The 469666-nt window shown below is 43.8% G+C and overlaps 7 protein-coding genes, 4 long non-coding RNA genes and 1 pseudogene across 20 annotated transcripts; 5 read left to right on the forward strand and 7 right to left on the reverse strand.

The window, feature by feature from the left end:
- Positions 1-70335: 70335 nt before the first annotated feature.
- Positions 70336-276655, forward strand: Cdk6 (cyclin dependent kinase 6). Of its 2 annotated transcripts, none has more exons than XM_076566237.1 (8): positions 70336-70799; positions 71143-71631; positions 127470-127605; positions 168058-168225; positions 216915-217024; positions 260939-260989; positions 265208-265343; positions 266668-276655. In XM_076566237.1, the coding sequence occupies exons 2-8, from the start codon at positions 71399-71401 to the stop codon at positions 266812-266814; spliced, it is 981 nt and encodes a 326-aa protein (XP_076422352.1). In that variant the 5' UTR covers positions 70336-70799; positions 71143-71398; the 3' UTR covers positions 266815-276655. The 2 variants fall into 2 exon arrangements, with proteins under 2 accessions (XP_076422352.1, XP_006991271.1); XM_006991209.4 differs by lacking the exon at positions 70336-70799 and adding an exon at positions 70848-70982.
- LOC121827852 (uncharacterized) lies at positions 170471-173498 on the reverse strand. Of its 2 annotated transcripts, none has more exons than XR_006070134.2 (3): positions 172781-173498; positions 172377-172687; positions 170471-171063 (listed from the first exon to the last, which is right to left on the reverse strand). It is a non-coding gene; the product is annotated as an uncharacterized LOC121827852 (long non-coding RNA). The 2 variants fall into 2 exon arrangements; XR_013049702.1 differs by lacking the exon at positions 170471-171063 and adding an exon at positions 171200-171467.
- LOC143272278 (uncharacterized) lies at positions 181049-190640 on the reverse strand. 2 transcript variants are annotated; one of them, XR_013049703.1, is made up of 3 exons: positions 190457-190640; positions 188759-188816; positions 181049-181227 (listed from the first exon to the last, which is right to left on the reverse strand). It is a non-coding gene; the product is annotated as an uncharacterized LOC143272278 (long non-coding RNA). The 2 variants fall into 2 exon arrangements; XR_013049704.1 differs by lacking the exon at positions 181049-181227 and adding an exon at positions 186411-186808.
- On the reverse strand, positions 238996-241786 carry LOC121827851 (uncharacterized). Its single transcript, XR_006070131.2, has 2 exons — positions 240996-241786; positions 238996-240599 (listed from the first exon to the last, which is right to left on the reverse strand). It is a non-coding gene; the product is annotated as an uncharacterized LOC121827851 (long non-coding RNA).
- A 4248-nt stretch (positions 276656-280903) lies between the features above and the next one.
- Positions 280904-310520, forward strand: Fam133b (family with sequence similarity 133 member B). The gene is made up of 13 exons (XM_076565953.1): positions 280904-280975; positions 287019-287076; positions 287173-287450; positions 294634-294731; positions 298607-298685; positions 299328-299402; positions 299510-299542; positions 299959-300021; positions 300480-300572; positions 301876-301926; positions 304795-304881; positions 305864-305908; positions 308808-310520. The coding sequence occupies exons 1-13, from the start codon at positions 280904-280906 to the stop codon at positions 308892-308894; spliced, it is 1119 nt and encodes a 372-aa protein (XP_076422068.1). The 3' UTR covers positions 308895-310520.
- A 1458-nt stretch (positions 310521-311978) lies between these two features.
- Positions 311979-333845, forward strand: LOC102915930 (calaxin-like). 2 transcript variants are annotated; one of them, XM_076566238.1, is made up of 6 exons: positions 311979-312160; positions 320763-320918; positions 322320-322424; positions 325250-325401; positions 327207-327311; positions 333454-333845. In XM_076566238.1, exons 1-6 carry the CDS (start codon positions 312103-312105, stop codon positions 333757-333759), a joined length of 882 nt encoding a protein of 293 aa, XP_076422353.1. In that variant the 5' UTR covers positions 311979-312102; the 3' UTR covers positions 333760-333845. The 2 variants fall into 2 exon arrangements, with proteins under 2 accessions (XP_076422353.1, XP_006991272.1); XM_006991210.4 differs by lacking the exon at positions 333454-333845 and adding an exon at positions 329367-329469 and having other exon boundaries at positions 311988-312160.
- On the reverse strand, positions 329869-341317 carry Rbm48 (RNA binding motif protein 48). 2 transcript variants are annotated; one of them, XM_006991211.4, is made up of 5 exons: positions 341161-341317; positions 340547-340737; positions 337637-337782; positions 336145-336713; positions 329869-330125 (listed from the first exon to the last, which is right to left on the reverse strand). In XM_006991211.4, the coding sequence occupies exons 1-5, from the start codon at positions 341269-341271 to the stop codon at positions 330039-330041; spliced, it is 1104 nt and encodes a 367-aa protein (XP_006991273.1). In that variant the 5' UTR covers positions 341272-341317; the 3' UTR covers positions 329869-330038. The 2 variants fall into 2 exon arrangements, with proteins under 2 accessions (XP_006991273.1, XP_042128698.1); XM_042272764.2 differs by lacking the exons at positions 337637-337782; positions 341161-341317 and having other exon boundaries at positions 340547-340683.
- Positions 341318-341487: 170 nt separating this feature from the next.
- Pex1 (peroxisomal biogenesis factor 1) lies at positions 341488-384093 on the forward strand. Its single transcript, XM_006991212.4, has 24 exons — positions 341488-341729; positions 348490-348633; positions 351527-351610; positions 351990-352104; positions 352203-352969; positions 354410-354529; positions 357220-357343; positions 357732-357841; positions 359405-359487; positions 360580-360712; positions 364638-364734; positions 366102-366272; positions 367521-367675; positions 369136-369325; positions 369614-369780; positions 371592-371726; positions 374078-374142; positions 376578-376720; positions 376798-376901; positions 377657-377836; positions 379435-379665; positions 381367-381564; positions 381814-381944; positions 383711-384093. Exons 1-24 carry the CDS (start codon positions 341601-341603, stop codon positions 383793-383795), a joined length of 3861 nt encoding a protein of 1286 aa, XP_006991274.1. The 5' UTR covers positions 341488-341600; the 3' UTR covers positions 383796-384093.
- A 13004-nt stretch (positions 384094-397097) lies between these two features.
- Gatad1 (GATA zinc finger domain containing 1) lies at positions 397098-407996 on the reverse strand. The gene is made up of 5 exons (XM_006991226.4): positions 407396-407996; positions 406762-406887; positions 404556-404615; positions 400296-400479; positions 397098-397411 (listed from the first exon to the last, which is right to left on the reverse strand). Exons 1-5 carry the CDS (start codon positions 407633-407635, stop codon positions 397221-397223), a joined length of 801 nt encoding a protein of 266 aa, XP_006991288.2. The 5' UTR covers positions 407636-407996; the 3' UTR covers positions 397098-397220.
- Positions 407997-408699: 703 nt separating this feature from the next.
- LOC102921683 (protein lifeguard 2) lies at positions 408700-452050 on the forward strand. Of its 4 annotated transcripts, none has more exons than XM_076566241.1 (11): positions 408700-409582; positions 416581-416706; positions 420804-421078; positions 430222-430300; positions 431412-431465; positions 432742-432832; positions 436794-436831; positions 436916-437003; positions 439845-439934; positions 442334-442381; positions 451362-452050. In XM_076566241.1, coding segments are annotated over exons 2-11 (909 nt in total). In that variant the 5' UTR covers positions 408700-409582; positions 416581-416704; the 3' UTR covers positions 451506-452050. The 4 variants fall into 4 exon arrangements, with proteins under 4 accessions (XP_076422356.1, XP_076422355.1, XP_042128697.1 ...); XM_076566240.1 differs by lacking the exon at positions 408700-409582 and adding an exon at positions 413962-415698; XM_042272763.2 differs by lacking the exon at positions 408700-409582 and adding an exon at positions 416298-416439.
- On the reverse strand, positions 411379-416849 carry LOC121827850 (uncharacterized). Its single transcript, XR_013049705.1, has 2 exons — positions 415952-416849; positions 411379-413995 (listed from the first exon to the last, which is right to left on the reverse strand). It is a non-coding gene; the product is annotated as an uncharacterized LOC121827850 (long non-coding RNA).
- An 8996-nt stretch (positions 452051-461046) lies between the features above and the next one.
- LOC102921997 (mediator of RNA polymerase II transcription subunit 14 pseudogene) lies at positions 461047-466630 on the reverse strand (annotated as a pseudogene). Its single transcript, XR_013049548.1, has 2 exons — positions 466609-466630; positions 461047-464613 (listed from the first exon to the last, which is right to left on the reverse strand). The product of XR_013049548.1 is annotated as a mediator of RNA polymerase II transcription subunit 14 pseudogene (transcript).
- Between the last annotated feature and the right edge of the window lie 3036 nt (positions 466631-469666).

The raw sequence follows: 469666 nt of genomic DNA on the forward strand, positions 1-469666 counted from the left end.
AACATATTGATTAAAATACACCAGACACAAAAATACAAATTTCATCATTTTTTACTTATCTATGAAATCTTAAAAGGACAATGCATGGGGGTAGAGAATTGAATGCTGGTTATGAGAGGCTAGAGAGAGAAGCGTGGATACAAGGAGAAGTGCATGATATTCCAGTCAGGAAGGACATTCTTTCAAGACTTTCTATTCCATGAGATGACCCAAGTGAGTTATAGTGCAACACTGCTGTACATTTCATAACTGTTAAGGTTATAAGTATTCTCACCACAAAAAACAATGAGTATATATGAGTTGCTGGGTATGCCAACTAGCTTGAAATAATCATTCCATGGTATATACATACGTCAAAACACCATATTGTTGACTATAAATATACAGAATTATTTGTTAATTAAGAACACAAACGTGGCTGAGCACAAAGCACAGTACTGAATCCCCACACTCAGGAGGCAGAAGCCAGAGCGCAGCTTCAGGAGTTCAAGGTCATCCTCAGCTGTGCAGCACTTTGAAGCCAGCCTGCCTCAACAAACACCAAAATGTAAAATCTAAAACTGAAAATTTTAATTAAAATATCAATATACTGAGAGGTTACTTGGAGTGTCACTTTTAAAATACAGTTGAGAATTACATGGATAGATTATTAGAGTGACATTTCCTTTGGCGGAGGGCTAATGTACCACCAACAAAGCAAAAAGCACATTCGTGGTAATAGTGTCGACTTTTTATAAGACAAGGACGGATATTTTGTCAAGGATACCAGGAAAAGCTGATTATAGACCAGATCGTTTCTAACCCTCCCATTGGTTCCTCATTTTTTAGCATTAGGTTTACCTTGAAGGAAAATAGTAAAACGAGTAACGGTGGAGTCAAATCTGCCTTTGAATTCATGTCTATCCACTTAGTGGCTCTGCCACCTTAGACACAGCGGCTAACTTATCTGAACCTGTTTCCATGCAGGTGAAGAGATGATGCAGGAATCTGACTTTGGGAACCACAAGGAGAGTAGTGCAGTTCCCCTGTGGTACCATTGCCTGGTGTGTGGCACAGACCCCCCATCACACCATTGCCTGACGTGTGGCACAGATCCCCCGTGGTACCATTGCCTGGCGTGTGGCACAGACCCCCCATCACACCATTGCCTGACGTGTGGCACAGATCCCCCGTGGTACCATAGCCTGACGTGTGGCACAGATCCTCTATGGCACCATTGCCTGGTGTGTGGCACAGATCCCCCATCACACCATTGCCTGGCGTGTGGCACAGATCCCCCGTGGTACCATTGCCTGGCGTGTGGCACAGATCCCCCATGGCACCATTGCCTGACGTGTGGCACAGATCCCCCGTGGTACCATTGCCTGGCGTGTGGCACAGATCCCCCGTGGCACCATTGCCTGGTGTGTGGCACAGACCCCCCATCACACCATTGCCTGACGTGTGGCACAGATCCCCCGTGGTACCATTGCCTGGCGTGTGGCACAGATCCCCCGTGGCACCATTGCCTGGTGTGTGGCACAGATCTCCCATCACACCATTGCCTGACGTGTGGCACAGATCCCCCGTGGTACCATTGCCTGGCGTGTGGCACAGATCCCCCATCGCACCATTGCCTGGCGTGTGGCACAGATCCCCCATGGCACCATTGCCTGACGTGTGGCACAGATCCCCCATCGCACCATAGCCTGGTGTGTGGCACAGATCCCCCATCACACCATTGCCTGGTGTGTGGCACAGATCCCCCATCACACCATTGCCTGGTGTGTGGCACAGATCCCCCGTGGTACCATTGCCTGGCGTGTGGCACAGATCCCCCGTGGTACCATTGCCTGGCGTGTGGCACAGATCCCCCATCACACCACTGACTGGCGTGTGGCACAGATCCCCCATCGCACCATTGCCTGGCGTGTGGCACAGACCCCCCATCACACCATTGCCTGGCGTGTGGCACAGATCCCCTATGGCACCATAGCCTGGCGTGTGGCACAGATCCCCCGTGGTACCATTGCCTGACGTGTGGCACAGACCCCTCCATGGCACCATTGCCTGGTGTGTGGCACAGATCCCCCATCGCACCATTGCCTAGCGTGTGGCACAGACCCCCCATCGCACCATTGCCTTGTGTGTGGCACAGATCCCCTATGGCACCATAGCCTGGCGTGTGGCACAGATCCCCCGTGGTACCATTGCCTGACGTGTGGCACAGACCCCTCCATGGCACCATTGCCTGGTGTGTGGCACAGATCCCCCATCGCACCATTGCCTAGCGTGTGGCACAGACCCCCCATCGCACCATTGCCTTGTGTGTGGCACAGATCCCCTATGGCACCATAGCCTGGCGTGTGGCACAGATCCCCCGTGGTACCATTGCCTGATGTGTGGCACAGACCCCTCCATGGCACCATTGCCTGGCGTGTGGCACAGATCCCCCATCACACCATTGCCTGGCGTGTGGCACAGACCCCCCATCACACCATTGCCTGACGTGTGGCACAGATCCCCCATCACACCATTGCCTGGCGTGTGGCACAGATCCCCCGTGGTACCATTGCCTGGCGTGTGGCACAGATCCCCCGTGGTACCATTGCCTGGCGTGTGGCACAGATCCCCCATCGCACCACTGACTGGCGTGTGGCACAGATCCCCCGTGGTACCATAGCCTGGTGTGTGGCACAGACCCCCCCATCGCACCATAGCCTGGTGTGTGGCACAGACCCCCTATGGCACCATAGCCTGGCGTGTGGCACAGACCCCCCATCACACCATTGCCTGGCGTGTGGCACAGATCCCCCATCGCACCACTGACTGAGGTGTGGTGCCTTCAACGCTTCAGTTGCGGCTGCAGGACTAACACATGTGCCTTTACTGTTTTCCTCAACCCCGTCTTGTAGCATGAATCTTAAAAGTTCTTATTAATAAAATCAAACCTGAGGCCAGTTATTGGGGTCCATGCTGGTAGATCAGAGAGACAGAACAAGCCACAGCTATCTCACCTCGCCGGATCCTCAGCTCGTCTTGTCTCCACAGACTGGAGGCCTCTGAGTCCTCATGCGGAATGGGTCTCAGCTGAATTACTGTTCAACAGCCTGAAGCTTAACCAGCCAAATGCTTAACCAGCCAAAATCTTCTAGTTTCTGGTTCTCACGCCTTTTATATCTTTCTGCTTTCTACCACCACTCCCTGGGATTAAAGGCTGGCTTTCTGGGATTAAAGGCGTGTGTCACCACGCTTGACTGTTTCCAATGTGGCCTTGAACTCACAGAGATCCAGAGGGATTTCTATCTCTGGAATGCTAGGATTAAAGGTGTGAGTGCCACCATTTTCTAGCCTTTGTATCTAGTGGCTGTCTGTTCTCTGACCCCAGATAAATTTATTAGAGTACACAATATTTTGGGGAACACAATACCACCACACCGTCTTCCTTTCGAAGGTGTTGAACTAAGGAGACAACCCGTTTGCTTTAGAGGGTTTCCTAAGAATCCTCATTCCCTCGCTGTCCCCTCCACACCTTATTTTCCCTGGTTGGCAGCTTTCCTCCCCTCAGCCCCTCCTTCCCGACCAACTCTTCCCCAGGATCCTTCCCACTCTCTGTGTATGTCTGCATCAGAACCTAAGCTCCCCAGGGCGGGAAACTTGTCCTTCTACATATTTGTCGGGTGCCGGGTGCATTTAGGGAGCTAAATAAAAAGCAAACACTCCACAGTCGGAATGAGCCTGTCCCATAAAATACCTCAGATATTATCTCTGGGCTCTAATTATTCCAGATCTACAGACAGGAGAAACATAAACATATGACTGTCTTCGGGACATTTTTGGCTTCTCTATTTCAGAAACAGGCTGTCAAGGTGGATGGAGAGCAGAGATGTTTCCCGTCTTCAGCGTCTTGACAACTGAGTCCCAGCTCATGCCATGATCAAACCTGAAGGGCCAGCTCTGTGCTAAACACTAATGTCACTTTGTCTTTGCCTAGCAACATCAACCACAGCCAACCTACTGAAACCTCTCAGGGGAAATTCCTCCCGAGTATGGAGATTGACTGTCACAGTCCCTTATCTGTGCCATGTGGGTGTCTGGCTGTGCACACTTCACTAAACTCTAGGCTCCTGTAAAGTGCCTGGAAGAACAAGAGCAGGAGAAGGAAGAGGAAGGATCTTGTTGGATCCAGTGACCAAAAAAACGAATGAATTAGCGAGAGATTTGGAAATGCAGAAGAAATGGAATGTTTTTCTTTTCCTAGCTTTTCTGAGACATGATCTACAACTGACATGTCCTACACATTAGAATATGCAATGTAATGTTTATATACATGTGCATTGTGTAATGACTGCCATAGCCAATGACTGACAACTTGCTGCCTTGGTGCTACCATTTTTGTGTGTGGGGTGATTGCTAAGAACACTTAAAATCATCTGGCTTAGGAAATTTCAAGTGCTCAATGTATTTTTTAATATTTATTTTTATGTGTATGGGTGTTTGCCTCAATGCATTTTTGTGCAACATGCATGCAGTGCTCTCAGAGGCCAAAAGAGGGTGTCAGGTCCCCCGGAACTGTAGTTACAGACAGTTGTGAGCTTCCATATGGTTGCTGGGAATTGAACCCCATCCTCTGCAAGAGCAGTCAGTGATCTTAACCTCTGTGCTATCTCACGGCCCTTAAGTGCATTTTTAACACTACTGACCTAGCCCAGAAGTTAATCATCTTAAACTTTATAACATCCCTCTATTTTGTCCTCCTGCACCTTGAGAACTGTTCTACACCCTGCCTTGCAGGTTTAACTTAGTTAAACTCTATTTCAGATCACATGGCACTTGATTTTTCTGTACCTGTTACATCTCATGGAACATAGGACCTGCAAGGTCCATTCATGCTGTTGCAAGTGTGATTTCCTCCTTCCTTCCTTACACTTCCTTCCTTCCTTACACTTCCTTCCTGTTTCTTTCTCTCTTTTTCCCCCTTTCTTTGTGTGTGTGTCGGTAGTGTGCATGAGTATTTGTTTATTTTCGTACATGTAGAAGCCACATTCCACGTAAGGCATCTTACCCCCCCACCATGGGTTTTCTGTAGCCTGATAATAGTAAGAAACACTTACTATTAAGACTGAGCCAGATCAAGCCAAATTTGAAAAAGTAAAAGAACAGGTTTGTTTGAGCAAAGCAACTCCCTGGTGGGTCCTCCAGCCCCAGAGACGAGGTGGGAGAAGTCACAGGCCTGAACTAAAGCAGGGAGCTTATACACCCTATAGGCAAGGGGTGATGACGTGTCTGCCACAAACTGGGTTTGTGCCCAAGTATAGTCAAAAACTGAGCACTTTAGGTGGGGACTTCAGGGGAGGAGCTGCCACAGGAATTGGGATTTTGGATGCCTTTTCTTTGTTGAGAGGACAGGCTTTAGAGAGAGAGAGATGGGTCTTCTCAGACTGTGCAGGAGCAAGCTAGAAGTCCCAACCAAACATCCCAACCTTTTTGGGTACATGGTTCAAATCTGGCTACTTTCTATTGGCATGGGACAATGTGAGTGGAGAGGCTGTCGGGAGTCAGTGGGCTCATGCTCAATGGGAGGTATGAGTGAAGAAGCATTTCAGTTAACCACCATCCCAGAGACCTGACAAATCCATTCCTGGAGGAAGCAGAGAAGACAAGTTGCTAGGAGAAAATAGATTACTACCAGCCATATGAATGGGGTTAGTCATGGGAAGAGTGAAGATTGCCGGACAGAATGGAATGGAGATGTGCCCTGGTTGTATTGGCAAAGTTATTCAGACAATCTTTGGAATGACTTGATATTAGTTTCCACCAGGCCAGATTCCACTGATACAGTAGCAACACTCTTTCCCCAGGAACATGCAGGTTTCTGTAAAACAGCTGGAACAGATTTACAGCTTGGTGTCATAGCAAAAGCTATGACTTTGGGTTAAAAGACATGAACATTTTGAGGGGGGAAAATATAGCCCAGAAGACAAAGGAGACAAAGGTGAATGAACAAGAGCAGACGATGGCCCCTCATTGGGACAGCCTGGAAAACTGGAGGGTCCCAGTTGCTGGACAGATCATTCATCGTGGGTAGGTGACTGCTTGAGCCTGGAGAGGTGGTACCAGCACTGATGTCCCAGGAGCTTGGCAGCTGAAGGGGTGGTGAGGATCACAGTGTAAGGCCCTGTCCATCGGGGCTCTAGAGACTTGGGAGATAGTTGCTTGAGGAGCACTCTGTCCTCTGGGGAGATGGGGATGGGCTCAGGAGCAGTTGGGTTTGTTGCCATGGGGTCAGGGAGATAACTGTCAGCGTGTGAATGGAGAAGGGACTGTAGGAGGGAGAGGTAGGGTAGGTACCCAGCCAGTGGAGAGAGGTCTGGGCCAGGAAGTGGTGGCTGAAGAGGAATGACCTTCCATAAAGGAGCTCAAAAGGTCTTATTAGGCCTGTAGAAGAGTGTTAGGTGTCCCAGAGGTGGGTAAGGGCAATGGGGAAGAGGAAGAGCCAAGACAACCTGAGTTCAATAGAGTTTGGTAAGTTGTTTGTTTGATGAGTCCATTGGCCCTCTCAACTTTTCCCAAGGACTGTGGGCAGTAGGGGATGTGGCGTTTCCAGGAGATGTTGAGGGCATCAGACACAAGCTCAATGGCCCTGGAAGTGAAAGCTGGGCCATTGTCTGTCTGGGTGATCTGTAGCACATGAAACCATGTTCAAGGAATAGCTGAGCCACCACAGCTGCTGTTTCCCTGGAGGTAGGGAATGCCTTTATCCATCCTATAAAGGTATCAACAAGAGTTAGGAGACAGTGCAGCTTTTTATGAGTGGAAATGTGGACGAAGTCAGCCTGCCAGTCATCACCCTGTTGGTGTTCTCAGAGCTGGTACAAGGGCTGGCACATCTGGAGGCCCCCTGTGGGTTGGCCTTGGCACACGTCAGGCAGGAGGAGTGGACCTGTGAAATACCAGCTCAAAGATGGGTGGAATCAAAAAGGGGCTCTAAGAAGTGGAGCAAAGCCTTGGGGCCTAGATGTAAGGTTTGGTAGATGTTTGAAATGATAGAGCATGCCTGATCCTGGGGGAGAATGAAAAGCCATCTGCATTTTGTCTGTGTGGCCTCTTTATTCAGGAGTTTGTCCCTCTCCTCTGGTTGATAACAGGACTGATAGGAGGGTGTCAAATATAAAGTATGTCCTGTAGATCCAGTGGAGCTGGAGGCCAGTCCCGGGCTACTGAGTCAACTCTGGCATTGCCTAAGGCCATTGGGTCCTTGAAGGGTTGATGTCCTCAGCAGTGGATTATGGCTACCTCTGCAGGGAGCTGGAGGGCCTCCAAGAGCTTGGCTATAAGGGGTCCCTTGACAGTGGGAATGCCCTGGGTAAAGAAGAAGCCCCTTTACTTCCAAAGGACAGGTGAGTATGGGCTATTAAAAAGTCATATTTAGAGTTGGTGTAGATACTAGTCCATTGACCCCTAGCTATTTAGAGCTCTCTAGTCAAGGCAATTAATTCGGTCTTTTGTGACGAGGTCCCCACAGGCAGATGGGTTTAGTGGTGGTGACCACTGCATACGCTGCCTGGTGGTTCCCTGATCTGTCTGTAAGAGAGCTTCCATCAACAAAGAGGGTGAGTTGGGGTCTGTCTAGGAGACCAGGCCATGGTGAGTGTAAGGCCTCCACAGCCTCTGGGCAGGAGAGGAAGGGTCAGGGAGGAGGGCTGCAGGGTTTGGGCGGAAAGGAGGGGGTCCCATCCACCCTTGTGACAGACGTTGGCAAGGGACCTGTGGGACCCAAGTGAGCAGTCAAGACAGAAAAGGCAGCCCCTGTGTCCACAGGAAGGTGATGGACTTCCTGCTGGAACAATACCCTGGGCTTGGAGAGGGTGGTGGGAGTCTGAGTCTGGGGGCCGTCAGTCCTCCGCCAGGCTAAGGGGCGCGAAGGCTGGCAGAGTCTCAGATGCCTGTGCTGATGGGACTGGACCTCTGTGTCATGACACAGAGGAGGAGCCCACACAGGGGCATTCCGTCTTCCAGTGGCCAGGCTGTCGGCAGACAGGGCATGGCTTTGTTGGCTGCTGAGGGATGGGGCAACATTGGCATCAGTGGCCTTCCTGGTCACATCTGTAGCAGGCCCCTGGTGGAGTTGACTTTGGCTGGGCTGAAGTGGGATGGAGCCTTGGGGACTTCCCTTGTTCCCTCTGCAGGAGTGCCGATGGCCTCAGGGCGGCTGCCACGGTATAAGCTTGGATCATAGCCTTCTGTTGCAGCCAAGCCTGCTGGGAAGATCCAGCTGTCTCCTCTATGGTGGTAAAAACCTTAAAAGTCATTTTTACCAATTCCTGCATGGGGGTGGGGTGGGGGGGGTGGGGGAGGACCATCCTCAGTCTTTTTTAGTTTCTTTCTAATATCAAGTGATGACTGAGAAGTGAAATGGGTAGTCAGGACAGTGGTTCCCATTGGGAAGGCTGGATCAAGGTGGGTAGAGCAGGTGGGTAGGATCCCAGCATGGTAGGGTGTAAGAGTAGTCAGAAACAAGCAGGGAGAGAGGATCTGTTGTGGGTGGAGCAGGTGGGTAGGATCCCAGCATGGCCAGACCAAACGCCAGGAGAGCCTAGTGAGTAAAAACGGCAAAGTGGGTACCCCTTTCGGTGGGCCCTGCCAAGGAATGCCACTAAGAGAACACACCATGAACAGCAGGGTTAGTGCGAGAGGATTACTGGGGAATGGGGAGAGTGAACGAGAGAAAGGCCATCTCAGAGTGGAGACATGAGAGGCAGGTAGACAGACAAACAGAGCAGGGAAGAGACAAGAGGAAGAAGAGAGATGGGGGGTGCCAGTGACTCAGGCAGCCCAGTCAGGGTTCAGGGCTCAGGGTTAATCCCTGGGTGAAAAGGTACCTGGAGCCATCACAACCCCAGCCAACAGAACCTGGGCCACTGAGCACTGATTACAGAGGGAGGGGCAGGCATGCAGAGCTCAAAAACCCTGGATCAGGGAGCACAAACCATTTGTTTTGGGGGTATAGTGTGAGACAGCACCTGCTGTGGGATGCCTTTCTGTATGCTGTGAATATGTGTTGCCATGATTGGTTAATAAAGAAGCTGCTCTGGCCTCTGGTGAGTCAGGATATAGCCAGGCAAAAAATCCAAGAGAGATAGACAGGAAGAAAAAGAAGAGGCAGAGAGACACCAGCCTGCCACATAAACCACGTAAACCTCTGCTTGTTTTGTGTTTTGCCAATTATGTCTTGATCTATAGAGAATTTCCTGTTATTCTTGGGCTAGCTTTCAGGTACGTATATCAGGCCCTCCATGAAATCTTGATTACTGACAAAATACCAAAGAATCAGAATATAAAAATACAAAATATGAAGACTTGCAAGTTAAGAAAAAATTAGTCAAAATAAGTCTATCCAGTGAGACAGAAAATTTAAGCAACAAAGCTGCCAGGGAGATGGATTAAAAAGACAGAAAGGGCCCAAGAGCAGACAGAACCCACGACTTTGTCTGCCCTTCCTTCTCCTGAGGTTCTGACTCTCTAGAAAATGGAGAAATGACTTCTTAGGCCTTCTACATCGCCTCCTCGAGAAATCCTTGGTACTGTCTGCAAATAAAACTGTGCTTGGCATTTTGTGGAAGGATGTGTTAGGTTCTGTTTGTGTTCAGTTTTCTACACGTAATGCGCATCTCATCAGAGCAGAAGGCTGTAGTAATCGTGACTGGGAAATAACAAGAGGCTATGATCTCCGCTCTTGGGAAGTTCCAGTGTGTGCAGCTGGGAGAAAGGCTTGCTTAAGTGGGTCATTCCCAGAGTGACAGGTAAAAACAGCATGTCCCGAAACTGCGTCTATGCAGAGGTGATGTGGATTTCAAAGAGAACAGAAGGGACTAGGTAAAAGATTTTCTGAACAAAGTTAGCAAAAAGAGATGGATTTAATTCCATGGGTAGAAGGGTGCAAATGTTCCAATGTGTACAAGATGGAAAGAAAAAAGAATGCCGTATCCTGGTGTACTAATGAGGATGTATCATTACAATGAGCAGTGTGAATATTCCTAGGCAGATAAAACATAGAAAGTCATTATTGCCCCAAGCCAAATAATGAGTTATTGGTTGAACAAAAGGATAATATTTTGAAAATTGTTTACTCCATGAAACAAGAAAGCAGTATATTTTTCAGTGAATCCAATTACTCTTGAACAACAATTAGTAGAAATAAAAAATATTTGTCAAATATTGTCAAAAACAGGCCAAGGAGTTTCCCTACTCCTCTAGTGAAGGAAATCAAAGAGTATCTAACTTTTTTTAAAAAAGAAGAAAAGTCATTAAGTATTTTGGGAAAGACTATTAAGACTTCCATCCTGCACCATAATTTCACATTGCTACTTAAATTCAAAGATTAAGAGTGTGTATTGCTTGCATCCAAAATTTTGGGGTCTACAAACCTTGCAATTATTGAATAGTCTACTTAGGAAGATCATAAGATTCTTCATGGATGAGCCCTGGGGCTAACCATATATCTGCCTGTGTGTACATGTATTTGCTAAACATATAAAAACATGAATTATACCTTATCCAGTTGCTGAACTGACAGATTATCACCCCACTTACCACACATTATTTATTTCTACAAACCTCCAGCCTCTGAGGTCAGTCACATTTACACAAGGCAGAAAAATAAAATAAATTATTGGAATCATCAGAATACTTGTTTCAGTAATCTACAGAGCCATAAAATGGAATGACCCAGAAGAGAGGGGTAAGTGTTTTCTAATAGTATTTAATTTTCCCTCAGACCGCCGCTCAGAGTCTAGCACACTCCTCGATAGCACAGGCCTTTGTCAAGGCTTATGTTTCCCACCTGTATTTCTCTCTCTCTCTCTCTCTCTTTTTTTTTCTAGCAACAGTTGGCCTCTGTGCCAGCTCCTAAATAACCATAAATCTTGTTCTTATAAACCTTAATGAATGCTTGGCCAAGACGCTATAACTATTGGCTTCTACATGGGAGCGTAAATGGAAGGAGAAGGGGGAGGAAAAGTCCACACTGTGAAAAACTGGATAAAATGGAAAAAAGATCACAGCGAACCCAAAGTCGCAATTTGCCTTTAGTGTGAAGGAGGCCTTGTTTCCACGGTGTGGCAGCTTTCAGGGGGTTTAATCTCAAAGCGGCTGATCAATTTAAGGTAAGTGGCAGGCGTTTGGCCTGGTTCCCAGGCTTGGCTTTGCCGCTCTTAAAAAAGAAAGGATTCCGTGAGACACACAGACAACAGACATCACCAGCGGCTCCCACATTCCAAGCATTTTAACACAGATTAGGTTGGCATGATTCTACTGTTTGCTGAAATCTCCTAGGTGTTGCATTTTCCTCTTCCTTGTCGTGGTTACCCAAGATGGTTTCCTCAGGTCAGGACCTTCCTATGCCAAACAGCTTTCGGGGCTGAGCGGGGCAGAGAAGAGCAGGGGTCAGAAGAAAATAGCGTCTCCAGTCAGCAGGTAATTGAACAGTGAACTTCCCGCCTCCGGCACATGTCCGTCCAGACAGGAACTGTTTTACATGCATGCCTGAAGCGGGGGAAGGAGATAATTTCTTTAGCAAGGACAAACTTAATTCAGCTAGGAATGCTCCAAGGATCAGCAGGGTGATTTGTAGCTATTTCACTTTCAGGTTTCATGAGCAGAAGTCTCACATATGTTAATTTCTTTATCCAGTGAGCTCCTTTTCATGAAGATTTTCACATAGCATACACAAGATAGTTGAAATTACATCTATTAGAATAGACTCCTTGTGGTCTTTGAAAAGTGAATTTTCTTAACCCATTTTAAATATAACCTAAGTTAAATAAAATATGTATTCTATTGTTCACACACACATACAGTTTCTGTGCATTTGGGCTGCATCACGCCTTTATGGGAAGTTGTGCTTTAATTTACATTTTCACAAGTTTTTCAAGTACTTTGTCTTCGATATGTTCAAGAATGCCTCTTTGTAGTCGTGTACATAAAACATTTCTCCTCTAAGAGATTAATATAGATTTTAAGTAACCTTTTACCTATTAAACTTTTCAAAAGTGATTTAAAAAACACTGAACTCAGTACACCCAGAAATCCCATTTTTAACATTCCATAGGCTGACACTGACACATTTCATTCAAAACTAGCACAGTATTAAAATTAAGTAATTTAGATTAAAGTACGTATTCTTGTTTGTTAGCATTGGCTTAGACTCTCAGGCAATTATATGTGGCCTTTAAAAATAATGTGTCGCTCTTCATTGACTAAAAAAAGGGATAGGTAAAGTGTAAGTGGATGAGCTGCAGCCAGCCTTCTGCTGCTGCTGCCTACCTCTTGTCAAGATGTGATATCTGAGGCTTCAGACGCTCCTTCCCCCCTAAGATTTCTTTTAAAAATCAAGTGCATATGGGTGAGCCTGTATGAGTTTATATGCATCACATACATGTATGCATGACTCCACTGGGCATAGATCCCGTGGAAATGTAATTACAGGCAGCTGTGAGCTAGTATAGGAGCCCTGGGAACTGAACCCTGGTCCTCTGCAAGCACGCAAGTGTTCTTTACTGTTTTAACCTCATTTTATGATTACAACAACCCTATGAGATATTCTTGTCATTTTACAGGTAACAAAACGGCCTCAAATGCAGAGGAGTGTTAGTACAGTTCTGGCCCCAATATTGTAGCTTAGTATTCGTCTTAGCTCCTGTTGTGGTGACCTTGCTTCCCCTAACCAATTCAAATATTCGCTGCATTTTCCTGCCATCCTCTACTGGGTTACTTCTACACCGTCACAGCATCATCCCCTGCGCAAACACTTGTATTGTCAGCTTTCCATCATTGTGATGAAAATCAATGTAAAAGAGAGAAATTTTATTCTGGCTCATACTTGTAGATGTTTTGGACCACAATGTCCCGTATACAACTCCCGTATTTCTGGGCTCGCAAAGAGGCAGAACACCATGGTATGAGGGCAGAATGGAGTAAGCTGCTGCTGACTTCATGGTGGTCAGAAGAGAGAAGGAGGAGGAAGACGGTGGTGGTGGAAAATGCTAGAGCGGGGAAGGTACCCCAATACGACCTTCAAGAGTATATCTAATAACCTGCTTCCTCCTACTAGTCCCCACACCTAAAATTTCTACCAGTTTCTAATGGTGCTGGGCAGCATATCGCTGGTGTCACAGGGAGAGAAAACTACTTCCCCTGTCTGTGAAATCCCTGAACTTCCCTTCTGTGGAAACCCATTATTGGGATCAGAAAAGTGATAGTGATTGGCCTTGTTCTGGGTTGTATTACACTTTTGCTTGTAAATATAAGTGGTTGAGCCATGGACCAGATTTCTCAGCTCTCAGTATCAATTTTTTTAAAAAATCTTCTTAAAACTATAAGAATTATAGAAATTTCTCAGTGGTTAGAGCAAAGACCCAGCATCAGTTCTTAGCACCCATATGATAGCTCACAGTCATCTGTAATTCCAGTTCCAATGGATCCAGTGCCTTCTTCTGGCATTCATGGGGACCAGGCATGCATGTGGTACACATATATACATGCAGACAAAACACTGATACACATAAAATAAAATCAATAAATAAAAGCAAATTTTAAAACAAGGTCACATCAAGCTATAATTTGCTGAGAAAAAGCATTTCTCAAGACAATTATTGATTTTGAAAGCTTTTTGACTTCATACTAATGAGGTTTCCAGTTAAACACATTTGCTTCTTCTTAAGCTGTATTAGCTGTTTAGTATTATACTTTTAGCATATTTCCTACATACAGAGAAGAAATGAAGGCCCTCACACAGGACAGAGATACCAGAGACAAAGAGAAAGTGAGAAAACCTAACCCACTGGGGCAAGGCTGCTGGGGAGCGTTTCTGGGTCGTCGGCGGGCTTACATGGCCAGCACAGCTTTTGCAAAGCTACAGTGGAGACTAAGAAGCCGGCAAGCTAAGCAGAGGTTTCGACAATCTGGTACACTGAACAAAACCTGGAATTCAGGGGTCACCAAAGAAAAGAGTCCTGGGAATGCTCGGGCTCTCAGTGAGACTCCGAAAAGGAGCATAAAGAATTGGTGGTGGCACACGCCTTTAATCCCAGCACTCGGGAGGCAGAGGCAGGCGGATCTTTGTGAGTTCGAGGCCAGCCTGGTCTACAGAGCGAGATCCAGGAAAGGCGCAAAGCTACACAGAGAAACCCTGTCTCAAAACAAAAAAAAAAAAAAAAAGAATCGGGACAACCCAGAAGGACAGCTGCCGAGAGAGGTCACAGTGCTCTCTCTGCATGTTCAACATCCACCTAGACAACACGGCATCGTCCAGGAGACGCACAGCTCTCTGGGTTTGTCTCTGTAGACTTGTCAAGTACACCGGAGACAAAGCCAAGGAAGCAAACGTTTGAAGAAGAGAGCGGACACTATTAGAACAGGAAGTATCTCCATGATGGAGCGATTAGACACTGACTCACAAATACCCGATTAATGTTTTTTTATTTATAAAATTCCACGAGTTTTTGTTCGTTTGTTTAGATTTTATCTCGTTTTACAGGAAAAGCAGCGTCGGTGTCAGAGAAACTGAGTGAGTTGTTTAATGTCGCAGCTCTATCAAGTAACTGAACTGGAATGAGGATTTGGGCGCCAGCTGGGGCATTCTGCGACACTGCTTCCCAGAACTGAGACTACCAAGCCGGTCAGAGGGATGGACACTGCTCCGGATATTTTGGTTCATTTTCTGGACACCCCTTCAGACATTCCACCCCTCCATACTTTGCTCCAGTCCTTGAGGGGCTTTGATAAACCAGATGAGACAATGAAGAACTTCAACATGAAATTGAAATCTGTTTTGGAAAAGGTCGAACATTGTAACTAAGCTTTAAGGAGCTGCCACTTTTGGATTCCCTTATGGTATCACTGTTCCTGAAGACCATTGAAGGACTCTTCCCTTCTGAATCATATTCATTCATACCATACTTTCTGTCTTGTACCTCAGTCAAAACAGTGTGTCACAATAGACCAACCACAGTGTGCGGATCTGAAGATGTTCTGTTGAGCAACACAATAAAAAGATGTGTAAAAAATGCAAAACAAGCTTAATTTTCTTGCTACTTTGTTTTAGAAAATATAGCTTTTTACTTAAACTATGTTATTTATATATTTTAGCATGCAATGGTTTTATTATTTCAATGAGTTAATATTTATAATTTCATCAGTTTCAATTCCATTATGCTAAATCTCAATAGATGAGAGCCATACAAATAGAAACTTTCAATATTTTTTACGTCCTGTGACTACAAGTTTGAAAACACTGATCAACTAATTCAAATCATTCACCATCCTGTTCTCAGAGGATTTTTCTTTTATGCTTATTTGTACATATGGAAATTAGCAAGATATTTATAAACATTGTGTGGACAATCAAAGATTATCAAGAATACTCAAGCTGTGGCTATCAGGACCCAAGGTGACATCTGTTAGTTATTTGGCGGAGCTCTTACCCTGCGAGAAAATGTCATGAAACACGACAGAATCCACTAACTAGAGTTTTATTAAGATAAGAGAGAAAGACAGGTGTGCTCAGGCCTGTTAAAGAGACACGTGCATAAAGAAGAAAGAGGAAGCCGGGAATATGGCGCCGGCTTATAAGGCTGGGTGGCGCATGCATACACACGTTTATGTGGCTACTCCACACATGCGTGTAGATCACATGGTTGCATTGCATGCTTTATGCAGCCATGCAAAGCCACGGGGGTCCTGGTCACGTGAGATGTTTTGACCCAGAAATGGCTATTTTGACCCGGAACTGGCTAGGCAGAAGTGTCGAGGTCTCCTGGGCTTGCACAATCATGCCCAACTGCGGGGTGTGTTGTGAATCTATCAACATTCAAAGCTATAATAATGAAAAGTGGATGAAGAGGATAGAAGAGAGTCGAGAAATAGACCCAGGTGTGCTATGTTCAGACTGATTAACGCAACTGCAGTGAGAGCAGGCAGAACAGCCTTTTGAGTCAGTTTTTGCTGGGCTGTTTTGCATCCTCACCCGTGTCTGGGGTAGTGGGTGTTTTGGGTTTTAGCCATTGCGGCCAATATAAGGCTGTACTTAGAACTTCTCATCTAGCATCTGAGATTAACATCTCATGTTTAATTTTCCATCTCCATATTTCTGCTGAGCAGTGTCTGTTGAGCTCCTTTATGACTTTGTAACTGGGCTATTTGTTTTCTTATTGAACTTTTTTGTATATTTTAGCTTCAGTTTTTCTCAGACATGTGTTTTACCAACATTTTCTCCTAATATGGCTTGGCTTTGCATTCTTTTAGGAAAAATTTTTTGAAGTCTTTTTAAGGGGGCTGGAAAGATGGCTAAATGGTTAGAGCACTTGACTGCTCTTCCAGAGATCCTGAGTTCAATTCCCAGCAACTACATGATGGCTCACAACCATCTGTAACAGGATCAGATTCCTTTTTCTGGTGTGCATGAAGACAAGGCATTCATATACATAAAATACATGAATAATACATAAAATACAGAAAAAATTCAACCCTAGACATCTGTCTTAGTCACTGTTCTATTGCTAGGAAGAGACACCAGGACCACAGCATCTCTTTTAAGAGATCAGCACTGAATTGGAGTCTTGTTTACAGTTTCGGAGGCTTAGCCCATCATCATCACGGCACAGAGCTAGGAGGCAGGCATGGTACTGGGGAAGTAGTTGAGAGCTTCTTCCTAATCCACAGGCAGAGAGCCGGCTGGGGACTGGGTCAGGTGTAGGCTTTTGAAACCTCAAAGCCCACCCACAGTGACATTCCTCCTCCAACAAGGCCATGACACCTAATCCTTCTAATCCTATGGAACAGTTCCACTCCCAGGTGACTAAGCATTCATGTCTATGAGCCTGTGGGGGCCATTCTTATTCAAACCACCACAATCTCTTTTTGCAAATTAATAGGAAGGACAGACTTCTTATTTGAAGAGGTTTCTCACAAAAGAAACCATCAAATCCAAATGGCCAAGGAACATGAAAAAAATGTTCAACATCATTAGTTATCAGAAAAGTGCTAATTCAAAACAAAATAGGGTATCACTACACACACTCCAGAATGGTTGCCATGGAAGCATTGATAATGTCAAGTGTTGATGAAGAAACATAGCAACAGAAGCCACATAATGCCAGTGGGAATACAGACTGATAAAGTCATTATGGTTATATAACTAGATATGAACAAATGTGTATTCAGCAAAGATAGGACACCACCAGCAGATCATAGAAATTATCCCACCCAAGTCTATCTCAGTGAAACAGTGAGTTTATTGAGGTTATTCATAGGCATATAGGTGAGTATATAATTAGGTTATTTACAGGAGCATGGGCAACTCAAAGGCAGCATTACCCAAAAGCCCAATATGAAGGATAAATCCAAGAAAGCTGCATCCCTGGAGCTACATTGAAAAGTCCATCCTTGGCAAATGTTACTACTTCTATAACCTTGGGAAGGGGTATTGTGAATCTTGTAAATTTCATAAGCTTCCTGAGTCTTGTAAATTTCACTTACTTCCTGATTTGTATAAGTCTCTTTCCTCCCCCAAGGAAGAAGTATTTCAATTAGCTATACAATATCATTTTGGAAATCTTTTGCTTGATCTGCATCTAAGCAATTCAACCCATTTGTGTAAGTCCAATAGAAATGTATAAGTATGTATACAACAGTTAAATGAATAGTCTTAGCATATTTTTAATATCCACAAAGTAGAAACAACCCAGAAGTTCATTAGCAAAAGGATAAAGTGTGATGTATATATAAAATAGATCACCATACAGCAAAAATTTAAATGATTTCTGTATGTAACAAGGCAGGTGAATATCTCAAAGATACAGCATTTAGCAGGAAAAACACCAACTAATTTCATTTATACAAAATTCACAAAGAGTTAATGCTAATTTATGGCAAGAGAAAGAAATCAAGCATTGGGTTGTTTCATGTCTGAGGAAGGATGTGTTCACTGTTACCAGGAATGTGACAATCAACAAGAGGGCCCAGAGTGGCTGCCATCCCCTTAGCTTGTACAGTATGTGGCTAATCTAATCAATGAAAGGAATAACTCAGAAAGTTATAATCTTTGTTTTCAAGACTTACAGAATCTAGAAGAATACCACTGGTAACTAAGTCACAAGGATAGGATGTGCATCATCCATCCCTTTAGCTCCAAGGAAAACACCCCTGGATGTGGGCACACCTATGAACACAAGCAAGCCACCCTAGATGGGCTCTCTAGCAAGAACTTTGGACACAAAGTTTGCTTTCTTGTTTCAACACATTGTCTCTCAATGTGATTGGACCTATTGTGAATTGAAAAGCCATCCTTAATTCCAGTAACAAAATCTAGGGGGTGGTCACCTTAGGAAGAAGTAAAAACAGGGCCAGAGGCATGAGCCGGACTCTGTGATGCTTACAATGTTCAACATGCTTCCTTAATTAGCAGCAAACCTAAGATTGTATCCTTCCCCATACATATGTGTGTTGGCTAGTCTTACGTCAATTTGACATACAAACTAGAATATCTGAAAGGGGGAACCTCAACTGAGAATAACCTCTAAAAGATCTGCTTGTGAGGCATTTTTGTAATGAGTAATTGTTGAGGGAAGGCCCAGCCCATTGTGAGTGGCGCCATCCCTGAGCTGATGGTCCTGGTTTTTATAAGAAAGCAGGCTGAGCAAGCCACTAAGAGCAAGCCAGTAAGCAGCATCCCTCCATGACCTCTGCATCAGCTCCTGCCTCCAGAATCCATCCCTCCTTGGGTTCCTGTCCTGACCTCCTCCAATGATAGACCATGATCTGGAAGTGTAAGCCAAATAAACCTCTTTCTCCCCAACTTGCTTTTGGTCATGGTGTTTCAGCATTAGAAATCCTAACTAAGACAATATGTTAAGTTCAAATGAAGTAAGACAGAAGGTATATAGCTGCCTAAAACAAACAAGCAAAGAGCCATACAAATCGTGTCACTTTTAATTCTTTCCATGCATTAAACCACACTTGAATATTGGGGCTAAGATGTGATGATCTCTAATTTCCAAGACACCAAACTATCATTCCTAATCCTTGGACGAATTGAGAGGCCCTCCTGATATCAAGATTCACTCTCCTAGGTTCAAACATGCACAGGGTGGGGGCTGAGGTGGGGGAAGCTTAACCAAAATGAAGGATATAAGAAAATACTCCCTTACAGCCCTGCAACCCAAGAAAAAACTAGCCCTGTAACTTCCACACGGGCACATGACTCATGCTCTGAGCTAGAAAGTGGCAATATATACCCGCTCACAAAATCACAAGTCTAGGGTGGCAAGAAGACATCAGAACACAGTTGCCTTGGTTCCAACACCTAAATAATCAAGAACTACACTAGGCTGCCTCCGAGCTCAAAAGGCAGCTAGCTTACCATGTTAAGGACCAAGTGAGTCCAACCCAAGCAAGTTCAACAATACCTCCAGCTCCATGTTCCCTGTCAGAAAGTTTCAAGAATATGTGTCTTGGATGATCTAGAGAGGAGTCATGTGGCAGACCCGGTTTCTGAAACTCACTGAGTGTGTTAATGAAGTCAGGCAGGCAAGACTTTCTGGGACAGCTCATCCACGAGCCATAACTGTGCCATGTGGGGCCACGTGGCAGGCTGCATGCTGACTCAGAAGAGCAAGGCAGGGGCACTTCTGAATCACCACGACCACATCCTGCCCCTCCCTCGGCTGTTCCCTAGAAACTGTCTGTCATCTTCTGGGTGAGTTCTCCATCTCAAGTGCAGGTATGCTCAGTGCAGCCAAGGCCTGGGAACCTAGATCTATCCTCCAGGAACAGCCAGTCCTGTTTCTTTCAGTGGAGCATATATGTGAAGCTCACTGTGAGTAAGTGTGAAACAGATGTCTGTGCACACACTTGGGGCTGGATTTGGGGGTATTTTTCACATTATGTTTTGCTGGGTACAAAACCAGTATCTATCTCCACTTAGACAAACTCGTAGAAGATGGCTTTAGCTGATTTAGGTCAGAAGGAAAATAGTTGAATGATACCAACCAGATAACAATTTGGGAGGAATGTGTTCTTTCTGAGAACTGTAAGACACATATTCATTACCGATGGAGTCTAAGAAAGCCTGTCACCTCCCTCTGACTCATCACAGGAAAATGTGTGGCAGGCAACTCAAAATCCTCCCAGTCACCTTCAGATCCAGAAGAAGAGGAAAAGGCCAGAACTTCTTTCTTGGTAAAAGGCAATTTCATAAAATTAGTAGTTGCTAAGGAGGGGATTAGGATTTGAAATATTGGATACTTAGTACAGTATTTGGAAGAATTTGAAATTCAGACAAGCGTGAACATTTTTTCAAAGGCCAGAAGTAATTTATAAAGGTTTTTATCTAATAAAATACTTCCAACTTTCAAAGGAAGAAGTGAGAGTAGACTTATATGGAGTGTGATAATATTTACAGAAACCCCTAAATATTCTGGGATAGACTAAAATTACTTTGGCTGCTTCAGGTATTTTAAAGATCTATTCAAGATTTTTTTTTTCTGTCTGGTGAAAAAAGTGCTTGGCATTTTGATAGGGATCACCTTCTCTCAGGAGTTCTTTGAACTGTGTGGGCCTCTGGAGCATGATATCTAATTCATGAAAACAGGTTAGCTTCAATTCCATTAACATGAATGTGTTTCCATTGATTCGTATTTTTCTCTAATTCTTTTCCTCAGTGTTAGAGACCTTTCAGCTTATACATTTCACCTAAATGGCATTATGTTCCAAATATGTTTCTTTTTTGGATGGCTCACTGTTAATGTACACCAGTGCTAGTGATTTTCACATATTGATTTTCTGTTTTCCAATTTTTCTAATCTTGCTCATTTGTTCTAACAGTATTTTGGCAGAGTCCTGAGGATTTTTTTTTGTAACTATAATTATGTTGTCAGTAGGGAGAATTTCACTTCTTCCTTTTCTGTTAAGGTGCTTTTGACTTCTTTCTCTTGCCCAAATTGCCCTGGCAAATTTTTACTGTGACAATAACTCCTAAGAGTAGGAACTCTTGTCTCCTTTCTGTTCTTAGGGAAGTCTTCACCACCGAGTACCCCATCAGCTGTGAGCTTGGCATGCATAATTTTTTCTTAGGTTGAAGTACAGTCCTTCTGGACCTAATTTGTTCAGTTTTACTCACAAAAGGACCTTGAGTTGTGCCACTTTTTCCTGAATCTAATGATAGGATCATAACGTGTTCTGGTTTGACTCTGAAATGTCCCTCACAGGCTTTTGAAGGTTTGATATGCAAGTGGTCTTCTTTGGGGATGTTGTGCAAAGTCTGGGAGGTAAAGACCTAGTTGGAGGAAGTAGGTCACCAGAGGGAGATCCTTGGGGATACAGGTCCTCTGTCACTTCTGGTCTCCTCCCACTTCCTGCCAGGCTGTAACATGAACAGCTGCCTCCTCCATCTGCTCCTACCACTATGATGTTCTCTGGCTCCCAGTGCCAAGCAACTGTGGCCTGACACCTATGAAACTGTGAACCAGAATAAACTTTTTCTTCCTTGTTTCTGTCAGGCATTTTTGTTAGAGCAATGCAAATGTAACTAATATGTATTGTTGTTCGAATCTTAGATGGTCTTTGAATAAAAAACCAACCAAACAAACAAACAAAAAACCCAGAGCCAGATATCAGGGTGAAAGCTGAAAGATCAGGGAAGCAGAATGGTCAGCCACTAGTTCTTACCTCTACAACATCCTCAGCCTAAAGAGAGTGAGTTCCTGTTTCCTCAGGTCTTATATGCCTTTTTCTGCCCTGCCATATTACTTCCTGGGATTAAAGGCTGTGTGCTTCCCAAGCAGAGGCCTGAGATCTCAAGTGCTGGGATTTAAGGTGTGTGTCACCACTGCCTGACCTCTATGTCTAATCTAGTGGCTGGCTCTGTCCTCTGATCCTCAGACAAGTTTATTAGGGTACACAATATATCACCACAACATATGACATGTGCATCCTTCATACTATAAATGTGATGCATTATAGTTGAACTGTCCTTGTATCTGAGGGACAAATCTCACTTTGTCTTAGTGATGATCCTTTTACTGGGTTGCCAAATTTGGTTTGCTAATATTTTGTTGAAGACATATATACATATATACTATATGTATAGTAGTCAGGGATATTGGCCTCTAATTTTCATTTCTTGTAGCATCCATATCTGGCTTTAGGATCAAGATAATGCTGAACTCACAAAATGAATTCAGAAGAATTTTCTCCACTGTAGGGTTTTTTCCACCTCTTTGTTTGGTTTTGTTTTTAAGACAGGGTCTTTCATTAAAGCTGTAACTCACTGCAGCAGCCAGTCAGCAAGCCCTCAGGGATTCTCCTGCCTCTGCCCACCCAACGCTGGTGTCACGAGTGTGCTCTGTGGAGTCACGAGTGTGCTCTGACATGCCAGCTTTTTATATGGTGTCTTAGGTTTTTATTGCTGTGAAGAGACACCATGACCACGGCAATTCTTATGAAGAAAACATTTAATTGGAATTGCTCACTTGCATTTTCAGAGGTTCAGTCCATTATCATAATGGCAGGGAGCATGGTGGCATACAGGCAGATGTGGTGCTGGAGCTGAGTTTTTGACACCTTGAAGACAACAGGAAGTCAACTGACTGTCACACTGAGGGAAGCTTGAACAAAAGAAACCTCCAAGCCCACCCCCACAGTGACACACTTCCTCCAACAAGGCCACACCTCCCAATAGTGCCACTCCCTCTGGGGTCCATTTTCTTTCAAACCACCACATATGGGTACTAAAGATCTGAAACCTGATCCTCACATTTGCATGGCAAGCACTTGACCAACTAAGCCAGCTCCCCGCCCCACTTCCGATTTTCTCTTCTTAGCCAATAAAGCTGAGAGATTGTATACTGGTTAGTTTTTCCCACCTTGACCCAAACACCATCAAAGCAGCCTATGGGTATGTTTGTGTGGCATTTTCTTGGTTGCTGGTTGATGTGAGAAGACCCAGCCACTAAGGGTTGTCCCATCCCTGAATAGGTGGGTCTGGGCAGTATAAGAAAGGCAGATGAGCCAGACGTTGGTGGTGGTGGTGGTGGCGGTAGCAGAAGCTGCGGCGGCTTATGACTTTAATCCCAGCACTTGGGAGGCAGAGGCAGGAGAATCTCTGTGAGTTCGAGGCCAGCCTGGTTTATAGACCGAGTTCTAGAACAACCAAGGCTGTTACACAGAGAAATATTGTCTTGAAAAGACAAAAACCGAAAACAAACAAAAAGGCAGATGAGCAAGCGAGGAAAAGCAAGCCAGTGAGCAGCTCTCCTCCACGATCTGTTTCCGTTCCTGCCTCCAGATCCCTGTCCTGAGTTTCTGCCTGACTTCCCCAGTGACAGACTATAACCTAAAAGCTAAAAATAACATCATCATTCCCTAAGTTGATTTTGGTCAGTGTTTTAGCACAGCAATAAAAACCAAACTAGAACAGTTTGCCAATCTTGTCTCTTGACAAAGAAGATCAAATTCAGTCTTTTTGATATTTTTCTCCATTATATTCAATACTCTATTATTTCTGTCCTGATCTTTGCTATTTTTTTTCTGCTCACCCTTTTGGGTTTTGTTTGCTATTTTTCTACTTTCTTGAGAGATAAGACGTTGCTGTTCTTGTTCTTTTTTAATAATCATTTATTTATTTATTTATTTATTTATTTATTATTGCTATTAACTTCCCTCATGAATTTGGTATGCTGTGTTTCCATTTCTGTTTGTCTCAGGACATTTTCTGATTTCCCTTTCAGCATCTTCTTTGACTCATGTTCACAAAGCATATTGCTTAATCTCCATGTATTATGAATTTTCTGACAGGCTTCCTATTGCTTTCCAGCTTAATACCATTGTGACAGGGAATGATACTTGACATGATTCAGCCCCTCTTAAAAAACCCTCTTCAGGCCTTATTTTGAAGCTTAATCTATCCCAGAGAATGGACTGTGCTAGAAAAGAATGTGTATTCTGCTTCTATTTTATGGGATGTTTTCTGTGTCTCACGGTTCTGTTCACTCTAAAGCCTGATTCTAACCCAATGTTTCTTTACTAACTTTCTACCTGAACTGAATGATGTGACCATTGTTGACAGTGGGACACTGAGGTCCCCTAGCTCTGTTGTATCAGAACCTACATCTCCAGATCATGTAATATTCTTTTTTATGTCTAGCTGTGTCTGTGTTGGGTAGAATTTTAATAGCTTCTTGATAATTCACATCCTTTATTATTGTATAGTGTACATTCCTTATCTATTTTTTACAGTTTTTTATGCGCATATGTGTGCATCTGTTTAAGTGTATGCCCTGTGTATAGTTTTCTGCAGAGGCCAGATGGTGTCAGAACCCATCAAATGAGAATTACAGGTGGTTGTAAATCATCCTATGTAGGTGCTGAGAACTGAACTCCATCCTCTGGAGAGCAGCAAGTGCTCCTCACAATTGACCCAGCCCCCCCCCCCCCATTTAACCAATATAAACACAGCTACAATTCTCTCCACTCCCCCTTTGCCTCTCTCCATTTGAACTTTAATGTTTGAAATACCTTTTGCTCTTTTCACTTTCCACGCATATGTGTCTCCATTTCTTTGGCTTTATTTCCTTCCTTGGGTGTTACAATTCCATGACTCTGCAATCTTCTATCTTGCATTGGTGCCTGGGCATTTCAGGAGGGAGTCCTTGCTTCTAGGCTTCACTGGTATTTTTGCAGGGATGGATCTATACTGTTTAGCCTGAGTTTTCAGATGGCCAGCTGGGTGGGACAGGGAATGCTTACTATCAACTTCTCTAACTGGGCCTGACCTTTGCTCTGGAGTCAAATGGAACCAATAACTGGGCTGTGTTCTCCAGTGAGACTGTGGCTGGACTCTAAGTTAGACAGAATTGCTAGCTAGGCACTGTAATTATTGCTAATCATTCAGGATCACAGACTGGATTCTCTACCAGGCCGTACAATTAGCATTCTGTAGGTGAATAAGGCTGCCAAGTAGGGTCTCAGCTTAGGTAGAACCACAGCTTGGAATGGGTGGATCCAGAGTCTATGCTGCATAAAAACGCATGGTGGAGGCTCGTCTCCTCACCTGGGAGGACTCTAGACCTTTCATCTGGTTTCTACAAGTGACCAACGTGGCTTTGTGGGTGGGCCATGCTGCTGGCTGGTCCCTCTGACCCAGTACCAGTGTGGGCAGGAGCACAGAGCTGCCTCTGTGTCCCTCAGGTTCTCCTCTTTCTTCTGCCTGACCCGGGAGTCCTCGCCCTGCAATTACCCAGTGTTTCCCTTGAGGGGAGACAGGAATGCGCTTCCTGGTAGCATCTTGAAATGCTAAGGAAGCTAGTAGCTGTCTACTGGGCTTTTTTCTCAATGTGGAAATTGTAGGGTCCCACATCTCTGTGGGGGAGAAGCGGGAGGTCAGAGGTCAGAGAGGGGGCCATTGAGTTCTGAGACATTCTTCTTACCCTTCCATTTGAGTCTTTTGTTTTGGATGATTTTAGGTTGTCTGGGCCATGAAGGTTTCTCAGATTTGTTCTCAAGATTGGGCTTTTCACAAAAGTGTTCTTGTCCACAAGAATTTGATGGAATTCATACTTTTCACAGCGGGAAAGGTGGAGGCACGGAGCCTCTATTCTGCGATCTTGCTGACGTTACTCCCTCCTTCCTCCCAGTAATCTCTGTAAAAATTTATAATTTCCCCCCGCCCCCAGCCTGCTAACATCAAATTAAGCTGAACATCACACAATTCCTTATAACCACAACTTAGAACTACCTCCAGAGAATCTGGGAAGACTAATAAATGAAGTAAAATGATGCATAAAAATCAGGGAGCAGGATGCTGGTTTGATCAGGGGTACCAAACAAGCTAAACACTAAACTGGAACCCGCAGCTTCTGAATTGCAGCAGGATCACCATGCTATACAGTTTCTCTCTTCACTGACCATTGGAAAGATGGCAGGCCAGTAGTGGTTACTGAGTACCTACTATGTATCACACAAGCCAGTGGTGGTTACTGAGTACCTACTATGTGTCACACAAGCCAATGGTGGTTACTGAGTACCTACTATGTGTCACACAAGCCAATGGTGGTTACTGAGTACCTACTGTGTGTCACACAAGCCAATAGTAGTTACTGAGTACCTACTATGTGTCACACAAGCCAATAGTGGTTACTGTGTGCCTACTATGTGTCACACAAGCCAATGGTGGTTACTGAGTACCTACTATGTGTCACACAAGCCAATGGTGGTTACTGTGTGCCTACTATGTGTCACACAAGCCAATGATGGTTACTGAGTACCTACTGTGTGTCACACAAGCCAATGGTGGTTACTGAGTGCCTACTATGTGTCACACAAGCCAAAGGTGGTTACTGTGTGCCTACTATGTGTCACACAAGCCAATGATGGTTACTGAGTACCTACTGTGTGTCACACAAGCCAATGGTGGTTACTGAGTGCCTACTATGTGTCACACAAGCCAATAGTGGTTACTGTGTGCCTACTGTGTGTCACACACTACGCTAGAGGTTAGGCTAAGGCAAAGTCTACTTCTAAAGAGTCTAGCTTAAAGGACAAACAATTACAGGAATGCTAGAGCAGAGTTCCAGAATATTCTGTGAGGCAGAGGAATGAAATGACTCTATTAGTGATGCTGAAAAAGCTTCCTGAGGCTTGAACTCAGACCTTCATGTACATGAGGCAAGTGTCCTACCACTGACCTACATCCCCAGCCCCATAAAGATGCTGATCCATCAGGGGCCAGCAGAATGTGCAGAAATGCCTGCAAAGTCCTCCAGGCTGGTTTTTTGTTTGTTTGTTTTGAGGTTGTTTTTTTTCCCCTTACTCATATAAAATTCTTGTTATACTATTATGGTGATGTTTATATATATCCTTATCTAAAAACAAAGCAGAATCAAATCAATGCCAAAAAAGGCACTAAATATTCTGAAGGCTACCCAGAGAATAACAGGCGTAAGTATGTAGTTTGAGACATTTATGGACATTCTTTATCTTGCACTTTGGACAGGAACATCAAGTATTAAGAAAATAATCTATTGTTGGCCCTGGTTTATTTGGTAATAGCTGGGATTTTTTTCTTTTTGCTCTGTTTTCTACCAAGTAAGAGAATTAAACTGAACAAAAGATTAGGCTGATCCACAAATGTGTCTGATTGTAGAGACAGAAATGATCAGTAAGTAGTCTAGGCATCTTGATTTTAGATCAGTATGCTCTACCACTGTTCTTAACATAGTTAAAAAAGGTTTCTACAATGTTCCCTGGCAATGTGTCTTCTGTCATCCTTGGTCTTAGATCTCATCTATTACATGAAACATAGTATGGTAATGTGGAATTACTAGTTAAAACAAGCTGGAACCTCGAAAGACTGTGATGAGATTTCTCAAAAGCTTGACTTGTCTGAAGAAGCAGTTTGTCACCACAAAGTCTATAAACTGATGTGGCCCCCCAAATATATAACTCCACCTCCGAATGATTTGTCAAATGATTGCAAAGATATCCTACCATTTGATTTCCAGACTGACCATATACTGCTGTAATGAACTCAATTTTCTTCTGCCATTTTAGCAGGAAAAGAGCACAATCAAGACAACAAGAAGAGCTGGGCATGGTGGCATATGCCTTAAATCCCAGCACTTGGGAGGCAGAGGCAGGCGGATCTCTGAGTTTGAGGCCAGCCTGGTCTACAAAACAAGTTCTAGGATAGCCAGGGCTGCTACGTAAGAGAAATCTTGTCTTTAAAAAAAAAAAAAAGAAGAAGGGAGGAAGGAAGGGAAAAGAAAAGAAGTCTCTGGAAGAGCTGGTTCTCTTCTTATGCTCTCAGACTTCCTCACTAAGGTCTTAGGAGCAAACGCCTTTGTCCACTTTCTCTGTTTCCTCACACTCCAAATTAGTCAAGCAAGCTCAGTGCTTGTATATTTGTGTAACAAACACCGTCACACGGTTTTGTTAAAAGCATGTGTGGTGTTCAATAAATATGGCTTTCATTTCAATTCCACCCTAATGGCTTTCTTACGACTTAGTTCTTGCACTAATTCCTTTAAACATTCCAATCCCCTCCCAACGCCCTCCAAGAGGATGGGCCTTGGTATGCTAGTGTCCTGTTGTTGAGATGTAGGATGAACTCTGCAGGTCCTTAGAAGTATTTTCACAGTGTCATTTGGCCACAAAAGGGGAACAGAACAATCTTGAACTTGCATTAGTCCTGAAACTTCCCAGAACTCCTTCTAGCTTTCCCAGTTATAACCAAGCAGTTCACCAAACCCTCAAGGCAGCGTACGATAAGTATTTGACTGGAGCCAACTGAGTCATGGATTTTGTGACCTGTGGGACACAAAGGGAGGATTTTAATTCATCTAAATAAAAGGCTAATGGTGTATGATTGCCTAAGAACTGGATAAAAGATTGGAATGGAGCCAACATAACTGTGTTAGGGACCATCAGAACCCCACCACTAACACATCTGTCCCTGGAAGTGCAACCATCTCTAACTTAATTATTTCCTAGGAGCCCCAAAGCCAGAGCATCCCCTCACACCAAGATAAACCCATCCTGACCAAGTCCTTGGCAACCAATGTAAAACTTGCCACATCAAGTGACATTTCAGTACAGTGTTCCTAATTCCTAACCAGCATGGAAAAAAAATCACATTAAAGAAAGTATTCACAAGTGTAAAAACCTTTATTAGGTTTGCCCTCATTGTCTGGGGATACTTCTGAGAAAGAGAGAAAAGGAAACAAGCAAAGAAAGGAACCTATACAAGATGATGGCTAAGTTTATTTGCTTGACTGCTAATCACTTCATTGTGCTTATGTATATCAAAACATCATGGTGCAAGCCTTTAATATATACAAGAAACAGCCCCACCACACTATTTGCGTGGTTGTCATCTCGCCTGAAATCAGTACGCAATCTCTTGCTGTTATTTGGGAATCACTAATGTATACAGGAGCACATGGAGCCTGTCAAATCAATCTGAAGTATTTCAGTTTCGTTTTATTTTAAGAAGGCTGTGTCTTACTGCTGACGGTGTAGTTGTGGTTCTCAAGTCCTGCATGTCTGAGTACTGCACTGTACACAGAGACGGTGGTGATGTCGTCCTGGGACCTTAGGGAGACTGTGGTAGGGGAAGCCAGGGGCTTCTAGTCCAGGAACATGCACTGGCCTATTGCCACATCCCATGATGCTCTTGGCACTCTCCTCAAGTCTGTCTCCACAGCCTCGAGGAATGGCTTCAGGATGAACATCCTGCTGTGGTCTCTCTGGAAAGCACACAGTCCCTTGATTAAGATTCAACTCTCCCTTTCCTGCATTCTCTCAGGCAGGGGTTATATATTCCTCCACTGAGACGGGAACCATGTCTTCTGCGCTACCATTCATGGGCCCTGCTAACTCCACCTGTGCGTGAAATGGCACAACACCATCTCCCCAGACTTCAGGCACACCTCGCCTCTCTTGCAGTTTCTCCTTCCATTCTTCTCAGACTCTTCCTAGAATCCTCCCCTTTCCTTATCACCCTCTCAAATATGACATCAATCTCAGAACCTATTCTTTCTTGCCTTTTCTCCTTGGAAATTCTTATCTTACTCCACCGCATAAATTATTATCTAGTTGTTGACGAATCTCATATTTCTAAAAGTCTTCAAGACATTCTTTTGGTATTCCAAGAGCTCTCATATATGTCTATGGAAAGCTCAAAGCCAAAATAAAAAAGTACAGAGAACACCAAAAGGTTGATTTTCTTTAATCAATAAAAATGGCCAATAAATACCCAAGAAATATGTTCATGATGCACACTCATTAAATGAGCAGTCGTTCCAATGGTAAGATTAACATGGCTGATGATGCCATGATTAACAGGTTGGTGATGGTCAGTGGGTGGAAGTGTAAAGCCAACATCTTCATTGCCTCTAGAAGCTCACATAAGCACAGCAGTTTGGAACATGAATGAACAAGATCTATTGGACAAATGTTGGGTTTTGCCTCGTATTCAAAACTTTCTTCTAGGAATCAAGTCTGTCTACCTGTTTTACACATACACAGTGTATACCATGGGTCCCTCAAACTCAACATGTTTGTCAAGGAACTCAGTTTCTTCTTTCCAAATCTGGATTTTCTATCTCAAAAATGCATTATCATCCATCTTCTCGATGCTAAAATTAAAGTGTACTTTCAGTCTTGATTCCTTTCACCTAACCTGATAGTAAAGCCAAATCTCACTTTGGAGAAGTAGATTTACTTACTAAACATCTTTGGGAATCTGCTGTCCCCTCCTCTCCTGATACAGCCTCTACTCTTGTGCCTGTCGCCATAATCTCTTGCCTACCTAACTAGCTCTCCAGTCTCATCTTTTTAGGACTTTCCAGTCTGTACAATGCTATCTATACCCTCTTTGGGCACAGGCATGCACACAGGGAAAAATGGAAGGAGAAACACAGGGAGGGAAGGAGGGAGGGAGGGAGGGAGGGAGGGAGGGAGGGAGGGAGGGAGGAAGGGAGGGAGGGAGGGAGGGAGAAGGGACTGAGAGAGACACACAGAGAGAACACACACATATGTACATAAATAAATAAATCAATCTTGGAAAAAAAAGAAAAAGAGGAGTCTCCAAATTAGGAAGGGATGTATATTATCTTTGCATTACAGCAATGTGTGTAGTATTTGAGGCAGTCCACCTTATAAAAAGGAAAGGTTTAGTTAGTTCACAGTTTTGCTGATTCAAAGTCCACGTTGCTCAAGTCCTAGCCCCATTGACTTGGCTTCTGGTCAGGCAGAAGAATTGCCACAAGTTTGCACTGGCATTCGAGGAAGTGGTCTTATCTCAGGCAGAAGAGACATCATGGGTGGGGCCGGGCTTGCTCTTTCTATGACATCTCCTCAGGAATGTCAGATGGGTTCCATGAGCAGTGCCTCGGGCTCCCAATGACCTCAGGACCTTACCTCCCAAAGACTCGACCATTTCTGAACAAGAGCAAATGAGGACCCAGCTTTTAAACAATAGCTGCTTCTTGGACACCAACCATAGTGCGGAGTGTTGGATACAGAAGTAGGTTCACCCCAGGCTTCCACGTGCTCTTGTGTGCACTTCTCCTTTGGCTATGGGAAGAATGTCTTGCAGATTCAAGTGTTGCCCTTAAGCCAGAAATCTCGCTAACTACTCTAAGTTTCCTGATAAAGAAGATTTGTCTCAGCCAGCTCTGTCTGGCATGCCGTGAAGACAAAGAAAGCAGAGCAGTACTAGAATGAGGCATGGGTGGGTGAATCCTCTTTCCTGTGGCATCCGCATAGGGAAGCTGTGGTTTGGTGAGTTAGGGCCAACCAAGAACAGATGAGAGAAACAGCCATGAGGTAAGTGGCTAAGGGCCCATCAGGTAAATCCATCACCACCATTACCCGGGCACCCATGAGGAATGAAAAAGTGACATGGGAAACAGATGTACTGTCTCCTGGATAATGGTAACATTGTTTGTTTGTTTGTTTGTTTGTTTGAGACAGGGTTTCTCTGTGTAGTTTTGGTTCCTGTCCTGGATCTCGCTCTGTAGACCAGGCTGGTCTCGAACTCACAGAGATCTGCCTGTCTTAGCCTCTAGAGTGCTAGGATTAAAGGCGTGTACCACCACCTCCTGGCTTAGTTACTTCTTACAGTAACTGCTTCTTAGAGTGAAGAGGTCAGGCTCTGGAAATAGAACCGTAAGCGCAAATCTCTGTTTCAATACTTGCTGGTTGGATGGTGCTAGACAACTTGCTTCATCCTTAAAAACAGAACTAAGGCCCCAGGGATGGGGCGGGAGTGGCCTTTAATCTCAGCACTCAGGAGAAAGGCCTATTTCTGTGAGTTCGAAGCCAGTCTGGCCTACAGAGCAAACTCCAGGACAGCCAGGGCTACACAGAGAAAATCTGTCTTGAAAAAGCAAACAAACAAACAAAGAGAAACCAGAACTAAGTATTAGGTGAACTAATACGGAATTCAGAACAGTACCTGGCCTATTATGTCCCCAGCTGATGCTATTATTATCATCGAAAGTGAATGGAGACCGGTGAGGTAGTTCAGTGGGCAAAGGCACTTGCCATGAAGCCTGGTAATGTGAGCTTAATCCTTAGGATCTACATGGTAGAAGGCAAGCTGCCCTTATATCTCTACATTCACACTGTGGCATGCTCATACATGTGCACACACATATGGGTCACACACACACATAAGCAAATGGTTTTTTAACAGTATCAGAAAAATCTTTTCCGTTAGGGTAAGTATCACAAATCTGATCACAATCTGTCCATAGCAAATTAGTTCAAATAGGTTGGAGAAGGAAACTATTAAAACTGAAGTCGACTTTGAGCCCTAACTGCTTTTATTCTGCACGATGACCTTGACTATCAACTGAGAGTTAATTCTTTAAGTCAGCTACTTCCCCCAACACATGCTGGTGCTCACAACACTATCTAAAGGGAAACTTCAGATCCTTCAAAGCTTACCCTCACTCCTGGGATAATCACTCAAAAAACATGCCCTTATATGGTGGTTTGGATTATGTCCTGTCTACCTAGGGGAGACTATTTGCTGCCATGGAATACAGGGTTGGTCTATTCAAGGAAACACGACTTGATCAAATGGGGTCCATCCAACAGGAAGGGAGGAGACGGAGATAGCAAACAATCTGTCCTCCACACAGCAATTCCCCGACTGTGCTAATTGCTCTACGTCCCTGATCTTGAGGTAGCCATTTTGCTTTGTTTGAGTACTAGCTTCAATATGGCAACCTGCTTCTAATCTCCATCTTTCCTAAACTATCCCTCTGGATTTTCATTCCAGACTGGTAACTTGACCCTGAATCTCTACTACGTGATTTAGGAGGCAGGCATGAGCATCTCTCACACACACAAAGCATGAAAATGGCCTGTAGTGTGAAAAGGATCATATCATAGTCATTATTACATCAACGGACAATCTGTAATTAACAGCTTCATATGAAATGCCTTTATGAAACGCAGACATTTGTGAAAATGTCTTATTTCAAATATGCAACGTCCTGTCTCTTAGCCAAGCACATGTATTTTAAAGAGCTGCTATGCACTTCACATGTTTGGGACACGTGACTGATGAAAAACGGCAGCACTGTCGAGTTCTAGCTCTGTTCTTTTGCCAGTTTTGAAGCCCTATGAGAGGAAAGAACTTAATAATGACAGTGACAAGTTAAACCAATGCTTATGTGTCCTTGTCTGCTTTGCATCCTTGAGTATGTCCAAATCTGTACACAGAACCCAAGTCAAGTGTGCCTGTGGGTGAGCATTCTCAGTCCCGTAGACCTTGTGTGGTTTTCTATTTGACATAATACCTTACTACTACATAGTTTACATATACACTTATTTTCGATAGAACTGAACTTGATAACAGTAAAACAGAATGCAAGGGATTACTTAAGAAAATAAACCTTTATTTTTGAACTGTATCATTTCCTAAATTGTGTTTTCCCCAAAATTTGTTTTTTAATTATATTTTATGTGAGTAGGTGTTTTGCCTGCATGTATGTCTTTACACCATGTTCTGTGTGCCCGGTATCCTTGGCAGCAGGACGAGGTGTCAGATCCCTCGAAACGGTAGTTATAGATGGTTGTGAGCAACCAGGTGGGCGCTAGGAATTGAACCAAGGACTTTTGAAAGAGCAGCAAGTGCTCTGAACCTCTGAGCCATCTCTCCAGCCCCTTATTCTCTGGGCTTTATTATTTTTTTATTGAAACTTCATCTGATATATTTTATTTCTATTTACCCAATATTTAAAAAACCAAGCCCACATAAATTAAGAGCTGAGTATTTTAAATACATACAAAATTTGGACGGTAATATAGGAAAATATGTAATCTTAGCATTAAATGAGGACAAATAATTTAACTTTAGAAAATAATAACCTTATTCAATAAAAGATAGTAGTCAAAGGATATTGGCTGAATTAAGCCTTCCACCATCTAATTACCTTCCCTGGGTGGAGGTAGGGCTTGTGGGGTGTGGGGCTCAGTGGCAGAGCCTGTATCCAGTGTATACACAAAGCCCAAGTTCCATTCCTCATATCACAAACTCCAAAACAAAATAAAATAAAAGTAATGAATTTGCTTTTGGCAGAAGTTGATTTCAATACGGTTGTCTGTTTCTTCTCAGCTACTTTGGTTCCAGGGGCAGGGACTCCAACCAGAGGGCCAGAGACCCTGTCGGCACATCTGCCTGTCGGCACATCTGCCTGTCGGCACAGGTATCTGAACTGCACGAAAGGTCTACGTTGGAAACAGGAATGAAGTTCAGTTGCTGGCTTCTGATCGCCTGTTGGGGAAGTCGGTTGTCCCTTCTCTACTGGACTTGGTGTTAGAACAGTGTAAGGTGGGACAATCAAAGGAAAACTGGAGTGAAGTTATCACTCAAGGATAGGATGTGAGTGCCATAAAGACCGGAAATGCGTCTGTTTGGTCTACTGATGGATTTCAGCTCCTAGAGCACTTGTTGCATGGTGGGTGAAGCTGATGATATTTGTTAAACAAGTCATTGGAGGGAGGGGGAGAAAACACACACACACAGACACACACACCGGGGGGGGGGGGGAATATCAAGAGTCCTGATAACATGATTTGAACTGTGACTGCTGTGGTACTTGACACCAAGCTATCCCTGGCTTTTTAACCCTACAAACTGATACCCCCCCTCCCCCAGTACAGGGGATTGAAACAAGGCCTAAGGAATGATGCACCAGTACTCTACCACTAAACTGTACCACCAGCCTGTCCCCCTTTTTTTCCTTGGTTGGTTTGGTTTTGGTCCTTACCTGTTTTGTTTTCTGTAGTTTGGGGTTTTATTGCTGTTTGTTTGTTTGTTTGTTTGTTTGTTTGGGGGTTTTTGGTTTGTTTGAGTCAGGATTGTCTCAATTTTCTCAGGCTAGCCTCAAACTCACTCTTGGCTCACTGATTCTGCTGGGTTTGCTGGCCAGCAAGCCCCAGGCATCCTCCTGCCTCTGTCTCCCCAGTGCTGGGATTACTGCTATGCCTGCCTGCCTTTTTCTGTAGGTGCTGGGGATCAAACTCGGGTCCTCATGTTGTGTGACAGGCACTCTACTGACTGAACCTCATTCAGCCCACTATTGAAACTTACACAAGCCAAATAAAGTCTTCTTTCCTTAACTTGGTTTTGTGTGTGGGTTGGTTTCAGGAACAAGAAAGGTCACTAATACAGAGACTGACCTCTTATTGCCAGGACTAAGCCTGTTCACACACCCAGCATGCCCTGGGCACATGGCAATATGTGTGTTTACACAAATAAACATTCTGAGTTTCAGCTTAAACTATTACAATCATACTCAGACTTGGCATGCACCCCCAAGACAAGGACACACTTAACACTCTGGAGTAAGTAAGAAACTCGGGTTGTCAAGGACTGCATCTAACATTCACAAGCTTTGTTCTTAGCTCATGCATATGGTGTCCTGTGCATCTCTGATACATGGTGGTAAAAAGGGCTCTTGGTGTGCCTTCGTTCTTCAAGCATCCATCTTTCTCCTCATACACACACTGGTTTCTCCTCTTGCTCTTGCTATTTTCGAAGCTTCCCAGACAGTATCTTCAGTTAGCTCAGTCAGCAATTGCTTTCTAGACAGTTACACTGTCAAACAAAAGGAAAGACACAGGTGAGCTGGACTTACTTAGTGGCCAAGTCGGTAGGTAAATACCTGCTGTAATACTATGCAATGCATTTAACTTCAACTATTTCCAATTTTGCTACAAGGGAAGCCCTTGTTTATACATTACTGCATATTTATCAGCTAATTTCCTTTGGCCAAACATGTTGAAGAATCTTGACTCATAAGTAAACATTTTATTTTATTTTATTTTTTACCAGAAATGTGGCTTAAGTTTATACAGCAGCAGTGGGCTATGAGCATGCATAGGCCTCTGTTCTCTCAGCCTGGGGGACATTGCAGTTTTTCCTATTCTCTTGTGGGTTAGATACTGAGCTTTCATTTCCAATATTTCGTGTTTCGAGAACTTTTACTTTTCCAGTTCCCTTAAAATCTTTAAATCCATTGGCTGCAATTTATGAAGCCTTTCTGTAATGGTATAATCTTTTTGTACACTGTGAAGGTATGTCTTTGCCAAGGCGCCTTATGATTGGTTTAATTAATAAAAGGGTTGACTGGCTAGTAGCTAGGCAGGAGGTATAGGAAGGGCAGTAAGACACAGAGGACACTGGGAAGAAGGGTGGAGGCTCCGGAGTCTCTAGAGATACAGAAAGAAGGAAGCTGAATGTGCCTTGTTGAAAGAAGGTACAGCCACATGGCAGAGGGTAAATAATAAATATGGGTTAATTTAGAATGTAAGAGCTGGGCTGGAGAGATGGCTCAGCTGTTAAAGGCTAGGCTCACAACCAAAAATATAGAATGTAAGAGTTAGCTAGTAGGCCGGGCGGTGGTGGCGCACGCCTTTAATCCCAGCACTCGGGAGGCAGAGGCAGGCGAATCTCTGTGAGTTCGAGGCCAGCCTGGGCTACCAAGTGAGTTCCAGGAAAGGCGCAAAGCTACACAGAGAAACCCTGTCTCGAAAAACCAAAAAAAAAAAAAAAAAAAAAAAAAGAGTTAGCTAGTAACAAGCCTGAGATATTGACCTAGCGTTTACAATTAATATTAAGTTTCTGAGTGATTATCTGGGAGCGGCTGCCAAGACATAGAGAAACTCCACCTACACTTTTTTTTAAGGATCTAGACACCTCTGAAGTTTATGAAGCTCCCTTTATCTGCTTTTAAGATTTGCACATGGCCCCTACCATATGAATTGCAGTTCACAGATTATGTTTTAGTCATTTCAGTTCTTTTTACTGTCTCATTTAGAATTTTGCACAAAGAATATGTTACTTTCTTGCTTAGAGGTATTTTAATTAGATTGTGTCTCTTAGTTTACTTTCTGTGGCTGTCACAAAATTTGTGAGATGGGTAGTTAATTAAGAAAAGAAATCGTATTTCACAGTTTTGGAGGCTGAGAAGGCCACAATCAAGATACTAACAGGTCTAGTGTCTGGGGATGTTTGCATAACAGAATATTGAACCCTGTGGCCCTTGGAGAAGAGAAATTTGTCTTCCTATGTAGAAGAATTGAAGAACAAAGAGGTGGGGTGGAGGTAGGGACATTAATCTCACCTGAAGGCAAAATCTTCATAGTCTAATCATCCCTTAAAAGCTCCATTTCTTAATAGTGGTAGAAAGTCGATCAAGGCGGTGGTGGTGCTCACCTTTAATCCCAGCACTCAGGAGGCAGAGGCAGGTGGATCTCTGAGAGTTTGAGGCCAGTTTGGTCTACAGAGCAAGTTCCAGGATAGCCAGGGCTACACAGAGAAACCCTGTCTTGAAAAACAAACAAACAAACAAAAAATAATGATAATGAAAATAAAATAAAAAAGAAAGTCAATCAAATCTTAGCATAAACTTTTGAGGACTCAAACATTCAAACTATAATAGACTGTGAAAGATGAAAATACCCAGAGTCTTCTCTCTAAGATTCACTGACTTTTAAAGCCATTTCTGTAACAGCCAAAGATGTGAATGTCTACTCTAACTGAAGTTCAACCTTTAAGTGAAAGCAGCTGATTCATTAAAACCTGTCTAATCTCTTCAACATAATCCACACCTCCCCACCCCCACTCCCAGTGTAGAGTCCCTCTGTATTCATTGGGTATTGGTTCCATGAATGATGTAGTATTTGCATATTACCTCTTCACACTCTTGTACATACTTTGAATCATCTCTAGGTTACTTATAACAATATAAATGCTATACAAGTAAGTAGTTGTTATTAGGGAATAATGTCAAGAACAAAGACTTAAAATATGAATTAAATGAATGCAATGGGCTTCAGATTTTTATGTTCAATGTATATGAATACATTTATATAGGCGGGGTTTTCGTGTTCTGCAGCTGTGCTTAAATAAACACACTGAGGCTTATATTGATTAAAAATGATTGGTCAATAGCTCAGGCTTATTACTAATGAGCTCTCACATTTTAAGTTAACCCATATTCCTTATGTACACTCTGCTATCTGGCAGTACCTTTATTAGAATGGCACATTCATCTCCTGCTCCCTCTGCATCTGCTGGCAACTCCTGACTGTGCCCTTCTTCATCCCAGCATCCTTAGTGTGGTCACCCCACCTATACCTCCTGACTGACTATTGGCCAATCAGCTTTTTATTAAGCCAATCATAGAGACATATATTCACACAGTGTAAAGGAATATTCCACAGCATTTCCCCCATTTTGTATAAATAAAAAAGGAAGGTTTTAACTTTAACATAGTAAAATAATATACAACAAAAACAGTTATCAAGTAAGAATTACAGTTACAATATCTAGTCCATTTGTATTTGGCAAAATTAGAGAAAATACTCTATTATCTATCTTATCTTTGTGCATTCAAAGTTTTGTACCTAAATTACCATTAATAACTAAGAAAAACTATAGCTATCTATTTTTCAACTCCATTGAAGACCTCAGAAGGATAAAATGTTACCTAATGACAAGGACATCAGGATGCCTGGACAGTCACCCTAGGTTCTTCTGTAACTTTGGGGCATTCATCTTTGGCCTACAGGCCTAATATATCTAACAGACTTTCCTGTGAAGCAGGGAATTCTGAAAGACTGTCCTACCTTGTCTTAGCAAAGTTCAGCAGTTGCCTTTCTTGCATCCTGCTAGTCCACTTTGGACAGTAACTGTCAGTAATTGAGACAAGGGCAGTTTTTTGCCCAAATGATTAGCTTTTGCCACAAAGAAAGCAAACTCCATATGGAATTTCTTCAGTGTCCATCCTCCTCTTTTGAAACAATTTGGTGCTGTCAGAAGCAGACATGTTTCACTGTGAAAAGCTTTAGGTTATTAAACATATTAAATGCCATATTCTATAGGTCTTTAAAGGGTTTGGAGACCATCTATAAGTCTAAATACATCTGTTTATGACCTTGAACACATACCTAACAACTATAAGTTAGACTATTATAGATGACTATTAATCTTTATTTCTTAATTGTATATTACATGTTTAAATGAGCTGCATAAACATAATACCCTAAAGAACAGAAACACACATACTGTATTGTAGATGTAACCAATCGTCTTATTAAAATAAGAAACACAGAGCCAATGTAAAAGAGAAAGCCGAGAGGTCAGAGCTCAGAGCTAAAATCTTACCTCCTGCAGTGCTCCTAGCTTCCCCGAGAGAGAGCTACTTCCTGTTTGTCTGTCTTTAAATAGTCTTTCTGTTCTGCTTTCTCATTGGTTATAAACCCAAACACATGACTGCCTCGTCACTGCCTGTAAGTACCGCCCTCCAGGTCTTAAAGGCGTATGTCTCCAATACTGGCTGTATCCCTGAACACACAGAAATCTACCTAGCTCTTCTAACCACCACGCTCTTGCTATGGCTCTAATAGCTCTGACCCCAGGGCAACTTTATTTATTAACATACTATTGAAATCACATTTCAGTACAAATAAAATATCACCATACTGTATAACAAAATTAACTTTAAATTTGCATCAATAAACCAAAACCCATACCAATGTAAAATATTTTGAGGTTAATAGTTGTTTAGGGGACTAAAATAGATTCAATAATCTACTCTATTTCCCTATCATTGTTATATCATTACCACCACCACCCTTTTTAAGAAAGAAATCTTTGAATTTAACTCTTTTGTTTAGATTTTTTTTTTTACTATTACCAATAACTTGTAATCAACACTCCTTAAATGATAGCAAACATCCATAACCAATATTTTAGGAGTGTGGGCATGGTTCTCTAGACTACTTCCTGTTGTTTGGGGGCACTGACATCTTTGGCGGGGGAACCTTGAGAAAATTGAGATAATAATTAAGTCCCAGTTGGAATAGTCGATGAGTCTGGACCCTCTCAGCCAGCAGCCTTGAAGCAGTTTTGGATGCCAGATCACTTGGACCATCTGTTTTCATTGGTGTCTGGTCCCTTTGCTCTGAAAATACATAAACTTTTAAAGGTAACATACATATCTGCATTAATACAAGTATAGACTGTGCATTATACAAAAGTCAACCAAAGATGATTTTTGTTATGTGTTTGAGTAGGTGAAATATATAGCATGTGTCTTGTAGTTCTTTTAGGTCTATTTCTTTATGTCTCTAGTCAGGAGTTTAGGGGATCTTCCTCAATCAAATCTGATTTTCTTTAACCTAAAATGAATCCACAGCTTCTCATTTTCTGTGTAAATAAAAGCATAGCTTCTCCCCTAAAGCAACATAACTTTTGACTTAAATTGTGAAGTCAAGATATGTTTAAAATATATAGGTTTAATCCAGAAGCTTTAATCCAGTGTCTCTTAGCAGCCATTGCTCCTTTCTCAGCAATCAAAAAATTCAAAGACAACACAATAACATAGAATATCCAGATACTCTATGTATTTTCCATCTTTGCATGGCTTTTTTCTATATTACTTACTCCCCTTTTAAGGACTTTATATTACTTTAAAACTATATATCTCTTTTTTATGACTGTCTATACCTTCTCTTTTTTTTCTCCCAAGCCTATGTATATTTTTAAAAACACTGTAACTCGTTTTGAGGGTTTTTTTTTCCTTCATCTGAATCTCTCTTATTGCATATCTGTAATCTTTTCTGTCTACATGAGCAAAATTTAAACTGCTGTGTAACTTAGATCATGGCATGCTGTCAGCTGACTCCTCCCCCTTGGTTCCATGAGAGGCTAGTCTATGGCAGAGGTACATTTAATACTAGTTCTGGGAGCCATGTTTACCACCCCAACTGTGGGAAGTTTCTGCCCGCCCCCACCATCGAGTAGCATGCCGCCCGCTGCTCCTACACTCCATTTAAGTGTTTGGCAGCAGGGCCTCTGAACAGAGCCACGCGGTTTTTGCCACTAGTACTCAGCCAGGCAGCTATTTCTTAAAGGAGTCACACCTCTGCTCACCCTCAGCAAACAGAACCCAACAGAGAAGATGATGCTACCAAGAAGCTGTGCTTGGTTCTGTTTTGTGTGGATGTAGTTGCCCAATGTTTGGATGCCATTTGTAGGCAGAGTTTTCTTGTCTCATAGCACTCTCAAATAAACACACTGAGGCTTATATTAATTATAAATGCTCAGCCAATAGCCCAGGCTTATTACTAACTAGCTCTTACATTTTAAGTTGACCTATATTCCTTATTTATGCCCTGCCATGTGGCAGCACCTTTATTAGCATGGCATGTTCATCTCCTGCTCCCTCTGCATCTCCTGCTCCTCAACTCTGCCCTTCTTTATCCCAGCATCCTTAGCGTGGTCACCCCACCTATACCTCCTGACTAACTATCGGCCAATCAGCTTTTTATTAAGCCAATCATAAAGACATATATTCACACAGTGTAAAGGAATATTCCACAGCACACTTAACTATATAGTTGTTTAATTAATATGTTAAATATATATATATGTATATATATAAAACTTCAACATTTCTAAAAATATTGATCAGAAAAACTTAACTTATATATGTTCTCAATACTAAAAAATAACTTGATGCCAAGAAACTACATACAATGTTTTTAAAAATATTTTTAAGTGCACATTTGTGGTGTGTGCATTTCTGTGCATGTGTATATGAAAACCTGAAGTAAAAGTTCAATGTCTTCCTCTATCACTCTCCACTTAATTGTTCTGAAGTAGGGTCTTTCACTGAACCCAGAGTTTACCACTCATCAAGATTATTTGGCCAACAAGCCCCAGGGATCTTCCTTCTCCCCATCATGGGATTATAGGTACATGGCCATGCCCTGCTTTTTATGTGGGTGTTGGAGAGGGCCCTTGGGTCCTCAAGTTTATGAAGCAAGTACTTTACCAACTGAGCCATCTTCACAGCCCCCTAGAGTATTTATGTATATGTTCATATAGTTGGTAGTGAATCATTTTGCTTTGAAATGTTATTAAATGAGACCCCGGATGGCATCTTAGAATAAAAGAACATGGTAGTATTGATCAAGATAGATGGATAGGAAGAATGGGTCATGACACAGAAGTAGCACTCAAGAATCACCACTTCTGAGCTGACCAGGGCATGTTCTGTAACCTCTCTGGAACCTATGACTGATATAAAAATCAGTAAGTTAATGCACAGGAAGAATTTAGTTATGTGGTCTATAGAGATGGCTGACACAAAAGCATGAGGACCTGAGTTTGGATTCCTGACATCTATGTAAAAGATGTGCAGAGACAGAAAGATCCCTGGAGTTCACTGGCCAGTCAGCTTAGCTAATAAGTCAGCTCCAGGTTTAGTGAGAAATCCTGCTTCAAAAAATAAGGGGGAGGAGGCTGTGAATTGGCTCAGTAGGTAAAGGCACTACTTACACACTCTGTCAGCACTGTAAACATTTGCAGGGGCAGGGATGGATGATTTTATTGGGCAGCCATTATTGTAACAGAAAAATAAAGTGGAAAAAACTGAAATATTTATCAAGAAATCATGAAAGCCAGTTGTAGAAAAGGATTCCGCAAGGAAGAGTTTCCATGTGATGAAGGACATCGTGTGTAATGTCAAGAAGAACTTTCCAGAGGGAGAAAGCAAGGAGACCCACCAGTGGGATGCCACCCTCCCAAAGCAGTGCTCAAACTCAGCACCTCCCTGTGCTGTGGCCTGCACATCTTGTCTCATGACAGCTGGGAATTCACTACTCTACAGTTATATCTTGTTCACCACTCTTGGTCCTTAAAAGTAGCCATAAATTCTGTAAGTGTGTTGTACTACGTGTTTGGGTCTGGGTGCCGTGTTTTATTTAACTGGCATGGACAATTTCAAAAGATACTGCTCCACAATCATGCATGGTGGCTCACACATGTAATCTCAGCCCCTGGGAGGCTGAGGCAGGAGGATTGCTTGAGTGCAAGGTCAGCCTGGGCTACATGATGAGTTCTGGGCCAGCCTCACTGAGTGAGACCTGATTTCAAAATTAAACAAAACAAAACAGAAAGATAATGCTTTTGTACTAAAAGGGAAATGCCTACAATCTCACACATCTGTAACAATAATATATAAATAATTCTAAATTGCTCTCAACACACATTTAAATACTGAACAATATTTACATTTTTGCAAATGAGATATTTCTGCTACCAGAACTCTCTGGTAATAAAAATGATAAAGGTGTTGTGTTGGTGATGAAAATTACCTATGGTCACCTACATTTTTCTCCATTTAAAAAAAATTATGTAACTTGAGGTTTGAACTAAGAGTCCACTGAAATGTTTTGGTATAAAGCTGATGACACACATCAACAGTGTTGAGATTTGTGTTCCTTGAAACATCAAAAGTTTTTAAGCAACAGTGTGGCCTGGAATGCCAGGGATATGCAAAATGAAAGTAGCTGAACTTAGATATGCATTAACCTAAGATGCTTTAACTAGGCTAGACATCTTAAAGGAACCGACTGTCTTGCAAGATTTCCAGGACTTCCTGTGTTCAGTACCACTCTGGGTAATTTCTGTACTTCCACTTCCTGTGCAAATATTTAAAGAAACTCAAAGTGTACATAAGTTCTTAATATTCCACAAATTAAACTGGAGTTACAGGTGGTTGTGAGCGATCATGTGGGTGCTGGGAATTGAACTCTGTAAGAGCAGCCAGTGCTTCTAACCACCAAGCCATGTCTCCAGCCCAAGTTAAATTTCTTTAGAGATTTCTGTGACTTTTGTTACATTTTCTCTTGGGTACAGAATATTTACTTTACCTCAAAGATGACGATCACCACCACCTTTGATTTCTCTAGCAGAATATGGAAAGGCAAAAAAAGCAAAACAAAACAAACAAAAACACTCTTCCCTGAAGAATAATTATAATGACAATTACAGTGACAGTTTTCTCTCTGTGTGTGACATATAGATGTGTTTGCATGTGCATGTGCCTAAGTGGGCCTGTGTACTCAGAGGTTGACACTGGGTGTTTTTCTCTATTGCTCTCCACCTTATTTTTTTAATCAGGGTCTCTCATTGACCCCAGGGCTCGCCAATTGCCTAAACTGCCTGGCCAGTGAGCTCCCAGGATCCTCGTGTCCATCTCCATCTCCCGGGACTAGGATTACAGGCAGTGAGCTCCCAGGATCCTTGTGTCTCTGTTTCCAGGTATCAAGATTACAGGCACATGCTACCAGGGCTGACTTTTTATATGAGTGCTCAGGAGCAGAAGTCAGATGCTCACACTTGAACACAGCACTTTACTCTCTGAACCTTCTTCCAGCCCCTACAAAAATAACAGCAGCAGTGCCTGCCACCAGATTCTGCTCCTGACATCAGCTGTCTCAGCCCTAACCTCAGACTGGATTTCACCTGACCTGGGAATTTGCGAGCTTCTCTACAAAAGTTCCCAAACTGAAATTCTGGAAGTTGCCGGCAGTCTGTGCCAGACTAGCTCTTAGAGGATTCTGGTGGTGATAAAGTTTAAGATTCTTCCTCAAAATATGAAATGGGTGCGAGTCTCCTCCATTTTGTTTTCTTTTGTTTCCTTGGCAGGGTCTCACTGTGTAACCGGGAAGACCTGGAACTCACTATATAGACCAGGCTGGCCTTGAACTCACAGAGACCCACCTGCTTCTGCTGCCTCAGTTCTGAGATGGAAAGCATGTTACTTTTCATCTACTACACTTGGCTAATTATGCCCCTTTTATAAAGAAAGAACAAGACTCAGAGAAACTAAAATGGCTTCAGATGATTGGGCCAGTAAGAGCAGAAGGATGGCTTGAACCAGCTTCTTGTGACTCTTTCTTTCTACTTCATTGAAGTTACCTTCTGAAATAACTCCAGGGGTTTGTCACAGATGCGCACTTTTCTGTAATACCTGGGATGATTTACACAGAGTTCCCACAGAATAGAGATGTGCCTAGAGTAGTGACAGAATGTAGCCCTCTCATGGATTTCCTGCACGCTTACTTTTAATTTAATCATGGCAATGTGTCACAGAGTGAAACAAAACACAAAAGTCAACTTGGCTCCAACCCTCTTCATCCGAAGATCTTCATGTAGTTTCCCTGAAACTCCTACAGCAGAAAAGTGCAAACACCTCAATGTCCACCAGAAGGGTGTGGTTAATCAAAATTCACAGCCAAAATATATCTTCACCATGCCCATATTAGTTTATATTTATTATGTTTTACGTAATTATAAACTTGTAAACATTTCATCCTCTATAATCAATTGTGGATTCATTCCAAAGAAGCTTCTTCCAAGTTAGCCTCAACTACCTCAACATAAATGGCCTGAATTCATCCCACTGGGTGGGGCTGAGTTTTCCTTCATAACTTGAAGCACTATTTCTGGATTCCAGTGCATTAGGAGTGCACAGGAAGCTGCTTTCAGGTCTACCTTTCAGGATCTCACAGAGCGCTTGACAAAGCCAGCAGATCGCTTCACTTACTCGTGCCTAAGATTTCTCCACCTTCTTTTGCCCTTAAAAACGGAAGGAAAGGGTGCAAGGAACATGTAGAGCAGAGGTCCTCAACCTGTGGGTCACGACCCTCTGGGGGTCGCCCCAGACTATTGGAACACACAGAGATTTACGTTACGATTCAGAAAAGGAGCCAAATTGCAGTCATGAAGCAGCAACAAAGAAATAACTGGATGACTGGGGGTCAGCACATGAGGAACCGTATTGAAGACTCCCGGCGTTAGGAAGGTTGAGAACCACTGAGGTAGAGCCAGGAGAGCTGCCAACCTCTCAATTGTTCTACAAGTAGTTCCCTCCCTTTCTCTCATTCAACAGCTGTTAAAACCTCGAGTCCTCTAGGAAGCGGGTTATCAGAGTCTGAGGCTCTCCATGTAAAATGTGACAAATGGCTCTCAACCCTGGTTCCATCAGCCCTGAACTCCCACCTGCTTAACGCTGGTGAAAGGAGCAAATGCCTAACACTTAATTAATGAGCTGTGCAATGCCTCCGGAGTCAGGTGCTTCTCTCTGTCAGAGAGCACTTCCCAACTCACCTGGTTCTGAAACGAAGAAAAAGATGAGCTAGAGAAAGAGGAAAAGAAGAGGGGAGAGAGTGAGAAAGAGAGGGAGGGAGGGGGAGAGGGAGGAAGTGTGGGAAGACAGATGATTTTAATTATGCATATTGAGATGAGCAATGGTGAGTTCATTTATCAGGGAAGTTAAAGATATTTAAAATAAGAGAGTACAAGCGGCTTCTGAATACTAAAAACAACAATCATAGCTCTTTGGTTGGCTGGAGCAACCCAGTTTGGACAGCTTGCCACCTTTTTAAAAGTAGGATTACTTAATGATTAATTTCCATTGTCAACTTGATTGGATTAAGAAATACCTAGGACATTAATGAGGCACTCCTTTGGGTGTGTCTGTAACGGAGAAAGGACTGTTCTGAAAGTGAGTGACACCATTCCCAAGGAGTAGGGTCCAGGACCTAATGAAAAGAGAAAAAAGGGAAAGCTGGATGATATAGCATTCCCCTCTGCTTCTGGATTCTCCCCGATGTTAGCAAATTCCCACCACCTCATCTCCGACCCTTTCCTATCCGGAGGCCAGTGAGTGACAGTGGACCGTAGTCATCACGGGCCACAGCAAACCCTCCTTCCCCTGGCTTGCTTTTGTCGGGTATTTGCTCACAGCAACGAGAAAACAGCAAATGCAAACACTAATTAGAATTACTAATGGAGAACCGACAGAATAATCCAGAATGCTGGGGCTCTGGAGCTGGAGCAACGGCTCAATGTTAACGAGCACTGGCTGCTCTTCCGGGGGACTCGGGTTAGATTGTCAGCACCTACAAGGCCGCTCACAGCCATCTGTGGCTGCAATGCTGTGAATCCAACATCCTTTCCGGCCTCAGTGGGCACTGCACACACGGTGAACAGACATGCATGCAGGCAAAACATGCATACACATAAAATTTTGAAAGCCTTATAAAAGAATGTGGAGGCTCTGAGACAAGTTCTCTCAGATCAGCATTTCAATTTAGCTTGCCTGTATTGATGTCTTCTGTACAGTGAAGGTGTATTATCTGTACAAACCAAAAAGGGGGGAGACAGAGGGAGAGGGAGGGAGGGAGGGAGGGAGGGAGGGAGGGAGAGAGAGAGAGAGAGAGAGAGAGAGAGAGAGAGAGAGAGAGAGAGAATTGGCTCTTCCTTTTTGGCTTGTGTCTTGACACACTGATTTCTCTTCCCTTACAATTCCCCAGACCACCCCAAGCCTGCTCAGCTGATGGAAAGTGCATTAGGATTTCCACTGTCCCATAACGTCTTAATAATGAGGAAACCACAAACAGAAGACGCTATGGGTCTTGGGACTCGGGGGCTTTTTGTTTTGTTTTGTTATTCTTTTTTTTTAAGTGTATTTGCTAACAACTCCAGTTACCTTTTTTTCTGATTCTCTCTCTTCTAATAAATGGAGTTAATAATTATATCAAATTCCAGGGTGTGTGATGTTACACATTTATTGGCATTCCAGTGTGGTGAGTGAGCAAGCACCATTTATCACTGCGTTCAGTCTTTCCCTTTAATTCCTTGTTCTCTCAGATTTACTTTCCCACAGATTAAGACTTTGTTGCTGACTTAATATAATCTTCTCCAGAAATCCCCGTGTTTCAACTGTCTCTGCAGGTGGTAGCTCCTGTCAGTGAAATGGTCATGACAAGGGCTTAGTAGATACACTTTGCTATTCAAAACAAAGGCACAATCTGACATCTAAAAATAAGTCAACTGCTGGACATAACTAAAAACACAAACTAGAGAGGCTTGAAGGACTGACCAGGTATTGAATATCTATTTAGAACCCACTGTTTGGAGTGGCTCTGTAAACCCCAGGGTGGCAATGATAGGCGAAGGCATTGGTGAAGAGCCCATGCTCTTGATTTGCTCTCACTCTAGCGGAGATGGGGAAATAAGGAGACACTGTTAATACACAGGCAAGATGGGCAGGAGAGGGCACTGAGAAGTCCTAGTTCCACCTGCAGCCACTAGCCGGTGCTTCCTCTTTCATCTTGGGGACACAGTTGAAACTCTGGGAAGCATGCTTCTACAGTAGACAAGGTAGAGATCTGTAGGTGCCCTTAGTCCAGCACGCGAGGCATTCCAACCACAGTACAATGAGACAAGGGCTTTGAGAGAGAGAAAGCATTCACAAAACCCTGGGCAAGGACCAAACTTCTGCAATTGATGTTCTGGAGGTGTGGAGCAGAATGGGGCTGTGTCAGTGGAGAGCAGGGCAGCAGAAAACAGGGGACCTTGGGGCGCCAATTAAAGAGAGAATAGAGATTCACTGGGCAAAGACACAGAGGCCAGAAAAATGAGCATTCCAGGGAAGGGAGAACTCGAGGTGAGCTATGAGACACAATGGGGAACACTCTCCAGTACGTAACTCTATATGGGTGGGAGGGGCAGAGGTCATTAGAAAACTAGGCTTGGCCACGTGATGAAGGGGATCATACGCTAACTAAGGAATTTTGTCCCCACTAGCAGGCCGTGGGGAAATGAAGGTCACTAATCCTCTAAGTGGTGTGATCAGACCTTTTTGCAGGATGCCCAAGAAAGGAAAGCCTGGCTGCCATCTCGAAACTTCATTCTAGTCTACAGGAGGGGAACGAAGGACAGAGGGCAAAGGCTTCTCAGGAGGTAGAGCTGAGAGGAAATCAGAAAGGAGACACTTCACTCCTGGGCATCTGAGAACATGATGGGTTCTGAGTGAACCAGGAGAACGGGTGTAGGAATTTGTACCAGAATCCACAGGAAGGGGTCATGCCGATTGATTATTCAAGCATGTTGAATTTTGAGGAGCTTCTCGGGAGAATTACTATGATCTGTTGGAGAGAGAGATTGGTACCTGGAGGAAAAGTCAAAAGTCCGGAAGTGTATAAGCTAGCCTAGAGTGAGAGAGAGGAAGAGGAGAGAAGAAAAAGGAATATGTAGGAACTTAACTTCTAAGGGATGGATAAAAGGGTGAAATTAGAAGAGATGAAAACAGACACAAGGTCTTGTGCGACAGAACTTTGCCTGGGGAGATGCAGAACACATGTCTACTCACCCCAAATAGGGAAGCCATGACGGACCAAAGTACAGGCACCACCCAAGTCCAACTTGATAAACCACTGAGCTTTACTAGGGTGACTTACAGGAGTAGAAATGACTCAAAGACGGCTGTATTACCAAAGCCCACCCAGTACTGGTGACAGTGCACACAGCTGGGAACCCGGAGCACGCTGCACAGGCTGCAGCGGATCAAGAGTGACCCTTCAGGTGTCTTGGTTGGTCTAAACCTTTTCCAGGCAGCTCAGCTGGTTTCTGATGATCCCAGGCAGCTGGGCTGGCCACAGAGTCTTCTTGGCAGCTCAGCTTCCACCTGTAGGGGATTCTCAGCTTTTACTGCAAGGAGGGAGGGGCTTAGTGATTCTGGTCAGTTTCAGGGACTTCCTGAAGCTACTTTGAAGCTACGGCCTGCTTAAGGAGCTTCCTGCAGGGTGGAATGTTTAAACCTCAGAGGAAACTGTTGACTACAAAGGACGACTAAGAGAATGAAGTAAATTTGGGACCAGACTTAGAAAAGAAGATGTTTTTCTGGTGGACGAATGAGTAATCGTTAGCAACAAAGGATCAAAGGAGGCGAATAGAACCGACTGGTGACTACTGGCAGCAAACGAGTATTCCAGCCTGCTTTAGGGAGAGAGGCCAAATGGTGACAGAAATCAGGTAGGGACGGATTACAGAGCGGATGGAAACCAATGAACGGACCAACTCATTAAAAGTTCTTCTTACGAACTTGATGTATGCAAGAGAGTGGTGGAGCAAGCTTTTAATTGCAGCACTTGGGAGGCAGAGGCAGGCACATCTCTGAGTTCGAAGCCAGCCTGGTCTGCAGAGCGAGTTCCAGGGTAGCCAGGGCTACACAGAGAAACCCTGTTTTGAAAAAAACAAGCAGCAAACAAAACCATAAATCTATTTGTTAAGTAATTAGCCCAGCAAGAGAAGACTCCGAGTTAGGGAAAAATGGCTATCATAGTGGGTTACTGCTTTTAGTTTCTTTGTTGTGTCCCTTACACAGAAAGCCAGACCAGAAAGGACGAGCCAAACACTTGGGTGCAGAGAAGATAACTGAGGAAGTCAGATCTTCTGGAGCACAGGTTAAGGTGGTTCAGCAAGCAGTAGAAATCTTTCTTATAGGGCTGACCAGGTGTAATAGCTAAGACCAGAGGTAAGCCTGGAAGGGGAAAGATGACCAGGAAAGTGAACCCCAAGGAGTCTATGCCTGGTGACCTCTGTTTCCTTTGAGAAGCAGCAGGCAAGAAATCCCTGAATGTCAGGAGAGAAAGTGTGCGGAGAGAATGTGGATAATAAACACCACTGCCTTGTTTGTCCCTTTAAAAGCATCGCTTCAACTCACTCTAGTGAGATAACAAAAGTCTTATCTCAAGAAAAAGTAGTTCAACGTGGCAGGGGAACGCTCAGGCTAGCGACTCCAGATACACAGACTATGTGTAGCATAACCAACAGCTGCTTACAGAGCGTTGCTCAGCTGCGGGCCACAACACTCCCTTGGGATGATTGCACTTTTAAGCAACTCTGGGGGTAAATAATGGGTTTAGAATTTTGAATTTATTTGAAATAAGATATTTTAGTATTTGGTGCATATCCCATGTAACAAGAACACTAAACATACAAAAACATCCTAGGCTTTTTTTTTTCCTAGTATCTGAAAGATGTAAAATCTAGGGAAGAGCTTACATGTTCCTCCAGCCTTATGAGAAATCCAAACCACTGATTATCTGCTCTGCTGTGTGCTACCTTAATGCCCTAAACAAATGAGCAAGACACAATCATAAAGAAAGTCATCAACGAGACAAACTATGGCTTAGAAGAATTAAGACAGCCCGACTGTGTGGTCACCTTCAGTTCATTGCCCTCCTCCCTGGTGTCTCTCCTCTCCGAAGGCTACTTAATCTCACTGAAGCAGGACAGCCAGCCTAATTGATACAGAAAACGGAAAAACAAAAGCTCTTTGATCTCCTATCACGTAGAGTCAGGCTAAGAAAAGAATCCAGCAAGAAGATCACCTTCCCAAGGAGGATGGGAGGAAAGCGGGGAAGAGTGACATCTTATTTTGAAATGTCATAAATTTAGTTTGTTCAAACAATAACTGAAAAATAACATATTCGCCCCAATAAACAAATGGGGTTCATTGGCACTTAGTGACAGAGCACAGGATATTGCAGCTTTGAAACCTGTCAGGTGATCTACTTCAGATGAGAGTTATACCGAAGCATCAAGGTGCCTTTTGACATTTAATTGTAAAGGACAGGGTTAAGCATCAGTCTTTACTGATCTCATATACTGCTGCACTAAAGAACTTCTCTGGGAAGGACGTGTTATATTGTGGCTTAAATAGTACTTTATATGTCTTAAAATAGGCAGTTACAAGTGAAAAAACAACAACAACAAAAAAAAAAACCCACTAGCTTTCCACTAATCAAAATGCCCGTGTCTATGAAGCTAGCCAACCAGTATTCAGCTGTCAGGAAGTGCATGAAAATGTATATTCTCTATCCTAATGCAAAAGGTAATTCAGTAATTACATCTGTTACAGTCTACACACTTTATATAATGATGTTTCAAAAGTTGGTCCAAGACTGTGATTATATGAGTAATGTTAAATTGAACAAAGCACAGTCTCTGGGGAAACTATTAGGACGCTACCACTTGCAAACCAGAGGATTCCTTTGAAAAAATAACACTCTCCAGACGTTCTGCCAATCAAATCTCATTCTTGATGTATAGGATAGTAGGAAAATACATCCTTCCTCTGTATGACACTTTAAAAAATTTGTAGGTTTCAGCCAGGTGCTGGCGGCACACGCCTTTAATCCCAGTACTCAGAAAGCAGAGGCAGATGGATCTCTGTGAGTTCCAGGACAGCCAGAGCTGTTACATACAGAAACCCTGTCTTGAAAAAAAACAAAACAAAACTAAACTAAACTAAAACCAAACAAACAGAATTCTTAAGGTTTTGTGTGTGTGTGCATGTGTTTCTGTGTGCATGCATGTGTGTGTATCTGTGTGTCTATGTGTGCATGTGTGTGTGTGTGTGTGTTTGAATGATGGGTCTATGTGTGTGTGTATGTGTTCATGCATGCCAGAACCTGTGTGTGGAGGTTATGTCCATCCTTCCCTTCTACCTTGTTTGAGACGGAGCAGGCTAGCTGGCCTGGGAGCTTCTGGGGATCCTCCTCTCTCCTCCTCACTGCTTCTTCTCTGGAAGAGCACATGGCTTATGGACATTCACTAGTGCATCCAGCTTTACGTGCGTGCTGGGCTTCTGAAATGAGCTGCAAGCACTTTACACACCGAGTCACTCCCCAGCCCCTGCTGACATTTTAAAAGTTGCAGAAGAAAGAAGAATGCTTCAAAAATTGTGTCAGGAAGAAACTGAGTCAGAATACAAAATAACTTTTTTTTCTTGTCAAAAACAGTATTAGAATGAAAAATAACCAAATAAATCTGGGAAATATGGTTGTCTCGTGATACACATTATAAGAATGTTTTATAAATAAATTTCAGTCCTTTGGGGATCTTTCTTTCTATAATTTAAAAGTCCAACCTTGTGCCAGGGAAAGGGATCATACTGATCCCTTTGGTAAAATCACTTGATGTGCAGGTCGGAAGGCCTGAGTTTGATGTCTGGAACTCATGGTGGATGGAAACATCCGCTTTCTGAAAGTCTATCCCGTGACCTCCGCACCATGCATGCCATGTGCACCTGTGAGCGCACCCATGTACACACACACACACACACACACACACACACACATCATATACACACTCATGATAACCAATATTTTAAATTAAAAGTAAGAGCCACTTCTATCTTTATATGAGAATACACGTGCTCTTTCTTCATCATCACATCTAGCAGCTACAAAATTCATAATCCATGAAGTTTAACCCATATAGCTATCATCCAGATACCTGTAATCCTTCGACTCCACCATACTTTGGTATTCAATAGCAAGATCACATGAATACAATTATTGAAAACAGTCCTTGAAATGGCCATTCTCAGTCACCATCTGGTCTGCAGCTGCACCCCTCAACCTGACCACCACCTCTGTGTCCTGCTCACCAACTTCGGTGAAGAAAGAGTGTGCAACGATTTCATTCTTCAGTTAACTCCCCACATAACCTCTCGACATGCCCTTTATGATACAATGGCTCCAATCACATCTCAGCGATCTCCTATCCCCAGGCAGACTCGCCTCACAGCCTGCCCAGTTTTTGTTGTCTATATTCAAGAACATTGTTGGAGAAAACTTGGGGCTGTTCTAGTGCTCTGTACCATGCTAGTTTGCTTCCACTATGTTGGAAACACCAACCCCCAGACCCACAATTTGTTTCTGGAAATATTGTCGCGGATTCCTTCAAAGCCTTTCATACCCTTCCTACTATTCATGGCAAAATTTTCCCAAAGTAGTACAGTGTAGCTATTTTCACCTCCCTTCCATTTTTCAGTATGTGCCTGCCTCTTAGTAGTCCTCACTTTGCATCTGGCTGAAAGACACTGTTAACCTAGTCACCTGACTTCTAATTCCGTATTTTTGAGACCTTTCCAGAAGCCTGACATCACAATAATAATTTATGGCAAGTTTGGGTGCAGTCCCATGCAAGTAACCTGTATGTGACTTCCCACTTGATTCTAGATAAGTGGAACAACAGAGGAAGAAAAAGGACCATAAGAACCATCCACAACCAACAAAAACTTCTCTTGTGATGGAAAAAGTCCTCTTTTCCCACGTCTGCTCCTATAGCTCCTAGTCTTTGTCTCTTCTGTTGGTTTCCCAGCAGAGGTCTGTGTTTTCTTTTTCTCGTTAGAGATATTTGGAACATCAAATTATCCATAGGATCCCTCCAACTCAGGGGTCTGAGTAGGAGGGCTCAGAGCTTGGGAGCATTTGCTGTTCTTGCAGGTGGCCCAGGTCCAGTTCCCAGCACCACCTGGCAGCTGACAACTGTCTGTAATTCCAGAGGCTCCAATGTGTTGTAATACATACATGAAGGCAAAACACAAATACGCATAAAATAAGAATAAGATCTTTAAGAAAACATTACTCCAACCAAAAACCAAACCAAAAAAAAGCAAAGAACAACAACAAAAATACACAACAATGTTTTAAAAGACCACAGTCAAATGTATATTATTTTCTACACTGTGAACCACGTTACATACTGATGGAATCAGAAGGGTAGAACATCACCTCTCTAAGCATCCTGATCACAGGCGTTCCATTCATATCCTTATAGCCTAATAATGGCCAGTGTGCTTTTCGTGTTCTTCAGATGGATAGAATCTTTATGACAGAGAAAAAAATGGTCACCTACCACATTGTTCTATATGCTTTCTCACACAAGGTTTCTATTATGTATGCAGTTTTTAATTTTCTTATAATCTTATTGAAAAATGTGTGTTTATAAGTTGTAAATTCTGTTTTTCTTGTTTCTTCATCTATGATTTCTCCCCCCTGTAAAGTGAATGGATTCCAGGAAACCCAGAAACAATATCTAACAAGCTCCTCTGAGCAGAGGAAGGAGCTGAATGGCAAAGAAATGTTTTCCAGGGTCGCTTTTGGGAGATATTCGATCTTTCAATGTGTTCAACAAATGGGCTTAGTAATGCACATTTCAGCATACAACAGTTCACAACAGAAACATGGGTTACTCAGCCGACTTATCCCAGGAATTATATACATCATGGGCCATTTTCAATGACTCTTTTTCCTATTAATGATTTCCTCTTGCTCAAACAACAGAGAGGTGCATGCCAGTTTTGTCAAGAAATGTAGTGTGCTGAAATACAAATGTAGTAAAGAGAAATAAAAAAGGAAACATCTTCATCGCTTTATTGTTTTAATTTTTATTTTTTAGATTTTTGTTTGTTTGCTTTTGTTTTTCGAGACAGAGTTTCTCTGTGTAGCTTTGCGCCTTTCCTGGAACTCACTCTGTAGCCCAGGCTGGCCTTGAACTCACAGAGATCCGCCTGGCTCTGCCTCCCGAGTGCTGGGATTAAAGGCTGCACCACCGCCCGGCCTCATCACTTTAGATGGGTGTTGCAGTGTCTTTCTTGAGGCAATGCAGCTGTCTGACAACTCCCCAACCCAAGCATAAGGCTGCCTTTTATTCAGAATCTGTGCAAATACATAACTTGAAAAAAATCATTTATTTTAAAGGCACAGCAAGTAGACCATAACAAGAACAGGAGTTTACTCTGTGGAGACCAGTTGGTTTCTTTTAGTTTTATTACTGAAGGAAATTGATGTGCCGTTTTACTCGAAAATAATACTATGTTTGATATAACTTTGCATTTGGTTTTATATTCTAATGTGTCAATGTGCATAGCTTACACAGATGTTAACTTTTACTTAATAAGATCGTTTGATAATGTAAAATATTTTCAAACTTTCTGATTGAATGTATGTCATCAGTTTAACCAGTGGCCATTCATTTTTTCTCTTTGATAAGTAGATGGCATTAGAGGTATAGAATATGTGTAGTACATATACTTCCCGAAGGAAGAACTGACATATGGTCCTTATGGTTATGATTTACAGTGAACAGTACCACAAAGAGATGTCACAGATGTAGACAATACAGGTCTGTGATAATTATCCTATTTGTTTAAGAATTAAGAATTTAGTGCCTAGAACAGTATGTTTTACAAAGCGCTTTAATGGGAGCCAGGATAAAGGCTCAGTTTGTAGAATGTTTGCCATGCAAGCATGAAGACCCGAATTCTATCCCCAGCAATCACATTTTAAAAACCTCGCCACAGGGGCACACATCTGTAATCCCAGCATTCCGCACAGGGGCACACGCCTGTAATCCCAGCATTCCGCACAGGGGCACACGCCTGTAATCCCAGCATTCCGCACAGGGGCACACGCCTGTAATCCCAGCATTCCGCACAGGGGCACACGCCTGTAATCCCAGCATTCCGCACAGGGGCACACTCCTGTAATCCCAGCATTCCGCACAGGGGCACACGCCTGTAATCCCAGCATTCAGCACAGGGGCACACGCCTGCAATCCCAGCATTCCGCACAGGGGCACACACCTGTAATCCCAGCATTCAGCACAGGGGCACACGCCTGTAATCCCAGCATTCGGCACAGGGGCACACACCTGTAATCCCAGCATTCTGCACAGGGGCACACGCTTGTAATCCCAGCATTCGGCACAGGGGCACACGCCTGTAATCCCAGCATTCAAACAGTGGAGACAAGAGGATTTGTGAGGCTTGCTAGCCAGTTAGTCTAGCCAAATAAGTGAGATTCAAAGTCAGTGAGACCCTATCATAAAATAAGGTAGAGAGAGCAACCTCTAGCCTCCTCACACACATGTGTAGATACACACACTGCACACACATATACCACAACCATACCCACGAGTACTTGAATACAATAGCATTAAGATACCACCCTTAAACTACAGTTTGAGGCTGTGTATTTGCAGCACCCTTTAGCCATGTTTGCCTAATTCCTAGGAAGCAAAAATCCGGGGAGCATTGATTTCCTGAACGTGAGTTATAAGGGACATAAATGGTTCCTTCCATCAAGGACGTTCCAGTAGGAAAAAATGGGGGGAAACATTTCCACTGAGCACGGCCTTTCCCTCCTACATCCTCATGATCAATGAACTTGCACATCATTAGGCAGCAAACTTTAATGATTAAAGCAATAGCATTATTTCACGGATGCCCCTAAGGAGCTACAAGCAAGACAATTGGTGATGGTTGATTTTGCAGTTAGCCCATGATGGCTGATAAGACAAGGCTGTTCTCTAAAGCAGCAGCTGCTGCTGATATAACACCCACATACGGTCCCAAAGTGATGAGGTGGCATTCCTGATTACCTTGATAAGCAGGTTTGGATAAGGGGCCTCTGAGCTCTACAGTGGGGCTACTTGAAAGAGCAAAATTTTATCCAGGGAGTGAGAGCTGCTAAGGAGTTGCTTTCTGAGGGCTATGGTGGCATAACAGGCCATTTCTCTCCAGAAGTTTGCAAAGGAGAGCAGAAGCAATGAAGGAAGGATGGGTAGAGCCCGGGCATCACAGACAGCAGCATGGAGAGAGAAAGTAGGAGGAGGAGAGGAATCCATGGAAGGGAGGGAGGGACAGACAGAGGACAGAGGGAAGGAAGGGAAGGAAGGAGCAGTGCTCAGAAGGTGTGGTGGCTGCACCCGCTGGACACAGAGTACCCTGCAGTAAATCCTCACCAGGTACCCGGAACAAAGACAGTAAACAAAAGACAGCTAAGAGCTGGCACCTGCAGGGGTGGGGTGGGGACCAACGTCCTTCACCTGTGCTTTCTATGTACTGTTGATTAGCTCCCCAGGACAGCCCTGCGAGGCAGGAACCTAAGGACACAAAGACCACAGAGCCTGGCTTTGAACCACCACAGCCTGGCTGCAGCCTCTGTTCTCTCTGGCTTTTATGAAGCATGTAAGACCCTGAAATGATAAGGTGGTGAACTGAATCTGGTCACCTCTAGGTTCTAAACTTTCCTACTCTTCATATAAGGAGAGGCAAAAGATTTAAATAAAATTCACACTTCTTACAGCGTAGCACTAATTTCAACTAATGGAATCATCTACCTACTTTGTAATCTTAGCCATTTTATATCTATCTAATTTCCTCTTTTGAACATGAAACAACGTATCCTTAAGCAGTACATTTAACCATCCCAGCAGAAGGCCACTATAAAAAATTTGTTGAACATAAAATGTGTAACTATATGGAGATTACACTAAGGTTTATATTATAGATATTCATAATTAATAAAGTATTGCCCAGTCAATGACAGGCTAGTTAAAAGACTTTCAATAGGAAGAGGTTTCATTTATTCATTTACTCAAAAAATATTTATCTAGAGCCTGCAATGTGGCAGAAATTGGTTTTAGTGATACAAGAGTATTTACAGCAAAAAGTCCTGTCCTCCAGAGTACTGTCTAGAGAGGGAAGGTGGAGGCAGATAGGAAACAAATACACATGTAAGCCTGTGGTGTGTCAGATAACGAGAAATGCTAAAGTAAATAAATAAAGTTAAGTAAGTTAATTAAGTGGATGCAACTGATGTACAGTGGTCAGAGAGCATCCCTCTGATGGCCTTGTGTGTGCACCGGAACACTCCAACCTGCATGTGTGTAAACACATGTGCTGCTAAGAACGGAACTCAGGAGCCAAGCAAATACCAAGCCAGCTCTCGATCACTGGTCCATCGTCTCTCTTTTGAGTGAAATCCAAGGGAAAGCAGCCTTGCAGATGTGAGGGTGAAGAGCATTTCGTCCTGAAGAAACAGCAACTGCGAAGACCCAGAGGCATGATGTGCTGGCAGGTGTGACCAGCAGCAAGGTGGCTACTGTAGATCCGATGCATGCTGGGGGAGGGAGAGGAAGAATGAAGCCGAAGCCATGGTGGAGCAGGCTTAGAGCAGGTAAGGCCCGCTAACCACAGAGAGGACTTCAGTTCTGCTCACTCCAGGGAAACGGTAAAAACAGGGTTGCTAAGACTAAGCAAGCAAAGACCGCACTTTTGCACTTAACAAGATGGATAAAAATGAGAGAAGCAGAATTGGGGAGAAACAAAGATTGTTTGGAGGGTGTTAGGGCTGAAGTGGGTATTATTGATGTAGAACTATCCAGTAAGATGTTGGTCCTATCTGTTTGAATGGAAATGCACATTTGGAAATCTAACAGGCAAGTGATATGAAAAGCTGCAGAACTAGAGGAGTCATGGGAAATAAGAGTGGAAAGAGGGACTGGGAAGGCTGGGAGAGAAAAAGTGACCAATGAGGAGAGAAAGAAAGGCTGCTATGAGGGAAATGAGGCAGGACAGCCCTGGGAAGGCGGCACGAGAGTGCATGGACACTTCAAACTGATTTTTTCTTCTTTTCCTCTTCTTCTTTTTTTTTTTTTTGAATCTCATTCTATAGGCCCTATGGTGTGGAATTTGACATGTGCCTATGCTGGTTCTTTTTGTTTGTTTGTTTTTTGTTATTGTTGTTGTTGTCAATTAGATATAAACTAGGGTCACCTGGGAAGAGGGAACCTCAGTTGAGGAATTGTACCTCCATCAAACTGTCCTGTGGGAATGTCTATGGGGCATTTTCTTGACTGTGATTTATGTGGAAGGGCCAAGCCCACAGTGGGTGGTGCTGTCCCGAGTGGGCCTGTGCTGTACAAAAGGGGTAGTGAATCAGCCAGTGAGCAGTGTTCCTCCCCAGTCTCTACCCTGTTCTTGCCTTGGTTTCCTTCAATGGCGGACTGTACCTTGTAAGCTGAAATAAACCCTTTCCTCCCCACATTGGCTTAAGTCCGTGTTTTTGTTTGTTTGTTTGGTTGGTTGGTTGTTGTTGTTTTTAATAGCAACAAAAAGCAAACTAGAGCCTATAGGCCGCTAGTCTTGAACTCATGGTGATCCTCCTGCCTCAGCTACATGCTGGGTTAAAGACACGAATGACTTTATCGGTCTCTTCTATTTTCTCAATGAACTGGAAAGGAAAGAGCACCGTGGCAATCAAGAGGGGAGGCAGGTGCTGGAGACTCGGAAGGAGAGGAGAGAGTGTGAAACAGTCTTCTAGAAAGCCCGACAGAGAATCAGCGTCCCACAGACAGTAGTGCTGCCCTCAGGTTCTGAGCTATCCTGGAAAGCTGATCTTGTAACAAGCAAGCAGTGAGGACCTCGTGTGCAGGGTGGCTCTGAAAACTACAGAATTCAGTTTGAGACTCACACAGCTTCAGTGTCAAACAGTAGATGTGCCGAGGTGTGTGTGGGGGGCACTAGGGAAGTTAAGAAAGGGGGTGGAGATGTAGCTTGGTGATATAACACTGACCTAGCAAGCATGAGGTCCTAGGTCAGTTCTAGTCCGAGAGGAGAGAGAGAACACACACCCTGTGGGAGCATCAGCCTCCAGCCCCTGGTCAGGATGATCGATCAAGCAACAATGCTGGATTAGCCAAAATGTTATTTCTCACAGTAGCCCAAAACAACTGGAACCAGGAAAGTACCTATGACTAACTGGAAGTTGAGCAGAAAAGCCAGAAGTGAAGGTTAACAGAGTGAAAAGAGGTCATACATTCCTTCAAAAGAGTTATGAAGTCAGCGAGTGGAAAAATGAGAACAGGAGGGAAAAAGGAGAAAGTACTGGGCAAGGGTGGAAGTGATGAACTGTGTAAGAAGAACGGAGAGCCATTTTTATTAATATGTGACTTACAGAGAGGATAGCCTTTTGAGTGCAAAAAAAAAAAAAAAATGAGTTTGCAGAACAATTCCACCACTGATTGTTGAATCTTACAGGATAACTTCATGTTGGGCAGACCAAGAGGAAAAGCTGGCAGTTCATGACAATTCATCACACCAAGGAGAAACCTAAGTCATGTGTCATGGCAGCCAAGCAAGGAAGAATTGGGGGCCGGGGGGATGGAGAGCAGGACTGGAAGTTCAGAAACATGGGGACCAACAGCTGATGATGATGTTGGCCATCTCACCCGTGATCGTGCTCCAAGGACCACCTTCTCTCTCCCAAGTCTTAAATCAGTTATGGCTTTGTCTTAGTGGTCAGGTTCAAGCTTTGCTCTCTGGATTTCACAGCTCCTTCCTACCTAGTGTGAAGTTATGTGAGTCAGACTGAGTCAGCTTCAAGAACTCTCCTACACCATTCTTTTGTGCTCCTGATGAGGGAGGCCAGCATCATTCAACTCAGAAGTGGGGGATGGGAAAGTATGATTGAATCAACAAAATGGAGCCTTTTAGTTACCTACCATAGCATGCAATCTAGGACAGGAAAGAAAGGTGTGGCCCAGAAGAGTAGCTCACTTCTGCAGAGGAAATTGTCCAAAGGCATCTACGTTTCTCATGACATTAAGTCTTCCATGCCATTAACATTTTATTCACTGATTCTGGGCTATGACTTAACGATGAAAATTGAAGCCTCCACAACTCACCCACAAAGAGCCTATCATCTTTGATATTCTGAGGTGAAAGGTTCTATACATTCCAAAGCATTTGAGAACAGAAGCCCAGGAACCGTGCAGCAAAGGTACCCAGTAACCCACAGATGGGGATAAGAGTGTTGGGCCGTGAGGAAAATGACTAATGAAGAGCCATTGAGCATCAAGGACAGAATCCAAGGAACAGGAAATATACCAGGAGTTTAAAAAGGCAAGAATGGAATGGGCTAGCTCCCCCAGAGCATTTTTAGGAGCCTACAGAATAGGAAATGCAGTCTTTTAGTCTAGGTCAAGAAGACAGAACAAAGACTAAGAAAGAGATGGACTCAATGATCAACTGAGAAACATTCAAACTTCAAACGAGAGAAGTGGGAGAGGACACGGTGATCGTGGGCGAGCCCTTTCTGGGAGGCAGTAAAATGCTGGGGGGCTGGGGGGGTTAGGACAAATATCAGTAAATATTTGGGATACATCTAGATCTAAAGATCAGAATAGGTAATTCTCAGGCCATAGTCGGGAAAGTAAGCCTGGAGCCACTCAGAGGAAGAGAGGAAGAAATTCAGGGAGGAGCAGACTGACGAGATGGGGCAGTACCGGGGTAAAAATCTGACCAAGAAAAAATAAAGTCTCCATGTGACCATCACTCTCTCTTCCGTTCCTCACGTGCCCAGACGCAATGGAGGTTCTGTCAAGGCCCAAGTTAATTTGGGTGTGTTCTGCTTCTGGGGTGCTCCTCTTGCAATGACCAGACAGTCCAACTTGGCTAAGAAAGAATTTCTATGAACTGATTAGCTTACCCTAGGAAGGAAAGAGAACAGCAAGAGAGTTTGAGACAGGGCTCTTGGTTGTGGACTAATGCGTATCAACCGTCTGATAAAGGTAAAATGCACGTGGTAGCTACTTCTCTGATTCTGATGCCCACTTACCATGGCAGGTTACAGTATGTTTACCTTATGGGTGAAGGAAACTGGGGGTCTGAAAAGTCACCAAGGGAACCAGACTTCCAGTCCCTGATTATCAACTATAAAGTCCTACATTTCTCTTCCTCGTTCATCTACAAAAGACCTTAGACCGTGCACGTGGCCCGATCGGGTGGAAAACAGCAACACAGCTTCTTCCTCTACACATTCGAAAAGTGGCTCCTGATCAGCATTTCTAGGCATCCCTGATATTGTGTAGGATCAAAGTTTGTCAGAGTCACTGCTCACTCACTGCCCTTCATGGTCCCACCACCACCTCAAGGCCCTCTGAAGACCGGCGGCCACTGATGAAGCTTCTAACAGTCTGCAGACGCTACATTCCCCAAAGCCATGCTTCATGATGCCTTTGAAAATTTCCTATGCTCACCTGAGCTGTCTAACCCTCCATATCCTGGTAAAGGCGTGCTACTGCCATTGATCACATTTGATTAGTGACAGCTGACTCATTTACTACACTTAATTTTAGACAAATAATTAAAGGTTGCCTCTTCCTTCTACATCTCCAGTGAAAACACTAGAAGTCTTGATTTCTATTTTGTCTTTACAATCCAGACAGTTAAGTTAAAGGGGATACAATACAATTTGCATTTGAAATTCAGGAACCTCTCTCTGTTGCTGACATCAGACTTTCATCCTTTGGAATTACCAGTCTTTAGAGAATTTGTAAAAACAGGTGTGGAATGTGTTGACATGCTGGAGAGAAACAGTGTTTTCAAGCTACATCAACTAAAGAAATCATTCTGCCTACCATCATTTATTAACAAGGATCTGAAGGTTTAAGGGCATTAGTGTGGTCAACTCCAGATTTATTTGTGGTCAATTCCAGATTTAATTTCAGGTCTTCTGATATCCAGACCAGCGACCTACATCACACCTCTGTACCTTCTCTTCCAAACTATTTCTTTGTCTCTTCGTTCCTCTCTCCAAACAATTTTCATTTCATCTTCCTGATGATTAGCAAAGCCACTGTCTGTTAGATGAGGACTGAGGGTCAGAAAGCCTGAATGACTGGTCCCTAGGGTTGCAGTGACAATCACCGAGGAAGGAAGAATGACGTTCAAAAACAGATGGCCGCTGACTTAGAAGTCAAGGATTCTACATTTCTGGATTCTCTATAGTTGTGTTGTTGGCAAACAAGACTTTCAGTGTTTGTGGGTTCTGAGCTATATAGCAGATGATTTACCTTAGGGCTTAATATTAGCTTTTTCAAATAAAATTAATTTGGTTACAATTTTGAGGGACAGGGAAGGGACATTTATCTAAAAACATTATCTTTCAGACAAGAATGTTTTAATGACCAATACCTACAAAACTCACCAATCTTACCCCTAAGTAGCAGGGCGACCTGGTTCTTTTCTGTGTAAGAAGGCACAACATTGTTTCCCGATGTTTCAGATGTCACTCTAGACTCATCACAATTGTTCCAGCCTATTCTGTGCCTGCTTGATTTGGTAACAAGCTCACAGGAACCACGGCTGCATTCATTGGCCACCTTCTATGGCCAAGACGATACCAGGAGGGGGAGGCTCGTCATGACAAGGAACATGGTTGCTCTAGGACTCTAAACAGCAGAGTATCAAGTTTTTAGTGTATAGTAGGGAAATGACTTCAAGGGGTTGAATCGAAAGGGTATCTTCCAAAACAGTCAAAGTTTTCAGGAGGAGCTAAGCTTTGAAAGGATAACAAGACTCAGGGAAAAGGGCTACAAAGGAAAGAGATCCCAGACAGAGAAGAGACTTCTGTGGTCCTGAAATCAACGAAATGCTCCTTAGAATTTATTAAAGCTCTCCGTGGGGTTGTATTTTAATATTTTCTTCTAGTACATTTTCCTGAGAAAATAGATGCCACCCTAAAGAAGAGAGAATAAAGGCTGCAAAGCTACTTTTTCCATAGACAAAATGCACAACATCCTTGCCAGCCACTGTGGCTGGGCACCGTTGCTACAAACCTATGAGTAAGTTAGAACAAATTTATTTCCTGGCTCATAGAAGACCTTAGACCGTGCACGTGGCCCGATGGAGCAGAAAACAGGAACACAGAGGTAGAGCTTCTTCCTCTACACATTCTAAAAGTGCTTCGGATTGGCATTTCTAGGAGTCCTTGGTGTTAGGACTTAGGCTTATCAGATTCATACCACACTGTCTGTCCTTCCTCACACCACCCCACAGACTCCGTAGACTGGCTGCGTGAATGTTTTTAATGGTTTGCAGATATGTCACATCCTCCAAAATTATGCTTCATGATGCCTTTGAAATTTTCCTACACTTACCCGGGATCTCTAACCCTCCATACCCTGCTTTTAGATGTGCTACTGCTGTTTGTCACATTTTATTAATGCTGGTTGACTCATTTATAATTTCAAACAAGTAATTAGAGGCCTGATCCTTTAAAACCTGATCCTCTCTTTTATCTGTGTTAAAAATCTTTACAGCACAAGCTGCTATTGTGTATGGTCTGCTTGACATTCCTACAATTTTGCAACAAATTCTATTCTATATTATTTTCAGGAAAAATCCAGAGTAAGACAACACAAAATAAGTCACATGAATATGGATACACACTCTATGCAGTCTTACTTAATAAGGCGGATTTAATTGCAGAATAGAAGAGGCACAGAATTCCATTCACTCTGAAAGAATTGGGTTGCCTGGATACACCATACCTAGGGCACCAAGGCTCCATCTCTTGGCCCACAACCTCAGCATGCGCCTCCTTCCTTTGCCCCCGCTGCCAAGGCATTCACAGAAGTTTCTTCCTGGGTGGCTTCTTTGCTTCTCTTCCCTCTTCCCAGACCCCACTTCATCATACTCTATCCCTGCTAGGTTGGACCTTCACTGCTGCAGCTGAAGAAACTCTCTCAGAGCTACACACCTTTTAGCTCGACCAAAAGCAGCTCCAGAAACACAATCATTAGGCCACATTTGCAGGGAAATTGTGAATATTCACTTAGAGAAAATTGCAAGTCACTCTAAATTGAAACTGGCTTGCATGTATTTTCAGTGTGATCATCTCTTCTTAGTATATTTCTATAATTATTTTTCAGATCATCCAGAACTCTAACATGGCCAATGAAAGGAACTTAGGGACATGTCTTGAACACGTCATAACAACATGCCAAGAACGTTACAGGTATGCATACACAAGCCCACACAAAGGAAAAGGAAGAGATGGGTGCCTATCAAAAAAGAGAAAAATTAGAAGAGACAATTATACACATGGAATATAGTGCTGACATGTTGCATGAAGATAATTACTGGGTAGTAGAACCATGAAAACAGAATGTTCCCAAAGATAATAATGTCTGGGGTTTTCTTCCTTAAAATTTATAAGCTACTACTTGATGTGCATTTTTCCCTTCCTGGAAAATACAAAAATCTTTTCAAGTTACACTACCCAAATGCAATGCATTAGGTCAAATGCTGCAATAAAAAGAGAAAAACCCAGGTAATTTTCACATCAGCAGGAATGTATTTATTTAGTAGCCAGAATTTTAAAATGATTTCAAGTTCAGAATTTCTCAGTTGAAAAAGTTGATAAATGATTTTTCCTAAAATATTTAGCAAACTTTCAATTTTATATTTGAGGAGTAAACTTAAGTGAATACCTTGGAAATGTCTAAAGCAGGGAAAATGCATTAAAATGTGCTATATTGTATTCTATTGTTTGTAATAAAAAGTAAGTTTTTCATGATAATTATTGAACAAAGAGATAACCTTTATACGTGTATATAAATTGGGTTAAAAAGTAAGGTAACCCATTCCAAAGTTATAAAATGCTTTTATCAAAATTATAAATAGGTGAATTTTATAGATAAAAATACATTTATATGGAGCTCCAATTAAAATAAATGTGAAACGAGTCACCCCCTACATTTCCAAGTTTCTGGAAAGGTAGGTTACACATCTGAAACCTGTTATAAAGCAGGGATGACTTAGAATTACACATTCTGTTACTGCTATTTTAAATACATTACTAATTTCTTTAACAAGGTTAAAATTATACATTAGAACTTTAAGTCTTAATTTTTATTTAAGAGAAAACAAAAAGTTACAGTTTGACATAAAATTATTCCCACATGACATCTACCCTTATGTAACAATCAACTCTCAGTTTAGAGATAATTCCATGAATTCTAAAGTTTAAAAACTTACAGAGATGATTTCGATTTGCAACCATGGAATATGACAGGCAGTATGAAAACACTGAGTCCAGTTATTATTCTTGAAATGCTGTGTTTTCATTCATAGGACACTCCTCAGCAAAGGAGTCGGACTTTGGTTCACAGTTTGTAAACTTTGCACAAATGTTGTTATGGTAGCCTGCTACCCACAGAGGAAGTTACCCATAAACAAAAACAACCGTATATTTTATTATTTCAATGCAAGCCATTGTAACTTTCCTTTGGATCTTAATTTCTAATCAGCTGGTACTTAATGTAAACCATAACCAGGAAAAGTGGATAATGCTAAATTAACACAAAACATAAGTTATAGCAGGAAAGACAAAAAAGAGGACTCCAAGTGAGTTAGAACCTGGTATAGTTAGAGTTCCATTGGTTTGGGGGTTTGTTTTTACATTGCTCAAGTGATTTTGTAACCTAAATCATGACATTTCTAATCTAGTTAGTAACAGTTGTTTTCAAATGTCATAATTAAAAATACTACCCATTCTAGAAATAAACACTTTTCTGCAAAAAGACACTTACCACTTACTATTTTTTTTAACAAATTATTTACTTAAATATATTCATGACACCATGTGCTTGTTCCTGCAGCTAATTATTGACTATTATTTTTGGATAAGCATATTAACTACCAGCAAATAAATCTTGTTTTAAAAAGCACTGAGAAGTGTGAGCAGCCATTAAAATGGAGAGGTTCCATCTGTATCTCCAGCTCAGAGCCCAGTGATTGGGAGTAATTCAACACTTTTATAAATATAAGATATAATAATTTACTTTGAGTATATGATATATTGAAAATTGTAAACAAAATTTGCTCAGAAACTGGGTTTTATTTTATAAGATGTACTCAAACACAAAAATGTGTTTTCTAAGTTTAAAGGCACATCATTACTCATTTTTATTATTTAAGAAAAATTATTGCAATGCATCTGCAAACTGTTTGCAGTTTTCTACAGCAACTTTTATTTCTTTAGCCTTGCTTCACATTGTAACAGAATTAATTATAAAGGCAAAAGAATCTATTGTGAAATTAGTAACATGGTCTAGTATAAAGCAAAACATTCATACAAGTAATATTTACAATTTAAACAGAATTTTGTTGGTTTTGATATTTCTACAAATTATAGAAATTCCCCCTCCTGTACTTTCTCTTGCCTTAAATTTTTTAAAAGTTTCAAGTCTTCTACAGATACAGAATTTGGAAAACATCGAATTATTTCCAAAGACAGCTATTTTTTTCTTTTTACTCTTTGTAGAAAGTCTTAAGACCTTTCTCCCCCCCACCTTCCAAAAATCTCATTTTCACCTGAAGTAACTGCATCCAATTTTTCTCAGGTAAAGGAGACATTCTTACAAAGTTTCAAATTTCAAAATCCCAATAAAGCATTTAAATTAAGCACTCATCTTTTTGTGTGCGTGTGTCTATTACTTTACAGTTGTTATTTATACTGAAATTGAATCTTTTTAGCTCCCCAGAAATACCTTAGTGAACCCTCAACAGTTTCTAACCACTTAATAATTGTGACCCCGCCAGCCCCTTCAAGTAGATCGTTAACCACAAGAGTGCCTGGCAATTTCCAAACCATAGCGTCTGTCCAAGAGGAAAAGATAGATAGGGCTTTTTGAGGCCGAAAGGAAGTGAAAGAAAACAAAACAAATGTAGCTCATGCTGAAAGTGAAAAGTGCTTGGACCGATTAGTATTTTCTTTTCTGTACGGCATCCTGCCAAGCTTCTCCCGAGTTTTGCGTGTAGGAAAGTGTTGCTATCTACCGCCCCACGGTCCCCTCATAATTACAGTTGTTTTGTGTTTTTCTCATCCGACTGATAACCCCCGCCTCACCCTGTCAAAACCCCAACTCTGGGGGACCTCGGGTGCAGAAACCCTGCCACTCCCGACGACGCATCCCACCCGGTCCCTTTCACACAGTTTATTTCAGTCGCGAGACACCCCCCCAACACACACACACACTCGAGTAGTTGCAGTGTGAACCGGAAATTTTCATTTAACTCTCCCCCGCCCTGCGGGCCCCCGGTTCCGAGCCGATCGCTGGGGAGCACAGCCCGGGCTGGGCCTCGCTCTCTTGCTCCGGAAGGCTTTAATTTGCACACTCGCCTCTGGGTGGGTCTGGGGCCCCCGAGGCTCGCAGGTCCCCGCCCCGCCGCGCAGCCTCCTGGCCTCGGGCCCCCAGCCGCGGCCAGAGCCCCGAGCCTCCCCAGCCTCCCCGCGGGCGGCGCCCTCCGCCGTCCCTCCGCCCTCCGCCGCAGTGCCCACCCCCTGCCCGCAGAGCGCTGCTCGCTGGGGCCGCAGTCAGTTACCTGCTCCGCGCGGCGAGCACGTGCGGGAGCCGACAGACAGACAGACAGACACTCCAGCTTCGCAGGAGGCCGGCGCCCCTGGCCCGCAGGTGAGGAGCCACGGGCTCGCGTGGGTGGGCTGAGGGGCTGGGGTCCCTGGCGAGGACGTGGGTGGGTGAGGGTAAGGAGGGTGGGGGGCTGTGTGGCCCCTCGGAATCCGCTTGGATTAACCCCTTACCAGCTGAGACTGGGTAGGTTATGGGGGTCAGCTGGGGGAGCTAGAGGTCTCGAGAGGGACCTCCCACACCGGGGACACCCCCACAACCAGGGTCCTGTGCCAGCTTGAATAGATTCGTGCGTACAGACACCCATACGTTCACTTCTCATGGAACCTCTCCAAACGGACTCTACTTGGACAGTCACATTTAAGGTTGAAAATGCCACCGTCTGGGTGGGATTGAGAGTGTGTTTCCGCGCCCCACGTTTATTTCCCCTGGGCAAGTTCCCTCTGCAGCCTCCCGAGGTGTGGGTACGGGCCCCATCTTCCCCACTAAGGAATGAACGTTCATGCAGGCTTCCTGCTGGCGACCCCGCGGGCGTGTTATGCACGGAGGAGTGCACGCAGCCCACCGAGGTTGAAGCCCCCGCGAGCACGCACGCTTGCTTCCTGGCCCAGGTTTACTTTTCTTATTTAAAGCTTTGCAGTTCAAATGCACGCCCTGGCCAAGAGCAGCCCGGAGCTCCGCGGCGCACTCGTCCCTGTGCACGTGGGCGTATCTGCGCGGGCGCATCTGCGTATGCGCACACGCGCGAGTCGCGGTCCCGCGGGCGGCCTCCCCTCGCTGCGCTGGTGGCGACCCTTGCGGCGTTTGGCAAGGCTTCGGCAGAGGCTCATGAAGGATTTCATTGAGTGTGAAGACAGAGAGCAGAGACAGAAAGCAGAAGGAGGCGGCTGCAGCCTTTGTAGTCGCGGAGGAATGCGGAAATGTTGAAGCACTATGTCAAACTTTTTTGAAATGGGGTCAAGTCACATTCAGCCAGCGTGGGAAAGCAACAACAACAACAAAAAAGTGGAGGAGGGGATGGGGCTAGGCACCGCCGCTCCGGTCCGGGGGGTGCAGGCCCGCGGGGGTGGGACGGCTGCCGCCTCCGGGAGCCTGGGCTGGACGCGGCCGGAGGGGGAGGGCGGGCGCCGAGGCCGCGGCTCCCGCTACCTGTGTGGCCCTCGACCTGGCGCGGACCCCCGGGCGAGGTCTGGGGGTCCTTTCCGCAGCTTTTCAGGAAAGCTCTCAAGGGAGCCGAGAGAGTCTCTGCCTTGGCCGCGCGATGCTAGGCCGGCACCCAGTGGGGGTCGCGCCATGTGTTCTTTAATTCCAGGCAGAAGGGCGAGCGGGGGAGGAGGGGTGCGGGGGCAGGTAAACGCACGCCGAGGGTTCCGGACACGCGGCTGTCGTGGGCCAAGGTCCAGCCTCGGCTGAGGCCGCCGTGGGACGGGAAGGCTCGCTCGGTCATCCCTAATAACTGAGCGGGGAGGGGGACGCCCGGCCGCGCGTGGGACCCGGCCTCCAGCCGCCTGGGAGCCGAGCGACCTTCTCAGCCACCGACCTCCAGGCGCTCAGGACGCCGGAGCGGAGGTTCTGCAGTCGCAACCCAAGGGCAGCCCCGCTCCACACCCGGGAGCCCTACGTTAATCCCCCACCCCCACCGTCGTAAGGGCGATCGCTTCAACCCGGTTGCACGGGTTGAAGTCAGCTGAAAACTTAAGGACCAGTCCCGGTCAGCTAAGTCCCGAAGTTACTCTTTCAGGACGGGACGAGCGAGAGTGTGACGGTCCTCCCTTCCCAACACCCTTGTGATCTCGGGCGGGGGTGGGGGGCACGACACTCCTCCCCTTCCAGGGCCCCTCGCTCTCCCACCCCTAGTAGCCCCAGCCCTCTCCTACCAGATGGTCTGTCCTCCCCGAGTTTCCACCAGGGAGGTCCTCCGAGTCGGAGGCAGAATTCTATCTCCCACCAAGATTGCCGTACCCCGAAGACCGTTTGTATGTGCGAGTCCCTTTTAAATGTCTCTCGGTAGAAAAACTGAAAGTAGAAAGAAAGGAAGCAATTTCCGAGCAGATGTCTGACCACCCCTACTCGCGTACTCCCAGCATCGGGTTACAGGGTCCCGAGAGCCCCAACCCCATTCTGCGGGCCCCACACGGGTGAAGCCCCCGGCGCCTTCACACCAGCTTCCGAACGCCCCCAAGACGCCCCGTCCCCCGCACGTCCAGGCCCCCGGAGCCGGGGAGGGCAGCCGAGAACAACGGTATAGGTATAAATATTGAGCCGTGACATTGACGCGCCCGGCGCCTCCCCTCCCCCGCGCTCCCGGCACACTCTGGGCTGCTCGGCACGCCCCCTCCCGTCCCGCTGCGTCCCGCGCGGCGCTCATCCCCGAGGGGCCCCTGCAACCTCTCCTCGCGAAGACTGCACGAGCCCTGCTGGGCAAGAAAAAGTAACTTGGCTTTTCTCCGAGAAACCGGGCAAGATTAGGCAGCCGGGTGGAGGGCCGGGGCGAGGAGAGGGGAGGAGGAGGGGAGCCGGTGGAAGCCGGTGGAAGTCTCCGGGGCTGTCTGATCGCACTTTCTCCTTGTCCTCCCGTCTCCTCCTCCTAGGTGCAGAGATTGTGGGCAGACTATGTAATCGCTGCGGAGGGGGAAGAGGAGGGATCGGCGCTCTCCAGCGGCGGCGGCGCAGCGGCTCGGCTAGGCGGAGTTTCGCGGCGGCTGCGCCCGGCTTTTCGCCCGCGGGCGAGGAGGTCGCTCTGTCCAGCCCGGCGGCCGCGACTCCGACTCCCGGCGTCCCGGAGGCGTCCAGGCAGCGAGCGCACACCCCGGACCCTCTGTGCTGCGCCGGCAGCGTCCAGTCAGCATGGAGAAGGACAGCCTGAGCCGCGCCGACCAGCAGTATGAGTGCGTGGCGGAGATCGGCGAGGGCGCCTACGGGAAGGTGTTCAAGGCCCGCGACCTGAAGAACGGCGGCCGCTTCGTGGCTCTCAAGCGCGTGCGAGTGCAGACCAGCGAGGAGGGCATGCCGCTCTCCACCATCCGCGAGGTGGCGGTGCTGAGGCACCTGGAGACCTTCGAGCACCCCAACGTGGTCAGGTGAGCAGGGAGCCCTGGCAGTCGGGTCCGGGAAGGTGCCGGGCAAGGGGCGGCTGGTGACCCACCTAGAGTCAGAGTCGAGTTTTGCCGATAGAACCGGTGACCTTGACAGCCAGGGCAGAAAAGCAGACCTGTGGTGGCTTCCCTGCGGCCACACAACTCTGAAGTGGGGTGAATTGGGTATCTTTTAGGGACAAAACCGGACAACCCAGAAACGTCCCTCAAGCACTTACTCACTTTTCCAGTCTGGGGGGCTAAGTCTGAGATTGAGAGAGGTATCCAGCTTGTGGTAATTAGAAGGAAACTGTAAGGGTGGAGCCTAATATAAATAAAGTTTAAGAAAATGCAGAAATGTGTAAGAATGTGTTTGCCAGTCACATCCATAGTGGTGGCTTTTTTTTTTTTATTTAAAGAGGCAGAATAACAACTTCTGATGGTCTAAGAAGTTTCAATGCTGACTCTTAGTGTTAAACATTGTTTGAAAAAACTTGTAAGGCTGGGTGCTGGGAACACTGAGTGGGGAAGATCCAGAGTTCAAGGCCAGCCTGAGTTACCAAAGACCCTGTCTAAAAAGAGAAAGGGAGGGGAGAGCATTCTTAAAACCGTTATCTGATTGTATCACTTAGGGTATGGTCTAACATCGACTGCCGCTCCCAAGGGTTAGATACGAGTCTGCGATGTGGTACTCCTTAGATTCTAAAGCCTCTGTTTTCCCTGCAAGAGTTGTGCAAGTGGGTGGGGAGGCATTCCTAACCAGCTCTCCTGTGAAGTAACGAGCATTAAAAGAAAGTGTGTGTGTGCGCGTCTGCGGTGAGGATAATGGTGTTTTCTCGGGGGTGCCGGGATTTCCTCATTGTGCCTTTCATCCTTTTCTTTTTTTAAACAGATGCATAGCTCACAGTTAAAAGGGAATGCACAGACCCTTCTACAAGTTAGGTGATGGTTTACCATTCTCAATCCACTCTTCGTGATTCGAAGAATCATGATCTTGGCGTCTTCATCCTGTCTTCTCTTTCCTGTAGGGATTCGGTACAACAAATATGTGCCTACTGTGTGCCCAGGGGATGAAATTATGTAAATAAGCACAGCCAAATATTTCTGTAGAAAGTCACACAATTTAACATTAGTCATCAAAATGGAGAGACCCAAGACTGGCCTTTGAAATACCAAGCCCTCTGCAAACTGGGAGTCTGCAGAATCCTGGGAGGTTTTTTTAGTGCTTTGTTCCCAGTATAGTGGGACTCAGTCCTGAATGCAGCAGGGAATCATAATACATAAATAAGTAAAAAGACATGGGAAAGATAGGCCCCCATTATACCTCTGCTTTAGCTAGGTGGTATGGGATTGGAGTGTGGTAACAAAAGGTAATGAGACGTCTAGAAAGTCAGAATTTACATAAAGCAATAGTGTGTGTGTGCGTGTGTGTGTGTGTGTGTGTGTGTGTGTGTGTATATGCGCGCGCGCGCGCGCGTGCGTGCGTGCGTGCGTGTGTGTTAATAAGGAGGTCTGTGATAATGGAGGCAAAAGCAGAGCACATGTTGACTCTCAGTTACTGCCCTGGAGGAGTGAAGCCATACCAAAGGATGGATGCCAACATGTCGCATGACATTTTGATTGGGTTCTGACAAATAAAGCTTGCTTGGAGTCAGAGAAGCAGGGAAGCAGCCACTAGCTGGCCAGAGTTGACCACAGAGGTCTGGAGACAGAGAATGACAGGAAGTAGTAAGGCGGGCTGGAGAGAGGATCTTGGCCTTTGGGACTGAGGAACGGAAGAGGTAGGAAGCGACTGTGGCTGCTGCCTGTTCTCTGATCTTCCAGGTTCTTACCCCAATATTTGACTCCTGGTTTTTATTGATAAGATTAATAAGAGTTACGATTCACCAACATGAGAATTTAATAACAAATTTTAATTTGTCTGTTGCCTGTGGAGGGTCCAGTTAAGGGTGATTATCATATATGCAAATAAGATAATGTTCTTCCAATGAAGAGCCATTGAACAAGCATCCTTGCAGAACCTATTCATTAGTGCAATCCATTATAAATTCTTGTAAAGAAGAAGGCTGTTCAGTTGTGCTGGTGAGTCCTGCTACCTAGGTCATTTCTACTTCCTGTTTTATCCTCTTGAGATTGGCATGTCCTTAAATAGTTTTAGTTGACCCCATAAATGGATTCTGAATTGTGAATTTCTGGAGGATCTACTCATAAGTAAAAGTAAAAGATGCTTTCTAAACTATTTTTACCTTTTATGACACCTGCTTACTTAGAGTTGTGAGGATAAAGTGAAAGGGAATGTAGGTGAAAGCCCTCTGAACTTAAAAGGCACTTCAGGTACCTAAGTATGTCAGAGATGATCAGGTCCTTGACCTAGAACAGATTCCCAAGAAGGCATCATTATCTGACGATTTTACAGAACCAGTCAGATTCATGTTTAGACACTCTGGGGCTATTGTGACAAAGCATTTCCTGGGGAGACACATCACACTCACCTACTCATCCCAGATAGGAAGCTCACTGCAGACCAGAGTACAAACACCACCAAAGTCCAGCTTGGTTCACCAATGAGCTTTATTGGGGTTACTTACAGGAATGTGGATGAGGGCCTACTTAGAGGAGCAGTCATGCCTCATACACAGCTGCATCACCGAAGCCCACCCAGCACAGGTGACAGCTCACAAAGCTGGGAATCCCTACATAGCCTGCAGGCAGCTCAGCAGGTTGCAGAGTGTCCTTCCCAGATGCCTCAGTTGGTCTACACCTCTGCCAGGCAGCTCCGCTGGCTTCTTGCAGACAGCTGGTCTGGTCTCCAGAGTCTCTGCAACTCAGCCTCACTGAGCATCTTATTTACACCATGACTCTGCTCTTCTGAGAGGGACTCTCAGCTTTTATGGCAGGGAAGGTGTTGTAATTAACGGTGGGAGAGAGAAGTCACACCATGCAACAGAACTCACTTGGGAGGTTTATTGGGGGAAGGGAAGGAAAGGGCCCAGAGACAGTCCTCTGGGGAGAAGCAGTGGAGGAAGGGGGGGGTGGAGCTTGCTTTTTAAGGGGGTGTAGTGCATGCGCATGGGGACTGCATAGGGACATAGTGGCTGTAGTCGATGTGGTCCGTCAGGACCCTGAGCAGGCCAGTGTAACTGTCTGAATGCTAACATTTCTCCCTTTTGTTTGTTACAAAAAGGTGAGGAGTTAGAAACCGGTAGCGGGTGAGGTGGGAATGAGGGCGCCGAGTTTTCGAGACTGCTTCCTGCTGACCTGGGGGATATTGGTCATCTTTGGGGAACCTGAGAAAGCTGGGGTGCTGAGGTAGCATCCTGGGTTAGCTGGTGGTTTCATTGCTGTCCAGGCTCTGTGAAGCCGTCCAGTACCACTTGGACCTGGCAAGATGCTGGCAGGGCAGAAGATAAAAGTTAAGTTTAGGGGAAAACTTTTTTTTTCTTAGCTCCTGGTAATTGAGGGAGGAGAGCCCCCAAGACCAGGGAAAAGTGAGAGAACTTATCTGGAGGGCATCTGACCTGTTCTAGGTAGATCCAAGTTGACTCCCTGGAGCTTATAAGAATTTTTTGAGTTTGCAAAAAGATAAGTTTTAGACACATTGGCATTCCCACTATTTATAATCTCTACTGAAATTCACATTGTAGAAAAGGCAGTATACTCATGCCTTTGAGTCATTAGAAAGCAACCAAAGGGGATTTAAAATCCTGAGCCTGTGGATGAGATAATATAGTAGTTTAGTATAGTGGTTTGTACTCTGCCAAAGCTAGATTAATAGCTTATCAAAATTCTATCCATTAATGTTAAGGCTATGAACTGTTGGAATCTTAATGCAACAGTAGCGTATCGAGAGAAAGAAGTCTGGAACATGCTCCATTCTTTTCTGCATCTCAGATAACTTTCTCCTTATCACCACTTAGGCTTTCCTATCTTCACATAAGCAGACCTTAAAGCACCTGGTCCTTTCCCATCATCAATCACAGCAGCATCACCATCTTGTTGCAGAATATTATTTCAAGGTGTGTTACTTTTGCTTATTATCTGGAGTGTTTGTTTAGTGATGCAAAGATGTGTTTGATTAAATAAAATTTAACGCAGTCAGGAGACCACGGCAGCAACTAGCTGACAGGAAGTGGTAGGGCGGAGCCAGGTGAGAAGTTTATAAAGAGGGGCGAGGCGACACACCAGGGCTTTGTGGAGGATGTGAGCAAGGAGAGGAGGTGAGCTACTTGCTATTCAGCCTCTCTGAAGAGCAGAATTCCACCTTAACCTTCGAGTCTTGAGTTCTTTAGAGGGACAGAGGTTTAGATAAGTTACCTTCATAGCTTTGCAAGAGTCGGAGCCAGAGGGAACAGAATTCCCTTTGGTTAGCGGCCCTTGCGGCCTAACCACTGCTGGTAAGGGCAGAGTTGCAGTTGCTGATTCAGACAGCCGTGGTTTAAAGGCAGCGGCAATGAAATAAAAGGACAACAAGCAAGGGTGTTTTTTAAGGAGTGGTTAGTTCATTCTATCTTTCCTGAGGACGGGGGATGGTACGGGGTATGAAAATGCCAAGGAATGTTGAGGATTTCAGATAGGGTTTGGGAAATCTGGGAGGCGAATTCAGGACCATTTTCTGACTGGAGGGAGGCAGGGATTCCAAACTGGGGAATGATCTCTCAGAGAAGGATGTCAGAGACTATCTGAGCCCTTTTGGTAGTGACTGGGAATGCCTCTAGCCATTCTGAGAATGTGTCCACTAGGACCCTCATCTGACTGTGGGCATGTGGGTAAAGTCAAGTTGCCAGTCTGTCCCAGGGAGGGAGCCTCTGGCCTGGTGGGTAGGAAAAGGGGGACTGTGGTATGTGGAGTTAGGGTCTGACATTTGACAGATTTTACAAGAGGCAATAATAGTTCTTAAGAAATGCAAGTCCTCAGGGGTGGGCTGCAGGTGGGTCTTGACAAAGTGAGCCAGAGCCTGGCTATCAGGATGAAAGAGCTGGTGTAGATAGAGTGTTGGGGGGTGACAGTGGGGGACAGTGCAAGGATTCCCTGCAGTGGGTGAGGTGGGTCTGGGCCTAGGAAGGCTGCAACCCTAGCTGCCTCGTCAGCTCGGTTATTTCCCTCAGAGATGATGGAGTTGCCGGTCTGTAGCTGTGGGGAGATGGGAGGCTTTTAGCATGGCCATAATTTGACCTGAGTTAGTTATGGACCTTCCTCTTGTTGTAAGTAGTCTGCATTCTTTCCAGATGGCAGCTTGGGACAGGTGGATATGAAAAGCATATTTAGAATCTGTGTAAACCTTTAGGGATTGTTCCTGTGCCCGTTGGAAGGCATGGGTGACAGCTATTAGTTCAGCCTGTTGACGAGTGGCGTGGGCAGGGAAGGCCTGTCCCTCACCCACCTCAGTGTCTGACACATTGAGTGGCCTGCTTTTTGTGTCTCCTCGTGTAAAAAGGAGCTGCCATGGGTACCGGGTGTAGATGTCCGAGGCAGTGTGCCCTCCTGTATGTGTGAGGGATGGGGTAGTAGTTCCTCTACGGTTTCAGTGGAAGAATGAGATGGAGAGTACCAGTGTTTGGTCTAGAAAGAAGATTTGAGATACTGAAAAGATGGGAAAGTAAGTGTGGCATCTGCTACTAGTGCTACCTGGAGAGAACCCAGAGAGGAGGTAGCGTTTGTAAGCCTTTTGTAAGTTAGGAGGTGGGACAGGTCGTAGAGAAGAGAGTGGTGGGTGGCCCAGAGGTCAGTTTTTTGATTCACGAATGAGGAGTTCAGCAGCTGCTAAAGTGTGTGTGCAGGGTGCCCATCCCTGGGTGGTAAGGTCTAGTTTCTTTGACGGGTATGCTATGGGTGCAAAGGAAGGTCCCAGTTGGTGGCCTAGGACCCCAAGGGCACATCCCTCCTTTTCTGTTACATAGAGGGAGAAGGGACAGGTTAGGTCTGGGAGATGAAGGGTGGGGCCCGGAGGAGGGCCTGCTGGAGCTTCTGAAAGGGCTTAGTAATGGGGTGACTATGTGAGGGGGCCAAGGGCTGCCTCATATAAGGGGCGGGCAAGGAGGGAAAAGGGGGATCCAGGAACAAAAGAAGCCAGCTATTCCTAGGAAGGATAAAATCTCCTATTTAGTAGAGGGGACTGCGACAGACTAGATTAGGTGTTTTCTATCCAAGGTAATGGTTTTGTGGGTTGGGGTAATGGTTAGTCCCAAGTAGGTGACCTGAGGAGTGGACAGTTGGACCTTGGAGGGTGAGACTCTATAGCCTTGGCTGGACAGGAAATTTAGAAGAGCAGAGGTGTGTGTTTGGCTAATTTGTAGGGATGGGCTACAAAGGAGAATGTCTTCTACATACTGTGTGTGAGTTTAGGATTTGGGAGAGACAAGGAGAGTAGATCAGAAGTCAGGGCCTGGCCAGATAGGTGTGGGCTGTCCCGGAACCCCTGGGGTAGGACAGTCCAGGTGAGCTGGGTGGGGAGGTGGGTGTCAGGGACAGTCCAGGTGAAAGCAAAGATGTTTTGTGACTGGGTGCTGAGAGGAGGGATAGAGAAGAAAGCGTCCTTGAGATGCAGGACTGAGAAATGGGAGGGGACAGTGGAAAGGAATATGTTAGGGTTAGGGTTAGGCACCATGGGATAGAGGGGGCCACTGCAGAGTCAATGAGCCGGAGGTCTTGAACCAGGCAGTAGGTCCCATTGGGCTTTTTAACTTCAAGTGTGGGGCGTTAAAGGGAGAAGATGTGGGTCGACATAGTTTTTTTCTTAAGAGGTCAGAGGTGATAGATGTAAGTCCCCCGAGGCTCTGGAGTGAGAGTGAGTACGTAGCTTGGGTAATGCATCAGGCTGGGTCCTGTAATTGGACTGTGATGGAGTGAGTTCAGCTATAGAGGGGCTTGGGGTCCCCCAGACTGGGGGTCCACCTGGGAGGCTGGCAAAGGAAAAGTGTTGGGACCAGTAGGGTGAGTGGCGAGGTGGGAGGGTGATGGTGAGTCGGGGGTCAGGTGAATGGGGGGGAGCAAAAGAAATAGAGGCCCCCATTTTGGCTAAAAGATCCCTTCCCAGTAAGGGGATGGGACAAGTTGGCACCACTAGGAAGGAAGAAATGAGAGGGATACCCCTGAAAACACAATTGAGTGGTGGAGTCTGATGAGGTAGGTAAGGCTGTCCCCCTACCACAACAATAGGGAGATGAGAAGGAGAGGTAGGTCCCCAAAACTCCCTCACGATCAAGTAAGTGGCCCCAGTGTCCAGGAGGAAGAAGATGGACCGAGCTGAGACCGTGGTGACTACCCGGGACTCCATGTCAGAGATGACACTGGTCGGGTCGGGAGCCCCGGGTCCCTTCAGCCGTCCATGGCCAGGTTGGCTGGAGGGTGGTCTGCATCTGAAGTCCCCGTGCCCTTTGTAGCACGTCAGTAGCCCATTGTCCCTCTTGGTGGCACCTTGGACATGGCCTGGGTAGCCTGTGGGAATTAGGGCAGGCCTGGGCCCTGTGACCCTCCTGACCACATTTGAAGCAAGGACTTTGAGTCATAGGAGGCAAGGGAGCCCAGGCAGTTGCTGAAGCCTGTTGAATGGCCTTGGCCACCGGCTGCTATTTCTGTGTGCGGGACTTTTATATCTCTCCTGTGGTACACCTTAAAGGCCAGCCCTAATATTTCTGCCTGTGGGGTTAGGAGTCCTCTCTCCAGATGCGTAAGCTTGGCCCTAATGTCAGGGAAGCTCTGGGAAAAGAGATAGGTCATAAGGAGTTGTCTGCCCTCTGGGTTTTCAGTGGTCCCGATTAGTATTCTGTAAGAGGGCCTTTGTGAGTCGTTATAGGAACTGAGTGGGGTTTTCTTGTTTGTCCTGAACAATTTCTTAGAGTTTTCATAGTGAACTAGTTTAAGTGCAGCCTTACAGAGACGGGATAGGAGGCAGGTTGTAAATATCCCTAGCTAAAATGCCCCCTGGGTCATTGAAGTCCCATCCTGGTTGGGGACCACCTCAGCCCCCCACCAGGTGTGCTGTGTTAGTCTGGTGTGTTTGGTCTGCACGTGCTCTAGCCTGCTCCCAAACTCGCCTGCGTTCCTCAGGAAGTAGGTTGTTAGCTAGGATCATACAGATACCATGGAAGGTAAGACTATATGATTGGGTGATATATTGGAATTCTTTAATGAAAAAAGAGACATATAAGACCCCAGTTTTTTTTTTCTATTTGAGAGAGTTCACTTAATGAGAAGGGGACATGTACCTTAACCAGTCCATCCACCCTGGCAACCTCTCACATAGGGAGAACTGTGGCTGGGTTGGAATGAGTAGAGAGGATTGGAGGGGGTGCCATGGTGGAGCAAGACCAAGTGATGGAGCGTGAAAGTGGGTGCCGGAGTCGGGTGGTTAGAGCGGCCTGCTACGGGAGAGGAGGGAGGGGCTAGAGGAGCTGAAGGGGCAGTTGTACATTGAGGTCGGAAGAGTGGGGGGGGGGCTCATTAGCAGGGTCCAGAGTAGTGGAGGGTTCCTCTAGTTCAGACTGCATAGCCTGGAGGATGTGAGGAAGAACAGACGGAAGGCTTGGAGCTAAGGTAAGGAAAGGCTGGAAGTAGGGTACCTCCTTCCATTACCCAATTGCTGGCAAAAGGTCCAAAGATCCCGTATAATATTGGGACCTAAACTACCAGTAGGCAGCCATTTTGATTGATCATCTAAGATGTACTGGGGCCAGATCTGACTGCCGGTGTTGGGTGAAGAGCCCAGCAGCTATTGATTAGCTGGAAAAATGAGGCTGTTGTAGGTAGAGCGGTCCCTCAGATTGCCGGTGAGCAGGAACATCAAGAGAGCCTGCTGAATCCGGAGATACCAGTGTTAACTCACTTGGGAGGTTTACTGGGGAAAGGGACAGGTGGAGCTTGCTTTTTAAGGGGGTGTAGTGCATGTGCATGGAACTATATAGCAACCTAGTTGATGAGGTATCCTGTCAGAACCCTGAGCAGGCCAGCATAACTGCCTGAATGCTAACAGAGGGGCCTAGCGAATCTGGTCAGTTTCAAGGACTTCCTAAAGCTGTTCTGAGTTGTTTTATCTTCTGCTTAAGGAGTTTCCTGCAGGATGATGGAATGTTATAATCTCCAAGGAAACTTACACAACAGGGACTAAAATGCTACGTGGGTACCCATCCCCTGAATTTGTTAGCAAAGGCCATTGATTGGCTATGTGCCATGAGATGAGTGAAATGATCCTGTGTCACAGCTCATCACGGCTGTCCTCACAACCCAGCATCTCCATTCCCTTTTGGTTTCCTTCCTGTTTTTGTTTTTCACTGAACTACCCTCACCCCCCACCCCCCCACCCCCACCCCACAACTTGCTTGGCCAAACTAGGAATTCTTAATTGTCAAGGTTTGCTTAATATTTTCAAAGGCAATGTTAGGAAATCCAGGACAAGTGACAACAGTTCTTTTCCTCTCGAGGGAGAGTGTCAAAACTGAGCCCCTGAACGGTAATTTGTTGTCCTGCCTGGGGCAAGTTTTACACTCAGAAGCCTGGTTTTTTTAATTGCTTAAAAGGGCAGATGCTTGTAAGTGCCTTCGAGCCATAAGTAATTGATCGTAATTATAGTCCCTATCCACACAGAGTTAAGCCTCTAAGCTGAAGGAGCACAGTAAACATATTGGTTTTTTCCAGAAGTTTGAAGATTAATTTTGATGGATTTACCAGAAAGGTGGACTTGTTATTGTTGGTGTGAAATCGCTCACGTTCTTGCCTACCTGCGCTGATACTCCCCAGGCTCGGGCTTGATGAGCCCGTGGTGGCCTGCATGTTGATTTGCTGCTGTTTTACTCCCCTTTACTCTGGGGGAAGTGGAGGCAGGAGTCCAAGGGTATCCCCAGCTACTTGACAAGTTTGAGTCCAGCCTGAGCTATAGGAGAAATAAGATCCACTTGGCCACTCAAATGGTTCTGTTGTCATTGGAGATCACGTCAGTGAGGCACGGCTAAGTGCTACCCATGTTGCCCCAAACTTGGTTAGAAAAGTGATTCCAATTCAAGCATTGCCTCTGGAAACCAAGGTCATTGCCTGTCAGCAGATACAGGTGTAATACATACATGTTTTAAGTACATGAAGTTATTATTAGGATATTTGGTAACGTTTTAAAAGCAAAGGAGATGATTATTTAAGGAGCTGTTTCTGATTTTCTCTTTTTAAAGATCTCAGCACTATATAGTGTAAAAGGAGAACAGAAATGTGATTTTAAAAACATGGCGTATTGGGCTAGAGAGATGGCTCAGCCATTAAAGGCTAGGCTCACAACCAAAATAACATGAGTTATTTATTTTTGACCTTGATTATAAAGCCGGGTTGTTGGAGATGTTGGTTCATGGGAACTCTTATTAATAAAAGCCTTATTTTCTGGGCAAATAATCTGATGGGGGAGGCAGGGCTGGCTTCAGTGAAAACAGGAAGAGCAAGACTTCAGTGTCTAGAGTATGTGTGTTCCTTCCTTCCGAGTTCTTGAAAAGTTGCAGTTGTCAAAGCTGTTTAGTAGAGAAGTTTTTACAATGACATGCTGCTCATTCTCTTCCTGTAGTTGGAATTAGTAACGCTGAGGTTTGGGTCCTGCGGTTGTATTCCTTTGTGTGTGTTCAGTGTATCATTGAGGAATTCCTGGAAGCTCACTCACTCTGGAGGAAAGGAAAAGGGAAGTCTGTGAAAGGGAAACCTAACACATTGGAATAACTCTTGGGGTACTCTTCTTGTTTTTAAGACTCAGGTCAATGAATATTTGCGGAGATGGATCCTTGTTTTAAAAAATAGTGCTTCTAATTCACTTAATACCCATTGTTTAGATCTGTGTCCCCGAGGGCTTACCAGTTACCAGTCTTTATGTGAACCAGGATTGTTTGCTTTGCAGGAATCAATCTCCAAAGATTCCCCTTTGAGAACATTCTCCCTCCCTTCCTAACTTTGACATTCCTCTCTTACTAGTGTTCCCGGATCATTTTGGTGCTCATGTGTTCTGGGAACAAAAAGTGAAATGCCAGATCAACTCACAGATCAAATGTGCCTTAATAATCTTTTCATTTAGATTTCAATTGATAGAGTTGCTGTGTTTAATACACGCTGTTGGGGGTTCATTTGTTTATAAATAGCCAGTTGCACATTTGAACAGATAAACCAAGGGGCAGTATTTTCCTACTATTAAAAAAAAGTGCTCAATGTTAATTATTCTTAAAGAATTTTTTAAAGTTATTTTCTGTGTATGGGTGTTTTTTCTGCATGTATGTATATGCACCATGGTAATTATGAACGGTAGTAGAGGGTGTCAGATCCCCTGGAACTGGAGTTGTAAATGATTGTGTTAGCTTCCATGTGGGTACTGGGGAATCAAACCTGGGTCTTCTGGAAGAGTAGCCGGTGTTCAGGGTGCCTAATGTAACCTACTATATTTCATTTATTTAGGAAACATATACTTGCCAATCAACAGTTGTAGTAATAAAAAGCACAATCATTGTGTTTTTTGCAAATCTTGTGGGTTGAAATTGATATTGGAAGATTTGGGGGTGTTAGCTGTATTGTAGGCTTTCATGAAGTCTATTGTGTGAGAACCTTCAAATACATTGTAAATGTTTCTTGGCTCCCATTATTTGTTTTCACTATTGATGTTGACTTTAATGGTGTTTTTATGCATTCTTTGGGCACTTGGTTCCTGCTGATGCCTAACCTATTTCTTTGATTTTACTTGGAATAAACCTTAGAACGTGAGCTTGGGGTCCATCCCTACACCACTCTGAAATGCTTCCTGTATTTCTGGGACAGTGTTTTAAGTTGCCTTATTGGTGTATTCTTTAATACTATCTCTTCTTGGATACACCCCTGTCTTGAAAACTTTGGAGCTCTGGTACGGCAGTTAGAACATGTATTTCCTTACATTAACTGTTATATAAAATGCATTAACCCTCCTCACCTAATCCTAGTTGTAGGACCCCTGAGGCAGAATCTTGTGATAGTGTACACCCAGTGGCAAGAACACGAATACCTAGCAAATGAATGATGTCATAGAAAAGGGGGTGTTAGAGAAAGGACCCTTTGGATCATTTGTATTACATGAGAGCATGTTGCATTACATGAAAGAATGTCAAAGAGGTAGAGTTGTTGTTTTCTCAGAAGTAGATGATGATGTCTGAGTTCTTACCACTGAACAAGTATTTGCTGGGCTTCTTTGTTGAAATGTGATCTACACAGTGCTCTCACACTGAACTGTCTCCATCTTGCCCTACCCTGTAAACGAAGATATGAAGTCTGAAAATGGCTTCCAAAAGCACAGCAAGATCAGCCAGGTTGATTAATGAGGTTTTGAAGTCTCATTGTTACCAGTGTATGTTTGATATGCTCGGACTTTTCCTAATAGTAAGAAATATACCACTCCTGGATGAGGAGTTGGGAAACTGTTCCACCCACCCTGTCCCCTCAGCTTACTAGCTGTGTGGGTAAGTTATTAATATCTCTTGAATGCTGTTACTCAACAAAAAAGAAGGAAGTTATTCCTATACTTTGGACGTTAGTGGGTTGACATGATCAAATGAGACTATTAAAAGGTCAAATTGTACAAAAATGGAAATTATTAGCAAAACTAACTCCTGCCCTCAAGCAGGAAACATAATTTCATGGAGGAAACTGCCATGTGCACGGAGAACTGGAAGTATGTATTTTCATAGCTCTCCCAACCCGTGTGGCATCATGAGTGGCTTCAGTGTGACAGGAAAATAAAATCTTTAATCTGTGTTGGAAATTAATGTTCAGTTTGCCCAGTGAGTGTTGCATCTCGGTAATCCATTCTGTTAGTGGAATTTTATTCTTCCATGGGAGCTCTGTAGATCTCCTGAGGTCTCACAGGTGGGGGGGGCTCTGACTTCCTTTGTATTTCATATTTTAAGACAACTCAGATTGACTAGATTCATTGCTTGCTAGCTCATGTTTAATCCCCCCACCCATTGATTGGTATTTTTCTGTGTGTCCATGGTGGACACTCACACATGCACATGTAGAAGTCAGAGGACACCTGGGAAGGGTAGATTCTCTCCTTCTACCATGTGGGTTCCAGGAATTCAGCACTGATCATCAGGGCTGGCAGCAAGTACCATCTCACCCACACTCTCACCTTTTCAAATCATAAACTCTCAAACAGAATTACTCATTTTATGTCACACATTTGAGCTCCTCTGCTCAATTTCAGAGTCTGTTCCTGCCACATAGCTGCTTCGTAACACTCCCTTTGTTCTGTTAGGATGTGCTGTTCCGAGCAGGGAGCTCTCTTCATGGGCACTCGTTTCTAGTAAACCCTCTTTTTTCTCGCTTCCTTTGTCGATAAGCATTCTCTTAACCTTTGTGGTGGGGATTCCTAATGGTTAGTATAAAACATTTACTTTTCCTCGCATGCTTTTGGTTTTAAACAGCATACAAGTATTACATCAGGAGTGTTGCCACTTACTTGGCAACAGAACAGAAAAACAAAAGGCTATTCCAAGGATAGATTTTTAGGCTTTGGGGTACTGACTTTGAGCAATATATTTTTATTATAATCATTTTTAGACTTTTTTTAAATCTATGTAGGTGTTTTGCCTGTACGTATGTATGTGCACCATGTGCATGCCTGGTGCCCGTGGAAGCCAGAAGAGGTTGGTGGATCTCCTAGCATTAGAATTACAAATGAGTGTCATATGGGTGCTGGAAACTGTTCCTGAATCTTCTGAATGAAGAACAAATGCTCTTTGCTGCTGAGCCATCTCTCTGACCCTAAGAAATACATTTTTAAAAAAAATTTAGTGGAGACTAAGCAAATTGATAGTGTCAGGTTGGGAGTTTTAGAGATTTAGTATGTATCCCAACCCTATAAAATGGTTTTAGAGAAATACTGAGGAATGATAAAAATGAGATTCTTTTCTTGTTGAACCTTCAAGAACCAAGACATATATATTTGAGAAGTTGGATAAGAGGGTTCACAGAGCTAATTGTGAATGAAGAATATGTGTGACTTTTATGATCTTTGAAATAACACTTTTTTGCATTCTAGTTCACAAAAATCGTAACATCTTTCTAGTCATTCTAAATTATTTTAACTTTTGTGATTTAATTTAATGAACTTCTGGATTTTTAAACTACCACTGATGCCAGCTGGGACCAGAGATACACCAACTGGTTTTGCAGGGGCAAAGTCTTTTAGAGTTTTACTCTCTACTTCTGGCTGGTCTGGAATGATGGAGGTGATTTCAGCATGCAGTTGAATCCATTGGTACAAATCCCAGGTCTAGAAACCAAGCAGGGCATAGAAACACAAGCCTGTAGTCCTAACAGAGGTCGAGGCAAGAGGATTGGTGTAGATGTAACCAACTGTCTTATTAAATAAGAAACACAGAACCAATGTAAAAGAGAAAGCCAAGAGGTCAGAGCTCAGGGCTAAAATCTTACCCTTCCTCCTGTGGTGGTCCTACCTCTCCAAAAGAGACCTACTTCCTGTGTGTTTGTCTTGATATAGTCTTTCTGTTCTGCCTTCTCATTGGTTGTAAACCCAAACACGTGACTGCCTCGTCACTGCCTGTAAGTACCGCCCTCGAGGTCTTAAAGGCGTATGTCTCCAATGCTGGCTGTATCCCTGAACACACAGAGACTTACCTAGCTCTGCCTACCAAGTGCTGGGATTAAAGGCGTGCGCCACCACTGCCACGCTCTTTCTATGACTCTAATAGCTCAGACCCCCGGGCAACTTTATTTATTAACATACAATTAAAACACATTTCATTACAAATAAAATACCACCATAGATTGGGAGTTCAGAGTCAGAATCTGCTACATAGCAAATTCGAGACCAACCTGGGCTGCAGGAGACCCCGTGGAAGGAAGGCCGGCTGACTGGCTGCTGGCTTTTGAGATGAATCAAGAGAAGCAAATCTATGAAAAGTGGTAAGAGCCGCATCCATCATTAGACAGTAGAAACTGGTCTAGGATGGAACGGTGTGTCTGAAAGGACTATACATGCTCTGCAAGGAGAGATGAGGGAAAACACTGGTAGGTGTTAAGCTGAGGAGGAAGGAAAGAATTTGGGCTAGCAACTAGGTCTCAAGTTCCCAGATGTAGCGCAGGTTCTGAAAGGAATAGAATCCTCTGCCATGTTGATGAAAGCCTTGAGCCTGTGCTTATTTAATGAATAAAATCAGTGTCCTTCTTGGAATTCTATAGGAATAAATCCCAGTCCGATTGCTTTTCTTGAGGACCTTATTTTAACTGTTATTAAATAAATGGTTTAAGTTGTTAACACATTGCCCACTCACTTACTGCTTGTAAGAATTGATGTGTGCTGTCTACTTGCCATTAGAGTAAGATTTGCAAGTGAGCAAGAATCTTAACACATTCGGTCACTGCATTACTTCCTGTATGTAGAACAGTGTCCTGCAGGGCCTTTGTTAAGTAGCTGTCAAGTGAATGAGTGGGTAGATAGACAGATGAAATCTTACTCTAGTAGGATCATTGATAATAAAATGTAAATTAACACCAAATTTCAGTAGGCATTTTATTTTTCTGTCTAGTACTTTAAATGTCTTTAGGATGAGACAGTCTAAGAATTATGGTAGTATGCAGTTCAGTCCGTGGCTGTACATTTGACTATGGGCTAGCAATAGGATGCAGGCGCTCTTTAATAATGTAATGATTGGCAAGCCGGCTAAGCCATGAGATTTCCCTTGTGAGTTCTCCCACTACCATAACTTTGTATCTATAATAGTAATTGATAATTATACTTACTGTAAGTGACTATTACTCTTTTTGCAGATTTGATTTAGATATTTTGGTGAAAACATGACTCTTGACTATGAACTTTTATATGATGGTTGCTGTAGGTTTCGTTTAGTTAGTGTAAGCTCTTTAAGGCCCTTGCATAAATGGCTGTTTTCTTACTGTTTTAGTTCGGGTTTCTATTGCTGTGAAGAGGCACCATGACCATGACAACTCTTATGAAGAAAACATTTAATGGGGCTGGCTTACAGTTCAGAGACTTAGTCCATTATCATGGTGGGACATGGCAGTGTGCAGGCAGACATGGTGCTGGAGAAGGAGCTGAGAGTCTGACATCTTGATCTGAGGACAACAGAAGTGAACTGTGACACTGGGTGTGACTTGAGCTTATATGAGACCTCAGAGCCCACCCCCACAGTGACACACTTCCTCCAACAAGGCCATACCTACCAACAAGGCCACACCTCCTAACAGTACCACTCCCTTTGGAGGCCATTTTCTTTTAAAGCACCACACATATCGAGACTCGGGTGCTCAGTCCTGAGATTGCTCTGCTCTGTGCTAGGATTATACGCACCTCCTCCGATCAGCTAGTGGACTATGGTGTCAGTTGGTCATGATCAGCTATGGAAATACTTTTTTTAGTAAAGGAGGGAAGAAAGGAAAAAAAGAGTAGAAAAGGGAAAAAAATTGCTATCCCAATCACTTGTCAAGTATGTTATTGAAATTCAGTTCCAAAATTTGCAGAGGAGCGAAGTTGCCAGTTTTCAAAGTTTCATTTTATTATCACAGTGATGATGTTTGGATTATCGTCATGAGTTTCCTCAAAATTTAGAGGTTCAACACCGTCGTTTGTTTCAGAGATGTAGTAGGTGGGGGAGTTCAGCACAGAGGTGGTGTTCTCTGTCTGACTCCCCGTGTCTCAGATAGAAGCTGGAAGTAACTCAGCAGCTAGGGATTCATGTGAAGATTGTGTATTAAGTCAGTGGTTGTGGCTTGGTAGATAGATAGATACAGCCTGCGTACTTGATCTGGGTTGTTGATCGGCACCTGTACACCTGGCCCAGGCTTCCTTTAAGAACCAAAACTTTCAGAGTAGTTGGGCTTACATGGTGTCTCTGGGTTCCAAAGCCAGGGTCCCCGAAAACAGTTTTGCCAATTTTGTTAGTTATAAGTGAATTCAAACCCACAGACTCAAGGGAAGGGATCCTGTAACACACGGTAATGGAGGGAGGCTAAAGAATTGGCCGCCTCTGCACAGTCAGCCCTTTTCTGTAGCCATAACATCAGTACTTGGTGCTCATCCAGAAGGGCATATGATTAAATGGCAACAAAAGCCAAAATAATGTGGCTGCCCCCCACCACCTGGACTCCCAGCACCCCACACACATCTTCTTTAACGGTGTTTTTGATGCTGCTGGTAGCTGCCTCCATAAATCTAGTAATATGCTAGTTCTGTGTTGATATCCAACTCTAGACACTGTCTTCGGGCTTTCTAATCTAAAGATGAGAATTTAATTTCCTTCAGCTGTTGCTTTTTAGGTTTTTTGGTATCTTTATTTCCTGTAATAATCTTGAGCAACATCCCAGAGCATTGTTTATTATCGTTCACTCTGTCTGCATCTCCATCTTCATTTAATAAGAAGAGAATATCCCCATTTCCCTCTCCTCTGCAGTCCCTCCAACAACGCAATGCTTGTTGGTTCTTAAGTACTGTGTTCTCTTCTTTCCTGCTTCATGTAAAGTTGATTTGTGGAACTGAATGCCAGCAAAATGCTTACATTTATTATAACCATAGAGAGTTCAACACAGGGCCAAAGAGTTAGTGTTCCTGTTTTCTTCTGTACAAGTTGAGCTTTGTAACTCATTAAGACTTTGTAGTCCTCCTTACTTTAGATATTTCTTGTTTCACATTGTGTGTTTGAAATTGTGCGCTATTTTAGTGTACTTTTTATTCAAGGAATGACTTTCTTGTACCATTTTTCTCCCTGGAGTTTATGGTTGCCTTTGTATTTTTCTTGTCCTTGTCAGTCATAATCCATATTCTTCAGGAATACCATGTCTAAGTGTGGTGCTCCCTCTGTTCTGTTTTATTTCATTGAACTAGTTAAGCATCCCATGAGACATGACTGCCAATATAATCAAGATCTAAAATACTTGCCTTCAGAGCCTTGGCAATCAGTGGCCTCACCTTCTTGGACTCCTGGCTACTCCTCTTCCTATATATGGAATTAAGGAGCAGGTGCTCGCTTTCTCTCTCTCTGGGGGTGTAGTGGTGGCAGCAGTGTGGTGTGGTTTTGCTTTGGTTTGTTTAGTTGTTTTTGCTTTTATGGAAAATACTTTTGAGATTCATTCATGTTGTTGACTCTTTAAGTAGTTCATTCTTTCCCATCACTGGATTTTACCACAATTTGTTTATTCATTCACCTGTCAATGGTCAGTTTGTCCTGTTTCCAGTACAGGGCTCTTATAAATGATGCTTTTATGGCCTCATACAGGTCTTTGCACTCATATGACTTGTTTTCATTTCTGGGGCAAACATCTAGAAGTGGGTTGATGACTGACATGACGAAAGTATGCTTAAGTTTTAAAGAAACTGCCTAGCTATTCCAAACTGGTTATGTTATTTCTATTGGCAATGTGTGAGGTTTCCATCCTTCCTAACACTTGGTAGTGTGAGTCTTTTTAATTGTTGCCATTCTGTATTTGTTGTGAACTGCAAAATTGATTTCTTCAATGGCTGTAAGTTGCTATAGAATGAATCACACTTTGTAATACGTGTTTTCTAGGGGTTTATGTAATGTGTATATTCCATCCAGGATTTGAGTTGAGTGGTTTATATTCTTTTGTCTTTTAAATGTCTGTAGTCCCTTTTCTCATTCTTCGTGTTAATAATGTCTGCTTCCTCCTTTTTTATTGTTCTTTTGTGGTTTTTTTTTAAATTTTATTTTTATTATGTGCATTGGTATTTTTCCTGCATGTATGTCTGTGTGAGGGTATTGAATTACTTGGAAGTGGAGTTACAGACAGTTGTGAGTGCCATGTGGGTGCTGGGAATTGAACCTGGGTCCTCTGGAAGAGCAGCCAGTGTTCTTAATGGCTGAGACATCGCTCCAGTCCACTTTTATGGGGTTTTGTTTGTTGATTTGTCGATTTTATTTTCATTTAACCAGTCTTTGGTTTCATTGATTCCTTTTGTTATTATTCTGACATTTACTTGCTGCTGCTTTCCTTTTAATATTTAGTTGTCATTTATTCTTAGCTTAAAATAGCAATATTTTAATGTAGGCATTTATGTTATTTGCTCCCTACAAATTTTAGCCTATGGTAGTTTCATTTCATTCCATTCAGAATATTTTTAAACTTTTGTAACCTTTCTTTGACTTGTAGATTTTTAAATTACTAAGCTGATAAAGGATTTTAGAAGTATTTTTCATTCTAATTAAATTCTGTTGTAATCTGAAAAATATTCTGTATGATTTTAAAATTTAATAATATTCATTTGCTCTACCAAATAGTTTGCCTTGGCACCTACTCATCATTTTCTGCCTTGTTTTGTGTTTTCCTTTAAGTCTTTTGAGTATGATTAAAATACTTGTAATCGCTTTAATGTTTTGCTATTGCATAAATGATGACATTTCTGCATCTACTTTTGAGGACTGATTTTTCTCTTAATTACAGCTCACATTTCCCTGTATATCTGTCTAACTTTTTATGTTGAAGGTCAACTATTGTGAGTGCTGCATTGATGAGTGCTGGATTTTGTTGTGTTCCTTTGAAGAGTGTTGGCTCTGTAATAGGTAATCAAGTTGGGTTGAGATTCAGATTGATCTTTCCAAGGCTTAGTTTATTTCATTGTTGCTGTTGGTGAGGGGACCTAGTGTTGGCTTTCTTCAGGACTAGCTCAGTCGCTTGTGCTCTGTCTTCTTTCACAAGTAGAACCCGGAAAGACTGCTTGCCCTCTATGGCTCTAACAATCATTCAACTTCCAGCTCTCTGAGACTCTTTCCTCACAAGTGTCCATTGTTTGCAATGTTTCTTGTCTTTATTCAGTTTCTAGTTGTTGATGTAGATGAGACACCTGGGCCCTCTCTTTGTGCCTTGGGTATCCAGTAGAACATTTTACTTTTGCATGCCCACGTGTGTGTGCGCGCGTATGTGTGTTCATACAGGTGTGGGGTGCACATTTTTTTTTTGTGAGTGTGGGGGTGGGCAGTGTCTTCAATTGCTCTACACTGTTCTCTTCTGAGACAGGTTTCCTCTGTGAATCCAAGTCTAGCTAGCAGGCTTATAACTTCTGGCTAGCCTAGCAGGCCAACTCATGCTGGGGGTGTGAGGATGATAGGCACCTATCATGCCTGCCCAACTTTTTTGTGGCTGCTGGGGATCTCAACTCTGGTCCTCACACTTGCACAAGCCTTAGCCTTGCTGAGCCACCTCCCTGACACTCTGTAATTACATTTTGATAGAGCACGAACAGCTAATACACCTACTAAATGGATCCTTTCCTCTCTGCTAATTTTCGTTTCTGAGTCAATTTCTGAGAAGTTCGTCTGGAGTAGGCAGTTAGAGGCAGAAGTATGGTTTGTAGAATTTACTTTTGGGTCAGCGAGAAAAACCAACTGTTGAGATATGCCAGAATGTTCAGTGATCTTTTCCTCCACAGTGCTGAGCATGAGGGTGGCGGTGGGGACGCTGACCAGCTCGGAGATCAAATGTCAGGTGTTCAGCTGACTGGGAGCTGCAGTTCCTCTTCCTTTCCCCCACTGAAGCTTCTGGCTCTTGGTCTAGTTCCTGCTTCCTCCACAGCATCCTCATGGCATGTTCTTGAGCATTGGACTCTTTCCAGTAAAAATATTTGCGTATGCCATTGACATTTACTGATTTATAAAACATACATATACATGTAGATACAATATTATGTATTAAACAAAATTAATGACTTTGAAATGAAGAGATAGAAGAAATTCCACAAATAAAAGCTATTTCCCCGAATCCCCAATTTATCTATTTTTCACTTTGGAGTTCATTATCTCTTCACTGATGTTCATTTCCATCCATCTGGGAAGTGTATTACACCCTCTAGTGTGGAGTGAGTCTGTGTGTGTACATGTGTGTACGTGTGTGTGTACATGTGTGTACATGTGTGTGTGTGTGCATCTCTGTGTCCCTTCTATAGTCTGGGCTTTTTTCTTCCCCTTGAGCATCATCTAAGAAAGAATGGAGACAGAGTTGCACGGAGTCTGCCCCTTTGCAGTTCACTTTGCTTCTCTGGTGGGTGAAGAACAGTTGCAGCCTGAGGATCACTTGGTCCTTTTCAGGAAGTTCTTTTGAGGCAGCAGTCCTTCAGTTTGGTATGTCAGAGGAAGGGTGACCCGAGGAAGGAGAGCGGGGTGGGGGGAGAGCAGCTGCTCAGAAGTGGGAGGGGGTGGTCGCAGGAGCTCTGTCTGCCCTGTGTAGTTTACCTTCTTTTAATTTGGGAGACGGTATTATCTTCTGGAAAGGGGCCATACATGTACAACAAGCATTGCCTCATTCTTTCAATGCCTGTTGCACCTGGCTGTCTGGATTCTTTCTCATATTGTAAGTTTCATCCTGGTAATAGACCATCTTGAAGCCAACAGCTGGTATAAACTGTAACATGTGAGAGAGAATATGACATCATATTTGGAATGTTGGCCAACTGATTTTTCCTAAGGGAAAGAAACTAGAAAACTTAGAGAAGTAATTAACTATAAATTAATTCATTGCAGGAATTTCCCATGCCTGATGATTTAAAAGAATAAATTCTGCATGCAAATGAATCATTGCCAACTCAACTGAAGCTGGTTGCATACTCAAGTTTTCTCACCATGCTGTGTTGCTGATAGAGACAGGAAGTGAAAAAGCGAGGTCTATGAGATTTTTTTTTTCAGGGAAGTCTCTCAGCCAGTCTTTCAATGTTTCTCGTTTAGGCTCTGGTCGCCAGGGTAAATGACTCAAGGTATCTATTGCTGCTTGGCTGTTTTTAAAGGGGGAATTTCCCCATGTTCTCGCCTCCCTAAAATAGCTAATTATATACTGGAAGTTTCAGTACTTTGTTCGGAGCTTGTGAAGTCAGCACATTCTGGAAGCTCCCCATGAATGTGAGTCTGAGCTGGCCTGATGCTTTTGTTTCTCCATCTCTGCAGCCCGCTGTACTGTAAGGACACAATTCTATGGCTCTTTCCCCTCACACTTGATGTGGTGGTTTGCATACAGCTGCAGGGTAGACAGTTACCTTTGAAAGGAACATTTGGCCGCTCTAATTTGATTAAAGAAAACCACCTCAATCATTTCTAGACTGAGAACGTTTTCATTTTAACTTGGCAGTAAGAGTTGGGAATGTCCTCGCTGCACTTAGATATGTGCGGAGAAGCTGTTGGGAACAAAACCAGCCGCTTCAATGAAGGATGCTTTGATGCATTTTTTTTTTTTTTGAGACGAGCGATATTATATAGGATTGATTCTCTTTCTTTCTCTCCCAGCTTTCTGCATCCTTGATTTTCACCTCCTTCTTCTTTTTATGATTGTTTTCTTGGTAATTCTGATAAGTACATAGATTCTGGCAAGTATAGATTGGCACTCTAAGGTGATTTAGGCCTCTGAGTCCTGGAACACCCTTTGTCCCATTTTTACATAGAAGGAAGATTTCCAAATCCCAAGTTACTATGAATTACATGTGCTTTCTTTATCATTGTTGGGAGAGGCCTGAAAGGATTTTGGATCACAGATCACGGCTAAGAGTTTGGTTGTAGCTTGCATTAAAGAAAATTGTCCCTGTCACAGCCTGTAAGACCCTATGATAGACAACTATCACCCAACTGCAGACCTGTTCTTCTCTCGTTAGTGTAACAGTCCAGAATTCATTCTGTTGATTGTGGCTTGGCATCAACTTCATATATACACATGTGTTATGGAAAATAATTGAGTGAAGCATTAATATCTATAGGGCAAAGCATGGACAAATTGTTAAGCCTTCATTCTAGTATTCTTATATTCACAGTACTCCTGTGAAAGACATCACAGTTGGTAAGCTTGAGTGTGGGAATGCTTGAAAAAATTGGAGAGTGTGTATGATGCACTGACAATAATAGACATGTTATTGCTCAGTCACTAAATGTTATTACCCAGGAGTGGAGATCAGATGTTAGCTCATGTTTTGATTCTATGCTATTTATTTACCTCTCTAATCTCCAAATAGCTCACTTGCAAGAGAACACACATTGGGTTTCTGAAATCATGTGATAGAACACAGTAGGTCTCTGGAGTCATGTGATGATAGAACACAGTAGGTCTCTGGAGTCATGTACTAGAACACAGTAGGTCTCTGGAGTCATGTGCTAGAACACAGTAGGTCTCTGGAGTCATGTGATGATAGAACACAGTAGGTCTCTGGAGTCATGTACTAGAACACAGTAGGTCTCTGGAGTCATGTGATAGAACACAGTAGGTCTCTGGAGTCATGTGATGATAGAACACAGTAGGTCTCTGGAGTCATGTACTAGAACACAGTAGGTCTCTGGAGTCATGTGCTAGAACACAGTAGGTCTCTGGAGTCATGTACTAGAACACAGTAGGTCTCTGGAGTCATGTGATGATAGAACACATTAGGTCTCTGGAGTCATGTACTAGAACACAGTAGGTCTCTGGAGTCATGTACTAGAACACAGTAGGTCTCTGGAGTCATGTGATGATAGAACACAGTAGGTCTCTGGAGTCATGTGATGATAGAACACAATAGGTCTCTGGAGTCATGTGCTAGAACACAGTAGGTCTCTGGAGTCATGTGATGATAGAACACAGTAGGTCTCTGGAGTCATGTGCTAGAACACAGTAGGTCTCTGGAGTCATGTGATGATAGAACACAGTAGGTCTCTGGAGTCATGTGATGGTAGAACACAGTAGGTCTCTGGAGTCATGTACTAGAACACAGTAGGTCTCTGGAGTCATGTACTAGAACACAGTAGGTCTCTGGAGTCATGTGATGATAGAACACAGTAGGTCTCTGGAGTCATGTGATAGAACACAGTAGGTCTCTGGAGTCATGTACTAGAACACAGTAGGTCTCTGGAGTCATGTGATGATAGAACACAGTAGGTCTCTGGAGTCATGTGATGATAGAACACAGTAGGTCTCGAGCCAGAAGCTTTATACTTGGAAAGTAATGAGTTGCGTGACTGTTTCACTGTCCTCAGTACAGCCAGTCAGCAGTGTCTTGGTGGGATTTTGTTTGCTTTTTCATTGTGTGTGATTGCTTTTACAAAGAATCATACCCTTGCATAATGTAGTAGTAGTGAAATCTGTCTCATTTGCTACTGCTATCCCAGGCTTACTTTCTCCTGTTGTTCCTAGCCTGAGTGACAAACATTGACTCAAATCCTGCAGAATTACTGAGTGTCTTGAATGAAATACACAGAAGCTAGCCTAAGACCCAGATTTTATTTTTCAAAGATTATATAATAACAGGGCTGGAGAGATGGCTCGGTAGTTAAGAACACTGGCTTCTCTTCCAGAGAACCCGAGTTCAATTCCAAGCACCCACATGGCAGCTCACAACCATTTGTAACTCCAGTTCCAGGGAGTCCATTGCCCTCTTGGGACACATATGGTACACAGAAAAAAAAGCACCCCTACACATCAATAATAAAATAATAGTAATAATAACTATATAATGAAGGCCAGGTATGGTCATGTAAGCCTGTAGTCTTAGCACGGGAAGATCTGGAATTCAGAACGAGCCTGGGCTCCACCCCCACCCCCACCCCATCACATTTTTATCTTGACTGTTGTTACTTCAGCACTGTTCTCATAGCAACAGAAAAGGAAGCTAGGGTAGGATTATTACTCTCATTTTACAGATAAAGATATTGAATGACTAGACCACACATCTCAACTCTAGGGGTATTATTTTCTATACAGTTTTCTAGTATGGCAAGCATTTCAGTCATGTGAAGATCATTTGGATTTGACTGTTAAAGGTTTGGCCGATTAAATGGATATAGACTGCCTGCTGATAAAGGTACACTGAGTTTTTGAGGTGGGCACTGTTTCATGTTCTGTTGTTGAGAACTAGAGGCATAATAATTTAATTTTGACACAAATATTTTTATTTTTGATGCTGGGGATTGAACTTAGGGTATCGAATACACACATGAACACACACACACACACACACACACACACACACACACACACACGAGCACGCACACGATTGTAGCTTGCATTGAAGAAAACAGAACCTTGTCATAGCCTGCAGACTGTGCCAGACCCTGTGTCTGTCTCCTGCTGCAGACTATTTTAAAGCTGCAAAGTCTGATTGCTCCTTAGGGCATTTATTCTGTTGATTATGGGCTGCCATCGACTTCATATGTGTGTATATATGGATCATGGAAAATAAGTGGGTATATGCATGTACACGTGTAGATTATTTGATGATTTGTTTTATTAGATATTACAGAGGCATATGCCTCTATGCTGAAGTTGTTTTTTGTGCCTGTATCCAGCACTCCACAGTGCACACTAAGCGAGTGAGAAGCAGTGGGGGGTCAAAGGAAGGAGGCTCACCCTTGAATCGGGCACCACAAGTGCTGACAGTTGGGGTGTATCTGCTCCTGATGACTCAGCACTTCCTGGCTTCCCTTTCCAGCCAGGCTGGCATCAGATGGCGTTGGTCTAAGCTGAGGGTTTCTTAGAATCCTTTTTTTTTTTTTTCCAATCATAAAAGGAAATGTTCAGTTATTTCTTCTTTTCTCTCTTCTTGATTCATTGCAACTAGGATGAACTCTTTTAGCACAGCACCAGAGACTGTGTGCTCTTCAGTCCTAAGCTAAGTAAATATATCTTTACCTCTCGGGACAGCCCTGCTGTAATTCATTTGGTCTTTATTCTTTCTGTGCAAACTATTAACAGACAAAAGCGGAAGGAAATGGAGTTCAGACAGCTATAGTGTTTGCTCCTTGAGCTTACCAGAGGCTTGGAGACTGCGATGCAGCAAGCTGAGGCGGTCTCGGGTCCTCTTCCACGGTCCCATGTCACTTCGGAGTGGTGCCGAGCGGGCCCACTGCTTCAGCGAAGTCACATGGCTTTTGTTACTCAGTTTTGCGTTTCAGACTAGCCAAAAATGTTAGACCCCTCTGTTAATGGTGAGCACAGATGGAGATGGAAATTTTCAGAAAACCCTAAAACTCAGGATTCACTGAGAGTTTGTAGGCTGTCATGTGAACAGGTGAGGGTCCTGGCTGACAGTTTCTCTATGCTGATATTGGATTAAAATATATGAAGTTATTTAAAAGCTATTTTAAACATTGGGATATTTTGTTTCTTTGGAAATGTATTTTTATTCAGGAAAATATTTAGTGGTTTACAGTGAAAAAATTAGCAATGTTATAGCAAGAATATGGCTAAAATCTGACTTTTCTTGTTGCTGTGATAAAATATACCTGTAAAAGCAATTTAAGGAAGGAAAGACCAGTTTATTTTAACTTATGGTTCAAGATACAGTCCATCTTGGTGGTGAGGTCAAGGCAGCAGGAGCCCCAAGAGGTTGGTCACATCATACCCATAATGAGAAGGAAGACAGCGGGATGAATGCAAGCTTGCTAGTGCTCGGCCTGCTGTCTGCGTCTTCTCCAGTTCGGGATCTCCTGCCCAGGAAATGGCCAGGCCTCTGGTTAAGATGGGACTTCCCATATCAACTAATAGCATCAAGGCATTCGCCCTAATTCAAATGAAAATTTAGGTTTGAAGTAGAGTCATGTTTCATAATTATTGAAAATATGCAGTAAATATGTAGTCTTTTGAATACCTTTTACTCAGAAACATACTTTTATTTATTTGAGTGGCCCAACTCTGGAAATGATTATGTTCTGGTTGTTCATCTGACCATCCAATCTCAAAATCCTTGAGAAATTACATGAAGAGCTTCATTCCAGAGCAAGAGATTGTCAAAAGCTGTTGCAGAATTGAGCATGGACTTTCACTCTGCCGATGACTAAAATATAGCAGGAGGTAAAGACAGACATCGTACAAAGCTAGTTTGTGCTGTCGGAATACGTGCTGATTTCACAGTAAAGCATTTAAACAGTGTTTGCTGTCTAGGTTCTAGAAGGCACCTAGCGAGTTATGTGTTTCAGACATATTTGTGACATTCCTGTACACCATTTGGACAGTTTGTACCTTAAGAACTGAGCACCCTGAAGCATCACAAATGACTTACGAGTATCAGGTTAATGTCCAATATAGGTAGGACAAAAGAAAACCTCTCTTCTCATGAACTCTCAGATGCTCCTGTAGGAATCTGAAAGTCAGTACTGTGTGCATAAAATCTCAAGCTTCTGAGACTGTGCCACAGCTTATAAAAGGACATTTTGATCAATTTTTTTTGTTACGCTGATTCAGTGAATATTGTGCTTACTGAGCTATAGTAAAAAAAACATACTAACATCCACACAAACAGAAGGATACTATAGGAGGTAAGTCCAGCCATCAAAGAACGAGAATAAAATAAAATAGCATGCAAGGCCAAGACTCCTAATTGACTTTTTTTTAGACTGTGAAGAGGATACTTCTAAGACTTACCTTTATTGGAATCCCAGTAGAATTGCAGTTCTAACAGGGTGCTTCCTGTGGGTTATAGTAAATAACTTACTTGGCTGTACAGTTCTGTTCATGATAGGCGAGAGAAGAGCTGCCATGCCTGTTGGAAAAACAAAACCAGTTGTATTGTGGTTTGGTTGTAATATCTCACTGTTTGACTCTATTTGTGGACAGAAAGTGAAGAGGCTGAGAAAGCCATGTTAGAGGTTCCGTGGGCATCTCAGAGGGGTTTTGGGTTTGTGTGTCCTGGAACAGAGAGAATGGAGCAGGGACATGCAGCCACAGCAGAATCAGGGATAGTGCGTTTGGAAAAGGTAAGTTCTGAGGGAGGGTGTGAGTCACAGCAGAGTGTATTAGCTTGCCTTGCCTGTTGGACAGAGTTGGGGCTTCTGTCATGCAGCTTGGGCTCTTCTGCATTCTTTATTAGTGTAGTCCCACATGCAGAGCATGTGTACCTAGTCTCTGCCTCACTAGCGTGTGTGTGCGTGCGATGGTAGTACAATCGCCTAGGCCACCTTCAGACCCTGGAGTGCCTCTGGCCTGCTGCAGAGGTGCATTGCCACCCTCTGGGTGGGTGGGGGGGTTGAGCCCTCTTCTCAGTCAGCTGTTTATTTTCATATGCTAATTTTGAAAGGTTCACCTGAAGTCCCATAGGCCATCATCTTTGTCCTATTCTCTCCCAAAATAATAAAAGTCAAGCAGGAAGATAATAGGCTAACAAAACATGAGACAAAAAAAAGGGAAAAGAAAATCCAGAAAATAGATAAAAAGAGAAAATGACACAAAACCGAGGTGAAAATTTTAAATTATTCTTAGAGTTTGAAAATATAATCCAAAGGTAAAAGTCACTATGACAGGAACTTCTGACACGGAGAAAGCACCTCTGGCTGGACTCGGCAGGAGGAACAGAGTCTAGAAACACAGGGAAGTTACGCTGGAAGAAGTCAGAGCAGGTCCCCACATTGCACAACTCAGGACTTCAGTGTGCTTTATCCTCAATTGTTGATCTATTGTCCAGAACTTAAATAAGCGTGCATTTCCTTCTTTTCTTCTTGCATGCTTCTTTTGCGGGAAGCGTAAGATAAATTCATCTAGAATTCACCCAGCCCTTAGCCGTGGTGGGAGAAGATGCGGTTTAACAGCACTATTGTGCTGAACATGCTCACAGTTTTTGGTCTGTTCCACATGTTAAGTTTCTGTTGGCTTTATCACCAACATTATCATGCACGGCTTACCATGCCCATTATCTCGTTCTGCAGACAGAATTGTCAGCTATTAAAATACAAACTGACAACTTTCGGCACAGAGATATTTGGTAATCAGCTGAAGTCTTTATTTCCCGTCATAACCTCCAGACCTCCTGGCCTCCAGGTTTTCAGGGATACATATGCAAATCTACTTTGCATTTAGTTTTGTCTTTTTGTAGAGATGTTAGTAAAATAATGAGAAGTTAAAACTCAGGGATGCTTGGGGACCACAAAAGGGTGCTTAAGAGCCCACAGTTGTTCGTCCGTAATAGAGTCATTTTTAATAGTTGTAGATACATCTTCAAAATCCTTTGCTGAGCTGGGTGGTGGTGAGTCATGCCTTTAATCCCAACACTAAAGAGGCAGAGGCAGGTGGATCTCTGTGAGTTCGAGGCCAGCCTGGTTGACAAAGCGTGTTTAGGACAACTAGACCTGTTATACAGAGAAACTCTGTCTTAAAATACCAAACAAACAAATAAATAAATAATAAAAAATTCATTGCTGAATATTGGAAGCTTTTAGTTCATGGTTTCCACACATATTCTGTAAGTGGAAATCTCCCAACTATTAGGATTAATTAATTAATGTGTGTGTGTGTTCGTGCACATGCACACACGCCATACATGTGTGATAACACACTTGTAGAGGTCGGAGGACAGTTTTCAGGAGTTGGTTCCCCCATTACCCAACTTGGGTCTCAAGTATTAAGTCAGGTCACCAAGCTTGGCAACAAGTGCCTTTTATCCACTGAGTCATTTCACAGGCCCGAAGGGTAGAAATGTAAGTGATGTATGAAAGCCAGGAGAAGAGAATCACTTGGTAGATCAGGCCCAGGCTGGTGGATTTAAGATTGAAGTAATAAAGACCCACTGTAGCCACCCTCCAAGGGAAGGATCTCATGGCAAGAAAACACGGCTCTCGTGAGAAGTTTCATCCATCTGGCCTCCAGGGACAGGGACTCAGGACTCTGGGAGTCTCTGGGGAGTGCATGCTGTCTGGTTCTAGGGAGTCGCCTTGAGATTTCCTCTCTCTGTCTGCCCTGCCTCCTTCTCTTGGTGCTTCCTGTGTGCCTTCCTGTCTCAGGCTCCTTTGTAACCTCTGTTTCCATGTGGCCGTTGTGGTCTACACAGCACCAACTGCATGGTTCCCCACACTGATGCCTTCCCTCCTGTTAGTGCTCACTCTAGAATCTGAGGTACGGTGTGGAGAAAAGGCCTCCCGCACAGAAGGACTGGCTGGGAGAAGCAGCTGTGGCGATGCTTGTTGCTATGGTCTTAGCCTTTAACAAACAAAACACTGCATGTGTCATGAAGACAAAGCTGTAGAGTAAGTCTTAAGCCATTTTGAAGTTTACATTTCAGAGCCATTATGTGTTAGCAGACAGGTTTAAAATCACATTCCGAGATTTAAAGGAGGAGGATGTTCTTTTGTTTTTGTTGTTAAGCCCTCTCCAGTATTAACTACAGTGGGATTTTAGAACAGGAGATCCCAAGAACTGTGGTTGTGTGGATGAGCTTACCAATCCTTGGCCATGGTGATCTCTTACTTGCTTTGGTGGGTAAAACCAGGTTCTTCATAACAAAAAGTGAGAGCACCATGGTGGAAAACGGATTTTTATTTCAAAATAATGAACAGGCAAGCCTGGAAAACACCTTACATACAATTAACTCACTAGCGGATGCTGTAAACGACAAACTCCAAAGCGATGTCTCTTTGATCCTGAGTGGCTTGAGCCATAGAAAGTGAGAACTTGCCTGGAATAGTCGAATGATTCAGCCTCATACTTGGCCTGTGCCTAGCTGTGCCAGCCTTAGTGTGTCTACTTTCCGGGACTGATTGATTATGTGACCAGCTATCCTTTATTGGGACTTCAGCTCTTTGAGTTAAAAGAAAAGGCACTGTGTATGTAAAGGTGAGGCAATGATAAACTGTCACTAATTGTTTGTGCAATTCTTCTGTTTAGTCTTTAAATCTGTGATTGTAAGGGTATGGATTTGTCTCCCAAGTTTCCATTACGGCAGCTGTATTGAATCAGGAGTGACTTAGCCCCCAGGGGATGTTGGGTAATCTCTGACCCCATTTTACCTGTCACAGATGGGAAGAGATGTTTGTGCTGTCTACGATAGAGACTGTGGGTGACAGACAGCTCGACAACAAAAAGAAAATACCAATTTATAGAAGGCAAAACGTACTTAAAGGTCAATGGTGTAGATTGGAGAAAATGTACACTAATTAATACTCTGATATCCAAAATATCAGCACTCCCAACATTAGTGTTTTCCATTTCTCATCAGTGGCTATGAGAAGAAAACCCACAGCAGCTTGGAAAGTTTGAGGTTTTTTGAGAATGTGAACTGGAACACTGGATATGAAGGTTAGAAGTCAAAAGGGTTGCTGACCTCTTTATATTGCCAGTCATTGAGTTTTTGAGTTTCTTGTATTTGGTCTCTGTTAGGAAATCAGGGGTGGTTTTTTTTTTGAGCTGTTTTTAAGATTGACTGGATTGACATTGTTCTTTATCACCTTCAGGCATCACAGAGGTTGAGTGTTCTTTTATAGTTTTCCTTTCATGTCTCCATTTATAAAGTGGCATTAATCCATATGAGGTAATAAAACAATCAGTGAAGAAGTGGCCCGTACAATTAATTAAGTTGAGTCATATGGAAACTTACGAATGTCGTAAATGGGTAGTGTAGGCTTCACTCTCCCTTGTGTGGGGATGTGTGATCCTTCGTGCACGGGTGTGCACGTGTCCACATGCTCATGGAGGACAGAGGTCAACTCTAGTCTTCAGGCACTATCCACCCTGTTTGGTGAGACTCGTCTGCTGGATCTGGGACTCAGTGGTCCAGCTACTGGCTAGCAGCTGGTGTGGCTGGGATCCACCTGTCTCCACCACCCCTAAGCTGGGATTACAAGGGTTACCCAGCTCTTGACCTTTTTCCTGTGGATCCTGAGGAGTGAACGCAGCACCTCATCTTGTGTAGCAAGCCCTTGGCCAACTGAGCCATGTCCTCCATAGAGAGAGAGACAGACACACAGAGAGACAGACACACACAGATGCACACGGAGAGACACAGAGAGAGACAGACACACAGAGAGACACAGAGAAAGAGAGAAACGGACACACACAGATGCACACGGAGAGACACAGAGAGACAGACACACAGAGAGACACAGAGAAAGAGAGAAACGGACACACACAGATGCACACGGAGAGACACAGAGACAGACACACAGAGAGACACAGAGAAAGAGAGAAACAGACACACACAGATGCACACGGAGAGACACAGAGACAGACACACAGAGAGACACAGAGAAAGAAACAGACACACACAGATACACACAGAGAGACACAGAGAGAGATAGACACAGAGAAAGAGAGAAACAGACACACACAGATGCACACGGAGAGACAGACACACAGAGAGACACAGAGAAAGAGAGAAACGGACACACACAGATGCATACGGAGAGACAGACACACAGAGAGACAGAGAAAGAGAGAAACGGACACACACAGATGCACACGGAGAGACACAGAGACAGACACACAGAGAGACACAGAGAAAGAGAGAAACAGACACACACAGAGAGACACAGAGAGACAGACACACACACACAGAGAAACACAGAGAGAGACAGACACACAGAGAGACACAGAGAAAGAGAGAAACAGACACACACAAACAGATACACACAGAGAGACAGAAATATACACACACACAGATACACACAGAGAGACACAGAGAAAGAAACACACACAAACAGATACACACAGAGAGACACAGAGAGAGACAGACACACAGAGAGACACAGAGAAAGAGAAACAGACACACACAGAGAAACACAGAGAAACACAGAAATACACACACACAGAGATACACACAGAGAGACACAGAAATATATACACACACAGATACACACAGAGAGAAACATACACAAAGATTGTGTGTGTCCGTGTGTCCATCCCCATCCTCATGTGTCAGTCCTTTTTATCAAGTCACAAGACATGAAACCTGAAAGTGAATGTCTCCTGCTTTACATGCTATGACATCACATTAAGCTTTATAGGTCCCCTCTCCAGTGTCCCTGGTGCCATTTCCCCAGTTCATTGTCATTGATCCTATCCTAGCCTTTCCTCAGTGGAGAACGGGAGACTCACTTTTCTTCATCGTTTTTTTGCAGTAACTGCCTTGTAGTTAATGGTATACTTTCCTCCCATGTATCTACCGTTTTGTGAATTTATTTTTTCTCAGTCGTGTGGAACCCTTCTGCACACTCCTACCTGTTGTTATACATGCGCCTGCCTCTGCCTCTCACAGGACCTGACTGCTTCCTCCAGCAGCTTGCTCATGTAGCTACTACCTCCTAAGAATTGCTTGCTTTTCTTTGCCTTGCCTGGTTGATTTTTTCACTCCTCTTCAGAGATTAAACTTGGCTCCCTAGGAGTGTTTTCTGGAAACTTCAGTGCCAAAATGGTCCCTCCTGCCTTGAGAAGAATTACCTGGCTTGTCTTCCCATGCTGTCACTATTGCCCCTGGTCTTTCTTCAACTAGAGTAAAAGCTTCTTGCAAGAAGAACTCATCTTCTATCATGTGTAGTGCATATGTGTACGCATGACCGCATGCGTGAGTACATATGCCAGAGTCTCTTTCTCTTATGCTCTCCACTGAACTCAGAGCTCACTGGTCGGCTGTACCGGCTGGCCAGGGAGTAGACCTCCTGCCTGCACAGTTACTGGGGTTCAGGCACTTGCCACATACTCTGGTTTTTCTGGGGTGCTGAGGATCCTCCTGTTTGCACAGCCCATACCCTTACCAGCTGAATCATCCTCCCGGCCCCTTACCTTCTGTCATTTGTGATGATTGGCATGCTGCTAGCCAATGTACTTGTTGTTTGGTAGGTTGTGTGAGATAATTTATTTCCTTAAGAATAAGTAGAGATAATATGCAGGTACAGTAACAAGTATAGTATACAAGACTTGGTTATACTAGTTATCTTGGGTTACATAAGAGTTTGTTTTTTAAAATTACATCAGTACTACTCAAAGTGAACTATCCTGTATGGCCCCAGTACACAAGTGAATGTAAAATTGCTCCTGGGGCATTTGGCAACATCTGAAGAGATTTTTAATAGTCCGAAATAGAAGGGTGCTACTGGTATCTGGTGCATAAAAGGTAGGACAGTTGCTAAGGACAGTGGGTAATTCACAACAGGGTTAGCCTTGGGTGTGAGTAGTGCCAAGGTTGAGAAACCCTCCTTTATAGCTGTGTGTGGGCATCCCCATTATCAAATTTTACCACCTAATGGAATGAGAACATGCAGAAACATAGTGTACTTTCATATCGCAGAAATGAGCACGTTATAAACTCTTTAAGTGGTGGGGAATGCAGTTATATACAGAAATTGTGATAGCCTGATGGTTAAAAAGACACACAATAGCTGCCTGTGTAATAAATAGGCACTCTGACTTTAGACTACCCTTTGGTAATAATAGAGGAATACCATTCTGTTCATTTGAAATGATGTCTCTATGATTTTAGAAAGTGAAAGACATTTAGTAACCCTGGAGATCACATAGAAATAGTAGGTCAAATTTTTAATAAACTAGAGTGCCTTCCAAAAGATTGATATTTGTATTAGAATACTGAAGCTTACATCCAAATACTTTGCAAGGTTACTCGAAGAATATTTGACAACTTTTAAGGTATAGGGACAATGGGTTGTCTTTCCTGACATGGCTTTGGAAGATACTCCTGCTGCATTCAGTGGCAGAATGGAATAGTGAAGGCAGCAGTTCCTGGAGAGATCCCGGGTGGGCCGTGTCAACCATAACCACTCTGTACCTTTGTTTACACCTTTTCAAAAAAAATAAAGAAAGATGTAAGGCTTGGCTGTGTTGCTCAGTTTCAAAAAGTGGCTCATCCTGGAAGAAGGAACTTAACTGAGGGACTGCCTTTATCAGACTGGTCTGTAGGCAAATCTGTGGGCTGTTGTTGTGATTAATGGTTGATGTAGGAGGGCCCAGCTCATGGGGGGAGGGAGGACCGTGCCACCCCTAGGCAGGTGGTCCCGGGTGGTATAAGAACACCAATGCACATAAAATAAAAATAAATAATTTTTTAAAAGAAGCAAGCTGAGGGAGCCATAAGGAGCAAGCCAATAAGCAGTGTTCCTCATTGGTCTCCACTTCAGCTCCCTGGCTTCTCTCAGTGATGGACTGGGATTGGGATCCTGTCCCCCTTAAATGACTTCCCGTCAGTGTTTTTAGCACAGCAATAGAGAAGCAGATTTGAACAATGACGTGTGGCTTTAAAGCTCTATGTCCTTTCAATTTCAGGTAGTAGTCAAAGATGTTTATTTATACAAAGCAATTTGTAAAAGGATCTTTGAAGACAATAATAATTCCAGTTCACTTTTTACAAACTTCAGAAGCATCCCTTTCTGTGAAGGGCTTACATCCAGTGTTTACCGGAAGGGCTTCTTGTTATAAGTAAAGACAAAAAAAAAAAGTCAATAAAATGTGTAGTGTGTTTCAAAATGTCATTGTTGACTAATTTTGAAATTTTTGTTCATTTTCTTTTATATTTATTAAAAAGAAAATGTTTTAAAAGTATTCATACTAAAATTCTTCATGTAATTCATTTTAAGATGGCTACTTGCAGATCTGAAACGGTAAAACCCATTTGGAAGTTTCCCTGTGAAACTTTTTAACTTAACTGTTTTAGTAATAAGCATCAGGTTTTGAACAAAACAAAGCTTTCCTTTTTGCTAGATGGCAAATAAAGAGGCCTTGGCATTATCTCCCTTTTACGCCTCTCTCCCCAAATGCCAGTTTGAGTCTATGCAACAGTGAGGTATGGACTCTATGTGAAAGTTGGGGTTTGGTGTCTTGTGAAGACTCTGAAGTTGATTCTGGAGCTTTGATTTCCCTCAACTCCATGAATCATGAGAGGAATAGAAAATCCATAGGAGGGATAAATGTCTTTGCTTCTCTGCGAGAAAGGAGTTGTGGAGAAAGGGAAATTGAGAGCCCTCAGCAAGGGCTCTAGGAAGTGCTGGGGTGGTAGGAGGAAGGGGCAGAGGCAGGGCTAGCTGTAGAAGATTGACCTGGGCAGTAACCTTGGTTCCGATAAGATGCTTCCGTATTCATTAGTGAACGAAGACTCTATGGAGTACTGAAGACAATGCATGCTGGGAAGAGTCCTACCAAACAGAAATTCTTTCATCATGAGTACCATCACCTCATAGCCAACTGAACACTTAACTGTTTCTCAGGCCTTGGTGGCCTAGGCCAAATCATGACCTGGGTTTGCCTGAACATCAGGTTTCCTTGTTTTTGTTTTCTTTGTTCATTTTTTAGAAAATTCGGTATAACTTTATTTTTATATGCTAAGAGTGGATTAATTCACTGGGATGCAGATACTTTTAAAATGTTATGGTCTCGTTTTTGCAGAAACTCATGCATTTTTATTTCAAAGTAGCTCTGGCCGCTCTTACGAGTCCAGCCTGCCTTTCCTGTTTCTCCCTTTTACCTGTTCTCTCCCTGTCTTCCCTTTTCCTGCTTCCTCTTTCCTTCCTTCTCTCTCTGCCTTTATTTCCTTCTCTCCTCTCCCTCCAACCCCTCCCCTGCTCCACCCTTGCAGTCTCCCTCTTTAATTCTTTAATATTGTCACTCACACTATATAAACAAGTAAATATGTGAATACAAACTGCTGAGTCCTTTTAATGTTGTTTGTATAACATATGTGTTTAGGGCTGACCACTTCGTGTTGGAAAACCAATCGGAGGGCTCCTCCCTGAGGGAGACTGTCTCTCACCTCTTGGCAGTTGTTAATTGCCAGTAACTCTTCCTTCAGGCCTGCTCCACTCCCCGCCCCCTAAGATTCCCCAGGTTGGCATGTCACTTGGTGCTGGCTGTCATTGTTCAGGTCTTCTTTAGGCAGCTAACTGTGTTGTTGAGATTTTGTGGGTGTGCCTCCCCATCAAATCTAGACACTCTCACAGCAGACTTCCTGGTCCTCTGGCTCTCACAGTCTTTCCTCCCCCTTTTCCTTGACGTTCCTTGAGCCTTGGTTAACTTTTTTTTTTTTTTTAAGAGAAATTAAGAGCTCCTTACTTAATCTGTGAAAGATTTATTTTTAGCTGTTTAGTAAAGGTTGGGCAAGCCTTCTCTTAAACATCAATGTGTGGAATTCCTTTTTCATCTAGATGTTAGCTTAGAGTTGAAGTGCAGAAGAGGATTTGATAAAGCATTTTGATACTGGACACTTTCAGGGTACTTCCCTCATGGCATCTAGCTATGAGTTATTGAAAATTTTTCTATTTTTAGTTTTATTTTTTCGTGGTTATTTTTCTTGGATAGGAGCAAGTCACATGCCATTAATTTGTGAGAAGATGAATATATACTAAAGTATACTAAGATTTGGCCCTGTCTTTTCTCTGCTTTTTATTAATGAATGTTTTCATTTTGCCATACATTGGATGAATAGGAGCAGATCTGAGTTTTGACAACTAAAGCCACGAACAGGGTTGCCTAGTGTTAACAGAGTTCTCCTGGAGTCCTCAGCCAGGAGTCATCAACATCTATCTCCCTCGTGTGGTGGCCCGCTGGAGAAAGGAAGTAGACCCAAGTAGACCCATCAGTTATCAGTGTCTTCCCTGGAACAGGGACTTACCTTGTGGAGGGAAGAGTTTTGCTCACTCAAGGGACCACACATACACACACACACACACACACACACACACACACACCCTGCCCCGCTGCATGCTGACTTTTTTCAGTGGAAAAAGTTACTGTATCTGTCCTTACCATGCATCGGTTCTTGTCATGTGATGTAGTTCTTTATCAAAACAATTCAGTGTAAGCTAGTATACAATTAGCTTTTCCTAAACATGTCCATCTCTGCTACCCAGAGGCAGAAGTTGTAATGAGCCTGGTAAGTACATCCTGAGGTGTTGTCCTTATTCTTACAGTCTTAAGACTTCCTGGAGTTAAAAGTCAAAATCCAGACATCTGTTACAGTATGCCGACTAGGTATGCCTGGAGATCAAGGGAACCACTGTTGCCGTTTAGGAGTCAGTCTAAATGACTGCTGGCCCTCAACCCACCAGTTCTGTGCCGCACTTGCCATATTTCAGGATCTGCCTGGCATTTACAGCTAAAAGCTCACAGCTATTAGTATCCCTAGAGGGATTGAGGGGCTGGGATGACACATTCCTGCCAGCCTCACAAAATCTGAGGCCTGAACCAAAAACACTGCTGTCATCTTTTCCAGTAAATGCTGAACTTCTTGAATGTGCTTGGACCTACCAGCCGAGGCATTATCTTCCTCCTGTACTTGACCATGTGAAAGGCCTATGACGGGGAGACCTCACGGGAGTTGGAGATGGGTAACCTAAGTGTCCATTAGCCTCAGCCTCAGTGCCCAGTGCATCCATTTTGATTGCAGCAGGGAAAGGAATTTGTCATACAAACACCCCCGTCTGTGGTGAGACCTAGCTGCAATGGCCGAAGTGTGTCTTTTTAGAATTCTTTTATAAAGGTGGAATATTTTATTGGCTCTGTTGTTCTCGATTCCTCATCCTGGCATGGAAGACTTCAGTCTCCAGCTCATAGACTCTTCCTCGTACTGAAACACTCCTTTCCTTACTTCACTATTAGACTCTGTCCTTGGGTTCCAGAACCACTGTGTTACCTATTTCATGTTCTGCTTGTGGGGGTGCTTGTGTGTCTCTTTATTGAAACAACTTCCAGGAAACTGAAAAAATAACTCTTAAGAGACAACTTGTTGGCATATCCTTTGATAATGAAAGGCATTTAACTATTACAGTGGAGTATTTTGGTTTCCTATTATTTTTTATTTCAATATTAAATAGGTTCAAAAAGACAATCATTTGAAGCTTAACCTTTTTGGTAGAGAAGGCTGGGTGTGGTGGCCCACACACAGGTTTAACCCTGGCACTCAGGAGGAGCTCCGTGAGCTCAAGGCCAGCCTGGTCTACATTGAGAGTTCCAAGCTAACCAAGGCTACATAGTGAGACCTTGTCCCTAAGTAGATCACTTTCTTTGGGATATCTGCAGAAAAAAACAAACAAACAAACAAAAGTCCTGCAGTTTCCAGCTGGGGTTTCCTATCTGAAAGGGAAATATTCTGTGTATCTGCAAAACAGCAGAGAGAGACGGAATGCCAAAGCAAACCACATCAGCATGCTTACAACAAATATTGATAGATTTAGTGATGCCAGTTTTCTCAAATTCTATGAGGATGATTAGGAAGACAAAAAGAGACTAAACTGTCTGGTTTACCGTCATCTTAGCATCTCAGAACATGTCGGTGAAGGCTGGTTTCGCAGAGCTTCGTTATCTGATTCATTAAGGTGATCAACTCTTTGAGTTTGCTTCAACTTCTAATACAAGTCAGAGGGTAGTGATCTGTAGCTTGAGAAAAGTGTGAATACACTTACTGCCAGACTTACGTTTTTTATTTTTAAAAAAATCTGTTGTCAACAGAACAGTTAAAATACCCTAAGGGGGATTTTCTTGGGTTGGTTTGTTTGTTTGTTTTTGAGAGAGCATATAGCGTTTTCATGTCAATCTCATCTGCCTGCGTTGCCATCGTTGTCTTGGAGAGCCTTGCTCTGGGTGTGTGTAGTTTTCCATCTCAGTTCCAGAGGTTTTCTGCATACTGACCACATATGCGTAGAACTCCTCTCTGGCAAAGAGGAGCATGGCTTTGGCAGAGTGGCATCCTGTTAATAGCTAAAAACAAGTAGTTGCTAATGAAGAACGCATACTAATCTAATGCTTGAATCTAATGCTCACACACACTGGTTCCACATGCATCATATAAAAATCTGTAAAACCAGGACATTTGAAAAGTTAGTTCAGTTTAAATACCTGGATCTTTGCTGTTAGGCCGTGAGGACTTATTCTTTGAAGGGCATTTTAATATAGGGGGCTAGCAGTGTATCAAGATCTAGATTTGGAAGAAGCAATGTGATTGAAATATGTGTCGTGGCACATGCCAGTTGTCTTCTGTCATTTTGATAGCATTCTAATCAAAGCCAGGACAAGGCCCATGTGAGCCTGGTTTGGGGTATGCATTTCTCTCTTTCAGGGAGCTTTTTGTTCCTTGGACAGTTCTCAGAATGTTAAAAGAGTAAAATGCATTGTTGTTCATCAAATGTATACTGGATATCAGTTGCTCTCTGAAGGCCATGGATCACACATTCATAGATTCTGGACCTTGTTATTCCCTTTCATGAGCCAGACATTCCTTGAATTTAGGAGTAGGTTTAAATTAGATGGTAGCAAATTGCTTCCCTCTTTGGAAATAGGGGAAAAAGAAGAAGAAAAGTCACCCTTCTGATGATAAAACATTACATTATGTGTCAGGGCAGTTATTGAGGAAGCATAAAGGGAAAATGGGGGAGTTGATTCAAAATTTCTCCTTAGAAAATGGAATATGTTTAATAAAAGAACAGTTGTCTTATTCCACGTGACTTGAAAATGAGACAAATAAAAAACACTGTACTAGAACTTCCATGATCATGCCCAAATAAATCCCGTCTCATGGGAGGCAGTCCAGGTACTCTAGCTCCATTTTAATTGAGCAAAACATTTTCACTCTTTAGAATTGTCCTCATCTATTTCATGAGCCAAACCAAAAACAACAACAAAAACACCATCTTTATTTTATTATCACACCTCTTTTTGGACCCAGAAGACTATTACTCAGCCTGCCCCCCCCCCCAACACACACATTTAATTTATCAGACTTGGCTCAAGCTGTATTCCAGAAATACAGGGCACACTCTTATAAGACAGTCTCATTCATTGATTCAGAACACATGGCTGGGTGCCCCCCCCATGGGCCCTGTAAGCTGTTGTGACAGAGGAGTCCACCTCTGGGAAGGGGAGGCTGGAGCAGATACAAGTGTAGATGTTGAGGGCATGTTCATCTCTTGGCAGATGAATAAGAGATCACCAGACAGGTGGAGAAGAAAACGTCCCACGCAGAAGTGCAGCCTGTGTAGATGGCAAGTGATTCAGGATGGGTAGAATCCAGTTAAGGATGGGAATGAGGTGGTGGGGGTTGGGAGCAAGATTCTGAGGGTTCCCCCTCGACCGTGAAAGGGAGGTTGCAGTGGTTAAGCTTTGAGTGTCCACTGCAGTGCTTACAGTGTGCATGTTCATAAAGTTGTGCACACATAGTCACAATCTGAATTTAGAAACTGCTTGTTCCCCTGGAGGAAACCCATCCCCTATTTGCTCCAGGTCTGGACAGCTGGCAAACTGGGCATTTCATTCAAGTGAACATTTTTACGGATAAATCTAGTTTATCTTCTTTCTTCTGTTACTTGTGTGTTCATGTATATGTTATGATTTTTTTTCTTTTAAGTTTAATATATGCTGTGAGACAGAGGTCCAGCCTCATTCATTTGCATGTAATACCCAGTTATCCTATGTTTGGTGAGAAGACTTTTTCCCGTCTGTAGTCTTACAGCTTTGTTAAAAGTCAAATTTAGTCTAAACATATGGATAATTATGCTAATTATTCTACTCCTTGGGTCTGTCTACCATCTTTGTTAATACTGTACTGTCCTAAGTAGTGTATCTTGTAGTAAGTTTTCAGATTGTGAAGGTTATTGTCCAGCTCTTTGTTTCTTTGTGTGTGTGTATACACACATGTATGTTTGTGTGTGAGTGTGCGTGTGCGTGTGCGTGTGCGTGTGTGTGTGTGTGTGTGTGTGTGTGTGTGTGTGTGTGTGTGTGTTTGGAGCACTTTATTGTTGGCCTAAGAATTTTAAGACCAGCTTTTTAGTTGCTTCTAAAAAGCCTAATCCACTGACTCTTCAGCTGAGTTGCATTCAAACTGTAGAGCTTGAGAAGTCCTTGCTGCCCCAGTCTGAGCATATCAGTGCTTGACCTTCTTTCTTTCATACTTTAATATTGTTTTATAGTTTTTAGTGTGCAGTGGATTTTGTTTACTTTATACTGTATATTGTATCTTTGATGCTATTAAAATGGAATTATCTTCTTCATTCTCTTGATTTTGTGAGTAAGTGTGTGTGTGTTTGAGAGAGAGAGAGAGAGAGAGAGAGAGAGAGAGAGAGAGAGAGAGAGAGAGAGAGAGATACCATTTTCTTAAGTGCTGGTGTCACCCACCTCCCTGGTATTGCTGCTGGTCTGCATGTTTCCGGGGCCTCGAAGGTTCATTTATCTGAATCTGAACACTTACCATAAGGACCCACACTTGGCTCCCCAGCCCTATGTAAAAATCGAGGGTGGTGGCTGTGTCTCTAATTCTAATGCTAGTAACAGAGCAGAAACAGGAGAATCTTGGGACTTACAGGCCATCCTGGTCCTGTTGTGAGCTGCAGGCACATTGAATGTCCTTCCCTCAAAAAACAAGGTGGCCATTGTCATCCACATACATGCACACAGGTGCACACACACTCATGCATGTGCACACACACAAATGTACTCTCACACCCACATACTACATGTACATACATTTTAAAAAAGCATTTACCCTTAGAGTTTTTCAGTTCTGCTCAGTAGGCATTTATAAAGTAATAATGCATCACTGTTGAGACTAAGGATGTAGGTTAATAAATTAGATACGGAATATAATTTGCTCAACTTAAAGATGAAGATAGATGGTAGAGCTGTTGACACATTGTTAAATTTTGACATTACAGAATACTGTGTGATGTGTGGTTCTGGTTACACAAACAGCAGTAGAAAGGATTGAAGCAAGGATAGTGTCTCGTTGGCCCACTACACTGCTAAAGAATGTAGGTGCCGGGTGCTCTAGGCTGCGCTCTAGGCTGCTAGTTCTATTCCCTGCTTGTTCTTCTCAGCTCCAGCTCTGCTTCCCTATAATCCAGCCCGGCTGTGCAGCCAGAGTGGCCTTTCCAAGCAGCAATCTGCCCATAGCATTACCCACTGTAAAATCCTTGGGTCCTTCCCAGTGCCCATAAGATGGTTTCTAGACTTAGTTTAGATGACCAAACTCTATAATTTTTTATGTGTACTTTTCCAGCTCTTCTCTTATCCTTTCCAAGAAAAATCACCAGTTTACACCAGACTATCCACCATTGTCCAAATATGAGTTTCCTTGCATACCTGAGTACCTTTGGACATGCTGTTCCTTCCCCTGGGAGTTCCCCAAGTCTCCTTTATTTATCTGGCAAATTCCAGGCTAACCTTTGAGATTCAGCTCCACAGCCACTTGCCCAGGAGGCATAGTTGGATGTCTCAAGAGCCTTCAGTAACTTTTGAACTTTTCTTTCCCCTACACCCATTCACGGGATAGGTGTCCCTATAGGTGTGGGGGAGTTAGTGAGAACACACACTACCTATTCTGCCTTCAACTCATGCTGTTACTGCTAAACCCAATGTCTGTGTCCCAGTCTCAGGCCTTCCCGGTGTTGGTCTGAGGCCTGGTACCAATTTGCATCATCTGGGATGCAGCTAGAAAAAGAAAAGCCCTGCTTGTGGTGGTTTTTGTTGGAACGTGGAGTGGTTCATATTTGGGGTATTGAAGTGTGCTTTCTTTGTAAAAGGTGCTGATGGTAGATGGTGGGGTGTGTTTATGCTTCTAGTTGATAGCTTTTCCTCAGAGTGCTAACGTGGTTGGAAAGTTTACAGTTCCCTGAAACCCAAGGTCTGGGAACACTGCTGTATCTCATGGGGTGGCACCAAGTCCCCTAAGTCAAAAGCCTGTGAATCATCCTTGGCGTCTCCTCCTTTCCCATCCCTCCACCCCGCCACATTCAGACACTTAGTGAGTCCTGCCAAGTCAACCTCCTAAATATTTCTGGAATCTGTGCTCTCCCCTCTGTCCTTGGCTGCCAGCTCCTCAGGACAGGCTTTCTTTATTTTCCCTGTGCTGCTGCAGCAGCCGTCCCTTTCTGGTCGTCTTCATAGTCTTCTCGTACCCATGCTGGCAGGTTGGGGTATTAGAGGATAAGTGTGTTGCGGTGTGCAGGATTTCTCTCGTGGGGCTGGCCGCTCTGCTGGGCACCTTTCTCTTCGTTTCTGGGGCCCTTCCTCAACTACTTGTTTGCAAAACTCCCAGTGATCTAAGCCAGTTCTGTGGTCCTTCTGTGAACTCTTTACTGCATTCCGAGGTCAGATGCACCTTTTATTTCTCCTAAAATGCCATTTGTTTATATATGTGCAGCATTTAAAACACATACACTTCTCAGTATTTGCAAAATAGTTGACGTTCATCTTTTTAATGTCTTCCTTCTCTGCTTAACTCTCGACCACTTATTATCATTTATTTGTCTTACGATGTTTCTATCAGCACGCAATATAATTCATAGAAAATACGTGCTTAATAACCATTTATTGGTTAATTTATTGTGAGGTTATGATCAGATGTCTAGTGCAGAAGGCTAACTGACTGCAGGATGAGCACTGAGGTCTCCACAAGGCAGTAGAACATTATCAGTGTATCCTGCTTAAAAGGTCAAGAAAATCTTCAGTGCACATTTCCAAGAATCCCATTGACAACAGTAGCTGTTAGAAATGGTGTGAGGTGGGTTTTGGGTACAACTAAGTAGGAGAGTGCATGGCATGCACAAAGCCCTGAATTCAAACCTCAACACCCTACCATCTGTCTGTCTGTCAGAGTGGGAGCTTAGGAGAGGAAGAATCCAGTATCCAAAATATCCAGTTATATGGAATATCCAGTTGCTTAATAGGTCTCCACAATAAAGGTGTTCTGTGTTCTTAAAGAAATCTGACGTGCAGTTACATTTACAAACTTCTAGTTCTCTTAATTTTGGATTGCTGCTAATGTCATATTATCTTGTACATATCTGAAACAAGATCAAACTCAAAAATAAATTTGAGTCACAGGAATATAGGAAGTCATGCTTTACTATTTACAAGTTTTTATACCCAGCAAAACCACCCAATTTCAGGTTCCTGAGCTTAAGCTGTTGAGAGAGATAGTAATAGTTCAGTGTTTCTGACTGGATTGTTTTCTGATCTTTTTCATACAGTTTTCCAGTGGCCTTAAATAGTTACAAAATCTTTCTCAGTTAACAGTGAAATGCCTAGAAGCTTTGTTAGAATAGACCTTATTTAAAATAGGATTTTTATAAGGAATGTTTTAAACACTGTGTCTTAGTCATTTTGATTGCCTGTTTCTTGTGGTTGGTAAAACAGTTCTTTAGCTTTTCCATTCTGCTCTGTTTGCCTGTTTTCTCATCCATAAAAATACTCTATAGAACTGTGTAAAGCTCCCTCTACTTAGAAAACCCATAGTCAGTCCTTGCTGGATTTTTCCTTGGCTTGCATAATGAATATTAGAGTGATTTAAAGTCTCTGTAAGCTACCATTGTTCTTTGTTCTGTGGTAATCGCTGAAGTGCATGCTTGCATACATGTCCTTGTCCATACGTCCATGTTCAACTACAGGAATTTGTACATATGTGTGTGCACATTCGGGGGCCCCAGCCACTGCCCACTTTTTTGTCTTTGTCTGGAGACAGGGTTTCTCACGCACCTGAATCTCACCAAGTAAACTAAGCTGGCTGTCTACCCAGGGATGATCCTTTCTCTGCCTTTAAAAAACATTCTTTAAAAGGCGTTTGTTTATTTTGTGGGTGGAGAGCTGGGAAGTGTGCACAGTCCACAGCACCCGTGTGGCAGTCCGAGGACAACTTGTGACAAGCTGTGGGAATAAGTTCTCACCTTGTGGATCTCAGGGATTGAACTCGGGTCCACCAGGTTTCCCTTTGAGCTACCTCCCTTACCAGGCCGCTGGTCGCTCTTTGTTCCTGGGCTCTGGGGACTTGAAAGTCGAGCATTCCTGACCAGTCTCTCCCGATCTCCAGCTCTCTTAGACCTTTTTGATAGTTGCTCTGTATTGGGTAGAGTATTGGAAATTATACGTCACCATTGATAAAGTAATGACACACATTTTTTTCTCCTTGAGTTAAGGAGAAAATTAAGAATTGGCATTGTTTAAATTATTAATTTTAAATTTATGATTTAGGATTAATAATGGTCAGAATTTTTTAATAAACTCAGAGAAGCAAGTTGAAGACAAAGATGTAAGAAGTAGAAGGGTCCCCCTTCATACTTGCAGAGAACTTAAGTTTAGTTCCCAACCACCTGTGACTGTAGTTCAGAGGATCCAGCTCCCTCTTTTGACCTCTGAGGACACCAGGCACACACAGGGTACACATGCACACATAAAGGCAAAACAGTCTTACACATGCAAATAAATAGTGTTTTAAAAGTTGTTTTCATTAGTGAGCTCGTAGAAAGCATAGATAAGGAAATATCAGGAAACAAATATTTCATAATTTTATCACCCAAAGATAACCACTGATGGTAACTTGACTGATCCTGTGCTGCTTTGTTTACTTGTATGGGATCATACTGGATGAACTCTTCTAAGCCTACAGAACATCCTGAAATCCATTCTGTGCCCAGTAAATGTAGATCTGTATCATAAGAGCCACATAGTGAGTGCGTGTGTGCTCATGCTGTGTGTGTGTGTGTGTGTGTGTATAAATATATACAGAAAGATCCTTACCAATTTGCATTCCCAAAGTAAAGGGAGGGCATTTTCAAAATATATTGCAGATTATGTGTGGTTTAATCATTAGAAAAAAGCATATCATTGATGTGAGCCCATTTTGGACAGGTTAGGATATTTTGTCACTGATTGTTTTTGTTAGTGTTACTTGATCTTTTTTTATTTCTTTTTAAGTCACTACATAATGATCCTTTGTGATTCCTTAAAAGGAAAGAACTTTAAGGGCTGCTTGATTGGATGAGCACCTAATCATAAGTACCTGAGTGAATTAGTGCTGGGATAAAGTGACTCACCTCCTAAGGAGATGGTCCTGGCAGAGTTCTGGCATGTGGCGTAGGTAAACTGTTTCCCCACCTAGGACTGTGCAGACAGTCTTTATCACATGAGCCTTCCTAGTTTCGGCTGCTTCCTCGTTTTTCCTCAAGAGAGGCCCACGCTGGAAAACGGGGTTTTTACAGGTCAGAAATGGAAAGAGAACTGAATGTTGAAAGTTGTCCAGAATGTTCCGCACTGTATGTGACTCAAGCCAAAGCTGTTCGCTTCACTTTTAAAAATACCTCTTAACTCTAATATTCTATTCTTGGAATCAGAATATCTTTTTCAGGCCCTTTTTGGAGAATCGCAGTGTGTCATTTTTCTAACTAGTCAAGGGACGAGCCCAAGAGGGCAAGAGGTCAGAAGTCTTTAGCGTTTTAATTTTTCCTGTGAATTTTCTGAGCATTATTTTTCCCAGACTTTCCTCGTGTGTGTGTGTCTGTCTCTGTGTCTGTGTGTGTGTGTGTGTGTGTGTGTGTGTGTGTGTGTGTGTGTGTGTACACATCTGGGGGTGGCATTCACACTGAGATCTCTGTGTTGCTGACCCTTGCTTTTCATGCAGCAGAGCAGAAGTTTAGAATCCGGTCCCATCTCCACTGCCTTCTGTCTGTGGTTTAGACAAAGCCCGGAATCTTTCTCTGCTGGTCTTTCCTCTGATTTGTTTTGATTTGTATGTAAACATCTTCATTAAGATGCAGTGTGAACACTGAAATTCACCTGTCTAAGTATGCAGTCGAGCGGGTGTTCGGTACGTTTACCACGTTTGTGCAACTGCCTCCATGATCTAAATTTAGAATGTCTTCATCGTCCTAGAAAGAAACCAAGTGCACAAAAGCACTTGTTCCCCTTTCCTCCGACAACCCCTGCGCTCCCAGCCCTGGGCAGCTAATTGCTCTGTCTATCTTCGACTTTGAGGATCAGGATCACCCTCTGCACTCTCTACACTTTATACAAATGGAACTGTGCAAACTTCATGACTGAATTCTTTTACTTAGTATAGTCTTTTCAAGGTTTATCCAGTAGAGTATGTATCCATATTTCTGTTTATTACCAACTAGGATTCCATGTATAGGTGTGTGCCACATTTCTTGTCTCCATCAGCTGGTGGGTATTTGGTTTGGTTTTGCCTTTTGGCTATTCAGAATGGTGCTGCAAGTCTAAAACAAGGACCATTTCAGAGTTTCTGTGTGACATTGAAAATGTCAAAATAACATAGGCGTGGCCAGCAAGTCAGGAGGAGACAAATAAGAATTTCATAGTAAATGCAGTATGGTTGGGTCTGACCCTCTTGGCTCAGCATGAGTTACAAAGTCTGGCTTACTCCGTGTGCCGTGCCCTCGTGGTGACATCTCTAAGCACCTTCTCCTGAGCTATCATGTTGAAACTTGCATCCTTTCAGTAGCCATTTCCTGAGTACTTACTGGGTGCCAGATGCTCACTGGATGTACTGGAGAGGGGAAAACCATCAGGTGCTTCCAGTTCAGGCTGCTAAAGTTAGCTGCTCTGTGCTCTCACTTGCTTGTATTATCTTGGATTGGGGACCCCTTCTCCCCAGATGCCATGGGTTTGGGGTTCCCCAAGTTGTTTGCTAGCTTTAGGCCTTTAAATTGTGACCTGGATGTTTTGCGTGACTGAAGTTAACAGTCATTTGAGGAGACTGGTATAGGCTAAAAAGGTGGCCATGCCTGATAGAGACTTCAGGAGATAGGAGGGTGATGAGAAGCTGTAGCTGGGGTTGGTGAATTAGTCTCTATTCAAATCTAAGCCCAGGTAGTTTTCACAGTTGGCAAGTTTCTTCTTTTGACAGAGTTGGCTTTATGTTTCAGAACCCTTAAGCATTGGTTCTCGACTCAGCAAAACTTATCAATCCTCATTGCTTAGATGCCTCTCTCTCCCTCCCTCCCTCCCTCCCTCCCTCCCTCCCTCCCTCCCTCCCCCTTCCTCTTTCCCTCCCTCTCCCGCCTCAGGTTTGTGGAGATAATGATCCATATCTGAGGAGACTCAGAACTTCTTTTTAGTCCTGTTACCTTTGTCTTCCCAACAAAACAGAAAATAGGGGTTCTGTGAGTTTTCCTGTTTCCACTCTAAATTACCATTTTCCTTTTTCCCACAAAATAACGTGGCAGTTAACTTAACGTGAGATTGCAGCCTCATTGGTTTTCTGCCTCTGGTTCAAGCCGGGTTTGGGTAGTTGTATTTGACCATGGGAGAAGGCCGCTAGAGCTTGCTGGAGGGCAGTGAAGCTACCTGAGTTCTGTTACTCTACACTCACTTGAAGAGTTCTTTTTTAATGTGAGGGAAGCAAGACAGAGGCGTCCCAGGATCCCATCTGCCCACCGACCCATGACCCATCCCTGTAGCTTATTGTGATCTAACTTTAGTCACACCAGTTGTTACTAGTCATTTTCAGGAATGTTTCCATACACAGAGTATTCGACTGTTTGCTTTCTTTTCAGTATTTACTGTAGTGCAAAGCCCATCTTGTAAACTTGCCCACTTTCAGGGATTCCCAGTTCATCGTGAAACATTCTTTGGTCAAAAAAATACTAACTCACAGAACCACAGTTGCCAGGTGCGTGTGAGAAGAAGCCGAAAGTGGATTGCTTTAACCCCAAAGGCAGGAGGTGAACTGTGAGCTTGCTGTGGACACTGTACAGCTGTGGGACTCCAGTGGTGAAGGACCCAGAGGATGCTGACTTGGCACTCCCTTGTTAGATTCGCATAGGGCTTTCCCTGACCTGAAGTTTTGCCGATAGGAAAGGGGTTGTTTAATTGTGGGTTTAGAAGCACATGCCGCTCAACCTGAATTGATGAACAATATAGCTTTTTATTATTTTTAACTACCTCTGTCTTCCTCCTCTCCTTTTCTGTTCTTGGTTACTTATTCCTGTTAGTGATGAGTGCGACTGACCGTCTCTTCTCCCTTTGTGCCCTCCTGCGTCATAAAAATGCCTCTGCTCTGATCAGGATCCTCAAATAGGAATTCGTTTCTTGAGACTTGTCTCACATTGGCTTTGAACTCACTGTGTAGTTGACCATGGCCTTGACCTTCCCCTTCTGAGTGTGAGATGACAGGTGTGTGTCAGCATGTCCTGTTCATAGCGTGCTGACAATCATACAGTTCCTTAGACGGGAAGCAAGCTCTACAGCCCTGGGCCCTCCAACGGGAATTCTTTCAGGAAGTCACAAAGCCGCTTAGAGAACTCATCAATCAGGTGTGCGTCCGTCAACTGCTCCTGCCCTGTCCACAGGCTGCTGGAGGAGAAAATCACTGACAGTGAATAGTCTCCCATAAAGTCAGAAATCCAGTCAGTTATGGAGAGCAGTGCTTTCTAAAACTCTTTCCACTCCTGGACCCTTTCTTCCAATGAAATTTTCCACAACCCCAAGTATATTGGTATGTAAAATAGGTATGTAAATGAAATGTACTGATAATAAATCAAACAATTATACTCTGAAACAGTTTTCTGAGATTATATAGTTTATCATTTATTGAAGATGAAACTGAATAGGTATTTATGTATTTTAATGAAGTGGATGGGCTTGTTAATTTTATAAAAATTAAATATTGGCTGGACATGTGATATAAAAGAGCATATTCAGTGTTTTCCAGAGGTAATCAATGTTCTGATTTTTTTTTTGAGACAGGGCCTCTGTGTGTAGTTTTGTACCTTTCCTGGATCTCACTCTGTAGACCAGGCTGGCCTCGAACTCACAGAGATCCTCCTGCCTCTGCCTCCCAAGTGCTGGGATTAAAGGTGTGGGCCACTACTGCCCGGCTTGTTCTGATTTTCTAATTGTCAGTGCTGAGAAACCATTTTGAATAAATACATATATAGTACAAAATGACAAAACATTTTTGGATGAGGTCACTTCAAACGTATTTTGAGATTCTGTCCTAATCCCCATCCAGAATTCATTTAAAGACTTTTTACAAAGCCCATCAGCAATTCAAAAACAACAACTTTAAAAAGAAACATTATAGTAGAACACAGTTAGCCACCCAACCCCAAGCAGAGCTGTGGCACAGAGGACAGTAGTGGTACTTATGTGCGGGAACTTAACTCACTTTGTTTACTGTATAGGATGCATTTAAAGTCAGGTATTGTGTGCTGAAGTCAGTAATTTCAAAATATTTATAAATGCCTTGTGACTATTTCTTTTAGAATTACCACAATTTATTGTGCATTATTTCAAGTGAGTCCCTGAATGTAAGCCCCATACATGATTTACCAGGGGTTAGAACTTTTTTTTTCCCCCTGTAAGTAGTAAAATCCCAATTCAAATTCAGAAAGGGACTTCACTGGCTCAGGTAACTTTTCCAAATGTAGAAAGTAGATCAGACCAAAGAGGCTTCGGTATTTAAAAAAGGTCCCCTGAAACCTCCAGCTATTGTTCTCGTTAGCTGCATTCTGTGGTAGGAGGACCTAGTGGTGAGGGCAGCCGCCAGCCGGTGCAGGCTTATGCCTCGCCAGTGTGGTAATGCTAGCATAAGGAGGATTTTCCTCTCAGTTCTTCCTGGGGCCAATTCTCCGGCTTCTGTCCATCCCTGATCAGCTGTCGCTGCACAGCGTTTATCACGTGCTTTCCCTGCCTACCCCCCCCACCCCACCCCCACCCCCGTCAGAAACTTGAGACTGAGTATGGCACCTGCATGTGGTAAGTACTGATGCACATTTTGGAGACGCTGCAAAATCGTGATCACCTTTAGCATCATGCTCTGTGCTGTTGGTGGCAAATGCTTCTAGAGTTTGTCATTTCGTGTTGATGGTGAACCATTGCATACCCAGTCTGTATTTCTAGAGCAAAGAGAGCCACGTAGCCACTGCATAGTAGTGTGGGGCAGTGAGATGAGTGAACGTTGATTTAGTGCTCAGCTTGTGCTGCGCCCACCAAATGCACTTCATGGACTTTCCAGATTAGATACCGGGGAAAAAACTGTCTCCATTTCAAGTTCTGGCTCTAGTTCAAATGAGAATTTGTTATGTCCCTTAGGCAGCTGTGGCGGACAGCGCTCAGCTCCAGAACTATTTGGTATCCAAACAATGAAGAGTGTGCGGGGTCAGGGAAACCTGACAGGAAAAAGGCCCTCTTAGAACTTCCTGCTTTGGGTCATGGTGTAATCACAGCAAATAATACAGATTTCCCTTTTATTATAACCACAATAGAGAGGCAGACGTTGTGTTTACAAGGCTCGTTGTTTAGGAGATGTTTGTAAATCGTAAACTTTGGAAATCCCAAAACTACTGGATGCAGTCTCATCCGTTAGCCGAAGGCAGCTCGCCTGTGTGTAGGTTCTGAGCAGCAAGTTAAATTGAGACCGTGAACGGGAAGCAGCCATTAAGAATTACAATGGGTAGGATGCAGACTCCATTCGGGCAATGTTGTGTTAGATGATTACATCACAGGACAGCTGAGTGCTGTGCTGGACTCTGCTTGTTGTCTGCCCTGCCCTAGAGGCCAGGACTCAAGAGACAGCAAGAGAAGTAGCTCACTTGGTTGGAATAGTTAGGGGTTGGCTGGCTTCACTGGGAATTGACAACAACCTAGAATTTGGACTGCGCTCTCTCTGCCAAACTGCATGCATAGCCTCAATAAATACTGAGAGCCACTTCTCATGTCTACTTTTGGGAAAAAAAAGTATTTATTATTTATATGTCTGTGTGTGTCCTTTCATGAGTTCATGCACCGTGTGTGTGCAGGAGCCCTTATAGAGCAGAAGAGGGTGTCAGATCTCCTGGAACTGTAATTTTAGGCAATTGTGAGCTGCCATGCAGGTGCTGGGAGCCTAACCTGGATCTTCTGCCAGAGCAGTAAGCCCACTCTGATCTGCCCAGCCATCTCCCTCATCCTCACTCTTTGAATGGATGTTTACTCAGACCACACGGTACAAGTCGGTGATAAATACTGAATGGTGGTTTCCCTCCGAAGGTCATGGTCAGTACAGTGTGGTTACATTCTTCCTATGGAAATGTAGTCATGACGTCATTGAAATGCTATTTTTATTAGCTTACTGAATATTTTAGAAAGTCATAAACGGTGGCTAACGTTAAGAAATCATGCAGTGGAAGTTATTTCCCAGTGTTTATGTTCAAATGCTCAGGCCTGTCTTACTCTTTGGTTTTGTAAGTCTAGGGGATATAGGCAGTCTGGGGACATTCCTCATTGATTTATACAAATAGATTACAGATCTATACAAATAGGTTCCAGTTCAGCCAGAGGCCTTGATTTATTTTAATTGAGTTCTGTGAAACTTACGTACTGTATGGAAATACCTGTTGTGTTTTGTTTACCAAATGACTACTGCTTGATTTGGATTAATTTTAGAGGGATCCATAGGTAAAAAGACATCATGAGTATTATGTTCTAGAATTTCCAAAATTAATATCCACAACTATTGGCTGAAAATGTATTTTCTATCCATTAAGATTAAGGCAACTATTAACTTTTAGTCTAATGTTTACTAAACTGTTACAGCAGCTTTGTATTAGAGTGAAGAGCAGTGTTTCTCTAAATGTCTTTGAAGTGGTCCATCCGTAACAGTGGTTCTCGACCTTCCTAACGCTTCGACCCTTTAATGCAGTTCCTCTTGTTGTAGTGACTCCCAACCATAAGAGTATGTCCATTGCCACTTCATATCATAATTTTGATACAGTTATGAATTATAGTGTGTCTGATACACAGGATGTCTGACTGACGTGCAACCCCTGTGAACGGTTCATTCGGCCCCAAGAGTCATGACCCACAGGTTGAGAGCTGCTGATCTATAACTTGCTGATGGCTGGCACTGGAGGCTGGGAGTGAGGAGCCTATTGCTTATCTCTTTGATGTGAATTATGAATTTCTAAGGGGAATGTGATAGCCTCTGCTCTCCAGACTAACACACTGAACGTTTAAAAGTAATGTCTTCGTGAACCTGGATGAGCAACTTAAACATAACACCTCACTTTTATAGCTCACAGTGTATGAGTACATGCATAAAAATCCACACAGACGGCTGGAGAGATGGCTTAGCAGCCCGAGCATTTGTTGCTCTTGCAGAGGACGGGGCTTCCGTTCCTAGCACCCATATGCTGGCCCACAGCCATCTGTAACTCCTGTTGTAGGGGCATCCGAAGCCACCTACCTCCAAAGGCCCCAAGTACACATGACACACATATTCATGCAGGCAAATACTTACATACATGAACTGCAAATAACGTTCTGCTGTATGCATTGTCGTGTCTGTTTAAATTCATTCCACTTAAAATTTTTTCCCCATATTTATCATTTAAGGCAAGTAGCAGTGGCTTCATTAAGCTCACCTCTCCCTATCTTCTTCTGTATCCTCAGCGTGGAGCCAGGGTACCTTAGGTGACATTATCAGACATTAATATTTTGAAGAACGAAGTATTATATAATGAAAAGCAGCTTGAGTGGTTAGATGTTTTTCATGAATTGTGTCATACAAGAGTCTTGGAAACGGTTTCAGTGTGATTAAGCAATATTGCATACTGCCAGAGCTGTTAGGTAATTTCTAAGACAACGGTTTGGGGAACAGGTGACCTTTTGGCTCAACTGTGTTATGTCCCCATCATGATTTTTTTCTTCTGAAAATTAATAGCAGACACACACACACAGAGAAAGAGAGGGGGGGAGAGATACCCATTTAATAAGAACTGGAGCTGTTTATTAACTCAGGCAAGTGATGAGCAATGCACTTTTCATTGAGGAATATCTTAGTTATAACAGGAACCATTTTTAAAGTGATGCTTGAGGAGCCCAATTGTAATGGATATGTTGTGGCCTGACTCTAGCATTTGTATTTGATTTCATTACATCCCACTCCGTGTTCACTGTAGTCTTCTTGCAAAGACAGAGACATCAAATACAAAGAAGCTTGTTGATTTTGCAACTCTTTTCTTTCTGAGAAGACGTAGTTGAAAGAGGTGGTTAATAGTAATAAGGTGGCTCAAAGCAGCTTATGTGCAAATGGTCAAACTATCAAGTTCAGAGAGCCATTTTGATAGACTCCCCAAAGCCCTTCATAGTGTAGGTTTTACACATTTTCTTATAGATTAAGACTGGTTACAGTATTCTATAGATGTTGTTAAAATTTAGTGTAGATTCAGAAAGAAGTACCAAATTTGAAGCCCATGTACCCCAGAAATACAGTAGTGTGGCCCAGTCAACCAATAGGCCTTGAAAATTTAATAAAAGTAGCGTCCAGATTGAACCAAAGCAGTGAACCCATAATTTAGTAGGGGGACTGTGTGTGCACACAATTTCTTGGACAGGTTTTTCAGTTTTTAAATGAAAATGTAATATGAATGACATTTTATGCATTTCCTCTTATTTATATTACACTCCTCTCCAGAAGTTTCCTTACAGCTTATTTATGGATGGCTTTTTTAATTCTTTAGACAGCTTGGTGAGACTGTAGCACATGAGACAGTATACCAGCTACAGGACTTTCTGCCCTCGGGCTGAAGGTTCTCTGGATCATGGAAGGCTCTCTCTGTACTATTTGTTTACCTGTGTTTTTATTAGTTTTCCAGTGTATTCCTCTTTCAATTTCACAGTGTTTGCATGATAATCAAGTTATTTAGCAGCACCGTCTTATCATATTCTTAGTCTTTTTTTATGATTTCTGTAAATAATTTGAAATCCATACTTTGAACAGTTTTGGAGTGTATATAGCTCATTATTTGTTAAGTCCCTAGTCTGTACAGTAGTTTCCCAGTGTACCAAAACATTGCATGGAATCCCATGAATACATGCAGTTATTTTCTGTCAGTTAGGTTAAATAAATAATAAAGCCTTAATTTTTTACGGTGTGATTCTACATGGGAGTTGAAATGTTAAAACTAATGAAGAATTTATGCCATTCCTAGGGCAATAATTTGGCTCGCCAGGGTAAGGAGTCTGTCTGAAACGTTTCTCCATAGTCCATCCTAGTTGTTTTCACAGCCATGGTTGTTCTAGGAAACTTTTTTGCAGAGTCCACTATCTCCGGAGAACGCTTAACTGGCCTCTAATTTTCTCAACCTGTGAGCTGAGAATCGTTAGAATTATTTTGTCCAGTTGCAAGTTGTTAAAGCCATTTCCATCAACAAGTTCTGTATGAAGACTTTGTTAAGACACTCTGCGCATACATTTTTGACCTTCAGTCATGTTGCTTTGTGACTGATACTTGGACATTCTGGCTTGCACAGCTCCTCTGCTGAACTTTGAGATGGGTACGAAAACAGCAGATCCCATTATGTCTGATCACAAGGTGTGCTCCCAACTGTGTGGAATCAAGGGGTGCCCGAAAGATACGTGGGTTACTACTTGGCTTATTTACACCTACTCATTCTGGTTGGTTTTTTCCCTTCTAGGTTGTTTGATGTGTGCACAGTGTCACGAACAGACAGAGAGACCAAACTTACACTGGTCTTTGAGCATGTTGATCAAGACTTGACCACTTACTTGGATAAAGTTCCGGAGCCTGGAGTACCCACAGAAACCATAAAGGTACCAAGAATCACCCTTCTGTCTGGTCAGACTAGCCTCTGTCACAGCTTCCTCAACACTAACATTCTTTCATGTGAAAACTGCCAGAATTTGTGTTTTTGAAACGTAATACACAGCTCAGAATGTCAACTAAGTAAAATGTTCAAAGAATGGAAAATCTTCTAGCCCATCTACTAAGTAGGATCTTCAAAGAGTGGGATTGCAGTCCAATTTAATTTTAGGGTGAATTTTTTAAAAAGCTTTTAGTTTTAATGCACATTAAAATTCTTTAAAATCACTTATTTGTGTATTATCTGGCCCTAATCTTATGAAGTATGGTGTAACAGATACAGCTCAGTCTATCCTGGTAGTTCATATTCTTTAAGATACATAATTTTAAATGTCACTCAAAGGCACATTATATATTATAATTATATGCTGATTCTGAGGCACATTCATTGCCCAATTTTTTTGTTTTTTTTATCCAATTCATAGATTTTGTTTGTTTTTAATCTAAATGGCAAGTAGTAATCTTGGTATTCAGAGGTGATTAAGACATGCTTTCTGCCCTTCATGGTCAACAAGCTAGGAAGTATATTGATTACAGACAAATTCTTTAAGTCTAATGGGAAAGCTACTCAAAAGGACTTAATGGTCTAGCCTGTCACTTGGCTTAACTCTATTTTCAGTTCATCTGTTGAATCTGTGCCCATCTCCACAGAGGAAGAAATGTCTTTTGAGTGATGACTAGATGATGTTCCCAGATACTGATCCATGTAGACTGCAGCATAATAAACGATTATCCATTTGGGCTTAGGCTAGTAAGAGTTCTGCTTTTCCCATCTTGCTTTCATTAAAGATTGTGATACATAGTGGTAGTTCCATTTCTTTGTGCTCAGTTTGAAGGCTGTGAAAACCCTCTAAATGGAGGCTTTCTGATCACCCATTCTTGGCTCTCCGCTCTGCACCTTCTTCCTCTGGTACTGTATTCCATTCCCGTGACTCCATTTCTTTCCTTTATGTACTTGATCCAAAAACTCCACGTCGTTCCTGCGCAGCAGGGGCTAGTCCTTTTGGCTCACTGATTTCTGACCACGTCGAACAGATGACGGTTTTCTCACGTGGTCTGACTCCCCACTGAGGGAGTGGCCCTCCTGCCCATGGAGCATCTGTTAGTCCTTTCTGGGTCCACCCAGATGTGTATCATCCCCTCTCACAGTGGATATGTCTCATTTGCCTTAGAAGTTGTTGCACACTCCACTTCTTTCTTGTATTTTCTACCCTTGTGATTATTTATATATGTATCTTATCTACTTATCCATGTGTACTGACTGCCATATTCATTTTGTATACTTAGGAACATGATAAATAAGACATGTTGCCAGGCTTCCTCCAGACATAATTATTTCAATCAGTACATTAAACAAATGTTAATTGGCTTTTTCTGGTGTAATTCTTCTATTAGTTATTCCATGATACCTTTTAAAATATCAAAACAAAGTAACCATATATTTATAGACCACACTGCCAGCTCCATAGGATTTTTTTTTTTTTTGAGTTTCACATTTTCTCCTAAGATATCAGAGGGTGATAAGTGAAGTTGTTTGCAGAAGGTTTTTTATAATTAAAATGTTTGATAAGCCAGAGTAGTTCACTAGAGGCAAAGCTTGATCGGACAGTAGTAGAAATGAAATGGGTCTGGGAGATTCCTGGGATGTGTATGGAAGGTCAAACGTAACAGGAAGAGAAGTGAGCATGATTGTAGTTGCCAGAGTTGGGGAGTGCCAGGATGTGTGTGTGTGCGTGCGTGCGAGTGCACGCGTGCCGGAATGTTGGTTACCAGAAGATGAGATTCTCCTGGAAGCTGAACAGTCTCTACCACCGTCAGAATTAGTTCCTCTCTAGAGTAGTTGATAGAAGTGAGGTTGGGGGCCAGGCCTATAGATTAGAATTAATGACGTATGGTTAAGAATATGGTTAGTGTTTTCAAAATGGCGTATAACCATGATCAAATGAAAGTAATTTGTATGTAAAGACAAAAGTAACAAGTACTGTAACAAGTAACTAAAACTTTCTTGTTTTCATCCTTAATTTTAAAGAATAGGTCTGAATTGATCGACTTTTTGTTTTTATTAATTAATATCTTTCTAACCCTGAGTGTTGCAATGATTTGATAAGGGTGTTATGATGTGAATATAAAATATACCTTATAGCCTCATATGTCTGTCCATTCCTTCCCTAGCTGGTTGGAACACTTAGGAGGATGAGCCCGCTGGAGGAAGTGGGTCTTTGGACTGCAGGCCTTCTGGGTTGTAGCTCAGCCCCACTTCCTGCCCAGACTGCTCACTGCCCGGTCAGGCAGATGTGAACAGGCTGCTGACACACTCCCCATAAAGCTGCTTGTCTCCATGACTCTCGATTCCACAACAGTGACTTCCCCATCACACTGGAGTGCATCCTCTCAACCATGAGACAAAATAAATTCCTCGTCCCCAATGTGTCCTGTAAGGTGTTTTTATCACAGTGTGAAGAAAAGCGATGGATATAAAAATTAGTTTTAAAATTATGGGTAATTATTTAGGAGCTTATACAATCATTAAATGGGTAGTTAGGTTAAAGGTATAATTGATACAATACTTTTGCTAGGCACTTGTATCTTTTGTTTTGGTAATTGATTTAATTTTAGGAATTGGTGTGCAGATTACTGCATTGTTGGTTGATGTTTTCAAGCATGGAACTGGAGAACAGAAATATTTTGTTGTACAGAAGATGTATTTATGCCAAATCTCTCCTTGAACTAGTGAATGTTATTATGTTGAACAGTTTATTGGGAACACAAGATGGATTCTTTCTATAGACTGTTCTATGGAAAAAGACTTTTTTGAATGTACTGAGACACCATTTGTTCAGTGTTTACTGTATTTAGGAAGTTTCTACAGTGAGCACTTACTTAGCAGATGCAAAATGACCCTACTCTCAGGCTTTCCAAAATGAGATGAAATGCACATTTAAAAAGAGAGAGAGGCCGGGCCGTGGTGGCCCACGCCTTTAATCCTAGCACTCAGGAGGCAGAGGTGGGCAGATCTCTATGAGTTCAAGGCCAGCCTGGTCTACAGAGCGAGTTAGTTCCAGGACAGCCAGGGCTACAAAGTTCCAGGACAGGCTCCAAAGCTACACAGAGAAATCCTGTCTCAAAAAAGCTGAGTGAGGGAGAGGGAGAGGGAATCTGTCTCACAAAAGCACATTGCAAACCTTTTCAGTGATTATTTTATAGTGTGGGGCATTTTCAAGTACAAGCAGAAAAACCTCACTTAGGTCTTGGGCTCTATGCATGTGGAACGGAGGAGGTGTTCTCTGAAGTAGTCAAAGCAGCTAGAATGTTGGAGATACTTTACATTACATGTACATTATCTTACTTGCATTGAAACATGCTATGTTGTCCAAGTAACTGTAATCTGGAAAGGACTTTAACATGAATAGATTTAAACAGACAAGATAATGAGATGATCGTGTAAGATGCCTAAGGTTAAGGTCTATGTCTTTCACCGTCTGTCTTCCAGGATGTTCTCATGACGTGTTCACCTGTTAGCTTGCCGTCTGTTACCAAAGGATCCCAGTGCTTATTGGGGTACTAACTGTAATAAGATGGCAGGGCTGGATAAAACGAGAATATTTCATTGTATCTGGACAGGGATAAAATCTTTATCACTTAATCAACATCTTTGTTAGAAAACAACAGGTGGAGGACTTATTAATTAATGTCTCGCCGAGAACAGTTTTTCAGATATTTGAATGATATTTGTTTTGAAAAAATCATGAAGTTGTTCGTGTTGGTATTTGGTCAGTTTGTGGGGGATGTCCTTCCATTCCTGCGTGGTCCTCTCATCCACCTTGAATAAAGGAAGTCCCAAGCTATGCCTAAGCTGAACATCACCTCTGAAAAGCTGTAGTAGTAATAATAACAATAATAAAAACTGTAAGAGACTGTTCTTTCCAACATTTTCAAAGTAAAAATTTTTAGGTAAATGTTCTAAGACAAAAAGAAATGAGAATGATGTGTAACCCTCACCTTGACGGTGTTGTTGTGATGTTCTTTCGGTCCATCTGTTCCTGTCTGGTGATGACATTTGCATAGGAAGCTTGTTGACTGCTGTACTGTGAAACCAACACGTAGCCCGATGTGACCTGGTGACATGGCTGGCTTGTCCTCTTTCGAATTCAGGCTGCTCTCTTCGAATCTGTTTAGTTGTGGAGCTGAGTTCCACCTTCACCTCTCATCTCCATGCATCCATCTGCCACTAAATGACAAGGGTCAAAAGACGTGTCAGAGAGTTCATTCAGCATATTCCTTCGTCATTCGGAGGAAAGGGAGCCATATGGCGGAGTACTGAGGGGGTCCTCTGTGAGGTAGTCTTTCCCAGAGCAGCTCCAGAGCTGCTCGTACACGGAACCACTTCCAGGACACTTGCACTTGCCTGCAAATCAGCTTTCCTAGGAACTGGCCCAGCGTCTTCAGCTAACTTACAAACTCCTTGAAAACGAACCTAATGTTATTCCTCGGACATTCTGCCGCTGCAGCCTGTTAATGCAATGGACGGTATCATTTCATGAGAAGAAACACACAGAGCAGTAGCCTCTCAACCAGGACAGGTTCTTTGAGCTCAAGACCATATTGTCTCACGGAGTCATGGAATAAAAATTATGTCCATCTACCCTATGATAAATGAATTCTATGGAGCTGGAGAGAAAAAAAAAAGCTCAAAGTGTATGTCTGTGTGGGTAATTTTCTCATTGAATTAGATTTCTTTTTATCTTCAGTTGAATGTTTCTTGGAGATTCAGTTGGTTTTACTGTTTTCAGTAAGCGATAAAATGTACTATTAGGTTTATTTTACAAAACCCAGACTTCAGAGACCAACACACACTCTTGATAGCACCTGCTTTCTGCCTCTGGGAAATCATCTGTTTTTGTGACTAATATCTACTTGGAGTAAACATGGCTCTGATGTCAGGATGGAATGCCCGAGGCGGATTCATCTTTTTCTGCTTGTCATACAAAGTGGCAGGTCCCGGGGCTGCAAGTGAAAGTCTCCCAGACCTTCCTCTCTGCTCCTAAAGGAAGCGAGCCCCGGCCCCTGGACGCTCCTGGTGGTCTCCACTTCGCCTGAATTACAGCAGGTGATTTGCCCTATCTTTGCCGGACACGGAACAAATTAACATGAAAATATCGCTTCTCAGAAAACAAGGCAGGCTTGAATGCCCTGTCACTGCTGGTCATTAGCCATCTGCCACCAACACTCATACTCTGTTTATCACATTTGAAATTCAGAGCAGATGTTGCATAATAAGGTGATCCCAAAAACAAGGCAAGAAATTCAAAGAACAAGTTCTCCACAATAACGAGAAAGCTCTTGGACTGAAATTGTTTTTCAATTTACTATCATGGCCAGAATAATTGACTCGACTCTGATTTTTAGCATGGGCTGTCCCTCCTGTTCATGCAAATTATTTTTAGAGTTAAAAGTTTTAAAATTAAGTGTGTATGTGAAAGATGCCTAGTATATTGTTGGATTCAGTTTCCTTCAATGAGCAAAATGACAGTTTCAGTAATACCCGTTCTGGTGTAAGGGACATCGTAGGTCAGTCACGGCACTTTACTTCTAAGATAGACCCGACTTAGAGTCACTTCACTAAGAACAACACTTGCTGTAATTAAAGTTGGGCGCCCATGGTAGCTTCCCAGTTAATTTTGTTCTTGGTACTCAGTACTCTGCACCCTCCAGCCTCCCCCTTCATGCCTTCCACTCCAGCCTTCCTTCCGTGGGACCGCCCCACCAGGCCGCTGCTATCCTGCCTTCCTCTCAGCCTCTGCTGACCCTGGGGCTGCCTAGCCTCGCCCAGCTTTCGTCTGTCTTTGCATCTGGAGTCCCAGAAACTCACGTTAGTCCTGTTGTCCTTCTGTATACATGAATGTGGCATTTGATGGAATTGACTACTGCTGTGCTTTATCTAATTTATTAGTACACACTCTAGACTTTTATGATGCTTTATAGAAAAAACCATATGAATTATAGTGTATTAGCTCATGTGTTTCACAAGTGTTCTTCACAATGCCTTCCTGGGGTGGGAATAAACCTGAGTGGTCAAGAGTTTGCCTAGCATCACAAAAAAGGTACCCTGACTTGATGAGGACCTATGTTAGGAAAGTTGGTTTTGAGTACAGCACTGCTGGTGCCAGGCCACTGATCAGGGCAGGAATGATGACCTGCAATTGTTGTGAGTCTGTTCCAAGTTTTCTCCAAGTTCAGGAAGAAACTAGGGTGAGTGAGCTTAACGGGCGCAATCATTTGTACTCCTGAACTCATGAGCACAGATAATGTGTAGAGAGAAGTGAACTTGTTAGTGCGTCCTTCATCCCCTACTAGAACTTGCCCTCCGTTCTTCCTCCTTCTATCTTTAACTCCAAAAGAAAACTTTCAGAAACACAAGAAGCCTTTTCAAGGTGAACATTTTCAGATCATTCAGATTTTAAGGATCCTCATAGAAACAAGTGCAGATGCAAATTTCCGCATCTTTGTAGTAGCTAAAAATACATGGATGGAAAGAAGATAGAATTATTCAAATACATCGTACTCCAGTTCGAAACTACAACAAAATTATATGGTTGTTTGATTTCTCCCATAAACAGGAAGTACATGTTTAAAAAAAGTCACTTTCTGAAAGTACAGTGAAACCCATTAAAATAAAGGCTGACTCATTAACTAGACAAAGGACTCTTAAGAGTAAGCAAATAGCAGGTAAGTTGGACTCTCTTGAGAGAGTGCTCCCTCACCTCAGGCATCAAGTCTGTTGATAGAGCCCATTAGAAAGTTTACAGGCAGTATGTACCTCTGCCTGTCCCCATGGCGACCAGAAGGATCAGCTCAGAGGGAGGTATTCCTGTCTACACTTGAGTGCTCTCAAGCTCCTCAGTGATTTCCTTTAAACACAGGAGTGTGTTGCATTATAGCCCTTGTCTTCCTTAGCTACACCTTCATTTCCAGTGGTGTCGTGCTGTCCAGCCTGACCTCTGCCACCAGCTCAGGAAATTCAGAAATGACCTCGGCAGGATGGTAGCCGAGGGGCTGGACAGATAGACCAGTCTGCCAAGTGCTGGCTGCACTGACATGAGGACTGGGGTGCTCTCCTCAGTGTCCCTCAAAAAAGCCACAGGTGTGGCAGCATGCACTTGTCATCCCAGTGCTGGACAGGCGAGAGACAGGAGGGTCCCCGGGGCTTGTTCGCTCCCTAGAATAATTGGAGAGCAGGTTCTGGTGAGAGATCCTGTATCCAAAAAGAAAAAGTGGATGGCACCTCAGGAATGACACCTAAAATTTCCCTCCAGCTTACACACGCACATGCACGCACGTGCGCACGCGCGCACACACACACACCTGCACCACCACCAGCAGCCCACTGTATACGCACAAATCCTCTCAAGCTCAGCCTTCCTTAAACCTAAGCATCAAGCTCTATGCCTTGCTTTCCTTCCCAGTCTTCGCTAGTCCGTCAGTACGCGCTTGTTTGTCATTTCCGAAAGACAGCCCCCAATCCAGCTTCCCAACAACCCCTTAGACAAGAGTGCTAAGTCAGCGTCTCACTTCTGCCACTGCCCTTTTGTAGACCTCCCTCCTGTTAGCAGTCACAGAGATTATCTTTTAAGTACACATAACACTTGGTGGCTCCCCTCCTGAAAACCTGTCTCCAGTGATTTCCTGTGATCTACAGAGTGATGTCAACAACCCTGGTGACCTGGGGCCTCACAACTCCACCCTTGTTCTTAGTCCCACTGGCCTTCCAAGTGTGTGTACTTACTGTTCATTCTGTTTGGAAGGCTATGCATCTCACAGGTCATCCCCTCTGACCATCTCAGCCACAACTCCTCATCAGTTTCAGTGTATCATATTATACCATAGGCTATTTTGCCTCCTTCATAGTCCTTGAAGTTACCTGCTATTTTTTTATGTGTGTTTGTTGTCTTTCGCAAGTAGAAGAAATTTAAAGGCATAACTCTGTTTTCCAGAATCTACATCCTAACTAGAACATGAAATCATGCGTTTGCAACTCCACTAGGTCCATATCTTGTAATTGACTTTGAAATGTGCTTTAGTATCCCCATGATACAAGTGACAGAACTCGGGGCTGGAGAAATGGCTTACTGGTTAAGAGCACCTTCAGAGGACCTGAGTTCAGGTCCCAGCACCCATGTGAGGTAGCAGGAGGCCAGATAGGACACATACACATGTCTAGGTAAATAATAAAAATAAGAGTTAAATTTATTTAAAACAAACAATTGAGGGAACTGCTTTGTAATGAGTAGGTTTTTAAAAATATGTAATAGAAAAGCCCAGAGGATGTCACCTCTCACGACATCTGTTTTGCTCTTCCATAGTAAATGCTTTATGGTGGGTGTGATCCCTGGGATTCTGTCATGGCTAAGAATTTGGTTGGTTGGCCTGGATAAAACATGAAACCAGTGACTGATCCGTCATGGAACTGGAAACATATTCTTTTCTATGACACTGACTTGAATTGCAGAAACTGTTTGGACTTCTGATACACCATTTTTATGATGAAACCTACTGATGAAATTGGTACACTCAGACCTCACTCTCATGTTTCAGAAGCTTGTATTAATCAGGCAACCAAGTACTTTACAATAATTTTTAAATTTAAAAATTGCTTTCTGTATGTTAACCATTGTATGGGAGGGACTTGTCTGTCTCTCCCATAAGAAGTAGAAGCTTCGAAGAGAAAAATTCCTTTAAATTTATTAAATAAGCTATCCTACAGATTATCCATTTGTTTATTTCTATTTTACCCTGAAGTTCAGGTACCCTTTGTATTAGGGATCTGGGAATTGGAAAGGCACTGTTCTGTGGCACAGTTGCTAACAACTTACTGTGTTCTCGCCACTGAGTTTTTTAGTTAGTAACAGGTATGCAGGGCACAGACCCACCCCTTATGTGATAAGGTATCTTATTCTTCACTCCTAAACAGATAGGAAGGAAAAATCTGTCTTTGTATAGCAGTTAAGAAAGTAATTATTGGTTCTGGTAAATACATGTTGAATAAGTAGCTTCTTTCCCTAAGGTTGGGTGAGAGAGCCTTGCAACCCCACAGTGCCAGTCAGACAGTCAGAGTCTCCAGCGTGAAGCTACTGCTGTCCTGCCTGTCCTCACCCCATCGTCACCCTCGGAGCAGAGTCCTCCAAAAAGATTGGTTCCCTGGACAAGTCCCTCTGAGTTGGGTTTCTCTACATGAATGAAGGACTGCATGCTGAGTGTCTGTGCACTGTGGCACTCCAAGTCTTCAGTAGTGGAAGAGTCCCTTGAGTTAGAAATAATCACACAGAACTCTGTAGCTTTTAGAAACCCTGGCAACTACCATACAGCAGTCAGCTTGATTTGGGTGCCTGACGCCCAACAGGTTTTGCAAAGAGCAGTTACTGCCTCATAACGCAGGGTTGATGACGGCTTGGATACACAGTGGGTTCTATTTCTCCAAAGGTGTCATTATTGTGCTGTCTCTTCAAGTGTGGCTCCTGGATCACCTGCACCATCTTGCCCTAACTGACCCCCCTTTCCCAAACATGAGTCCCCAGGAGGGAATTTCTAAAAAGGACCCCTCATATTCCCTATAGACAGCACGGTTTAAGAAGGACTCCCCTGCAGTGTGCCATGTGGCCCAGGGGACAATGGGGAGCATCTCCTTTTTGTTCTGAGATGGCTAACCTGGTGTTGTTTGGCCTGTATGGATCCAGACTAGGAGGCTTTTCAGATTGCCTGGTGGCTGTCTTTGTGATTCTAATGCTCAGGAATTGGAGGCAGGAGGAGTGTTGAGTTCAAGTCCAGCCTAGGCTGCTTAATTCTTAAGACCTTGTTCAAAAAGAAACAGTAAAAGGGAAGGATTTAAGGTGAAGTCAGGTGTGACATCTAACTGAAGCTGCCTGTGTGGGGGAGAGTTGTTTAAAAACACTAGATTTTTATTCCTTAAGATGTTCTGTTAGAAAGCAATTGACTGATTAGTAGGAGATAGGAATTAAAGAATGCTTAGAAGTATGAAACTTCCTAATTAAAGAGTCTTTTATTTGTTTGTTTGCTTGTTTTTGAGACAGGGTCTCTACACAGCTCTGGCTGTCTGGTACTCACTATGTAGCCCAGTCTAACCTCTGAACTCCTAGAAAGTTCAACCTCAACCTCTGCCTCCCAAGTGCTGGGATGAAAGGTGTGTGCCATCACATCCAGCGCCTAACTAAAGCTTCTTAAGCCCACTCGGGAGTCTACCCTTTCAAAACAGGCATTCACGATACATCATGACTTGACCTGTGAAAGATGTTTTTTGTGTTGTGCATACTAATGTTTTCACAGCTCTGTGGTCTTGAGTTAGAAAACTATTACTGGACTTGCTAGAGAATTCATCGGAATTCTTGTCCATCCATTCCCCACTGCCCCTAGCAAGGAACCAAACCCATATGAAACATAAGTGAGCCGTTGTCACAGGTTTTAATGATGACATTAGTGTAGTTAAATATAGTGAGTACATTTGAAAGCAAGAGTGCCTAGACTCTAGTTGTCTCCATTTTGACTCAAGGCCTCTAACAAATGTGACCTAGTAACCATGCTGGTTTTGTATTGTCTGTCCCTGGTGATACTCACTTTTCCTTGTTTGGGACAAAAATATTTTTTTCTTAATCGTTCTCCTGAAGTGCGTTCAGATTAGAAAGCTAAGCTAGGACATGGCAGAGATGGGGAGTGGCCAGACTGAAGAGGTTTCGCTGTGAATCGAGTTTGGGAATGGCAACATTAAAGGTTAAGTCTGTGCCTAGTGCAATATATACTGATCTGGAAACAGGTACCCTCCATGTAAGATACTCTGTGAGTATGGTTAGTGTGAACTGAATGCCTGAAGAACTTCCTGCTGACCTTTTCATCTCACTGATATATCACATGTTAATATTAAAACCTTGAACTGAAAAAGTCACGGTCACTCGCAGGTGAGACCTATAGTGTTTGCAGAAATGAAAATGTTCTAAAAGCGATAGGTGTGGATCCTCTTTCCTTTTCGTCCTTTCCTTTTCTCAAAATGTATTCCTGGTCAGGGGGATGAAGAACCAAGAGGAAAGAAAAACGTTGGTGACTGTAGAGGGAAAATGAGTTGATTGGATCTCATAAAAAAAAGATAGGTTTGTGGACTAGCAGTAACCCTCCTCCCAAAGATGCTTTGTAAAAGGCAGTTCACTATGTGGGGTCATAAATACACGAAACATATTCATAACTCTTATTTTCTCCATTAAAATTATTACATGGGGCACAGTCCTTTCTAAATCGTCTAAATCCCAAGCCCTTTCATGTGTATTTCAACCAGATATTAAAGACAGGCTGGGTTATTGCAAAGCTGTATGAACCCAAATAAACAACACACGAGAACATAAATAGTGGTTTTGTCTTTGATTGTATCTGTTCTGAATGTCGCCACTATACTAACAATCTGTGATGGGCATCTCTCATCCATTTTGTAAGATCTTAATTAAAACACTTAGGAAAGTGAAAGGAAGTAACATACAAATTACGTCAGCATGAATTAAGAAGTGTTTGCACTTTGGTGTCCTCCGGGGGTCACACCCTCAGAGAAAGGACCTCTTTCCTGCCCGGGTTTGTCCATCACTTTCACCACCAGGGTTTCACAGAGCTTCATATGTAATTTATCGCCATGTCCCGTAATTAACATATGGTTTGTGTTATTGATTTCTCCGGTTTCAAAGGGAAATAAATTGAGCTTTCTTCTACATTTAGGATATACAGTTGTTGTTTTTTTTTAAAGGAACTCCAGACAAAGACACACATTATTTCTAAGTTAGAGAACAGCTGCCAGAAGAGAAAATTAGGAATGAGTCCTGGGTGGAATAATGGCGACACTGTTCCGAGGTAGCCCTGGACAGCAGGAAGGGGTCCGTAGGAAAGAGACAGCTGAGTTTGCTTGTAAATTTTGCTAGAAACAGGCCTGATTTACCATCATTCAGTGCTGCTCAGGAGGCTGAAGGCAACGCTTTCAGCTTTGGATTTGAAGCAAGCATCTTCGTTGATGATTTGTAGAAATCCACGTATTTCTGGTTTGGAAAGATGAGTGAATGTTATTGGATCACAGCTTGTTCTTTTTAATATATAGAACATTTTAGCAAATATTTATCAGATTTTTGGAGTAAAGTTTCCTGTTTGTAAAAAATGTATCACAAAAGCCAGACGTTGTGGCTCATGCCTTTAGTCCCAGCACTTGGGAGACAGGGACAGGTGGATCTCTGTGAGTTCAAAGCCAGCCTGATCTACAAAGTGAGTTCAGGACAGCCAGAGCCACATAGTGAGACCCTGTCTTAAGAAAACAGAACAACATACATATAAATTATTCAGAGATTAGAAAATATTTAATTTATAGTATTACATGTAAAATTGAAAGTCAACAGTTACTTTCAGAAAGTATGGCAAAAGTTTGATATTCTTAATATCAATTAATATTCTTAATATAGAAAAAGCTTTTAGAAACTAATAAAAAAATTAACCAGTTTAGATATAAGTAAGGAAATAAACACTCATCAAGACCTACATATTCATAGAATAACTACAAGATTTGGGGCTGGAGGCAGTTCACCTTCACTGATATTAGGGATGCATGTTGAAAGTCAGAATGTACAGAAGAGATGATTATGTAAATTACAAAACTTCAAACAGAATGATTGCATCACTACAGAATCATGTCTCATAAAACTCCACTTTAAAAGAATAATGATCTAAAGAAAGGCAGGATATAAATTGTATAGGTAGCATTTTCCCAATTTGGAAATATATGTCTAATGCTCTTGTTTTCAAAACTAGGAAGACGTATAAACTAAAATACAAATGTGGAATGTGTGTCTCTGTTGAAATATGCTGTGTTGTTTATATTTGTGACCTGCTATATTAGACTGGATGAAATTCCTAGTAACAGCCTATTTTTATCACCCAACCAAATGATCTTCTAATATACATTTAGAGGGTAATGTTCTCTGTTACAGAGTAGACGCGCTCTCATGTCAGTCTTTCTTTTGTACCCACCATAAGAATTAGTGACACCCCCTGCCTCTTGGGCAGCACAGTAGGACAGACCTTGTTAAAGAATCAGCGTGTGTACACTGAAGTACTGAGTGCGTGGGCACGGACGATGATCTTGGTAAGATAGGAGAACTGAGAAACTCAACAGGACTTAACCTCCCAGTGAGGCTCGTGTGGTCATCTCCTTTATCTCACCCACCACTGTACCTCACGTCAGGAAAATTGGGCTGTGCAGGAATTTCGCTTCATGGAAATTGGAAGCAGTCACTAGGCATTCATAAGCCTAGATTCATCTCTGCATATAGAATGAGGTCATAAGCCTGTTTTTGTTACAATGCAGGTTCATGCATCGTTTCTTTAATGGCCTAGGTTTTTACTTGAAACCAGCTTTTGGAGTTCCTGTTAGCATGAGCTCATGGTGATTATATTACATATTTGAGCAAAGGCTTTTTAAAAGGAAGTGTGAGTAGTTCTGTGCCTGCCTAAAACAACTCAGTACAACCCACAGTCACAATATGCCCAGACAATGACATATCCGTTGTACAGTGTCATGATCTAGTGACATTCTCAGTTCTGGGGAAAGTCATGCCCAATGAAGAACTTACGTTATTTTTAAAGTGTTGGGGGTGTTTGTGTGAAGGGAGGAGTAGTTGAAAGTCTATTGCCATTGTCATCAAGGCTTCTTAAACATGCGGACCACCGTGGTGACAATGAGGATTTCTGGGGATGTGTCACTTTCAGAAATATAAATACCGTAGCTTTGGCACCACCGGACACAGTTATCCCAAACAAGTGTGCAGGTTGTATTCTAGATTTGCCCCCAGGAGCTCATCAAAGCCGATGTGCTTAGGATGCACACAACATGCCCTGAAGGGAAGTCCCAGTCTGCTGGGCAGAAATCACTGAGCTTCCTTCCCTCAGTCAGAGTAATGAGTCCCAGCTCTTGGGAACTGGTGAGGGTATTACCAGGGGAAACAGACTTGTTGCCACTGTCTAACTGGCCCCGGGAAGGTCCCGACAGAGATCTCCATTCTTGTTCTGATAAGAGGTCTAATGAAGCGTCAAGAAGAACTGTCAGGTCTGGAAAGGTACTGTGTCCAGCGGCTTCCTGAATCACCTTTGTAAATGAAATTCATGGTTCCCTGTCTCACAAGGTGAATATATGTGTAATCATGTAGCCTTTGACAAGCCATGTGACTTCTTGATTACTACAGTGTGGCAGCTGTAGAGAAAATTATTTATAGTAAGCATGGATGTTCTATTTTGTTGAAAAAGAGTAAAACGCTTCAGAAAATATTGGTGAGATGATATTCCATCTAGGGGATTATTTTTACTACTACTGGCATTTTAAAATGAGATGCCTGTAATTTGGAAAAGCGTAGGTAGTCGGGAACATAAACCTACAGGTAAATTCATAAATGCAAGTAGTATTTTAACTTAATGAGAAACAACATTGGAAGCCTCCATCGGGTCACACAGTGGGGTCAGATCCTTCACATGGCTCCAGTGACCTGACCTCTCTGGAAGTGCGGACATCATGTTCACGTGCCCCCACAGTGGACCTTGGCAGCAATTAGAAGGGATTGCAGAGCCAGAAGTTCAGGATGTCACTTGCACATGTCTTCATTAACATTTGCAGAGTGGATTCTGAGAGGTGCAAGTTCAGATCATGGAGTTGTCCTGGAAGAGGGAGTGACTGAAGTTGAATGGGTTTTCTATTAATTAATGTTTCCATATTGGTGTTGAGCAAAAAAGGAGCCATTATTTAATAGTGCATTCTGAGCATGCTTTGGGTCGGAGTGTTTGGATTTTCTTTAAAGCATTGCTTTGTTATGGGAAAGCAGGGATTCTTAAAGACTGTCCTGGCGGTGAACATTTAAAAAGGCTCAGGTTGCATTATTTGGTGTATTTTAGAAATGTGTTTGTTTAAGAAATTAATGATTCCATTTCTGTGACTTCTCCCTTTGCGTTTTTTTCCATCCTTCCAACTCTGTGCTTTGATTCTGAGTTACGAATGTTTTCTGCTGTTCCTAAACTCAGTAGCTATCCCACAAGTTTCACTTACAGAAATAACAGCCCAGCCACTGCAGTTATTCCTGGTGCCTTTATCCGGCACAGCCCAGTCCTCCCCTGGTCTGATGCTTCTCAGCTGGGTGAATTTGAAGAATGCTGTTGTTCCCATTTGTTGGTGGAAAGATGACTACCTGTCCCTGAAACAAACTCTGTGGCAAAAGACTGACCACCCCAAGGCCGTCACTCAGACACTGGTTTGGAAAAGTCCCCTTGAAACTAGAAACACGTCTTCCTCCCATAGTGCACCTGGCACCTCTAGCTTGCCACATTCTCTGGGCTTTTCCTCCCTCCAAAGAGACTCCTGTCTAAGCTGCGTGTACACCTGCCCACTGGGAAATCCCTGTGCTGCCATGGGTTCCATATGCTCTGCAGCTTAGTCTTGTCAACTTTAAAACCCTGAGTGGGAGAAAAGGTGAGTTAAGCATATTACCTCAGAGCAATCAAATTTCTCATCAAGCCATGCTGAGCCACAAAATGGGGGCCCTTGTAAATACCCTTAAAGTTTCCTGAGTGTGGTAGAGAAGTCTGACCAGTATGATTTTTCCCGTTACACTTTCCCATCTTTCCGCCTTAGATATGACTTGTGTGTTACACACAGGCTCATAGTCAGATTACTCATGTGCCTAGTGCTCTCCGTCCCCCCCCCCCCCCAGGATCTCACTATGTAGCCCAGGCTGGCTAGGAACCTGCTAGATAGATTAGGCAGACTTGGAACTCACAAAGATCCCCTGCCTCTGCTGCCTTCGACACTTAGACTAAAAGTGTGTGCTACCCAACTGATTTTTATGCCAACTCTTTTTTTTTTTTTTAATGTGCATTTATATATTCACCTGTGCTGAGATCAGCCAGGCCTGATCCCTAACAGAGCTGGTGTTGGAAGTGATGGCAAGCCAAGGTTGAGTCTTGATTATGGTAAGAGGGGAAAGTACATCTTGCCAAAGTTGGGGCATATTCCCCAACCCTGCAGACTCTAGCAGGCAATTAATGGGCTTGAACTGAGGGTTCTTTTGTGTGTGTGTGTGCTTGTGTGTGCACTCCTACATGGGAGAAAGCGTGAAAGAGATACCCATGTATAGAATTCTAAACCAGCGGTGTGGTTGTTAGCTGGAGGCAAGAGGTACGGCCGGCTCCCAAGCTTCGTGGAAGCAGCCTGTTGGGAGGCCCCCTTGGAAAGGAGTCTCTCACGGCTTCCTCCCGCCTGTGAATGATGTCCCATCCTAACTTACATCTTAGGAGCCCTTATGAGAGGTGTGCTTTGTGCATTTGAATTGCTTTGGAAATTGGAGCCTCGCAATGTACCACTCAGGAAAATAAATGGTCATATTAACTCCTAGCAAATGCCACCTCTTTGGTTTGAATCGGTTTAGAAAGCATTTTCTTCCTGGTTTGTACGCACCACATTGTTTCGGCTCCTCTCATCACTGACCAGCTGGCTTGTTGGTGAATAGAGCTGTGGGCCCCTCGCCATGTTTCATGTGAGGTCTTGGCTGGGTGGCACACAGGCAGCCTGTAACCAGTGTCAGCAATTCAGGAGGAATTGGCACAGCAGTGTCCCCATTAATTTCTGTTTGTCACATGCTGTCATGCAAGTTACACCAGAGAGGAAATGACCGTTAAAAAAAAAAAAAAAGGTCCCCTTGTGGCACTGGGTCCCCTCCAGACGTCCCCGAGGTTAAACAAGTGGATACAATTAGTTCTACACGGACAGCTGCAGGGAGGGGGGACCTAGACCAGGCCCCAGAGCAGTGTGTCTGTCCTGTTAGCAAGGATGTCAGCTGTCAACATCTGCCATGTTTTAACCCTTCACAGGCACCAGTGAGTGAAGGGGAGCTATCACCCCACGCTCTGCTGGTCATTGTCCGTCAGAATGCCTTGGGAAATCACCACAGTGCTGCCGCCTCGGTGGCAGGTTTGGTCTTTAGGGGGTGGTTTTTGTGTTTTTGCTGGGCACAGAGAAACGTGGTGGGGCCCAGGGTGAGGGGAAACGGGCTCTTTAATCGTGGGCAGTTTACTGCCACACGGAAGGAGCCTCGGGCGGCACTAACCTCTTCTTCAGCTGGAGCTGGAGTAGTTAAAACCGGTGGGCTCCAGGCGGCTTCCATTTCTACAGCACGAGGTCTGTCTTGCGGACTGTCAGTCGGTCCTGCTGTCTGTCTTCGCCCGGACCTGTGGTGGCTTTTACAAAGCACAGAAGAGAGCTGTGGGGGATGAGAACTAGTTGCAGAAGAGAAAGGCCGTTGAAGATGAGAGGAGAAACCCTAAGATAGACAGAAGCTCCAAAGACTGTTACCGTGGTTTTAAAGACTGAAACGATGAAGCTGCTGTTACCCAGAGTCCTGACCAACCTCTGTGTTAGCGTATGCTGTGCTTGGGGCGGGGTGGGGGGCTCTGTCTGGGGAAGAGTGAGTGCCAGCATGGAGGGACATGTGAAGGAGATGTGTCAAAATGTTGAAACCCCCTCATTGGAGCTAACCATTCAAACTCTGGGAGGAGCAAGGATGGTTCCTTGCCATGTTTTAACTCCCCGAGGAACTGGCTTCAGAATTGTGAATTTAGAACTTTTTCTTCAGAAAAGACACCATTCGCTTGGACACATGCAAATGGCAAAAGTTCTTAAAAAAAATCAATAGGATGCTTATTTGAATGAATGCATCAAAAGGAGTATTCATATTTGAATTTCATTACATTCTTATTGCTTATTGCAGATCATTTGGTGCCATTTAAAATTATTTGAAGGGGCCAGCAAATGGCTAAGTGTGGGTTAAAGCACTTGCCAAGCAAGCTGATGGCCTGATCTAAATCATAGTTTAAAATTAAGAAAGAAAAAAAAAAAAAAAGATGTGAGGCAGATTTCTCATCTCAGCTCTCCAGCCATAAGATGGGAACAAAAGACAGGAGAATTCCCCTGGAAGCCTGGCTAACCTGGGGGTGCGCGTCAGCAGGAACAAGAGAGGCCATGACTCAACAAAGTAGACGGAGAAAGTGGACTCCCCAGAGTTGTCCCCTGACCTACAGACACACACACACACACACACACACACACACACACACACACACACACACACACACCTCCAGGGCATGCTCGTGGAGTGTGTACACATGCAGATACCAGAGACGATGTCATCTAATTCTATATAAAAGAATCGGTATGATCACCAACCAGTGAGAGTGTAGGGGTGTTTTCAGTGATGAATGTCAAGGCTTTTCTCATCCTGTGGCTTCATCTAGTCAGAGACCTTCATCTTATAGGCTAGCAAACAGAAGCCTGAGAGGTGAGGACTTTTTAAAGATTTCGTAGAGGCAGGACTCAAGGCCACAGTCACATCGTTCCACTGACTGAGTCCGTGCATCCCAGTGGTGGCCAATCTAAGCAACAACAAACTGACAGCAAGAAGTGGGAAGGACCCACAGACCTGGAGACAGGCAGCTTTCTTCAGTCAGTCTGCTGCAGTTCTCCTTGGCCCTGTGGAGTAAGACTCACTAATTTCAGAAAACAATCTTCCTGTCCAATTTTATCTACCAACACATAATTTTGACATTAACTATTAGGCTTAACTTTAACAACAGTGTATGGATTTGGGTATTTAAAATCCTTTAAACATTAGACCACAAAGAAAAATCATTAAATGTGAGCCCACATGGATATATGCTCCATGTCCAGTTAGGGGATCTCTTCTCGTCCTGTAGATGGGTAGACTACATGTAATTTTTCTATTACTCATGTTGTTAAGCTCTGATTTTAGGAGGATAATCAGTAATTGACTTTGAAGTACCTGGACTTAGGTGCATATTAAAGCATGAAGTTTAATACACTAATAAATGTCACAATTTGATGTTCAGAAGTGGATTTATACACCATCAAGTGGATTCTTATTTCAGTAGAATATGAAAACAGATGGAAAATGAATTTGTAGTACTTTCTTGATGTTTAAATAGGATGATTTTCTCAGAATTGTAGCTTAGGCCTGATGTTAAGATCTGTCCAGAACTGTCTTACCTGCAGACTGTGTGGACTATAGAGGAAGCAGATAATTGGAAAAAGCCACAAGAGAGAAACTACCCACAAGGAATGAAGATGAGCCCGTGAGGCAGAGCACACTGGCATGGACGTCATGGGAAGGCCCAGATCATTGCTAACAACTGTGGTATTCAGAATAATAACATCAATCATGCTGGACTGCTCCGGTCGTCATGTGTCCATGTGTAACTCCATAAAAATTCTTCTATTTTGGCATTAATTAATAGTGACTGCATCTCACAAAATGGCTTATTTCATTGCAAACACTTGTGTTCAAACATGTCAGCTCAGAGCTTTTTTCTAGCATTCATTAAGTTTATAATTGCTGAGTTCTCATGGGAAGCAGTGGTTTCTCGTTTTAAGTCCTGAAGTTTCGACAGGATTTGATGTAGCAGTTCATTTCACTTCAGCTTCTAATGACTCACTGCATTCTTCTCCCCAGAACTTATCCTCTGTTTACCCTCAGAGCTTGCTCTCATGTAGACACAAGCCTCTCGAACCAATAAGCATGACTGTATTCGTGAATGGTGGGGTGCCTCAGCCTCTGTAAAGCCAGCGGAAGATATTGTCTTCTCTACGGGATGAAGGAAAATGAATGTTTCCTGTGTGTTTGTATCTGGATCTGGCTTTTTAAGTTCTGAGGGAATCTTCTCGGGCGGTTAAGCTGGGATGTTCTCATGGAGTTGGGTTGTAGTACGGTGCTAATTTTACAGGTAGACGCATATGACATTAGTCAGTAATTAATGACTTGCCCAAGTTCACACAAGTTAAGACCCAGGAGGTAAACTCGACTCTTGCACAATCTGTGGACTGTTCATCTTAGCCCCTGTAGTAGAATTAAATAGAATTTATGTGTGTTTGTCAATGCTCTTCAATGAGTAAATCCCATTTACATAACTGTCTTAGCATTTCCATACCCTCTGGGCCATTAAAGCAATTTTATTTTTTTTTTTTTTTTTTTTTTTTTTTTTGGTTTTGGTTTTTCGAGACAGGGTTTCTCTGCGTAGCTTTGCGCCTTTCCTGGAGCTCACTTGGTAGCCCAGGCTGGCCTCGAACTCACAGAGATCCGCCTGGCTCTGCCTCCCGAGTGCTGGGATTAAAGGCGTGCGCCACCACCGCCCGGCTCGCAATTTTATTTTTATGATTGTAGTTATTATAAGTCCCTAAGTGAGAAATGAAATGAAGACAGATGCAGTAAATTTTATTGTTGTTAATACCTGTGGCATCAGTGGCAGGATTCAGAAACAAAGACTGGTTCCTTAGGTTTTGACTCTGTTCCTTTGTACATTGGTACCCCTGAAACTATATCTAGAGTTAGGGAGAGCATTTCTAACTGCAGATCTGCTGCACAGCTGCTCAGGAATACACACGGCACTTTATTTGTTGTTTTTCAGAAATGGCTTCTTGTTCTAAAGGATTCCACACGTTCTCTGTGAGACCTCAGAAGGACCAGAGTGCAGATAACCTCATAGGGATGAGAATCTCTCTCACACACACATAGTCTTAAAACAAAAACAAGTTCTTACTATGTAGCCCAAGCCATCACCGAGCTCGGGGCTCCCTGTGTCTGCCTCCCAAACTCCTACGTGCCAGAAAGTCCAGGTGTGTTCTACCTGGCCTGGTTCTGTGCTCCTGATGAGAATCTGTAGACAGCCATCCTCGCTTTATCATACCTGTGATTCCCTAAACACAACACAGTCCCAGCTCAAGCTGAAAAGGGTAAGATTTATCTCTTGAGATCCAAAAGTTAGAAAACTAAACAAAACTGAGAAGTCATTGTCAGCCTCCCCTGGAAGCCATTTCTTCAGGCTTGAGAGCATACTGTAAGCACAAAGCAGTGAAATTATAAAATGTCTGTATGGAAATAACATGGGGTTTATATGTTTCTGCCTCCTCACATAACATTTATGAAAGTAACTCCTGGAGCGATCAGTAAGCTACTAGAAGTCCTATAGTTAACAGCAGTATTAGCACTAAAATTGCCGTCTGTTCTGGACATCAGACTTGGTATAAGCCATAAAAGGCAACTTTGTTCTCGTTTTCTTAGGATTGTTTTCAGTAATAAAGATCTGGACTTAGCGTGGTTTGTTACTGGCTTGAATGATTGCTGTACCTACTGCACATTCTCCTGAAAGCAGTGCTAAACTTTGTCCTCACTTTGGCTAACCTAGGTCGGAATCTGTAAGGTTGGTGTGGTGTGGGGTGTGTGTGGGGGGGGGGTGTATGTGAGAGAGTGTGGTGTGTGTATGGTGTGGGGGGAGTGGGGGTGGGAAGGGTGTGTGGTGTGTATGTGAGAGTGTGGTATGTGTGTGGTGTGTGTGATGTGTGTGAGAGTGGGTGTGTGTGTGTGTGTGTGTGGTGTGTGTGGGAGTGTGTGTGTGTGGTGTGTGTGAGAAAGGGTGTGTGAGAGTGTGTGGTGTATGTGTATGAAAGTGTGTGTGTGTGTGTGTGTGTGAGAGTGTGTGTGTGTGTGTGGTGTGTGTATGGTGTGTGTGTGTGAGAAAGGGTGTGTGGTGTATGTGAGAGAGTGTGTGTGTGTGAGAAAGGGTGTGTGTGTGTGTGAGTGTGTGTGTGTGGTGTGTGTGTGGTATGTGTGTGTGTGGTGTGTGTGAGAGTGTGTGTGTGTGATGTGTGTGTGGTGTGTGTGTCACTGGAACTTCATTCTTAACACCTCACTCTCCTCAATAAGCGCCTCATTCTATGCACATTACTTTAGCCTGTGATAAGCCATTCTGTTTTCCCTCTGCTTCTTTAATAAGAGTAATACTTCCGCACCGTCAGTGTTTATGTTCCGTATAATTACCTCCCTGGCAGTTTTCAGCCAGTCATGTGCATTTTTTCAGGTGAAGATGTACATCCCATCAGCATATGGCTTTTATTGAACTCCATAAACATTTGGTAACTATCTTCCTCTTGTGATACAGCGCTAGAGAGGGTTGTAAAGAGGGGAAACCCTCTGTCTTTTCACACAGAGCCAACTCTAGAATACTTAGGCTGGAAGAAAAAAAACTGCTTATTTTAAAACAGAAAAGGATACCACAGAAGGGGTGCAAAGAAGCAGACATTTCCTCTGAGATGTGTGAAGGGGTCGAGGAGGCGGGAAGGACCAGGATGCAGATGGCCTCGTGGGAATGAGAGTCTCACTTGCAAACCCTGCAGAATTGCAGGTTTGGCTCTGGACACTGGCATTTATTTCATTTTCTCAGTTGGTCTTTAGTTACAGAGTCACCTTCTTGCATCTTCTGTCTCAGGAGACAACAGTTCCATCGGTCTGGAAAGGAATGGCTGGTAGGATTATCATATTTATATGACAGCCCTCAGTAGGTGTTCAGGAAGCAACATGCCAGCCAGATTATAGTAAACTATAATACTGTTTGATACTCCCATAATCCAAGACCCAGAAGGCAATGTCTGCATATTTCATTTATCTGTTTGATGTGGTGAAAGTCCCTGGCAACACGACACCTTGTTACTAGCCTGAGCAAGTCACTTAAGCTCCTGAACTTCAGTTTCTTTATCTGTAGAACAACTATAAAGATGTGTAAGTCAGAGGTGCTAAAATAGACAGACAGTTTTGGGCATAATCTGCTGCCCTGGTGACGGAAGGCGGTGTGTATTTTGTAGTGATCAGATGTTGCTCCAAAGGTGAAGAGTCCCCGTGCTAACCCAGCACTCAAGCCTGGATCATCACATTGTCTAAAGTGAGGTCAAGGAGATTTTGCAAAGAGTTACTTCATCTGTTTGGTGTCCATAAAACCTGTTTTCCTCCTGGTTTGGCCTTTTGTTCCATCACTCTCTTGCTGATAATATATAAGAGTTGTCTAATTTGCTATTAAAAGTCTTCAACCCTCTGAAAGGTCAATCCTATAAACTTTTATTATAAAGTGTCTAAATATAGAACACAATATGCCATCATAAATAAAGGGAGTTCATGTTAAGAATTTTCCATTGCACACTGGAACACTTTAAAAGTAAAAGCCCTGCGGATGACATAGTCTATTTAACATCTGTGCGCTTTCCCTCAGATTTTAGTCTTTGTGTTTTCTAGGTGGCAGCCGACCAAATTGAAATGCTAATTTTAAAATGCTCTAATAGTTGATGTTTTAAAGACGCGGCAGCTTTTATTGGTTATGTTTTAAGTGGGAGCCATGTAAAGTGAGTTCTACATTTACACCTGGTTTGTTCTGTGAGTCCTTATGCTATTCGTGCTCCTATACTAGATGGGGATCGCAGGCTGCGTATCCCAGCTTATATAGAGATAGTATGAAATTGAGAAAGAGAGGAGAACACACGAATAAGTGGGTACCACCGAAGCCGGACACCACCGATGCCGTGTGGATGCAAGTGGTGCAGGAAGAGAGGAGGACAAACAGCGCTGGCTTCCTGAAGGAAGTGCCGGTGTTAAAGGACCTGGGAGATGCTAATTTGAGGCATGAGTGACGCGCGCCAGGACAGGCGAGGGTTTCGAAGCCAGGGTCAGGTTTTGCCTGTGTCCAGTCCCGGCAAGGTAGCACTAGTCTGGGCACATCCAGAGAGATGAAGATGCGCGTGATTGTGAAGGCGCTGAGAAGGGAGGGCAGGAGTGGCAGCTGTCCCAGGAGAATTTCAAGCAGATTAGTCAGGTAGCCATGAGCTCACTCAAGACGGTACAGCAGAAGAGCTGCCAGAGAAGGGCTCCATTCGTGTGGGAGTGAGAGAAGGGGTGAGTATGAGCGTGCCTTTGCTGAACAAATGGAGATCTGCTGGAATTATGAAGAAAGACGTGACAGGACCTGGTTGGTTATTCCTTGTCCAGAGGAAAAGGAAAGCAGGGAATGGGAGAGAGGAATTGCCTGTTTAGGAAAGAAGGTGCTGATTTGCTCTTGTTGAATTGAGCCTAAAATGGGGCATTATATATAAGGGTACCCTTTGGCCGAACCCCACGAACCTTTTCAGGAATTGGACTCTAAGAAAGACCCTACATACTGGAAAATTTAAATGTTTTGTTTTCACAAAGACAGGCAAAGGCTAGAGCTGTAAAAGACAATCTGGTACGGTTGGTCTTGGGTTCGGAAGAGAATAGGAAAACATCAGAAATTGGCCTAGGGGACTTAAAGCTCAGGAGCAGAGCGTCTGCTCAGCTTGTGTGACACCTCGGTGAGAAGTATTTTTGAATCCCTGGTTGTAGGTTTCTCCGCCGACACAATAAGCCAGATCAAGCTGAATTAAAAGTCCAGGTGTAATGAGCAAAGCGCCCCCGAGTGACTCTCAAGGCCCCAGAAGCGAGGTGTGTGTGTGTGGGGGGGTAGAAATCACATGGCAGGGCTATGGAAATGTTTTCTAAAAAGAGTCTAGGAAAAAACCAGACACGTTTGTCAACATTGCTTATGCCAGGCATGGTGACACAAGCCAGCAATCTCAACACACGGGAAGCAAAGACAGGAGACCCTGGAGGCCATCGCGGTCTATATTGACACCCTGTTTCAAATAAAAGAAAACAATAACTAAAATACAACCAAACGGGTTGTTTATTGTCTTTCAGAACCATCTCTACCATTGTATCCCATAACTTGGCAGACACACATAACTCACCTGTGTAGGCATATACCTTTTTCTAGTGTTGAACTAGAATTAAGAAGTTCATGTGTCACACGAAGGCTTCCTCATTTGCTTTTCAGTTTAGATGTTAAAATTACCCATCTCTCTAATGGCTTCCTCTTCTATTGTGGGAATACTGGTGTTAGTCACCTTTCCATTATTGTAATGAAATAGCCCGAGATAACTGGAGTATCAGTAGGAAAGACATATTTTGGCTTATGCCTTTTGAGGTTTCAGTCCATGAATCTCTTGATGGTATTGCTGGGGCCTGAGAGGAGACATATCACTGCCTAGCATGGTGGTGCTAGCTGTCTACTTCCGGTAACACTCAAAAAGAGAGGAAGAGCGGGGCTGGAGGGAGGAAGAGCAGGGCTGGAGGGGGGAAGAGCAGGGCTGGGGGGAGGAAGAGAGGGGCTGGGGGGAGGAAGAGCGGGGCTGGGGGGAGGAAGAGAGGGGCTGGGGGGAGGAAGAGCGGGGCTGGGGGGAGGAAGAGCGGGGCTGGGGGGAGGAAGAGCGGGGCTGGGGGGAGGAAGAGCAGGGCTGGAGGGGGGAAGAGCAGGGCTGGGGGGAGGAAGAGCAGGGCTGGGGGAGGAAGAGCGGGGCTGGGGGGAGGAAGAGCAGGGCTGGGGGGAGGAAGAGCGGGGCTGGGGGGAAGAAGAGCAGGGCTGGGGGGAGGAAGAGCAGGGCTGGGGGGAGGAAGAGCGGGGCTGGGGGGAAGAAGAGCAGGGCTGGGGGGAGGAAGAGCAGGGCTGGGGGGAGGAAGAGCGGGGCTGGAGGGAGGAAGAGCAGGGCTGGGGGGGAGGAAGAGCGGGGCTGGGGGGAGGAAGAGCGGGGCTGGGGGGAGGAAGAGCGGGGCTGGGGGAGGAAGAGCGGGGCTGGGGGAGGAAGAGCAGGGCTGGGGGGAGGAAGAGCGGGGCTGGGGGGAGGAAGAGCAGGGCTGGGGGGAGGAAGAGCGGGGCTGGGGGGAGGAAGAGCGGGGCTGGGGGGAGGAAGAGCAGGGCTGGGGGAGGAAGAGCAGGGCTGGGGGGGGGGAGGAAGAGCCGGGCTGGGGGGAGGAAGAGCGGGGCTGGGGGGAAGAAGAGCAGGGCTGGGGGGAAGAAGAGCAGGGCTGGGGGGAGGAAGAGCGGGGCTGGGGGGAGGAAGAGCAGGGCTGGGGGAGGAAGAGCAGGGCTGGGGGGAGGAAGAGAGGGGCTGGAGGGAGGAAGAGCAGGGCTGGGGGGGAGGAAGAGCAGGGCTGGGGGGAGGAAGAGCGGGGCTGGGGGGAGGAAGAGCGGGGCGGGGGGGTGAGGAAGAGCGGGGCTGGGGGGAGGAAGAGCAGGGCTGGGGGGGGAGGAAGAGCAGGGCGGGGGGGGGGGGGAGGAAGAGCAAGGCGGGGGGGGGGCTCAGTGATGAAGAGCCCCTGCTGCGCTTGCAGAGAACCAAGCTTTGGTCCCCAGCACCCACATGACAGTGGCAACCATCTGTCCCTTCAGGTTCCGGGGGTCCAGTGCTCTGCTCTGGCCCCTCAGCCTACATGCACGTCATGCATATGACCTCACAACGTCGTACACATATCAGTAAAAATGAATAAATCTTACAGGGAAGGAGAGAAGGCTGTCTCGGAAACACTTTGAGGGTATGCCCCCAGTGACCTAAACCGCATAGGCTCCACCTCCTAAAGAGTGTCCCTTCCAGTTCCTCCCAGAAGTGTCCAGCTGAAGACCAAGTCTTCAGCACATTGGCTGTTAGGACATTTCAGATTGGAATTAGTGGATATAAAATTTATTTCCCATTGGCAAATATTTGAGATATCTTTCTGGGTTTTTTGTTGTTTGTTTATTTTGGTTTTCGGTGGGGTTTTTTTGTTGTTGTTGTTGTTTTATGTTTTTAAAACAAGGTAGCACTGAACCTCTTTGTTTTGACTTACTATAAACTTGAGCTGTTGGGTCTGTGGGGTGAGTTTCCAGAAATAGAGTTACCAAATCGTAGCCTATTTTTAGAATAGTGTTCATTCCCATGCTTACGTATTAATGGATGGACTGGACAGATTGATGGATTTTTTTTCCCTAGTGATGGAGTTACAGGAAAGTGAAGCCTGGTGGACTTTTGGGTGTTAGGCTCCTTCCCTGAGCTTCCAGGGTCAGCTTTTGCCTCACGTGTCAGCTCCAGGCTAGACACCATTGTTCTCCAGGGCAGTTTCTGCCCTCATAGCCAGCCCATTCGTGACACAAACTCAGAGTGAGTGAAAACATTTATTCCAGGGGTGTCTGTGTGAAATGGTAACGTCCGGAGCACCTGAGGGAAAGATAATCAGCGTTGAGTGCCTAGGGTGTTCCCGCTTACTTTCTTAGAGTCAAGGCAGGAGGCACTGTAGGAACAGGAAAGCCACATGGGCTCTTCCACAGTGTCATGCTTACAGTGCTCTGTGCCGGTAGAGTTCGGGAGGGGAGGGCTGGAGACTGGACGCGTAGAGAATTGTCCAAGACTTGCTTAAGTCAGTCCTCAAATACGAGTTACGTGGACCAGATAGGATGTGCATATTGCAAGATTGGGGGATATAATAATAATGGAGAGAACATTTTAGGAAAGATGGGGAATGGTGCCACTGAAGGACCACAGACCCTGACGTCTCCAGCGCTTAGTCACAGAATCGGGAGAAGAGCTGGGAATGAAAGCAGTGCTCCCTAGGATCAGACAGGAAAGCCCCTGGGGGAGCAGTTTGTTTAAGGGTGAGCCGCCCCACCCTTAGCTAAGGAGTTACTGGGAGAGGAGGGTCAGTCTTCTTCAAGAGTGTGTCCCCTGGTAAGGAGACCACAGTCCAGTGGAAGGCCACACATGCAAGAGTGTTTGGGAGGTACACATTGGACTTGATGGATTTAAAAAAAGCCACAAGGTTAGGTAGATTGGGAAGTCGGGGACAGGGTGAATAGGATCAGAATGCATTGTACAAAATAATCAAAAATCAATAAAATTATTTCTTTAAGGAACTAAAGTTTAAGAAAAGGAGGAGCAATAGAGGACATCTGTGTGAGCTAGACCACCTTTCAGAAATATCACTCAACCCTGTAGAAAAAAGATTAAAAAATGATTAAATTAAATACGGGAGCTAGGCATGTTGGGACACTACTGCCATGTTTGAGACAAAAGATGCTAGCAGCTCGGTTAGAGTTGGTAAAAGAGAGAAAAAGTAATGTGCCTCTGTTTGAGAAGTAATTTAGAAACGCTCATGACTAAGACTCACTGACTTAGGTGACTCTATCGTTTAGTAAATTGTAGGTCATTGTACTTATGTACACAATAAGAAATAGAGATGGAAGAACAAGTTTTGATAGGGACTTTTACAGAAGACATCATCTTGGTACAGATTGGGCTTGCTGTTGCTGTGGAATACTGTAGAGTCTATTATGAGGAAGCATTGAAATGTGTCCATTTGAGAATGGGACAGCTATTTGTGACTTGGGATGTCTCAAACTATGACCAACATAAAAGTTGAAACCATGAATGGTGGAGGTGAGATGGCAGAGGCAGGGTGTGGATTCAGGGTGTGTGTGTGCTGCTAATAATAAAACTCGGGGTCTTCCATGTACCAGGCAAGAACTCTGCCACCGAGTTACATCCCCAGAGCTTGGTTTCTTGAGCTCGGGTCTCTCTTAACATATCTCAGGCTGGCCTTGAAGTTTGCAGTCCTCACGCCTTGGCCTCTCAAGGGCTGGTGTAATGAACCTGAGCCACTCCACCCAGATCCTACGATAATCTGGAGATGTGCATTTGCAACTGGAAGTAGACAGGGAATACAGCAGATGTTGAATGTCGTAGCCATGGCAGACAACAGAAAGGGAAATTGACGGTAAACAGGAAAGAAAGTACTAAAAGCTCAGGTAAAGCTAGAGTTTTCCTGTCGGGCTTTTGTCTCTGTTTTGTCTGTAGGAATAAGGAGGGCAGGTGGTTTGTGATTCATGTAGGAAGAGATGGACGACAATGTTATGGTACCAAGAAACACACACCAACGCAGATTGGCAGCTTAGGTGGGCCAGGGTGGTTGAAAGCAAGAGAGGCATGTTAAGGAGAACAGCCAGTTGAAGAGATTCAGAAGCTCCACGTAGGGAGCGACATTTGCAAACATCAGTAGCTCCTGGTGGGTAGATGTACCTGCACCCCCTAAGACTCCTTCCCCTGGACTCTTTCTATCGTGACGCCCGTTTTCATGTTAGCCTGCCAAATCCTTGTCACCCTGTCACAGATTGTTTGCGCTGGCCTCAGGGTCGGCTTGGTGATTAGTTCCTCAGTTCCATTTGGCCCGAAAATCCCCTCCATTCCTGGCCCCTGTGCTCTTCCTGACTACGTGTGTGCACCTGCAGCCTCTTCCGGTAGACTTGAGAGGTTCCTAGTGAAAAGGGCATGGTTCTCCTCCTCCCTCTGGCTTTCTCCCGACAGCCTTCAGATCTGCAGCAACACACGCTGAAGGCTGTTGAAGTACCGCCTCTTCTGTGGAGTCTCCATACACAGCTGTGTGGACAGCTCTGTCCCCAGACAGATAATGTGTGCAGATGTGTTTACGGGAAGAAGGCACTGATTCGCCCCCCGTGCTGGGCCTCAGCCTCTCGCTGCTGCAAGGCCTTCTTTTCTTTTTCAAGTGAAAAGGTACATTGTGGTCAGCAGTGTTTTACAACCCATAATAAAAAACCCTTGTAAAGACCATTTTTTGACCAAATGAAGCGAAGTGTTCCTTTCAGAGTCCTCTCTCGTTTCTCTCCCCCTCTGTGCACTGGAATGCACACAGGTCAGCATTAATGGACAACATAAGGAAATAATGTCACAATTCTAGTTCTTATTTGTGAAGCCATGAAAGCAACCAGAGTTAATTTCATAAGAAAGCTTAACAGAATTTCCCTCCAGTAGCCTGTGCGTGCGTGCGTGCATGCGTGCGTGCGTGCGTGCGTGCGTGCGTGCATGTGTGTGTGGTGTGTGTCTGTGTGTCAGGTAAAGTTTAGCATATGGGTGCTGAGCTGTAGGAGCACTCCAAAGACAATTTGAAAGAAGCCCCTCTCCAACCACTGGAGGACCCCAAAGAGAAGTTTTTCTAAGAATGAGTTAAAAAAACTTACATGTACCTTAGAAAACTGGGTTATTTATGAAAAGAGACAGATCCCTTGCTCATTAAATAATAACATAAATTTTGAAGATCCTTCCAGACCTAAAGCTAGCAGTCTGTGGAGTTTCAACTTAAGTGCAGGCCACATGGCACTGGATTCATTTAACATGCTGACTGGTGACGATTCTGGGCACGATTCTTTTGTGTGGGCACAGTTGTGTTTGCTGTTCTAATAACAAGGATTTGGGAAGATGGGACGCTAAGGTTCCACTGGAGAGAGGTGGGAGAATGGCCGTGTGTTGCCGGATGCCCCTGCTGATGGTGACGTTTAAGGACAGCACCTTTGAACCCATTCCTCGTTCTGAGAGGATCTTCACTACCACTACCAGAGAGCCTTGTCCATACTCTGAAGTGAGGAGCCTGAGACTAGATGTTGGAGGCTGAGATGTTACCACGCTCTCACAGGACATCACCGTGTAGTCAACCCATGAAAACGAATATATCCCATTTGTCGCCATGATTGCTCTTTCTCATTATTCTCTTTAATATTTTAGTTCGTGCCCTTAATACTTTATACCCAAAGTAGATTAAGAACCTCCTTTTTCACCTCCTGTTCATCCTGTATGCCAAACTATCAATGATAGTAGCCTAGTTTTTTGTATTCCTTACCCACACTGACTATAAGATGTGACATTATAAAGTCCCAGCAGTAAAGGTTTTGGTAGTGTAGTATCACTTAGCAGTGTGTCCTCTCCAAGATCCTGTCTGGTGAGGCTGTGGCTGGTCTCCTAACTCCCAAGCACCATACTCTCCTAAGCTTCTCTCTGCCAGTGTTCTCTCTTGTGGCAGACACTTCCCCACACCAGACTGAACACTAGCCCACTTCTCGGGTGGGCTCCAGACGGAACTGAACACTAGCCCACTGCTCGGGTGGGCTCAGATGCCCCTTCATCCTTAGCACTTACAAGAGCACCTGTGTCCTCCACGGGCCTTATCACAAACGAGCGTGAAGTGTGTAAATACAAGCTCACATCTCCTCTCCTTGTTAAAGTAAGACTTCCTTGGACCCCCGACTCTGGGTGCTTCTGTGTAACATTGTGTAATACAATGTCTTATACATTGTAGGGGTAATACAATGTCTTATACATTGTAGGGGTAATACAATGTCTTATACATTGTAGGGGTAATACAATGTCTTATACATTGTAGGGGCGTCACAGTGCTCTTGAACGAATGGCAGCTGGCTATTGTGTATAGTTGACAATATATTAAATATTTCAGTATATAATATTTGACTTAATATGTTATCTATAACATATATAAATATATATTATATAATTTAGAACCTATTTGAATCTCCATTTGGGGGCTTATTTCCTTTTTGTAGACATGGAAACAAAGACTCACAAAGATACAAATGACCGTGCCTTTTCTTTACATGGGTCTGGGGGGGGCAGGATGTGGAAGTGAGGTGAAAGCCTTCTGCTGTGCTCCTCCTACCGGGAGGAAAGTGCTTCCTAAGACTCCCGTCAGCTTGCCCGCACAGGCCTGTTCATCCCTGGATTGGTTGCTAGTGGATGGAAGTAGAATTGTCCTGATTGTCTTGACCATCCCTTCGTGGCTGTCCACAACAGTGTCTGCAGAAGGCAGATGATCATACGCTCTGCTCACAGAGACCAGCTTCGGTTACGCATTCCCTCATGTAGGAGGGAAGTGTGAAGTCAGGGGGAGAGTCTCCAAAGAAGGAATTGAGAAGGAGAACAGGGAACGTCAGATGCAACTGCTGAACTGGGTGGCACTGCTATTTCACTGCAGGGTACGCATTGAAATGGAGAAATAGTCACAGCGTGTACTCCAGTTTTTTAAAATGTATCACAACACGATATGTATGGAACCTAAATCACTTGCGGCACTGGCCAAGAACCTGAATACTTGGACTTCCTGTCTTCTTGTTTCTACAGTGCTGGGTTTTATATCCTGCTCGGAAGAAGTTATAATTAACATTGCATATTTGTAGTTTCATTTCCTGATGACTTTCTACAGTGGGTTAATAATAGCCATTGTGATGAGGTCATGATCTCTTCTTCCAGACTGTCCATTTATGTCATTGTTTTGTCCCCTGAATACCAGTGACATTGTGAGTTTTGCTGAAAATGAGCTTCTTTTCATTTGTACTTGGTTGAGTCTCCGCATTTTTACCACTCCTATGAAGAAGATGATGTGGACTCTCTAAACTATCATTTAGTTAATAGAGTTGATACACAAAAACAGCCACTTAGGTTATCCTTTTATCCATCTGACTGAAGCAGTGGAGAGCCAGCGGGTCGAGTGAGGACTCATGACTTTGTTTCTACTGAGTCCCCGAGAGGTGTCAGTCCCCTCCTGCCCAGTGACAGCACTAGTGGAGCACAGCCCAAGCATGCTCTTCTTTGGAACCTAGCTCATGTCTGACTCTTGGAGTCTGTCCCCCAGTCTTTTGATAAACTGCCCACTTTAAATTCACCATTCTTAGAACTTCCGAGGCAACTCGAACATGTTAAAGAATCTACCTTGGGTCTTCTTCTCACTTCTTAAGAACTTTTTGCCCTTTGTAGGTTTTGAGCATAACTTTCTCTTGTGAACTGATGTGAGAACTCGTCTTATTCCTGCATGACTGTGTATAAAAGAGCCTCTAAAGATTGCCATTATCATTAGAAATTGATCAGAGAACGCAATAGGAGCAAAGGCCTTTGGAGTTGTGAGTTAAGTCCAAAGTGTAAGCTTGATGTAGTGACCCTGCACAGGTTTTCCTAGAAAGCAGTGGGCACAATCTCCAGGGGGTGGGTGAACCCACTGATTCACTCAACAGGACTGTAACGTGGATTTCACATTCTCCATTTAGTCATGCAGTTAACAATGCTACACTGTTTGTGGAAGAACTTAGATTTTACAGGTCCTAGGAATACTGGAAGAACTTAGATTTTACAGGTCCTAGGAATAGATCCAGCAATCCCGTTTCTGAGTGTGTATCCAAAAGAATTGAAAGCAGAGGTTGCAAATACAATTGCACACCTGTGTTCAAAGCAGCCAGTTTCACAGAAGCCAGCAAGTAGAGGTGTCCATGTCCATCGGTGGGTGGAAAGGTGGGAAATGGTGTATTTATATAATAATCAGTCTCTAGAAAGAAGCACTGATACATAATTCATCGTGTAGACTTACTCTAAGTAAAATGAGCCATGCCCAAAAAGATGCACTGTGATTCCACATATGAGGTGTTTAGAGTAAAATCAGAGGCAAGGTAGCTGCCAGGGCTGAGGGGAGAGGAAGGCAGGGATTGTGCTTCAGTAGTACAGAGTTCCAGGTTTGAAAGATGCAACAGTTCTAGAGATTGGCTCCCCAGTAATACGAATGGCTTAGTATTGAACATACAGTTAAAGACACAGCAGTGACACCCCAAACTGACCTATAGCCTCCACACAGAGGTGTCCTTCACTACAATTAAAAATGTGTGTATCAATATCAGTAATAACGAAAAATTGACTCTGGCATGACTAGCCCTTGTTGCTGCTTGAAGTCCTCTGCTCTCCCTCTGACTTCATCATCATCACTTACCTGTGGGCTCAGGTAGCCTTCCCCACACCTCCTACAGCCGTAACACCCACCTCAGTTCAATCTGCTGTTACCTGGTTGTCAGGAAAAGCCCTGCTTTACATGACGTTTTAAACTGACATTTAGGAACAGTGTAGAGACTCCATAGGAACATTCCTTGGAAACAAGATGGTATGCAGATGTAAGGGTGGGAGCCTTATTGAGGGGCCAGCCAGAGTCTTGTCATGGAACCCACACTGGCCCCGGACTCCAGGTCCTGAGTGCTCAGATCACAGGCAGCTGCCATGATATCTAGCTCTGAAGAAACTGGAATATTGTCTTTGTGAAGAGCATGGCTTTCAAGGCCACGTTGGTGTCCATGGCCCATGTTACCACCGCAGGCCATGGGGATGTCTGTGCTCTGTGCTGCCACCTGAAGCCATGAGGATGTCTGTGGCCCACGCTGTAGCCAGAAAGCCATGATCTGTGTTCCCACTGACTATAAAGGGCAAGCCAACTTCTTTTACAATGGATTCCATGACTGCAGACTCAGAGTTGAAAATGGGAGACACAGAAGGCTTCCACCACCACCACCCCACCCCTCCAGAAAGAAATAGTCTAGGCACAAAGCCATGTGAGAGAGCTCTTTGGATGTTTGAGACAGGGTTTCTCTGTGTAGCTTTGGTGCCTGTCCTGAAACTTGCTCTGTAGACCAGACTGGCCTCGAACTCAGAGATCTGCCTGCCTCTGCCTCTTGAGTGCTGGGATCAAAGGCGTGCGCCACCACCGCCCAGCTTTGAAGAGAAATCTTAAAAATTGTGATAGGGAAGCTGAAGTGTAGCTCTTGATAGTTGATGGCATCTGGTGGGGATGGGGTAGGGAAGAACCAGTTTTCCTTAAGGGGCTGACCACTAGGAGTTTGACCGTGCCCCAGTGAGTATATGGACAACACAAATTGGGCTTGGTTATTATTTTTTTCCTCCTGCTTTTGTTTTGGGGGAGGTTACCAGAGTGGGGGGGTGGACCTAGGAGGACTAGGAAGTGAGTGTGATAGAGGTGGATTATGTGAAATTTCCAAATAATCAATAAAAATACTATGTTAATAAAAAAAGAACATGGCTTGTGTATTATAAGGAGAAAAATAAGTAGTACTGTCTACAAATTGTGTCTACTTTTAATTTTCGAATGAATAAATGTTTTGTATTCTTAGAGATTAACTTTGAGAACATAAATAACCCAACAATAAATAATAAATCAGTGTGTGTGTGTGTGTGTGTGTGTGTGTGTGTGTGTGTGTGTGTGTGTGTGTGTTGCCAGAATTACTCATTTTAAAGCTGCCATTTCTGAGATCAGTCAGAAGTTTATGTTGGGTATTTCAATATCGTTAGGAAATTAGCCTGTGCCATATGTAGTTGGAAAGTAGGACCCATCATAAAGCTTTTTCTGATTAAAAGTTTCTGAAAGGTTTTTAGTTTGCTTATTTTTATTTAAAGAAATAGGCAGAGTCAACCTCTAGAACTTAAAAGATACATTTGATTTGCAAGACCTAGAGATCCCTGGGATTCAGACTGAGGTCTGGAGTCTTTGAAGGAGCAGCCAAGGGCTGACCTCCTTCTAAGCCACTGTCACCCGGAGCCAGACTATTTACCCTAGTGTCCTGTGGAAACACACTTCCTGTCACGTGTTTAGAAAAAAAGAGTAAGGCTCCTACATGTCAGCTCAGCACAAGAGTAACTGTGTAGCCTGGTGGCGGTGGCACACACCTTTAATCCCAGCACTTGGGAGGCAGAGGCAGGCGGATCTCTGTGAGTTCAAGGCCAGCCTGGTCTATAGAACAAGATCCAGGAAAGGCACCAAAATTACATAGAGAAACTCTGTCTCGAAAAACCAAAACAGGAGAAGGAGAAGGAGAACTGTGCTTGATGGCTACTAGGGAGATGTCTTAAGGTGTGTTTACCTGGAAGAGGCAAGTGGGGTGCACCCCGAGGTTCAGTGACCGCTGATTTCATTGCACTGCCACTTGGACTACTGTGAGGGTCTGGGACTTCTGTAGGATAGGTTAGTGTAGACTGAAATCTTGAGCTGACTGAAAGCATGTTTTATTGCACTGTAAAGCAGTGGTTCTCAGCTTCCTGATGCTGTAACCCTTTAACACAGTTCCTCATGTCATGATGACCCCCCCATCATAAAATTATTTTAGTTGCTACTGCATAACTGTGAATTTGCCACTGTTCTGAATCCTGGTGTAAATCTCTGATAGGCAGTATATCTGATACGTGACCTCTGTGAAAAGGTCACGACCCCCACCTACTGGTTAAGAACCACTGCTGTAAAGTGAGATAAAGCACACAGACAATCAAACTCTTTATAAAAAACAGTTCTTATACTGAAACAGATTCTTAATTGAGTGGTACTGGAGTTCATTCATTCATATTGCTCTGTAGAGTTGCAGCCATGTCTTCATTTGGTGCCTGAGTTGGTAGTGCTTTCCACTATCTCTCCCGCGGACACGCTTTCCTTGTGTAGCCCTGGTGTGCTGGACTCACTGTAGACTAGATGGGCCTCGACTTCAGGGATCCATCCGCCTTTTTCTGCCTCCCAAGTGCTGGGATTAAAGGCAGCACCACTGATAGGGGATTAGGTACACACCACCACCGCCCAGCTTTGAGTAGTAAGTTCTTACGTGGAGCAATTACCTCTTGATGCTATTAACATGGACTGAATGTGAGCAAGGTGATGTGGATCCATACTACTTAATCCATGCTTGGATGTGGTTTTAGCAAGTCACCTTAGCCTTTCAACAGAGTTTGACCTCTACTACAGGTACCAAAAACGATACCAAATAATAATTAATGACGTACCTCAGGAAGGTAGGCTACATAGCCACTAAACGTTACATTGTATAAAAGTAGCTAATAGAAGAATTTTGTTTAACTTACAAAATGTTCTCAATAATTTTTTTGTTGTTGTGAAGTTGTGTGTGTGTGTGTGTGTGTGTGTGTGATTGAGAGAGAGAGAGAGTGTGTGTGTGAGTGTGTGTGTGTGTGTGTGTGTGTGTGTGAAGTCTGAGGACATGTTTTCGGAATCACTTCTCTTCTTTCACTGTCTGTTCCAGGGGTAGACTCAACTCAGCCTTGTTAGCAAACAATTCTACCCAGAGAGCTATTTCACCAGCCCAGTAAATTGTATTTTTAACACTATAAAATATTTAGATCAACTATTGTTTAAATATGTTTTATTTCTATAAATGTATGTTATTTTCAAAAGAAAATAGAAAGATACACAAAGATTATTTGATAGTGGATTTTTTTTCTGTTCTCTTAGTAGTTAGATTATAAGTAGAGTTTTCTTCTTCCTCTGCTGTATACATTTCTTCTTCAAGCTTAAGTTCGTATATACATGTTTTTTGTTTTATGATTAAAAATGTAGTGTGCTATATTAAAACAAAGGCAATGGATACTTTTTTACTCCATAGTTCGGGCTTTTTGTAAGTCCATGTGGGCTTTATCAGTTAATAAATTAGTTCAGGTTTTTAAATTTTCTATTCTGAATTGTCTACTTAAGTTGTTTGAACAGTGCAACATGAAGCAAGCAGATATTCCCTGTGCTACTTTAAAAGAATGATGCTCAGTGTATAGAAAGTTAAGATGATGAGTGACATTACTTGAAGTTAGTCATGCTTTTTAAAAAGCTAGTGCTTACAAGCTCTGTGCATGTGTTCCTAATAAAAGTACATTTGCCTTAGCAAAAAGACAGCTAAGTTTGGCATCCTGTGCTTCATTTTCACACTGCTGTTCACTCACTGCAAGTTGTCTGACTGATAGTGATTCCCAAGGATTGCAAGGACACCCCTCACCAGAGCAGGCCTCCTCCAAGGTAGACACATTTGGAAGCTTAGAAGGTAGCTCCTGCCAGCTCAGAATGCCCATGAGGGGGTCTCAGAAATCATGCCCGATCTCCTGTATCATGCTCCCTCTTAGCACCTCGTTCATGCTCACCTTACAACTGGCTGCATGTTCTTTAGTTTTGTGGATCTGGCTCTCCTGGAAAACAGGAGACAACCCGACCATTCTCATTTTACGAAGTCCATCTGTTAAATACTTACCGTGGGCCTGAAACTAGCCTCCCAGTTTGCCTGTGTTGATTGGAACCTCCTATTAGGAAAACTAAGTGTTATTTTCTCCATGTGACAGGTAGAAAAGCTAAGGATTTGATTTTAAGAAGACAGAATTCTAAACTCTAGAAAGTGAACCCAGAACCAGGGCTGTTCTCAGTAAACTGGTTCAGTGATTGTATTAGTTATTTTTCTGTTGCCCTAACTAAATACTGGACGGAAGCCACACAGTTGGAGACAGGTTCATTTTGTCTCACTGTTTAGAATAGTCTGTCATCGTGAGGAAGGCACAGTGGCGGCAGCAGGTCACAGCTGTGACAGCTGAAGTATGAGATGGGTGATAACATAAAGGTGACAACCAAGAAGCAGAGAACTCAAGGCAGAAGGGGGCCAGATACTCTCAAGGTTTTTCTCCTGGCCTAAGCTAGCCGTGCCTCCTGAAGGTTCCACAGCCCTTCCCCGACCCACCGAAATGGGGCTGTCAGTGGGGAACATCGTGTTCAAACATGTGAACCTGTAAGGAATATTTCGTGTTCATGCCACAACACTTCATCCCTTGCTCAGAGGCTCATGACCACTTCATAATTAATGCAAACTTTACTCAATCTAGCTTCAAGAATCCCCAGTTGTAATAATTCAAACACTGTTCAAAAACCCAGTCTCCTGAGACTCAGGGCAGATTCTTAGCTGTAAGCCCCTATGAAATCAGAAAACAAGTTACATCCTTTGTACAATAGTGTGGAATAGACACTCCCATCCCATTCCAGAAGGAAGAACAGGAAACTAGCAAGGAAAGCATAGGCCAGAGCAGGACTGAAACCTGTCGGGCCAAAACTGAGCCCTGGTGCTCCACTCCCAACCTGCAGGCCTTTGATGGCCTCATCTGAGCACCCATGACCTCAGATAGCCTTTCCTCTACAACCCTTGCCTGTAGCATGCACGTCTCTCTCTTAGGCCAGCGCCACTCCGTTTCTACAGCCTTCCTCATCAAATGCCCCACAGTCTTGGCATCTCCAATGTCCTGTAGTCCCCACTGAGAGTTTGGCTTCATCACTTCCCGTCTTTACATGTCAGCTTCTTAGATCTTCTCCAGGTACTCTAACCCTGCTAACATTGGCTTTTTTCTGGAACCTTGGGGAGAGCTTCCATTATCTTGTAACCATTGCATCCTGCTTGCCTGGAAACAGTACCACGTGGGTGACAAGTTCTGATGCCAGCTTGAGATGTCCTACCCACCTAGGAGTATGGCAGCAGTGGCCTCCATGCACCTGCACCTCAAACCAGAGGAAACGTTTCCCCATGCATCCCTTTTGAAGTGTAGGGGCTCTGTGTGGTAACATTCTTTATCCAGGCTTATTGTTTTTACATCAAGGGTTCTCTTTTCAAAGGAAAGATTTCCAGAGGAGCTTACAGTTTTCTCCTCTGGTGTCTTCTCTGAATGGGAACTCTCAGGCAAAGCGCCTTTCTTACTGTCTTCATGGAAAGTCTGTCGGCTCCCTTTCTTGGCACTAATTAATTTCTTTAGCCAGTATAATTGCTTTCTCCTCACTCGCACCCTTAGCCCTGGCCACAGGTCTAAAGACTCTCTGCTCTCTAATTGTACAGATTTTTTTTCACCATTTTCTTCCATTTTTGGTTTTGAATTCATGCTCTAAACCTAACTAGATGCAATGAACAGTGACCACACCATAGCCTGGGTGCTCTGCTGTCTTAAAGTATTTTCTGCCAGATAGTCCTATTAGGTTTGAATTTAGCCTCACTCCAATATTCATGGTACAGCAGAACTCAGTCATATTTGTTTATTTTGTCAATGATCTGTAGTTCAGTTCCTGGTAGAATTATTGTTCCATCTGAAAGCTCTTGATTACAATCTAGTGTCCACATTCCTGTTGGCATTCCAGCCTTATACACTTTCACTGGAATGTTCTAGTAAGTTCTGCTTACAGCATTCTAGGACTTCCTCTAGCCTACAGCTTCCACATTCTTCCTACAAATTACTTCCAACTGCATGACCAGGTTTATTGCAGCAACAATCTCCCTTCTCATACCAATTTTCTATATTAATAGTTGTTACGTTGCTGTGATGGGATATCTAAGTAGAAGCTACTTAGGGTAGAAGAGGTTGGTTTTGGTTCACAGCTCAGAGGATACCATCCATTTTGGGAAGCCAGCAACTCAAGGTTGGGGTAGAGAAGACAGGAGAAATGTTGGCCTGTCTGCATCATCATGGCTGGAGAAATAGCCCCGGTAAAGACACCGAGAGTCAGAGAGATTAAATAGCATGCCTTGTCATTTGTATTTCTTTCTTCATTTAACTAATCAAGGGCCATGATAAGTCATCTGAATTGTGTTTCGTTTTGTTTTTAAGACTACTCTAAATAAAGACTTTGGTGTTGTGACCTTGAGCCAATTACCTAACTTCCTTCAATGTGTCAGTTTCTTGACCTATGAAAACAGTAATTCACCTCAGCGTTGTGATTTAACTAAATAGGTTGCTAAACAGAAAACATTTAGCAATGTGCTTGACGCAGAGTGACAGTTTAGGAATAAGCACTGTAAAAATAACCATTTATTTTACATATAACACTAAAGTATTTTATTTGCCATGTATTGACGGTTGAAATAATAAATAAACGTGTATGAAGTAAAATGCATTCCCCTTGATCCACCTCCTGTTTCCCCTCCCCAGCATTAGCCACCAGCGCCTTCCAGAAGGTTTCCTGTCCCATAGAAAAGTATTTTAAGCGGTCCTTTCGCTAAGAAAATACAAGTTGGCAGTTAGTATTTCACGGTGTTCTGGAAGATGGGAGCATGAAGAGGTGGGGAGACGAGCTTTCGTTTCACAGGTCTGCTGGGGATTCAGTGTCTATTCCAGCACTTGAACTGCTCTGGGCATCTCCTGACTTTTGTATGTTTGTTATTTCCTTTAGGATATGATGTTTCAGCTTCTCCGAGGTCTGGACTTTCTTCATTCTCACCGAGTAGTGCATCGTGATCTAAAACCACAGAACATTCTGGTGACCAGCAGTGGACAAATTAAACTGGCTGACTTTGGCCTCGCCCGCATCTACAGTTTTCAAATGGCCCTTACCTCAGTGGTGAGTCCATTCGTTAAACTTAGTTTTTCTGTCTTGAATGACCCACCGCCCCCTTCCTGCCCCTAATGTTGTTTCTTGGTCTGTGAACGGAATGTCTTTCTGCACTTTGTGTTATTGGTGGGCTAGGGGAAAGTGTTCTGCTTACTGCAGATGAACATGGCTAGCTTTGTTGCAGAAATAGCCTGTTGACCTCTCAGCCACTGGAAAGGAGTCAGTTACAAATGTCTAAGTGCTTTTTCCTATAACGTGTGTTTTTATAGTTGCATAGATAGCCATGGAAGACTGCACGACACAGAGGCAGGATAGAGAAGGCAGGAGAAATGTCACCGGTGTGCAGCAGTGTGGCTTGAGAAACGGCCACATTGCCTACCCAGGTGGGGTCAAGCAGTCCTCTGAAGCTGTGATGCCATCCGCAAAGAGAGCAATTAACTTGACAGTGACCTTGATTGACCTCTGAATGATGAGCAAGCAGCAGCCAGGTGAAGGCTTCTAAGAAGAGCATCCAGTAGTTAATATTAATAATCCTTTTCATTGAAAGCCCTACTCTGTATGAAGTAAATTCATGAGCAGATAGGAGGAAGCAGTGTTCCTCCACTGTGTTGCTAATGGGGCAGGAGACGGATACAGAGAATAAAGCTGCAGGAATACTGTCCTCAGACATATTATATTAAAACTTAGGAGAAAGTCCATCTTCAGCCTCAGAGAGGTTCTGAAGCCAGAACCTGGCCTGGTTGGTGCTGTCCTTGGGAAGTGTGAGGCGGCATCGCTGGCCATTGTTGTGAGGGGATGATGAGGCAGTGCTTCTGCGATGATGCTCCCAGAAGGCTGAGGTCCACACAGAGGAGCAAACCACAGCAGCCTCCCCAGGTTCCTGCTGTGTCTCATGCAAAGCTGAAGCCCAGGAGTGGAAACCTTGGAGAAAATGAGCTTGGTCAGGAAGAGCATCCACCTTACAGAGAGGTTTCCGCTTCCTTCTCTTTTTCACTCTATGCCAAGCACAAACTCAAAAATCTATAAAACCTCTTCCATTCCCAGCACTAGGTACTTCCCCAAGGCACCAGGATCTCTCTGGAACCTTCTTTGAAATACAGTGTGCTCTGGAAGGAGAAATCCCACTTGTCCCCTCTTTGCCCTCTGTTTGCCAGCGCCTTAGAGAAGACCTGGCCCAAGCAGATATTTCAAAGCCAGGCCTAGGCCTTGGGTGGAGTGAAGCAAGCCCTTATATAACCGCACCAGAAAGGGCTGCAGCTGTGAGCCTCCCCAGTGGGAAGGGTGAGGTAGGCTTTGCACTTCCTTAGGAAGTTACTCTCCTTGTTTTTGGGGGGCCCTGGGGAGAAGCTTGAATAGGCTTTGTGATTAAGAGAGTCCTTGGGGAGCAGATGAAGGAACTAGTCCTCGGGCACATTAATTGGGGGAAGGATGAGCTGAGCCAGCAGGGACACTTCATGTTAATCCCCCTAAATTGGCCCTAATAACTATAAATAAAAACAGGAAACCCAGTTGGGTTTTGTTTGGATTTTTTTGTTGTTGTTAAAGTTGAAGAATGGTAACCCAGCTTGTGAGTAACATCAGTGACATCCCATTCTTGCTGAAAGTTGGTATGTTTAAACAGGAAAATACATACTAATTCTTTCTTATCCCCAGAAAAGGGCAATAGCAAATATAGATTTGTGATTATTTGATATCTAGTTTGTGCTGTCTATTCTACATTTACTATAGTGACATAATAAAAATATGTTAGTAACTGAGAAAGACCTCATTCCAAAGAATGATACTTGGAATCTCATGGCAATATTAACAGGTGTGTTTTCGTTAGGGTACTGCATTTTAAAAAGTTCCCACTGTTGGTATTTTTTTCTGCTTGCAGGAAACATCCACATAATAAAATGACATATGACACACACATATAAAACCAGAATCACTGTCTCTCAAACTGAACTGATAACCTATTTTTAGTATTCTTTTAATGGGCTGCACTGCAATGCCTAGAAATACCCATTTTACAGTACGTTCTGTCTCATAGGGAAATGGAAAGCCACTTACTCTGCAGAATGGCAAAAGATTTGCAAGTTAACTGACCTGAGACCACAGTCTTAACTGCTCTGAAAAATGAGAATATATTTCTTATTTTCAAGGCTTGATTCGCAGGCCCTTTTGTGCTTTCAGGGTGCATGCACCTGTGTGCACTCAGCAGCCAGAAGAGGGAGTCGGATCCCTCAGAGCTGGTTATTTGTGGGATGCCTGGCTTGTTATGTGGGTACTGGGGGGTCCAAATTCCAGTCTTCATGATTGCTCAGCAATCACTACTAACCTCTGAGCCTTCGTTCAAGCCCCCAGAGAAATAGCTCTTATATTTTCTGTCCTGTTGGTAGTTATTTGGGGCTTTTATTTATAAGGTGGTGGAGCATTTAAAGAGAGATACTCACTCTTGTTCAACCTGGATGTTTGTGTGGGGATTCAGGAAATACTTCTTAATGAATAAGTTAATAAATGCCGATATGTAGAAGCATGCATTTTGAGTCATAAGAAAAATAGGGAAAGAATTGCTTATAGCTTTAATGGTTTCAGTATTACACATTGCTACCTTCTGGTCCTCACACTGAAGGACTTAGTAAAACGTAGACCTTCAAATGCTCATCTTGTGCCATGGTGTTGACTAAGTCATTGGCAAGAATTCCTGTGCAAAACAAGGAAAACTTCTTGCCATTGTCTGGCCTCATGTTAGGCCTGAAAGATGGTTTGAACTCAGGCCCACAGATGGATGAGATCTTAAAGTGACAGTCATCCTCTTTGCTGGATTAATCACCTGGTGAATCGAACTTCTGTCCTGAGCAGAAACTGGGGGTGATACAGGAACATGTAGCTATTGTTCTCCTGCTTATTTAAGGACATTATTTTTAACTCATTGTGTTTTGATACTAGCAAGCTTTAGAGGAGGTTTTGTATTCTTCAAAGGTAACTAGCATCTTCTGAATAAAAGAATAGAATTATTAGACAGTTTTTATTATTTTCTTCCCCTGTCTATGTTGATACATCTAGTCATGTGTGAATTTTTGGGGGGTTATAAACAATAGCTTGTGTTCTTGAGGGCTTTGTAGAAACTTTTCAATGTTTCCACATGTAACCTGCCTCCAAAGCTCTTTTTCTCTCTCCAGCCTTATCTCCAGTATTAAAGATGTTCATGGCCTCAACACAGTTTCCCCATGTAGAAATCACCAAAGATGATAATAAACCTAGTAAGGCTGTTAGAGAGACATAAAAAGTACAAGAAAAAAATCACTTGGGGATTTTTAATGGCAGTAATAAGATTCTAAATATTGCATTACTTAATATCATTCATTTAATACTGCAAGTCTGACACCATTTGAACTGCTTACACTTCCTCAGACCAGTGCCGTGTGTGTGTGTGTGTGTGTGTGTGTGTGTGTGTGTGTGTGTGTGTGTGTGTGATTAGCACTTGGTAAACACTGAAGAAACTATTCAGTTTCAGAGAATTTCATATGCTTAGGAAAATGAAGGAAATGGGGTTGTGACTGTGAGTCAGCAATCAGTTACCAGTCACTCATATGTGCCAGGTTCTATCCATGAACCTGAGAGATGATGCTGAACTAAAGTGGACAAAGGTCTTTGCTCTCAGAGCTTACAAGCAAAATTAGGAGACAATGGCAGGGGCTGGAAAAGATGGCTTAGTGGTTAAAAGCACTGGCTGCTCTTCCAGAGGACCTGGGTTCAATTCCCAGCACCCACATGGCAGCTCACAACCATCTGTAACTCCAGTTCCAGGGGATCTGACACCTTCACACCAATATACAAAAGATGTGTATAATTACTTTTTTAAAATTGGGAGACAGATCATGAGGGAATATAGCTTTAGAAACCGAGAAAAGGCCAGGCGGTTGTGGCCCACATCTTTAATTCCAGCACTCCAGAGGCAGAGGCAGGCAGATCTCTGTGAGTTTGAGACCAGCCTGGTCTACAGAGCAAGTTCCAGAACAGCTAGGACTGTTAAACAGAGAAACCCTGTCTCGAAAGACCAAAAAAAAGAACAAGAAACTGAGGAAAATGCAGTGGAGGAATAGGTTAGAGTTCTGTGGGACCACATAACTCATGGGTTTACCCAGGCTGGAGTCAGAGAAGCCCACATCATTCACCTGTGCCAGAATGTGGGATGTTCACAAGGGTCCCCAGCATCCTCTTTGCAGAACCCGTGTGGATGTCGGTCCGTTGGATGTGTGTATATCAAGTCATCTGCTCATTGTGTGACACCCAGCTAGCAAGCTCACGTGACAGAGTGAAGTAGGACCAGAGTTTGGAGAACCATGTCATCTTTTGCACAGGAAAACTCGACGTTTGTTTCTTCTCGGTGCATATCGTGTTTACTCCGGAGACCTGGCAGGGCTTGTGTCTCGGCTTCAGGAGCTGAGTTGCTCCCACAGAAGCCTCCAGAGGCTGCCAGTGCATACTAAATGGATCAAACCAAGAGCATTACATGAGCATCGTGGAAAAAACCCCAAAGCACATTGCCTCGGCACCCCAGAGAAAGTTCAGGACACACCTCTGAAGCAGGAAAGGCTCCTGTAACTCCCTCCTGCCTCAACATCTTGCCATGACACAAACAGGTCTCTTTTGTTAAAAACTTCCAGTTGCCAGTACATATTTCCTACCTAACAATGGAGTGTTTGTGCTGGTTTCGTTTTCACTTTCACCAGCGAGGGAAGCGGAACACAATGGGGGCGAGGCAGAGCTGGGAACGGGACACAGGATTCCCAGGGCTGCGTACGTGGAAAACGCCAGGGCCAAAACAAACATGCAGACCCATCCAGATCCTCTGTTGCTCATTCTTGACGGCAATAAAACACGTCTGAGTTGCTGTGTGATTGGTCAGCCCTGCCTGACGGTAACAGCAAACATCGATGAGCGCTGTCTGAGCTTCTCCCATGTGGAAAGAGAATGAATTCTGCGCTGTAGAGGAAACCGCTGTAGGTGGGTGTGCATATGTGTGGGTATCTAATTACACCAGCCCTGCTTGTGAGGTGAATCAAATGACTGTTCTCCTTGTCCATAAAAGATAGGCATTCATTTGGCTCACCTAAGGCTAGCTCCTTCATAAGTGGTGACTGTTGTGAATTAGTTCTGGACAAAAACAGCTGAACTGTACTGCTCCCGCCTGGGGGATGTTTTACTCAGAGAAAAGACTGGATGTTTTTCACATGTCTTGTACATGTTCAGCTAGCATGTCCCATCCAGGTATGGTGTACATAGAGTCTAGTTGTCTCCTGACTTCTTATCATAATGACTTTTGTCATGAACATTCCATATGATGTCATTCAAATGTCGGAAGCCTGAACTCAGACTTCAGTGTGAATACAGCACGTGTTAAAGTTGATGAGATCAAATGCTTTCATGGAGCCTTGTGAACAGTGGTTTCCCAGGGCTCCAGAAGATGAGAATATTCCTGTCTTCTACCTTCAATGTTTTTTGAGGATGTACTTTCTATGCGGTGTCAAGAAATGATCTGAAACCCTTTGTAATAAGACAACTTCATCTCCTAAGCTTGCCTCCCTCAAAGGTATTTTTCCATACCCAGACTATGAGGCACGGTCCTTGGGATGGAATGTAAAACAATGTTTCTAGAATGAGGGTTTTTGTGCCCTCTTTAACTCTTCGGATGTGTGAACTTCTTGTTTCCAGCTGTCCCAACCACCTTGTAAAGCAGGGGGAGGTATCCCTATCTCCATTTTGTCTGGACCTTAATAATCTCATAGTAGAAGTCAGGATGTTACTGAAATTTTGTAACATTGGTTTATCTGTTGTTATTCATTCAATTCAAATTTTACATGGGGTGAATAAATGAATGGGGCCTCGTGACTCTCCAGGACCTAAGGAACCCACTCCCAGCCCTGTGCTTGTTGGGATGTTTGTTTACACTGTCCCCAAACTGCTTTTCTCTCTTCTCATCCCCAGCTGTACATCAAGGTATGTCACTAATTACCCAACACCACTAAATGCTTCCTAGCTCTTTGAACTTGCAGCCCAGCTCCCTGTCTTCACAGATCCATTGGGGCATACATTTCCACCTCCTGGCACCGGACAGCCTGTGCCTTTACCTCCACCGTGAGCACCTAGACACGGGTTTCATCTGATCATTCCGTCCACTGTGTCATCTCCAGTGAAAACTCAAGCCTCCTGAGCCCCAGCAGAGTAATGTTTATATTTTGAATGTCTGTCTGGGTTGTCAGATTTTTGTCCTTTCTAACCTGTGTGCCTTTGTTTTCTGTGTGCCGAACCTTTATGTAAAGATTAAGAGTTCTCGGCCTCTTCGGAGGAACCATCTCAAGAAAAGGTTGACAACGCCTCCTTTATCATCAGATATTTGACTTGGTCCATGTGGGCACGTGAGAATATTAGAGAGATGTTTCTGTCTAACTAAGGTCAGTTTTCTGCGTGATTAGACTGTACCGCTGGACGTCCCGCCTGAGTTTGACTTGAGTGCCGTGGTCTCTAGTCTGTACCTCAGTGATGCTGGTTGGTGGCTGAGCCCACCCTCTTATTACCCCTGATTTGAGCTCTCCTCTGCTTTAGGGATTGAAGTGCAGGGTGAGTGATACTGCTGGGCCCAGCATCTGCAAGGATGCTGATGGTTTTTAAATCCCTCATAAATATGAAGGTTAAACTTGACAGCTGGCCGTGGAAGAATAATCCACCTCTGTATCTTGGGGAAACATCCAAATGAAGGAAGGGGGAAACGTAGGGGAATTTACTTGACTGCTGCTCATGTGTTTATTCTGAAGGCTTGGCAGAGTCTAAAAATGGGGCTGTAAATTTAACAGCTCAACCATAAAAACCCCAAAATAAGGAATAAGAAGCTCTACAACTTCTAGGTCTGAATACTAATATAAAATTCCAGATTTAGCTTCTTCTGCCATTTGATTTTTTTTTTTTAATTTCTAAAACCCCTTCCTTTTCTTCTTTCCCGCTTCTGTTTTGATTAATTGCATCGTAAAGGTTACCCATGCTCCGAAATGAGTAGACGTGTTTTGTGAGTACTTGGTGGATATACTTCAGTTGTTAGAGTTCATGGTGGCATTAAATTCTGTCTACACCTTGTGAAGGCTGGGTGATTTCAGTGAGGTAGGGGACCGCGCATGTTATCCGTTCTTGTGGGAAAATATGCTTCAGTGGCTTACTGGCACTGGGTTTGGAATGTGGCATTTAAAAGTACCTTTTTACAGTGGGAAAGAATCCTGTCAAGAATAAACAGTCTGACCTTGTTAAATGGGCCAAAGTCTGCCTGTAATCTAGTTCCAGAAAACTAGCTTTTACTAGTTTAGAGAAAGCAGATCCGGGGGTGGGGGGGGGGGGGGGAATACAACTGGAACCTTTGAAAAGAAAAGAAAAAGTAACTATCAAGAACGTGGAGTGGACTCCTAAACCAGTGCTCTCCACTTGTTCTGGACCTGACTGTCAGACACCCACTTCTGCAGAGGGGATGGGAGATCGGGCCCTCAGCGGGACAGAAGAGCGTGGTTTCTTGTTCCTGGAAAGACAGGGCTGGGTTACAGAAGGGGACCGTGGGAGCAGTCATGCAGCATGGACCACCGTGGGAAAACGGCCGTCCTGGGTAGACGGTGAAGTGTGTGCCCCTGGGGTTCTCCCCAAACCCATCCACATGCCCTGTCATCTGTCCATCTCAACATTGTGACATTTGTGTCCCCAAGCCACTGGACATTCTTCCCCACTCACTCAGACTGCATCTCCTCTCTGAAGTCTGCCTGACTCCCCAGGACCACTCCATGTGACTTGATTTCCCTGTAGCTCCCTAGGACCACTCCATGTGACTTTGGGTTTCCCTGAAGCTCCCCAGGACCACTCCATGTGACTTGATTTCCCTGTAGCTCCCTAGGACCACTCCATGTGACTTTGGGTTTCCCTGTAGCTCCCCAGGACCACTCCGCGTGACTTGATTTTCCTGTAGCTCCCCAGGACCACTCCGTGTGACTTGATTTCCCTGTAGCTCCCTAGGACCACTCCATGTGACTTTGGGTTTCCCTGTAGCTCCCCAGGACCACTCCATGTGACTTGATTTCCCTGTAGCTCCCCAGGACCACTCCGTGTGACTTTGGGTTTCCCTGTAGCTCCCCAGGACCACTCCGTGTGACTTGATTTTCCTATCATAACAGCTCTCGTATTATTCCCGTCTGTTTGGCTTTTTGTCACCCGTTTCGTTATCATTGTGAAATACATTTCAGCAGCCAGCGTCCTGCACAAGCCCGTGGAGCCCGTGGTGGTTGCTCAGGGAGTAGAGAAGCTGTGGTGAAATGAGAGGCTTGCCTGTAGAGGAGGGGGGAGCCTGAGGTGTGCGAAGACCAGCCCCCAAACCCTCGCTTCCCTGGAGGCACCCCTACTGTGCCTCTTTCCTGAAGCATCTTGGAATTTCAGCACCAGGAATCCAACTTGTTTTGTTATTCTTGTTGCTAAAATACAGTATTTATATTTAAACTCTATTACAGAGGAATCAAGATTTTCTTCATTGTACTCAGATGCATGGCTGGTAGGATGGTCACGGACCACACTTAGATCTCATGGAACTACTAATCATGACCATTTCTATGACTAAATGAAAAATTAGTCAGTATTAAGTTGAGAGACATTTGAATGGAGTTAGAATAGAAACAAACATCTTACCTTGAGCTCTAAACATAAACTTTTAAAACTGCACCCCCCCCACCCAGAACTAGAGATTGAACCCCAGACCTTCTACCATTGACAAGTATTCCACCCTGCACATATATCCCCACCCAAACCGTGTAACTTTAGGATATGTCTTTTACCAGTGGGCTTATGGCATAGTTATTCAAAATAGCTAAAATTTAGGGGCTGGACAAGGGGCTCTGCAGTTTCAAGAGCACTGGCTGCTTTTCTAGAGGATCGCGGTTCCCTTCCCAGCACCCACATCTCTCTGTAACTCTGGTTCCAGGGTGTCTAATGCCCTCTTCTGGCCTCCGCAGGCAATGACATACATGCAGGCAAAGCACCCATAAATAGAAATGTAACTTAGTAAGTTGGGATACATGTTCTTAGGCCTCTATGACTCTATTACCTAAGTAGCTATACTCAGTGTCTGGCCACTCGACTTCCTCATAGCTACGTGTGGAAAGACGTGCTGATAGGAAGAGCCAGAATTGGCTGTTGTGAACTGAGGCATGTAAAGTCCAGGGGAAATGCAGATGCATTGTCCTCATTCCTGACTGGGTGCTGGCCACTGACGTTCTCTTTCCTGACAAGGAGAGAGTCGGGATATGGCACAGTACAGTGTCTAGGACGTTGACAAGACTGAAGAAGCCGTCCACTTAAAGTAAGAAAACCCTCTTCCGCGGTGCCCTCGGGAACTGTGCGGGGATGGCTGGCTGCATGGTGTCACTGCCTTTTCTCTGCGCGGGTCGCTGTCCTGTAAGGGCTCCTTGGCTGTGTCTTGTCACTGCACCCACAGAAAGGTCCTCGCTGTTCTCTGTTGCTCCCCTTTCCGTTGTGGTTTATGTACTTCTGGGTTTATTTTATTTTTTAGAGTCATTTATTTTTATTACGTATGCGAGTGTTTTGAAGAAGGTGTCTGATCCCATGGAAATGGAGTTATAGGCAGTTGTTAGGCAGCGTGTAGATGCTAGGGATTGAACCCTGGTTCTCTGGAAGAGCATGCAATGCTCTTAACTGCTGGGCCCTCTCTCTAGTCCCTGTACTTGTGTTTTCAAATGTACTAGATGCCATTATTTGGATGTAGTTCTTGGGTATTATTAGTCCTGTGACATTTCAGGAAGACAAGTCACCAGATGCATTTTAGAAAAGTACTAGTTGCTTTAAATATTCGGGAAATAGCCTTTATTTCCCAGTAATTTTACCTTTAGACGCTTAGTACGGGGAGGCAATTGCTTAGAAATAACATTATTTACGAAACCCAGTGTGTTTTTGTGAGTGTATTCTTCTACGTTCCGTTTGTAGCATTATGAATGAGTGATTCTACTTCCTAAACATTTACTGTGTGGGGAGGGAGGGTGCCCACGCCGTGGCGCTGGTGTGGGGAGGGAGGGTGCCCATGCCGTGGCACTGGTGTGAGGAGGGAGGGTGCCCACGCCGTGGCACTTGTGTGGGGAGGGAGGGTGCCCACGCCGTGGCACTTGTGTGGGGAGGGAGGGTGCCCACGCCGTGGCACTGGTGTGGGGAGGGAGGGTGCCCACGCCGTGGCACTGGTGTGGGGAGGGAGGGTGCCCACGCCGTGGCACTGGTGTGGGGAGGGAGGGTGCCCACGCCGTGGCACTTGTGTGGGGAGGGAGGGTGCCCACGCCGTGGCACTGGTGTGGGGAGGGAGGGTGCCCACGCCGTGGCACTGGTGGGGGGGGGAGGGTGCCCACGCCGTGGCACTGGTGTGGGGAGGGAGGGTGCCCACGCCGTGGCACTGGTGTGGGGAGGGAGGGTGCTCACGCCGTGGCACTGGTGGGGGGGGGAGGGTGCCCACGCCGTGGCACTGGTGTGGGGAGGGAGGGTGCCCACGCCGTGGCACTGGTGTGGGGAGGGAGGGTGCCCACGCCGTGGCACTGGTGTGGGGAGGGAGGGTGCCCACGCCGTGGCACTGGTGTGGGGAGGGAGGGTGCCCACGCCGTGGCACTGGTGTGGGGAGGGAGGGTGCCCACGCCGTGGCACTGGTGTGGGGAGGGAGGGTGCCCACGCCGTGGCACTGGTGTGGGGAGGGAGGGTGCCCATGCCGTGGCACTGGTGTGGGGAGGGTGCCCATGCCGTGGCACTGATGTGGCCTCAGGACAGTTTGTGTGTTCTAGAGATCAAACAGGTCCTCAGGCGGCTAGTGTCTCAGGGCCATCTCCTACTTTAAACTCTGTTTCTTTAGCCGGTGTTCTTAACTTGCATCCTTTTTTAATTGGTGGAGTTATTTTAAGAGTTAAGTGTCCATATAGGTCACTGTTATTTTAGTGAATGAAGTTTCACACCTTTTGCTGTTGGTAGAAAGCTCTCCGGAGTTGGAGGATAGGAAAGAACTCATGCTGTACATACAGGCCGTTTGTAGGTAAGAGCTCATGGTATCCGTGCAGGCCATTTGCTTGCTTCTTCTGTGTTTCTTACTTGCTTTTTCATTTGGTTTATCTTGGGCATTTTTCTACATCTACTATCCATCCTATTTGTTCTTTGTATTATCTTCATGGTGTGACTGTCCAGACTGCTGATGTACAGTTGCTTGGGATGAACAGTTGAGGGTTGTCTCCTTTCTTTGGTTGCAACAACCCTCTTGGACATGTTCTTTCACCTCACTGTTTTGGATAAGTCTTACAAAAAATGGTATTGCCCGCATTGGAGGAAGTGGAAACCTGCCCGTTTGAGGACTCAGTGTTCTCCAGGAGGATTGTACTTCACACACCTCTTTTTCCTTAACAGAATGCCACTGAGCCCTCCCCGCTCCATCTCTCCTGAGTGCCTCCGGGCATCGCCTTTGCTGGGCGCTTCTGTGTCTGCCCAGTCCCAAAGCATCCAGAATGTTCTGACATCAGTCAGGCTGGTAGATCTCTGCAGAGTCATCCATGCCATCTGCCATGCCCCAGGATCCCCTCTGAGCCTCAGCCCCCATTCCCACCTGCTCCCTCAGATCTCCAGCTGATGGTACTTGGCGGCAGACGCACATCATAACTAAGGACTGGCTAGCTAGCTCCTCCGGCCTGGCTAGTCCTCATGCCTTCTCCCTTTGGCTCTACTGCTCATCACCAAAGCTGAGATCCACAAGTTTTTTATTTTATAATTCATTATTTTTATTTTATGTGCATTGGTGTTTTGCTTGTATATATGTCTGTGTGAGGGTATTGTGTCCCCTGGAACTGGAGTTACAGACAGTTGTGAGCCGCCATGGGAGTGCCAGGAATTGCAACCAGGTCCTCAGGAAGAACAGTCAGTGCTCCTAACTGCTGAGCCATCTCCAGCCCTGAGAGGTCCTCTGGTATTTTTTAAAGATACTGTTTGCATCAGTGTATGAGTGGTTACAAGTACAGAATAACAAATGCAATGTTTCCTGAGTAGTGGGCATTAATTTCTTTGTTTTGTTGGGGTTTTTTTTTTGGGGGGGGGGGTATTAGGGCTTGGGAGCTTTATGTTGGTGGTGGTGGTGGTAGTTTTGGTTTGGTTTGGTATTTCAAGACAGGGTTTCTCTGTGTAGCCTTGGCTGTCCTGGAACTCACTCTGTAGACCAGGCTGGCCTGCGAGTGCTGGGACTAGAGGTGTGTGCTTCCACTACCTGGCTAGGGCATTAATTTCTTAATCTAGGTAAGAATCTGGAGATGGGTAATTCTACAACTGGTGTGATTGTCTCAGTGATGTCATCTTGGATATTGTAATCAAATACTGAGGAAAACAAAGACATCTTTATCACTCAGCATATTGGTTATGTCATCCCTCCGTCTCACAATGGCTGCTGTATTTCCGTTATCAGTTATCGCATCGCCATTACTACAAAGCTCTAAGCAAGATGTAAAGCAGTTGGGGGCCAAGTGGATTTCGCTGCCTTTGTTCAGTGAAGACGGTTTCTTCCAGAAGCTCGCTTCAGACTTCCTTTCACTTGGGTTTCATCATCCAGAACCAACATAGCCCTGCATAGCCTGGTTACACTGTAGGTAACACTCATTGCTGCCTGAATAAAAATGCAGGTGGCTGTTGGGTACATACCAGTGACAGGCCCTTCGTTGACCTCAGAGACTCCCAAAGCCACAGCGCCTTTGGGGGGGTAGAAATAGTGTTATTGCTTCCTCTCCAAGGTACATGGATTATTCAGTGATTTTTATAACTCATCGTGTACTTTATTCTGTAAATGTTTCACAGATGTTGAAAGCTTCAGCACATGCACCAGCCAGAGCTGATTTCCTTAGATTCTTCAGTAACCATAGTAATCAGCAAACGTTGATTGAAAAGTCTTCTGAGAGTTTTACAGATGACATCTTCACATGGGAATTCAGCCTGATATATAGAAAAGAAAGTTGATTTTTAAAAACAGCAAGGTAGCAATTTTTTCTGTTATATGAATTATTCCTTAAAATTAAGTGATTTTATTAAGTCATGCAATTGATATCATTGACTTAATTCCTTAAATTAATATGAATTGCATATGTGAAGCATACACTTGTGTGTATATGTACATGTCCTCTGCATATCTTACTCAACCACATAAATCCTTGTGCATCTGTCTAGAAGCAGGTATTGTCTCGTCTTGGAAAGTGTAGGAAGACTTCACGAGAGAGCTAATTTCTAAGCCCCCCACTTCAAGAATGAAGATTGGAAGGCAAAGCAATGAAAGGAGTGTGTTACAGGCATGAAGGGAGAGCATGCCTAGAAGAACATGATCAAACTGCGTGGTTTTGTTGTTATAGCCAAACTCTAGTATGGTGTGATGAATGGGCTGATAGAGAGAGTGTGTGTCCATTAAGAAATTGCTAGTGATCTGGAGGGAGTTGGTGAAATGGGAGTAGATCTAATCCTATTTCATTGTATATCTATATGGTGTATTTGAGAATTTGCTCTCAAAAGAGTAAATGTTTTTGAAAAGAAATTGCTGGCAAAGAGACTTGTATGAACGTTAGATTTTGTTTGGTTGGTTTTTGTTTTCTGTTTTTGTTTCTGTTTTGAGACAGGTTCTCAGCTCTGACTGTAACTTTGCCAGCCTGGAACTCAGTCGACAGACCAGTTTGCTCCCAGACTCCCAGAGATCTGCCTGTCTCTGCCTTCTAAATGCTGAAGTTAAAGGCGTGCACCACACCCAGTATGAAAATTGTTTTAAGACATATTTGTGTTGAAGGGTGGGCTGTTTCAAGGAGCAGAGAAACTGGAGAGAGCTCGAAAGTACAATAAAGAGTGGGGCGAGGGAGGGAAGAAATTTAAAAAACTGTCCTTTTCCATCAAGTAAGCATCCTTGGCCGTAACTCTCTTTAAATCATACTGTTGTGGAAACCAAGTACATGAGTATGACCTTGACCTTTTTCACTAGAAGTTGCTGACTGTGGGCAGTAATTCCTCCAGACACAATTCGCATTTCTGTTGAAAAGGGAGCATGTTTTATGGTCAGGAATCGGCATAACATCTCGCTAGTTGTACAGTGTCCTACTGGTTTAGTATTAAGGGGATTATCAAACAATTATTTTTGCATTTGCAAACATAGCCTTAATATTTTAAAATTTTATTTTGTGTTGGGGCAGGACTTCCAGAGGTCAGAGGACAACTTTCAGAAGTGAGGTTTTTCTCTTCCACCACATGGGTCCCAGAAATCAAACTCAGGTCTTTGGGCTTAGCAGCAGGTGCCTTTCCCAATGAGCCACCTCAAGGAAAAAGGCTCAGTGCATTTTTTTTTCTTCAAAACATATCCTCCCTCTGCCTGAAGACTTAAATAACTGTTGCTTTAATTTATTGGGCCTAAAGTAACATGATTATGTTGTGTTTAATTAGACACCTTTCTGTTTCTCTCTTTTTTTAATCCCCATAATCCAGTTTTTGCTAAAGTTGACAAATTATATACCTTACATGTGGTCATTATATGACTAACCCCTAATGAGGGAGTCTAACCTAAGCAGCCACAAAAGACCGTAATTTACTCTTCACTAGACAACAGGCTCCTCGCGGGAGGAACCGGGACATCCCATGGTTCACGCTCACCAATAGTAGTTGGTGGTGAGGACGTGCTTCTCAGATGTTTGGATCCATTAGGAGAGTGGCATGTGTTCATTGTGAACATGCCGTGTGGTCTTGGTTTACCCCTATCCCTTTCTTGGCTTGGCTCATCCATTCAAGTTTTTTTTTTTTTTTATAATAACAGATTTTTTTTTTTAATGTTCACAGTCTAGAATCTGAAAGATTGACTAGGTAGTGAAAGGTGCTGGTCACTTTTCAGCTCTTTGTAGGAGTCATCTTTGCTTGGATCTAGTTGCCTTTGCTTTTACCTCCGTCCTTCACTGCCCCTTAAGGAACAGGTTTAAACACCCGGTCAGAGTTTGGGAATGTGGCTCAGGCAGAGTGCTTAGCCAGCGTACACACGGCTTTGAGTTGTGCTTCGGTACAAGGCAGGGAAATGGGCATCGTGTACAGGATGCTGATAAAAGTGTGTTTAGTGTCACGATCTTTAAGGAGCTGAAAAATTGAACTCAGCATTTGTGTCCCACCCCCTGTATATTTAGTGACTGCGTTTGCACCCCACCTCCTACATATTTAGTGACTGTTTGTACCCCACCTCCTGTATATTTAGTGGCTGTACCCCACCTCTGTATTTAATGGCTGCACCCTACCTCCTCTATATTTAGTGACTGCCACCTTAGGCCAGATGTTAAATTAGGAAGAACTGAGAAGACATTGGCATTTGAAATGCTGTATACCTGATGTTCTTCATAATGCATTGTAGGGAAGGATATATGTGTGTTCTGTCTCATAGGTACTTGGGAAAAAGTAGTTCACACCCTCCCTAAAGAGTTCATCCTTTCTTTGCTTTACACAGTGACTACTGACCCTGCTTTAGTATTTCTTCCCCTGTTTTCCTCCTCCTCCTTGGCAACATTGTTTTTGAAGCCTTAATTGATCCAAGTGTTCCTGGACTGTATTATACTCGCTTTTCTCTCCTACCATTTTCAACTACGGTCAGAGTAGCCATTTCTGAAAAAATCTCACTTCGTTGCCAAGACAGTACGGTGAGGAACCAGCTTTTATGTGAAGCTTATTGCCTGCGACAAGCTGAGTAACCTTAAGTGAGTTCTTCAGCCTCTCTGTGTCCTAGATTGATCCTCTCTGAGGTGGAGAAAACACCAGTGTGCACCTTACAGGGTCATCGTGAGAGCAAGCTCACATGGGAGAAGAAAAGACCCTCCCTCCAGTGCTGGGACTGAGCTCTGTGGTGTGCTAACCCTCTTTGCACCTGCGCGTGAAGACAGACGGAAATGCACACGACCAACCAGCCAGTTTTCTTACTAGCAGCATCCTGTTACTTAGGCAACCATGCACGCTAGCATTAGGGTATTGATATCTCAAGATAATTATTAACGTCTCTCAAAGGGAGGACTTTCTAGTATTCCTAAAATTAGTGAATTCATACGTGGAAAAAAATCTCCCACCTTCCGTATTATTTCAGCAATATTAAAGTCTGGGTAGAGATTAGAATGGAGTCTATATACCTTAGCTCTTCTCTTATATATTGGATACTCAAATCCAGACAGTTTCAGAATTTTCCATGAGAGAGTAAGAATAGAGGAACATGTTGTTGTAAACACACTGTCAAGACAGTCCCGAGGTACCAGCCCCTCAGTGTGGAGTGTCAGACTGTCTGTCCGTCTTCACTCCTTACTGACCTAGTAGGCGGGTAGCTAAAGGCCATGGCAGGGGCATTGAGTTTGGGCTCCAGCAGAACAGCACTTGACCACCTAGAAGGTAAACCCTAAAAAGTAAGAACAAGTCCCTTCAAGACTGTCATTTTGATGGTCTCTGGAGGGTACAAGGTAGGTGAGTGGGCAGTAACTTAGTGAATTATTAAAGTAGGCTCACTGGCTAAAGCCCTGCTTCCAGAGCTTGTGGAGTTTCCGCGTTTCAATCCCCTGGACTCACGTAAGACCAGGGAGACAAAGTGGCTGCCTGCAGTCCTGGCACCTAGAGGCAGCCAAATGTCCTCATGGTCCTGGCACCTAGAGGCAGCCAAATGTCCTCAGGGCAAGCTGGACTAGCCAGCATTGTCAGCCTCTGGGTTCTGTGAGAGGCCCTGCCTCAGTAGAATGGAAAGCTATCTAGGAAGACACTCAAAATCAAAAGCAGGCCTACACACACACATACAAGCCCACCTAAATGCAGACACAAATGCATACCTGCATGCACACTGCACACATACATGCAAAAAAAAGTTTCTGTAGTCTAAATGAGCATTTTAATCTTCTCTGTACAATCATTTTGGGTTCTAGTTATCATGTTCCCTTGGAGATAAGTGGTAGTTAATATTCAGAAAGTTTCATTTCCCAAATAGATTAGAGTCTTCTCTGGTGAATAAATGACTCACTGTACCATGGATTAAGAGTTAATGTCACAAATAACACAGACTTTTTCCCATCGTCTACCTAAGATGTGCCACCTAAGAACTCTTCCAGCTGCTAACCTTGCAAAGAAACGAGTGGAAAGAAATTCCTGAGGCCCTCGGCCCAGCCCTTCCGTAACCTGCGCTGTCTTGTTTGGTTTCACAGAGTCGCTCAGGAATGCCCCCACTTACAAAGCAGTCGGTACCTAAACCAACAACTCCCTCTTGCTCTATTCTACAACTGTGTGTGTGGCATTTCCCACAATCGCTGTCCTCTCGTTCAGTCTTTGATAGCATTTTCTTGGTGTTGCTCTTATCTGTCCAGTACCAGTTCAGTATTTCTATTAAAACACAAAACTGTCTTTGAAAACAAAGCCATGCTTCCTGGCTTTTCTTAGATTCGTGGTGAAGGTGTGGTTTGGCCACATGAGCAGTGCTGTATACAAGTGAAATTCAGGAACTTCTACAACCTAACCTGACTGGGGTCCAGCTTTCCCTGGATATGTCCTGCTCTGAATCCCACAGTACTTCTTAACCTCCTTAATTGAGCCTTAGTTTTCTAGTTAAATTTTGTGTGATTCCCCCCCCTTTTTTTCTTTGTAGCAGGCTTTCTCAGACCACCAGCCCCCAAATCATGACACAGAGATTATTATTAGTTATGAATGCTCAGCTTTATCTTATGCTTGTCCCACTAGCTCTTTTAACTTAATTTAACCCGTTTCTCTTTATCTACATTTTGCCTCATGGCTTTTTCCCTTCTTTCATTCTGTATGTCCTACTTTTCCTGAGTCCTCCATGTCTGTCTGTCTGGCACTACCTGGCTGGCTGGCCTCAGGCATCTCCACTCTTTCTCCCTCCTCCTCTTCTTTCTCTCTACTTACTCTCTCTGCCCGCCAGGCCCACCTATCTCTCTCCTGCCTAGCTATTGGCAATACAGCTTTTTATTAGACCAGTCGGGTGCCTTAGGCAGGCAAGGTAAAACAGCAACACATCTTTCTTTACATTGTTAAACAAATGCAACACATCTTTACATTGTTAAACACATGTAACACATCTTTACATTGTTAAACACATGTAACACATCTTTACATTGTTAAACACATGTAACACATCTTTACATTGTTAAACACATGTAACACATCTTTACATAGTTGACAAATATTCTGCAACTTAAACCAGTGCAGCACATCTTTGCATAAAGTACTATTCCCCAACATAAACAAACGCAACACATCTTCACATAGTTAAAGTAATATTCCACAACAGTTCTTTTAAATATTGCCCAAAGTTCTTTGAGATTGGAAGTGCGGCTCATGTTTGCTAAACGTGTCTGTGTGAAGTAGAAAGCTGTGAGATAGCTGGTGACGTGCTGTTCATAGCACCTTACACTCTTCTCTTAGTCTGAAGGGTATTAGAGAGGAAATGTCACTGCTGGCAGGAGGACTGGTTACTAAGCTGTTTATTTGTGGGACTCTTAAGTACAGAATATACTTGTGAAGTAATGAAGTTCTGTAATGAAAAAACCAAGAGAATTTACAGCCAAGACTTTATACTAATGGGAATACTTAAAATAAAATAAAATTATTCCAAAAGTAATACCTGAAATACAAGAAAGAGTAATAGGTACATACTTGGATAAATAATGTCTAATAAGCTACTAATCACAATAAATGTAAATGGACAAAGTCACCATTTAAAAGCAGAGAATGAGATTAGATTCAAAAAACACTATGGAAAGCCAGCTCTTTACATTTTCTTGAAACTTATCCTCTGCTAATGGAGGATATAAAATTGTTCTGTCTCTTGAGATTTTGGCATTAACCATGCAATTTAACATATATGTACCATGAAAACCCTGCCATTCTATATCTGGTTACATGCTTCAGAAAAATCACTGCAAGTGAGCACTAGGATTCATACTAGAAATAGTAACAGCAGCATTGTTTGCAACAGCAAAAAACACAAACACTTTAAAGGTTCACCTATCAAATGATAAAATTTACCTTTGTTAAAAATCACACAGTTGAATTAAACAAAAGCGAGAATCAAAGTGAATAGCTCTAAAATAAGCAATAATACACATGAATCCCAGAAATAATCCTTAGTGAAAAAACTGTTACAAATCATCTGAAATATTTATGAAGTGATATAAACATTGTTTATATTTATATGACAGATCTAATGTTAATAAAGCAAATAAGTGAAACAAGGTTTAGAATAGTGGTTGTCTGCCGGGCGGTGGTGGCGCACGCCTTTAATCCCAGCACTGAGGAGGCAGAGGCAGGCAGATCTTTGTGAGTTCGAGGCCAGCCTGGTCTACAGAGAGAGATCCAGGAAAGGCTCAAGGCTACAACAGAGAAACCCTGTATCAAAAAACCAAAAAAAAAAAAAAAAAAAAGAATAGTGGTTGTCTATGAAGGCAAAGGGGCAAAGAGAAAAGGGATTCATATTGGAGTAGAAAGAAGAAAATGGTAGATTTGTGTGTGCTAGCTGTAACATCAGTAAGTTTTTACACTTATGCCTCTGGGCTCTTCTTGATTGATACTCATTTCCCACAAGTTTTGGAAATTTTTTTGTATGATATTTGCTACTGAGACATTGAACTGAGAACAAAGATGTTAATATGATTGATAACATCTCTCCTAATTCTCATGGGGGAGATAGATGATAAATTAGTAATCAGGTACCTGTATTGATTTGATAAGATCTATAGGAACTGGCCAGCGAGTCTGTCTTACAGCCCAGGAAAGTAAGTTAGGGAGGGAAGATCTCTTTAGAAAGACAAGGTTCAGGAAAGAGGAGCATGGCCAAAGGAACAGGGAATTTAGAAGACCCCAGGCAAGTTTGGCCAGTCAGAGAAAAGCAGGAAACTTGGATTGTGGCTGGGACAGAGCAAACAGGAAGGAAATGGCGATGGCTGAGGGCAAAAGTATAGACCTTGTCCAGTCTGCCGTGGGAGACATGGTAAGCATTCGCTTTTAAGAATGAATGTAATCCTTCAGAGGGTTTTCATCAAAAGTTGTGGCCCATAATAGAAGCAGAAACGAGGAAAACGCTGGAAAACACAGGGAGCAGTTAGCAAGGAAAAGCAGCTGAGAGTGGGTTGGTCAGAAGAGAGAAGTGTAAGTGATGAAGGAAATTTAGTTATACCCCAATCTTTGTCTTACCAGATAAAAGATGTTAAAATATTTCTTGAGGATTCCCTTCCTTCCTACACACATACATTAAATGATGTACTTCTCACCACAAAGGGGTGACGTTGCGTTTTTAATCCATAGGATCAAGAGGATTTGCTCTGTGCTTTCATTACTGAATTACATATAGTGCACAGACAGCTGCCTGGCTGTAAATACCCAAAGTGCCCAGACTGAGAAAACCCTTAAAGCAAGTGTAACTGGTCCCTGGCCCTTCATAGGAATGGTTCCAGGAATTTCCTCCCACTACTCTGTGCTGACTCACCTGGGGTCAGAGATCATCTCTCTCTCTGAGCGTGGCCCATGGTGTCTGGCACAGCGGTCTGTGGAGTGATAGAGAAGAAACAAGGTTTGAAACATACAGGGCCACTAACCAGTCCAAGTGAAATTCTTTGAAGCAGTAAGTATATATGTGAATTACAGGCAAAGGATTCTACCAGTACCTAATCAGGGCCGGGCGGTGGTGGCGCATGCCTTTAATCCCAGCACTCAGGAGGCAGAGGCAGGTGGATCTCTGTGAGTTCGAGGCCAGCCTGGTCTACAGAGTGAGTTCCAGGAAAGGCTCAAAGCTGCACAGAGAAACCCTGTCTCAAAAAAACAAACAACAACAACAACAAAAAAAAAAAAACAGTACCTAGTCAGGATTGAAGTTCTTTCATGATAATATACTAGACCATCTAATACTTCACTGCTTTAAAAGCCTCCTTTTTTTCTATTTATGAGACCCATCCTTGTGGAATAATACAAGGGAGGCAGTGAGATGGTCCAGCAGGTCAAGTGTTTGCTGCCTGTACCTGACTACCTGAGTTTGAGCCCAGGGTCTCCAGGAGAGAGAGAAAGGACTCCCAAAAATTGCCCTCTGACCTCCACATGCATGCAGTGGTACCACATGTACCCACACCAGCATGCACACATCCACAATATTTAAAAAAAAAAAAACGTTCAAGAACTGGAGTGTATCTCAATAATGTATAATGTACACTTAGAACGTGTAAGGTCCTGGATTGAATCCTTGAGGAACACACACACACACACACACACACACACACACACACACATACACACAAACCTGCAGCACAAATACAAATACACATGTGAAGTGGCATGTTTCTGTATTTCATTTATCAGTGCAAATACTTTATCGAGACAGGGGTCTCTCTGTGTAGCTTTGTGTCTTTCCTGGAACTCACTTGGTAGCCCAGGCTGGCCTCGAACTCACAGAGATCTGCCTGCCTCTGCCTCCTGAGTGCTGGGATTAAAGGCATGTGTCACCACTGCCCAGCTCAGTTTTTCACTTCTACCACATATATTTACAAAGTAACCTGTGTTTATATGTGCTCATGTCCGTGTCTGCATCCTCAGACACAGGGATCATCTAATCTCACCATCTAGAAGCACAAAACTGATCCCCTTTAAATCTTGACAGTATCATGTCTCTGCTGCATCCAAATCTGCCTGGAAAACACCACCAGTCTTGGCAGCAGAGGGCAGGTAGGAAAGACAAGGTAATACTGGAGGAGGATTTTCATCCTGGATGCTGTTAACCCTGCGATTCCATGTTTGCAGCCTTCATCTGCACCTCTTCTGATGTCCGCCTGTTCTTTTTTATTTCTTATAAATATCCAGCATGGTTTCTGTGGCATCGTGGTGTCCTGCTTTTCCTCCCTATTGCCTGTTTCATTCTCTCTTGTGGCACGTAGTCTGTATATGTGTGCTCTCGGGGCTAGCAGCCGCCTCCAGGAGGTGATCCTGCAGGAATGAAGCTCTGCTTACATGTTCCTCTGACTGTTCTCTTGAGCCCATGCCCAGCTTTCCTTCATCTTAAGCTGCAAGCCTGCCTGACATTCCAAACAACATCTCTTTGCCCAGACCAGAAGCATGGGATGCATCCTAGATACTCTTCCCCTTCGGACCTTCCTGATTCTGCTGCTCCTCCTGCCTCCCCTCTCTTCCCTCTGCTCACCACCCCCGTAGTTTCTTTAGGTCATCTTCTCAGCTCTTCTGGGTCAGTCCGGCCTTTTGATTGAGCTCCCGGCCTCCAGGACCATCTTCAGCTCTGTCTATAGTTCCTAGAATAAAAATGCAGAACATGTAAATCAAGCATGCATTCCCTGCATAAAACTCTCAACACCTCTCCTCCAGACATCACCTGAGGGCCTTTGTGACCCGGTCCATTCAGTTTCATAATCTTCAAATTTCTATTCAAGCTATTGCCTTTGATGGTCACACCTTGCAACCTTGACCCTAAACAGTGTAGCCCATCCCATACCCTGCACACTTTGTGAAGATTGTGCTTTGTAACATTTCTAGTAGCTGAAATACACAGAACCAGGTGGCTGCCAATACCCTATGTCACTGACAACATATAATCTGACTTATCCTATAAGGTAGCTTTAATAGCTTTCCATTTTGCAGATGAGGAAACCAAGTGTAGAGAAGTTAATTCATTTTGTCAAGGTGATTGCAACCCATTAAAAAAAGGAGCCAGGGTTTAAACCTAAGCTCCTAGACGGTAAACCTCTCCGTGGTATCGAGAATGTTCAGGTAGTAGTTGTGTGTCCACCTCCATTGCCCAGCTGAGCTTTTGGGAGCAGAGAATGATGTCATCAGTCCTCCTCACAACTGGGGATCCGAGGCTTGTCTTACGTAGACAAACCCTGGTAGACAGATGAGTGGGTGAAGTTAACATTGTAAACATTTCAAGTCCATGAGCAGCGGTTCGTGGATATTGAACAGTAGTAGTGCAGATGTGTCTGTAGCTCACCTATCTTGCGCACTGTCTGTGAGGACTCAGGGGACAGACAGGTGTCATCGCCGCCTTTGAGAAGAACTGAGTTGATTGAGAATCCTATCTGCTGCAAAGATCTAAGGACTGAGCTCTAAGAGGCACTCTTATTCCTGATCCCAGTGGACAGTACTAATTTTTATAAAAATCAACTTGTATTTTTAATCAGCTTACCTTTTAATGGTATGTTCTAATAACTAATTACACTAGCAGTTTAACCATTGACTTACTCAAGTTTGGGGCAGAGAGACTGCCTGGAGCTGTGAGAGCGGCCGCCTGCCTGCCTTCCTTGTCAGCCTGCTTTGACTGGGAATAGTCTGCATCTCAGACAGGAAGCTCGCCAGTCCCCCAGTTCAGATGGAAGCAGGTTTCCCAGCCATGTTGAAGCTGGCAAGAAAATAATTCATCTTACATATGTATACAAAAGAAAGATTTCAGTTGCTATTTAAATGCAAAAATAGAATGCTTCAAAAAAAAAGGTGTGGGTATCCTGTGGTTTCTGGAATTGTCCTTGTGGAGAATCACTGAGACACAATCTCTTACGTTCTTTGAAATAGTAGCATGCTTATTTCATAAACCAAAGCCCATATAGGAAAGAGCATTTTCTCCCACCCCATGCAAAAGCTTATAACTGAATGAGGCAAAAAATAAATTAATGACATGAATATTAAGAGGTTACTTATCTATTATAACACTGGGCCACAAGTTGACTAATTAAAAGGAATGCGGGCTGGAAAGCTGCCACAAACCTGCTCCTTTCACTTAGAGGGCCACAGGCTGAAGCCAGTGATTGTGCGTGACAGACCCCGGGGACAATGGTGCCGCGCACAGACCATCAGATGAAGCATGCTCGTCTGAATTACACCAACGACAGGGTGGCCTACAGGCGAACAAAATGGTTAAACAATACATAATCAAGTTTTTACTTGGTATTTCCTGCGAGGCTCTACCAGTTGCCAGGGAGCATACTGTATTTTTTTTTTCCTTTGGCTGTATTAATTGTTGACCATGGTTGGCAGAGCCCCAAACAGGGACAGATAAGGGGGAAAATGGCATCTGGACATTAAAGCCCCAAGTGTGCTGGGGGAGGGGGGCACAAAAATTACAGCATATATCAGGAATTTTCCAGCTAACGATGTGCGGATGTGGTGGTGCAAGGGGAGAGCGCCAGACTGAGCTGGCTTTGTTCGCCGAGAGGCCCCGTAACATTCTTTTTAGCTGTGCATATTTTGTCTTCATTTGTACAGTTCTAACTTTTTACTGTGTGGAAAAGCTCAGTTCCAACTGATTGGGCCTAATAATTCTATGGCAGTAATTAAAGTTCATGAACAACTGTGTTATTAGTTACATACAAGTGGCTTCACAAACTCCCTGTAAGCTGAACAATTTTTTTAAGTGGCACACCATTACTATAAAGGGTGGTGATAATTATTTTCTTTGATTTCACAACAGTTTGGTTTTTTTTTTTTTTAAGGCAGTATTCATTAATGGAGACAAGCAAGAAACAATGTCTTAAAAGCTTTAGGTAGGGGTCAGTCTGAGAGTGATTCTAATGCACATTCTTAGCCTATAAATAAAAAAGTTTCCCTAACTAGCTTGTACCATGGGCATCTGTGATGGAGACCATGTCAGCAGCTGCTTTGGGATTCTATTTTAAAAGGGCATAAATAGTCACTTGCAGAGACTGGGTGATCATGTTGTTTAAAACAAGATCTCACTTGTGCAGGCCAGACTGGCCTCAAGCTGGTGGCAACCCTCCTGCCTCAGCCTCCCAAGTACTGGGATTGCAAGCACAAGCAGCTTTGTGATTTTGTTCTAATTCAGAAACCCAGGGGAAGCTCCCACCAGAACACAGATCCTGTCTTTAAAGGTTGGTTAGCCCGGAGTCTTCACTCTAACAGTAGTGATTGTAGTATTTGTCGAAAGTGAGAGACGAGGCATAGGTTTCTCAGGAACTTCAGGGGGCAGTGGCAGAGGTCTATCTGGAAGCCTGATGACCACCAGCTCAGTGGCCCTGACATGGACTTTGCTCTCCTTAATAATGTGTGCTGAGCATGTCAGGATACAGGCAAAGCACCCAGACCCTGTCTCATAAGAGCCTGTTATTTAAGGGTGTGAAATGTGTCCAGTCCTTAGTGAAAAGCAAGGAATACAGAAAACCATGGCAAACTTTGGCTGTGGGATGTCATCTTCTCTCTGTGAAGCTCTGGGGTGTCTTTGGGCTTCTCAACACATTCTAGCCTGTCTGCATTAGAGCGGAGTATGTTTAGTTAATCATCGTTGAAATTCTGTAGCAGATAGCAAGGAAAAGGTGAAATGTCTGTAATGATAGAGGGGACATAGTTCTTCTTATTGCTGTTAAACATTCCTTGAGAAACTACGGTTTTAATATCTATTTATTTATTTATTTATTATTTATTGGGGGGGCACATGCGCGTGATGAGTGTGTGATCAGAGAACAGCCTTCCCGAGTCCGTCCTCCCCTCCCACCATGAGGATCCCGTGGATCAAACTCAGGTCATCAGGCTCGGCAGGATCAAGCACCTCCACCCACTGAGCCATCTATCTTTCCAGCCCTGATAACTCTCTTCAGAAGCATTTAAGACCCAGTTATTAGTCCAGGGAATCTGTCAAACAGTACCTCTCAAATGGCGAGCGAGATGGAGTGAGCTACATGATGCAGGTGCATTATGATGGACAGGTGCCGCTCGGAAGCCAGAGCCACACGGCATGAGGAAGCTGGTCTCCTCACTGCCTCCTCTGGACTGGGAGAGTTTCCACAGGACTCCTCTCGTGACGTGGACATGCCAATTCCATCTCCTGGTGTGTCTCCCTTTCTGTCCCTCACTAAAGGTGTGGCTGCATTGTTGATGATCAATGTGTAGACTCCAAACTTCTTCAGATTCCCAGAACTCCTCAACCAAAACAAAGTCTCTGTTTCAATAGGAATGAATCCCTGACATCATATTTCCTCTTCTTTTCAAAGTAAATCTTAACATCCTGAAGACATTTTGTAATTAAATATTATTCCTTTTGTCTTGTCTTCATGTTATTATTTTTATAGCTTCTTTTGAATAATGTATTTGAGACTAAAAATTGTATGTGTGTTCTCATGAGATCTTTGCTTCTTAACATTAGGAATAAAAAATCTTTTACACTAGAATAACAGTAATAAGACAGATGTAGTCAGCTTTGCTTTACAGGAAAATTACATTTTCAGTTGACAAGGCATTTTCTCTTCTGCTGCTTTTTAACGATTTAGCCTGTCTTTAATTTTAAACACTGTTCTTCTAGTTATATCCCAATAGGAAGCCCCGCTGTAGCTTGGCTTCCCATTGGCTAGCTGGGGAAAGGGCATTTCTGCATAAATTGGATGCTTCCTTCTCCCCTGGAGACCAGATACACTCATGTTTCCCAGCCCCCTGCTTTGTAAGCTTGAGGCCATAGCCTGAAGCTGGAAACTGTCACTTTGTAGAACACCGCACACTTCGAAATCCAGATCCAGGGGCCCCTAACTTGCTCGTGGGTCTGAGGGCAGAGTTAATACATGCTTTCTTCCTAATCCAGTGTTTCTGTGTCGCTCCCGCTGAAATCAGAAACCGATGTTCCTGCGAGGTGTCCTTCAAAGGAAGGTATTTCCTTTGTGTGGCTCCAGGGCACACAGAACCCAAGGGGTTAACCTGAGAGCCGCTTTGAAAGCAGGCGAAGGTCACTGCCGGCAGGAGCAAAGACTTTTAAAGCCTGCCTTCCCGACCCAGGGGATTGTAAACATTGGCTGGCTGCCACTGCGTCCCATAGCACAGAACTTCGTGCTCCACGCTCACGCGCTCACGGTTCTGCTCTTTCATGGACAGCAAAGCCTGCTGCTGCTGCTGCTGCTGCTGCTGCTGCTGCTGCTAGCCCACAGCCCAGAGCAAGTCTCTGTCCCTAAGAGAACCGGAGGAGTCCTGCTCTGCAGAATTCAGAAGTGCATGCCTGTAAAGCTGTACTTCCCGTGCAGCCATGCTGTTTGCTGCTGGCAGTCTGACTTTAAGTCCAGAGAATGTGTAGAACGCCCGTCAGATTCCACAAGAGCTGTGTATTACCTGCCATTTGTTAGTAACTAGCAATAATGCCCGTATCTCTTTGTCCCCTGGCTCAGTCCAGGACTCTCAGATATAAAAGCTGGCAACGAGAAAGCCCCTTCTGCCTTGCTTCTTGTGTTCTCTTTTTAATCAGAGTTCCTTGATCACCAACAAAGGAATGAGGCTTTGTGTGTAAAATTTAAATAAAGTTGCTGTAGTCTCCAGATCATGGTTATTTGGTGAAAAGGAACCAAGGAGATCTGGGCAGGATGTACCAATTTATGTCTACTTCAGAAGTCTGTGGTCCTTCCATCATTGATCCAGTTTCATTAGAAGAGAATGGAATTCTCAGAGAGATGTGTGGCTTGAGTTTCTCCCACTTAACTGTTTAAAATGTTGTAGAAAGTCGTTATTCGGTCTCTACGAAACTTTATGGAATTCCAGGTATTTCACGTACTATTTTTCCCCTCCGTAGTTTCTGAAGCCAGGAACAGATGATTCACCTCCATAGACCCAGGCAGTCCAGCAAGCAGGGTAGAAAAGCATACCCCATATCGTTCCATTTTGTTACTATCTTTTTGTGTCTGTATTTTAGGGGCAAACATATAAGGTCTTGATATGACTTCTGTGAGCATATTTTATAGTAAATTTGAATGTCTACCTGTAAGAACTTTATCACTTACACATATTCCTGTTAAGCAGAAGTGTTGAATTCTGGAAAAAAAAAAAAATAGACGATGGACTATCACTCCTAAGGGTACCACACAGACATGTAGCCATGACCATCACTCATCAGGGCACCACACAGACACATAGCCATGATTGCTCTCTAACCTTTCATTGCACCTGGTAAGATTCGTGAATTTGCCTTTCCCCTCAATCTAAATGACCCTTAAAGGTTTTTCAGCGTCTTCTGGGATTATAGTTTTGTTTGATGGAATCACAGATTTTCTTGGGTCCTTACTAATACCCTATAGATCAAAGTTGTTTCTTTAAATGTCCAGTTCCTGAGAATGTCACCAATATCATGTATTGGTACATAGTACAGTGTCCAGATGTGGTCACTGAGCATGTAAATAAAATTTTTGAAACAAGAGTCTCTCTGTGTAGCCCTGGCTGTCCTGGAACTTTTATAAAGACCAGGCTGGCCCTAACTCACAGAGATTGTCCTGCCTCTCCCTCCCAAGTACTGGGATTAAAGGTGTGCACCCTCATACTCAGCTTGTGAATCTTATTCTTAATTATAGGATTCGGTTGTTGAAAGGACTACAGTAATAAAGGTTTGTGGTTTCATAACTGTATATTTTTGGAAGCAGTGGCCCAATGATAACAAAATTACCCTTTTCAAGATAAATATATAGCAATTGTTTATAACAAACATAGACTGGTGTATCTGGAAAGAAAAATGTAGTTTTCAGGCCTGAAAGATGGCCCAGCAGGTATAAGCAGCTGCCACACACACCTAATAACCTGACCTCAGTCTTCAGATCTCACAGTAGATCAGAGAGCTGACTCCTGAAAGAGACCGTGATGTCCACACACATGCATACTGTCACACAGCACACATACACACAAACCTTATTTTCTAAATCTCAGTCTAGAATTCTCTCCCTCAGTCCATCTGCTGCTGCTGTTCCTTTACATGGGATGATGTTCCCTAGTGACCAAAGGTAAGATGAATAGATGGCTGGTGGGCACACCTCAGCAGGTAGCGATATTGTTGTAAATGTGAGCAGATAGTTTATCCACTGAGCACGTGGTAATGCTTGATTGATCCTCAGGCCCTGGTGACTAACATTTCAAGATACCTCAGATTCACTATTTGCATCTCACAACTTCTCTAATGCCCACTGGACATGTGGCATTACATTACAATAGTTAACTCTATTCAGAGCTATAACAGTATGCCAAAGCTGTTCACAGAGGCTAATTCATAGCACTAACTGCTTTTATGACTAAATGAGACTGAATATAAATAATACAGCCTTCAGTGCAAAGAGGAACAAAAAAAAACGAATTCTTTCAAATAAGCATCTACTGCATTTAAATAGTTTTAAAGGACCAATGGAAAATGTGTGTGTGTGTGTGTGTGTGTGTGTGTGTGTGTATTCATTATGGAAAGTAATGATATTTAAATGTATGTTAAATTAATTTTAATGATTTAATCAAATGATTAGACATGAAAAGTTTTAAATAAAAATATTGAACAGGAAAATAGACCTGAGACATGTTCCCTCATAAAGAATAACAAAAACAATCGTTTGGCAAAACTGACCAGAGAAACAGAAAGTGTTATAGGCACATCGGAGTGCTTTGCTACTGGGTGGGAGAGCTTTTAGAAGAACCTAGGGCTAAGGAGAAGGCTCATACAGGTTGGGAAGAAGTACGGATTGGGTTCTCTGTAGACCCAGCTTTTTCCTCACCCTTCCTTGTTGGAGAGTTTTCTTTCTACTAAGCTGGGTAAGAAAAAATAAATATCTGTCTTATATATTTTGTAGTTTCACTTACAAGCAACAGACCAGGGAAAATATACCTGATAAAGATAAAAGGTAGTTTGGAATCATATAAAATAAATATTTATAATTTTTAGTTCATTTTAAGTCACTGTTATCTATCAGTATTCCTGTGCTAGATATAAGAACTTAGTGTTGAGGTGTGTGTGTGTGTGTGTGTGTGTGTGTGTGTGTGTGTGAAAAGACATGGATTGTCTTGATAGGTTAGTAGCTTGGGAGGTGACTCGAGTGTGGCAAAAAGAAGGGAGGAAGAGGAAGAAGAGAGAGAAAATGCAGAAGGAAGCCAGCAGGAAAAGGGAGGAAGGGCACAGGAACAGGAAAGGGGGTGGAGAGGTGGCTCAGCAGCTAAGAGTGCATAGTGCTCTGTAAGAGGGCCCGAGTGATTCCCACCATCCACATTCAGGGCCTCATAACTGCCAGGAACTCCAGCGCCAGGGCACCTGCATCTCTGCACAGTAAAGAGCAATTATGACAAAATATTGCTAATGTACCACATCAACCTGCTTTTCATTATTAAGAATTTCCTCTCATGAGGTAAATCCCAAAGACATTGCCCTTTTGGTTTTATTTGAAAGTGATTTTTTTTGTATCACTCCTAAGATTTGGAATCCCAAGATAGTGGCATCCATTCTCGAGCTCAGAAAAATACTGATTGTGATGTATGGACTTATCTTTGTCATAAAACAGGCTCTGGTTTGGTGATAGGTCTGGTTGATTAGCACTACCAGAGTTCCTTCCCATTAGTGTCACTTAGGTAGATTTCACTCCAGGTCTGTTTTGGTCCAGAAGTTACTGATGGGAGTGTCAGGCTCTTGGTACCTTGGGTCTCACTGGAGAATCTGTTCGTTTGCTCAGCGACTGCTTCTTACACTTCTACATTTATGTAATGAATCTTTATAGCATGAATTACATGTCTGTATTTGAAAAATGTATCTGCACACAAGTTTCCCTTATGTTAAAGCCCTACACTCAGGAAGCCCTACATTTCTCTGTATCTACCTGAGGCTTTTCTTTGAAGCAATTTACTCCCTCTACTGGCTCAAACTTTGAAATGAAAGTATGTGAAAATGTAGTTCTGATGAGGAATCATGCTTGCTTATGTCCTTTGTGTTAGAGTTTTTCCAAGGTATAAAATTAAACTCTAAGCTCAAGAATCCAAGAGATATTCTAGAATTCTTTTGAGAACAATAATGCAATTCTGACACTAGCAATGATTTGAAAATTAAGAAAGTCTGGTGTGTAGATTTAGGGTATATAGTAGGTGCTCAATAAATATTTATTAGTTTCTTGGATGCGGTCATACTTTGTTATACATAGATTATGGGTATTTCGTTATAGAAGCTTTAAGTCAGGCATTCTATTTAATGAGTCATCTGTGTTTCCATGACACTTTCTCAATGCTTTCTTACAACTCCAGCCACACCGTGTTAGTAATATTCCTTGGGCTATGAACTCTTACAGGACATGCCTGGTCTAGTACTTGTCTTTATGGTCTGTCTCTGTCATGGCAGACTGGTTATCCACTGAATGTTGTTGACCTTCAACATTGCATTATAAGTATCTTCCAGATGGGGTACAACAGACAGAAAGCTCAGGTAATTAGAATTCTTTACAGTCTACTTTTATCATGAAGAATTGAATAACCCTTACCTAACATGAGACTGTTAGAACAGAAATAGTAGTTAACATGGAGCAAGGTGTGGTTGCCATCTACATCTGTTCTAACATGGGATGGTAATAGGCAGTGGCAGCTATGCCGAAGTTGAAGGGCACTTTATAGGCAGATTTTCATACGTGCGTGTGTGTGTGTGTGTGTGTGTGTGTGTGTGTGTGTGTGTGTGTGTGTGTCTTAATTTTTTAAAGACAATATATTTGGTCTTATATTTCTGAAATATGTTAGTTAAAAATGTCAAGTTGCATGTGTAGAAACATTCTTACACACCTAGCCCTGCACATGCTCATAGATTGGTGCTTTATAAAGCATTTTCCCGGGAATATTTAGCTCTGCAAAACAGAAATAGATGTGAGATGAGAGAGATATGATTCAGTTTGGTGAATGCCCAGTTCTTTGGTTTCTTCCTAACTGCAGGGTTTCCCACACCCTTTAATTGTTATTGTGAAATGTGGATTTAAAGAAGGGAGATTCAATATCCAGATTTGATGCTTTGGACTTTTTATAAACTCACTGTAGGCAATGGCTAAGCTCTTTTGGGAAACAGGAGTGTACATAGTCAAGACTTCAGAGTGTAGCCAAATGGGCCCCTCTACATCTCTGAAATACCACCAGCATTCCTCTATGATGGGAAGTGTCTTCATTGGTAGAAAATATTGATGGAGCTGCCTTGAGTTCATTTCTTTTTTAAATCATCTGACAAGCCTCACAGATCTGTGTTTAACTTGAAATGCTGAACCTTGATGATGCAGGAATACTGGGTCATGGTTTCCTTGCCATGTTTCTTGGTAAATATTTTCTTTTTTTTACATTTTTTTATTATTAAGAAATTTTCTGTTCATTTTACATACCAACCACAGGTGCCCCTCTCCTCCCCCCCCCCGGCCCACCCCCCACTCCCACCTTCTCCAAGGCAGGACTTCCATGGGGAGTCAGCAGAGCCTGGTACATTCACTTGAGGCAGGTCCAAGCCCCGCCCCCTGACCCAAAGCTGTGTTAGGTGTCTCAGCACAGGCGCTGGGCTCCGAAAAGCCCGCTCATGCACCAGGGATGGCTGATCCCACTGCCAAGTCAGGCTAAACAGCTGCCTTGCCTCTGCAGACATACTAGATCATGGTTTCCTTGCCACGTTTCTTGATCAATATTTTCTTTTAACCAGTCCACTCTAAATACCATGAAGACAGAAGCCATGCTGTAGAATTCACTACCACAGAGTGTCAGACATTGAGTAGCACTCTGAAAATATTCAGTGACTAAATGAAGTCATCATAATCATTCTGCATTCATAAACATGGGGAAATGGTACTGTGTGTGCAAAGGATGTAACCCTAGAGTACTCAGCTTGGTGGTTGCCTTGGTTCCCCACATTCAGATTCCATGCCTTGGTGGATAAGGGCTCACTACCAATGGAAAAATAGCAATGTGACCTCTTTAGAGGGAAATGGAACAAGAGGATCCAGTAACCTCAGATTTGACCTTAGCTAAACTTCAGGGATATATTTTAGATTTTTTTTTTTTTTGTCTGTAGAAGAAATCCAGTAAAACTAATGTTTAACATCTAAAACTTTTAAATTACTGATGTCTACACAAACATTTCAAAATAATTTTTAGTTTAATTCTCTATTCAATGCCCAAAGTGTCTAAAAACCATATAAATACAGAGAAAACCATGACAGATATTTGAAAGAGTTGGGAGTTCGGTAAAATATACAGAAAGGACAAAAGTGAGGAATCTGACATTTTCAGGTTGTCTTAGAACTGTTGGGTCAAGTGTGAGTAAGAATGTTGGACACCACTGTTGCACCATTACAAAAAGAGTCTAGTTAGCTAGTTTATAAACCCACATCGTTGGGTGTGGTTGCACATGCCTTCAGTCTCCACTGTTCAGGAGGTGTGAAGAGGCTGGCTGGAGCAACCTACCGTTTGGAGACTAGCCTGGGCAATATGGTAAAGCTAGAGGGGAGGGGAGGAAGGAGGAGAGACAATAAATCCAAACTTAGAGTGTTACAGTTTTACAGACTGGTTGCTCAGAAATACAGGCAGTTGCAGTCCACACTAACGTGAATGGCTGGCAATGCTGAGTGGGGTAGGATGCATAGAAAATGAAACTCACACATCACTGGAGGAAGGGGGTACAGTGGTCTGATGGCTAGCAAAACTGGTAGTGTTTACTAAGTACTGGCCTCCTTTTTATGTGCACCCGAGAGAATGAGTGCCCATGTCCAGCAAGGGAAACACAGAAAGACATTTAAAAGATGTTCATGCTCTGTACCGAAATCTGTAGACACCCATCAACAGGGGGTTAAAAAAAAAAGACTAAATTCTGCCCTGTCGGCACAGTGGGACAGAAGCCTGACATGGGCAGTCTCCACATGCCATGTTGAGCAATGAACCATGCACAGTGGTGTCCATACACCTCATGGTCCTTCAGATGACGTTCAAGCAAAATGAGTCCAGGAGGCCAGGCTCCCCTAAGTGTACTTGGAAGGTCCCGGGAGGAAGTTTTATGGGGATGTAAATCCTAGATGCTCTGTTCTAAGAGGTGATTTCATAGATTTAGAACATACCTCGTCCGTGTGAATAGTTGTGTATACCTAAACGTTATTCAGTAAATTAATCTTAGATGAATACAAATATATATATAAATAAACTGATGCTAACAGTGGCTAAAATTTAATTTTTTCTTTACAAGAGGCCTTTGTTTGGTTGATTTGGTTTGGTTTTTTGAGACGAGATGTCAAAACCTGGCTGGGCTATAACTTGGCTATGTAGACCAGGCTAGGGTCAAACTGATAGCAATCCTCTTGCCTCTGCCTCCTGGGAGCAGAGATTACAGGCGTGTGCTAACGGCCCACATACAGAAATTTTCTTTACGATTACAAAATGGATTTTGTTGCCATATTTGTGAATCCAGAACATTTTTCATAACTTCATTAATAACCTCAAGAAAGACTATTTTTCCTCTCCCTGGCTTGGTTTGTTGTTCTTTTCTGGTTTTTATTATTGTTGTTGTTGCTGCTGTTGCTGTTGCTATTGTTTGGTTTTGTTTATTTGATTTTGAATTTGTAGGGGTGGGGGAGAGCATTTTTGGAGAGGTATTTCTAATGATCATACATTTGACAGCTTTTTAGTGGCTGCTATATGTCACATATAATAGCAAGTGACAGAGTTTGGATCTCAGATAACCCTAGAGCAGTGGTTTTCGACCTGTGGGCCACAACCATTCTTTCACAGGGGTCGCGTATGAAATATCCTGTGTATCAGATATCTGCATTAGGGTTCATAACAGTAGCAAAACTGTAGTTCTGAAGTGACAGTGGACATAATTTTATGGTTGGGGGTCACACATGAGGTGTGTTAACTGTATTAAAGGGTCACAGCATTAGGAAGGTTGAGAACCAGTGCTCTAGAGGCAGTGTTAAAGATTGGTCTCCAGGGTGGGATTCCTGGGAAGCTCTGGAACCTTCAGGAGGTAGTCTTCAGGTTATGGGGGGCATGCCGTTGGGAGTGATTGTGACCTCATCCACCTTCTACCTCTTTTTGCTCCTTGGTTCTTAAATGTGAGCAGTTTGCTGCTCCACATGCTCCTGCCCATGACATTGCCTCACCACTGGCCCAAAGGAGGAGGGCCAGCCTATCATGGACTAGAACCCCCAAAACTGTAATAAACCTTTTCTCTCATAACTTGATTGTCTCAAGTATTGTGTTGTAGTAGCAGAAAGCCGGGCACACAAGTACTGGGGATCTGAAAGTAACTAAGGTCATTCTAGTATTCGGTTCTGTGGGGTAACAGAGGTGGAAGTCAATTTTTGTGGTCACACCACATATCAGAGCAGGGCCTGAGAGAGGTATACTGTGGGAATATAGAGCAGGGAACTGTTACTTCTTTCAGAAGGTTCCAGAAGACTCAGGGTATCACTAGGCCCTACTTCTGACACCTATGAGGGTTCCCATATATTAAGTATCCACAGTGATATTTAAGATAATGTTTCATCTCCTGGAAGAGAAACAATACTCTGTATTCTTCATGCTTCCTTAGACACCACTGTAATCACGTCTCCAACCACCAGCTTTAAGGATAAAGAAACTATCTGCCGCAGATTTCTAGAAAGCAGCAGCATTCTCTGAAATGTTTGTAAATGGAAAGGTCTTTTCTTTGAATTGGCTGTGAGGCATGAACTTGGACGGGTGCTCTTCCCTTCCTGCTCTGTTTGCATGCAGCAACCACTGTGCCCTAAGCACAGTGCAGCTGGAGCTCCGTCCGGGTCTAGGTGAGAAACCTGCTGTTGCCTTTTATGTTCACACATGTCTCTCTCCCGATAGCGGATGTACCTAGAAATACTTTGTGAAGTCCTTGGTATTCGTGTGGTTCTTCCTAGAAACTGAGACAAGTTCGAGAAGCATTGCAGCCCATTAGCAATAAGTGAATTCACATTTCTGCAATTATCTATTAGTGGATTTCTTCTCAGTTATCCTCTCCTCCTCTCTGCTTACAGAAGATATATACGAAGAATTTTCATTCTAAAGATGTTTTAAATATGATAAGGATAGAATAGTGTTTAATTTCCTCTTCTGTATTTTGTGAATGACTAAGGATATGTATTACCCATCAGGCCTTTTTTGTTTGTTTGTTTGTTTTAGCTACTTTCAAATCAGATAGTAAATTCACACTGCTAGCATTATATCCATAAAATTATATTATGTTCTGGAAACTTCTTAAGCCTAAAGATTTGGTTGGTTGCTGGGGGAGGAGTTTAGTTTGGGCTAAGAATTATGTTATAAAATGGTAGGCAGTGGTAGTCGGGCTTCCAAGCTGTGTTCTTCTTCGCCTGTTCCTACAACTCCAGCCATGTTGTCAGATCTGTAAATGGGTGAGGGGTGAGTCTGCGGAAGAGCCTGACTGGAGGAACTGGTGGGTGACTTCATTTGCAGAGGTGGAAGTGGAAAAGGAGAATAAGGCCGGGGGGGAGGCTAGTGGCGGAGTCAAGGATCAGCAGAAGCATGCCCACCACACCAGGCTCCTGGCCTCTATCCAGGACCCAGCCACTTGCTCATCCATGACACTAATGTGCCCACGGCAACCATTTTAGTGAAAACCTTTCAGGTATCATCATAGGGAAACATCTTGTTCTTCTCAGATTTCTGGTAAACCTACACTGCTCTAGAAATGTTGATCGTTAAAAAATAAAAAAGCATTGTTTTAAAGTGATAACTAAACAAAAGACCTAAAACAATACTCCTGTGTAGCTAGAGTTTTCCTGGTCCTGCCTGGCCCACGGTCAGGACAAATCTCTCTCACCCGCCAGTCCCGCAGCCACTCAGACCCAACCGAGTAAACACACAGAGACTTACATTGCTTACAAACTGTATGGCCTCATCAGGCTTCTTGCTCTCTGTTCTTATGTCTTAAATCAACCCATATCTATTAGTCTATAAGTTGCCACATGGCTCGTAGCTTACCAGTATCTTAACATCTTCTCATGGCGGCAGCTGGCAGCGTCTCTGTCTCAGCCTTCCACTTCCCACAATTCTCCTCTCTCTTTGTCCCGCCTATCCTTCCTGCCTGGCTACTGGCCAATCAGTGTTTTATTTGTCAATCAATCATCCACAGCACATCTGAACCAGCAACCCCAGCTTACTGGAAACACGACAGGAGGGTCACTGCAAGTTCCAGGCCAGCCTGGGCTACATAGAAAGTTCTAGGCTAGCCAGGGCTATATACTCAAGATCCTGTCTCAAGAGAAAAAAAAAATCAAAATAGGCCTGAGAATAGATGTTAGTGGTACAGTACTTAGCATGTGTGAGGCCCTGGGTTCAGTTCCTGGCGACCATTCTCCCTCCCCCAAGGGAAGGAAGGTCGGAAGTCAGTGAGCACACAGGAAGAATGAGGTCCCAGGCCTGCTTCAGTCCCGGCACGGCCACTCACCAACTCCTCGCTCATGGACTCTCTGTCCACCTGCTCTTACCTGTTCCTGCAAGTGGTCAGTGGTGCTCACCCAAGCCTTCACCTGAAGATGATGTAAAATACGAGGTGGTTAGTCCAACACAGAACTCGACATCCGCTCTGCTTCACACAGGCCTCCTTTCTCTTTTTCCCTAGCTCCTTCTTTACCCTGAGATAAGATTGGAGGGAAAAAAGAAGAAGCTTCAGAGAAAGGTCATAAAATCCCACAGTCGTCCATCCTGATACTTGACAGTTCCTGTCAGAAAACCAATCCTCCTGGCTGCCTCCGATTCCCAGTGCTGTGGTCTGAGTCCTCTGTTTTGTTCTCCGCTCCTGTTTGCACTTTCGATCTTGTCAGATGAACAGCGTGAGACATCCTAATCTTCAGAAGCATTCTTCCTCTATTTCTTTCCTTTAACATTTGACCCCAAATAACCAGAGTGCTCTGTGCCTGCATCCATTTCTGGTAGCCCGGGTTCGTTGGAAAGTACAGGGCTAGTTCTCTTTTGCTGTGTACACCTCTATGACAGATGTAGATGGGAAACTGATGCTGTGCAGCCGGCCACACCTTGGTGGCTCCTTCCCATCTAAGGAAGGCTGTACCCATGGAGTTCAAGGATGTTGAAGAGTGTGTACCCGGACTTAGTTTACAACTGTGCTTGCAATCCCCCCCTCATTTCCACAGGCCACATAGCCTTCTGGAACTCAGGAAGTTGTTTTGCATACAGCCTGTGTAAAGATGAGCACAGTGTGAAGGGGTAGGAAGGCCCGGACTGCAGAGGCATTTGTCTCCATAACAAAAATAAATCATGTTTAACAATTCTCTTTGAAGTCCCGGTAATTATGTGGCCTCCCAAAGCATATAGATTTCCTTAAGAGTTAAAGCAGCTTTTCAGAGGAAGTGATGAGCTACATAGCCTGCCATATCCTGTGTTCAGAATAATTTTCATTTCTCCTTATCTGTGAAGGTTGAAGGAATGTCTGCAAATATTTGCTTGGTTTCCATGGTGAAGGCAGAGGGCGATCAAGTGGTGATTGTTTATTGTCAAAATCAAAGCGAGGCCATATTATATTTTTGCAAAGAGGATGAATTTGTTGCTTGAAACATAATAGACACTTAGCAAGTTGTGACTGTTTTAAGTTTCACTAGTTCAAGAGGAAATTTAAATAATGCAGCTTAAAGGAAAACATGAGCCTGTCAGGCCTTTTAGAACTTAATTTAAAAAATAAAGTGGCCCTGGCACTTTATTAAAAAGTCATCTGATGATTAGAGAGAGTGTTGGTGGAGGGTCTGGGGATACAGCCCTGCTCCATACCCCATGTCCTGCCCTGGCTTGCCCTTCCTAACTCTGGAACCTTCCATTCTGCTCTCTGCTAGCTACTCAGACGTTTGTTAGGACAGACATGCACTTTATACCTGCGATGTACATTACTCTGCAAGGGGCTGGGTTTGAAAAGTCTACCTGGTTCTCTACTCTCCAACTGCTGATTCTGGGTCTCTTCAGCTGTAAGGACACATGAAGCAGATACATACGGTGTGGTAAGAGCTGGGATCACTTGTGTTTGGGGATGGACTAGGCAAGGTGGGGTTCACAAGAATTAAGAATGCCGTTGTAAGGTGGACCCTCTAGATAAACGTCTAAGCATTATCTGAAGGCCACAAGGCATGACACAAGATGCATATTTGAAGAACCTCAAAGTTGCTGGATAAGTTGATCATGGAGTTAAGCAGAGGACATGGTATCTTAGTTAGGGTTGCTGTTGCTTTAATGAAACACCATGACCAAAAGCAACTTGGGGAGGGAAGAGTTTACTTCACTCACAATTCCACAGGACAGTTCATTATCAAAAGCAGTGAGGGCAGGAACTCAAGCTGCCAGGCACCTGGAGGCAGGCGCTGATACAGCGGTCACGGAAGAGTGTCGCTTACTGGCTTGCTCAGCCTGCCTTCCTACAGAATCCAAGACCACCTACCCAGGGATGGCACCGCCCACAGTGGGTTGGCCACCTCCCCCCCCCATCACCAATGAAGAAAGTGCCCTCCCGGCTTGCCTAGAGTCTGATCATTGGAGGCATTTTCTCAATTCCAGTTCCCTCCTTTCACATGACTCTAGCTCGTGTCAGATCGACACAAAACTAGCCAACACACCTGGGTAGGTGGTACTTTTGCTTGTGAAGAGGGGAAACAAGTATAAAAGTAGAGGAACAAGTATCAGATGAAAGGCAGGGCAGACACTTTGAATTGGAGCGTTGTACATCATTTCAGTGAAATCACCTCCCGAGAGAGCAGTCACTTGAGGAGAAGGCAGGAGGACTCCACGCTTAAGACCATGCCACACCTCCTGACCCCAGGTGCCCTTTGACTGTGTGCTTTCCTAACTTGTGGCCACACTGTCCCTTGCTAACATGGTGCCTTGTAGAGAGAGAGCACATGATGAACTTAACTGAAGCTCGCTTTGATCTAGGTATAAGGTTTGCTCTTTGGAATGAAACCTTGGCTGACCTATACTTAAATACAAATAATAAGCAAAGGCTTGGGAAGGGGGCCTCTGGTGCCCTGTAGAATTCAGACTTAGAGAGTTTCAGGTCAAGAAAAGGCCAGTTGGTAGGAAGTCATCATGTCTAATGGGACCCATGGATCCCATGGGATCCAGGTGGCTATGGTGCTGAAGGTGGTGACGGATGTGTCAAAACAGTGAGAAGAGGATCGCAGACACACTGTACTCCGTGCGTGGAGGAGGAGACACACTGTGCTCCGTGCGTGGAGGAGGAGACACACAGTGCTCCGTGCGTGGAGGAGGAGACACGGTGCTCCGTGCGTGGAGGAGGAGACACACGGTGCTCCGTGCGTGGAGGAGGAGACACACGGTGCTCCGTGCGTGGAGGAGGAGACACACGGTGCTCCGTGCGTGGAGGAGGAGACACACAGTGCTCCGTGCGTGGAGGAGGAGACACAGTGCTCCGTGCGTGGAGGAGGAGACACACAGTGCTCCGTGCGTGGAGGAGGAGACACACGGTGCTCCGTGCGTGGAGGAGGACACACAGTGCTCCGTACGTGGAGGAGGAGACACACGGTGCTCCGTGCGTAGAGGAGGAGACACAGTGCTCCGTGCGTGGAGGAGGAGACACACAGTGCTCCGTGCGTGGAGGAGGAGACACACGGTGCTCCGTGCGTGGAGGAGGACACACAGTGCTCCGTGCGTGGAGAATCTCCTGTAGAGCTTGCCCACTTCTCAGCACATGTCAGAGCACTTCCTTTAGCCGCTAGTTACAAATGAGAGAATGTGAGATGGCTCCGTTGTGTTTGTTGCGAAGTGTTCTGTGTGTTTTTGCTGGCATGTAACTCTTTAATAGCTTCCATGTAGCAGTATAATGAGAAGACTGCTTGCAAGAACTCAAGATTCAATTCTTTCTCGTCTGTGCATTCTAAATGAGTAATGTTAAATAGGTGGCCTTTTTAGATCCCTTATGAAAAGACAATAAAATTATTCCTAGTTTTTCATCTCACAAACTATACCAGTTTTCTGTAGGAAGACAAGCATACTAAAAGACTTTTATGTTGGCCTGGGATATATAGATGGGAAAAAACAGAGTTTGAGAAGATTTTGTAGTCTGTCAAAGATGATATTAATGTTCCTCATGATGTGTTGTCTATGTTCACAGTTAAGGCCTGTTAAAGTGGGCCCAGAAATAGGGTAGCACCCCACAGGAGTCACTGACACTGAGGGCATGCAGGGATGGACAGCTTCCGGTTTGGTCCTTCTCACCCTTACCTTGCCATTTAGGGCCTCTCAGAACGTTGACAGCAGAGCACCTTACAGATCACCCTGTCCCAAAGTCCTCTTTGACAAACGAGGAAACAGGAGAAGATTCCATCTGCAGCAGTTTGTAAACTAGTGTGAGTTGGGGTCCTGACAGAAAACTGATACAGAGTCAAGAGGAGGCGGTTCCAGGGAGATCTGTTTCCTGCGGCAGGATGGAGATGCAAGGTTTGGATCTTAGGGCAGTCAGACCGTCACTGCTCCGACTCTGAGGAAAGGGATTGTTCCCGGAATGAACATGCTGTCTGAGGCAGACATTGGCATTGTGAGATAACTTACTGGGAGAAAGTCATGGAGTTCAGGACCTGTTCTCCCTTCGCTCTCGCTCTCGCTCTCGCTCTCGCTCTCTCTCTCTCTCTCTCTCTCTCTCTCTCTCTCTCTCTCTCGCTCTCGCTCTCGCTCTCGCTCTCGCTCTCTCGCTCTCTCGCTCTCTCGCTCTCTCGCTCTCTCGCTCTCTCGCTCTCTCGCTCTCTCTTTCTCCTCCTGCCAAGACTCTCCAGTGGCCAAGCCCAATAAGGAACTGGAGGCATATGGCAGATAGATAGGCCACCTCCAGGGCAGAGATCATTCAGACAAAGAGAAGATCTCCAGCCTGACCTTCACCAGGGCCTCTCTACCAACTGTAGCCACCTAGCATGAAGCCCATGGCCTTGGCAGTGTCTTCAGGATCCAGGTGAAAGTGAAGTGTGCATAAATACAAGACTTCTGGGTACAATACTAAGTGGGAGCGGCTGACTCGGATGCATATTTTGAGTCCACACTGGCTTTGGCTTTACTTTATCTTACAGTCTTATTGAACTGGTTCAAAAAAAAACTTGTGAATAGAGATCAAAGCCCTTTAAACAGATACATTGACTTATGTAAACATCCTTGAACTCCCCTTCAGCTCCCCCTCCTGCTGCCAAATCCATTCAACACCTCTAGAGGCCGTTAATACATGTAGTGGTTGTAATAAACATGGTGTTTGCTTTGGTTCCAGCTGGCCCCAGCCAGACTCTGCCCTTAGTTCCTATTGTTATCTTTGCTTACTGGACAACTGCATTGTTACCATTGGTAGCAACCTTTGTCACAGATTTCTCAGCCTTGATTCTTACACATTGAGCACATGGCTTCCCATGACAGTGTTTTCAGATTCAGACTTAACATTATACATTGGCTCTTAAGGATATTTAGAACTGTTGAGTGAAGAGAATGAAAATTTAATTGTGTGGTTGAGAACTGTGCTTATATCATGTAGTAAAATCATAAAACATTTTTATCAGTACTTTTCACTCTTTATAAAGCTTTCAAATTAATAATTAATACTTTTCTGCTTGTACAGACTTAAACTGGTTGTACATTGGGTAGTTTTCCATCAGAAATTTTCAGACACAGAAAGTATATTAATTCCTAAGAAAAACAAATTTGTGTTTTGCTGCCAGAAAAAAAAAATGTGTTATACTTTGTTCTCAAGGACTTAAAACTAGATTTGGTTGCAATAAAATGTTTTAAATCATAAAGAATTTTGGGTTTTAAAATTATAGCAACTTAATATGAGAATTGAAGGATTATGGATTAGATAGTATAGAATAGTCATAAAATAAGATATAAATACAGGGAAACATATATATGCACATATATATCATAATAATACATAAACCAGAGGGTGACTTTTAGAAAATGCTACTTTATGTCTAATATAAAAGGTGATACTTTGCTGCATTTTGAAGTAAGCCCTGTGTACTACTGGGAATTATTCCACCTGAAAATTAAATAGGAGGGTAAGTCTTAACAACTCAGTTTCTTTTCCACAAAAATACAACCAAAATCCATGTGTCTTGAAATTAATATTGTTAGTTCACGGAGAGTGTGAGTGAGCATAATCTAATTCCTCTCTGTTTTGCTTGGTGATGATTTGTACAAACTAAGCAAGCCTTCACTTGAGAGGAGTTAGTGACTTACTAAGTGAGAGTGTCCCTGAGGTCACTATGTGGATGTCGTTAGTAGGTGGCATCCCTTAGAGACCACTGTCCTGATCCAGGCTGGAAGACAACAGCAATCTCAAGCCAGTGGTCAAGGAAATAATTTGACACCAAATGGCAGCTGAATTTCTACAATTTGCAGATTCACCTAAAAAAAAATCTCACAGTAAAATGTTTCAAAATAAATTCAAAATCATGTCCACCAGTGGTTTAATTCCAGCCTGCCTTTACCTGTTGCCTCATGGGTGTTCGGCACTGAAAGTTCTCCATGAGATTCCCAGGAGGGTGCAGATCATCAGATCGCCCTCGCCTGGAATCCCAGCCTTTCTCAGCTACATGCTTTGGACCAGTTTATGCCTCCATCTGAAATTCCCGGTTCTCAGCTCTAAAGGACAATGTGCTCACTAACCACAACTGGCTCCCACCAGCCACCCCATGGGCATACTCCAAGCTTGGTGACATATGTCCACTGCGAGCTGGATGCCTGTGTCCCTGGACATTTTTCTAGGCACATTATGGTCATTATGCTCACACCTACACATAATGTCTTAACAAAAATCAGAACATACTGCAATAGAGCCCAGAGTTGATTATTCGCTCAGCAGTGTTCATGGGCATCTTTACAAGATGCAAACAATCCCATTCTTTTTTGAAAGATAAATAATGCTCTCCTCGTGGTCATTGCTGCAGCATAAACATCCTTAGGAATGACTGTTTAGTAGTATAAATATTGCTGAGACTGCTGTATCAGGAACATGTACTATTAATTTTGTACACTGTCTTACTTTGCTTTAAAAGAGTTGTGCCAGTCTGCAGTTTAAAGCTTCCAATAATATTGTTCTGCTAATTTCTTTAAATCAGCCCCACCCCGGTACAATTTCATTGCATTGTCCCATTCCCACCCCCACCCCCCATCTTTGGCCGTTTGTATTTCTTACGGGTTGACTGCCCACTTTCCAATTGCATTCTTTTCTTACCGGTTTATACAAGTCCTTCACGCAGTATGGTGTTCAGTCCTAACTGACTCGCCCGTAGGAGTGTCCAACCTTGTAAATCCGTCTCTTTCTGGACTTCATGTGGTGGTTTTGTCTTTGACACCTTCTGGTTTCTTTGCCTCAGAGTTGTTTTCGCGCCAATATCATTCGGTTTTCCTATTTTTTGTATTAATATTACCTTTATCGTAGGGCATTTCACATTGGTGTCATGCTTTGCCGTGACATTTATTTAGGTTTTATGTTCTTCAGCAACAGTATGTATCATTTCTCTTTGTGTAGATTTTATATTAATTCCTGCTTTACCTTTTTGTATTGCTGAGTGAATATGCTGTTTTCTTTACATTTTACAACTGAATTAACTAGGACTTGTATATTTGTCTGTGTGTACCATCTGAATTCTCATTCCTTTACTAATATTGTGTCGTTGTAAATATTAATTGCCAAAAATGTAATGCCAACCTGTGTATGAAATGTAAACCTTTAGAAATTCGGGGCGGGGGGGGGGGTAATGTAATGCCAACCTGTGTATGAAATGTAAACCTTTAGAAATTCGGGGGGGTGGGGTGGTGAGAAGGAGCAGTGACAGGAAGGCTCAGGCCTCCCTCAGAATTGGGCAGACACCGCCAAGTGCAAGGACTTACATGACGTACAGCCTCAGTGGCAGGTTGTTAGGAGAAGGTTGTTCTTAATGCAGAGTGCTCTTCCACACCCCACAGAACAGCAGCAGCAAACAGGTGTCGTCAGAAAGAAAACAAAATAAAGCCAACCAAGTGGGCATTGGACAGGTTACAGTCTCTGGTGGTAATAAATAAACTAAGTAACTCAGCCATTAAAAGAGAGCTAGGAGGTGGGCCTATACCGTAGTGGTAGACTGCTTGGTTAGTATATACAAGACCTTGTGTTCAGCCCCCAATGGTTTAAAAAAAAAACACACAAGATAACTATAAATAAACTGGTCATGTGGAAATGTTGAGATACTTTTTTAGATTATTTACTCCTCAAAGTATTGTGTTCTTTGACTAAAGGAAAAACTAAAAATATGTATTATCCAGCGATGAGCAGAAGTCATTAAAATTGAGATGGAAATAATTATTCTGTTAATTAAATTTGAAAATTAATAAGAAAAGTTCAAAATAAGAAAAGTGCAAGGAAAAACAAAGATGATGGGGAGAAATTGTACAGGGTAAATGTAGAAATCACTAGATCATCAAATAAGAGAAGAATGTTTCCAAAACAAAAACAAAACTCCATGTGAATTTTTAAAGTAAATAATATGACTAAACTCCTGACAGACCTGACATTTGTGAATAGAGAAAATCTAAAGGGGACACACACACACACACACGTCAGTTCAACCAAACTAAAGCTAAGATAGTAAGAAATACTGTGTAGAGATTTTAGCCGATACAGTTTAAAGTTGAGATTAAGGAGTTTATAGAAAAATCTTTTATCATAATCAAAACTGACTCATGAAGAGGGTGAAACATGGACGAACCCATTACCAAGAAGAAATTCCAACATTTGTAAAGACACACAGCTGACAAAGATGTAGGCCAGGGTTTGGCCGGTGAGTTTACCTCTCAGAGGGTTAATTATTCCTATCTTTAATGCTTCAGGAGTAAAGAAGGAAGTGGAATGCTTGCATATTCCTGTTGTCAAAACAGGAAAAAGTAGCACACAAAAGCCCTATAGGCTACTCTCACTTATGAAAATATTAATGTCCTTAAAAATGTTTGTGGACAGTTCATAAGTGTATTAAGAGGATAATAAGCAATGACTAGGAATGATTTATTCCACGGAAGCAGGATTGCTACAGTGTTAAGAACTCTAATGTCCTGCCTGTCATTAGAAAACAGAACAATCGCATGGTCACTATGAACCGATATTTTTAAAGCGTCAGATAAAAACCTATGTGTTCGCCGCGCAGTGGTGGCGCACGCCTTTAATCCCAGCACTCGGGAGGCAGAGCCAGGTGGATCTCTGTGAGTTCGAGGCCAGCCTGGGCTACCAAGTGAGTTCCAGGAAAGGCACAAAACTACACAGAGAAACCCTGTCTCGAAAAACAAAACAAAACAAAAAAAACCTATGTGTATTTTTGAGTGGTGAGTAAATTTTAAAATGAGTAGAAGGGAAATTCCTAGATCTATCAAATGTTCTTATTTTTAATGTTGAAACATTTTTAATGGCCACAGTAGAAAATGCAGACTAAAGTATTGAATGTGAAGATAGCATTGTGAAATTTATTAGGATGAGATACCAGAAATCAATTTCCTTGGTGCATCTTTAAATAACAAGGCATTCAGTTTGAAATTTCATCTGTCACAATGCTAGGCTTTATTTTGAATGGAGGCAAATGAATAAATAAATGTGTGCCTTCACAATGTATATGTGTGCATGTGTGTGCCATTCAAGCGGAACTTGGTGAACAGTTTGCAGCTGACTTGTGTTTACAGTATGTCAGAAATAAAGAGGTGCTCCTCCTTCTGTGAATGCTAATAAAGTAAAAGTATATTTTGCCCAGTTATCTTCCTAGGACTGATTGCCTTAAAATCACTACTCTGATATTGAGACCTAGTTGTTATGGACACAGTATCGTAATAGATATTTACAGACATACAGTGGATAACACCTTGTGCAAGCCCTCAAAGGATGTTAGAGGTAGCAATGAGTTCAGGATGCTGGTGGCATGAGACTGGACCTTGTGGGAGAAATAGAATTTGCACACATAGAGAGAGGAAGAAAAAGCTTCGTAAGCTAAGAGAACAGAATGAACAAATGTGTGATGACAGGAACTATAGGCTGCTAGGAAGAAAGGCGGTACCTAGACTCCGCTAAGCGTTCCCTCAAGCATGTTAAAATAAGAAAAAGAAGAAAGGAGAAAACAGATGAGCAAAGGCTCTCTCGTTGGTGAGTTAGCTTAAAGTCCAGACACCTTCATTTTCCAAGGTTCCACAGATGGTTCCATTCACTGTAAGGGTGGAAAGCAGTGGTGCAGTCTAGCATTTAACTCGAGTAACAAGGATGTAGGGGCACCCTGGGAGATGCCAGAAAGAAATATATTAGAGTCAGGTGAGAACCAAGATAATGTTGTTTTGATTCAGTTTGTATTTTGCTTTTATTTCTATTACATTACCATAATTCTTACAATTTTTTGTTACTATTTTAAGATAGGGTCTCAACTCTGTAGCCTAGGCTGGTTTTAAAACTCATGGTCCTCCTGCCTCAGCCTCCCAGGTGCTAAGGTTAGGCATGTGCCACCATGTCTGATATAGTCTCCTCCATTAGATAGCAACCAAGTGTCTGTTAAATACAATTGACCCCTGGGTGAATTTGAAGCAAAACATGAGTTGAAAAGGTGAGAACTGTCAGTGTTTCTGTATATTCACCCCCAAAAGCTAAAACAACACGATTTTGTTATTGCTTGTACTTATGTAGGTTGATGGGACTCACCTCAGCAGTCTTGAGTCATCTGGGGCACAATCTGGTCTCAAATGTCCAATATTGGTGGCTCACATAGCTCTCAACTGACAGCCTAGCAGGGACTTGTCAGAGCATCTTTGTGGACATCTCACAGAATCACTGCTGAGTCCAGAGAGGAAGTGCCTCAAAAGCAAGTGCTTGGAGGGACCCAGGCTACAAAACACCCGATGAGCTAGGCTTGATTGCCTCAGACATCGCTGCCATGTTCTGTAGGTCAAGCATTCAGTGAAAGCCGAGTAGACTCCATCCTGTGAGGAGAAGAATGTGGACATACAAGGAGGGAAGGAAATTGATGGGAGACATTTTTAGAGACTTGCTACCACAACATCAATACACTAACTAACACAGGATCAAAGTATATGAAGTCAGTATTTCAGGAAATTTAGATAGTAACACAGACAAAACAGCGAGGATAAAGGGATCTGAATAATGTAAAGTGTGTATTAAAATATGTGAAAATATTGATGGATTATCTGACACTAGAGTGCACCCTTATTTCCGGTATCTCCAGACCGGAGAAGCCCTTGATTCCCTGCACACACAGGAATCTGAAGCTTCGACCTGACGTTCTAAGAGTACAGCTGTGCCTCTCCATCTGTTCTGTTAAATGGGTTCTTGGGATGATTTCTTCATCCTTGGGTGCAAATACTTGGGTTATGCACTCTCTCTTGTTTTTCCTCTGTCTTGTTTGCTAACAAAGAGCAGCAGCAGGGAAGGGGGTTTTGTTTTGGTTCCCCATAGTATGGAAATAAGAACAGTTTTGACTTGGCCTGGGCTGCTCAGTGTGCTCAGGGTCATCCTCCAGTGGCCGCTGGAGTCCTATTTTCTAATCGTGACTTGGGAATCGAGCCATGGTTGTTTTCCATGTGTTGTTTTGAAGTCTCCTGAGTGGGGGAGTTTGATGATAAGAATTTTGGCTTTGTTTTATTTTTTTACTTGCTTTCTGAAACTTATGTTATTTGCCATTCCTGGTCCCATGAAGGGAGTCTGGAATGGGAGCCCCGGGTTCGGGATTACGCAGTGTGATGCGGTTTCCTGTCCTGGGCACTCCATGTCTTTGTCATGCCGTTGCCGTGATGCACAGACACGCTGCAGGAACCGGATCTTGTTCTTGAGCCACACAGGGTTGGCGAGTAATCCCTCGGCTGGATTCCCCGTTAACGCCCAGATCCCTTTGCTGTTGCAGGTCGTCACGCTGTGGTACCGGGCCCCAGAAGTCCTGCTCCAGTCCAGCTACGCCACCCCTGTGGACCTCTGGAGTGTTGGCTGCATATTCGCAGAGATGTTCCGCAGAAAGTAAGAACTCCATTCCCTCTTTGAACCCTCAGTCTATTGAGTGGCAGCTTGGTGTCTCTGTCTCGGTTGAGGTCGTGATCATACCCCCCTGCACTCAGTCCTGTCCGAGGTCCACAGTCCACAGTCCAAGGACTGTAGCGCCTGGTTGTGGAAGCTGTCTGGAGAGTAATCTCCCGCTGCCTTACTAGTCACTTGAAACATCTTACAGTGTTTTTAGTGAAGAAAGACCCTCAGGGTGGGCTTTATCCACAGGAGGATGATCAGGGCTATGAAATACACAGGAGTTTTTATCAGGGGTCCTAATGGGGAAACCGCTGTGGGGGGAGGGGGTACAAGGCGAAGGGAAGGCAGACATGAGTGGTGCCTCACAGTACTGACAGAGTCCTGCCGTATGGAGAAGAGATCTGGCACATTTGGGCACGGGAGAGTGGTGTTGGTTGATTTTGCTCTTTGCTCTTTTGGCTCTTGTGGGGGGGGCTAGGGGGGGCACCACCCAGCTACTAAATAAAAACATACACAGCTACTAAATAAAAACATACACAGAGACTTATTATTACTTATGAAAGACTGACCTTAGCTTGGCTTGTTTCTTGCCAGTTTTTCTAAATTAGCCCATCTACATTTTGCCTCTGGGCTCTTACCTTTTCTTTTTCTGTATATCTTCCTTCCTTCCTTCCTTCCTTCCTTCCTCCCTCCCCCTCCCCCTCCCCCTCCCCCTCCCTCCCTCCCCCCCTCCCTCTTTCTCCAGAATGCCCATGGCAAATGGACAAAACCGACTCACCAGTCCCCTGACCTCCATGGGCCTACTGTGGCATGCATGTGCACACAAAGTAAAATGCGTGCTTGAAAAGGAGATTTGCTTAGAAGGGGGATCCACTGATCAGACAGGATTTTGTGTGTTCTCAGTGTCCAAGTGTCCACTACAATTGGAGATATTTTCAGCAGTGGTAGGAGAGTTGTGTGATGTCCAGGGCCACACTGCATGTGAAAGCTGTAGTTCACTTGATCTTTAGGTCCCAAAAATTGGCAAACAGTACAATAAGGTTCTGTCAGGGAGCTAACCCTGATCTTTTCTGTTTTTGTTTCCCTCGAGAGAGGTGAGTGAGGAAGCTGGGTGTGTTCCCACTGAGCGTGTTCAGAATATAGCTCTGTATAACTTCTTTTCTGAGGAAAGAAGTGGTCAGCCATTGTGGCCTGCTGTCTGTGAGAGCCAGAGGAAGTATGTGTGGGTGAATTTTGTGAAGGGCTTCTAGACCTCAGCAAAATTCACTGTAACTCTCACAGGATGGGATTGTGGCAAAGACACACTTGAGAATACAAAGAATGTTTCGTGCTGGCCTACTGTGTGTCAAGAACATTACCAGAGTTTTCCCATTGTGTTGCCTTTTCTAATCCTTGATGTAAGAAGAAACTGAATGAATGGCGGCTAAGAAGTAGCAGGGGTATGAATTGAAAGGGAGTCCAGTAAATTCTAATCTAGTAATGTTTAAAAAACAAAAAACAAGAGCAGGAATACAAATTAGCCATCAGCTAAACTGCAGTGACTACCAGCCAGGCTGAGGAAGAAGGGCTTGTGTATATTGCATGCATGTGAAGACCAGAAGTCTACCTCAGTGTCATCCACATTTTTTGAGACAGCCATCTCACTGGACTAGCTGATGAAGCTAGGCTGGCTGGCCATAGGGGTCACCCCCATTTCCACCTCCCCAGCCCTAGTGTTACACGCTCAGGCCATCGTGCCCGCTTTTCATGTTGGTGCTGGAGGTGCCTGAGCCTGCTGGGCAAGCACTTTACCAACTACGCCGTGTCTTCTGCCCTTCGGTAGGTAGTTTTTGGAAGTGTGGTCCCTGTGTGGCGCTTCATCATTACTTGGGCCTTTCTCAGCATCCATCCTACATCTACTGAGATGGGATTCTGGATTCTAAGTGCGTCAGGTGATTCCTTTATCCAACAAGAGGGGAACATATTAGGTTAAAGGTCAGAGATGGGATTAAAACCCAGAAGTAGAGAGCAGGATGGGAGTTAGGACAGGTGTTCCAGGCTAACCAGGAATAACTTAATAATAAAGAGTCTATTAGAACAATGTTCATTGCAATTATATTTATGAGTCTAGAATTTTCCTCAGTATAAAAATGGGGTCCCTATTTTGGGGGTGGGGAGGTCAGTTACTTTTCCACAATACTATTTATTAGATTAGCCATGATTGATGATTTTAAAAACCTGTTTTTGAAGATGCTAAAAGAAAGATAAAACTTAAAATATTAGAATTGAGCATTCACTAGTCAGTTATTGGCTCTATTTTTAAGTCTGAGTGATAGCCACCTATGGAAGATTCAACCCCAAGTTTCACTTTATTTCTAACTAATTGATTAGTGTAAATGGATAATCAGGTTCCCATGCTAGCTTGAGGGCTCTTGAATAATTGGGAACATACATGAAACATTATATTGCTGGGTCATCAAAACCTTTTTCCTATGGGAAATTTTCCTTCTGTATTCCAATCCAACATGACAAGAGCAGCCCTCTTCCCACCTCAGAATTAGGACTGGGAAAGGAGGCTCAAGGAAAGGCTTCTTTGGTGACAGTGACAATCCTCTGCTTGTCCTTGGCTTCGAGGGTAAGATACTAGGTGAGACCCATCGGCTCGTCGGAGTGTGGACACAGGAGAGTGCCCTTCTCCTAAAGGCGCCATATGAAGGCAGGAGGTTGAGAGAGACATGAGGGAGTGAAGGATTAAAGGAGAAAGCAGTAGCAGACCCTGGGTCCTGAAGCTAAGCAGAGTAATTCTAGACCAGACACCTAACCTTCCCAGGATGCCCTGTCCCTGCCTGGCCCCTGCTGCTTGGCTGTGACCTTGAACCTGGATGCAGTCTTTGATCTTCGTTTCTGCTCAGCTCACAGTGATGCTCCTGTGATTCTCCAGATGTCTGGGCACAGCATGCTTCTTACTTAGGCCGGAAGTGTCCCAGTACTCCAGCATCACCAGGATCCAGCTGGACTCCTGATTCTGTGTAGATCCTATTGAGAATGCAGAAGCCCAGGATCCCGAAAGTATACTCTTTGATTACTGTAGAATAATCTAAGTCAGGGAATATTGGTACCTGTCCATTTTGTGTACCCACTTGTTGCAGAGACAGTAATTTCTACATTGTATCATCTTTATTGCCCTCATTGCTTTTGTTATATCCTTATGGCAGCTTTACTACCATTTACTTTTTTTTTTTCTACCCTGAATCAGCTTACTTTTTCATTTAGCCTCACCCTAAACAAGATTATATAAAACTATAGCTTTGGTAAACTGGTGATTTATTTGTCTGATAAGCATTAGAACCTATTTAAATATCAACATTATTAGAAAGCGGTCCATGTCCATCCTCTAATATGACCTCACACATCACCAGCTGGAAGTACCTGATGTCAAAACCCTGTAATACAACTCCCTCTGGAATGGCTGCTGTGTAAAAGGCCCACTCTTCAGAGATGATGACTGTCTTAAATCCTAGTGAAGAAGAAAGTCACTGTGTGCGTCATGTGTTCATTAAGCAGAACTGCCTTATAAAGGATGGGGTGCTGTGGGTTGGTATAAGAAGACTGTTTGGGGGAGTAAAGAATTCTCAGTGTAAGCCTAAAAGCCACATCCTAGTTATTTATAATTATAGAATTATATTTATATTAATTTTTATATAGAATTATATTTATATTAAAATCTTTGAGGAATAATCATTTTTGCATGAGCAAAACTTGCTATCCTCCATAACCTGGGAGAAGAAAAGAAGCCGTAAGACTAAACGCCCGTGTTCTGACAAGCCCTGGCCCAGGACCTTCACACACATCTCACCAGGCCACATTCAGAGGCCCAGTACCTGGAGGGGAGTGATGTGGGCTCTTTTCAAGCAGGATGGGTAACTTACTCAGGAACACCAACTCTCACATGTAGAGCCAGGTCAGAATCAAAGTCTGCCCAACACCATAGCTGTTGATGTTTCTGCTCTGTTATGTTCTTGCTCCTAACATTACCAAACATACAAAGCCTGTATTTTTTTCTCGAGTATTTTATGTATTACTACAAGAGAAGAGCAGTGACATTTTCGAGGTGGAGAAGCAGATCACACAGTCATTGACCTTGATTCCCAGTCTCCTTATCATTGGAAAGATTGATTGATTCTCATTAACATTATCAAGATACACGCTTTCTATTCTAAATTGGTGCCTAGGAAATGCAAGCTCAATAAAGAAGTCTTAGAGCAGATGGTTGCCAAAGAGCCAGAGAGTTAAATACCATCTGTCACTATTATCTGAGTTTAATAACTGCCTGCACTGACCCACAGAAGCATTCTACAAAATGGACAGACTGGATTAGAGCTAGATTTTTTTAATCTTCCCTCTCTGGCTCTTTGTAAGTTAATGTCACATTGAAGTTATACTTTACACTCAAACGGTCAGAATTTTGCTCAGTAGCCATATAGTTAAATGATTGGAGGGTTAGAGGGAGACAAGCGGGGGATGAGGTGGTATTTAACTATGTGCTAAAATAAATTAATAATCTCAACTCTGCACGTATCTCTTAGTTGCCTTGGGGTACTGGCCAGAACTATTAGTTTATGTTTTGAAAGTTACGGGGTTTTTCAGGTTAAAGCAAAGTCAGAGAATGTGCATTAAAAAAGAATAAAATACGCTACTGATTCTTTGAATATGGAGATTGTGGTGAACAGATAGTGATTCTTAGAAATACTGGGTTGCCAGCTGATCCTTAGCTACAAAATGCCAAATGCCACCAAGAAGAAGACAACAAATACAGTCACTGTTAGCAGGAAACAAACAAGACTTCATGGTTATATGGCCCCTCGTCTGGTGGCCTCTCTAGACTTGTCGTCACTGATCTCGATGAATTAAATGCCCAGCAGCAGCAGCAGCTTAGAGTTTCTAGCTGTCTTTTGTGGCTCAGTGGCCAATGAGCAAATGTCTAAAACATTACTGAGTGCCTTGCCAATTCCCCCATTGTGTGCTTTGTTGGTGGCTCTTCATCTCTTGAGTGTGCTCCTAGTGATGTTAAGGAAGTGCAGTACTTAACTGGCTGTCCGGATGCTCAGGCACCAGGAGGTAAGAAAACCTGTCACCTCAGGCTCGCTCAGAATGCATGTGCAGGGCTCCAGGCACTAGCTCAGCTGGGCTGACACCTCTCTCTTCATGGTCTTCATTTAAAGAACAAGCAGATTATGTTCTCATGGATGAGGAAATGCCCAAGATGGTACCCAGAGGGAGGGGCCCAGTCTTGGTAGAGTGATGGATGATCTATCCAGGAGAGTTCTGCCTGAGGGCAAGCAGATACTTCCACTTGTCCTGAGATGCCACTGGGCCTGGGCTTGCAGAGAGCCTCACAGCCTCTCTCCGGTGTGGTACCCTGGCTCTGTCTGTGGTCTTCTCCACAGACGAGACTTCGTCCTCTCCAGTCTTCAGCTCTCCTGTCGTCACGCATTTTCTCTTTCTTCTCAGGTTCCCATCTCTGTTCTTAGCAGCCAGCACCTTATTCTGGCTCTTTGTACTCTGAGTCTTGGGATCCTTTTTCTGCAGCGGATCACCTGCTGCCCTGGCCTTTTCTGCTGGTGTCATCATCACACCAGCTTTTCCTGTGTATGTACATACCTGCACTGTCCTCTCTGAGAAGGGAATTGTGTTATTAGTACCCGTCTGCTGCTCTGGGGAGTGATTCTCACAGTCTCAACAATCTTGTGCCTTCTTTTTAACACTCCCAAGTCTAAGTCTTAATTGCATCAACTAGAGAACTTTAGCATAGAGCCACACACTAGAGAGCAAGAAAGAATGTCACTTGTGATTGTGGTTTCACGTGGTAGGAGACAGAACAATGTAAAGGTCCCAGTTGGCTCAACCCAGAATCGCTCAGCTCATACTTTCCGTGTCTCCACCAACTAGCAGTAAGTGTTCCGTGACTCTGGGGATGAATTTCAGATTTGGACTCATTTCTCAGAGAAATGCCTCTGAAGAAGCATCCTCTAAATAGGTGATTCTCAACGTTCCTACTGCTGTGGCCTTTAACACAGTTCCTAATGCTGAGATCTCCCAACCATAAAATTATTTTCATTGCTACTTCATTACTGTAATTTAGCTACTGTTAGGAATAGTAATGTAAATATTTTTGGAGATAGAGTTTGCCAGGGGATCACGACCCAAAGGTTGAGAGCCACTGGTCCAAGTCATCCATGATTAAAAAGAAAGTTCTGCTTACAGACAGAAATAAGGGCAACTCAAACACATATATTTGCTCGGTGCCTGCCAACTAGCTCTTTATAGGCATGCCCTGCTAACTAGCTCTTTATAGGTATGCCCTGCTAACTAGCTCTTTATAGGCATGCCCTGCTAACTAGCTCTTTATAGGCATGCCCTGCTAACTAGCTCTTTATAGGTATGCCCTGCTAACTAGCTCTTTATAGGCATGCCCTGCCATTCTCCTCTAGTCCCCTTCCCCTGGCAGACCCGGTCCCATGCTAGGATTCCCTTTACTTCAGACTGTTAGTACTAAAATCCTGTTGATTTCCACACTCCCAGCCCTGCATTCTGCCTCGCCCCCAATTTGTTGAGACGAGTAAAGCCGTCCAAGTAAGCAGATCCTCTCCCTTTCTTTCAAAGCAGAAATCTGTTTTCTGCTTCTCCTCCTTCTCTCGTCTCCCTCCTGTCAAGGCAAATCCCGAGAACCGTGTTCTTGCCATTTCGTCTGTGGTCCTTCTTCTGATTTAGTAGATTGCCATCTACTAGCTCTCAACTCTGTGTCTCAAATGACCTTTCTTCTACTTTCCAAGCTCCCAGTCCTTCTCCTTCCCTTCATGGCCAAAGGTCTTTAAAGAATACACATAGATGAAGCGTCCACTTCTTCACCACTGGCTCATCCCTTATCCTTTCCAGTGACAAAAAATGATAGGTAGGGTCTGGTAGGCGGCTCAGTGAATCAAAGCATTTGGCATGCAAATCCGAGTTTGACCCTCAGAACCTAGGTAAAGGTGGAACAAGAAAACTGAATCCACAGAGTTGTCTTCTGATCTACACATGTGAGTCACTCTACACACATCACCACGTACAATAATAATGAATGAATTGGTAGTTTGTGAAGTGATGGGTAACATTTTAGATTACTTACTGTGAGTCGGCTGCCATATCCGTTGGTTTAAAATGTAGTTGCATCTACATCTCCGAGTAGCTTCATGGGGTTCTGTTGCCACCTCCGTTTACAGGGACGACACCGAGGCCAGCAAGGTTAAGTAGTGTAGAGTTCCACAGCCTATCTCGTCAGTGATGAGGCTCTGAACCCAGTCACATATGATCGCAAAGGCCTCCTGACACCCAAGGGTGGGCATCCAGGGACCTCCTTCCACTTCTCACTGGGTATCTGCAGCCTCTGAATATGCACCCTCTCATTCTGAGAAACCTGCCTGGCTGCCTGTGGGTGATGAGCACATTCCTGGGTACCTCCACCTCAGTCCTCTTCATCGGCTTCTTTTCATCTCCCGTGTCCTAAAGCTACATTCCTAAAAGTTTTACTTAGACAAGATGGAGATGACCCTCAGGTGGACCGTGTCTGCCATCCTCCTGAAGGCGCCTTCTCCTTCAGTGGCCTCTCGAACCTGCTGCTTCTCCTTCCTTTGTTCTGATGAAATACATGTGTGCCACCGGAGTCCTCAAAGTCACTGGAGGTTCATCTTCATCTTCCTTCACCCAGGTCCTGTGGGTCATGTGTGCTGGGTCTCTCGGGCATTGCTCCTTCCAACACCAACTTCTGTCACCGTGACACAGGGCTTTTTTAACACTCACCACCTGGGACAGTCAGTTGCCAACACCACTTCTCACCAACTTGTGTCTATGACGAGTCCATACTCCATAATCACACTTTCACAAAAACTTAACCTAACTAATGTGGGGTTATTGAGCCTAAAGACCTTTGTAAAGAAGCCCCGACTTCATATGGCCCTTAGCAAGATGTCCTTATTTGACCCTACAATGTGGCTCCAGGTTTTCCTACCTAGAAACCCGTGCCTTTGGAATTGGAGGGAGGGTATGGTGGCTAGGGGTTCTTGCTGCTCTTGAGAAGACCTGAGTTCAGTTCCCAACACCCACATGGTGACTTCCAACTGTCATACTCCAGTTCCACAGTACCCCATGACCTCTTCTGGCACCAGGCACACACATGATACATATACATAATTCATGGAAAGCGCCTACACACATAAAATACATTAAAATGTTTTTTAAATGTTAGAAACCCTGGCCCTTCTGTTCCCAACACCTACCTGCCTTTCTTCAGCTTCCACAGCAGTACAAGAGCTGCCTCCTTCAGGAGGAATCCACCACAGCCTGCCTCTCACTCCACAATCCTGTCTGCAGCTGTCTTACTGAACTTTTCTCTGCCATGGTCTTCCTGAGCACACTGGTCATCCCCCATATGTACAGCCAGAAACTGCGGGACACAGATTCTTTCCTAAGACTGAAATCCCAGTGTGTGTTCCAGCCCTTTCAGCTTTGTGACTGAGGGGGGCAAGCCACTGACCTCTAGATCCTAATGTCTTTCTCTGGAGTTCACTGTGCTCCGGAGTCCTCAGGCACCATCTATGCACAGCCTGAGATGTTTGCCGTCCCTTGCTTTCCTCGTTTTGACCATATTGGGCTTCTGAAATCTTACACAGTGTATGTAATGTCCACAGTTCACTCTAACATACTTTGCCTCTGTAGAACTGTGTCTTGGGCATCAGTTCACATCTATAAGTTGGCGTTTATCAACACCAGCAGATTTTTCCAAACATGATCTCTCTAAACACTGCTTATACCTGGGAAGCCTCCTCATCTGAGACCTTGATCCATATGCCTTCAGAAACGAGGACTGCCACAGGTTGAGTTAGGAGATCTAGATATCAGTTTGCTGTGTCTCTTAAAGAACAGCCTGGTTGTAAAAATGCCCAGTGGTACTGATGTATAGAATAGGAATTTTTTTGTACTCTTATCAAAAACTCCCAGGGTAACCCACTAAACATACTTCCCTATCTTTTCTTGACTATAAATGTGTACATATTTATAGTATTATTACATATAGACATATTAATACATATAGAAATATTCTTCTATAAACAAAGAAATGGTTGCACACTAAACCAATCAAAAGCTGTCCATTCACTTATTTTATAACAGCTATAATTTAAAAAATAAGTTAATAATAATGTCTTTTATAAACATCTAAAGCTTGTTTGTTCCTTTGTTTGGGACACTATTATAAACAATGTTGCTGTAAAATCATTAGCCTTGTTTTTATAGAACATTTATCCAAGTATTTCTTCTGTATGATGAATTCCAGAAGCAAAATTAGAGGTCATATAACACACATTTAAAACCTCTTCTAGCTAAACAAAATTACCTCAAAAGTTTTAAGTTTAAACTTTAAGTTTACCTTAAACTAAAATCTGTATGGATCTTAGGGGGTAGGATTGAGATTTCTGAAAATTAGCAAAGGTTATCTGGGAGCTGAGGATGTATCTCAGTGGAAGAGGACCTGCCCCGTGTGTGATATGTTTGAGGCGCTGGGTTCGATCCTCAAATCCCTAGAAAGATACAGCTTGTGAAGAATAATACAGGATAGGAATGTTATGTCATCTTTGGTTACCCTGTGTATCTAAAACAAACACCGGCTGAAAACAAGTAAATACAGTAACTTCTTATGAAGCCATTTTAAAGCTTGGTGATGCATGAGAGAGGTAGTTCAACTGTAACGTTCACTGTGGGTTTCCTTTTTAATCAGTTCAGCAGCAGTAGGAAGGAATCTTCCTTTCTGTCAGTTTTAAAGAAAAAAAAATGTAGCTGAGTTCCGACAGATTCTCAGATGGTTCTTCCCAGTCCACAGACAGTCCAGAAATAGTTCCAGAGCATTCACAGTGTCTGTGCTTTGAGGACTGTGTGACTGATCCTGATCACCCTCCAGGGAGGACCTGGAACCTCTCTACCTCCTCCTTTGTTGGTAGTCACTGGATGATATGTCCTTACTTGCAGTTTTGATTTGTGGTAAATTGCCATGGGGTGATTCTGTAAGCCCCTCCATCAGCCATTCTGGATAGGAAAAGGCTCAGACTCAGTCTCAGACCTCAGGTCTGTTTGGTCTTTCAGTCACTGTGTTGGATAAAAATAATTAATTTGAAGCAAGGAGCCACACACTCTTAACTATAAAATCCTTGGAGAGAAAGGAGACATTGGGTTCATGGAAATCAGTTTTACCAGTCTGACCTTTAGTGGATGGCAAACATCTCCCCACCTCCTGTTAATAGGTGAACAGGAGGTGCTTTGTAATGATAGAAAACAAAAATATCCAGGCCTGTGCCAAGTGGTGTTAGCTGCACCATAAACCTCCAATCCAAGTTGAGTCTGGCCTTGGAAACTTCCAAAGCATGATGTATTTGTTGTTTTATAACATTCACGCAAATTTCCCAGACAAGATAATAAAGGGGAGTAGAGTTATTTGGATGAATATTAAGGTCATGCCGTTTCACTGTACTCCTGCATAGTTTCCTTTATGTGGCGCTAAAGTTACAACAAATGGTGAAGTGTGGCAAAAGATGGCACTAACATGATGGGTGGTGGAGACGATCTGGGCACTGCATCAGGCGACTCACTGTTGTGTTCCTTGTCTGGTACTTGGGCCAAGGGTCCTCTGGGTACCTGACTGAGTCTTTCTCCACTCTGGCCTTCCCCTGGAATGACAGAGGTGGCATTTAACGACTCCAGTTGGCTGAGAATCTTTGGGCATTGTTCTTAAAAACTACCAGAGCTTCCTTCCATCCCTCCCTTCGCCTTTTCTCCTCTCCCGTATCCCTCGCCTTCCTCTGTTCTTCTGCCCACTTTCCCTCTTTCTTTCCTGTCAGCTCCCTTGGTTGCTCGCTCATCTTCTTGTTTTAACCATTGAAAATAGAGTGTTCAACACGATCCACAGCCGTACCTTCTCTAATCGTACATGATGGTGTCCGGTTGTTGGTGTCTTGCACCGGTTGGCTTGACAGATTTAAACATACAGGTATTAGATAGGATTTACTGAAGAATAGGATTAAGAGTTTTTGGCTATTTAAGTGTGCATGCATGCAACATATGTGTGTATGCCCACATGTGCGCACACTCACACACACACATACACACACACACACACACACAAATGATGGCATGAGTTTGGTATGTGCATGGGCTTTTGTTCCTACTGAGTGCTCCATGGTACTATGAACTTACCTCTCCCACCTAAGGGGCGGAGGGAAAGTCAGGCTTCCAGAGGAAGTGAGGGAATATCTGCAGGTGAAAACAGACAGAAGAGCGGTATTATCTCAAACATGTAAAATTTGTAAAATATAATAGCTACTCAGAAAGCAGTAAAAGTGGGTTCAAGGTAATTATATGTGCATTGACTACAAATAGCATGGATGGATAAATTGTTTCTCTTAGAATGAGGAGGAGAAAACTAAAAGAAAAAAGTGTAACTTTTGGGGAATAATACTGAGCAAGACAAAGTAAATTATCCAGAGATTCAAAGGAAACAAAATTCAGAAAATCGTAATTAATCAGAAAAAAAATCAAAAGAAAATTGCTAAAAGTCAATAAAGTAGCACAAAAACTGCTAGAAGACATCCTGTTAAACAGAAACTAAAGTCACATGGATTGCACATTCTAGATTTGTGCAAACAGAGCTGAAAAGAGAGATGAACAAGATGTGGAATTGTAAGGGAACCGAGTGCAGTAACAAAGTGTGGTAGGACCGACAGGCAGGACCAGTACAGCGGGAAACAGCGTCACACAACGCAAACAACAATAGGTTCCGAATGGTGACGTCATGACAGATATGGAGGGCAGCGAGTGGAAACCTGAACTAAGTTGTTGATGGTCATGTAGTAAGCAGAACTATTACCAAAGAAACATGTTCCCAAACTGAGGAAAAGGCTTGGATATGCAGAAAAGTCTACGTTGTATGGGGACGATCACTGAAAAGTGACACTCCAACCTGTGAGTGTGGAAAACTCAATTCAGATCAACCAGAAAATTGACTTTCAGAAATCATGATTCCAGATATGGGTGGGCTTCAGGGCTGTCTTACTGTAGAAGATGCCACTCCATGCCTGTGTCTTCAAAGGCTGTCTTCACTCACAGCTGAGTAGATGTTGTCAGTCAAGGCTCACACATCTGCCCACCAGAGTGCCTGGATAAAGAACTCCATCTTCTGTCTAAAGAGCAGTCTTGAGGTTCATCTTCAGGACTGCTTATGACTTATATCTATGCTTACCCACTGACTGAGACAGAGTGATGGAATTTGATTGCCCATTGCATTGAAGTTTAAGGAGCACACAACTCCTTTTACAAGATAAAGGAGGGAATGAATACAAAGGACACAGCTGATGGAATTCACTCCAGAGACCAACACGGCACGTCTTGGGAAGAATAATGCTAACAAGGATCAAATAAATTCATTTCCAAGTTTTACAAGAAAATATTTTAAAAGGCCAAGCTAGCTTCTCTTGTGTTTCTCTTTAATTCTCTTTTGTTTAACCAGCAGCCAGTTGAGACTAAAGAAATCTTCATGTCTTTGTGAAGGCGAAAGAAAAATCTGAAGGCAACCGCATTGTCTTAAATGTGGAAAGTCAGCAGGAAGTTTCACATACTCAAGGGTTCCATAACTGTGTGTTTGTTGGTTAAATACCAGGTAGAGGGTTGGTGAGACTCAGCCAATAAAAGCACATGCTGCCAAGCCTGTTGACCAGAGTTCGATCCCTGGGACCCACTTGTGGAAGAAGAGGGCCAACTGCAGAAAGTGATCTTCTGTCCTCCATGTGTGTGCCCTCCACAACCCACACACACATGATCAAGTATCAGTTGGACTTATTTGAGCTAACGATGGGGAATAGCAGGGCTAGAACTTGGGAATGGAGTGGCATGGTATGATGGATGCAAGATGAGACTATCCCCTGACTCACCTCTCCTCCAAAACTCTCAGGAGAGCCAGCAGACCTCACCTGTTGGTACTGGTCACACTAATGACCCTGTAGGAATGTGGTTGGGTAAGGATATTTTTCAAAACAACATCTGGATGAGGCTTAAAAGCAAATAATTTCATTATGACTTATTAGTCCTTATTATGAGAATAACCCTGTAATTGGACTTCAGAAATTCCCCCCAAAAAAGCCTTAGGCAAGAGTGTACCATCAGATTTAAAGGTCTAATTAAATATGACTAAAGTCATTTTAGCCCACCAGTAACTAAAAAAGCAATGTTCTCTCTAAAGACCTTTTAAAATACAGAGAAGACGACTAGGTCCAAGTTAAAAACTAAAGATGAAATACAAAGGGAGATGAATGAAATGAGAACACATTAAAAAGACAAATAAATAGCCAAATTGTAGTCTTTAGGAGGCTGGGTGGCAAAGGGTAACACTGAAACTTCAAATTCAGGAATTCAGAATACACAAGCACATCAAGTTCAACTTTGGGGAGAATTTTTACCTTGTAATAGTATTACTTCTGGCATCTTCACATGAATTCTCACTTTAAAGATAATCTGTGCTAATACAAAAATCTAATGAATAAGTATTCAACATAAGTGAAACTCTTTAATAATAGTCTATCACTGCAGTTTAATGAAGTGTTGAACTGTAAAAGCATTTGTGCAGTGGTGTTCTGTTCACATGAGAATGCTCTTGTAGTGTCTTAGTGTAGATACTTAGCTGTTAGACTGCAGTTCCCCTCAGACCTTACCCATTGTTAAGGTGTTGACATAATTCTATGCTCATGGCTGAAGAGTCTCTGCCCTGGTGAAGATGTGAGAATATAAACCTTAGAATAGGGAAATGGACCCGTCTAACCATGTGGATCTTTTATAAGTAGGTGGATGGATGGATGGATGGATGGATGGATGGATGGATGGATGGATGGATGGATGGATGGAAGGAAGGAAGGAAGAGAGAGAGAGAGAGAGAGAGAGAGAGAGAGAGAGAGAGAGAGAGAGAGAAAGGAAGGAAGGAAGGAAGGAAGGAAGGAAGGAAGGAAGGAAGGAAGGAAGGAAGGAAGGGAAAGAAAAGAAAGAAAGAAAGAAAGAAAGAAAGAAAGAAAGAAAGAAAGAAAGAAAGAAAGAAAGAAAGAAAGAAAGAAAGAAAGAAAGAAAGAAAGAAAGAAAGAAAGAAAGAAAGAAAACTTTCTCAGAGTGGAGGCAGAAGAAAACAGAGCTGGCTGCTCAGATGTCTAATAGGGCACAACCAGGAACTAGAGAAAGGCTGCTAGGAGTGAAGAATAGCCCTGGCTCGCAGCCAGCAAGAAATCAGTAAGTTTCATAGCCACATTGAATTGACTTTAGCCAACAACTTGGCCAATATTGGGAGCTCACTTACTCCTACAGCATCTAGAATGAACCCCCGCTCTGCTGATAGATAATTTGATGTCAGAAGTTAACAAAGAGCCAGCTTTAGCCCACACAGAACTGTGAGATGGCACCCTGGGCTTCAACCACACAGAACTGTGAGATGGCACACAGGCTGTTTGGGCCACTGAATGTAAGGTAATTAGCTACAGCAGCAATGGGAAGACAATAAGCCAACATGGGAAGTAATGGCAGCAACAGAAATCCATCAGGACACGATGGAATAAACAGTAAACATTTGAGAACATGCAACACAGAATGGTTGTCGTTGATGTCTGGCTGAGAATTGTTTACATAGTAAGAAACCCCAGATCTGAGGCCAGGAAAACTCAAAGGGAGCCTGTGCTCTGCACCCAGCTGAAAGTGTTGATGAGGAGATGGGGTGTTTGGGGGAGGCAGGAACATATATGCATGTGTGTATCATTTTGTAAGGGATACTTTAGAGATGAGCCATATTGACGAAGGAGCCTTGCAGAGTGCTGTAATGAAGAGTGTGGGTGTAGTGTTTGCTGCTACTCGTTTGTTTACTTAAAGTTGGTATTGTGTATGGTAACGAATTGGTGAGAGGAAGAAACGATGATGCGAAAGGGAGATTGTTTTGTCAGTGGACACATGCTATTCCATTGGTGTTTTATCTCTCTGGGTACAAGTGTAAAACTTAGATTTTTTAGGATGTGTAGTTTCATGTTTGTTGAGCTCTAAAGGCTACTTGCTTACACAAGGCTTCACCCCAACATGTAGGTACAGTGAACCCATCTGCAGTGTGAATTACTTCAGCAACACAAAAGCGTGCTAATGCACACTCTAATTCCAAAGGTAGCTGAACACACAGTTTGACACTGTGATACCAGGCCACTTGGGTTTCAATCTCAGCCCTTTGTTTCCTCGCCTTGTAGACGCAGACCAGCTTCTTAACTTCCCTGTGCCCACTTCCCCTTTTAGTGACAACTGATGATTATTATTCCCTTGCTTATTATGCAGATTCATTATAAAAATACTCTAGATAGCTTTGAAATAATTATAATTGCTGTTCTTTCCTGAAACATGCAAATATTCCAGAAACTGGGGCTCTCTGGCTCCTTAGACTCAAGAAGTCCCCCAAATCAGACATGGTGTAAACATTCTATATGAAAGCGCCAAATCAAGGCATCACTCATCAGTCAACCCCCCTGCCCCTCAACTGTCCCCCACTCTTACTTTCCACTTCAAATTAGTGAGACTATATGTAATATTAGCATTGTGGTAATAATAGACACTTAGCAAACTCAGAGACTCATGAGAACACAGTACTCTACAAACCTATATTCTAGCCAGGCAGTTTTACCCAGGCAGTGGTGATACACGTCTTTAATCCCAGCACTCTGGAGGCAGAAGAAGGCAGTGCTCTGAGTTCGAGGGCAGCCTAGTCTACAGAGCGAGATCCAGCATAGCCAGGGATTCACAGAAAGTCCCTGTCTCCAACAACCAAAAAAAAAGCTGTATTCCACCAAACTGGAAAATCTAAAAGAAATGGATCATTTCTAGATACATATTGATACATTCTGAAATTAAATCAAGGTGAAATAGATAATAATTTAGACTAATTACATTCAACAAGATAGAAGCAATAATTAAAATTCTTAACTAAAACAATGCCCAGAGAGCCAGATAGATTCAGTACAGAATTCTTCCAGATCTTCAGAGAACCAACACGATTCTTCATCAAATTATTTCACAAAATAGAAAAGAAGGAACATTTCCAAATTCTTTTTACAAAACCAGTATTACCCTAACCCCAAAACCAGACCAAAAACAAGAAAAAAATCTGTAGGCCAATATTTCCAATTAACAGAGACTAAAATTTTCAATAAAATACTTGTAAACCAAATTCAGGAACACATCGAAAACAGTTTGATCGGTTTTTAATTTTGCATTCCCAGAAAGCGCTTAGTAAGTGATGTAAAAATTTTAAAAATTAACATGAATGTAAGCCTTAATTCAATAGTGGCCTCAGCATTGTTCACACTTACATAAGGAAATGAAAGTAAAGGCTACTGGGAGCTCCTCAATGAGTATGGTTTTCAATTCCTTGAAAAACTGACCAGATGCTCATGCTGAGCACTGAGGAAGTTAGTCAGGACGTGAAATGCTCAGGAGTTAGAGTACACGAGCAAGAACAGCAAAGTGAGCAGCTTGGACCATGGGGGTATGAGCGCCGTGCTACATGATGGAGACCTTCAAATGAGGAGCATAGGAAAAATGAGTATTCCCGGAACTACACTGGAATAATAGAGACTTCATGAAGTCGGTCCTTAGGTAGACGTTGGAGATGTTTAATTGACTAATGAGCAAGGACTCGTGAGGCATGCCACAGAAATCGTGTATTCTTAAGAAGGAAGGCCTGCTGCAGGGTAATTTGGGAAACGGCGCCTCTGCACATTCACTGTAGGACTGTAATGGTTGCAGCCCCTCAAGAGGGCTTTGCATTCAGCAAAACAGCATGCAGAAGGGAAGCCATGCTTCAGGCACGTACAGCTGGAGTGAGAGGCGCTGGAGGCCTAGTAAGGAGTCTCCATGAAGTAAATAAGCCGAAGAAAAGCCTTGGGAGGTCATCCAGTGTACTCATAAATTCTAGCTATTACCAAAGATGAAAGGGAAGTGAGAGGCATGAGGAGCGGTAGGAAAGAGTGTTCCCCGGCAACACCCCCGCCGCCGTCGGCCTCTTGACTTTGGGGGAGGAGCAGCGAGGCTGCCCAGATGGCAGAGCCAGCACCCAGAGGAGCTTCCTTGCCCTAAGACCTCTTTAGGAAATCCTGTTTGTGACGGTGGCTTCACCATGAGGCTGTGGGGATCCCTCCCAGCACCGCAGAAGCACACTTCTGGACACGACTCTGGTTTCTAGTGCCGAGTTTGAAATCTTACTGCCGTGTGCACTTAGCAAGATAGAAACTACATAGTGGGTGAAGCTCGGGTCAGACTTCATTTTGCGAGCATTTACTTATCTACCTTTTGCCGATAAAATGCTGGTAACTTAATAGCTTAAAGAGAAGATAAGGCTCGTCATTTTTCCTGTGTGTGTATGCTGGTTTTGACTGCCTTTAAGAAGCAGAAAGGGCAAACCCGTGAAGTTGTTTCTCTGGCGTTGCATTGCTTATCTTAAGAGCCTGGGAACAGTCAGTTCAGCCTAGAAATGGATGAGGGGGTGAAACACTGCAGAGTCGAAGCCAAGGAAACCAGAAGGTTCCTTCCCCGGGAGACCCATTTTAGAGTCACAGTTGAGCTTGACGCTTTGCCTTTTGCTATTCGAGTGCTTGGGTGTTGGGAGTGGACTCCTAGTTTCCATGCCAGGGCTCATGAAATGAAATTTGTCATCCCTTACAGACAGGTGGTCAGGCTGTTACACACAGAGATGAGGCTGGCTGCTGGCCTCTGGGCACAGCAGCATGCCAGCGCAGCCCCGGGCACCACCCGCCATGACCCTGTGGCCTTACAACCCAGAGGCCCACACTGACAGCCTAGGGTGGGGTGTGCTAGGGGATACTTCTAAGGCTGGAACCTGGAAAACAATAAGATGGCTGCTCCAGCAATGAGTCCAAGTTCTCGGCTCTTTCCAGGGTGGCCCAGGCCATTCAGAAGGAATTCTGGCCCTTCCAGGTTCTACACATTACTTAACGTGTCCTGCATTTATTACATGAATCAGGAGCAGATTTCACAAGGCCCATTCCTGTGAGATGAGGTTAGTCATTAAGGTTAACTATTCATTAGTTAGAGGAAATATTATGATGGAAAAAAATGTCAATGTCTGGAAGCCTAGGAGTAGAGGTCTCAGTATCAATTCTTGCCCATGAAGAGAATTCACAGCTGTTCTATTATATTCTTTTTACATGGCTAGAGAATCATACTTTAACTCTTCTGTGTACTAACGATATTCCCTTCTTAGATGTAAATGGCCTCTGGTTCCAATCTCACATGCTCTGGAGAGCTTCTATTCTCAAAGAGAAAATGCAAGCCTATTATAGCAACAAAGGTCACCCGTCCTCCATTGGTGCCTCTCTTCTGTTTGTGAGCTTGCAAATCTGCCATTTGAGGGAAGTCTGAGGAAGTGAGATCAAGACTGACCAGTGCTGAATGAAAACTCCTTTGATTTTAGATTGGGTGCCACAGCCAAGCCTTACTCTGACGTCACGGAGAGGAAAAATCGGACCCACTTCCCTGTTTGTTTGGCCTTGTGTCTGCCTTTGTTCCACTCAGCGGCTTGTGCGAGTCTGGCCTTGTTTCTCTGGGACCCTCTGTTACTTTTCATCATCTTTCCTAAAGCTGATATGACAGTCCCACAGGGAAGCAGCCAGTATCCCACTTGGATGAACTCTGCAACAAACACAATGCCTTCCTCTTTATCCCTAATTCTGAAGTGGTTTTTTGGTTTGGTTTGGTTTTTTTGTTTGTTTGTTTTCTATACTTAAGGGCAAAGAATGAGCCGGGCAGTGATGGTGCACTCCTTAATCCCAGCACTCAGGAGGCAGAGCCAAGCAGATCTCTGTGAGTTCAAGACCAGCCTGGTCTACAGAGTGAGATCCAGGACAGGCACCAAAACTACACAGAGAAAACCTGTCTCAAAAAAAAAAACAAAACAAAAAACAAAAGCAAAAAAGCAAAGAATGAGAAAGGCATAGACTTAAGAGTAAAAACCTCGCTTATATTTGTGATATTTATACAACATAAAGCATTTGTTATCAAACATGTGGAAACCAAGTTGTATGTTTAGAATAAACGGAAGGATACCTCATCTGCATGCTGCCTGTCTTTGACCTTCTGGGTTAAATGTCATCTCTCAGAGATGCCCTATGGATACCCTTTTATTCCTCAGCCGAATTTCCTTCTTGACATTCATCACTTCCTTGATAATTGACTTTCTGTAATCCTACACTGTAAGCCCAGCAGGGCAAATACTGTGTTAGTCTTCCCGTTCTGGGTTCCCTAAACTCAACACCATGAAGAGCACATCCTAGTCTCCAGTGTACTAAATGAGCAAATGAATAAACTACTAAGTACTGGTGTGGCCAACTTGCTCCAGTGCTTTGTGGACTTGAAGATACTGGTGCCTCATCATCACTTTCTTCATTTCCTATAACCAACTACAATGACAACCAGCTAGTCTTAATACCGTGCTTATTAGTGGTATTTGATTCATCAATTTCTGTTTGGGAAAACATGAACTTTTATGTTTTGTGAACTCTCTTATGGTTTGAATGTGAATTGTCCCCTGCAGGCCCGTGTGTTTAAACGTTTGCTTCCCACCCGGTAGTTCTGTTTTGAGAGGTTGTGGGACTATGGCCTGGCTAGCAGAAGTGACTCACTGACAGTAGACCTTGCAGGTAGCAGCCACCTCAGGTTACTGCCAAGGACTCTGCTGATCCACTAAGGTGTGAGGAGTAACGTATGCAGGTTCCACTGCCCCAGACGCAGCTGTTCCCATCTGCCTTCTTCAGCATGGAGAACCACGTTCCCTGAAACCATGAGCCAAGATAGACCTCTGTCCATGTTACCTCTCCACCCCTGGTTTTGTGATGAGAAAAGTAACTGATACAGTCTCACGTCGACTAACACAGTATTATCTGGAGGGTACAGTACAGTGAAACATGGTGTGAGCCAGCTTTGCGGCCTCCAGTGCAGTGCCTCATCCCTTCTTAGCTAGGTGATGACTCATTATTAACTACCCTTCAACCTCAGTTTCAAGTATTCAAGTTGGATATTTAAGCACAGCTCCCATACAGTGGCGCTTGGGCTAAATAAAACAGTACTCATCCACTTGGCTTTCTCTTCTGCATTGTATGTTCTCAGTAGTGATGATTGCTCTTGTCCATGTTGATAAAGCACACATCTACAACAGGATAGCCTTAGCATTGTTACCATCAGACATGAGAAGAATTCAGAGTCAAAAAGTCTTGGGTCCCAGAGTTCTGAGATTCTAGACGCCACCCCAATCTTAGGAATGAGACTTCAATGTGGGCATGGCACACCAAACAGCATGGCCAGATGACTCAGTAATGAAGTCATGCCTAGTCATGCTGGGGCTCTTTCGCCCGCCCCCCCCCCATCCCCACCATAGTCTCTGCAAAGGTCAGAGCTGAGCCTAGAATCTGGCAAGACACTCACTTCAGAGAACCCACCTAGTAGGACTTAGAAGCCAGGCAGGACCTTCGGGGGCAGAGGCCCACTGGCTGCTGGGTGACGTGTTGGGGACTTCTGTCTTCACAGCCCTATTGCTCTCTTGGTGCTTCACAGAATCTAGAGTGTAATCCCCAAGGTCCCTGTAGATTCTCATTCTGAGCCACAGGAAGAAATGCCTCACATCAGCTCCTGGGGAAACTCCGAACAGTCACCAGGAAGAAACTCAGAAAATGACAAAATGACTGTCTCACCATTGTCCTCTCTGCCTTCTGAGAGGAGAGCAAGCAGGCATTTGGCTGTGAGACCAAAGAGCACAAAATATGTGCTAGAACTGCTTCATTTTCTATGTCTAGATCTGTATGACTGGCTGACTGGTTTCAGTCAAGAAAAGGGGGCAGTGTTGGTGTGTGTGTATCATCATGAGACACTCTGCCTTTCAGACTGGCTGATAAGACGCTTGTGCCCCTTCCCATCTTGAATGGAACTCCATGCAGAGACCCCTTTTATGCTAATGTTTCTAAAGCATATTGAACCAGAAAGCTGGATTTCAAAATAATAACCTTATAAATTGGGTGTGGTGACACATGCCTGTGACATTAGCATTCAGAGGGCAGAAGCAGAAGAATCAGAAACGCAATGTCATACTCTGCTAGATGGCAAGTGTGAGGTTAGCCTGGGCTACATGGCACCTAGCCTCAATAACAGCTTTTAAAAATAGCCTTATAAAGTACATATATTATATATATTGTTACTTTTTTGTTTTTTTGTTTTTTGTTTTGTTTTGTTTTGTTTCTCTGTGTAACAGCCCAGGCTGTCCTGGAACTCATTCTGTAAACCAGGCTGCCCTCGAACTCACAGAGATCCACATGCCTCTGCCTCCCAAGCGCTGGGATTAAAGGTGTGCACCACCACTACCCGGCTACATTGTTACTTTTATGTAAGTTTTATCTTTAATTATGTGTGTAAAGGTGTGTGCACTGAACGCTGATGCCTTCAGAGGCCAGAGGCATCAGGTCCCCTTGGAGCTGAAGTACATGCAGGCTTTTATGACCTACTTCCTTTGTAATAGCAGTATGTGCTCTTAAGGACTGAGCCATCTCTCCAACATGAAAGATTGACTTTTAATTGTATGCATTGTATATTCTCATTTGACAATGATGATATGGTTACTATAGAACATTTCTAAAGTATGGGCAAAGAGGACAATATAAGCCTAGAGTGTCTTATTTGTAACAGAAAATAAAGACATCACTTTGAAAACGTCACAGGATTTAGCTTGAAGGAGTAACTAGACTAATCTGAGGTATTTTGAATATCAAAGTATGTAATTATATTAAAAGATTATAACCCACCAAATAAGGTCAAGTTCCTACTGAAATAAAGAAGTGGAAGGTAGAGAGGCTCTTTATTAGTGTAGAAGAGCGAACAGCAGAGAAGAAATGATGGAATTGGACATTTGATTATGATTGTAAGTGGATACTAAAACTAGTCAATGAAAAGAACCAGGGTTTGCTGCCTTCTCAACACTTCCCTCAGGATTAGTTAGTGAGGAAAGAAGATGTGAAATCTTCAGCTTTGTGACTTTGTGTGAGTGTGTGTTTTCACACGTTGTACCCCCTGGAGGCCCAAGGTAAGGACTGTCAGTGAACCTGTAGGTCACTGATTTCAGAAGACGTGCTGGTCAGTGAGCTCCAGGGAGCTTCCTGCCCACACCTTCCCAGTGCTAAAACTTGAGGTGCTCAACACCGCGCTCTGCTTTTTACAGTGGCGCTGGGAATCTGAACTCGGCACTCTTGACTTGTGCAGCATGCACTTAACCAACTAAGCCTCCTCCCCGGCTTCTGAAGCCTAAGACTTGCCATACCTGAAACCTACTGCCCTCTAGAAACTTTTCCCCTTTCTGCTCCCTCCAAGGACATAGTGGATGTGTGCCATCACATTTTCAAGATATGTGCTTAACTTGTGTTTCACACACGTTAGCCTAGTAGTCATCAATCGGGAAAATAATAGCAGGGGCCCCAGTAATGAGTTCCTGTGTTGTCTGCAGCAGTCGGGAGGCTAAGGTGAGGGAGGTGCTTGGGTCCAGACCAGCCTGGGAAATCTGGCAAGCCCCCCTCGCAGGCAGAGGAAGGGAAGGAAAGGGAAAGGAGGGAGAGGAGAAGCGAGGGAGGTGTGGAGCTAAGGGGGACACTCAGTTCCTATGTATGATGGTTAGACTGTGGCAGGACTCAGTTTCCCAAAGCCTCCACTCCTAATCTGGGTGGAGCAGGGAGTTGGATTACATTCCTGCAATAGAACCCGAATTTGGTTGAGGCATTCTGTGTCGTCTCTGCGTCTATTAAAAAGTCCTGTGTGATGCCCTAGCCTTCGGTCCACAATGAGAGTAGATGGTGGAATGGAGAACATGGTCTGTTTGCTGTAGGCAAACCCAAGCTTCGGAGAGAACCTCCTTCCCTGTGGACTGCAACGCCAGCCCCTTAACTCGTAGCCCTGTGGTGGCACTGACTAGGTAGGCAGGACAGGGGACACACACGTTTCTTGGACAGTGGAGCTGTGTGCCCTTTTAATGCCAGCTGGTGCCCTTGGCAACCCTGACCAGCTGAGTTAAGCCTCCAGGCGGTTGTAGCAGGGGGTACAGAATTTCCTGATCCATTCATTTTACCAATTACTGAGGAGGAGGAGGAGAAGAGGGGGAGGGGGAGGGGGAGGGGGAGGGGGAGGGGGAGGCGGCGGCTATTTGGAGAGGTGCCTTCATGAGAGGAGAGGGGCAGTTGGTAAAGCTGCACCATGCTTTGGACTTGCTCACGTTTCCTCTTGGTCTTGAGCTGGCTTGAATGTTCTCAAGTGCTGACAGTTGGGCTGACTGAGAGCCGTTAGTCAAATCCAGTAACAGTATTAATCTGTGGTTGGAACGACTGTTAAAGCAAGTGCCAGGCTGTTCAGTTGTGGTTTTTCCAGCTTTCCAATCATGCCAGGCTTCCAGCGGGAGGAATAGAGTCTGTGGTAAAGGAAACCGTTGATAAAAGAGAGAAACCAGTAACTGTCACTACCCATAAGAGCAAGACAACAGCAAAAAAAAAAAAAAAAAAAAGAAAAAGAAAAAAATTCACAGCAAAGTGGAGGACAAAGGACACTGAACAGCAGAGTCTAGACAGTTTGATGAGGTCACAAGGCATGAGGCTAGCATGGTGGCAGTGCCTGGGGCGGTGACTCCAGTTTCCAGGGAGAACAGGAAGCCTTGAAGCACCAAATCATGCTATCCACTATACTCTGAGCAAGAAAGCTGCTCTGGGGGGAAGCAAATGACTGGCCTTTGGAACCATTGTCAGCTTCCTAACATCGCCCTTCAGACCACTAAATCACAGAAGTATCGGGGGTCCAGTCAACAAGTTACCTGGAAACAGAGATGACCCCATCATCCATGCAGAATCTTCTAGAAAAAGTAGTCAATAGTATGGCTGCCTTTGAGCAGTTATGAGGAAACGAATGTTGTAAGAGTGATGTTTTCATTTGAGACTGGCATCACTCCATGAGCGTGTACCAAAAGTATGAAGTTTCAGGAACGGAAGGGATAGCCCTGCCAGTGAGGTGTATCCAGAGTACCAGAAGGCTGGCTGGTCTGTTCAGGAGCAGGAGAGCTAACCCCAAGGTAACCCCGAGGACAGTTAGAACAGTACTCCGGAAGCGTTCCACCCACTCCCAACAGGAAAGGAGGGTTTTCACCAGCACTTGTACTGCATTTCAGTGTGTGTAAGATGCTCACTGTTTCCACGTTTCATCATTCTACAATCAGGGCTTGGATTGCGATCAGTCAGTGTCATCTTGCCTTCAGTGGAATACAGTGGATCTGCTTGGAAACCAAAGTGCATCATGTCATGTGTACCATTGGCACCAATGGCTGGTTAACTCAAAATCAAAACACATTTCAAGTACTAGCAAGGAAGACATAGGTAATTTGCAGACAATCTTACTGTTATTTACTGTGTAGGTAAGGTTACTTTGAAGCAGTCACAGATCCCTTGAATCGATTAAAGAAACTTGAAGTTGAAAGTTCATGGTGCTTGCACATCACAGCCAGCTGTGAGCAGAGCAAGCAGCCTGAGTGGTGTCCTGCTGCTGGTTAGAGCGGGCTCAGGGAGGCTGACACACATCTGCTCTGAAGCATCCTTCTCTCTGGACATTGGCAGAACTCCCAAGTTAGTAAGCAAGGTACTGGGAGCTTCACCTCAAATAAGGGGGTCAGTAAAACGGGAGACAGGGAGACCTTGTTCAGTTATGGGACCTGGCCATCAGTGTGGTGCTGTCACTCACCAGCAGAGCTCGGTGTCGGCCTGCCACCGCCACTGCCACCGCCACCTTCCTGAGGGACATCTTGGCCACTTTCAGGTGCCAGGTTGGCCTTTCACAATAAATCATTCATGTAAAAAATAGTATTGATGTTCTGTGACCAGAGATACCTTGAAGTTTGTCCTGCTGCATTTTGGTAAATTAATAAAGAACAGCATCCAATAGCAATCCACACATGCAGAAAATTACAGTATCTTTTGAAACTTTAAACACATAAAAGCCATGTGATCTAAGTGCATATTAGCTAACATGTATACAATGTTTGTTGTCATATGACAACATTATTTATAACCTACTAAACACCTATTTAGAGGGTTCTAATTAATTAGCTGAGAAGAGGGGGCACAATACAAGCTTCTAAATCTTGAAATTTCTCTTCAGGCAAGGTGGACATCATGGCACACGCCTATACTCCCAGCACTTAGGAGGTAGGAGCAGGAGGGTCAGTGCAGGGTCATCCTCAGCTACCTAGAAAGTTTAAGGCCAACCTGGGATACCTGAACCCTGTTTCAAAAAAGGGAATGTGTCTGGAGTCTTACTTTTTACGTACTTTCTCAAAATATATAGTCAACCTGTATGACTGCCCCTGGGTAATACTCTTGGCTATTTATTACTTGAGATTTTATAGTCTGATACGTGATTTTTTTTTTTTATTTTAACCTCTTAAAGTGTTAGTTTCTGTCATTAAATTAGGAATTGTATTTACCCAGCAGGGTATGTTAGAGAATTAATTAAAATAATAGATGTAAACCAGCCCCTTCCTGCAAGTAACTGACACTTGGTGGTAGTGATGTTCTCTATATCTTTTTAGATTACAACGCTTTTGGTCTTTTGAGGCAAGGTTTCTCTGTTTAACCTTGGCTTTCCTGGAACTAGCTCTGAGACCAGGCTGGCCTTGATCTCATAGCGATCTGGCTGCCTCTGCCTCCTGAGTGCTGGGTTTAAAGATGTGTGCCACCACTGCTCAGCTTTAATATGTTTTTAATCGAAATAGAATTATATCATTTCTCCCCTCTTTTCCTTCCAGCCCCTCCCATGCACCCCCTACTCCAGGTGATAATCTTTCTCTTTGACTGTTATAGTCACACACTGTGTGTGTATGTATGTATGTATATACACATATATATGCATATGTGTTTGTGCGTATATGCATGTGTATTATAAATACAACCTGCTGAATCCATTTTTGTTGTCTGTGTGTATGTGGTTTCAATGCTGACCTCTCTACATTGAACAACCAGTAATGGGGTTCTTCCCTAAGAGAGGCTAATGCTCTTCTTTTCAACAGCGGTCAGCTGCTATTCTTTATCTTGGGGGATAGGATCCTCTGAAAATTTGATATTAATATGACTGCTGATATTTCTATCGTTCTTGGTCTTGTTTATTATGCATCCATTTCTAGGGAAGACTCTTCCCATGCAGGTTTCCTGGTATTCTGGCTCTTACAAATATTTCCATCCCTTTTCCTCCATGTTCCCTGAGCCATAGATGCAGGATCTGTGGCCGTGACCATTGGGGCTGGGTTCCATTGATCTCTGCATTGTGTCCAGTTGTGGTTTTCTGTGCTGGTCTCCATCTGCTGTGAAGAACGGCTTCTTTCATGAGGATAAGATGTAGAATGTACTGAGGAATCCTGCTGGTCTAACAAAGTGGAGGTGACTTCTCTGTTTCCACCCTCTCCGGCTGCCATACCCACCCTACATTTAAGTAGGTTCTAAAGATCTGAACACCCATTCCCATGCTTATATAGCAAGCGCTCTAACCACTGAGCCGTCTCCCCCAATCCATAACGTATAAGTCATGGTTTTCACTCAGTTTCTCTAAGCCAGATTATCTGGGCTCAGTGTCAGTGCTGGGAATTGAGGAAGAAATTCACAGAAATTCTACCACTACAAACACACATGATTAAAAATGTTCACATCTGCCAACAAAAATCTATGAGTACCTTCAGAAATGAGTCTATTCCTATTATAACTATATTGCCAGCATTCAGAACAGCATTAAACACTGAGTAAATATTCTCTGAAGAGATGAGAGAAATGGCAGGCCTTCCATTAGTCATGTAATCTCTCAGGGCCTCAGTATGTCCATCAGTCTAAGGAGAAGATCACGTTCAAGGAGAGTTGGGGGCAGGGGGGCCTGGCAGCTGATAAGCTTCACTGCTTTGGGCACAGAAGGAGGAAGCGTGCTTGTTCCCGTGTGTGTCATTTTCCAGACTGTAGCAGCTTTAAAGGTCTTTCATGTTCTTTGTAAGCAGCACAGCAGGGCACCGTGGGTAAATTAAACCTGGAGAGATTTGGTCCTGAGAAAGGAACAAATCAACAGGATTAAATCTTCCTTGCAAAATTCGTCATAATGAAACCAGGAAAATAGGGGGAAGGGAGAAGATGGTATAGGGGTAACCAAGATGAGAAACTTTGGAATGAGTGAGAATTCATTGTGTTTGCTACCTGCCCAGAAGTGGTGCTTTCAACAGTCAGGTTCCTCCCGCCCCTTGGCAGAGCTGATGCTTTGTTCCTGTGGCTTGCTAATTTTCTATTGCTCTGTTCTGGGCCACAGCGTGGCCAGAAGCTGAGACACCAGGCTTTTAGAGATGAGCAGAGGTTAAGTGTTGGCTTGCCCTCCGTGGTTTGTTAATCAGTTACAGAGCCAGGTTCAGAATTGGGCTTCTGTCTGGTGGCGTATACTGCTTTCCATCACATCTGACTCTGCGTCCGTCTCATCCTGAAGTCTCAGCAGTGGACACAATCATGTCCTACTCCAGAGACAGCACGTCTACCTGGCAAAGCTGATCTCCCAAGACTACCAATTCCATGTATTTTTAAAAGCTAGACTCAATCCCCGGGGGTTGGAGTGGATAGCAATAAATCATGCACCAGAAATAACACCTCAGCGGCTAAATTCTGCTTAGTAGGTGATTTCCCAAGGATAAGCCAATGCAGTGAGTCATCTCCCTGAGCACTAATTCGAACATTAGTTCTGTTTTACTACCTCGGTGCTTTTGGGTGCATGATTTTTAACCTTTAGAACCCTCCCGGGAGGTTCAGAGTCTCCTCACAATGAATAGAAAACAGACTCTGCCTCAAGGGCCCTTTTTCCTTTCTTTCTGCTTCTCAAGCCTAAAACAGTCCAGGATTCAGGAGGTCAGGGTTGTGGACTCAGAGGGAACAGCAGTCAAGTTCCTCGAGGGTTGATAATTGTGCTGTTTCAGTCCTAGCATAAAAACACAAAGGGGAGATAAGCGTCAGTGCGTGTATGGAACTACATCAAGAACACAGTGAAACTTTATTGAGTTACATAAAAATTCACATAAATGTAAAGATTATTTGAATATGAGAAATGTATTCTACTTTCCTAAATAAGATTGAATGTTACAAGGTTATAAAGTATTTGCAAATTCATTTATAGATTTTTTTTTTAAGATCTAATTCACAATTCTAGTAGCCGTTGCTCCAGGGTATTGGGTATTTGGAAGAGTTAAATTGGTGAAAATAGCCAAGTCTTGTTGGGAGGGGGGTGTATAGAAGGAAATTTCTGCTACCAACCACAGAATGATGTATTATGCAGTTTTGACCATAAAACCAATATGGTTCCAAACAAAGAGGAATCAGACAATAATGGAACAGACTAGAAAGCCCAGAATGCAGATCTCAGCCTAAGAGAAGGTGTACTTTATCATAGATCACACATCTTCCAGGGTAAAGTGGCTTGTTCATCTAATGAGGCAAAGCAACCAGTCCGCTTGTTAGAGGAAAAGTAGTCAACGAATTCAACTCTCACTAATCCTTGCAAAACAAATGCCAGCTGGCTTCCAGACGCAGTGGAAGACGAGACCAAGAGAGGATAAAGAAACCTAGGAGATATTTCAGAGCCTAAGATGGAAATGTGCCTTTAAAATATTAGAAAGTCAAAAGCCAAAATGTTGATGGATTTCACTACACAGAAAGGGCTGGAGAGATGCCTCAGTGGGTAAGAGTGATTGCCGTGCAGCCATGAGGATCAGAGTTCGGATCCCTGCACCAAGGAACAAACCTGGCATCCTACAGATACCTGTAATGGCGGCTGTCAGGCATCCAGTGTCCTCCTCTGGCTTCGTGGGAAGAGGCTCATGCACATAAACTCTCTCACACACAGAGTAGCACTGTGTTTTACTTACGCTCGCTCAGTCAGTAAAGTCCTTGCTATGCAAGCCTGAGGAACCAATTTTGGATCCCCGGGACCCACACAAAAAAAGTGGACACAGCAGCATGAGCTGTCCACATGCTGGGAAGGTGGACACAGGAGGGTCAACCGGGCTTTCTAGGTGACTCCATGAGTGAGAGGCCCTGTCTCAAAAAACAAGGCAGGAAGCCATTAAGTGTAACAGGGCAAAATTGTCACCAGAGAGACTTCACCAGGCAACTGGTGGAAACCGATGCAGAGATTTCACAGCCAGACATTAGGCAGAGCTCAGGGAATCCTGCAGAAGAGAAGAAGAAAGGATTGTAAGAACCAGAGGGGTCAAGGACGCCACAAGGAAACCCTCAGAGTCAACTTGTCTGGACTCATAGGGGCTCACAGAGACTGAACCGAGAACCAGGGAGCCTGCATGGGGCTGACCTAGGCCCTCTGCACATATGCTACAGTTGTGTAGCTTGGTCTTCTTGCAGGACTCCTAACAGTGGGAGCAGGTTTTGTCTCGAACTTCTTTGCTGGCTTTTGGGACCCTACTCCTCATACTGGGTCACCTTGCCCAGCTTTAATACAAGGGAGGTGCTTAGTCTTACTGCAACTTGATATGCCATGTTTTGTTGATACTCATGGGAGGTCTGCCCTTTCCAGAACAGAAATGGAGGGGAGAGGATTGGGGGGACAGAGGGGAGGTAGGAGGAGGGGCTGGGAGGAGAAGAGGGAGGGGATGCTGGTCAGGATGTAAAATAAATAAGTAAATTTAAAGAATAAAAAGAAATTTAAAAATTCTACCAGGGCTAACTGGGTTTATTAACACAGTTCCGTTCTGATGACAGAGGAGCGGAAGAATTTCAGATCCCTTCCCCATTCATAGTCTTTCGTTCAAAGGCAGTTTAAGAAAACTACACATTATGCTATAAATACCTCGGGACAGTTTGTCCACATTGACACTTCCATTTCCTAAGATGAAAACCTCACTGGCCCGCAGGGATGGGGGGATGGGAGCCTGGGGCTGGCTTTGTTCACCAGCCTCGTTCAGCAAACACATCCAATGCCGAGAACTTCCTCTGATGAGTCATCTCAGTTGTCAAACACCAGCGTCCCTTTGTCTGTCCCCTGCTGAAGTAAGATGTGGAAGCTCAGCACCAGAGTCTGAATCATGGAGTTGTGTTTTGTTCATATCTGAATGTGCATCTGTCAGTGTGCCCACCCATGAAAAACTACATTCTTCAGATATTACTGAAGGGAAAAAAGAATTCAAATAGGCCTGCTCCATCTAGATAGTCTGTAAAATTTCTGAGGAATGCTGCGGGCCTTGTTTCCTGTACCGAGCTGTTGAGTTATCACACAGTATTGGCCCCGATCCAACCTGAGCTAGATAGAGTGAATACTGTGTTCACACAGGGTACCAACTGTCTTCACACTGGTGAAGGAGAAGGAAAAGACGCTCCTCATATACGATACAAACTCTAAAGGAGTAGCCGAAAGTGTGCGCCCAGATAGTGTCTTAGAATGTGTCCTTGATTCCTGTCTCCACAGAGGCCGTGGCGGTGGGCAGTCACTGCTTTGTTATGGCTGTAAACCATTTCTTGTCTCTAGTTTTCAAGCCAAGTACTACATCTCCAGGGTTGAGATTCCACTTGGGCTACAGTGCTGTTTGAGAAAGACCTTCGAAGTATCCACCCATCTTTAAAAATACAAATCTAGTAAACAAGTCTTTTGAAAACTTAAGCTGGACTGGAGAGATGGCTCCACAGTGAAGAGCACTGGCTACTCTTCCAGAGGACCTGGGTTCAATACCCAGCACCCACATGGCACTCACGGCTGTCTGTAACTCCAGTTCCAGGGAATCCAACATGCTCACACAGACATACATATAGGTAAAACACCAATGGATGTGAAAGAAATAAAATAAAAAGGAATGAAAAGGAAGCTTAAGCTGGCTCTTGGTTCAGTACAGTGTGATCTGATGGGACCCATGCTGTTTTGCTGGTCGGACACGGTACTAATTTTGCAGTTCTCAGAGACAAATAGACAATGTTTCTGACTCTAAAGGGCCAGAGTTTGCGTTTGATACTCAGCAGATTGTATGTTTAAGAGGGAAAAGAAGAAAATCAGTCTTACATTGTTTAGCAGATGTACAGGGAATGCTTGAAACGTTTGCAACTTTTAGGCCATTTGTGGTGCTGGCTGATGTTTATAATTCCTTTCTGAGCAAAGCTGTTTAAAATAAATATATTAGGCTTATTTTGTGTAGGTCTGTAGCTGTGCTTGTGGAGATTAGAAGACTGTTTCTCCTTCCACTGTGGGGGTCCCAGGGCTCAAACTCAGGGCATCAGGCTTGGTGACAGGTGCCTTTATCATGAAACCTTCTCTCTTGTCCCATGAAGGGGCGTGTGTGTGTGTGTGTGTGTGTGTGTGTGTGTGTGTGTGTGTGTGTGGTTTGTTTGTTTGTTTGTTTGTTTTTTCGAGACAGGTTTTCTCTCTGTAGCCCTGGCTGTCCTGAACTCACTTTGTAGACCAGGCTGCCATGAACATAGCAAACCACCTGCCTCTCTCTGCCTTCCTAGTGCTGGGATTAAAGGTGTGTGCCACCACCGCCCAGAAAAGTGTTTTTAAAACCAATAATAAGCCACTTCAGCTAACAGACTCTTTCATTTCAGAAATTTCTGGTGACTATTTTCTCAAGTTTTAAGGCTTCCACTCTGTAGAAAATGACATTTGCTGATAGCTGCTGCTGTTTGGATTATAGTTTGCAAAAGTATGACTGGGGGGGGGGGCACAGTAGTGATCCCACCCACGGCAGAATTCCGAAGACACCCTGTTGCAAAGACAAACACACACACGTCAAAGAAGGAGGCCCCTGGATTCATTCAGAGACTCTGGCATGCATATGTAGGTCAGAGGGCGGCTTTGGGGAATCAGCTCCCTCCTTCCACCATGTGGGACCCAGGGACCGAACTTGGTTTGTCAGGCTTGGCAGCAAGCCACTAAGTCATCTCTCTAGACCAAGAGGTGGTTCCAAAAGCCGTATTTCCACTGGGTGGTAGTGGCGCACGCCTTTAATCCCAGCATTTGGTAGGCAGAGCCAGGCAGATCTCTGTGGGTTCGAGGCCAGCCTGGTCTACAAAGCGAGATCCAGGAGAGGCACCAAAACTACACAGAGAAACCCTGTCTCAAAAAACAAAACAAAACAAAACAAAAACAAACAGCTGTTTATTTCCATTCTGGTAATGGGAATGTCATCATTAGGTGGATATACTTGTTTATAGCTTTGCAGTCAGCCAGTCAGAGGGAGAAAACATCCCTTGTGTGTGTAGTTGCTACCAGTGGTATACACCGCTAGTTAAGCTCAGTTCTCCGCTGCTACACACAGAAAGTACGTTAGAATCGTTCCCAGTGACTTTCTCTTAATGATTCCTTGGTCTTTCTATTCAGGTATATGGACAGTTGACTCAGTAAATATACTAATTTGGGGGTTTTGCTGGAGTGATTTAATGATCTCTGGTTTAATTTTAATTCTCCAGTTTGAATTCAAAGCAATGGGATACCCCTCTTCCTTAAGCTTGTGTGCTTGCCCTTGCTCATTCTCGGCCGCCTCCACCACCACCACATTCCCCATACTCCAGTCAGTGTGAGTCCTTTGCAGAACAGTAAATTACTCACATCTGCTACCAAGAAAAAATTTGGGCTGGAGAGATGGCTCAGAGGTTAAGAGCGCCGACTGCTCCTCCAGAGGTCCTGAGTTCAAGTCCCAGCAACCACATGGTGGCTCACAAACATCTGTAATGAGATCTGGCACCCTCTTCTGTATACATAATAAATAAATAAATCTTAAAAAAAATTTCATTCAGTGATGCATTTTTATGGCAGTTACCAAACTTGCAATGCTCCTAAGTACTGAGATGCCAGCACCCGCCTGCCCGTGAGTGGCACCTCCCTTCCCTCATGGAACATTTCCCTGTCTCTGCTTCAGTCCTTCCTTTTTATTCGGGGCTCCTTCCTTTCTGACTGTTTTCCTTCCCATGCCTCTTTCTCCTCCTCCCCTCTCTAATCCGTACTGTGCCTTTGCTGTACTTTTTCTTCATGTTTCTCTCCCTTGGTCTTCCAAGCATCCCATCCCTGCCTGCCTGCCTGCCTGCCTGTGTGAGGTCAGCACCAACGCCCAGCTCCATCCTGCATGCCTGCATGCTGCTTCTGATGGTTTTGGCAAAAATTCTGAGTTAGGATAATAATTGTGAATGAGCCCCAGTTTTTAAATACTCATTATTTCCAGGCAGATATTATCTAGTGCCTTGTTCGGGCTGACTAAAGTATACATTGACATTAAGTCAAATCCAGTTTTGTTTCTCTGTGCATTTCCACTCGTATGTACATACTTATGGAAATACACGTGTTCACACTTGAACGTGTGAACTTGAAAAACCAAGATAGCAGCAGATTTTGAAACAAGGAACTTAAGTTGAGGGAGAAGGGGGGAAACCTTTGTAAAGAGATGGGCAGCAGCCGTTCTGTATGTGCTTGGCGAGCTCCTTTGTGGAGACGGAACTGGGTAGTAGATGCTGTAGACGCAGAGGCTTGTAAAAGCTAGTCCTAAGGCAGAGCTTGCGATGGTGTAGACACCAGTCAACAAGAAATTAATAAAGTGGGCAAGCACAGGAGTGGGCAGCGCAGATTTTAATAAGGAGTGGTATCAGAACAGTGTCTTTTGTTGAGGTGGGAGTTTATTATTTTATTTTTTTATTGAATCCTAAATGAATGGTACTTCAGATAGTAGAGATTCACTGCATTCTCACGTTATTCAGAACTGTGTCAGCACGTGGAGGCTCTGACTGTGTGGTAAAAAGATGTGTTCGTCACTATTATTTCCCTACTATGTGCTTAAGTTTGTCTTGTATTTAGGCCAGAAGTAGTTTTCTGCCCAGAATCTGTAATATTTGCTTAGAAATATAATTTCTTAACTATTTATTTTAATTGGTTGATGCCACATATTAAACAATCCACTCGTATAAACTGTAACATTCCGATTGTGTCTGGTGGGTTCGCTGCCATGGTCCGCCATCACCACATCACATTTCGGAACATCGTCATCACCCGGAGGGAAACTCAGTGCCCATCCACAGTCCGTGTGTGTCAGGCAGCCAAAGCACTTGTAACAAGATGCACAGTTTGATGGATTATAAACAACAAAATTTGTTTCTCATAGTTGGGGGGTCTAGGATATCCAAGGTAAAGAGCCAGAAGACTCCGTGTCTGAGGGCCACTTCCTTCATGGGGCAACATGGTGAGGGTCCCTGAAGGACTTCCCTAAGGGCACCAGCTAGCCCCACTCATGATCCAGTTCACCACCAAAGACCTTCGTTCCTAGGCATCGCTTTGAGAGTAGGATTTAAGCTGTTCGGGGACATAGATGTTGTACCTGTCATATAGTCAACTACCCAATGAACCCAGTTCTCAACAACCACAGCTCTAGCTTATGGTTCTGTAGGTCTGTATCCATATATATCGATATAAACAGACCCATACTATATGTGTTCTTTTGTGTCTAGATGCTTTTATTCAACATAATAGCTTCAAAGGTCACCTGCCTGCTTTATGGCTAAATGGTATTCCATCACATAGCTGTTCATTCTTTTTATATTCATCAGATGATGGACATTTAGGTTGTTGCTACTTTTGCTTATTAGGAATGCTATGCTTTGGCCATTCATGCGCAAATCTTTGTATAGACATGTGTTTTCAGTCCCATGGGGTATATACCTGAGTATGCCTAACTTCTTGGTTTTCACAGTACTCATTCTCCAATTTTTTAATAAACTTTTGTACATTTTAATTATAAAACATATAGCTAAAATTAATTTTGTTAGTTGCTAGAAAGATGGTTCTGGACTTAAGACCATGTCCTCCTCTGGCAAAGATCTGGGTGCATTTCCCAGCACCCACACCATGGGGGTCGGCTACAACCAACTGTAACTCCAGCTCCAAAGGATACCAAGCCCGCTTCTGATCTTCATGGGCATCACACTCACGCCAACACATGCACACATACACATACACTCCTGTGTCATTCTGCGTAGCTGTAAAGAACACTACAAATTTAAAACCCTGCTTCTTCTCCCAAGTCAGGCTCAGTATTTCTTCTGATCATCTTATATCAAGTGTCTCTCCTTCTCCCCACACTGCCTCATCCTGCCAAATTGGGCCCTTTTTGTCTCTCTCTGCACTGACCAGCCAGTTGTCCGCCCTGGCGTAGTCTTCCTTTTTTTTTTTAATCCTGGCACGCTCAGACACCAGACTGCCTGGGAACTGAACCCTAGCCTTCTGGAACATCAGTCAGTGACCTTAAGCGCTGCACCATCTGTCTCCCCCACCTTGGCGTAGTCTCCTCCCCACGACTAACTCGGTGAGCCCTGGCCAAGCTGATCTCTCTAAACCTCTGCTTCTGTTTTGCTGTCCGTTGACCTCACAGTGAGCACCCTACCCTCTCCCTAAGCTGTTTGCCCAGGTTAGCTCATTTCCATCCATAGAAGAGGGCTAATCAGCCACTTCCATATCACAGTAAGTATTAAATAATCGCTCTGAGGGTGGGGGCTTCGTCGACAACGTGACATAGACATCTCCGTGTAACCATGCATTTCTTTATCTTTTCCTAGGGGAGCAAAGATTCTTAGGGTAAATATGAATGTTCATAAATATATGGTTACATTTTAATAAATTTGTTGTATGTATAAACTAACTGTGTAGTTCAAATAACGATTCTGTGGATCCTAAACACTATTTTTTAATTTACTTTTACTTGTGACTGTGTGTGTGTCTGTCTGTCTGTCTGTCTGTGTCTGTGTGTGTCTCTATGTGCACCATGTTTGTGCAGGACACCACAGAGGCCTGATGAGGGCCTCGGGTCCCCTGGAACTAGAGTTGACAGGCAGTTGTCAGCCACCTAAAACAAACAGGTACCTGGAACCAAGCCCAAGAGCAGCACGTACCACTGGGCCGCTTCTCGTCCCTCTAAATGCTTGATATGTAAAGAGCGTATAATGTTACAGGATTTAAAATACCACAGTGTATTCATAGCAAGGGTTTTTTGTCTCTGCCTGCAAGTTAGAGCCTTGTGCGCTAAGTGGATTAGTATTTATTTAGTATTTGTTGTATTGTTTAGTATTTATTAAGCAAATCTATGAATTGCTTTTTCTGTTGAATCTGCTGATTTGAGTAGCTGGTGATTGTACAGTGGGAAGTTAACTTTCTTAGATAACAACTAAGAAGGGAATATAGAGCAAGTATAAAATAGGAAGGTAATATTTTGAGAAAGGTCACTCTATATGGGCGTGGAAAATTCCTCTACCCATCAAGGAAGGCAGCCGCCGAAGCGTGGCCACAGTTCAGATGCAGGTTACAGAGGTGTTCCATAGGGTGACCCCTGGCTTCCGTGCCCGTTCAGTACAGTGGAAGAATTTATGAATTAAATCTTTCATCTTCCATTATGCATGAATCATTTCCTTTCTGTAACGGACATGTCCGTGTACACTCATGCACTAGGGAACACCCCGCTTCTGAATGTTGTTTCTTTGAGCTTACCAGTGGTATCTGTTTGTTCTTCTTAGTTGTTTGTTTAAAAGGACGCTAATCTGAAACTTGGTCCCTTTGTCATTTGACCCAGCAAAGCTCGCTGATAACAGCCTTGCTCTGTGGTGCTTGAGAATTTTTGCAAAACTGTATACAGAAGAGGGGGTGGTTTTGCCAGTTCAGACTTAAAGAGCTCTCTTTAGGAAAAGTGGCATGCTTTCTTGGGTTAGTTACAAGATCTTTAATGTGGCTAATAAATACATAGTAACCCAGAGAAAAGACTACTGGGCTTAAATATGAGAGAGCTCCCTGTAGAAACGTGGGAGGGGTGTGGGTTTTTTTTGTTTGTTTGTTTTTTGTTTGTTTGTTTGTTGTTTGTTTTGCTTTTTTTCTTTCTTTGTTGTTTTTTATTTTTTGAAACAAAGTCTAACTTATGTAGGCTTGCCTGGCCTGGAACTCTAGACCAGGCTGGCCTCAGACTTGAGTGCTTGGATTGCAGATGTGTGGGACCACACCCGGCCTCTTTCCCTGCTTCTCTACCCTCGGAAGCCCTTTATCATCCAGTGTAATGTTGACCAGGAGCAAGAGGAGTGAGTGTGTGTGTGTGTGTGTGTGTGTGTACCACTTCTGGATCTGTTTTGAAGCTGGGCATTCTAGTATATGATAAAGTATCACTTAGTGGATCCTATGAAGTAGGAGTTACTATCTCCATTTACAAATGAGTCAACTAAGAATAAAACAGGCCAAGGGACTTTCCTAAAGTCATTTAGGGAGAAATGGTTGGGTTGGGTGTTTCCAGTACAGCCTGTACCCGTCTTTTCTCCAGTTCACAAACATCCTTTAAGCACTGGGCTGGAAAGGCAGCACAGTGGTAGACTGCTTGCTTAGCACTTGTGAGGTCCCTAAGTTTAATTCCCAGCACCACCAAAGAGATACATGTGTCTATTAACAGAAGGGAAGATACGAAGAGAAAATTTCAAGAGAGGTTCGAGGAGAACCCTTGCCACTAAACACCAAGAAGTGTTTGTTTTGACGTGGCGGTGCCACAGAATTGACTTCCCTGTAGTTTGAAAGGAATGCAGTTTTGCCGTTGGATTTTGCAATACTCTCCTCATAGTAGGGAAAAAAATGCTCAGCTGTATAAATAAAATTTGTTTATTTCATAAAGGATTTCAGGGCTATCAAGATGCGTAGTGAGTAAAGATGCTTGCTGCCCAACCTATAACCTTAATTTGGTCTCCAGCACCCGCGTGCCGGAAGGAGAGAACCAGCTCCTGAAAGCTGTCCTCTGACCTCCTCACGTGCACTGTGGCTCGAATGTATGCACACCCTAATGAATAAAGAAAGGAGGGAGGGAGGGAGGGAGGGAGGAAGTCGTTTCAAAACCGGAGTTTTCATATTAACTGTTATGAAGTGTAGAAAGAATATCTTAACAGAAAAACTTGGAAGTAAGTTAAAAATATTATTCATAAAAATCATTACAAATGATGTAGTGTACCTTGGTGGTAGAGTACATACTTGGCATTTGTGAGATCCTACACCCCAAAATAGATGTTATAGTAATATCCAATTTCCAGGCATTATCTACACATACACAAATATTGACAAATAAGTTAATTTCAAAGTGTGACATGACAAAGCCCTAGTTCATGTGGGAGTTGAAAATAGGAAAAGAGCTGGGCAGTGGTGGCACACACCTTTGATCCCAGTACTCGGGAGGCAGAGGCAAGCAGATCTCTGTGAGTTCCAGGACAGCCAGGGCTGTTACACAGAGAAACCTTGTCTCAAAAAACAAAACAAAAAGGTGGGGTGGGGGTGCAAAATAGGAAATGATCCCTATGTACAAGTGAAAGAATTCATGCAAAAAAACAAAATTCATCGTGGCAGGGTGGGTAAGAACATGTGGAGGTCAGAGGGTCACTTGAGTATTGGTCCTTGCCTTCCCACCATGTGTAAGACGGGGTCTCTGTTGTTCACTGATGCCTACACAGGCTTGCTGGCCCACAAATTTTAGGGGAGTTTCCTTCTCTGCTGCCCATCTCAACACTGGAGCACTGGACCCAGTGGGATTATGTTTGACACCCCTGGACCAGGCTTCCTGTGGGTTCCGGGAATCTGAACTCAGGACCTCATGCTTATAGAGCAAGCCTTTACCCACCAGGCCATCTCCTCAGCCTCTCACAGCGTAGACAACGACTGTGGTGTGTTTTCTGTAGTGATACTTTCCACGTTATCAGTATATGCTCTTTATTGTTTTAAATAGGTATTCCTTCCTTCTGTGTTTGCTGAGCTCCTGTTGATTACCAAGTCTTGCTCTAACAGTTTTCACATCTGTACCTCATTAAGAAGAGATTATGTATATGTGTATATATGAACAGACATATATACGTAAATACATATTCAGAACTAAAAAAATGACTTGCAGTCATCTCAAGAAACATATATAAGGTAGATTATAGCCACATATGCACAGAGATGAGGGGTACACAGGGCTGATGAATAATAACACAATTTTGGGCTAGCAGAAACTATCATTTATCTTTATTTGAGAGTATACCATAAAAGGGATTTTTCAGATTACTTTTTTATTTTCGCTTTGGTTATGCTATCATTCATGAAACAGCTGTGCTCCTTTCTCTGAGAGCTGGCAAGAGTGTTTTCAGCAGCTTGTTTATGTGTGGCATTGATTGACGTTTGATCCCATTCTGTGTGATGGCTTGAGCAGTGAATTAATAGTTCATACAGATAGAGTCAGGTCTGAATGAGCTGGGGAAAAGCCACGCTGGGGTCAGGGAGAAGCTGTTACATCCGTGTGAAATTAACAGTGTTAGTGGCTTGGCGTTGGCGTACAGGTGAGACATGATTGGAGGGCTGCATTGTCCCTGGGGCATGAGTTGTCACAAGCTGAAAGAATAGATCCACTGCAACATCTGGGGGTCCTAGGACAGAATTGATCTTTCGAGCTGTGCAAGTTCACGGTAGTCTACAAAAGCTTCCTCTTGGCTGTGGAGGCAAGCTAGCCCGGGGACGAACAAGGAAGGGGCACCTGTCAGGTGACTAATCAGAAGACCCATTCGATGCTCCTCTGGTTGATTCGGTGTAAATGTTCAGTGATTTATCATGGAATGCAGGTTACAGTATGAAAATGCACGTAAACCTTAAAGACGCTTAAAGGGGATGCTTCCAAAGCACCTGAGCTTAGCTTCATGCTGTGTTCACTTGCAGAGTAATTTAGAATTCTTCTTTGCAGATTGAATGTCTGATAAATAGTGTCGAAACTTTTTTTTAAAAAGGAAAGAAAGAAAAGAGGCGAGTATAGAAACAATCTTATAAAGCAAAAGAAGTATCCCAAGCTGCGTGATAGGAAAGGCAGGCATAAGATTAGAAACGGCCCCGTGAAAGGCAGAGCCAGCCAGTACCTTTAGCAGAAGGGTGTGGTGCTGTAATGTAAGGGTGTGCTTAACCTGTTGGAAAGTCATCTAAAGTCATTGTAGTTTGTGATAATCATAAGGAAATGTCTAAAACTCTCGAGCTTTGGAAATGTCCTGTGTAATAAAAAATTATTTTTCCTTACATCTTAGTCTTAGAAAGTAGTTATCGGGCTGGAGAGATGGCTCAGCCGTTAAAGGCTAGGCTCACAACCAAAATTTAAGAAAGTAGTTATCTTCATGTTTCATTATTTAACCAGAAAAAAAAAATGTGTACAAAAGGAATATATTTGAAACTTTGGGGAGAAAAAGCCTTCAGATTCGCTACTTTCAACAAAGTATCTCTACTGTTGATTTTATTTTTAAATTATACATTTAAAAGAATTAGCACGTGTGTGACCCAGAAGAAAAAAAAAAAGACAAAATGGCTTTGCTTTGAGTCTCCTTTAAAAAAAGAAGGAATTACGTCATTTTTTTCTCTTGTGTGCATTTGTCCCACTGGGTACCATCGAAAATCTCTGTCCACCTTCATTCTTCATGTAGGGCCTCTCTAAGGCATCTTAGGAATTCTGGGACGGACGGTGGTTTTCAGGCAGTGGGTTGAGATTGAGTCTGAGGTAATGTGGGCCTCATCTGGTTTGTCTCTGTCTGGCCACCTCTACTTCTCTGTCCTTCTGCTTCTCTGTCCTTCAGCCCTCTTTCTTCCTTCCAGCTCAGCTCTGTCTCAATAACAGAGATCCAGCCACGTTCACCTCATTTCTCACCACAAAAGATACTAAACCAAAAACTTAGTCTCTGCCCCTTGATCTCCATTTGACAGATATGTTTTGTTTTGTTTGTTTTTTACTTTAAAAGTTAAGGCATTCCTAAAGTATATAGGCTGGTTTATTTCAATAGTCTCTCTTTCAATTCCAGGTCTCTCTGCAGCTGTCCTTTGTTTTTCATCAAAAACTTCAAAGTCAACACAGTAACATACAGGATCCAGACTACCTGTGTATTTCCCATCTTACATGGCTTTTTTCCTTTTATTCTCTCTTTAAAGACTTTATTTTATAAATCTGTGCCTATACCCTTTTCCTTTTCTTAAGCTATGCACATTGTTAAACACACTGTAACCTGTTTAGAGGTTTATCTGTCTGGACCTCTCTTATTGTGTATCTTCAGCCTTTTTTGACCATAGGAGCAATCCTTTCAACTGCTAACCTACACCCCTATTCTCCTGGTGGGGCTCTCAGCTGGCTCCTCCCACGTCTCAGGTCCTGAAAACCAAGCATGAAGCTCTGACCAGGAACTGCATCAACCTTCCTAGAGCTCTGGAATGCCAGTGCTTGCACGGTGGCAGGCATTTTTACTTGGTTTTTTGTTTCTACTTAATGTACTGGCTGCTCAAGAGCTCAGGGACCAGCAGAGACTGCCTAGCAGAAACTCTTGCAGGAGCTGCATCCCTTTTTGTGTTGTGGTTCAGCTTTCTCAGGTTCTAGATGGATATTCAAGCCCTAAGTTGCTACGCCAAAATGTTGTTTTTTATTTCTTCTTTTGTTCTATGTTAGTAGACCCACCACCCGGCTCCCAAATAAGTCACTCACGGAGGCTTATTATTACTTATGAATGCCTGACCTTAGCTTGGCTTAGTTTCTAGCCAGCTTTTCTTAAATTATCTACCTTTTGTCACTGGACTTTTCCCATTCTCTGTAAACTTTACTCTTACTCTGTGGCTTGCTCTGTAGCTGGGTGGCTGGCATCTGATGTCCCCCTCCTTCTCTGGCTCCCTCTTTTTTCACTCCTCCATCTCTTCTCTCTCCTCCCAGATTTCTCCTTCGATATAGTCTGCCTGCCAGCCCTGCCTATCCTTCCTCCTGCCTTGCTAGGGGCCGTTCAGTTCTTTATTAGATCTTCAGGTATTTTGCACAGGCACAGTAACACAGCTTCAGAGTTAAACAAAAGTAGCATACTCTAAAATAATATTCTACGACACCTCCTGTTTCAATTGGGTCTTGAGGGAGCAGGAAGGCAGCCATGCCATTTTAGAAAGCAGGAAGTGGGCCCTCGCCTGCTTGCCATCGGCTTCACTGAGAGGGGTCCATTTCTTCTTCCTATGACCCTTCTCTGGCTTATGAGTCTGTTCTAGTTGCCCGAATAGCCTAAGACACGCACCCCAGAGCAAGAGACGGGCTTAGGCCTTTGCGTAGGTGCTTTCTTCTCAATAGCTGGCTTGTCAAATACCAGGACTCTGAAGTGCCCCTTCCCAGAGTCCCCCACTGCTTCTCCCCAGCAGCTTTAGCTGCAGAGAACTGAGCTAAGAGAACATTAGTAATGAAAACAAATGTGTTTCGACATAACCGTGAGATGCGCAGTGCAGGCTTTGGGGCAAAGCAGACTTGGTTTGAACTTCAGGTCTGCAATTCTTTAGGTATTGGTTAAGTCACGTATCATTTGTTGATCCTGTCTCCTCGTCTACAATGGTGATGGTAATACTTCATTGCTCCTGGAGTTTTTGTGAAAATTAAATAATACCCCGTTTGGGGAACATTTGGAGATGTTCGAGGTACAACATTCACACGCTACAAAAGATCGCTGCTAAGAATCCATAATTTTGTGGGTTGTTGTTGTCTGTTTGATTTTGTTTTTTGAGTTTTATGGCACTTTTTCACTTTCTGCTTCGCTATTTCTGAAACTTGTCTAAGGGCTGGGAATTCAGCTGCCTCTGTAATGGAGTGCTCATTTTTACATGTTTGGCTCCGGATTTGTGGCCAGCAACACACACACACACACACACACACACACACACACACACATTTGATATCTAGTATAATAAGGAATGCAGTTCTTGACAAAAACCTATAAATATTTGAAATCGATTGATATTAATGGGGCCAGTAGTGGTGGTCTGCCACTAGAGAAGCTGAGGCAGCCGCGTGGTGAGTTGGAGGCTACCTTGAGTCCACATAATGAACTCCAGGCAAGAGTGGGCTTTGCAATAAGGCTCTGACTCAAAAATAAAAAATTAAAAGGGAAAGACAAAAATAGCTGTTTATGCCATTCACTGAGCAAGGAGTTGAAAAAGATTTATTTGTTACTACGGGTGTAAACAACAACAAATGTTTAGTAGCCGTGTGTCTGTTAGGAAAAGTATTAGGACAAGACTTATGGGGAAACCTAGAGACGTCCCCACCCTCAAAGGACTATTTGGTCTACTTGGGAAAACACCAGGAATGTCACAAAGGGAGCTTATTTCATTGCCAGTGAAATGGTTGCTGTAGATAAGGAAGGCTTTGAGTTCAGAAGGGGGCACAGTTGCCGCTGAAGCCCAGAGCTAAGATTTTTTGAACATGTGATGGTTAGCAACTATAATACTAAGAGAGAGGACAGGGGCATAGTTAAGAAAAGAGACCCAGCAGTGATGCACTACAGGACCCAGGACAGACAGGAGAGAGGCCCAGAAAGAAGTACCCGAGTGGCGTGTTGTGAAAGGCACTCTGAGGACAGCCTCAGGACTCCCATGTACCTTCAGTGGGAGGCTGGGACCAAGATGGGCTCCACCCTATGGCAAGTTAAACTGGACTTTAAGACCTGGCCCTGTAGACCATGGTACTTCGTTATTGGGATGGCATGAAACCGGGTGCATAGTCATAAAAGTCAACAGCCAACAGGAGGGTGTCTGTCGTAAGAGAAATGCATGGAAAGCCTCCCCTAACCAGAGAGAGACAGTCATCCTTCCTCCCACCGGTGAAGAAAATTTGGCTTTCGGCTGGACAGTGATAATGACAATGATTGGAACGTAACCTCAGGAAATGCCTGCTTTTAAGACCTGTCTTTCCTCTTTTAGGCCTCTTTTTCGAGGAAGTTCAGATGTGGATCAGCTGGGAAAAATCTTGGAGTAAGTAACAATTACAGTCTTCCGTCACATGAAGAGTTTGCAGTGACTTTCCTCTGATGTTCTTCTTTCTCTCTTCTCTCTCTTGCCTCAAGCTGCTGCTGCAGACAGTCTTACTAGTTGGTGTGGTGAGTGGGGACAGGGTAGGAGAGAGCCCCTCACAGGGCTGGTCATCCGCGTAGCCGCCGCGCTGCTCTGCTCTGTGAGCTTGTGTGCTTCCTGGGCCGGTCGTTGCTGCTTCTCCATGCTTGGCTGAGCTCTGAGCGCAAGCTCCATCGTGCAGATGTGTTGTCCGCTTGTGGTCACATCCAATTTGCCTCCCCTAAGAGACGGGACCCTTGATGGCTTAGGATTCCCAGCCTGTCCAGGGAGGCATCCTGTTCTCATTGAGAGTCCTTGACCATTCTTGTTGGTTTTTCATTGCATTCCCAAGCCAAGGACAAAAAATGCTCCTCTGTCACATTTTCTCTCAGAACACCAAAATAGGGAACGAGAGACCTAGGTTCTCATCTTAGACTGTGGCCGAGTAACTGTGTGAGTGAGAAGTCGTCACACGAAGCCCCCTACGGCCGGTGAGTTTACCGCACTATGCCCAGCTCAGGATTGCTACCTTCACCCTTTTTTCTTTAACTTGTGCACCCGAGGAATGGAACTGACTTGAGCTTCTCCGTGCCGCCTGTTCTCCAGCTCACTCGTTGCTTCCAGCCATTCGTTCCATTGCTCTGTGGTGATTTGCAAACTTCATTCGTACCTACATGTTTGTGCACGTGAGGAGGTGCATGCTTTCATGTTGCTAGAATGTAGCTGGGGCCTTTCTTCTCACAAGGCGTGCTGCCTGGCATCCTATTTGGAAATGTACTTTTGCCGAGCCCCACCCCAAGTTAGATAGGTTGGAAAGAGCTTCGGGGTCCTGGCTAAAAATCACCATCATCATTGGTTGGTGACATTTTTAGGAATCTCAAGTGACTTTCATGGAATTTTGAATCTATAAGACTTCCTCCTCCCCCTCCCCCTCAAAAAAAAATACAATGCCCCTACAGAATTATCTGTTTAAGCGTGATTGCTTCAAACCTGGAATTCACCCCAAAGCTGATAACTCGGTTCTTTGGTGAATTAGAAGCTGTTCCCAATGCTTTGAAGCTGAAAGAACATTTGTTGGCTTTGATTTGTGTGTTGCGAGGTAGTTTACTTTGTTATTGTTGTTTTGGTTTGGTCTGGTCCGGTCTGGTCTGGTCTTGTCTGGGGACTTCCCAGGTCCTGAGCACCCACCAGCACTGCATCTCCTGACAATCCTGTAAAATGGACGCATGCTCTGCCAAGTCCTTTTGTTCGCTGCCCTGCCTTTGCATGACAAGCTCCTGTTGCTCACTGCCGGACTCGTATTCTCCCTGGGATTGTGCAGTGTGTTCTGTGTGCATGTGATCTTCGAGAGGGACCCAGGAAAGTAGGCATGCCAGTTTTCCCTTATGGAAAGGAAAGGCTGTCTTGGTGGCATCTGCCTGCTGGGCCCTGGGGGTCGTCACCTGCTCCCCGTCCCTTGCCTACTCCTCCTGGGATTCCTGGCCACCCCCAGCGTGGTCTGCAGACCTGTAACACTGCATGTACTCTTCGACCACGGAGCCAGTGCAGTAGGCCAAAAGGGACATTTGGCTTGTCCCGTGGGAAAGCCTCCTCGACTTTTGGCCAAGGCCTGGCACTCCCACGTGGCTAGCAGAAAAGCAGCCGCAAAGCCTTGTATGTTTTGTGCCTTTAGATTACACTTCTTGGTTCCTGGCTTGGCTTCATCGGTCTGAATGGTCCTCTCCACAGAAAAGGGACAATGCTGCACCCTAGTGTCACTGATAAACTGCTCGAGGAATTACCTCTGCCCCATCCAGCACAGCCATTGATAGAGTCTGCACCCTGACAGGCTTCCCAGTGTAAATGTCAGCGATCACAGCTTCTGTTCAGCTGTCCAAACTGTGAAATATGATGCAGGCCTTTTCTAATGAACTTGTCACAATCTCATTATGCTCATTATGGGCCATGGCAGTCTTGATTGGACAGGAAGTTGATCTTTTCCCCCTAAGGAAAGTCCTGTATTCTCACACTCTTAATAAGGTAAGCTGTAGACAGATTCTGTTTTCAGAGACTGTCGAGTGCTTCAGAAGTGAGACATGGTGTGAGGCCACACATTAGCATTTTCTAAGAGCGGTAGCATCATTAAATAGAAGTAAAATACGAGATACGGAGTAGGGAGACCTGAGTGTGTGACTGCAGCAGGCATTCTCACCCTCGATCTGTCTTCTCGTCACTGAGGTGATACACCTGACCCAAGTGTCTCACGGGTTTATACAGTAGGGTGGGCTTTAAGTTTTATTTTTACATATGTATGTATGTAGGCATATATATCCACGCCTATATGTAGTTAATGTGTGTTTACTTATACAGATAGACATAGTGTTTCTCTGAAAGTGTTTGGCTCTGACTGCTGTATTCATAAGATTTCAAATCTACAGGTATGTTCAAAGCTGCTAATAATACTCAGGAGGCTTAAGACAGGAAGATTGTGAGTTTGAAGCCAGCCTGGACTGCACAGTAAAATATTACCTTTTCAAAAAATGGTGCCAATAAAGTAATTTAAATTCTAAGCATCGTTATAATCCATTTCCAGGTAGCTGATGATAATGTACAAAAGTCTTGATATAAAAGGGACAGAAGTTTCAAACTGTCTGTAACAAGTATTCTTTTCCTCCACCGCCATAGCCCATTCTATTCAAACACATCCCTGTGTTTCCTTTTGTAGTTATAACAATGTTTTTACCCTTTTGTTACTCACATTATAACCCTTGCTATTGAACACACTTGTATGCTGCACAAGTCATGATTTCGCTCATTGATCCCAGTATGTCCATGAGTCTGCCTTTATGTGGCTCTCTGCCAATGCCTGTAGGGGACAGTGTTAGTGTCTTGCCTCCATATCTGGTGGCATCTGCATGGATGGCAGGGAATCTGCTCTTCCCAGGGAGGTCTGTGATGTGGGAAGGGAACAGTGACAACGTCCTGTAGATCCTGTGACGTTTACCATCTGTCTTCTTGAAAGATGTCTATGGCCACACCTTCTGGTCCTATGCTGCAGAAAGTACAGAAGAGGACTTAATGCAAATAGTTTGGATCAGTATCTGCAACTGTATACCCTGTCTACTAAACCATGTTTTTGTTTTTCAGTTCAGAGTTAACTCAGAGTCTATGTACTGTCCAAATACACTTACCATAAACTACAAATAATAAATTTATGTATAACCTATACATAAACTAGAAATGATACTGCGTATGTATAAATTATGTGGAGCCACCAGCCTACCAATAATAAGTAACAAATGGATGTCGGCTGCACGTACTGTGTGCCAGGCACTGTAGTATGCAGCTTCAGTAAATTACCACCATCCCTCATACAACCATAAATTACACTGTCACATACGTAAAGACCCCAGAGCTCATGGCTGTCCTGTAATTTGTCCTCACTTGTCAGTTAAGGGCAGGTGCTGAATTTGAAGCCACATCTGCCTATTCCCAAAGCTCTTTTTATGGCTTGCTGTTCCCTCCACATTTCTGATCCCGGAATGGTTGTCAGGGGAAACCTAAATGACACCCCTTTAATTGACTCTTTCTCACTCCGGAATACCACTAAATAGTGCTTGCATAAGATGGGACCGACATACTTTTTAACCTTATTTTTGAGTCTAATTTACATAACTGTTTAGAAAATTACTCTTTAATTTAAAAACTTGGCCAAAGTAACGTGTTAATAAGCCATGCTGGGCAGGCATTGTGAAAGCCCGTCTTCACAAAGCTGTTGTATCAACACAGAGCAGAGCGTCATCGGGCGTAGAGGAGGACCCTGTATATCCAAGTGTCTGTCTTCAGAATAGCAGGCCCTGCCTCGTCACTACACCAGGACTGGCCCCTGGCTACACAGGTCCCATCCACACACCTCCCATTAGTGTCTGCTGCCAGGGACGCTGCTTATTCCTGCCAGAGAGCTTCACAGTGCCTGAGATTGTGCCATGTGCCTGCCCTGTACAGGGCAGGCGGCTCAGTGAGAACCCTTTCCACCATGAGGTGAGGTTCTCCCAGAGCTCCTGACCCCCCACGCCCTGTGGTGTTTGCCTGCTCTAGGATTTGGTGAGGAAGCCCTTCGCTTAACTGCCAATGTTCACATTCACTTCTGTTCATCTGTAGTGTGATTGGACTCCCAGGAGAAGATGACTGGCCCAGGGATGTTGCCCTTCCCAGGCAGGCTTTTCATTCCAAATCTGCCCAGCCCATTGAGAAGTTTGTGACAGATATTGATGAAGTAGGCAAAGACCTGCTTCTGGTAAGTTCCGGGATGTGGTTGGCCTGTGCCTGTTTAGACAAATAGCATCGTGTGCCACAACCGCACGGTATGAGAGGCTGTAGTCCTCCTGTGGATTTTTGTTTCCAACTGGTGGCTTTTGGTTCTGGAATGTCTTTTCTCCTCCAACTCTTTTTTTTTTTTTTTTTTTTTGGTTTTTTCGAGACAGGGTTTCTCTGTGTAGCTTTGCGCCTTTCCTGGAACTCACTTGGTAGACCAGGCTGGCCTCGAACTCACGGAGATCCGCCTGCCTCTGCCTCCCGAGTGCTGGGATTAAAGGTGTGCGCCACCACTGCCCGGCTCTCCTCCAACTCTTAACACAAAGTTTTGAATGAGTATTTGGATGCAGCGTTAGAAGACTCTGGATTCCTTGGGCACAGGCTTCTTGACAAGTAAACATGTTGACTTGTTTAAAGTTCCGTGAGACTTGAAGTGACTTGAGACTCACATCTATGCAGATGTTTTCCCCCAAAAGAACCAAGTAACAGTACTTCTAGTTATTGATGTATTTAATAAGCATTTAGTGTGCCATGCACATATAAAAAAATCCCACTGAAAATCAGATTCTGGGGCTGGAGAGATGTCTCGGTTCTTAAGAATATACACAGCTTTTGCAGAGGACTCAGGTTCAGTTCCCAGCACCCATGGCAGCTTGTAACTCCCAACTCCAGCATCGCTCTCTTTTGGCCTCCACAGGTACCTGCACCCATGTGCACATTCCCACACACAGACACAAATGCACACATGCTTCAAATGTGGGACTTTTTTAAAAAACACAATAAGTGCTTTTGTACGCTCAAACTCCTAATTATTGATGTTGTGTATACTGTGCTGCCCCTGGGAACTCGGAAGGCCCTTCCTTCTGGACTGTCCTTGTCGTCAGAGCCCTGTGAGTTAGAAGTCTGCTGTTAGCCTCCCGAGTGAAGAGCCCTTATTACCTGATTCAGACTGTGGGTCAAAACCTGCTCTTCTCTGTGTTACCCTGAAGGTCTAGGTCAGTTCATGGTCGAGGGTAACTTCAGTGACGGTAAGGATGTTCCTCCCAGCCTACCAACCCTTGAAAAAGGTGTGATTCTGTAAGGTGATTTTTAAGTCAGTTATTTGGCAATAAAATTAATTTTTTTTTAACAGAAGCAGTATTTATTGTTTGGGGTGCTTAGTTCATTCTCATACTGGTGACTTTCTCCCTAAAGCAGAACAGTTAGAGGTTTAGAGGCCACCTTTTCCAAGGCTTGCCCCGAGGTCCAATGTACAAGCACATTATTCACCTGGATATGTTTCTGATAAAATGTTTTCTTTATTGCAGAAATGCTTGACATTTAATCCAGCTAAAAGAATATCCGCCTATGGCGCCCTGAATCACCCATACTTCCAAGACCTGGAGAGGTACAAGGACAGCCTGCATACCCACCTGTCATCCACCCAGGGCACCTCGGAGCTGAACACAGCCTGAGGTTCCCCAGGGATGCCATGAGCTGGTCATCGAAGCGTGCTGGCAGCTGACGAGTGCCCTCAGCAAGCCTTGCGGAGCAGTTCAAGAGTGCTGGCTCTGGGCCTTCCAGCTGCCGGCTTCTGGATGGGTTCTGCTCCACCAAGGACACCACCTAGTTTACTGTTCAGAAATCAATGCAAGAGTAATTGCAGCTTTATGTTCGTTCACTTGTTTGTCTGTCTGTCTGTTTCAAGAGCCTGGAAAACTTCCAGAAGAAGAGAAGCTGCTGACCAATTGTGCTGCCGTTTCATTTTCTAGCCTTGAATGCTGCCAGTGTGGGATGGGTAATCCAGGCCCAGCTGAGTTATGATGTCATCTCTCGGCAGCTGCTGGGCCTGCTTTGGTACTTGTGAGTGTGTGTGAGAGAGAGATCCCTGATCTCGTCAAGTGTTACTTTTTGTAGACAACAAGAATAATAGAATTTTAAGGACTAAAGTGACTGATAGTAACAAGGGCTGTTCAATGAAGGTGACTCGGCAGTGTAGTCCTCTCAGTTAGAAAGGTGAGCCTACGTCCTCAGCGTTTCCTTTCTGTCCAAAAGCTTTTGCTAGCAGTAAACGATAAAGTTTTAGACACCACAAAAACGAGAGAGAAAAAGGGAGGAAAAACCCTAGTATCTTTTAAGAGACTTTTTCTAAGCATGCATTCTTCTATTTGCTCTTTGGAAAGCTGGATTTACTTGTCCTAAGTCATATATATAGTACAGTACTCAATTGTTTCTTTTGGGAAAGGCCTTATAAGCATTTCATTACTTGCAATAGGTTTAGGGAGTGTACCTCAAATACATTTTAAAGATAGAGATGGCCTGTATTTTCTGGTTTGAAATGTTGTTATTTCCTTTGCGTTTCTTGGTATTTTGTTCTTTGTTAGGGGATTGCTTCCTTCTCTGATTTGGAGATGGTTCTGACTAGAGACAGGACTGTCTTTTAGCTCTCCACACCTGCTACCCCACACTTGCACCGTGCACTTGCCATGGTCTGCCTGAGGTGTCTAGTGCCCACCTTCTCTGGTGCCAGCACGTCTGATATGTGTTGCCTAACGAGGCCAGATTACCCAGCTGCCCCCACACCACGCCTGCCTGCTCACTGTCTCTCACTGATGCTTTGCCAGTGACCTTGGTTATGGCTTACGGCTCCAGTTCTGCAATCGGAACAGGGTCCTCCTCCTTTTCTTAGAGTAGTCTTCCCGCCTGCTGTCATGAGGTCACTTGGGCAGTGTAGAGTACTGTTCTGTGTGTCACCAGTGTAGAGGTTGCTGTCAGCCAGTGGGCACTGGGTGTTTTACATTTCTAGAGAGTCCACTGAGGGGAGGAGGGTGGCTTTTCCGCCGTTTTAGAGGTAGCTGTTTACTTTCTAAGGTGATCTCTCTCTCCCTCCATCCGCAGGATGTCCTCTTCTCTGGCGCCTTGTGCTCAGCTCTGTTGTCTGCAGAGCCGGCCTGGCCTGGGCATCAGACACAGCTGTGCCTTGCTATTCCCTCTCAGTCCCTTCTACTCCGTGCCACCTTCGCCTTGTGCTCGAGTTTCATGCACTGGTGATCAGAAGGCGCAGACAGCAGCTTTGGGGGGTGTAGCTGTGTGGTCAGTCATGGTTCAGGTGCACGTGTATAGAAACTAGATCGTGTTTCAGCGTGGAACAGCGTAGAAAGAATGGCTGATGTTTCACACAGTAGGACAGGTCTCAGATGGTGTTTATATATTCTGAAGCCTTACTGAATTCTTTGTAGCTGAATAATACATGTTATTATCTTGAATAGAGAATAATTAGATGCCCTTCCTGAGAGCGTTGGGGGTTGGGAGTCATTCTTTTTTTTTTTTTTCTTTTTCCTTTTTTTTTTTTTTTTAGTACATTTATTACATTCTTCTGATTCAGTATCTTGAGAAACAGAATTTTTTTTTTCAAAAGCAAGATTTAAAAAAAAAAAAAGCTAGGCTGGGAGCATGTTCTGTGCCTCATCACTACAGCACTGGGGCCTGTTATCAGTGTATCAAAGCTTGAGCTAGGCTCAGAGCAGCAGACAAGGCCTGTCCTAGGTCTCACTGGGACAGTGAGTTCTGCCTTGCCTTTGAACAGGTTCAAAAGGCAGGTTTTTGCTGGGGCCTAGAAATCGAACATAAAACTCATTTGCCATGGCCTACTCCATTTTGGATTAGTATCCATGTGATAAAGTGAAAATAATTTTGAGAGCTTTTGGAAGAAAAAAAGACACACCCCCACCCCTCACCCCTCACCCATTAGCTTTGTTCAAGGAAAATACAGCTGTCTTAAACTGGAATCTATCTACTCTTCAGAATTTTTAACGAATAGAGTTCAGCTTCATTATTGTCATCCTTTTTGGGCTTATTTCTTAGTAGGTGTTTTGATTGTTCATTCTGGGTTTGGGGGGACATTGTTTTGGGGGGGTATTTTTTGTTCGTTTGTTTTTTGGTTTTGAGACAGGGTTTCTCTGTGTAGCTCCAGCTGTCCTGGGGACCAGGCTGCCCTCGAACTCACAAAGATCCACCTGCTTATGTCTCACGAGTGCTGGGACTAAGGCGTGCACCACCACTGCCCTGCTTTAAGAACTATTTTTAAATCACAAACATTTTAATATTAGAAACTTGTCATATTGTGCCAGGATGGTGCAGAAGGGGCATCCCACCTCTCTGGATTTCGCATCTCTGCCCCAGATCTTTGTTCATACAGCTGTTCTCTGGATATACGTCTCCCTGAGGCTCACACTTCTGAAACCCAGTCTCCATACAAGGAACCTTGCCATCCTGGCCCTTAGTAGCACATGGGAACATAAAGTAGAGTGAAGGCTGGGTGAATAGGGTTCCCCCTCTGTGGCGGATGGTGTCACGCACCCTTGTCCCTGAGAAGACCCTACTGCCCCAGCCTTCTGCTGAAACAGCTCTCAGTGAGGAGAAACAAGTTTGACATTGCAGGAGGAACAGTGCAGGAACATGCCCAATCGCCTCTCTTCGGGGTTTGGTTCCAGAGGCCGTGGCATTGCGGGACCCAGGGAGTTCTGTCAGCCTCTTCAGAAGCAAAAGGGGCGTTTTCCAAGCAGTCCCCATAAGCTCACACGCTGTCTTGTGGCGAGGAGTCCCAGCCGCCCACCCCATGTAGCAGCACAGTCCGTGAGCACCCAGTGGGCCGCAGCCTCCCACGCTGTCCCTCTTGGAAAGACGGGCGCTTGAGCAGCAGAGGAACTGTTTCATTAGCTTGGGACCATTTCTGCCCCCAGCTTCTCACGATTTTCCCTCAGAACCCACTCACTGAGTAGTAGATTTGAATTTAGCCTTAAGTGATTGACTTAAAACAGCTCAGAAGTCGCCACTTAAAACCTGTACCTCCACGTGATCATTTTTAATGAAAAATGAAAATGCTAGCATAACACAGCACTTCGCCTTAAATAGAAAGGGGTGCAGTTGCCTCTGGAATAGGATGCTAGCCAGCTTATTTGAGAAAGTCAAAAGGAGCAAACATTTTGAACTTTATGTCCTGAAATTGTTTTTTAAGTAACCGTAGCTGCTTCTCTGAAAAGCTGTGCCTACTAAGGTCAGTTATAGCCATTCTCGTTGTGGGCGTTAAATCATGTACACTTTCTAGAGAGAACCACACGCACATGCGCGCACACACACCAGGGTCTCTCTGTGTAGCCACGGCTGTCCTGGAACTCACTTTATAGATCAGACTGGCCTCGAACTCAAGTCGAGCTGCCTGCCCCTGCCTCCCGATTGCTGGGAGGAAAGGCGTGCACCACCACTGCCCCGGTCTGACTGTGTTTTAGGAGCACCTAGTGACTCACATCTCCTGAAAGCACATTTTTGTCGCACAGCTGGGTTCAGGAAAGAAGAGCATTCAATCCCGTGCCACCGTTCCTGCTCCCTGTCAGCCCCTGTTGATAGCCTGCACGAGAGAGAATGCATGCTTTACATCGCGACATGAGATAACGATGCTGTGTAATTTCAGAACCCCTAAAGATGACAAAGTAATGGGGAACAAACAACAGTATTCAAAGGGTATTTTCAGATTTACATACATTTTTGAATAATACACTTTTGCCTTTAAGTGTATTCCAGGAAACATTTTTGAAGTCATCCAGCACTTGTGGACTTGGTGTGTCAAAAAAAACACAAATTTTGTGGAGACACACAGAATCACTGGTATCATTTTTCTTCATTTCATAGGAAAAAAGCAGCCATCTGAAGCTATACTCACTATACATACATGCCTAAGAATATTCACTATAAAAAATGAAAATTAAGTGGCATTTACCTCCTAGGCAGCTGAAAACGGACAACCTATAAACCTTATCCAAAAATCCTTCATCATGTGCATCCTTAAGTCTAAGTCCATAGTTAGGGAGGTGTTCATACATTCATTCTCCACAATGGAAGAGCCTTATGCTACCAAAGCCTGATGCAAAGTGTGATTCCTGGAATGATTCGTAACAGTGGGGCCGCACATGCACGAGAAACACAGCACTTCCTCTCCTCCCAGCTTCCCAGGCTGGCCTGGTGCCTGCAGCCTCCTGCCTCTTCCAGGCTCCAGGATTGCACATCTCAAGCATATCTAATTTCCGTTGGCTTTTAGTTTTGTTGTTTTTTAAGGAAATAAGTGAAAACTATTCTTTTGCCCTACTGTCTTCTGAAAGAGATCCTTTTTTTTTTTCCCCCAAGACAAGATTTCTTTGTGTAGCTCTAGCTATCCTGGAACTTGCTCTGTAGACCAGGCTGGCCTTGAACTCACAGAGATCCGCCTGCCTCTGCCTCCCGAGTGCTGTGATTAAAGGCATGCGCCACCACTGTCCAGGTTCAATTTTTAACTGTTTTTCTCAGTTTGGTTTTTTTTAATTTTTCTAATGAAGTACCGAATTGCCTTTTTTGGACGTCTCTTCCAGGGTTTTCAGCAAGTTAAATCTAACTGACTGCTAGGATATCCGTGCCTCTGTGGTCTGGTTCTCTGGCGCCCAAGAAAATAGCCACCTGAGAATAAATTCTCCTCAGGTTTTTCCTCAAAAGTCTACAGAAAATACTATTACAGTAATTCCAAATTAAAATGGTGAGAATGGAAGGTAATTGGGAATTGGTTTGGTTTTGTCCGGGCAGAAGTTGGGGGGGGGGGGGGCGGAGGTTGTTGCTATATCCAGTATGTTCCACAAGGTGGCACTCTCAGAGAAAAATCTGACCGAGGCTAAAGAGGTGCTCTCAAGATATTACCCCAAACTGTTTCCCACGCATCTTTAACGGTCATCTAACACGTTTCTTCAGGTTATTAACAGTCTTCACAATATTGTGCAGCTTGTACATTTTGCTTTGCAGCTAGGTTCTGAGTGACTAAGTTATGCTTGAGAATGGCGCTTCAGAGGTGAAGGAATGCCTTTACAGTTACTGAGGGGACATTTCTGAGGCACCCAAAGTTACCTGCAGTTCTAGGACACCCAACTACTTCCACTTCCCTGAAGTCAACCCTCCTCTGTGAAGAGGGGCCCCAGGCAGGACTCCCACCTCCCTTGTCTGCTGCTTTCCGCCCTCTGTGGCCCTGTGACAGTGATTCATTTCTAAATTCAAGTGAACAAGAGAAGTAGCGTGTCAGTAATTTGAGTATAGCAAACCCTTTCTAAAGGCTGCAGTGCTAAAACCGACTGTCAATAACCAAGGAACTGGCAGGTTTTTGACCCGTGTAAACCACAAGTGAAAACATTTCAATTCTAATTCTTAAATTTTGGGTTTGTATATATGAACATAACAACTCAGGAAGGAATCTACGTAAGGCTTTGGGTTTTCCACTGTCAGAATCGGGTTTATGCTGCCTTGTGAATTCACATTTCTGCTCAGAGACCTATCTATCCCCCGGAGCCAGTGATGACAGTGCAGAGGGGATCAACAGACACGGTATTTCAGCTTCCGGCACACCACGGCAGAAAGCAGTTTGTCCCTTCTGAGTGTCACTGTCGCGCGCGCGCGCGCGCGCGCGCACACACACACACACACACACACACACACACACACACACACACACACGCCCCTGCTTGACTTCACTCCAGAGTGGCAGGCAGGCGGGCGAGCCTCAGTTATTTACACTGAATCAGAATACAGACCAGGCCCTGCCGAGGCCCTGAGAATATCCGGCTCTTTTCATCCCTCTGCTCTCACTGAGGCAGATTCCAGGTTAGGTCTCTCAGTGAAAGTCCAAGTTCCCCCAGGTCTGCTCTCTGCAATCGTTCTGAAGCCCACCAGGCAGAATCATGGGCCAGGGCAGCCGGGCCAGGGCGGCCGGGCCAGGCCCAGAGGTGGTTGTGGGAGAGCCAATGCCGTGTTGCCGCTCAGAACCTCTGTGATGCCCTCTTAGGAGCACGTGGCTGCCTCTGAGCATCAGTTTACTTGCTAGCTCGGGTGCAGAGACACGCTGGATGCTGCCTGCACCTCCGTTACCAGACGTCTCACACTCAAAGTTTGTGGGGTTTGTTTTGGTTTGGTTTTGGTTTGTTTTAGATGTATAATTACAGAAGAAATTTTTATTTTTCCTGCTACATACATGGTGGCAAAAAGTTACTCCTGGAAATGTTTCATTTTGAACAACTGTTTGCTACTTCATTTTGGCACAAGCATGTAATTTTTTAGTTTCCAATTTCTCTCTTTTCTTCTTTAATGAGCAAATTATCCCTTGAACAGAAAGGTTTTCCTGTTCACAAGAAGCTTTTGTGTGAATTGTTGGGTCACACAAATAATCAGCACCTTGAGACTGTCAAATGTAGGGGATTTTGTTCGTTTGTTTTTGTTTTGTTTTGTTTTCAGGAGACACATAGGCACACATTGGCTGCCAGGACTTATGTCTGGCCCTAATTGAGCACAAAGCCACAGAGTTCTGTACGTCCTAACTCAGGCAGGGGTTCACCACCTTCTGTTGATGAGCTGAGGCTGAGGGGCCCTCTCCCCCCACTTGATGTTTTCTTATCTTCCGGTCTATAAAATGCAGTAATATGTATTAGCCAGCAATATTTCTGTGGCCACCAACATCTCTGAGTTTGACCTTAAGTCTCTCTCTCTCTGAGTGATTAAAATAGATTCCATCATTTCTTGGCATTCCCCCACATCATGTATCTTTTCACTCTGGTCCTGTTTCTAACAGTGTATTCATGTATATTTCAGTTCTTACTTATCTTCATTATTTTCCTATGAACAGTAATAGATGTATTAGTACATGGAATTAATAGTGTACTAGGAACAGCACTTAGCAGATGGGGAATTTTTTATCAAGTTCCACATTACATAAATTATTTCTATTATTATTCATGTATATTATTTATTGCTAAACCGCACCAGTCCTGTGGAAGTGCGACAAAAGGCAGATGTTAGGGCTTGAATTCAATGCTCATTATCATGGTCTTGATGGAGCTAAGGAAACAAAATTACAGTGATACCCCAAATAAGCTGCATGTGTGTAACATGATTAAGATTTCAGTTGGTTAGGTGTAGTACTTTTGGTGTCTAGGTGTCTTGTTGTGTTAAAAGACGAAGGCACGGACTTGTAGCTGTTGCTTCTGGCAGATGGATATTTAGTGTAGTGTAAGAATAATTACAGCAAATACTAAGGTAGAGAAGCGGGTAGAGATTGCCTTAATTTAGGTGTCCAGCAAAGTGGATGCCAGGCAGAGCAGGCATCTGGGTGCTGCTTCCTGACTGGGTCTGTGAACAAAAACTTCTCAAAGCAATCTGGTGCCCTTGTAGGTGCCCGGTGCAGCGGTGGGAACAGGTGGTTCTGTGGAGAAGGGAACGGGGGGGGGGGGGGGTCCTGTAGAAACGGAACTGCCAGTTTATGCCTTGAGGCTTTCAGAACGTGTTTTCAGATTTCAGGCAACTTTGCTGTGGGATCGCATGTTATTTGAGATCTTAACAGCCAGAAATCCCTAACAACTCAAAAGCCTGCTGTGTTTCTGCTGTTTCTGGTCTGAGCTGAAGGTTAATGGGCAAGTGTTTGGTGTAGGTGAGCGGTGTGTGTCAGGGCTCAGTGCCACGTCCCCGCGTGAGTGCCTGTTAGCTGTAGGGACTGTTGCAGGGTTGTCCTTTCTAGATACGTAGAAGTGTGTTTTCACTATAAGGTGTGTTTTGTTTCTGGATTCCTATACAGATGAGTTAAAACTTGCTTCTAGGCCTTAGCGAAGCTGTTGTACACGGTAAGCTGCTTCTTGTGTGACTTATTCTTAGAATAGAAATGTGTAAAGGTAAAAAGAGCTTCATTTGGACATTGGACTCGTAGTTTTCTGGACTGAAGTCACAGTCCTAGAATTGTAGAGGTCTCACATATTAGATGCTAATCTAGGCTGTATAAGCCAGCCCCAGAAGTCCAGTGTCCCCCACACTGTACACCCCAGCCCTGCATCTCTCCCTCCCTTCCCAAGGTGCTCCTGCTACTACCCTGACCTGCTCCTTTGGCGCTCTCCACCTCCTTGGCCGAGTTTTGGGCATCAAGTATGTGATGAGAAATACTTTTCAGCACCAAGTGTGCTTGCCTAGGCCTGGCCACCACCCCCACTTTGCCTTTGGCTGGCCATAGTCATCAAGAGATAATACCCGATGCCAGGCCCAGAATGTACTCATGCTGTCAGCCTTACATGCCCCCAGCATGTTTGTGCATCCTGATCTTTAAACCCAGTCATCATTCAGTGTTCATTGTTGCCTGTGCTCCCAGGAGAAGAACATTCCAGGCTGCTGCTGTATGCTGTCCATCTGCAGGCTCTGCTTTCACTGTGTTTCTTCATACTTGAAACTCATTCTGCTGTTTGGATTTCACGGTGCAGACATCAGGGTGCACATTCCCTCAAGGTGCATAATTGCTCTTGTTCCGTTTGCTCATATCGCTACAGAACGCTCTGTTTTGGTGCTCTGGGTTCAACAGGTCAAAGAAGCGGTGTGGGAGCCTAGAACACAGTCTTAGAAGCACAGGGCAGGAGTCCTGGAGATGGCGTTGCTTCGGCTCTTCTCTGTGCCCACTAGGTGGGGTTACCAGGCCGGCCTGCCAGGTTCACCCAGGGACCTTTCTTTGAAGGGTCTGTGAACCAACCGTGTGCTGTATACTCAAGGGTGGGTGTGGCTCATCCTTTGTGGCAGCCCTACCTATCCAGGTAACTAGTCCTCAGAAAAATGACCCTGGGGAACACATAGCAAAGGAATGGACGGGCCAGTAGACCTGTGTCACTCTAGTGACACACACCCCCACTCCACACAGGAAGCCTCCTGAGGAAAAGCATAAAAGGATATCTCTAAGGCTGCCCTTCACAGCCCGAGCTGAAGGCTGTTGCTCCCTTCTTTGAAGCAGATGAAAATACTGGTCAGTTTACCTGAGCCCTTTCCACTGAGAAGAATGGGGAAGCAGAGGTGTGTGGTGTCATCCAAAGACCACAGCTTCTACCAAATCTCCCATCACTAGAAGTCCATTTTTAAAAGCAGCTTGGGGAAGGGGTGACTCCAGGCTTCCTGAGGGCATCTTAACCTGGGACTTCCCTGGAGAGGGGGGGCTACAGTATTCATTCTATGTCTGTGTTGGTAGGAGAGGAAATGGGCAGGAACTGAGGAGGGTTACAGATCAATACTCCTTCGGAAACTGGATTTCTACTGGGTGCTAGACTGCAAATTTAGGTATTTATTGTCAGGTAATTGAATTCATTGCTTTTCAAAACCATTGTTCAAAGGTCACTGTCCATTGGATTCACTTGTGTGCCAGCTGAATTGGTTGAAGCAAAACCAGAAAATGGTTTCTACGTTTGTCATACCTTTTGTATTTCTTACAATAAAAATGTTGTTAGCAATTAAAAACAGCCGTTTCAGACTCCTTCTTGAGAGATGGATTGCCCTCCCCCCTGTTTGCCTTTTTACTGAAATGAATTTATTTTCAGTGATATTATTACGTCATAGACATGTTAGCACAATGTTTTAAAGAGATTCCTTATCAATAATGTGTTTTAAATAGGAGCAGCTCACCGCGCTTACAACTCATTCAACAAATACCGAGTAGGCGACTACTTGAAGTGCTTCTTAGATAGAAAGAAATAAATAAGATGGCAGCAGTGCTTAAGAACTTGCAATTGGGAGTAGGGACTGTGAGAAAAGGTTTGTGTCACCAAACTGATCCTGTCTGTAGAGATGTGCAAGGGCTTCATAGAAATAAGGCTTGATACGCTGAGGGGAGGACTCGGGATGAGAGCACTTGCTGGGCGGGCAGGAGGCACCAGATTCAAATGCCCAGCCCCCATGTAGAAAAGCTGAGTGTGGCTGCTTGTGCCTGCGACCCCAGCGCTGGACGGCAGAGACAGGCGGAGCCTGAGAATTCCGTGGGACCCCTGCCTGAATTTACCAGGTGAGCTCAGGTTCAGTAAGAGAGGCTGCCTTGAAAGAACAAGCAGAGAGGAAGAAGTCCCATTGCCCTCCTCTGGCTTACACATGCGCACATGGATACACACCTGCACACCCATGTGCGTGAAACACACACACACACACACACACACACACACACACACACACAAATTAAGAAGTAAAGTTCACTGAGGGATGGGGTTCAATCAGTAAAGTGCCTGAAATGGAAGTATGAGGACTGAGTTTGGATCTCCAGCACCCACATAAAATCCAGGTGATGTCACCCAGTCTTGTAATTGTACTGCGGGGAGGACAAAGACAGCCACTGACCTAGAATTCAAAGACTAGCCCATCTGGTCAGTCGCTGAGCCAGGTGCGGTGAGAGACACTGGAGGAGATACAGTGGAAGACGTGGATGCTGACTTCCGCTCCCATATGCACATACGCTCAAGCAAAGAATTCTTGCAGAAATAGGCTGGTGAACGCTCGAAGAGCTATAGTTGCCAGTCACAGGGGAGGCGTACTCTGAATGTTTACAGGCCCCCAATGAAGGGGAAGGCAGAAGATGGCGGGAAGACCTGTGGCACAGCCTGGGGTTAGCATTACTATAGAAAAGCACAACCTGGTACGTGCGTGCCACACATGTAGCTATTCTGGATCCTTTCCTTCCAAGCTGTGCCCAAACATACGCTTCCATTATCTCTACCACACTCAAATTCCATCAAGATCCTTGTAACTTGTCACCGATTTTTACCCTTTGGAGTTCAGCCCAATTCCTGCTTACTTGTTTAACAAGGGAAAACCAACAGATGAGAAGGTCCCAGGAGGTCGCATTTATTATTTCAGTTCTCAGCTTCGATTTACCCATCATGAATATTGCAGAGTTTTAAAGTTAAATGCAACATACAGCCTAGACAAAGGCAAATCCTAATGGGAGCTTACAGGGAATTCTTCAGGTCTGCTAACTCAGAATTCATAAAATATTGCTATGTATTTCATACACGTCCTCTTGTCTCTGTTTTGGTCTTTAAAATTATGTGTGGCTAGAGTTGATTGCACAACCCCATAGTAGAACATGAATTGGTCTGGAATGCGAGTATGTAAAACCGAGTCAGGAGGTGAAGTCATAGTCAATACAAAGGAATTTGCTCAGTTTTGATTTACTGTATACTTATTAGAAGCAAATTAATAGACATAGCTGAGCTATTACACAATAAGGCAAAAGTGGACCAGAGCTGCTTATGCATAGTCCCTTCATTGTGGGTAATCGTGGATATGTTTAAATTAGACCTCAAGCATCACCTGGAAGCTCCCACATGACTTGCCTTTAGTATTTTTAGACCATAAATTGCACTTGAATTTTAAATTTATAAGGGAAATATTCCTGATGGATACTATAAAGCTGAGACTTAATCTTCATTAACATATTGAAATTTTGTGACTTATTACGAAGTTAGTCATAGTACATGCTCGGCATTTACAATGAGGTCTGATGAAACAACCATTTTCTTCAAAGCTGTGTACAAAGAGATCATTTCACTGTTACTGCTATATGCTCTTAAGACTGAATGCCATTAAGAAGTTGCTCCTGCCAGGCATGGTGGTGGACATCTTAAATTCCAGCTCTGTGGAGGCAGAGGCAAGCAGATGTCTGTGAGTTCAAGGCCAGCATGGTCTACATAGTTCAAAGCCAGTCATGGTTATACAATGAGACCCTGTCTCAAAAAATAAAAAGGTCCTTGGTGCTGGAGAGATAGCTCAACAATCAAGAGTACTTACTGCTCTTCCAGAGGACCCAAGTGCAGATCTCAGCACCCATGTCAGGCAGCTCCTACAGGCCTGTGATTCCAGGTCCAGTAGATCAGCCCCCTCTGCAGGCACCGAGATGTACATGGCATACAGACACAAAAATATTTCTTAAAAATTAAAAGGGGAGTCCTGGAGAGGTAGCCAGCAATTAAGGACACTTGCTGCTCTTGCCAAGTACCACAGCTTGGTTCCCAGCACCCATATGACCGCTCATAACCGTTCCAGGGGATCCATTGTCCTCTTGTGGCCCTAGCAGGAGTTTCACACGTGGTGCACTTACATTCAGCCAAAACACCCATACACATGAAATAGAAATCTTAAGAAGTTCATTACAAGCTGGGCGGTGGTGGCGCACACCTCTAATCCCAGCACTCGGGAGGCAGAGGATGGCAGATCTCTGTGAGTCTGAAGCCAGCCTGGTCTACATTGTTCCAGAACATCCAGGGCTACACAAAGAAACTCTATCTCAGTCTCGGAAAAACAAAAGGGGAGGGGGAGGGGGAGGAGGCGTCGGCAGTGCATTACACTGACTTCACAAGTCAGGCTAAGCACCACCATCCCATTCTCTGGAGAAGAACGAATGGGTCCCTGGAGGCCGGTTTGCTCCGTCAAAGCCATTCTGGACACACCGTTGACGCAAACCATCTCATTGGGTGGGGACCAAGACCATCTGTGGTGGTAGTCTCCTACACCCTACCTGTAAATTCCGGCTGCAGCTGGCCTATTTCTTCTCCTGTACAGAACACAGCAAATCTGTCTATAGACAGAAAAGGAAAGATAAAAATATCCTGATTCCTTCTAAGAGTTGCTTGGACTCCAAAACTACCTATATTGCTATGGTGAACTCGGCCTTTAGCTCTTGAATTGGCACCCCATGCGTACATGCTGAGTGAATATTATTGAAGGGATCAATGAGTATTCCCACCAAAATCCCTCTTTTAACTTTTCGATACTCATAGTTCCACAAGCTTAAACACAAGAGCTAAAGGGGAAAAAAACAGTTTCTCAAGCAACAAAGAGATTCTGGAAGCTTGACTACTAGGACCTAAGCATCTGCAGAATTCTTTTTATGTGAAAAGGACAACTGAGACTCAGAGTTATATGATTTGGGTTTTGGCAAAGATTTGCTATGTAGAACAGAAATTATTAGTAAATGGTACTTCATAAAATTTTAAAACTTTAGCAATTTGAAAGAAACTAAGAAAAAGGGAACCCACAAATCGGCAGCAAAATGAGCATATTCTGATAAACCATACATATTCAGAGCAGTAATTTAATTTTTTTAAAGGGTAGATTTCAAATGGCCTTTTATCACAGGAGATAAGATGAACACTATCTGCAGTGATGACCCACATTTCCTTAGACAAATGTAATTTTTTATTTTTTAATTAATATATTTATTTATTTGACAAATGTAATTTAAAATGAGCTTCACTACACAGCTAGAATATGAAATTTTGACAAATCCAAATGTTGGTACTTATGTGGAACAAAAACTCTCACCATTGATGATGGAAATGTCACGTGATACAGACATTTCCAAAGAGACCAGAAGCTAGAGATACACTTAAACTCAACCCAATAATATGACAGGGATTTACTAGAAAATGTAAACAGTGTCATCAACATTGTTCATATTGTTCAAGACAGCTGTACTCACAATGATTAAAGGCTGGAAACACATGAATGTCCATCAAAGGGGGAGTGGAAGCGCGTCTTGTCATTGGTGGAACACTGCCCTGCACTATCAGGAAGGCCCTACAAGGGCTCAGCCAGTGAAGGACTCACCACAGGAGTCTGACGGCTTAAGCCCACTCCCCAGAGAGCTCATGCCTGCGCCTACACTATATGCCTATAGTAGAGATGGTTTCTGTGTGCGTAACCCAGTCAGGGGCCGGGGACATGGCTCATTTGACAAAGCGCCTGCTCAGCAAGCGTGACGACTTGATGCCTACCCCCGACACCAAGTTAGAAGTCAGGCATGTTTGTGTATAACTCCAGGGCTGGAGGCGCGAGGCAGCGACAAGAGGATCCCAGTCAGCTCACTGGCCAGCCAGTCTAGCTGAATCTGTGAGTTCCAGGTTTAATGATAAGTCCTGTCTCAAAAATAATAATAGAGTCGGGCGGTGGTGGCGCTGGCCTTTAATCCCAGCACGTGGGAGGCAGAGCCAGGCAGATCTCTGTGAGTTCAAGGCCAGCCTGGGCTACAGAGCAAGAGCCAGGACAGGCCCCAAAACTACACAGAGAAACTCTGTCTCGAAACAACAACAACAAAACAATAATAATAATAATAATAATAATAATAATAATAATAATAACAATAACAATAATATGGTGGACAGCAATAGAGAAAACATCCAGTGTCAACTTCTGGCTTCTGCACATGCACACATACATACACACACAATGTATACAACACACAGACCCATGTATATGAAATTCTAGTAAAAGTAGAACTAAAGCAACAGAAAACAGATGAGAGGTTTTCGCAGACTAGGAGACTGGAAGGAAGCTACTATAAAGGCACAGGGGAGCATTTAGGGAGCTGGAAATCTATCGTTGCTTGATTGTGGCCATGCTGACATGCATATGTAGTTGTCAAAATCCAAACTACAACAAGCTTGAAAATGTTCTTATCTGTAAATCACAGCAATAACACTGACTCTTAATAGATTTAATGATGTCATGTTCAGTGCTAACAAAAGCCAACTTGGAATGTTTGACCAGTGACTTTCCGAGCTCATGAGTCACTTTGACAAGGATGGATCCGGAGGAAGATTACAGCAGAGCCCTGACCCATTGATGCAGCTGAAGCTCTCATGGGCATGGGGAATTTTCCTGTCTGACTCACTTTCTGATAGCTTTCTCTGCCTTTACCCACTAAAAGAACTCAACCTGGGCTTATGAAAAACAAACTAACTGAAGTGAATGAGTACTTGGTTTTCGGTGGCACACTTCTTTAAACATCTATCTTTTATAGATTTTGTACAGTAAGAAATAGGACTGCCGAAAGCACTTAGATGATCATGTTGACAGGCTACTGGTCGAACCCTGCATGGGTAAAATTGCATCTGGAAGTTACAAGTGTGGGTCTCCACAGAGAGTGGTCCAGAATAGAATCCATGAGAGATAAAAATTTCTCTGTCTACCTTCTTGACTCACTAATACTGTTATGAAGTACTCACCAGTAAGGGTTTGTGGAGAGTTTTCAGAAAACTTCTAGAACATATTCAAACACACACACACACACACACACACACACACACACACACACACACACACACGAGGGCTGGCGAGATGACTCAGCTGGTAAAGAGTTTGCAACTCAAGAATGAGGGCTAGAGTTCAATCCACAGAGCCCCCTTGGAAAAGCTGGGGTGGTGTGAGTGTTTGCGGGCCAGTGCTAGGAAAGGGGGGGGGACAGCAGATCTCTGGGGACAGCAGGCCACTCAACCCCACCTCAGCTCCAGGCCAATGAGAGATATTGTCTCAAAAAGCAAGGTGCATGGCTCCTGAGGCTGAACATGAGGTTGACCTCTGCCCTACACATTCGCAACCCACACATGTATGTGTGCGCACATGTACACACACACACACACACACACACACACACACACACACACACACACACACTGAACAATATGAATTGTCACCCTTACAGGTCAGCAATTGCTGGATATTTCATAACGCTGAACTGTCTGAGTAGGGTTTCTATTGCCATGATAAAACACCATTACCAAAAGTAAGTTGGGGAGGAAAGGGTTTATATGGCTTACATGTCCACATCACTATTCGTCAACAAAAGAAGTCAGGACAGGAACTCAAACATGCAGGAACCTGGAGGCAGGAGCTGATGCAGAGACCATGGAGGGGTGCTGCTTACTGACTTGTTCCCCATGGCTTGCTCAGCCTGCTTTGTTCTAGAACCCATGGCCACCAGACCAGGGATGGCACCCCCCACAAGGAACTGGGCCATTCCCCATTGATCACTGCTTCAGAAAATGCCCTGCAGCCTTACCGAGGAGGAGGCGTTTTCTCGGTAGAGGCGCCCTCCTCTCTGATGCCTTGTGTCAAATTGACATAAAACTAGAGAGCACAGCTCACCTCATCTTCACACAGACACGTCACTGTTAGGCCGCCACCTTCCTTTTGTTCGTCCCCAAGAGCACACACTAGTCTGAACATTGCAATATAAAATATTCCAAGTCTAAAAATTCCCACAGTCTTTACAAATTTAAACACTTTAAATTCAGTCTATTTAAAATTCAAATTCTCTTTTAAAGAGACCTTAAAAACCTAACATCTTTTTTGGTTTTTCAAGTCAGGGTTTCTCTGTGTAGCTCTGTCTGTCCTGGAACTTGCTCAGTAGACCAGGCTGACCTCGAACTCACAGAGATCCGCCTGCCTCTGCATCCTGAGTGCTGGGATTAAAGGGGTTAGCCACCATACCCGGCTTCTAAAATCTTTTTTAAAGTCTAGTCTCTCAACTGTGGGCTCCTATAAAATCAAAAAATAAGTGAAATACTTTCTTACTTCAAAAGGGAAGAACCAGAACACAGTCACAATCAAATCAAAACCAAACTCCAGCTCTAAGTAACTTGGCATCCAGTGTCTGGGATGCACTCACCAGCTTCTGGACTTTTCCAAAGGGCTTGTGTCACTTCCCTGGCTCTGCCCTCTGCAGTACACACAGCTTGTCTTCTAGGCTCCAGCTGGCTCCACCTCACCCCTGCTGCTGTTCTTGGTGGTCATCCCATGGTACAGGCATCTCCAAACTGCTGGGGTCTTCTGCTGCAACTGGGCTGGACTTTCTCCAAAAGCCTCTCCAGGACTCTGAGCGGGGCTCCAACCTTGCCATGCAGTGCCAAAACTCAGCTGCTCTCCGTGATCCCTTCACATTCAAAACTAGCACCATTTGGGTGCCTCATAGACGACCAAGTCCAGCGACCAGCACAACCTTGGGTAGCCTGCCCACAATGGGCTGGGCCCTCCCTCATCTGTCATTAGTTAAGAAAGGGTCCTACAGGCTTTCCTACAGCCCAATCTTAAGGAGGCATTTTCTCAATTGAGGCTTCCTCCTCTCTGATGACTAAACCTTGTGTCAAGTTGACATAAATCTAGACAGTACATGAACCAATATATTTTCTTTTTAGTGTGTGTGTGATGTGCATGTTCGTATGTATGCAGGAGCACATTTATGGGTAGGTACGTGTGAGACAGAATCCCTCACTGGAACATACACCTCACCAATTCAGCTAGTATAGCTAGCCATCCTGCTTTGGAGAACTTATATCCACCTCCAGAGCTTAGGGTTTACTGGTGGACCACTTCTACCCACCCAACCGCCAGGTGTGTGCTGTGGATCTGAACTCCAGTCCTGATACTTGGACAACAAGCTCTTTACCCACTGAGCCACCTTCCAATACATCCTTTTATTGCTGCATGCTGCCATGGTCTATACTGTTTTAGAGTTCATTGTTCTCCAATAATATATAATGGCCATTTCCCCAGATCAACACATACAGCTCTCCTTCGCTTTTAAAATTCCTACGTGGTTTGTCACAGCATGAGAGTGCCATACCTTAGTCATTTCCTTTGTCACAAATATCAAACTTGATCTCTCCCAACAAAAGAGCTGCCTAGGTTAATACCCTTGCAGTGGCTGTTATCAAATATAAATGTCACTCTTATGACTCCAGTCTAAGGATGTGTACACCCAAACAACAGACATTTGGGGTTTTAGATTACCTACATCTCTTTCCATTTAAAATCTCAAGCACCCATACAAAAATAATTCACCGTGTAGGAAAGTCAACTAGTATATTATTACATTTAGAAGACAACCCAGGTTATAATCAGTGAATGCTAGTCACTTGGGAAATCTCTACCTAAGAGGGTTGTTAATATAATTATTACTGTTATTTACAGCTTTGACCTTTTGAAGCTGCTCATCTACTCCCATTCAAGACTCTGCCTGTACAATAAAAATACGACTTTCCCTTCGCAGTCAAGGTGCTTTGCCTCCAGCCCCATGTGACCTTCCTGCCTTGCGTTACAAGTACCCCACACTGTCACACTTGGCTGTGTCTGCTTCCTTTAACCCAGGACGTTCTCTCTTCCTTCTCAGCTCTTGTGTGGGAAGTCTGCCCAGGCTCACAGCCTACCTGAGAACTTTCCATCCTTCCTTGGCCCCCCATGACAGTGTAAGGCTGTAAGGGAAGCTTCATTTTCATCTTTGACACACTTGGGCCCAATCGCTGAGCAGCTCTGCTTTGTCACCGTGAGACACAGAAATAATGACTTGCCTCCCCCTACCCTCCATTTTTCCCAACTGAAAAATGAAATGCAATCTCTTGGCTATGCCTTAAGTATTTGGGACAGCATGTAATTCTAGCTAGAAGGAAAGTGTGTTTCTTAGCAGATCACATGTGTGGGCGATGTATAAGGCATCACTTCGGTCTTCCCACAGAGCTGCTGGGAGTTTTGTTCTGAAAAGACTTGGAATGATCTAGATTTTATGAAGTCCTTTCTCACCAGACTCCAAAAGCTTTTTTTATTATTCCCACTGGGTCCTGGATAGTTTTCCTGTTTATCTGTCCACTTCTGAGATACCTGCTCTAGGTCTGGATCATTTGTCAGCTAAAAAGAGCTAAAGAAAACACAAATATTCCTGCTGAATTATATAACATTATATATTTATATATATGTATATGTATATGTATGTATGTATCATTGTAGAATATTATTTTAAGGTGTGTTACTTTTGTTTAACTCTGTGAAGCTGTGTTACTGTGCCCATGTAAAACACCCGAGGGTCTAATAAAGAACTGAACGGCCCCTAGCAAGGCAGGGGAGAGAGATAGGTGGGGCTGGCAGGCAGAGAGAATATGTAGAAGGAGAAATCTGGGATGAAGAGAAGAAAAGAGATGGAGGGGTGAAAAAAAAGAAGCAGCCAGAGAAGGAGGAGGACCCAGGGGCCAGCCACTCAGCTACACAGCAAGCCATGGAGTAAGAGTAAGGTTTACAGAAGAAGAGAACAGGAAAAGCCCACAGGCAAAAGGTAGACAAGACAGGTTAAAGAAAGCTGGCAAGAAACAATCCAAGCTAAGGCCCGGCGTTCATAATTAAGAATAAGCCTCTGGGGTGATTTATTTGGGAGCTGAGTGGCGCCCCCCCCAAAAAAAAAGAGCAAAAGAAATAACACCAGACTTGCATTTACTTTGTTGCTCAAGATAGCCTTGAACTTATGATTTCTACCAACCCAACCCCTAGACTCCCAAATGCTAGGATTGTATACATAAGCCCCACCCCTCCCGGTTGGGGGACGGAGCTAAAAGATTTTCTTCAGTGTAATGAAAACCCTATAATGATATTTCCCAAAAGTCCAGAAAGGATTCTGATCGATTTTAAACTCCTTCCTAATGCTCTCGTGTCGGCATGAACCTATGAGCACTATGTCCAAGCCTGTGATAATCAATGTGCACGGTGTATTCTTTTCTGGAGTCCAGGTCACTTCTTCTGAAGTTTTGGGACAGTCCAGATAATGCCATAGCAGCCAAGCAGTAAGATCTAACCCGTGTGTGTTTTTCTCACCCTAGAAACTTACAGACTCCTTAATGATAGGGATTGTGTCTTAACTATCTTAGTCGTGACCCAGCCTCACTATTTGAAGTTTTATGGCTTATTTTTGTTGTTGTTGTTGTTGTTGTTGTTGTTAGATTTATTTTATGTGTATGAGTAGTTTGGCTGCCTGCATGTATGTATGTGCCTGATGCCCAAGGAGGTCAGAAGGGGGCACCAGAAACCCAGGAATTGGAGTTACAGATAGTTGAGAACCACCTTGTGGATACTTGACTTCCTCTGCAAGAGCAGCAAGTGTTCTTAATGAAAATTATGCAAGGTAGATGATTTAAAAAACAAACAAACAAACAAAAAACAAATGAATGCGTGTGATGAACGAATGAACTTTAGCAGTACGAGTAACCTAAGTCTCTAACAGCACTTTCTCCCCCACCAGGTGAACGACTCTGTAGGACCAGTTTGTGCTGGTCCTCACTTTATTTCCAACGGGCCAGGTAAGAGTTTCCCCTAGAATGAGTATTTCGGCGCATAAAGAACGGAAGAAAGCCAAGGCCCAATGGAGTGAGCTGCCTTGGCGAGACGGGGTACAGAGCGTGCCCTCCTGCCGGGGAGTGGGTGGTCACAGGAACCCTGCAGCGGCAGCTCCTGGGAACCGCCGGCGGGCGCTTGCGCCGGCCTGTCCTCCGCAGCGCCAGGGGGCGCTGTGCCGTACGCGGGCTCGGGATTGGCGGGGCGCCGCTCTCTGGGCGGGGCGCAGAGGCGGTGGGAGGACTTGCGGCGGGCCGCTTCGGCTTCTTCTCCGGCCTGCTCCGTCCGCGGCTTCCCGCGCGTCCCGCCGGCCACCATGGGGAAGCGAGACAATCGCGTGGTGAGTACTCGGTGGGGAACACCGACGGGACGGCGCGGGGACGGGAGGCCGGGAGCCAGCGGAAGCCGTCGCCCGTCGCGGCGGGGCCGGCGGTCGCGGCGCACCTGCGGGCCCCGGGACCCCGCGCCTTGCGGTGCGCGTGCGCGCTGCTCGCCCTCGGCGCCGCGGTCGGTCGGCGGGCTCTGCTGCGGGGCCCCGGGGGCCGCTCGCCCCGCAGCCGGGAGGGCCGCGAGCGCGGGGCCGGCCGGAGAAGAAGCCGCCTGTGCGGAGAGGCCGAGGCCCAGGCGCCCGCAGCCCGACCGCGGGGCCAGGGGTGCTCCAGACGGCTGCGCCCACGGAAGTTAGTGACTCCCGAGCCCAAGTTTCTACCCGTGCGACCGGGGCCGCGTTTCCCCAGCCTGACCACAAAGGCAGCTGCCCGAGCGGCCGCGCCTGGGTACCTGCCGAGCTGCCTGTGCGGTGCTAGTGCGTGCTCCCCGGCTTCAAAGCGTCCGTTTGCTTCCGCGGTGGAGCCCCCTCAGTCAGGAGCATCGCTTCCCCGGTTCAGAAAGGTTCCTACCTCCCTCCGGGCCTCAAGACGAGGCCACGCGTCCTCTGGACCATAGACTGGAGTTGAAATGGCCGGGTGCGTGGGGCATCCTGAGTTCGACGTCCTGAAGTGCTTGGGCACTTTTAATGTCCTCTCACGCTTGGAAATGACCCCGTTTTCTGGAGATTTTTCAGTTTAGTTTTGCTCTCACTGATGATGCTCTCGTGGATTTAAAGGTTATAGAATTGCTTACAAACATGCGTTTTCTTACAGAAATCCAAAATGTTCCATTTTACTGGAAACTTTCCATTTATACATCCCTAAGGCATTTGTGAAACATGAGACTAGCTTCGTTTACTGGGGCGTTTTGACAACTCAGAACTGTTTTGTTGTCCTAGCACAGAATGTTCTGGTAGCCTTTTGTTTGCACTTCAAAGATTATAAGACTGAGAACATTAATTCAAGAGACAGGAGAGATGTAGGAGATCCGATGAAATCTCTAATTTGTAGGGGACAGGTTGAAGCTGCTTAAATTACGAGCAGAACTTGGCTCATTTGACACTTGGTTCAGTACTTAATAACTGGATTTTTTTTTTTCCTTTTTTTTTTTGGGTTTTTCGAGACAGGGTTTCTCTGTGTAGCTTTGCGCCTTCCCTGGGACTCACTTGGTAGCCCAGGCTGGCCTCGAACTCACAGAGATCCGCCTGGCTCTGCCTCCCGAGTGCTGGGATTAAAGGCGTGCACCACCACCGCCCGGCTTAACAGCACTTTTAAACCACAGATGTCCTATCCATTTCCGACACATGCACATCTTCTCCATTATCAGCATCCCCCACCGAGAAGGTACATTCGTTCCAGTGAACTTGTGGTTTATATTTCAGGAATCACACCATACTGTGCATTTTGTGCCTTTGGACAAATTAGTAATGATGTGCATCCACCATTATGATGCATTATCACTGAAAGTCTCTGCTTCAGTCACTCCAGTCGCTTCAATTCCTGCAGTCACCGCTTTCTTTACTGGCTCCGTAGTTTTGCCAGGACTTGATTTTGAATGTCTGTCTCCGAAAATACTAGCTGTTCTGTTATTCTTGTTCAGAGATGGTCTCAGAGGCAGTCCAGTTCCTTTTCTTACACTGATGATATTGTCATGGTGTTAAAGATTATAGGATTTCAGAATTTAAAAAAAAAACAACCCAAACCTTTAGGGGACTGGAGAGAAGCCTCAAGGGTAAGAGCACATGTTGCTGCTCTTTTCTCCTCTCTCTTTCATAATTATGTTTGTTTGTTCTGACACGGGATCTCCCTGTGTGTCCCTGACTGACCAGGTTGGCCTGTGCCCACCTCTGCCTCTGGAGTATTGGGACTAAAAGCACGAGCCACCAGGCCTGGCACATGCTGCTCTTGCAGAGGACTGAAGTTCCATTCCCAGCACCCACATCAGGCCATCCATAGCCCTCTGTGACCCGGGCTCCAGAGGATCCAGTGCCGCCTTCTGACATCTGTGAGAACATGTGTACACACACACACACACACACACACACACACACACGCACGCACGCACGCACGCACGCACGCACAGGCACACAAACACAAATTTAAAAACATTAAATCTTGTTGAACAGTTGTTTTGTTGTTTATCCATATCTATTTATTTTGTGTGTATGCGTGCACACCTGCCACAGTAAGCTTGTGAAAGGCCAGAAAACAACTAGCCAGGATTTCTCTTCCTCTGTTGTGTAGATTCCTGGGATCAAACTCAGGTCATCAGGCTTAGGTATAAAATATCTCCTCCTAAACGATGGGTTTTATTTATTTATTTTTGTGTGTGTGGTGTGTGTGTGTTTGTTTGTTTGTTTATTTATTTGTTTTGGAAGCTGTAGTTAACAACCTTTGAGTCTACTTTGAAGTACTCACCTTGACGGAGTCATGTCTTCAGCCCTTCTTGGAGAAGCTTTGGGTTCACAGAAGAGTTGACTAGAAGTGAGAGAGATCCTCTGAGTGTGTGTGTGTGTGTGTGTGTGTGTGTGTGTGTGTGTGTGTGTGTGTACTCCTACTCATGGATAGCCTGAATGAACATTTTAGTTCTTGGCATCTGTAAAGGACTATGGCATTCACGGTGCCTTTATGCCTGTTTTCTGGAAGCCTGCTTCATATTCTTTTTGGTAATCTGTGTCCTCTAAAGTGAGTAGATGAATCCTCTAGGTAAAGACGGTCAAAGCAACAAATCAGATTCTGCTCGTGCCTCTCACAGTTGTCCTACGTTGCTCTTTTGGTTCCTTCTCACGTGTGCATCCCCTTGAGCCTAGCTTGCTGTTCTGAGTTACAATAACAAATCATTTTCCTTTACTTGAACTCTTGTAGCCACAGACAGTTATAGTCATGTATACTTTTTTTTGTAATTTTGATTACATTTTAATTTTTCACATGTCTATATGTGTGGGTGCCAGGAGACAACTTTCCAGAGTCAGTAGTTAGTCCCAGGGATCGAACTTGTGCCCTCAGGCTTGGAGGCACATGTCTTACTCACTGAGCCATCCCCCCAGCCAGTGGCACAGTCTTTAAAATGATCAAGCTGGGTGACAGGGATGGCTCACTGGTTAAGAGCACTGGCTATTACTCCAGAAGATCCAGGGTTGCTCTCCAGTCCAGGACATTTTAAGCCCTTTTCTGACCTCCATGGGAACCAGGCACCAGAGGCCAAAAAAGGGTGTAGGATGCCCTGGAATGGGCATTACAGACAATTGAGAGCTGCATAAGGTTTTGGGAACTGATCCCAGGTCCTCTGCAAGAGCAGCTGCTCTTACCTGCTAAGTATCTTTCCCACCCTTAGTATTTCTTTTATTTTATGTGCATTGGTGTTTTTTGCCTGCATGTGTGTCTGTATGACGGTGTTAAATCTTGGAGTTACAGGCAGTGGTTAGCTGCCATGTGGGTTGTAGGAATTGAACCTGGGTCATCTGGAAGAACAGTCAGTGCTCTTAACCACTGAGCCATTAACCATATAAAATGGTGAAGGGGGTGAGCTGGAGAGATAGCTCAGCAGATAAAAGCACATACTACTCTTGAAGAGGACCAGAATTTGGTTCCCAGGATCCACATTAGGTGGTTCACAACCATCTCGATAACTTACAGCTCCAAGATGTCCATTACCCTCTTCTGACCTCTACAGTCACACAGACACATACACACAATCAAAAAATAAGAATAATTTACAAAAATAAAATAGTTGAGGGGAATGTCTTCTCATCTTGGTGCACATGCATTCATTTGTTAGTTTTTGGTATTGATTAAAATGCTTTTTTTTTTCCAACTGCTTTTGCTTTTCACTTTAGAACCTTGGACATCTTTCCAAATCACAAACTATAGATCTACTTCGTTTTTTTAGTAACTACATAATATTTCATTTAGGGGACATACTTGCAGTATATTTTATGAATCCTGATTTGATAATGGCCTAGGTGTTTTCAGTTTTTACTGTTGTAATTTAGTTGGGATGGTCCTTTTATGTAGTTGCATTCTTTAGAAATAATTTTTACAATTTTTTTTTTTTTTTTTTTTTTTGGTTTTTCGAGACAGGGTTTCTCTGTGTAGCTTTGCGCCTTTCCTGGAACTTGCTTTGGAGACCAGGCTGGCCTCAAACTCCCAGAGATCCACCTGCCTCTGCCTCCCAAGTGCTGGGATTAAAGGCGTGCGCCACCACCGCCCAGCTAATTTTTACAATTATAAACTTAAAATGTTTTACCATTAGGGACTACTAAAAAGCCAGCAGTTAAAAGTATTTAGTGCTCTTGTGGAGAACCTGGGTTTGGTCCCCAGCACCCAGAATCTGGAAGTCTGTCACATCTGTTAGAAAGGTAGAAATGGTCATTTTTTTACAGGTTTTGATAAAGTGCAGCAAATACAGTGCTTTCTTTGTTTCTTTCAAGTATTAAGAAGAGGAGGGCCTTAAAATCAACTGAGAGTAATTATCTTTAACCTAAGTTCCTATCGTTTATAGAGTAAACATTTACCAACTTGAATTAAACTTGGGAAAACTGAATATGAGGAGCAGGAGTTGAGACTGGGCCAGGCATGGTGGTGCATGGTTCTGATCACAAGCTGAGGCAAGGGGGTTGAGAGTTCAGGACAGACTACAGCTACTTCAGGAGATCCTGTCTGAAAACAAAACAGATTTTAATCTAGAGCAGATTTTAGCAAATCACCATCTCTACCAGAAACCATCACTAAACAAAGAAACGTTTGCTTTATTTTGTCTCAGTGTTTTTGAGCTGAAGTGTGTGTTTATCTTACTATAGTAACTATAAAATACATTTATATATATTTATATGCATACGGTATGTATGTAGGCTGTAGCTCAGTTGATGGTGAGTTGATGATGCTTGCTTGCCTAGTGTGCACAAAGCCTTGAGTGTGATCCCCAGCACATGTAAAATCAGAACGTGGAGACAGGAGGATCAGATTTTAAGTCATCTCCCTGCCCTCAGAGTACGTTTTATTTTTGTATAAACATATACTCTCACATATTTCCTTCAGCTGCTTCTGTTGAGCATTTCAGTTGGTGTGAAAGCAGAACAGTGGAGACTGGTGTGTTGTTTCATGTATCATAAAACTTAACACCTTTTTTCTTTTTCTTTTGAGACAAGGTCTCATTGTGTTGCCCTGGCTGGCCTGGAATTTACTATTGTAGACCAGACTGGCCTTGAACTCACAGAGATCCTCCTGCCTCTTCTTCCTGAGTGCGTGGATGAAAGGGGTGCCCCACCATGCCCAGCAACCTTGGCCGTTTTAAAGTGTGGTTCGGTGTCATTGGCTGCATTCACGGTGCTCTGCAACTATGTGTACTTGCAGAACTTTCAGAATCCCAAGTGAGCTGTGCACAACGAAATGGTAACTCCCAAGCTTCTCTCCCCTGCTGAGCCCACTTCTGTCTTCTGTCTCTGGATTTGCTTCTTACGGATATCTCCTGGAAGTGGAACTACGACACTGTCCAGTTGTGTTTCTCTTACCTCACTTAGCATAGCTGTTTTCAAGACCCATCCAGATACAGTATTAGAATTCAGCTTTTGAAAATTGAGTGGGGCGTGTGTTGTGTTTAATTATCTAGTCGTCCATGGGTGGACATTTGTTTTGTTCTGCCCATTGACTGTCATGATTACTGACTGCTACTGTGAACACTGGTGTCCTCTAGAGTCTGTGTTGCATTTGTTTGGGTGTCTGTAGTCCCTAGATGTGGAATTGGAGGTTCATGTGGTGATCCTACGTGGAACTTCTTGAGGAGCACTTAATTATTGTCTGCAACAGCTATTCCATTTTATACTCCCACCAACAACAGTGCACGAAGGGTCCCACTTTCTTCCATTTGTAACAATCCTTGTGATTTTCTGGTTCTTTGCTAATAGCCTTCCTAGTAATATTGAGATTCTTCCTTGTGTTTATTGGCCATTGACGGTGTGTCTTTGGAGACATATCTATTTTAAGTCCTTTGCTCAGTTTTAAATTAGATGATCAGGTGTTTTGTTGTCTTTTTATACCCTGGGCATTACTCTCTTATTCAGGATGTGGTTTGCCGATGGTTTCCCATTCTGCAAATTGTCGTTTCATTATTTGCAGCACATTTATTTCTTCCACATTTTAAATTCTTTTGGGAGAGTGGAGAAATGGTTCAGTGGTTAAGAGCACTGGCTACTCCTCTGGAGGGCCTGGGTTTGAGTCCAACACCCACATGGTAGCTCACAGCCATCTGTAACTCCATTCCCAGACACTCCAATGCACTTTCTGACCTCCACAGGTACTGTGTGTGCACAGTGCACAGATAGACATGCAGGCAAAATCCCATGCACATAAGATACATTTTTAAGGTTATTTTGGGCTTTGTTTTTGTTTTTGTGTTTTTGTTTTTTTTTTTTTTTGGTTGGTTGGTTTTTGTTTTTTGTTTTTTCGAGACAGGGTTTCTCTGTGTAGCTTTGCGCCTCTCCTGGAACTCACTTGGTAGCCCAGGCTGGGCTCGAACTCACAGAGATCCACCTGGCTCTGCCTCCCAAGTGCTGGGATTAAAGGTGTGCGCCACCACCGCCCGGCTTGGGCTTTGTTTTTGTTTTGAAATAAAGCATCATGTAGCTACTCCTGACCTTCCTGACTCTAGCTCCTAAGTGCTAGAATCGTAGGTGTGTGCCCCTGTGACTGGCCACCATTTTATGAAGTCCTCGTTTTTTGTTGTGGATTGTAACTTAATTTTTGATGTTAATTTGAGAATAAAATTACCATCAGTATGGACTAGGAGATTTAGCACTAAGGCAGAGTTAGATCATTTTTGTTTCTTTGGAAGTAGGTTTTTTAATTTGCTAGTAGCATAGTGTGATCACCTTCACTGGGCTTCTGGGTTTCAGGAAAAGTTACCCTAAAGGTGAGAGGCATCATTATTTTTCAAATCTCTGCTAAAGCAACAGCAGCATGTGTTATATGGAGTAACTACTTATCTCACAAGCATTCAAGGCTGTGTAGAAGAATAAACTGATTTTGTAATAAGAGGTTGATTAGTCAGCTTGTTCATGTTTAGTTGGATATAGTATTCATTTATACTAATACTACTAGATAGAAGTGACTTTCCTTACTGGTTATTTTAATAAAATTAATTTGTGTTCTTTCCTCAAGGCCTACATGAATCCAATAGCGATGGCTCGATCGAGGGGTCCAGTCCAGTCTTCAGGGCCAACAATCCAGGACTATCTGAATCGACCGAGGCCTACCTGGTATTTCTGTTTACCTGTTTATAAAGTGTATTCTTCCTGCCTTTAGTGATCGTTGAGCAGTCCCCAGATGACAGGTGGTTTTACTTATTTTTGAGAACTTCATACAGGAGTGTTGTATTGATATCATTTCCACTCCCTCTTCTCCCTCCTACTCTTCCTGTGTTCCGTTCCTGCTCCCCTCAGGTTCATGACTTCTTTAATATTGTTGCACATGCATGCACCCTATTGAATTGAATTCATCTTGTGTCTAAGGCTGACCAGTTGGGTTTGGATGGCCTGTCAGGGAATTCATACCTGAAGAAAACTGATTCATACTCATGCTCTCTCTCTCCGCCCCTACCCACCCACCTACCCCCAGCATTCCTGTAACATCTTCAAGTTGGCTTGTCATCTGGTGGTGTCATTATGCAGATCTTATTTAGGCAGCCATATTGTTGCAATTTCATGGGTGCATTTCCCCTGCCTTGTCTAAAAGACACTATCTCTCAGTGGGCATCTTGGTCCTAGGCTCTTAAAATCTTTCTGCCACCTTTTCTATAATTTTCCCTGAGCCTTACATGTAGAGGTTGCATTGTAGATGTCCCAATTTGGGGTGAGCATCCATGTTTCCATCTGTTAAAAAGAAGCTTCTCTGTTGAGGGATGAGACCTGCCCTCATCTGGACATGAGGATAAGTATTTAGAATGTGTTAGAAGTTTTATCTAATTGGAAAATGGCAGTAGTAGGTTCTCCTCCAGGGTCTGTGGTCTTACTGGCCCCAAGCAGTTGGCTAAATTTGCAGTTTTAGCTGTAAATTCCCTCCTCCATGGGCCTTAGGTCCAGTTAACTGGTGGCTACCTCCAAGCTAAAGGTGTCACTCTTGCACCAGGAGGGATATGCTGTGCTCGTCTTTGTGGTTCGCAGGCTTTACCACTGGTGTCTCTCCCTTGGCAGCCTGGATAGCACCTTCAGACACTTCCAGAGCTGTCCTCAGAAAAGAGGCTCCACATCAGTCCAGCTTGACTCCTCCAAGTCCCTTGTCCAAAGTGTATAATCAGTCTACAGCAGTAGGCTCTTATCTTCAAATTCTGGGAGGCTACCAAAGGTAGTGGCCATAGCCTATATTGTTTTGGAATCTCTGACCCCCTGACCAACAACTCAGAGAAGTTTCCCATGCTTGGCACTGGGTATTTATTGTTATAATCTATGGCTTCTTCGGGTAGCATTATCATCCTGGAGACAACTCCCTTTTTTAATTATGTTGTGTGTTTACTTGATTGTAGCTGAAGTTTTGCTGTGTCCACCTGGCTCCTGCAGCTGCTCAGACCCAAATAAATACACAGAGGCTTGTATTATTTATAAACTGTATGGCCATGGCAGGGTTCTTGCTATCTAGTTCTTATATCTTAAATTGACCCATTTCTATTAATCTATAAGTTGCCACGTGGCTTGTGGCTCACCAGTACTTTTACATCTTGCTTCTCATGGCGGCAGCTGGCAGTGTCTCCTGACTCAGCCTTCCTTTTCCCAGAATTCTCTCTGCTTATCCCTCCTATACCAAACTTCCTGCCTGGCTACTGGCCAGTTAGCGTTTTACTTATCAATCAGAGCAACATATTCACAGCATACAGAAAGACATCCCCAGCACTTGATTCTTTGTTTTAGATTTCTTGGTATATCTGGGTATTGGTCCTCTATCAAAAATTCAACTAGCAGTTCTCTGTCAGCTTCCTCTTCAGTGTTTTTTCTGCTATGCAGCAACTTCAGTTTAAATGAGGTCACAGTTGTCACTTGTCCTTAATTCCTGGTCAAGTTGAGTCCTGCTCAGAAAGTCCCTTCCTGGCCCTGTATCTTATAGGGCACAGCCTGTGTTTTCTTCTAGCAGTTTTAGCCTTTCTGCCTCCCTTTGAGGTCTTTGATCCATCTAGAGTTGATTGTTGTGGTTGTTGTTGTTTTTGGTTTTTCGAGACAGGGTTTCTTTGTGTAGCTTTGGAGCCTGTCCTGGAACTCACTCTGTAGACCAGGCTGGCCTCAAACTCACAGAGATCCACCTGCCTCTGCCTCCCAAGTGCTGGGATTAAAGGCGTGCACCACTACCACCTGGCTAGATTTGATTTTTGTTCAGGATAATATATGTGGGTCTAATTTCATTCTTCTACATGTGGACATCTAGAATAATGAGTGATTTTTAAAGTAACATTTAACAGGGGTTTTTGTTTTGAATATATGATTCACACGCATGAACAAAATAGACATTTGAGAACCTGGCATGGCTAAAACACTTGGAAGAAGACTTCTGTCACTCTCTTCTGCAGCCTCTAAAGTGTCTCACTTAACCTTGCAGTTATGTGCTGTTTAAAATGATGGTGCCTTCATTGAGGTTCACGGAGAAGTTAGAGAGGAGGAGTAGGAATACTGTATGGTGCCGGTCCAAGTGTAGCAGCTGATCCAGGCGAGTCAGAAAAACCAGAGGAGTGGCTCTCATCTTTTGTAAATACACAGTCACAGTTTCAGGCACTGTTATTTAATATTTCATCCTTTTTGTTTCTACTACAGTCCTGAAGTAACAAATCACCAGCTGCAGAATACCTTTAGATCCAGGCAGCTGTGGTTGATGCTTACCGTATGTTATAGGGAATCCTTTCAGCTCAAATGTCCATCTCTTCCAGTGTGCTTAATTATTGTTCTTAACCACTGCAGCATACCAGAAAAGTTCCCCCCCCCCAAAAAAAAAAAAAACCTTTAACATGCTAAGAGGAGATGGAATTTAAAGAGGACATGCTCAAGAACACATTTTAATGCCCGTGAGTCAGAAGCCTTTAGAACAACCCACAGATTGGGTAATTCATAAGAGCACTTAGAGGAGTCCTGGCAGATAATCCCACTCTTAACAAGATGAATGACAACAGAAGGATGTCAGGTCCTGTTGAAAAGGGGAACTGTGGAAAGTCAGACGCAGGCTTGCAAGGGGTCTTGCTAACAGAATCATACAAGGCACACTTATTCCTCTAGCAAGGAATTAGGACAGCATGTGGGATGTTGCCAGCCCAGAAGGCTCATTAGGTGTTTGGTGCCGAGGATTTTTATTGCTGGTTAGTCAGCCTCTGCCGTCACATTCTCAAATTCCGCATTCCCGGAAATAAAGCAGGTACTCGCCCTAAACTGTACTGTGTCTTCCCACTTACAGAGTTTATACAGTACACTATTCTTTTGTCTTTTTTAATTGTTTACTTTATTTGCATTGGTGCTTTGCCTCCGTGTATGTCTATATGAGGGTGTCAGACCTTGGAGTTCAGACAGTTGTTAGCTGCCGTGTAAGTGCTGGGAATTGAACTTGGGTCCTCTGGAAGAGCAGTCAGTGCTCTTTACCCCTGAGCCATTTCTCCAGCCCCAGGGATATGCTACTCTTAATGAGGGATGGTAAGACATCCAAAATCCAGCTCCAAGATGCCCACCGTAGGCCAGTGGTCCAAGAAGGTAGGCTGTATGAAGCCTTTGGCAGGCAGGTCGAGTATTTGATGTCACAGGCCTTACTATGGAATGTAGCATTGAGTAAGATAGACTTACTTGGCTCATCTTAACATTGACAGCTTGTGGTCTGAGGCAGATGTCTTACTTTCCCTGAACTTGAGTAAGGCAGTAAGGTACCTATTACTGGGTTGTTGTGAGATTTAATCAAAATAATAATTAAGCATTCTGGGTTTGGAAGAGGAATGATATCACTTGATGGGCTCTATTATGATTATTTACATGGTTGTAAACAAAGAAATTTGAACTATCAATATGACAAGGGTCTTAGAATATTAAAATGTTATTTACAAAAAATTTCATCTTGTTTCTGTCCATCCACTTAAATTGAAATGCTGGGAAATTGTATTTGTCTTTCTGTTTTTAAGGGAGGAAGTAAAGGAACAGCTGGAAAAGAAAAAGAAGGGTTCCAAAGCTTTGGCTGAATTTGAAGAAAAAATGAATGAGGTTTGTAAATAGCATTTTCTAAGAACTAGACAGATCTTTTCCTTACAATAAGAAGGAAATCTCTTTTAGTTGTTTCACTTTAATAAACCAAGGATTTGAGCATTGCACTTTAGGCATTAAGGGGATTCTAGATTTTTATGAATTTTACTGTTACATTGAAAGGCAGGTTTGTGAGTCAATTAATGCTTTCTATAAAAATAAGGACTCAGTAAAGGCACTTGCCTCAGAAGCCTGATGATCTGAGTTTGATCCTCAGAACCCACATGAACATGGAAGGAGAGGACCAACCCCACAGAGTTGTCCTCTGACTTCTCGTGGTAATCATAGTCAGACTTCTTGTTTGTTTTTTTTGAGACAGGGTTTCATTAAAATTTTTTTTGAACCCAGCCATGGTGGCACATACCTTTAATCTCAGCACTCGGAAGCTAGAGGGAGGTGGATCTCTGAGTTCAAGGACAGCCAGGGCTACACAGAGAAAGTCTGTCTTGGAAAAGCCACATCTTACACAGATGTATATACAAATGAAAATAAATACATCTTTTTGTTTAAAAAAAGAAAGCTGAGATAGGTGAGTGGTAATTAAAAAAAACTAGGAAAGAAAAGGGAACAGTAGCTTCTAATGATGTCTTCACCTTTTTGCAGAATTGGAAAAAAGAACTAGAAAAACACAGAGAGAAATTACTAAGTGGAAATGAGAGCTCATCCAAAAAAAGACAGGTAACACCTGTTTTTGTTTATTGCCATTCTTTGGATTTCATAATGGTGTGTTAATAATACATTTGAATCTCACCCATTTATTCAGGCTTGTGTTTATTTCTATTTAGAGAAAGAAAAAAGAAAAGAAGAAATCTGGTAGGGTGAGCAAAAGTTTCCTTTTTTCTAAATGTTACAATTAAGAGCTAAAAAAAACCAAAAAAAGTAAGAATGATTGATTTTTTTTTATTTATTTTTTTAATAAATATGTATTAAAGGTATGCTAAAGGTAACTTAGACTGTAGATGAGTCTAGTCCGGGAGTCCTTTGGTTGTGGGGGGTGATGTTCTCTTAATGACATGAAGGAGATGTCAACTCCTTCATAACCTAGTGATTTTTCTGTTGCTGCTAAGGAGGATAATTGTCGATCATTGCTGCATAAGTTATCACTTTGTTGAACTTCTGGGAGACAGAGATGACTTTTTTGTTAGACACTAGATTGATTTCACTAAGTTCTTGAGAGAATTAATAAACCAATTCCTGCATCTCACAAGCTTTAATTGTTTTGTGCTTGGTCAAGTATTCATCTTCTTCCTCATCGAGCTCTGATTCTTCCAGCAGTTCTTCAGATTCTGAAGATGAGGTAAGATTGGCTGTGGTGGTTCATGAAGTAATTGCTGTCTACTTGAACTGAATGTCAAGGGACTCCTGTGGTGAAATTGCTGCTAGGCGTGTTGACTTTCTGATTTTAATTCAATGTTCATAGCCTAAAGTACCCATATATGAATACATGAAATGATGAGATGTTTAGATATTAGTATTTGTTTTTTTAAGTTTGCCTAGTCCATTTAAAATAGAATTTATTTTTTGAAAAATCTAAATGCATTTGACTCATTGGTTAGAATTACAAACATAATTCAGATCATTTGACTCTTCTATAAATAGAAAAATGGTATGTTACATTGTTACAGTCTAAACATTCATTGAGGAAAATAAGTTGGTCCTTTCATTAAGTTCTGGCCATTACTACATTTGTGGTATTAGTTAAACGGATAAATTATATTCTGAAACAGAAAGCAAATGTTTCTAAATGTTTCGTAGGATAAAAAACAAACAAAGAAGAGGAAGAAAAAGAAGAGTCGTTGCCATAAGTCTCCCGAGAGCTCAGTGTCGGACTCCGACTCGGACAGCAAGGTGAGACCCCAGCACTGAGTTGCCAAGAGCAAAAGCATTCCATGGTTCTGTCCATCCTTCCTGTCTGACATCCCTGCGGTCAGAAGGAATATGTACGACTTTTGTACTCTTGAGGTTCTTTCTGCACCAGTTGACTGGGGTATGTAATATTGCACATGTAGCATGTATTTGTTCCCTGAGTACTTTCATATACATGTTTCTGGGCCTCCAAATCTCCATGATATTGTTCCTTCCGTTTTCAAAAAAATATTTGTAATTCAGGGGCAAAAAGGAGGTGAGAGTCGAGCTGATTATTCTTTTAGTAGCTAGCCTGGTGTGCTTTCTATTTTACCGAAATTTGTTCTGTACTAATTAGAAATGTCAAGAACAAAAGTGTGAAGTATTTTATAAAAATGTTGATTGCAGCAGCCAGGACTGTACGCAGTGGTAGACACTATGAAGTACTGGTACCTACTTATTTCGATTGATTTGTTCCCATTGGAGAAATGTGGTAGAGAGCTTGCTTGGTATTATGGGAGAGACTCTGGGTTCAGTCTTCAGTATCAGAAAAGAAAGAATTGATTCCTAGGTCCCATTTCCAGAGTCTGATTAGGATCAGAAATAGTCTATATTTTTGACAAACGCCCTACATGGTTCTGATAAAGGGCACCCAAGGAACACAGGGGCCTCAGGAAACTAAAGCTCCTGTTCAGGTTTCTAAAAGATCTTCACTTGCCCTGGGAAGATTTCTTCTGACAAAGTTCCCAGTGTGCAAAGTCCTCAGTGACTGTTGGCTATCTCTGTGTCTTTAAGGCAGCAGTCCTGTGATCATGATAGCTAGTGTTCCTGGAAGGCTTGCTGTGTGGTAGGTAGGTCCTGGGTAGGCCCTTGACAGTTAATGCATTTAACCCTTTGAGCAAACTGTATGAGGAGTTGTTTGTTAATACAGAGGTTAATAGTTAGAACTAAGGGAATAAAAGCAGGATTCCTGATGAGGACAGTAAGCACATCAGATTGGTGGATGGCAGAAAACCATGTGGATTATAGAATTTGAGTGCATGTGGCCGCTACAGGCAGACAGTGGTAAAGGCCCCATTTTAAGATAAGCCATTTTGGTATTGCAGACTGTTGTAGGGTACATAGGTTTTATTCAGTTAGATAACATAAAAGGGCTCTTGTCTTACATGCAGATATACACATAAAATAGATTGAGCTTTTTATTTTTGCAATAAATTCTGATATTGAAGCAAACTCATTAGTCATGAATCAGATCATTTTGGGGGAGGACTACACTTCTACTGTGTCTCTTTGTGTATTCATGCAGGATGGTTCAAAAAAGAAAAAGAAGTCAAAGGATGTGACTGAGAAAGAGAAGGTAACTATTTTTACACTGCCTTTAGATAGCCTGTCACACAGCACTGAAGAAGAAGTTAACACTGATGTGTATCATACCAATGAGTTTCATATTAATGCAGTGGGTTTTTTTTTTTAATATGAATTCATTTATTTATGAGATGGGGACTCACTGTGTTGCCTAGGCTGGCTTCAGATTCGTGGGATCTTCCTGAGCAGCTGGGCTGTGACCACATGGTCCCCACTGTAGCTTCTCTATTCTTAATATTAATTGGTGTATATCAGCTAATAGAAGGACAAAACCCATATGATTGTTTTAGTAGTTACCCAAAGGATGTCACTTGATTTGGTATTAGTCCTGATGTTCAAAACTATTTAAAAAATAATGGCTGTTTTCATATTTCAAAAAAGTATACATGAGCCTAAAACCAAGTAATACAAGTGAAAAGCTGAGCCAGCCACCCTCCTGGTGGCTGGAATTAGTAAATGCTTTACATTTGTTTCTGATCTTGTTTTCAAGTCACCATTCCTGCAGAGGCAGTGGTCCTGGAATGAATGTACATGCTTCTCATCCACATTTAGCAAATAAGTATGTATGTATTCATAGTAACACACAGTATCGTTTGGTTTGGTTTAGGTTTTTTAAGACGGTTTCTCTGTGTAGCTCTGGCTGTCCTGGAACTCACTCTGTAGCCCAGGCTGGCCTCGAACTCACAGAGATCCGCCTGGCTCTCAAGTGCTGGGGTTAAAGGTGTGCGCCACCACCGCCCGGCCAAGTGTCAAGTTTTGAAACCAGCTTTTTATTCAGCATTACTGTTGACATTTATCCTTGATGTTTTCAAGTTTATTTCTTTTGCTTACAATATTACATTTATTCCCTGTTGTCCTATAGAGCATCTAGATTGTTTTCATTTTTTGATAGATTTATTTATTTGTTTACTGTCTGTCTGTCTGAGTTGATGTGCACCACGTGCATGCAGGTGTGTTCATGTGGAGGCCAGCAAAGGACATATGATCTAGAACCGGAGTTACGGGTGGTGGTTGTGAGTGCTAGCAACTCAAATGAGCCCTCGCATAAGCATTCAGTGCTCTTAACCACTGGGCCCTCTCTGCAGCCACCGGTTATTTACAGTTTTCAGCAGTGCAGACTGCTGCAGTGCATATATTCATCTTTATGTGCTTAAGTGCTTTGCTTGTATGTGTGCATATGCACCATGTACATGCCTAGTGCCCAGGAGAGCCAGAAGAGGGCACCAGTTACTCCAGAACTGGAGTGACATGCAGTTGTAAGCCACCATGGAGGTCCTGGAAATGAACCGGGGTCTTCTGCAATAGCAGCAAGTTCACTTCTCTGGCTCTGTACAATGGGTATTTCTTAACTGTTTTTTTCTCCTATGAGTTATTCTTAATTTTCTAATATGCATATCTAGGACTATAATTTCTAGGTTCCCAGAATGTGGATACATTTAATTTGTCTAAAGATTTTCTCACCAAAGTGTTTACTAGTTTACATTTCTAGATGTTTACATACTGGATGTTTGCATAATTTTTAGTTCTTAAAATGTCTGCTTAAATTCCTAAGTACATTGTAAAAGCTTTAGTTTGTGTATACACACATACATATGTGCACATGATGTGGGGAATGATGGTGTGCAGCATGTGTATATGGAGATCAGAAAACAGCTTTGTGAAGTGGGTTCTCCCTTCTGCCTCTATGTGAGTCTCTGGTGTCGTTCTGCTCAGAGCTGTCTTTAAAATGTCAGCGTAGGAGTTGGAGAGTTGGCTCAGCAGTTAAGCAGGCTTGCTTCTCTTCCGTCGGACCCGAGTTCCCAGTTTGGGTCACAATACCTACATTAGGTGGCTTATAAGCACCTCTAACTCTAGCTCCAGGGGATCTGACACCCTTTTTCAGCCTCCATGGGTACCTGCACACACACATGACATACACTCTTGCGCGCGCGCGCGCGCGCACACACACACACACACACACACACACACACATATATACAAATGAAATAAATCTTTAAACTATAATACTCTAAATATACCAATGTCATTATACAGACATCATTTTAAATCATAGCAGGTAATTACCAACTGGTTTTCTTTTCTGGTGAAATCCTGAGTAGAAACAAAAGGATTAAAATACAAAAGACCTAAATCTTCCACCATCTTGGTTTCTTAGGACCTTAAAATTGTACCTGTTAATTTAAGGAAATGGAACCATATCCAAATCAGTGCTTCTCAACCTTCCTAATGCTACGACCCTTTACTCTAGTTCCTCATACTGTGGTGACCCTCAGCCATACAATTATTTTTGTTGCTACCTCATAACTATAATTTTGCTGCTGTTATGAATTGTAATGTCAATATCTGTTTTATTATGGTCTTAGGTGACCCTGTGAAAGGGTCATTTGATCCCCAAAGGGGTTGCAACGCACAGGTTAAAAACTACTGTTCTAAATGGATATGTAGTTACTTCAATTTATTAAATGAAAGTATTACTGTAGTGGAATAAAAAATTAAGTCCTGGTAAATGTCACTATGTTAGAAATTTCTAATTTAAAGCTGGATGATTTGTAGAAGAATTATTAGAATAATTATTAAATGTAACTTAGAAACTGAGGTTTTGGGCTTGTGTGATGGCTCAGCAAAAAAAAGCCCTTGGTGCAGACTTGAGAACCTGAGCTGAATCCTTGGATCCCACAAAGTTGCAGGAAAGAATAAAAAGGCTTTGTAGAGTTACCCTCACTGCCATACACGCACACATGTGCCTACATGCAGATACACACACACTACAACAAATACAAATTTTTCACTTTGAAAAAAAGCATAAGGTTTTCATGGCAGAGTATTTTTTAAATTGGCATACCTGTATTTGTTTCCATAGGACACTAAAGGACTCAGCAAAAAAAGAAAGCTGTGTGAAGATAGAGCGCTCTCCTCTGCATCGTTGTCCGGGTCGGATTATGAAGAGGTGAGGAAAGAACAGGACTCTGTTTCAGAGTCAACTTGTGATTGTATGACTGTCGTCATCGCCATGTTTCCTGTACCCTTCCGATGCCGTATTTGTAATAAGTAGCAGTGTGTAACCTGATGAAGTTGTGTTTGAACATATAAGCACTTGAGTATGAGACTGGAAGATAAAAAGTCAGTTCAGGCTGGAGTTGGGACCTCACAGGTAGCCTTCAGAACTCTCTGCCTCCAGTCATTTTCCAGAATAGTGGACAGTATTAGACAAGCTTTCAGAGAGTTACCATCTAATTGCAAGCAAACATATCTACTGTTTATGTCTGTTCCTTTAATCCTTAGTCTTTTTAGATTGTCGATGACTTTTTTATGTGTTGTGTCATGTATATAGTATGTAGTTATCTAACAGGTATACCATACAACTCAATAGTTAGGCAGTTTTTATGGTCTAGTACTGTTAATAGTTAACATTTAGCCAGTATATAATAAGGAATGCTTAATAAAATATCTTATTTGTACTTAACATTTAATATACACGGGCTTAATATACACAGGTTTTAACAACTTTCGACTTACTACACCATGCTTTAAAAGGTCAAAGGGAAGTACAGATGATGCGAGCATTGTTATTTCCAAGGATTTGAACCCGCTGCTCTAGAGAGTGCACTGTATGTGTGACCAGTGCAGAGTACTAACAGTGATTGAGCTGCAGCCGAGACTCGGGTGCTGGGCTGTGTTGTGCTAGTTATGACACCTTCTCACAGTTGGCACTCCTCGGTTTGGTGCTGAGAGACAATGCAAGGGGAGCTCTTAGAAACACTTAAAATCTTAATTTACCATTTTGTTATTGAAACTTGAGTGATATAACAGGAGTCATAAAAATGTGATTTTTACAATCAAAATGTTCTACGTGTGACTGAACATGTAAGATAAATGCACTGAGTACAAATTACGTTTGTCTTCTATTCACTCAAATTTCAACTTCGTAGGTGCAAGCAAAAAGGAAGAAAAGCGGAGAAGAGCGCGAGAGAACAGCAAGTATCTTTCGTTTTTACCGACAGCGGCAGACCAGGGTTCTTGACTGTCACGGTAGTTCAGCTGGGACCAAGTGAAGTGCTGGGGAGAGTGGTGTCCGTCACCTTTGTGACGTGATGGGGAGAAGCAAGTAGGCTTAGGAGAGGGCAGCAAGCATCCCCTGACTTCAGCATCTTACTGTTAGAAGTAGACGTTCAGAGCTGGCCAGAGTGGCGCACACCTGTAATCCTAGCACTTGGGAGGCAGAGGCAGGCGGATCTCCGAGCTCAAGGCCAGCCTGGGCTACAGAAAGAGACCCTATCAAGGAAAAAAAAATACACAAGTTCAAGGGGCTGATGAAATGGCACAGTGGGTAACGGTGCTTACTGACAGACAACCTGGGTGAGCAATAGGACACAGTTACCCTCTGACCTCCATGCGCACCGTAACACACCTATCCATGCAAATAAATAAAAATAGAGTTAGAAAATCATGTGTATAATTTATATATTTAAACACACATGTGCTTCAACTTTTTTTTATTTGATTTTTGCTTGTATGAGTGTTTGCCTGAGTGTGTGTCTGTGGACCATGGAGTTCATTCAGAAAGGCACAGAACACCCTGTAACTGGAGTATTTACATGGGTGCTTGCAGCTGAGTCCAGGTCCTCTGCAGGAGTAAGAAGTGCTCTTAACCAGGCCAGGCGGTGGTGGCACACTGCTGTAATCCCAGCACTCAGGAGCCAAAGGCAGGTGGATATCTGAGTGTGACACCAGCCTGGTCTGCGTAGCAAGTCCCAGGACAGCCAGGGCTACACAGAGAACCCTTGTCTTGGGGGGGGGGGGGGGGCAGGGAGGGAGAGAGAGCGAGCGCTCTTAACCACTGAGCCATCTCTCCAGCTCTTACTTAACTTGAAGTGATAATTAAATACAGTGATTTCCTCAGTCTTCTAAAAGACAGTATTTACAGGCCAGCCAAACCTAAAATAATAGAAAAGGCTTCTCAAAACATTAGCAGCAGTGAGAAGCTGGAAGTGGTAACATGAATTTTTGTTTGGTTTTGGTTTTTCCAGAGTTTCTCTGTGTAGCTGTGGCTGTCCTGGAACTCACTCTGTAGACCAGGCTGGCCTCTAACTCAGAGATCTGCCTGCCTCTGCCTCCTGAGTGCTGGGATTAAAGGCATGTGCCGCCACCACCCGGCTTACCATATTCTTTTTAAAACCAGCTCGGCCATTATGCAAATTGAGAAATAGGAAAAGAGGAAGAAAATTTAAGAGAATGGGAATGTATCCAAATGAGAAGCAGGCCAAAAAAAGAAAATAGCTGATACCTTCAGAGAGTAGTACAGACCACATCTGTGAAGTAATGTCAGAGTCTTCTGTATAAGTGTGGGCCTTTGAAGGCACTTTCCTAAGGAGAGGTGAAAGAAAAAAATGAGGATATCCCCAGTTGTAGGGTTAGGGTAACCTTTTCCAAGAACTTTGTGGCTCTTAATACAAGGCCCTTCTGAAACTTGGGTTTACTTGGGTATAAGTGATTCCAAAATCACTTTTATGTGTTTTGTGACCACAGTGGCAAACATTTTTTTCTGGGTGTGAAAATAATTTAGTTGACTGTTTTAGACTGTAGTTTAGATTGATGAATTAGAGAAACATTTGACTAAGTCTAATGTGTCCTTGCGTACTGGTTTATTCTTTCTACTGGTGTGTGTTTGTTACCCAGCATCTCCACTAGGCATGGTCTAGTTCTTCGAGATGCACTAGAGTGTGAGAGAGGGAGAAGTGTCTATGTGGAGAAAGGAGTGAGCAGCTGCAGAAAGCCTCCCACGGCCTGAGGGTCTGAGTCAGTGGTCATGGGCTTGCCTTACATACACAAGGCCGAGGGTCCCACCCCAGTACCACAATAAGTAAATGTTCCAATTGAAGACTTTTGGCTTCTTTGTAAAATTATATTCAGGTACATGCTTTAAAAAGAAAAAAGCTCTGGGGATCCCGGATGTGCCTTGGTGATAGAGTGCTTGCTACCTATGCACAAAACTGCTCCTCTGTCTTCAGCAGCATCCCCAGGAAGGCAGGCAGGCTGCAAGGTTCTTCTGTAGCAGTAGCAGAGGAGAGGGGGCTCTGCCTGCCTGGCCTGGGTACCACTTCTTCCTCCCGAATAGCTGCACGAGTAACCTGGGATTTCTGCCTTTTCTTCTGTAGCAGAAGCACTCAGGAGTTAGAGATCGGCAAAACTCCAGCACCCTTTATCCACTACAAAGTTCACTCCTTTTCCAGGGCAGAGATTTCCCTGTAAAAATGACATTTGGTTGGATGTGGTGGTTTGTGCCTGTAATCCTAGCATCAGGAGTTCAAGGTTCAAAGCCAGCCTAGGCTATATGAAATACTGTCTCAAAAAAAAAAAAAAAAAAAAAAAGAATAGTAAGCATATGTTTTATTAAATAAAATACACTTCTAAGGATATGTCAGTATTTTGTGTTAGAGTTGGTATTAGCAGCTAAGTAGTGCTGCAGTCTGAACAGTACACAGTTTATGTTCCAACTTAGAAATATTAGGTTACGTACTTGGACACACTAAAGCAGTTGGGGCTTGCTGTCTGTGAGAGTCCTGTGTTGGAACTGTAGTGCCTTTTCCTTTGGAAGTTGTGTATAACATGCGATGTAGCAATTGATAGCATGATTCAGGTGAGTCTTCTAGAGAAGTTTCTGTTGGAAACTGCTGATGTGCCTGTCTTGGAGACTCAGCAAGCACTCCTGGACTCCACAGTTGTGGTTGTTGGGGCTTGTCTAGAACGTCCGAACTAGTTGGCTTGCTTCTCTGGTTGTTTATGTGGCAGCGTGGGTGTAGCAGTGCCGATGTTCCTCACTGGCGTGTTTTCAGTAGGCACAGTAGTGATGCCTGCCATGGGATATCTTTACAGGACAAAGCCAAGAAGAGACGGAAGCACAAGAAGCACAGCAAGAAGAAGAAAAAGAAGGCTGCGGGTTCGAGTTCAGACTCAGCGTAGCCTCGGGAAGGAAGACCAGGGTCCCTTACAGAGTGCAATGTCGAAGGAGCTCTCAACTGTGAAGATTCTGACTACGTAGTGACGTGCATGAATTCCCTTGTGTTTAGACTTTCCTGGACTAGTCAGTAGCCACTTGGATACCGCTGTGTGAAGGGCCATGATTGTTGCCTGCTGCCTGAACACCTTTTCCTCTTCCAGTGCTTGGTGACTCTGGAGGACAGTGCTTTGCAGTCATACTAGTGGTTAAGATATTTGGGATAAAGCTAATATTTTTTACTAGACGTACTTAAGGATAAATCAACAGAAACGGAATCTGGATCCATCTTTAAGATGTAACCAGAAATAATGAGATGACTCTAGTAAAAATTTTCATAGTAGGGATTACATTAATATTTCAAAATCCTTACTCTGTAGATAAGTATTTTAGTTTTTCCCCACGTATATTTTGATTTACTTGGGGAAGGAGCTTTTAAAGAGGGGGGTGGTTTGCTATCTCTTTAGCTACCAGAACAGCGTGCCTTTGATCTCACACTACTTTTGTGGACACAGTAGCCATGCTTCCTGGGAGGTCAGAGCTGGGCGCCATCAGTCCCGCCTTGACTAAGGCTGATGACATCCACAGACTTCTTCGTATGCTGCTTTGAATGCACCAGAGATACCCAGCACTTTGCAGCATGAGAAAGCCCCCAAAGCTCTGGAATTTACCTCCACTTGAGTCATAACTGAATGTTTCTTAGGGTTAGACGGTGTTATGTCATTTTAATTGAATTTACCTACACTTTGGAGAGGAGTTGTTTAGCAGACACTGGTACTTTCTGAACTGATAGCTAACAATTCTAAAGTGCATGTTTTATACAGGTTTTAACCAGTCAGAAGGTTTCTATGTAGCCAGTGATAGCTCCTTTATGTTTTGTATAGATTTTGTTTAGGCTGCAGTGTTTAGCTTTTAACTCCATACTCTTGCTGTCTTAAGTTCATTACTATGTTTAATGGCACACTTACAAGATATTTAGCATGTAAAAAGCAGGACTTTTGGTTTTCATTTTTAACGGCTTCATATTGAAGCTGAGTCTTACCACAAACAAGTTGAGTGGCGGGCCTGGTATGCTGTATCTTGTTACATAAAGCTATGCCAGAATCTTAGTAAATAGAATGTTCTAAAAGTTTGTTGTCTTTGTATATTCATAACAGATTATGACATGTTAACTTACCTGAGAACTACATTACTGCTCTTCCTGTGTCATGTTTTTCTGAGATATTTGTGCCTCATATCTCTTGAGTTATTAGGAATGTTAAAAAGAATTGATAAGTCATTTTCATTTTACACTTTTATATAATCAGGTAATATGAAATATAACGATGTACAATTTTGCCTGTTTCAGAGGGTGTGCTAATTATAGTGAAATATGCACAGAACATTTTGGCATGACAAGAGGCTGAATAAATAGCTATTTTACTTAAAATAGCTGTGCTCTTATCTCCCTTTGGGTCACAGTAGTTATACAAGTTAATGGTAAATATGCCCTGGGGTTTTAGTGATAAAAAGAATGTGTGTCTTAGGAAGTTCCTCAAATTTTTCTGCTTTAGGATGCATATATAAGGATATATACAATATCTCCCCCCCCCCGCCCCCCAAAAAAATTTTTTTTCCAAGATTGATGTCCAAGCCTATTTGGACAGTTGTCGGCCACTTTCCCGAGTGTACGGGGCGGTTTAAGGCCTGGTCCAGATGGGACAGCTACGTCCTGCAGGAAGCGGCCGTTTGTTAGACTGGAGAAGGTGGGCAGTGGGTGATTTAGAAGAATGTTGAGTCTTTTTCAGACTCTGTTGTCCAGGACTCACCTTGGTGTTGGTGACTCTACAGTCTCCCTACTAGATGTATAAAAAGGATGTTTATGGGGTGCTGCCCCTTACATTAATTCCATGGTTTTGATAATGTATAAGTTAGTAACATCCCTTCCTTCTTCCACCAGAACTGCCCTTTTTCTTTCTCGGGTGTCTTTACACGAGTTTTACAAACACGGCATGCCTCTTACAACGGCACTGTGGTAACTGCCAGAAAGTGACGACCGTCTGTAGAAATGTTGTCCTGATACCAGCCTTGGCCTTCTTGGTCACTTCGGAGTCCTTTGGTTGCCCTCGGGTGTTCTAAGTACCCTAAGAGTGTCCAGATTTAATTTTGTCCAAAATAGAGATTTGTACCTTTCAAAAGTCAAGCTGTGCTGAGCCCTGTCCCTTGCTTCCTTGTCATTTCAGACAGTAGTTGCCTCAGGGAAGACAAAGGGAGTTGCTGTCTTCAGACTTAGCTGGGAGCTTGCACACCAGAAATTTGCCACATTGCAACTCGAAACCACTGGCATTCTTCAGTGTATTTGTAAGGGGGCGGTGAAAAAAATCTTTTCTCCCTCAGTTGTATCTGCGTTGTTATAGAAGTTGTTTTATATTTTATTAAAAACTTAGAGGGACTAGGGTATGTGTGCATGTATCTCAAGGTGGCGCATGAAGGCTTGGGTTTAATCCTCAGGACCCCCCAAAAAATCTTGTGTTCTAAATCATAAACATGGTTTGGGTATGGCCTCACCTGTTTACTTTCCCCTGTGTGAAAATCCGCACCTAGACTAGAAGCCAGGTCCTCTGTCTCACAACCAAGATGCAATAGGACAGTGGACATTTTAGCCAGCTTAGCACAGCTACACCATGTTTTCTCACCGGCAGGTCTCAACTGGGAGCAAGAAAGTGGGTTTTCCATCTAAGAAGCTCATGTATGTGAGGCTGTGTGGGTCTCGTGGGAAGGTGCTTGGTGACTTTTCGGTAGGTGGCAGCCTTTGAGGGAGCTATTTATAGCTTGGGAAATTACTGCAGTCTAAAGGAAGACTTTGTCATCTTTTTTTAGTTACATGTTCAAATAGAAAAGTGCTTTTAATTTGCACTGAGGAACTATAAATGAAATACCATTTTACACGTTGTTAAATATTGAAATGGCTGCAGGTTTGTTTCAGATATACACAACCTCTACAGCTTCCCTGAATATGTACTGAACGGCAGCGTCCACTTGTTTATCTTCCCAGCTGCTTGAGAACATTCCGTCTGGTTGCTAGGAAGTTGCCATGGCCACATTCTGTTTTGGAGTTACAGAGTGAGTGCCAGCTCGGGACACAAGCTTGGAAGTAGATTCTTTGGGAAAGCAGTGTGCTAAAACCACTCTCAGATGGAACAGAGGGCTCTGAAGAAACTGGTGGAGTCCATCAGTAAAACTGTCAAGAGCTGTGAGTACTGAGGTCTCCACCACCTCCACGCAGTCAGACTGGTGTTGGTTGGTGAGTTGGGTGGAGACTGCACACCACTGAGTGCTCTGTAACCATACACTACGAATCCAGTTCTAATATGTTTGGTTACTTAAATAAGAGCTGCACATGCTGGCACATAGCTTTGATCTCAGCACTCAGGAGGCAGAAAGAAAGCATGGTCTACATAAGAGTTCCAGGCCAGCCAGGGCTACATGTTGAGAGCCTATCTCAAAAAGGGTGGGGGAGTTGTAGTCAGGGGCCAAAGAGAAAGTACTGCCACCCAAGGTAGATACCCGAGTTCAGTCCCCAGGGCCCCGAGAACGGAACAGAGCTAGAACAGCTGCCCTAGACCTGCATTCCACACATGATAGATTACAAGCAGATGAGCAGGTGAGCCCTTACCATGCACTTAGAAACAGTGAAGCCATCGGGTGTCCTGACACATCTGGGCATGTTGGGAGAGTGTCTTGAGAAAGTCATAAATGCAGAAGAATAATCTGCTAACCAAGCATAGATTTTATTCTGTTGACAATAAGAATTTTTAATTACAAGCATTTACTTTGACCAGTTTCAGTGGTTTCTGGCACAAAACTTAGGGACTAATAGAAATACATCAGATGATTTTAGGCAGTGAGATGGGTTAAAGCATTGGCCATGCAAGCCTGAGGCCTGAGTTTGAGTCCTGGAAACCATGGTGGAAAGAGAACCAGTTCCCAAAAGTTCTCTGACCTCCCCACATGGATGTACACATACACAGTTATAAATAAAGATCGCATATCATAACAAAATTTTGAGGGTGGGAGGGCAAGATGGCCCAATGGGTAAAGGAACTTGATGCTGGGAGATAACATGCCAGACTACCTGAGTTTGGTTGCCAAAAGCCATGTAAGGTGGGAGGGGAAAACTTACTCCACAAAGTTGTCCTGACCTCCTCTCGCACATTGTGGCATGTTTTTGTACCCACATACATGTCACCCCAAAAACCTTTTTAAATATAATTTTAGCCAGGCATATTGGTGAGCACCTTTAATCCCAGCACTCCAGAGGCAGAGGCAGGTAGGTCTCTGAGCTCGAAGCCAGTCTGATCTACATAGAGAATTTCAGGCTAGCTGGAGCTACATAGTGAGACCCTGTCTCCCAAACAGCAGCCAGAGCAACAAAGTAATGGTGGGGTGCTTCCCGTGTTACAGTGTTTGCCTGGAAACAATTTAACAGGTTGACCTTGCCCTGGAAACCGTGATGCACTCCTGAGGGTTTGCTTCCCAGACATAACTACAAATAATCCTGACCAGTGGTCATTTTCAGTCATTCAGGCATTGGCGTTAATTTAACTTCAGCCAGTTAAATCGCTTGCATCTTCCTTGGGACAGGTGGATGGACATGGTGTGAAGGTTTTTGTAAGCTTGGCTTAGCTTCCCCTAGCTATAGGCCCACGCTGGCCTATAAAATATCCAAGTCCCTCAAGCACTTCTCCAGGTCTCCTTTAATTCCTAAACAATCCTTTAAAGTTTTATTAATTTAGCCAATAATGAGCACAGTAAATACTGATTATTGCTTGCTTATATGTGTGCACATGGCACACTGGGAGGCCAGCTCCCACTTTTAAAGGTTTCCTGTGAGGAGGAGAGAGGGATAAGGAAATACTAGGTAGGGCCAGGCGGTGATGGCACACGTCTTTAATCCCAGCTCTCGGGAGACAGATACAGGTGGATCTCTGTGAGTTCAAGGCCAGCCTGGGCTACAGAGTGAGTTCCAGGAAAGGTGCCAAAACTATACAGAGAAACCCTTGTCTTGAAAAACCAAAAAATTAAAGAAAAAAGAAGAAAAGACTAGATAGCAGAGATGAGAAAGACAGGAACACAGGATAGCTTCAGGAGGACCTTGGTCAATTCCCAACGGCCCCTTCTGCCTCTTCAAAAGGGCTTTTTATAACATGCCAAGGGGCAGGGCAAAAGACCCCCCTTGCTAGATCAAAGCACACCACACAGCCAAGTGTAGACCCTTCCAAGCACCTGGTAACCATGCCATAGTCAATTCATCCCCTTATGCAGCCCTGCTGGGTAAAGCAAGCTCAGATTCGTGGACCCTGAGTAAGTTCTCACTAGGAAACCTCTGTGGGTCTCCACAGCACACACACGCATTCACATACATGCAGGAGGTGTATGCTTGTGTGTGAGGGGGCAGAGGTTGATGAATGCTGGTGTCATGATTAATCTTTTGTTTCCGAGGGTCTGTTTGTTTTTTAAGATAATCTTAACTAATCCTGGGGCTCACCAGTTTGACGAGACCTCTTGTCTGCTTCTCCATGCTGGGGGACAGTCACTGCTGCACCAGCTCTTTCCAGGGATGCTAGGGATCCAAACTCAGGTCCTGCTCGGCAACTGTTTTACCAACTGAGACGTCCCCCTTAGTCCAATGACTGTGCTTTAAAGTGAGCCTATTTAATAATGCGGAAAAGGAATTTTGTATGTATTTAAAATCTAAATTCCTCATCCTAATGAATTATTTTAGATATGTCTGCTACCCATGTGTTTAATACCACGGTGACTTGAAAGCAGTTACACAGATAAAAATTTGTAATAATCAGCAAAGATAGTTTGAAAAGAGAAACAAATTGCTGCATTTCTTCATTTTTCAAAATTTTGACATTGATTTTTCAATGGTTAAGCATAGCTGTGCCTTCAAGGCCCTACCCTGATCTAACTAGTTGCCTCTTCTACACTTGGGTTATAAACGAATCCAGTGAGGTGAGAGGTGCTCAGACAGAGAACCAGGCCTCAGAGTCAGCCTTCTAAAGCCGCTGGTGCCTTTAGACAGTGACAGAGTTGGTACAGGTCGGCTTCAGAGTCTGCACAAAGGATTATCATCATTCCTTGACTGCCCTGCAGGTCGTCACAGGCAGCTCTGGTGCCCTTCTGCATCATGCTCTCATAGTGAGCATGGACACTTTGGTTTGCCGTAGGCTTCTTAGGAAAACTTGGGTTTTTATTTTTCATTGTGTACAACACTCTAGGCCCTTATGACAGAAGTTTCTTGGGCTTTCTTGGTTGAGTCCAGTGGCTCTCAACCTCCCTAATGCAACGACACTTTAATACAGTTCCTCATGTGGTGACTGCCAACCATGAAATTACTTTTGTTGCTATTTCATAACGAATTTTGCTACTGTTATGAATCGTGATGTAAATAGTTTTGGAGATAGAGGTTTGCTGAAGAGGTCACAGGTTGAGAACCACTGGTTTAGAACTTCTTAGAGGGAGCCTTTAGAGTTTATGACGTCATGACTAAAGACCTCTTATGGTCAGCAGCCACCACCAAGTGACTCTCAGACCCTCATAAAGCTAGTGACCTCACAAAGGAAATTCTTTACAATATAATCATTGCCATATTTTTTTTTTTTTAAAATTTTCCGGAGCTGAGGACCAAACCCAGGGCCTTGCGCTTGCTAGGCAAGCGCTCTACCACTGAGCTAAATCCCAACCCCCCTCTTGCTATATTTTTTAGATCAATCTAGAAAGCTTTGTTTTCTACACTGAGTATAAATTGTCTATTAATTTTGAACTACTTTCTAGAGTTGCATTGTCCAAAAAGATAGGCACTAGCTATGTATGACCATCTATAGATGATTATATTTAAAATCCTATTTTCTTCATCGCACTAGCCACTTTTCAGGAGTCAATGTCTGCCTATGCATGATGGCTCCCAAATTGAACAGCACAGAGGACCTGTTGGAAGGTCTGGTGTGTATTGCACCACCAAAGACACAATTCTAATCCCTTTTCTAAATCATTGTCTTATTCTAGGCACGGAGGCAGGGAATTACCTTTGAATACTGGCTTCATGGCTGTGCAAACTACATTCTCATAGAATTAACACATTGAATATTAATCTCATAACAGATCAACATCCTGTTGTCACTAAATTTGTGAAAAGGTGACTACATCGTGGTACACTGGGCTCAGTCTGTCGTAGACTGCCTGTGTGTCTCTTACTTGAAGTATGGCAGGAGATGGCAGAGTGGCGATAAAGTTTCCTAGGGTGCCTGCTCCATGTTGGCATGGCCCTGGGTTCAATCCCTAGCACCCCAAAGCTGGAAGTGGTCGCTCACACCTGTATTCCTAACACTTAAGGGGGTAGAGACAGGAGGGTCAGAAATTCAAGGTCATCCCCGTTGGTGATAGGAAGTTCATGGCATGTCTGAGCTACAAGAGATAAAAATTAAAATTTGAAAATAGAAAGATCTACACTATCAGAGATGTACTGCCACCTAGATGTAGTAGGTCTTTAGAGGAGGGACTGAATTCAAACTTTTAACTCCAATCTTACTTAGGTCAGGGCCTCGCTGGTGAGATGGGACTGCCCACATTTAGTGTGGTTCTTCCTGCCTCAGTTAACCCAATCCAGAAATTTCATTTATGTACTAGGTGATCTACATCCTACCACATTGACATGTAACTTTTTGGGGGAGACACATACAGTATAGACAGCGTATACACAACAGACCAAAGAAACAATTCTACCCAAGGCTAGCTTGTGAGCTAGTGAATTTATTTACAGGAATATGGGGGAGGGATCTTACAGGAACATTGGTGACTCAAAGGCCTCTATCTCACCAAAAAGCCCACCCTAGTATGGGAGTATGGGTAATGACTGAAGAAACCTACGCCCCCTAGTGCTTCTCCCAGAAGCCTTGTTATCTAACACAAATCTCAATGCAGGCGTGGGATGTTTCCCTGAGTTGTTGGTTAGAGAGGCCCCAGAACTACATGCCACTGTCATTGTCCTTATCTTCCTGCCAGCACCTCTTAAGACTGTTGCTGAAGATGCAGCACACTTTGGTCACAGGACTCGGAGACATCAGCTGCAATGGCTGGGTGCTTCCTTCCTGCCAGCTGGCTTTTACAGCGCCTTCTGGGGGAGGAAACTAACGGCTTACCTAGCCGCGAACACTAAGCTGCAGTAACAGCGACAAGATGCGTCCTCTGGTGCAGTGGGGGCAGGGATGTTTGGGGATGTTTGCCATTTCCTGCTCTAGAGGACCAAGAGCTGTGGCAGGGAGATCATGGCAGCGAAGGGGGACCCACTGCTGTCGTTTTGCTGAGTGGACATGCTCAACCCGCTTTCTAAACACTCAGGTGTGCACAGAATTGGTGCAGCTCTTGGTCTTCCTCGAGAAAGCTGTACTGCAATAGGCAGCAGCTAACAGAGAGATTGCTGGCGGGCCCAAGAGCTGAAATAAAGGCTGGTGGCCTGCTTGGCCCCAAATGGCTGATTTATGCACCCCAGTCTAGGAACGTTGCAGAAGAGGGGAGACAGAAGGAGTAAAGACCTGGAGGATGGGGAGATGTGCTAGGAAAGGATGTCTTTCTTGACGTGACTCTGCTGTTGCACTATTGAATCACTACACAAGACAAGCCTGAGCCCTGTCAATGTTTCTTCATGGAAAGGGGAAGGCTCATGAACCCCCCCCCCCCCCCCCCCCCCCGCAGGGACTACTGGCAGTTAATGGTGGCTGGGGGAAGGGATGTCACTTTCTCAGTGGCAGAGCCACTGGGAAGTTTGCCCAGGCTCTCTGGAGGTAAACAACCTCCACACACGGCCACGCAAGTCAACGCAAGTCACCTAATTAAACTCGGTGGGGCGCACACAGGGAAAATACAGTGGGAAGAGGCCTTGGGGGAGTTTTCAATGGGGGGATGAGAGGAATAGAAGGTGAAGACTAAAATTCGTCATGCACACGCATGAAACTGTCAACGAAGTTAAGAAAACGTTGCATCCCTGGGGCACAGCTTGCAGGCAGCTCAGTCAGGGGCCCCTTCCCAGCACTTGTTACCACTTCCAGAACCCGGAAGAGCTTTAAAAGCCCAAGTTTCAGGAGCTTCCTCAGACTTCAACTTCCTGAACCTTGCCAGTTTCCTTTCCTTTGTTGGTTTGGATGAACCTCCCTCCAGGATGGAGAGGTTTGAGTCGGGAAATGGCAACATTACACTTGGTATTGTCCTTCAACCATAGGGCCTCGTTTTCACTGTGTGCTGTTAGCGGAAACGGTCACAAAAATCTCACTGCATCGTTTTGTTTGTCTGAAACAGGGTGTTATTGTGTAGCTGTAGCAGGCCTGGAAATCACTGTGTAGCCCAGGCTGGCCTTGAATTAGAGATCCACCTGCCTCTCTCCAGAGTGGTGGGACAAAGGGCGTGTGCCACCACCACACCAGTCAAATGACACCAGCTTTAAAGGGAGGCTACTTAGATCTCATTTCTCTACTGAAAATCAAAGTCACATCGATAGAGGCAATAGCGCATGCCTGTAACACCAGGGCTTGGGAAACAGGCAGCAGATCAAGAGTTTCAGGCTAGCCTGGGTTGCGTTGTGAGACCTTGTCTCAATATAAGTAAATCAATAAATTAATTAATTAAAAAAGATGGACAGATTGTTATGATCATGTAGCAAAATACAAATTGCTGATTTTCCATTAAAAAATAACTGCACGAATGTATTGTGAAAGTGGGTAAAAACTTAAATACGGGTCTGGTTATCAGCCAGAATTGTTTGGTAAGTTTTGTATTGTCCGTAAGATCTGCCAGCATGTGAGGTCCGTGATGCGTGCTCCCACCAGGGACCATGTGGTGTCTGCAGTCCATGTTGCAGCTGGAGGCTGTGTTCATGTCTGTAGTCCTTGCCGCCACCGGGCACCATGTTGAGGTCTTTGGTCTGTGCTGCCTGAACCCGTGTCTATAGTCCATGCTGTCCCCAGAAACCATGTGGAAGTCCATGATCCAGGCTGCTGCCGGCTCCTATGGGCAAGGAAGCATTTTGCAATGGTATTGACTGATTACTGCAGACTCACAGTTGAGAATGAGAGACAGTGGAGGGTTCTGTGAACCTCCCCCTCCAAAAAGCAAACCATCTAGACAAGAAGCCATTGATGAAGAGAACCCTTAAAAATTATGACAGGGATGCTGAAGTGTAACTCTTCACAGTTGATGGCTTCTGGTGGGGGTGGGGTGGGAAAGGACCCAGCTTTCTTTAAGGGGCTGGCCACTGGGAGTTTGACCATGCCCCAGTGAGTATACTGGACTTGGTTATTATTTTTTTCTTCTTTTGGGGGGCGGATAATGGTGGGAGGTGGACTTGGAAGGACTGGGAAGCAAGTGTGATGCGGTGCATTGTGTGAAATTTCCAAATAATCAATAAAAGTATGTCAGAAAAAATAAAAATTTCTGATTCAAAAATAAATCTGCCAACATGCCCCATGGACCTCTCTTTGCTCTCAGAACTCAAACCCGAGTCTTCCAGCTGCCTCCGGGTGAGTGCCTGCTCCTTTGGGCGACTCCACTCCAGTGACACCCCCACTTGTAATGTTTTATCGCGCAGCACCTTCCCTAGCTCACAGCCCCTTCCTTGGGTTTGTGATGTACGATACTTTCATGTACTAACACTTCACAGCTGGGTTAGGGGGAGCTGGTGACCACGCATGCTAGGCAAGCCTTCCTCCACGGAGCCATACCACAGCCCCTCGTGTATCTCCTGGCAAGCCTGCAACAGCCTTGAGGGCGGGAGCCAAGTCCGTGTCCGCTCCCTGGTTCCGGGTGTCCCGTAAGACGTAGACAGATCCGACTTCAGAGCTGCACTGCCATAGCACGACATTCTATGAAGGAGCAAGAGATCTTAACTTGGTCTACAAAATACATGTTATTAGGCACCTTTGAAATTGCTTACTCTCAAGACTACCGGTCACTACCCTAAGAACTACCGCCTTCTACACACAGACCCCACATGTTGTAAATTGGGTATTTACAAAGACAGTTATTTCTCCTCACCTTCCTTCACAAACAAGAGGAAAGGATCAAGAAAAAAAAAAAAAAAAAAAAAAAAAACGACGTGGCGACCAGCTGCCTCTCCCCATTTCTGTTCTCTCAAGTAGCTGTTGAGTCACAGAATTCGACATTCAAGGGACTGCAGAATCTGAGATCACCCCAACAACTCAGCTGTTACTAGAGAGGGCCCCGAGGAGTTGTTAAGTCTTAGGAGTTTAGGATAAGAAATAGAAACGGGGGCTAGAGAGACGTTTCCATGTTTGAGAGCACTTGGGGCTCTTGCAGAAGGCCCAGGCTCGGTTCTCAGGGGGGCTCACAACCAGCTACAACTCCAGCACCCCAGAATCCGATGCCCTGTTCTAGCCTCAAGGGTACTGCACACGTGGTACAAATATACGTGTCAGGAAGACACGTAATGTATGTATACATAAAACCAAAATAAATAAATCTCAGTAAAGAAATGGAAACAGTCTAGGTGCTTTAGGTCTTATGCCCACCCCCAGGGCGAATGCCGGGTTTCCGTCCTGACCACACCAGTCACCTGTGCATGCCTAAACACTAAGTCTGGAACGAGAGCCCCATGTGTGACTACCCCAAATTTCCATTGTGAAGCCTGCAGATCTGGTAGAAGCAAAACACTACAAATTACTCAGTAACAAATTCACATCAATATATGGCCATCTGGTATCATAAGAACTAAACAGCTGTGATTGTATTGAATAACTTGGTGATTAATGCTACATCTTATCTATCTTCTCATTTTACAGTCAAGAAAAGTGAAATTGAATGTCTCATACGCCTTTTCTATAGCTTTGTGGAAAAACCCAGTGGAAAGCTTGTTAATGCCAGGCTGGACTGCAACACATTTCGAGGGATCCTGCACAACGTATTCGGAATGACCGATGACATGTTAATGAACAGGGGTAAGGAGTCACAGTAAACCGAAATGTGCCAACCCAAAACTGAACCCATCTGAGTGTCCTTTTCACAAGACTGGACTTTGTCTCAGTGCCAAACTAGAAAGGAATAGTTCTGGTAGGAAAGTGCTGCAAACACATACCCAGAGGGAACACGAGGATGGTTTTTAACACAAACTCGTCAGAATGTTGTGCCTCAGAGCAGGGAAGTTTTGAGAAATCATTACCACTGAACTACAGAGCCTAGCGGTATTTTTCTTTCTTTTTTTTTTTTTTTTTTTTTTTTTTTTTTTTTTTTTTTTTGGTTTTTCGAGACAGGGTTTCTCTGTGTAGCTTTGCGCCTTTCCTGGAACTCACTTGGTAGACCAGGCTGGCCTCGAACTCACAGAGATCCGCCTGGCTCTGCCTCCCGAGTGCTGGGATTAAAGGCGTGCGCCACCAACGCCCGGCTCTTTTTTTTTTTTTTTTTTTTTTTTTTAAGGATAAACAACCAAGGGCTTTTAACCATGAAAGTATATGCCACAGATGTAAATCATGAAAGTCCATGCCACCAATGTGTAAATCATTTTTGGCTTTTTTTTTTCTTCATAGAAATGTGTGAATACAAAAGATGGTGACTTGTCATATTGGAAATATTTAAAGTCATATGTCTAAAACAGGATAGTGATTGGTATATCCAGTTAAATTCTATAGTAAATCATTAAACTATACATTTGGTAAGATATGACACACACACATATCTGTGAAAAGATCACTACAAACAAAATCATCAATACACCTTCATCTCCAAAGAACAAGTAACATTTGAATGTTCTTTTATAGATAATAAAGTTTCATTGGGAACTAAAAATTGGACTGGCAAGACAGGTCTGTGGGTAAAGGTACTTGCTCGAGTCTGACTTGCTGAGCTGTGAACCCCAGAACCAACCTAAAATAGAAGAGAGTCAGTTCCACAAGGCTTTGACCTACACACAGAGCCATGGTACATGTTAGTACACACACACACACACACACACACACACACACACACACACACACCAAAACTTAAAAATGTTTAACATTAGTAATTTACTTTGAGACATTGTAGAAACTCTACAACAGGGTTTTCACCACTTTTTACTTTTGATTATTAAAATTATGTCATTAATTAGCTCCATGGCTTTCTTGGCTCTAGCAACCACATAAACCACCACAAATGAAGATCATTATTGCTCATTGTGTGGAATGACTCTTCTGCTTTAGAAATAAAGGGGGAAAGCCCACATTTCCAATAATTTTGATTCTTTCGAAAGGAAACACCCAAACGGTCCCCCCTCAATTTGTAAGAAAAGGTTTTCTATCTAAACCCGGAGGGGGTGGGGGTGGTATAAACAATTACAATATGCTCACACATTTCTTCCTTTGTAGTGTTCTTTGTATTTGACAAGGACAGTGACAACTATGTAAGTGTGCAAGAGTGGGTGAAGGGACTGGCGGTGTTTCTCCGGGGGACTTTTGAAGAAAAGATGAAATGTAAGAAGCCATCGCTGGCTTGGCGCTGTGCCCATCGATTCTGTGTAGTGTGCTGGTGCACCAACAGATGGAGCTGTCACCCCCAGAGGGACAGGAGTGCTCATTCTGAAGCTCACCAGAGGGACCACAGCAGGGGACATTCAGCTTTACCCAAATTGCACGTTCTAATGTGGCAGCAATTTCGTGAAGTTTCCATAATAACAAACAGCAAAGTCATAAATCAAACTTGGTGGCAGCGTTTGGTAGGTGGCCACCGCGTGGAGGGGACCTGTTACAGGCCTCACGGATGACTTTCTTAGCTTCTGAGCTGGTGGGAACATTCCAAAGGATTTCCCAAATAGCCACAAGGATGTTAGATCAGAGGTGGCAAATAATTCGGCTCTAGACCCCAAACTCACTAGAGTTCTCACTGTAGAAGGAGCTTCTTCCAGGAATGTTTGTTCACAAGTGAATGCTTATATAATCACAAAGATGAAATCAGTGTTCTCTAAAACAACCTTGTAAAGATGCCTCACAACATATCAAACAGAAATAAAGGGCCAGCAAGGCAGGTGTCAGGAAGGGTGCTTGCCACCAAATCCGTCAACCTGAGTAAAATCCCAGAACGCACATGGTAGGAGAACCAATTCCTGAGAGTTGTCTGCTGACCTCCATGAGCATCAATCCATGCATGCATTCCTAAGAGTAAAAGATAAGAAAAAGCCCACAAAAGATGAATTGGGGGACCCAGTTGTGACCCATCGCCTCTACTGAGTCTGTAATGCTCAAGTGTCACTAGGGTGGGTGTTTGGCTTACAGCCCAGGTTGAGAACAGCCACTAAGGGTCTGCTGACAAAGCGAAGGTGTCTGATCTTGTCTGGGCTCAGCAGGACAAAGGCCTTGACGCAGGGTTGGGCCTGTGTTACTGCGCTCCACACAAGAGAGTGAGGATGAAGCCCAACACACCGGAACAGCCCAGACAGCAGCAGCCCTCTGGTCTTCATGACTGAGGAAAGTGAGAAGGCCAAAGGCCATTCAAGCCCAATGGGGTGTTCTAAATAGAAGGAACACCGGGCACTGGGAAGCTTGTCCTGAGCCATAGCTCTGCACAGCAATAACTCTGGTCTGCAATCCCCCACCCCAGGGTGATGTCCATTTCCTGTTTTACTCCTGCTGATAGGATTCCCTGGAAACAGGATAAAAACCATTTTAGACACCAGTTTTCAGAGAAACAAACTGCTTAACATATCCATTTTTGCTTTTAAGAAAAGACTGCAGAGGTCTTTGTAGTTGAGCAGATCTGCGTATCTTTTTGCTCTTTCTCTTGAATTTTGATTTGGGACATAGAAAAAGATGCCTGGAGGATAAAGGGAATAGGAGTTTTCCTTATTTCCCAGGGACCCGAGTTTGATTCCTAGCACCCACACTGGGTGGCTCACAGCTGTCTGTAATCTGTCTAGCTCCAGGGGATTCAATACCCTCTTCTGGCCTCTGCAGGCACCTCCACATACGGGGCATACACTCACATCGACACATACACATGCATTTTCTAGTAAAAATATCTCTAAGCGAGCCGGGCGGTGGTGGCACACGCCTTTAATCCCAGCACTCGGGAGGCAGAGGCAGGCGGATCTCTGTGAGTTCCAGGCCAGCCTGGGCTACAGAGCGAGATCTAGGACAGGCACCAAAACTACACAAAGAAACCCTGTCTCGAAACCCAACTCCCCCAGAAAAAGCCCTCTAAGCTAAAGACACACTAACATTTTGTAGCAGTATTGGGAATAACAAACTTCTCTGACATTTAGTAATTTTGTGCTCTTGTAGTTCCCTTCATATTTACTATTCCGTGAGGTCACGTGTGTAGTTCCCACTCTGCAGTGTCCGAGGGTGCGGTGCTGTGCTGGGGACTGAATCCAGAACCTCACACATTTTAAAGCAAGCACCCTAAGCCATCTCCTTCTCCACTCCACCTCCTCCAACCTTACAGGGTTCTTACATAGTCTCACTGAGAAGTGGAAAGCTGTGTCATGGACGCCATCCCTTGTGGGAACACTAATCGCTGGTGAACACAGTTGGGCCACTGAACAGAGTTGCATGATGAAACAGATTCACACTGAAGACGATGTGTCTTTTCTAATCCCACTTCCTAAAATGCTTCTTACACATTTTAGGAGGAGCTCATTTGGGGAATGCTATTTTCTACATAGGCTTGTTCCCAAACTTTGTGTGTTATGCTGTGGACTGGAGAAATTTAACGGCCACCCAACTCATCTGACACTCAAGTTTATTCCTGGTTTTTGCCAAAACATTTAGCTACACTAACTCCAGGAAGGCTATTTCACTGCTACATTCCCAGGACATTAATAATCTGAGATGGACGGCATGGAAGTTCCTCTCCAGAGAGAGGCTTGAAGATAAGGCAGACAGGCAAACCCCAAGGATATGACTGCATTCACTATCTAAATGTACTGGGAGTGGGGGAGTCCTTTTCCAAGAATGCAGTAAAGTGTGTGCTTTATTTTTATAGTCTATATGCAGAGAACACACACACACTTATGCAAATACACATATGTAAGCATACAAACAAGCCAGTTAAAAATTCCACCTCATTTATTGCAGCTTGGTACATTTCCAAACCCCAAATCCAGGAACTACGAGCTCTTCTTTTAGCTCCCAAGGGGTATTTAGTCCTGTGGAGAGAAATTTAACAAGAAGCACTTTTTTATAAAACCTCTGCCATATAGTGGATCAGATCAGTAATTGTGTATTTATCACTAATTATCTTATGCTGAACTAACTAATGGCATTTTATTGGTTCAATTTTTTTATTCCTATGCTTTATAAAGTCTGTTTTGAAGTCTATTATTTAACTGGAGACGGTTATATTTCCCGGGAGAAGATTTTTGACATGCTGAAGAACAGTCTCTCCCAGCAGTCCCCTGAAGAAGACAATGATGAAGGAATAAGGGAGCTGGTGGAGATAAGCCTGAAGAAAATGGTAAGCAGGGCCGTGGCGTGCACCGCACTCAAGCGGTAGCTGCTGCACAAGGCTGTGAACGAGCAGCGGCTGCCTTTCCTCCACCACGAGTCTTTCCCACGGGCAGTTCTCACTTCCTTCTGCTCTACCCTCCGCCTAGAACAATGCCTCACTGAAAACAGGTGCTCAGTGCATAGGGGATGTTCAGTGACTAGAGAGGCATTATGTAAAATAAATGCTATTTAATTGTTTTAAAATAGTACTATCAGTAAAACCTTATTAATTGGGAGGAGGCTAGAGTCAATAGATGTAAAATTTGTGCTTTTTGTCTTCATGATCTTCCTCTTTCAATTTATCTCAACACTCATTTCAGCAAAATAACAATAAAAATATTTAACCCTTATAGAGTGCTTACTACATAGCAGGCCTTTCAGGGCCCTCTATACTATTCATTCATTTTATCCTTAGAACTATTGTTTCCATTTTGCAGATGAGAAAAACTGAAGCAGATTAAAGCAATAAAGCCTCACAGTAGTGGCTCTTTATTACAACAATATTGATGTCCATTCTTTTCTTACAAGGACCCGGAACTGTTTGTGAATCCGGGGCAGCCCCAGCAAACTCACTGCTATCACTGAGGCTCAGAGAAGAGCGAGCTAGGCATGGCGCTGCACATCTGCAATCTAGCACTTGGATGTCTGAAGGACTGCAAGTTCAAGACCAGCCAGGGCCACACTCTGACACTGTCTCTGTCTCTGTCTCTGTCTGTCTCTGTCTCTGTCTCTCTCTCTCTCTCTCTCTCACACACACACACACACACACACACACACACACACACACACACACACACACACGGTGAGGGAGAGGAGAGATGGACACAGAGGGAGAGAAAGACAGAGACAGAGAGGGAGAGAGAGACAGAGACAGAGACAGAAAGAGAGGGACAGAGATGGGAGAAAGATGGGAAACAGAGAACAGGAAGGCCAGCGTCTAACACCTACAGACTATGCTCTTGTAGAAATACTAGCTGCTGCTGCTCAGGCTGAGTGCAGATGCTTTCTTCAGTTACAAGATGTCCCCAAATTCCTATCTGGAAAGGAAATATTTTTGGAATATTTCTTTTTCTGATGGCCACTCACATTTTCCTCTAGATTGGATTCTGAAGTTATGCACAAAAATGAAGTCAGGGACATCTCATCCAACTCAATCTGAAGCAGTCCCCATGCCCTGGATTCTGCACAACACACGTCATCTCTCATAAGCCTTGTCCAGACACTGTGCTGACTTACACCGTTTTCTACTGTGATTCAGGTGGACAGAACTCCGCAGGCTCCCCACACCTCCCTACTTACCCAGCTCTCAACCCCCTAGTATTCTAGCTGGAGTCTGCACCTCCATTCCAGCAATCTAACCCAGCCTGGACAGCCACCATGATAACTCCAGGGGCCTTGCCCTTCATGGCTGTCATTTCTACCTGATGAGCTCCCAAATAAAGCCTTTTGAGGATAAAATTGTGCCAAAAAAAATCTGAGCCACATTATACTTATTTAATTGCAAAAGGAGCAGTAGGTTAATATAGTTCTCCCAAAGTTTTGCATTATTCCTCAGTTCCAGTGTGTGTTATTGACAGGGCTGCATTGTGTAGAACAAAGACGACTCAGGTTAGAAGAATCAACCAGTGACTTCTATTAATAAATACCCAGGGATCTGTGTCAATGTCTTCTGCAGTATGAACTTCTAGTTTTGCTTGGCAGTCTACACAGCTAGTTTTCTATGGCAAAATTAAAGACTTTTATCATTTCTCATGAAATCACTTTTCTCTCTAGGATCATGACAATGATGGCAAGATCTCTTTTGCAGACTTTGAAAAAGCAGTGAGAAAAGACAGGCTTTTGTTGGAGGCGTTTGGACCATGCCTCCCAGATGCAAAGGTAGTCACACACACTGCTTAAAGTGGATGAGGGAAAATTTCATTAAAATTATATAATGTGTGTGAGTGTGTGTGTGTGTGTGTGTAGGGTACACATGCCATGTGCTGGCTAGTTTTATGTCAACTTGACACAAGCTAGAGTCATCTGAAAGGAGGGAACCTCAGTTGAGAAAATGCCTCCATAAGATCCAGCTGCAGGGCATTTTCTTCACTAGTGATTGATGGGGGAGGCCCCAGCCCATGGTGGGTAGTGCCATCTCTGGGCTGGTGGTTCTGGGTTCTATAAGAAAGCAGAGGCAGACCCAGGAGAACTCTCTGTGAGTTCGAGGCTAGCCTGGGCTACAGAGTGAGTTCCAGGAAAGGTGCAAAGCTACACAGAGAAACCCTGTCTCGAAAAAAAAAAGAAAGTAGGCTGGGCAAGCTCCTGCCTCCAGGCTCCTGCTTTAAGTTCCTGTCCTGACTTCCTCCACTGGTAGCCTACAAGTGGACTACAGTTGAGGCATAAGCCAAATAAACCCTTCCTCCCCAACTTGCTTTTGATCATGGTGTTTCATCCTAACAATAGTAACCCGATCTAGGACAACGCCTGTGTGGAGGTCCGAAGTCAGTTTGTAGGAGCCTGTTCTCTCCTGCCGCCATGTGGGTCCCAGAGAATTGAACTGAGGTAGTTGGGTTTCTAAGCAAGTGCCTTTACACAGTGAGCCATCTTGCTGGCCCAATGAAGGGAAAAACGTCAAGGACTAGAAAATAATACACGCTAGCCTCTCACTGTGTAGCTTCAGCCCATTGCCAAATTGCAGACAATCATAAAGTCATCAGCTCATTCCAGTTTGGGGCTAAAGACGGCTTTACTATTTCAATAATTATAGTTAGCAGACTTGACTTAGCCTGCTACCTCTTGGCCACACAAAGAAGGAATATGCATGTACCATGTCAAGCAGGGAAAAAGAAAAAGAAAGGTGTCTTCACACATACATGTGCATGTGTATGTACACACACACACACACACACACACACACACGGGCACAGAGGGAGAGAGAGAGAGAGAGAGACTGGTGTTTGAACACAGCGTGTAACAAAATGAACAGGCTGGGGAGACCATTCAGGATGGAGCAGCCAGCAGCCAGTTCCACTGCAGTGTGCTCTTGTGACCTCTACTGCTGGGCACTCAGGAGGAGGCCGCCTGTCACCTCCTTTCTCCTTCCCTGCTTGCCATGGCACATTCCTTTCTTCTCATGACCCCTGCTGTGTATGTTGGTGAAGATGGATAATCAAACATTCTTCTCACACTCACAAAACAGATCAGGAATGCACTTACGACAGAGAACCACATAACAACTTCTCCCATGAAGGCCCTAAGAGAAGTTTCTGGATTGCTACACCCCGCACACATGGAAAATGATCTTAACCATTTAGCAGTACGGTCCAATCTCCAACCCCTCATCTGTGGCAGCGCAAGCCACTGCACTAAACAACCCCGGTCCTCCTCCCGTCGCTGTCACACACTGTGCCCTGAGGAACGGCGCAGCGCCCGCTTACATCTGAGCAGCCTCATCCCAGAGCGTTTCTTCTTTCCAGCTCAGTGCTCAGCTGCTAACAGACCTTTCACCTGAGATTTCAGCACGGCCATCTATGTAGTCACCTGAGCCCTTGTTGGCAGTTCCCGTGGCATCATCGGGCACTGAAAAGCCACCCTGGCAGAGCTGACTGTACACCATGGCTACTGAAGTCGACCTTATTCTTAGGACACCGCCAGAAAAACCCACTGAAGAAGGCCCTAGGGACGAGCACCGACGTGCGTACCGCACGCGGTGCAGGACGGGCCTCCTCAGTCTATTCTTCCCAGAAAAGAAGATGGAAATAGTACAAAATTACATGGTCCATTGACAGAAGAAGAGCACACATGTGCTGCCAGGGTAGAAATCGAGAATGGCCAACACTGATTAGTCTATAGATTGCCATAGTTCATGTAAGTTATTCTTAGAAGTTACAATAGCATGTACATCTCTAATACCAACTTTGTTCTAACGTTTTATTGGCATTTTTCCCTTCACAGAACTGCCTTCATTTTGAAGCCCTGGTATTCAGAAACAAACCACCTGCTAGTTTTTGAACACCAATTGCTCAAAAACCTGAATTAAAGTCAGATCTTGACTGTCCTTATTTGCATCTAGTTTTGTATTTGTTTCAAGCAATTTAAATATTGTAATATAAGAACTAATACAGTATGAAAAGAACTGTTTCTGCCACATTGAGTGTAGATCCAAAAAAAAGAAAGAAACATTTGCAAACAGTTTAAAAGAAATACAAGGGGCTGGAGAGATGGCTCAGAGGTTAAGAGCACTGACTGCTCTTCCAGAGGTCCTGAGTTCAATTCCCAGCAACCACATGGTGGCTCACAACCATCTATAATGAGATCTGGTGCCCTCTTCTGGCCTGCAGTCATACATGCTGTATACATAATAAATAAATAAATCAAGAAAATAGTTGACAGTAAAACACCAGTAGTGAGATATCTTAGAGAATTAAAACAAAGAAAGGTTCTCTCCAGAAAATACTTATTTAGCTTGGTTGTGTTTGCACACACCTTTAATACCAACACCCAGGTGGCAGAGGCCCAGGGCCAGCCTGGTCTACATAGCAAGTTCCAGGCCAGTCAGGGCTACCCAGTGAGACCCTGGCTCAAAGCGAAAAAAGAAAGAGAAAACAAGACTAAATGGCTAGCAAGCTATATTCTTCTTCTTTGTTTTCGTGGGTGACTTGGATGCACATCTTCCAATCTGTCCTCTGGAGGCTTTGGCACAGATGAAATCACCTAGTTTAAAAAGAAAAAAAAAAAATCACTCAGCAGTAGACAGCAGCAGATAGCAAAAATTGGGACAGAAATGGGTAAAATGTAGACTAAAAGAACAACACATAGAACTAACCAAATAAGGGTGTATTTCCTTTCAAATGTGAGATTAACAAACTAAGGGAGGGAGGGAAGGGAGAGAGGTGGGGAAAAAGTACAAACACACCCAAACCAACCAACCAACCAACCAACCAAACAAACAAACAAACAAACAAAAAACCAACCAACCAACCAACCAACCAACCAACCAACCAACCAACCAACCAACCAAACAAACAAACAAAAAACCAACCAACCAAACAACCAACCAAACAAACAAACAAACAAACAAACAACCAAACAAACAAAAAACCAAGAAAGTTTCAGAGTCCAGTAAAATTCAGAGAATCATTTGGGAAATCTTTGAAAACATATTTCAAAAACCTGGAAAATTACTAGGTGGTGGTGGCACGTGCCTTTTATCCCAGCACTCAGGAGGCAGAGGCAGGCAGATCTATATGAGTTCAAGGCCAGCCTGGGCTAGAGAGTTCCAGGATAGTCAGGACTGTTTCAGAGAAAACCCCTGTCTCAAAACACACACACACACACACACACACACACACACACACACACACACACACACACACACCCTGGAAAATCTAGAAGAAATGGATAAATTCACCGGGCGGTGGTGGCGCACGCCTTTAATCCCAGCACTCGGGAGGCAAAGCCAGGCGGATCTCTGTGAGTTCGAGGCCAGCCTGGGTTACCAAGTGAGTTCCAGGAAAGGCTCAAAGCTACACAGAGAAACCCTGTCTTGAAAAACAAAAACAAAAAAAAAAAAAAAAAATGGATAAATTCCTAGGCAATATATTGATGGACCAGCCTGACTCTTCTTAAGATTAAAGCCATTTTGTTAAAAGGTCAAAATAAGTTCATTCCTGTTTTCTGTAAAACTTGGTTTTGACCATGTCTTGGCCCATTTTCTGGAATTTGCACATTTCACACCCTATACCCTGATCTACACCCTGAGAGGTGTTGGTTCCTACATAACCAAAATTCCTCTGGAAACCCCAAACCCTTGAAAACCTTCCTCATCTTGCAGTTCTTGAGCTATACAAGTCCCACTCTGTCCTGTGTTCAAAGCTATTTTCTCAAACCCCACTTTAGGGAGACAGTCCTGTCTGGCAGAAAACAAAGCTTGCTTAATTCAACTACAAAATTTGGGTATGGTCTTTACTCTTGTTTGGTGGGATTAACAATATGATCTATTAAAATTAACTCAAGAAGCTATAAACAATTTAAATATATCCACAACAAGCAAAAGATTAAAGCACCAATAAAAGTCCCTAGAAAAGTGAAGTTCAGGACCAGTGGATTCACTCCTGAATTCCACCAACCCTTAAAGAAGAGCTAACACCAATGTTCCTCCAACTAGTTAAAAAAGCAGAACATCATCGAACTCATTCTATGAAGCCAGCATCATCCTGATGACAAGTCATATAGGAATCAAGAAACAAGAAAATCATAGCCCAATTCCTCTAATCAACATAGGAATAAAGTTTTCAATAAAATTACTGCAAATTGAATTGAAGAATACATTAAGATCATACAACCATGACAAAGTCAGTTTCACTTCAAGATTTCCAGGAAGGTCCCCCCCATAGGCAAATACAGCACACAGAATCAAGAACAGAAATCACATGTTTATCTCTGTGGTTATTAGAGGAAAACACAGCATTTCCTTTAATATCAGGAATGAAGAGAAGAGTGTCCACTTCTTTCCACCTTATTCAATATAATATTGTGAGTCTAAGTCAGAGCAAAAAGACAAGAAAAATAACAAACAGGAAAGGGAGAAGTCAGATTACCTGTCTCTATTTGTAGACTACACAACCTTATACTTAAGACTAAAGATTCGGGGGCTAGAGAGATGGCTCAGAGGTTAAGAGCACTGACTGCTCTTCCAGAGGTCCTGAGTTCAATTCCCAGCAACCACATGGTGGCTCACAACCATCTGTAACGAGATCTGGTGCCCTCTTCTGGCCTACAGGCATACATGCAGACAGAACACTGTATACATAATAAATAAATCTTTAAAAAAAAAAAAAAAGACTAAAGATTCGTTCAGAAAACTCTTAACTATGATATGCACTTTCATCAAAATATACAAAAATCAACAACAACAAACCAGTAGCTTTTCAATAAAGCAATGAACTTGCCAAGAAAAAAATCTCATTCACAATAAACAACAACAACAACAAAACCAAGTAGGGTTGGGAAGACGGCATCTGGAAAGGTCCTCACCAGGCAAACATGAAGACCTGAGCTCTAGTCTCCTGCCCCAAGTAGAAAGGCCAGCTGTACACCACTAGCCTCGCACTGGGGAGACAGACACAAGAGGTGTGTGACAGCCTGCTGGCCAAACCAGTGGGCTCCAGTTAAGTGAGAGACCCTGTCTCAAATAATGAGGTAGAAAATGACAGCGGAAGCCATGAACACGTACACACATACACACCACACACTTAAAACAAACCCAGGAATACATTTCACCAGGAGGTCAAAGACCTCCATAGTCAGAGCCTTACGCTAGACACTAGAAACTGGCAAGACCTCTTAATTTTATCAGTCTACACTTGTTACTCTGCCCCATCTCCCCCACACCCCAGTGCACATGTGGAAGTCAGAGGAGTGAGTGCTGGAACAGAACACAGGTTGTCAGGCTGGGCAGCAAGTGCCTCTACCCACTGGGCCATCTCACCTGTCCCTGGAAGAACTAATTTTTTTGTTGTTTGAGACAGGGTTTCTCTGTATCCTAGAAATAGCGCTGTAGACAGGCTGGCCTAGAACTCACAGAGATCCACCTGCGTCTGTCTTCTGAGTGCTGGGATTAAAGAATTAATTTGGCAGAATTAATTTTTACAACTACATTTATTCATTTATTTGTGTATGAGGGAATACATATGTGCATGAAAGCCAGAGGAAACCTTGTAGGAGGAATTGGTTCTCTTTTCTGCCCCGTGAGTCCTGGTAACTGAAGTCAGGTTGTCAGGCTTATGGAAAGTAGTACCTTGACCCATGGAACCTTCTCAGTGGCCCTGGCAGAACTCATATAGTGAAAGTGGCTGTATTTCCAAAAGTGACCTGTAGAATGAACACATCCCTATCAAGATATCAAAGCCATCCTTCATAAAATTAGGGGGAAACTGTCCTAAAATTCACATGGAAGTACAAAAGACTCCTGAAGAACTAAAGACTCCTAAGCAGTGAGAGCAAGGCTAGCGATGTAACAACATCTTCTCTCAAATTACAGAGCCACGGTGACAAAAGCAGCACAGGACTGGATAAAAACAAGTCTGCACAACAGCGGAATAGAACAGAGGATCCAGAAATGAGCCTACACAGCTACAACCACGGAATTTTTGACAAAGGATCAAAACCACACAGGGTTAAAAAACAGCCTTTTCAACAAAGGGTGCTAAAAAACTGCATGTCCACATGCAGAAAAACAAAACTTGATCTGTACCTCTTAACACACACACACACACACACACACACACACACACACACACACACACACACAAAATCAATTCAGAGATGGACTAAGGACCTTAAGTAACAAACTCCGAGAACGTCAAGAAAAACAGGAAGGGCATTTCAAGGTATACACACAGGCCGATTTTCTGAACGGACTCTAATGGAACAGCTAATAACCCCAACTGACTCAAGGACTCTCCTGGAACTGAGAGCTTCTGCACAGTAACAGACAGCAGAATGGGGAGCTTGGCCCAACTATACAAACATCAAGTTAATATCAACAATCTGTAAGAACTGCAAAAGTTATAACCTAAAACAACAAATCATCCAATCAATAAATAGGCTAATAAGTTTAATAGATTTCAAAGGAAGAAATACATATGGCCAATAAATATTTGAAAGTGTCCAACATTATTAGGCTTCAGGGAAATGCAAATGAACATATTATGATGCTATCTCATTTCAATTAAACAAATGCAAACTAAAACTGTATTGGGATTTTACCTCACACCAGACAGAACAGTCACAATGAAGAAACAAACAGTAGATAGACTGGTCTTACTGGGTTTTGTTTTTAAAATGGAGTCTCATTGTGTGACTTTGGCCTGGCCTGGCCTGGCCTGGCCTGGAACTCACTATGTAGACCACAATGGCTTTAAAGAGATCTGTCTACTTCTGCTGGCTAAGTCTGCACCATCAAACACATCTGGGCTTAACATTTTGAAGCATTTGTAATATCTGCTAAGTCTAGAGACAGGACACTTTTAACCCCTCTGTAGACCAGGCTAGCCTGTGAACTCACAGAGATCCACCTGCCTCCACCTCTGGAGTGCTAGGGTTAAAAGTGTGTGCTACTGCCCAGCCCAATTTTTTTTCATCTCTTGCACCGAATGGTCCTGTCTCTAGACTTAGCAGATATTACAAATGCTTCAGGATCTCTGTGAGTTCACAGGCTAGCCTGGTCTACAGAGAGAGTTCCAGGACAGCCAGGGCTACACAGTAAAATCCTGTCTTGAAAAACCAAAACCAAAACCAAAAAAAAAAAAAAGGTACAATCCTCAGCTCCCAGGGGGTCAGGGGAAGGATGAATACTGAATACATTGTTGTTATTCCATTAGCCAAAATAACTATTAATAGTAAGTCAAAAGCAGTATAAGACCATCTTGATTTGAAATGGAAAAATACACGGTAAAGTATATGAGGTATTTCTTTTTTGTTGTTCTATTATTTCTTTGTGTGAGATGTAGACTTTACACTTTAAAAATGCGGTCAGCCCTGACTGTGACAGCTGTGACTCTGTATCTATGCCTCAGTTCAGTACACCTGAGGACATACTGTGCTGGCATACACTGAAAAACTTAGGTAGGCTTAAACATAAAAAATGATGTTCATAGCCAGGGCGGTGGTGGCGCGTGCCTTTAATCCCAGCACTTGGGAGGCAGAGGCAGGTGGATCTCTGTGAGTTTGAGGTCAGCCTGGTCTACAAAGTGAGTTCCAGGACAGCCAGGACTACACAGGAAACCCTGTCTTGAAAAACAAACAAACAAAAAACCCAAAAACCTATGTTCATACACTTACTATTTTAAGCAATCCCTCATCCTTTACCAAATAATCAATAGGTGAAAACAAAACTCTCTATAAAAGGAACAAGGGCACCTTAGCCTCTCTTAGTCACACTGCAAAACGGGAGAGCATCTGTGTGAGCAGGACTCTGAACTTGAGAGATAACTGTAAGAACATGCTCACAGCCCTCCGTGTATGATTTCTACAAGGCCCATCTTCACTCCACAAAAAGAAAGCTTTCAAGAGCTACTTCAAATTTAACTTTCTTTTGTGTTTAGGAAATGGAGAATCATGTAAATAATGGGGGAAAAAGACAATCTGATTTCCAACTAGTCCAAATCTTGTGAGTTCATATATAAAGTACCAAGTGTAGGGCAATTGAAGACTTAGTCTTAGAAATCTTGCCTTGTGGGCTGCGGATGTAGGCTTGCAACAAAATTAATTAACTGATTAATTAATTAATCAATCAAAATCATTTCTTCTTTTATGGATATCTATCATAAAAACATTTTGACTTTGATGTAATCTGCAGTAACTTTGAATTTAAAAGAAATAATTGATTATAGCTGTCAATTTTGGCTTCTGTTACTACTACCTAGGGAAGCTTTAAAAGGGGAGGGGAGGAGCGACATCTGGAATCCACTATCATATCTGACCGACTGGAACATTTAGTATTTTGTACCTATACTGACACAAAATGTATCTGTTCATTGTTAAACCAAGAATTACCGCCAAATAAAAGATATTGATCAAATTGTTATTTTAGAAAATAAATGTAGGAAAATACATCAAAAACAAAAAATAAAACAAATAATTACAATGTTTTAGTTCCTCCAAATAATTTCCTATATAGTTGTTGGTCCTACAACTAAATTCTCTTATTTTAAAAACAAAATTAGCTCACCTCTTTAAGTTTACTCCGAATTAAGTTTGCTGTTGTATTCAAGGAATCATCCTGCAGATCCACTGTGGGAATACCTGGTAACTTAGGTCCAATCACAGGCTCGTTACTGCCTGTGTCTGTTTCAGGAAAAGTTCCAAGCTCGCGAGCACAGTCTCTCCTTCTTTTCCTCTCCTGCAGCTGTGTTGTCCTAGGCATAAATCTGCCAACTGACTCTGAGGTAGTAATGGCCTCCTGCACACTAGAGCAAGGTAGTGAATTACTGTAAGTGTTCATCTGTAGTTTTGGGAGAAAGGCACTGTAGTTACAATGCTTTGATAGTTCACTATGGTTCCTACTGCTACTGCGAGAATTTGATGCTCTGTCCACACGTTCCCCAGGTAAACACGTGCTTTGGGAGGCAAAATAGCATAAAGGCAAGTCACAAGAATAAGGGGGACAAGGACTCGAACTCTCCGGGGAAGTGCTCAGAGCAGGTGCACAGAGTCCAGGCGTATGTGGATGGAGATCTTGTCTAGAATCTTTTGTTCCTCTTTGCTCTGGAGCCAGTTTCTTCTTTGTCATGTGGTAGTCTTCAAAGTTGTATTTTTAAAAGTTGAGGGAAAGGTAAACAGAAGGTTGATTAATCATTTTGATCATTCAGAATCTTGCAATTCTAAAAACCAACTTAATGCTAACAAGCTCTACTCCCAGAATTATGTTCTAGAGCAGGGAATACATTGATAAGATTCAGAGGCTTTCTGAAAGGACATGAAGGGTATCGTGTCACGCTCCCCTCTTTCCTTGCTTCCCTTACTTATTTACTGCATTTTCTTATTCGTCTATCTGGAATGTCCCACTGTTTCTCAGGAGCCTCCTTGTCTCCCTACTCAAAAGATAATAAAACCTATTCTTTTACATTTCCCACTACCTGTAATCTTAGAGTTCCCATGCCACTGCATAGAAAGCTTTTCCAGTTTCAGAATGTTCTACTACATGGATAAACCATGTTTAGTTCCTACTCGCAGCAGGAGAAGCTCAGCTGTCATCAGAAATCGGAACTTCCCCATGATGAGTAGCACTTCTAACCGGTGTATAAACCACAGTCGTCTCTTGCTGACTTCATGTCCAACACTGGATTCCTAGCATGGGACATGAAGTACTTCATGATTCACCTCCTGTCTACTTTCCTAATCTCTCACTAAAACCTTGGAATTCTGGTTACTCTGTAGAATTACAGCACCTCGAATTCATGATGGCAGTTTATTGCTCCAGGTGTTTAAACATGTAGCCTGGCTCCTCTTGCCATCCTTTTATTCCCTTTCTGGGTAACATTCACGGAAATTCAGCCATCTCTGACATTGCAGAGAAACAGTCCATGAACCAACACCTCTCCCTTCCCAGCCAAGGCTGTCCAGTGCTGCACGGAACCCCATGGTTCAAGTCACCAGAGACCATGACTGAGCAGGAACTCCACGATGACACACAGGAGGTGTTAACAACAGATTTTCCGTACCTTTGCTCTTAGTAGCTCTTGCAATATAAGCCTTTCTCTCTTCTAATTTTTTTCTAGTTTCTTCAACTGTCTCAAATTCTGGAGCATAGCACACATGAAGTAACCCACCAAAGAAACTCTGTTCATCCATCTTTTTCTTAGCTATCCTAAAGAGAAATACATAATTTAAAGAGAACTCAAAAGAGAAATACATAAATTACATGGCTTAAAAAAACCTGACTTTACCATTTTTACTTATGTCTTATGTGTCAGTGTGTATGTCTGCATGTGGGTATGTGCACATGCGTGCAGTTACCCAGGGAGGTCCAGAGGTAGTGGATCCCTGGAACTGCAGTTACAGAAGTGTAAACCACCTGCCGTGGGTGCTGGGAACCAAACTCCAAACTTGAGTCCTCTGTAACAGCTCTCAGCCTCTGTGTCATCTCTCCAGCCCCCAGATACTGGGCTTTTTTTTTTTTTTTTTTGAGACAGGGTCTTACTATGGTGGTCAGGCTGTCCTTGACTCACTCTGTAGATCAGGCTGGCCTTGAACTCACAGAGATTTGCCTGCTTCTGCCTCCCTAGTGTTGGAATTAAATGTGTGCACCACTACACCCAGAAAGTCATTTTTTATTATTTTTAATTATGTGTATATAGATATGTAGAGGCTCTGGCCTGGAGCTAGAGTTTACAGACACCTGACCTGGTTGCTAGGAATCAAACTCAGGTCCTGTGGAGCAGTACATGCTCTTAATCACTGAGCCATCTCCTTAGCCACGGCTTTTTAATTTAGATTTACCTAAGATAAAAGCTTAACAGGTGTTCCATAGATTTAAGGAACAAAGAATGTGTTGGGGGGAGGGGCGACTGTGGGCTGGGTAAGATGCTTTGTTTTGGATGACCCCACTGACCCAGAAAGTACTCTTAATAAAAAGATTTATCTTATTATTTACTTGTGTATACATGTATATAAGTACATGTGTTCTGTACATGTGTGGGCAAGTACCCTCAGAGAGAGACCAGTGCAAAGGCACCCGATGCCCTCTTTTGCTCCGCAGGGTCCTGCATGCATGTGGGTGTATAAGGTCACACAACCACACCACATACACATAAAAATAAAAGAGAAATAACTAATAAAAAAAAAAGAATTGGTATCTCATAACCATCTTATGATATGAAACCAAGGCACCAGGAAATTTGTAACCGGACCATGTTCATACATTCATCTATAAATCTAGGATTAAGTTGGGATGTCTGACTCCAGAGTCAACCATATCAGGTTCTGTGGAGATATGAAGGCACTTTAGTCACTATGCTTTCCTAACCACGAAGAGCTGGTCATCTGGTGAGAAAGACACACAGCTCTCTGAAGTCAAGTGTTTTTGTGGTGGACTATGCAGCTTATAAAGAAATGTGAAGGGCTGGCGATGGTTTGGCGATAAGACTACTTGCTGATCTTGCAGAAGAGCAGAATCAAATCCTAGCACCCATGTTGGGTGGCTCACAACCACCGCCAACTCCAGCTCTGGGAAATCTGAAGCCTTTTTCTACTACAAAAATATATGAATGGTGGAGGTCAGAGAAAGATACATTTTAGATCAGGTTAATGATTAAAGATAAAAAATGGCTAACGTGAACTAGGAGAGCGCTCAGTGGGTAAAGCACTTGCTTAAGCTTGAGTGTCTAGGTTCAGATCCCTGGCATCTGCATAAAGCTAGGCACTGCTGTATGCCTATAGTCCTGGTGCTGGCAAGGGAGAGACAGAAGGATCATTGGAGTCTGATAGTCAACCATCTAGTTGATGAGCTCCAGATTCAGTGAGAGACCCTGTCTCCAAGAATACAAAGGAACACAGTGTGGTGGCACATGCCTTTAAACCTGGTGGAAGGGTAGGTGGAGTCAGGAGAAGGTTCTGAGTTCTAGGTCAGCCTGGTCTACGTAGCCAGTTCTAGGCTAGCCAGGGTTATATATTAAAACTTGTCTCAATCAATCAATAAGTAAATGAATAAGGGGGAGAACAACTGAAGAAGGCACTCAACATTGACCTCTACCCTACACACACACACACACACACTCACACTACACACACACACTCACACTACACACACACACACACCACACTCAAACACATACCACAACCACACTCCTCCCCACAAAAAGGGTTAACAGAAATAAAGCACTGTTGACTTTAGCCTTATTGGAATACAAGGTTTATGTCATATATAAGTATTAAAAAGAGATTGATCAACATAGAACTGTAACAATAACAACTGCCATTGCTAATATTTACTCTTAATAGGAGGTACCAGTCTAAGCCCTTTACATACATTATTTCACTTCATCCTCCCTCAGGAAACTTCAAGAAGCAGATCTTTTTGTCATATGGATTTTAAGAAGAGGGAAATGTGCTTAGCAGGTTTAAAAAAATTCCAAAGTAATGAAGACATAGGACTCGAAATTTACTTCAAATGTAATTCTGAATCTACCATACTACAGGTTCAAAAACTGTTACGCACAGATATGAGAGGATGGAAACAGTATTTTTGTAAAGTTAACCTTTAACAAAATTGAAGGAAGAACTAGGGATGTAAATCACTGTTGGGGTGCTTGACTAGCACATGTGATGCCTGGAGGGGTAAAAACAAACAAAAAGCTGGGCGGAGGAAGCACACCACCTTTAATCCCAGCACTCTTGAGGCAGAGGCAGGAGGATCTGAGTTCGAAACCAGCCTGGTCTAGAGAGTGAGTTCTAAGACAGCCAAGGCTACACAGAGAAACCCTGTCTTGAATCCCCACAAAACAAACAACAAACAAACAGGAAGACTAAGAGTGATAAGTGTTTGTGTGAGTTGGGTATGTTTGGGAAAAATCCGGGGCCAAAATGACAGCAACAGGAATATAGGGCATGGATACTGCTTAACTTGTACATACCTTGCACTCTGTAATTTCACAAATTTAATGAGATAAACTTCTGTAAATTCTTCAGCTGGGTATTCATCTAGAGCGTTATACTGTTCAATCGCACCATACAGAGCAAATCGCTCAACTAATTCCTTCATGGCTCCCACTGCAGGAACGCCTTGTATCAATAAGTACTGAGATTCCAAATTGATTGTATATACCTTAAAAAAAAAAAAGGCTCGTTAAATGTATTCCACAGACAACCCATGGCAAATCTGTCCCTGACTTTTTAAAAAATGGAGCTTTGAAAGCAAGAAATACTCTGCTCAACCCGGTCTGTAAAACACACACACAAAACCATCACTGTTCTTGGCTAACGGATACCACACTCCACATACGGGTGTACCAGACGTCTTTTCCAAAAGCCGACTCCAGAGAAGTTAATGGAAACAGTCACTGAACTCTCCCCAGAGCTTGTCCTGGGAGAAGCGCTACTGTGAACACGAAGGATACAAAACTGGAAGTCTTGCTCTCGCGGCGTGACGGTCTGGTAAGCAGTTGACGGAGAGTGACCCTTTCTGTGGGCCGGCCGTGGGGAGCCAGTGCTCCCGCCTAGGAGAGCGAGGAAGCCGAAGTCACCCTACCTTGACCGCACGAGGGCGTCGGCCCTCCCGGTATTTGGCCCGCGAGTCACACACCGCCGTCTGGACGTGGTGGTCGAATATGCAGCCCGGCTTCCCGTCACCGGACGCCATCGCGCCGGCCGTAGTCCTCGGCGCCAGATCAACATCCGCCGGACGCGCGCCTCTGTGTCCAATAAGAGAGCAGAATGGGCCAAGCGTGCTTGGATTGGCTGGACCATCGACCCCATCGACAATCCCTTCGCGAGAGCGAGAACTCGATCCGCACTGTGCCGCCCCCTGGAGGCTTGGAGGAGAGATGGGACGGGGGCTGCAGCCGGATGTACGCAGAGGGGGCGGGGCCGATCGATGTTCTCGGGCTCCGACGCCCTGGCCTGCCGGAGCCTGCCCGGGAAGGGGGCGGACTCTGCTCCCGGGTGGGCTGGGGGGGTCGAACCGGGACGATGTGGAGCAGCGATCGCCTAGCGGGTGCGGGGTCTGGCGGGGCGGTCGTGACGGTGGCCTTCACGAACGCTCGGGACTGCTTCCTCCACCTGCCGCGGCAGCTCGTGGCCCAGCTGCACCTGCTGCAGGTAACGCGCTCGCCGGACGGCTGAGCCACACCTGGGGTCGGGCGTCGCTGATGTCTCGTGGGACCGGTGTCTGCTGATCCCTTTCCCGCCCCGGGGCATCGTCTGACACCAACCGGGCTGAGGCGTGAGCGAGGCCCCCCTGCGGGCACGGCCAGAGGTGGCAGCGCCACCCACCCCGAGGCTAGTGCATCCTCTGACCCTAGTCCACCTCTTCAGCTCGGTTAAACCAGACTGAATATGCTAGGGTTCTGCCTCGGCTTTCAGAAGCAGTCCTCACTCAAGGTTGAAAAGCTCTGAGGACCTCTTACATGGTTTATTAAAGTGTTGTCCTGCCAGCGAGTTGCCAGTGCTGCTGTAGAGGCCTCGTTTGTAGATTACCAACAACTGTAGTTGCCAGTTTGTGCCAAAGGTTAATAAGATGTCAGTTCTCCCTGCTTAGGAGGACTTTGAACCCCGGAGGGGTCTGTGGGGAAGGGAAGAGAAGGCGATGGAATTATTCACACCACACACCTTCACGTGGGTAACCAGGATTTCTTGGACCTCAGTGAACTGTCACTGTCTGGATGCTGTCGTTATGGTGTTCAAGGTTATAACCATCGGTGGAAATACAGCATCCAGATGTTTTTAAAATTAGAATATTTGAAATCTCCTAAAATCCTACATGCATAGTACCGGACTACTGGCTCATAAAAGAAATATCTAAGAGTTTGCAATGACTTCAAGTAGCTCACCTTTCTTTCCTCTTGAGCTACTTCTATCTTGCTTTTAAAATCCACCTATCAAAACATACCAGTTTCATCAGAGTCATTCTTATTGTTAATTAGTTTATCTTCACCAAATTGACAGTTTTTAACTCTCTGATTTGTTTTCTTTATGGTGGAAAGAAATCAGTCACTGCCACCAACTTCCAGCTTGGCTCATTCCCCTTTGTCTCTTTCTTCCTCTTTCTTTCTTTCTTTCCTCCTTCCTTCCTTCCTTCCTTCCTTCCTTCCTTCCTTCCTTCCTTCCTTCCTTCCTTCCTTCCTTCCTTCCTTTCTTTCTTTCTTTCTTTCTTTCTTTCTCTGTTTCTCCCTCCCTTCCTTCCTTCCTTCCTTCCTTCCTTCCTTCCTTCCTTCCTTCCTTCCTTCCTTCCTTTCTTCTTTTCTTTCCTAGACAGGGTTTCTCTGTGTATAACAGTCCTTGACTGTCCTGGAACTGTTTTGTAGACCAGGCTAACCTCGAACTCACAGAGATCTGCCAGCTTCTGCCTCCCGAATGCTGGGATTAAAGGTATATGCCATCACCACCTGGCACCCTTTGTCATTTCTGATGGAGATGCTCAGTGTACTTTCAAATCCCAAACTCCCCACTTAATGAGTTTAGAAAAATGCTTCCTTATGGTAACTAAGAATTTGATCCTGGTGTGGTTGCTACCTTAGAATCATTGCTGTTTAGAAATTTGATAGTCTTGGTCTTCTTTTTTTTTTTTAAAGATGTGAAGTATTCTTGAGATTTGGTTCAAAGATATCTTTGAAGTTGAAATATTAACAGCCCTGAACTAAATTGCTGTTTCTTCTAAGTCTGTATCAGCAGAACAGGTCAATCGCCCTTGCCACTATTAAAGGAATATTTGTGTTTTATGGGAAAATAGCTTAAAAGTTATCCAATATAATTGCAGTGCTTAGAAATAACTACTACTAACAGTTGGGATTAAGTCTCCCACACTTATCTCTAATCATTATCTTTTATGGAAACGAGGAGCTATATACACATGCACACATATAGTTTATGTCCGGTTTTTTGTTTTTTTGGTTTTTCTGGTTTGTTTTTTTTTTTGAGACAGGGTTTCTCTGTGTAGTTTTGGTGCCTGTCCTAGATCTCACTCTGTAGACCAGGCTGGCCTTGAACTCACAGAGATCCTCCAGGCTCTGCCTCCTGAGTGCTGAGATTAAAGGCGTGCACCACCACCACCCGGCCTTGTGTCCTGTTTTTGTATGGTGTTACTATGACTTTTATTTTGTTTAGAGATCATAATTTTAAGTAATTAATTGGCTAATTAACTAATGCTACCATAAACTGGCCATAATATGTAGTTGCTCACTGTGATTAACGATTGAACTCAACTTTTAGAAATTTAAATGATAGCTGTATTTTCTAAGACAGTAAAAATCATTGTTTTCATTTCTGGTTATTTAGGATTCTCAGATAATTGTGTCTTAGGGTTTCTATTGCTGTGATGAAACATTGTGACCGAAAGCAAGTTGGGGAGGAACAGGTTTATTTGGCTTATGCTTCCACATTGTAGTCCATGATTGAGGGAAGCCGGGACAGGAACTCAAACAGGGCAGGAACTTGGAGAAAGGAGCTGATGCAGAGGCCATGGAGGGGTGATGTTTACTGACTTGCTCCCTCTGGTTTGCTCAGCCTACTTTCTTACAGAACCCAGGACCAGCAGCCTAGGGATGGCACCACCCACAATCACTAATTAAGAAAATGTTTTGTGGGCTCACCTCGAAGCTGGATCTTCTGGAGGCATTTTTTAAAACTGAGGTTCCCTCCTCCCACATGACTTAGCTTGTATCAAGTTAACACAAAACTATTCAGCACAAATTGGGCAGGAAGGCATAGGTAGTCATTAAAGCAGAAAGGCTCATGAGTTGAATTATCTCGTTTGAGCTGAAGCACTGAGGGTGTAATTCTCATAAAAAATGGGAAAAAGTAATGGGAGAAGTTATAGCCATGGCCTTCTGGCCTTTTTCCAGCTTACCTCGAGCTTTATCAGAATATCAGAAGACAGATATTCTGGTTCTGCCACAAACTCACTGAACCAGGATCTTGAGAACAGATTTTTAAAAGATCTGTAATCAATCTTCAGGCTGCTTGGATACGCAGAGTTGAGAGCCACGGGTGTAGAGCCATGAAAGGTTAACAGTGAAAGGACCTTACCTACTCTCGAAGTCCGGGGAACTGGAGTCCGGGGCCCGTTCCATTTTCCTGCAGCGTTTGCCCTCGCCTGCTGCACTGTGTGGCGGCTGCACTGACCTGCTGCTGTTTCTCACCTGACTGATCTCCTGCCAGCCCGTGTTGGGTGACTGGCTCTATGCTCCCCCCAGAGTCTCCCTTCTTTCATACAAATCCATGCCTTTAACAGTAGTATAATCCTCCATCTGCATAGCTCTGTGGGTCTCTGTTGCCCATATTTGTGTCCTTTTCAGAATTTCATAATTATCTTCATATGACATGTCTCATTTGTTACATACTATTTTGTTACATGCTATTTCAAGCATGTCTTCCTTTGTTCACCCAAGTCCTTCTTTAAGGACTGGGTGCCAAGTAGATATTTAACTTAGTTCTCAACCATTACTGGCCAGCCCTTACTCCTTTCTAGGTTTTCTGTTATTAGGGACAGTCTTACTATGCAGCCCTGGCTGGCTTGGAATTCTCTATGTAGACCAGGCTGGCTTCAAACTCACAGAGATCCACCTGCTTCTGCCTCCTGAGTTAACAGTATGAGCCACCATGCCTGGTCTCAGAGAATGTTTTTAATGTGTATAGGTCCCTGTACACTGTACAGTTCTTTGAACCATCATGGCCCCTATCCACTAGATATGAGTAATGTCCCCCATTGTGACACCCCAAACCATCTCCAGACACAGCTGTCCTCAAGGGACAGTCACTCCAGTTGAGAACCACTGCTTCACTTCAGTCACCTTGTGTATATTTTCAGCTCAGGATATGCTGTGATTGCAACAGGAGGATTAATTCTGACACTGAATGCAGAAAAGGAATCTAAATCTCACCCAGAAATTGCCATACACAGACTTGTCATTTCCAGTGTTAGCAAGAGATAGCCGAGACCTTCGACCTGAACATTCCTCAAGCATTTGAATCCATGGCTTCACCTGATATTTTCTTTTGTGGTAATATTGATAAAACAGTGTGGATCAAAGCAAATAATCAGGGCATCTCTTGATTAAATTCCCAAGAGGGGCTCCGTTCTATTACTTCTCTCCTACAGAAGGCTTCTGTGGTTCAAATGGAAATCAGTATAAGAATCAGCTTAGAACATTAGTCTGCCAACTCTCACTGAGTGTGGATTGGGGCACTACACAGCTAGGAACTACATTTTGACCAAATAAAGTGAGACGTTTTTCTTGTTTGATAAGGTTGATTTTCTTTTCTTTTATCCTCCCTTCCACCGGGATAGCAGATATTTTAGACATTTCAGAATGTACTTCATATTTCCTCCTTTAATGTCTCTAGTTTTAAAGGTTTCTTATGAAATAGGGGGAACTGGATTGTAATATCATCGACTTGTGAAACCCCATAAATAAAGCCTAGGGCTCTGTTACCTTTGCCCTTATAACCTAGATAGTAACCTAGGACTTTTGACTCCAAAGCCAGGGCTTTCTTTTACTTAATCAAATTGTACTCGGTTGAATGATTTTTGCCAGTAAAAACAGTTGGATCATTGTTTAGAAATTGTGAAGAAGAATTATGCAACTGAAGGACACACAGTGACCTCTTTTTTACTTTTCAAGACAGGGTTTCTCCGTGTTTGCTATGGCTGCCCTGGAACTCGCTCTATAGACCAAGCTGGCCTCGAACTCAGAGCTCTGCCTGCCTCCTGAGTGCTGGGATTAAAAGTGTGCACCACCACGCCTGGCAGTCAGTGACTTTTTTATGTACAAAAGTTTACTAGTATGTTTGAGCACCATGTTGCCTCAGAAGGGACTCCAGTATTCTTTGCCATTGTCCTGTTTAAAGAAACATGAAGTACTGAAATTTGGTGTAAATGAGAGTTTAGTGTTCACCATTTTAAGGTTAATGGATTTATTTTGCTTTAGAGAAATTAATAACATTAAGCTTCCTAAGATAACAAGTCTTCAGGACTATTCATCAAAGTGCTGTGTTTTTTTGTTTTGTTTTTTCACTAAGAAGTAGTAAATGTGTGGAAATGCTTGCAATTCAGTAGTAAATGGGCAAAACATGTTAATCTTGTCGATAATATGCAAACGCATGAACCACTGATGGGTTAGCAAGAAGTACACAAAATTGTTCATATTGTTGTGTTTTTGTGAAAGGAATTTGTCTCCTTCCGAGTGCATACATTCCTCAAGATTCCTATAACGAGTGTAATTTTTTTCAGAGACGGGATCTCACTATGTAACCCACACTGACTTTGACTCACAGCTCGCGTGCCTTAGCCTCCAAGTGTAGGTCCACAGACACACACCATCCCTGGTGGCATCCTTCTTTAACCATAGAGGACATTGGTCTTTGAATTCTCAGCCACAAACTTACATATTACATTATTTGCATGTGTTTGCTGTTCTCATGTATTTTTAATTTTAAAGATTTGTTTTGAATTATGTGTACATCTGTCTACCTGTCTGTCTGTCTGTCACGTGAAGAGGCCAGAGCTGGATCTCTACAGGCAGAAGTGTAGCAGTGCTCTTAACCCCTGAACCGTCTGCCAGCCCCTGCTTACACTTAGGTCTTCCTGTAGGTTATGACCTTTGTTTGTTTGTTTTGTCTTTTGAGACATGATCTTACTGTGTAGCCTTGGCTGGCCTGGAGCTCACTATGCAGACTAGGCTGGCCTTGAACTCATAGAGATCGGACTACTTCTGCCTCCCAAGTGCTGGGATTAAAGGCATGTGCTACCATGCCCAGGCAGTTCTATGAACTTTAAAAGTCATTAAGAAACTGCATAATATAACATTTCAGGAGGGAGGTACAAGAAATCACTAACAATAATTCCCTCTAGGAACAGAGGTCTGTCTTCACATTTTAGCTTTTTAAATTTTTCTACTTTTACCATGTGTTGCTCAAATTTCTAAATGGTCTTTTAATTAAAAAACCCGGAGCCAGATATTGGGGTAAATGCTGAAAAATCAGAGAGACAAAGGAGCAAGCCACTGCCTCGTCTTACCTCTAGGACTCCTCAGCCTGAAAAGGCTTCAGTTCCTGTCTCCTCACACCTTATATACCTTTCTCTGCCCAGCCATCACTTCCCTCCTAGTGCTGGGATTAAAGGCGCATGGTGATTCCCAAGTACTGGGATTAAAGGTGTGTGCTACCACTGCCTGGCTCTGTTTCTCTCCTAGACTGAGTCAATCTCATGTAGTCCAGGGTAGCTTTGAACTCACAGAGATCCAGATGGATCTCTGCCTCCCAAATGCTAGGATTAAAGGTGTGTGCCACCACTGCCAGACCTTTATGTTTAACTCTGTAGCTTGCTCTGTTCTCTGATCTTCAGGCTAATTTTATTAGGGTACACAATATATCACCACAACCATGTGTACTTATTACTTTTTAAATAAATTTGTTCATCAGTAAGAGATTAAATATTACAGCTGATTGGTGTTTCATAACTCTAAGCTGTGTTATTATATATTTTTAAATTTTTGTTTTATTGTATCTGTGTATATTTGCCTAAATGTATGTCCTTTTTTTCTTCTTTGAATTATTTAAAACACATACTGAAAGCCTGTGTAAGTTCATTCAGTTCCCTGTGGTATTGTGAATTCTGAAGCACTTGAATTAGACCATAAGACTGTGAGCAGATTGGCTTTGTGCACAACCTCACCACTACTGGAGGTTCAAACTGACCATAGTTTGTTTTTTTTTTTTCTTCATTACAAATGTGAATAAAGAATATAATTATTTACAGCACTTTTTTTTTGGCTGTATGTATTATAATAGTTGCTTATCTGAATCTGGGAGAAACATAAAAACTTGTTAAACCCTTTCTCTTTCCCATTGTTTGGATAAATAGAATCAAGCTATAGAAGTAACCTGGGATCGCCAGCCTACCTACTTGAGCTGGGTGGAAGGCAGACATTTTAGTGATCGAGGTGAAAATGTGGCCGAAATTAATAGACAAGTTGGTCAGAAACTTGGACTTTCCAACGGGGAGCAGGTAAGCATGAGGTTGATGGCCATGGCGTCCCTTTACTGTGGCGTCCTAAAGCTCAGGACTTTGAGGGGCTGATGATTTGTGTGCTATTATAACTATATTTGTTCATCTTAACATGCCTCCTACTTGATATTGTATTCTAGTTGCTCACTTTCTGGGCAGTGTTTGTGAAACTGTTTTCTTTTTTGAGTTAGTGTGTTTTCTTCCTACTTGAGAACTTCATTGTCGTTTTGTCACAGTTTTATTATTCTGTGTGTGTATGTATGTGGTGGGATGGGGTGAGAAGGGGTGGGCAGAGGGAGGTCTAAGAGCATGCTTGTGGAGGTCAGAGGATGCTTGCAGGGATGCATTCTCTGTGTCACGTGAGTCCCAGTGATTGGACTCGGTGCTGAGGCGTCATGGCGGCTCCTTCCCCACTGAGCTGTCTCCCTGGCTGGCTCCATTTGACCTTACCTTCTCTCTCCGTCTGTCTGTCTCTCTGCTCCTCCCCCCATGCTGTCTTTCCCTTTCCATGTAGCTGGTGATGACCTCTGAACTCTTTGGTCCTCCTGGGACTGTAAGTGTGTACCAGGACCCCTGGCTTATTAATATTTTCTAACATAACTTCTAACCTTCCATGATCTTACTTGGCTAAAAATAGCACTTCAGTGGAGAGTGGTCTTTTCCGTTCCTGTCTTGCTCCTGAATGCATGTGCATACTATGGACCACAGAGCATAAGGACTTGTGTCTAATTTTTGTTATAGTATGTTCATCAGCTTATTAAGTCTAAGAATTTTAAATATTCAGTTTAAATATTCACTTAAACTTTGATTGAAAGTAAAAAATTTCATTTTTCCCTTCCTCTCAACCCAACCTCAGAATGGATGTTACTGTTTGTTGAGATCCAACAAGATCTTTAGGATTAAATGAAAAAGCTGGTATATATTTCCTGTCATTTTTACTCCGCAGAGTATATCACATACCTTTCTATGTACGGTCTTCACTGGGTATAAGCTGGGGTTGCTTCCGTGAGCACACACGAATGCCAAGCTCTTTGGATGTTTGCATCCTTACTATAAGATGGCATGGTATTTGCGTATAACTTCTGCCCATCATCCTATATGCTCTAAGTCACCCCGAGAGACCGAGAATACCTAATTCAATGCCAGTGCTGTGTAGACAGTTGTGTTGTTTAGGAACACTGCCAGACAAATGTTAATACAGATGCAGACTTTCCTCCATCATTGTCTCCCCACACTGGTTGCATACCATGGCAGGGCAGGCGAGGCTGGCTAGCCCCCAAGGCCCGCGGGTCTTGTTTTTCTGAAGCTACTTTTGTACTTTCTCAGAATCCTCAGTAGCTTGGGCATTTCTTTTGTGAATGCTTGGGGCCAGGAGTGCTTCAGACCTGGGAGTATTTGCATAGCCTGCCCACATCCAAAATTCTAAATCGTGAATTGCTCTGAAATGTGAAACTCATGCTCAGAAGCTGCATATTCTAGAGGATTGAAGATTCAGGACTCACTATGTCTGGAGGTGACATTATATTTAAGGTCTCAATAGATGAGGCCAATTACCAGTTTCTCACAACAGAATACAAGAGTGCCACAGTTTTTTAACATATTCTGAACTCATGATGGTTTTATTTATGCGTGCTGTTGATAATTAAAACGGATCATTCATGAGAGGTCCATAAACCTTCCCGAGGCTTGTGTGTAGAACTGTAATCTGTGTGATGGAGGGAGTGTGAGGGTGCATATGAGCACACATGCGTGTGGAGATCAGAGGTTGACGTCAGCTGTTCTCCTTAATTGCTTGCTACCTTAGCTTTTCTTTTTATTTTTAAAGATTTTTTTTCTTAATCGTGCCCAAGTGCAGGTATGTGCATGTGAGTGTAAGTACCCACAGAGGCCAGAAGAAAAAGTCAGACTCCCTGGAGCTAGTGTGGCCATCCAGCATGAGTGCTGGGGACAAACTCTGGTCGTCTGGAAGAGCAGCACCTGCTTCTGATCGCTGAGCCATCTCTCCAGCCTTTCCGCCCTAGCTATTAAAACAGGGGCTTTCACTGAACCTAGGGCTTGATAATCCACCTAGCCTGGCAGGCTGGCTAGTCTCAGGGAGCCGCCTGTCTCTGCCTCCTCGGTGCTGGCCTTACAGGAACCATTTCTCATGGCTGTTTTATGTGGGTGCTGTGAGTCCAAACGGAGGTCCTCAGGCTCACACGGCAAGCACTTTCCAGACTGAGCTGTTGCCCTAACCTTTAGATGCTTACCTTCTTTTTTTTTTTTTTTCCTTGTTTTGTTTTTTGAGACAGGGTTTCTCTGTGTAGTTTTGCGCCTTTCCTGGATCTCACTCTGTAGACCAGGCTGGCCTCAAATTCATAGAGATCTGCCTGGCTCTGCCTCCTGAGTGCTGGGATTAAAGGTGTGCACCACCAACGCCGCCGCCGCCACCCAGCAGCTAGTATTCTTAACCACTGCTCCATCTCTTCAGCTCCTCTTCCTCCTTTCTCAGTAGGTCAGACTATACTGTCAGGGCTGGCCTTGAACTCAAGATTCTCCTGCCTCAGCTCCCAGAGTAGCTGGAATTACAAGCACATGGTATCTCACTCGACTCTTACACTTCTTTCTAGGAATTATCTTTATTTTTGCAAACATGTTGTACTAGGACGTTCCTTTGTTCTATCGTTCATTGTGAAACAGTTTTTCCTAAACTATTGAGTACATATCAAGCCCTAGCTAAGGACACATACTTAATATTTGTTATCTGAAACATGGGAGAGGGAAGAGAAAGAGAGAAAGACACAGAGACAGAGAGACATACAGAGGCAGAGAGACAGTATCTTACCAGAGAGGCCTATTTTCTAGAGATAAAGAAAAATCTCATAAAAGTAATTTTGCATTTCTGATTTTCCAGGTGTTTCTCAGGCCATGTTCCCATGTGGTGTCTTGCCAACAAGTTGAGGTGGAACCCCTCTCAGCAGATGACTGGGAGATCCTGGTAAAGAAAAACCATGCCAGCTTCCTGTAATATTAAACCACGTCTCAGCACAGTAGAGACTTCTGGGCGTCTTTACGTATTCTGAGTTAGTCTGGGTCATGAGGATGACTCGGTAGAAATCTGATGTATAACATGAGCACTACAGAGGGGACAAGCGTGCCGATTTGGGGTGAATTCTAATAAGCAGGCTTTAGCTTCTCTTGACACAGAATAGAACAAGAGGAGGATAGCTGAGATGCTGGGTCCGCCGTATGTGTCCCACAGCATCGTGTATACTTTAGATATAACAATACACTTTAGTGAAAGAGGGGGGATCTCCATGCCAGGCATGGAGTGGTCCGAATGCAGCCGGTTTGACCTTTCTCTCTGTTGGTCCTAGGAGCTGCATGCCATTTCTCTGGAACAGCATCTTCTGGATCAGATTCGAATAGTTTTCCCTAAAGCCGTTGTTCCCATCTGGGTTGACCAGCAGACTTACATATTTATCCAAATTGGTAGGTGATATTGTAATATGTGTTGTCCTTTTCCACACTGGAGTACCAAGTCCGAAGCAGAAGTGAACATGTACTAATGGGCTCTGTTTTCTACCCAGTTGCTCTGATGCCAGCTGCCCCTTACGGACGGCTCGAAACTAACACTGAGCTCCTCATTCAGCCAAAGACACGCCAGGCCAAAGACAACACATTTCCAAAAGCAGGCGATGCACACGGACAATTTCATAGTTATGGACAAGAACAAAAAGAAGTGTCAAAAGAATTGGAAACCAGGCAGCTTCTCATGAACCCGGAGGCCGTCGCTGGGTCTAATGAAACAGACCCATGCGTTCCCAGTGACTCAGCGTGGAGACCATACTGGTGGACTGTGCTAGGAAGCATGTTTTCTTTCGGGCCTGACAACAAACAAGAGACGTCCTGGGGATCACTGGAAATCAGTGCTTTCAAAACCATGCAGTCCCAGGCAGTTCCTCTAGAGGGCGTTTTCAGAGTGAGCCGAGTTCAGCCTCCTAGTGCGCAGGGCACGTCCGCTACCTCTGTGTTTCACAAACACGGCACCATTCATGTGTTTCCATGGGACCAAGAATATTTTGATGTGGAGCCCAGCTTTACTGTGACCTATGGAAAACTGGTTAAGGTCTGTTCTCCAAAACAACAGCAAGGCAAAACAAAGCAGAGTGTCCTGTCGCCTGAAAAAGAGAAGCACCGGTCAGAGTCGCCAGATCAGAAACAGATTGGCTCAGCCCACGCTGAGGAAGCTGGCGAGACCTGTGTGTTGAAGGTGGTCTGGAATGGACTTGAGGAGCTGAAGAATGCCACAAAGTTCATCAGAAGTATAGAACCTCTCCACCTTGGGAAAGTCTGGGTTAGTATGTGGTTTAAAATTTGGGGTAACACACACACACACTACAACCAACCTGCTGAGAGCGAGTCTCTAAAAGTGTCTGTGTGGAGGGGCAATGCCGCCAGCCCCCCCCCCCCTTTTTCTTAACATAGTATTTTTATTGATTATTTGGAAATTTCTCATAATGCTTCCCCAGTCACATTCACTTCCCAGTCTCCCAGGTCCACTCCCACCCTTGTGACCTCCCCCAAAACAAAACAAAACAAAAAACAAAAAGAGGAAAGAAATGCCAGGTCCAATCCCTGGGGCGTAGTCAGACTCCCAGGGGCGAGCCCCTTCCCCAGCCCGCCAGAGCCGACACCCGAAGCTGCCCTGCAGCTTTCCTCTCAGCCCTTCTCTGTGTCTTTCAGCGCTTACTAATATTTGGGGAGATAAGAATTTTGGGGCGCTGGAGAGATGTTTAAGAACGCTTGTTGCTTTTGCAGAGGAGCCGGGCTTGATTCCCAGCCCCCGTGTGATGGCTCGCAGCCATCCGTAACTTCAGTCCCAGGGCATCCCGTGCCCTCTCTGGCTTCCGTGGCACCAGGCCTGCCGTGAAGTACAGACACACACACACACACTTCTTCAGAAGCTTTTAAAGAAACTTTGGACATCTTCAGTGAGATGAAATTTAAAGTGTACAATTTAATGTGTGCAAACGTTGTTAGTAGTGTAATATTGTGTGATCATTCCCATAATCTAAGTTGAGAATATTTTTCTTAATGGGGGTGGTAAATTTTACCCCTTGCTTTTTGGACTGAATTTGTACCCATGGCAGATTGTCTGTGATTAGGTTGAACTACTCTAGCTTTTTCAGTGGTCTCAACCTTCACAAACAGACACACAGACACACAGACACACACACATACACACACACACACACATACACACACACACACACACACACACACACACACACACACACAGACTTCTGAAGTGGTTATAAACTATTGCTACAGTCTTGATGTTTATGTCTCCCCCAAACCAACATGTTGAAATCCTTCCCACAAGGTGATGGTGTCATGAGATGAGACCCTTGGGAGACCATTAAGTTATACGGCTGAAGCCTTGAGTGCAGCTGATGTTCTTACGAGAGACGCCCACTCGACCTCCTTCTCTGCTTCTGCCAGGGGAGGACACAGTAAAAGTGTCCTCACATGCATGGCCATGAGGAGAGCCTCACCAGCACCAGCTCTGCCAGTGCCTTGACCGTAGACTTCCCAGTTTAGGAAACAGGAATGAATCTCTTGTTTGTAAGCTACCCAGGACATGGCATTAAAGCAGCTAAGCAGACTAAAGCAACTATGAATTACTGTTATGATTGCAGGATGACTTAGAAGTAATATCAATATTTAGGCTATGAAATATTTTAATCAGTCTTTGAACATATTTATATTCTTACTATTTATTTTTGAATTGCAGATCCCAGATGACCTGAGAAAGAGACTAAATATAGAGCTGCATGCAGTAGTCAGGATAACTCCACTGGAAACCACCCCTAAGATCCCAAGATCTCTGAAATTACAACCTAGAGAGAACTTAGTGAGTCCAAATATATGTTGTATCAAAATTCTTTTATGGATGTTACAGAGTTTCTCATTGTTCATTAATAATAATGTCCTTTTTTATTGTGTTAAAAGTCATGTAACATGGTATTTTAACCATTTTCTTATATTCATAATGCTGTGCATCTATAACCATTTCCAAAATGTTTCTGTCACCACAAACAAACACTCTGTGCCATTAGACAGTGACCCCCACTGAGCACCTGAAGTCCACGTCTATCTGTGAGGTTACTTCTTCTGATACTGTGGAGAAGTGGAGTCAGTCAGCATTTGACCTGTGTATCCGACTTACTTCATTTCACATGTTTTCAATGTACCTCCACATTGTGGCATGCATCAGAACTTCATTCTGTAATCTAGTGGGTAATATTTCATTATCTACACACACACACACACACACCACTAGACTTTTTCTTTTGGGCCACCAACCTGTAGTGCGTAGCCATTCCAGCTTTGATCTGGAAGTTCCAACCCCCATTGAGGCTTCGGTAACTGTCACGCCTACAAGGCGGGGCCGAGAGAGGACCCTGAAGACCCGAGATCCGGATGGGTCAGCTCTCTTGGTTCCTGGACCCTGGTGCTGGAGGTAGACCTAGCAGAGTTCTCCAGAGAACACAGCCGGACTGCGCCACGCCTTTCCCAGACCCTGTAGCCTATCCCTTCACTTGTAAGTTACCCCACAAAATAAACCTCCCTTTTAACTACGTGGAGTGGCCTTAATAATTTCACTAATACCAACCAGCTCCCAAATCACGACACAGAGACTTATTATTAGTTTTGAATGCTCAGCCTAGCTTAGGCACATTTCCGGCTAGCTCTTTTAATTTAAATTAACCTGTTTCTCTATCTCCTCTTGCCTCGGGGCTTCTGACCTTCTTGCTTCTGTAGATCTTACTTTCGCTGCCTCTCTGTGTCTGCCTGGCTTCTGGCCCTGCATGTCCCTCCTTCTCTCCTCCTTCTTCTCTCATTCTTCCCTTCTCTTCTTTCTGAGCCTAGATGTCTCCTCCTGTTTATTCTCTCTGCTCTCCAGCCCTGCCTAACCTTTCTCTGCCTGGCTATTGGCCATTCAGCTCTTTATTAGACCAATCAGGTGCCTTAGGCAGGCAAGGTGAAACAGCAACACATCTTTACATAATTAAACAAATACAGCACAAATAAGTGTGATACATCTTTGCCCAGGTAAAATAATATTATACAACACACACTCGTATTTGTTTATCCATCCAGGTATCCATGGACATTTAGATGGTTTCTACTCATTGGCTCTTGTGATTAATGCTGCAGGGATCAGTAAAGTACAAGTATCTATCTGATTCTCCATTTTCTGTCCTTTGGGTGTATACCTAGACGTGAGACTGTAGATTTGTGGGCCAATAACATGCTTAATTTAAGAAGCAAAGAAATTGTTAATAAGCAAATATAGATGTATCCATGCAAATATGGGTATTCTGTCTTCTTTTTAGGTTTTTCAAGACAGGGTTTCTCTGTGTAACAGCCATCCAGCAACTCACTCTGTAGACCAGGCTGGCCTCAAATTCACATAGATCTGCCTGTCTCTGCCTCCCGAGTGCTAGGATTAAAGGTGTGCACCACCATGCTGGGCTCTGTCTTTTTTTTTAATTGATATTTTGAAGTTAGGGTATAGCTCCGTTGGGTAGTGTTTGTCTAGCATGCATGAAGTCTGGTTCTGATCCTCAGACACATAATCAGGAATGGGGATGCATACCTGTTGATACCAGCATCTGGGTGGTGGAGGCAGGAGGGTCAGAAATTCAAGTTCACCTTCAGCTCCACAGAGAGTTCAAGGCCCGCCTAGGCTGCATGAGAAGATGGTGTCCTTTCTTAGTTAGCCGCCTTTTGGTAGTGATCGAGTTCTAAACTGAGTGTAAGCGACACAAAGAGAAATAACAGAAATAGACCTGTTTGAGAAATGGGAGAGTACAGATTGACTTAGCTGGGAAAATAGTCATTTTTTATATGATTTTTGTGTGTGTGTGTGTGTGTGTGTGTGTGTGTGTGTACACATGTGGGCTCACAGATGTGTGTGCACGGCGTGTAGAAGCCAGAGGGTAATCTCTGCTCTCATCCCCTAAGTGCCATCCACTTCGTTTTTGGAATCACGGTCTGTCATTGGCCGCCATGCGGCAAGCACACTCTGCTCAATAGCCAGCCTGGGGCCTGAGGGATCCGCCTGCCTCCTCACCACAGAGCAGGGACGACAGCCAGCCATGGGTTATCACACCTGGACTTCGTGTTTGTTTTGATGTTTTATGTTTTGTTTCTTGAGACAGGGTTTCTCTGTTTAGCCCTGGCTGTCCTGGAACTTGCTCTGTTCATAGGCTGGCCTCAAACTCACAGCGATCCACCTGCCTCTGAGCCTCTCAAGAGCTGGGATTAAAGGCATGCGCCACCACCCTCAGGTACTCATGCTTGAAAACTATCATCCCAGTCCCATATGAATTTTTATTTTTCTAGTAATATTATTGAATGTCAGTTATTGCCAGATGAGTTTTTAATTTTTAAATTAACTGAATTTTAATTTAAAAACTTTAAAAATAGGCAGTGGTTTTCTTATAATTTGTATTAACCTTTGAACAATTAAGACTGTACTCATTTAGTAAGCCTAGACTGTGGTACTTGCTTACTCTTCTGTCTTTTCTCTGGCAGCCTACAGATGTGAGGGAAGAAGATGTAAAAACCGTGTTCTCGTCATGGCTACAGCAGTGTGCTACCACTATGCTTCCTTTGGTAGTCTCAGAGGAAGAATGGATTAAGCTGGGAATTAAAGATGGTGGGTAAAAGCGTTATTTTGTTTTTCCTGTTGAAATAATTATAACATCTAAATTTTTTGTTTTGTTTTGATTTGGTTTTTCAAGACAGGGTTTCTCTGTGTAGCTCTGGCTGTCCTGGAACTCACTCTGTAGCCCAGGCTGGCCTCGAACTCACAGAGATCTGCCTGCCTCTGCCTCCCGAGTGCTGGGATTAAAGGCGTGTGCCACCACCGCCTGGCTAGCTTGAAAAAGAATTTTAATTGTTTTTCCAACTTACGTCTCATTTGAACAGTGAAACATAACAGTGTTAAAGAATGTCTTTAATTTAAATACATTTGATATTTAAAGTAAAATTATTCCCTCTTGGTTTCAGTTCTAACTCTCCATTTATCACTTTCTTCTTAATAGGGTTGAAAGAGTTCTCTCTGAGTATAGTTCATTCTCAGGAAAAAGGAAAGGAAAAAGGCAAGGCTGTCTTTGTGTTGAGCGCCATTCTGCTGCAGAAGATCGCAGTACAAGTAATTACACCCTATTGACATGTAATAAAGCACTGTCTGTCATCTGTGACTAGTCAAGTAGGGGTTTCTGTCTGGAAGCGTATATCCAGAACTGCATTAGAAACCACATGAGAAGAGTAAGGAATAACTTGATTTTAAATATTTTATCTAAATAAAATATTGATTTCTCCTAAATGTAAACATTGGTTAAGCACAATTAAGTTTCAGAATTACTGTTGATTGTGTAAACTGGTAAATGGGTCATGACTTAAAGTTCTATGTATTAAACAGATGAAGATTTAGTTTTAGAGGATTGATTTTAAAAGTTCATATTTTGGGGCCAGTGAGAAGGCTCAGTGGGTTAAGGTGTTTGCATACAAGCCTGGTGACCTGAGTTCAGTCCCAGGGAGCCATGTAAACGGTGGAAGAGAGAGCCAGTGCCACCGACGTTGTCCTCTGACCTCCTCGTGTGCACGTGAGCCGCCTCCTCATTGTAGTGCACACACACACACACACACACACACACACACACACACACGCACATCATACACCAAAGTTGTCCTCTGACCTCCACATGTGCACATGAGCTGCCTGTATACAGACAGACAGACAGACACACACACATACACACACACACACACACACACAGTGCACGCACACACACACACACATATCATCCACTGAAGTCCTCTGACCTCCACATGTGCACGAGCTGCCTGTATACAGACAGACAGACACACACACACACATATCATCCACTGAAGTCCTCTGACCTCCACATGTGCACGAGCTGCCTGTATACAGACAGACAGACAGACAGACACACACACACACACACACACACACACATCATACACCAAAGTTGTCCTCTGACCTCCACATGTGCACATGAGCTGCCTGTATACAGACAGACAGACAGACAGACACACACACACACACACACACACACACACACACACACACACACACACACACGTATGCACGTACGCACCCCAGAGTTATCTCTGAGTGCCACATGTGCACTGTGGTACATAAGCTACCTCCTTGTTGAGGTGTGCACACCCACATGCACACAAATAATTTAACTTTTTTAAAATTCACGTTTTCACCTGCCATTTTGTTATATTTTGACAATTGTTAAAGCTCTCCACTTCACAAATAGCACCTTACTTTTCTTCCTAAGTACTCAAGGTTTTAGGATATTGTGTCTAGTTCTATTTGCTGCTGTGGAACTGAAGCTGGGCCAGTCGTTGAGAATTTCAGTGGTTTGGAATTAGCCACGGTTTCTAAATTATCTTTGCAATGTGATTGAGGGAAAACCCTTCAGAAAGGTGCAATGTCAAAACTGTGGCGATTTAATTATGACACAGGGGACAGAACTGTGTCGTCAGACGGCTCCAGTCTGCCTGCTGCTGTCCATAACTACCTGTGTCCACGCGTGAGCACTGTGTTGGGGTTTTCAGGCCACAGTCTTGGGGACAGCATGCACTTTGTAACAGTTGGTGATTCTTTTTTCTGGGACTCAGGAAACAAGCAAAAGACCTAACTTTGAAATGTAAAACTGGCTTCTCCTTGCTGCTGTAGGTCCTTCTAGAGCCTATGATAAGAGAAGAAAACAGTGAGGAAATTGACTTTCTTCTTCCCTTTTTAAAGCTGAACTCTCTGGGGTAAGAGGTTACGGCCGAATTAGTATGTTTACAGACTGCTGTGGATTCTCTCTGGCAGGCTTCTATGTGCGCGTGGGACAGTGACCAGGGATTCCAATGGAAAGTCTCTGTAATGCATTGGGAGATAGTTTTCACATAGGTTAGAAATGTGCCTTGTCTCTTTAGGTAGCTAGTTTTATTAGAGATCCTGTTTCAAGAATTGACTTGTGAGAAAAAAAGTTAACCAAATACCACCTACCTGATCATTGTACTTGACCAAAACAGTAGTTATCAAAACAAATAAAAGCCTTTTAATAACTAAATCTAAAACATTGGTTGACTGGTGAAAAATATTTCAAATTAAGTTATTCCTTCACTGTTTTATTGTAATAATTAGGATTTTTAAATATTTTCTCTTCTTTTTAGAAAAAAAAATCTGAAAAAGAAGCTGTCTGCGTTTCTTTCTTTATGTACTAAGAGTGGCAGCCATAGAAATGTTAGCATGAAATTCATGGGCTTACACTAGGTGCGAGAGCGATTTAATTTCCTACCATTTAGTGAGAAAAAATGAAACCTTAAAGAAGATTAGGTGCAACAGTGTACATTACTATGAAGTAAAATCCCTTTGGATTCCACTCTCAGAAGTTTTTGTTCCATTTCTGTTTTCATGAATAAAATCATGGTAGATATCAAGAAATAGTGTTAGGTTCAGTGTTTGTATGACAGGTAGAAACCAGATTTCAAAGGGAAATTTAAGAGGAGCCAAGGCTTTGACTATCCCAATAAGCCCTGCTGAAGCACCTGTTTATGATAATATTGATGACCAAACGAAAATTGGGGGGTGGGAGTGTCTAGGTGTGTTAGCAGATCCAACAAGTGACCTTTAGAACAAAGCTGGTTACCGACCGTGCTTTAGATGTTAGACTAATGTTTTAGAGCCGCACATAAGCTACAGTATGTTCTTGTAAGTGCAGGAGAACTTCTGAGACTTTACCCCGTAAACATCGCTAGCTTGCTCAGGAAGGAGAGCATCAGCCTTCTATAGCTAGGTCTTACTGTAGGACTTTATAGCTGCTTTGGGCTTTGTTACATAAGAATTTTTGTGTTTTGCAGCGGAGTGAATTCCTTAGGTACATCCGCCATGGAGCACATCACTCACAGCCTGCTGGGACGCCCTTTGTCTCGGCAGCTGACGTCCCTCCTGGCAGGACTTAGGAACGGCGCTCTTTTGATCACCGGAGGAAAGGTACTCAGTTTAAATGTGCTCCTTTTCACGAGCTAGTAGCGTTTATCTCTTTGGTTTGGCTTATGTATTTTGAAGAACTCCTAACACATTATAGGGAAAGCAATCACACATTCATTAATATTTTTGTATGCCTGTTAGGTATGAGGGAAGTCATCATGAATTCTTATACCCTCTCTACCCTTTTCTATATCAATTGATAAGGTTAAATGATTTTTGGTGTCTAGGATATTGATGAGGCTGTGGATAGTATTGATATTTTCTGAAAAAATCCCACTTGGCTGTGGTGATTTGTGCTTGCTCTCATTCTGTTTAATTTTTTAATCTGCATTTATGGGAGACACTCGTCTACAGTGCCTGCCACTGTCCTGACTTTGTCTGATTTGACTCTCAGTGTATTATGGGCTCATGATGATCTGTCAAGTGTTGTGGGAACTATAAGTTGACTTTCAGTCATTCTTTAAATGCTTGGTAAAATCTGCATCAAACCCATCCCCACCTGGGGAGTCCTTAGTGCAAAGCTGTTAAATGACATATTCTTGTGGTTACAGGACTGCTTAGGCAGTCTGCTTCATCTTCATTGACAAGCACTTGAAGGTTTTAGAGGTTTGGTCCAGTTCTTCTACAATGTCAAATTCATGAGCGTAAAGTTGTTTGCTTATTACCCTTTGGTTCCAGGTTCCTGCAGGTTCTGTGTACTACCCTGTTTCCTGACACGGGGCATGTGTCTTCTCTTTTTAACTTTTTACTGTCCTGGTTGAGATCCCTGACCTCTTACAGAGGCTTGCTGTCTTATTCTCTACCAATGCTGTGTTACTTCCTGTGCCCAAAGACTGGTGTGTTGGGCATTGGAGAAATGTTTCATTGCTTCAAAGTGCTTACTGCTTTTGCAGAGGGCTGGAGTTGGGTTCCAGCACCCACGCTGGGTGGCTCACAATCACCCAGCACCCACATTGGATGGCTCACAATCACCTGTGACTCCAGCTCCAGATGATGCAGTACTCTCTTCCAGTCTCCTCAGGCACCTGCACTCATATGTACATTACACACACACTCACTCACACACACACACACTTAAAAATCAGTCTTTCACATAATCTTAAAAAATACACTCACCGGGCGGTGGTGGCGCACGCCTTTAATCCCAGCACTCGGGAGGCAGAGCCAGGCGGATCTCTGTGAGTTCGAGGCCAGCCTGGGCTACCAAGTGAGTTCCAGGAAAGGCGCAAAGCTACACAGAGAAACCCTGTCTCGAAAAACAAAAAAAAAAAACAAAAAAAAAAAAATACACTCAATCTTTAAAAACAAACAAAAACACAGTGTGGTCTTGATTAGTCATATTGCTTTTATAATTATAGAAATTTAAAGTTTCTTCATTTCTCCTCATGTCATTTAATAACTGTTTCCTATTGCTAGTCCAGTTTCTTTCTCCTATCTTACTTAAACAAAGAAACCATTCTTTGTCATTTTTTAAAAAGATGTATTTATTTTATGTATATAAGTGCTCTATCTGCATGTATACCTGTATGCCAGAAGAGGGCATCAGATCCCATTATAGATGGCTGTGAGCCACCGTGTGGACGCTGGGACTTGAACTCAGGACCTCTGGAAGAGCAGCTCTTAACCATTGAACCCACTGAGCCATCTCTCCAGCCCCTCTTTGGCATTTTTTAAATGACCGCATCATCATGGCAGAATATTTATTTTTAAAATGTCTTAGCCCACTGTCTCCAGAAGCAGTCTTTGAAGTCCTTCCTAGAGTAGGACAGTCAGTGGGAGAACGGAGGTCCTGGGTTTACATGTCATCTCTATAATGAGCTTGTTAGTGTTGAGTTCGAAGTTTTGTTTCTCATCTGTGTTCTTTGGGTTATCCTCACCTAAGGGAGAGGAAACATACAGGAGAAGTTCCTTACAAATGTGAAGTACTCCGAGCTGGAAGAAAAGGCCCTCTGGGCAGGTGATGATGATATGTCTGGTCTACAGTCCAGCACCCCTAATTGTTTTAGTCTTTGAAATCCATTACATTTAAATGTGGGCTGGGCAGTGGTGGCACACGACTTTAAGGGAGGCAGAGGCAGGCGGATCTCTGTGAGTTCAAGTTCAGCCTGGTCTATAGAGCAAGATCCAGGATAGCCAGGACTACACAGAGAAACCCTATCTTAAAAAAACCAAAACCAAACAAACAAAAAACTTAAGTGTGGTATTAATTCTATAAAAGATAATGATGATAGTACTTATTTGCTGAGAAACTCCAAATTTTAGGTTTCTTATGTCACATTTTGCTAGTAATCAAAACAAAATAGTTGAACTGATACAACATTGTTGGACTTCAGAGAAATGACAGCAAGAAGAAGTGATAATAGATTGAAAGAAGAAACTGATAACAGAACTATAAAGACCCAGAGGATTTGGACATGCCTAGTAGACACTTCTGATGTCATAATTCTGCTTCTTTCTAAGGCATACTAACAGATCACCGAACATGTCTTTGTTTGGATGTCTGTTCTGACTTGATGATGGCTACAAGTGGGAGGAGTGTAAATATAAAGCATAGAGAAGTGACTTTGGTTTCTTTGGTTAGTTTTAGTTTTTTGTTTGTTTGTTTTTTTGTTTTTTGTTATTTCAAGACAGGGTTTCTCTGTGTAGCCCTGGCTATCCTGGAACTCATTCTGTAGACCAGACTGGCCTGGAACTCACAGAGATCCACCTGCCTCTGCCTCCCGAGTGCTGGGATTAAAGACGTGCACCACCACTGCTGGGCAAGAAGTAACTTGTGAAACAGCTTAAGTAAAAACATGAAATTATAAAACTTCATTAATGATTTAGTTCTGTTTTTATAAATTTGTAGAAATACAGAATGCTTAGAAAAATGAAAAGCATTGAAACAGCTGCTCTATGGTGGAATGACTGACTACATACATTCTTTTCTTTCTTTACTAAGTATAATTGTTTTTAATCTTTGCATACTATTTTACAATGAGAGAGAACTAAAGCTTGCATTTGAATGCTCATGGATTGTAAGCCAGTGACGTGTTCTTTGTTCTTATATCAAAGTAGACAATCCTGGCGACTGAATTGTCTCTCAAGGGCTGTGCTCAAGGCCTGTAATCCCAGCCACTCCAAAGGCTGAGGCAGGGGGATCTTAAATTCAAGGCTAGATTGGCCAACATGATAAGACCTAATCTCATAAAACATGCCATATAATCATGTCCATCACAGGAAAAAAGGGTCTGAAGGTTGTACTCCACATTAATTGGTAGTCACAGTAATGGCTATAAATCATTAAGAAAGTATCAATTAAAATTACTTAGTACAAGATATATTAATAATCTACTTTTCTCATTAAATCATTGACATTAAATAAAAATATGCCATAGTTATTTCAAAATTATTATATATTTATATTTAATATATATATATATATTTTTTTTTGGGGGGGGGGTTTCAAGACAGGGTTTTTCTGTGTAGCTTTGTGCCTTTACTGGGTCTCGCTCTGTAGACCAGGCTGGCCTCAAACTCACAGAGACCTGCCTGCCTCTGCCTCCTGAGTGCTGGGATTAAAGGTGTTTGCCACCACCGCCCAGCCTATATTATATATTTCAAATATATATTTATATATTAGCCATGTCTTGTAACAATAAAGTATTATTTTTAATTGGTTTTAATTAAATGTTAGAAGTTGTATTAACCAGCAAGTGTAGAAATGGGTGTATTTCTGTCCACGCACTGTGATGAACATAGGGTACCTAACTCATTAGCAGAGTGAAAGGAGAGCCATAGTTAGTGGCACAGAACCCCACACGGCAACTGGATCAGTATCTGCGCATCAGTTGATGAGGCTGCATCTCGGCAGCCGCGGCACTGACAAGAGCTTCTTCCTTCGGTAATTAAATCTATTCAGAGTTCTGACGCAACCATTGTCTTCCAGGGGAGTGGGAAGTCAACCTTAGCCAAAGCCATCTGTAAGGAAGCCTGTGACGTACTGGATGCCCATGTGGAGATAGTCGACTGTAAAGCTTTACGAGGTAGGAATGAGCTTCAGCATAAATCCCCCTATCGTAGACAGGAATGCATTATTAGTGCTAGTAATAGATACAGTACTTTTAAACTTTTACTTGTGTCATTTAGTTATTGAAAATCCTTAGAAATTTGGAAGCTGGGCATAGTGGCTCACACCTTTAACCCCAGCACTCAGGAGGCAGAGACAGGAGATCTCTGTGAGTTCAAGGCCAGCCTGGTCTACAGAGCCAGTTCCAAGACAGCCAGGTCTACACAGAGAAACCCTGTTTTGAAAAACAAAAAAATCCTTAGAAACTTGGAGGCTTTTGGCCTTCTGATGTTTGTGATAAAATCCTTAAGACTCTATTTGACAATTTGATGGAAGCCATTTTTTAAAGTGAAAGCTCTACAGCCTGTGTTCCTGGAAATACCAACAAATGCCACTCCAAGTGTTTAGAGTACTCTGTTTAATCTGTAATGACCCTTGAATTGCTATGGGAAACCGGTGCATTTCAAGGCTGGGAGGGTAAGTGGGTGGCTTTGGGTGACAATGAGCAGAATTACAATTGACCTTGTATCACTTGCGTGTTTTTTAAACATTTCTAACATTTACATTATTATCTATTCCATTAAAACAAGAGGTTGGAACAGTTTCTCTTTGGACAATTAGCTTCTTTCTGGGTTTCTACTAACACCTGGCTCCTGGCTTGTCTTTATTGCTCATGTTTTTTACCTAGTGCATAATAAGAAAATAAAAAATCACATTGGATGGATGTATGAAATTCTCAAAAGATAAATAAAAATATGCATTTTAATGCAAGATAAAGATAGCTTTGAAAACTCAATACTTCCTTTGCTATAAAGGAGGTTTTAATCCTGCTTGAAGCCCCGTGAAAAAACCAACTTAGAACTAAGTATCAGCGGCCCTCTGCATTAGCTTGCAGACCTGTAAACTTTCTGTCTTCTGGAAATTAACTTTGTCCCATACCTGGAACAAACCTGAAACCAAGTGTGTCCTTCACATCTGGGAACTCCAGGGTCTCCAGCAACTGCTAGGGTGTGACTCAGATCCTGAGCCCTTACTCTGGGTTGTGTTTTTCTGTATCCTGCGTGTCTCACAACTGTCAGCCACCTGGACTCTGGACTGAGACTGAGTGCAGCAGATAAAGGTCGGGACAGCGCATCCCTTCCTTGTGATACACGTTGGCACTTTGAGTCTTTGGAGACTTATGAGTTGAATGTGTCGATGTTTATCAAGTTTTTGATTGGTACGGTAGTAAAACATGGGTTTAATTTTTTAGATAAACTGATACTGAGTTCTTCTGTTCCTTTCAAGAGGAACCTGAACTTCCGGTCCGTGGAATAACACTGACATCATATCTTCTGTGTGTAGGAAAAAGGCTTGAAAGCATACAGAAAGCCCTGGAGCTGGCTTTCTCAGAGGCAGCCTGGAGGCAGCCATCTGTCATCCTGCTGGACGACCTGGACCTCCTTGCCGGCCCGCCCACTGCCCCAGGACAGGAGCACAGCCCTGAAGCTGTACAGAGCCAGCGCCTCGCACACGGTAATGCGTCCCCTCCTGGTTAGGAGCATCCCCTCCTGGTTAGGATCCCCCCTCCTGGTTAGGAGCCCCCTCCTGGTTAGGAGCCCCCTCCTGGTTAGGAGCATCCCCTCCTGGTTAGGAGCCCCCCTCCTGGTTAGGAGCATCCCCTCCTGGTTAGGAGCATCCCCTCCTGGTTAGGAGCCCCCTCCTGGTTAGGAGTTTTTCACTTGTCAGTCAACAGTTTTCATTTCAATGGTAAATCTTTTTTTTTTTTTTTTACATTTTTATTAGTTCACTTGTGCATTTGTTAGGGTAGCACCCATGTGCCAAGTGTCCATGTGGAAGTCAGAGGACAGTTTTTAGGAGTCTCGTCTCTCCTTCCTCCATGTGGGCCTTGGAGAGTGAAGTGAGGTTGTCTGGCTCGGTGGCACATGACTAGCTGCGGCGCCATCTCGCTGCCCCAAAGCTGCCATCTTGAGGAAATAAGGTGTATGCTCGCTGTGTGTTCTTCAGGTCCTGGTAGCATTCTTCATGTCTGTCAGGAAATGGCAGAGCCAGGGCAGTGAAAACCCTGCCACTCATGGCAGAGCTGAAGCCAGCACAAAACACAGACAGGAGTGGCTGGCAGTGGATTAACGAGGGTTGCTCAAAGTGTGAGTTCTGTGTCTCCTGTAGACACCTGTTGACACCCAGACACCGCTCTGTTGGTCTCGTGTGTAAGGAAGTGCTGTACACAAGCTCCTAGACACCGCTCTGTTGGTCTCGTGTGTAAGGAAGTGCTGTATACAAGCTCCAACTGCCCTCTGTTAGTCTCCATGCAGGAAGGCTGCAGATCTCTGGATCGGGACTCAGAGATATGCTACTAATGCTTATTTCAGTTCTCATCTACTCAGACAAACTTCGCCAAGCCTTGAATAGAAAGAAATTATCCAGGAAGTGTTAGAAACACCATGCCTGTTCTGCTAAATAACTGTGATATAGTATGGACACTAATTGTCCTTCTAGAATATTCGTTGCTGAGATGCCTTTGTATTTCGGATTCATTTACTTTATAAGATCGGAGAGTACAGAACCTCAAAAGACACGTCCTGAGTTTACAGAACCTCCTACACTTCCTTTGATTCAACAGATAGATCAGTGAAGGGGTAGAATTAATGCTTTTAAAAACGGGAAGGAGCTGTTTCATCTTAACATTAGGTTATTAGTGAAATACAGCTTTAAATGTTCATGGTTTTTCCCTGAGCTTTATGTTGTATTGCTTCATTCTAGCTTTGAACGATATAATCAAAGAGTTCGTTTCTATGGGAAGTTTGATCGCGCTCATCGCCACGAGCCAATTCCAACATTCCCTCCATCCCTCACTTGTTTCTGCTCAAGGAATTCACACATTTCAGTGTGTCCAGAACATTCAACCTCCTAATCAGGTAATCTGAGACTTACAAAGGTTATTGAGCTGTGTTCTTTTCTTAGAAATTGCTTTTGTTTTCAAAGTTACTGCTTCTAGGAAACTGTGCATATATTTAAGAGCAACATGTGCAGTTTGTGAGCACAGATTATACTCATCTGAAATGTTTCGTTCTTGCTAAGGAAATGGCTTTCTTGAAGTCAGTGTCTCTTTTGAATGAGGACGAAATGGAATGTAGACATCTTTTCATTTGATGAACCATCCCTGCCCCCTTTGGGACCTTATGCTCACCGAGCATGTAGTGACCATGAGCAGAGGACATGTGCTCAGGCTAGTAGACACTTGGAGACACTAAAGAATCTTAAGATTCTCACCCAGTGTCTACTCTAAATGTTCAGACTCTTTGCATTTAACTGTTATGAAAAGCAGAAGTATTTACCCGTTATTCTGTGTCACAGAGGGCTGAGCTCTGTAGTAAAGAGCTCACAGTGGTGAAGAGCTTGCCTAGCATGTGCAAGGACCCTGGGTTCAGTACTCAGCACCAAAAAAGAAACTAAAGAATAGTGATATTGGTTGTCTGAGTTAGGGTAACCATTGCTGTGATGAAACACCATGACCAAAAGCAGCTTGAAGAGGAAAAGGTTTATTTCACTCATAGTTCCATGTGACAGTTCATTGTCAAAAGTAGTGAGGGCAGGAATTCAAACAGGGCAGGAACCTGCAGGCAGGAGCTGATGCAGAGGCCGTGGAGGGTGCTGCTTGCTGGCTTGCTTCTGTGGTTTGCTCAAACAGAACCTAGGACTACGAGCCAAGGGATGGCACCACCCACCAAGGGCTGGGGCCTCCCCTATCAATCACTAATAAAGAAAATGCACAACAGACTTATCTACATTTCTAAAATGTTATAACAAAAGCCAAACAAACAAAAAAACCTCTTAAGAGCCAGCTGTTACCTAAAATGCTCCTTATTGGAGAAAGAAGTGGCAATCTTGGATCAGTGTGTTTTTTTAGACAACTTACTGAGGAATTTCTGCTTGAAGTCTAATTTTAGACCATACGCAGAAATGCAACCTCTGGTAGGATCATGGCAGAGCAAAGAGTTACTTATGATTTTGAAGGAAAAGGCTGGAGCCAACCCTGGTATCTAATTACTGTTAGCTTCGGCTTAACAATTAGAGGGATCTTGATCACACCCGGTGGGTATGGGAGTACATGCCAGGCAGCCAGGAGCTGCACATGCTCAGAGTGGCAGAATTACCTGCCGAGCGCTTGGGGCACAACAGCAGGCTCTACCATGTAGTGTGTGTGGGGGGTCTGTACATCTCAGTTTCTGTAAGTGCACTCTGTGATGTTTACATAACAATGAACTTGCCTGGCGAGGCGTTTCTCAGGTCATATTCTCATTGCTGGGTGATATATAACTAGTGAAATGTACCATTGGAAAATTAATAATCTGAATTTTGTGTTTTTCCCCCCAAGGAACAAAGATTTGAGATTCTGCATAACGTCGTGAAAAATAAACTGGGCTGCGGTATAAACAAGTGCCCTGACTTTGACCTGCAGTGCATAGCTAAGGAAACCCAAGGGTTTGCGGCTAGAGACTTGACTGTCCTCGTGGACAGAGCCATACACTCTCACCTCTCTCATCAGCACGTCTCCACCAGGGAAGGTATCTGTACCCCAAACCCCAAACTCCTTCCTGTTGTGGGAATGTGGTCATAGCAGAGCAAGGATTACATGCTTCTGCTTCATAAAGTATTTGAGTAGAAATCTGGCATTTCCAGCTAGTATTCCAACATATTTTAAAAATGAATTGGGTTGGAGATGCATGTCTTTAATCCCATCACGTAGGAGGCAGAGGCAAACTGATCTCTTGTGAGTTTGAGGCTAGCCAGAGCTACCTAGTGAGAGCTTATCTAAAAATTAAAAAAAAAAATTTTTTTCTTATTTTGAACAGAATTGACTTTAACAACATCAGACTTCCAAAAGGCTCTCCATGGGTTTCTTCCTGCTTCTCTGAGAAATGTCAACCTGCATAAACCTAGAGACCTGGGCTGGGACAAGATTGGTGGATTACATGACGTTCGGCAGATACTCATGGATACTATCCAGTTACCAGCCAAGGTAAGGTCAAATACATACACACACACACACACACACACACACACACACACACACACACACACACACACACACCAAGTCCTAATGGCCAGAAGAAATCTGACCCACTGGCCATGGCTTTATTTGTTAGCTTATACACTTTCCCTTTGATTGACAAGGATTTACTGAGTTACCAAAGAAATGGGATTTTCTTTTTTTTTTTTACACTATTTTTTATTTTATTTTACAATACTATTCAGTTCTACATAATAGCCACAGATTCCCTTGCTGCCCCCCTCCCCTTCCCCCCAGCACACCCCCTATTCCCACCTCCTCCAGATCAAGGTCTCCCCCGAGGACTGGGATCCACCTGATAGACTCAGTCCAGGCAGGTCCCGTCCCCTCCTCCCAGATTGAGCCAAGCGTCCCTGCATAAGTCCCAGGTTTCAAACAGCTAACTCATGCAACGAGCTCAGGACCTAGTACCACTGCCTAGATGCCTCCCAAACAGATCAAGCCAATCAACTGTCTCACCTATTCAGAGGGCCTGATCCAGTTGGGGGCCCCTCAGCCTTTGGTTCATAGTTCATGTGTTTCCATTCATTTGGTTATTTGTCCCTGTGCTTTATCCAACCTTGGTTTCAACAATTCTCGCTCATATAAACCCTCCTCTTTCTCACTAATTAGACTCCCAGCGAAATGGGATTTTCTAACTATTTGATATTTTCTCTGCCTGTAATACAAATCCATTTTGTTGTGAGTATCTTAATTCTGTTTTGCGTAAGTCACTCAGACTTGCTAAAGCATGGTGAACCACCTGCTGGGATTTCAACAGAAGCAGACAGGCATGGTGCAGGAGGCAGAGGCCTCTGCTCCACAAGACACCAGGTGCATTAGGCAGACTTTGGACCCTGGGTATTAGTCCTAGAAAGGCAGAGCTGACTGGCAGCATAAACTAGGTAGAGAGAAAGATAAAGGAGGAATAGAGAAGGGTGTAGTGTGTTAAATCAGAGGCCTGAGAAATGGGCATGCTTGTGAGACAGAGGATTCATGCAAAGTAAAGAATTAAGTAGAGATTTGGGACTGCATGTAGCTGGATGGCAACTCTTGGGAAGGGTTGTTGTCAGGGCCTGGGATGTGTTGAGGACAGCACAGGACCATAGATTTAAGCCTACGGGAGAAGAAATGGGCACGGACTTACTAACCAGCAATATCATGACCTCAAATGCTGAGTTTGGGCCCCAGGCATTAATATCCAAGTATATGGAGACCATGTGTTTGCTGACTCTGAGGTTTCTATGTTTAGTAAAGAAGTGGAGGTCAGGTTGGAATTTTGTCAGCAGATGAACTCACATAGGCTTGCTTATTGTAGCTAATCACTTGTTTAGAAGGGAACTCTTGAGAGACGTTGCCATCTATAATCATGACTTATGCTTCTCTGTTATCTCTTTGACTCAGGACCTGAATGCACACAGCTATCACAATTTAACCACGCAAGTGCTCTATGCTGGTTGGAAGACTGTGCCTTTGGCCTTTGTTTTCCTAACACAGTACTTTCCTTATCCTTTAAGAAGAAAGAGTGGTTTAGTCCAGTAGCTCAGTGGTTGTGCCTTGCCTGGCTCAGTCACGGCCCTGGTTACAGTCTTCAGCAAAGTGGAAGGAGGTGTAACGCCCTGACAGATTCTTTATATAGATGCACTCGGAATTTCCTTCCCTGCTCTTGTGTTATTATTAATAAAGGAGGTAGCAGTTACTACCATCCAAACACTTTCTGTATACTGCTCTTCAGTCTTTGTTTAGATTTCTGCTCTTTGTCATATTTTAATATTTTTCAGTACCCGGAATTATTTGCGAACTTGCCCATACGACAGAGGACTGGAATATTGCTCTATGGTCCCCCGGGGACAGGAAAAACGTTACTTGCTGGGGTGGTTGCAAGAGAGAGCGGAATGAATTTCATCAGTGTCAAGGTATGTGTGCACCTGCCTGCCCTGTCTTGCTGCTGGTTTTCCAGACTTTCTCTGTGCAGCCCTGGCTATCCTGGGGCTTGATCTGTAGACCAGACTGGACTTGAACTCACAGAGATCCTCCTGCCTCTGCCTCCTGAGTGCTGGGATTAAAGGCATGTGCCACACTGCCTGACCCTGTTTGTCTTTTTAATTGAGGCAAACACCACATTCAGTTAGCCCTTTGAAAGTGCAAAATTCGTTGGCATTGTTTTGTACTCACAGAACTGGGAGCCTACAGCCTCCTATTTTCAAAGCTATTTTATTCTGTTCCCAAGACCTCTCATTCCTTAGCAGCCATTAATCTTATTTCTGTGTCTATGTATTTGCCTGTTCTTAATATTTTGTATGTAAAAATCAGGTAATAGTGACTTTTTGTGTCCAGCTCCTTTCACTTAGTATGCTTCAAGTTGTGGCGTGCATTGATGCCTCAACCCTTTCTGTGGCTTGCTTGTGTCCCATTGCTTACCTGCACCACATTTTGCTTACACGTTGGTTATCACTGGGAAACTTTGGGTTGTTTCTGCCATCAGGCTCTAATGTACATAGTTTAACATCAAATTGTTTATCTTGTGTCTATGTGGGCTCACTTGTGCCAGGTGAGCATGTCAGGGACAGCCTGTAGGAAGGAACTGGTTCTCTCCTTGCACCATGTGGTCCACGGACAAACTCAAGTTGCCAGGCTTGGTGGCTTGTACCCTTTGAGCTACCTCTGGAGTATTCTACTTACCAGGCTTTTATGGATGATGTTGTTCTAAACATCCATGGCAAGTTTTCTATAGACACATGTTCTCATTCCTTTTGGTATGTAATCAGTCTCAGGGTGATTCCTGCTTAACTTACTCAGCAGCCACCATATTTTTTTCTCCCACCACAGCCGACCTTGCCAATTCCAATTATGTTTCATGACTGTGGATTAGTCTCCTGTTTGAAAGCTGGGAGAGAAGACGATGCATTTATTGGTTTATAGCTGTAAGGACTTGAGTGCTGATCCACCTCTCTTTCTGAGTGGCTTTTATGTTCTCGCTTAGGGCAAATCACCATCTGTGAATAGAATTTATGTAAATATTAAAAGGAAAAGCAAATTGTACTTAAGGGAGACGAGACCTGTGAGAGTAGAGGGCAGCTGACTGCCTTTTACCCTCGCTAGTGCACACAAAGTCTACAGAGTTTTTAAAATACACAGCAAGCTCACTATCAACGGGTCAGCTGGGGTGATGCTCACAGTCTGCCTCTAGCCTACCATCATGTCCTTAGACTTAGTGTCAAGACCTCACCGTTAGCAGTTTACTAAAGACTGATTGATTCTGAAGCAAAACAGTTCTATTGTAGTCATTCTCAAAACTGACTCAGAAGCTGGAATCCAGGTTGGTAATTTGGAATTGGTTTGCCGCCCCGCTGAGTCATGCTCCTGTTTGAACCGGGCAGACGGGCAGTGGTGGTGGTAACAGTGGTAAGGAAGGAGAAGGTGGAAACTTTAGCCATCTGTCTTCCGCTCTTCTGGATTTCTTCTGGCCCCTACTGCCCTCCTGAATGTTTTTTAGATTAATGCTTGTCCGTACATATTGTTCCATTAGGAAGATCTTTGGCAGGTACTGTTTTGTTTTTGTTTTTTAAACCTACTCAGTTTTAAAGGTGACGCTAATTTAAGGAAAGATGACTCGCTATCAGATTTGCTGTATGTAATAACATTGTTTTGAAAGTTTTTTGCAGCTAACTTTCAGGAAAGAAATTTTATTTTTCACCTCCTATATAGACAAATTGACTTCAGTAACTGAAGATGCTAAGTAGAGTGGATTATATCTCTGTATAGTTTAGGAGGATCCCACGGATTTGCTCGATGGAGTCTGTCCCTTTTAGCCATGCAGTACTTCACTAAACACATCCAGTGCTTAGCTCACTGCACTGTTTGGGCAGTAGGGACTCAGCAGGGGTCAGACTTTGTGTTTGACCTTTACTTTCTACTGTGGAAAGAGACGCTAACTGGACAGCCCGCATAAAAGCCACTGCTGGGCAGTAAGGACATGGAGTAGCTGGTCACACACAGTGTTGTCAGGTGAAGCTCAAGAAGAGAGACATGTTGACAAAGACCTAAAGGAAAAAATGCCACAGGCCACAAGAACACCGAGGACAATGTTCTAGGCCGAGGAAGCCGAGGGCAGGGAGCCGTTGTGACTCTTACCCCAGCACAGTTCACTGTGAGACACATTCAACCTTAAACGTTCTGCAACTCATTATGCTTAATCCAAACCCAAAGCTGTGTTTGTTTTTAATTAATTTCATCTCAACCTGATTGATTGTCTTTTACCTTCTAGGGACCAGAGTTACTCAGCAAATATATTGGAGCAAGTGAACAAGCTGTTCGAGATGTTTTCATGAGGTGGTTTGTATGAATGTTTGAAGTAACTGACTTATCATTTATTAATCTTGGTTTGGGCCTTATTTTTTGAAGAACTATTTCAAACCTATGGTTTATGTGAATTACTAACAAAGCAAATGACAAGGGTGTTATTTCAGTAAATCTACCTAAAATACATATTTCCAACATTAAATTTTGGAGATTATTTTTATTTACAATAGTAATATTCCTAAAAATAGAATAATAAGTACTTGTTCAAAGAAAGATCAGACTAGTCCATCCGTCCATCCTTCCTTTCTTTCTTTCTTTCTTTCTTTCCTTTCCTTTCCTTTCCTTTCCTTTCCTTTCCTTTCCTTTCCTTTCCTTTCCTTTCCTTTCCTTTCCTTTCCTTTCCTTTCCTTTCCTTTCCTTTCCTTTCCTTTCCTTTCCTTTCCTTTCCTTTCCTTTCCTTTCCTTTCCTTTCTTCCTTTCTTTCTTTCAAGACCAGATCTCATTATGTAGGACAGACTAGCCTTGAACTCATGGCCCTTCTGCCTCAGCCTCCTAATCCTGGGATTAGAAGTATCACCACATTTTTCTTTCAGATTAGATTCTTATATGAAGCACATAATTATTCCTTATATACTCCTTTTCTTTTAAGTTCTAAGTTCTTTTTTCTCACAGTTCCTAACATATATATCTCTTAGAAGACAACACACCATATATCCAGTTTCATTAGTGCTCGTGTTACTGAATGTACATAAGATCACATATTAATACAGAAGATAGTACTTAAAGTTGAAAATTATTATTCAAATGTAACAGAATCATGGAAAATTTTTAAAGAAAATTTTACATTGTTGTAGTCTTCTAAAAATTTTGTTGCAGCTGGGCGGTGGTGGTGTATGCCTTTAATCCTAGCACTTGGAAGGCAGAGGCAGGAGGATCTCTGTAAGTTCGAAGCCAGCCTGGTCTACAGAGTGAATTCCAGAACAGCCAAGGCTGTTACACAGAGAAACCCTATCTTGAAAGACCAAAAAACAAATTATAATTGTTGCACAGTATACAACTAAGAGACTATACATAGTAAATATATGAATATAATTTGAAAAAAAATAATAAAGTAAAGGTTTGCTGGGCAGCAGTGGCACACGCCTTTAATCCCAGCACTTGGGAGACAGAGCCAGGCAGATCTCTGTGAGTTCGAGGCCAGCCTGGTCTACAGAGTGAGTTCCAGTACAGGTTCCAAAACTACACAGAGAAACCCTGTATGGAAAAAAAAAAAAAAGAAAGAAAAGAAAAGAAAAAAAGGTAAAGGTTTATGTATTTATTATCCATTTTAAGAAATAAAACCTTGGGCTAGAGAGATGGCTCAGAGGTTAAGAGCACTGACTCCTCTTCCAGAGGTCCTGAGTTCAATTCCCAGCAACCACATGGTGGCTCACAACATCTGTAATGAGATCTAGTGCCCTCTTCTGGCCTGTAGTCACATATTCTGTATACATAATAAATAAATAAATCTTTAAAAAAAAAAAGAAAAGAAAGAAAGAAATAAAACCTTATAAGAGGGGGCATAATTAAAGTCCATGACTATTGACAAAAGGTTAAATTAGCAAAGGACATATTATAGCCCTAAATGTTTTATATCTAATAATACAAGGGTTTTTTAGAGTGTTCCTACAAAACACTGCAGAAATAATGAGCTTGCCATCTTGGAACAGGCTGAAGAATTAAACCGGCATTTTCCAGAAGCAGAAGTGAGCACACATAAAAATGGCCACCGTGGGGCTACAGAATTGCCCAGTGGTTCCAAGAGCTCGCTGCTCTTCCAGAGAACCTGGGCTTGGTTCTGAGCACCCACATCGGGGTGACTTGAAAATGCCTTTAACTCCAACTCCAAGGGATCTGACATCCTCTTCTAGTATCTGAGGACACATGCACACAGATTTCATACACACACAGAGAGAGAGAGAGAGAGGGAGGGAGGGAGGGAGGGAGGGAGGGAGGGAGAGAGAGAGAGAGAGAAATTAAAAAATATAATTTTTTTTTTTAATGGCTAGCCATGATAAGAACCTATTGACTACGATTTGGGTTTTAGGTTCTTACTTATCCAGAGGCATGAACTTCTAAACAAACATTTTAAGCTCTTGAGTCAACTTAGAGAGAAGATGGAAGGTAAATATGATCAAAGTACCTTGTGTGCATAGATGAAATTAACAGATAATTAATAATATAATAAGAATAAGTAACACTACTGTGAGCAAAAAAACTCAGTTTAAATTTTATTATCCTGAAAATAAGGATAATTGCATCTCCCGCGCTTTCTTAAGGGTTAGTTGTGAAGATTAGGATCAATATGTACACATACCTGTGCTGTGTTATATATTATAGTCTGTGTGTGTGTGTGTGAGTGTATAGAGTTTGTGGACTCTGGAGCCCTGGTAAAATGCAGAATGTTTGTGTTCTTTTTTTCCCAGAGCACAGGCTGCAAAGCCCTGCATTCTGTTCTTTGACGAGTTTGAATCCATTGCTCCTCGAAGAGGTCACGACAACACAGGGGTTACGGACCGAGTGGTTAACCAGCTGCTGACACAGTTAGACGGAGTGGAAGGCTTGCAGGGTAAGTCACTGTTAACACAAAGACACACTGTAAAGAGAGGTTACTAAACGGTCGTTCTAAAGTGTTCTTTCCCCCAGGTGTCTATGTGCTGGCTGCTACTAGTCGCCCTGACTTGATTGATCCTGCCCTGTTGCGGCCTGGCCGACTGGATAAATGTGTATACTGCCCTCCTCCAGACCAGGTGACAGCGTCACATTCATAGTCCCAAACCCAGCAGACCGAGGCCACACTCTGCTTGTGAGCTTTCCTTTGGCCAGGCAGTAGCAGTTGTCCTTTGCAGACAGCTTTGCAGGCAAAGGCTTTGTCTACTGTTTACTCAAAGCATAACAGGCCCTGAGTCAGGTGTCTGGAACGGCTATGCTGGCCAGTAGGAGAAAATCAGCAAGCCTAAAAAGGACTGTTCAGCACATCCTCTGCTTTCAGATCTCCCACTCTCATATCCTGTAAGAAACCTCTGATTCAGAACCCAGCAAGTGGGACAGTGGGCATGTGGCCAGGTCACATGGAGGAAGGTGTTTCAACTGTTCTTGTCATGTTCTGCCAACCCTTGCTCCCAAATGTAGAAAGTAGTAAATAAATGAATGAAAGAAAGAAAGGGGCCGAAAGATCAAAGTATATGATCCATGTGCTTGTTTCTTAATATTCTCCTTCGTTGGCACACTTGGCCAGATCTAGGAAATAACCACAGTATGAGTGTGAAATTGTTCACACTGAATAGTTACAGATACTGGTTTCCATCCATTTCCCTACCTGTGTCTCCTTTTAGGGATACAGTTCTAAGAAGGACAGACAATGTACTTCTAGTACATTTTCCAAACTGCTTGGAAAGCTTGTTAGATGTGTCCAGTCAATTTATGAAGGAAGTTTTAAGAGTCACAATTTACAGCCACAGTTCACTGTTTCGTGTGTCTAGTCAATGAGTTTTTCTTCCTTCAGGTGTCGCGTCTTGAGATTTTAAACGCCCTCAGTGACTCTCTACCCCTGGCAGATGACGTGGACCTTCAGCACGTGGCGTCAGTAACCGAGTCCTTCACAGGAGCGGATCTGAAAGCCCTGCTGTATAACGCGCAGCTGGAGGCCTTGCAGGGCCGGCTGCTGCTGCCTGGAGGGCTCCATGTGAGTTAACCTTGGAAGGCTCTTAGAGCTTTCAGCGAGGGGAGAGCAGATCGGGGCCAAACTCTACAGGAACTTGAATCTGCCTGTTGTAAATGTTCCGAAATTGGACGTAAGATTTGCAGAGAATTATAATTATGAAGACTTGGTATCTGTTTCCCTAACATTACCATAATATCAACAAACTATTTGGTATTAGAAAAATATTATTTAGAGTGGGCTAGCATGAATTCATAGAAATAGAAAAATAACTAAGGTGTTCAGCTATTTTATGCCTATGACTGAAGTCACTATTATTGAAGATAAAATTGTATCAGCCACTGGCGGTCTTCTGGGATGAAACATGCGGCCTTACCTCATGTCCTCATCATTCTTCAACAACTTCCTTACTTCCGGATACAAGATGATCTTTGTTTATCTTGTATTTTCTATATACAAGTCCTAGAACCAGTGTTTTTTTCTGATGGCATTTTAATTATTGCAGAAGATAATTTATTATATTGTAGACTTTGCCTATATTTTCTAGGAAGCTTTTCTGTCTACCAGTTTTTGTTGGAAATTTCTGTAGGTCCTAAATTTCTTAAATAGTTCCAAGCCAAATGTGTGTGTGTGGGGGGGGTGTACATGTACATGTGTATACATGTGCACTCGTGCACATGCAAGTCAGTGAGCACCGTGGATGGCATGCCTCAAGCATCCTCCCCCTCCTGAGACAGGGTCTGTCACTGTGGGTAGGCTGGCTGGCCACACTGTCCCTGCCACCCAGCACTGTGATGACAATCCCACAGCACTGTGCCCAGGTATTTATCTAGGTTCTGAGGATTAAACTCAGAACCTCATGCTTGCCAGCACTTCACCTACTGAATTATCCCCACAGCCCCCAGGTCAGGCTTTGCTATTTATTTTAGGAAGCCATTATGGTGAGTGAGTGTTTGGTTATTTTTGTTTTCTCTGTGGTACTAGGGACTGAACTAGGACCCAACACATGTGAGGCAAACTCTGTACCACTAAGCTACATCCCCAGCCCTGCCTGAAGGTTTCTTCTTTTTCAATCTCCTTTTCATATGACTGCTTTACAAGTATACATGTGTACATCTACACTCTATAATATGGTTGATATAAATCATTTCATAATAAAACTGAAAATGAGTGAAAGGCAGATGGAGAAATAAAACCTGGATTCTGAGTTCTAGCTTTATTATCATTGGGAAGGTTGATAGATTTATCACACTTTATCTTAATCTTTCCTTATTGTAGTAGTACATTTGTGTTGTGTAGGGCTGGGCATGTAGCTCAGTTGGTAGTGTGCCTAGCATGCACAGAGTTCTAGATTCATCCCCCAGCACCAGGCAAACCAGGCATGCCGGTGCACACCTGCAATCCCAACAATCATAAAATCAAGGTCGTCCGAAGTTACATAGCAAATATAAGGCCAGCGTGGGTTCCATGAAACCTTGTCTCATAAAACATTGTTATTGTGTACCTCGAATTCATAGAGGATTGAGAGTTTGCTGAGAAGTGTACACCTCCCTGTGGTGCTCCATGGAGTGACGTCTGCTGTTATTTCTAGTTACAACTGGCATTCCTTTTGTATAATTTAGGATGGAGGCTCCAGCTCTGACAGTGACCTAAGCCTGTCTTCAATGGTCTTTCTTAACCACAGTAGTGGTTCCGACGACTCAGCTGGGGATGGAGAATGTGGCTTAGATCAGTCCCTTGTTTCTCTTGAGATGTCTGAGATCCTTCCAGATGAATCAAAATTCAACATGTACCGGCTCTACTTTGGAAGCTCATATGAATCAGAACTTGGAAATGGAACCTCTTCTGACTTGGTATATTGTGCATTCGTCATTGCGTGGCTCTGATACGTAAAGATATATGTTGATGGGACATAGGATTTATCTCCTAACCAGCCCCACATAGTCTTTCTGGTTGGTTGGTTTGCAATAAAAATAGTCTTGTTTATTTAATTATGCCAATTAGTCCTTTTTAGTCCTTGTTAAGCTTTTAAACAGGAGCAGGAGCAAGGGGGTTGGTTCTGCAGGGCCCGAGTATGACTCCCTTTGTGGTCTTTTGGGTATTTCTCTCCTCGTGAGTGATCTTAAACCCTTTTTCTTCTGAGAGCTCTTTAAGAGTACATGTAAACTTTATTGTCATGAAGTACTTCTAAATATTAGGAAATTTGCTGCAAATAATTCCTGACATTAAAAATACTACTTATCAGCTGGGCATTGGTGGCGCACGCCTTTAATCCCAGCACTCGGGAGGCAGAGCCAGGCGGATCTCTGTGAGTTCGAGGCCAGCCTGGGCTACCAAGTGAGCTCCAGGAAAGGCGCAAAGCTACACAGAGAAACCCTGTCTCAAAAAAAAAAAAAAAAAAAATGCTATTTATCTCTGATTCATTTTATGGAAAATATGAAAAGAAGTAATAATATGTATCAACAAGGAAACTATCTAGATTAAATATGGGCAACATATTGCTTTTCCTATTTAGTTAAAATATATACCCACTCAAATTAATAGTGGCTTACTATTACTTTTTTAATATATAACATTTTTACATGAATGGTTACTTTTTCAGTATATTTGCTTTACTAATTCAGGTTTCTAGAAATATAAAAATACCTACTTTTATTCCTAGGAAGTAAGGTCTTGGGTTTTTTTTATTTTTAATATATAGAATTTAACTTCTCTAGCAATATCAGGGAACTTAGCAGAACTCTTTCCTAGGCTCTAAGAGAAAGGGCTAAGGAGATGGCAGCTAGTGAAGCGCTTGACACAGAACCATGACCTGAGTTCTGATCCCCAGGGCCATGTAGACACCAGGACACGGTGACACGTGTCTGTAATTCCGGCCTGGGGAGGCATAGACAGGAGGATCCCTGAGGTGTGCTAGCCAACCAGTGTAGACATCGTTGAGCTCCAGGTCAGAGTGTATCTCCGAATGTAAGGTCAAAGCTACTGAAAAGGCACCTGACGCCGACTCCCGGCCTCCAGCCCCTCCCCACGCACTTACACAGAAAACTAAGAGTAAGGCTCGTGTTGAAGCTGTCCTGGCCATCAGTGTAGTAGGTTTAAATGGCTAAATAGTAAATAAACCTCTGTGTTATGGCTGCCGGTTCTGTTTTGTCCTGGAGGTTCTACTCCATAGGTGTCAGTGGACTTTCTTTATAGAATATCATCTTTTAAACTTGCTTAACTCTAGTTATTAAATAGAAACTTACCCAAGTGAAGGTTTTTGCTTGAGGGATGTGGCCCCTGACAGTCTGCCTGTGCTCCAGGGTGGCCTTATGCACATCCTAGCAGCACCAAGTAGACATGGAGTTGGGAGGGGAAAGTGGTGAGAGATATGGAAGAGGGGAGGCCAAGGAGTGGGATGGATCGGGTCAAAATACAGGTGCATGGGTGAAATTCTCAAACAGTAACTGTTAAAAAGGAAACGGTTTTCATTTTCTCCGGTGAACATGGCTCTCTTTCTCCCTCCCTCCTCACCCATCTGTCTCCCTTTGGTCTTGACTGCACCCATCCTACAGAGCTCACAGTGTCCCTCCGCACCAAGCTCCGTGACTCAAGATCTACCTGCACCTCCTGGAAAAGACCCACCATTTACACAGCATCCTGTGTTCAGGACACCTTCCCAAGAAGGCTACCAAGACCTCACGCAGGAGCAGAGAGACCAGCTGAGGGCAGAGATCAGTGTCATCAAAGGCAGATACCGGAGCCAAAGTGGAGTATGGCCTTTCCTCTCAGAACCGTTAACCCTTTTAAAGTTGCTTTCCCCCTTTGCATTTTAACTGAGCCATATTTACAAGCAGGGTGCTGAAGTACAGTGACTCAGTCAGATGGCTGTGAAGGTCCTTGCTTTGGAATTGTCCTTTGGAAAGAATGTCTGCTTTCCAGGGAAACAAGCAATGACTGGGACTGCCACTGTGTTCCATGAGTTCCATGTGTTCCTTTGCTTAATCTGCTTTTGATTGCAGGAGGATGAATCCCTTAACCAGCCAGGACCAGTCAAAGCCAGCTTTGCTATCAGCCAGGCACATTTAATGACTGCGCTTGCCCACACAAGACCGTCCATTAGTGAAGAGGAAGGGAAGGGTTTTGCTGAGCTGTAAGTAACCGTAAACAACATATTATTCACTTAAGCTCCTAAGTGTTTACAGTTTTTAAAAATTCAGAAGCTAATTTAAAAGCCCAGGATGTGTGAGGCCCTGCATTATCTCATTCCTGTAACCAAAAAAGACACTGTCATAATAGCTATGCACTTAGACTTCCCTTAACTAATTAGTTAAACTATATTTAAGTTACATTATAGTGAACTGATTGAGAAAAGGAGAAATAGGACAATGTATAATGGTCTAAATAATTTTAAATTATTTAGTTTATAATGTTTATTAAAAATATACTGGTTTTAGCTGGGTGTGGTTGTACACGCTTTTAATCTGAGCACTGGGGAGGGAGAGGCAGGCAAACTCTGTGAGTTCCAGGCCAGCCTGGGCTACATAGTGAGTTCCAGAACAGCCAGGGCTACACAAAAAACAAAACAACAGCTGGAGAGATGGCTCAGAGGTTAAGAGCACTGACTGCTCTTCCAGAGGTCCTGAGTTCAATTCCCAGCAACCACATGGTGGCTCACAACCATCTGTAATGAGATCTGGTTCCCTCTTCTGGCCTGCAGTCAGAACACTGTATACATAATAAATAAATTTTAAAAAAAAACAAACAACTATACACACAGAGACACACACACACACACAGACACACACACACACACAGACACCACACACAGACAGACACACACAAACACTGGTTTTGCTTTTAAGATGATTTACATTTTATTAGTGTCGACATTTGCATAGAATTTTCTCATTTATGGAAATTTTACTACTCACTGAGATTTATAGCTTCCTACAGTTTACACAGTGGCTACCTTGAATGGTGGACTGGCCACCATTCTATGTCAGTGATTCAACGTAATTCAAAAAATATTTATTCCTGGCTTTGTTTAAGAATAAATACTTCAATGCTTGTTCAGTTTTTCAGTTCTTTGGAGGTAAGGTGTACATATGTCAGCAATGTGTACTTACTGCACAAATACCAAAAAACACAGATGAGAAAGAATAAGCAGCAGAAATTTCCTTAATCTTACATGATTGTATACTTACATTTTCCTCACTAAAATACGAACATCCTCCCTGTGCTGCCAGGCCAATGATCCCTTTGAGCCATCTGTCCATCTTGAACACTGTTTTCACATTATGCAGGCGGCCACTTTGTGGTGTTCAATGTCAGTTTCTAGTGTCTCTCTGCCACGGTGTCCAGGTTTCGACATTTTTGTTTTCTCTAGGTTCTCTCTGCTAGTCTATAAGCAGTGTGGAGCCAGATGTTTGCACATCTTTCATTAGTTCACTAGAATAAAGGTAAAATCATTGCATCACAGGGCACAACATTTCTAAGGTTTTCAAAGTATATTGCCAAATTGCTATAGACAGTGTCTTTCAGTGGCAGAACACAGATCTCAAACCCTCCCAACCTCACTGTTCCACAGCTCTAACCATGGCTAACTTGACTGCACAGAAATTATATCTTGTTTAGTAATTTCCCTGTCTTTGAACAAAACTATAAAAGTTACAATTTTCGTATGGTTCATTGCCATTTTTATTTTATCCTGTCTAGTCTGCTATTTTCTTTCTCCTTTTTTCTACCTAGACTGCAACTTTAAAAAATTATTTTTCATAACTTGTTAATTTCCTCCATTTATCCAGTTATTTTCCTTTCATTTCTTAAAACATTAGGCTGTTTTTAAAAGAATCCATTACCTTTGTTTTGTAATTATTAAGTATTGTTCACTAAATATCATCTCTCTTACTTTTTAAGGTATGAAAACTTTCAAAACCCAAAGAAGAAGAAAAATCAAAGTGGAACAGTGTTCCGACCTGGACAGAGAGTAACTTTAGCATAGACATCCTTCTGACTTTTCTAGGATGTGTGTGTGTGTGTGTGTGTGTGTGTGTGTGTGTGTGTGTGTGTGTGTGTTCTGATGGTCTGTCCCCAAGTTGATATTATAAAAATGATGTCTGTAAATTTCTTTTTAATTTAATAAATTTGGTTAATCTATAAAATCAAGAATGGTAAATGCTGTGATTACACAATGCTCAGGACTATCTGAAATTAATAGTGAAGCTAAATGAAGGTATTTATAACAGATTGTGTATTTTATTTCCACAAATCTATATTAAATCCTTAATGAAATGACATTAGATCAATAGTGGAACTAACTTGTTTTCTTTTAGAGGGGAGAGATTTCTTGGCACTCACTTTCTCTGGCATTTGGCAGATTGTATGCCTTGCAACTTCTGGACTATTTTGGAAAAAGATATATTCTATTATCTTCTGATTTTTTTTTTTAAATTCAAACAGGACACTTACATACAATTCAAATAAACTGAATACCTCCAACTAAAAATGCCTGGTACTTTTGATCTAGCCCCCAGTCCAGAATTTTTAGATGGTTTATTTTGTGTGTGTCCTGATTATAGCATGATTTTATTTTGATATCCTCTTAATTGGTGAACTAACTTGTAAAGTCAGCCACCATCAACACAAACAGTATCTCTAATATCTAGTAATTGGGTGTGGAAAAGGAAGACAGAGAGTTAATAAAGTATCAGGTACGTGTGTGAGATCGCAGTGTCGGTGGGCACACAAATAGGACCCCTGCCCTGTCCTCGGCCTCTTTAACAGCTGCTGTGAGGCAGTTAGGACTCAGGAATGCCTGGATTTCCCCTTCTGTCTCTTCCTTCCAGATGCTGACCTTGGCATAAGAAAGTTGTTTTTTGATACTTTGGTCTGTTTCACTCTTTTTTTTTTTTTTTTTGGTTTTTCGAGACAGGGTTTCTCTGTGTAGCTTTGCGCCTTTCTTGGAACTCACTTGGTAGCCCAGGCTGGCCTTGAACTCACAGAGATCCGCCTGGCTCTGCCTCCCGAGTGCTGGGATTAAAGGCGTGCGCCACCACTGCCTGGCTGTTTCACTCTTTTCTAAAGCTCCCTGTCTTAGGGTTTCTATTGCTGTGAAGAGACACCATGACCACAGCAACTCTTATAAAGAAAGCATTTAATCGAGGTGGCTTGCTCAGTTTCAGAGGCTCAGTCCGTTATCATCATGGTGGGGAGCATGGCGGTGCAGAGGCAAACGTAGTGCTAGAGAGGTAGCTGGGAGTCCTACATCTTGCAGGCAACAGGAAGTCGACTGAGACACTGGTATCCTGAGCATAGGAAACCTCAAACCCACCCCAACAGTGACACATTTCTTCCCACAAGGCCACACCCACCCCAACAAAGCCACACCTCCTACGTCACTCCCTATCAGCTTATGGGGGCAGTTACATTCGAAGTACCACACTCCCCTCCCTGCCAGGTGACTGCTTGCCAAACCTTGTCTGACTTAGAAAGGTGTGGCTTTGTCTCGTCACCTTTCTTCACCATCCAGCTCCTCTGAGAAGCTGCTGCAGGTTACGGCTTGCCTGCCCTGCAGCTTTTCTTTTAAACTAATAAAATTGTCCTCTAGAAACAGAAGCCTGAGCCGTGCTGCCCTCTCTGTCTCCAGTTCTTAGTGTTAGGCTTGTGGTTTTAGTTCGCAGCATAAACGAAATATGCTGCGCCTTGTAGGACAGCACCCTCTCCCAGAGGTCAGCTGTTTCAGGTGACAGTTGAAACCCCGTGAACCCCCTGTCTAACACTGTGGTACTTGTCCCTCTAAGATGAGTGACATAATCGAGTTGGGTCACATGAATGACAGGGAAAGCATCAGTCTTTGAAAGCTGGTGTTGGCAGATGTTTGGAGTACAGACAAAGCAAATCTCGTTCCGGGATGTGCCTCCTCAATGGATACCACCGTGGGGTAGAATGGGGTTGCAGGAGTCACCCGGGCTCAGGCTGGATTCACTGCTGCTTACTAGAAGACTACCAGGATAGAGAGGCAGCCCGCATATGGAGAACATACAGGTACTTCCATTCTCGCCCCCGTGACCACTCACACGTGAGTCTGTCAAGTGCTGAAAGTCTAGAGAAGAAAGCTAACAGCCATGGGCATTCGGACTGCATGACCATTAAGAGCCCTGAGATGGCAGTCTTCAAAAGCCTGACAACCTAAGTGCCGTCCTGGAACCCACATAAAGATGGTTGGAGAGAACTGATCCATGGCTGTCCTCTGACCTCCGCACACACTGATGCACACACTATGCACACATCAAACACATGCATTAAAAATGAATGAAGTAAAAACCGTGTTAAGAGCAAAAGAGCACGGAAGGCTTTTAGCTGAGCATTCATTCACACAGGACACAAATATTCTAGGTCTGCTCCAAGAACGCTAGCCTTTCCCCTAAGCCGCACAGCCAACTGTCCTCTCTAATTACTACCTCATTATCTAGTTATCGGCTGCCATCTATGAGTCAGCACAGCTCTTGACAGCAGATCTCTTTTCTAACAAAATCAAAGAGAGAGATTGCTCAAAAATTCTTCCATAAGAGCATAGTAGTAACTGTAGGTAACAATACAATAGTTACAATACAATGTAACACAAATATTATTTCAGAGATCCAGGAGAAACAATTTTGAACATTCAGGCTGTAAAAGTAAACGAAGGGGTAGATATGTTTGATCTGATTTAAACATCACATATTAGTAGATATGTATCAAAACATGTTGGCCCCACTACTATGGATAACATATATTTTTACTTGTAATTTTTTTCAAATGAAAAAATTCTAGATGGGTTTATGGCATAACATATAATCCCATCCCTTGGGGGGTTGAGGCAGGAGAACCTCTTGTTCAAAACCAACCTAAGCTACAGAGTGAGATCCTAAATAAAAGAAAAAAGGAAAACCCCTGAGCCTTTGGGGGATTTGTCCCGTTGTCAGAGCCCCTCCTCATCTAGCGACATGTTCACGAATTGACCAGGTGGCCGCAGCGGTGCTCCAGGCTTCTAGGAATCCATGTCAGTGCACCCCTGTGTCGTTGTCTTCAGATGTCTGGGTACTTCCCAGTGCACCTGGGATATGGCCTGTGAATGGCCTTGGAGTCTGGGCAAGGCTTTTAGGCAAGAATGTTCATAGCAAGTGCTGACGACGTTTTGCTGAGCCTTTCCCGGTGGGCACGAGTTACTCATTCTTGGTCTGACCAAGGCCGGAGAATTAGGTCAGAGACCATCACTATAAAGCAATAGGCCTTCATTTACTAATGGGTCTTTACATTTTTTATAAGGATCTGTGCCTATGCATCTTGGTCTTAAAGGCATCACTTAGTACCAACACACCCTGTAGGTCAGACTGTTGTTATGGCATGTCGGCTTCCCTCCAGTTGTGACTGTCACATCCACCTGGTCTTTGGATTGCAATTACCTGACCACTGCTTTTCCATGGTCCTCCCATCCCCTCCAAAGCTACCCCATTTCTCTCCTGCAACACATCCCTCTGACATCCTGATGTCAGTTACTCAGTAGGTTGTTGACTCAACATCCATTCCAAGACCTCTCCTCTGCCTGCACTCTGGAAAGGGAGTTACTGAGTCTCTTGCTCTCCACTGCAGCCACATGTGACCATGTGATGAAGGACCCCACTCCATTATGAGGATATGGGGCGTTGGGCCGATGTTATGCCCCCCCCAATAACTTGGCCTTAGAAACGCCATTCTGCAGGAATCAGAAAAACAGGAGTTCACAGCTGTGACTAACTAGCCAGCCGGCCTTGGAAGAAAGAGATAACTGTGGCCAGCCATCCGGCCTAAGATAGGGGATAATTGGGTCAGCGGCCTTGGGAGTAAGACAGTTGAGGATATTTTATGGCGGGCCCCTGGCCTTGAAGAACAAGCGGCTGGGCTGGAAAAACACCCACTATATGATGTACAAGGCCAAGTCAGCCACACATCAAACTTCTGATAATTAAAGAACGCGACCCCAAGTTCACCCTGGCCTTCTGTAAAACAGCCAATAGGGACCCTGTAACTATGCTTCTCGCTTCTGTAACCGCGCCTCTGCCCCTGAAATCCCATAAAAAGTCCCCTTTGCCCTAGGAAGGGGCGCAAGTCCTCCGAGAGACTTGGCCCCAGGTACCTGTGCATCTAATAAACCCTCTTGCTGTTTGCATCTGATCTGTGGTTTCGGTGTGTTCCTCGGGTTTGGGGTCTCTCCCGGAGGAAGATCTCCCCTGGGGGTCTTTCAGTGATAGTTTTAGAAAGAGGCATAGTTAGAAGTCCCCAGGGCAGCCTTACTTTCTAGCAGAAAGGTGCACTGCCTGGAGCTCATCTTGGAACCAAGAAGGTGAAAAAAATCCAGACCAATGATGGTAAAGTGAGAAAACAAAACATCTTGGTTTCTTGATGGTAACCATGGCCACTAAGCTGACAAAGCAGCCCTGGTGTCCATCTCCTTAAAGCTGGGCACAGAAACCGCTTGTTTGTGTCTCTTAGGGGTTCCTACTCAGCTATCACTTCCTACCTACAGTGACAGATAACTCTGTTAATCCTCCAACTCCCCAAATCCCAGGTAAGACAGCAGTCCCCTCTGCCTCAGCAGCCACAGCTTGCAGGTTTATAGTTTCTGCGGTACCTCCTTCGGTAATTCCCGGGTCGGTTGGAGTTAGCGGTGTCTAGCTTGACATCCAGCCTTGGTGAACAGCCTGAAGGGAGGACATCCATTGGGAGCGCAGGCTCACCATTTGCTCGTTTTAACTTTCTCTTCCTTTTGTACCACATCCCGTCCTTTCTGTGCTACGCTGTAACTCCACAGGTCAGGCTCTGCTCCCTTTGCTCCCTGTACAGTAACCTCAAACACTACCTGACAGTGGGAATAAGAAATGAGTAAGTAGTAGTAATGTTGGTGAATCATTCTATTTCTCAACTGAAATCGAGGGAACCTTGGAATAAAAAAGGAAGGAGACAAAACAAAACTTGGAAGTCCAAGTTTAAATATGCCCCAAGGCCAAGCATGTCATCAAAACTCAAGTCCTCCCAGCTTCCCAGAAATCATCTACGAAGAGGGAAATGTGGAGCAGAAAGTTTATATTGGTGTTGGCATGAAATATCAAAACTGTTAAACCTGCTGGCTAGAGGCAAATGAGGCAAGTCTAAGAGCTCTGCCTTATACAAAGGTTAATTTATAAGCCAATCAGGGAAGGCCCAAGCGTCTCTCCCTCTCCAGGCTGAAAAAGGTCGAGATCTTGGGGAAATACGGGACCTGCTATGGTGCCTCCCTCCAGAAAACAGTGAAGAAAACTGAAATCAGGCCTCATGCTGAGCCAACTTGCTCCTTTTGTGGCAAGATCAAGATGAAGAGACAAGCTGCTGGCATCTGGCACTGTGGTTCCTGCATGAAAACGGTGGCTGGGGGGCCTGGGCCTCCAACACCACTTCTGGGGTCATAGTCAGGCCTCCATCAGAAGACTGGAGGAACCGGAGACCAGGAGAAGCGAGCCATTTGAGACTTGCCTATCCTGCCATAAAAGGGTTAATTTAAGAGAAAAAAAATCCAAAATCCTTTCTCCTTTACAAACCAACCTGGTATTAAACAGGGTTCTTACTACATGGGTGTGTGTGTGTGTGTGTGTGTGTGTGTGTGTGTATGTGTGCTAATTCTCAAACTGTTCTTTCATAAGTACAACAAACTAATTTTGACAGAGAGAAAATAAAATCAAATATTCAACTCTTAACCTTTTTTTTAGATTATAGCAGACACAAATGATTTGAAATCAGTTTTGATAGTACACCTAATATTAGAAGTATATGTTCTTCAAAATTGGACATTTACACTCTATCAAATGCTCATAAGGAAAAATGACCTGTAAATTCAAGCACTAACAGTGTCATTATGACTTTTAAGTTGGCCTAGGACTCTGTCTCCCAGGACATTTGCACAGGTCAAAGAAACCAGTAACTAGTAACAAAGGGATACAGTGGGATAAGAAATACCCACCATAAATTCACAGAAATCTCACCAGTGTCGGTAGCAAGCTGAGATGAAGTGATTTCATCCTCAGATATTGCATTTTCCTGTGTTCACATGTGTAGGCACACGTGTGTGCAGAGGTGTATGTGTCACATTTGCACATACATGTCCAGTTTATTCATCATCGTCAAGTGGATTCAGGAATCATCCTCAATCTCTGTCCCACCTTATGGAGGCAGGGTCTCTCAGTCAAACCAGAACTCACCCACACAGCTAAATGTCAATGGCCAGCTTGCCCTGGGGCTACCCATTCTGCAGTTATCTGTGTTTATATGGGTTTCTAGGGATCCGAACTCTGGTCTTCCTGCTTAGCAGCAGGCACTTTAACAACGGAGCCATCTCCCCAGCCTAATGCCAGGACCTAAACCATTGTTTGTAGAAATGTTTTAAGTGCAATACAAAGCAATGTATTTTTATATCACAACCTGGTCCAGGTAAGCCACTGCTGAACACAAAATTCACAAAATAGCTGCTGCTTCATGACATTCTCCCAAACTGTCTGTTCTTTATTCTTTCCCATCCAGTGATGCTGCTCTACATCCACTTATGCACTGAGGCCAGCAGGTTGCAAAGCTTTGGTCTAAGGCTGGGTGAAGTGGATTGTATGCCTGTGATCCCTGCACTTGGGAGGCAGAGGCAGGAAGATGACTTGTAAATTTGAAGCCAGCCAGGAACACATAGGGAGGAGATAAGGCCCCAAAACACCGTAACAGAAAACAGGAAAACACTAGTCTAAAGGGGAATAATATAGAACTGCTCACTCTCTCCTTCCTTCTCCCTCCCCCTTCACACACACACACACACACACACACACACACACACATGCACACAACACACTGAACACTAAAATACTTTAAACCTGCTGCTTTCTCAGCAAGCTTCATATTATCCAGCAAAAGGATGCTCTTATATTATAAAGGTGTTATAAAAATTCTGTAATAGCAGGACTGTTTGTCTTTGATGCCATTGTATTTATTCAGTAGCATTAAAAATATTCATATTATCTAGTAACTACGGGTACCTTGAGTTGTATTGAGGCACCCTCCACTGTGCTTTTTGAGGCAGGGTCTCTCACTAGGACAGGCTGGCTGGCCAGAATCCGAGAGAGCTACCTTTCCCTGCCTTCCCAGGTCTGGGACCACAAACACACACCACCACACCCTTCCTTTCATGTGGGTGCTGGAGACTCAACTTTACCAACTGACTTATCTTCCCAGTTCCAGTCCTCCTTATATGTATGAACTGATGTCACCTCTGTTCCAGGGACACTGGCAGACCATATAAGTACAGTCAAGGTTAACTGTAGCCTAGCCACAGCTATTAAAGATTAAATATCACCGATTCAAAATGTTTTAATTGTAAAAGGAGTGGAAACTGGCCAACTATAGTACTTTTATGAGATAGTAGAAGCATAGCCTCTAAAAATAAATGGACATTTACTTCCTTTCTTAGGATTTATTCTTATTTTATGAATGTTTGCCTGCATGTATATCTGTGTACTGTGTGTGTGCCTGGTGCCCAGAGGCCAGAAGAGGGTGTCAGATACCCAGGAGCTGGAGTTATAGAAGGTCATGAGCCACCATGTGAATCTTGGGAACTGAACCTGGATCCTCCATACTTAACTGTGGAACATCTCTGCAGCCAGGCATATCCACTCTTTTAGGAAAAAGGGAACTAGAACTTTAAAACACTGGACAGTATCATTATGCCACTGATTTCTTGGGCACTTTGACTTGGATTATTTTTCATCTGGTGTAAAATTAGTCTATGGCTTAGTCTATGGGTCTAACAAGTCAATAAAAAAATAAAGGAATATGACATATAACAAATACCATAAACTATACATTGACATGGAAATACTATCCAGAATTTTAGGTACTAGTTGAAATGAGGCAGTAAGTCTAGATAATTTGCTCTAACCCATTTCACAAATATTAAAATGTATTGGTTTTCAAAATATTTTAACCACAATTTGATGTAGTATGTATTTATATACTTATATGATAGAAAGCATAGCATTATTTGTAGATTATATTAATGAACCAAATATTATGTATGGTTCTAGAACTTGTTTTATAAACTTGCTAACAAGAGAGTTTTCTCTCTTTAATTATACTCTCTCTTAAACTACTAAGGGGAAGCAGGAGAGTCAGTAATGAAAAGTCATACACAATTACATAGCGAGTTTGAGGCCAGCCTGAGCTACATAAGACCTTGTCTCAACACAAACAACCAAGCAACCAAGCAAACAAACAAAAACTATTAAGAGTGTTTGAAAAAACAGAACCAAACAAACATGCCCAGGAAAGCTACCGAAAGCCTCTCTCTTTTCTGTTCCATGGTAGAACTCAATTCTGAAAGTTTGTAATGTATCCATATATGCACAGGAAAGACACCATCATTAAATAAACAACTTTCCCTCCACTGTACATGATTTTACCTGCTTATTGCCAAAATGGAATTGTGACGTCTTAGTTACTCTTCTTTGAAGAGACACCACAACCAAGGCAACTCTTAGAAAAGAAAGCAGAATTTAATTTGGGCTGGCTTACGGTTTCAGAGGCTTAGTCCATTATCATCAGACAGGGAGGAGGCATGGAGCAGTAGCTGAGAGCTACATCCCAATCTGTAAGCAAAGACACTGGGCCTGGAGTGGCCTTTGAAACCTCAAAGCCCACCCCCAATATCACACTTCCTCCAACAAGTCCACACCTACTCCAACAAAGCCACACCTCCTAATCCTTCTCAAATAATGTACCTGCCTGATGACTAAGCATTCAAATCTGAGCTTATGGAGGTCATTCTTATTCAAACCACCACAGGGACTCAAGCCCTTTCTCTTAAAACTTTGTTACTGTGCACACATAATGTATGTGTGGAAGCTGAGGGAATGCATGCCACAGGGCATATGTGGAGGCCAATGGCCAAGTCTGTGAGGTTGGTTCTCTCCACCTTTTCTTTCCATGGTAGAAATCATGTTGCAGGCTTACACTGCAAGGACCTTTACCAGCAGATCCATCCTACTGGCCTTTTGTTTTTCTTTAATGAGAAGTGTTTTGCTTTCTAGCCAAGATGAGTCTTGAACTCTTGATCCTCCTGCCTTGGCCTCCCAGGCAGGATTACAGGTATATGTATCACTCAGCTTGATTCAAATTTGTGTATTCATGTGGATGCTATGTACGTGTGTGTGCATGGATGTGTATGCTTGCATGTGTAGTGGTCAAAGGGCAACCTCAAAGGCCATTCCTTAGGACTTGTTCATCTTATTTCTAAGTCTCTTGCTGGCCTGGGGCTTGCCCAGTAGACGAAGCTGGAAGCCTGGGAGCCCTGGGGCTCACCTGTCTCCACCCACTCCTCGGCTGGCACTGAGAGTACAAGCATGTGCCACCATGCCCAGCTTTGGTACAGGGTTAGAGGATCAAACTCAGGTCCTTGTTTGCATTACAAGGACTTTACCAAATGAGTTACCATCTCCACCCTGATTCAGACTGCTTGATGGAGAACTTATATAAATTTGGAAAAGTCACAAAAATTCAGTCAACAACTAGGATAGGCTGGGATAATTTTCTCAAATATTCATGTTAATATTTGTGTAAGAAAACTATTTAAGGTTCATCTTTTAAAATAAGTTAATCTACTACTAACTTTAGAAACATAACAATGTGAAATGTTGATTCATTTGACTATTCACAGTAGAAAAAGAAGTTAAGCCTGTTGCACAGCCTAGCATCAACTAAGATATCTACTGTTATTTTATTTGACAGGACCAAATTTATACTAAACAACTCCATTACTGAGGAACTAATTTGGATATCACAGAAACCCCAGGTGAATAAGTAAAACATACATCCTCTGCACACAGAGAAACACTCCTCCAGGGTAGGAATGGGCCACAGAAATCCATAGTGAAATGCAAACACAGAAATCCACAGTGAAATACAACCACAGAAATCCAGAATGAAATGTAACCACAGAAGTCCAGAGTGAAATGCAATCACAGAAATCCAGAATGAAATGCAACCACAGAAATCCAGAGTGAAATGCAACCACAGAAGTCCAGAGTGAAATGCAACCACAGAAGTCCAGAGTGAAATACAATCACAGAAGTCCAGAGTGAAATATAATCACAGAAGTCCAGAGTGAAATGCAATCACAGAAGTCCAGAGTGAAATGCAATCACAGAAATCCAGAGTGAAATGTAATCACAGAAGTCCAAAGTGAAATGTAATCACAGAAGTCCAGAGTGAAATGTAATCACAGAAATCCAGAGTGAAATGTAATCACAGAAGTCCAGAGTGAAATGTAATCACAGAAGTCCAGAGTGAAATGTAATCACAGAAATCCAGAGTGATATGTAATCACAGAAATCCAGAGTGAAATGCAACCACAGAAATCCAGAGTGAAATGTAATCACAGAAATCCAGAGTGAAATGCAACCACAGAAATCCAGAGTGAAATGTAATCACAGAAATCCAGAGTGAAATGCAACCACAGAAATCCAGAGTGAAATGTAATCACAGAAATCCAGAGTGATATGTAATCACAGAAATCCAGAGTGAAATGTAATCACAGAAATCCAGAGTGATATGTAATCACAGAAATCCAGAGTAAAATGCAATCACAAAAAGGGTAGACTGATTTCTAGAGGCCTCAGGGGTCTGGAAAGGTTTCACGAGGAGACAGAATTTAAGGACTTTGGGGCGCGGATGTAACTCAATAGCAGAGCACCTGCCTAGACTGTATGAAGCCCCAAGTTTGATCTGCTGAACCACAACAATTCAAAGAGCCTTGTGAAAGCCTTCAGTGGAGTGGAGCTAAGCAGTGTGAGCAGGCACAGCACCGGGAAAATGAGGACATACATCAGACAGCTCAATGGTAACTGGGAGGAAGGGGAAGCAGGCTGGGAAGATAAAAGATCAGTACCAAGCAATGGGAGCCACTGGAGTCAGCAAACAGGAAAATGAAAGTCAGTCTATTATAAAAGATACAAGTATCCACCACTTTACAAAGAAATGGTCAGAATAAGAAATGGTCTTGGATATCATTTATTTTCTTAGAGTCCCTGTGTAGTACTGCCTAGGTCTGGAACTTGCTATGTAGACCAGGTTGGCCTTGAACTGACAGAGATCCTCTTGCCTCTGCCACTTAAATGCTGAGATTAAAGGCATATACCTGCTCAGTTTAATAATTTGAATTTTTTGTTTTGTTTTGAGATAGGGTTTCTCTGTCCTGGAACTCAAGCTGTAGACCAGACTGGCCTTGATATCAGAGATTCGCCTCCCTATCTCTGCCTCCCTAGTGCTGGGGTTAAAGTTGTGTGCCATCACTGCCCAGCCTAATAATTTGTATTTTTAAATGCCTTCACTTAAATGTCAAATATTCATTTTATCAATAAGTCAATCTTTGATTTTCCTAAATTCTGTTATTTATGGATGATGAATCTTACCTATTTTGAATTTGGAGTACCACAAGAATGATGTTTCTATTTAATACCATTTTGGGGGGAGGCATCCTATTTTCTATTTAAATAGCTCAAATGAAATTAATAAACAAATCCAATATAAATGCATTGTAAAAAATATATTTTAATCCCAAAGTGGAATATTAGCATTTAGAAAGTCATTTCCAACAATATTTACAATGAACTTTATTGTAGCTTCTTAAGCAGGAAGATGCTGATTCCCAATTTTGGGACTATAAAAAAGAGTAAAAGAGTTCTGATGAAAATCATTAAGATCAAGTAAAATTCTCATCAATTCCTGTGGTTAAAAACTTCTGTCTAGCCGGGTGGTGGTGGCGCACACCTTTAATCCCAGCACTCGGGAGGCAGAGGCAGGCGGATCTCTGTGAGTTCGAGGCCAGCCTGGACTACCAAGTGAGTCCCAGGAAAGGCGCAAAGCTACACAGAGAAACCCTGTCTCGAAAAACCAAAAAAAAAAAAACAAAAAAAAAAAAAACTTCTGTCTGAATAGATCAGGACAGAGGCAGCAAGTGGGTGCCTGCCCACTCCTCCCTCATTATGTGACCAAACTGCTCTTGAAACTACAACAGGGTTCCCTGGGCAAAGCACACCACGAGTTTCATTTTAACTTTGAGTCTTTTGACTCTCAAAACTCATGACCTATCAGTCACTTCCAAAACAGCCAGTCACTATCCTACTAACAGCCAGGAAATTGTTACAGAGGCTGCTGCCTGAGTGGAAAGAGGGGATGTCTAGACTGTAGATCAAAGGCTGAAGAACTGCCTCACAGGGGCAGCAGATGCTAACAGCAAAAGGCAGTTCGACTGAGAGCAGCTGAACGCCTACAGCATGAGATGGAAGTTTGAAAGAGACAGGGCTAATAACATCACCTACCAATTGCTTCCTGTAGGACTAAGGCAGCCAAGGTCTGCTTCTAAGGAAGGAAAAAAGATTGTGTGGCTTAGTGAAACCTACTGGTCACATTTTGATTTCGTCCTTGATCAGAAATCTACATTATAAGCCAGGTGCAGTGGTGCACACCATTGGTCCCAGCACTCGGGAGGCAGTAGCAGGTGATGTCTGAGTTCGAGACCAGCCTGGTCTATAGTGAGTTCCAGGATACACAGGCTACACAGAGAAACCCTGTCTTGAAGGGGGGAAAAAAATCAAAAACCTAAAACTCAATGTGTTGTACTTATATAAAAATACAACTCGTTTTGAGTTGCTAGAAATAAATTATGAAGAAAAATAAACACTACATGTTTCTAATGGTTTCCCTGGAATCTGCCACTTTTGCCTGGGAAAATATACATGGAATTTAATATTAAACTTCAAATTTATTCTTTTCTCACCCTGTGATTTTTTTTAAGCAAAGAGCACTAAACAAGCTAGGGGTGGTGGGATAAAAACTTTCTCAAGTCAAGCTGGGCAGTGGTGGCGCACGCCTTTAATCCCAGCACTCGGGAGGCAGAGGCAGGCAGATCTCTGTGAGTTCGAGGCCAGCCTGGTCTCCAAAGCGGAAAGGCGCAAAGCTACACAGAGAAACCCTGTCTCGAAAAACTAAAAAAAAAAAAAAAAAAAAAAAAAAAAAAAAAACTTTCTCAAGTCATGTATCCACGTGGGAGCTTCATGAAAGAAGTATTAACTAGCTATGGTGTAACACATCTGTAATCCCAGCACTCAAGGAAGAAGCAGGGCATCTCATCTTGAGATCAGGCCAGCCTGGGCTACACAGTGAGATCCTGTCTCAAAAACTTAAAGAAAAAAAATTTTAAGAGAAAACTGTGTGGCATATCTCATTATAGTAAAATAAAAGAAAAATGGAAATCTGGTTTTATTTTGGGGTGTGTGTGTATGTTCTAGGGATTAAAACCAAAGCTTCAAACATGCTAATTAAACATGCCTCAGGTTTGGCTTTGTAACTATAAGTGGTTGGCAACTGTTTCTTTAATAGTTATTGCAGGAGTAGGTCCAACATGAGTCCATATGTAGCCTTTCTCTGGTCTGGTGGGAACTGTAGGAAATGGTGACGACCTTGACTTGAAATACTCAGAAGGTGCGTGGCAAACAAATTCCAGGTATTCCATCTTCCTTGGAAGATCTTCCTCTGGCCCTAAGAGGCAGCCAATGGAAAAGGTAAACAGTTTCAAATTATTTTTATGAAATGTTAGCTTTCTTAGACACCAAAAGGAAGCACTCAGAATGTCCGACCTGACATTAGCTCTTGAAACATCTTCCTCTGAAGTCACATTCTACTATTTATTCTACCTCAACTCATTAAGGCATATAGCATCCTCCCACAACAAAGTGACTCAGCTAAGAAAGGATCCTAATACTGCATATTTACAGTTTATGAAGTGCCTTTACTGTTCTCAGTACTTCATATCTCTCTAAACTTTGACTCCTCATGGAGCACTATTTTTTCCTACTTTACATATAAGTACAACAAGACAGATTAAAGACTGGCCAGGTTCCTCTGTCAGCTGGCTAGGAAAGCCTATAGTCTGTTCCAGAACCAGTGCTCTGACCTTCCCACCATGTGGCATTATGTAGGGCAGGGCAGAACCTCAAACTTGAGAGGAGTCCAGAAGGATTCAGAACATAGTGGCCTCTGCGGGTTCCGTACTTACAGGCACAAGATACGTTTGGTCATACAACAAGCCTGACGTGAGTGAGAATAACAAGGGGGATATTAGTTGTCCTTGGAGTTCTCACTAAAAGAAATGTCTTTCCTTTTGGGGTGCAAATGAATGTGTGCCCGTTACAGAAAGAATGAAAAGTACAGAATAACTATGAACACGCAGATTAGTCATTGTTTTTTGAGTCCGTCACGAATTATTTGTACTCTATCTTTTGAACACCTTGAAATGATAACAGAGTCTAGTGTGCCATTTCAACCATCAACAATGATTTTTAAAAATTTTTTTTTTTAAGAATAGGATGTCATGAATGCTGTGTAGAGGGGCATATCCTGAGAATTTATTGTTTTTAGAAATAATTAGGAAAGTTCTTTTAGAAATTGTTTTTGAATAATTTTATAGGTAACCTATATAACCTATATTGTATAATTGTATAATTCTTTTTATACAATTTAGGCCTGGGTCACACAAACAAATCTTATCCACACCAAATTTTAGGTACACATTGTTCTAGCCCATAGTAACAGATGACAATCAAATACTAACCACATAAAATGCCTATAATGTTCCCTACTTTTTTGTACTTACTGACATTTATGCCTTTTTTATTCTGATTAAACGGTGTTGTTCTCAAGCCTCTAAATCCATATGCTGAAGGTCTACCTTTCTATGTTATGTGCTGGAGATGGGACCATTAGACAAGTAACCAGGGTCAAATAAATCCAAGAGTGGGCCCCCTCAACTCTTGACAAAGAACTACAGGCAACTAAGGAATACTGAGAGTCAGAGAATTGGTCATGGTGTTTCCTCACAGCAACAGAACAGTAACTAAGACACACCCATTGGTTATGTACTACCAAGTGGTCAGCCCTGAAATCACAGGAATAAAGCAACATCAAATGGACTGAGCAGGTTGTATTTATGCAGTTAGGAATATACATTAATATATACAGCAATTAAATAACAATAAAAGAAGTAGAGCCATGAATTTGAGAAAGATTGGGGTGGGGTACATGGGAGAACTAGAGGGAGGAAAGGAGAAAATAATATAATTGTATTTTAATTTTAAAAAAGTGAAGGATTATGGGAGCCAGAGAGGTCAAGGAGACCACAAGAAAACACACAGAATCAACTAACCTGGGCTCATGGGAGCTTACAGAGCGGAACCAACAACCAGGGAGCCTGCATGGGACTGACGTAGGCTCTCTACACATATGCTCCAGTTGTGTAGCTCGCTCTTCTTGTGGGACTCCTTACAATGGGAGCAGGGGCTGTCTCTGACTCTGTTATCTGCTTTTGGGACTCTTTCCTCCTACTGGGTTGCCTCATCCAGCCTTAATAGGAGAGGAGGTGCCTCATCTTACTGCAGCTTGATATGCCACGGCTAGGTGATATGCATGGGAGGCCTGTCCTTTTCTAAAGAGAAAGGAAGAGGAGTGGATGTGGAAAGGGGGGCGTTGAGGGAGGGACTGGGAAGAGAGGAGGGAGGGGAAACTGTGACTGGGCTGGAAAAAATTAATTAATAATTTTAAAAAAGTGGATCTCTATCTGATAAGACAGATGCCCTTCAACCAGGAGCCCTCTACATATATGTGACAGTTATGTAGCTTGGTCTTCTTGCAGGACTCCTAACAGTGGGAGCAGGGGCTGTCTCTGGCTTTTGGGACCCTACTCCTCCTACTGGATTGCCTTGCCCAGCCTTAATGCATGGGGAGGTGCTTAGTCCTACCACAACTTGATATCCCATGCTTTGTTGATATCCATGGGAGGCCTGCCCTTCTCTGAGCATAAATGGAAGGGTAGATTTGGGGAGGGTGGGGACGATAGGAAGGAGGAGGGAGCATGCAAATTAATTCATTAATTAAAACAAAAACAAAACCTAGAGAGGGTGACAGGCAGCGAAAAACTAAGCTTGGCTATGAAGGAGCCATAGCCTGGCAAAGTCTAGGGACAGAATTACACCTTCACGATAGAGGTCATAGAATTCTGTTTTACAATGAAAATAAACAAGTGTGGCAAGATGTTTTATAAAACCAGGATTATATTGAAAAGTAAAATATTCTTTTCTGGTACTGGGTGTGGAGGCTGGTGTCCTTACATGAGGTAATAAAGAGCTTTCAATGTGCATACACAGAAAAATGACCATTGGGGGGGGGTGTCGCACATCAAAAAGGCAGCCACCTGCAAGCCAGGAATCAAGGCCTTACCTCAAAGCCATTTTTGCAGCGCCTTGCTCTGACTTCCACCCTTCAGAACAGCCTGCGGCATTTTGCTATGACAGCTCACAGACTAACATTCCTCTATAAAGCACAGAAGAATTAACTACATTTAAGAGCCGTGCCGTTTAGTCAAGCTTACCTATGATATAGGACGCAGGATCAAACTGGTCTCTGGGGCTGGCAAGGGTAGGAATGAGCCAGGTCAGTGCTGCGCTCTTCTCACAGTACTGGTCCTGAATAAAACCCCTGATCTGAGCATAGTACGGCTTTCCATCTTGCTCATCAATCACGGAAACAACATCACCAATTTGGTAATACACTCCCTGGGGGAAACAGAAGATAATCTTGTATTTAAAACAGTAACAGATCACAGCCACGAACAAAACTTCATGCATCAGCAAGCAAATTTCAAAATAGAAAAAAAAAAGGTCTGAGTACCAATGTTTTACATTATGTTGACATTTGTTTCACTTCTGAATGAAAAATAATACATAGATACACATGACAATTTGCAACCAGGGAAATATTTCTTTATATAAATTCTTTGATTTTTGTATCATGAAAGTACTGTCTCTGCTTTTAAAAGAAAGACTTCACTTTTAAAAATGATTTTGAATTCACAACAAACTCATGGAAGGCAGAGCTAGGGAATTTCCCTTAGTGTCCTTACCGGGCACATAAACAGCATCCTACATTATCTGTGTCCCCATTATCAGAGTGAGACACTTATGGCAACTGATGGACCTACACATCGCATCATGACTCAAACATCATACATTAACCTTAATCTAGGTGCTATTTAATCTCTGGGTCTGGGACATACATAACATGCATCTACTATGATCATATCATTGAATAGTTTTACTGGCCTAAAAATCCTTTATACTATTCATAATTTTTTTAACCCAGTTATTAAGCTGTAGAAAGTTAAATGACTTATTGCTCAAGTCCACACAAGGCAGAAACTGCTAACTATACACCCACACTAAGTAGCTTAGCAGCTTTCCTGCACGACCTTAGAAACCAGCATTTGCTTGGTGAGACTAGACTCTTCACATTGCCCTCCCTGACAACTGTCTCCTCCATGCCCTTTCTGTTTTATATCTCCCCACAATATAATTATGATACATTCACTTCCTGTTCTACTTTCTATCTAACTAATCTGTATAACTCCAGTATTGAATTTTCCCTATGCCTCCACTATCCATCCCAAGTACTCTTCCCTGGATCTTGAGCTGGAAAAATGTCACCTTTGATTATCCGTAATGGTTGATCTTTATGATATGCAGAATAACTTAAGTGGGCATAGTCCTCAACAGGTCATACATTCCTCAACTGTAGGAACAATGTGTGTTTCCCTCGAAACAAGGCTTATGTAGCAGCCAAAGCTGCTAAGATACATGAAGTTTAACCATAAAAAGATTCTGCATGAATACTTCCAGTAATTCAATTGCAACACAGGCATCTGACAGACCAGGGGTTTCTCCTAGTGGATGCTTGATCATGTGTCTGGGGTGACTCACCTCTGGGTCCCAATGAATGTGTACTGTTATTGCAGGCTACAGTCTACTACTTACTGGTCCACAGCTATCATCAGCTGGTCCTGCCCCTACTATTCCAAGGTTCTAAGCTACCTATCAGATAAAGTTTATGTTTGTTATCTGTTATGTTCACACATATAATTTTGCCCCAATTATAAAAGGTTGTATTTGTTTTGTCACAGGCACTCAGATCTGTGATGAGTATGAATCACAAATATGTCACAGTGTGAAAATAAAGATGCAATGCAAAGATAAGGTCTTGGTGAAGTTTCAGTGGCAAGCACCGCCTAGCCCATAGTGTGTGTAGCAGTCCCCCCTTGTGTGCGGGGGACACATGCTGATACCCGAGGAGATACTTGAAGCCTTGGATACTGCTACTTTAGGCATTCCAGACTTTCCTCCTATATGTCCATACTCATGATACAGTCTAATTTATAATTTGGGTAAGAGATTAACAGCAGTAACTAGTACTAACTAGAACTAATAATAACTAGCAATAAAACAGAACAGCTGGAACTGCAGATAAGGGGAGACTACCACACAATACCTGGCAAGCATCACTAAGACACTTTATCTAAGCACTCTCCATTTGCTGGCAGAGAGAAAGGAGGTGAACATGTGAGAACCACTGGACTGGGAATGGCCACGCTAACTTCATGCAGCCCTGACACTGCAGTACTCAGAAAGGTCACTTACTGTTTGCTTCCCACATGCCCACATTCTTGCCTGCCAGTCCTAGCGACGACCCCCATTCATCTCTCTCTCATGAGTTTATTATTTCTAAGTTATGTGTGGGGTGTGTGTGTGTGTGTGTGTGTGTGTGTGTGTGTGTGTGTACATGTGCATGTGAATGGAGGTGCCTGGAGTTGGAATATAGTTGCTGTGGTTGGCTGGACACAGGTGCTGGGAACTGAACTCGGGTCCTCTGAGGGAGCAGTATGTGCTCTTAACCACTGGCCACCTCTTTGGTCCCTCCCTCTCATACGTTGGACAGGGTCCAGCTCAGCTTAGAAGCTCACACTGATGTCTTGAACTTACCACCATGATGCTGGCTCTGCCATGAGAATTGTCCAGAATGCTGGCTATCTGCAACACTACTTAAATATTTTGCTGTATTTTGGTCTTACTATTTAATAAACATAGCAGTAGATAGCAATAAGAAAAGACTGATCCTTACAATAACAAGTCCCACACAGTTTTCCATTAGCACACACAGAAATCATTAGTACACTCAATTTTTATCTTCTAGACATAACCTATACACTGTATGACCCAATGTACACAAATCTGAAGCTGTGATGATGACCATTTGTACCATTCACTGATCTTGTTAAATGTTTAACGTGCATAATCTCAGGAAGTAATTACTACTTACAATCTTTATTGCCAAGGCAATGTAGCCAAGATCTCATTTCTGGTCTTAGGTTCTAGCACCAGACTGCCTTGCCCATGACTTACCAGCTACACTATCTTGGATAAGCTAATTAATCTCCATGAGTCAATGTCCGTATCCATAAAATGAGGAAAACAGTACTCACCCTAGAGGAGACTGAATGAAACAAAACACTTGAAATGCTCAGCTCACTGCCTGATCCATAAGATGCATGCTTGTGTGTGCAAGTATTCAAGCACATGTGCACACATACTCAACACACACCCAACTTTATCTTATGATTAGCAATTAATCTATTATTAATTCTAGAAATAGAGGCGAAATTCTGGCCTATGACATACTTTTTTTTGGACTAAAACACCTGTGCACTAACAAAATAAATACACTCAAAGGTCTAACTATTTGAGTATCATGAGGTATTTGGTCCAGTTGGGTCAGGTATAAAGCACAGACTCACCACTGCCTCCTGCATGACAGTTCAGATCCCCAAACACCAAAGTAATGTAATGACTGCTGCCTATGCCAGGCCTGACAGCCTTCAAGGCATTTTCTATGTCCTAACACCCCTCACTGAAGTCATGAGTATCATCTTTGGCCCAAGAGAAGACCTCATTTTAATCAACAAAGTCTTAGACAGTAAACTAAGAATATCCTTGTTCAGATTTTTGTTTTTTGTGTATGGGCATCCTGACTGCATGTAAGTTTGTATACCATATGTGTGCCTGGTGCCCAGGGAGGCCAGAAGGCAGCTTTGGATCCCCTGGAACAGGAACTACTAACGGTTGTGAGCTGCCATGTAGGTGCTGGGAACTGAACCTGGTCCTCTGGAAGAGCAGCCCAGTGCTCTTAACTGTTCAGCCATCTCTTCAACCCAACCTTTAAAAACTTCTTTTTATTGAAAATAGATCCATCCAATACATCCCAACCAGAGTTTCCCCTCCCTCCACTCCTCCCAGCTCCCCCACGCCTCCTCTCTCCCCCAGATCCACTCCTCCTCCGTTTACCTTCAGAAAAGAGCAGACCTCCAAGAGACAACAACCAAACACCAAGCTAACAGCCCTACACAGACATAGAGGACCTGGTGCCTCTACCTTTCAGGCAGTTCAGAATCACTGACCTGCTCTACCCACTAGATAGTGCGGTCAACGCCATCCATTCATTCATATCCTCCTCACACACTGATGCCTTTGCTTTGGACAGGATGACTCACTCTTACACAGTGCCACACTATACACTAGTGTTTTAGGAACAATTCCTTAGCACCTTCATATCATAGTCTCAAAGGCAACTTCCCTTCCCACCTGAGCTCTGGTTGATGTTTTACAGCAGCCACCTGGAGGGAACTAAGAGGGCACCCCATCTTCTGCACACACAGAGCAGCAGTGACGTGCCAACGGAGCCACTATTTTAGTAGCACGTTGTACAACAGGCCAACTGCTCTTTCAGTAACTCCACAGCAGCTTACCTTGTAGAAGATTGACTCTGCAGTAATTATGGTAGAAACAGATTCAGGAGCTTTGATAGGCTGTAAGAAAACAAAAGGAAAAATATTTGTGTATGTATAGTATGCATGGGTATTTCCCCAACCATACGAGAACTGGGTTATTTGAGAAAAACAAAACATTGTTATTTGGTGACAAAAAATGCAGGAAAAATTTCTGACAGGTGTGATGGTGCATACACGTAATCCCAGCACTTGGAAACCTGAGGCAAGAGGATGGCAAATTTCAAACCAGTCTGGTTATACAGCAAGAGTGTACACACACACACACACACACACACACACACACTCACACACACACACACACACACACACACACACACACACACACACACTCACATGCACAGGATAAAAAAGACTTCTTGAATGTTGATGTGAAGCAGTTGAATATTTTCAACTATACTTGCTACCAACAATTTAAAAGGTGCTGAAAAAGAAGAGGTCAAGTTTCTGACTATGCTGCTAAGAGTTAACACAGAGCTTTTTCAGAGCTCTAGCAGACATTAACATTCCAAATAAAGAAATACACTGGCTCTAAAAGTCTGAGCACAACAGGTTTGAAATTATAAAAAACATACAGATGAATATAAAATGAAATTTTTTATTTATTTATTTTTTTTGGTTTTCTTCGAGACAGGGTTTCTCTGTGTAGTTTTGGTGCCTGTCCTGGATCTCACTCTGTAGGCCAGGCTGGCTTCAAACTCACAGAGATCTGCCTGGCTCTACCTCCCGAGTGCTAGGATTAAAGGCGTGCATCACCATCATCATCACCACCACCACCACCTGGATAAAATGAAATAATGACCTCTCCCATGATTTTGTGCCATTCTTGAAAAATGAAGATGCAGAGAAACTAATAATGAAATAACTTGAGAAACAAGCTGAATACTTACAAAGAAAATATACCTGTTATACAAATATGTTAATGTTTTGACTACTCAAAAAACCTTAGTTTAAGAAAGCTAAATTATAAAAATCTTCTCCTATAAAAACCATTACTCAGACTAAGAGAAGAGTCACTGGTGGGGAGATGGATCAATGTATAAAAGCATTTGCCATGCAAGCCTGACCACCTGATATGGGTACTGGAACCCACGGGGGAAGGAGGGAACCAGCTCCTGAAACTTGCTCTCTGATCTCCACATATGTGTCATGGCATGTATATATGCAAACAATAAAAAATAAGTTAGAAAAGAAAAGAAACAAATCAGGCCTGGAGAGCTGTCTCAGTGGTTAAGAGCACTGGCTGCTCTTGCAGAGGACCTGAGTTCAGTCCCCAGCACCCCCATGGCCGCTCACATCACAACTGTCGGTACTTCCAGAACCAAGGGGTCTGATGCCCTCTGCTAGCCTGAGGGGACTTGGTATACACATGCAGGCAAAACACTCATACACATAGACTGAAAATAAATATTTAAACGAGAGTCTACAATCTGGGCCCCTCTGTTTCATAAAGAAGTATGTCTACCTTAGTAGTGTGTTTACTAGTAAGTGAAGCATTTTTGTTCCAAAAGTAATACCAAACCAAGATTAAAAAAAAAAAAACCTGCATCGTTCACTGTCTCATATGTACAAAAATAAAACATCACAATAAATGTATCTAGCATGAGACTTTAAACAATCTTCACATACATCAGATTTAGAAAAAAATTTGGATTCATATTCACCAAGTTCATCATGAACCAATAGATACATTTTTCTGGGACTACCATAACAGATATGGTATTGATGAATCCTGTATTTGCTTAGCTCTTTAAAAGGCAGAAAAGTTTTCTTAGTTAACTATGCACCAAGAGCCATAAATGAAACCATTAGTGAACTAATTTAATCAATTTTTAAAAAGAACCATAATCTTTCTTTCTTTCTTTGCAGAGAATGTGAGAAATTGAGATAAATTATACAATTTTTCTTAGACTCTTATATTGTATTTGAGATGAAAAAGTACAAGCTGGAAAAAACAGAGAAAGTGCTTTTCTAACGTTATAAATAGCAAGCTTCTTAAACAGAGTTCATCTTTTGGGGAACCTCACCTTCCCTCCAGAACAGGCACACCTTCAAGAGGTATGCATTCAATGATGAATAGAGAAAGCAGCGGCAAGGCACACCACACACCCACACACCCACACACACAAAATGTCCTACAGTAAACACACAGTCACAATCACCTTACGTTTTTTAATTTAAAAATGTGCCTTCTCCCTTTTCCTTTAGTGGAAACTTTCTTTTCAGCAGCTGGAGCAGATTTGTATTTGGTATTTCTGAGCCGAGCAGACCTTCTGTGAATTTCTTGCTTACTCTGTTACATAATTTAGAGAAAAGGAAATTAAAACTGTAGAAAAGCCAATCTAATAATCTCACAAAGACCAGAGGATGCGCTTTGTTAAAAAATACTTGTAAAAAACTGAGGGCTAAGATGGGTCAACCTGGGCAGGGCCTCCCAAGAGGTGGCGCTGCTTACAAGGGGGAAGAGGACAGGGGTGGGTGGAGGCCAAGGCGGGAACTATTCGTTCGAGGCCATCCCACAGGAAAAATTCCTAATTTACTGCACCCCACCCCACTGCACCCCATCCCAAAAGTTTCCCACACATAACCGAATTCCAGTGCTGTCATTTTAAACGGCCTGATAATTTATTAACAACATAATGACAAGGATTTAACAGGCAAGAGGCCCTTGGCCCACGACCCTGTGGCCTATGGCGCTGCTCTGCGGGCACTGTGTGGGGACCACTTCTGCAGCTGGTCATGCACCGTCCGGTCTACCGCACCAGGCTCTGCCCAGCGGGCGCCAGGGGCCGCGAGCTCACCTGCTTGCCACCCCCGCCCCCGTTGCTCTGCGGAGGGCCGGCCGAGGTGCTGGCGAAGGCGGCCGTGCCGAAGGCGCCGGCGACCCCGGCCCCGCCCGCCGCCCCGGCCCCTCCGCCGCCGGCCCCGCCGCCCCGGCCCGTGCAGTGGTGACAGAGGATGTCGCCCTGTGGGCTCTTCTTCCACATGGAGGACGACGTGGTCTTGCACACGCTGCAGGTGGGCTTCAGGCCCAGCGGCATGGTGGCCGGCTCGGGCGGCCCCCGCGGGCGGAGCGACACGGGAATGGCGGTCGTCGGCGCCGGCCGCCCGCGGGTCGGCCCGCCACCCCGGCGACTGGAAGAGCGGGACAGGCAAGGTCTGAGGTGCTGGGCCGCCCGCGCCGCTGCCCAGCGGCCGCCACTGCCCCCGGGGAGCGGGAAGCGGCCTTGGGCAGCCCGGGACCCAGCCCTGGTGCTGGGCCGCCCGCGGGGGACGCAGGCCCGAAACTCCGCCTGACCTCCCGGGAAAGCCAGCTCGGGCTCGAGGGTGGACCCCGGGGTGGCCGGGGCCGCGGGGAGACCGAAGCCCGACCTCCGCCCACCGGGGCTTCCGGCGGGGGGCGGGGCTTCCGGCGGGGGCGGGGCTCCGGGGCGGGGCGGGGCTCCCGGGGCAGGGGCCGGGGCTCCGGGGATGGGCGGGGCTCGCGGGGATGGGCGGGGCTCCGGGGCGGGGCGGGGCTCCGGGGCGGGGCGGGGCTCCGGGGCGGGGCGGGGCTCCCGGGGCGGGGCTCCGGCGGGGACGGGGCTCCGGGGCGGGGCGGGGCTCCGGCGGGGGCGGGGCTCCGGGGCGGGGCTGGCAGGGCTGGCGGGGCGGGGCGGGGCTCCCGGGGCGAGGAGGGGCTGGCGGAGCTCCCGGGGCGGGGCTCCCGGGGCGGGGCTCCCGGGGCGGAGAGCGGGGCTCCGGGGATGGGCGGGGCTCGCGGGGCGGGGCGGGGCTCCGGGGCGGAGCGGGGTCTGGGAAGCCGGTGGAGCCCACCCGCCAGAAGTGGCGCTGCCTGTCACTCACTCTTGTAAGTGCTACATCTGGTGGGGGAAATGTAAGATTCCCCGTTAAAGGTGAATTTCAAATGAACAACAACTAACTTTTTAGTGAGAGTAACCCATATACTAATTGTGATCCGAGATTCACATTTACCCGTGTATCCTGTGCTTTTCTTCGCTAAATTAAGCTGTCTTAATCAGGAGCCTTTTACACTCTTAGAATTTTTTTTTTTTTTTTTTTTTTTTTTTTTTACTTTGGAGGCTAGGGAAGTGACTGGATAGGCAGATTTCTGGAGCAAGCTTGTGGGCCTGAGTTTGATCCCCAGTACCCACGGAAAAAAGCTAGGTGTGTTAGGGCTGGAGAAAAGGCTAAGACTAGAGCCGGTCAGTATTAGCACCTACTCGATCTGTGAAACTTAACATGATCACTTCACGTACTTAACTTTTGAATACAGTGCTCTCGAACCCCCAAAAGAATTGAGGGTCTAAGAAATTCCCGTATTAAGAACATTCAAACAGGAAGGGGCAGAAATACCGACTTGGATTCGTGAGATTAACTTGTGAGTGACTTATTTTTCTTGGGCCAATGTAGTACTGCTGTTCACTGAATATTGTATGTGAGGGGTCTGTGAGTTGGTAGGTCATTTGGATTAGAAATTAGCAATGTCAGAAGTACTATCAATTTTTCTCATAAGTTACAATAGTATAACTAAAAATTATTACAGCTTTGTATGACACAGTCGGGTCCAGAGCTGGGACATTTGTATCTTCTATGGCTTAGCATAGGCTTTACGTACTTATTTGCATAATGAACAAGCAACATATCACACCTTCCTAACATTTAAAATAATGTACACTAGCATAAATGTTTCCAAGACCATTACTGGAGATAGCATTGAATACAGCTTTAATTAGGAGTAATTGCTGTAATAATTTTTTTTTCTGTGAGCTTTGGTTTGAGGAACTGGACACATAAATCTGGATTTGAATCATTGCAAAACTAGCAATTCTCTGGGAGAGTCGTTAGCAAAACCAGATATAATATGCCCTTCAGCTGGAAAAGAGACTTTGAGAGAATAAGCCTGAACATGGCTATGATTGTGGAAGTCTAAAGTTCCCTGGGAAAGGAGCCCAAAGAAAGAGGGAAGTCATCAGTACTGGTTTCAGGTAAATAAAGTTTTTATTGAGTTGACCAACTGCATTTTTGGTGGTGTTTTGTTGTTTTGTGTGTGGTGTATGTATACAGTTCATATGTGTATGACCACATACGTGTGCGTATATGATCACGTGTGGAGGCTAGAGGTTGACATGGTGGGGGGGGGGGGCTTTCTCAGTTACTTTCCACCTTTTTACTTGTTTGACAGTCTTTCCCAGAACTTGGGGCTCACCATTTAGCCTAGACTGGCGTAACCAGCAAGCCCCAGGAACCCTCCCGTCCAAGTTACTCCAGGTCCTAGTCACCATGTCTGGCCTTTTACGTGGACGCTGGGAGTTCAGATTCAAGCCCTCAAGCTTTCATGGCAAGCACTTTCCTGACTGAGTCATTTCCCCGGCCTGTTTTTCGGGGGAGGGGGGGTTGGGGATAGGGTGGGGGACAAGATCTCACTCTATCCTGGGCTGTCCAGACTGGCCTCACGCTTGCAGAGATTCCATCACAGCCTCCTAAGTACTGAGATCACAGGTGTGGGCCACCTCATCTAACACAATGTGTCATTGCGGCTTTGACTTTAAAAGGGGACATGCTTTCGTGTGTTTTCTCAGAAACTAGTGATAAGACTGCAGATACCAACACGATTTGGAAACCCGAGGTTTATGCTAAGCATTGAGAGATGACTCCAGTGTGGAATTTTAGAAAGTCCTTGGAGTAAATGGTACAGTGGTTCTAATAGTAGATAAAAGGGTGATGCTCTGCAGAGGACATAGAGGGTCTGTGGCCTGCCAACAGATTGCCCAGGGGCTCAGCAGGAGGTTGGAGTTTTAATTCTGTGGTTTATTTCCCACTACTCACACCTGACTTTATAGACAGTCATTTCTTTTGTTTTTCTATTTATTCTTCTCTCACACAATACATCCCGACTATAGCCTCCTCTTCCTCCCCTGCTCCCAATTCCTGTCTTACCTCCCCTCTCCCCAAGATCCACTGCTCCTCCATTCTCCTTCAGAAAAGACCAGGCCTCCCAGAGATATCAAATGAACAAAGCATAACAAGTTACAATAAGACTAGGCATAAACCCTCATATCAAGGCTGGGCAAGGCAACCCAGTAGGAGGAAAAGGGTCCCAAGAGCAGGCAAAAGAGTCAGAGACACCCCCATTCCCACTGTTAGGAGTCCTACAGAAATCCCAAGCTAAAGAACCACAACAAATATGTAAAACCCATGCAGGTTCCGTGAATGCAAGAAGGAAATCCAGTTAACATGACTGGATTTTGGTCAGCATTGGCTCAAATTTCTAGAGTCTGACCTTGGGCGGTTTATTTTAGCCATATTTAAGCACAGCACAATTTTAGGAAAACCTCTCTCCCCCCTCCCCCGCCTCCTTCCCTCTTAGTTCAGTTAGTGCTGTTCATATGTGCAAGGGTGTATAAGCATCCTACCAATGAGTATACCTCCAAAGAAAAATGTCCTCCTTTCTCAGCAGCTGTCAACTGCCAATAGTTCCTCAGCTAGGAGTGGGCTCATGGACCCCACTCCTGTCTGTGCTGGAATGTTGACTGGCTTGATCTTGTGCAGGTAACCATAGCTCCTGTGAGTTCATGACTGTAACAACCATGTCATGGGCAGGAGATCACATTTCACAGCCCTCTTTCTCATCCTTTGGCCTTCATATTCTTTCTGCCTTCTCTTTTTTGTGTTCTCTAAGCCTTAGTCTGGAGGATTTTATATATAGATATAGATATATAGATATAGATAGATATAGCTATATAGTTATAGATATATAGATATATAATAAAACATATATATGTATATATAAACATTGTCACTTATTTTCAGCAGGTTAACTAGTCATGAGTCTCTGCATTGACTGCTGCCCTCTGCAAACAGAAGCTTCTCTGACCAAGGTTGAGAACATCACAAACCTATGTGTGTACACATAAATATTTATAAGGCAGTTTGACAACATGACTTTAAGCAAAATAACAATAGTAGGTCTCCTTTGATGGTCTTGCATACGGCTCTTGGTATTTAGACTGTAACAATTATTCACCATTCACAATTGGTGTCAACACAGCTGGTCATGGAAGTGGACTTTTTTTTTTTAAATACCTTTTCTATTGTTTCACATTTTTTCTTTGTCAACACACACATGCATTGTTTTCCTTTGGAAACAATGGAAAGAGTTGTTGGGGAGATAGTCCAGTCAGTACAGTGCTGGCTGCACCCACAGGGGACGGGAAGTTGGACGGTATGGTGCATGCTTGTAATCCCAGTGCAGTGCAGTGGCCATGGGAACATCCCTGGGGCTCACTGACCAGCCAGCCTGGCCACTTCAGTGAGCCCCAGACCCCACAGGGAGACCCTGTCTCACCAATAAGGGGAGCAGCTCCTGAGGAATGAAACCAGAAGTTAACCTCTGGTCCCCAAATGTGAGTGTACACTTATGAACACACACACACACACACACACACACACAATGCATGCTTGTGCATTTGTACCCATAACACAAACATGCACCACATACATACAAGCATGCATACATATCTTCACATGTGCACATACACACCAATAAAAGAAAAGTGAAAGTATCAAATGAAAAAAATATTTTTCACCCTCAAATCTTCTCCCACCAGGAGGCAGGGTTCACCATGGACAACGTCTCATTCAGGAGTTGGCAGTGGTACCTCCTTCCTGAGCTGTTCCTTTATAGTGAGTGGTAAGTTTCTTTGCATGCTGATAGGCCTCTCCACCGATGCAGTAATACAAATCAGACCAAATTAGGAAAAGGCCTGGTTTAATGGGTAAAGCGTTCCTGGGTGACTCCTGGCTCCACAGAGAGGAGATGGGGATGAGAGACCAGAAGAACCACGTGTCTGTTTTCTGGGGTGCAGCTTATATACCCTGTGGGAGTGGTCTTGAGCCTCTCTGGGGGAGGAGCTGTGTTTGGAGGGCTTTGAAGGGCCGGGTTGGGGGAAGTTGAGGTGGATTTTCCACCAGAACATTCCAGACTCTTTGGGTATAGGGATGCCAGGGTGCCAGGGGTTGAGGTGGAGCTCCCACCCAAACAGTGAGGATGCTATTGCCCAGCTTAATACCATCAGTGACTGCGTGGCACACAGAGCTAACTCAACAAGTAGCTTCCTCACGCAGCAGCAACTCCTCTGCAGATACCTTAGAGCAGTGGTTCTCTACCTGTGGGTTGTGACCTTTGGAGATCCAGTGAACTTTTCACAGGGGTCACCTAAGACCATTGGAAAACACAGATATTTACATTACAATTCATAGCAATGCAAAATGACAGTTAGGAAGTAGCAACAAAAATAATTTTATGGTTGGGGTCACCACAACATGAGGAACTGTGTTAAAGGGTCTCGGCATTAGGAAGGCTGGGAACCACTGCCTCGGAGTATAGCAGCATTGGCTGCAAGGACCAACAGAAATCAGTAAGCAAAGAAGATGTGGGGGATCAACTCAAGAGCCGAGAGAAGGAAGCAACACCCTATGAAGGCTCTCACTAGTCTTCTCCTCCCTCAGGGGGACTTCAGGAAGACTGTGAGCCACAGGGGGCCAAGGCTCCTTGAGGTGTCTGGGGGAGGTATCTCAGACAAACACATGTCTTAATCCATTTGTGCTGCTGTAACAAATTACTGGAGACATTGTTTATGAGGAACAGACATTTTTCACAGCTCTGATTGCTGAGTCCCATTCCCCAGGATTTCATCCTCCTTGACTATTCTTGTCTAAACGGTCCACCTTTTAAAAATGTTATTTTTTTTTCTTTAAATATATTTTTAATTAAAATACAGTTATATCACTTCTCCCTTCCATTTCTTCCCTCCAACCCCTCCCAAGTACCCTCCTGACTCCATCCCAGATTGATGGCCTCTTCTTTGATTGTTACATATAAATTGCATATGTAACAATGAATTATGCATACATATATGCACAAACATATAAATTCAGCCTGCTGAGTCTGCTTCTGTTGTTTTTGTCTGTACAATTTCAGGGCTGACCAGTTTGTATTTGATAAACAATTGGGGGGCTCATCCCTGAAAAGTCTAATTTTCTCTCTCTCTCTCTCTCTCTCTCTCTCTCTCTCTCTCTCTCTCTCTCAGTAGTCACTAGTAACTATAGATATTTGTCAGGGGGTTGGACTCCATGAGATTTCCCCCTTTTCACATTAACATGGCTATTGATATTGCTATTGTTTAGGTCTTGCTTATGCAGTCATTTCTAGGAGACACAGTCTCACATCAGACTTCCTGGCCCTCTGGCTCTTACAATCTTTCCCCTCTTCCATGTTGTTTCATGAGCCTTTGGTGCAGGATTTTTGTGTTGTAGATGTTTCCAATGGGATTGATCCCTCCACGATCGTTGATCTCTGCAATGTATTTAGTTGTGGTTTTCTGTAATGTCTCTAGTTCCTGTAAAGAGAAGCTTCTTTGATGAGGGGTGATTACACTTACTTGTGGCTATAAAGATCTTTTATAATGTAGTTAGAAATTATGCTGATCTGGTCAAGTGGCAGTACTAGGACCTCATTTAAGATCCATGACTTCACTAGGCCTGGGTGGCTGACTAGGTCTCTAGTACCAAGAGAGATTTCTCTTCTGTTGAGTGTCTTAAGTCCAATTAGACAGCTGTTGGTTCCACCAAAATGTGAATGCCACTATTGCACATTTAGTGACACTTTGGCATTCTGATCATTGTTGAGGTTTGTAGGCATTACAACTGGATAGGATTATTGAATGCATCCATCTCTCAGTTGCTTGCATAATACGTTCTATTATACTGGCAATTAAGTTTCAACATATAAATTGGGGAAATATTTAAACCATAGCACACAATGAGAGATACTCAGTCTGGAGTAAGCAGAAGTTCAACTAGACCATACAGACAATTAGTACATATGAGATGTGTAAGAAAATTTTGGTGATGCTGTGTGTACATAAACTGTTAAAACAGAAGTAAATGCTTCTCAAGGCCTTAAAATTTCACACTAACAGGAAAAAAACTAAGCCAACTTCCTTAGGTGGCTATTAGTTTCAGTGTGTGGTATCATTTGCAGGATTTTACATTTTACATGATTTATGTGTTGCATAGGTCACTAGTTAAAACTCTCAAGATGAAAAAATAGAGCAGATGTATGTATAAAACACATCACAGGACAGAGTCTACCAGGTTGATCTCAGTCCTCAGGGGAGGCTTTGCCCTGGAGGAGGGGGGAATAGGGGGTGGGCTGGGGGGAAGGGGGGGTGGGAGGAGGAGAACAGGGGAACCCGTGGCTGATATGTAGAACTGAATGGTATTGTAAAATAAAATAAAAGGAAAAAAAAACACATCACAGGCTGGTTTTAAAAAGATGATCACGTTTTGTTCCCTGATGATTATAGGCCGCAGCAGATCCACAGGCCATGTGCATCCTCGCCCTTTATGTTAAAGGGGTGGGACTCTGCAATTAAATTTCTAGTTGGTTTACTCACCTGCCAAATGCAAAGTAACTGAGGCCATAAATCACACAGTTGATGTTCTTAAATGACTAGTACATGTAAGAATGCAAACCACGGCTACATGTAAGAAAATACCTGTGTAGACTATGAGGTTGATGAGAAGAGAAAGGATTTTGATCAAACTGTAGTTAATTCATTAGTTATAATCCTGACATGTAAACAAATAAATCATATTAACTGCATTCTGGAGGGAAAAAGATATAATTAACTGGGGTTGACTGTTTACACCAACACACCAGAGAGAATGGGGACTGCACAGAGGTAATGGGCAGGATCTGTGAGACTGTGAGGTTCCAAAGAAGACAACAGAGGCACGTATTCTCACTGACATTTCTTTGTGGCCAGGGTTGGGGAGGGGTGGTCAGCCTATGTCCCCTGCTGTAGGCAGGCCTTCTGGACTTCCTGTGCTGTGACCTGAGCACCAGACAACGCTGTGTAACATTCTTGCTTCCCAGTTCTCATTGCCCGCGTTGTACTTCCTCCCAATCCTCATATCTAACACCATCTTTCTTATATTTTTGGTTGTGAGCCTCGCCTTAAACAGCTGAGCCATCTTTCCAGCCCCTAACACCATCTTTCTAAGAAGCAGCCAACATGTCATCTCCACCTCCATGATTGTAAGTGGCTGTTCTTTCTTACAACTTTTCCCTCTTTCTCCCTTACAAGTACACCGTGCACACTGTCTCCCTATACACAGGAAAGGGATATATCTTTTCTGTATTTCTTTCCCTTCCTCACTCTCTGTACACAGTAAACAGACACTAAGTTTAGTGAATGAGTTAGTAAAGAAAACAAAACAAAACAAAACAAAAAACTCCAGAGAGGACAAGTTTCCCCTCCTCCCCTACAAATCCTAGAGAAGCTGCTCACCTGATCACATGTCTTCTCTCACCAAACAGCCTGATCTAGGGCTTCCCATTGATCTGTGACCTGTAGGTAACAACCTCTCATCATGGGGGAGGGACAGAAAGTCATCATGGTCTACCAGAAGGACCAGTTCATACTTCGCTGGAAATGAGCCTTACTCATCTGAAATAATGGTGCAGGACCCCTGGAGTTTTGTGAGCATCTTCCTCTTGCTGAGAGGAAAGTGATGGACAGCTTCCTCATGGATGGAGCCTCTTGCTCCATGACATGGAGTTGGCTTGAATACCGGAGTGTAGGTCTCGTTGAGACCCAACAGAGTGCATCGGCTAGCATGGGGATAGATAGAGTGGGCTTGACTTCCTGATGGGAAGGTTCCACCCACCCCAAGCTCCAACTGCCACTCTCTTAACTGTCACCCAGAGCCTTGCTTCTCAGTCTTCCCACCGCCTGCCTGTTCGGATGGCTGCTGCCTCAGGAGTCAGGAGAGCTTTGTGAGGACCCGGTGAAAACCTCATTTGTGTTTCAGGGACCAAGCAAACAGAGTTCCTTGAGGAAAACTCAGTGCTTTGGGGTTTGGGTTGCTCTTGTCTTTGAGGGCTTTGAAAAATCTTGCTGTCTCTCTTGATTTTTAGGACACTATAGACACCAGCTTGGTTATTTGAGCATCTTTCAGTGACCTTCAGCTTTACATGAAGATTGCTTTCTCAGAGGAGCTCCAGACTATCATAGAGGGAAATATTTCTTTTTGTCTTCAAAATGTAAATATATTATTATTGTTATTATTATTTGGAATAAATGGCCACTGTAAAATCTCATTCAAGTCAAGTACATTCCCAGCTCAGTTGTATCAGAATAATGATCAGTCCTATTTGTATTATGTCTTTCCAGAGAGGCGGTAAAATAGTTATTCAATCTTCCTAAATACTATTCTCAAATTTTGCTTTCTAAATTCAAAACTGTATCATAGTGAACTTCACATTGGTGCATGTATATGCATATATTTTTGTGTGTGTATCAAAATTAATTTAACTGCTTCCCTGCTGGTGGATAACGGGCTGTTGGAAACTTTTGCCAGTTGTAATGAATGATATACTGAATCCTCTTTAACATGCACCTTTGCCTTCATGTTTATGGAATAAATTACTCCAACTGTAACTGTTGGGTCTAAAGCGCTACACATTTGGAATTCTGGTAGATATCACTAAATTTTCTCAAAACTGAAAACTTTATATTGCTATGAGGTGCTGTCCCTCAAGTCTGATAATCTACTATACATAGTTGACTTAATGCTTAGGACCCATGATCATTTTAGAGTAATAAAAATACTTTAATTTTACTTAAAATTAAGAAAAACTTATGAACATAATAATGGATAACATAATAAATCCATACTGGTTTATATCAATATTTCTAGCAATAACAAGAAAAAGATCATTTTAAATAAGAATAAATTTAAGTTTATAATTATTTATATTAAATATATTTACAGTTTTGTGGAAGAGGGAGCTCAGTAGAAGAAACGTGTAGGTTCTTGAGAGTCATAATGTGCCTCTGGATTATTTATTTCTTTATAGCCTTATGACCATGAGAATCATCTTTTTAATCTTTGAATGTTTTTTATGTAAAAAAAGACATTTCACTATTGCCTTTATTTGCAGTTCTTTGGTTGTTTTGTGAGGTGTTATCTCCTAGGGTAACTGGCTATTTAGATTTTTTTATGAATTGGTTGTTTGTTTTCATTTCTCATCTTCATTGAGTTGCCAATATTTCCCTTTCTGCAGTATAATGAACATTGAAAGTATTTACCATTTTTCATATCAGAATTGTTGGATTTTTTTGTAGTCACATTGAAAGTGTTCTGTACCTCCAGTCTGCCAAGCAATTCTTTTTTATGGTATTATTCTTATAAATGCTTATCTAAATAGTCCTTGTATTTGCTAATAGAGCATCTATTTTCAGTTCACCTGTTTACTAGTTACTTTTCTATTTCTGTGACAAAATACCATAACCAAAGCAACTTACAAAAGAAAGAGTTCAGTTTGGATTATGGTTTCAGAGGGTTAGAGTCCATGGTAGTGGAGCAAAGGCATGGTGATCTGCAGCTGGAGCAGCAGCTGAGAGCTCAATCCTGATCCACAGTAGGAGTCAGAGAGAGAACACAGGGAATGGCAAGAGTCTTTTGAAGCCTCAAAGCCCACTCACAGTGACACACTTCCCTTACAGTCCACAACTCTTAATCCTCCCCAAACAGTTCCACCACCGAGGGATCAAGTATTCAAACATATGAGCCTATGAGGTAGGGGGCATCCTCATTCAAACTGCCACAACCTACAACTCATCTTTGAGTGACACATAAAATAACTATTAAACTATTTTTCCAAGTGCATAACTAATTATTCCAACATCAGAGGGCATAATTTGAAGTTTCATGTTTATCAACTATTAAAATCTCATATATACATTAATCTATCCCTTGAATCTCTTCCATCTCATTGATCCATTTATTTATTGCTATGCTGACACTATAGTTTTAATTATATAGCTTTATATCATATGTATCTGATATGTATATATGTATATATACATTTTGATTTCTGCTAAAGTAAATCACTACTGCATCTCTTATAGTCCTCTTTCAAATTTGCTCTTGGTTTTTCTCATATATTTACACTGATGAACTTTACTGTTACTAGAAAATCCTACTGAATCTTGTAAACTTTAGAGATTAATTGGAGGAAAAAGGACATCTTTATTAAATGGCATCTGCTTCTCCAGGAACCTGGCAGTTTTTTGGACTTCCTGTTTACACCATTCTAGCTTGGCCTTCTTAGTCTGCTTTTCTTGCTCTGTCATGTCCTTTGTGACACAGGATGCAGGCAGCAGTAGAGGGGACTTGCTTGAACTCTTCCAATTTAGCTGGATGTGGTAGCACATGCCTTTAATCCTAGCACTTGGGAAGCAGAGGCAAGTGCATCTCTGAGTTCAGTGCCAGCCTGGACTACAGAGTGAGTTCCAGGATGGCCAGGGCTACACAAAGAAACCTTGCCTCAAAAAATAGCAGTTGCAGCAGCAGCCACAACAACAACAACAACAACAAAACGAAACAAAAAAAAAATGAGAGAAAGGAAGAAAAGAATCTTCACGCGTGCCATGAGATTAATGAGAGAGTCTGCCTTTGCCTTGGCTCACCATCTCGTGGGTTCCTGAGACTTGGCATTTTGGTTGCCCAGCACAGCGGCCGCGCCAACTTCCTCAGCCACCGTTTCCAGTCTCTGCTTTCATAATGGTTTCCTCTGCTCCTTCTCTACACTGTAGGTAGAGGTGTCTTTGGATCGCCAGCTCCCTTGCTGTAAACCTCAGTGATTGCCGACTGCATTAGTTTTCTCTTACAGCAAATACAACTTTGTGCAGACTTAGTGCCACAAACATAGCAAACACGCGATCTCACAGTTCTGCGGTCAGAAGTTCCATATCAGGATCATTGGATTAAAACCACGGTGCCAACATGGCTGAGTTCTTTTCTGGAGACTTCGTGAGGAAAAGTCTCCTGTCTTTTCCAGATTCTACAGGCCACCTACACTCTTTGCTCCAAGCTGCTTCTGGAATCATCTCCACATCATCTGTATCATTTTGACTTTCATTTACCTTTCTCAGTCTGTGCTTTCTGTCTTCCTCTCTTCTAAGTATGATCATAAAACAAACAACTTAAATAAACGTTGGGATTTGATTGAACCTGGAACCATCTTATCTCAGTGTCCTTGTGTGCATCTGCAGTATTTCTTTTAACAAGCTAACATTTCCAGGGTCCCTGGAGAGGGATGTAGAATCATTGGGGCCTATAATTCTTCCTAACGTTATTGATGTCATTGAGAAACCAATGCCAGTGTTAAATTATTCTACCTTCAAGTGACAAAATCCCACAACACCATAGTTTAGTCTCAGTACACTACCAACTTCCCTATTCTGGAATACGAACATCTTCAATTTCTGGGACCTGTCTTCCATGCTTCCTTTGGTCCTGGTCCAGGCTGACTGCTCTATCTGGGAGAACCTTTCTCTACTTCTTTATTTCACCAAGTCCTGTAATCCTCCCAGCCTTTCCATAGGCTCCACTTTCCCTGGGAGTCTCTGAAAATCTGATCTACTCCCAGTCCTTTCCTCTGGATACCATGTAGTATCTCACACCCTCCCATGTTCCCGACTTGCTTATATTGCCTTAATATCCTTGTTCATCTGAATATCTTCTTTCCCCCAGTGTGAGCCAATTGAAGACAGAAGCAATGATAGAATCTCCACATGCCCCTTTAACTCCTTACTGAATGAATTAAAACATTGATTCTGTAATAGAAGGCAAATTCTTTTTCTCTACAACAGTGGTTCTCAATCTTCCTAATGCTTCGACCCTTTAATACAGGTCCTTGTGTTATCATGACTCCCAGTCATAAAATTATTTTCATTGTTATTTCATAACTGTAATTTTGATACTGTTACAAATTATAATGTAAATGTTTTTTGGAGATAGAGTTTTTTTTCCCCCCAGAGCTGAGGACCGAACCCAGGGCCTTACACTTGCTAGGCAAGTGCTCTACCACTGAGCTAAATCCCCAACCCCTGGAGATAGAGGTTTGTTGAGAGGTGGTGACCCACATGTTGAGAACCGCTGTTCAACAGGATCCATGTTACAAGTATTTGCTCATTCATTTAAGAAATATTTATTATTCATTAATGTGAAATGCATGAATCCACAGTCATTAGGAATATAGGAAAATAGGAAATGATCACTTGAAAGTAATAAGAATAGTAAGGAAATGGGGGTGTGGTCATGAGGACATGAATGACAGGTCTTCTCTTCCAGGAAAATAGACTTGGAGGTCAGTGAGCCAATCAACTTTAGTTCCGGAGATCATCAACACCTGGTTCAGAAAGCAGCAATTAAAAGTGGCCACTCTAAAGGCGATCAGCCCTTCACATATTCATCCAGAAACACACCACAAGAAGCCATAAAATACCCACGTTCCAAGCAAAGAGATGCGGCAAATACCTATGCAGTACAAATTTCAGATGATGTTATCTCAGAGGAGACCATCACAGGTCCGCCCGGTCCCTTCCAAGACATGTCTGTCCGTAAAGGTAAGAGTAGAGTACTTGAGCTTGGAAAGGAGCAATGTTTTCTTAAAATAGCTCCATGGTATATACTGCCAGAAAGAATGGATTCTTTTTTATTTAGCTCTTCTGCCCTTTCTTACTATGAAATGTGTCAAAGGCTGTTGTAATAGACTGCCATGATGTTATCCAGGAGACTCAGAGATCCATAATAAACATATGACAAACAAAATACAGATTTTTTTAGGAAGTGTGAGTTAACTATTGATTATTAAATGTTTTGCCTACATACAACATGATCGCATAATATTGGCTTAAGTCTTTAAACATTAATTCAATATCCTATATATTTATTCTGGAATAAACCAGGAATAGATTCATTGAGGAATGACAGAAATTTTTTAAATTGTGACATAAATAAATGAGAACTTTTTTCTCATGAAATATGATGTTGAAGGGTAGGTAGCTAAGGCCAGTGCCATGGTTCCCCACGTCCCCAAGCCTTTTTGGGACCTGGATAGCTTGCAGGTGGACTCTGAACTTTGACTCCCAGTGATGCCTCTCCATGCATGGTCGTGTCCCCCCCCCCCCCCCCCCCCGCCATAGCCTGGAAAGAGGCCTTTGGGAGCTCTAGCCTTTCAAGGTGGAAAGGGAGAGGACCAAAGAAAGACCAAGGGCCAAGGGATGACAAAGTTTCTGGCAGCTGCAAGAAGTCCTTTCATGAGAGGAGTCCCAAGACCTCTCTAAACTGGACCTTTCTAGAGGCTTCCCCAGAACCACATCCCTGCAAGAACTTTCATCCACCTATAGTTGATCCTTTCTGAAGCACATGACAGCTCTGTCTGTATTTTCCTTGTTGGGCTGATTATATTTCACAAGATCTGGATTGGAGCATAAGAAGCCAGGGCAGATGTATGTCTAACCAGTCAACTGCCTAGATGCCAAGACCTTCACAGTGCCACGTAAGGGCAGGAGTTCTGCAATTAGTCTTTACAGCTCTCTGAATGAAGATGTTACAGTGTCCTGTTGGAGATGTGGAAGCCATATTTAAAGAGGTAGAACTGAAATATATATATGTACAAGCCCCCTCGCCAAAGTTAATGATTTCCAGCAGTGTCTTCTGGAGACAGGTGAGCCTTTCTCTGCTTTCACAGGTTCCACAGTCTGTCAGATGAAAGTGTCATGGAGGGGAGAAAATTATCAGGGTAGTGAGGGAAGAGTTATGGAAGGAAGTCCTGTAATTCTTGAAGGCATCTCTATGAAAATACAATTCAAAATTCACTAAGTTCACCCATGTTAAGTGTACCACGTTTTCAGTACTTTTACAGATTTGCAGCCAGCACCATAATCAATTTGGGATCATATTCAGTTCACTTCCAAATGAAATCCATCAGGAGTTCTTCTCACCTTCCTCGGCCTTGCCAGGGGAATCTACTCTGTAACCCCATGGATCTGCCTACTAAGGCCATTCATACAAGCAGGAGTACAAAGCATATGCTCTTTTGGAAATCTCTTCCTTCATGAAGCATAAGGTTTTAAAGTTCACCCACTTAGGAGCATTAGTTCTTATTCATTTTATGGCCATATAGTATTCTATTGCCCGATGATAACACACGATGTTGATGTGTTTGTTAAGGAGTTTGATTCCACTGGGAAAAACAACCACAGACTCAATCCAATTTAGGATTAATGAATTTATTATCACTGCGAGCAGGATGACAGCCTTACAGCCAAGATGAAGGCATGCCACCTGGAATGGGATAGAGGAAGGGTCCTTAAAGGTGGAGAGCACAATCATCTTGTTTTTCTGGAATGGGCAGCTACTCTGAAAGCTGTCTCACTCCCTCAGCTAGCAAGGAGCTCTTTCTCACTCCCTGGTTTGTAAAAGCCAGAGCAAGCAGTTAATTATCTCACAGTCATCTTACAATTCTGAGGAGGGGACAAGGAGTTAGAGTTGCCTGGAACTTATTTTTTAGAAACTTAGAATGGGTGCCCAGCACAAAGTGGAGCTTTCCTTGCCCGTCACGTCACGTATTTGTCAGGTGATAATTTGGCTGTTTTGCCTTCTGGTTATTGTGACTAGCGCTGCAACCGATATCCATGGAGAGCTGTAGCAGGTCTGAGCAGGGCAAACACGGTGTTGACAGGCCTTGCCCTTCCCACTTCCCTCTCCCTTGTGAACCATAGGTTACATCCCTAAAGCCAGCCACCAAGGTCTATCCCCTTATTTGGAAACTTTCTTATACCAGACTCATTCCTAAGGCTGATCACCAAGGTCCAACTATCAAAGCAATCAAAATCCCCTTCTGGCTAGCCTAATTAATATGCCATATCAAAATATGCCTCCACATCCTAGCCCATTCTAACACAGGCCTCCCCTTTTTTCCTCTTTAAAAAAAATTCACGCCTACAAGGTCATTTGCTGCAAGCCCCCCCCCTCCTCCCGCGTGATAAAGGATCTCTGTGAAAACAGGTGTTTGCGTGTGGTTCGTGCCTAATCCCGGTCCGGAGGGAGTACCCTGCTTGTGCAGGTCCCTTCAGTTCATATAAACATACATTTACACCTCTCTTAGAAGGAATGAGGGATTGTTGGGTGACGTCACAAGTATCCTTCACCCTTTGAGGAATGCAAAACTTTTCCAAAACAGCTGCACCAGTTTTCCTTTCAATCAATAATGTATGAAGTTTCCGGTTTCTCAACACCCTGCCAACACTGGTTTCTTTCTGACTGCAGACATCCTAGCGAGTGTGAAGCCGTATTATGTAAGAGTTTTCACTTGAGTTTTCCTTTTTCCTCTACTTTTATTGAAAATAGATTTTTTTTTTCTCACGTAATGTATCATGATTACGGTTTTCCCTCCTTCTGCTCCTCCAAGGTCCTTCCCTTCCCTCCAATCCGGATCCACCCGCTTTCTGTCTTTCATTAGAAAACAAACAGGCTTCTAAGGGATAATAATAAAATACAACAAAATAAAATATAATAAGGTAGAACAAAAACTATCATATCGGAGTTGGACAAGATAAACAGAAGGAAAAGAGCATAAGAGAAGGCACAAGAATCGAGACCCACTCGTTCACAAAGGAACCCCATCCAAACAGTAAACAGGAAGCTGTAATATATACGCAGAGGACCTGGTGCAGAAAGGCCGTCAGCACGCTGCCTCAGTCTCTGTGAGTTCCTAGGAGCTTTGCTTATGTTCATTTAGAGAGCCTTGTTTCCTTGATGTCCTCCATCCCCTCTGGCTCTTACACTCTTTCCTCCTCCCCTTCCAAGGGGTTCCCTGAGCCCTGAGAGGAGGAATTTGATAAAGACATTCCATTTAGGGCTGAGTGTTCCAAGCTCATTCACTCTGCATAATGTCTTGCTGGGGGTCTTTGTATTTATGTATCTTATGAACTGTAGGATGAAGCTTTTCTGATGATGGCTGAGCAAGACACTGATCTGAGTATAGCAGAATGTCATTAGGAATCATTTTATCGCTATTTTTTTTAGACCAGTAATATTTGGTTTTACCCTAGCGAGGTCCCTGGGCTATCTAGTCTCTGATTCTTGGTCATATGAGCAGTGTCAGGTGTGGGTTCCGTCTGGTGGGGGACGCCTTGGGTAAATCGGTGATTGATTGGTACCCCACAGGCCTTGTGCCACCACTGTACTAGCATATCTTGCAGAACAGCACTGAAGATCAGAGCGTTTGTGGCTGGCTTCGTGTTTCTGTGTCCCTTGTGGTAGCCTGCAGAGTGCCCTCCTGTACCAAGGACACTAGCAAGTAGGGGGGAGGCTCTGTGTAGGCACCAGCTCTGCTTCTCCATGCTCAGAGGTGAGTAGTGTTGTCTTCAGCAATGAGGCCTTGCTGTCAGTTTGTGGGGAGCAGCCTATAGTCTTGGCATCAGTCTTGATTGTTTGGGGGTTCCCTTGGGACCCCATTGATCAACAACTCAATTAGATGTAACCCAATTCAGGTACAAGAAGCTTCACTTGGTGATGAGATGGCAAACTGGGGCCCTGTCTCCACCATTATCTGGTGATTTCATTTAGATAACCTTCACATATGTTTATATTTTAGGAAGCTTCTACTATATTAGATTTTCATACTACCCCTCAAATGGCCCCTAATTTTACCTGTCTCTCCCTTCCTCATATTCCCTTCCTCATCCCTCTTTCGCCTCCCAACTTGAGCCTCCCATTCCAGCCACACCCCCATCCATCCATTACTATCTATTATACTTCCCTTTCCTGAGGATCTGTTTGGATTCTTCCACACACAGCCATGCAGTTTGACCAGCACCATTTGTGGAAGATACTGTCTTTATTCCAGTGTGTATTTCTGGCTTCTTTATCAAAAAACAGGTGTTCATGGGTGTGTGGATTTATGTCTGGGTCTTCGATTTCATTCCATTGATCAACGTTTCTGTATTTGTGTCAATATCATGCTGTTTTTATTACTGTAGCTCTGTAGTACAACTTGAAACTGGAAAGAGTGAGATCCCCCAATGAAAATAATAGAAAAATCCCTCTTTTATTATTTGGGATTGCTTTAGTTATCCTGTTCTCTCTCCCTCTCCCTCTCCCTCTCCCTCTCCCTCTCCCTCTCCCTCTCCCTCTCCCTCTCCCTCTCCCTCTCCCTCTCCCTCCCTTCCTCCCTCCCTGTCTGTCTGTGTTTCCATACGAAGCTGAAAAGTGTCCTGTTAAGATCTATGAAGAAATGTGTTGGAATTTTTATGGGGATTGAACCTGTAGATTGCTTTTGATAGGACGGCCATTTTTACTATGTTAAACCTACTGATCCATGAGCATGGGAGATCTTTCCATCTTTTGATACCTTCTTCAATGTCTTGAAGTTTTTTCATACAAGTCTTTCAATTGCTTATTTAGAGTTATTCCAAGATATTTTATATTATTTGAGGCTATTGTGAACGATGTTGTTTTCCTGATTACTTTTTTAGTCTGTTTGTCATTTGTTGACAGGTGGACTGATTTTCGTAAGTTAATTTTATATCCAGCTACTTTGCTAAAAGTGCTTATCAGCTGTAGGAGTTTCCCAGTGGAATTTTATGGTCACTTATTTATATTATCACATCATTTTCAAATAAAGATACTTCGACTTCTTCCTTTCCAATTTTTATCCCCTTGATCTCCTTCAGTAGCCTTTTTCCTCTAGCTAAGATTTCAAGTGCTCTGTTGAATAGTTATGGAGAGAGTGGACAGGCTTGTCTTGTTCTTGGTTTTAGTAGAACTGCTTTGAGTTTCTCTCCATTTAAGTTGATGTTATGGGACTGCTACAAATTGCCTTTATTATGTTGAGATGTGTCCCCATATCCCTAATCTCCCCAGAATTTTTATCATGGAGGGGTGTTGGATTTTGTCAAAGGCCTTTTCTGCATCTAATGAGATGATCATGTGGTTTTGTCTTTTGGTTTGTTTATATGGTGGGTTACATTTATTTATTTATGAATGTTGAACTATCCCTGCAACTCTGGGATGAAGCTTACTTGATCATGGTGGATGATTTTTTTTTGATATGTTCTTTGATTCTGTTTGCAAGTATTTTATTGAGATTTTTAGCAGCTATGTACATAAGGGAAATTGGTCTGAATTCTCTTTCTCTGTTGGGTTTTTAATGTGGTTTGGTATCAGGATAACTGTGGGATCATAAAATGAGATGGGCAGTGTTCCCTCTGTTTCTATTTTGTGGAATAATTTGAGGAGTATTGGTATTAATTCTTCTTTGAAAGTCTGATAGAATTTTTTGCTAACACCATCTGGCTCTGGGCATTTTTTCTTTTTGAGAGAGAGACTTTTAATGACTATATTTCACTAGGGATTATAGGTCTGTTTAAATTGTTTATCTGATCTTCCCCCCCACCCCCCGCCCCCACAGGGTTTCTCTGTGTAGTTTTGCGTCTTTCCTGGAACTCACTCTGTAGTCCAGGCTGGCCTCGAACTCACAGAGATCTGCCTGGCTCTGCCTCTCGAGTGCTGGGATTAAAGGCATGCGCCACCACTGCCCAGCTGTTTATCTGATCTTGATTTAACTCTGTTAAGTGATATCTATAGAGAAAATTATCTTTTTTTTTTTTAGATTTTTCCAATTTGGTGGAATATAGGTTTTTAAAATATGTCCTTATGATTTTCTAGATTTCTTTGGTGTGTCTGTTGTTATATGCACCTTTAAATTCTAATTTTGTTAATTTGGATACTCTCTTACTCTGCTAAGGTTAATTTGGATAAGGATTTGTCTTAGGGTTTCTGTTGCTGTGAAGAGACACCATGACCATGGCAACTCTTATAATGGAAAACATTTAATTAGGGCTGGCTTGCAGTTTCAGAGGTTTAGTCCGTCATCATCATGGTGGGACATGGTAGAGTACAGGCAGACATGGTGCTGGAAAAGGAGCTGAGAGCTCAGTGTCTTGATCTGCAAGCAGCAGCAGGGGTCTGTGTCCACTCTGGGAGTAGCTTGAGCACAGGAGACCTCAGAGCCCAGCCCACAGTGACACACTTCCTCCAACAAGGCCACATCTCCTAGCAGTGCCACTCCCGATGAGCTTATGGGGCCAGTTACATTCAAAATACCACAGGGTTTGTGAATCTTACTGATTTCTCAAAGAACAAACACTGTTTCATTGATTGTTTTTGTTTGTTTCTAGTTTATCGATTTCAGTCCTGAGTTTGATTATTTCTTGCCATCTACTCTTTTTGGATGTGATTTCTTCTTTTGGTTCTAGAGCTTTCAGGTGTGCTGTTAAGTAAATAGTATGAGGTCTCTACATTTTTTTTTTTTTTAATGCAGGCACTTAGAACTTGCCTCTTAGGCCAGCCTTCATTGTGTCCCAAAAGTTTAGGTATGTTGTTCATTTTCATTCAATTCTAGAAAGTCTTTAATTTCTTTCTTAATTTATGTCTTAGACCCATTTTTCTTTTCTTTCTTTCTCTCTCTTTCTTTCTTTCTCTCTTTCTTTCTCCCTTTCTTTCTCTCTCTCTCTCTCTCTCTCTCTCTCTCTCTCTCTCTCTCTCTCTTTCTTTCTTTCTTTTTTTTTGAAACAGGGTTTCTCTGTATTGTTTTGATACCTGTCCTGGATCTTGCTCTGTAGCCCAGGCTGGCCTCAAACTCACAGAGATCCGCCTGGCTCTGCCTCCTGAGTGCTGGGATTAAAGGCGTGCACGCACCCTACAACCTGGCTCAGACCCATTTTTCCTTCAGTAGTGAGCTGTTCGGCTTCCCTGAGTTTGTCAGCTTTCTGTTGTTGTTGATATGCAGCTTTAGTCAGCGGTGATCAGATAGGATGCAGGGTGTTACTTAAATTTTCTTGTATCTTTTGAGACTTGTTTGTATCCAAGTATGTGGTCAATTTTAGAGAACTTTTTGAGGTGCTGAGAAGAAGGTATATTCTCCTGTGGTTAGGTGGAATTTTCTGGCTATCTTAAGGCCTTTTTATTGTGCTTCAGCTGTGTTGGAATACTCAGGACCTGCTGTGATAGGGTTGCTGAGCTCCAGTGGAGACATATTGTCCTCCATGTTATTGGTTGTGTTTTTTTTCTTTATTAAGAAATTTTTTATTCATTTTTATATACCAACCGCAGATCCCCCTCTCATCCCTCCTCCTGCTCCCCTCAGCCTTCCTTCCCCTCCCCCTGCAAACCCACCCCCCTCCTCCAAAAAGTTAAGGCCTCCCATGGGGAGTCAGCAGAGCCTGGTACACTCAGTTGAGGCGGGTCCAAGCCCCTCCCCCTTGCATCAAGGCTGTGCAAGGTGTCCCACCATAGGCACTGGGCTCTAAAAAGCCAGCTTATGCATCTAGGATAGATCCTCATTCCACGCCTGGGGGGCCCCTTAAACAAACCAAGCCACACAACTGTCTCACTTATGCAGAGGGCCTAGTCCAGTCCCATGCAGGCTCCACAGCTGTTGGTCTAAAGTTCATGAGTTCCTATGAGCTTGGTTTGGTCATCTCTGTAGATTTCCCCATCATGATCTTGATGCCCCTTGCTCATAGAATCCCTCTTCCCTCTCTTCGATTGGACTCCTGGAGCTCGGCCTGGTGCTTGGCTGTGGATCTCTGCATATTGATTGTGTTTTAACACTGATGTCTAGGTATCTGGGCTTGGGAAGATTGCAATTCTAGGTGCTGATATCTTGTCTTTGTTGGTTCCTTGGTTTCTGTTTCCCTCATTGACTCTTAGGAGAGCGTGGTGTCTGTGTGTTGCCTGGTAGGAAATTCTTCTGGGGTCCTGGTAGGTGTAGCTATGGGTGGTTCCAGGTAAAATGTGTTTCTGGGTATTTTGAGCTGACACTTCAGAATGGGGATTGGCTGGGTGGTCCTGGGGGGTATCCAGAGGAGGGAGGAAAGCAGGGTCTTGCTCCAGGATCTGCTTAGTCCCCTGGGAATGGGTGCAGAGAGTGAGAGGGTGCCACATCAGAAGGCTTGCTACAGAGCAGGGGATGAGAATGGGGACTGGACTTGGAGGCACGGAGGGAGAGATGGAGATCTGCAGTTAGCCTGCCTGCTTGCTTCCCTGGTCAGAGTGGCCTGTGGGTTCCCGGGAAGACTTGCATGTTCATAATGATTAATAGTCTTGGACATCTTTTGCATGCTTGTTAGCTATCCACATGTCTTCTTTGGGGAATACCATTCAAATCCTTTGCCCATTTAAACTATACCAACACTGACGTTATCACGTCCCGTGATCCTGTGCATTGACCAGCCTTAGGTTTGACAGCTGATCTCTCACCAGCCCCCAAGAAAACATTTTTAATAACTGGACTGGATACCCCTTTTGTTTGTCTAGTCTTACAACCGGGTGTCTCTTTGTTGCTCCGTTTGGTTTCTACTTTCTAAGCTGAAGCATTCCTCTGGCTTGAGTCTTCTGAGTAGCTGGGATTACCAGTGTACCCCACTGCGGTGGCTTTAATGAGGTATTCTTTAAAAGTTCTACAGAGATCAAAATACATTGTGGAGATGTGTGAAATTCTCAGAGAATTAAAACGTGCGCGCGCGCGCACACACACACACACACACACACACACAGACGTTCTCCAGAGAGTTTTGTTTTGGTTGTCCCATTTGCTGACTAAGCCAGCACCGCCTTTCCCAGCCTCCAGTGGCGATTGGACACTGGGCGGGAAAGTGCGTCTGGTTTCACCTCTGGACGCTGTGTCTCCTCTCCACAGGCTTCATCCTGAAGGTGTTCGTTGTCTTGTCAGTCCAGCTGCTGGTCACTGCGACAATCATCGGCGTGTTTGTTTTCAGGTGCGTCTTTCTCACTGTCTACCATTAGACGCTACAGTGCTCTCAGGAATGCTCGAGGGATCAGCTTGCTTTAACCTGGAGCACTTGAAAAAGTATGGTTTTTGTTCTTGGTTATTCGTGGATGACAATCTTCCTGTAGAATGATATACCCCTGAAGTACCTCTTAGGCCAACACAACAGGATAAAAGTTATTTTTCTTAAATTGTGCAGTAAATTTAAGAGGGAGCCCTTGGTTAAGACCTTCATTTTTAAAAATACTGAGGGCCAGGCCTGGGGGCACATACTTTTAATCCCAGCACGTGGGAGGCAGAGGCAGGTGGATGTCTGTGAGCCTAGATGTCTGCAGAGTCTAGAATTTAGCTTCCTAGGCCAAGAACATATTTTTCTTACTCTTCCTTTGGGCATTGTTTTTAATTTTTCTCCAGGCCACTTTCTCAAATATAACTGGCCAAGGAGAAATAGATGAGATCATGGAACACTGCTAAATTCTGTAATTATTTGAGGGACTTGAATCCATCACCAATTTCATCCTATTGAAAGTGCTATTCAAAACCCAAACCTTAGTTCATTTCTTTTAGCTTAAACATACATCAGTCTCAGTATTTTATTTTATTTTTTTGTTTTTTTGATACAGGGTCTCACTATGTAGCTCTGACTGTCCTCCCTATGTAGATCAGGCTGTCCTCACTGTGTAGACCAGGCTAGCCTCAAGCTCACAAGCATCCATCTGCCTCTGCCTCTGCCTCCCAAGTGCTGGGATTAAAAGTATGTGCCCCCAGGCCTGGCCCTCAGTATTTTTAAAAATGAAGGTCTTAACTAGATGCTTCCTCTTAAATTTGCTGTATAATTTAAGAAGAATAACTTGTATAATGTGTCTTTCTTTTCTTGGTGCAGGGGATTTGAACCCAGGGCCTCACTCATGCCAAGCAAACACTCTCATGGGAATGCTAGCAGCCCATCTCTCCATGAAAAAGAACGTTTCAGTGCTCCCTCCCCATTTGTCCTCATGATCATTTAGAGTTTGCCCATCCTTCTGGTGACACTCTGAGACTTCTATTTTAGTTAGCAAAACTGACGATTTTATGTAAACCTGTATTCTTCTTCCAACCAGCAAACCTCTAAGAAAGTGGGTCATCAGCGTTCCGTGGTTCATCTATGCACTTCTGTAAGTATCATCCCTGACGCTATGAACAGACCAAGACTTTATCACTATTAGAGACACGGTAAAGAGCAGCATTCTTGCTGGGCATGGTGATGCATACCTGTAAGCCCAACATTTAGGAGGTGAAGACAGAGAGATCAGGAATTCAAGGCCAGCCTTGACTGCATAAGACTCTGATTCAAACTAACACAAAGAACAAAAGAGGTACAAAAACACCCAGGGTAAAGCGTAATATTCTTACATTTTATTTGTTTTTCTTTGTGTGTGTGTGTGTGTGTGTGCGCGCGTGCGCGCGTGCGCGCGCGCTGGTTTGTATGTGCACCCTGTGACACAGGTGTCCACAGAGGGTGACAGAGAATGTTGGATCCCCTAGAACTGGAGTTGCTGGTGCTTTGAAATTGTGCTATAAATAAATCAAACTCATTGGTGAAAATTTCATAGAGTTTTAATAGAACTTCTCTCTTTCTATAATTCACCATGAGTCTGTATTTTTAACAAAGATTTTAAAAGTCAGGCTATTTGTATATGGAAACTTTAAAAAACTCATTTTGAAGGCTTAAAAGAGGTAAGTAGGAAATAGCTATTTAGTTTGCTCTAGATATCATGTATGGGCATGTGAGGACACTCCTGCATCTGTGCCCTCTGTCTGTGCACACTCCTCACGTGAGCACACTCCTGTGTCTGTGCCCTCTGTCTGTGCACACTCCACATGAGGACACACCTGCATCTGTGTCCTCTGTCTGACTGTGCACACTCCTCACATGAGCACACACCTGTGTCTGTGTCCTCTGTCTGTGCACACTCCTCACGTGAGCACACACCTGTGTCTGTGTCCTCTGTCTGTGCACACTCCTCACATGAGCACACACATGCGTCTGTGTCCTCTGTCTGTGCACACTCCTCACATGAGCACACACCTGCGTCTGTGTCCTCTGTCTGACTGTGCACACTCCTCACGTGAGCACACACCTGTGTCTGTGTCCTCTGTGCACACTCCTCACATGAGCACACTCCTGTGTCTGTGCCCTCTGTCTGTGCACACTCCTCACGTGAGCACACACCTGCATCTGTGTCCTCTGTCTGTGCACACTCCTCACATGAGCACACACCTGCGTCTGTGTCCTCTGTCTGTCTCTGTGCACACTCCTCACGTGAGCACACACCTGTGTCTGTGTCCTCTGTCTGTCTCTGTGCACACTCCTCACGTGAGGACACACCTGCGTCTGTGTCCTCACGGGTTTGCGAACTGAAGCAGTAACCGGTGGTTTCCCATCCCCAGCCCGGCATGCTTTGTCGTGATCATCGTGCTCGCTTGCTGTAGGGATGTCCGGCGTCAAGTGCCCATGAACTACATTCTCCTGGCATTGTTTGTGAGTAACTCCCTCGTCAGGTGCTCTAGCCTCCCTCGGACACATCCTTCTGTCACCGCATTACCTTCACCCCTTTTCCTGTGGGAACTGCTGGTGCAGGAAGGAGGGAGGGAACATTTGTACAGAAATAGTAACTTCTCCGGAGACAGTGTCCTCACCCCTACGGAGCTGGATTCTGGGTCACTCTTGTTCTGGCAAACTTGCCTCTCTTGAAGCCATCTAAGAACCCACACCCAAGTCAGGGCTGTGTCTGCAGTTAACCTAGGCGCTCTCAGTCTCTGTCAGGAATAACAAACACATTTCTCATTAAGGAGTAGCTTCCACTTCTGACTCACAAGCCTATGGACTAGCAATTTAATTTTCTTCATTTTGTAAGATGTATTTTACTGCAAGTCCCTCATGGGAGTGGAAGTCATCGCTGAGCTTTGGCTCTTGCCCAGTTCCACGACGTTCCAGTCAGTACAGGGGTCTTCCGGCTGACAGAGCTGAGGCTGTGGTGTGGACCCTTGACAACCCCCATTTCCCCACAACCTGGTCCCACCACCAGGCCTCATCACATCTATGCTTCTGTATGACCAATGCTGTTCTAGCCATACGAATCACGTGACTACCCTTTTTATAGCCAATTCTAGGTTTGTTTGTTTGCTTGCTTGTTTTTTTCTGCTCATGGGGACCCAAGAAACAAATAGCTGAACTCCTAGACCCCTTAAGCCCAAATACAATCAGAATCTCTGCTGTTTCACTCCCACCAACCCAGGCTCAGCACCCCAGAGAATTCCAGGGCTTATCCTGAGACTGAGCAGCACCTCAGAGTCACCCTCCAATCCCGACTCTCTCGAGAGTCCGGCCACACCTTGTGAGTCCCAGCGGCTTGGTTTTCAGCAGCTGGCTGGTAGAAATTGCCTGGGCTGTGTCAACGCTCTGGGAACAGTCCAGTGCAGCCTGGCATGACTAAGGATGGTGCCAGCCTTGTGTTTTGGTTCCCCCATGTCGTGCTGCCCATTCCTTCCAATGCAGATGAACTTCTGGAGCCGGTTCCAAATCAGATCTGAGGTGGCTTACACCAATATCTGCAATATGAGAAGAAAAACACCTCGACAGGGAAATCAAATGGAAGGACAGATAGAACAGGGAGGCAAGCACAGTCGTTAGATTAGTGTACAAAATGCACTGGGTGCACACGTGACTGTCCCAGTGTTGGATTTCATTCTGCATCTGCTGCTGCTCAAAGCAAGTAAATGCACAGGGCCAGTGAGGGAGTGCATGGGTGCCAACCAATGTTTTCATAATTTACCCGATGAGAGAATAGGTTGGGGGTAGGGCTGTCTGCCACCCACAGTGGTATTTCCTTCCAAGTGCTGAGGAGCCTTTCTTGTCTGTAGTGGATCCCCATTTCTTTGCCCAGACAACGAAGAAAGAGCCCCAGTTCCTGTACCGTATTGTGAACTGTGTGGTATTTTCGCAAGGCCCTTGCCCACACCTGTCTTCTCAAGACATTTTTCTTTATCTTTTCCTGACTACATCATTTCCTACTTCTCCATCTCCAGGAGAGATCCTGAAGCAGCCGGTGATGGGGAGGGGCAGGGGCAGAGAACTGCTTTCTCACTATGTAGTCCTGGCTGGTCTGGACCGGGTATAGAGACCAAGATTGCTTCACACTCACCTCTCTGCCTCCCAAGTGCTGGGATTAAAGGTGTGCACCACCACACTGGCTATGTTTGAACTTTTTATTTTAAACATTTAAATAAAGGCTAAGGATGCGGCTCAGCAGTGGAATGCTGGCACAGCATAGGTGAGGCCCTGAGTTTGATTCTCCAGCACCACCAAAAATATTTTTTCTTAAATGAAGGCAGCCAAAGAGATGTCTGAGTTGGTAACACATTTGCTATTCAAGCATGAGGTCTGGAGTACAGATCCTGAGCACCAACGTGAGAGCCAGGAGAATGTCTGTAACTCCAGCATTGAGGAAATCTGAACAGGGTTGATTCAGGTGGATCCCAGAAGATTTTCTGCCAGTCAGTCTAACCAAATCAATGAGATCTAAGCTCAACTCTAAGCTCAGTTAAAATAAGGTGGGAAGGAGCTGAGAAGATAGCACACATGGACCCCTGCCCCATTTCATGTACATATGAGCACGTGCGCCTGCGTGCACACACACCCTCATATATAACTCTCTCTCTCACACACACATAAGCACGCACAAACATATGCATCAAAATGCATACAGAGATGTACATGAAGGCTGGGTGTGATGGTGAACACTTGCAATTCCATCCCCTAGGAGGCAGAGTCAGGAAGATCACTGTGAGTCTGGGGCCAGCCTAGTTTACAGAGTGAGTTTCAGGCAGTCTGGGTTATACAGCAGAACCAAAACTAAGACAATTAAAACAATTTAACAGGCTAGATGTTTTTTCAAAGGAAAGGTGTGCCCAGTAGGTGCGGTGGTGCATACATTTAATCCCAACACACAGGAGACAGAGGCCCTGTGTCCACACAAACAAACAAACAAACAAACAGGCTTAAGCTACTGTCTGCAAAGGGGCTTTCCTCATGGGGCCTTGCGAGTGGCCACTAAAAGGCGCCATACTGTCTAGGGCAAGTAACGGCTTTATTTCCTAGATTCAGCATCCTGCCCAAGTGTTAGGAAATAACATGGGGAAAAACATTTCAGAAAAAGGGTTGAGAGAAAACAAGGAAATATTCACCCTGGCCACACAGACAGCTTTTGTTCCCTAGAATCTGTGACTCTGAGTCCCTGTCCTGAGTGTGCTTGCCTGTCTTCTGTCTTTATGCCTTGTCTCTCTCCCTCCCTCCCTCCCTCCCTCCCTCCCTCCCTCCCTCCCTCCCTCCCTCCCTCCCTCCCCCCCAAACTGGAGAAATAGGAAGTAACTGCACAAGGAGAAAATTAAAAATACGTCTTAGGAGAAAGGTAGGAATCAAGCACATTATTGAGGAGGTATCATTTGCACATAGAATAGATCTGGTGGAGATAAGGACTCCCTTCTTAGATACATTAATGAAGTACAGCATGAGGCAATCACCCACTGGGAAATCCAGAAAAGCCACTGAGGACTTTTGGACCCCAATTCTTTTCCCGCCTATGGTGGGTTGGGGAACCCCAAAGCCAGTCTGGTGTTAGCATTTTGCTTAGGATATGCTCTCCTTGATCTCTGGGACCAGACGACTTCCCTGGTCCTTCCCATAGACCACCAAGTTCCCGAGGGTCCTGTGGGCTGGAAAGCCTCTTCAGTCCTCACTGCTTGCTGTCTGTGGTCCTGAGCCTGGCTGTGGGTCTGCCAAGTGTATGTTCGTCTCACCCTGGGGCTCCCTTGCCCACTGGATCTCACCTGCCGTCTCCTTCCCACATCGCCCACAGCCTGGTTCCACCTGGGTGGCGCGAATCCCTCAGGACATCAGCCTTGTGCTGTCACCTCTGCCAGGAGCTGCCCTGCAGCACGATATCTCAACTCTGAAGTCCCAGTTCTCATCCCAGGTCTGAGGCCTGAAGAGAGACTTTGTTAGCAGGGACCACAGGTAGAGGCATTATACAAGGGTGGGCAAAGCCTTATGGGAACAGCATACGCTGCTCTGATGGAGTGTGTAGATAACGGGATGACCCTGTTTGACCAATGAGGGTGTGGTCCACAAATGAACCTTCTGCCTTGGTTTCTTCGCTCGCCATTAGTACATAGTTGATGCACTGAATATGTGGAAGTTACTGCCACTCTGTTGGACGTGCTTACTAACGAGGGGATGTTCTTCCTTCAGTTCTGGGAGAATGTGCTGGAGTAGTCAGTTGTACCATTTGTTCCCATGACCACCTTGTAGCTGGGCTCCCAGGGTTGTGCTCGTGTCCTGAATCGCTCCCTAGATCCTGCCCAAGCCACCTCTTCCGCAGTCTAGGACTTGACCTCATGCTTGGAGAAACAGGCTGCTGACTGGCTGTGAATTTTCTTTTTAGACACTCCTGGAAGGTCTGCTGCTGGGAAGCATGTCCGTGTAAGTCCCTGCCACATACTCCTGTTTTACTGTGTACGCTTTTCTCTGAGTGTGTCGGAACAGTAACCACAGTCTCTGTTCCAGCTTCTATAAAGCAGAAGAGATCCTGTGGGCGGCAGGAGCCACCACCATCGTGACATTAGCGCTTACTTTGTTTGCTCTCCAAACAAAAGTACGTATTCCTGACCCACTCTCTATCCAAGGGAGTTGTGGGCTGTGTTCCCGTGTCCCTCCCCACCCGTTCTCACCCCCACCTGCCCGCTGTCTCATGGGCCTCAGCAGGAGACTGGGGGGACAGAGGAGACAGGCACTTATTCCCATGGCACCCTCCCTACAGGTTCCTCTTGGGCTAGCCACGTTCCTTACCAGAATTCACTTACAGCTTGTCTTCACATGGCCAGCCTAACACAGCCCAACCTCCTGGATTCCTGTGTCCCTGTCCCTTGGGCCCTACGGGCAGTCACAGGGGCTCTCACCTCATTCCTTTCAGCCTGCTTTTGGAGGTGGGTCCTTTACACACCAACAGCCCTCCTCAAGTTATACTATTGGGTGTGCCCTGTGTTCCCTGCTGGGTCCCTGGTTTAAAATTCAAAGATTTTTCACAGTTACTAGGATTCAAACGCCACAAAATATACTACCCCCAGTATAATGCACGACTGCTCTTACTTTGATGGGGTACTAGGGATTGACTGAGGGCCTTGTGAATGCCAGGCAAGGACTCTACCACAGAGCCACACCCCAACCAATGGCCATTTCTTTTTAACCATGATGTCAGAGTCTCCCCAGCCCTAAGATGCTTCTGGGGATTTAGTGGGCTCTTTCCAGTGTCCCTGTCTTTCATGTGTGGACACCTTGCTTTAGTAAATGGTATCACCATAGTCAGTTTAATAACTAAAGGGGAATATTTCTCTATTGTTTGCCACACCTCATAAGGACAACTTTATACACGAGCAGAATTTTAGTCTTTGTGGGTGGAAAAAGGAATGTTCCCAGGAGGTCGAGGGAGCTGTTAACATATTTAGTCAAGTTGTATCAAAAGTATCGGTTCAGAGACCAGTCAGTAAAGTGATTGCCGTGTACGAGTGATGACCTGCGTTTGATCCCTAGCGTCCATGTAAAGGTCGCAGCCCTGGGAAGGTAGAGCCTGGCTCCCTGGAGTCTCTGGCCAGTTACCCTTGCCTAATTTCTGAGCTCTAGGTCCTTGTGGAGATGGCTTTCACATCATAAGGAATAACGCCTGAAATGGACCTGTGACACACACACACACACACACACACACACACACACACACATAGAGCTTCAGTTTAATTTAGAAGCAGATCAATGTCTGCCATCTCAAGGGTAGTCCTGGTAGCAGCCAGCCTATGTGTGAACAGACTCCTTCCTGGAGTGAGCAGGTGAGCTAGTGATGTAGGCAGGTTCACTGAGCCAGCTAAGCCCCCAGGGCCCGCAGGTGGTTAAATCGCTCACAGGTAAAGAATGGCATGAGCTCAGGGAACAAAGCATTCTGTTGAAAACCGCCTCGAACGAGTCCAGGTGTGTTTGCATGAAGACTTCAAAAGGCAGCTGAGCTCCTGTTCAGCTAAACGTCCCCCCCCCCTCCCCCCCCCCCCCCCCCCCCCCCCCCCCCCGATGAAGTTATGTGGTGAGAGTTTACACAGTTCTCCCCTCTACAAGGTTCGCTAGGACTCCGGGGGAAATGTGGTCATGCACTGAGTGTGTGAGTTTTCTAACAAACCCCAAAGTGTCCCATAGAGGTGTAAATTAAACAGAATGTCCACTCAGTTTAAATATAATCCTTCTCGGATCCGCTCCTTTGGGCTGAGTGACAGCTCCATGTAGATTCAAGATGCTCACTCAGCCTCTTGGCTTCTTCCTGTCTTTTAATCCATGGTGGAGGCTAGGCGTTTGGAGGGAGCGTGTGCCTTTTGTGAATTTTGGTGATAGCGGACAAGGGCCTGGTAGCAGAGCTGCCGCCATTAGCCATTTCTGTCCTTGAATGATGGCCTCCTGCTGTTAGTGCTTGCTGAGTGGGTCCTGTTGGGTTGGGTCCCTGAGCTCAAAGTCCAGCCTAGATGTGACTCAGATACTGAATTTGGCCAGAGCTGACAGAGATCCCTTCTGAATCATAAGTGGGGCTGAAGGCGCTACAGGTCTAAGAAGAACACATGGAGAACTAATCCTGTGTGTGGTGAGGACAGAGGGAAAAAATGCAAGAAAATATCTTGAATATTTTCAGTATTTTAAAACTTTTCAGCCCCTTTAATAAAAACAAAACACCAAAAATACATGGGCCATCTTTAAAGTTAAAGCCAAGATTCACATTAATAAATGCCCAAATTATAAAATAATCATTAACAGTAATTTTTGAAACTGTACTTATGTATCTTATGAATATGTGTATACACATTTGAAAAAGAGACTCAGTTAATGTAATGAAATAACTTATTTCATTTTCCTAATGTTTTCTATGTATATATATATGAATAGTTATGATCACATTATACACATAAATTTATACCCAACTCAATTTATCTTTTTATTAGAGATTAGCAGAGATTCTGGTATCCTAGGTTGGCCTTGAACTTGTCATGTTGTGAAGCATGACCTTAAACTTCTGATCTGCCTGCCTCCACCTCCTGAGTGCTGGGATTACAAGTGTATGCCACCACATCTGGGTTTAAAGAAGAAATTCTTTTACATAGAAAAATAGAATAAATACAGTGAATTCCCATGTACCTTTCACCCAGTTTAAAAATTTATCAACTCCTGGCTCTCATTATTTGATCTTAACTCCCACCATTTCCTCCTCTTCCTCCTTCTCCTCCTCCTCCCTGAAGCAAGTCTCAGGGACTGTGATAGTTTTATCATTTATGGGGCAATTTCAATGCTTGGGGCTAAGGCATTCCCATCCTAAGAAAAGGCTAGGACAAACTGTGCACAGGGTAGGAAGAACATTTGAGATCCCACCCAGATGATGATGGAGTCACACCTGCTGCTTATGTCTCTCCAGTGGGATTTCACCTTGCTGAACGGAGTGTTGTTTGTTTGCCTCTGTGTCCTCTTCGTCTACGGGATTATCGCACTCGTCATACGATCCTATGTAAGTGACTGTCATTCTGAAACCTTCAAGAAGTACTCAAGGTGAGGGAGGTGCTGGCTGTGTCCGCACAAGGCCTCTGAGGAGCAGGCGTGGTACTGGGGCTAACCACTCGAGGACTCTATTGTTATTGTCACTTTCATTGTTATCTGTGGTGACAGGGATTGACGTTAAGGCCTTGAGCAGGTTAGACAAGCACTCCACCTCTGAGCCCCAGCCCCAGCTTTTAGGAAACCATCCTTGAGATCAAAAAGAGCTGCAGCGGTTTGCACGGGCCAGCACTGAGCAGGTATATGAACTGCACTCCTGTCCTGTCACCTGAGTGTGTCTTTGGGCTCATTTTAGTTGCACACCCAGGGATCAGTGGAGAAGTACCGTAGACAGGAATCTAGTGTGGGAAGGTTGACCCCCTACTTGAGACGGCTGTTGTCCTTTCCCAACAGGGTCCTTCCTGGGGGGACCCTGTCCTCTGTGGTAGACAATGCATGCTCCTGCAGAAGTGGGAGAAAGGCTTCTCTGGCTAGAGGCTCCGGTGGCACCCACAGAAGGTGGCTTAATGTCCAGCCAGCTCTCTCTGTAGTCTATATTCATTGAGTTTTTACTAAGTGTCAGACATAGACCTTGTGTGAATTCTCACTGAGCTATCTAATTCAACTTTCAGAACATTCCCGAACATTATTCTTTGTCTGTTTCATAGATGAGCAGATAGGCTCAGGGGACTTTAATTCATTCAGGGTCCCCAGGGAATGAGGGACAGAGGTAGCGTGGAGGTCAGGTTTGTGTGACTTTTAGGCAGTGTCCTCTCTCCATTGCTTTGCCCAGGATCTGTCTCTAGAGCAGAAATGGAGAAAGCTATATATGATATGCTATGGGGTCCCAGAGTGCCTTGTGTGGAGAGCTGCCTGAGACCTGGAACTGCGTGACTAAAGTTCTGTGGCCAACTTGTTCACGTGCTGAACCAAAGCATTTATTTGTCAGCAAGCAGACTTTTTACACATCTGTAGACATGTGACTAGGAGTCCTGTCTGAGTCCATTTGGTTTGATGAATAAGCGTGTTTGTTATCGCTAGGGAGGCGGTATCTGTCCATTGCAAACGAATTCTGACATCACAAAGATGAGCCTTGTGTTTTTCGTTTTTGTTGCTTTGCTTGCTTGTTCGTTTTTTTGAGATAGTCACACAATGTAGCCCTGGCTGGCATGTAACTCACCGTATAGACCGGGTTGGCCTTGAACTCACAGAGATCATCCTTTTTCTGCCTCCTAAGTGCTAGGACTACAGCTGTTTGCCACCCCACCTGGCACAAAGATATATATTAAAAGACTACAGCTCTCCACAGTTTCTCAGTGGGTTCCATGGGTCTTTACAATATCCCTAACATGTGGAGACTGTGTCTCCTACAAGATAGACAGATCTCGTTCCCATTCTCACAAGTATCTCCAAGCTACAGTCTTACACATGCCTCAGCAGAAGATTCTTGTCCTGAGTCCACACACTTGACATGGCAGCTTCGAATCCCCGGGATTCCAGGTCCCACAAGCTCTCCTATTGGCACTCTGAATTGGGTACTGTGCTCCCCAGATTGTGCATTACTGTCTCCCCTCTTCACCAAGAACTTCTTACAGGAGCTCTGCCAATCCTCCTTGGGACCAGCTTTCTCCTCCTTAAGAGTTCATGTTACATTTTCTCAGATGTTGTGTGTTACTGTATGCTTTTCCCATGTGAGCCACACCCTGGGTGTTCAGATATGCCCCATATTTTCTGATCAGGGAAAATACCAGTCAGATTGGCTTGGGCAAAAGTCCTGGGAATTCATGGGTCTGGAAAAGATCTAAGACTCTAGCACCAGCAACCTCACCTTTGTGTGTAGGTCTGGGGCGACAGCCACCTCTACTTGTACAGTAAAGGCCAAGAATTGCCTGTTGACAGACGTGTGTGTGTGTGTGTGTGTGTGTGTGTGTGTGTGTGTGTGTGTGTGTGTGTGTCATAGCAGGTCCCAGCAGGGCTCCCCACTGCTTGCCGGGGTTTCTGCTATCTTTCCTCACACTCTCCACCTAGGGGGTGTGTGATCATTGTGTCCAGAACCACTCAGGGTGTGCTTGAGGGAAGGCAGATTCTCTAGAAGGGTTATGCAGCTGGAATGGGAAGTGGACCCTGGATAATGCATTGCCCCGCCCTACAGAATCTGAAGCACTCACTTGGTGATCTAGAAGATCAGCACGTACTTTGAGTGCTTTCTGGATAAAGCGGTGGACACTGGTGATTAGGTCAAGGAGAGACTGATTGCCGTGGGCTTGGCTGTCTGTCCTCATAATAATGGGTCCTTCTCTGAGGGCTGTGACTCCTGGAAGCACTTCGAGCATTCCAGGTCTCGTTAAGCTCTAACTCTTTCTTTCTGTGCAGTGGCTACATCTGGTGTATGCAGCACTCGGAACACTACTCTTCTCCATGGTAAGTCCTGTTTTCCCTCTGTGCTGAAGACCATGGTGTACACACTCACAGGCCTTGTGCTGGTCAGCGGAGTCAGCCATTCACTAGAAACATTCCACCAACTCACTCAGCAGAGCTGGGTGGCCTTTCTAATCTATGAAAGTATCACATTCCTGGGCTGGAGCTGTACCTCAGGGGGAGACTGCTTTCCTAGCACAGGACCTTGAGTGTGGTCCCTCCCACAGCACAAACACAAAATGCAATGTAGGCAGAGAGTCTCTGTGTCTCAGCAGCTGCTCCCAAATAACCACTCAGAGACTTATTATTTATAAATGCTTGTTTATAAGCATAGCTCAGGATTGTTATTAGCTAACTCTTACAACTAAATTAACCCATTTCTACTCATCTACATTCTGCCACGTGGTGTTACCTCTCAGTGTCTGGCTGGTGACTCCTCTGGCTCTGCCCTTCTTCTTCCCAGTGTCCTTAGTCTGGTTTTTCCATCTAACCTTATCCTGACCAGCTACTGGCCTGCCAGCTCCTTTATTAAACCAATCACAGTGTAATTTACACGGTGTACAGCAATGCAAATAACGGCCTTCCTTCAAAGAGTTAATACTTGAGAAGAGAAGGGATTGTGTAGAAGCCTCAGTGCTTCTTGTCACAAGGGGTGGCTTCATTTGATCAGACCAGTCTCTCATTTCTCAGATGCCTCTGGGAATCCCTTTCTTTCTGTTTAGTCCCATCTGTCTCAGTTTTACAGTTATTTTAAGGTTTTCAAAATAAAACATGTGGATATTTTAAAATTCAAACAACACAGTGGACTGCAAAAGGAAAGGCGAATCTCCCCTTTCTCCCCATTGCTCAGAGGTAAACACTGATCTCAGAGTCTGGGAGCCCTGCTGTGCGGTCTCTTTACATGTCAGAGCATGACCTCCTACTCTGAGGTAGTCACACTGTGTAAAACCTTTTGCCTTAGCATTGTACCTGACAGTAATGGTCTCTGGGTATTAGTAGAGTTGTGTCAAACTCATTCTTAATTAGGCCTGTGTTTTTTCCATCTTATTCTTTTATCAGCACTTCTTACAGCATTAAAAAAAATGTGGCCGGGCGGTGGTGGCGCATGCCTTTAATCCCAGCACTCGGGAGGCAGAGCCAGGTGGATCTCTGTGAGTTCGAGGCCAGCCTGGGCTACCAAGTGAGTCCCAGGAAAGGCACAAAGCTACACAGAGAAACCCTGTCTCGAAAAACCAAAAAAAGTGTGGTGCTGTGGATGAAACTCAGGGCTTTTCCCGGGTCAGGCAAGGCTTCCCCTGTTGATCCAGACCTGTCAGGGGTTCAAAGCAAGCCCCAGTGATTCTCCTCTCTCCACCCTCAACAGTTCTGAGGTTACAGGCACATGGGTGGCCATGATTTTTTTTTTTAACATGGGTACTGAGGATTTGATTCTATGTCTTCACACTTTGGAAGCAAGTCCTTGTACTCAAAAATCACGTGTTCATAGGTGTGTGGATTTACTTCTGGGTCTTTGATCCAATTCCATTGATCAACCTGTCTGTTTTTTTGTGTCAATACCATGTGGTTTTTATTACTATTGCTCTGTAGTACAGCTTGAAATCAGGAATGGTTATACCTCTGGAGTTTCTTTTATTGTACAGGATTGTTTTTGCTATTCTAGGTTTTTTGCTTTTCCATATGAAGTTGAGTATTGTTCCTTCAAGGTCTGTAAGGAATTGTATCGGAATTTTGATAAAAATTGCCTTGAATCTATAAATTACTTTTGTAAGATGGCCATTTTTACTATATTAATCTTACCAGTCCATGATGAGCATGGGAGATCTTTCCATCTTCTAATATCTTCTACCATTTCTTTCTTCAAAGACTTGAAGTTCTTTTATACAGGCCTTTCACTTGCTTGGTTAGAATTATACCAAGAAACTTTATATTATTTGTGGCTATTGTAAAGGATGTTGTTCCCATGATTTCTTTCTCAGCCTGTTTATCCTTTTTATATAGGAGGGCTACTGAATTTTTTGAGTTAATCTTGCATCCAGCCACTTTGCTGAAGGTGTTTCTGGTAGAATTTTTGGGGTTGCTTATGTATACTATCATATCATCTGCAAACAGCAATACTTTGAATTCTTCCTTTCCAATTTGTATCCCTTTGATCTCCTTTAGTAGTCTTATTGCCCTAGCTAGAACTTCAAGTACTACATTGAACACATATGGAGAGAGTAGACAGCCTTGTCTTGTCTCTGATTTTAGTGGAATTGCTTTAAGTTTCTCTCCATTTAATTTGACGTTGGCTGTCTGCTTTCTGTATATTGTCTTTAGGATGTTTAGGTATGTATGTCCCTTGTATCCCTGATCCCTCCAAAACATTTATTTATTTATTTATTTATTTATTTATTTATTTATTTATTTATTTATTTATTTATTGTTGTTTTTTCAAGACAGTTTCTCTGTGTTGTTTTGGTGCCTGTCCTGGATCTCGCTCTGTAGAACAGGCTGGCCTCAAACTCAGAGATCCACCTGTCTCTGCCTCCCAAGTGCTGAGATTAAAGGTGTGTGCCACTACCACTTGGCCCTCTCCAAGACTTTTAAAATGAAGGGTGTTGCATCTTATCAAAGGCTTTTTCAGAATCTAATGAGATGGTCATGAGATGGTTTTTTCTTTCAGTTTGTTTATATGGGGAATTACATTGACAGATTTCCATATTTTGAACCATCCCTGCATCTCTGAGATGAAGCCTACTTGATCATGGTATATAATCTTTTTGATGTGTTCTTGGATTCTGTTTGCAAAAATTTTATTGAGTATTTTTGCATCAATGTTCATGAGGGAAATTGGTCTGTAATTCTCTTTCTTTGTTGAATCTTCCTGTGGTTTGGGTATCAGGGTGACTGTGGCCTCATCAAATGAACTGGGCAATGTTCCTTCTGTTTCATTTTGTAGAATAATTTAAGGAGTATTGGTGTTAGCTCTTCTTTGAAAGTCTGGTAGAATTCTGCACTAAAACCACCTGGCCTTGGACTTTTTTTAGTTGGGAGATTTTTAATGACTGCTTCTATTTCCTTGGGGGTCATAGGTCTATTTAAATTGTTTATCTAATCTTAATTTAACTTTGATAAGTGATATCTATCGAGAAAATTGTCCATTTTTTTTTTTTAGATTTTCTAATTTTGTGGAATACAGGTTTTTGAAGCACGACTAATGATTCTTTGGATTTCCTTGGTGTCGGTTGTTTATGTCCCTCTTTTCATTTGTGATTTTGTTAATTTGGATAGTCCTTCTCTGACTTTAGGTTGGTTTGGATAGGGTTTGTTTATCTTGTTGATTTTCTCAAAGAAACAACTCTTTGTTTCATTAATTCATTGTATTGTTCTCTTTGTTTCTATTTTATTGATTTCAGCCCTGAGTCTGATTATTTCCTGTCATCTACTCCTCTTGGGTGTGCTTGCTTATTCTTCTTCTAGAGCTTTCAGATGTGCTGTTCAGTTGCTAGTGTGAGATTGCTCTAATTTCTTTACGCAGGCACTTAGTGCTATGAACTTTCCTCTTAGCACTGATTTCATTGTGTCCCCTAAGTTTGAGTCTGTTGTGCATTCATTTTCATTGAATCCTAGGAAGTCTTTAATTATTTCTTTATTTCTTCCTTGGCCCAGTGGTTTATTCAGTCAAGAGTTGTTCAGTTTCCGTGAGTTCGTAGGCTTTCTGTTGTTTCTGTTATTGAAATCGAGCTTTAATCCATGGTGGTCTGATAGGATACAGGGTCGTGGTCCCCCCCCCCCCCCCCCCCCCCCCCGCTTTTCTTATATCTGTTGAGACTTGCTTTGTAACTGAGTATGTGGTGAGTTTTGGAGAATGTTCCATGAGATGCTGAAAAGAACGTATATTCTTTTATGTTTGAGTGAAATGTTCTGTACACATCTGTTAGGTTCGTTTGAGTCATAACATTGTTAATTCCGTTATTTCTCTGTTTAGTTTCTGTCTGGATGACCTGTCCATTGGTGAGAGTGGGGTGGTAAAGTCTCCCACTATTAATGTGTGGGATTTGATGTGTAATTTAAGCTTTAGTAATGTTTCTTTTACAAATGTGGGTGTTCCCAAGGCAGGGGGATCGGGATCTGTCCCTGGTGCATGGGCAGGCTTCTGGAATCTGGTGCCTGTGGTGTGACACCTTGCACAGTCTTGGTGACGTGGGAAGGGGCTTGGACCTGCCTAGGCTCAATGTGCTGGGCTCTGCTGACTCCCCATGGGAGACCTCGATTTTGGGGATGTGGGGATGTGGGGATGTTAGGGTGGCAGGGTGGCTTGGGAAAGAGGGCTGGGGGTGGGGTGGGAGGAGGGAGGAGGGGAGGTTTGTGGATAGTATGTGGAGTAAGTAGAAAATTTCTTAATAAAGAAAAATGAAAAAACAAAAAACCAAAAACAAATGTGGGTGCCCTTGCATTTTGGGCATAGATGTTCAGAATTGAGAAGTCAGCCTGGTGGATTTTTCCTTTGATGAGTATGAAGTGTCCTTACCCATCTCTTTCGATTAATATTGGTTGGAAGTCTATTCTGTTAGATATTAGAATGGCTACATCAGCTTGCTTCTTGGGTCCATTTGCTTGGAAAATCTTTCCCCAACAGTTTACTCCTAGGAAATGTCTATCTTTGATGTTGATGTGTGTTTCTTGTATGCAGCAGAAGAATGGATCTTGTTTTTTAATCCATTATGTTAGCCTGTATCTTTTTATTGGGGAATTGAGTCCATTGATATTGAGAGATATTAATACCAATGATTGTGAATTCCTGTTATTTTGATGGTGGTGGTGGTAGTGGTTGTGTGAGTGTGTGTATGCACATACATGTGCTTGCTCCTCCCTTCTTCTGGTTTTGCTGGTATGAAATTATTTATTTCATGTGTTCTTGAGTGTAGTTAACCTCCTTAAGCTGGAGTTTTCTTTCTAGTATTTTCTGTAGGGCTGGATTTGTGGATAGATACTGTTTACATTTGGTTTTGTTATGGAATATCTTGTTTTCTCCATCTATTGTAATTAAAAGTTTTGCTGGGTATAGTAATCTGGGCTGGCATCCGTGGTCTCTTAGAGTCTGCAAGACATGTGTCCAGGCCCTTCTGGCTTTTAGAGTCTCTGTTGAGAAGTCAGGTGTAATTCTAATAGGTCTGCCTTTAAATGTTACTTGGCCTTTTTCTCTTGCAGCTTTTAATAGTCTTTCTTTGTTCTGTACATTTAGTGTTTTGATGATTACATGTTGGTAGGGGTGGGGGCTTTCTTTTCAGGTCCAATCTGTGTGATGTTCTGTAAGTTTCTGGTATGTTTATCAGCATCTCTCTCTTTAAGTTAGGGAAATTTTCTTCTATAATTTTGTTGAAAATATTTTCTGGGCTGGGCGATGGTGGTGCATGCCTTTAATCCCAGCACTTGGGAGGCAGAGGCAGGTGGATCTTTGTGAGTTCGACGCCAGCCTGGTCTACAGAGCGAGATCCAGGAAAGGTGCAATGATTCACAGAGAAACCCTGTCTCGAAAAACAAAACAAAACAAAAATTAAAAAAAAAAGAAAGAAAATATTTTCTGGGTCTTTGAGCTCGGAATCTTCTCCGTCCTCTATTCTTACTATTCTTATGTTTGGTCTTTTCATAGTGTCCCAGATTTCCTGGATGTTTTGTGTTAGGAACGTTTTAGATTTAACATTTTCTTTGATCAATATATCAATTTCTTCTATCATATTGTACTGGCTAGTTTTGTGTGTCAATTTGACACACGCTAGGGTCATCAGAGAGGAAGGAGCCTCAGTTGAAGAAATGCCTCCACATGATCCAGCTGTCAGGCATTTTCTTAATTAGTGACCAATGGGGGAGGGGCCAGCCCATGGTACGTGGTGCCATTCCTGGGATGGTGGTTCTGGGTTCTGCAAGAAGGCAGGCTGAGCAAGCCATGAGAAGAAAGCTAGGAAACAGCCCCCCCTCAATGGCCTTTGTATCAGCTCCCTCCTCCAGGACCTTGTCCTGTTTGAGTTCCTGTCTAGACTTCCTTCAATAATGAACAGCAATATGGAAGTGTAAGCCAAATAAACTCCCTTCTGCCCAACTTGCTTTTTGGTCATGGTGTTTCATCACAGCAATAGAAACTCTAACTAAGACATGTATGTTCTACTCCTGAGATTCCCTCTTCTATCACTTGTATTTTATTGTTGATGCTTGAATCTGTGGTTCCTGTTCACTTACCTAGATTTTTCCATCCCCAAGATTCCCTCAGTGTGTATTTTTTTTTTTTTTTTTTTTTTTGGTTTTTCGAGACAGGGTTTCTCTGTGTAGCTTTGCGCCTTTCCTGGAACTCACTTGGTAGCCCAGGCTGGCCTCGAACTCACAAAGATCCACCTGGCTCTGCCTCCCGAGTGCTGGGATTAAAGGCGTGCGCCACCACCGCCCGGCTCAGTGTGTATTTTCTTTATCGCTTCTATTTCCATTTTCAGGTCTTGAACAGTTTTACTAATTTCCATTCACCTGTTTGTATTTTGCTGGATTTCTTTAAGGGATTTATTCATTTCCTCTTTAATCTTTGTAAGATTGGATTTAGGGTCATTCTCTTGTGCTTCAGCTGTGTTGGAACATCCAGGGCTTGCCATAGTAGTCTATCAGGGCTCTGGTAGTACCATATTAACCTGGGTTTTGTTGATTATATTCTTATGCTGGCTTCTAGTCATCTGGGTTTGGGGTTACTCTAGGTTTAGGAGCTGATTTCTGAGTTTATCATTGTTAGATGGATTTTTTTTCTGTTGGTTTCTGTTTCCTCTCTGGTCTTCTGAACTGAGTGGCCTGCGGTTCTGGTGACCAATAGGTCTTCAGGTCCAGTAGGGTGTCTCCACTAAGGTTTTTGTGGCCTGTGTGGCCTCTGTCGATTTGGGTGCCAATGTTACCTCTAGGGTTCCAAGTACCTGTGTGGCCTTTGGAGTTCTGGGTCCCTGCTTGGTCTCTAGGGTTCCTGGTATGGCATGGCCTCTGGTAAAGCAGAAGTCTTCTGCTGGTATTATGGGACAGGCTGTGGAGCCCAGGGCAGAGGATGCAGTCTTCTGTCTTTTTGTGCCATTGTTTTTTAAGTCATGAAAAGTCTATGCATGAGATTAAGTGTGTGCATTTCAGTTTTCTCCCCTCTCCTGTTATCCAGGAACTGACTTGTGCCCATCTTCCTTTGCTCCTGTGAGCTCAGGCTCTACAGGTCTATCTTAGGCCTGTCTTGGGCACAGTTCATGTCCCATAAAAGTAGGCTGATTCAGGTATAACAAAAACTCTTGTAGATTCAGACAGGTCACCCAGCACCAAATAGTGAAGGAGGACTCTGTGTGTGTGTGTGTGTGTGTGTGTGTGTGTACACTCATGCACATGCCCATGAACATCTGTGTGCACTTGCCTATGATTTGGGTGAGGCAGGACACCAGACTTTCAAATGTTTTTGTGTTTTGGAATCCTGGCTAGATATTGGCTATGTTCTAGATGGTACCTTGAGCCTTTGTTCTCTTGGAGGGGACAAGGTGGGACTAGATCTCTGCTCGTCTTCCTCTCCCATTTGCCTGTCCACCCTCGGACACATTCCTAACCACCTGAAGATGTTGTGAAATGTCCTCATCTCTCTTATGAGGAGTACTGAGATTAATTTAGGGATCTTTTGGAGGAAAAGAAAAGTCCTTAGTCAGGGCTCGGAAGTGATGGAAGGATGCTCAGCCACTGAGGCCTTTTGTGTGATCAGATGTTCTAGTTTTCTTGGAGCAGAGGGTTGTTTTTCCTTCCAGGAGTGCTGGAATGAGGCGTGGGGGAGGGAAGCAAGCCAGGTAAGGCGGACCCCCAGCTCAGGGTGAACTCCCTTCCCTGAAGGTTAGGCTCAGTCCTGCCAGTCCCATGTCCCATGAGATAACAGGTGCTGTGGATGTTAGCGGCACAGTAACTGCCATCCTGTTCTTCCCTCTTTACTGACTTTACTGCTTGAAGCCTGGCTGGGGATTAACAGCCAAGGACAGTGGATATTTCTTGGGACAGGTTTCACAAAGTGAATGCCATTCTAAAATAGGTTCTTTTCAAAAACACTTCAAACATTCCAATATTTATACGTCATGCCAGCGTTGGTGTCTGACGGGGTTCTGCTCATGGCCATGGGCTCTGAGTTTAGTCTGCATCCAGGAAGCTCAGCCAGTTGTTCTGTCCTCCCTGCCAGGCTCCTCCTGCAGCCCAGGTCTCCACCTAGCAGCAGACTTGAGGGTGAGAGAGGCCTCTGATTTAGGACTCCGTAGTTTTCCCTATTGTAGCTGGGCTGAAATGTGCTGTGGGGAGGGATCATCTAACCACATAGGAACACCCTCTTCTCCACTTTACGTTTCAGGCATACAGAAACATCCCACATGGCAAGGTTTGCTGCCACCCAAGGCCCTTAAAACACAGTCCTTACTCTGAGTCTGGGAAGAGTCTTTGGTTTGGTCCAGTGGATTGTGGGGAGGTCACAGATACAGGTCACCTTGTGTGATGTGTCCAGCTTGTCCATCTGGTCCACATTATTGAGAAAAGACACAAAGGAAGTTTCCAGATTCGGTACTGTGGGCTTCAGGAGGATGAGATACTTGCTTTCTGAGTGAAACACTCAGATGACTTCATCAATGGCTGAAGCTCTAATAATGAACACAGCTGTCTTTTTACCTCTCCCTGCCTTCCCTGTCTTTTGAGATAGTGTCATGTACTCCAGGTTAGCCTCAAACTTACGTCGTTGGTGATGACCTTGGACTTCTGACCTTCTTGTCTTTACCTCCAGAGTGCTAGAATTGCAGGCATGAACTACCAGGTTGGAATCCATGGCTTCATGTATGCCATACAAATACTCTACCAACTCAGCTATTTCTCCAGCCTGCTACATTTTTCTTAATGACAAAAGAACTTTCCCCACATCATTTGGGACACTTACTTGGTAGATACCTACAATCTAAAGAAACAATTCTTCCTTCTCTTCCAGTACCTGGTTATGGACGTGCAGATGATGGTTGGGGGGCGCTACCATTATGAGGTAGACCCTGAAGAGTACATTTTTGCTGCTCTGAACATCTATGTGGATATCATCAGCCTTTTCATTTTCATTTTGGATCTGATTGCCCGATAGTCGATGGCCTAGGCTGGCTTACGCTGAGAAGAGGGAAGGCGGGATGCCTGTGGAGTGTTGCCAGGCCCAGGCACACAGCGGTGACCACTCATAGGTCCTTTCAGTAGTTATTTATTTATTTATCTATTTACTTATCATTAATTTATGTCAAAAGAGTTCAGTAGATGGTAGCTGTTGCTGTTATACTTTTTATTTCCCTTGTCATATGGCAAAACTTTGTTATTCATATGGAAACATTTCAGATTCCTACAAATTCAGAAAATAAGAATCCTAATCACATACTGACATACATTTAAAAGGTTCCCACTGCTTTGTTGAAGTTTTCTAGGCACAATTTCTTTATTAAGAAATTTTTATTCATTTTATATGCCAACTGCAGATCCCCCTCTCATCCCTCCTCCTGCTCCCCCCAAGCCCCACCTCCCCCACACCCCATCCCCTCCTCTGAAAAGGTAAGGCCTCCCATGGGGAGTCAGCAAAGTCTAGGCACAATTTAAAGCTGTAAGTACCTATACATAAATAAAGTTGATTGTAGAAAACCCCAATTACTTCCTTTCTCTTCATTTGGACATTCTATGGGGATATTTTAGCATGTGATGCTTTTTCTTAAAAGTAGAACCCAAATCTGCTCTTCTCCCACTTTCCACAGTCAGCCTGGGGAGAATTCTATCAGGTAGGGAGGTGAAGAGCTCAGGACAGTGTTGGCTGCATGCCACCAATAAACCTGTCCCTTTGTGCTTAACTTGGGGGACCATCTCTTCTGAGTGTTGGGCCAACTGGCCTTATAACATCTTAAACATCTTTTTAATTGTAATAAAACATACATAAAATTTCTATTTTAGCAGTTTCTGCATACAGTTAAGTAATATTGCATATGTTATTGTAAAACCAATCTCTGCAGTGTTCCCAGCTTGAAAACTGAAGCTCTATAACCACTGTATTAGTCAGGGTTCTTTGGAACAGAACTTATAGGATGAATCCATTTATCTATCTATCTATCTATCTATCTATCTATCTATCTATCTATCTATCTATCTATCTATCTGTCTTTCTGTCTATCTATCTGTCTGTCTGTCTGTCTCATGAATGTGGGCCCACTGCCACATATTTCTGGTTGTGAAGTGAAGTCCTTGGTCAGAAGCAATACTGTGTGGAATACCATGATGGTGGATAAGGAATTCTGTAAGTTCACGGATGGTATTTTGGGAAGAAACTTGCCTGCAGGGAAGGCAAATCTATAACCAGAATAAGCATCTACTCCATTAAGGACAAAGTGGTGTTCTTTCTACAGAGGAAGTGGTCCAATGTAGTCAATCTGCCACCAGGTCGCTGGCTGGTCACCCTGGGGAATGGTGCCGTACCTGGGATTCAGTGTTGGTCTCTGCTGTTGGCAGATCTGGCACTCAGCAGCAGCTATAGCCAGGTCAGCTTGGTGAATGGAAGTCCATGTTGTTAAACCCATGCACAACCCCATCTCTGCCACCATGGTACCTTTGTTCATGGGTTCATTGAGAAATGACAGGAATGACTGGGAAAGAGGCTGACTGTCCACAGAATGGGTTATCCTATCTACTTGATTATCGAACTCCTCCTCGGCTGAAGTCACCTTTTCATGAGCTTTTACATGGGACACACATATCTTCACATCCTTTGCCCATTTGGAGAGATCTATCCACATACTTCTTCCCCAGATGTTTTTCATACCAATTTTCCAATCATGCTCTTTCCAAGTCCCTGGCCATCCAGCCAATTCATTGGCTACGTAGCCCACGAGTCAGTGAACAATCACACTTCTGGCCATTTTTTTATAAACAAAATGTATGCCCATGTGTACTGCCCAAAGTTCTGCCTACTGTGAAGATTTCCCTTTGCTGATGTCTTTCATAGTTGTCCCAGAAAAGGGGTTGTAATGCTGCAGCTGTCCACTCCTGGATGGTGCCTGCATAACATGCAGGACCATCAGCAAGCTGGGCTCTACTCTTCTCTTCCTCAGTCAACTGATCATAGGGCACACCCCATGAGGCTATAGGTGCATGCTTGGCAGCAGAAGGCATTGTAATGGAGTAAAAATCATAGGCATTGGGAAACGTCTTCATGTAACTTGTTTATGCCTTCATGACCTTCTCATGAGGCCCAATCATGTATACACTACTTCCATTTGAAAATAGATTGCTGCTGTGCACATCCTACTTTATGGTTTAGTGGGTCAGATAACACCCAGCTCATGACGGACAGCTCAGGTCACATGGTAACTTAGTGTTCCATTGTCAAATGTTCAATTTCCACTAAGGCCCAACAGTAGCAGGCCAAGAACTGTCTCTTAAAGGAAGAACAGTTGTCTGCAGATGATGCTCCAAATCCCAAAGGTCTCTTCTGTAGCTCACCTATAGGGGCCTGCAAAAGGCTCCAAACAGCCTGTCTATCTGCCACTGATACCTCAGGTACCATCAAGTCTGCTGAATCATATGGTCCAAGTGGTAGAGTATAAGTGCCCCTGCTTTCTTACTGGGCCAATGTTACCTTATATGGCCAGTCAAAGAATTAAGTCGCAGGCTCAGGATGGAGAGGCCACAGCAAGACTAAGGCTGTGACAATTTTTACTGAGAGTAATCAGACTTTTTATACCCTTATCAGAAACAGAATATAGTGGCAATTGCCAGGATCAGTATCATTGTGATTGCCAGGATACAATGACATTTGCAAGCTATACAGGGCGATTGATGTCTAAGACCAATTTTCCTATCGAGCTTCCGTGGTTCCTTTAACTTCAAAAGGAACATACATAGAAAATAGCCTGAATGCTCCATTGCCTAAGGGGGTGCCTTGGTTTCTCAGGAACTGAAAGGCATACAGTGCCCCAGGAGCCACAAACTCTAACCTGAAAAACCTATGATCTTGTGGGATGCAAGAATATCAGCTGTATATTAAAGCTATACCTAGAAATTTGAAGGCATTTTTCTAGAGGAAGCCATTTATCAAGGAATATTTGGTGTTATTCAGTTTTTAATATTTCAGCTGTCTTCTGCTATGAAATTCTTGTGGGCCCACATACTACTAGGCTATATTGGCAAACAGTGTAACCCTCTGATCCTCTAGGTAACTAACAGAATCATGTGGCCGGGAGAGAAAGAACAAGATAGTTTTTCTGTAGATGGTAGACAGAGCTACATGGCCAGAGAAAAGAGAGAAAGGCAGAGATTCTGTAGATGGTACTGCAGATCTCTTGTAGAGTTTATCAGGGCTAAGAGTGAGGAGCTAGGAAGGATAGATGGAGGACGAAGGAACAGAGGACGAAGATGAGACCAAAAGCATAAGGGCTTAGTTATGAGGGGACAGAAAAAGTAGATACAGAGAGGAACTGAGACTCAGGATGGAACTGAAACTGTGTAGATAGAATTTTGTCACAGAGGAATAAAGTTAATTGAAAAATAGCATGGTGTACATAGATTTCTTTCCCTCAGATAACCCCACGCTGATGTAGCATTTTCCCCAGGACTCTGGGAGGGATCTTTCTCAGGGCTGGCCTTGGGGAAATTCCATTACTATGAAGCATGCCTCTCAAGGCAGCTAGACCAAGCCAAACTCCAGTTTCCTGCAGTAGATTAGCTGTACAGCGCCTGGATCCACTGCAGAGCCTTCTCTTGTTCCAGGTACCACACAAAGCTAGTAGCCTTCCAAGGCACTTGGTATATGTGTAGGAGTAACACACCCAAGTGGGGAATGTGCTGTCTCCAGAATCCAAATAGGCCACTAAACATTGGTGGGAGGGGCCAGGTGCAATAACTTATCCTTCACCTTAGGAGTATCTTTGCATGCCCCACACCACCAGACTGAGGCCCTTGATTTTTGGTTGAATTATTTCCCATCCTCTGATGCACGTATGTGTTACCAATGAGTTCAAAGTGGTTGTTATCTCCTGCTTACTTGGTCCAAACATCATAATGTCAATAAGGTGCACCAATGTGATATTTTTGTGGAAGAGACAATCAAGATCCCTTTGAAATAAATTTTGGCACAGAGCTGGAATTAATATATCCTTGAGGTAAAACTGTAAAAGTATACTGGTGGTCTTGCCAACTGAAAGAAAATTGCTTCTGGTGGTCCTGATGGATAGTTATTGAGAAAAAGGCATTTGCCAGATCAATAGCTGCACACCACATACCAGGAGATGTGTTACTTTGCTTCAGTAAGGACACCACATCTGGTACAGCAGCTGTAATTGGAGTCACTACCTGACTGAGTTGTTACAGTCATGTGTCAGTCTCAGTGATCCATCCATTTTCTGCACCGGCCAGGTAAGAGTTAAAGGGAGATGTGAGGATCACCACACTTGCATCTATCAAGTCCTTGATGGTGGCACTAATTTCTGCATTTCCTCCAGGGATGCAATACTGTATTTAACTCATTCACTATTTTTCTTGGCAGGGGTAACTCTAAAGGCTTCCATACCTTAATAGCATTTCCAATCATAACAGCCCTCATTCCACAGGTTAGGGTACCAATGTGAGAATTATGCCAACTTCTAAGTATGTCTATCCCAAGTATACATTCTGGAACTGGGGAAATAACCACAGGATGAGTTTTTGGACCCACTGGACCTACTGTGAGTTGGACTTCAGTCAAAACACCACTAATTATCTGACCTCCATAAGTCCCAGACTTTAACTGGAGGGCCAATGTTTCTTGGGGACTCCTGGAATCAGTGTCAATTCAGAACCAGTATCCATCAGACCCTAGAAAGTCTGATTGTTTCCTTTACCCCAGTGTTCAGTTACCCTTGTAAAGGCCATAGGTCCCTCTGGGGAAGGACTAGAAAAAGGCTAACTGTAAAACTCTTAGGTATTTTATTAAGGTCCTTCCTTAGGGGAACCTAGCCATCCCTTCAATCAAGGGGTTCTGGGTCTACAAACTGGCTCATGTCTGGAAATTGGTTCATGGGTCAAGATTCCCTTTTGCCACGATCCAGTGCAGCCTTTCTTGTTTGAGACTTTTTCTGCTTATACAGATCACACAAAAATGCAGTAGGCCCTTTTCATACCTGGAAACACCATGATTGGTTAGCCAGTACCAAAGGTTCAGACAAGTCATGCCACCATAAAAATCACTTTGCATGTACTACCTATCAGGTTAGGCCAGTGGTTCTCCATCTGTGGGTCGTGACCCTTTTGGGGGTTGAATGACCCTTTCACAGGAGTCGCCTAACACCATCAGAACACATTTCTGATGGTCTTTGGAATGGAGACACTGCTCCTCTATCCATCTCCCGGCGGGTCTGCCCACATGCAGATATACCCACGTGCAAGTACCCGGGACTGCATGTATTAAAGGGCCACAGCATTAGGAAGGTGGAGAACCACTGGTTTAGGCCATTGTGAGCATCACTTTGTCTATGCTGCCCATTAACGGTAATTACAATCCCCTTGCCTTTGGTGATTCAGTACTACCACCCGGCTGATGCAACTTTACTGCCAATTAAACCCACTGCAGTGAATTCATTCAACTGAGCAGCAGCATCTCCAACTGTAAGGTCTGACACAAGGAAAGGGTGACATCAAAGCTCTCAAACCACTTCTCACCATTATAGTATCCGCGAAGGGTGTGTCTTCTGGGCCTTCCTGTAGTGGAGGATTAGGTTTTACACAGCACACCCACTCTAGCATTGCAATCTCCCTGAGCCTTAAAATCCAAGGGACAGCAGGAATCTCCCACTCTTCAGTAGACCATCTTTTGACAAATGCTTCAGTCAACCATTCAAACAGACTTTTGACACCCATTGAAACTGTGAGCACTTCTACATTAAACCTAGAATCTCTTACTCAATGGACCTACATCAATAAACTCAGCCTGATCCAGTTTTATGTTCTTCTACCATTCTCCCATACCACACATTTTCATTCCCACACATATTCCCAGACTTTTGCTTGAATGAATTAGCAAACTCATTTAAGCTCTTTGGTATTACAGTGCACCTCCTTATGGACTGTTGGGAGACCCTACTGCTTAAGGTTGCAGCCCACCATGTCCAGACAGCCCTCTGAGCTCTGCACAAAAGAGAAGACTCCCTTGTCCAACTGGGGCTTCCTACTCTCTACCTGGCCTTATTTGGAGGCTGTCCCTGAGCTTGGATGCCTGACTTGTCTTAAGTGTGACCTTTGACACAGTTCCCTGCAAACGTTCTCCCCCTCCCCCATATGATAATTAGGTGTTGTGCTCCCGTCTGTATGACGGGACTGTGCTGTCAAATGCAAATAAAGCATGCTCTGAACACCTATTAGGTGATGTCCCCATCTCATATATTCCCCTTACTCTGGAATAAAGTTGAGCTGTTTCACTGAAGCTGACTCCCGGAAGGTTATTTCTGTCATACTCACAGCCAGCCAAGTCCTGCACGCTGCCTCTGCTCCCTCTTTACTCACAGACTGGTGGCCACTGGACCATGTGGAAAAGGGAGACCCCACAATGGACTACAATCTCCCCTCTAGGGGTCTGCTTAGCCTTAAGTCTAGTTATATGTCTAGAGACAACTATTGTTGGTCCCTGAGGGAGATCAGTATTTTAGTTTTATAACAATTATAATTTTAATCTAATTATCAGAATTAAATAATTTTGTGAAGACAGGCATCAGAAGATATACATCCAAAAGAAAATAACTTTGATACATATTTTTTAATATATTCTATAGCCACTGATACTCATTTTTGGTGGGGTTTTATTTATTTATTTTTGAGAAAATGAAGAGAAATATGAAACTATGCACAATTAAAAAATAGTTATTTCAGGTGGGCAGTGATGGCGCACACCTTTAATCACAGAGGCAGGCAGATCTCTGAGTTTGAGGCAACCCTAGTCTACAGAGAGAGAGTTTCAGGACAACCAGGGCTACACACAGAGAAACCCTGTCTCAAAAACCAAAAACAAACAGACAGAAAATGGTTCTATGTAGTATTCTACTGTCATCGTCAGGTGAATGTCATTCTACCTGACAATGGCAATTCTGGCCTAGTGGGTGGAGACACCAGGACTCAGACAACACTGAGAACTGGCCACATCATATCTCCCTGTGGAGACACCAGGACTCAGACAACACTGAGAACTGGCCACATCATATCTCCCTGTGGAGACACCAGGACTCAGACAACGCTGAGAACTGGCCACATCATATCTCCCTGTGGAGACACCAGGACTCAGACAATGCTGAGAACTGGCCACATCATATCTCCCTGTGGAGACACCAGGACTCAGACAACGCTGAGAACTGGCCACATCATATCTCCCTGTGGAGACACCAGGACTCAGACAACACTGAGAACTGGCCACATCATATCTCCCTGCCTTGCACTATTTTGGTCTTCTCTGCACTTGGTTTCCCGAGGCAACTCCACCCCCAGGAAATCTGCAGCTGTGCCTTCTAGGCCTTTCTTGAAATCTCTAAATTACTTACCTCAGGCTGTTCCAGTCAGGAACTGGGAGAAAAGCAAACTGATTGAGAGGAACAGCATCAACAGACTCAAAGAATGGACTACAGTTCTACAAGCTTCTATAGACACCTTCAATCCCAGTGCTCACTTGGAGGCAGAGCCAGGACCATCTCTGTGAGTTCCGCACTAGCCATGGCTATAATAGTGAGACTCTGTCTCAAAACAAACAAATACAAGTTATACCCTAAAATGGTGCATTTTCCTTAGTAGTCCCAATTTCAGAAAAGTGATGATAAACAGGATGTTGAGGGACCAATCTCAAAACAAACCCCTTCCTCATCTCCAAATCACAGTCCCTGTAACACTATTCTCAAACACTTTGGACCCTAGGAACAATGGTTTGAAACCACGGAGGTAGCACATGTTTCTATTGGAACTAGAGATCTACAAAGAACTTCTGCTAACAATAGCTTCCAATTAGAATTGGAGGATGGGGCCCAAAGCATGTTTATGACATGTTGAGAGCACACTGAAGATCTGAACTCAGATCTTCTGGCTAGTCAAGTAGAGACACCTCTACAATATGCATGAAAGAGAAATTATGAGAACTTAAAACTGTTACTACCCAAAAATATGTTTTAGAGTTTACATTTGGCCATGTGTGTTGGCATACACTTTTAATCTGGAGACAGAGGCCCATAGAACTCTGTGAGTTTGAGGCCAACCTAGTCTACATAGCGATTTTCAGATGAGCCAGGGCTACATAAGTAGATCCTGTATCCAAAAAAAAAAAGAGCTAACATTTGGCTTGATATATGGCAATTTATGTATGCACCCCAGGCTAGCCAATGTAGCTGCAGAGAATCTTGAATTCCTAATCATCTACCTCCACTTCTAAGCCTCCTACCTCCCAGTATTAAGATTATAGGGCAACACACCGGATTTTACGTGGTGAGGAGGTTGAACCCAAGTTTTTATGAATGCTAGATAAGCACTCTACCAACTGAGCCCTAGCAATTATTTTTGAAAATATATCTCGTGGGCAATCATTCTGACCTCTTTTATTTACTAAGCTTTGTTTACTGAAGACGTAAACCAGAGCTAAAGAAAAGCCTATCAAAATGTCACAAATCTTCATTTCACTACTTTGTAAAATAACAAAAATTAAGACTGCAAAATGCTTGGCCAGGTGTTGTGGCACAGCCTTTAACCTTAACACATGGGAGGTCGAGGCATGAGATATCTGTGAGTTCCAGGTCAACTGGTCTACATAGAGTTCGAGGACAGCCAGAGCTGCTTCCCAAAAAAACCCTGTCTCCAGAGGCGGGGGTGGGGAAGCTATGAATATAGTTCTAGCTGTAATCCTAGCACTTGGCACTTGGGGAGGTGGATGTGGGAGAACCAGGAGTTCAGGCCATTCTGGGGTTGAAGCCGACCTGACCTGCATGACACCCTGTCAAAAGGAAGGAAGGAAGGAAGGAAGGAAGGAAGGAAGGAAGGAAGGAAGGAAGGAAGGAAGGAAGGAAGGAAGGACTCAGTGGTAGAAATACCATAAAGAAAGTCACCAAGCATGGGAAAAATTCTTGCAACTCATAATGTGTAAAAAGGGACATATCCAAAATACACAAAAAACTCTTAACAATTCACCAATAAGAAAAAAATATAAGAATTATAAAATGGACAAAGGATCTGAACAGACACTTTTGCTGAAGACATGAAAAGACCCTTAACACAGGGACAAACGAGTAAAAACTACAGTGAAATCTCACTTCACACTCACTAGGATGGCTTAAACAAAAGGAAACAATAACCAGTATTGGTGAGTATATGGAGAAGACAGAACCCTTACACACTGTTGGTGCAACTGTGAAGTCGTGTTAAATGTCAAAAGATTAAACAGATCACCCAGCCATTTCACTCATAGGTATATATGCAAGAGAAATAAAACTGTATGTCCACACTTGAACAAATGTTCACAGCTTTGTTCATAATAGTTGAAAATGAAAAAGAACCATAATGTCCCTCAATGAACTGATAATATACGGTATATACGACAACAAATTAAAAACCTGCTATAAAATGGATAAACCTCTCAAACAATATGCAAAAGAACACTCATTACATGATTCATTAATATGAAATGTTTATACAGGTAAATCTGCAAAGTGGACAAGTAGCTGTCAGGAGCTAGAGAGACAGGTGAATGCAGAATGAATGCTAGTGGGCAGAAGGTTTCTTTAGGGGGTGACTAAATATTCTAAGATTAGACTGCTCTAAGTATACTAGAAGTCCCATGAAGTGTACATCAATATTTCAACAAGATTACTAAGAAAAAGGAATGGGGGATTACTGCCCTTTCTAGCATCCGTGAGGTTTGATTATACTTTCCAATCACTATTTCTAGGCCTCTACTTAACAACTTTATTTGAAAGATAAGGGGGCTGGTGGAGAGATGGCTCAGTGGTTAAGAGCACTGACTGCTCCATCAGAGGCCCTGGGTTCAATTCCCAGCACTCACATGGCAGCTCACAACTGTAACTCCAGGATCTGACACTCTCACACAGACATATATGCAGGCAAAACACAAATGCAGATAAAATAAAGATACATAATTAAAAAAGAAAGCTGAAAAGGGTAGCTTCCACTGAGGCTAAAATTAAGATTATCGAACATTGCCAATTAACAGACACACACACCTAGAAAAAAAAAACAACAACATTTAATCAATTGAACCATTTAGCCAAACATTCACACAGTTCTGGACTGCCTAACTTTACTTCCTAAGGCCCACTTCACATTTTTGCTAAGCTTCCCGTCCCCTATACTTAAAAATGTTAGGACTCCCTGGTGGACAAGACCCATCATAGAAGCCTCATCCCAAGTTGATCCAGGAAGCCCTGATCAAGTGATTGGCAGTTCTACCCACCCAGCAGAGGACTGCACTCTCAGCTGGGGATTTGGTAAGAGAATGACTCCACCTACGTGATGAGCCAGCAGTGGAGAGGAGGTCCATTTTTCTCACTCAGGTCTTTGAAGGGCTGTGATTGGGTGCCATTTTGAGAGGAGGTCTACTATTGAAGGCACAAACTATTCTGGAACCATCGCAAGTCAAAGGGCCAGCAATGCCACAGCCTCTGGGTAGCAGACTGCAGTGGAGGGCAGTTGTGAGGTGAGTATCAGGAGAGCCAGATATGGACACGCTGAGTTCATGCAGCTTGGGCGTTGAAAGGTCTGGTGGTCGATGGTGATAACAGATCCCATTCATCTGAGGATAGATGCAGTCTTACAGGCCCTGAGCCCAAGGTCAGCAGGCAGCCCAACCTCTGTAGCCATCCGTCTGTTGCAAGGTTCTCTGCTGGTGGGACTGAAAACTCTGAAGCTCAGATCCGGCAGAGTTCTCTCAACTTCTGCAGCCTCTGCCCTCCTGAAGGGTGCTTAATGCAGTATTCAAAGCACTGAGACGCCACAGTCCTCCAGTATAGATGTCAGTGTCTGCCTTCTTGACTCCCCAATACATTCAAGAGACACCCCTTGGCTTGAGCATGGCCAATCCAGGGTGTATAAACTGGGGAGTCTCTGGAGTACAGGACAACCTGCATGGCCCACAGGCTGCAAGTCTCAGAGTGGCCAGCAGAGGTTTCTGGTATGCAGAGAAGGTTAGCTCCTAAAATGAAGTCAGCTCTGTTGGGACATCTGACACTTGACTGGTTCAGGCTCAGTGCCCCCAGTTTTAGCATTGAAGCTTCAGGGAATGGCCTTCAGTTCCTACAGCTTCTGATGGGCTGTCCAGTGCACACTGTCAATCAGGAGCTTTTCTATTGATAAGTGGTCCATCTTCACAGCTCTTCCCACTACTTTAGGATCAGAAGCTGGAAAAGGAGGATCATGAAAAATCTGTAAAGGCTTGGAGACATCATTCTCATCGATTTTAATTGTAACTCTGTGAACAGATCCCGAGTCTGTTTTTCTCCCTAGTACCTGTTGATTCCAAACTGAGAGACAGAGGCACTGCCCCGCATGATACCTTTCCACCTGGACAAAGTTACCCCACCTCTCTCGAATTAACATCAGAGTCTGGGAATGTAACACTTCTAATTGAAGTGATAAGCAGAAACAATGTAGGCAGTTGTACATGTCCAGAAGAGGTTTCTCACCAGCAAAGAGCCGAGACTGCACCAACCGATGAATAAAGTCGATCTGCATGCTATGAACCAAAGGTCGGCCATCTCCTGTTTCCTTATCCTCAACTAGAATTTCTAGCTTGAGAAGGCGCCATGGAACTTCTGGATCATCACCCATTATCGTCAAAGTTGCTTCAAATTCTCCTTCAACTCGAAACTTCACACGGCCATTTGCCACTGTAAGATTTGCTAGTGGAGGAAGATCTGTTGTTGCAAGCCTATGTCTAAGAATCTGATTGAGCCGATGAAGTGTGGCTTGTTTCTCAATTCTGGTAATTGGGTCTGGAGGAATAATTTTATCCCTGATGCAGGTTGGAAGCCGTGGATAAGAGCCAGTAGTCAGCACATCAATGGCATACGGGATAGCAAAATTAGGCAGGCGTGCGTGGACCAGTGCGTCTCTTGCTAAGAAGGCCAAGCGATCAGCGGTGTCCACAAACAAGATAGCTTGCTGATCTAAAAAGCTTGAGATCATCGCACACTTTTCGACTTTGCGAGCATCATTAGCCCATTTTACTAACGCTAATACTCGAACGAAGAGTTGACGTGTCCGGCTAGCAAACTGTACAATTTCTATTTTCCTTTCCACATCAGATTTCCTTGGTAGTAAGTCCGTCAGCATCAAGAGCTCCGAGTAGGCCCGGTGCAGCAGAAACTCGATGAGCGTGCTAAGCCGGTAACCAGGGCTAGCCGCCGCCGCTGCCGCCGCGGCTCCCGGCCAGGGAGGAGCCGGGGCAGACGCTGAGCCGCTGTCGCCGCCGCCCGGAGGGGTCAGCTGGTGGTTCTGCAGCTGCACTGAGGCCATGGCGGCGCACAGCCCGGCTTGGCGCAGCCACCCGAGATGCGGCCCTGGAACCTCCTCCCGGGCGCGGTGACCACACCGACTCCGAACAGGAAGCCCGAGCCCGGGCTGCGGAGGCCCGCCCCCATGTGGGGCGGGGCCGGCCGGCCAGGGAGGCGGGCGCGGGGCGGGGCGGGCGGAGAGCCGGGCCAGCAGGCCGCAGGGAAGCGAGCGCGGGGCGGGGCGGGCGGAGAGCCGGGCCCCAGGCCGCAGGGAAGCGAGCGCGGGGCGGGGCCGAGCGTGGGGCGGTGCCGAACGTGGAGCCCGGCCAGCAGGCCGCAGGGAAGCGAGCGTGGGGCGGGGCGGGCGGAGAGCCGGGCCAGCAAGCCGCAGGGAAGCGGGGCGGGGCGGGGCCGAGCGTGGGGCGGTGCCGAACGTGGAGCCCGGCCAGCAGGCCGCAGGGAGGCGGACGCGGGGCGGGGTGGGCGGAGAGCCGGGCCAGCAGGCCGCAGAGAGGCGAGCGCGGAGCGGGGCGGGCGGAGAGCCGGGCCAGCAGGTAAGCGAGCGCGGGGCAGGGCGGGGCGGGCGGAGAGCCGGGCCAGCAGGCCGCAGGGAAGCGAGCGTGGGGCGGGGCCGCAGGGAAGCGAGCGTGGGGCGGGGCCGCAGGGAAGCGAGCGTGGGGCGGGGCCGAACGCGGGACCTGGCTTCCGGAAGGCGATCCCGGGCCACTGGAGAGAGCGAGCTTCTGCGACCCGGGATCCCTTTCTTTAACAACTAATTCCCGCGTTTTAACCTCCGACACCCTCTATGGCTGGGACTTGAATGGTCGCTGTAATTCAGCCCGTCTTTCAGCCCGTCTTACAATGAGTTCTTCGGTTTGATTTTCTGCAACTTGAGCCCTGTGGCTGCTGAAGAGAAGATTCTCTTTCAGGGCACAATTCTCACAGTTGGTGAATCGGGATAATCAAATACATTTGTCTCCTTAAGTTTATAAGTAGTCCAACAACTCATGACTCCAGGAAGGAGAAAAGCAGTAGGCACAGCCCAGGTTGGACTGTTGTTTCTTGGCTTTCCAAGCATTGTGGGCAGCAGCCATTCATGCGGTGTGCATACATACAGGCAGGCAAACCATATACATACAAAACACAAATTACAAACAAATCAGCAAAAATGGGTATACTTCCTTCCAGCCGACATTCCAGTGTGGATAAGGGAACTCTCACAAGGCTTCATCCTTAGATGAAGAACTGCAAGCAATTAATGCCGGCTAAGGGAGAGAATCAGTCTTCTCCCGGAATGAGCTCCCAACAGGCTATCAGCCCTCAACACACCTCCAAGTAACACTAAATGGACTCAGCGGTTGCGTGCGTGCGTGCATGTGTGATTTAATAATAATTAAGGTAGAGGTCATGAATTTGAGAGGTGGAGGACACACAGGAGGAGCTGGAGAGGGTGGGATAGAAACGACAGATTCAGCACTCACCTAAAAATCCTCAAAAATTAAAAAAAATAAATCTGTGTATTAGAGGCAACATCCGGCAGGTGGCGATGGTAGGCTGGGAAAAGGCTTCAGGTTCTGACAGCCAAGTCCAAAGGAGTGCGTTCCTCCTCGCTGCTGGGGTTTCTACAGGGTTCTATTCCATCTGTTTCAGTTGGACCACCAGGGAGGAGGGGACCGTGGGGACTGGCAGAGGAGCAATTTACATGTGTCACTGTTACTTCTCTGTATGTGGCGGTCCCTGAATGGGGGAATGCCACTGACAGTTGTGAAACTGGTGGTGTGGGCCGTAATACAGTTCCCTATACATTCCGATCCGGAGGCCACGTTACACGGGATTGCCAACAGGTCCCACTCACCTGCTGCCCTCAGCTTCCCTCCCCATTACAGAGCCTGCTCCAAAAACAGCCGTCTCAGGAGCTGAGGGCGTCTGTCAGCCTCAGCTAGTAACAGCACAAGAGGTCCAGGCCACACTGTCCCTCATCCAGGAGGTGGAGACCCGGGAGAGAGAGGGGTCTAGCTGCAGGGGGGAGGCGAGGCAGCCCTCTTCTCCTGCAGCCCTTGCTCCGGGGCCTGCACACTGACAGCTACCCTGCCGCTGTGGTCTCAGCAGCCCGAGAAGCCAGCCCCTGAAGCTTTCTGCCCTGGACATGACTGTCGGTCTGTCCCCTTCTCCACGCTCTAAGTTAGCGTTTGGCTTTGCTTGCTCCATACCTTCAGGCAGAACTTCGTTTGCTTTGCATTTGAACAACGCAGTAACTACCCATTGCTCAAGCAAAAGATCTTTCAATGTCTTTAGTCCATGCAAAACTCTCAATTAGAGAGCAAGGTTCTTATTTTGGGTACGATTTACTTGATGGTCAGTCACTCTACGACTCAGCAGCCAGGGCCACACAGCCTTTCAGCTAGAGCCACAAAACTGCTGCGTGCCATTAAAAAAATCTGCACCCCTTTCAGTTCTGGGTACTCCTATGTGGGCGTATCTGCAAATGGGCAGACCTGCCTGGTGACAGACAGAGGAGCGGCATCCTAGTTCCTAAGACGATAGGAAATATGTTTTCCAATGGTCTTAGGTGACCACTGTGAAAGGGTCATTCAACCCTGGGGTCAGGACCCACAGGTTGAGAACTACTGCTCTAAACAGTAACAGGTAGGACCTTGGAATCCCACAGTTCTTCATTCTTCACCTCACCCCTATCACCTGGGTGAGAACGTTCTTACATACCCCAGGACTCGTAAACGTCCATGGTTACATTCTTTCTGACTCAGTTTCCTTTCTGGAAAATCTTCAGCATCTTGTTCCTGCCCAAACTCTCAGGTCTAGGACTTCCTTTTGTCTTTACAAGATAGTTAAGTTACACTGTCCTCGTCTCGGGCAGAGGCAAAGAGCTCCGGCTGCAGGATGCACGCAGGCAGCTTTGTGTCGGTCCTCCATGCTACCAGTTCCACGGGCTAACACGGGCCTGATGGTACCGGGCACAAGTGGGCTTCGGTTGCATTTGGAGAATCCATAGTGTGAGGAATGTCCTGCGCGTAGAACAGGTAAGGCCGTTCTCTGTCCTTCAGGGTACTAGCTGGACACACACTGAGCTGGTGCAGGCAAGTTGTTCCTAGGCCGACCACGGCAGGCCCCGGAGCAAGGGCTGCAGGAGAAGAGGGCTGCCTCGCCTCCCCCCTGCAGCTAGACCCCTCTCTCCCGGGTCTCCACCTCCTGGATGAGGGACAGTGTGGCCTGGACCTCTTGTGCTGTTACTAGCTGAGGCTGACAGACACCCTCAGCCCCTGAGACGGCTGTTTTTGGAGCAGGCTCTGTAATGGGGAGGGAAGCTGAGGGCAGCAGGTGAGTGGGACCTGCTGGCAATCCCGTGTAATGTGGCCTCCGGATCGGAATGGACGTGGAACTGTTTCAGAGCTGTCTTAAAACACAGCAGATGAGCAGGCATACAAGGAGTCCACAGCGAGTTTCTTCCAGCCATTACCTTTGTGTTCTGTTCACGCCTGTGATTGTCTCTGAACCTATTTAAGGCTGATGTCTCATGCAGGATAGGCCCCTGTGCAGGCAGCACCCGTGAAACAAGGGACTAGGAGGTGCCCAGAGCCTGACTGACAACTCTGAAGAACAGTTCCTTCGGAAGTCTGGCCACCAGCCGGTTGTCGGCGCTGCTCAAGTATGAGCAGAAACGAGTGAACGCCCTAGAGCCATCTTCTTTACCAGCTGTTGTAGGGCTCCATGCCCAGGGCTGAACAAAGACAAACTGAAAACTGCCTGCTCCGAAACTAACAACCGTCACACAAGACAGCTCAGGGGAGAGCCACTTTTGTCTTGTTGAAGCCAAACCGCATCGACAGGTCCTGAGGAGGTTTAGGAACCGACAAGGCAACGGCAGCTAAGGGAAGATGTGGTAACTCCGACCCCGGCGGCGCGGGGCTGGGATGAGAAGAGGCCGGAGGAGCTGAGCGCAGGGACAGCCTTTCCCCGGGGAATTATGTCAGCCCCACCCCACTGGTCTCAACTCCTACCACGGTTTAATGTTAGCTTTCAAGGTTTCACTCTTTGGAGACAAACTAACTGTAATAATTTTAAAATAACTGAACTTCAGTAAGTCTCAGGCTTTAATTCCTAAGAGGTCAGGCAACAGGTTCTCTAGGACTGAAAAAAATAACGAAGATGAGACTAGTTGTTGTGAAACATTAACTTAAGAAGTGTTATATTCTTTTATGCTGTGGAACATTTGTTTAACCATGCAAATATATATTGCATTCTTTTATGTTGCATTTTTTTTTAACTCGGTGAAGCTGTGTTCCTTTGCCTGTCTAAAATAGAGCTGAACGGCCTATAGCTAGGCAGGGCAGGGATAGGCGGGGTTGGCAGACAGAGAGAAGAAATAGAAGAAATCTGGGGAGAGGAAGATTAAAGATCGAGAAAAGGGGTCGATCACCCACCCAAGTAGCCAGACATGGAATAAGAAGGAAATAAAGATATACAGAAATAGAGAAAGGTAAAAGCCCAGAAGCAAAAGGTAGATGGGCTAATTTAAGAAAAGCTGGCAAGAAACAAGCCAAGCTAAGGCCAGGCTTTTTTTTTTTTTTTTTTTTTATATAAGTATTAAGTCTCTGTGTGACTTATCTGGGAGCTGGGTGGCAGGCCCCCCAAGAGCAAAGGGCCCAAAGGGAATGACAACTAGTGTCTGCAGTAAACACTGAAAGGATGGATTCAGCATGTGGACACTCTAAGTTGCTTCAGATGCACACAATGATGCTAAGGCTCAGTGGCAGAGCCTGAGGAGCGAGTACCAGTTGGTTGCCTGGAGCTGATGCATGTCCCTGAGGGTGGAACGCCACGGGCTGTGCTCACCGGAAGCCAGAGATGAGGTGCTGAGAAGCACAACATTTTATTCACATGGTATACATTTCTTCCTTCCAGTGTCACAAAACAGATAGTACTTTTTCTCTGTGTTTCTATTATTTCAAGGAAATAATAACATTTTCCTCATAAAGCTAGAGAAATGAAAATGAGCACTGAATTTATAATTTTAATACATTGTCATATAATGAAATCAAGTTTATCTAATTCCGTAATTTTAATACATTATCAGAGAACAAAATCAAATTTATCTTTGGGGTATACAATCTTCAGCAAATGGGCTACTGTAAAAATATTAGGCACTAATCAATTATAATGGCAGAACCAAATAAATACCATCCTATTGGAGGGTCTTTAATATAAAGCAAAATTTGCTTCCTAATTAGTTTAAAATGAAGTTTATGATTTAATGAGACAAAATGGAAATAGTTTAAGTAATAAATGTTTAATCAAAGAATTTTACATATTATTAACAGCATTCATTTGGCCAAACATCTACAGGTCTGTAGAATCCTACTGTATATAAAGTGGGAATGTATCAAGTATAGACTATGAAAGTGCAAATAACAAGTCAAGGTTAGATTAACTTTTTTTTACATTATAAAATTAACTTGTTTACAAAATAGGCTTTGCCAAACTTTATTACTGAATTGGAAAGTCAATGACTGTGTTGTTTTTAAAATATGTACCAAGGAAATACAAACTGGAAAATGATAGTTTTTCACACTCAGGAACCCAGCACATCACAACAGGCACCGCACAAGCAAGGGAACAGAGGCCCAGCTCACATGGGTCTCCACAGACACCCCTCTCCACAGACACCCCCTCTCCACACACCTCCCCCTCTCCACAGACACCCCCCTCCACAGACACTCCCCTCCAGAGACACCCCCCCTCCAGAGACACCCCCTCTCCACAC

This window comes from Peromyscus maniculatus, chromosome 3, assembly GCF_049852395.1.
Source record: "Peromyscus maniculatus bairdii isolate BWxNUB_F1_BW_parent chromosome 3, HU_Pman_BW_mat_3.1, whole genome shotgun sequence".
NCBI classification, from domain to species: domain Eukaryota; kingdom Metazoa; phylum Chordata; class Mammalia; order Rodentia; family Cricetidae; genus Peromyscus; species Peromyscus maniculatus.

Excerpts from the sequence above, each read along its gene's own strand:
- Cdk6 (XM_076566237.1), top strand. The coding sequence starts at position 71,399 with ATGGAGAAGGACAGCCTGAGCCGCGCCGACCAGCAGTATGAGTGCGTG. Across the intron at positions 71,632-127,469 it reads GAGCACCCCAACGTGGTCAG|GTTGTTTGATGTGTGCACAG; the intron begins GTGAGCAGGGAG and ends TTTCCCTTCTAG. Across the intron at positions 127,606-168,057 it reads TACCCACAGAAACCATAAAG|GATATGATGTTTCAGCTTCT; the intron begins GTACCAAGAATC and ends TATTTCCTTTAG.
- Fam133b (XM_076565953.1), top strand. The coding sequence starts at position 280,904 with ATGGCTCATTTGACAAAGCGCCTGCTCAGCAAGCGTGACGACTTGATG. Across the intron at positions 280,976-287,018 it reads CCCCCGACACCAAGTTAGAA|GTGAACGACTCTGTAGGACC; the intron begins GTCAGGCATGTT and ends CTCCCCCACCAG. Across the intron at positions 294,732-298,606 it reads AATCGACCGAGGCCTACCTG|GGAGGAAGTAAAGGAACAGC; the intron begins GTATTTCTGTTT and ends TCTGTTTTTAAG.
- LOC102915930 (XM_076566238.1), top strand. The coding sequence starts at position 312,103 with ATGGAACAGAGGGCTCTGAAGAAACTGGTGGAGTCCATCAGTAAAACT. Across the intron at positions 312,161-320,762 it reads CAGTAAAACTGTCAAGAGCT|TCAAGAAAAGTGAAATTGAA; the intron begins GTGAGTACTGAG and ends CTCATTTTACAG. Across the intron at positions 322,425-325,249 it reads TTTTGAAGAAAAGATGAAAT|TCTGTTTTGAAGTCTATTAT; the intron begins GTAAGAAGCCAT and ends TGCTTTATAAAG.
- Rbm48 (XM_006991211.4), bottom strand. The coding sequence starts at position 341,271 with ATGGCGTCCGGTGACGGGAAGCCGGGCTGCATATTCGACCACCACGTC. Across the intron at positions 340,738-341,160 it reads GACGCCCTCGTGCGGTCAAG|GTATATACAATCAATTTGGA; the intron begins GTAGGGTGACTT and ends TTTTTTTTTAAG. Across the intron at positions 330,126-336,144 it reads TTCGGAGTAAACTTAAAGAG|GTGATTTCATCTGTGCCAAA; the intron begins GTGAGCTAATTT and ends TTTTTAAACTAG.
- Pex1 (XM_006991212.4), top strand. The coding sequence starts at position 341,601 with ATGTGGAGCAGCGATCGCCTAGCGGGTGCGGGGTCTGGCGGGGCGGTC. Across the intron at positions 359,488-360,579 it reads TTAAAGCTGAACTCTCTGGG|CGGAGTGAATTCCTTAGGTA; the intron begins GTAAGAGGTTAC and ends TGTGTTTTGCAG. Across the intron at positions 364,735-366,101 it reads CGACTGTAAAGCTTTACGAG|GAAAAAGGCTTGAAAGCATA; the intron begins GTAGGAATGAGC and ends TTCTGTGTGTAG.
- Gatad1 (XM_006991226.4), bottom strand. The coding sequence starts at position 407,635 with ATGCCGCTGGGCCTGAAGCCCACCTGCAGCGTGTGCAAGACCACGTCG. Across the intron at positions 400,480-404,555 it reads CAGAGTCAATCTTCTACAAG|GGAGTGTATTACCAAATTGG; the intron begins GTAAGCTGCTGT and ends TGTTTCCCCCAG. Across the intron at positions 397,412-400,295 it reads TCCTGCGTCCTATATCATAG|GGCCAGAGGAAGATCTTCCA; the intron begins GTAAGCTTGACT and ends GCTGCCTCTTAG.
- LOC102921683 (XM_076566241.1), top strand. Across the intron at positions 430,301-431,411 it reads ATCGGCGTGTTTGTTTTCAG|CAAACCTCTAAGAAAGTGGG; the intron begins GTGCGTCTTTCT and ends TCTTCCAACCAG. Across the intron at positions 439,935-442,333 it reads CACTCGTCATACGATCCTAT|TGGCTACATCTGGTGTATGC; the intron begins GTAAGTGACTGT and ends CTTTCTGTGCAG.